At 44.7% G+C, this 445797-nt stretch overlaps 2 protein-coding genes and 1 long non-coding RNA gene across 17 annotated transcripts; 1 reads left to right on the top strand and 2 right to left on the bottom strand.

Annotated features, from left to right (window-relative positions):
- Positions 15205-114666, bottom strand: HACD2 (3-hydroxyacyl-CoA dehydratase 2). Its single transcript, XM_013982376.2, has 7 exons — positions 114433-114666; positions 111763-111880; positions 96037-96055; positions 51623-51711; positions 26671-26792; positions 24008-24186; positions 15205-18257 (listed from the first exon to the last, which is right to left on the bottom strand). The coding sequence occupies exons 1-7, from the start codon at positions 114585-114587 to the stop codon at positions 18175-18177; spliced, it is 765 nt and encodes a 254-aa protein (XP_013837830.2). The 5' UTR covers positions 114588-114666; the 3' UTR covers positions 15205-18174.
- On the top strand, positions 114718-148076 carry LOC102157484. Of its 4 annotated transcripts, XR_001300526.2 has the most exons (5): positions 114747-114834; positions 115253-115351; positions 136089-136180; positions 138550-138799; positions 145410-148076. It is a non-coding gene; the product is annotated as an uncharacterized LOC102157484 (long non-coding RNA). The 4 variants fall into 4 exon arrangements; XR_001300528.2 differs by lacking the exon at positions 115253-115351 and having other exon boundaries at positions 114718-114807; XR_002337871.1 differs by lacking the exon at positions 115253-115351 and having other exon boundaries at positions 114729-114834.
- On the bottom strand, positions 139095-438891 carry MYLK (myosin light chain kinase). 12 transcript variants are annotated; one of them, XM_021070234.1, is made up of 34 exons: positions 438786-438891; positions 438485-438577; positions 358965-359238; positions 329270-329436; positions 283326-283533; positions 265902-265950; positions 264508-264673; positions 262248-262413; positions 260482-260500; positions 258721-259256; positions 257961-258167; positions 252625-252759; positions 248790-248942; positions 231962-232099; positions 230182-230379; positions 229246-229495; positions 222631-222702; positions 220952-222186; positions 212799-212915; positions 203162-203248; positions 189657-189707; positions 188510-188637; positions 185934-186087; positions 179582-179884; positions 171832-171864; positions 171641-171734; positions 170193-170396; positions 163553-163770; positions 162505-162628; positions 153791-153943; positions 151213-151336; positions 145443-145572; positions 143867-143998; positions 139095-141149 (listed from the first exon to the last, which is right to left on the bottom strand). In XM_021070234.1, exons 4-34 carry the CDS (start codon positions 329378-329380, stop codon positions 140899-140901), a joined length of 5946 nt encoding a protein of 1981 aa, XP_020925893.1. In that variant the 5' UTR covers positions 329381-329436; positions 358965-359238; positions 438485-438577; positions 438786-438891; the 3' UTR covers positions 139095-140898. The 12 variants fall into 12 exon arrangements, with proteins under 12 accessions (XP_020925893.1, XP_020925890.1, XP_020925895.1 ...); XM_021070231.1 differs by having other exon boundaries at positions 359080-359238; XM_021070236.1 differs by lacking the exon at positions 252625-252759 and having other exon boundaries at positions 359080-359238; positions 438786-438890.

Raw genomic sequence — 445797 nt, 5'->3', positions numbered from 1 at the left:
ACATATTAGAAGAACTGTTTACTTACTCTGTGACCTCAATAAAATTACTTAACCTCTCTGAGATCCAGTCTCCTTCTCATGGAAGGAAAACATCTCTTCTCCCAGGATATGTCAAGGGCCTGATACACGGTACTTGCTCCAGGAAAGGCCATCTTTTCCCTGGTTAAATCCTCACCAGGCCTGGGTGGGGGGGGCCCTCTGGAGAGGGTTCCAGCCCAGAGCGGTGCTTCTCTTCCCTCTTCTCCCAGGGTGGCCCCCCGGCTGGGTCTGCAGAGAGAAAGAGAGCTCCTCCTGCCTTCCTGGGGGAGCCCCAGCTCTCAGGGGGCAGTGGCAACCCTTCCCCCTGCCACAGGCCCCTCAGCTGTTCTGTGAGGAGGGATGTCAGTTTCAAGCCCTCAACCACCAGTATTTCCATCTGCCTTTCACTAGCTCAGAGATGCAGCCACGTGGACCAGCGAGGTTCCCCTAAGGTGGGACAGCGGCAGGTTAGGGGCATTGGTCAGCTTCGCAGGCTCCTTTGCTTTGCTTTGCTTTCTTTCTTGCTTGCTTGCTTGCTTGCTTGCTTTCCTTTCTTTCCTTTCTTCTCTCTTTCCCTCTCTCTCTCTCTTGATCTCTCCCTCCCTTCCTTCCTTCCTTGCCTTTTTTTCTTTTTAGGGCCACACTGGAGACACATGGAGGTGTCTAGCCTAGGGGTCAAATCGGAGCTATCGCTGCCAGCCTACACCACAGCCACAGCAATGTCAGACCTGAGATGCACCTGTGACCTACACCATAGCTCATGGCAACGCCGAATCCTTAACCCACTGATCAAGGCCAGGAATCCAACCTGTGTCCTCATGGATACTAGTCAGATTCATTTCTGCTGAGCCATGATGGGAATTCCTGCAGACTCATTTTCTAGCTGGATCAGTGTCTGGTGGAGGGAGCCCAAGGGAAGGATGTTGGGGGAAGATTGCCTCCTAGGAGGGCCAACCCAGCAGGAGGAAGGCCCAGCTGGTATTCAAGTTTAGGCTATGGAAGAGCCCCCTCTTCACAAGAAGGCCTTGAGACCCAGCACCAGCAGCTGCCCCAAACTTACTCTGCGATGTGCAGCTTATCTCCAACCAGGTACCTCTTCTTCTGGGAACAGAGTCAGCACCACTGATTCCCACCTGGCAGGCCTCCTGGAGGCCCAGGAGAGTAAGTTCACCCACAGTGCTTCTGTGTGTCCATCCTCAGCACCCAGCACAGGGTCTGTCCTGGAAGAGATGCTTCCCCAGACCTGGCGAGTGACATAGGAGAGGAAGGGCTATAAAGCAGCAGTTAAGAGCATGGGATCTAGAGCAGAACAAGCTGGCTTTCAAGTTCTAGCCCTTAACTTCCTGGCTGTGTGTCATGGACAAGTTCCCAGCCCATCAGATCCTCATTCTCTTTGTCTGTGGATCAGTGATGATGATGGGGGAACCTGCTTCTTGGGGCCCCGGAAGAGCAAGTGAGAGCAGGGTCTGGAGGTGTCAGGACAGACAGGGGCCACAGTGCCCAGGGAGTGTTAGCTACTTGTGGTGCCAGGGAAGGGAACCGGGTGTGCTGTCTTCTGAAGGCCTTGGCATGTGGGACCAGGGATGGGCGGGGAAGGGGATCAAGAGTCCAGGGCTCCAGAGGGGCTTCCTCAAAGGAGGCTGACCGGTGGTGGTGTGACCTCCTTGAGATGAGACACCAAGGCGGCTGCCGTACAATATGAGACCAGAGAATGAGGCTGGACCCAAGGGCAGGTGGACCCTTTGGAGGTCTTATGGGGGTCCCTCAGGGATCCTCTGTCTCCTGGAAGTGTCAGCATCACAGCTTTGGGGCACACCTTGCCTGGCTTTTCTCTCTGGCTCCCTGCCTCCTCCCAGCTTGGCTCTCTGGCTGGAACTGAAGAGCCATAAGCATTTCACTGGTGCTTGTCACAGCAGAAACCAGGGACAAGAGAGACAGAGGGAACAAGAGAACTGAGGAAGATGGAGGTGGGGGGCAGGAGCATGTGGGCTAGGGACCAAGCTGCTGGCTGGAGCTGGGGGTGGGGGTGGGGAGGGGTGGGAGCATGATGGATGCCCTTGGAATGAACTCAGGCACCTAGCAGAGGCTCTGAGGTCATCCCAGCCATCCCCCAGCCCAGGCAGATAGAGGGGACTGACCCCGTCTGAGGCTTTTAGAACCTTGTGCAGTTTGCGCGTTAAATGGGCATCATCAGGGAGTTCTCCTGGTGGCTCGAATCTGACCAGTATCCATGAGGATGGGATTCGATCCCTGGCCCCACTCAGTGGGTTAAGGGTCCACTGTTGCCTTGAGCTGCAGTGTAGGCTGCAGACGCAGCTCGGATCCCATGTTCCTGTGGCTGTGGTGTAGGCCGGCAGCTGTAGCTCTGATTCGACCCCTAGCCTGGGAACCTCCATTTGCCACACCTGTGGCCCTAAAATAAATAAAAATAAATTAAATAAATAAATAAATGGGCATCAGCAGGGTTGCTGTGCTATGCGAGGGAATTTGTAGGAGACCCCTAGCCCAGTACAGCCGTGCCCAGGACAAGATGGTTCTTAGCAGCAGCTGCCAGAGTGACTCTGGCCAGAGATCTGCTTCCATCGTGGAGCGGAACGCATCCCACCTGCCTCCGCCAACTGCGGAAGCAGATGTGAGCAATAGGCCTCCACAATTTTTTGTTTTGTTTTTTTGTTTGGGGGTAGTGGAGACTTAGCACAGAGAGTTCAGCAGTATAATTAAGTGAAGCTAATAACAAAATTAATCTGCCACCTAATTATATACATACTGCTATTATGCTAAATGGTAATTAGTCATAAATAGTAAACAGGCCACGGGAACAAAGGTAACTGATGTGCCTTTTCCACAGCCAAGCCGGCGGTTCTGGTGGGCTTCTTTTGGCCTGGTTAGTTTTCCAGGATGCGTCACGGCCCTGGGCCAAGAGCTTACCTTGAAGCAGGTGTTGTTCCATCACACATGATTGCCGACATGCAGCAATTATGCCCCCAGACCAGGACCTGCCAGTGTCCTCTCAAGCGAGGGGTCCTCAGCCATACTTTCAGCTGCTCCTCATTCCTGTTTTTTATTTTTGTCTTTTGTCTTTTTAGGGCTGCACTTGTGGCGTATGGAGGTTCTCAGGCTAGGGGTCTAATTGGAGCTGTAGCCGCTGACCTACGTCACAGCCACAGCAATGTGGGATCCTTAACCCACTGAGCAAGGCCAGGGATTGAACCCGCAACCCCATGGTTCCTAGTCGGATTCGTTTCCGCTGTGCCATGATGGGAACTCCTGCTCCTTTATTTCTGCTCTGACCTTCAGGCTGCCTTCCTCCATCCATTTATCAACAAATATCTGTGCCCCGCCCCCCCATGGGGCAGGCTTTGTGTGGATGCTGGAGAGACAAAGGTGAAGGGCACCAGCTAAATTATCAGGAGAAAACTGAAACTTGTGTGCCTATGATGATGACATAGGTTTGCTCTATGATATCTGCACACGCATATTATTGCTCCCAACCAAGATAGTTTTGTTTGACTCAAAAATCATTATTTTTTTAAAAAGAGACGAATAAGATCTAATTTTCTGGGTTTTTTTAAAATCTAGCTTTTTTAAAGGCACCAGCGGGTTGGTGGAGGAAACCAGCCTCCATCCTGCTGGGTACAAGGCCCTGGGATAATGCTGAAGGGTTCTGCAGAGGCTGTGGAATAGCAATAGCCCTTGTTTCCGGAGGGGAGAGGGGCTGGGCCCAGCTCAGAGCAAGTTTTACCGAGTGGCATCTGGAAGGATGAGGAATGATAATAACAGCCAGCCTTTTTTGAGCACTTGCGGTGTGCCAGGCACCGCTCTGAGTGCTGTGCGGGCCTGAACCCACGTGATCTTCACAGCCTTGGGGGCAGGTCTACCACGGTCCCATTTTAGAGAGGAGGCAACTGAGGGAGGCAGATTGACATGTCCCCCAGCAAGACAGGTCCAAGTATTAACCCCTGGTCCCTGCGAACGGGGGCCTTATTTGGAAACTTGAGGGCTGCAAATATAATTAAGGATTAAGATACTTTAAGAACAAAATGAGATTACGATCTCATCTGGAGATGAGATCATTTGGGATTTGGGGTGGGCTCTCAATCCAATGACTGGTGTTCCTAAGGAGAGAAAGGAGAGAGGAGAGGCTTGGGATGGAAAAGAGGGGAGAAGGCTATGTGAAGACAGAGGCAGAGATGGGGCTTACGTGGGGAGACTGGGCCCACAGAAGCCAGAAGGGACAAATGGGCTTTCTCCCCTAGGGCCTCCAGAGGGAGCACAGGCCCTGGCCAGAGCTTGATTCCAGCCCGTTCTGTAACAAGCTCTCCTCAGAAGAACGACTGGCTTGGGTTACTGTGAGTGATGTCTGCCATCTCCCCGCCCCTCAAAGTCCTTCCAATCCACGATCCACGTCAAAGAAGGGTAAGCGACCTCCCTTCACCGGGGTAGCAATCAACTGACCCAGGGGGCCTGGTCCCAGACTTGCTTCCCCACCCCCATCCCCCATCAGCAGCAAACCTGGCTGCTCAGCCCGCCAGAAAGATCCTGGCTTCAAGAGTGAGCAGGGCCTGTGGTCACGGTGTGGGGAGTCCTGCAGGCCAACGGAGCCCCTCAGGGGAGAGGATGGACTCCTGCTTTGGGGAGGGGGCCTCACTGCTCCCCCTTGTAAGCAGCAGCAAACCTGGATGCCCGTCCTGTGGGGGAGAAGAGAGAGGCTCACTGAGCAGGCTTATGCAGCCCTAACACCAGCGCTCAGGGGATGCCTGGGCCCCTCAGATGGACAGGGCTTCCAGCGGGGCAGGCCAAGCCTCCAGGGGGCTTGGCAAGGGGTGCAGTTCTGCGGCTCCACCGGGTCCTCGCTCCTTTATCTCGATTCTCACAGAGGGCTGGGGACTGGTCTGTTTCTCCTGGGGAAGCCAGGTCTTACTGCAGCAGGAAAGGGACTTTGGTGCTGGCATGGGACACAGGAGCAGTGACCAAGCTTGGGGAAATCAAGGATGGGGGAGGGGGTGGGGGGCAAGCAGTGATTTCTAGCCGACAGGCCCTGGGCCAGTTACTTGATCTCTCTGTGCCTCAGTTCCAACATCTGTGAAATTGGAGTCTAGCAGTATTGACGTCATAGAATTGTTGGGGAACATACATGAGTTAAAACACTTGAAAAAAAAGAGCAGTGCTTGACACATAGTAAGTGCTCAATAGTATTAGCTACTGTTACTCTTGTCCGGACACCCTTGCATTAGGGGTTGACATCAAAATGCCAACAGAGGAGTTCTGGTCATGGTGCAGTGGAAACGAATCTGACTAGGAACTATGAGGTTGCAGGTTCGATCCCTGGCTCTGCTCAGTGTGTTAAGGATCTGGCATGGCCATGAGCTGTGGTGTAGGTCGTAGACTTGCTTGGATCTGGCGTTGCTGTGGCTGTGGCGTAGGCCGGCGGCCATAGCTCTGATTAGACTCCTAGCCTGCGAACCTCCATATGCCGCAGGTGCAGCCCTAAAAAGACAAAAAATAAAATAAAATTAAAAATAAAATAAAATGCAAATGAATGCACAGCCTGGTTGGGTAACCTGACCATCCAAAGGCGGCGCCTCCACCCATCCCTGCCCCCACATGTGAATGGCAGGACTAGATCCCAGAGTTGCCAGAACTCCAGGTCTTTTTTTTTTTTTTTTTTTTTTTTTTAAGAGAAGCAGGAACACTGCGGGAACCTCAGCCACTTCCCCACCTCGTGGGCCCAGGAAATAGTCCAAGTGCACAGGCTGCTCCCCGGAGCGGCCCAGAGGGGGCAGTGCCCCTGACCCTTGAGGACAAGAGCTCCATTAAATGACGAGACTCATCTGCTTGAAGGACACTGGTCAGGAATGTGAATGCTCTTAATTTTAACATGTTAGTAACCAAAACAGTTTAGAATATCATTCTAGAAAAAGAAAAGAATAAGCAGCCATGTTCAGCTCACAAATTGCCAGGATGCGACCTGGGCTTTACTGCACTTGTTTCCATGGGGTCTCACCATGAGACCATGAGCTTCTGCAGGGCTTCTGCAGACCACAGGAGGAGACTTGTGGGCTGGGGGACTGAGAATGGAGGGCTGTGAGGTTGTGAGAAAGAAGCACCCAGATTTCTAGAAGGGAACCAGGCTAAGTAAGACCATGCATTGCCCAAAAGATGCAAAAGAGCCATTCTGCCTTTGACCACGGAGGTGCCTTCTACCTGTTCTCCGTTGCCACAGCGTTGCCAGAGCCTCAGCAGCTATGGGTGCAGGAGGGCTGAGTGGGGCAGAGAGGGAGGGTTGCTCGGAGGCGGCGGGAAGCAGCTCAGCCTGGTTGCTGAGAAGTGAATCACATTTCCATGTGATGGGTGCAGTTCACACTTTGTAAGGGAGCCTGACTTTTCTAAATATACCAGGCAAGCCGACTTGCCTGCTCAGAATCGAGATTCCTGACAGGAGGCTGGGCGAACCTTTGGATCCCACGTTTGCAGGCTGCATCCCAGCCTGTGCATCCCTGACAGGGGCAGAGGGGCTGAGGCTGGGCTGGGACTTCCAGAAGGAGCCCCCAAACTTCCATGTTGCGTAAATACCTGTAGTAACTCTGGGAAACCCTCATAGACCTGGATTAAGTTGTACAACCACTGGGCTTCCTTGGCCATAGGGGGCCGCTGGAATGCCACGGCAGGACTTGCCTCCTCCCGTGACCCTCAGGGCTCACTGGGCCACCTGGCACACACCCCCGCTAGTTGTGTCCTCCAAGCTTCCAGGTGTTTCCCATGCCCATGACGTCTTCTTCAGGGCCTGGGAGGGTCACTCTCCTCCGATTCTCCAATCTCCTTATAAGTCTATGCCTGAAATCACGATGTGGGCAGTTGAGGCTCTGCCTCCCTTGGTAGGAAGTTCAGGTCCCTGGAGGAGCACGAAATCCCTTCACTGCACACCCAGAGGTGGCCTGAGGGCCGTGCTGCAGGCTGGGAACTCTGGGATGAGGAGTGGTCCAGCTCCGCCACTGATCACCTGTGTCTCTTTCTCTCCTTGGCATCAGTTTCAAACTCCAGACAAGTGAAGCCTGGAGGTGATGATGCTAGTCTGAGGCCCCTTCCCGTTCTGATATGTCATGGTTCCCTCATGCACAATGTGGGCTGGAGGTTTAGGAAGGTACCAGGTGGGTGGTGTTCAGTGACAGTTCTCCATGCGGCAGGTGGGGCTGCTCATTTTCTTCTTACTTTGGATATGAACTGAAGCAGCCCCAAGTTGCTGCCAGGCTATGATCATTGCCTGGAGCTTTCTGGGAGAGCTGGGGCTTGATTCGTTGTCCTAATGCTGGGGAGAAGAGGCAGAGACTATCAGAAATGTAGGCTTTAGACGCGACAGAGATGCCCATGGCATGCGGGCACACTTCTGTGTGCCACAGGTGCTGTGAGCCTGGCCCAGCCCAGCCTTGCAGAGGGGCTCTGGTCCTGAGCTGCTCAGATAAACAACCATCAGGCCTGCAAGAATTCCTATAACCAGACTCTCAGCTGTCAGCAGCTTGGTTAATGAGAAGTGAGGAGGAGTTCCTGTTGTGTTAGTGGGTTAAGAACCTGAGTAGTATCCATGAGGATGAGGGTTCGATCCCTGGCCTCGTCCAGTGGGTTAAGGCTCTGGTGTTGCTGTGAGCTGTGGTGTAGGTCACAGATGTAGCTTGGATCTGGCGTTGCTGTGGCTGGGACATAGGCTGGCAGCTGTGGCTCCAATTCGACCCCTAGCCTGGGAAATCCCGTATGCCGCAGACATGGCCCTAAAAAAAAAAAAAGAAGCAAGAAGTACACGAGGAAAAGGCTGAGTTGGGGGATTGAGGGGTGGGGAGGCAGTTTTAAGCTCAGATTTCATGCTCAGAATAGAGGTGCCACAGCCTGGAATCCGGGAGGTAGGGCCCTCCTTGGACCTCAACCCCCCACCGCATCCACTGGCTTCTCCGGCAGCCAGGTCCAAAAGGGTCCAAGAGGACCAAGGGCACCAGGAGGACTAAAGTCTCTAAGGAGCTGGCTGCTATGCACCCCCATGGCAGTCACCCTAAAGGAACCCCTTGTCCCCCGCTCCCACTGCCCCTCTGCTCCAGGGAGCAGGGAGGCAGCAGGGCAGATGAAAACCATTGCGGGCTTTGGAACCTGCGGGATCTGGATCAAATCCTGCATCTACCACTGTTCAGAGGTCAAGTCTGAGCACAGGAGCCGCAGCTGCAGGCCCAGTCCCTTCCCAATACATTGTGTCTCTAAGTTTCTTTAAAGAGCTTATTGTATCTGAAAAGACCCCATTTCATCATTTGTTTGTAAGTTTCCTGTCAGTCCCCCAAACCCTAGTGGAAAGCTAGGCACCAAGAATAGGGTGGTACACAAGCTGGGAGGGGTCCCCACCCTGGTGGAGTTTGCAGTCTTGGCGGGGAAACAGGGGAGAAAAGGTGGCAGTGAGACCAGGGAGGGGAAACACAGGCGCTGTCACCATGGCTTGACAAATTAAAATATTTCATGAGATATACTGCACCTGAAATTCTAATTTAATGGGTTTCCTGTTTTTTTTTTCTGGTACCCCTAGCACTGGCGTGGGGGGGGGGCATTCAGGGGCGCACCTGAGCCAGTCCTCGGACCTGAAGGATGGAAGGAATTCACCAGGTGGAGAGGGATGAGCCTCCCAAGAGCAGGACAGTGCTGGACAAAGGCCAGGAGGTGAGAGCCAAGGGCCCCGAGGGCCTGGTAGGCCTTCTCGAACTTGGGGTACAGACAGAGCAGGCATGGGATGGGACACCGAAGGTCACTGTTCAGGGGTCTGGACTTGACACCAAGAACAAAAGACAGTTGCTGAAGGCTTAAACAGAGAATGACACGATAATGTTTGCATTTTAAAAAGGCCTATTTTGCCTGCTGTCTAGAGAGTGGATTTGTGGGGAGGGCAAGCGTGGATGCTGAGAGCCCGTTAGGAGATGGTCTGGCTGAGGTGGTGGCGGCTTGAATAAGAGCAGAGGCAATGTGGGAGGGAAGCTGATAGTTTCTATTGATCCTCAGGAGATAGAATCAACAGGATTTAGCAATTGATTGAAAACTAGGTGAGGTCAGAGTTCCCGCAGTGGCACCACGGGTCAAAGATTTGGCAGTGTCTTTGCAGCGCCTTGGATTGTACTTGCAGTTCGGATTCAATTCCAGGCCCAGGAACTTCCCTATGTTCTGGGTGCGGCCAAAAAAACCCCCCAAACAACAACAACAACTACGTGAGGGTCAGTGAGGGAGCAGAAGAGGGAAGAGGACTCTCGGGTCCTTGGCTTGAACAACAGCCCTTAGTGGGGTGCCATCTAGTGAGGTGGTTGAGAATTTGGGGAGGAGGGAGAGATTTGTGGTGGGGGACGAGGAGGGGATGCTGAGCTTCCTTTCCGACAGGCTGAGCTCAGAGTGCTTATGGGATACCCGGGTGAAGGTGTCTAGGAGCCGTGAGATGGATGCAGTCTCAAGTCAGAGGCCTGGAGTCATCAGCACAGAGGGGGACCGCAAAGCCCTGGCAGCCCAGCTTCTCCCTCCAGCTCCTCCATCAGATGCCCGAGGGCCCTGGCTGGGCAGGGACAGGTGGCACCAGGGCCTGAGCCCAATCCCTTCCTGGTTCTCAGGCAATATGTGGAATGTGGACTCCTGTTCCTCATCTTCTGCCATCCTCTAGATGGTTCCAGGGCATCTCTTGGTTTTAAAGTGTTGATGACAACCGATTCAATGTCGAAAAGTAACCTGTCCAAGAGCCAAATCTGCTCTGGGAGCTTGTGGTCAGGGGCCTTGGGTTTGAAGCGAGAAGAGGAGTTGGGATAGAACCCTCGGGATCAGGAACCCGGGGGCGATGTTCTTCACAATAAGCCCCTGCACCAGAATCACCCAGGGGGCTGGTGGAAAAACACATCCCCGGGCTCTACTGCCAGTGAATCAGGTTCAGCAGGTCTGAGGGAGTCAGGAATCTGATGTTTGTCAAGCACCCTGGGTGCTTCTTGATGCACTCGAGTGTGAGAAGCTCTGAGTCAGGGGGTCGGCAGAGGAGACCGAGCACGTGGGGCTGAGGAGGCAGAAGGAAACCAGAAGGGCAGGCTGTTCGGAGCAAAGATCATTGCAAGAATGATGTTGGCTTCCTGGGAGGGGTTCCAAGGCCCCCTCTTGGTTCTCTCCAGCAGGTCTTGGCTTCTTCCCAAGGAAGAGGAATGACAATCTTCCTGCTTGTTTTGAGACTCTGATGGAGTTCCATCTGCTCGTGAGAGCGAGTGGGATCAATGGGCATTAAGAGGCTGGTGTACAGGGTGTGGCTCTCTGCTGCCTCTTCTAGACATCAAGTGGCAAGCAGAGCTGATCGGCTCTCTTTCTCTCTGGCTGCTTTTCTGTCCTTCCCAGCCTAGGCCAGTCTGGAGCCAAGCACTCAATCTTGAGTCTTTCTTCCCTGGAGCTGGTGGTGTGTGGGGTTGGACTTTTTCCCTACCACAGTGGTAGGACCTAAGAGCTGGGGTGGATAAGAATAGGGTGGGAGGTAAGCTGAGCAGGCCTCCCCATTTCCTCTCGTCTGAGCTACTACCTCTTACCAGTTTAGGAAGCGTGCGAATTCTAGGAGGAGCTTCCCAGAACGCCAGAACGCTCCCCTGGGGCTCGAGCCACACTTGCCCATTTCGTGTGTTGTTGGCTGGTTCCCCATCGTTTCTCTTACATACGCCTCCATGAGAGAGGCAGGGGGGAAAAATGAGAGCTCTGGGCCAGGAGTGGTTATTGCTGCCCCCTGCCCCCAGGCAACTCCAAAACCATATCATTATTTCTAACACTCAGCAGGGAGTACCCCGATTTTAACCAGAAGACAAGGACCACAAAGCACACACTGGCTTTCAAAACAAGGAGGTCACTAGTGACCTGGAACAGAGCCACGTCACGTCGGTGGCATGATAGGAAGAGCCAGGCTGAGACGGGAAGAGTGGGAGGTGAGAAGCCGAGGAGCACTGGCAGTACCTTCCCCAGAGAACAGGAGGAGAGAGGGTGGAGTGCTGGGGTCAAAGCCAAGATGGGAAGGGATGGCAAAGAGGAAGCAGAGAGAGGCTGGGATGGCTGGAGTGAGGTCCCTCCCAGGTAGGGGCTGGAAACACAGAAGGGGCTGACTTTAAACAGAGGGTCACCCCTTCCATTCTAACAGGGGGAAGAGAAGAGGGCGCGATTAGTGTAGGCAAGTCTATGGATCTGGTGACAGGAAAATGAAGGAATTGCTAACTGACGGTGGATTTCTCTGAAATGGGAGGTGTTATCCCAGGCTGGAGTGAGTCAGAAGTTTAAAGAGGTTGGAGTGTAAAGGGAATCATGGGCTGGGTGCCAGGCGGGCAGCCCCAAGGGTGAGACACAGGCAAGAGTAGCAGCTGGATGGATCCCAGCTTGGGATTTTGCCAAGAGGGCACAATGGGAGGGCGGGGGGGTGGTGGGTGCAGAGGTTTGTGACAACAGTGAGAAGAACATGGAGTCTGGCAGGAGGGTCTGATGGGATGGTTGAGGGATAGTGGGCAGGAGAGGTCGGGGAAACAGGGAAAGAGCTGAGAGCTTCAGCAAAGCCAGGGATGGGTGTGGCAGGGCACAGCCCTGGAGCTGCCATGGTAGGGGGCTCAGCACTGGTCCCAGCTGTCTCACTGGACAGCCTCCTGAGTCTCGTGCCCTCTTGAGACCTCAGTCTCCTCTGTGCAGGGCAAGTGATGTCTTCTCTGGTTCCTAAGGATCTCCGTGGTGAGCTGCTGTGGGAAAGGAACTTGAAGTCCTTGTCAGATAACAGGGTACACCAGCACAAAGCAGCCATCACCCAGGGAAAGCCAGGTATGAGGTCAAGTGTGGGACAGGGCTTCCTGACACCAGGAGCCTCAAGGACGTGAGCCCGAGAGGCTCTGACAGCCAGCACCTAAGTCCGTGCTTAGAACTGGGGTGTGGGCAAGGGGGGGTGGCAGTTTGGACGGATCCAGATTGGGGTTTTAAGCCTGTGAAGCAGCATCAGGGGCTGCCGGTCCTAGCCGGGTCTTTTCAGACAGACAAGTTCACATTCAGTGGTAGACTCCCTTACAGATGCACCAGAAAGTAGCGAATGGTAGACTCCATCGAGGGTTGATGACACCCGGGTCCTTCATCTAAAACATAATTCATTTACCTATTTGATGATGGTGGTTTATTAAAAATAAAAAACAAGGAAAGTATGCCCAGATCCAAGGCTAAGCCCCCGCCCATTTCTTCTCTTACTTTCTTTTATTCCCCCCCTCGGGATGGGTAAACATTCTCTGATGGGGAAAGCTGCCACCACCAGATTCGTCATTTTCATGGTGTTCAAGGAGCTTTAGCCCTGAAGAATGTTTCAAGGATCAAGGTTGAAAATAGTTTTGGAAGAGCCTGCATTAGCACCCCCTCTCCTGGGGATTCACAAACTGCATTCACATGCAGAAAGATCTGAGAAGATCAGCAGGAGAGAAAACTTTTCTTTTCAACCCTTTGAAGCTCTGAACCTTCCTCCCTAACACACCCATGCTCCAATGCTCCTCTGAACATGTGGATTTCACTATGACACACACCCGCTCAATAAACAAACCACCTGCAGGCGACTATGACGATCCGCCCCCGGCACAATCACCTAGTGTGGTTGTGGAGGGATTACATGTGCCCTCGGTTATCTATGTGGCATGTCCAAAACTGGTGTCATTTAAACAGCTCTCTCTTGAGGAAGACTTTAAGCCTGTTAGAGAATAATCCGCGGCATGAATAGAAGTATTTTAAATCTGTGAGAAAACTCACAGACCAAGAGTCAAGTTAACTCACACCCACAGAGTGTACTGGACAAGCTGCAGACAAGCATTCTCGGGGCCAGACGCGGCCTTATAAGGTGGCCTGAAATTTTCCCATGGCCCAGGCCACTCTCCAAAAATATCCAGAGACAAGAGAAGAGTGGGAACTGACCTCCCTGAACGTTTCAAAGATTAACAAGCAGGCTCTCCATTAAACAGGAGCACTAACACCTGCTTTACGAACAGCTCCAAAATCCCTCCACACTGTGAAACCAAGCTGCCTGCAGGGTCCCAGCTGGGGAGGTCTCCGCGGCAGGAAGGGAACAGATGCACACATCCAAGCTGTTTTTTGCTCTAGAGAAAAGTGTTACTTACTGTACCCCTCTAGAATATGCTTTAAGATTGGACTGCCTTTGTTTTATAGGGTCAGGACAAATCTGTGACTCATTTTCACTAGTGTGCCTTTCTGCCCCTTCTGAGGGCGACCTTGGGCCAAAGCTGTCTGTTTCAAAAGGCCTTGGACTCCCAAGGCCCTGATGGCCTGTGAAGTGCTGCCCCCCAGTGGAGCAGCCTGGCCATGACAACATGGAAGCAGAAATGGCCTTTGGGCTTTAACCTGAAGTGCAGCATCTGGATTGCATCCACGAAGGTCGGAGACAGATGTGGAAGTGCTGTCATGGTAGTTAAGTCCATGTTGGAATTAGTGACCAGAAAACAATTCCCAAATGTAAACAGGTTTATGACATTGGCACTAGATGCTTAAGTACACAGCCTCTCACACATTTTATTTTTGTTCATTCAAAGACCTTTAGTGTAGGAGTTCCCCAGCAGCTCATCGGGTTAAGAACACGACTTGTATCCATGAGAATGCGGGTTTGATCTCCAGCCTCGCTCAGTGGATTAAGGATCTGGCATTACGGTGGCTGTGGCAGCTGCAGCTTTGAATCAACCCCTAGCTCTGGAACTTCCACATAGCAGGTGCGGCCCTAGAAAGACAAAAAAAAGGACTTTTAGGGTGAATTGCCTTTTTGTTGGAAAAAAGATTATTTCTGGTAATGAGCCTTACCTTTATAACACTAGGTATATCTTTTTAAATTTGAAAAAAAAGAAAAGATTAGTCATGTTTAAAATAAAAGTATTGGTCAAAATACCGCGCAGCTCTCTTTTTTAACTCTGGTTCTCACTTGCAGGCAGAGAATGTTAATAGGTATGGTATTTTTGGTAATAGTTGTTTAGAATGGTTTTTCACCACTAAACTGTATGACAATGAACCAGTCTATTTGTAAGGCTGGGATTAAAAAAAAAAATAACATGAGGAATTGCAAAGCCAGTCTTCATTCTTGTTAAAGGGAACAGAACAACACAGCAGTATTTTCGGAATGCTGTGTAACAGTAGGTCTCTTAATTATACCAATGGTAATTCCTCAGGCTAGGGCTTGTGTTAACTTGGTACATATAATTGCCACAAAATATGACAATGACAAATTACAAAGCCCTGGCTGGTTTCCCATTACCACCCTAAGATTGTAAAGGTTGTATTTTCTGGGTAGCCTGGACTATTAACTTTACCATCTGTTCCTCAGTTTCAGTTGAAATAGTTTTCTTTCTTTTCATAAATGAAAGACTCTATATGGGAAGGAAAGTGATCCTAACCATTGTGCTGGTAATGTCTAGGATGTGACCAGGCAGCATTTAGGGGAAAAAAAAAAAAAAAAGCTCCTCTTTGGAACAAAGACCACACCCCTGGGCAAGGGTGACAGTCAACTTCGAGAAAGACCTGGCAGACTCAGGCAGGGGGGCATGTTCCCGCTGGGGGTGCCTTGAGAGAGGTCACCCACAGAAATAACCGGCACAGGGACACATCCGCACTTTCTTGGAGGTGAAGGAATTTGGGGTGGAGAACCAGCATGTCCGAAGTGGCCGAGCCGAGTACCAGCTCAGGGTCTTTCTGGCCACGTCTTACTGTGAACATCAGTGTCTTTGTGTTTGGAAGCGTTTTCGGGAGGAGGTGCTTGACCACGTGACCAAGTCCTTGTTTTACTGTGAGAGGAACACTGCTGGGCAACAGTATTTCCCCTCTCGACTTAGAAAAGTTAGATTAAAACATTGTAAGATAAGGGCCCTCAATCTCTTACTCGTTTTCTATTTTTCCTGGTCACTGTCTTGTCCTGCAGCCATGCTGGGGACCGGCTCGGTAAGCTTGAAGACGGACTGGCAGGAAGAATGACTTTTTGGAAACCTCTTGATATAAATCTGTCTATTTTTCCTGTAAGTATAGAACCATTATGAGTAGCAGAATTAGGTTTTAAAACTGTAAAGAAAGAGCTGGCATCCCTAACAGAACGGAAACTCTTCCAGAATCCTACACCACCACTTTGAGGACAATTGATGCGAAAAATCACTAGACCCACTAGTCTGTACTTCAAATCCAGGCAGAGCACATACCAGTTTATTTTGAAATGCAACACAGATCAGTATTTTATGAATACAACTTATTACTACGTTAACATTATCAGGTAAAAACAGCTTCCAAATGCATGCATAGAAAGTTAAGCATAGTCTTTGAACTCCTTATTTCTAAATATACAAAAAATACATTTAAATTATATAATTTTAGTGAATCAAAGACTTATAAAATTACAATTTTGGTTTTCACAACATAGAAAAAATATAAAAATGACTATATATACGGTTGTATAATTTTTTACCCAAATTTCAAAGGAGCAGTATGTACTGATTTTTGTCTTAAAATGTTTTATCTGAAACTCAGAACTGAAAATAATTTGCAGGTTGTACCACATCACTGCCAACCTTTCATTACAAGTGAATAACCAAAAACACAAGTGGAAGTGAGGGCACAATCTCTTCACATGCCTCAATGCTACATCTTCTAAACCCTTCCTGCCGGAAGCTGGCTCCAGAGGAACGTTTCCGTCAGGGAGGATGTGCTTTTATTCCATGACTAACTCTCCATGGTGCCTTTCATAATCGTCAGTATGTGTTAAATGAATGACCCCAACCTTAGCAAACAGAACACAGCAAGATGCAAATGAGCAGCTTGTGTCTACAAAGCACTACCTAGTACCTCAAAGAATTCTGTCAGAAGGTGGTCCCCGGAGGGGGGGATCTGAAACACCCAATCAGGTGGGGGTGGGAGGTGGGCCGAGGATGCCTTTGACTGTGCCCTGAAATGAAAACAGTCAATCTGACAAAATACCCACCCGACACCACCCTCTGCATTCATACTTCATAAGAAGCTGTGGCACCTGGTGGGGTTGGATGTTCTCAATTCATCAAAGAATGCCACCACTTCCAAAGAGAAATGAATCCACGTTAAGAGATAAAGAAACCAGTTACCGAGAGAGATGACTAGAGGACAGGGCGGCATGCCTTCTTTATCTGCAATGAGCATTTTAAACGTTGATGGACCAAAATGCACACCGGTTGAGACCCTTTTTAAGAGGGGAGTTGTTCACTGAGTTCTTGTTGCCGAAGTTCAAGGTGATGCAATCCCACTATTTGTGACACTGTTTTCCATAAACAGGGACAAACTATAATACAGACGGCTGAATAAAACCCCCAATCCAGCAATCCTGGCAAGCCTGTATTTCTCATCCTATCTTCTATAACTATTCCCCAAACAAATGAAAAAAAATCTTACCCAAATTAAGTAATAAGGCTACTATCACCCAAATCGATTCTATTTTATAGTAGAAATACATTTTGGAAAAATAAAAAGAGAAAAAGCACGAAAAATAATCTTTCCCTCACATTTTGTTTATCAAGTACAAGAATACTCTAATCTTAACATGCCCAAGTTAAGAGTGCTGACTTTAAGAAGCAGAATTTTCATGTTCAATTCAAAAATAATCTATTACGTATCTGTCTGCATTAAATTTTAGGCTACGTATTTTCTTCTCATTTTTTTCTTAATTTTCAAGCTTCCATGAAAATAAACATTTCAAAAATTAGTTTTCCAATATGATACTCTTCTAATATTAGCAATTATATTTTAATTGATAACCAGTCAGTAAGGTAGTAAGCTAGACTTTTAAAGAAAAACCAATTAAAAAAAAAAAAGGGGATGATGTTTCCACAAAGAACATTGTGTGTTTAAGATCTAAAGCAGGCCTGAACTTGGGCTTTATATTTTCATCCAACCCTTTCTTAAAGAGTCTTAAATGCACATTTAGCAATTAACATATGAAAACATGATGTTAATTAGACAATGTCCATATGACCAAAGTGTTTCTTGGCTGCTCCAAAATGTGGGGACGATACTACTTTTAGCTCATGACTGCCCAACTGGAACATTTCACTGCCTCTGGACTTCCAACTTGGTGGGGATTACATAGAGCCATAATTAGGAAATGGAGTCAAACAAAAGAGTTGAATGAAAATGTAAAAATAAAATAATAAGGGTGTCTAAGCCTATTCTCCAATGTCCGTCCAGGCTCCACTTCTCAAGTAATGCCTTCCATGTGCTTTCAACAACAGAGGTCTCTACTCCCATGCAATTAGATTGGCTTCAGGTCCCTAAGTGAGAACAGCTCTTGGCAAACACCTTACTCGGTGGTGTTCTGGGAATGGTGCTGTGAAAGGTCTTGTCATTAACTGGTGACTGAGCTTTCCCTTTCTGAGGACTGCCATTCTGCTAAAATGTGATGGAGGCTGAGCCCCAGATAAGGTAGCTTTTCTCTACGATATACACATACTTAGTAAACTCAAGCATATTTCCTAGTGGCAGGCAGTAATGACTCAACTGAAAACAAACGAAAGGGGTTCTAGTTGTTTTCTGATTACAGGCACTACCCCAGAGTTTCACGGACATATACATTGTATAATTCATTCACTAGACAGGAGGGGGAAGGGCCCAGCCATAACTTCAGGGCATTCCAGAGAACAAATGGCTTCCAGCATGCGGTCAAGCACTTGGAGAGGGAATGCGAAACACACTGCAGACTGAAACGTAACTGCTGCAAGCTGGGCATTCAGTGGGTACAACTTCATCACTCAGACTGTAACGCGCAAGTATTTAGTGTTACGGATCTTTACTTATCAGACACAGGAAGGAAACAGGAGGATATAAAATGCCAAATCCCTTTCCAGCGCCATCATAAATATTGGGAACCTCTGGTTGAAAGAGCATGCTGAAATGGACCGGCCAGGATGTTTTATGTAACAGCTTTTGTTTTTCGTGTTTTATAAAATCCCAGGCCCATGTGACACTGGATTTTGGTTTTTGTTTTATTTTTTTAGTATTTTAAAAATAGTTCTTACTCATATTTTATGAAACGTATTGGGAACTGAAAAAGTCTGCAGCATTTTTTTTTTTTTTTATCATTGGAAAGTTTGTTGCTGGGGGTGGTGGTGCAGGAAGCAAGAGCTACTCAAATTTCTTGTGTTCTTCGGTATGAGAAAGGACCTTTCTTCTCTGGTGTATCATGTGGAAGTATAACTGGGGGAAAACTGGAAGGAAAAGAAAGAACTGGTTAAGGAGATGCTTTAAAATCACATGTTCTACAAATGATGCTTAGGTTTCTCCTAACTTGAAAATGCAAATGACAAACAACCAAACAAAAATCCTTCCACTGATTCTTCACCCAACTACCTCAGCTCTGTCTTTTCCTTCACGGTTAAGCTTATGAAAAGAAAATTTTCCTCTTTATTCTCTCACCAGTGAAGTTCGCAACTTACAGCAAACATTTTATCACCACTGAAACTATTTTTATCAACCGTGCTTATGACCAATGTGACTATACCTTGTCATCCAACCCTGGATGAGAGTCAAAAAAGAAACTACTCATACTTGATCATCAAATGGATAAAGAAGATGTGGTACATATACACAATGGAATACTACTCAGCTATAAAGAAGAATGAAATAATGCCATTTGCAGCAACACGGATACAAGTGGAGAGTATCATACTAAGTGAAGTAAGTCGGACAGAGAAAGACAAGTACCCTATGATATTACTTATATGTAGAATCTGAAACACAAGTGAATCTATCTGCAAAGCAGACTCACAGACAAGGAGAACAGACTTGTGGTTGCCAAGGGGGAGGAAGTTGGGGTTAGCTGAGGTAAGCTATTGTACATGGAGGGGATAAACAATAAAGTCCTACTATATAGCACAGAGAACTATGTTCAGTGACCTGTGATAAACCATAATGGAAAATAGTATTAAAAAAAGATTTTTTATATATACGTATAACTGAATCACTCTGCTGTACAGCATAAATTAACACAACATTGTAAATCAACTATACTTCAATTTAAATAAAAAAAAGAAAGGAAAGCAAAAAAATAAAATAAAAATCGCATGTTCTATGCAAAGCACACGGTCCTCCCTCTGACTCTGACTACTTTATCATCCAGCCACCAAGGAAGGTGACATGGTGGGTGTGGGGAGAGAGAAAAAACAGAGAGACTTGCTTCCTGCTTTAGCCGAGGGGAAGGTGAACTGGATGACAGATACTACTCACTACTGTCAATACCATTACCAATCAAGATGCCCCGGGGCCGCCAAAAACACTCTTTACACACTCATGTTATCTTCTCTCATTTCCCAACAACTAGGGGAAGAATTCCAGTGATGGGGTTGTTATTCCTACTCACAGAGGAGGAACTCAAGCCTCAGAGAGAGTAGGCACTTGCCTGGGTCTCAGAGCAGATCACTGCCAGACTGGGGCCAGGCTCGCCCTCTCTGTCACTGTCCTGTCACCCGGGAGGATCTTCCAAAAGTACCTCCCAAGAAAGGCTGTTCTTTGGTTAGGAAGGCTGAGGAGGGAACCTGAACTAAGCCAGGTCTGGATGGAGAAAAAGTCCATAGGAAAAGCCAGCCCTTAGGCACTGGAGAGTCTGTTTTTGGTTATTTCATAGACTTCTTTAAAAAGGACTGGTTCTCAAATGAACAGGGTAGTCCTGCCTTCCCGGGGGAGCATTTGGAAATGGGGGCTGGGATCACTGGCATTCAGGACATGGGGCCAAGGATGACACTGGCAATGTGCGACAGTCCCCCAGGAATAAGAGTTGTCCCATCCCAAATGTCCACAGTGTCCCTGCTGGGAGAGGCCACCAAGCTACTTGACCTTCACAATGTCACCATAAACCAGGGGTTCAAAAACCATGCAAAGACTCTAGTGAGAAGGTCTTGGGGGTACACTATGCTTCCTTCCCTTCCCGACAGCTCCAATCGTTATTTTTTTTGGACAGTAACCTGTGTTTGGGGGGAGGTAATTTCCACTACTGCCAACTCTGCTCTGACAGTTTCTTCCTTCTTCAATGGGTTCCAAGTTGGCCAAATGTCAAATGATCCTCCCAAAGTATTCCAAGACATCAGTGGGTGTGCGCACACAGATCGGATAAGCTGCAGAGGAGGCCCTGATGCTGAACAAGGCTGCCATCCACTCCACTCGCTATTTGCAGGCAGGAAGTTATTCACAGCAAAGCCTCGGCTTGTGCATAAAATTCAACAGTGAGAGAACTATTTTGGTATGAAAGCCAGAAAATGTGACAAGCTCTATAATCTAAAAACTGGAAGTAACGATATAATTAAGCCCTAAGGAATGCTAATTGTAATCATTTAAAAATGTGGGGCCGGCCGCAGTTCCATAGGTATACTTTAGTGAAGGGAAACTGTGGGAAAGTATACTAAGGGCTCTTCCACTGGTTGCATTCGTGACCATACCACCCATATAGGGCGGCTATAGCCCTGTGGAGTCTGAGGGAGGACAGCAATCCAGAAGCCATTCGTTTTGCCCTAGTGGCAGGCCAGACAGCTGAGTTTATCTTCATGCTCTAGGCAAGGGCCTGTGGCAACAGAACGGGAGAACAGATATGGCCCTTGCATTTCTTGACATCTTTCATAGGCTTCTCAGTGTCCAAGAGAAAGGAATGTGTGGGGAGGCCAGGAGAATGGGATACTTGGGCTGAAGATTCTCTACTGCTCCCGCAGTGACTTCCTGGCGACCAGAGCTTGGGTGACACTGTCTCCATCTCAATGATCCACACGTTCCCACTGAATCCAACTACAGTGGTTGGATCAATTCCAGATGCATGACTACTGCTTTTAACCACACTGAAAATCTCAATCTGACATCAGGCTATCTGGAATTCTACCCTCTGCTCTGACAGTTCAGGACATGCAGGATGGACATGGTGACTGCGCATGCGTGTGTGTCTGTCTTGGTGTGTCGGGGTGGGGTTGGGGGGTATGGGTGACACTGGGCCCACCTTCCTGTAAGGAGATGACCTCTCTTAGGACCAGAAGGCTGAGAGCAACTGCAAATGCTCTGCCTGGGGCAAGTTTCTTCTATTTCTCTAAAAATCCGAGGTGTGGCTATGGTTACTGACAATGGAGAGTGCCCTGCTTCTTGGTACTCTTGCTCTCCATCAATGTTTCTCGTTTCTTGGAGTTCCCGTCTTGGCGCAGTGGAAACGAATCCCACGAGGAACCATGAGGTTGCGGGTTTGACCCCTGGCCTCACTCAGTGGGTTAAGGATCTGGTGTTGCTGTAAGCTGTGGTGTAGGTCACAGATGCAGTTCGGATCTGGTGTTGCTGTGGCTATGGCGAAGGCCGGCAGCAACAGTTCTGATTAGACCTCTACCCTGGGAACCTCCACATGCTGTGGGTGCGACCCTGAAAAGACAAGAGACAAAAATAAATAAATAAATAAATAAATAATAAAAAGTTTCTCATTTCTCAGCCTTTTTAAACCCCCACCCTAGAGCCAATTTTCACCAATTTGTGCCAGGGTAGGGAGTGGGTCCTGCAGATCTGTTCATACTCATACTGCAACTGCAGCAGAGCAGGAGAGGAGTAGCTCACAAGGGACTCCAAAGTACCCCTGTAAGGGGACACTTCCAGGGCTGTGGCTCATGGGCCACACACAATACGGGCTACATGTGCAACAATCCAACAGCAGGACCATAACGAAGAGTGCTGCTTTACATGAGATATGCATATCATCAACTTCCCATTCAAGAAGATTAAAAGAAACTGAAGTTGTAGAAAGGACACCAAATTTGGTAATGAAGACTGCATGTCAACAGCAGCCTCTCCTAACTCTGCATTTTCTTCTTATAAATAGAAAGTTTTGGAAAGTTGGAAATGTGCAGTTGGCTGGAATGAACTGGACAAACTGGTCTCAATACTAACAAACTACTGAAAACATCCAGGGCGAGGGGATCAGGCCAAGGGCAGGGTGAGTGCCAGTAGATGCAGTGATTTGTAGCAGGAGATACGGTCTGGGCTGCCATCTTGAGCCTGGGATTTAGAAGGAACCCTTTAATCCTTGTTCTTGAAATTAATCCCTTTTCTTGTTCTACAAGAGCTAAGCTGCCTTAAAAAAAAAAGAATACAGACTTTAACCAAGCCAAGTTCTCTTACCAAAAAGAGGCTGAGAATGGAAGAAGCGGGGAGGACTGAGGTAGAGAAAGTGGTTGTCTGCTGAGAGGAGAGCGTTGCTCTACTCTCCCCAAGACAGCTGCTTCTGAGGTCTGTGTTTTCTCTCTTTTTCTCTTTTCAGGCCAAGAAGGAAAATCCCACAGGACTGGGTGTGTTTTCCTTCAGGGATCCTATCATCAGGGAGGGCTGCCGGTGCTTGACTGGGCCCCTTCTCTGCACTGAGAGATCGACAGGCAGAGGAGAAAGACCGGGCGCCAGTCTGTCACCAGAGCACAGAACAGACTAGGAGGTGCAGACAGACTCAGGTGGCTCTGGTCAACTGTGCTGGAATAAAGCCCCTCCTTCTTCAACAGAACGTAAATCTCACAGCAGCTCTGAGGGAGGGGCCCCAGATTTGTGTCAGTGGGGCAGCACCTTGTTACTGGTTTGATTTTATGACAGTCTCCTCACCCCTTCCCCAGTTATCCAAATCCTACGCGTTCAGAGACTTCTATTGAATTATAATAAATAAACCCTGTCTGGATAGTATTTGCTACTCTGGCGAACAAAACTAGAAAGGTGAAAAGCTCTAAGCTAATTTTTGTTGCTTACATTTTTACACTCTTCCATATTTATCTTTTGTTTGAAAATCAACTACTTCTTATATCTGAAGAGAGATGGCTTTTAGCCACCATGGTTCCAGCACCAGAACCATTATCATTAATAAAGAGTGGAAAATGAATCATGAAGCAGAACTGCATCCAAGAACTTCTTCAAGATAAACATTCACATGAAATCGGGATGCAGTTTTTTTTTTTTCCCTCACAACATATGAAATGCAATCTTCCACAGGGGGACACAAACATGTCACCTACGACTGTTAAGATGATTCATTTAGTTAATGCTGTGGGCTAAAGAAAGATCCAACCCTCCAGTCTGAATTTAACCTGAGGGTTAGGGGAGAATATAGCATCTTACAGACCAAAATAAGATGCAGAGTCACAATGCCTACGGAAGTAGCGAAACATTAACTTTACACGCCCTTAGGTAAAACAAGATCCTTCTGGATATGCAGAAATCAATCATAGGGTTGTAACTGAACATCAGAATTTGAGAAAAGGAGTAAACAGCTCTTCCTCAGCAAACAGGACTCCCTTCGCAGAAGCCTCAAACACGGCCTTTTCTTCTGTTAACAAGTATACCGATGGGCACATTTGATTACCCATATATTTAAGCCTTCAGCCGTGCTATTAAAATAACTGGAAACCATCCTGAAGAGAACACTATGTCCTGTTCAGATGATTTTAAGTGCTTATTTCCAAACCAGAAAAGAAGAAATATAGAAAAAAATAAATTGATCTATTTTTTATTTTGTTACTTGTTTCTAGCTAACTACCGATTCCTTAAAAGTAAAGTAACTGTCTATTTTGATATAATAAAAATGTAAAAACCTCTTTACAGTGTTTTTCAAATACCGTAACAAGCAGTTCTCAAGAGAGAGAAAAAGTCAAGGTAAGGTCTTTAATGGCTTCTCTTTGCTTTCTGCTCGCTACTTTCCTCCAATAGACAGTTAACCTATCCTGGCATTCACTGCTTCAAACCCACACACTGAGAAGGGCTGCATTTTGGCAGCTGTATTGAGAAGGGTTCATCTTTATTCAATTACTACCAGAGAAAATTCCCTCTGACAGTCGGCATTCAACAAAAACCAAAGCGTTCCCAATAAATTAGATTTATGGTGTAAAAACAACCAAAGCATTTAACTCTAGTTATTGTGTGGAGCCAATTTTAAAAGCATAAATAAATATATGCGTAAGTGTTTACTTACTTGGAATGTAGGAGATCATCATCAGAATCAGGAATGTGTAATAGTCAAAGGAGAAATTGTATTTGTTTGGCAAACTGATGGAGTACAGGCCAGCCTGTCTGACAAAGGGCAGAGCAGCATATACTGTGAGCAACTCTCCCGACACTCCCATTGGGTACAGCACAATGAAAAGTGTGTACCTGAAACAAAACAAAACATCCGTTACTGAGGTTCCAAGGCAGCTTTAGCAGAGAGGTGCACCCCTACCTCTCTCATCACCCCTGGTTTGGTAGAAAGCTATCATTTATACATTTTCTTATTTACCCAACTGCTTAAATTCAGGTTTTACAAGCCTGTTTTTGAAAGGGGTTTCTGAATGTTCTAAAATAAAATAAAATAAAATAAAATGTTTGGTTAGCCTCACAATTTGGCCTAAATAAACAACTCTTCAAAACAACTCCCTAAAATAACTATGATGATGCCAGATAAACAATGGCAAAGCAGGGTCACTGAATCATGGTTTATGCTGAAAGGTCCTGTCCCATGGGGGTGGGGGTGGGGGCGGGGGGTGGGTTTGGGGGAAGGTGTTGGAATACGGTGTCCAGGAATCCCTACAACGTGTATATACTGCTACAGTTTTTCAGATGTCTGTACATGCTATTGCGAAAAATAAAATACATGCCAATTTAAAATCATTGAAAATTCATAATAGCTTTTGGTCATTCTGCAATTTTTCGGTCAGAAAAACTCCAGTTACTGTCACATGAGTGACTCCTTCCAATTATCTTCTCTTTAAAAAGGAGTTCTTTATGTTTCAAAAAGAATTCGGAGAGGCTCACCCTATGGAACTAACTGGAAGCCATTGTGAGGTATAAGCATTGCTACAGAAGTCATCGGCCCAGACTTTAAAAAGCCTTTGGGGAGTTTCCGTCATGGTGCAGTGGTTAACGAATCCGACTAGGAACCATGAGGTTTCGGGTTCGGTCCCTGTGCTTGCTCAGTGGGTTAACGATACGGCGTTGCCATGAGCTGTGGTTTAGGTTGCAGACGCGGCTCGGATCCCGCGTTGCTGTGGCTCTGGTGTAGGCCAGTGGCTACAGCTCTGATTCGCTCCCTAGCCTGGGAACCTCCATACGCCGCGGGAGCGACCCAAAGAAATAGCAAAAAGACAAAAAATAAATAAATAAATAATAAAAATAAAAAAAATAAAAAGCCTTTGGCTGTCTATGGCTGACATGAATCACTGGGCTCTAAACCTTCAGTACGGGAAATGTGCTGAGAAGTCTGTTATGAAAGGAAGACACGTTCTCCATTGCCAACTTCAGCCACGCTAAGAAGGATGGTGGAAAAGGAAGTCTCTTCCATGGGCCACAGAAGACAATGGACAAAAGAATCTTTCTCCAATAGTAACATCTGGGCTTAGTCAATGAATTTCCCCTAGAACCAGGATCGACAACTTTCCTAAGTCTGCCCAGCTTGGTTAGGAACTGCTATGTATTTCCTATTCTTCCCTTTTCCTAATACAAATGTTTATTGAAAAAAAGAGAAAAGAAAAAGAAAGGAGAAGTTTGCATGCTTGAGATGTTGGAAACATTTGGTTTATGTCTCTGTTTAATCGCTAAACTCAAAGTGTCTAGGAACCATAGTTTTCCTTTAAAGTGAGGCAGTGTGGCCCCAAGGACAATTCTGATCCTTTGGCTTTGTCACTCCTTCCTGTAGTCTTTTCTAACTCAGAAACTGCTCACAAATATCACAGATTAGCTCAGATAATTAGATGAACTATCAGCCTTTCACCCAATTCATAACAAATATTACTACTAAAAATAAACAAAGCAAAACAAACGGATAACAGGCTAAACTGCCATGTCACACTTGCTGTTAATTAAAATTTAAGAGTTATATTGTGAGCAAAATTGAGACGAGAACTAAACTTGGTCCAAAAAACTCTCATAATCCAGAAGCTCTTTAGTACAATTTTATTTTATTATTTAGCTTTTTTTTTTTTTTTTTTTCCAGGGCTGCAGCTGCAGCATAATGGAGGTTCCTAGGCTAGAGGTTGAATCAGAACCACAGCTACCAGCCTACACCACAGCCATAGCAATGCGGGATCTGAGCCGCGTATTCGACCTACACACCATAGCTTACAGTAATGACAGATCCTTAACCCACTGAGTGAGGCTGGGGATCGAACCCGCATCATCATGGATCCTAGCTGGGTTTGTTAACTGCTGAGCCATGAGGGGAACTCCTCATCAGTACAATGTTAAATGGACAAAAAGGATGGTATATCAAATCTCTATTGAACAATTTAACTGAAAAGAATTGATCCCACATAAATAACTTAAGTAGAGATAAAAAATTCTGGAGTTCTCTTGTGGCTCAGCAGATTAAGTATCTAACATTGTCACTGCAGTGGCTTGGGTAATGACTGTGGTGCAAGTTCATTCCCCGGCCTGGGGACCTGCACATGCCTCGGGTGCGGCCAAAAGAAATTTTTAAAAGTGTTTCTATTAATCAGAGTTAGGTAGAGTCACTTATATTGATGAAATCTACAGACTAGATTTCTACCTGACCTGTCTCACGCAATTTTATTTTTAGAAATAAAAGTGGTATTTAGGCAATAAAGGAAAAATATGGTGATACATCACTTCAAATGTTAGTCTTTGTTCCATGTACTTCTTTACCTGGCCCATTTGATGAGGTAAGGCAGATGGTTTAAAAGACTGAATGTATAAAAGGAGTAACGGATAATTTCTGTGATTGTCCAGGCAACAACAAACAGGAGGACACTGTCTTCACTCTGTACCTGAAGGAAAAGAAGACAAAAGCAAAGGCAAATACATAAAACACCTAACGAAGAAGCACTCAAAAAGTGGGCAGCAGAGTGCCAACCCCCCTTGTGTTGAAGAAGTTGGCACAGTCCCTGGTCTCTAACCTCAGTGGTCATAGCACAGCAGAGAGAGAGCCTGCCACGTAAAGGAACACAGGCACCTATGACAATATCTGTGTGGAGCCAAGTGATGAGGGGCAAGTGAGAAGGAACTGGGCTTACTTGAGTAAGAGGGACAGAGGAGGAATGATAAGCTGTGGTCAACAGGGAGAAGCAAACATGATGAGTGAGTTTCTGCATGTTCACTTGCTGACCTGATGTGGAGAATGTGAACTGGTGTTAATAGGAGCCAAGAATAGTTAGGTAAGATGGTACATGAGCAAACTGGTGGAAAGTTTGGGTGCCATTAACAACAATTTTAATTTGATTTGCATGACAGCCTGGAATCCAAGGAAATTTCAAAGAAGGGCAAAATAATGATTAAAACACGACTGAAGGTGCAGTTAATTCACTAGGTGGGATGAATTCATGTGAGGTGTGCTGGAGACCATCTATAAGGCACAGCCCGTTTATTCTCTCCCACTGGTGACTTCTGCCCCAGACAAGGCCTGGTTTAGCTCAAGGATTACAGAGGCTTCCATGCTGATCACAGGAGGAGCTCTGGAATTCCCAGCCTCCGCTGAAGTTTTGTTTTCATGCTGAAAAAGCAATACACTTTTTTTTTTTTTTTTTTGCGCTTTTTAGGGCCGCAGCTGTGGCATATGGAAGTTTTCAGGCTAGGGGTAGAATCGGAGCTACAGCTGCCAGCCTATGTCAGTCATGGCTATGCAGGATCCGAGCTGCGTCTGTGACCTACACCACAGCTCACAGGCACCACAACGGGAACTCCACAATACACTTTTAAAAGAGCTCCTTAGGTATTTTTTTTTTTTTTTAAAGGATGTTCTCACGAGATGCCTTAGACTGCAAATCTATATGGAAATTTATCACTGTGGTATTAACTTTCAGCATCTCCCCCTTCCCACCCCGGCTAGGTTTATGGTGATCCTTGGTGCCTGAAATCCAATAATAAGAAACAACCTTGCACCCAATTCACTTATATTTTCTTATATCCAAAAAGGGCAGTTAGAGAGTTGGATATGAATAAGAAATTGAGCAAATCGAACAAATTTCAATTACAAGATGGATCTTCTCTTACTCCTAATATCTAACACAACCAAAGTATGGCATTCTAACCTTGACTTTTGCTTCTCTGCATTTGCAATGTTAATTTAGCACTTATATTCTTCTTCAGAAAGTGTACATGGAGTGATCCACCTACACAATGAAATAAGTAGTCATTTACATACCTATTAACTAAATTGCTCTGACAAAGAATTTCATAAATCCATAGTTACTATTCTCCAAAAATAATAAGAATTTTATACTGTCAAGAGCAAGAGTGCTTTTTGTTTTCCTGGTGCTCTTATATTAGCCAAAGTAAAGCAAAAGCTAAACCCTTCTAAAGCTTTTATGTTTCATTTTTCAGTCTGTCCCCAAATCCTTGCTTAAAACCCATCTATTCTAAAATGTAATTTCAGAGCACACTTTGCTTTTTGATATGTTTTGTAATCCTCCTCATCTTAAGGAGATATGTTTTTACAGCTATGGGCTGAAGCTTTCCTTAAAGATCTTTGGGTTATAATAGGAAGTTCTTCTAATATTTTTGCATTGTAATCATCTTGAAAGCAGGGAGCGTGTTTTATTCATCTTTTGATTCCCAAAAGCATTTTGTGCTTTTCACAAGTAGAGAACCTCAACAGATATTTGTGGAGCAAAACAATTCAATCCTAATCAGTTCCCTGCTTTTTGATACCTGACATTAGTTTCTGCGCAGCCTTAGAGGTCTTCAAATACCCACTCTGACCCAGCCTAGAGGTTATCTGTTCACATACCCTTTAGTTAGACTTTAACCAAAACGTCTTTAACAAACCTAGACTCAGGATACATGTGAAAACAGCTCCAGAATCCAGCTGTGAAGACCATGATTCATAATTTAAAAAAGACTAAGGATGGGGGAAATGACCATTTGTACAAATGATACCTTTAGACTAAGAGGAAGCACAAGGTGTTATTAAGACAGGGCTTGGGTAAAGTCAAGAGATCAAGCTTACCTAAGTTGCAGATAACTATCCAGTAACACAAAATGGGGGTAGAATGTAATGAGTTTAAACCAGTAAGATCAAGGAGACTTGGACAGATATTTGTACATCCACATTTCACAGCAGCATTGTAATAGCAAAAAGGTGGAAAGGACCCAAAAGTCCCTTAACGGTTGAATCCATAAACAAAATGTGGCATATGCATACAATAGAGTATTATTCAGCCTTAAAAAGGAATGAAATTCTGACACATACTACAACCTGGATGCACCTTGCACATATTACAGTTAGTGAAATAAGCCATTCAAAAAAGAACAAATACTGTATGATTTCACTCAAGTGGTACCCAAAGATGTCAAATTCAGAGACAGAAAGTAGAGACAGAAGGTTGCCAAGGGCTGGGAGTGCGAGTAAATAGGGAATAATTATTTAATGGGTATGGAATTCCATTTGGAAAGATGAAAAAACTTCTGGAGATGGATGGTAGCGATGGTTACACAAAAATGGGCAAATATTTAAATGCAACTGAACTTAAAAATGGTTAAAATGGTAAATTTTGTTACATATATTGAACCACAATAAGAGGTTTTTAAAAAAACCCAGCAAGATAAAATTTAACAAGGCTAAATGTATAGTAATATGATTCAGTGATAATAAAACAACTTTAGTACTGAATGGAGGAGATCCAGCTTATGAATCCGAGAGATTTGGAGGTTTTGGTGAACCACAAGTTTCATATAAGAGCCAAGAGGGTACAGGTGGCTGTTTAAGCCAACCAACCAACCAACCAACCAATCAGTATTTGGCTAAACTAACATTCTCTATCCCCATTGTTCTGAATGGACTAGACCCCACCTAGGGATCAGAGTCAGTTACAAGAACCCCTGAACTAGCAGAGGCTATCTTGGAAAAGGAAAATGGGTTAACTACTCCAAACTACGGAAAAGGATATAAAGTACAAGAGGCACACAGACATGAGACCAGGGAAAAATTAAAGAGTGAAATAAGTGGTTCAAAATAAGAAAAACTATATAACAAACGAGCTGACTAATAAAACAGGCCCCCTCAGGAAGCTCCAAGGCTCTGGTCATATCCCAAGTGAGACTTCTCAGGAACAAAGGGTGGACAGCTGACCTGGATTGGATGAAGGCCCGTGAGGGCTTCTAGCTGCTGTTCTTTGGAAACCCGTACGTGAAAAAGGCATGAAACTCTGCCTATTACTAACTTGCTGGCATGAGCTCAGTTTTTTTTCAGTTGGTAGAAATTTTTGTTTGTTTGTTTGTTTTGTTTTGTCTTTTTGCCTTTTCTAGGGCCGCTTCCTGTGGCATATGGAGGTTCCCAGGCCAGGAGTCTAATCGGAGCTGTAGCTGCCGGCCTACGCCACAGCCACAGCAACTTGGGATCCGAGCCAAGTCTGCGACCTACACCACAGCTCACGGCAATGCCAGATCCTTAACCCACTGAGCAAGGCCAAGGATCGAACCCAGAACCTCATGGTTCCTAGTTGGATTTGTTAACCACTGCGCCATGACAGGAACTCCCTCAGTTGGTAGAAATTTTAACAGGACTTCTTTAAAATAATTTTCCTTTCTCAAAGAGGGCAAGAGACAGAGGTCCCATCATGGCTCAGTGATTAACGAATCTGACTAGGAACCATGAGGTTGCGGGTTCGATCCCTGGCCTTGCTCAGTGGGTTAAGGATCCCGTGTTGCTGTGAGCTGTGGTGTAGGTCACAGACGCGGCTCGGATCCCGCACTGCTGTGGCTCTGGCGTAGGCCGGTGGCTACAGCTCCGATTAGAACCCTAGCCTGGGAAGATCCACATGCCACGGGAATAGCCCTAGAAAAGGCAAACAAACAAATAAACAAAAGAGGGCAGGAGAGGAGAGAATGACTTAAAGGGGCCTGCTTTCCTCTGTGGATTGCTGAGTGTGTAGAATGGAAATAGTTCCCTGGCTCTTAACTGCCTCCCCACTCCCACCCCTGCAGCGACTGGACAGCAAGGTCTTTGGGGGTCTCACACCGACTGGCGTCCTCAGCCCTTCACACAGGTCTGGACATGAATGGGTGCAATCAATACTCCTTAACCTGAATGATACCTTCTAATTTCTTGCTTTCTTTTTTGGAAACCAGGAGTTTGGAACATTTTTCTAACAAGTGGGGAGCGCCTCTTTTCTAGGAAGGGTCAGTAACTCAGAGAAAAAAATTACCTGATATTCTCACATAAGTTTGTTTGTTGTTTTTTTTTTTAAAGCCAGTTTAGCTTTGGAGGGTTTTTTGGAGGCACAAAGGACTAGGATGATAAAAAGTTCAATTTACCTGCTTTTTAACTAAGACCTAGAAACATCATTTCATTAATTTTCAAGAATACAAGGTTTGGTACGTTCAAACAAAGATCTGCAAGCAAATATTCACTGCAGCATTATCCTTAAGGGCTGAAAAGTCAAAACTCAGATGTCCAGCTACGGGTGAATGGATAAACAAAATGTGATCTACACCTACACAATGGAATACTATTCAGTAAGACAAAGGAAAGGGATATTGATACTTGCTAGAACACAGATGAACCTCGAAAACATGATGCTGAGCGAAAGAAGCCAAATGTAAACATTACCCACTGTACGATTTTGTTTATATGAAATATCCAGAAAAGGAACATCTGGAGACAGAAAGCACATGAGTGGTTACCAGGAGCTGGGGGTGTGAAGGGGAATGAGCTTTTAAAGGGTGTGATGGATCACACTGTGCTGATGGAAAAGTTCTAAAACTAGATTATGGTGATGGTTGCACAATTTGTTAAATTTGTTAATTTGTTAAATTGAAAAGCATAAAATGGGTGGGTTTTATGGTATATAAATTATACCTCCATAAAGTTGTTTTTAAAAGAAGACTAGGTGTTTACTTTGAATACATACAAATTATTGCCTTTTAAGGGAGAAAGGGGCATTTAGGGCAAGAGGGGAGAAGGGAGATAAAGGGAATTTATCAAGGTTTACAAAGGAAAAGGAGACAAAAGGGCAGATTTGGGCTAGATTGACCAAAAATGTTGTAAAGCCAGGTTTCAAAGCTGCATGTTCACAAGCATGGCACAACTGGGGGGCTGGCCAGGAAATCTTCCTTTGCCTGGTGAGGTGAGCTGGACCCTCTACACTGCAGGTTTTAGCCCCTTGCTCTATAGAGAAGGAGGAGGTGCGAGGTGTGGGTGGTTTGTGTAATTTCGCCAAGGGAGTTTACATAGAAATTCAAGCTGGAGAAACAAATGGGTGCAAGAAAAAAACCTTTACACACAGACAGCATCATATGTTTGACTTTAAAAGGCTCAGGGAGTATCAGTACATGAAAAGCTGTCATTTTTATTACATTCAAAGAAAAACAGATGGTGCCACCTAAGAAAACTGCTATTGTAGAAACCCTATTCTTCTTAGCATTTGGGGACCTACTGCTTACCACTCTGGTTATTTCAAAGAAATCCCCTGATCATGCTTTCTGGTAAGTGTTCTTTCCTCTTCCTGATACCTCTTTCATTTATGAAGAGAAGAGATGCTGGTAAAGCTAAGAGATGAGGACTAGAGTCCGTTCTTGCCAGAATTGTGCAAGTACGTTTATCTTAGTCTCCTCTGGTTGCCACAATAAAATACCACAGACTGGGTGGCTCAAAAGGCACAAGGGCATTTTCTCGTCATTTCAAGTCCAAGATCAGGGTTCAAGTATGTTTGCTTCCTTGTAGGGACCCTCTTCCTGACTTGCAGGCAGCTGCTTTGTCACTGTTCTCACATGGCAGGGAGAAAGAGGAAATGCTCTCTCCAAATACGTAAAAGGTATCATGTGTAAGGAGATTAGTGTTAATGGGGCACCAACTGCATCGAGAAGATCCCACCCTCAAGACTTCATCTAAACCTGACCACTTACCAAAGGCCCCGCCTCCAAATACCTCCACATGGGGGCTTGGGGTTTCCACAAATGAATTTTGGGGGACACAATTCAGTATACAGCAATGTTTCAGACCAGGTGTTGGCAAACTTTTCCTGCAAAGGGCTAAAGAGCAAATATTTTAGGCTTTTAAAACACAGGTCAACCCTGTTCTAGATCCATTTGACTTCCAACTCTCCCTGTCTGTTTACCTCTATAAATACCATTCTTCAGCCTTCCTTTGCCGCTCTGTGTGTGTATTTTGCTGAGGGTGGGGAGGCAATATATATAAAACCAGTGGACGCTACGGAAAAAGGAAGTACTCTTAAATGAATATAACATAGGCAAGTTTTTCATGATATGGCATCTTAAATTCTCAGGAATCTCTTTATGTTTGAGATAAAATACACATAATTTAAAATTTGCCATTTGAACTATTTTAAGTGTATATTTCAGTGGCATTAAGTGCAATCCAACCACGCTGTGCAACTATCACCACTATCCATTTCCAAACTTTTTCATCATTCTAAACAAACTCTGTACCTATTACATATTACCTCTACATTTCTCTCTCCTTCTAGCCCCTGGTAACCACTATTCTACTTTCAATCTTTAAGAACTTGCTTATTTGAGGTACCTCATTTAAATGGAATCATACTTGTCCTGTACCTGGCTTGTTTCGTTTAGCATAATGCATTCAAGGTTCATCCATGTTGTAGCATGTATAGAATTTCCCTCCTTTTAAAGGTTGAATATTATATAGTATGTAAATATCACATTTTGTTTATTGAGTCAACTTTTTTTTCTTTTTTGTCTTTTTAGGGCCACAGCTGCTGCATATAGGAGTTCCCAGGCTAGGGGCTGAATCAGAGCTACAGCCGCTGGCCTAGGCCACAGCCACAGCAACTCGGTCTCCAAGCCGCGTCTGTGACCTACACCACAGCTCCCCGCAATGCCAGATCCTTAACCCACTGAGCAAGGCCAGGGATCGAACCCGAATCCTCATGGGTCCTAGTCGGGTTTGATAACCCCCGAGCCATGAAGAGAACTCCCTATTGATTCAACTATTGATGGACATTTGGGTTGCTTCCACCTTCTGGTTACTGTGAATAGTGCTGTTGTGAACATGGGTGTACAATATCTGAGTACCTGTTTTCCATTCTTCTAGGTATATACCCAGGAGTGGAACTGGTAGATCATACGGTTAATTCTATGCTTCGCTTTTTGAGGAACTGCCAAACTATTGGCAGAATCATTTTACATTCCTACCAACAGGGCAAAAGGGTTCCAATTTCTCCACCTTTTCACCATTGCTTGTTATTTTTCTTGTTTCTTCCTGACAGTGGCCCTCCTAATCAGTATGAAGTGGCATCTTATTGTGGTTTTGATATGCATTTCCCTAATGATTAGCGATGTTGAGCATTTTTTCATGTGCTTGTCTGTCATTTGAGAAATGTCTTTTGCCCATTTTTAATTTTTTAGGGGGAATGCTCTCTTTTTAATAATTATGATGACAATAGCAGTAAAAATAATCATACCTAATAGCTACTGAATTCATTCTATATGTCCAGCACTTTTTATTTATTTATTTTTTAATTTTTTTTGGTCTTTTTAGGGCCACACCCATGGCATATGAAGGTTTCCAGGTTAGGGGTCGAATCGGAGCTGAAGCTGCCGGCCTACACCAGAGCCACAGCAATGTGGGATCCACACTGTGTCCACACCACAGCTCACAGCAACGCCGGATCCTTAACCCACTGAGCAAGGCCAAGGATCAAACCCAGGTCCTCATGGATGCTAGTCAGTTTTGTTTCTGAGCCATGATGGGAACTCCTCAAGTACTTTTTTAACATATATTACCTCTTCAAATCCCCTTTACAAATGAGGAAAGTGAGGCTTACAGAATTTGAACCCAGGTCAATGCTCCCAAACTCTAAACATTTCTGACTTGTCTTCTTGCACTTCACACACACAAACACACACACCTGCTGCTGTGGGGAGAACATCTCTCTTGCAGTTGAGGATAGAGAGGTGAGGGAGAGACAGAGAGGTGGCGAGTGGAAGAGAGGGCTAGTGTAGTTGGAAAATCAGTTACATGTTATGAATAAATAAACTGAGCAAATAAATCAATATATTTTAAAAAATGGACATCTCGCTATTGGAGAAGGTATTTACAAACATGGATGGAAGAATACCAGAAAGAACACCAAGGTGTTGGATTTTAATTGGAGGAATTAGTATAAGCTCATGATCACACACACACAGAGCTATACACTTTTAGATATACATGTGTATGAGTACATATGTATGTATATACATGTATGTATATAGCTTTCTCTACTGAGAGGACCAAGAAGCAACCACATTCCAGCAGCGAGTAGCATCTCAGCTACCAAGATCATATAGATTCCAATGTCTAAATATATCATCCTCTACTAAAAGGAACAGGACTCCTTGGCAAAATGGCTGATTCCAGGACTAGGGCAGAGGAAACACAAGATGAATCTAGAAATCTTCTTGTCAGAAAGTAAGGAAATGCTCAACAATGATGAAGACAAGTCAAAAGGATAAGGAGATAGGGTTTCCTCATCCTGTGATAGGGCCAAATCACACATAATTTTAGCATCAAAATAAATAACAGATTTAATCCACTGGATTATATAGGAATTCATGAGTCAAAACTGATATAAATAAAATAAATAAACAGGAGAAAGGGAAAGCTCTTCTGTACAGTAGGATGCCAACTAATACATGTAAAACAAATGACAGAAACACAGAATCACCATTTGGTAACCATCACGGGGTGTTTGACAGAGGCAGAAATCATCCCCACAAAAATACTGATCAATAAAACAGGGCAAGAGGAAAAGACAAAATAAATAAATAAATAAAATGGGGCACATGGTGCCCTGAAGGTGGAGAAAGCTGACAGGGACTAACAGAGGGAGGTGACTGAGGTCAGCATCACCAGAGGCCGGAGGGGTAGTCATGACGCTGAAACCTCATGATGCCCTGAGAAGAGCATGGCACCGTTTCTGTGGTATTTCTGCCAAGAATGCATGGCTTGAAGTGGTTATAAGGGAATAATAGATGGATCTAGGTTGAAAGTCACCCTAGAGAAATGAAGGGCTATGCTCTTTTTTTTTTTTTTTTTTTTCTCTTTTTTTTGGTCTTTTGTCTTTTTAGGGCCGCACCTGTGGCATATGGAGGTTCCCAGGCTAGGGGTCTAGTCAGAGCTACAGCTGCTGGCCTACACCACAGCCACAGCAACGCCAGATCCTAGCTGAGTCTCTGACCTATACCACAGCTCATGGCAATGATGGCCCTTAACCTGCTGAGTGAGGCCAGGGATCAAACCTGCCACCTCATGGTTCCTAGCTGGATTCGTTTACACTGCACCAAGATGGGAATTCCTGAAGGGCTGTACTCTTTACAACCGTCAAGGACATGAGAGACAGTGCAAGCCTTCTGAATGTTAGGCTGATGGGTCTGTAGAGACCTGACAACTCAAAAGTAACCACCACAACCATGTTTCTTCCTTCCTTGTGTATCCCGGTGCTTAACACAATACCGGGAACACAGAAGATACTTAGTAAACATCTGCCCTTCCAGAAAGGGAAAAAAAGGACACTATTTAGACAATGAAGTCTGTGCATGGGATGACAGTATTGTTTCTGGGTTGGAGGGTGGTATGCAGGTATTGTAGGAGAGAGAAACACTGAGTATTTAGGGGTGAAAGGACATCATGAACACCTTGCTCTCAAGGCTCAGAAAAAAATATAATGGTTATATAAATGCAGAGGAGTAGGTGATGGAACAAATGCAGTAAAATGCCAATAGTCCTGGAATTTGAATGAAGGAAATGAGAGTTCTTTGTACTGGCTTTTTTCAAATTTTCTGTAAATCTGAAGTTATTTCAAAGAAATTATTTTTATTTCTTTTTTTTTTTTTGGCTTTTTAGGGCCATAACCCATGGCATATGGAAGTTCCCAGGCTAGGAGTCGAATTGGAGCTACAGCTGCCAGCCTACACCATAGCCACAGCAAAGTGGCATCTGAGCCGCATCTTCGACCTACACCACAGCTCATGGCAACGCCGGATCCTTAACCCACTGAATGAGGCCAGGGATAGAACCCTCATCCTCATGGATCCTAGTCAGGTTCATTAACCGCTGAGCCACAAAGGGAACTCCCAAAAGAAATTATTTTAAAATATCACTGGAGTATTAAGCAACTACTTTGAGGACACAATTAGAAGCAAATACAGTATCATCTGGTTTCTATATATTGCTTTTGATATGAAGCCTCTGAATCTGCTAGAAGAGGCAGGCTACATAACCATAAAAGAAGACATAAGAACACTGATAACAAAAACTATCAATAAGAGCACACTTGAGAAGGAACAACAGATTTAATGCTGACCCTAAATTTGTATCAACATCACTACTGTCTTACACTGTAGGTACCCCGAGGGCATGTCCAAAAACTTGCTTTGAAAAGGGGTTAGCTTACTAAAAAGGCAAAATCAGGTTTTCAATATATGGTTTAGATTAGGATAATAATGATGATTAAGATAATGATAACTCCCATTAGCAGGGCTAATTATTCCTTAAGTATGCTACAGCAATTATGTACAAATTCTCACCAGCTAAGTGTGAAACTATTTTAATAAGTACAAAAGATTTCACTCGTATGTGAACAGTCAATTATATCTCTGCTTTAAAAGTCAATTATATCGCTGCTTCAGGACATAGAAAAGAATTCAACATAGTTGTATAGAAATTCGTCCCTAAAATTTTGGGAAAAGACTAGGTTACATTATAGTGAATATGGAGCTAACATTTACTGAGCACTTACGAAGTGCCAGGCACTGTTCTAACTGCTTACTATGTATTTACTCCTTGCACCCCCAAGACCATGCCGTGAGGAACAACAACTGTGCCTGGGAGGCTGGAACAGGTCCTCAGAAGCTGGACCAGGCTAGTGTACCCTTCAGCTGGGTGGCTGAGATGTGACGTGGTGGCAGCACCCTCCGCTTCCTGCCTTCTCAGTTATCCCACTCCACGTGCTGCTCATTCCTGCTCCTGTGTGTGCCCTGTAGAAGCCCTGTGACGGCAGCACCCGTGATTTTTCTCTTTTCCAAGCATCCCAGTGCTTATTTATTAGCACGATACCCAGGGCAGAGAAGGTACTGAATACCTGTTTTCTGACCCCTCGGCAGCCTGGCCTGCATGTTCTCTCCCTTGGGTGAGGAGGGCAGCTCCCCAGGGAAAGGGAGACCACAAGGCTGCCGCCTGCTTGGTGACATCAGCAGAAGGTTTGGCTAAGGAACACGACAATTCTGATGACAATCTCGGTACTTTCCATAAATTAAAATTAAGCTTTTTGGAACAAAAATGTAACTCATTTAGTTATCTACTTAAGAGGAATTTCATCCTTGATACGAAAGAGAATGAAATGTAATAAATATTGACATGCGTGGTTAAAAAAAAGATGTTTGGATTAGTATTCGCCTTTTCACACAGCAATTTCATGTGTAAAGTGTCTTTCGTGAATTAATGTTTATTAAAAATCCAGGATACATGTTAAATAAACCAGAAAATACTATTCCTTTTTTTGTGGAAAATGTGAGTTATAAATATCAATATTCTCCCCCTTCCCCTTTTTAGGCTGCGCCTGTGACATACAGAAGTTTCTGGGCTAGGGATCAAACCTGCACCACAGCAGTGACAACGCTGGATCCTTAAGCCACTTAGCTGCCAGGGAACCCCGATATTCTTCCCCTTTAAAGGAGGGAAAAATGTATATCTACATAGATTTTTCTTAGCCTATAATGACCAAGGAAACTGGCTAAAAAATTATTTCTATTATAATATAATAACTAAGGACTGGGAGTTCCCATTGTGGCTCAGTGGGTTAAGAATCCAACTAGCGGAGTTCCCATCGTGGCGCAGTGGTTGATGAATCCGACTAGGAGTCATGAGGTTGCGGGTTCGGTCCCTGCCCCTGCTCAGTGGGTTAAGGATCCGGCGTTGCTGTGAGCTGTGGTGTAGGTCGCAGACGCGGCTCGGATCCTGCGCTGCTGTGGCTCTGGCATAGGCCGGTGGCTACAGCTCCGATTCGACCCCTAGCCTGGGAACCTCCATATGCCACAGGAGCAGCCCAAGAAATGGTAAAAAGACAAAAAAAAAAAAAAAAAAAAAAAAAAAGAATCCAACTAGCATCTGTGAGGATGTGGGTTCAGTCCCTGGCCTCGCTCAGTGGGTTAAGGATCTGAGCGAGGCCAGGGACTCCTGAGTTCTGTTTGCCCCAAGCTGTGGAGTAGGCTGCAGATGCGGGTCAAATCTGGCATTGCTGTGGCTATGGCGTAGGCGGTCAGCTGTGGCTGATTTGACCTCTAGCCTGGAAACTTCCATATGCCACAGGTGTGGCCCTAAAAAAGAACAATAAAAAAACCAAACCAACCAAACAAACAAAAAAACTAAGGACTAGGAATGATGGCCTAGTTAAATGTTTTAACCTACCAAAACAACTCTTGGACATGAAACTAATTTTTTCTGTACATGCAGTGAGAAAAATGTATAAGCATGCAGTCAACAAACAATGTGCAATCAAGTTGGCATTTATGACAAAGTCAGACATGCAGGTCTGAATGCTAAAGTGTTCCCATGAGTCCAGCTTTGATACTACTATCTAATGAACCCATTTCCCAGGAAAACACGAAGGAGGAGTGGTAGGTTGCTACAACTAGCCTCTTCTCCAATCACTGCAACTCTGGAATCAAACAGACTTCCAGGCTCCCAAGCTTCATGACCTAATCCTCTCCCAGCCTCAGCTTTTTCACCTGGAACCTGAGGTAATATTTGCCTTTTTATGGTTGACATGGGGTTACAAAAACCTATCAAGTGCTTAGTAAAGTGCTAGCCATTTAATAAATAGCAATTATTATTATCATTCCATGAAACAAAAATTCAATTCAACAAATATTTATTAAGTTTCTACTATCTATGCTAGCCACTGCTGGGACCCAATACAGGCTGCTGGCTGCCTCTTAGGCTTAATTACCAAGATAACATACTGTTTTCTTGTTGTTTTGCTTTTTGTTGTTTAAGAGATGTCATCTCTTCCTCCACTGGAAGGCTAACATACTTGTACCAACTCTGAGATGTCAAAAGATCTTGCCAGCTACTAGCCTTTCCCAGTGTTTTTCCTGAGTTCTGTTTAATTCTCTCACCTCCAAAGAGCCTGTTATTAACTGAAAAGTCTCATGCAATTATTTCCTTCAACCAAACTCAAGCATGAGGACTGCATCAGAATGGGGTCATAGTTAGTGCCACCTTGATCATATACAGCCAATATAGTCTATTGCTTTGAAGCAACAGTCCTTTAACTGCAGCAAGGCAGCTTGAGAACAGTGTTCCTGTAGCAGGTTACTGTGGCCCCATGGGGAGAGCTGGGGCACACTCACTCCACAGTCTGCTCACAAACCTCTACAGGCATCATCCCAATGTGCCTACCAAACACTCCATGGTGGGGAGGGGGAGAGAGACAGGGTTCATCATTGTCGGAAACCTAACAGATATGGTCTAAAGAACATGAAATTGGCAATATACGCCGTGAAATGGCATGGTTCTAAACTGTTCTGTGACAGTTTAACAACGGCAAAAATGGCAATAAGGCAGAAAATAAAAACAAAAGCTATGATACCATCTCCTGCAGTGTAAATATTAAAACAATGGCCCATGGTCCTGGTTCACAGATATTTGTTGGGCTTGTACAGTGTTTTAAAAAATATTTGAGCTGGTTTTTAAAATGGAGAGGTTTGACATTTAAAAAATCTGTATTTCTGCTTTTTTTTCTTTAAAAAAAATTGTATAACACTAGGTAGATTTGCCAATCACAGCTGCGGTGAGTGCTGCCTTTCTTTGGAGATGATGTACACCCTCCAGTCATCATGTTCTTGAACTTTCTTTTGAAACTACCTGTGGGACAGACATCTGTCGCCAACTGAAAAGCTCTGCTACAGATGGCAAAGTGCCACACAGATGTAACAGGACTATTTGAAAAACTCTAAAATTCTAAAAACTATCAAGTCGTATATCAAAACCAGGTTAATTTGATTAATTTTTACTCTCCAGGCTCTCAACATACTTTTCTTAGAATCAGCGACCTCAACAAAAGATTCCTTAAACTTGACCTAACAAGACGATGCAGAATGCAAAAAGTAGATGCACAATTTTCAAGTTTTTTGTTATCCTGGTAATTTCTGGCCAAAGCAAAATACAGTAAAGGGGAGAAGATGCCAAAACTCACCCTGTTAAAGACAAACGTTTATGGTGGCATTCTAAAGACAACTTCAAAGTCTTTAACGCATCAAGCCTAATAATTAGTCTCCCGCCTCCCTCCCAAATGCAAGCACACGCTCAGCATGCTTCCACACATCCACCACACATGTATATCAAGTCACATCTTACAAATTCCTGAAGTGCACCAGGGTTTCACTTCAGACTTGAAAAGGGTCCTCTCTCTGAAAAATGCAGACGACTTAGTAATATGCTTTATTTCATCCATGATGCATCACAGCTTGTCCTAACTGTACAGGACCTCTTGATATGGCAGGTAAAGAAAAGTTATTGAACCCTCTTCCTGGAAGAAATGGAAATACGCTTCACATATATTTCAGGGCAGCAGGGGGATGCGGACGATTTCTCCAGGTTCGCCTGTCATATTCAAGATTCCCACTGAGACCAGTTACCTGCGCAGGTCAACTGTCAGGAGGCTGAATGTACTGATATTCTAGTCAATTTATATATTTTTAATTAAACTATCTGATACTCCATATTCATGCTGAAAATAAAGTTTTACTGAAAAAGCTACAGTATATAAAGGACTGATTTGGCAAAAGAGCAGATAATTTGAGAGAGTTATTCCTCCTACATATTAAAAGTTTTCCAATGACTATTAAGCAATGCTTTAAAAATGCCACTCATTGTACTGTGGAGCACACCTGTTTAAAAGCAGTTTATAGCTAATAATTTTTAACTTTCCTTGACTTTGCTGACATATTTTAGCAGCGCTCACGATGCATGCCAATCATCTCACTTTTACAGTGTGACACGAGAATCTTTGAGCTCACTGGGATATTAATGTTGACTATACTTCTACGGTACCTTCTACAGTATTTTTAACTCAACTAGGAGAGAAAAGGCCTGTAAAGTGGTTTTCAACAAGGGCAAACCTGGGACATGTTAGCATGGGGAATCCACTGCAAAGGCCAAACTGCAGGCCTCTGGAAGGTGAGGCCTGTACGGCCTATTGCCTCACCATTTAATCAACTGCTATCTCTGCAACAGATGACAATACTATCCATACTGGTTCCCACACCTGCGGTTAGGATTTTTATAACAATGTAATAGAGAGTACTAAAAAAAAAAAAAAAATCCCTGGATTTAAAGAACATAGCAGACCACGTATACCACATAAATTTCCTTTGGCTATTTGTTTTTTAAAAAATTTATACAGTCATGCACATATGAGATAAAATACCTGGAAACCTAATTGACAGAAATCAAGAGAATGGTAAATAATATTATATTGAACAACTACCGCTACACTGTCCAATAAGTAACCTCCAGTCACTTGTGGTTATTTAAAATTAAATTGCATTAAAATTCAATTCCTCAGTCACTCTAACTTCATTTCAAGGGTTCAGTATGTGTTTACATACAGCTAGTAGCTGCTGTCATAAAGAGCACAGAAACAGAACATTTCTGTCATTGCCAGAAGCTCCTTTGGACAGTCCTGGGATACAGGCAATATCCAGTCACTCTAATTTCATTTCAAGAGTTCAGTATGTGTTCACACACAGCTAGTAGCTGCTGTAATGAACAGCACAGACATGGGACATTTCTGTCATTGCCAAAAGTTCCTTTGGACAGTCCTGGGATAGAGGCAATATCCCAAAGAAAAATGTTGGTAACCAATATGTTTCTATCACTACATAGTACCAAGAAGTTACCCGTTTTGGGCTTGACATAAACACCTGAATTTATTGCACTTTCATATCATGGATGAAAACTGGCTTGTGCGTCAGAATTCACTTATTGACAAAATAATAATAAAATAAATAAAAAAAGGAGTTCCCGTCGTGGCGCAGTGGTTAACGAATCCGACCAGGAACCATGAGGTTGCGGTTTCGGTCCCTGCCCTTGCTCAGTGGGTTGACGATCTGGCGTTGCCGTGAGCTGTGGTGTAGGTTGCAGACGCAGCTCGGATCCCGCGTTGCTGTGGCTCTGGCGTAGGCCAGAGACTACAGCTCCGATTAGACCCCTAGCCTGGGAACCTCCATATGCCACCGGAGCGGTCCTAGAAATAGCAAAAAAAAAAAAAGACAACAACAACAACAAAATAATAATAAAATTAAAAAAAAAAAAAAGAATTCACTTATTGGTAACTCTCCAATGACAATACAACTTGACAGCATAGTTCTATGACATAGGCCTACTTCCCTGGGTTATCCTTCAATTCAAGCTGATGACATATAACCAGAGCTGAAACCACTTAGGCTCCCAGCCTGTAAATCTCATCTCAAGTGCTTATTTGGGAAACTACTATTTTACACGCACGGTAACATTTTTTTTCTTTCTTCACTCTCATTTGTTTTTGATGACAGTCTCCTACTGTCAAAAGTCAAGCATCTTTGTTAATCTGAGGGTTCCAAGTATCCAGATTTGGCTCTAGGCTTCCTACTATTTGTAAGTAGTGGCAAATGCACAGATTAAGACACTACCCAAAAGTATGGAAATATCTTATCCTTGGAAGAGGAAGCATTCCAACACTAAGCCTTCTTGTCAGAAATTTCTTTATCAAAAGAGGCGAAAAGTAGGGGACACCGATGCATCCAAACATTAATTAAATGGGGCACAGTGTTTTAGCATAATATTTAGAATGATTGAACTTGCATTGGAAAATTCAAGATCTGGAAGTTCTGGGGCAGAGGGAAAGTAGCCAAAAGTGCTCTGCTTGAAAGACCTGGGCATCTGCCAGGGTAGCCTGGACCAGGCAGGCTGGGGCAGGTCTGGCTTTGGGTCCTAAAAGAACCTCATAACAGTGAGACACTTTCCTCTGGAGCTGACAGGTCAGCTGGCCCTTCCTGCAGTGAATGACATTCTCCCAAATGAAGATAACTGTGCAGCCTTCTGGGGAGTTGGCCTGGTGTAACTGCTCCCTCTCATGCTGCAATCGAGAAATGGGAAAGGAGGATGTCAGATTTAGACCCTGAGGTAAGAGAGCAAAAGAAGAGAAACTGAGAAGCTTTAAGTGTGAGAGTGTTTGTGGGGCAAGGTTACCAACGGAGGAGAGTGCAAGGTACCCTAGAGGAGAGTCCAAAGGAAAAAGAAGACTAACACATTATACACAAATGAAACAAATTTCCTGATTTTGTTGAGCTTGCAACCTATTCAACTATTAATTGACAGAGGGGGCTTTGTTCTTGTAGAATATAGTGGTAATGCTGGCTTGCATGGGTTAAGATATATATATTTTTTCTTTTCTTTTTTGGCCATGCCCACAGCATGTGGAATTTCCTGGGCCAGGGATTGAACCCGTGCCACAGCAGTGACCTGAGCCGCAGCACTGACAATGCTGGATCCTTAACTCGCTGGGCCACAAAAGAACTATTTTATTTTAAACATAACTGACTTAATTATCAAAGGACAGTACCATCAGAGTATAATATATTTTGAACAAAGGAGTTCCAATGTATCAAGGGCTACAAAAGAACTAAGACAATGGGAGAAAGACACAACATGGGATGTCAGAAGTGAACCTATGCTGTTCCTCAAAGGATCTAAATATTTCGAAATAAGATTTTTATACTCGGTTCAAGAAAATGCTGGAAGGGTCAGAAAAACACTGAGAGAAAAACAGACAATCTGATGAGTGAACCATCCAGCCATGAGAAAAGTAACTCTATCTCCAAGTGTCCATTATTAACAGAGGCGGAAGTGGCATTAAAGCACTGCTACATCCGTGGAGGAGTTGTCTAAAGTCTGACAGTGTCTGATTAACAATCAAATGATTCAGTTTTCTACCTTTAGGAGAGGTACTAATTTTAAAAGTGAAGGTGATGCCAATCCACCTACAGAAATATTTAAAATAGAAAGTAAGGGAATAGATGGAATAGGGTGGAGAATTTTAGACATTCAGCATTCAAGGGGCCAAAGACACTGAATGTATCCTGACATCCTTTGCTAACTGAGATGGAATGTCACCGTGGAAGGGTACTGGGCCAGAAGACAGTGGCATGGCTTCCGGTCGAAGCACAGTACCATGGCTTCCGGTCGAAGCACAGTACCGGAGGAGGGAGCAATGCGCCCCAGACCCGGCATCTTAGCTCCTTGTCTGAACGATGGGGATTAGAAGGTGCCCGTCTTACCTCACTGAAAGGCCGTGTTTGTGGATGGGCATTGGGGACAACAGGAGCATGTGTGGCCAAAGGAAGTACCCTAACAAGAGAAGCAACCTCAAGAAGCGGCCAAGGGCTTTAGCGCATTGCTAACCTAGCTGGAGGACCCAGCAGGGCGGGAAAATCTGTAATGCAACAAACACTACAGGCACGTGGTGAGCGTGAGAGCCAGAACACCACTTTCCTTGGTTCTTTAGCTTCCACTGGAGTGAAAAAGAGGAAAAGAGGACGAAAAAGACAACTGTGTTGCATCTATGAAGGAAGTAGGAGTCCTTCTGATGTGAAGCTGCTTTATAAGGGATTTTAGAAGCTGATCAGCAAAATCCTGCATGCTGGAGGCCTTGATTTCTAAACACTGTTGCCTTGTTTATATATTCCTCTCATTTAATCTTCACAAAAACTCTGTGACATAAGCAGGGTGGGTATTAGTATTACCATGTCACAGATAAGAAAAACAAGGCTCGGAAAGATAAATGTTGAAGTCCACACTCACCAACATCTCACATTAAGGTATGGCTCTAAGCCTCCATGTTCTAGAATATTAGGTTTGAATAATCTAGAAAATAAAGAAACTGTCCAAGGAAGGTGACTTTTTTGAGAAATCCCCAGAAGAGAGATGTTACACAGTATTTCCTTGGGTGGAAATGATGTCATCAGCGATCTAGCTGGTGGTTTTGGCCAGGCAACCAGCACATACTTCTTGGATAAAGCCCTCCCCCCCTCCAACCCCCTCCCTAACAAATGATAGCTGAGCTTCTTTAAGGCTGTGGTTTCACGTCTGCCTCTACCTTTAAGGTGGGCCCTCAAGTCTCTTACAGGCACCTGAGCCCCAGAGCAGACACTGGATTTTGGAGAAGGCACCAGAAACTCTAAACTCCTTCCACTTGGCTGGGCAAGGAAACTCTAGGTTGTCATGCTTCAAGGATGAGACCATGGCTGTTGGACTTGGAATAGAGGTGGTGAGATTTGGTTTGGCCTTAAGGCAACTAAGCAGAAATGTGGTATCAAATCAAGAAAAGAGAAGGTAAAAAAGTACAGCACAACATTAGCGTATCTTAGAGCATGTCCCAAACCTTAGAATTCATAAAATTATCCAAGGAGCTTAATAACAATGGTGATTCTGTCTCCACTCCCTCAAATTTTGTATCAAATGTGAGGTGGGATCTGGAAGCTGCATTTTTTTTTTTTTTTTGTCTTGTCTTTTCTAGGGCTGCACCCACGGCATATAGAGGTTCCCAGGCTAGGGGTTGAATGGGAGCTATGGCTGCCAGCCTACACCAGAGCCAGAGCAACGCCAGATCTGAGCCTCATCCGTGACCTACACCACAGCTCATGACAATGCCAGATCCTTAACCCTCTGAGCGAGGCCAGGGATTGAACTCACAACCTCATGGTTCCTAGTCGGATTCATTTCTGCTGCACCATGACGGGAACTCCCTGGAAGGTGCATTTTTAAGAAGCTTTCTGGATAATTCTGTTCCAAACAGTCCATAAACCCCAGTATGAAAATAAGTCTTGGACTTTTTAAGGAGAAAGGCCAGTTAACTGCAGGGATTTATCAGAGAGCCCTAAAATGAGCACTGAAAAAGCAGAGATGTAAATGGGCCTACAACTGCTGTACACATCTCACGTGTAAATGAGAGAGTTGTTTCTCAACATGCATGTGGTGTGAGAACTGCTAAAGAGGAACAGTGCTTCTGCATCTGAGATGGGGTTTCACCTCCACATTGGATACGGTATGGTTAGTGCACGAAAATAAGGCTGTGTTTACATCACATGTCTCATGCGTGAAAGGAAGCTCAGACGCAGTGGAAAGACTGAATTCGGAGGTCTATTTTCATCTCTGCCATCTGACAGACATTTGCCTCTCTAGCTTCCGAACTCTAAGCGGAGACTACAACCCACCTCAAGAGACAGCTGTTCAGAGCAAATAATTATCAAGTATTTTAATAAAACCCTCTGTGAACTGTAATGCATCAACAACAAAAACCAGCATAATGCTAGAGAACTGGTGGTTACTAACTTTCTTAAACACAAGCTTTTCATAGGCATCTTGCTGAGAACTTAGCAAGGATGGCAGATGACGCGTCACGAAGCCCAGCATCATGCCAGGAGAAGGTGGGAAACAGCTGACTGGCGGAATCAGGGAAATCCGCAGCATATTCCAGAGGAATATGGGGAAAAATCCTTTGCTCCAATGGTGGCAAAGGGTGAAGAAGAAAGGAAAGAAGGCTCAGCATTCCAGGGTATGGCTCTATTTTACATAAATTACCCCCAGTAAAGTGTCAAAGGTGTGTGCTGAGCTTGGGCTAAAGTCACAGTGAGAGTCCAGCAACTTCTTAATCAATTACTGCCCGTGGAGGTGACCTGGGACTCCTGCTCCAAGAACACACTGATCTTACGCTAAGAACTCAGGAGAGGATGTGTGGTGGCTTCTCCAGAGTAGGCTGGGCCAGGGAATGGGACAGTAGCCTATTTGTGTGTCCAGGAATCTGGGGGTCCACTTAGCTGCTTGTGGACAAGGAAGTGCCCTGTGGACTTGCCTATTTCTGAAAGGTCATTGTGAGGGATAAAAGGTGGCATTTCCCATGGCAGTTCACTCTGAAAAATGTCAATCTTGGTTCTGTTCCCTGAGGAGACAAAGACACAGACCCGAACAGAGGGTGAGGGGAACAAAGGCCTATAGAGGTATGATGTGGCAGTGCTGAGCAGTGGCCAGCCTGGCTAAGGGACAGGGAAGGAGCCAGTTGAAGCCTGGGAGTCAGCTGGGAAAACTGTAAAGGAAACAAACAATTCAGGTAGAATTTCTGATTCCCTCCTGTTTCCCCCAAGTTCTACCTCCTACCCTGAGTTCTTGTTTGTTTTATCAGAAGCTTTACTTTGCATCAATTGTTCCTTTAAAAGGAAAGAAGAGGGGAGGTTATTTGCTGTGATAGATCAAGAAAAGGCTTTAATATCCTGCCAATCAAGGGGTCCACACTAGAGATGCTGGGTCCTTAAACATCATAAAAGAAAACCATCTGATCACCTTTTCGTTCTACGATGTGCATGGCAACACTTATGTGACTAGCATACCATGAGGTAGAGAATTAAAGTGACAGGTAAGGATGCATGCCCTATAAGGCCTCTTAAAAGGAAATACACCACAAATGTGAAAAAAGTAGCCTCTAGTCTTAAAGGTTATACAGGCTATAGCTTAGTACATCATGTATAATTACAGAAAACAAGGGGAATGAGCAGAGAAAACATAAGCAGGCCAAGGAAGGTGGGAACAAGCGTCCAAATCCAAATGTAATGCTGTAAAAATGAAGAATTCGTGTCCACTTTAGAGGGAAGTATGATGTAAAAAGAAACTGAGAATGAAAGCAAAGTAGTGTGAAAAGAATTTGAACATTACTATGAGAAACAGAGATGTATCTTATTAAGCAGTTATTTTGAGGTCAATTTCCTTATGCAGTTATGTGGTTCCCATCATTAAGATAAGCAAAGCTGATTATAAAGAGATTTTAAAGATGTTTCGGGAAACAGAAGAATGGACATTTAAGAGGGAAGCCATATGTAATGTTTTATAGAACAAACAAACTGAATTACAGCTAATACGAAACTGTATGGCAGGCGAAAATAGCCTTCGGCCAAGACAAAGGGCCGAGAGACAGGTAACAGCAGACTGGCTTCTGAAATGACATACCAACAGGTTTTCAATCAGCAATCAGCAACCTGAGGTGGGCCAGGAGGGAAGCTACTGCTATGAACAACAAATAAATGAATGGGTTCTTTTCAGAGAAAAGGGGAATGATCCTGGAATAGCAGAAACATTGAATCCTATTTATAGGAAAAGAGTTAAGTCAACTAACCAATAGGGTGTATGTGAAAAAAAAGAGGATTCCAAGAGGTGACAGAAAGAGAATAGAATTTACCACATTCCTAAGAAACTGATATGTTAACAACAGTAGAAATTGGGTAGGTTGGCTGCAGAGAAACAGTTTTGAACATGCAACTATGACAAGCATACAACTTAAATTACTACAGGGCTCAAATAGGACACTACATGTGACACCATAAATGTCAAGTCTGTGCATCTGCCACGTGGGTGGTTACTGAGGGCAATGGCCAGAGCCAAACACCTGTAATCCACAGAGATATTTAACAGCATTTTAAGCCGAGCTGTCTTACTGCTCTGCCCAGGAAATCCTGGCAAACGTTGGTAACAGCAATATGGTAAGAGAACTGCTTACTTGAATTGTAAGCATTTTTGATTTGCCTGTCTACTCCCTTTGCCAGAGGTGCTAATAAGCAGAGGAGTGGTTATCGAAGCACAAGAGATGAGAGGCAGAAGCCATAAATAACCTATCGTTATTAACACCTGGACATTTAATATCTGACTCTATTGGCGAATTGATTAAACACTCTATAGTTGACAATACTCTGTCTTCATGTACCTAATATTTACTTATTGAAAGTGTATAACTACCTTTTTAAGAATATGGATTAGTTACTACTAGGAAGAAATTTTATGTCACTTGAGACTATTGGGAAGTTAAAATCATGAGTTTTTGGTTAAAGTGGAAAGGAAAAAGGGCATCCACAAAAGTAAAGGAGGAAGAAATACAGGTTAAAAATGAAGTAAAGAAAGGACTTTGAAATCAACAAAGAGTCCTTACTCCATAAACAATTATGAATAATGCCCCCCCCCTCAAAGAGTTCCCTTGTGACACAGTGGGTTAAGTATCTGGTGTGTTGTTACTGTAGTGGCTTGGGTTGATGCCGTGGTTAGGGTTTGATCCCTGAGCCGGGAACTTCTACATGCTATAGGTGCACCCTGCCCCCTGCCCAATCCCGTCCTAAAAAGAAGGACAAGGGGTAATATGCATATGCTACATTAGGATTTACTTATCTGTTTAACTTTTCTTTAAAGAAATGTGGTCACTTTAAAAAGTGATCATGTAAAAGTTTGAGATTCTTTTAATATTCTTCTACACAGAACATGTAGACAAACATTTTTAAGGAATGAGAGGGACTAAAAGGAAAAAGTCTATAGCTCTGTGACAAAAACAATTAACTTAGTTTAATTAATTTTGGTTAAAAATTCATTAGTTATGTGCATTTTTCTGTATGTATATCATAGGCCAACAAAAAGCCTAACAAATCGTTTGTTAAAATACAAATGAAACTGTCAAAATAAATCCTGAAAAACAAAATGTTTTGACAGGGATTTCACAGTAATAGAAGACAAAGAAAACACACCAGCCTAATGCTAATGGATTAGCACATTTCATGAGGCTAAAGACTCCAATAATACTGGTGATAAGTTACTGGGAGTGGAAGACTGAAAATGAATCTCCCTGGTGGCTACAGGTACTCTACCTCATGGTGACATTAGCAAGTAATAACTGACTTTTTTTTTTCTCTCTCGGGGGCGACACCCACAGCATATGGAAGTTCCCAGGCTAGGGGTCGAATCAGAGCTGCAGTTGCCGGCCACAGCCACAGCCACAGGGGATCTGAGCTGCATCTGTGACCTACACCACAGCTCACAGCAACGCTGGATCCCTAACCCACTGAGCAAGGCCAGGGATCAAACCTGCATCCTTATGGATACTAGTTGGGTTCACTTCCAGTGAGCCACAATGGGAACTCCAATGAATGACTTTTATAAAGCAAAAAAACATACTGGAAAATAACTCCCTTCCTCGAAACCAGAAAAGGAAAGCTCAGTTGTAGGTTTATACCCATGGTACTGACGGGCTTCTCCCTCCAGTTCTCACAAGAATAACCCTGGGCCTGCCTGGGTGTCCACCACCCCAGCCCCCAGCACGGCACTCACCTCCCAGAACCACAAGACTCAGTAGTACACTTGGGAATTTCATTAATCCTGGTGGGCTGGGTGGAAGTTTGTTTCTCCTGGTCCTATAAAGATTGGACTGTTCTGGGAATGAATTAATGTCCCTCAATCCAACAGTTTCACTACAAGGATGAAGATGTTTAGAGTTTATGGTGCTGGATCCAAGCAAGAAACCAAAAAAATATAACTGAGGTGCAGATCACATCCACACCAGCCAAAACTCCACGGGAACTGAGATTTCATGATATTATTTAATCAGTCTTCTCTTTAAAACGCTGCATATTTGGGGTAGCGTAACCCAATTACTATGGTACATGTGAATTTTATCTGGGCTATATTGAGACGACCCAGAATTCCATCTTTAGCCATAATACAACATGTGAGAAAGGAAACTTGATTAACGTTTGTTAATGCCGATATTATTTTATTTTTGTCTATATAAATGCTTACCTCTTTGACGCTATGTGTTACTGCCCAGATTAGAAAAACTCTTGACATCACCTGGAAAGAAGTCAGGACAACAGAAGATGGAACAATTCCTGAAAGAAATTTTAGGATGGGTAAATAAATGTACTACACTAAGTTTCAAAATGTAATAGATTTTCTAAAACATCCAGACTTTAATGTTTAGAGCCAAAACCATTTTGAGCAACTAAAACTTATCTACATTGCTATATAGTCTATGTTTTTCAAGGCAGTCAATAGAAAAACTTTTTTCTTCCCTCAAAACAGTAATATTGGTAATGGCGAGAGCAAACAAGAGAATCCAAGTCTTTCAAAATCACTGACAAAGTACAAAATACACAGGTAAAGAAAATAAAACCACTGCTTAATCTTTAAAATAAGATGTTGAAAGCTCATTTTACAATATAGGTTTCAAAAATGAATAGGCAACTATGGAAGAAAAATCAACTGTATTTGTGCCAATGGAATATTGGAAGCTCCTGGATATCAGACTTGATATAATATGCTACCCAATGGTTAAGCTGGCATCTCTTATAATCCACTTGAAGATTTTGCCAACAAGCATACAAAATCAAAGTCTATACATACCATTTCTTCTCACCTTGTTCATTACAGTAAGCACTGGTACAATTATCTTCTCTCTGTCCCCAAATTTCTAACATTGGAATCATCTTCATTTATTTTAGGTAACGGTCAAGTTCTGCTAAGTTTATATTTCTTTGGCTTCGCCCTTCAATCCGGCAACCACAGTCTCTATCTAGAGACTAGCCACCATCATTATAGAAAATCCTTGCCTTCTTTAATTCATCTTAAATCCAACAGTAAGTCATTATCTGAAAACCTTGAAAACCTTATCTTCTCTTTGTAACTTTACACTGGCGAGGAACTGCTATGAAAATAAAATCTGGAAGCAGAATTATGGACATTCAACCCAGTAGCCCCTCCACCATTTCTCTCTGGTCTTACTGCTACCGGCAACTAGATGAACCAACTTTCTGGACCTGTCAAGTTGCACATGAGCAATCTGACACCTGCCATGAACCCGTCATCATGGGTCAGATTCTTCTTCCACTTAAAAACTAAGCTTATCTTCAATACAAATGGTTGACCAATACAAATGGTTGACCATCCCTGACCAATTTTTGTTCTCCTAAGCCCTCTAAAATACACTGAGACTTTTGAACATTCATGTAGCTGGACAAACAACAACTTGCCAAAAGACCATGTGCAAATCATATAAAGCTAAAATTGCCTCCATAGATTTGGCTATGAAATAAATCACTTTATAGCTCATTAAGAAAAAGAGATGCTATATCCTGCTAGAATTAATTTTAAAGAAGATTAGGGGAGTTCCCGTCGTGGCGCAGGGGTTAATGAATTCGACTAGGAACCATGAGGTTGAGGGTTCAGTCCCTGCCCTTGCTCAGTGGGTTAATGATCCAGCGTTGCCGTGAGCTGTGGTGTAGGTTGCAGACGCGGCTCGGATCCTGCGTTGCTGTGGCTCTGGCGTAGGCCGGTGGCTACAGCTCCGATTAGACCCCTAGCCTGGGAACCTCCATATGCCGCAGAAGCGGCCCAAAGAAATAGCAAAAAGACCAAAAAAAAAAATAAATAAATAAAAAAAATAAAGAAGATTAGGGCTTCGAAGAAGTATGGTTAGGTTCCCAAAAGCAAGTAAAATGGACTTGTCAGGTACAGTGCTTGACATATGAAAATGCTCAATAATAATGCTTGATTTGACATAAAATAATGCTTATATGCTTGGCATATAATAATGCTTTTGTAGAATGAATAAAAGAAAAGTATAAATGCATGGACATATAAATCAATGGAATAGAACTGGGAGTCCAGAAATAAACTCACATATTTACAGTCACTTGATTTTTAACACGGGTGCCAAGAAAAATAATTGTCTTTTCAACAAATGGTGCTGGGACAACTGGACAGACATGTGGCAAAGAATGGAGCTGGAACACTTACTTACACCATATACAAAAAATTATTCAAAATGGATCAAAATCTAAAGAGCTAAAATTGGAGTTCCTGTCATGGCGCAGTGGTTAACGAATCTGACTAGGACCATGAGGTTGCAAGTTCGATCCTTGGCCTTGCTCAGTGGATTAAGGATCCAGCGTTGCCATGAGCTGTGGTTTAGGTCGCAGACGTGGCTTGGATCCCGAATTGCTGTGGCTCTGGCGTAGGCCGGTGACTACAGCTCCGATTAGACCCCTAGCCTGGGAACCTCCACATGCCTCGGGAGCAGCCCTAGAAAAGGCAAAAAGACAAAAAATAAATAAAGAGCTAAAATTATAAAACTCTTGGAAGAAAACATAAATACAAATTTTCCTGACCTTGGATGAGGTGATAGTTTATTAAGGATGACACCAAAAGCACAAGAAAAAAAAAAACTGGGCTTAATCAAAATTAAAAACTTATGTACTTCAAAGGATACCATCAATAAAGTGAAAAGAGAACACACAGGAGAAAATATGTACAAATATATATGATAAGGAACTTACAAAATATATAAGGGACTCATAATTCAATGATAAAAAAAAAACCCAATTTATTTATTTATTTATTTATTTATTTATTTATTTATTTATTTATTAGGGGTCTAATCGGAGCTGTAGCTGCTGGCCTGCACCAGAGCCACAGCAACGCAGGATCTGAGCCGCATCTACGACCTATACCACAGCTCACGGCAACGCCGGATTGGATCATTAACCCACTGAGCAAGGGCAGGAATCGAACCCTCAACCACATGGTTCTTAGTCGGATTTGTTAACCACTGCATCACGACGGGAACTCCCAAATAACCCAATTTAAAAATGGGCAAAGGATTTGAATGGACATTTTCCAAGGAAAAGATGGTCAATAAACACACAAAAAGGTGTTCAACATCATTAGGGAAATGCAAATTAAAATCACAATGAGGAGTTCCCGTCGTGGCTCAGTGGTTGACAAATCCGACTAAGAACCATGAGGTTGTGGGTTCGATCCCTGGCCTTGCTCAGTGGGTTAAGGATCTGGCGTTGCTGTGAGCTGTGGTGTAGGTCGCAGACACGGCTCGGATCTGGCATTGCTGTGGCTCTGGCGTAGGCCAGTGGCTACAGCTCCAATTATACCCCTAGCCTGGGGACCTTCATATGCCGCAAGTGCGGCCCAAGAAATGGTGAAAAGCCAAAAAAAAAAAAAAAAAAAAAAAAAAAAAAAAAAATCACAATGAGATGCACTTCATGTCCACTAGGATAGCTATCGTTCAAAAGACAGATAATAACAAATGCTGGTGAGGATGTGGACAAGATGGAACCCTCGTACATTACTGACGGGATTTGAAAATGGAGCAGGCCCTATGAAAAACATTCTGCCTCATTTTTTTTTGCCTTTTTGGGCCAAAAGTGCAGCATGTGAAAGTTCCCACAGCCATAGCAACACTGGATCCAAGCCATGTCTGTGACCTATACCACAGCTTGAGGCAATGCTGGAACCTTAACCCACTGAGCAGGGCCAGGGATCGAACTCTCGTCCTCATGGATACTAGTAGGGTTCATTTCTGCTGAGCCACAACAGGAACTCCCTGCCTCAAAATATTAAATGCAGAATTACTCTATGACTCAGCAATTCCACTCCTAGAAGTATATGTGTAACCAAGGAAAATGAAAACAAATGCCCATAAAAAACTTGTAAATGAATGTTTGTAGTGGTATTCATATTAGCCAAAAAAGTCAAAATATTCAAAATGTGCATCAACAGATGAATGGATAAATAAAAAGTGGTACACCAAACAATGGAAAATTAGAAATAAAAAGTAACAAGTAATAAATAAAAAGAAGTGAAGTAATGATACATGCTATAACATTAATGAACCTTAAAACATGCTGCGTTAGGAAGCCAGTTACAATGATATGATTCAATTTATGTGAAACATTCAGAGTAGGCAAAATTACAGGGAAAGAAAGTAGATTAGTGGTGACCCGGGTGGGAATGGGAGGTTAGGAGGAAAATGTGGAGTGACTGCTAATACGTACAAGGTTTCTTTTTGAGGTGATGAAAATGTTCTAAACTTGATTATGGTGATGATTGCATAACTCTGTAAATACTATACACTTGAAATGAATGAATTGAATGATATGTGGCTAACCTTTCCATTTAAAAAAAAATAAGGGGAGTTCCCTGGTAGCCTAGTGACTCAGCATTGTCACTGCTGTGGCTTGGGTTCGAACCCTGGCCTGGGAACTTCTGTATGCCATGCGTGCAGCCAAAAATTAAAATGAAAAAAATTAAAAATGTATGAAGCTGGAGTTCCTGTCGTGGCGCAGTGGTTAACGAATCCGACTAGGAACCATGAGGTTGCGGGTTCGGTCCCTGCCCTTGCTCGGTGGGTTGATGATCCGGCGTTGCCGTGAGCTGTGGTGTAGGTTGTAGACGTGGCTTGGATCCCGAGTTGCTGTGGCTCTGGTGTAGGCCGGTGGCTACAGCTCCGATTCGACCCCTAGCCTGGGAACCTCCATATGCTGCGGGAGCGGCCCAAGAAATAGCTAAAAAAAAAAAAAAAAAAAAAAGACAAAAATGTATGAAGCATGAAGCCTGATGATATAATATGTAATACTGCTAAGGAAGCTAATTAGTGAGTTAAACATTAAGGGAATACACTTAGCCAGATCATACTTCAAAAAAAAAAAAACCTGAAAAAAACCCCTGACAATCAAAAACTTACCTAAATGAGCAAGTACTTGTGCCACTTAAGGAAGACCACCACTATTTCTAGCTTCTTTTTTTAACTCAAAGACTCATTACACAAAAATATGATTTTTTTTCCTTTTCGTTTCTGCTTTCTTCCTTTACCACTGAAACAATGGCCTGGACTGCTAATGGTTTGAGCAGTGCTCTAGGGTTGCTGCTATATTTGGTTAGGGATCAAAAAAGTCCAGGATCTGGACCTGATTTCCATGTTTAAAAATCTAATTTTATCCCATTCATGAGCAAGAATTAGGCCCTTGGGAGACTGATGCACATTAATCACATCCATAGGAGACTAGCCAATAAGCCAAAATGTCAATGTATTCACTTGTAATAAAGGCACAGCCTTTGTGATAATGGAATGCACCCCTCATCTAGGGGTGCTTTTTTCTGCTGTCAAAATCAGACTGCTTAGTAAGCGTGACTTTAAACAGAGAGACTTGGGAGATCTAGGCATGAATGTCGCAGTTCAGCTGTAGACAGCTTTATTAACTATCCTTTCTCTACTATAAAGCTCCCTTTCCTAGGAAACATGAATATTTATTTATATATGTCTCCCTTTTGAAAGTGCCAAACAAAAATTATCTGATTGTTTTCCTTAAAAATAAGTTTTGGTAACTAAAACCAAAGATTTACTTTTCTGGTATATTTCCCACCAGTTTTTTCTTCTAAGTATATTTTAAATACAGTTCAACTTGCATTGTTTATATTCTTTGTGGTTTGCTTTTCAAATTTTCTATCTTACAACATATTCTTCAAAATATTTAAACTTGAGTCATCATATTCCTTTGAGCGGAATATATTTGTTTATCTATTCTCCTTCTGCGAGACATTTAAATTACTCCAATTTCTTGATACTATAAATGAAGTAATGAAGTATTACAAATAACACTTAAATTTTTTGAGGCTTAGACTTTTTTTTTAAAAAAAAAGGATTATTTCTTTGGGACAGTTCCCAGAAGTGTAACTACTAGGTCAAATGGCTTGAATGCCTTTAAAGCTCTTGAAGTATACTGCCAAATTGCTTTCCCAAGTTTGTACCAATATACATTCCCACCAGCAGCACATAAGCATGCTTGCTTTAGCACAGCCTTGGCAGTAATTCAAGTCTTAATAAGTTAGGGAATAAAAAGCCGATCAGTGCTTTCTAATTTGATGCAGATGCAGAGATGTTTCTGGCTTTGCCTGTAGGTGCTCCTGCATTCTCTAAGCCAGGGAACTTGCTTAGTTAGGCACCTGATTTTTTTCCAAGTGATGCCATCCACCCCAACCCTCACTTAGTTTCTATAACATAGGAAACTTCTTCAGCTAGTCACCCCACAAATAGCACTTCTGGCCCTTGCCCGATAGCCCAATCTCAAAATGTGTCCTCTTATGGATTAGTAAAAAGGCCAGCAGGAAGAAGGGACCCTCACACAGGGAAGGCCATCCGAAGGCCAGGAACTCCAAGTTTATCCTTGGCTTCAAACCAGGCAAACACAGACGAAACATATTATTTTAGCTCTGAATAGAAGTGACATCACTGAGTTAGGCTTACTGTTATCAGACGGATTTCATAAGAAGCGGTTAAAAATTATTGCCTTATTTGCTGTAGGACTGGTATATAATATCCACCCTATCACTCAATGCCCCTTATATAAAGCCCTAGGTGGGAAATTTGTTTTAAAACTTAATGTTAAGAATTGTTTGCTCCTCTCTAATGATAAGAGTTATATAACTCAGTTGCTCTTTTCAACTTGGTAGTCAGAAAGTTTCAAGCCAAATATGAAGCATACTACATTATTATATTTTGTGTTGAAGTTAACACAAATTCTTGAGGAATGAGAAATACGGATAGATAAGACAGACCAAATCTTTCTTTTCTAGACTCCGTGCCGTCAATCCCACTGTGTTTACATTTGTTATATCATTACCCTTTATTTGAACACAATGTTCATTACTACAGCACGTTAAAACCACCCAAACCACACATTTGTTGTTGTTGATTGTTTCAATTGGTTGTTTCCAAATGACAAAGAGAGATTCTACAATCTTATCAGTAGGCTATTACTAGATCAAAATTATTCAAAAAAGATTACTAGGTATCTATTATTTGATAATGTAATTCAACAAATATTTTGGGGGTACCAACTCTTGCACCAGGTACTGCTCTCCATGCTGGAGATACAACAGTGAAGGAAATGTCCCTGCCCTTAGGGATGTACACTCTTGGGCTGTAGCTAATTTGCTTTGGGATAGCTTTTATTTTTAGCACTTTTTTTTCCCTAAAGTTGATGCAAGGCTACTAAACATTTGTAAATAGGAGAATGCCATGATCACTTCTTGGTTTCGGAGTGGTATCTCTGTCAGCAGTGCAAATCTTTGGCAAGGCAAAGTTAATTCTTGAGAAATAATTATGAGAATTTATGTTGAAAGGGCAAGGACCTTTTGAAGCAAAACATGGCAGATAAAAGAAACACAGGCATGTGTGTGTGTCTGCATGTGTGTTAAGCAAAAGCTGTATAAAGGGGATCTGGCAGTTATTTTCTTGTTTCCTCAGAACCAGGGTGCTCTAAAGACTCTCCAAACAGCTGTGCCCTGAAAAGCTGAGTAACACTGTAAACTCTCCCTGCCTAGTACAATCCTCAGATGGGCCAGGTCAGTGGGACTGGGAGACTGGCGACATATAACCAAAACCAAGTTGAAAGTTAAGCACAGGAAAGGCAACACAGGCTGGGAGCAGAGTAGGATAGCGTTCAGACGGAGCCCACTACTAAAGTAAGACAGGAGACATAAAGTTGGTATCAGAAATTAAACTAAATGATGGAAAGTATGAAATCACAATCTCCCTACCTAAATTCTAAATCCACTGAACGAAAAGTAATAAACATTAAATAATAACAACAAAACTCACTAGTGGCAACCAGAAAGGAATGGGGTAAAACTTGATACCATATATTTAAAGAAGTGCTAGCCAAGAAAGGAGAGATGACTGCACGCCTCCTGCTCTGTCCCTTACTCCCAAAAGTGCTATTGGTGAATCAACAAAATCATAGCGATTTTCACTAATAGGACTAAATTTGAAGAGAAACACACATTTCTGCCTGGAGTGTGACAGATATGAAGGCTGGAAAGTGATGGAGAAGTGACTAACAGGAAGTCACCTTATCAATGCTAAGCCTTTTGGAGCCCACACAGAGTTGGAAGACTGGTATGACGTTCACTTTTGGGACAGAATATACTTCCTACAGGGTTGAGGAATCCAAGGATAGAGCAATTAAATTTCAGAAGAGAAAGATGAGCTCATGGTTTTGTTTTGCTTTTTTTTTTTTTTTTTCAAGGCCGCACGTGCAACATATGACAGTTCCCTGGCTAGGAGTCGATTCAGAGCTGCAGCTGCGAGACTACACCACAGCTACAGCAACGTGGGATCATGCACCACAGTTTGTGGCATCACCAGATCCTTAACCCACTGAGTGAGGCCAAGGATCAAACCCAATACAAGTTAGGTTCATAACCTACTGAGCCACAATGGGATTTCCTGCTCATGTGTTTTTAAATAAGTAGTTTGTTTACATTGTTCAAAACTTTTAAAAGTATAAAAAGATACACAGAGAAAGGTCTCCCTCCCAATCCCATCCTACTGCCACTCAGGTGACTTTCCCAGAGGTAACCAATCAATTCTTTGTCTATTATTCCAGAGACATATTTTAGATAAACAACAGCAAATATGTAAATGAATGTGTAAAGATACATTTACACAATTCTCTTTCCAGTTTTTTTCATAAAGGCAGTACATTACATACTGCCTGCTTTTCTTCTCTTAAAAAAAATCCTGAAGATCTTTTTATAGCAATATGTGCATACACTGCTTTAATTACTGAGGCTGTATGTTTTAATATCTATGCATTCCCCTAAGCCCTACCCTCAGGCCCTCAGCATGTAGAAAAAAAAAAATAAAACAGGAAAACCTCAACCCTTAAATTGTAGCTCAGAGGGGAAAACAACTGAATCTTAAATACTGTGGAAATGCAGCCAAGGAGGATTTAGTAACATCTGTATCAGAGCAAATAAAATGGCTGGACAGGGTTACTTGCACTTTAGCGAGATGAAAAGGCATGACAATCATACAAATATAATGCAGGGGGAAAAAAAAAAAAAAAAAGGAACGCATTGATGGCATGAGGAGATCTCAGAGTTTGAAGCCCAAGAAAGACCTGAGGCACCACTGCTGGCCTTGAAGATGGAGGGGTCATGTGCAAAGACTGGAGAATAACATCTAATTGCTGGCAGCAACTTCAGGCCAATAACCAGCAAGGAAATGGGACCTCAGCCCTATAACCACAAGGAACAACAAGCTGAATGAGTTTAGAAGCAGATACTTCCCAAGAGTCTCCAGCTGATACCTTGATTTTGACTTTGTGAAATCCTAAGCAGAAAACACTGCTAAGCCCACCCAGACTTTTGACCCACAGTACTATGAGCTAATAAACAGATGCTATTTTAAGCCAATGAAATAAAATAAAGCATGTACTGCATGTAGGGGAAAAGTTAAAGACTAAAGCAACTGGATCGAAAATAATAAAATTACAAAAACAAAGACAATCCAACACAAGGATAATTGTTATGCCCAAAGTAGAGAATCCAATATATGGAAGAGAAAATGTACTCAAGGGTATAATCTAAGAAATGAAATAATTAAATTTGTACTGAAAGAATACAGTGTATCCAAGAAAAAAACAACTGATAGTAAATGAGGAAAACCAAGCATTTTCTTGGTTACAAAAATAATACTTTGGGATCCAGGAAAAAAACCAAGTTACCTACAAAGTGACAAGAAAATCAGCCTGGCTTCAGACTTCTCCATGGCAACATTTGGTGCTAAAAGACAATGATGTGACACTACAAAGGTCTGAGGGAAAGAAAGCATTTTTAAGAAGACTATACCCAGCCAAGATATCATTCTAGTGTAGTGGCAAAATGTAGACATCACTAAATATGAAAGAACTTGTCACATAATGCCTATGTGACTGAATCTGAGAAACATATGTTGTCAGAAATACAGCCAAATAAGATATAAATCAAAATAAATAACTTAGGAATGGAGAGGTCATAGTAAAAGGTGCCACAGTAAGCAACAAATCCATTCATACGCAACACTAAGACTAGACAATTATGGTAAATATGATCATAGAACATAGTATAAATGCTTATAATTCACAATAAATAAATCAGTAACATTGTAAAATGGAGTCAGGGAAGAAGAGAAGGAAGGAGTGACAATACTAATTTCTTTAATAGAATTAAGAGATGTTGCCTAAAATATAGCTACATGTAATTATAGTCCATATTTTTCAAAATCTTTTTGTTAAATTTTAGGGAACCTTTTGATAAACAACATATCTCTTGTGGTTAAAGGTTTTATAATGTATATATTTTTAACACACTCAATAATTTTATGAAATATAGTATGTATATATAATATGAACTATATAACTTGACTCTTCCATTGATCTACCTTTCCCCCCTCATTTTAATATATATGTGAAAGGAATGCTCCCTGGTGTTTATGCTGCTTATCTAATATTAATGAAGATTAGTTCCATTGGTAGAATTTGAAGTCATTTTAAAATTTTATGTACTTTTACGCAGTGCTTGAACTCCTTATAAAAAACATGAATTAGTATCTCAAAATTAACAAAATCACCACTCTTGACAAGAAATGAAATATTTGGCACCAACAAAAGATAATTCTAAAATTGAACTAATTCCAATCTTAAACAGGAATTTTCTTAAATATTTTCACTTAGAGTACAATCTAATCTCAGGGGAACAGAAAATATTTTTGGCCAAAATGACGAGAAGAGTGGCAGTATGAAATGCAAGGAAGAAGATGACTTTTTTTTTTTTTTTTTTTTTTTTTTTAAAGAAGGACTGAGAGAAGGGCAATTTTCTTTTCTTTTTTCCCCAGAAATTAGAAAACTGGCCATGTCTCTTGGGGCTGGAGCACCTGACCCCCTCAGAAAGCAATTTTCAATATATTTAACATAACCACACTTACTTTATTGAGTTCTGACAAAAGAAATTTGTGTCTGACACTGAAATCAAAAGCAAAATTATGGTATTTATATGATAAGCTCTGGATTTATTTGAGACTGGCTTTTCTAAAAGATGTTCTTAACTGGAAGAGAGCATTACATTTTGTGTTAAAAGAATAATTTTACTGAAGTGCTTATTTTTTACTAAACTGAAATGGATATAAAGGAAAAAGCATAAGAAATCAGGTACAATGATACCTCATGTGTCTAGCCTTGGGAAGAACTATGTGATTAGAATGAATTCTTTTCTCTTTATGTGACAAAACTTTAAACACAGAGGTGCTTCTCAAACTGGGGCATGTATACCCCAAAGATGTGTATCAGGGGCCAATACAGCAACATCCTACTAGCAGTCAACTCACTAAACTCAACTGGATGAAGTCAATCAAAAGAAAATAAGATAGAAAAATAACTTTGTGTGGGCAACTTCACCTAGGATTTCAGTGTGAGTGTGTACACCAGAGTACGTGGTGGTCTCCAGTCTCCTGGCCACGTTGACTGTAATTTTACTGTTCAAAGATAATATAATATTCATGAGGCCCCCAAGTATTTCATCTGGCATTCAAATAAAGGAAGAGTAAACACTTTCAACACTGAAGGAAAAAGTGGCTCTGGTCTTTACTCTCAAACCCCTGGGGTAGAACTGTACTCCTCACAGATATTAGGAAAACCTGAGAAAAGCTGGAAAGCACAGTGATATATAATAAAAATATAAGGTAGGAATCTGGGCTTAGAGAAAGTGGGGGTAGGAAAAAAATATTGGAACCATGGCAGAAATTAATACCTAAATGGCTGTAGAGAAGGCTTGTGCACTTGCTTGGGGCAGAACACAAACCGGGCTTTGAGGTCTTTTATGACTAATATAACGAGAGAAAACAATCAACTTGTATAATCCAGGGTATATGAAAGAAAGAGTACCAAGGGGCTTGGTATTTTGAGCCATATAGTTATATGTTAAATGGCTTTGACTACAGTAGTAGTTTCAAGTTTGCTAGATGTCCTTACACACTTTTCTATTTGTTTTACTCTGTTTCAGATGGCTGGCTGTCAGTGTCTGCTACTAGCAGCTTGCTCTTCCACTTACATGTAAGAAGTATCAATAAATTGTCTTCAAAAGAGGACCCAGAGGCCGCTGAAGGGAATGAGCTTTCTGAGGGCTTTATCAAATATCCAGAGGCTTTTCATTAGTTTATTTACTTCTGAGGTCTCCATTTTTTTTTTAATGAAGTTACTCAAAGTCTAATCTCTGAATGAGAGCAAAATACAAACATGAAAAACAAATGACACTTATTTCCAACCGTTCTGAAGATAGCAAAAAAGGGTGACACATTTTGAAAAAGATGAAATCATAAAAACATTAGAATCCAATCTCAAAGAGGACATATGTCAATAATAAGTCATGGAAACTCACTCAAATCTCTGTATTATAGTTAGAATTCCTATAGCAAATTGCCATCTGATTTGTTTTAGTGTGCACAGAATTCCAGGTGTTTTAGATTGGGCTGTTAGCTGCAGCCCTGAAATAGGGATTATTCATATATAGTTCACCAGCAAGACTACATCACGAGCTTTTCTTTAAAAAAAACAAAAAAAAAGATTTATTAACATCTCTATTTTTAAATGTATTGTTTTGTCTCAATATACTTCTGAAAATTCTATTATGTAAAACTTGTTCAAAAGGCTGAACCCAATGTGACAGTCACTCGAAATAAACACAAGATCTAACAAGGTTGCGAGTACAATCATTTCTTTACTACTTGAAAAAACTAACAATCACAGGATTTCACTTAAGCAAACCAAGAACTATACCTCTACCAAACCATGTCCTTTCTCAGACTTCTACTATACCCTGTGGGCAAGGAAGGAAGACTCATGATGACCTTTAACTTTACTGTGAAAGAAAGGCTTTCTTGGGAGAGATCCTCTACTTAAAAGAGCAAGTAACCACAGGGTGATCTTTAAGAAAATCCTGGCTGTCGGAGCTGGAAAGGATCTAAGAGTTGAAGTTCAACCCATTACTTGATAAGATGAGGAAAGTGAGGTCTGAAGAGGTAAAGTGATTTGCCAAGCTGACATGATAGTTGAATACAACAAATTAATACCTATGTTTTAAAATTTGGTGGTTGCTCTCAAAGAAGCTTAATTATTGGGAAATATATAACAGAATTAAAGTATTTGCACCCCACATGACAAAAGGTTAACATTCAAAACATATAAAGATGCAATTTTTTTCTTTTAAAAAATCAAGACTTTAATGAGCAAATAAGCAAAGGGCATAAATAGAGTATTCACATAATAAAGAATATAATAAACATGGAAGTATATACAATTTCATAATCAGCAAAAGTGTGATAAGAATAGCCTATGATTTTATATTATTAACTTAGTAAATATTAAAAATAATCCTCTACTATTCAATCTGACAATATTTTGAAGAGTCAAAAGAATATTCATACTCCTTGAATTAGTAATTACATGTGAAAATGTATGCAAAAGGCATAATCTAATGACTAAAAAGTTTACATATCAATAGAGATATTGGTTGAATAATTATTAATATTGAAAAATGGGAACAACCTAAACAATTCTCTCCTGGGAGGCATGATGATATATCTAATTCAGTGAGATATTTTGTAGTAATTTAAAAATATCAGTGAATACAAGATGAGCCTGTAACACCTCGTAATATCAGAAAGCAAGGACATTATAAAGGTGACTGTGGTTCTGTCTTAGAGACTTGGAAGACAATTTGAAGATGCTCCCATTGGCCAAAGATGGCCAATTTGAGCATTAAAAAGAAGAGAGACAGTGGACTGAATCACATCAAATATGTTAAAATTCAGGAGTTCATGATGATAAAATAAGCAAAACCCTTCACTTTGACATCCTTTGATTAGTGTTGATGGAGGAGGGGGTGTGTTTGTGTGTGTGTGTGTGTGTGTGTGTGTGTGTGCGCGTGTCTGCATGCTCCTATATGTGCAGCGACCATTAGTACTGAGTTAGGAAAATGACATTTCTGGTTCTGTATGAGGATAAAGATGTATAAAGCAATATGAAACACTAGTCCTCATTAGGTTTTAACTTATAGACTAATGTTAATAGGTCTCACAACAGGTTTTCTCCTCAAAATTGCAACTTTTTTCCCTTGGGATTTAATGAAGTATTTCTAGTTAAAGCCCGTTTGACATGGTGAGAGAGCTGTCAGACTGATGAGAAGTGTTGCTGCCTGATTTAAAACCAAACCCTAAATCCTCTTAAAGAATAAAAAGTATTGTAGATGAGGGAAAAAAACTTCACAAATTTGTACTGGTTTTCTTTAGAGGATTCTGGAAACAAACACATTATTCTGAAAACTGGTAAATAAAGGGAAAGTATCAAGCTTGAAAAAAAGACATATATACATATACATATTGTTATGCCACACGAAACTAAAGAAAGCAGTTCCCTTTGGGAAAGGTGGAAGGGAATGGATACCTCGAGAAGCAGGGTAGGACAGGGGATCACTTTTCAGTGCATTCCTCTTAATGAATTACCATTTCAAAAAATAAACTCATCTAAGTATCACTATAGAGATTATGTAATAAAATGGAAAAATGGTTATATTAAAGAAAAAAACTCAGAAATCACAGGATAGCTACACTGATAGCAACAGTGTAAAAACTGCAGATGCATGCAGACCAGGCCTGGAAGGAAACACAGAAAAACAAAATTGTTGACTAGAATTGCAGAATTTAGGGGCATTTTTTTCTTTTCATTAAAATGACTTCTGCTGTTATATTTATAATGCTATTTGTCCAATAAATAATGTTAAGGTGGCATTTAAACAGAAAACATAGTATTTTTCACTCTCTGTTACCCATACCTGTAGGAAAGCCCAGATATTTGAATCTTGAGCCCATAATCAAGGCATTGAGAACCATTTGGGGGTAACTTGACTCTTTTTGTAAGCAAGAGATCTAAGGAGAAAAGAAAGGGTCTACTGAGGGCTGTTCATGCAGTAGATGTTAAAAGTACAATGACTTTGCCCAGCTCTATTTCCCATCCCTGCATTAATGTGGGGGTGGAGGCGGTGGTGGCATTCACTGAGTAGGAGGCCAGCAGAACATGGAAAGAGCCTGTCGACAGCACATAAAAGACACACACTGAAAACACTGCTTGCAGGAGGAGTGAAGCTTGTCAAAGTACTGCAGAGGCTGGGAGAGTGAAGAGAAGAGAAAGAGCAATTATAACCTGAACCTAACAATTCCTCAGCTAAATTTAACTAGAGAGGTGGAATATATCTGCAGCTTGAAAATGATAGGCAAATGAATGTTCAGGTACAAAAAGACCCAACCTACACAGAACTTTAAATGGTCATTGTAAAAAAAAAAATTCTATCTTCATATTAATCATCTGCTATTATTCTGAATATATTTCACTTGTGAACCCTCCATATAAATAAGTGGCCTCAAGAAGGAATAAGGAAATCCTAGGCTCAGAGCAAAACCATTTTTTTTTGTTTGTTTAAGATAAGTCAAAATCAGTAAGGATTTATTAATATCAAACTTTTCCAGAAACATTACTCTAAAAATTTCCAGCTATGAATAATGAAAATCAAATAGTAACTTTCATTTAAATTTTTAAGGCTGAAATAAAATTATTTATTCAGTCTTCTGAATTTTTATGTCTAGAGATGTCTCAGTTAATATACTTATTTATGCTGAACTGTGTTCACAAACAATTCCCAAATACATTATCTAAATATCTAAAATAATTATCCTAAAATACGAATACTTTATATGTATAAAAATATCAAAAACAACAATTATTTCTGGGTAATTAAAATGATGATTTTTGCTTTCTTCTTTGTCTTTTAGAATTAGCTGATTTTTAAAAAAAATATGCATGTACCGCTTTTATATAGAAATAAATTTATTTTAAAAATAATGTCTTTCCACTTAAAAATATCACCACTTATTCAATAGCCACCATATTACAAATTCTGTTAAAAAATAAAAATGGGTACAATTTCAATCAAAACAATGTACAATTATTTTCACACACAACTGATTTACAGTTATTTTAGCAAAAACATCACATATGATCAAAAATGTCAGTTGTAAACAGCTTTGGGAAGATTTATCTATTCAAGCACCCCCTATTCTAATGAAGATTTTTCTGGAAGGAGGTGATCATATACAAGATCATTACTGAGATTTATGGCCAAACAAATTATCTAGTGGTAAACCAATCTATAGTTTTGCTTTTCAAGTCCAACTTAAAAAACATAAAGCAAATTAATTATTCATATCAAGTACTCTAATATCACTATATTCTGTTGCCAAGTGTACACGGACACATGGATTGCTTTACCAGCTCAAGACTGAAGAACCATTCAAAATCCTTTATGGCTGCCACTACAAATTGCTTATTTACTGTACATTTTCCTCTCTTCCTCACTAACAGAGTACTAATCTTATATGGGACAGCAGTGTAACCTGACAAAACACTAGCTTCCTTGGAATCCACCACAGCTGGAGGAAGCCATGTGGCACAGTTCTGACCAACACTAAATAAACTATGAGTTTCTGGAAAGCCTTGCTGTGCAGCTACTCTCTGTCTGTAATGTGATATGACACCACATAACTCAACATAGTCATAACTACATGCACCAAGACAAAAGTGACATATATCCATAAGTGGTAGAGCACAAAGACTGATTTCTTATTATGTGGGAAAAGAAACTCCTATTTGGCTAGTGCACAGTAGTCAGAATTCTGGCATGTATGGCCAAATGCAATTCTACTTACATACTCTTTTACAGTTGAGAAAATGAACCTAAAATCTGAAGAGAATTTGAGTAGACTTAAGAAGTCAAAGCATCAGACTGCAGGACTAGGTAACACTTTTATTTTTTATTTTTGTTTTTTTGCCTTCTGTCTTTTGAGGGCTACACCTGCAGCATATGGAGGTTCCCAGGCTAGGGGTCTAATCGGAGCTGTTGCCGCCAGTCTACCCCACAGCCACAGCAACAGCAGATCCAAGCCATGTCTGTGACCTACACCACAGCTCACGGCAACGCCGGATCCCTAACCCACTGAGCAAGGCCAGGGATTGAACCTACAACCTCATGGTTCCTAGTCGGATTCATTTACCACTGTGCCATGACGGGAACTCCTTTTTTGTTGTTGTTGTTGGGTAACACTTTTAAAAACAAGGTATTCCAAGTATATTATATATTCTAATTATATTTTCTAGTCACTGATGACTGATGGCATCAATAAGAAGGAAGATGGTGGAAACTTGGTGCCATATTTCCTTCTGGTTAACCATTTTCTAAATCTTCTCTAAACCAGAGTTCATATTTCAAAAAAAAAAAAAAAAAAAAAAAAAAAAAGGACTAGTATTTTATGTCCAAAAACAAAGGCAAAAAAATCTGCTCTCTTTTGCAATTTTGACATGTGGTATTCATGAGCATCTTTTAAAAACATCTTTCTGGAGCCAAGAATGTGGCAACTCAATGCCAGGTCAAGATCTACCAGATATAAATGCAGTATTTACTGAAATATTTAACTATCATAAATACTTGATTGCCTTAAATAAATCATTTTTATTTAAAAGTGCTGGAAATGTGATTACCCCATTCCTCCTACATAAATTATCTTAAAGAAAAACTCCATCCATAAGCACCACATTCTATCTAAGCAAATCAGCCACAGACCTAAGATGAAAATGTAATTTGAAAGGAGATTAAACTCTAGAGAGCTAGGAAATATATATCTTACTTGATAGTAAATAAAGTATTATGAAGAATCATTTTGCTTTGAACTCCAAAGAAGTTTAATAAATATTTATGGGATGAATATGTGCATGAACCCTAAAAATAATGAACACAGGTCATACATTCCAGAGCAGGGTCAGTTTAGGAGAAAGCCCTTTTGAGGTTAGAGTTTCAGAGTGAAGAGGGATACAGTATCCCCATGGTGTGTCATTATGAAGCTAAGGCCCACACAGGCTATTCTACTACAGGTGGAAGCTACACTGAGCATCACTAGCTTCTTTTGCTCCTTCCATGTATCCATGTATCCCTAAAAGACTTGTCAAGATGACCAAAAATTCTGTATTAGGTGGTCCCTGTTAGACCAAGATTTACTTTAGATTATATAGAAGGGGAAACAAATTAGGCTATGTTGCTGCAATAATAATACTAAATTCTATTAATTGAAAGCATTCTATGCATCAACCATGGTTTTATAGCCTTTACTTGTATTAACTAATTTACTTCTCACAAGTCCTACGAGGTAGGTGTATTATTTTCCTCATTGTATACATGAAGGAACAGAGGTCTACAGAAGGTAAGTAATTTGCACTAAATCACACGAGTAGACAGTAGAATCATTATCAAACCGAGGCAGTCTGGCTTCAGAGTCTGTGCTCTTAACCACTAAAGCTTTACTACCTCCAACCACAGGAAGGGAAAAAAAAAAAAAATCAAGCAAAACTGCCTGTGGATGGTTTTAAAATATGCCCATAAATTCTTTGATACTCTTCTCTTTAAGAGGTAGCTACTTCTCCGCCCCTTGAGTGTGGAAAGGACTTAGTGCTTTGCTTTGAACAAAGAGAAAAAGGTGAGAGTAAGGGTGTGAGATGTTAGGGGCTAGATCATAAAAAGCACTGTGGCTTCCTCTTTGCCCTCTCTCTTATATTACCTACTCTGGAGGATGCCAGCTGCCATGGCATAAGGGGTGTTCCAGCAGTGCTATATGGAGAAGACCAAGTGGTGAGGAACTGAGGTCTCCTGCCAAGAGTCATGGGAGTGAGTTATCTAAGAAGCACACCCTCCTGCTTGAGTGAAGTCTTTAGCCGAATGCAGTCCTGGCTGGCATCTGAGCCAGACCCACCCAACTTTGTTACTTCTGAATTCCAGACCCAAAAAAACGGAGATAGGAAACATGTGTGATTTTAAGCCACTCAGATTTGAGGTAATTTTTAAGGTATTGATAAACACAGAACCTTTAATCAGAACATTTTCAATATAAAATTATATTTTACTATATTTTGGGTAAAATATATAAAATTTGTATCATTAATATGTATAATTACATGAGTTATACAATTATGTAACTATCTATAATTATATGTAACTACACACATATGAAACTATATACACGCACATAATTATATAACACACACAGATGTAACTCTATACACACATATATAACTATGTGTAATATGTAATTATATAATTATGAATTGCATAAATAATGATTTTGAGTGTCTGTTTATTTCCTGGAAGCAGTAACCATTTTAATCAGTGCAGAGGGTATCCCCATTGTCCCTTCAAAAGCTACCCTACTTGTTTAACGAAAAAATTAAACAACATATCTCAAACATATACACATGTAGAAAGATTACTCCTGCCTTAAATTGTCACATATGCTTTACCTTTCCTCTTTCAAGTCAATAAAAAAAATAATATATTCCAGCTCCAAAAATCTATCCTAAGAACAAGCTGCCTATTTGATTCCTAACAGTCTATTCAAGGTGCTAATCTGCCATTATTTATAGACCCTTGATTCCTTTCTGAGCAGCTGTCATTAACAGAATAACTTAGGAGTTCAAAACACTCTTTATTCAACTCAACTGCCTTCTGGAATTGTTAGTCATGCATTTCAAGGTTACAACTGTGAGAAAGCTAAAGACGAAACAAGTCTCGAGAAGGCTGTGAAAAAGAGCCACCATTACGTACACCAAGACTGACGCTCACTGACTGATAACTCCTTTTTAGCCCTCATTCCTAATCATTCAGGTCTCTTTTATCAGACTGGAGACTTTCTGGGGGTGTTTCTGCACCACTGTTTCAACTGTTTATGGCTTTTAAAGCATTCCATAGCTGATTTGTGGAAACCCACGTGTGCCCAAAGACAAACACTGGTGTACCTCTTGGTACAGAAGGGAAAGGGAAAAACAGTTGGCTTCCAGTCTAGAAGTATTTGATACTTTGTCCACCCCATCCTCCCTTGCCCCAGGCTTTAGAAATGGTTCTCTGGCCTCAAGCTGTCTCAACCTACTCAAATTCTCTATAGGAAGAAGAGCAGGGGCATGACCATACCTGGGGAGTGAGGGCTGAGAAGTCTGAGAACAGAAAATGCAGAGAGAACAAATGAGGAAGAAAGTAGAAAAAGAAATGGAGATGAGCAAAAATGAAGAGGTAGGAAAAATATGAAGAAGAAGAAATGGCAAGGAGAAGTAAAAAGAGGAGTAGAGAGATTTCAGAGTAGGAAAGGAGAGCAAAAAGGAAGAATAAAAACATGAAAAGGCAGAGAAACAATGTTTGCTCAAGGAAAAGAAAGTGAGTGAGTGAGAGAGGGAGGGGATAAATGGTGAAAAAGGCAAAGAAGAGGGAAGTCAAGGATTACCCCCAGGTTTCTGATTAGGCAACCAGTAGAAATTGAGAATGCCACTAAAAGATCCAGAGAACAAGAGAAAAAGCAGGTCTGAGCTAAAATGATGAGCTAAGCTTTATACATGTTGAGTTTGTGACCTGCCAGTGTAACCAAGTGGCGATGTCCAAGCGGGAAGCTATGCTGGAAACTCAGAAGATGGGTGTGGCCCAGAAAAGAGTATGTGGGAGTCAGTGAGGCTAAGGGGAAGGTGGGGTGAGGTCAAAGAGGGAAACTGTACAAGGGAAGAAGGCTAAGGACCCAAGCCCAGGGAACACCAATATTTGAGGGGCACAGGAACAAAGAAGAGCCCATGAAAGAATCTAAGGGCAGGTCCAGGTTACCTAAGGCATATGAAGAGATCTAGGAGAGGGAATGGACAGGTGGAAGTATGAAAAGCCCCACTCTGAAGGGCAGCAAAGGAAATACTATCTTTAGGGAGAGTGAAATTCCCATTAAGGTAAGAAAGCTGATGAATTATTCTGTGAAGACAGAGGTGAATTTGTTTCCAATGGAAAAGGGTTCCAAAAAGCATTGTCACCTCTCCTCTGTGCTCCTATACTCCTGTGAACTTATCCTTTGGCTAAAACTTTTGTCACAAACTTTTTATGTGCCTCTAGTTTGATAGCAGGACGGGGTCTGCTGATATACGTATTCTCGGGGCCTAGTCAATGCAGAGTCAATCATACAGAAGGAACTCAATAAATGGCTGGACGTTTTCTGAAGGGCAATGAAAGTATGCATTGGTAAAAGCCTTAAAATACAATATCACTTTTGACTAATTTCTATAAGTTTATCCATAGAGGACAGTCACAGCTATACATAGATATAGTTACAGATACAGTTGTAATCTGCACATTTTAAAGCTACCTAAATATCAACAAAGAGAGCACTAGTTAAAAAAACAATGGGAGTTCCCATTGTGGCTCAGCGGTAACGAACCTGACTAGTATCCACGAGGACGTGGGTTTGATCCCTGGCCCTGCTCAGTGGGTTAAGGATCTGGTGTTGCCGTGAGCTGTGGTGTAGGTTGCAGAGGTAGCTTAGATTTGCACTGTTGTGGCTGTGGCATAGGCTGGCAGCTGCAGCTCCGATGTGACCCCTAGCCCAGGAACTTCCATGTGCCAGCAGGTGAGGCCCTAAAAAGCAACAAAACAAAACAAAAAAACCCACAATGTATCTATATAATGAAAAATATACATCTTCCCAAAATCCATATGAGCCACCAATAACAAATAAAGCTATACAAAAACCTAAACCCTCAGTACAACTAAAAGATATAGATGACTACAGACTCAAATCACATATAAGTAGAAATATGAACACCAAATTCCAGCAGAACCATGTCATGAAGCCCCACTGCAAATATTTAAGGAAAGCGAGAGTTTGGAAAAATGGTATGTTAGCAAGAAGAGAGGAACAGACGACCTAAATTTGAGCTAAAAAATTACCCCAGGAAGAGGCAGTCACCAAGTACAAAAACATTGAGAAAAACATCTTGTCAATTAGAGCACTAATGACAGAGAAGAGAATTACTTAAGTCTGTAGGACTCAAGTGGGAATCTCAAAACAGCACTATTTTTGGGGAAGAAATGGATAAAAAGGGAAGGGAGCAATGTCTTCTGGTTGAGTGACTGGTGATGGAAAAAAGAGACAAGAGGAAATTTACATTTCTGTAACACAAATGAGAACTCAAAAAATTGATACACAAACAATTCCTATTCCTACTGACCTCCCCAAACAAAAAGCTATCCTTTGAAAAGACCATGTTCACTCTGTTTACAGTGTTCTCAAGACAGTAAGCTCATAAACAAACCCAAACTTCCAATTCTATCTGCAAAATGAATACATGAAAATGACTTACAATTAATTGTACAAAACTACTATCAGAAGAAAAAAAAATAGGATCAAACATTTCAGCTAATGAAAATGCACTTCAAAAGAAAAAAAATCACAAAGGAAACTTTAACACAACACTCCAAACTGAATATCCTTAAATAAGCATTTGAGTATATTAAAAATTATTTTAAATTAGAATTTCAAAAACTAAGAACAGAAATTGGAGTTCCCTGGTGGCTTAGTGGGTTAAGAGCGGGGCATTGCCACTGCTGTGGCTCAGGTTGTTGCTGTGGTACAGGTTTGATCCATGGCCTGGGAACTTCAATATGTCATGGTTGTGGCCAAAAAACAAACAAACCAACAAAAAAACCCCAAGCAAACGAAGAACAGAAATGGAGAACACCAAGCAGAAATGAAAAAAAGATTGCACTCAGGACAGAAATGGAAGAGAAAGGCAAAATTATATCTAAACTAAAGACAAATTAAACTTCCAGGTGATCAAAGAAGAATAGATTCCTATTTTATTTAACAAAGAAAATTTAACAGAGGACTTTGAAGAAAGGAAGCAAAACAAGCAAAATTATAAAAATGAAGTTAAATAGGGAAGTAAAAGGAATCAGAGAAAAAGTGGCTGAAAAAGAAGGGAGGCAAATATGATCTAATATACCTATATTTGGAGTGTGTAAAAAAGAAAAATAGAATAATGAAACAGAACTAAAATTTAATGGGATAGTCCAATAAAACTTTCCAGATAGAAAAGAAGGCCTGAATCTCCATACTGAAAGAGAGGATACTAGGTACCTGGGAAACTGCCTTGCAGCGGTCAACTCTAAGGCATATCTGAGTAAAGCTATTAGCCTTTTAAAGATGAAGAAAAAAATCCTCAGTGAGGTCAAGAAGATGGCAGAATAGGATTTTTCAGCACTCATCCTCTATCACAGAAACGTCAATATAAACAACTATCCATGCATGAACACATTTTCACAAGAGCTAAGGATTCTAGGTGAGAAATTACAGCACCCACGTGAAGCACAGAAATAAGAAAAGACTCAGTGAAGATCAGAGTAGGAAGGATAATTTCACATGATGGGCATCATACCTCTCCCTCAAGCCTGGGTAGCACAGTACAGAGAGGATACCCTTTGATGGGGGAAGGATAGTGAAGTAAACACCCAAATTCACCAGACTGCAGCACCAAGCCCGTCCCTGCAGCCCCTGGTTCCAGTCCAGCCCTCAGAGCCCCAGGCTCCAGGCTGGCCCTAGTGCCAAGCAAACCTCAATGGTCACAAGCTCCAGACAGGCTTCTATGAATCTAGGACTCAGGCCTATGACCACAAACCCAAACTCATTCCAGTGCCAGACTGGATGTTGTGGACCCAGGCTTCAAGACTGATACACAGTCACAAGCACCAAGTCTGCCTCTGTGAACCCAAGTGCCAGGCTTGCCCTGTGGACCCAGGATTTAGACACACCCCAGTGGACTCAGGCACCAAGCTCACCAATCTGCTGACCCAGGCACAAGGACAGTCTGACCCACATATTTCAACAGACAGCCTGCACAGAATTCCTGGCCAGGCTGACTGGTGAAGAGCTTTTTGAGCTGAAGCCAGTTTATAAAAAATGGAAGAGGTGCCTTCTTCTTCAAATGTGCAAACAGCAATGCAAGGACATAAAGCTATGAATAAACAGGGAAAGACGACAACACAAAGGAATGAATAAAGTAACTGTAACTGACTCTAAATAAATGGAGATCTACAAACTGTCTAAGAATTCAAGATAATCATCTTGAAGAAGCTCAGTGAGCTACAAGAAAATTCAATTAGATAACAAAATGAAAATGGGAAAAACAACATATGAGGAGTTCCCGTCGTGGCGCAGTGGTTAATGAATCCGACTAGGAACCATGAGGTTACGGGTTCGGTCCCTGCCCTTGCTCAGTGGGTTAACGATCCGGCATTGCCGTGAGCTGTGGTGTAGGTCGCAGACGCGGCTCGGATCCCGTGTTGCTGTGGCTCTGGCGTAGGCCAGCGGCTACAGCTCTGATTAGACCCCTAGCCTGGGAACCTCCATATGCCACAGAAGCAGCACAAAGAAATAGCAAAAAGACAAAAAAAAAAAAAACAACAAACAAACAAAAAAAACATATGAACAAGGTGAAAAGCTCAACAAAGAAAGAGAGAGAACCAAATAGAAATTCTGAAGCTGAAAATCATAATGACTGAACTGAAAAATACCACAGAGAACTTCAACATCAGACTTGATCAAGCAGAAGAATCAGTGAGCTTGAAGACAGGTCAATTGACACTACCCAAACTAAAACCAAAAAGAAAGAAGATGAGTGAAAAAGGCCTTTGGGACACCATAAAGGAACCAACATACACAATATGCAAGTCCCACTGGAGAAAAGGGAAAGGGGCAGGAAGAGAAAGAAATTATGTCATTAATTATTTAAAGAAATGGTAGGAAATTTCTCTAATCTGGAAAAGCAAATGAACGTCCAGATCCATGAAATTTAAAAGACAAATGTATTAAATATAACTATGGTGAGAGTTCCTGCTGTGGCACAGCAGAAATGAATCTGACGAGTAATCATGAGGTTTCGGTTTTGATCCCTGGTTTTGCTCAGGGGGTTAAGGATTCAGCGTTGCCATGAGCTGTGGTGTCAGTCTCAGACACAGCTAGGATCCTGAGTTGCTGTGGCTGTGGTGTAGGCTGGCAGCTGTAGTTCCACCTAGGAACTTCCATATGTCATGGGTGTGGCCCTAAAAAGCAAGCAAACAAACAAACAAATGAAAAACACCTATGGCTACAATAATTTGTTAAAGGATACGGAACACCTAAAAGATGTAAATCAATAACAAAAACGTAGGGAAGTTAAAGTGTGTAAGGGGTCAATATTAAGTGGTTAACAGCTTAAAAAAGACTATTATAACTATAAGATACTTCATGTAAGTCTTATGGTAACTACCAAGAAAAAAGCTATAGTAAATATAAAAAAGATAAACAGAAAAAAAAAAAAAAGATACCACTACAAAAAACAAATCACAAAGGAAGACAACAAGAGAGGAAGAAAGGAACAAGAGAACCACAAAAGAAGGGGGGAAAAAGCAACTATAGTACCAATAATTACCTTTTTTTTGAGGGGGGGTCTTTTCTAGGGCCACACTTGTGGCACATGGAGGTTCCCAGGCTAGAGGTCTAGTCTAATGGGAGCTGCAGCTGCCAGCCTATGCCACAGCCACAGCAACGTGGGATACGAGCTGTGTCTGCAAACTACACCACAGCTCATGGAATGCCAGATCCTCAACCCACTGAGCAAGGTCAGGGATCAAACCTGCAACCTCATGTGTTCCTAGGCAGATTCGTTAACCTCTGAGCCATGACAGGAACTCCCCCAATAATTACTTCAAATGTAAATGGATTAAATTCTCCAATAAAAAGACACAGTGACTGAATGGCTAAAAAAAAAAAAAAAGATCCAACAATACGCTGCCTACAAGAGAAGCACTTTAGACTGAATGTGAAGTGATGTAAAAAGATAGTCCATGTAAATGATAATCAAAAGGGATCAGAGGTGGCTAAATTATATGAGACTTTAAGCCAAAAATTGTCACAAGAGACAAAGAAGATCATTACACAGTGATAAAAGAGTCAGCTCATCAAGAGGATGCAACAATTTTGAATATATACACACCCAATATTGGAGAACCTAAATATATAAAGCTAATAGTAACAAAACTGAATGAAAAAATAGCCAGCAGTACAAAATTAGTAGGATACTTGAATACCCCACTTCCAACAATGGACAGATCATCCATAGGAGGCAGCAGATTTGAACAAGAGTACAGACCCAAAGGACCTAATAGACCTATATAGAACTTTCCATCCAATAGCAGCAGAATATACATCCTTTTTTCAAGTGAGCATGGAACATTCTCTAGGATAGATCATATGTTAGGCCACAAGATAAGTCTTGACAAGTTTAAAACTAAAATCATATTAAGTATCTTTTCTAGCCACAATGGTATCAAACTAGAAACCAATAATAGGAATAAAATTGGAAAATTAGATATCAAAAGGGAAATAAAAAAAAATCTTGAGGAGTTCCCTTGTGGCTCAGTAAGTCAAAAATCTGGCATATCACTGCTGTGGTTCTGGTTACAGCTGTGGTGTAAGTTCAATCCCTGGCCTAGGAACTTCTGCATGCCACTGGTGAGGCCAAAAACAAACAAACAAATAAACAAAATATCTTGAGATAAATGAAAACAAAACATAACAAGACTTAAGGGATGCAGCAAGAGTAGTACTAAGAGGGAAGTTTATAGCAACAATGCTTATATTAAGAAAGATCTCACATAAATAACCTAACTTTACACCTTAAGGAATTAGAAAAGGAAGAACAAACAAAGTCCAAAGTTAGCAAAAGTAAGGAAATAATAAAGATCAAAGCAGAATAAATAAAATAGAGACTAGACAAACAATAGAAATGATGAGTGAAACTACAAATTGGGGTTTTTTTCTTTAAAGGTAAAATTGACAAATCTTTAGCTAGATAAGAAAAAAAGAAAGAAGACAAATAAAATTACAAATGAAAAAAGAGACATTATAATTGATATCTCAGAAATACAAAGGATCATAAGAGACTACTACAAACATTTATATGTCAACAACTAGCTATCCTAGAAGAAATGGATAAATTCCTAGAAATACAAGACAGAATCAAGAAGAAAAAGAAAACTCTATAGATCAATAATGAGTAAGGAGATTGAATCAGTAATCTAAAACCTTCCAATGAGAAAAGCCCAGGATCTGAAAGGCTTTACTAGTGAATTCTACCAAATATTTAAAGAAGAACTAATGTGCATCTTTCTCAAACTCTTCCAAAAAATTGAAGAGAGGAGAGAACACTTCTAAACCCAGAAAATGAAATAACCAGGCCAATATTTCTGATGTACACAAACGCAAAAATCATCAATAATTACTAGAAAACCAAATTCAAAAGAAAAGTAAAAGACTCACATGCCACGATCAAGTGAAATTTATCCCTGCAAGGTAAGAATGGTTCAATATATACAAATCAATAAATGTGATATACCACATAACCAAAATGAAGTATAAAAATCATATCATAATCTCAATAGATGCAAAAAAGCATCTGACAAAACTGAAAACCTTTTTCAGGACAAAAACTCTCAACAAATTAGGTATAGAAAGAATGTATCTCAACATAGTACAAGTCACATATGACAACCTCATAGCCAACATCATATTCCATGGTGAAAAGCTGAAAGTTTTTCCTCTAAGATAAAGAACAAGACAAAAATGCAAACTTTCACTACTTCCATTCAAAACAGTATTGGAAGTTCTAGTCAGAGCAATTATGCAAGAAAAAGTCATCCAAATCAGAAAGGAAGAAGGAAAATTGTTTTTGTTTGCAAACGATATGATCTTGTATATAGAAAACTCTAAACTGCACCAAAAAAAAAAAAACTGTTTAGTAAAGTTGCATGACACAAAATCAACATTAAAAAAATCAGTTCTTGTGTCTATATTAACAATTAACTATATAAAAAAATTAACTATTCAATAAAGAAATTAAGGAAAAAATCAAATTTACAATAGCATAAAATATGTCAGAATAAATTTAAGGGGATAAAAGATCTGTACACCGAAAACTAAAAGCACTGATAAAAGAAATTGAAGACACAAATAAATGGAAAGACATCCTATGTTCATGGACTGAAATAGTTAATACATTAAAATGTCCATACTATTCAAAGTGATCTATAGATTCAATGCAATCCCTTTAAAATTTCAACGGCATTTTTTACAGAAATAGAAAAAAAAAAATCTTAAGATTCATATGGAACCACAAAGGACCATGAAAAGCCAAAGCAATCTTAAGCAAACAACAACAAAACCCAAACAAATAAAACCCAAAGCTAGAGGCATCACATTGCCTGATTTCAAAATATACTATAAAGCTACAGTATCCAAAACAACATGGTAGTGGCAATAAAAACAAACATGTAGACCAATGGAACAGAATAGGGAGCCTAAAAATAAATCCACATATTTATGGTCAGCTGATCTTTGAAAAAGTTGCCAAAAACACATAATGGGGAAAGGAGAATCTCGCCAATGATGGTGCTGGGAAAACTGTATATCCACTTGTAGAAGAATGAAACTGGACCCTTATCTCACGCCATGTAAAAAATCAACTCAAAAAGGATTAAAGACTTAAAACATAAGATCTGAAACGGTAAAACTACTAGAAGAAAACATAAGGAAAAAGCTTCCTGACATTAGTCTGGGCAAATTTTTTTGGATGTAACCCCTAAAGTAAAGGGAAAGTGATTAAAAAAAAAAATACAAATGGAATTGCATCAAACTAAAAATCTCCTGCAAAGCAAAGGAAATAATTAACAGAATAAAAAGACAACTTAAGTAATGGGAGAAAATATCTGCAAATAATGTATTTGGTAAGGAGTTAATATCCAAAATATACAAGGAACTCAAACAACTCAACAGCAAGAAAACAAATACTCAAACAGAAAGTAGACAATGAAGCTGAATAGGCATTTCTTGAAATAAGACATACAAATGGCCAATAGGGTATTTGAAAAAAAGATCAATATCGCTAATCATCAGGGAAAGGCAAATCAAAACTACAATGATACCACCTCACATCTATTAGAATGCCTATTATAAAAAAGCAAAAGGTAACAAGGGTTGGCAAGGATGTGGAAAAATGAGAACTCATACACTCTGGGTAGGAATATAAATTGGCGCAGCTCTTAGAGAAGATAGCATGGAGGTTCCTCAAAATATTTAAAATAGAATCAACATATGATCCAGCTATGCCACTTTTGGGTACATATCCAAAGGAAATGAAATCAGTATCTCAAAGAGATGTCTGTATTCCCCTGTTCATAGCAGCATCATTCATGATAGCTAGGATAAATAATCAACTTAAGCATCTATCAAAGGATGAATAAAGCGAATGTGATGCACAAACGTATATTATTCAGCCTCAAAAAAAGGAAATCCTGTTATTTGCAACAACATGGGTAAATCCGGTGAACATTATGCTAAGTGAAATAAGCCAGGCAAGAAAGAAAAATACTCCATGACCTTACTCATACATAGAATCTAAAAAAGTCAAACTCATAGAAGCAAAGAACAGAATGGTGGTTGCCAAGAGCTGTGAGATGGAGAAAAAGTAGAGATGTTGGTCAAATATACAAAGATTCAGTTGTGCAGGATGAGTAAGTTCTGAAGAACTCATGTACAGTATGGTGATTATAGTTAATAATATTATATTGCATATTGGAAATCTGCTAAGAAATAATCTTAAATGTTTTCACTGCCAAAAAAAAAAAAAAAAGACAACTGTGTAATAGACATGTTAATATTTAGCTTGAGTGTGGCAATAGTTTAACAATGTATATTTATATTGAAACATTACACTGTGTACCGTAAATATGTATATAATTTTTATATCTCAATAAAGGCGGGGGAAAAAAAGGAAAAACTCCTATGGTTTTGAGGTAAAAAGACAAAGTATCCTAAAAAAGGCAAGATAATTAGGTTAGCATCAGACATCTCAGGAGAAACATAAGGCAATAATAGAACAGCATTTTCAAGAAATTCAAGGAAAGAAAGTGTGAACTAAGGATTTTATATCTAGCAAATCAGCCTTTTAAATATCAAGGTTATATAAAAAGCCTTAAACATATATGAACCAGGGAAATACTCTGCCCACAAGCTCTTCTTAAGAATCCACTTTTTGGGAGAGGCAATTTGTCATGGGCCCTCAGCATCCTTACATATCTCTGCTTAGTATGCCAAAACGGCAAAGCCTGACTGCTTTTTACCCAAGTCATTTCTTTGGTTTGTGTTTGAATGGACTAACCTTGAGGGGTATGGTAGCATCTACCACTAAAACAAAGAGCTAGTCTGCTTCCGCTTACCATAAAAGCAATAAGCTCCCCAAGTTCCCACGTTCCTCTCCTATAATACAAACCACACTACATGCTGCCAGCATCCATGAAACAGAATCACCTAATTTGTTAACTTACAAGGAGGGTAAAATCTCAGACCCTTCTTAGTCACTGACACTACAAGAGAGGAAGTTTCATCCAATTAAAAGGAAACAGGAAACTTCAGTAAAAAGGCTGACCATAAACATTTAATATTTTAAATGTGGACTAAAACAAAGATGGGGACAGGGAGAAAAATATGTAAATCTTATATGTTCTGACAAAGCAGAAACAACACAAGTTAAAAAACAGGAGGAGAAGGGAGTGGGAAATAAGGTACAATAAAATCAAAATTGGGCTCTAGGTGAGAGTCAAAAGAAAACTTAAAATCTGACAAACGAGACAGTAATACATTAATTACTCTAGGTGAGAGTCAAAAGAAAACTTAAAATCTGACAAACTAGACAGTAATACATTATTGGGCTCTAGGTGAGAGTCAAAAGAAAACTTAAAATCTGACAAACTAGACAGTAATACATTAAATTAGAAAACAGAGGACTGAGGGCCTTTAAAAAGGTATAAAGGTACAAAGGTAATCACTAGAACAACAGCAAAACCTTCTAAGTACCAAAATAAGTATTTTTAAAAGTAAAAAAAAACAAACCCCCCAAACCCCAAACATATCACACAGGTAAACATGGCAATAATAATATATATAGCAATTGTAATAAAAATGTGACAAAGTAAGACCAAACATATTGTTATATCAACAATTGCAAATGCGCTTAATTCACCTACTAAAGGAAAGAGATTTTCAAATTGGGTCGCAAAACAAAAACTCAACTCAGTGATGATGCAAAAGTGATTCAGAAAGGCCACAAATAAAAGACGATCTTTTTTTTTTTAGTGCTAAAAGCCATAATTCACAATGAAGACATAGCAGTTACAGATATCTATTACCAAATAACACAGCAACTATCTTTGTTAAAGCAGAAACTACAGAAGAAGGAAGGAAAATTGGAAACACATTAATAATTGGAGACTTTAACATTATCTTCTCAGTGCAAGATAGATCAAGAAGACAAAACTTAAATAAGGATACAGATGATTTAAAAAAAATATAGGAGTTCCCGTTGTGGCGCAGTGGTTAACGAATCCGACTAGGAACCATGAGGTTGCGGGTTTGGTCCCTGCCCTTGCTCAGTGGGTTAACGATCCGGCGTTGCCATGAGCTGTGGTGTAGGTTGCAGACACGGCTTGGATCCTGCGTTGCTGTGGCTCTGGCATAGGCCGATGACTACTGCTCCGATTCGACCCCTAGCCTGGGAACCTCCATATGCCGCAGGAGCGGCCCAAGAAATAGCAAAAAGACAAAAAAAAATAAAAAATAAATAAAAAAAATATAGAACAATGTTATGGATAAATATTAGATTTTATACCCTGATAGTAAATATGAAGTAGGAAGTGATATACCTTCAAAATTCGTTGGGGAGAAGAATTGATCTGGGAAGAATGCTATCATACCAAGTAAAGAATGTAATGAACTGGAAGTCCTAGCTAGTGCAGCAAGTCAAGAAAAAGAAATAAAATATATAAGTGGGAAAGGAAGAAATAAAACTACCTTTAAAAATGGGCAAAAGGAGTTCCCGCATGGGGCAATGGGATGGGTGGCATCTCTAGAGCACTGGGATGCAGGTTTGATTGCCAGCCCAGCACAGTGGGATAAAGGTGCGGTGTTGCTGCAGCTGTGGGACAGGTCCCAACTGCGGCTCGGATCTGATCCCTGGCCCAGGAATTCTATATGCTGCAGGGCAGCCCAAGAAGAAAAAATATATAAAAAATTTAAAAATTTTAAAAATGGGCAGAAGATCTGAATAGAAACAAAGAAGGTACACAAATGGCAAATAAGAATATGAAAAAAAGTGTACATCATTTGCCATTTGAGAAATGAAAATTAAAATAAAGGAAACCACAGCACACTTATTAGAATGGCTAAAACCCAAGACACCAACTGCTGGTGAGGATGCAGGCAACTGGAATTCCCATTCACTATTGATGGGAAAGCAAAATGGTACAGCTACTTGAAACAGTTTGACAGATTTTTTTTTTAAAATAATGATTTGATTTACAGTGTTCTGTCAGTTTTCTGCTGCACAGCAAGGTGACCCAGTCACACATACATGTATACATTCTTTTCTCTCACATTATCGTGCTAGTTTGACAGATTCTTGCAAAGGTAAATAGTCTTGACATATGACCCAAAAATCATGCTACTAGGTATATATTCAACTGAGCTGAAAATGCAAATAGCAAATTTTATTCATACAAAACCAGCACACGACTATTTACAGAATCTTCATTCATAACCATCCCAAACTAGAAGCAACCAAGATGTCCTTCAACAGATGAACTGACAAACAAACTGTACATTCATATGATAGAATACTATTCACAAATAGAAAAGAATAAACTTTCAAACCATGTAAAGATATGGATGAATCTCCAATGCAGATTGCTAACTGAAAGAACACAGTGAGGTAGGACCTATTCTTAAAAGAAAAATATAGTGGAAAATGTTCACTATGAATGGAAAAAAAAAAATTCCTTTCCCAGGAAAGCTGTTCAAAACTATAAAAGACACACTATGGAGTTCCCACTGTGGCACAGTGCATTAAGAATATGACCGTAATGGCTCAGATCACTGTGGAGGTTCAGGTTTGATCCCCAGCCAAGTGCAGTTGGTTAAAGGATCTGGCATTGCAGCAGCTGTGGGGTAGGCTGCAGCTGTGGCTCAGATTCAATCCCTGGTCCAGGAACTGCCATATGCCCATGGGTGTGGCCATAAAAAAAAAAAAAAGAAAGAAATTTAAATAAAGACAAACTACGTCATACAGATATTCCAGTGTTCTTGCTTCCTTCATTAATACATTATTTAACCATTCAACTCCTGCCAAAGAATCATAAATCAAAGAATTACTTTGCTAAAAGATGACTCAAACTTGTACTTCTTGGTTCAATGGAAATAACTTGGTTACTAGATGGTGTTTCCAGCTTTGTTGGACTAACCTTGCTTTTGAAGCTAAGAACATAAATGGAAGGTTTATTGATGTCAGACTGTCATAAACCACCTGACCAATGAACTTCTGAAATACTTTCTTTGCCTCCAGCTTTTTAATTAAGCAAATTAAGTGAATTTTTAATTTTATAGTTATCTTGTGCCTAAAGTTAAGAAACATACATAAGATAATCTCCAGAGCAATGCAGGAAGTTTTAGGTTTTTGTTACCTAAAATATTAACTATTAAGTCATGAGAGTGATGGAAAAACATCCACTTCTCTTGTCTCTGGGTACTTGTTCATTCCTCAGTTTCAGCTATTGATTCACTACTGTCTATTTTTATTAGACATCCTCCAGAAGGCCTTAACGAAGAGAGCATCTCCTTACTAATACAAGAGTGCCATCTAGTGATGATCATGGGTAAATGTAAGCCATTGAAAGGTTATGCCAACCTCCCATCATAATTCTGCTTTCTGATGGGGCTTTTAAAATGCACTAAGAAAGCAAAATAAACAAGTGGGATCTAATCAAATCTAAATGCTTTTGCATAGCAAAGTAAACCATTGACAAAACAAAAAGAAAACCTACTGAATGGGAGAAAATATGTGCAAATGATACGACTGATAAGTAATTAACATTCAAAATATATAAACAGGGAGTTCTGGTTGATTGTGGCGCAATGGAAATGAATCCGACTAGTATCCATGAAGACGCGGGTTCAATCCCTGGCCTCTCTCAGTGCATTACAGGATCCATTGTTGCCGTGAGCTGTGTGCGGTGTAGGTTGCAGATGCGGCTTGGATCCCACGTTGCTGTGTCTGTGGCCTAGGCCAGCAGCCGTAGCTCCAATTGGACCCCTAGCCTGGCAAGTTCCATATGCCTCAGGAAAGCCAAAAAAAAAAAAAAAAAAAAAAAAAAAACCCACCAAAAAGTCAAAACATATAAACAGCTCGTACAACTCGAAATAAAAACAAACAACCTGATTTAAAAATCTTCAGAAGACTTTAACAGACATTTCTCTAAAGATGGCAAACAGGCACATTAAAAAGATGCTCAACATCGCTAATCATCAGGAAAACACAAATCAAAACCACAGTGAGATTATTACCTTAAACCTGTCTGATGGCTATTGTTAAAAAGAGCACAAATAGCAAATGTTGGTGAGCATGTGGAGAAAAGAGGATCCCTGAACACTGCTGGTAGGAATGTAAAATGATGTAGCCACTATGGAAAACAGCATGGATGTTTCTCAGAAAACTAAAAATGGAATACCATATGACCCAGCAATCCTACTCCTGGGTATATATCCACCCCCCCCCCAAAAAAGAAAGAAACAAACAAACAAAAAACACTTATTTGAAGAGAAACATGAACCCCAGTGTTCATAGCTGCATTGTTAACAATTGCTAAGATATGAAAGCAACCTAGGTGTCCATCAACAGATGAATGGATAAAGAAGATGCGGCATATACATACAAAGGGGTACTACTACTCAGCGACTAAAAAATGAAATTTTTGTCATTTGCAGCAACATGGATGGACTTGTAAGGCATTATGCTAAGTGAAATAAGTTATACAGAAAAAGACAAATAATGTATGATATCACTTACATGTGAGCCTAAAAAATGCAACAAACTAGTGAATTTAACAAAAAAGAAACACTCACAGATATAGAGAACAAACTAGTAGTTACCAGTGGGGAGAGGGATGGGGGTAGGCACAGGGTTGGGGTAGGGGCTTAAGAGGTACAATCTACTAAGCATAAAACAAATAAGCTAGAATGGTACACCACACAGCATGGTGAATATAGCCAATATTTTATAATAACACTAAATGGAGTATAACTTTTAAAATTGTGAATCAGCACATTGTATACCTGCAACTTACATAATATTATAAATAAACTATACTTTAGTTAAAAAAAAAGCATTGAGAATGAAAATGTACTAATATTACTACACTTGAAACAAGTTTCCTAATACTCATATACAGGTATATTTAAACATACCGCGTATTCTCTTTTGCTTTTTTTTTTTTTAAATAGAGGTTCCCAGGCTCCGAGTCAAATGAAAGGTACAGGTGCCGACAGCTACACCACAGCTCACGGCAATGTCAGATCCTTAACCTACTGAGTGAGGCCAGGGATGGAACCCATAATCCTATGGTTACTAGTTGGATTGTTTCCACTGCGCCACAATGGGAACTCCATAGCATATCCTCCTTTTTTATATCACTACTTATAAATGACCTTCATCTCTGAAGTTACATCATAGTTAGTTTCATGGAAATTCAGATCATCCAGCAGCAAGGAATGTTAGAAATCATCTATTACGAAGCCTAGCTGTTCAGATGTGGAAACTAACGCCCAGAGCTGCCTGACTTGTCACGCAGCTGGTAGTGTTTCCAATGGGGTTGGTTTGCCTTAGCTTGGTTCCTGATGGACTGGAAAACAAGAAGGTATTACTGTACGGAGGAGGTATTTTAAATATCTCAATAACAGGTTTCCATTCAAATAAAATGTCTAGCTGTTCCTGCAAGGACAGAGAGGGTAAAATTCCCTGGTCTAGGCTCTCTTCATGGCTTTCCCATTTGAACTCCAACTGGGCTCAGAAACGCTCAGGGATTATGTCTGTCCACTAATATCCAGTGGAAGAGCTGTTACAGCTTACTGGGTGCTGCTGGGTGCCAGGCAATGTACACGAGCCTTCAGTAGGTCCCCCACCTTTCCTACTCAGGCACTTTGCTGACAAGCATGCTCAATTTCTCCCTTCATCTCGGTACATTCACACAGAACTGGGAACAACTTACGGAGCTGCGTGTTCCAGGCAAAGGACATTTTACGTACAAAATTATGGAGTGTGAAAACACCAAGTTTATTCAGAGAACAGTGGCTGAAGCTTTTGGCATCACGAGCAAAAGATGCAGGTGCTGAAACTATCTTTCTTGCCTCTCCTCTCCCTGTTTAGAGGGCAGGAGGCAAAATGTGATCAGGGGGCAACAGGATGATCAAGAAGCCAAAGCGGGGATTAAGCTAGGCTGGTCTGAAGGGCTTGACTGATTTAGGAAAGAATATGGTTTGAACATGGTCATATGGTCTTGGTAGAGCTTTGGTAGTAGGATGCTGGAAAATGACTCTATTTAAAAAATGACGAAGACAGACTTGCAAGGAGCTGAAGGTTGACTTTGGCAACTCCTACCAGTCTCTAACCTTCCCACTGCACCCAGGCAGCTCTTACGGAGGGAAGTGGTCCTTAGAGGCAGCAGGCACAGACTGGCCTGCTGGGAAAGGTTAAGTCCATTTCTCCAGCTCAAAGGGCTTCTCCTTTCCCCGTCAGTACTACCACTAAACATGCCCCCAGGCAGAAAACAACTTCTGAATCTAAATGTGAACCATTTTTTATTCCCAAGCAAGAAAAACAGGCTTGGGGAAAGGAGTCCCAGGGCTAGCACACTAAGAACAGGGCAGACAGAAGAGAGCCAGCAAGGTCCGTGTGCCCCATATCAGCTCCCAGTAACAAAAGGGGAGATAGCTCTCAGGATCAGAAACTTGTACTTTCGAGGTATTTTTATACTGTTTGTATTTTTGATACTCATTCCATTTTGTTCTTCCTCACTATTTGGTAATAGCTCATTTAAAAAATGTCAACTAAGAGGAAACAAAGAAAAAAAACTTCCTTTTTGTGCCCAGCCATATCCCTCAGGGCTGGGGGCAGGGTGAGAGCAGAATTCCAGGTATGCAAATGGGGACGGTTACCCCTTCCCTCCAGGATGTCTTCCCTTCAAAGTTTTCTTCTGCTGCAACACAGAGGTTTCTGGGTCTGGTTTTCATAATATGTGATGGTGGTTCCTTCATAATATTCTGGTAGGAGGAGAGAGGGTCTTCTCCTGGTGCTCCTTTCCCCAGCAGCTGCCCCCTTCCTCACTGGCACCATTTATTATTTAACATCAGTTTGAAGCCACGTGCTACCTACTAATATTAAGGTGATTGCAAATTTCTTAAAATTCACTTTAATTTTTTTTTAAGGGCCACACCTGTGGCATACGGAAGGTCCTGGGCTAGGGGTCGAATTGGAGCTGCAGCTGCTGACCCATGCCTTAGCCACCACAACTCAGGATCTGAGCCACATCTACAAGCTATGCTGTAGCAGCCTGCAGCAATGTCAGATCCATAATCACTGAGTGAGGCCAGGGATCAAACCCACATCCTCACAGACACTATGTTGGGTTCTTAACCCGCGGAGCCACAATAGGAACTCCAACATTCACTTTTTAGAAATAATTAGATAAAAGGTGTCATCAGTTTATGAGAAGAGTGCAAGCTGGAACATACAGCAAGTATCTGAAACCACAAATTTGGGATATCTAATGGAAAAGGTTTCTGTCATTAACTGTTGATATCAAAAAGCTAATACTCAACTTTAGACATAATACTGTTTGGGCTATAACTGAGCTCCTCTTGCACAATTTTCAATCAAAAGAGAAGTTCCAAAGTTATTTATATTGACAGTATAATTTCCAACACAAAGGCTCACCAAATGCACAATGTCACACCTTACCAAGAGTATCATTAGTTCCAGCTCTGCTACCTCTAATTTCCATTCCAACAAAGTGGGGTAACCATGTAGTTAGCTCAGAACCACCCATATCCAACATGCCTCTTCCACAATCTAATCTTGAGCACAACACAGAAAAACAGATACTACTTCTTTCAATACAAACTGTACCACATGATTAAGGAAACCACAACTCTTCTTTGTAGTCTTATAAAAAACACATCCCAACTGGTTTTTTTTTTTTTAATATATTTACAAAAGAAAAACACTGTGTAAATAGCACTACAAATCTTGGATTGAGGGCTGCAATCACAGCACTTAAGAAATCCTATCCCAGAAAAAGACAAATACTACATGATCTCACTTGTATGTGAAATCTTAAAAAAAAAAAAAAAAAAGAAACAAAAAAACAAAAAACAAAACAAACAAAAAAAACCCTTTTTTTTTTTTTTTTTGTCTTTCTCTTTTGGGGGCTGCACCTGCAGCATATGGAGGTTCCCAGGCTAAGGGTCCAATAGGAGCTGTAGCCACCGGCCTACACCAGGGCCACAGCAACAAGGGATCCAAGCCTCGTCTTCGACCTGCACCACAGCTCACGGCAATGCTGGATCCTTAACCCACCGAGCAAGGCCAGGGATTGAACCCGTGTCCTCATGGAAACCAGTCAGGTTCATTAACCGCTGAGCCACGACGGGAACTCCCAAAAAAAACCCCAAATTAATAGATACAGAGAATAGGCTGGTGGTTGTTAGAGGCAGGGAGTAAGGAGAATGGGTGAAGGTGACTGTAAGGTACAAATTCCTAGTGATAATACAAATCAGTCCTGGGGATGCAATGCACAACATGATGACTATAGTTAACAATACTGCACTGCATATTTGAAAGTTGCTAAGAGAGATCTTAAAAGTCCTTATCACAAGAAAGATAAATTATAACTCTATAAGGTAATGGATGTTAACTAAACTTATTTTGGTGATCATTTTACAATCTATACATATAACAAATCATTATGATGTACACCTGAAATGAATGTTACATGTCAATTATACCATATATTAATTTTTTTAAAATGTCAACACATATTCAAAAGGGCTATCCCTTGCCTCACCCCCACACCAGAAATCTTGTTCTTGAATCAACAGAGAGCAAACAACCCACTTTAAAGAAGTTGGGACATGGAAACTGATTTGGAAGGACCAAGGCTTGACTCTCACAGAAATGAATTCCTTATGTGGAATTTTTTGGGGGGGCCACACCTGCAGCATGTGTGAGTTCCTGGGCCAGGGATTGAACCTGTGCCCCAGCAGTGACCCAAGCCACAACAGTGGCAATGCCAGATCCTTAACCCGCTGAGCCACCAGAGGACTCCTGGAATTTTAGTTTATTGTTTCTGGAGGCTAAGAAACAATAAAAACTTTTTGCCAAGTTGCATTGTGACAACCATGAACAAGAAGCAATTCCAACCCATGCTAAGAACCAGTGGCTCTGAAGCACTCACTCACAAAGAAATGCAATTTAAGAAAAAAAAAAAAAAAAAGAAGAATATGGAAGAGTTATAGTTATATAAATCTAAAAAAGGAATATTACACTAGGGATAGAATAAAACTTTTAACATTCTATGACATTATTATTGTTAATAATAAAGCTACCATTTTATTGGGCAATTTTCAATATCGTCATGTCTCAGGCATTAAGCCAAGTATTTCTCAGGCATGTCCTATTTCATTTTCACAGTAACTCTAGAAGTAGGTATTATTTTCCCCCCCTTTAATTGATGTAGAAACAAAGGCATCCACAAGTTCAGTTACTTCCTGAAAGTCACAGCCAATCAAAAACCCAGGTCTGACTGAGGTCTAGACTTCTCATCAACAATGTATAACCCAAAGACATCTCAAGGCTCTAATAAGTTTCTAAAGGACCAAGTTGTTAGAGTAAAAAGTTTCAGAAAGCCACAGGAAAATAAACCATCATTCCAAAAGTAAACATAAGTATGAGTAAAAAAAATAGAGCACTGCCTTTAGGCAAATGCTAGAAACAACTTCTTGATTATTACTGATTTTTTTTTTTTAAGGAACTGAAAACTTTTTTTTTTTTTTTTTTTTTTTTTTGGTCTTTTGTCTTTTTAGGGCCATACTCGTGGCATATGGAGGTTCCCAGATCCGAGCTGTGTCTGCAACCTATACCACAGCTCACAGCAATGCCACATCCTTAACCCACTGAACCAGGCCAGAGATCAGACCTGTAACCTCATGGTTACTAGTCAGGTTCGTTAACCACTGAACCACGACGGGAACTCTGAAACTGAAGACATTTTGAAAGAAGTTTTGGAAATTTTCACCAGAATTTGGTAAGATTACGATCAAATGTTCACTAGTTCCCACTAGTAGTCCATGAACTGTCAGGTGCTGGGATTCAAAAATCAACAGGAAACAGTTCTTGTCCTCAAAAAATTCAGTGGTGTTGGTGGGAAATATAGGTAGAGTGACAGTGCATAATACAGTCTGCAAAGTGTAACAGCAGACTGAGCGGCAGGGCATGACAGAGAAGTGAGGAAGGCATGTCATCAAGCCCATGGGGGATAGGAAAGTTTACTGGGGAAAGTTGTCACCTGAAGGGGGTGGGCTACCATTCCAGGCAGAGCACAAAGCGTGGGCACAGACCAGAGGCAGGAAGTAGTCCAGGAACACGGTATATAGGGGGTGGAGTACGACCCACAAGAAGGTCAAGGTTACTGAAGTGTGGAGTGGGAGGCAGGGAAGGGACTTGCATAAGGCTGGGGAAGTGGGCAGGGTCCAAATCACGAAGAAGTTGAAACTAGTGAGAAGGTTTAAGCACAGAAGTGACATGCTCAGAATTATCATTTAACTAAATCCCTCAAGGGTTAAGAAGCATGGACTTGGAACCACACAGCCATAGGTTCAACTTCTGGCTCTAGGGCTTATTTGCTGTGTGAACCTTGGCAAGATACAAAACCTTCTAAGCCTCAGTCTTATCAACTATAAGTAAACAGATAATGAATGTGAAGCACTGGAACACAGTAAATGCACACATTATAATGACTGCTCTTACTATTATTAATATTACAAGTCGACACGTCCAGGGAGACCCATATGGGAGTCCAGATGAGACATATTCAGGCCCCGAATAAGGATGGGGAAAAAAACCCAAAACAAAAACAGGACAATCTGAGAACTGTTGAGGAAACAGAACTGAGAAGACCTGATAACCACCTGGTTAAGGGCGAGTGGGTTAGAGACAGAGAGAGGAGACCATGGATGAGCCTGGGTGACTGAATGGATGGTGGTTGGAAGCCGGTGGAGCACCGGACAAGAAAAATGTGGGAGGCAGAATAAGTGAGGAAGTGTGAGTCATGCTGCGGAGGACATGTACATCCAGGAGGCCACTGGATGAGACTGGAGTCTGGGGTGCAGGTGTGACTTGGAGCTAAAGAAGTGGATGTCGTGCGTATTTCAACTCACAAGAAGGGAAGAGGTCACCCACAGAGGGTCTGTTCAGTTAGAAGAGCAAAGAGCTAGGCCAGATGCTGGTAATACCCACAATTAAGGGGCAAGGAGAGAGAGTCCCCCAAAGAAGGGGACCACAGAGGACCAGAAAAGGCAGGGGGGCTCAGCATAACATAAGCTAAAAGAGCAGGATGTCACAGAGGGAGCCATCAGTGGTGCCCAATGGAGTTGACAGGTTCAGTAAACTCCAAACATGTCTTTGAAATTTTACAGAAACTGATGCTAGGTTTTAGACCAGAGGCAATTTTAGTAGAACAAGAGGGACAGAAGCACTACTGCTGTGTTAAGGTATAAATAGGAGTATGGAAGTGGAAAGAACATACCAGAAATCTGATAAAAGAGATGCGGAGGAATTATGCAGAAATACAGGAGGAAGGTAGGGTCAAAGGTTAGGTTAATAATATTTTTTAGGGAGTTCCCACTGTGGCTCAGCAGGTTAATAACTTGACATGGTGTCTCTGAGGATGCAGGTTCAATTCCTGGCCTTGCTCAGTGGGTTAAGGACCCGGTGTTCCCACAAGCTGTAGCATAGGCTGCAGTTACGGCATTGCTGTGGCTGTGGCATAGGCTGGCAGTTGCAGCTCCAATTCAACCCCTAGCCTGGGAACCTCCATATGCTGCAAGTGTGATCCACCCCTGAAAAAAAAAAGGGAAAAAATATTTTTGGAACACTCTGAGCATTTTCTGAGCTGCGGAAAAGGCAGATGACCCAGGATGATGAAGCAAGGGAGAGAATCATTGACGCAACAAGGTTCTTAAGAAAATAGGAAGGGGATTTCCCTTCGTGGCTCAGTGGTTAACGAATCTGACTAGGAACCATGAGTTTGCGGGTTTGATCCTAGCCCCACTCAGTGGGTTAAGGATCCGGTGTTGCCGTGAGCTGTGGTGCAGGTTGCAGATGAGGCTCAGATCCCTAGTTGCTGTGGCTGTGACGCAGGCCATAGGCTACAGCACCGATTGACCCCAAGCCTGGGAACCTCCATATGCCTCAGGTGCAGCCTAGAAAAGACAAAAAAAAAAAAAAAAAAAAAAAAAAAGAAAGGAAAGAAAAGAAAATAGGAAGGAATTTTCAAGTATCTCCTGTGTGTCAGGCATCACACTAAGGCCTAGGGACACCTGTGGACAAGCCATCGGAGCAGAGTGGGATGGTGATATCAGTCCTCAGAGGCCTCCCGCCAGAGGAGCGCCCATCTGAAGGCGGGTCTCCTGAGCCTATGCCTGTTCACCTCTCTACCCCCACTGCCCAACAGTGTCTGGCCCCACCTGGTGGGCATTCAATCATGTTCTTGGTTTGAAGGAATAAATACACTTATCAGAAACTTTATTTCCAGGGGTAGAAATTTTATAAACAGGAATGAGAATATATTCTAAGACAGATAAAAGAAATTTTAGGTATTAAAATGCAATGAAATATTAATTAAAATAGTAACATATGCTCAGAAAACATGCATCTGAGAGCTTTGTACAGAGGCAGCTGAAAGTTAGGAGGCGGGGGAGTCTGGGGGTACAGGGCTCAGTCACGTGGAAAAGGCCTGGTTCCAGAACTCTCTCTGGCTGAATATATCCCTCCAATTCAGAAATTTAAGCACTTAAGAAGGGACACAATTTTTCATCTCAAAACTATAGATAAAGTACTAAAAAGGAGATGTGAGACTGACTATATGTTAGCTGAGACCCATTTGCCATAAAGTACAGTCAATCCAGTTAGGCTCTGGCACATATTGCCCAGGATCCAAGTAAGGGTGCACCATTTACTGGCTGTGTAACCTGGTCCAGGTCCCTTAACCTTCTTTGGGAAAGCAGACCATGTGATATATCGGTCTCCAAGCTCCTTTCGAATCTCTTGCTTAAAGGTGTGAAAGCAGTTTCTTCACCTTCTGAATCACACATTCCTCTGAGAATCTGAAAGCTATGAATTCTACCCACCTTCTCAAATAAACACATGCATACCCAATTCTGCAAATCATCTGAGAAATCCCGAATTGTAGACCTCCTTCTAGTGGGAAAATAGCCCAGGTGCAATTCTCTATAAGGAAGATGTTTTTCTTCCTTAAAAGTAATGAAGCCCAAGTATCACAGTGACCCCTTTAAGGCCTACGGTGGAGCGTCTGCTGTGTGCCCACCTGAGCTGTTAAGTCTTCTCATCCCTGAACTTCCCAGTGTCTTAAACAATGGAAGTACCCACCTGATTCATCAGTTACACCAGTCAGGGCCATAACAGTTTGAATGCAGAGTTCTGGAGTTTTCAGACCATCAGTGCTTCTCAATGAATATCCACTTCGAATCTACTCTTTGATAGACACACTAGGATGCACAGCAACCACTGTGGGCTTACTCCACAGGGTCTGTCAATCTCCCCAAACTGATTTCTGCTTACTGGAGTCTAGCTGCCCCAGACTTGAAGCTATGCCTCAGTTCCAGAGGGAATTTGATGATCTTTCCCTTCCCCCCAAAAGGAAACACACTGCACCTGCTTTTAGTAGAAATCCCTCGCATTTATATAACCTTTTGTACTTGTACCTTCTAATCCCTCTCACATATATTAAATATTCATCTGAGAGGTACGCAATATAAGCAGCATTCTATTTTAAAGATAAGAAAAGGGGAAAAAAAAAAAAGATAAGGAAAGGGAATATAACATTTAAGTGACCAGAGAGGGCTTTCAACATAGCCCAGCACTCCAAGTCTCATTCACACACACGTTTCTCTCTTTATCCTTATACTGAGAAGATTAGAGAGGCCTCTTTAAATTGACAGCGCAAAAGAGCTATAGCATTTAGTAAAGTGTTCAGTGATATCAACTAAATAGTACCTATGATTTTAGAAACCAAAAGCCTAAGCAATTTTATATTTAATGATTAGTTTAATTTTTTCAATATTCAGTAAGAATATAATCAACCTATCATTTATGACTTTAAAAAGCAGAAACTATTGAACACAAGAATTCCAGGAGTTCCTGTATGGCTCAGCGGTAACAAACCCTCCTATTAGCCAGGAGGACATGGGTTCGATTCCCGGCCCTGATCAGTGGGTCAGGGATCTGGCATTACCATGAGCTGTGGTGTAGGTCACAGACATGGCTTGGATCCTGTGTTGCTGTGCCTGTGGCGTAGGCCAGCAGTTGCAGCTCCAATTCGACCTCTAGCCTGCACCTTCAGCCCTTACAAGTAAAAAATAAAATAAAAAAGAATTCCATACTTACCTATTGCACAATGTAAAATCTAGAGAGAAAAAAGAAGGAAAAAAAGAATTAGTAAAGATCAATAATATTATAGCTTTATTTCATACAAACTAAATATTCATCTGAGAGGTACGTAATATAAGCAGCATTCTATTTTAAAGTAAGAATAGAGCAGTGTCTGCCAACAGTATTGATCCCATTTTTAAACTTGGCTACAAACTATTTGACAAAATGCAAATTCTCATTTAGCTTTTTGTTTGTTCATTTTTAGTTTATGTATCTATGGAAGACTTCCTAAGGAGTAAATCTCACCCAGTAGTTTATCAGATGTCAAGGACCTCTTTTTAATACATACACTGGCAAAAGCAGTTAAGTATACTACTCCCATACCCCACATTTTACATAACGGAACTGTCACAAACTATGGAACACAGGGTCAGAAGAGCCTTTTCTTGACCCGCAGGCCCTTTAAGGCCGCTATTCATTCTACCAAACTCCGCCTTTGGATGCCATCTTATCTCATTCTATGACCTCATTACAGGGGTATCCCCGTCTAATTTCTAACCCCAGACCTCTTTGAGCTCCATACTCACATTCCCTTGGACATCTCCCTCTAGGTGTACTAGCAGCACCTCAAAGACAGCATGTCTCAATAGGAAGCTCACCCTTTCCCTTCTTCATACATACCACGCCCCTTGATTGCCAACCGCCCACTCTCAGATTCAACTGTTCTTTCCTCTTCCTCACCCCACAGTCAAACAGGTTTCCAAGTCCTGCTAATGCTTCTGGCATGTCCTTCCTGTTTTTTTTTTTTTTTTTTTAATTTCCAGTGCCTGGGTGAGATTGCTATCTCCTCTCCATGTCAATGGCCATCGAACAAGCTAATTAGGTTCTTTCAAATTCCCTTGCAATTCATCCTTTATGTGGCACTGCTTTAACCCGGGTGGTGGTGGTAAAGAAGTAATTTGATTTAATGACCAAGGCTTTTTTGGATGAAAACTCCTAACAGCACTGCAGTGCATTTTAGCGTTTACATTTCGCTAATCATTATGATGTTGATCAAACAAAAACCCAAGACAGTTATCTCTACCTGCAGATGAGAAAACAAGTCTTGGAGAAACTGCTTCAACTTAAGGTAAGTGATGTCTAGAATCAAGAACCCAGGTTTTATTTCTTCTCTACTGCTTTTTCTATCATATTATTTCACCTTAACTAATGTTATAAGATATATGCAGAAGCCACAACTTGACGAAGGCTTTATCTTGACTTTAGCTTTATCTAAAACATGCCTAATAAGGAGTTCTCGTTATGACTCAGTGGGTTAAGTATCCAGTTAGTATCCATGAAGATGCTGTCTCAATCCCTGGCCTTGCTTAGTGGATTAAACATCTGGAGTTGCGATCAACTCTGGTGTATGTGGCACATGGGGCTTGGATCCCGAGTTGCTGTGGTGTAGGCTGGCAGCTGCAGCTCTGGTTCAACACCTAGCCTGGGAATTTCCATATGCTGCAGGTGCAGCTCTAAAAAGAAAAAAAAAAAATGTCTAATAAGACTGTCTGCTCAAGTCTGTTTCACTAAGTTTTTTTTTTTTTTGAAGAGAGGGGGACAGAGCATGGGTTGGAGTAAAAAAAATCAAGCTGCACAAATTTGTTCAGAACAAAAGAATTACTAGCCTGCAATCTTACATTTTTCAAAAGAAAACACTGCTGAAAATCTCAAATATGTGAATACTACAAAATAAGCTGAACCTCCTGCTGCAAAGTTGAGGAAAACTAAGATACGTGTTGATTAAAATGAAATGGAATGAAAGATGAGTGATGAGCATCCTTTGAGACAAGACAGATGATAGCACCTCAACAGAAAACCTATTCTAATCATGTATGTGGCAAGACAGTCAGGGTGTTGATTTACAATATGATACTCCAGAAAAGGATATATGACACTTAAGACCTATCATGTCTTTGTGTGACAGAACAAATCTTAGTATTAGACCCAATCTCCCCCCACCCCACCCCCTTTTGGTTTTTTTTTGGCTGCCCCACAGCACATGGAATTTCCAAGGCCAGGGATTGAACCTATGCCGTTGCAGGGGTCTGAGGTGCTTTGGAGACAATGCTGATCCCGTTGTGCCATAGCAGGAAGTCCCCAATCTCCCCTTTTTAATCATATATTTTACAATGGCTCCCTTACTATACTGAATTAAAATTCATAGATGATACAACTTACAAACACAAAATTTAAAACAAATACTGGAGTTCCCATTGTGGTGCAGTGGTTAACGAATCCAACTAGGAACCATGAGGTTGCGGGTTTGATCCCTGGCCTTGCTCAGTGAGTTAAGGATCTGGCATTGCCCTGAGCTGTGGTGTAGGTTGCAGACACGGCTCAGATCCCTTGTTGCTGTGGCTCTGGTGTAGGCCGGTGGTTTACAGCTCCGATTCCACCCCTAGCCTGGGAACCTCCATATGCCGTGGGAGTGGCCCTAGAAAAAGACAAAAACAAACAAACAAATAAACATCCTAATCTATATGTAAAGAAGAAATAATATGTATTTCCACATATAAATGCTTGGGGACATAATGACATAATGAAGTAGTCAGATACATGTATCACCTTATGATGAATAAGTTGGGATTTAAAAATATCAGAGGCACTTTGGATAAGTATAGAAAAATAAAAGAGCAGAGATACAGACCAACAGTAGAGTAAAAACAGTATTAAAATAGTAATGGACATATGGAAGTAATCTTAACTGAAATTAAAATAATATGGCAAGTAAATAACAAAGTAGAGAAAATGAAAAATTACAACCTTCTGAAGCTACTAGGTCTTATTTATTTGTAACTATGGTATCAAAATAATCCCCTAGATTGTACCATGGGATAGGGTAGGAAGAAAGTATCAGAGAAAGCTAATTCTTCTGTCTTGAGATCCCATTGAGAAAAATAATCTGTGTCTGGTTGGTAAAAAGAACTTGGAGACGGTATTCTTTAAGTGGTGTGACAAGGAAAAAGAAGATGGATTAGACAAAAAACAGTAATTAATGCGAGGGGTGATAAAGGAGTTGTGTACTGGGTTACTGGGGATAGTTTTAGGATAAAACTGAAAAACTGCAGTGATTCAAAAAAAGGCAAAATCAAATATTACTAAAATAGTTAAAGAAATCAAATGAGATCTCTGCATTTCCCATGTCTCCATTAATTTAAAGTCTGAATAGGAATCTCAAACTTGTTTCATGTTTTCAGTCAGTCTCATTGGTATTGCAGTTATAACACTATTGCACTGAAATCCTTCTCAACTAAACGTGCAAGCTAGAAATGGTTACAGAACAGAATGTGCAGGATGAACAAATTATTCAATTATTTTGAGATATCTTTATTTAACTCATTAGGTTCTCTCTTCATGGTTATCTCTGCTAGGCAGAATCCTAAAGATGATTCCCTAAGATTCTTGTTTCTTGGTTATCCAATCAAATAATAACTAGGTGCCACAGGATAGGAACTCTGCAAATTAACTAAAGTCCAAAATCAGCTGTAATCAGGCCAGCCTTTTTAAAGCGGACAATTTTCTCTGGCCAGATGCAGAAGGAGAAGTCAGAGATATTCAAAGAACAAAAGTTATTCAATGTGCCATATTTGGCTTTGAAAATGGAGGAGGCCATGTGAAGGGGCTGGAGGGTGACCTCCAGCTGACAGACAGCAAGGAAATGGGATGTCATACCTACAACGCACAAGTAAGTGGACTGTGTCAACAAGCTGAATAAGCTCAGAAGCAGAGCTTCTCAGAGCCTCCAGAGAGAAGTCAGCCCAGCCGACACCTTGATTTCAGTCTTATGAGACGCTGAGCAGGGAACCCACCCAAGCCAGGTTCTGAATTAGACAACTGTGAGCTAATAAATGAGTGTTGTTTTAAGCTGCAGCAGAGAAAACTAAGACAACAACCTTCTTCTAACCTAATAATCTTTTTGTTTAATTTCTCATGAAGATTTTTTAGTATGAATCTATACTATAAAACTATCAATTTGTATTTATAGAGTGGTTAGCCCATGGTGCATACAAAAGTCAGTGGGGATACAGAACAAATCTTCATTGAGTTGGACTGTCTCAGACATCGTAGGACATCTAGGTATAGCCCCCTCATTCACTGTGGCAATCAAAATACCCTCACAGTTTTCCAAAGCACACGCTAGAGGGGTCATGCTGCTCTTGTTGACATCTACTGAGAATCACTGGACCAAAATAAGCACATTTGAAAAAATTTAGAAGACTTGTCATATTCAAAGTCTCCCTTGAAAATACGTCATAGCGGTGATGATCCAATGTTAGCTGCTGGGAGTGTTCACGTAAGGTTCCCCCATGTATCTGACACCAGTGTCTATGTTCCCCCGATGAGCCACAATCCCCCACCCCCACCCCAATGTTTCCAGGAGACTCTCCAAGACCAGCAGAAGACTAGGGCATGAATGAAACTGGTAGAAACTGTATACAGGTAGCCAGGCTCCAGAGATAGTATACTACATATATTACTGATTTTGAGATCTGTACCTTACCAACCATAAATATTCAGAACTTTGAGCAGTACATTTGGTTCTCCACTGTGTCTGGAATGAGAGATAACCAGAAGTACAGATTTATTCATTCATGAGCAGTTGCTAATGGGTTAGCTGGATGCTCAGGGACTTGGAAGGAACAGGATTGGAAGATAGTGACAAGGAGAGTGGGGGAAGAAGTATGTGGATGGATCGCTTAGAATGGGCACAGACTTTGAAGATACCTGTCTCAGAGTTCCCAATGTGGCACAGCAGAAATGAATCTGACTAGAGCCATGAGGATGCAGGTTTGATCCCCGGCCTCGCTCAGTGGGTTAAGGAGCTGATGCTTCCATGAGCTGTGGTGTAGGCCACAGATGCAGCTTGGAGCTGGAGTTACTGTGGCTGTGGTGTAGGCCAGTGGCTGTAGCTCCATTCAACCCCTAGCTTGGGAAACTCCATGTGTCTCGGGTGAGGCCCTAAAAAGCAAAAAAAAAAAGGAAGAAAGAAAATATTTGTCTTATGTAAATGCTCACCACAAGGCATCCACTGTAAAGGAGACCCTTAATTATGGTGGAGAAAATGATACACTCTGTTCATGTCACTTAGCCTCTTTTCCGGCCACTCCAGTGTTTCCTCTATAGATCATGAACAATTGTGGCAAGAATGGAGGCTGTGAATGGGCTCAAGAGCATGAACTATGTCTTAGCATGGCTGACCTGGTTAACCCTTCTGCTGAGTGCCTAATTTGCGAATAGCACAGATCAACGCTAAATGCCCCATAAAGCACCATCCCCCAGGGGAACAATACACTGCCTGAAGGTAGGTTGATAACGCTGGATTTCTTCCATCAAGGAGGGAGCAGTTTGTCCTTGCTGGAATAAACACATAGCTAGATATCGTTTGCCTTTTTTGCCCATAATGTCTCTGTCAGCATTACCATCTATGAACTCATAGAGTGCCTTATCCATCATCATGGCATTCCACACAGTATTGTGTCTGATGAAAGAACTCACTTCATAAACCAACTATAATAGAAAAAATAAAAATCATTATAAAAAATATGTAATGAAGCAAAGCCTGGAAAAAAAACAAAAAACAAAAACTCACTTCACAGCAAAAACACATACATTAAAGGGTTCAGGCCCACTGAATCAACCAATCTTACCACACATCCTAACTCACAAATCCCTGGCTTAGTCAAAAGGCACAATGATTTACTGAAGACTTTGAAAGAATGGGGTTCTGCTTTGTAGGATGCTGTTTATACTCTGAATTAAAGATGCAGTATTCTTCATAACCAGAATACACAGGTCCAAGAATCAAGGGGAAGAAGTAGGAGTGGCTACTCTATTATACCTATTAACTCAACTGAAGAATTTTTGCTTCCCATCCTGGCAACTTTGAGCTCTAATGGTTTGGAGCATTTTGGTCTCCACAAGGTTATTGGTTCCACCAGGTGACACAACAATGGTTCCACTCTACTGTAAGATGAGGCTACCACCTGGCCATTTTGGGTTCCTTACTTATGCTACTGAACCAATAGGCAAAAAGGGGGCGAGGTTACCTGTGGTTGGAGTGGTCAATCCTGAATGCCAAGGGGATATCATGTTGCCATACCCAAATGGAGGCAAGGTGGACTATGTACGGAACCCAGGATATTCTGAGGTACCTCTTGGTATTTCCAATAGTAAAGGTTAATGGAAAACTATAGCAATCAAAAAGAGGGAGAATGCCTAAAGACTCAGACTCCTTGGGAATGAAGGTTTGGGTCATTCCACACTTACTGCCCTGGGTAAGGGCAATACAGAATGGCTAGTTGAAGAAGGAAGCCATAGATATCAACTATAACCTCACAACCAATTACAGAAACAAACACTAAAAAAAAAAAAAAAAAAAAAAAAAAGTCATAAACATCTCTTTCCTCTTGAACCCTTTCCATTTCATCTGGCAATAAGTTCATTTTATTTACTTATTTATTTAGTCTTTTTTTAGGGCTGTGCCTGTGGCATATGGAAGTTCCCAAGCTAGGGGTTGAACTGGAGCTGCAGCTGCTGGCCTACACCACAGTCACAGCAATGCCAGATCCCCAACCTACTAAGCAAGGCCAGGGATCAAACCCTCATCCTCATGGATGCTAGTCGGGTTTATTAGCCACTGAGCCATGACAGGAACTCCAACACTTTACTTTTTAAAGAGTAGTTTTAGGTTCACAGTAAAATTGAGAGGAAGGTACAGAGATTTCCCATACACTCGGTGCACAGCCTCCCCCACAGTTTGTTACAATCGATGAACCTGCACTGACACATCATTATCACTAAAAGTCCATAGCTGAGGGTTCAGTGTTGCTGTTGTACATTCCATGGGCTTAGACAAATGTATAATGCTATGTACCCACTATTATCGTTTCATAGAGTAGTTTTCACACTGCCCTCAAAATCCTCCACGTTCTGTCTAGTCACCTTTTATTTTCAATCCAAGGTAAAATAACAACCACAAAATCCAAAAAAAAGTTTAGCAAGTCTCAAAAGGAATAGGAACCCAAGCAGCTTTAGTTCATGGATTTAATGTCACTCAGCTACAGGGAGTCCCAATTTCTTTCTTTCAACTCAAAGTTCAAAACTCTTGGGGGAGAAAAGTCTGGCCAGCCTAGTTTGGGCCAGGAGTGCACCTCTGGAGCAATCAGCTATGGCCTTGAGAGGCAGAGTGAGGGGTAGAGATGCAGCTACTATGGGTAGTGATAGAATTGGGAAAACTTCCAGAGAGGATAAAATCCACTGAGCTGGGCAGCTCCACAGGCATGTCTACCACACTCATGTTATTGTGGAGAGGTCCAGAACTGATTTGGGTTATGTTTACCCGCATTTGGTTCGTTTTCAAAACCGTCACACTAACATATGATTTCATTTTTCCTTAAAACTTATCTATATAATAACAGGTAGCTTTGAAAGACAGACATAAATATGTTAACTGTGGTTATCTTTAGGTAGTGAGTTTATGACTGAAATGCTTTTTCTTCTTTTGCAGCTGTGTTTTGCTACAATGAACATAGAGCACTGATGATTACAGACAATTACGATTAGAGGAAAACACCTTTCCCATCTCCTCTGGCTTCATGAAAAGGCTTTTCTCCCAAATATTTCTGGTCTCTCTCCAACCGTTAATCATATTACTTGGGAAAGGAAGGATGACTCATTTGAACAGTAAATTTGGGAAGAATAAATGAGGCATGCTCAACACAGCTCCACCCTAGGGTTTCCACAGAGAACCCTAAATTCTCTGGTTTCATCCATGCTGCCCTGGTGCCTGCTGCCTGGAACAGGTGAAGCAGCGAGTCTAATTCTAGAGTTCAATTAGCAAACTTGTTTGGCTTGCACACTCTAATGCAAAGCCTCCCGCAAGGCTCTTATCACTCATAAAGGTGACTTTTAGGATCCTATTATGCAATTAGAGTTATCTCCCAACATTCAGAAGATAAGCAAGAAAAAGAGGGTATTTAATGGGCTTCCTCAAAGGTTTCAGTCCAAACCTATTTTCAAAATCCTTTTATATCCATTTTTAAAGGAGGAAACAGGTGACATTTCCTTAATTACCATTACTTTTTCTGTTGCTTAATTTTGCCTTTCTTGCTATATTTGGCTCTATAATTTATTAATTCATTATCTGCTTTACTTTCATATTCTGATAGTGAAATGTTGAAGCCTCACAGAAGTTAAAACTGGGGGGGGGGGGAGCCCATGTCACCTAATCCAGTGTATTAATTGCAGAGAGGTTGAGACCAAGTGGCAAAACCAAGTCTTAGTACCTGAATTTCTTGTCTCCAGTGTTCTTTTACATGTATTATGACACTTCTCAAGTACAATTCTGTTTTTACTTTAGCCATTTCTGCCAGCTTTTCTATTATAATCACTCACTCTTCAACAAATTCCACCAACACATGTCTCCCATGTTCCTTCTGTATGACAAATTGCAAACTTGGCAAGTTTTTCTTTGGCTTCTGCTCCAAAATCAACTTTATCTAATGCTGTGACTGGACCATCCTGCTTTTCTTATATGCTTGGTCATGGGAGGTTGGTTTGTTCTTTAGGAAGCTTAAGTCAGTATTTTATAGGCAACAGATTGTTGAATTTTGCTTTTTAAAAAACCACTACACTTTTTGTTGATAAAGTGTCTCTTTACATACACATTAGAAACAATGCACTTGTGCTATATTCAATTATCCTATAAGTTTATTGTCATTGCTAGTCTTTCTCTTTTTTTTTTTTTTTAACAGCAGATGTAAAATTCTGTACTTAACTTTAAATCAAAAGATAACCTGGAGTTCCCGTCGTGGTGCAGTGGTTAGCGAATCCGACTAGGAACCATGAGGTTGCGGGACTAGGAACCATGAGGTTGCGGGACTAGGAACCATGAGGTTGCGGGTTCGGTCCCTGCCCTTGCTCAGTGGGTTGGCGATCCGGCGTTGCCGTGAGCTGTGGTGTAGGTTGCAGACGCGGCTCAGATCCAGCGTTGCTGTGGCTCTGGCGTAGGCCAGTGGCTACAGCTCCGATTCGACCCCTAGCCTGGGAACCTCCATATGCCGCGGGAGCGGCCCAAAGAAATAGCAAAAAGACAAAAAATAAATAAATAAATAAATAAATAAATAAATAAATAAAATGTTTAAAAAAAAAAGAGATAACCTAAGCTGTCTATTCTCCTTTTCCAAAACACTTTTAAATCTTATTTTCCTCACACATGGTTTTGTATTATATTTTGTCACATACTCATACGTATTTCTTTTTTTTAATTTTAAGATTCACAAACTGATATGTAAATGCCTACCAAAATACATAGAATAAAAAGCAGAAATTCCTTTTTATTCCCCTCAAATACCACATCCCTCCACAGACGTAAGAATTTTGCAACAGTTTGATAGGTATCCGTTCATACCTTCTCCAATACCTGCAATTTGCTGTTTTTTCTACTGATTTCCCTAACCTGAAAACATCACTGTATTTTAATAATTACTCTCGTTATTGTTGACTTATGAATTAAGTTTATAAACTCTGTTGTGATATAAAACTTCTACCACTAGGTTTGTGTTCCTTTGCTTATCTTCCTTCTCACTTTGTTCTACCTTGGGAAAATCTGAAATCTCTTATGAAATTCCACATGGAAACTCTGCAATTTGTATCATGGTCTAAAGCTAAGCTGGCAGTGCAGCCGTCCCTAGCCACATGTGCCTATTTAAATTTAAGTTAAAAGTAACTAACTCAAGTCTCTCGGATTCACCTGCCCCATATCAAAGTCTCCACAGCCACATGGCTACTGTAACCAGTGGCTGCTGTAGACATGCGGCACACATTTGGAACATCATCACTGCAGAAAGTTCTTCTGGATAGTGCTAAAGATCTAGTTCATTTTACTTATCTATACAAAGCCCTTTGATAAGGTTCTCTCAAAGTTCTATTATTTTTTGTAGGTGCTTTCAAAATGTCTCCATCTATAAGAAATTGTATGGTCTGTTATTCAGAGCCTAATGCTTTCTCTTAGCTTCATGAAAAAAAATTTTTTTTTTTTAATTTTCCAAGTCCAAGGTTCCAAGCTGTTTTACTACTATATTTTAAGATCTTATCAGAGTTCCCAATGTTGTGCAACGGGATTGGCGGCGTCTCTGCAGTGCCAGGGTGCAGGTTCAACCCCTAGCCCAGCACAGTGCAGTTAAAGGATCCAGGGGCTCAAGGAATTCCTGACTTTCTTGACGCTTTATGTACCACCTATTTCTCCTCACCGTGGCCTCCTTCCTGCCCTGAACTGCATCCACTGATGTTTTTAGTTCTCTTTTAATAAGAAACCTCAGCATATGCCTTTCTACAGTCACCACCTACCCTTTCTGAGTTGTATATCAATTTGCTTCCATTTGCTTGAATTGTCAAGCAGTGAGGCCTGTGTGGGTGGACTTCTGTTTCCTAGTCTCCCTCTTCCCTTCTAATGTTGTGACACATTAATTACACCCAAGTTGTTTCTCTCTGGTTTTCACATTGTTTCTGGAGCAGGTTTGTCTGGGTTTGTTGTCATTCCTATTGGTGTTAGATCCTTCTACTATGACTTGCTCAGCTAGCTTTTCAGAAGTCTCTTTTAGAAGTCTGTTTTCTCAAAGCAAGTCTTCAGAATAAAGGTAGTTTAAAACGTGCATAGAGTTTGTGTTGCGAAAGTTCCTTTTTAAAGTTATTGAGAAATCAGCATGTTTCCACAAGGAGAAAAAAATATGACAGGGGGTGGGTATGTTCCCAGATGAGTTCAGAAAAGCAAACTTAACATACGACTAAAAGCATACGACTATATTACTAACACCACAGAACCCAAGCACCTAGTACCTGTGTGGGAAAAAAATTCTCCAGTATTTGAGGCAAAAAGATAAAAACTGGCAGGGAAGCAGGATGGGAGCTGTCTTCTTTTTTTTTTTTTCCTTTGGTATATGGAAGTTCCCAGGCAAGGGGTCGAATCAGAGCTGCAGCTGCCGGCCTCCACCACAGCCACAGCAATGCAGGATGAGAATGACATCTGTGACTTACACCACAGCTCTCAGCAATGCTGGATCCTTAACCCACTGAGCAAGACCAGGGATGGAACCTGCATCCTCATGGATACTAGTTGCGAACTCCTGGACACTCCAAGTTCTTAAGATTTTGCTTTATTTTAGAGAAATATCTAAAATCAGTTTCCTAAATATTTCATTAAAGGATCTGAATGAAGAGAGTTGTGAGGTGAGGAATGAGTCAAACCAGACTCTTCACTGCTTCTCCAGAGCCAGTTCTGCCGTTTCAGACCCAGCCCTAAATCAATTCTAGGAAAAGATAACAAATGAAACTTTCTTTCTTTCTGTAGATAAGACGATTCCAAGCATCACAAGAACATGGAAAAGAATGAGAAGGAAAGGGACTGCCTGTGATCCATTAGATAATCCAAGATGCACAGCAGCAGGTAAGAGACAGAGTAATGCACACAGGTTGAAGATGGGCTGTATCAGTCTCAACAATTAGTGTCTTTGCAGAGCAGTCCTTAACCTGCTGACACCCTCACTATCAAGCACAGAGGCACATTCCAATTACATGTATTTGAAAGTGTTTTTCCTATAATTATAATCTTATGCTAACTAAATATATTTAGAAATCCAACTTCTCTTAGAAATAATTTTATAGTGGCATAATGTCAGTCTACTAATTTCTAATCTTTAGGTCAACTCTTAACAAAGCTGGAAAGATAAGAGTCTGTCTTTACTCATGAATATCATGGACCCCCCAAAAAAGAATGAACTAAAAAGAAAAACTTATCCACAGCTCATTACAGATTAATAGCATAAAAAAAAGAGAGAGATAATTCACGTATCACAAAAATCACTTATTTAAAGTGCTCAATTCAGTGATTTTTAGTTATGCTCCCGAGGTTGTACAACCACACCAGCATCCAATTCAAGAATATCTTTGTCACCTTAAAAAGAAATCCTGTACCCATTAGCAGTCACTCCCCATTCTTTCTTCCCCACAACCCCTGGCAACCATTAATCTACTTTCTATCTCTGAATTTGCTTATTCTGATATTTCATACAAATGAAATCAAACAACACGTGGCTTTCTGTTCCTGGCTTCTTTCATAAAGCATATTTCCAAGATTCATCCACGCTAGAACAAGTACCAGTAATTCATTCATTTTACAGTGTAGAGATACATAGTTTATCTATCTATGAATGGTATTTTAAAAATATGCTTTTGCTACCTACATTAATTAGTTCTCAGGATCACTCAAGATCCAACTCAGGACACGCTATTTATTCACACCCTGATCTGCTGGCCCACAAAGTTATCAGTATTTTACTTCCTATCAATTTATAAATCATCTCATACGTTATCATCTTCACTGTACTGCATTTCAATACTTTGGAAAATATTTCTTGGGATTGCTGCCTAGCACCACTTTTCTAGAAGTTGTCCCTTCCCTCCAATGTTTACACAGGTAATGTGACCCTGCTCTTATCTATAGGTTACTGGTCCAGGAACAGGCACCTGACTCAAGCTGGACAAATGAGCCTCTTCACCAGGAATATAGAAACAGAAATAAAGAGTGTTTTTAATTAGCTGCTCTGCTGACTGCAGGAACTACAATCTTAGGAGTATTCTGTACCACTGTCTGCCATGTGGACTAAGAAACCAAAATACCCCATTCTGTAAGAAGAGAAGAATCAGAGAAATAGAGAGAGCATAGTAGAGATAAGAGAAAGAGCAAGTACTCCAGGGTTCCCTATGGTGCTCCAGTTCTGGATTCCAGGCTGTTCCTAAGGCCCAGAAGCGACCCTACCTTTGGATTCCATGGGACATACTATATACTTATAATAAATTCCCCTCACAGTTTAAGTCAGTTAAGGAGATTTTTATAATTTCCAGCCAAGAGTCTAGGATTAGATATATAACCCTAATATCTACCCAATAGGATTTTAATATCTTTATTAGCAAGGGCTCAACCTCCACAGCACCCATTACAGAGACTCGAACACATACTTATTTAATTATCATCTGTGGAATATTTTGAAAAATTATCTATAAAAAATACTCAAGACACTCTTGGATGAGTATGTGGAAGAAGTTAGGATTTCTACTTTATTAAAAAGCTGTATTATTATAGCATCACAAACTCCATATATCTGTACACCCATTTTGCAAAAGGATCATTTCAATTCCTCAGAAACTAAATTATCTTCATGCGTTACACTACGGCATGTCCACTTACACTCACTTAGTGAATGTTTTTAATTTTTTTTAAGAGCAAAGTGTTATATTTCCATAAGAAGATCGAACTTTCTTGAGAACAAGAATCTTTCTTTTTAAAGCAAACTCCCGCAGAACCTACTAAACAATAACCAGTAAGACCATTCTTCAGGATATTCAGACAGAGATATGTGACTAGCTGACCTCCCTGGACTCATTTTTCCCTCCTATAAACAAGGTTTATTATCAAGCACTAATAACTCCCACAAGGACAACCAACCGATCCACGGTGAAACAACACTAAGCACATATAAGTATTATACCATGTAGGTTAGCCAAGGCAATAAAATATTCCTTAACAGACAGCTCAGGAAATGCAGTTCTAGTACATCTCCTCTCTCGTCCCAGGTTGAGGGATCCGCCACCATCACTACTATCTGCAAAGCTAATTCCCTGCATATTCTGTGGAGTCCTCATTCATTTTTGCAAAGTTCTTTTCCCAAAATCAATCCAGGTTTTGTCACCTAATTGGTTCTTAATGGGGATAATAGAGATAAAACCAAAACTCCAAAATATTTTCTTAAAGGCCTAGTAGAAATTCTATAGGGAAAAATGGGCTCATCCCTCCAAGTCCAAGATTTGGTTCTTGAGTGGATTTTGGATCACACTATTTAATGTCATTACCTTCCCTAAGATATTCTTAAATTTTAAAAATTATCCCTCTAATATCACCAAGTCTTACAGAGACAGAATTCCCTTCAAATTATTAAATTATTGAAGTATGCCAAGCACTGAGGCAGTTTCTGATGGTCTTGACCCCAAACTCGCTTTGCTGTAGCTTGACAGAACTGTGTTGGCCAAAGGTCTGAGAGATAAGGGCTACTTATTTATTACTACTCCTTTCAAAAAGAAAAAAAAAAAAATTTAAGCCTTTAAATTTAAAGTATGGCCTACATTAGGATTTGCTAAAATTTCCTCAAACTCAAACTGTTATGGCAGAAAGGGGCTTTACAAATCTACTTTAACCTGGTTATTTTACAAATGAGAAAATGAAGTGGATAAGACATAAATCATGTCCAAATTCACAAAGTAAGTTGTGCTTAGAATAAAGGCACTCAGACTCCACTCTCCACCTGGAAGCTCATTTCATCATACCATCTGCCTTAAACGTGGAAGTATAGACCGTATTGAAATTTCTGCTGAGAGAAAAAACACCCCTAAAACTACAACTCTCTGCTTTTAAAAATGAAAAGTGAGAGGGTGAGGTAACACATCTTATTTCATGAACATAAATGGCTTTTTTTTGGCTGCAGCTGTGGCACGCAGAAGTTCCTGGGCCAGGGGTCGAACCCCATGCCACAGCAGTGACAATGTCAGACTCTTAAACCACTGCATCACCGTGGAACTCCTAAATGTTTTTTTCTTAACTTGTCCTTCCAAATGTCATGAGGGGCCTGGTCTAGAGGCTAAGTGAAATGACGCTGAATACCAGATCTTTTGTGCAACCTGAAGATTTTTCACCATAACGAACCATGGCAGCTACTGTGTGTGCCCAAAGGAGGAAAGCAATTCCATTCCTTCTTTTCCATTAACGAAGTCTAAATAGTTCCTTGGCAGGAAGGATGGGTATGTGCCCCAGACCTGGCTAATCAAGTATCTCACATCACTGGCAAGAGTGATTGCTTAAAGTAAGGCCACCCAGAATCCTTCTCTGATGCTGAGAAAAATCAGCTCTCTCCTGGTTTCTCACCATGTGGAGAAGGCAATCTGCAGTAGGAGAGCCTAAGACCAACATTCAAAGAGAAATGGAGAGAAGAAACGATGACAGATGGAAAGAGATCTGGCAATGTCAAATCCTTGGTTCTCATTCCTAAGCTGGCTTCTCTGACTTTGTAAGTTAACTCTATAGCTTTTTATCAACTACAGAAGACAGAAAATTCCTTTTTGCTTAAAATAATTTGAAGGGTTTCTGTCACTTGCAACTCAAAAATTCTAATATATACTTAACCGAGGCAGGACTGGATTTATACTTTACTCTTAATGCAGGGAAATTAATAAGCTATTGTTTAAAAAAATTTTTGGAGGCTCTTAGGCTCTAAGATTTCTTGTATCTATCACTCCTGATACCCTCCATTCACCAATTTTCCTGTTTCCATTAATGAGTGGCCCCTGGGAATATCTGAGTTTGCTATCACATCCTTAGGATGTCCCTAGAATTTTTTTTTAATCCTAATATAAGCTTGTTTCATTTGATTTCCAATACAAGTTGAATGTAAAATATATTCCAAGTTAAATGAAATCTTATTTACCTAGAATGTCAAAAAGATAAACCAAGTGTCAACATTACACATAGCATGCTAGGAGGCAAGTTTTCAACATTTAAAGCAAATCCAACAGAAACATGGCTATTTCAATATAATTTAGCAGCTTTTCATTTTACAATAGAAATTAGTAACAACAACCAATGTCAGGACCCACCTCCAACAAGGCTCCAGTTTGGAAGAATTTCAAAGGCTTTTCAATGGAATAATAAAGGCTATGATAGCTACCCTTAGCCAGGTATGCTCTGACCAGGCCAACTGCTATAACGAGCCACCTAAGAAAAAGAGCAATCAGGAAAGAAAAAAAAAAAAAGTTAAGTAGGGTTATAACAGAAAGATTGGGCAACAAGAGATATTGCTAATGGTGCTAAAGGAGATATTGCTAGATTTATCAACCTTTACCGTCAAATGCCAAGCTGTACATAAGGCACTGAAACATTGCACCATCAAAGCACCCTACCCAGAGGAATTTTTGCAAAAGCACAGTGGCACCTCACCCATCTGGAGCTAGGCTTTTTGGCAACCTTGCCTGTTGAGAACAAGGCCAAAAAGAAGGGAATAAGCTAAACTGATCCTTGAGCAGTTAGGTGCCAGAAAGTCCAAGACAAGAAGGAAAAAAAAAAGAAAAGAAAAGAAAACTATTAAAGGAAAAGTTTAAATGCCTTGTGTGGTTAAAGGGTCTGTAATAATAACAAGGTGGCGAGAAGATTTTAAACGATATGAGTATCTCACTGGAACAGACTCATACTTTAAAAATCTATTCTTTTAAAAGACTGAAAATGACATATGAATAAACGGCTATTTTTTAAAAAAAGAACAAAAGGGTTTTTAGCTGAGTTTCCCAAAATCAATTCAGTAAAGAAAGCCAGACCAATACAAAACACAAAACAGGGAAGCATTTAGGCATGACTCTGAACATTACATTTCTGTTCTGTCTTCCAAAGTAAATGTCTCAGGCCTTGTAGTTTTTTATTTGTAAGTTCCATAATGAAATGAATGGACCTTTATTAATGTATGTCTCTATGAAGGCAGTAATAGATTTACTTATGTGTGTGTACTAGGCAATGGGGCATGCTGTGGTCTGCTATTTCTACAAACTGTCATACGAAGATATCAAACGAAAGTTTGCAAAGCAAGAGATGAATTTCTTCATGGTGTAACCGGTTCAGCACTAGCGCCAAGAAAAAAAGCTTACTTTACTCTCACAACCCCAACTTCTCTTCTTTGCCTGCACCCTATTCTCTATCTCCATGGCTCAGGAATAAGGACTTCTTTTCCTCTTTCCCAATGTACCTTAAAATTCTTCTCCCACACAGTGTTCTCATCAATGCCCTTGATAAATGACAAGAATTTTACATATAAATATAAATACACACACACTCTTGAATATTCTCTTAAACTCACTCTGTAACCATTTGTGTGATACAGAGAACTTGCATCTGTAATATTTCTTTATTGGCCTTTAAGAGAAATGTATTCTAGATCCACATCTCCTACTAACAAGTTCTGTGAGCTCAAACAAGTCAAGCAAGTCACAGTTTCTCTGAGCCTAGGTTGCAATACCGGCTATTTCTAATACTAGCAATAAAGCCTATGATCCTCTCAAGATGTTTTGTGTGTGTGTGAAAAGGTGGTGAAATGCTAAAACATGACATTAGCATTTGTTTTTTTTTTAAAGTGTGTGTGCAGGTAATGTATACAGATTTGCTTGGTACGAGTAAGAGATACAAAAAACGATCCGCCTTCTAGGGAGGTATTCTGGGTGGAAGGGAAGGTGAGAGGGAAGATTTTCACAGTATGCCCTTGCATATATTTTGAATTTTGCACTTGGCCAATATATTACCTAGTTTTAAAATAAAACTGGATGGTCATTATACAGTTCTTTCAATTTTGACATTTTTCATAATAAATGTTTAAAAATTTTTACAAATGAATACAATTTAAAAATACATAACAAACAGTCTGATTCTGTGAATCTCCTCACAGAAAATCATGGGATCAAAGAATTGGAGGAACCCTGGAGATCATTTAGCTCAAGTCTTTATACAGATGAAAAAACAGAGGCCAAGAGAAATAAAATTATTTATCCAAAGTCACACAGCTAGTTGGTGCCATAACTAGAACTAAAAACTCGCTGTGATAGGGGACGGACTTAAATGAGAAACAGTGAAAGGGGTAAAATCGGTTTCCAGGGTCTATTCCCCTCCTTCCCAGTACCACTGCCTTCCAGTGTCTTTCCTACCTCAGTCCATCCCAAAAAGTCTAAACTCCTCTAAAGCAGGTCTGCTCAAGTCACTGGGCAAAAACTTTGAACGCTTTTCCACCACCTTTCTTCCACATTAAAGCTCAGCCTGGATTTTGAAAACAGCCGCCTCAGTAAATGGTCACTCTGCAGCCAGAGCTCCCTCCACCCACTTTAGGGGGAACGCTAGACATTCGTGAGTTGCCGCCTGGGCTCTCCGCGCTACAGGATAGCTCGGCACACAGCCCCCCAAACCTTGCCGTGTGGCCAGCCCACCCGTCCTCCCAAGGCCCTACGGACCAGCGCCTGGGAAACCTCTCTATCCCCCAAGAAGCCCCGGAACTCCAGCTCAGGGCACGCCCGGTGGCTGGGAACTTGCTCGGCCCCTGGCCCAGGCAAGAGTCCGGGGCAGGCACTCGGGCGGGTTCAGCCTCGGCTGCCCTTAGCGCCCAGGTGTCTGTACTCGAACATCCGCTACCGGAGACACCCGGCGCGCTGCGGACCGAGCCGCGCCGCTCAGCCTGCCGGCCGCAGAGCCCCCTCCCCAGCCAGGCTCTCTCCCGCCTTCCTGAGCCCCAGCCTCACCCCGCGGTCATCACCACATTGTAGATGACCAGATACGCCGTGGCCAGAGGCCCCGGGCCCTTCTTCTTCCGTGAGCCGCTGGCTTCGCCGGCCCCGGCCCGGCCCCCGCCGGCCCCATTCCCTTTCGTCGCTGCAGTCACCGCCGCTGCCGCCATGTCAAGTGCCGAGAGCCGACTCTCCTCGCGCGAGCACCACCTCCAGGAGTGGGCACTGCGAGTGGGTGGAGGGAGGGGTGAAGGAAAGGCGGGGCCGTGGCCGCGGGGCGGGGCCAGGGACAGCGCCCACGACGACCGCCATCTTGGAGGAGGGCAAAGATGCTCCTGGCGTTCCCCGCCCCGCAGCTCGCTTCAGCCACCCCCGCCATCTTGGATCAGGGTAATCGCCCGCTCTTTTGCACTCCCGGTAATAACCTCAGGGGCCATCTTGGGTTAGGTCAGTGCAGCCTTTGGCCTCCCTTGCGCACTCTGGAATTTACTGCCTTTTAGCTGCTTGGTGGTCCAGGGTTATTGTCTCCCGTAATTTCCCACCTTAAGTTAGATTAAGAAAATGATGTTTTCATTCCCCTTTCTTGCCTCTTGGCGATAGCCGTATGTTCACCCCTCTGCTTGCGGTTTGAGTAACCTGCCATTATGGGTCAGGGCTATTGAGGCTGATTTGACTTCCCATCATTCCCAGAAGCTGGCGAGGGGACCGATCCTTCTTCACCTTGTGGCCAGGTTGAAGATAGAGGCTCCGCAGGTTTATTCCCTGGCTTTTTAAAGCTACTTGTGCGGTGCGTAAGGTCAATGAGAAGTATGGTCTCTTTCCCATCCAATTAAAGTCGCCCGTGTGGCCTAGGATCCAGTATCATCCATGAAGGCCTCGAGGGTCCCCCAGTGCGCCTTCCAACCTGAAGCTGCGTGGGCTCGCCCGTAGCCAGGTAGGACAAGGGTGAGGTTGGCTAAGGGTGAGGTGCAGAGTGAAGAGAGAGGCTTTCCACACACAGTGACCCAAAATAGTGGGATGTTGGCTTATACGGAAAACCTGTCTGCATACGGAAATTGGGACAACTTATGGAAACTGCTTCAAGCAGCTGACCCTACTTTCCTGGATCACTGCTTTGTTCTGGGGGCCTTGGGGTTGTAAAAGTCTCCTAATCACCGATTTTCACATAGTCAAACAACTCTTTAAATTACTTATTGAGCATATAGTGGTATAAAACACATGTCTGTGCTTTCCAGCAAGTATTTATGGAGCATATACAAGGTTGCACCTGGGGTTCATGGCACTAAAAGACTTCAAAAATCCTGGATCTCTCAGAGGTTATCTAGAGAGAGCCAGATGAAAATAATTATGTATTGGTGAAGAGTGTTAGCAGTTAGGAGGTTGTTGCGGTAATCCAGGCCCTAGTCATAGTGGTTTGGACCAGAGTGGTCGCAATTGAGGTAATGAAAAAGGAAATGAATTCTGGACCTATTTTAGAAGTTGAGCTGACAAGATTTGTTGATATATTGTGGAGTATGACGTAAAAGACATTATCAGTAAGTTGGAATAATTGAGTTGTAGAAGAATCTATTTTAAAGGTAGAAATCAGGAATTTTGTTTTTATTTGTTGAGTTTGAAATCTATTAGACGTCCAAATGGAAAGGTTGAGTAGACAATTAGATTTAGAGACTGAGGTTCCAGGAAGAAGTGTGGACTAGAAGTATAAATTTGAGCATTATCAGGGTGGTGATGGTATTTAGAACCATGAGACTGAAATGTAGCAACTAAACAGTTGTCAGGGGAGTTCCCATTATGGCGCAGCAGAAACGAATCCGACTAGGAACCATGAGGCTGCGGGTTCCATCCCTGGCCTCACTCAGTGGGTTAAGGATCCGGCGTTGCTCTGAGCTGTGGTGTAGGTTGCAGATGCGGCTAGTATCTGGAGTTGCTATGGCTGTGGTGTCAACAGCTCAGGTTAGACCCCTAGCCCGGGAACCTCCATATGCGGCAGGTGTGGCCCTAAAAAAGACAAAAATAAATAAAGTTGTCAAGGTCTCATCCTTAAAGCCCCACGGATTGTTCAGAGACCTTGTTGCCTGCTTTTTCTGACTTCTTTAAAGAGCAAGTTGGTGTACTCAAGTTGCAGACTGATCAGAGGGAAAATTTTTTGCATAGGAAAGAAGTGAGCCATTTTGCAGAGCAAATCATTGCTCATCTAAAAGCTGCTTCATTCATTTAACTGATTTTTTTCCCCTAATATAACCTACTTAGTGGGAAAGCGGAGGCAGGAATGCATAAAGCTCTGTCTGTTGGAAATCAATTTAAAACTCAGCGTATCTTCTTACACGCTTAGGCCCAACTCCAATCTCTTATCTCCAGTATAGTCACAGCGATCTTTTCCAAATACAAACTTGTTCACATCTGCTACCTTCCTCCCCACAACCCTCTTAAGATATTGAAATGGCTTTTACAATGTGACTTAGACTAATATGTGTGGTCTTGCCCCTACCTACTTCAGTCTCAGATCACACCATGCTCTCCCTAGACATCCTAGCTTTATCTTAGGTCTTCCAATGAGTGATGAGCCTTTCTGCCACAGGGACTTTGAACATGTTATTCCCTCTGCCTATGATCTCCATCCTACCTTCCTCCTTATGATCTAAATTCTCCATCATTTTCCTTGAATTTCTGGAATTATACCCCTTTGTGCGGTCTCAGTGTACTTCCTCTCATGACATAGACCATAGTAATTTTATATTTACTTGTGCTCTTTCTCTCCCCCATTAGACTACAGGCTTTATAAGACAAGAACAGTATTTTCTTGGTGGTAATGATTTGTTTGAATTGTTTGTGTTTTTCACCCCCATTGCCTGACACATTGCTTAACAGTATGATTCAGTCTGGATCAAACATGGTTTCTCTAGCAAAAGTAATTATTTCAGAACTTAGGACTGTCATGACACAAGCAGAGTTCATTAGAGTCCTGTGAAATTGAAAAACTTGAAAAATGATAAGCATTCTTTTTTAAAACCATTGCTGAATTTGCAGGAAAGTAAAGGGTATCTCCAAAGTGGGAACCAGAAATGGAGAGAGGGCTTGTGCTGGTAATGGTAAAGAATAGTACATTGAAACTAGAACAATCATCAGTTAGTAAAAGTAAAAGCCAGGATTTCTCTGAAGTAAATGCTGATGCCAGTGCTGGGCTGAGAGACTAATCCAGTGAGTTTTCCAGGGCCCTTTTTATTTGGGCACTAATGCCACTGATTTCAAGATATGAATTTGGTGTGTGGGGGGGTGGTCATGGAACATTTAGGCCATAGAAGTTACCTTCCATGCCAAAGAGATTTGCAGACATGATTAAATCAGGGACCCGGAGATGAGATCTTCTTGGATTATCCGGGTGGGTTCCCTGTAATTTAAAAGGGAGGCAGAGAAAGAATCAAACCCAATGGAGTTAGTCAGAAGGGGTGTGACTACAGAAGAAAGAGTGAGATATGGTGGTTCTGGCTTTTTGAGGATGGAGGAAGGAGGCTTCCAAAATCTGGAGAGCACAAGGAAATGGATTCTTCTCTAGAGCCTTCAGAAAGAAATGTAGCCCTGCTAACATCTTGGTTTTAGCCCAGTGAGACCTGTATCAGACTGCTGAACTGTAAGTTAATAAAACTGTGTTATTTTAAGCCACTAAGTTCACGGTAGTGAGTTACAGCAGCAATTGAAAACTCATATAGCTAATAGATCCATATTATAACCAGCCAAAAGCATTTCTAGAGAGGAAGTCTTTCATAATGATGAATGGATCTGTTTACCAGGAAAACAACAATTTTAAACATGTATGCATAATTACATGGCCTCTGTGCTGATATCCCAATCTCTGTAGAGAAAAACATGATTGGATGATGTTAAGAAAGACCTAAATAAATGGAGAGATACTACGTTCGTAGGTTGAAAGACAAAAAGCTAAAGACGGCAGTTTTCCCCAAGTTAATTTATAAATTGCATGCAATCTCAATCAGAATTTCACTAAGTTGTTTTTGTTGTTTGTTTGGATTTTTTGTCAAATTTGAGAAGCAGACTGAGATGTTATGTGGACATGTAAAGGTCCAAAAACTGCCAAGATGTTAGAAGAACTTGCTCTACAAGATATCAAGGTTTATTATAAATTATAGTAATTAGGACTGCATAGTATTAGCATAGGGGTGGCAGATGGATGGATAGAACAGAATAGAGAGCCTAGGAACAGACCCACACATATATAGTGATGTCATGTATGACAGTAGAGAAAAGATGGACATTCCAAGAAATGATGCTGAATCAAGTAGATATTCATATGGGAAAAAAAAATTCTCAACTTCATACTATATGCAAAAATTATTTCTAGACTTAAAATGTGAAAGTCAACATTTAAAACTTTTAGAATTAGTATAGGAGAATATCTTCATGACCTCAAAGTTATGGACAGAATTTTAAAGCAAGATATAAAAAGTACCAACTATAAATGAAAAGATTGCTACATTTGACTGTATCAAAATAAAGGATTTTTGCTCATCAAAGGATAGCATAAAACAAGCCAAAAAAACAGCAAGGTGCAGAGTGGAAGAAGATACTTGCCACACATGTAATTAATAAAGGACTAGTCTTTACAACATATGAAAACTTCAGATCTGTAAGAGATAATCACATTGAAAAAATGGGTGAAAGACTTGAATGGGAACCTTACCAAAGAAAAAGTATAAATGATCAGCAAGTGTATGCAAATTGACATATAAAGTATATCTAACATATAAAGTATAAGCAAAAAGTGCCCAACCTCTTATTAATCAGGGAAATGAAAATTATAACCACAGTGAGATACCATTAGCCATCCTCCAGAATGGGCTGAAATGAAACAATCTGATAACACCAGTTGATGGTGGAGGTGTAGTATGGAGAAACAGAAAGACTCCAGGTGAGTTGGTACATTCATGTTGCAAAACAGTTTGGCATTATCTAGGAAAGTCAAAGCTGCACATACCCCATGACTGTTTTTCTAATGCCAGGTTGATATCCTTAAAGAGCTCCTAGGATACATATACCGGAATATTCAAAGCAGTATTGTTAGTTATAATTCCACACTGAATACAACACAACATCTATCTATGGTAGAATAATTAAATAAATTGTGAGATATCTTAAAATGGAATACTTTACAGTAATGTAAATGAACAAATTGCAGCTCTATTTAGTTGTAACATGGAGAAATCTCAAACAATATTGAGTAAAAGAAGAAGTAAGGCACAGGCTGTATACAGTATGATTCACTCATTTCAAGTTCATAATCAGGCTAAATGAAATTATATTGTTTAAGAGATTCATACACAAGTGGTAAAACAAATGAAGAAGAGCAAAGAAATTATTATCACAAAAGTCAGGATAGTGGTTAATGGATAGTGGGGAGGGAAGAGTTTATGACCAAGAGGGGACAAGTAGCAGGGATCGGGAGATGGCAGGGGAAGAAGTTAGGGGAGTAATGGAAATACTTTATTTTTTTACCTGAATGGTGGTTATTATAGGTTTTCCCTTAGTGATAATTCGTTAAGATGTATATTTATGTTTTGGGCATTTTTGCTTATACTTTATATGTTAGATATGCTCGATATGCCAAATACATGTTCATGACATAAAATAAAAATAAGGAGTAATCCCGATAGCAGGAAATATGATGGTCTGCATCAGGATGATCATCAAAGAATCTGCTGTAATTAATCTGGGCATAATAAAGATGTTAAGGGAAGCTGCTGAGGCAAAGCCCTGGAGACCTATAGTGGCTGTATTTGTATCCTATGATCCTCATCCCTCTGACTACAGAAAGGAATGCCTAGATGGATGGTAAGACTATACAACAAAGCAGTGACAAGTTTGTCACACATTCAGGATAGTGGATACTTCTGGACTGGAGCTAGGCACCTGACCCAGGAACAACTGATGGCGAGGCACCTCTCTCTGTCACCTTTTCATCTCTGTAAAAAAGGCATCTTCCATACAAAAAGGTTATGTACTAATTAGATTTCCAGCTTCCTAAACAGTGGAGACCAATACTGGCTGGTTAGGGAGAAAAGGAGTCAGTTGAAAGGACATTGGCTAGCTCACAAAACTGATGGAAAAGCTGAAGAATAAGGCTTGGAACATTGACAGGAGCCAAGGGAAATAATGCATCTAAAAATAAAGACTAAATCAATACACAGGAAGAATCTGGTTGGTATCCAACAACTTCTGTCATCAGCATAGCCACTATTGGACATTGGAGGCTGCCATTATTGCTTCTCTACCAGTTCTGGAAAGATTCTGAACTGCCATTAACTTCTCTGTGTTACGCTAGAGTCAAGGTCTTAATTGAAATTCCCTCCAAATAGTCAGTGTGTTTAGATACCGAGTGGCCAAAAATGAAAAACACCTATCACAAGGTATATCAGAAATAAACATATCTGGCCCCTCGAGGAGGAGGAAAGAGTAATGTGACTCAGATCTGTGAAATTCTTTGTGCCGTATTTTAACTAGAGGATGAGAGTTTGTGCACAGAGTCATTGACTTGAAAGGCAGCCAGGCCGACTCTTCCTTCTGCCCTGTAGTGCGTCATTCTCTCTTTTTTAGTTTCTCTGCCCTTAATTGGGAATGGGGGCAGGGATGTAACTCTGATCAGCCCTGTGCTACTGGCCAGGCTGTCTTCAATTCAGGAAGGTGGGTATCCACATGTTAGCAGACTTCATGAGTGGCCATGCACCTGAAAACATACCCTTATAAGGCTCTGTGTTAATGGCCAGATTGGAGATGATGGTGAGGTCATTCCCCGCCTTCCTGAATTGACCTAGTTTCCTTATCATACAAAAACCTGGAGAAAAGGAGCAGTGGTGGGTGATAGGATTCAAAGTGTAAGTTCCACTCTAAACTTCAAGTTATCCCATGGAATGGCCAGTGATGTGACCTAACATGAAAAGGTTGTATCACATTATTCTTTTGAGAGTTTGAGTTTGGGGAAACTGAGACCTGAGCAGATGTGGAGAGAGGAGACCCTCTGAGAGACTGTGAGGTAGCTGCCTTAGTACTTGATGACTCTGTAACCAGCTTCAGGCCATTCATTTCCTGTTTCTGAACACACCAATGACGATCAGTCATATTTATGAACAAATGATGGTTAAAATAATGAGATAGGATGCCTTCTTTTTTCTTCTTCATAATGTCAGAGATAAAAATAATAACTGTTGGCAAGGCTGTAAGGACATGGGTATTCTTTTTTTATGGCTGCACCCATGGCATATGGAAGTTCTTGAGCCAGGGATTGAATCTGAGCTGCAGCTGAGGCAACATCAGATGAACCCACTGTACAGGCCCAGGGGTCAAACCCATACCTCTGCAGTGACCTGAGCCACTGCAGTTGGTTTCTTAACCCCCTGCAACATGGGAGCTCCAGGACATGGGTAATCTTAAACTTTGCTACTGAATGTGTAGGCTGATAGATACACTGTCTGGAAGGCAGCTTGGCAATACATACTAAACCTTCAAACTATGAATGTCCTTTGACCCAACAGTTACACTTCTTTGGACTTTATCTTCAGGAATTTAGGATGTGAAAAAAGATTTAGTTACAAATGCTCATCACAATGCTATTACAATATCAAACAGTTATAAACAATCTAAGGGTCCAGCAGTACAGATTGGTTAAATTATGATAGAGGTTTAAAATAGTAAAGATTCAGACAGTAAAAATGATTTTGCAGAAGCTTAAAATGTGTGTGTGTACTTGTAGTAGTACAAGCATGAGAGAAATTGTAAGCAAAGAACAAATGTGGTAAAATGATGTCACTATTAAGTCAGAAACCATGAAAGATCTGATTTTTTTTTTTTGTACTTGCAAGCTAACAAGGTAGTCTGCCACACACACATGCACACACGTACGCACACATGTTTTTCATATATATTTTTCTTTTAGGGATCAGCAGCAGCAAGGGGCCCCCCAGATTTTCATCCCTGGAGACCATTAGTGCCAATTCTTGGAGCCTTCCTCCCAAAGAATAGCCTCAAGGCATTGCTCTCTCTTCTTGAACTAACTCAAGTGTCAGTACCCTGTGGTGAGGGAGCTGGCCTCTCCACCCAAGTCCCTCAGTGGGAAACACACATGGGCTGGGGTTTGGTCCAGGTGGGTGGAGTTTAGGGTTTCTTAGGAAGGAAAGCAGGGCAGAGCTTGATCCCTCAGGGTACATTTTATGACTTAAGGTATGTGTGTGGTGGTTAGTCTGGGTCAAGATGGAGGGGCAAGAAGAGAATGTGTATATGTATATGTTTATATATATATAATGTACATGTTACTTATGTATATATGTATATTATTATATGTATATATAAACAACAAGCCCTCTGAGTCAGAAACAAAAACAGTTTATCATTTGTGACAAAAGCAGCAGCCAGAACAACAGCTTATATTGGTTCCCAAGCCCCATCCACACAGGTCAACAAAGTGGGGGCCATACGGTACCTGCATTTGCAGGAGGGTGTATTTCAAGAGAGGAATCCTGAAATTAGGAAACTCTGATCTTCTATATGGCTGCTGATGACCTGCCTATCCTGCCCTCCCAAAAGAGGGAAACTTCATCTTTATTCTAGAATGTAAGCCAGTCTTCTTTAAGAGGGGAAGGAAAGGTCTTTATCTTTACTATTCCAAACTATCTCTGGGGAGAGAAACACGTCTAAGCTTTACTATGCAGAAATATCTCTCTGGGGGAGGAAAAAAATCTTTTATCCTGTACTCTCTTGGTCTCAGTGTCTGGGACCCTGCGAATTGAACTGAGAAAAGATTAACAGGAGAAAAAAGGCTTATTTCATATACATACAGGGGCATCACAGAAATAAAATGAAAACCCCAAAGAGGTAGTCAAATAGTATTATATACTGTTTTATCGAAGAGCAATAAATTTGTGGAGAAGTGACAAAACAAAAGAAAAGGCGTTTAGGTTTTTATGGGCAGTAAATTTTGGTATGGTAAACATGTGGGGAAAACTAATAGAAGATAAAGGTTATTTTTAGTAAAGTTTGTTATGTAGCTGCCATCTCTGGCCTGAGATAAGTTTAGCGTCCTGTCTGGTGATTAAGAGTTATTCTCCTCTTCCTTGTATATGAGAGAGGAGACACATTAACAAAGGGAAATTTATGCCATGCTTTTAGGCAAAAAGGAGGATAGAGAGCTTTTCTGCATCTGCTGTTTTTTTTACTTGCCTTCAGCTCAAAATAGTCTGTATGTCAAAGTGGGGTATTTTGGGGTGGTACATTCTGATCCCCTTCAACTCCTTATACAAATATTCTTGACTTGATTGTAAATGCCATTGATCAGAAGACTCTGTGCTGAAAAGTGAGATGTTCAGAGTGAATCATTGCCCCTACAATATTCTACATGAAGGGTTTAAAGGTGTTTACTGAACTATTCATATCAAACATTCTCCAAATTTGAGAAAAATTAAAACAAAATTTGGGGAAATAATAATGCAGAGATGCATTTGATGTGGAAATTGTTTAGAATATATTAAGTAGAAATAATACATCATGTGTAGTAGGATCTCATTTTATAAAAAGTATATTTGTCTATAAAAAAAATCTGGAAGGAGATTTACCAATATATTTTTTTTACATTTTAAAAATTATAGTTGATTTACAATGTTAGTCAATTTCTGCTATGAAGCAAAGTGACCCAGTCATACATACCATTATATTATTAGTGTTTATCTCTGGTTGAGTAAGGGCATTTGCTTCTTTTTTTAAAAAAATTTATATGTATTTTTATATGTATTTTCCAATGAGTGGCTTTTTCTTCTTCTTCTTCTTCTTCTTCTTCTTCTTCTTCTTCTTCTTCTTCTTTTTAGGGCTGCACCCGCGGGATATGGAGGTTCTCAGGCTAGGAGTCAAATTGGACCTGTAGCAGCTGGCCTATGCCACAGCCACAGCCATGCCAGATCGGAGCTGCGGCTGTGACCTACATCACAGATCACAGCAATGCCAGATCCTTAACCCACTGAGCAAGGCCAGGGGTGGAACCTCCATCCTCATGGATGCTAGTCAGATTTGTTAACTGCTGAGCCACTATGGGAACTCCTCCAATCAGTGGTTTTTTGAGTAAATTTTTTATTTAACTTTATCAAAAATGAGTCTTTGTCTTTTTTAAAAAAATCGTATTGGTGTATTGGAGTTCCCACTGTGGTGCAACAGGATCAGCAGCATCTCTGTAGCACCAGGACACAGGTTTGATGTACAGTCCATCACAGTGAGTTAAAGGATCCAGCATTGTTGCAACTGTTGTTTAGGTCACAACTGTGGTTCAGATCTGATCTCTGGCTTGGAGATTCCCTATGTTGCAAGGCAGACAAATAACAAACAAAAATTTTATTGGCATATAATTGATTTACAATCTTGTATTAGCTTCAGATGAATCAGTTATACATATACACATATCCATTCTTTTTAATTTCTTTTCCTATATACGCCATCACAGAGTATTGAGATTTCCCTGTGTTATGCAGTAGGTTCTTAGTACTTAGCAGTTTTGTACACAGCGGTGTGTGTGTGCCAATCCCAACCTCCCAATTTATCCCTCCACCATCCCCCATGTTTCCCCTTTGGTAACCATAAATTTCGTTTCAAAATCTTTGAGTCTGTTTCTGTTTTGAGAAGTTCCTTTGTATCATTTTTATTAGATACTACATATTAGTGACCTCATATGACATTTGTCTTTCTCTTTGTCTAGGTCCATCCACGTTGCTGCAGATGGCATTATTTTGTTCTTTTTTACCGCCTAGTAACATTCTGTTGTATCTAAGTACCACAACTTTTTAATCCATTCCTCTGTTGATGGACATTAGGTTGCTTCCATGTCTTGACTATTGTAAACAATGCTGCTATGAACATTGTGGTGCTTGTGTCTTTTTGAATTAGAGTTTTTCTCCAGACATATGCCCAGGAGTGGGATTGCCGGATCATATGGTAGTTCTGTTTAATTTTTTTAAGAAACCTCCATACTGTACTCCTTAGTGATTGCATCAATTTGTATTCCCATCAACAGTGTAGGAGGGTTCCCTTTTCTCTACACCCTCTATAGCATTTATTGTAGACTTTTTTTTTTTTTTTTTTTTGTCTTTTTGCCTTTTCTAGGGCTGCTACCACGGCATATGGAGGTTCCCAGACTAGGGGTCTAATTGGGGCTGTAGCCACCGGCCTATGCCAGAGCCACAGCAATGTGGGATCCGAGCCACGTCTGCAACCTACACCACAGCTCACTGCAACGCCAGATTCTTAACCACCGAGCAAGGCCAAGGATCAAACCCGAAACCTCATGGTTCCTAGTCGGATTTGTTAACCACTACACCACGACAGGAAATCCTATTGTAGACTTTTTGATGATGGCCATTTTGACTGGTATGAGGTGAGACCTCGTTAAAGTTTTAATTTGCATTTCTCTAATAGTGATGTTGAGCATCTTTTCATGTGCTCTTTGGCCATCTATATGTCTTCCTGGGAGAAATATCTATTTAGATGTTCTCATTTTTTGATTCAGTTGTTTCCTTTTTTGATACAAAGCTGTATAAAGTATATTTTTGAGATTAATCCCTTGTTGGTTGCTTCATTTGCAAAGTTTTTCTCCCATTCTGTGTGTTGTCTCTTTGGGGTTTTTTGGTTTTTTTAATGGTTTCCTTTGCTGTGCAACATCTTTTAAGTTTACTCAGCTCCCATTTGTTTATTTTTGTTTTTATTTTCATTACTCTGGGAGGTGGATACAAAAAAGTATTGCTGCTGTTTATGTCACAGGAGTGTTCTGCCTATATTTTCCTCTAAGAGTTTTATATATCTGGCCTTACATTTAGGTCTTTAATCCATTCTGAGTTTATTTTTGTGCATGGTGTAGGAGACTGTTCTAATTTTATTATTTTATGCATAGCAGTCCAGTTTTCCCAGCACCACTTATTGAAGAGGCTCTCTTTTCTCCACTGTATGCTCTTGCCTCTTTTGTCTTAGATTAATTGACCATAGATGTGTGGGTTTATTTCTGGGCTTTCTATCCTATTCCACTGATGTTTATTTCTGTTGTTGTGCCAGTACCATACTGTTTTGATAACTGCTTTCTAATATACCATGAAGTCAGGGAGCCTGATTCCTCCAGCCCTGTTTTTTTTTTTTCAAGATTGCTTTGGTGATTCGGGGTCTGTTTGTGTCACCTGTGATTTCCTCCATCAATGTCTTACAGTTTTTGGAGTACAGATCTTTTGGGTCTTTTGCCTCTTTAGGTAGGTTTATTCCTATGTACTTTATTCTTTTTGATGTGAAGGTAAATGGGATTGTTTCCTTAATTTCTCTTTCTAATCTTTGTATTGTATAGAAATGCAAGAGATTTCTATGTATTAATTTTGTGTCCTGCAATTTTACTGAATTCATTGATGAGCTCTAGTGGTTTTCTGGTACCATCTTTAAGATTTTCTATATGTAGTATCATGTCATGTCTTAGGCAAACAGTGACAGTATTACTTCTTTTCCAATTGGTATTCTTTTTATTTCTTTTTCTTCTCTGATTCCTATGGCAAGGACTTCCAAATCTATGTTGCATAAAAGTGATGACAGTAGACATCTTTTATCTTGTTCCTGATCTTATTTGAAATGCTTTTGGATTTTTACCATTGAGAATGATGTTAGCTGTGAGTTTGTTATATATGGCCTTTATTATGTTGAGGAGGTTCTCTCTCTACTCACTTTCTGGAGAGCTTTTTTAATCAAAAATGGGTGTTGAATTTTGTCAGGAGCTTTTTCTGTATCCGGATGACCATATGATTTTTATTCAGTTTGTTAATGTCAAATCAAATTTTTATTCAGTTTGATTTGAGGATATTGAACAATCCTTGCATCCCTGGGATAAACCCCATTTGATTATGGCGTATGATCCTTTTAATGTATTGTTGGATTTGGTTTGCTAATATTTGGGGGATTTTTTTGCGTCTATATTCATCAGTGTTATTGGTCTGTAATTTTCTTTTTTTGTGGTCTTTGGTTTTGGTATCAGGGTGATGGTGGCCTCATAGAATGAGCTTGGGAGTGTTCCTTCCTCTGAAATTTATCTCTTCAAAGAACCAGCATTTAGTTTCATTGATCTTTTCTGTTTTCTTCATGTCTATCTCATTTATTTCTGCTCTGATCTTTGTGATTTCTTTCCTTCTACCAACTTTGGGTTGTGTTTGTTCTTCTTTCTCTAGTTGCTTTAGGTGTAAATTTATGTTGTTCATTTGGGATTTTTCTTTTCCTGAGGTGAGATTATATTGCTATAAAACTTCCCTCTTAGAACTACTTTTGCTGCATCCCATACGTTTGGGATCATTGTGTCTTCATTGTCATTTGTCTCTAGATACTTTTTGATTTCTTCTTTGGTTTATTCAGTGAGCCATTGGCTGTTTAGTGGCATATTCCACGTGTTTCTGTTTTTTTTTTTTTTTTTTGCAGTTTTTTTCTTGTGGTTGATTTCTAATCTCATAGCATTATGGTCAGAAAAAATTATTGACATGATTTCAATTTTCTTAAATTTACTGAGGCTTGATTTGTTGCCTAGGATGTAGTCTATCCTGGAGAATGTTCCATGTGCACTTGAGAAGAAAGTGTATTCTGTTGCCTTCAGCTGAAATGTTATATAAATATCAAATAAGTCTGTCTAGTCTAATGTGTCATATAAGACATGTTTTCTTTTTCCTTTATTTTTACGGCCGTGCCCATGGCATATGAAGGTTCCCAGGCTAGGGGTCAAATTAGAGTCGTAGCTGCCAGCCTGTGCCACAGCCACAGCAGTGCAGGATCTGAGCTGTGTCTGTGGCCCACACCACAGCCAATGGCAACGCCAGATCCCCAACCCACTGAGCAAGCCCAGGGATCGAACCCACATCCTCATGGATGCTAGTCAGATTCGTTAACTGCTGAGCCACAATGGGGGCTCCATGTGTTTCTTTATTGATATTTCTGTCTGGATGATCTGTTCATTGCTGAAAGTGGGGTGTTAAAGTTCCCCACTATTATTGTATTATTGTCAATTTCTCCTTTTGAGGCTGTTAGCAGTTGCCTTATATGTTGAGGTTCTCCTATGTTGGGTGCATATATATTTGCAATTGTTACATCTTCATCTTAGATTGATCCCTTGATCATTAGATAGTGTCCTTCTTTGTCTTTTGTAACTTTTTTTTTTTTTTAAGGCCTATTTTGTCTGAAGGAGTATTGCTCCTTCAGCTTTCTTTTGATTTCCATTTGCATGCAATACCTTCTTCCATCCCCTCACTTTCAGTCTCTATGTGTCCCCTCACTTTTCAGTCTGTATGTGTCCACAGTGGGTCTCTTATAGACAGCATATATACTGGTCTTGTTTGTGTATCCATTCAGCTACTCTCTGTTTTTGGATTGCAGCATTTAATCCATTTACATTCAAGGTAATTATCAGTATGTATGTACTTATTGCAGTTTTGTTGTTCTGTCTTCTAATGAGAGATATCAGTGATGTGTTGGTTTTTTCTCCCCCCAATCTTGGATATGCTTAAACATCCCAGAAAGGCAGGAGAGGGGAGAGAGTTAAAGAAAGATAAAGACAGCATGGGGGAGGTAAAGAGGAAGGAAATGTAGAAGAGACAGGGCTGGGAGGATTTTTCAAATGAAATACTGATCAATATGAACTCCCTTATCTACCTCCATTACAGAATAAGTAAATCTTTTTATATTTTTGTATGAGTTGAATTTTTGGTTTGAGACTCAAATGGAAGAGAAGGGAATGGCAATATATGTTACATCTGGGGTGCTTCCTAGCATTTTCAAACTAAAGTGTAATGCCTAGCCATATTTAGGGTTAAGTCATTACCTGGAGTAGTGATTTTCAAGCTCTTGAAGATTATTGAGGATCCTAAAAACGTTTTATTTGTGTGGCTTATAACTGTTTATTATCCATATTAGAAATTAAAACTGAAAAAATTTAAATCACAAGAATATATAAGCTGTTAGAGTGATGACATCACATATCGTGAAGCTTCTGGAAAACTCTATGAATGAATGAGAGTAGAAAAAGCAAATAACAGGTTAATATTTCTATTAAAAGAGTTTTGTCCTCCTAGTCTTCTTGAAAGGGTCTTGGGAAGCCCCATGAGCTGTGAACCACACTTTGAGAACCACTGATCTAGAGAACTAATACTTTGTTAGGTACTATACAGATGTCCACTTCTGATCTGTTTTCTGTATTCTGTAGCATCCAGTTGTTGCATACTGAACCTCTTTTTTTTTTTCTCTTCCATCATTCATTGTCTTTTTATTCTTTCTACAAGATTTCTATAATTTGTCTTCTGCTCTAGGTCTTTGAATGCTTCTTTAATTTTTAAAAAATATAAGCAGCATCCTTTTGTTTGTTTCTTGGATATAATTTTTTCTTGTATCTCTTTGAGTACAATATTAATAAAAGAATATTAATTATTTTTTTCTTCTCCTCCCTGCAGAGTCTCAATTTTTTCCAAGTTTTTTTGTTTTTTGTTTTTTTTTTTTAAATGGTTCTCGTCCTCTGCCTTTTTTGTTAGAGGTTTGTCTCAAATGTCTGATGGTATTTGGCTGTTTGCCTATATTTAAGAATTCCCTTGTGGGGCAGCTCATTAAGGATCTGGCATTGTCACTGCAGCAGCTTGGATTGCTGCTGTGGTGCAGGTTTGATCCCTGGCCCAGGAATTTCTATATGCTGCAGACACAGGCAAAAAAAAGGTGGGGGGGGGGTACTGAAAACTGAAGTTCATACCTGGGCAGAGCCTGCTAACTGTGAGCCTTTCTGTAAAGCACTCGGAGTCACTGGAATGACTGTAGAATGATCAGACAAATCCATAATTTGTATAATTCTGACAAGTATTATTTTAATATCTACAATGATGTGATCCTACTAGAAAGAAGGATATGAAACCATCTCGGGATTCTACTAAATCCAAAAAATGATTTATTAACACAGTGACGAATTCTAAGAATCCAAAAGACTGGCCTTAAGTATCCATAGGGGGAGTTCCCGTCGTGGCGCAATGGTTAACGAATCCGACTAGGAACCATGAGGTTGCGGGTTCGATCCCTGCCCTTGCTCAGTGGGTTAACGATCCGGCGTTGCCATGAGCTGTGGTGTAGGTTGCAGACACGGCTCGGATCCCGCGTTGCTGTGGCTTTGGCGTAGGCCAGTGGCTACAGCTCCAATTCAACCCCTAGCCTGGGAACCTCTATATGCCATGGGAGCGGCCCAAGAAATAGCAAAAAGACAAAAAAAAAAAAAAAAAGAAAGAAAGAAAGTATCCATAGGGGTAGATGGGAAACATTTAGCTATCCAAGGAAAGTCAAAGAATGTAAAACCAGTGAAGTCATGAAAGAAGTAAGCTACAATCTTTTGGGGCATGCAGACTTCTAGGAATAAAGGGACATTTAGGACTTAAACCCAAGGACTGGATTTTAGAGTTCCAAACATATTGACTACAGAAAGGGACTTAGCTTGGCAGTCAGAATCATGAGAAATATCACCAGAGTGTCTTGTAGCTTCAGGTCTTATGCCCCATTGAATTAAGCAAATTTAGCCAGCTGAGAAGGTAATGCTCCTCTGAGTGGGAAGGTGACATTCCTTCAAGCGAACAAATTTCTGTAATGTTATGGAATTTAGAATTTAGTGAAACAATGAAATAAATCAAATTTATAATAAAATAATAAAATTCTTTAATATTTCTAATGTTAAGAGATTTAGGCATACTAGATAAACGGGTTGATATGTGATTCCAATTTAAAGTATAGATTGTGTAATTTGGATTTGGGATTCAAAATTTGACCCCTTTACTAAATTTATTACTATTAAACATTTAAAAGAAGTCCTGTGGAGTTTATAAATTTCATTTATTTATGAGATTTTACTTGCAAAATATTTGCTGGGGGCTTTTTTGGGGAAGTCTTGTTATGAGACATTTGAAGAATTTGAAGTGAAAATGAAATGTGTTCATTACATTTATGAATGCAGCTTAAAATAGTTAAGGGGATTAATTACTAAAGTGCTAAAAGCCCCTTTAAAAGTAGGTACTGCATCTTGTTAAGTGTATAATTTTACCAAAATAGTTTTTTTTTTAATTTTTATTTTTTGTGAGTTTTAGAATGTATTCAAACTTAAGTTATAGGCTTAAGATAGGTTGTTATAGATATAAGTTGTTATATGTAAGCCTCATGGTAACCACAAAGCAAAAACCTATAGTTAAATACACAAAAGATAAAGAGGAAGGAATATAAGCATTCCACTAAAGAAAGTAATTAAACTACAAGGAAGAGCACAAGAGAAGAAGAAACAAAGAGGTACCACCAAAAAAGCTCAAAACAATGAAGAAAAATTGACAAGAAATGAATACCTGTTAATAATTACTTTAAATGTAAATAGACTAAATCTGCCAATCAAAAGACATAGGATAGCTGAATGGATAGAAAATAAGACCCACCTATATGCTACCTACAGGTGATTCACTTTCGATGTAAGGGCATGCACATACTGAAAGTAAAGGGATGGAAAAAATATATGAAAATGGAAACCAGCATAAAACTGGGATGGCTATACTTATATTACATAAAATAGGTTTAAAACAAAGACTATGGTAAGAGACAAACAGAGTTATATAATGATACATGGGTCAATCACAGAAGAGGAAAAAACATTTTTAGATATTTATGTACCCAATGTAGGAACATCTAAACATAGAAAGCAAATATGAACAGACCTAAATGGAGAAATAGACAGCAGCACAATAATAGTAGGGGACTTTGATATCCCACTTAACACCAATGGATAGATCATCCAGACAGAAAATCGATAAGGAAATATCAGCCTTATCCAATACATTAGACTAAATGATTTACCAGGTAGATACAGATATTCCATCCCCAAACAACAGAATACATTTTCAAGAGCAAATAGGACATCCTCCAGGATACATTATATGTTAGGTTACAAAGTAAATGTTAATAAATTTAAGATGATTGAAGTCTTAACAAGCATTTTTTTATGATAACAATAGTATGAAACTAGAAGTCCACTACATGAAGAAAACTGGAAAATTCACAAACATGTGGAGATTAAACAACATGCTGCAAAATAGATCAAAGAAGAAAGACATCAAAAGAGAGAGGAAGTGCCCATTGTGGCTCAGCGTGTTATGAACCTGACTCATATTCATGAGGACATGGGTTTGATCCCTGGCCTTGCTCAGTGGATTAAGGATCCAACATTGCTCTGAGCTGTGGTGTAGGCCACAGATGTGGCTTGGATCCCGCATTGCTGTGGTTGAGGCATAGGCCAGCAGCTGCAGCTCTTGATTCAACCCATAGCCTGGGAACTTCCATATGCCACAGGTGTGGCCCTAAAAAAATACACACACACACATACACACATATATGTATATTTATATAAAAACTATATCTTGAGACAAAAGAAAATGGAAATACAACATAGAAAAATTTATGGGATGCAGCAAAAGCAGTTCTAAGAGTTTCATAGCAATAAATACCAAGAAACAAGAAAATTCTCAAATAAAAATCTAACTTACGTCTCAAGGAACTAGAAAAAGAACAAAGCCCAAAGTTAATAAAAGGAAGGAAACAACAAAGATTAGAGCAGAAATAAATGAAATAGAGACTAAAAGACAATAGAAAAGATCAGTGAATTAAGGACTGGCTCTTTAAAGAAATAAAGTTGCTGTGGCTGTGGCATAGGCCAACAGTGGTAGCTGCGATTGGACCCCTAGCCTGGGAACCTCCATATGCCCTAAATAAATAAATAAATAAATAAATAAATAAATAAATAAGGAATAAAGTTTGCAAGCTTTTAGCTTGATTCACCAAGAAAAAAAAAGAGAAGATTCAAATAAAATCAGAAATGAAAGAGGAGCTTTTATAACTGATACCACAGAAATGCAAGGGATCATAGGAGACTGTTATAAACAATTATATACCAACAGTTAAACTGGACAACCTAGAAGAAATGGATAGATTTCTAGAATCATAGAATTTACAATGACTGACTTATAAAGAAATAGAAAATCTGAACAGACAGATTACTAGTAAGGAGATTGAATGAACATTCGAAAACTTCCCAACCAACAGAGGTCCAGGACCAGATTGCTTCACTGCTGAATTCTGCCTCACATTCAAAGAATAATTAATACAAATCCTTCTCAAACTCTTCCAAAAACAGAAAAGGAGGGAACTCTTCCAAACCATTTTACAACCTGATAACAAACTAGACAAGCCACAGGAAAAGAAAATGATAGGCCAATGTCCCTGATGGACATAAATGTCAAAATCTTCAACAAATATTAGCAAATCAAATTCAACAGTACATTCAAAGGATAATACACTGTGATCAAGTGGGATTTTTTCCCGGGAATCCAAGGCTGGTTCAACATCTGTGCATCAGTCAATGCTGATAGACAAGATTAACCAAATGAAGGATAAAAATCATAAGATCATCTCAGTAGATGAAGAAAAAGCAGCTGACAAAATTCGGCATTCATTTAGGATAACTCTCAATAAGGCAGGAATAGAGGGAACATACTTCAACATAATGAAGTCCATACATGACAGGCCCACAGCTAACATCATACTTAATTATGAAAAGCTGAAAGCTTTTCCCATAAGATTAGGAACAAGACAAAGATGCCCACTCTCTTCACTTTTTTCAACATAGTACTGGAAGTCCTTCCCAGAGTAATTAGGCAAGAAAAAGGCATCCAAATTGGGAAGGAAGAAGTAAAAATGTCACTGTTAGAGATGACATGATATTATGTATCAAAACTCCTAAAGACTCCATCAGAAAACTATTAGGATAAATGACTTCAGTAATGTTACATAAAAATCTGTATTGTTTCTCTACACTTGTAACAAACTATCACAAAGAGAGATTAAGAAAACAATCCTGTTTATAACTGCATCAAAAAGAATACCTAGGAATAAATTTAACCAAGGAGGTAAAAGAATCTGTATCTTAAAACTGTGAGGTATTAAGGAAAGAAATTGAAGAAGACACAGATAAATGGAAAGATATTCCTTGCTCATGGATTGCAAGAATTAATATTGTTAATATGTCTATACCACCCAAAGCAATCTACAGATTCAATGCAATCCCTAGCAAAATTCCAGTGGCATTTTCACAGAAATAGAACGAGCAATCCTAAAATTTGTATGGAATCACAAAAGGCCTGGAATAGCCAAAGCAATTTTAGAAGAACCAAACTAGAGGCATTATGCTCCCTGCTTTCATACTCAGTACTAGAGTTTGGCATAAAAATAGGCATGTAGATCAGGGAACAGAATAGAGACTAGGGAGTTTCCCTTGTGGTGGCTCAGCAGGTTAAGAATTTGATACAGTGCCTGTGAGGATGTGGGTTTGATCCCTGGGCTCAGTCAGTGGATTAAGGATCCAGTGTTGCCGTGAACCATAGTGTAGGTTGCAGATGTGGCTTGGATCCTGGGTTGCTGTGGCTATGGTGTAGGCTGGTAGCCACAGCTCTGATTTGACCCATAACCTGGGAACTTCCATATGCTACAGATGTGGCCCTAAAAAGCAAAAACAAACAAAAAACAACCTTGAGCAAACAAATGTCTTTCTAGGGTCAGACTCTTTTCTGTACTTTGACCATGGGTACTGTTAGTGTGTCTGTTCTGACTTCCTGGACTCTGGATCCTCATCTGTCCTAACTCCTAGGTATCCTATCCTACTTCTGCATTGATCTCCTGTCTGGACTTTTGACCTGAGTGAGTTGATACCTTACATTCCTTTCAAAGCTCCCTTTCATAGGTACATTGTACCTCCAGCCTCTGACCTTTAAGGGCTTCTTCAAGTCATAATTGACTTTCCTTCTTACTGGCTTTCTTCTCTGTAGGAAGGGAGCTTTCAGCTTCTGTGCTTTAAGTAAGTCACCCACTCATCTGTTTGCTTTCTATCTTCCAAAATTCTGATCTTTCGTCTCTGTTCTCCCATATTGTCTTTGAGGGGTTTACAGCTTTAAAAAAAAATTATTCCTTTATGCTCAGTTTAATGGAGGTTCTTAAGAGAGCAGAGTTACTACTTGTCTTCAGGAGTTCATATTTGGTCTTTACTATAGTAGCTTCCCATTTTCTAAACACTTAGTCTCCTGGGATTTGTAGAAAATAGGAGCTTCTTAGACAATTTTGAGCTTCTTAGACAATTTTTAAAAGTTACCTACCCAGCCTTTTCCTGGGACTGCCTAGCAGAACCCTGTTTGTTTTGTGGTTAATATGCAGTCAGACACAAATCAATGCGAATTAACTTTTATAAATAAAAATTAGAGAACTTTGGGGGATTAAATGTTAAGTGTAGGTTTAAGGTCAAGCTAACTTTGAGAAATTTCCTCTTGATGGAAAATAAAAGGTCAGATGAGCTTTTCTTCTTTGATTATGAAGAAGAGAGTATTTAGCAACTGGAAGTTAAAAGTTTTCCTGAGACCAAGAGGGAGGTTGTAGCATCTCTGAAACTCACAGCAATTGTTTTTTGTACAATTGTTTGGACACTTTCACTTTCAAAGATCCTTTTCTGGGAGGCAGGTAGAATTTAAATAATTCTTTCCATCTTTCACTGAGTTTATAACGTTTCCACTTGTTTGTTGCTACAGAAGTATAATCAGCTCCTTGAGGGTAGAGGATGTTTCTGACACGTCTCAGCATCTCCAGGTGCCAGAAGAATAGGGTTCACCATAAAGATAAGGTAGTATGCATGAGCTCTTTTCATTTTTATAACAATCTATGAGGGGGGAACTATCATTACTCTAATTTTATAAATGAGAAAACTGAGGCCTGAGCTACACAGCTCCAGTGAAAAGTACAGCTGGAACTGACTCTAACTTGGCTGATTAACCAAGTTAGCTAGATCCTACCCTTAGTAACCTGCAGCATTTGCCTTCAGTGCAGGTAAGGTGCTTTCTGGAGAGACAGATCTGGGAGTTCATGGAGCTTACAGAATAGATTGTATGATAAATGTTGTTCGCTAATAAATGTTTGTTGAATTTGACCTACTCTTCATTGTAGCATACCATCTGGAGCAAGATTGTGGAGAAGCCCTGTAGCTTAACCTGTTCTTAACTATTGGAAGCTACTGATGTCTGCCCTGAAGAAGGTTAATTTGACTTAGGTTAATTTGTAACATTGACTTAGGTTAATTTGTAACATTCTTCTTCCTTGGTTATCACCAATTGGAAGAAATCTAGTCCCAGAGAGTCAAATAATGACTTAGGAAGATTTATCATGGACTTCCCTGTGGTCACTGCTGGGGCTGTGGTCTCTGACCTGAAACCCTCTTTGCAATGTACAGGCATTTGGAATACCATCAAGGCCTATAAGCTAAAAATTTAAACAACCAGCCATCAGAAATTGCCTGGTGTCTCCAGGTGCTGTAGATCTCATAGGTATTTCCAGTTCTAATGGGAAGCGAGTTATGATAAAGCTACATGGGTTACAATGATGGTAGCTGTCAGGATGGCCCCTCCCCCTTCCTTTTGGGTTACTGTCAAGGAAACCTTGCTCCAGCCACCCTGTCTAGCTCCTTTTCTGCTTCTATCTCATTCGTCCTTGTTGCATGCACCCCTATCCAGTTTCCAAAAACCCCAGAGAAACTTGGCTAGTTGCATCATATCATAAGTAGTCTGGTAATTGCTTGTGAATTGTAGATCTATTTAGGTAAGAAGCATAGAACTGGTACTTTTAAAATATCTTAAAAAGTGAAAAAAATATAGGAGCATAAATAATAAAAAACAGTAAATAATTGAGTTTGTATTATCCAGTACAATTGATGAAACTCTAGACCATACTCTCCAGACTGATTTCACACACAAACTTTTGTTTTAGTTTCATAGTAATTTGAAAAGGGACATGCACAGTTAAGATAAAATTTGGCATTTCTCTTTTCTTCCTAGTCTATTAAGAACAGTGCTAGAGTTCCCGTCGTGGCTCAGTGGTTAACGAATTTGATTAGGAACCATGAGGTTGCAGGTTCAATCCCTGCCCTCGCTCAGTGGGTTAAGGATCCAGTGTTGCCATGAACTGTGGTATAGGTCGAAGATGCAGCTCGGATCCTGTTGCTGTGGCTGTGGCTGGCAGCTGTAGCTCCGATTGGACCCCTGGCCTGGGGAACCTCCACATGCCTAAGGTGCAGCCCTAAAAAGCAATAAATAAGTAAATAAACAGCCACTAGTGACTTGTGGTTACTGTATTGGTCAGAACTGATTGAGAATATGGTGATGACCCTCTGACAGACTAGTCTAGGCTATGTTGTAGCTACAAAGAATGCTAAAATCTTGGTGATTTATAAAAACAAAGATTTATTTCTTGCTTGTGATATGTAACTGTTTGGGATTGGCTGGGGATCCAGGTGGCTAAAGCAGCCACCATCTGACATGTTACCAGTCATTACGGAGAGTCCTGTACCAGTGCTTAAATTCTCTGGACCAGAGGCGGTGAACTTCTGCTTACACTGCACTGACCAGGGCTAGTCACACAGTCCCACCTGGCCAGGGAGCCAGGAATGTAGTCCTAATTGTGTGTGTGGGAGCCGAGTCTCAGCAATGATTGCCATAGACATCAGCCTCCCTTTTGAAATACAGAGGGGTTCCCAGAGGGGTGAAGAAAGTTGTATTACTTGTGTTGTCTTGAAAAAAATGGACAGTTGAGTTTCTTTAGAAATCAGGTATCCTGCACCTCCTTGATACTCCTTAGCACAGATGTATTAAAAGCAGGTAAGATGTGGAAAGTTCAGTTCAAACATTTTAATGAAAAGGAGACTTCATATAAATAAAGTCAGAGCTGACAACAGTCAGCATGGAAATTCATGTAATGTGAATCTCTGCAATGTAAGGAATAATGTATTTTTTTCTATATTTGAGATGAAAACAAAATGGAAGAAGATGTGATTGTTATGTTCCAGAGTATAAGATACATTTTTCACTAGCAAGGACTAAAAAGTCCTTTTCTCTAAAAATAATTATTTCCTCATTAGGAGCATTTGGGGATTGTGGTTGCCTTTAAAAAATGAAACAATTTATTGTTAAAAATATTGACAGTTTTTTTTTTTTTTCTTCCCAGACTATGCTGTGGAATCATAGGTTCGTCTGGTCCAGCATTTAATAGTACGTCTTGATTCTTTCTAGAATATCTACAATATAGTTTGAACACTCAAGACACGGGGCCCCCTCCGTTTAATATCTGATAACAGACTTCCTATGAAGCAGGAGCGATGGTCTCCTGAGAACCAAGGCTTCCATATCAAGACGTGGAAAGATAGTGCTCGGCTGCCAATAACAAATTGGCAGTTACAAATGCCAACCAAATGCTGGTAAGTGATATTAATGATGATGAAGATTTTGTCACATGCTGAAAGTGTCAGGTTTTAGCATTATAAGGATGCTATAGATACTATGATACGTGAGAGAAATTTTGAAGTCAAGGTGAAAATTAGGCTACCTAGCATAAATGAGACCTGCCTAAGTAATCCTGTCTCAGAGTAAAACACAACCATATAAGCCATTATGCATCAGAGCATTTGTTTTTAGTTTCTGAGATCAAGGCGGGTTGTCTGCAGCTGGTAGTGTGGAAAGGAAGAGAAGGCTGCAAAGACTGAACAAACGGCATGCACTGTGGTATCTTTTATTTAAAAATTGTGAGCTAACTACAGTTGTAGTGTTCTCATTTACCATTCTGATGGCATAATAAACTAGGAGAACATTAACAATTTCAAGAAGGCATCAAAACCTGTAAACAAACATACACACCACACATGCGCGCACATATACAACATAACACGCACAAAAAGATTATAGTCTAAACACAATTGAAAGTGGTGAGGAAAAGCTTTGACTGCTCTAAATCAAATTTAAAACACTTTATTATATTTAACTGTGGCAAATACTGTGGCTATTATGAAAAATATTGTAACTGTTTAAAAAGCAAAAGGAAAAATACTGGCAGTTTGAAACTAGCAGCAAAAAGCAGGTAAAAATAGAATGGAAAGTAACATAAGACTTAAGTAACACCAAAATTCTAATGTTGATACTGTGTAGAATTGCACTGAAGTCATTTAAAATTGGTTCTTAAGGAACTATTAAAAAGTCCCTTGAAATAGTAAACTGTTGTACTTTACAAACAGTGGAAAAGAAAAAAGTATTTGGAATGTTATACACACACACACACGCAGAGGAAATGTATTAGGCATATCAGTTTATGGTCTTTGTTTATGACCTTCAAAAAGTTTCATAAAGGAAATTTTAAGTGCCAATGTAGTGAAAGTTAAAAATTCCTAAAGATGCAAGTCTGAGTGCATTTATCGGGTCTAAGAATATATTTTAGGGTTGGGGGCAAGGCATGATTGATGTACGTTCAAGGAGAAAAACCTCGTGGAACCCATAAGGTGGGTCAGGTTGTCTGGAGTATGTTCAGAATGAAGGTATATTAAACCCAGACTATCCTGAAGGAGATTCCAAAGGATGTGGACTTCTACAGCTCTTCAGTTGAAATCTCTCATAGTGGCCAATAAATAAAGACTAACTTTTCAGCAAACGGTTTTTCATACATTCAAACACAAAAATCTCTACCACACATGCAGAGCTGATATTCTAAAACAGCACAAATATGAATCCTGGTTTCAGGAAAAAAGCACATTAGCAAGGAATTTCTTTGTCATAGGTTCTTATCAAAATGTCTGAAGCTACTAGACATCTTAAGAGAGGGGCTAAGTTTAGATTCCCTACTAATTTGGGAAGAAAGGAGATTGTATTTGCCTAAGGAAGCCAGTCATCCAGGAGCAGGGGACGTGTCTTCGGACTCTGAGAAGTGTAATGTCCCTAGTCCTTAAACTCATGGCAAGTTCAGATCCAGAAAACTCGTAGGTAGAACAGGGCAGGGAAGTGAAAAGTTTGAATGTCTGCAGGATACTCTGGAATAAAATGTGCCTTGTAAGGGAAAATGGCTCGACCGCCTGCAGAATGAAGGGCTGCAGGGCTGGAGAAGACCCTGGTCTCTGGAGCGGGAGCTGGGAGAGACCCCCACCTCTAGGGACTCTCTGGGCAGAGCTGAGACCACAGGGCCTTATTTTTCACGAGTGCCTTCAGTTGGGGAATTTGACTTTGCCCAGATATATCTTCCTTTTGGTTACTTTTTCTCTAGTATCAACTGGTCAGGCAAGTTACTGGTGATTTCCCCAAATGAAATCTAGCTAGACTAGTATCTTAAGATGCCAGCTAATTCAAATTAATGCCCATCAGTAACGCTGCTGGGTATCAACCACTGTTGCTGAAGAGTCAACCCCCCAATGACCTAACTAAATAATCTATCACACTAGGTGCTTTTACTACTTGGATTTTTTTTCTTTTTCTTTTTGAGCTTTAGAGAAATAGTCTTTGTAATCTGACTTAGAAACTGCTTCTCTTTGGCTTTGGTTCACTCTTCCTCCTCTTCTTCTTCCCCTTCCCCTTCTCCTTCCTCCATGGTTTCCACAATGAGCTCTGCTGTGCAGGTGGCTTCTCCAAGACTGTTGACAGCCTTGCAGGTGTACTTGGCATCATCATCACCGCAGACATCGCTAATGATTAAAGAGCAGTTCCCATCCTCATCGTAGTCTATCTGGAAGTGGCGGGACTCCCTGATTGACTGGTCATCTTTGAACCAGACAACCTCAGGGTCTGGGTATCCTGCATCACAGGGAAGGAACACAAGTTGCAGAAACTGTTATTTAAGATTTCTTATCAGTTCATGCAAACTCATGAGCCATGTCTATTGATTAAGGGCGTAAAGGAAAAAAATCATGATATTGGCTTTTGGCACCTATTGTGATATTTACATTTGAATGTGGGCGTGTATTGTAAGTTCTGACATCTGAAACACTACATAAGGTACTATACAGGCATCCCATTTCCCATCTGTGCAGGTCTTGTTCCACCTCCCACAGTAACACAGATACAGATTACTATCTGGAGCACCATCCCAACCCTAACCACATGCCCAAAGCTAAATACCTTTTGGATTCAAAGAAAATTTTTTATCCTGTATAAAAGTTGAACTTAAATTTAAATTAAAAAATGGGCACAAGGGCTCTTTTAGGGGTGATGGAGATGTTTTAAATTTGGATTGTGGTAATGACTGCACAATCCTGTAAATTTCTAAAAATAATTGTGTACTTAAAATGGGTGAATTTTATGGTATATAAATTCTAATTCAAAGGTGATAACAGACCTAAAAAAGCACAAATTAGAGGAACTGAAAATACTAAGAAAACAAAAGCAATACTTGTCCTAGTCTGATCCAAAGACAGATCATCTCCCTGTAGACAACTGGAAACTGACTGCATTGATGAGCCTCATTTTATGCATTAGTCATGCTATTGCAAAGTTCAGCATTAAAAATATGTTTTATGCCTTTAAAAACACATAATAATTCTTTTTTTTTTAATAATTTTTTTTTATTTTCCCACTGTACAGCAAGGGGGTCAGGTTATCCTTACATGTATACATTACAATTACATTTTTTCCCCCACCCTTTCTTCTGTTTCAACATGAGTATCTAGACAAAGTTCTCAATGCTATTCAGCAGGATCTCCTTGTAAATCTATTCTAAGTTGTGTCTGATTTTTTTTATATAATTTTTTTTATAATTAAAAAAAACACATAATAATTCTAACTGACTTGGTATAAAAAGCTTGGTTTTGTTTTTGGCTGTGCCTACAGCCAGGGATTGAACCCATTAGACCACCAGGGAACTCCATAACTGCTTTTAAATTTTGGAGTAGTTTTATCGGACAAAATTGTAGCCCAAACCAGAGTAAAAATTGCACATAAGAACTTGAGAATTCTGGAGTTCTCTTGTGGCACAGTGGGAGAAGGATCTGGCATTGTCAGTGCAACAGCTTGGGTCGCTGCTGTGGTACAGTTCAGTCCCTAGATTGAGACCTTCCACTTGCCATGGGCATGGCCTAAAAGCAAACAAGCAAACAAACAGAAACAAAAGACAAAAAAAAACCCCAAAACTTAAGGATTCTAACATTCTTTTAAAGTAGAATTCTGTTTCTTATCTAAACAGCATCTATATGCTTTACTTTCTGAGCAGTCCAGTTGAAGTAACACAAATACCAAGAAAATAATACCACAGAGAAAAGTAAGCCAAAGATGATAATTATTATAATATTTTCTAAAAACTAAAGGAAAATGTAAAGAACCTAAGAAGACCCAAAGACAATAGTGATGGTGATAGCTACAAGTGGTGGCCCAGAACTCTCAGCAGAACCCCTAACCAGACCACATCCACGCTAGCAAAGGTAGCAGTCCACTTTTTAAAAAATTTGAATGCAAAAAAAAAGAAAAATTATGGTAGATGAGGCATTTACAAGGCATCTTGATAATCTAGTGATACAGGAGAAAAATTCCTACCTTAGGGTTACTTTACCCAAAAGACATTTATCCAGTCATAATGCTGGAGAATCTTACAAAGTGGGAGGTGTGGTTGTTGTGACTGCTGTCCTGTGCTGTGGTCTGCTGCCATGGGGCAGATGGTCCCAGCAAAATGGGAGACAGCCCTCCACTCTGGTTGGCACACGACAGTCACAGACTTGAAGCCAAGAGGCCTGTCTTATCTTGCCTTTGGTCTTTCTAGAATGTTGCAGTCTGTGGAAACTGAATGCTGTGTGTCACCACTACCACTAACTTCTCAGGTGCTATGCTAAGACCCCTTAGGGTCCCTTAAGCTCTAACAACTCACTATGGCTGCGTTATTTCTGTCAGGCAGAGAAGCATGGGGACGATGGCACAGGTGCCTGGATCCCAACTTCTCTCAGTTTGAAGTCACACTGTAGGTGCTCTCTGCTCTTAGCAATTGCACGACTTTTCTCTTGACTCCATGACATCTTTAAAAGACTTGAGAAGTTCCCCCTTTTCACATAAGTCATCTCACAGAGTCCCCAGTAGATACCACCTTACAGATGAGGGCCTGAAGAGTTAGGTCACTGCTCAAGGTCATACAGCCACAGACAAAGTGGCAGAGTCTCTGCATCCTATGCTCTTTGTGCTAACCTTTGAGAGCCTCTTGTGGGCGCTTCACATGCTTCCCAGAAGCTCTCAAAGCTCATTTCATTCAGCACCTCCTATATCCAAATAGATCCATGATAAAGCACTTTTAACTTGGGTCTAGTGGCCAATGTAAGTAGGTGAAATATCAGACATGCCCTCAGTGAGTCACTGAATGGCACTAATCTTCAGCGGGTGGTGGTGGGGCAGTGGGTGACCTCCTCCTGACCCAGTTTCCCTCACAGTCACAGCCTGGCTGTTCCAGAACGGACATCTTGCTGAGGGCACACAGTAGGGGCCCACCAGCCAATCATACCCCTTTTGTAGTAAAGAGAGGAACAGCTACAACTTACCTTCAATCTTGCAGTCAAATCTAGCAGCGCTTCCCTCCACAACTTCTAAATCACGAATGGTCTTAGAAAAATAGGGTTTTACATGGGGCTTTTCCTCAGCGACGGCCTCAAGGAAAGCTTGGGAGACATCTTCTAGAAGACAGGGTACAGAACGTGGTCATTTCTTCATTCCTTGCTCTCTCCCCTTCCCTGGTTTAAAGACCAGCTTTAAAAAGTTGCTATAATTTAGCAAATAATAAAGCTTAGAGGGCTGAATCAGATGCACACCTTTCTCCTGGGGACAGGCTGGCCTGCTGCCAAATGACTTTGGCAGAAGAGAGAACTGTGACCAAACTGGGGAAATGTTTGGACTCCCCCCTCCTTTATGCTGACACATTGAAAAAGGAAACAATCTTTAAAAAGGATATTTGGCTGCATTTCATGCTGGTTCAGGACTCAGTTGAGGGTATCTAAGAAAGACAGAACCACATCAGCCCACCTGATCCTCGTACCCCCTCTGCCCTCCTCTGGCAGTAGCAGACCCTTCATCTGCTCCTTAGAAGGGAAGAGCCAGGTCCTAGAGGCATCTTCATTTGCCAGTAGTACTGTTCTCCACAGGGATACCGCCTTCACATTGTGCGGCTGTGCACCAGGGTTTGGGATTGGTCCAGGAAAAAGCCATAACTTGGAAGGGCTCCTGACCCTCTCCATCCCCTTCAGGCTATTTCTGGGTCATCTGGGGAGTGGCAGGGGTGGTGAGGAGGGAGCAGGCCCATGTACAGCGGACACTGTCCCCAGCTACAACAGAGAAACTCAGAAAGCAGCCTTGCCAGTTACCCTGTCTTGTGCACAAAAGGGATCTAGACTCAGCTTCTCACCATTGGAGACCAGAAGCACCAGGCAGCGGGAGGTGTAGGGGTGTCTCTGGCAAGATGAGGCACCTCGAGATGAGAAAGGCCAGACTCTGCATGCGGGTGAAGCAGAAAGAGGCCGAGGCTTTCACTGGGGAAATGGATGGAGCAGCATCTCCAAAGATGTGGGCAAGTAACTAGCACTTCTGATATCTAAGAGGGGCCCTGCCGACCCCAGTCTACCCGGTTCAAATGACATGCTTCAGCATTATGAAGAATACCAAACAAATATAGCTATATGATGTTTGTTTACAAGAAAAACACAAAGTTTAAAATTTTTTTAAAAAAAGTACACTACTATATGTCATTTTTATTTTATGTTTGTCTATCATTATAAAAATGTTGCTTTTGTAATGAGAAAAAAGATTTTAATAATCTTTGCTAATTCTTAACATATAATATAGGAACTGGGTTAGCAGAGATCATCTAGTTCTATTAGACAAATAACTTTCCTTCTGAAAATAGTTAAAACTAAGATAAAACAATTAAACAGTAATTACTAGACTTAGCAGTTACTGTCAGAGAAACATAAAAGTAGTTCTGAATTTTTCCTTGTAGGTGGTATTATTAAAAAAAAAAAAAAACAAAATCAACCCTCCCCCCAAAAACCCTCTAAATGCCCTTTCATCCCCCAACCCTTCCTTTCTCATCAGCTGGCTGCCGAAAATCTTCCTGGAGCTCCTTACCTTCAGATTCTAATTTTTCTGCATTCAGCGGGCTGGTTGGTGACCCTGTTGAGGATTTCCTGCCACTGAGCCCTGAGATCATTGCCATAGAGGACAGTCTTCCAATGGCTCTCACAGCATTGCCCGTTTTCTGGAAAATAGATACTGGCGTTGGACTCAGGCAGTGTCCCTGGTTCCAGCTGGGCAGCGGGGCTCGGAGAGAAGAGCCCAGCCCAGGAGAAGCAGCTGTCCCTGAAACGAGGGCCTCCCGAGTGCCGGGGCTCTGCCAGCAGAGTGAGCCCAACCTTGCTCTGCTCAGCACTATCAGTGTGTCAGAAGATGTTCGGAGAATGGAATGGGGCCTGGAACCGATGTGTGCGTTAATGTGACTAAACAAGGTCAACATGAGACAAAAACCCTTTTCATACTGTGCTTCAACTCCCATAAAAGGGATAGTTTATATAAAGCAACTGCAGGCTGAGACAGCTCCAAAGACTTATTGCTGACGGGACCCAGTGGGGCGGTTTCTCGTAAAACAATGCTAGTGATAGAATTTTAATTGGCCAAGAGAATAGTTACTATGGATCCCACAGGTCCTCTTGCAAAGAGAAAAAAAAAAAAAAAAAAAAAAAGACATACTATTGACCACGGTCAAGTTGCTTAACCTCTCTGGGCTTCAGTTTCCTTCTCTGTATGAGGAAGGGGGTGGGCAAGATGATCTCCAAAGCCTCATTTAGTTCCGTTTATGACTCAGATACTTAAGAGATTTCGAGAGAGTTCCTGTTGTGGCTCAGCAGTAACAAACCTGACTAGTATCCATGAGGATGCCAGTTCGATCCCTAGCCTCGCTCAGGGGGTTAAGGATCCGGCGTTGCTGGGAGCTGTGGCGTAGGTCGCAGATGCGGCTCAGATCTGGTGTTGCTGTGACTGTGGCATAGGCCGGCAGCTACAGCTCCGATTGGACCCCTAGCCTGGGAACCTCCATATGCTGTGGGTGCGGCCCTAAAAAAGATAAAAAGATTTTGAGAAACACTCTGGCTGGCCTCAGCACAAGTCTACAGTGAAGTTCTGGAAGGGTGTTTTTCCCTGATGTACACCCAGGCATCAAAAAGAAGCACCCCAGGAAATGAAAAGGGCAGCAATTTGCTTTTCTGAGTCAAGATGCCTTGGGAGAGGACAGAATTTCTACTGAAGAAAATGCAAGGACTTGAGACGAAAGATTTTGTGTTGTGAAAATTCTACCAAGCACAGGATTTAGGTCAAGAAATCCCCAGCAACACACAATTGTGTCTGTGTTTCTCACCTTCAAGTAAAGATTCTCACCCCTTTTCTAAGGTCAGTGGGATGACCGAAAAATGAAGGCGTAACCAACACTTTCCAGTCCCGCACCCAAAGCACTGTGTCAGGCATCTAGATGCTGTGCATCCAGCGGGCAGATGTTGCCACAGACTGGCTGCTACAGAGAAAGGAAACAGCCTGTACACAGGCAAACGGCTGGCCCTCACCCTGGACCTATCCGTGCCGGCGGAGCCCCTGTCCTCCCAGGAACCGGTTAGTTCTCTAAACACTGATGACTCTGTGACTTTGTGCAAGTCAGTTGCCTTCTCTGGGCCTCATGTTGGACCAGAAGATTGGAATCTTCCTGCAGGTCTGGTCTTCTGCAGAAAGACTGCGATTCAGACACGAGCATGTGTAGCAGGGAACACCCCTGGAGCCCATGCACTCCCTAATCCAAACACCCGGATTGTGACTGAGCTGAACTGCCTTCATTTATATGGAGTGAAATAATGAAGCCTTTCCTCTTCTGTTAACAAAATGACTAATGAAACTACCAGAACAAGGCAAGTCAAAGTGTTAGAATATTTCAGAGGAGGTAGCAAACACACATTAACAAACAGACCGCATGTGAGGGGAAGTCTTCCATCAGATGGAGCAATAGAACGTATAATTTCTAAAACAAGGAGAAATGTAAGCGCTTAGTAAGGAACATCTTAAAAATAACTGACATCAGAAGTCAATCTTTGGAAACTTAAGAAAAAAAATTAGCAAGGAAGTTATTTGTCAGAACTGGAAAAAGAAATCTATCTATGTTCTAGCCTTCCAGTTTCATGCCTTTGAATGGAAAATTAGTTGCTGCTTTACTCATCAAGACTTTTGGAAATTTTTAAAACATCAAAAAAGAAAGTTCAGTTATTGGTAACTTCCATTCTTGTTTTCAGGAAGCCTTTTTCTTATTTGAGGGCAGTTGCCAAGGCTGGGTTCCTTGTTCCAGGCAGGCAGGGTCTGTGACGGCTTCCCTGACACGACACGGACTCTCCCTTGGGAGAGCTGGCGAGGGTGACTAACCAGCTCGGTTCGCCCAGGAATGAGGGAATTCCCAAGATGAGGGTCTTTTAGGGGTAAAGCTGAGACAGATCCTGGAAAACCTGGGCAGGGTGATCATCCTCGAGCCAGCCAGCCTTCATGGGCCTATATGCACACCAAGAGCCCAAGACTGCAGTTTCCCCTGAGAATGCATGTTTTCTAAACGTGATGGCCAAGAATACTTTGTGCTATACTGAGTCAAAAGCTTTCTTTCCCCAAGACTCTTTGGTCCACACTGCTGAAGTCTTTGCGGTTCTCAGAAAATAAAGATAGCTACCCACAGGCCTTCAATTTCTAGTCTCTTGCTCCCTGTTTTGCACGCAGAAGCTCTCTCAGTGCCACTGTTCACCACCATGTCTTTAAAAAATTACTTTGATATACATGAAAATCAGAATACCCTCTTTCAGAATACCTTCATTCCAAGATCAATAATATGAGTAGTCATCTACACATTGCCTCACTCTTAAGGATTTGTTCCCATGTTACTTTGTTCACCTTTTATGAAAATCACAGCAGGGAGTTCCCGTTGTAGCTCAGTGGTTAACGAATCCAACTAGAAACCATGAGGTTGCGGGTTCAATCCCTGGCCTTGCTCAGTGGGTTAAGGATCCGGCATTGCCCTGAGCTGTAGTGTAGGTTGCAAATGCGGCTCAGATCCTGCCTTGCTGTGGCTCTGGCATAGACTGGCAGCTACAGCCCCGATTGGACCCCTAGCCTGGGAACCTGCATGTGCTGCGGGAGTGGCCCTAGAAAAGCCAAAAAGCCAAAAAAAAAAAAAAGAAAAGAAAAGAGGAAACCAAACCAGAATGTTAACAGGTAACCTTTTCTCATGCAGCCATAGAGGGTTCTGGACCACCTGCGCCAGCCCTGGCCCTCTTCTTCACCACAGTGTACCCCACTCTTCCCCTCCACTCCGCCCCACTATACAGAACCTCGGCTGCCCTAAGAGGGACCCAGGTGTGCTAAGGTCCTGGTATGTGGAGTCTAAAATGTGGACATTTCTAAGGAAGAAATGTAACCCAAGGTGCTCAGATGCAGCTGAACTATTACCAGTGAAACTACGCTTCAGGGCTGTTATGTGTCGAGTGGGATTTTGTGGACTACTTTCCTGTAATTTTGTGAAACCTAACCACTGTTTCTGTGGAAAAATCATTTCCCAATGCTGTTATTTATATTAGGAAATGAAGGTTCCTTCTCTGAATTCTACCCCTTTCCCCCCCGCCTCACATTCCCAGAAAACTGTGTGGCTAATAACATTGTAAGCAACAAGAAAGAGATCTATGTGATTAAAATATTATCACAAATTATGGTTCCCTGGCCCATCTGACTGAAAAATTCCATTTATTCCCTCTCTCATTTCCTTATATCCTTTCTGAGCCCATCCTCTGGGTTTAGGCCCTTCCTGGCTTTGGTTCACCAGCAGATGTGTGGATGCTCCCAGAAGCCTGAAGTGATAGGCCCCTTAACCCGTGGCCTCAGGCAAGCAATGAGACCTGGTGCTCTGAGAACTGATGCATCCCCACACCAGGCACCCTATCCACTCCAGAAATACTGCTATTCCTTTGAGATCTACTGGCCATGGGATCATTAATAGAGCCAACCTTTGATGTTACGGCTCCCTTTTTGTTTCATTTTTTTGAAAGAATGTTTGCTACTCTGATTTCACTGGATCCTAATGGCACCAGAGGGAAAGGTAAGCAGCACAATTCATCAGGTACTTAATCGAGGGAGGCCAGGAGGTCCATCGAAACCTTCATATGGGACCTACCAAGAACTGACTCCCTCCCGCTGTGGGGCAGTCTGCTGAGTTGTGCAGGGGACGGTCCCTCAGACCCACATACCCGAAGCGCCTTACTCAGCTCTGCTCCTCTCTACCTTTGTGTGAACTTGGGCTTTTCAGTGAACTGTGGTTTAGTTATCCTGGGTGGCAAATCACCAGTGTCCCAATTGCCCCTAACAGAGTGATCTCCTTTGTCTCTGCCACAAAGGCCCTCAATGCCCTGGCCCTCTGAATGCCCAGCTAAAAAACTGTGCCTGCCAGGCCGGCATGACCAGGGTGAGGTCCAGTTCCCACCTCTGAGCTTTTCCCTCCGTCTGTGCTGTTGTCTCCTCCTCTCTGTGTTCTACTCATGTTCCATGGCCAACTTCAAACTCCTGCCCTTGGCAGCCTTTCCTCACAGCCACATCCAGCTCTGGTGGGACTGGCTCCATTCTCCGTCCACACTCACATATATGGGTATGGGGAGCTATACTGACAGTTTATATTTCTTGGCGTGTGTGTTATGTCCTTTTATGTCTATTTGCTTCAGGTCCCTGTTACACTATACATTCCTTGAGTATAGAAACCATGTACCCCCCAGTAGCCCAGGAATTTTATAATACTAGCAGTGATAATAAAAATAAAATAGATAAGTTCTCTGTGGTTTTGGATGATAATTTTCTCCGCCTTCTAACAATCAGAGGCAATTTGTGTTGTTAACCTGTGTCATTATTAAGACTGTGTACTTTGGAGCCAGGCTCTGGGTTTGAATCCTGGCTTCTCCACTTACTAACCATGTGATCCTGGGTGACTTTCCTAACCTTTCAATGCCTTGTTTGTCTGAGAAGTGGGGATAATAATCTTGCCTCCCAGGATTAAGAGACGAGTAGAAAGTGCTTTGAATGTTCCCCGACTCATGGCCAGCTCTCCATACATATTGGCTACTGATCTAATTTTTTTTTTTTTTTTGCTTTTTAGGGCCATGCTTGTGGCATATGGAGGTTCCCAGGCTAAGGGTCAAATCAGAGCTACAACTGCTGGCTTACACCACAGCCACAGCAACACGGGAACCAAGTGCATCTGCAAATTACACCACAGCTCACGGCAACGACAGATCCTTAACCACTGAGCAAGGCCGAGAATCGAACCTGCAACCTCATGGTTCCTAGTCAGATTCGTTTCTGCTGTGCCTCATTTTTTAATGCTTCTATGTGCGGGACAATATGCTAACAGCCAGATGAAAATCATCTCATATAATTCTCTCAACAGTGCTGCAATTTGGTACCACCATTAAACCCATTTTACAGATGAGAAAACAAAGGCACAGCAAGGTTAGGTAACTTACCTAAGGACATGTGGCTAGTAACATACAGCCTCCCTAGAGGGCAGACACCATGTCTCTCTTTGCAGATCATGTGCCCTCCTTCACTGTAAAGAAGTGTAAGGCCATCACACTACCTATAAGGAGACTGCATTCTCCAGGGCTGCCAAATAGTCCTAAAGGTGACACAGCTCATCCTTAGGCACAAGGACATGAAATGGCCATCTTGGTCTCAGACGATTTCAGAAACCAACTTAAACACTTTTGGAGTGAGGCCAGGGCAAGGTGGGAATAAAGGTGGCTTGTCATTAGGGGCAACATTCCAGGCCAAAGTGACCCCTCATTACCTGCCATTTCCTCCTTGCCATGTACTTTTTCATCCGGTCCTTGGAGAGCTTCTTGGCCTCCATGTTCTTGGTATCTTTCATTAGCCATGGGTGCTGGAGGCACTGGGTGCAGTCCAAGCGGTTTCTGATGGAGGCAGAGATCAGAGGATTTCTGAGCAGAAGGGGACCTCAGAGACTGCTGGTCAGATCAGAAATGGGAGGCCGCCTGTCCCTAGCTACACAGGGCAGAGGCCTGGGCTCTCCGTTCCCAGTCCACCCACCATGATGAGAATCACTGCGCTCCTGGCCTTTTTCTCCTCTTGATCCGGGTTGCACTGACTAGACCCATAAAAGTTAGTGTTAAGATGGCCTAAACCCGTGTGAGCAACTGCAGGCTCATGACCTGCCCCCGGGGTCTAAAGGAAGGCAAGTAAATGCTAGAGGGCAGACATATCTGGGAATGGCTGATACCATATTCCAGGCTGGATCATTCTGCTGGTCACATGGAGGCTGGGGACTGTGGAGACCTGAGCCTTCTACCACCCTGATGGAGGGGCAGGTGAAATCTTAGGCCCAAATCTTCAAGAATCTCTAAACTTTCAAGTCTCACGGCGTGGTTAAGTATCAGGATTTTCCTGTTAAAACGCAGAAGGTTGTCCTACATACACCTATAAATTATGACTACCTTAACCGCACTGAAACTCATTTAATCTTCTGAAAGCTCTGGGAATCTAGAAATATTTCAGGGCTCTTACCTTAATTGTAATAGGATTAATAAAGCCCAAAGGACCAAGTGCTAACACATGTAGAAAGATGAGTAAATTCGCTAAATATAGCAAAATGTAGTGATGTTTAGATAAAGGGATATGGAATATTTTCATCTTCTTATATTCAATTCCGACACTTGACATGTATTACACATTTTATAACAAAAAAAAACATTTTTAAAAGTGCTGACAAATGGAGATTTCTGGTTGAAGAGATGTTGAATTTAAGAGTTTATGGGAATCTAGTATCTTGATCTATTAGAAATCAATTCTTTGGTGAGTCCATTTTATGAGCTCAGAGGGGCCAACACAGCTCATTACTGAATAAGTTCAAGGTCAGGCAAGAAACGGGATATGTACACAATACCTCACTGACCAAGTCTTCCGTGAGTGAAGCCTGGTTGACAAAAGCCATTGTGGGACCAGAATCAGGAGGAAGGAGGTACATCTCCCTGGGGGGAATATAGTCCCCTACCCCAACATGCAGATCCTCCTTGGGTCATGCCCACCTCTGATACAAAGAGTTGGACTGGAAAATGCTAAAATACCTCACTGTCAAAAAGTGTGGAATGTCTGCTCTGGAGGAACTTGGCCCCGAGCTGCTAAAAAGGGATGAAAGCTAGGTACATAACCAGAAAACCAGAAAGAACCAGTTCAGAGGGCCTCCCAGTCGGCTCTTTAGCAACTGCGCTCTCCTGTCCCAAAGAGGATTTTTCCCACAGGGACAGGATGACCGACAACCTCAGAGGCATCTGTGAGCCAGGCAGACAGGTCACAAAGTTGCCTGGTGAATGCAGAGCCTCCCGCCCGCCACTCTCACCCTCTGGCACACCGCCCGTTTCACCACCACATTCCGGGAAAAAGCTTATAGCTGTTCCCATTGCCAAATATGATTCCTTGGGGCACCTGGAGCCTGGCCCTGCCTCATCTGGCTGGTGAGGAGCCCAGTAGCCAGTTGTCACCACCTGACACCTCCACTGCTCCCTTCTCCTGGGGTGGACCAGCTCTCGCTGCACGCACAGAGCCCCCCTCACCTTCCTGCTGTGATGAAGCTGGTTCGCCTCACCAGTGAGCCCTGTCTAGCCACACGCAAGACCTCAACCTCACCTCCTCCGCTCTCGTCTCCTGTACAGCCCCAGCCGCCAGTTTTGTCTCACTGAAATACTTATCAAGGGCCTCCTGCACCTGACCTTTCCTCACAGCCTCAGGCACCTGTCTGCCTCCCGCTGTTATAACTGTTTTATACCGTCTTCTACTGACCGCCTGGGCGGCTCCGGGCAGCCCCAGAAAGTGGAGGAGGGGGAACCTCAGAGTCTGCACTGTAAGGGGGACAGAGACGAAGCTGGGCCCAGTGGTCTGGGATCACAGTCTAACGCCTGCATGGGTAGACGTGACCTGGCCATCTTCAGGCAGGCAGCACCTACATACTATAGACAGGAAGTAAGCATCAAGCAGAGGAGTCCCAGCGGATGGGCAGGAGCCACCACCACCCGGGAGCGGGAGCTGAGGTTCCAGCAGGGCTGCTGCAGGCCCCAGCAGTACATGGACGGTAAAAGGGGCTCCTTCCTCACACACGAGCTGCCCCTCTCCCTCAACACTCAGTCAAGTGTTGCTTTTCAAGTGAGGTTTCTGTGCTTCTATAGACAGGACAGTGTCTGGCACCAGGGAGTAGGGGCGAAGGGAGACCCTTCTCCGGCCCTCACATTCCACTCGTAGTGCCCACCCTCCGCTCCTCAGATGACGAAGGGCCCATGGCAGAATGGAAATCCCTGCCTCTGGACCCCAGTGCAGGGAGGTGGGAGGCCGAAAAGATTGAAATCTCAACTCATTACTTCATATCTTTCTTCAGTAAATTGCTGATGAAATCCTTGGCGTCGTCGGAGATCTCATCGAAGGCCTCATCGTCGAAGTCCCAGGTGGCTGAGGTAACGTTGGCTAAGGTCTCGTTATCGTTGTCACCCATAAAGGGGGACAGTCCACTGACCCTGGGGGATACAAGAGGAGAGCAGTGAGTGGGGGAGGCTGTCAGGGAGGGTAGGGAGCGTGGTCCCCCCGAGGGAGCGCTCTCTGAGGTCAGAGGTAAGGGCACCCCAAGCGTCCCTGTGCCTGCCTCTCCTCCCACCCAGGCAGAGAAGAGGCCATGGCTCCCAGGCTTTGGTGGCTCAGCCTCTTCTCTTCTTACCGTAGTTTGAGGGTGTGGACACCACCTGCCTGTCAAGCTGAGGCAGAAGGAATTTTCTTCCGATTCCAGTTCCACACAGTACAGCACGGCCCTCCTCCCCGTCTTCTGTTCTTCCCCAACACCCAGGCTAGGACTTTGCTCCACAGAACCTTCTCCAAGGAGCCCCTTCCGCCTCATGCTCCCGATTGCCATGGACGAGTCACGTGGTACAGCACTCTCGAGCCCTCTGTCCCGCACCCTCCCACCCTCAGCACCAAGAAGAGGGCCGTCCCACAGCCTACTCAGCAAGGGTGTGCCCACCAACAGGGGACCCGAGTCAGCAGTGTTGTTTGGTGATCCATCTACATTGGAGTTCAATGCTCCTAAGGCATTTAGGCCAAACCAGGAAATTCCCTAAGGGGAACCACAGCGTGTTCATTAGGTGTGTTTGCTAGGTGACCTTGGACAACTGCTCTGATCCCTCGCTATCAGCTTCCTCCTCTGTAAGATAATCTGCTCACCAAGGCCCCGTCTCCCTGTTCTCCTTCTCCTGCTTTCTCACCGCCACGGCAGCAGCAGATGTCTATTAAACATTTACTATGTGCCACGCACTCAGCAGAGAGCTAAAGTAGGTTAATTCATTCAATTTTTTTTTTTTTTTATGGCTGCACCCACGGCACATCAAAGTTCCAGGCCAGGGACTGAATCCGAGCTGCGGTTGTGACTTATGCTGCTGGGCAGTACCGCTTCCTCGAACCCACTGCACCGGGCCAGGGACTGAACCTGCGCCTCCGCAGTGACCCGAGCCGCTGCAGTGATGATGCTGGATCCTTAAACTGCTGCACCACACAAGGGAATCCCAAGTTATTCAACCTTAACACCACCCTCTAAGGCAGGCAAATCATCACTTTGTTTAGCAGATAAGGAAACTGAGGCCCAAATGGGGTTAAGTAACCTGCCCACCGATTCGCAGCCAGTGAGCCTGTTTCTTAACTGCTACTTTGTATGATCATTTCTGTGAAGATGAAATAAATCACAGAGATCGGCACCAGCAGGAGGCCTGGGTGACAGTAAGGAGCTCCGTCCGTGACCAGAGCTATTCTATACTTTTTCTGTACACAGTTCACCCCCACTGCCTGGCCAATCTCTGATCTCAGGAACGACTAATTTACCAGTAGCTTAAGCTGAATAAAATTCGGAAGGTAAAGCCAAAGAGAACAGACTTCTAGCTTACTGGTCTCGCCTCTCACCTCTGGGCACCCCATCTTCACACCACCCACCCAGCTCACACTCACCCTGATCTAGGGCAGGGCTCATGGGCCTCAGAAGGGCCCTATTGTTTAATGCTCTGCTGCCATCATCTCAAAATTCTCCATAGTATTGGCACAAGTCACCCTAACTTTTTATGTTGCTCTGGGCCCCCACAAATTATGTAGCTGGTCCTGCCCTGCCCCCACCTGAGCCCCATGAGATGGATCTAGGGACCTGGTGCCATCAACCTTCCAAGTTCAGACTTCGCAAACATCCCTTTTCCCAAATCCATCATCATAAACAAGAACACAAACCTTTTGGGAGCTCTCTTGGTATTCAAGAGGCCTCAGGTTACAAAATACAGCCTTCCCTGAAAACTAAGTTTTGCAAAATAAAACCCATTGAAATAGTGCAAGAAAAGCTTGCCATGAGAGGCGCTCTGGTGAAAATCTTCATTTAAAAAAAAAGATAAAGGGAGAGAGAAGCTTTTTCAGTCTGAATTATCTCCTCCTAATCAACATATTTGTGCTCTTGAATAAGAGCATTTTTATAGACGGCATTAAAATGTCTTAAAGCAAGACACCAGTTTATGTTTCAAGAAGGCAGGGAGATCATCAATCTTGATCACATCACAATGAGGGGAGGTGGGGAGGGTGGGACCTTACCAGCCCCCTATCTGTGCTTCTCTATGCTACACCTTTCTCCTTTCTGGGCCTCAGCTTCACCCCTTATACACAAGGGTATCGGGCTAGAATCCCCAGCTTTCCATCTCTGCGATCCTGGGTGACCTAAACTAGACCCATCAAGAAGCAGCCTGACTCCCGCCTATCAGCTCTGTGCTTTCTTCTGTCTTTGCATTTTCCATTTGAAACAGGGCAATGTCCTGCAGTGCTTCAAAAGATTGCAGGGGTGAGGGGGTGGGGTGGGGATGGGGCAGCGGAAGCAAACAACCCTGCTGTGGAATGCTGAAAAGTCCCCTTCTATAAACCTCCTTTCCTAATTAGGAACTGTAATCCTGCAAAGACGGGGCTTAATCTCTGTGAGGTTCACAGTGGGGAGAGCCTCCTGGCCCCTGGCCTCTGGCACTCCTCCTTCCTGGCAACCGATTCATGTGAAATACACCCCCCACTGCCCCCACCCCCTATTTCTCTCTCCCCGCCCCACCCCCACCCTCCCAGCCCTGCCTCTGCTGCCGCAACCCCCACTGGGCCTTGGCTGTTCCTGGCCTGCCAGAGCTCCTCCAGCAAAACTTGCAAAATATGCAGAACATGATGATGAAGAGAATGTTCAAATTTTAGTTTCTTGGTGGTGGGATTTTGCAGAATTTTTCTCCAAACTTTCTTTCGTGGACGTTCTCTTTATGGCTATAATTTGCATAAGGATCCTGTATGGTTGGGTTGTTCAACCCAAACAACATACTTAATAACTTTAGCATTAAAAACACAACTACGCACCTCTTTTCCTAGTCTTATATGGTTTTTAACTAAGGGGGTCAGAGTATACCACCCCAAAATATGAATTTAAGCATAAGGATTGTCTTGAGCTGAAGTCAATTAGCTCTTTCAGCTCACTTTTTCTGTTTAAAAGCAGAACATATGGAGTTCCTGTCACGGCTCCGAGGAAACAAATCTGTCTAGTATTCATGAGGACTCAGGTTCAATCCCAGGCCTCGCTCAGTGGGTTAAGGATCCGGCGTTGCTGTGAGCTGTGGTGTAGGTCACAGACATGGCTCGGATCTGGCGTTGCTGTGGCTCTGGCGTAGGCCGGCAGCTATAGTTCCAATTTGACCTCTAGCCTGGGAACCTCCATATGCTGCGTGTGCAGCCCTGAAAAGACAAAAAAAAAAAATTAAAAAATAAAAGCTGGACATACCCTTCTTTTTGTTAAGGAGCCATAAATTTCCATTTGTTTTATTTTTCCATTTTTCTCTTGCAGGGAAGAGCAGAAAGACTCTCACCTGCCTATCAGACCTTGCTAACAGTCCCTATTTACTATGCATTTCCTAGTCACCTTTCTCACAATTTACCTCCTCCAGAAGCTCCAACCCCCTTGTCCTTTGTGTAGTTATTCCTATACAATTTATCATTGTTAAAATAGTATATAAGCTCCAAATTCTAATTCACATCACATTCCTTTGTGAACTCTTGTGAATGTGTAAATAATTAGATCTGTTTTCTTTTTGTTAATCTGCCTTTTGTCAGTTTGATTTGTAGGCCCCCCACATACTGAACCTAAGAGGATAGGGAACAGTTTATTCCTCTCAATATAACCAATGAATTTGTTTGTTGTTCATAAAATTGTAATTGGTGCAGGCAAGTTCTTGGATGCTTTACTTTTTTTTCACTTGACATTGTTTTCACAAATGTACAGAGTCTTCATGTTCTTTTTTTTTTTTTGTCTTTTTGCCATTTCTTGGGCCGCTCCCGCAGCATATGGGAGGTTCCCAGGCTAGGGGTCCAAGCGAAGCTGTAGCCGCCAGCCTAGGCCAGAGCCACAGCAATGCCAGATCTGAGCTGCATCTGCGACCTACACCACAGCTCACGGCAACGCCGGATCCTTAACCCACTAAACAAGGCCAGGGATCGAACCCGCAACCCCATAGTTCCTAGTCGGATTCGTTAACCACTGAGCCACAACGGGAACTCCTGTTCTGATTTCTTAATTCTTAATCTCTTACTGCAGCTAGACTTTACCAGGGAGTCTGATACAGAGGCCTGTTCTGCTTGCAGGACAGACCATCAGGAGACAGAAGGGCAGAAATGCCTCTCGGATTACCCTTTCTCTATAGTGTTTTTCAAACAGCAGATGACCCTACTGCATGAATGGCCAGCAAACGGGACCACACATCTGCCAGCAGAACTACTGAGTGCTTAGAAAGGGGTTAGTCTTTTATCCTATTTTAGCCTTGAGATACTCAATTCCCTGGTGTGGGGGAGAGGGCTGCGCAGGTCCCACAGGAAGGGCTGGGCATCATTTTGCGCAGTGGCCTAGGAAACAGAGACCCAGGGGTTAGTCGTGTTAACTAAAGCCCAAGTCCCTGGACAGCAAATCCTGTAGGTAGTGTCTGGGCCTGTGGGCTACCTGGAGGTCACAGGAGCTGGAACCAGAGAGCAGGTCTGGGCTCAGCAGCTGAGTGAGCAGGCAGCCCAGGTAGAGCTCCCTGGATCCCTCTGAAGAGCCCTGCATCCGAACCGGAGTCTGAGTAGATGCCTGATGCTTGGGCACTGGGTCTTCTCCCCAGCTCACTAGGCTGCTGTCCCCAGAAGGTAGAATCCAGATGGGGATGGCCTGGCTCTATGGACCACAGTGCGTGCTCACAGATGGGCTGAGATGGGAAGTTGGCTGCTGAGTGCAGCAGGAAGATGGCATGGAGGAGGAAGCCGAGGGGAGGTTTGGGGGAAAGAAAGGGGAAAGGGAATTCTGGAGTAGGGGTGACGGCAGGGCACAGAGAAGGGTTTTGGTGTCCCCACAGGCAGTAAGGGAACATCAAGTCCTTGGGAAAGGGAGGGTGGGAGATGGAGAGGGAGGGAGGTTTTGAAAAAGGAGGGGAGCTTAGACTGTCTTTATGGTTGAGCTGTGACCTAGAGCGCCATGTCCTCTCCGCAACCAAATGGGTACTGCTAACAGCAGAAGCTTCCGGCAGATTCACGAAACCTGCTATCTCCCCTCAGAATCAGGGGTGAGAGGGCAGGGGCCCCTCAGCCCTGCCTAAGCACCCTGGGTAGGGATCGGGGCCAAGTCTCCTGTGCCAGGACAGGATCTGGCCTGCTCTCTCTGAGGGTTTGAGAAGGAGTTCCTTCAGCAAAGTCAGAACAACCTCTGGGGCAGAGCTGCCCACCAAATGTGTGCTGAGTGATAAATCTGTTATCACCCACCCCCTCCGTTCCCCACCTCTCACTAACCCAGAAAGGAGATGGGCGGTGGGGGGTCCACTGATACAAACACAGAAGGTGACCCTGACAAGGACTGCCAGTCAGACAACCAAGCTCCAAAGAGAGGGCCAGAGGGGGCACGAGGGCCGCCAGAGAACCTCTTCTGGGGGCTTCCAGCAGGGGCTCCAGAATTCTGTAAAGTGGGGATGACAGGAAGCAATCTGGCTGCTCCAACTTCTGTTTTCATACCACGTACTCTGCTGAGAGCCCATGTTCAGGAGGGAGACTTCCAGACCTCAATCCCCACTGTGAGAGCCAGTGGGACAAGTCCCAGAGGGCACAGCAGCCCGCAGAGGGCCAGGATACTGGGGAGGCTGCTAGAGACTGCACAGGGCTGACCCTTGTCCATCATCCCTGCTGCTCACCTGCCTCCCACCCATACACACCTCTCTGCCCTCCTCATCTCCCTTCCAGATGCCTCAGGCTGGTGCCCATGCATCAAAATTATTTTCTCCCGGTTTCAAAAAGCCCTTCCTTATTTCTAGATCTTAGCCTTAAAAATAACCCAGCAAACTCTGTAACATGTTACCCAAATTACTTCTTCACCTAAAAGAACTGTCTTTTCATTTTTCAATTAGGGCTGCACCTGCAACATATGGAGGTTCCCAGGCTAGGGACTGAATCAGAGCTGCAGCTGCCAGCCTACACCACAGCCACAGCAACGTGGGATCCGAGCCACATCTGCAACCTATGCCACAGCTCACAGCAACGCTGGATCCTTAACCCACCATTCGAGGCCAGAGATCGAACCCACGTCATCATGGATACTAGTCAGGTTCATTTCCACTGAGCCACAACAGGAACTCCAGAATTTGCATTTTAAAATAAAGTGCTCTTATGACCCAGAAATTCTAGTTCTTAGATTATATATCCAACAGAAATGAATGAAGTTAGTCACTAAAACACATGTATCAGAACTGGAATCTAGTCAAAAGCCCATCAGCAGAAGAATGGATGAGTAAACTGGGTGAGCTGCACAGCGGAGAACACAGCACTGACAATGAAAACCCTCCCACTGCACACCATAATGCGAATGGGGCTCGCAAACAATGTGGGAAGAAGCAGCCCGTCAGGTTTTTCCATGCGCCTTTGTTTATCTAAAGTTCAAGAACAGGCAAATGTAACGCACAGCCTTAGACGTGGGGATCGGATTACCCTGGGTGGGAGCCCTGGGAGGGCGGCAGGCCCCGGGCAGATTCACTGAGGGGCTAGTCACTGCTCTGGCCCTGACCCCTAGGGCCTGAGAAAGCAGAGGGGAGGTTTGGGGAAACTGTCAAACTAGTTTGCCCAGGATGGTCCTCGCTTCAGCACAGAAGAGTCCCGCAGCCTGGGAAACCCGTCAGTGCTGAATGAACTAGACAGCCGGCTGCCCTCTAGGACGGTGGGGTGGGCAGCCCTGTGGGCTCCCCTGGCCCCAGTGATCTCAGTGCCAAGTGACGATCGAATCCCTGCCACGCCCCACACCCAGGTTTGTTCTGACGATCCAGATGACCCCTGTCCATCAGTGGTGGGAAAACTGATGAAGACAGTGACCAGGTCTCCTTAATGGCTGTGGGGGATCCCGGACCAAGTCAGGCCACAGGGCAGCTGGGTCTGAACAGAGGGAGCTGGCCAAAGACTGTCTCTCCCAGGGAAAGAGCCAGCGTGAGTGGGCAGGCGCTCCCCACCCCCACCCCGGCTCTCCCTTATTTACCCAGAGGCCGGCACTGCAGCTTCTGGCACAGTTTTCTCCACTCCTCAGCTCCCTTTCTTCCAGAGGGGACGGGGGAGGGAGAGGCAGGGAGATGCTCTCCTGGCCAGAGATGCTTCTCCACTGCTCTGGGGGAAGCTGTGCTGGTAGGGGTGACCCAGGCAGGAACATGACTCTCCGGGTCACAGAACTTGTCACACAGGTTCAACTGAGGGAGGCTGTCCTAATAGACCACAGGGAGAGTTGCTCTCCTGAGTATATGAAAAAGCCACATTGCGTAAAATCACTCCCCTCCCCCCTTTTATTTGACTGTGCCTGTGGCATGTCGAAATTCCTGGGCCTGGGGTTGAACCTGTGCCACAGCAGTGACCCAGGGAGCTGCAGTGATGGTGCTAGATCCTTAACTGTCTGTGACACAAGAGAATTCCTACTCTACTTCCGCTAAGGCTTTTGTTACAGCGGCTCTTAAACCTGGCTGTGCAGCACAATCACCTAAAGCCATTTCTCCCACTGAGGTCTGAAGGGATCTAAGACAGTATGCTTAGAGGTCCCTCTCGACTTTCCCATGAAAACATTTCATTGGTCCTTTTGCTTGCCCCACAAAAACTTGTTTTCATAATGAAACCATACATGTCTGCGTCTTCAGGGAGACTGTCCCATAACTGTGCTGCCACCCAAGTTCAGGGGCTGCCTCTGAGGCTACTGCCTGCCTGTGCCTGGGGGGCTCCGGAGACTAAACCAGCTAGATGGCAACAAAAGGGTATATTCTAGGGCCTGGTACACAAAATGTGGTCCTCAGAGCAGCAGCATTGGCAACCTGCAACCTGTTAGAGGTGGATTCTCAGGTCTCCCGGGCCCTTTGAATCAGAACCAGCAGTCTAAGGAGAGGCCCAGGTGACTGGTGCCTGGTACCCCCTGCGAAGCACTCCTCCTGGTATCTGGACTCCCCCTTTTCTCCAGCATTGTTATCTGGAATGGCTTCCTGTTTCTCACCTCCTTTCCCCATTCTAATTGCCACTCAGTAGCTTTCTGTTATCTATTGGCCCTGGTAAAGGCTCTATCATCAAAGATGCTTATTAATCAGTTCACTTGCTGGATTCAGAGATGAGGCTGGCAGGGTGGGTCCCCCTACCATAAGGATGGGGTGCTGTCCTCTGAAGACAGTGGCGATGCCCACAGGCGATGTGTCCCTGGGCTCCCTCTCTGTTTCTCTAGGGACCCATGTACACGAGCAAAGGTTACACACTGCACGGGCCTGCTCTCCTGACCAAGATGCCCAGGCTGACCAGCGTCAGGGATGGTGAGGGGCCCCGAATGGGGATCTTGGTGTGTGGAGCTAGATGCTCAAAGTCTGACGTAGGCTGCGGACTTACCCGGAGCACGGGGTCGGCGGGGAGGGCATGGGAGCCTGCCGCCCTCCTGACTCCGGGGCGGACTTCCCATCAGAACCCGCCCTGGCCCCTTTAACATTAGGGCAGCCCAAGGACCCTCCCCTGTGTGCCCGTGACTCACAGGATGTAGCAGATGACCCCGATGCTCCACATGTCCGTGGCATAGCCAATGGGCTCATAGTTGATCACTTCAGGCGCCACAAACTCCGGGGTGCCAAAGAGGACCTTCAGAGACCCCGCATTCTCTGCAACCAGGATGGAGAGGGGTCAATGGCCAGAACATCTGGAGCCAACCCGAGGTCAGCGGAAGCCCGAAAGGGACACAGGCAAGGCTGGTCGCCAGCTGCTCTCCCCTCGAGGGACAGCACAGAGACACCAGCCTCTTGGAACAACTGCATCCACACCAGCGATACCAGCAAATGGCATGCTCACCTCCAGTGTCCTGGGTGGGGTCAGGGGTCGGGGGTCAGGGGGGAAGAGCCCCTTACAGCTCTGCCCCCAAAGGCCTTCCGTGTGTCCCTCTCTCCCATGATTTCCCTGAGGCAGGGGTTGGGACTTGTGCTTGTGAATACTCTCTACTGTTCCCTCTGTCCTTTGTGCCTCAGAGCCCGCCCTGACCTAGGCCGAGTCATGGTGGGACTTGCTCGGCAAAGCTACTGTGAACCTCGGTTTCCGGGTCTGCATATTGAGGCTCCTAAAATCTGGCCTGCCCACCTCAACAGGGCTGCTGTGAGAACCCGATGAGAGGAAGCACGCGGATGCGCTCTCTCTGCAAAGGGCATGGCAGGCAGGAGGCAAAGGGGACGAAGCACCATCACTGAAATGTTTGGCCGCTGAAGGCACCAGAAGGAACAAAAAGGGAAAAAAAGCTAATACCACATACACAGTGCTTGCTGTGTGCAAGGCACGGCTCTCATCCCTCCACCAGTACCAACTCATTTGCTCCCCCAACCACTCGATGGGGTGGGTACGACTGTTATCCCATTTTACAGATAAGGCGTTCGAGAGGGAGGTTCCCACCTTGGGCGAGTGGCCGGGGCCGTCTCCACACTCTCCGATTTCAGAGCCAACCCAGTGCCTCCCCTCTAACACCCAATGCCTGGAACACCAACTGCCACAGCCACTGCCACTGCCTTCTGGGGACCCCCGGGGAGGTGGATGGGCCTTACCCAGCCGCCGGGCCAGACCGAAGTCGATGAGCTTGATCCGGGTGCCCGTCTTGTTGACACACATGATGTTCTCAGGCTTGAGGTCCAGGTGGACGATGCCCTGCTTGTGGATGTACTCCACCCCCTCCGAGATCTGCCGCATGTACTTGATGCACTCGCGCTCCGTCAGCTCAAAGTCCTCGTCAATGATGCGCTCGAACAGCTCGCCCCCGGACACGCTGTGGGTACAGAAGAGGGCACCCAGACCGCAAGATCAGGGAGCCTGGCTGGCATCGGGTCTGCCCAGGGCAGGCTGCGGGCGGGCAGGAAAGCCCAGGGTATGGGGGTGCTGGGCACTTCCTGTAGCTTCCTGAGTCCCAGGCCACAGCCCCGTTATGCTGGTCCCAACTTTTCATTGTGTGAAACCTCCTGGTTTCCTGCTTGGGGGGGACCCTGCCTCTGTCCACTCAGCTTTGGGGGGATGCAGGGAAGCATCTAGCCTGGGCGGTTTCAGAGATGCTCATGAACTGAGAGATCCAGAATGAACCTTAGCCAAAAGGGTGATGGACTATAGATGTCATCCTGTTCTCCAGCCAGGTCATTTAGTCATAAAGAATTGAAATGTGAAGTAGTCATAGGACTAGTAAGCATTTGTTTTGCATAGACAGAAACAGAAAAATAATCTTCAATGATAAGGAACCTCAGCACATTTTCCAAAATTCATTGGCTGTAACCCATTATACTTAGGACTATGATTGACTTGCTTCCTCTGGCTAAGCCTATAGCATCAGTTCACTCCTGCCCAACGCAATTAACTTGTCTCGCCCGCTCGCCTAGGCTGCGAGGGTAGTATATCCTTCCTGCCTGGATAGGCTTCAGATCCTGGCCACGGTGGCTCTGAGGCTCCAGTGAGCATTTCTTCTAAGGGCTGCCCCAGAGGCTCCGGCGGCTGGCATCCTGCCCTTCAGTGCAGATGCACAGCCTCGCTGCCTGAGTCACATGGGGCCTCTCTGGTCTTCTCTCCAACCCAGCTTACTTGCTCGCTGCTCAGGAAGTTTAAAGCATCTCCTTGCTAACTTATGTACCATCCAGACATCAGCAAGCCCTTTTCTACAACAGCCTGTAGATCCACTAGATGAACAAGGCTAGGGGGGCTTCATTCTGGGTCTGTCCTCTTCCAGGGGAAACATTACAAGAAAGGGAAAGAGTGGAGTTTGAATCCCGTCTCTGTGTGACCTTGGGAAAGTTACTTTTCTGAGCCTGTTTCCTCATTTGTCCCAACCTCCTTGTAGTTAGGGAAGAGAAACTTTTGTAAAGCATCATGCCTAACACACAGTAGGTGCTCAGCACGTATTAATTATCATTTGACAAACTGCAGTGTGCCAAGTAGATTTTGTTACTGCTCCCGGAGGGAGAGACAGACAGGGGTGCACCATGGGGCCCAGCACACCACAGCCTCTGTGGGCCTCCATCACCACATGACACTGACTTCTGGGAGGGCTGAGCTGGGAAAGGTCAGTCTGTGCCTTTGGTCACTGGGGGGCGCTGGGACCAATGCTTTCGAACCAACTGAGGAGGTCCCTGCACGGCCAGCAGGTGGCGTATCTGTCCTCAAGCCTTGCCTTTCTATTGCTCGCTACAGAGGCTCCAAACTCTAATCTCCCTTCCAAGGTCTCAGGACATTTTTAACATCTCTGAGCCCCAATTTCCTCATCTGTAAGGTACAGGTAAACACACTGCACCTCACAGGCGTGCTATGAAGACTGAGCGGGTTAACACAGGTAAAGTGCTTAGAATAGTGTCTGGTACATGGTAGGTGCTCAATAATGTTAATTATCTTCTCCTCTCTCTCTCTCTTTTTTTTTTTACAAAAGAATCCCTGAGAGCTCTTGTTGAAAATATAGACACTCAAGGAGTTCCCGTCGTGGAGCAGTGGTTAACGAATCTGACTAGGAACCATGAGGTTGCAGGTTTGATCCCTGGCCTTGCTCAGTGGGTTAAGGATCCAGTGTTGCCGTGAGCTGTGGTGTAGGTTGCAGACGCGGCTCGGATCCCGAATTGCTGTGGCTCTGGCGTAGGCCAGCGGCTACAGCTCCGATTCGACCCCTAGCCTGGGAACCTCCATATGCCGTGGGAGCAGCCCCAGAAAAGGCAAAAAGATGAAAAAAAAAAAAAAAAGGAAAAGAAAAGAAAATATAGACACCCAAGTTCTGAAGCTGCTCTGCTGGAGATTTTGATTTAGAGAATCATGGAAAAGTCTGTGATCCATATTTTTGAGTATCCCAGGTCATTCTTAAGATCAGACAAGTTCAAAAAATATTGGCTTATTCAATGACCACCCCGGGGAGGCCAGCTAAAATTCACATCCTCTGAGAAATCACTCCCAGTTTCTCGTAGAATCCTTCCCTTTCTAGCTTCCCACAGTCTTGTCCCTGCACTTTCTATATCAAGCCTGCTCATCTTAAGTAGTTTGTGAGCATGTCTGGAAAACATCTAGCTCATCTCCAGACCCTTATTTATACCTGGAAATATATGGCACAAAGAACCCCAAAATGTTTGGGTTTTATTCTGAAAAATCAAGCAACCATTTTCTGTAGCGCACTCAGGAACGCTGGAGGCAGCGTGTGGTAGAAATCAGAGCCACGGAGATAATTCCTGCTGCACTTCTAGAGGTAACCTATTCAGTCGAGGTTCAAAGGTTCAGATGGGTTCAAACCTATTCAGTCTAGTCTCTCTTGCTTTCTCTCTCTCTATATATATATATATAATTATGTATTTTGGCCACACCTGTGACATGCAGAACTTCCCTGGCCAGAACCCACACCACAGCTATCACCAGAGAGCCACAGCACTGACAACACTGGATTAACCCATTGAGCCACCAGGGAACACTCTCGACAGATTTTGAAAACTGTTCCCATGGTCCATTTTCTAGGATGGAGGGGGTTACACAAACAAGATTCATGGTTCTCTATAGGTTTCTCTTCAAAATGCTCAAGACTGTGGGTGGAAAGAAGCTGCCACCCATAGAGGGGATAAAGCCAAGCAGGCAAGATTGGGCCAGAGGAAATGTGTGCTTGATAAATTAACAGTGAAGAAGTGACTGAATGGATGAATACCTTCACCAAGGGATGGAATTTATCCCCGGACTATGGACATTAGCAGCCAGAAGGATGACACTTCAGGGGACTCCACACCCAGACCCTCTCCCTCCTTGTCTTGTGGCAGCTGGCTGCTTACTCTTTGATCAGTTTTGCCAATGGCAGCACAAAGGTGAGATGGGCCAGGGATGACAGCCTAGGCCACACATCTGCTTCAGTGCTCAGGGTCCCACCACCACTTGCAATGTCCCAAAAGGACCAGCACTGACTCCAGACCAGGAGCCTGAAGGAACCTTGTATCAGAACAACACTGCCTCAACAATGGGGGCTTGTCCTGTAATCAGAGGTCAGAAAGGCTGGAGACACATGAAATCTGATTTCTCACTGTATCGAGGTAGCTGATCTGAAGCCTGGGACCCTAGAGTATATTTTTATTTTTGCTTCTTACCAGAGAGTGTCCACCTAACCTCTCTCTCCAGTTTCTCTATCCAGCAAGAAAAATACCAAATTGCACCGCTGAGCCAACCTTGGCCCTCTCGGTGGTTAGGTCTGTTTAAGCTGGATGGGGTATGAATCTGCTCCCTCTTAACCTCTTTTTTTTTTTTCTTTTTAGGGCTGTACTCAGGGCATATGGAGGTTCCCAGGCTAGGGGTCGAATTGGAGCTGTAGCCGCCGGCCTACACCATAGCCACAGCCACGCCAGATCCGAGCCTCGTCTGAGACCTACACCACAGCTCACGGCAATGCCGGATCCTTAACCCACTGAGCGAGGCCAGGGATCGAACCTGCATCCTCATGGATGTTAGTCAGATATGTTTCCACTGAGCCATGATGGGAACTCGTTAACCTCTTAACCTCTCTATCCTGGTTTCTCTATCCAGTAAGGAGAATAGCAAATCGCACTGCTGAGCCAAATTCAGCCCTCTCAGTGGCCAGGTCTGTTTAAGCTGGAAGGCAAGTATGGATCAGCTATGAATCTGCTCCCTCTTGGGTGGAGTTCCTATCCAGGGGCAAGCTCCTAACCTCAAGCGAGGGAGAATCCTCTGGCTTCCGTTCATGTGAGACCCACTCCTGTCCACGGGGGGAGGGGTGGGGGTGGAGGGATAAAAGCCAGACCAACTGAAGCCTTCTTACGTTTTCTCCCAACATTTTCCGTCCAGCTTGCCAACTCCCAATTCCAAGCTAAGTATGGTATTCTGCCCACGGGTGCTGCTGCCCGGCCTCACCCCAGGCTTGGCTGCCTCCTACCCCCTCCTGCACCTTCTCACAAACTTGCTCAAGGTTTAACCTCTAAAGATAATACATTTCTTCACATGTCCCCCCACGCCCACACTGCCTGGACCAAGCAACCTGTTCCACGATAGATGTGAGCTGCTGCAGCCCATAGGGCCACTGCGAGGGGATGGTGAGATGGGCCATGGACTTGGGTGAAATCTTTCCTAGAAGTGGGAGGTGAGTTTGAGCTGAGGGCTGGAAACTGCTTCCAACACATGGACGAAGATTTTCTTTGCATCTACGTAAAAGTTCCATGGAGTTTTAGAACCGAAAGGAAGTCTCATCTAAATACCTCTTCTTGCTAGAAGGAGTCATTAGGTATAAAATCATGGCTCATCAGTCATAGGAGTTGACCCCAGGTTTCCTGGCTACTGGATTTGTTCCATACATCGAGTTGGGTGTTAACACTCACGAAATAATTTTAAATGGAAAAAAGATCAGGATACAGAAAAAGTCAAAGCATCCCAGTCGTAAGAATAACTCGCAATCATAAATCCCTGTGCCTGACACACGCTATTCCATCCATCCCCACATGACTCACGCTGAGGTTTACAGCCTCCCTTTCTAGATCATAAAACCAAGGATTGGCACCATCGAGTAATGTACTCAAGGTCATACAACGAGAGGCAGAGCAGGGGTGGAAGTGAGGTTTCTCAGACTCAAGTCTGGGCTTCTTAACCACCACTGCCCTTCCTGAGGAATAGCGATGGATGGGAAAGACACCGAAAGACTCACGGAGTGAGCGGAGACGGTCCCTCCTCTGGCTGGGGGTGCCTGCTGGCCTCACTCTTCCCCAGAAAGAATGGCAGGATGTGGACAGGGTCTCCTCCAAAGGACGGAGGCCCCCGAAGCCCAGGATGAGCCATTCAGGATGCCGAAGGCAGTTTCACAACAGCCCTAAAGCTTTCCGATACACACGCCCTTCGACCCAGCACTCCCACACCCCTGGGAGTTCATCCCACAGACCCACAGCAGCGCAAGTGAACAGATACACCCACGAGGTGCCAAACACTACTTGTTTGTAAAAGCCGAAGCCGGAAAGCCATCCACGCCCCTGCCAAAGAGCACGGATTCCACCGTGGTCTGTGTCTGCGATGAAGTCCCAGGGAGCTGGGAGAACGGGGAAGCCCACTGGCTATCGACCCAGGACGTGCTCCAAGAGCAGCTACTGAATGGAGAGAAGCCAAGTGCAGAGTACGGAGTGCGACCTATCTTTGGGTTAAAAGGTGGGATGAATGTATTTATGACATGAATTATATATGTTGTATATGCTTGTATTTTCTTAGAGAAACTCTGAAGGATACAGACGAAACCAGCAAAACTGGTCCCCAGTGGTGGCGAGAGGGGGCAGGAATGAGGTAGATGAGAGACAGGGGCAGGAATGGGAGTTTTCATTGTGCATTTTCTTCTATTTTTTGATGTGATTGTATCACATATTTTAAAAATTCAGATTAAAAAAAGGAAAGGAAATGCTTAAAAAACCATACCATGGAGGCTGCCTGGCTTACTGACTCCAGTATATGCATTTGTGTGTGTGTTTGCGTGTGTTGCGTTTGTGTGTGGAGGGTGTCTGTGTGTGTGTGTGTGCATTTGTGTATGTGTGTACATGCATTTGTGTATGTGTGTATGTGCATGTGTGTGTGTGTGTGTGTGCATTCGTATATGTGTTTGTGTGTATATATGCATTTGTGTGTGGGGGGTTGTGCATGTGTGTGTTGTGTGTACATGTGTGTGTGTTTGTGTGCATGCAGGCCAGCAGCTCAGAGGGGAGAGCGGTGGAAGACCGGTAGAAGAGACAGTGGAGTCCAGGAGAGCCTTGGCTAGAGGTTACCCGATTATCCACCTGCCTCTGTACAGCCCAGCTCAGAAAGCACTTCTCTTTGGTGAGCAAATGGTCAAGAGAGAACAGACAAGCGTGGACTAGGGGCATGCAGAACGGACTGGGGGAGATGGGAGCCCTCGGATCTCCCAGCCCTGGGCCCCATTCTCTCTGGCAAGCTGGAAGGGGAATTGCTCTGTCCCCTCCCCGTCTATTCTAAAGCCACCTCTGTGTTAGAAAACCCTGAATGAAACCAAGGACCCAGGGCCTTTCACAGGGAGGGGAGGGTGAGAAGGGGGCAGGGTCCTTGAAGACCTGCCAGTTTGTTATGGAGACGAGCGGGGGCCCGGTGGGCAGTGGGTCTGGGGCGGGCACTGTGCACAGGCTTTTCCAAGCATGTGTGCCTCAGCCCTGCCTGCAGAGGCGGCGTGGGACGTGGGGGCGGTGCGCGTGGCGGGCCACTCACATCTCCAGGACCATGACGATGTTGGCCTTCTCTTCGAAGGCGTCCACACACTGGACCAGCTTGGGGTGGTGGAGGCAGTTCATGATGCTGATCTCCTGCCGGATGTTCTCTTTCTCTTTTGCTGAATACGCCTTGAAGAATTTCCCTGCCCAGATTTTTCCAGTTTTCTTCTCTACAAGTCGGAAGACCTGTCCAAATTTCCCACTGCGAACCAAAAAGGAGAAGGAGAGAAAAAGCGATTTAGCCCAGCTTTCTACAGAAGGGAGACTGGCAAGCAATGGCCTGTGGGGGACATCTGGCCCCTCGTTTCATCAATAAATTTTCCTGGAACACAGCCCTGCCTGGGTGCCCAGGCTGTCTGTGCTTTGGTGCTTCCACAGCAGAGCCACAGTTGTGGCGCAGATGCATTGGCACAAAAACCTAAACTCTCCATTCCTGATAGTGACAAACCCACCCTCACTGCTTGTCAACCTCAGCCCACGTCTGACTCTGGCACCCAAACACTGTCTAGTGCTGCTGTTTTTTTAGGACAGAGTCTTCTTGGCATAAGGCCTTAATTTTGGCAACAGAGTTCTCTTCCTTCCCCCCCAGAGGGACCCATGACGGTGGCTTGAGGAAGGCTTCGCCAAATACAGAGGGTTTGTGAGTGGCCACTGGCCTTCCGCAACTTGGAGACAGCCCAGGAAGGCCCCTGCTTCCCACTGCGGGGAGGGGGTGGCAGCCTTCCTCAGACACACAGCTCCCGCCACAGTGCAGGGTCCTCGTACAGGACTGTTATGAGGTTGGTGTCCCTCCTTTTTTCCCCAGGAGCCTGCTGGAAATCAGAACTGAGCCCCGTTGCCCTCTCCTCCACCTCCCGTCCTCCTCCAGGGATCGAGGGTCCATGGGAGGCAGGCGGCCTTGGGTGCTACTGCTGGTGGGGACAGCCTGGCTGTGGCGAGGGGTCAGGGTTGGGTTCTGAGTCCTCTGGGGTCTCCGCAGCCCATCAAAGAGCCCAAGCAAAGCTTGTGGACCAAGTTCAAGAAGCAAGTGCTGATGACAGGAGCATGTCAGGGGGTGCGTTTTCCTGAAACACTACAGCTAGAACGGCTGAGCCATGTGCTCGCATCAGCCTTGACCGACGTCTGTGGATCCTGCAGACAGGCCAAGCCAGACCCAGACCCAGTCAGGTTTATTTGGGGGCCAGGGGCGCAGAGAAGGAAGGGCCTGCTCAAGCTGGCAGAGTGGAGCCCGGGGCTCAGCAGCTCCTCAGAGCCCTGGGTGGGCGATGCTTTTGTGCGTGCTGACAGGTCAGCCCCTCCGGTTCTGCGTGAATCTTGGTCTGGGGAGTTGGCAGAAGCCGGGGCAGAAGCAGGGCGGGGGACAGGAAGATGGGGTGTGGGGTTTAACTGCGGAGCCTGCACCACCCTCACCCTGGGGGCTGGAAGGGCGCCTCCCACTCCACTTACGATCCTAGTCTCTCTTCAATGTCGTAGAAGTCAGACACTTTTTGTTCCGTATTGACCGTGACGGTCCGGTAATCGACCTCAGGCTCCTTCTCATCTGCAGGGTGGGGGTTGGGGTGATAGTGAGCCATGAGATCCCTGGCTCACCCCCCTCCACCCCTGAGTCTGCCCCCAGGACGGGAGCCAGCACTCACCGTCATCTGACACCTCCACTTCATCCTTGGGCTCTGGGGGGAGAGAGGACACAGGGGATTAGCACTGAAGTCCCATTGAGAGCAGAACATACGGGGGCCCTTGTCAGGCCTCAGCCTTCCCAGGCACAAAACCACCAAGCCCAGACCTCTGGGCAGCGCCATGGGGTCCATGGGTCCACGCGGCAACAGGGCTGTGTATACACTGGCAGGCACTGGCCCCCTCACTGGGGCCAGCCCGCCCCTCCACCAGCTCTCCCCTCTATTCCCCACCCCTCTAGCTTCGAGGTCCCCCAGACATACCCTCTTCACATCTTTTCTAGTGCATCTCACTTTCAGAACTTACGTACAACTGTGACACTCCCTTTCTGCTCCCGCTCAAAAGTCAGCAACTTATAGCTGCTACTAGTGTCAAAACCCATTTATCCATTGACTGAGAACTTATTCTGGAATTCCGGCCATGTACCAAGTGTCTTGCCAGTGATTGTGGGTATCCGAAACAAAACACAGATGGCATGACCTCTTCTCCTTTCTTGGAGTTTATAATTTAGTCAGAGAGGCGAAACACGTATACTTGAAATATCCATTACAAGTGTTATATAATCAAGCACTTGATAGCACAGTATCACCCAACAGATGATAGGGAAGGCAACACAAAAGGGGGCAATTATAAAGTCAGAGCAATTATTCTAGGACGAAGGAGCCCTTGAGTTGTGTCTTAAAGGAAATGATGGAACACAGCGAGGAGGTGGGTGACGTCACCCAGGAAGCCAGCAGGTGTTTATGGGATGGCAAGGAGGGATGCAGCAGCCCACGCTGGCTGTTCACACAGATGTGTCGGGAGCAGATGGGGGGCATGAAGGGGCCCCAGGCCAGTGTCTAGAGCAACACACCCACTTCAGAAGTCCAGGCTTTCCTTTGCTTTGACATAGTTTGTCCCTATAGGGCCGCTGTGGCTTCTGGACCTTGGCCAAGTGCCTTTCCCGTCTTGGGCCTCAGTTTCCTCATCTGTAAAAGGAAGGGGTTGTATTTCTGGGTGATTTCAAGGGGCCTTGGAGCTCTGGAGCCTGTGCTTTGTGACGAGCTTGGTGCTGCTCAGCCATGATGTGGGCTGTGTTCTGGGCTGATAGATGGAGCTAAGGGAGGCTTCCTCAAGAGGAAGAAGGACCTGAGGAAGTCAGAGAGGGAGACTGAGGATTTCTAGAGTGAGTGTGTTGTGTGCGTGTGTCTGTGTGTGAGTGAATAAGATTGGGGGAAAGGGTATAATTTGCTGAAGCTCCCAGCAGAGCAAGACTAAGGAAAGGAGGGAGACGGCACATGGAAGGAAAACAAGAGCAGAGGCGCTGGTGAGACACTGCCCAGTGGGCCAGTTGGTTGTGTGGGAGCAGGCTGAGGCGATGAAGGTGTGGGCTAGGGACTAGGTCCAGCTTGGAACCATAGACAAAGAGCTTCTCTGTTAGGCTGAGGGCAGAACAAATTACTGAAACTTAAGCAGACAACCTGAGAAAAGAAGCAGAATTCCCATACAAGATAAGTACTCCTTGCTGGAAAAGAGTTTTAAGAGAGTTTATAAGTGTGTGACCAGGGGCAAGAGAGGCTCTGATTTGTTTAGAGTTCTTAAAACACTGTTGACGATGTTTAATTAAAAAAAAAAAAAAAAAAAACCTAAACGCGGGAGTTCCCGTCTTGGCACAGTGGTTAACGAATCCGACTAGGAACCATGAGGTTGCAGGTTTGATCCCTGGCCTTGCTTAGTGGGTTAAGGATCTGGCATTGCCGGATTGCAGATGTGGTGTAGGTCGCAGATGCGGCTCGGATCCCATGTTGCTGTGGCTTTGGTGTAGGCTGGCAGCTACAGCTCCAATTGGACCCCTAGCCTGGGAACCTCCATATACCGTGGGAAGCGGCCCTAGAAAAGGCAAAAAGACAAAACAAACAAACAAACAAAAAACAAAAAACCAAAAAAACTAAATGCAAGTGGGATTGGGAGAAATATTTATCACAGAAAGGAAAGGAAAATGCCTTAGAAAAATACAAAAGGGTAAAATCGGCAAGGACTCTCAGATTAGTGGCGGAGTTCACAGATTGCCAGGATGTGAGTTTAACTGATCAAGTCTTCCAATTATATATATGAGAGTTGAGAGTGACACTGTCAAATTCATAGATGATATAGAATATACCTGAGAGCAACACACCTGGAAGGTAGCAATGGAGAATTGAATCATTTTACAGTGATAAGCCCTAGGGTATCTAGTTAGAACCAAACATGGGAGCCCAGTTCCCCAACCACTGCTCTAGTCAACAGAATGCTGTCACAGGGCATATGTGCCCTGGCTGCAAACAGGTACTATTACACTGCCCTTGGTAGAGCCTGGGGTCATGTGATCCTGGACCTCTGGCTGTTGGCACTCCGAGAGCCTTAATGGAGCTGAGGAGGTGTGGGCCACTGAAGGGCAGAGCTACCATGTGAAGACAGAGAAGGCCAGGTCCCTCTGGTTGGGAAAGAAGTCTAAAGCAGACGTGATTAAAAAAAAAAACACAATGGCCAAGGGTGAGATGAGGGTTACAAACTTTCACCAACCAATGAATACTATAACTTGGGAGGTCTAATTTAGCATTACACCTCACACAGGAAGAAGGCTGCAGGCATAGGGAAAGCACATCTCAAGAGCTACCATAAGAACAATAAATAGTAGGTTCAAGAGATGTTTAGGTTCGTTCAACAATAGCATTCCAAACAGGGCTTTAAGGAAAGCAAGAGATTTGAGTCAATTCAACAATTGTTAACTGAGCACCTAGAAATGCCAGTCGCTGGACAAAATACTTAGGATAATAATTGTATTTACTGTCAGGGAGACTCTATCATTCTGACCCTTGGTGCCCCGGCTGAGACAGTGGTTTGACCTGTCTTGACCTTTCTGTTCCCATGCCACACATCCTGGGGTGAAATGAGCAGCAGGACAAGAGAGGATAGAGAGGCAGGTTTTCTCGGTGTGGCATCTCTAGGAGGAACGGTCTGTCCTCTCCTAGTGAGAGAGGAGCAGCAGTGCTGGGAGCCCAGTGGGAGCTTCCCAGTGACCTGTTCCCTGGAGGCATCTTCCAGGTGGCCCTGAAGGGCATGAAGTTCCAGAACTGCCCTCGCCCCCTCACTTTGACACCAGTTAGAAATACCAGCCTTCCTGGCTTCATCTCAAACACTACACCCACCTCACCTCCTGCCTCTCTCCTTGGCAGTCAAGTTCCAGAGTGCTTTCCTGGTACCATGGCAGTGGGGACCCAGCTTGACCTCAGGGAATCCATGCCCCTCTTTCTGGCTCACCATCACACAGCAACCTTCCCTCTGCATGGAAGCCTCCAGGCTGGGACAGTTCCCTTTCTCCTTTCCTTTCTCATCCTGCCTCCACTCTATTCAGAGGGGACATGGCCAGGAGAGGAGGTGCCCCAGAGGAGTGGGGGAAAAAACACAATTCAAGTACCCAAGCCCTCTGAGCATAAAGGGGTAGTAATGAGAGAGGTGGCAACTTAGCATCCATTTTTCCGACGAGGAAGGAGCTAAACTGTAGGAGGGACTACAAGGGAACTTAAAAAAAAGAAAAGAAAAGAAAAGAAAAAAGCTACTTAGGAAGAGCTGTGAGATCCAAGAGCAAAGTGGAAGACTGTTTGGAAGATGGTCCTGAGATATTTCTGCAGACAGATGCGTCCCATCCCTCTGGTGTGGTGTTTGGGAGAAGACCAGCTGAGCGCCGGGCCCCTCACTCGGCACGTGTCTAGTTGTCCAGCTGGACAGAGCGGTCCCTTTGCTCGGCGGAGGGTGCAGCACGCTCAGTGAACACTAGAGGGCGCGCCCGTTCCAGGGAAGGCGGCACGGAGAGCTCAGCTGCGGCAGCGGTAGAGTGAGCTGCAGATCTCCGCCCCCGCTATCCCTAGGGGCTCTGCATCTCTAACTACCCTTGGGGCCCCAGGATGCCCTAACTCTCGGCAAGAAGCCTCTATTACAGCTGTCGGCTAGCAACTATATGGACTAGAACGAATGAGGATTAGGAGCAAGGAGGGTTTTAAGAATTAGAGCTGAGTAGAGTAGGGGAGAAGATTCAGACTAGGCTGGGATGAGAGAAGGATTGTATGTCCGTGCGTGCGTGCGTGCGTGCGTGCGTGCGTGTGTGTGTGTGTGTGTGTGTAGGTTAGGGAGTGGGGGTTGGGGGGGGAGGAGTTCCTTTACTCAGGTTTGGGAAGATGAGGAGGGAGGCTGCAGGTTAGGGGTCCTAGTCTGAGGGGTGGCTCTGGCATAAGGAGGCCACTGGAGCTGGGCAGGGAACCTCCAAGGCTGTGTTGTGTCCTCCAGCTTATCCTCAGCTCCTGGAACTCAGGAGGGGAGCAGGACACACTGAGTGAGCGGATGCAGAGCGAGGGCTGGGAAGAAACGGAAGGATGATGCCCAAAACTAAAGCTGCTGAGGCAGAGGCAGGAGGGGTGGTGGCAGTGGTGGGGAAAGAAACAGTAGCGGGGCTTAGAGAGCGGAGAGTTATGTGGCACTGCCTTTTTGAAGACCACCATAGCCCAGTGGCCTCAGAGAATGACCTACCATAACCACTCATCCCATCCTTCTACACACACACACACACACACTCTCTCTCTCCACTTTTCCTGGAGCCACTGCACTTTTAGAGTGGAGAGGGAACCCTGATCGAAGCTAGAACAAGCAGGCATCTGAGCAGCCCACAGAGAGCTTGGCTTGGAACCCTCACTCCTCTTGCCCCCTCCCCATCTTCCCATCCTCCTCTCCGCCCTCCGCCCCTCAGAGGATGTTCTGTGCTGTTTCCCCCCCACCACCCCAGGATAATCCAGCTGCACCTGGAGGTGGAGCAGCTTCCAGCCTGGAAGCTGTGGGTGGCTGGCCTGGACCCCTCCCCTGGATTGCTGGTGATTTCAACCTGTCCCTTTGCTGGCTCCCAGTCAGGCTGAGCCCTAGGAGGAGAATCTGAGGACCCCAGTGGGGTTCAGCGGGCCTCGGGGAAGAAGAGAGAGGCCACCTGCCTGAAATCAAGTGGTCCCAGCCCCTCCTTCCCAGAGACTGTCCCCACAGCCCTGGGAGCTGCTGGCCTGGCCTCCCAACAGCCACACGCTTGGCTCTGTGGCCTCTGCTCCTCTGGGCAGGGCTCATCAGGGACCCTACAGTTTCTCCTGGAGTGTGCCATAAGGACCTGGAAACTTTCCTTTCCAGCTAATACACATCTCACTGCCATGTTATCCCTTTTCTGTCACTTTTCCAAGGGATGGGGAGTCATCAGCTTAGACAAAGTAACATGCTAAAAACTTGCAGACCAGAACTTGGCTGCCTGTCCTGGCACCCCCACTCTAACCCACCTGCTCCCCACTCCGCTCATGTCAAAGGAGGGGTGGTCAAAGGGCAGCTGATGGCGGTTTTGTCACCCTGTTTCTCTCAGTAGACTTTTGTGACTAGCTAATGGTCAGGAGCCCCGTAAAAGCTGTAAAGAGGCCGGGATCCACCACCCATGCCCCCACGGTGCGCTATAGCTCGCAAGGAGCCCAGCTCTGTGGGGATCTCTAGACTCACTGGGCAAAGACCCCAAGACAGGTCTGCTCAGGCACAACTGTAAGTTTACTGTGTTTTCCATGGGCATCCTTCAAACATTCTTTCTGGAGCCCTCATTTAAAGTAAAATTTAGTGGGAGTTCCCGTCGTGGCTCAGTGGTTAACAAATCCGACTAGGAACCATGAGGTTGTGGGTTTGATCCCTGGCCTCACTCAGTGGGTTAAAGATCTGGCGTTGCCGTGGGCTGTGGTGTAGGTTGCAGACGTGGCTCGGATCTGGGGTTGCTGTGGCTCTGGCGTAGGCTGGCGGCCACAGCTCTGATTAGACCCCTATCCTGGGAACCTCCATATGCTGCGGGAGCAGCCCTAGAAAAGGCATAAAAACAAAAACAAACAAACAAAAAATAATTAAAAAAGTAAAATTTAGTATCTATTTTATACCTAAATTTTAAAACTAAAGAGGGCTATTAAACTGCAGTGACAGTTGCCACCCTCACGATGCCTCTGGCTACACAGTGATGGCAGGATCTGCCCCCTGTCCAGCTCCTGGCCCTTTGGTCTTCTCTCTGCCTCACGCCTTCCAGCTCTCTCCTCTCCTAGGGCTTTTCCCTCCATGTCCCCCCACCTTGCTTCTGGCCCCCAGCCTTTCCTCCATCTTAAATTCACAGCATGATTTTTCTTTCCTTCACAGGAAACTTCTTGAAGCAACATTCCAGACCCCTGGCCTCTCTTTCTTGGGTTTACGCCTTAGCCCCAAGGCAACCGCTGTCCACCTGGTGGAAACACCACAGACTTTTCTCTCAAAGATGACTGGGCTAAATCCAAAGATCCTCCCAAGGTCTCATCTTTTTCCTCCTTGCCTCTCACTGCTCCGTGTCTCTGCAACTTGGCTCCAGCCTCCCCTTGGTTCTCTTCCCTCTCAGTCCTTTCTTCTGGTCGTGCAGGACTCCAGGACAAAGACACCCCTTCATTTCTCTACTATGTTGCCTTTTTTCTGCCACCCTCCCCATGACCTCATCCATACCCAAGGCTTCAATTACCAATTAAATAGTGAAGACCTCCAAATCTGCAGCTCAGGCTTAAACCTTCTCCTGAGCTCTAGATGCAACCATCCAACAGTCTGAAGGCACCTCCCCTTGGATATCCGGAAACCTCAACTCAACAGGACTGAAGCCAACATCTCTGAACCTCCAACGTCTCTGGGACACCCTGCTATCTAAGCTCAAGGCACCGGGAGGCAGCTTGACCTCCTCCATCAGTTTAACCAAAGGAGCTCAGGCTTGGGGCCAGACAGCTCTGAGGTCAAGCTTCAACTCACCATTTCCAAGCTCTGTGACCCTGGGCAAGTAGCTTCCCGCCTCTGGACCTCATTTCCTCTATCTGTAGAATGGGGGCCATCACACTTTCTACTTCATTGAGTTAGATGTGCGAAATAAAGCATGTAAAGTGCTTAAGGTACAGTTAGCACAGAGCAAGAGCTTAATGTATGTTAGCCACCATGAATAATAATAATCGACCTCTAAATGGCTCTTGAACTTGTAGGATGCAGCCTATCTCATTACAGTTAGCTGACTACCTAGCTGTCCTCATTAGGTTTTAAGCTCACTGTTGTTGTTTTTTTGATGGAAGTTCCCAGAGACCAGGGATTGAATCTGAGCCCCAGCTGTGACCTACGCCACAGCTGTGGCTACACTGAATCCTTTAACCCACCATGGTGGGCAGGCCAGGGATTGAACCCAAACCTCCAAAGCAACCCGAGCTGCTGCAGTCGGATCCTTAACAAACTACGCCATGGTGGGAACTCCCAAACCTCCCTGTCTGATGGGTCTTCATGACCCAGGAACCTGATAGTTAGTAGACCCTCAAATATGAGTGCAAGAGGGAAGCAGGGGGAGGGATGTCAAAACTATAGGTCCGCCTGAGCCGCCTTCCAGGACTGTCCTCCTGATTAACACACCATCGCCCCCTGGTGGCAGTGTACCAAAATTGCTGGTTCAGGGTTTTCAGGGAAAGATCATATGTGTACCTCTCTTAAAATGTGGATCTGCCTCACAACCTTGGAAATCAAGAGCCCCAAAGAATCTGCCATCACCAGCGATGCCTTGTCAGTTCCCCTGTATCCCTCCCATACAGGCTTCTGACACACAAGGTCAGTCATGCACATTTCTCTCGTGCCAGTGATGAAGGGGAGACTGCCTACCCTCAGGTTTCTCTCCCACCGCTGTGAGTTCAGACTCCTGGCTCGGCTCACTGGTTCCGTAGATGTTGATTGCACGCACACGGAATTTATACTCCCGGTCAGACAGCAGGTCCTGGACGTTAAAAGAGGTGCTGCGGCATGTGGCTAGTTCCTTCCACGTCTTGTCCACTGAGTCCCAGATCTCGACGCTGTAGGACTGTACGGCGCTGCCCCCATCGTAGGAGGAGCCATACCAGGACAGGGTCAGCGAGGAGCTGCGGATGTCAGAGGCACAAGGCGTGCCTGCGGGGGGGTCCGGCTTGTCTGGGGGAGAGAAAAGCATAGCATCACTCAGCTCTGCAGGGCTATAGAGAGAGAAGGTTTTTGAATTAGCTCTGTTGTGTGGGAGAAGCCTGGAGAAGGGTCCCAGGTCCTGGCTCTCTTTCTCTTATCCACACGGTCACACCTATGCACATACCTGCCTATATGGCAAACCCCATAAACACCAATTTGCTCAGAAAAATCTCCTTTTTGGCTAGTTTCTAGTCTGCACGTCATGATTTCCTGTGCTTTGCCCAAATCATAAACATATTTCTCAGAGTGAACAAATCTAGGAAGCTGCCTAGGAGCGTGGACGGCTTCCCATCCAAAATACGTTTTGAGGGAGAGTTCAATGTGTGCATGTGTGTGTCCCCTTCAGGGCAGAGGCCAGTGACCTAGGACATAACCAGAGGCCAGTCTCCACTTTCTCTGGGACCTGAGAAACACTTGCTCCACTGAGAGCCAGTACAGCACAGAGAGCTCTGAAGTCACACGTTGGGTTTGAATAGGGTTCTCTTCCCATTCACTACTTCCTAACCTACTGTGCCTCAGTTTCCTGGGCTGTGAAATGGGATGATAACAGCAGTGGAGCATGAGGTACTTGTGAGAAGTTCGAAAAGTGGCTGGTGTGAGCAGCCTTTACTGTCATCATTATTGCAATTATTCTAATTTTATAATATATAAACAGTTACTCCTACCCTACCTCTTTCATCCTCTTTCACAACTGGTATAAAAATGAGATAGAGAATTTTAAAAGCAAACCAGAGTAGCAAGTCCCAACCCATCCCTAACTAAAGGCTGGAAAATGAACTGAGGACATAGACTAGAAGTGTCCCCTTTGTCTGGCCACCTTCCCGCTCAGACCTGTAATGCTAAGAACAAGGAACACTGCCAAGTTCAAGGCAGATCATGGTAGCCAGGACCTCACTAATGAGGTTCCTGAGTTGTGCTGGTTTTGTCAGTTGTTCATCTGAATAAAATTCCCCTATTTTTCAGATTTAACCTCTGCAGGTGGTTGGTTTAGTTACAGATACCAGCATTCAGTAACCCTTCATCTCCCCTAAGGCAATTTGAGGTATAGGGCTCCCCAAATGAGCAATTAAAACCCCTGCCTTTCTGCTCTGTGAATTTATAAGCAATGTGAATTCCAGTGAATTCCTTCACTTCCAAGACTCATTTGTTTGTCTTTTCCATTTGGAAAATGGGGCTAACATAGATCTACCTCTTCAGGGTTTTGCAAGCATCAAATAAACAAGCCCAGGCAAAGAACTTGACCTCTCCTCTCCTCAGCAAGGCAGGAAGGCCAAAGAAAATTCCTGCATATTTGTATATGACCTGAGCATATGGAGAAGAAAAAAAACATCCTGCCTCTGTATGTGTGTGTCTGTGTGTCCGCGTACACCTAAATAAACACATACATATATATACACACATTTACACACACACACACACACACATACACACACACACACACACACACACACACACATCTTCATTCTCCCACCTCCCCCAGCCCTGCTGCTTCTGCATTCCAGCCAAGAATGCACTGCCCGGAAGCCATCCATCCCCTGCAACCTAAGCCTGGGCTGACTCGTCCAGGAATGACTCTGGGGTTACAACAGCCACTCCCCACCAGCGGCAGTCACTCTGGAGGCCTCCCGTGATGGAACCACTTTCACTGATTGTTCCATATGTTCTCTTAGAAAAACTGTTTGTTCTGAAAGATATATTGGTCTTTTTAGAAATACTTTTAGTGTTGGCTAAGATGTTTGTTACTCTAAACGCTCTTACAGGCAAGTGGCTCAAGTCCTCTCAAGACCCAGCTAAGGAAGTAAAAAGGCCTAAAGAAAGATGAAAGACAGACTCCCAGCCTGCCTCCAAGGAAACGCCTGGAAAACGTCTGATTGGACATGTGTAGGGTCCTGTAGTTTGAGACAACGAATACAGGTGCATGCCTCTGACGGATACTCTCCCCTCCTGCTTTGGTCAAGAAAAGAAAACTTTGAGAAATGGGCATTTCAGAAGAAGTGCTATTAATTCCCTTCCTTGTTCCAGATGTCTCTTGGCTGAAAGAGAGAGAAGGACTGACATGGAACATACATGCCCGCAGCCCTGGAGAAGATGCAAAACTTGGGAGAGAGGCTTTTTTTTTTTTTTTTTTTTTTGTCTTTTTAGGGCCACACCTGCAGCATATGGAGGTTCCCAGGCTAGGGGTCGAATCAGAGCTACAGCTGCTGGCCTACACCACAGCCACAGCAGTGTGGTATCCGAGCGTGTCTGCGACCTACACCAGAGCTCACAGCAACACTGGATCCTTAACCCACTGAGCAAGGCCAGGGGTGGAACCCAAGTCCTCATGGAGACTAGTTGGATTCATTACTGCTGCGCCATGACGACTTTAATTCTAAGTGAAACTTCAATGCTTTCAAGGAATTTGCTGCCAAATTAAGGAGTTCAGAATAGACGTTAAGTCTGAAGTCAGGGGGGATTGGAAGCCCCCACCCCCACCGCCCGCCCTTGGAGCCATAGGCTGGGTCTGATGTTTTCTGTTCTTTCCAACCTAAGGAGCCATACACAAAGGCTGCACAAGCTGGGGACAAAAACCCTCAGGAGAGAACAGACATCCTCAGAACAGAGCCTCCCCTCCATGCCAAAGACACAGACGCACTGGGGTTGGGAGGGAGGCCTGGGCATGGCCTGGCAGAGGCCAGGAGGGCTTGGTGTCTGGGGCCCCGAGCTCCACATTTCCTTGGAATTCTCCCATGGCTCCCTGGAGACCTGACTAGCAGAGTGGGAAACACTGAGTCTAAGGGAAGGGCCTCCTGTGCCACCAGCGCCAGGATTTTCTCTTTTAGAAAACGCTCTCACTCCTGGGAAAACAGAGGCTCTCGCCTCTAATGCTTCTCTGGAGTAACCATCTCCACATGCCTGTGAACTTTGAGGATGGTTTGTGGCTGAGCCCAACCTTGCCTGGACTGGCACCTTTACTGGCACCACAGCAGCCACGTGCAGCTTTTAGAGACTGGCAGAGCTGCAGGGGTCTCCAGGCTGTCTACCTGGGTAATCCCAGGCCTTGCAGGCTAAGGCATTTTGCTCACCAAAAATACCCATCTGGCCAGAGGCAGAGCCAAAAGGGCATTTGAAAAAGACTCCAGACACTCACTCCAAGGGCCCATGATTGTCCAAGCTATTGGGCCAAACAAGATCAAGAATGCATCTTGCTTAAGCCCAAGCCAAGTGTTTCAAAAGGAAATCTCCTGCCCTTAAAAATCACGCAAGTTCGGAGTTCTCATCGTGGCTCAGTGGTTAACTAATCCAACTAGGAACCATGAGGTTGTGGGTTCGATCCCCGGCCTTGCTCAGTGGGTTAAGGATCCAGCATTGCCGTAAGCTGTGGTGTAGGTCACAGACGTGGTTCGGATCCCGCATTGCTGTGGCTCTGGTGTAGGCTGGCGGCTACAGCTCTGCTTGGACCCCTAGCCTAGGAACCTCCATATGCTGTGGGAGTGGCCCTAGAAAAGGCCAAAAGACAAAAAAAAAAAAAAAAAAAAAAAAATCATGCAAGTTTCAAGCTTAGATAGTATTGGGGGATTTCTGGGTATCTGGGATTCATTCTCTCTGCTTTGTTTTTCTTCTTTAAAGATATGCAAAGCAGCCTGTTTTTCTTGTGCTGGACTAGTGGCAGGAAGGAATCCACCTGGGTCCAGCTTCTCTCCTTCCAGGCTGAGGCCGGAGCCGCGGGGGTGGGCAGAGGCCCCGAGCATCACAGATCCCTGCACCGCCTTGGCAAATATAATAATAATAAGCCTTCAAAATAGCTACACATCACTCACTGAAACTAACTGAGGGGAAGGTTGGTTTTTATCCTTATTTAAAAAAAAGGAGTCACAGACTATCTGAAGAGAACGGGATCCTTTAAAGAACATCCAAGAAGAGAAGTTGACTGCTAATTAGTGGAAGTTGGGTTAAACCAGCCGTATTTAATAGCTGGCTTAGAAATGGATGCTCGAAACTGTCCAGAGTAGGCCACACGATTCCTGTCTCATTCCCTTTCCATGTTACATCTACTTCATCAACCCTGATAAGACAGTAGACAGATGTCCCTAGAGACATGCAGGTAAATCTGGGCTTAATCCAGCTTGACTTTGGACTGATTCTAAATCCCCGGGTTCTGAATGAATGTGGCTTTGCTGTGTCCATCAATGCGAGTCCTCATTTTATTGAGCAGTTCTATTCTTAGCTCTCTGAGGGGGAGGCAGACAGAAAGCCCTGCCCCTCCATTCCATTCCCCTCCCAGGACGGCATTTAACATGTTGCTCCTGCCAGCTGGCGGGCAGCCACACCGATGGCCCTGTCAGCACTGGCCGAGGAGAATGAGAAACTAAACCATAAAAGGCTACAAGTGCGGCCCGTGTAGTGGTGGTGGTGGTGGTGGAGGAGGGAGAGAGGGTGGCATCCTGCAGAGGGGCCCCAGTGGGGGCAGGGGGCACTGGACACAGAAAAGCAGCTCCAAGGAGTTGACCCCTGATTTCCCCCGCGCGGGGGTTGGGGGGGGCGGGGGGCTGATGAGAGAGAATGCCAGGGAAAACTGGAAACCGATACCCACTGGCAGGTGGGGGCATGGGGCCACATCGATACTTTGGGTACAGGCAAAGTGTAACAAGCTGGGTCACTAGCACCAACCCCCCACCCCCCAAAATGTTCCCGACTCCTCAGGGGAAAGGATTAAAATAAGCATCCCAAGTCACCAGAGAGTGAGATGCCTGTCTTTTGTAGGTGAGAAGCCTGTTCCCTGAGCACCTGGTCCACTGGCCTTCCCAGAGACAGAACGAACTCCTGACCTGGGGGAAAGGCTTTTGTGTACACCACCTACGAAGGCTCACAAGGTGCACAAGGCCCAGCTTTCCATCCGCCGCCCCTTCGCTGTCCTGAATGCCTGCCACATAGGGGGACAACGGACTGAGCAGGGCGGATGGCAGATGGCCAGGCAGAAAGCTAGTTTGAGATTTCAGGAGAGAGTTGCCCAAGACATGAGAAACACAGTGACTGAGTGAGATGGAGAGGAACAGGCAAACTTGACAATCGGGCTGGTGACAGGCTCTAAGCTCAGTACTGGGATGTAGGAGATAAGAAAAAGGGAGTGGATTTGGGATTAGGAGGGCACGGTGACCTCAGAAGGGCAGTCCCAGTAAGTAATGGGGCCTGAGCCCAAGGCTACGGGCAGCTGGAGATTGTTGCCAGGGAGGCAAAGAAGCAGACTCAGAGCCGAGACTGACCCTTTTAGAGGGTTTGGCCCTGTCGAGAGCAGGAGAGAGAGATGCGAGGGCGGCCAGAGCAAGAGGAGATACTGCAGGAGTTATACCTGCCTGTGTGCTTGGCCAAGACAGGAGAGCCCTGGGGAAGTGGAGAAGTGGAAGAGAATGGGTATGGGGGTTGGAGCCCTCGAGAGCCTGGGGTCTAGAGCCCAGGGGAAAGGTGGGCCGTACGTAGAGCCTGGAGGGTGGAGTCAGCACAGGGATAGAGAAAGAGATGCCTGTGGGGTGGGGCCCCCAAGTGGAGCAGCTCCGTGCCTGATGCCTCCTGCTGCTCAGAGATGCGAGAGGCCAAGGCCTGCAGGGTGGAGGCGGGGGCGGGTCTTGAGCAAAGGCTGTGACACTGACGCCTCCGCTGAGCACAGTCTGTGGGTTGATGCCATTCTCCTGCTGTGCCCCAAACTCAGGCACAGTGGCAGTAAAGTTGAAAGGCAGCATGGATTCAAGGTGAGGGTTTGCAAGGGGACCGGAGGTTGGGGGCAGGTGTGGACCTGGGGGAGTGGGATCACGGGTGCTGGCTGGAGATCTGGAGTCCTAGAGTTCAGGGTCTCCAAAGGCTGGAGAGGCAGGCACTGTGTGTGCAAGGCCTGCGAAGCCCTTCTTGACAAGCATGAAGGGCAGCAGCGGTGTGAGAGCAGGGAGTGGGAGAGCGGAGGGAACTCGAGCTGGAGGAGCGACCCCGTGAGATAAGGCCCCAGGTCCAGCATCCCACCTGCCCTGTGCCCTGTCCCCCCACTCACCCACAACAGTGAGGTTGACCTGGGCCTGCCTGCTGCCCAGCTTGTTCTCCACCAGCAGAGTGTAGCAGCCACAGTGCTCCTGGCGCGCGGCCCGGATGGTGAGCTTGCTGCCATTCTCACTGTTCTCCACCTTGATGTGCTCACTCTCCTGGATCTGGGGGCAGAGAGTGGGGCAGGTGCTGGAGACTTGAGCCAGGAAAGAAAGGGGGCCCCGACCCGCACTCTGCACCCCCTAAGGGATGCAGCAGCACGAGTTGTGTGGGGCTGGTCGAGGCTGGAGGGCCTCCCCCTAAGAGCCCTCCTGTCCTGCATGCAGCATCAAGGTGCCCCAATGGGGTCCAGATGGAGGCAGGCAGGCAGGGTGCTGAGCAGGCGCTGGGGGTCAGGGGATGAGCTATCGCTTGCCGCTCCACACCGGAAGTGAGGTCTGGAATGGGATGGGTGGTGAGAGAACACGTTTGATCAAAGTCACCAAGCCCACACGTGGCTTTTTCTGGCCTCTTCTCTGCTGCCTGATACCATAGCCACCAGCCACACGTGGCTTTTCAAAGTGTAGTTAATTGAGTCCATATCCCAGATGTCCACTGATGGATGAAAAGATACAGGAAATGTGGTAGATCCAAACCATGGAATATTACACGGCCATAAGAGGAATCAAGTATTGGTTCATGTTACAACAGGGGTGATCCCTGAAAGCATTATGCTAAGTAAAAAAGCCCAGATGCAAAAGAACACATATTATATGATCCCTTTTTTTGTTTTTTGTTTTTTTTTTTTGCTTTTTAGGGCTGCACTTAATGTCATATGGAAGTTCCCAGGCTAGGGGTTGAATTGGAGCCATAACTTCTGGCCTTGGCCACAGCCACAGCAATGCCAGATCTGAGCCACATCTTTGACCTACACCACAGCTCATGATAACACTGGATCCTTAACCCACTGAGCAAGGCTAGGGATTGAACCCCCAACCTTGTGGATCCTAGTCAGTTTCTAAACCTACTGAGCCACAATGGGAACTCCTATATGATTCCACTTACAAGAAATACCCAGATTAGGCAACCTCATAGAGACACATAGTAGGTTAGAGGTTGCCAGGGTCTGGGGGAGGGGGAGAAATGACTGCAAATGAGTCTGGGGTTTGTTTTTTGAGGTGATAAAAATGTTCTGGAATTAGAAAATTGTTATGGCTGTACAACCTTGTGACTATATGCATATTCTAAAAGGGTAAATTTTATGATGTTTGAATTATATTTCAAGAAAGCTGTTAGCACAGTTTTTAATTAACTGAAATTTAAATCTCACTTCCTCACTTGTGCTAGTCACATGTCATATGCTCAATGGCCATATACAGTTAGTGATTTACCGTACTGGATAACAGAAACAGAAACTTTCACTGCAGAAAGCTCTGTTGGATGGAGCTGAGACTTGGCTAAATGTCTGTGGAAAGGGTTGAGATTCCAGAGTTCCTGTTGTTGGCTCAGGGGAAATGAATCTGACCAGTATCCGTGAGGATGCAGGTTCGATTCCTGGCCTCGCTCAGTGGGCTAAGGATCTGGTGTTGCTGTGAGCTGTGGTGTAGGTTGCAGATGTGGCTCGGATCCTGCGAGGCTGTGGCTGTGGTGTAGGCCGGCAGCTGTAGCTCTGATTCGACCCCTAGCCTGGAAATTTCCACATGTTGCAGGTATGGCCCTAAAAAGCAAGAAAAAGGTTGAGATTCCATCTTCCTTCAGACACCACTAGCCCAGACAGGACCCAAGCAGGCGTGGGATAAGGCTGGCTCTCTTCTTTATCTTGTGAGGCCAAGCCCTCTCTCCTTCCCTGTACTAGCCTTAGGACGTCTCTGGGCCTTAGGACAATTTGAATGGGTTGGAAATGCAGCAACAGAGGCTGCAGAAGAAATCCTCACACCTTCTGTGCAGTTCCCGAGGCAGTGCCAGCTCAATGTCCCGGGGCCTCTGCTGATCAGGCCCATGGGCACACGCTACCAAAGTGGGATTGAAGGAATGGCAAGGAACAGGCTCTAAAAACTGACTGTTTGGAAATTCTAACATTTCCCCGTAGGGCTGTTGTTATAAAGGGTAGTTGGATTTCTGGGTCAGCGAGCCAAAAGGCTGTTTAATGGACAATTTATCAACTCATATCCTTGGCTTCACTTTTATCTCTCCAGCATGTGGTGAATTTAAGCGGTTACCACAGATAGGGTTCAGTGAGCTGGCATGGAATCACAGAAGGCTCCAGAGTCTGAGAGGTCACTTAAGGTCCCTGGTTCCATTTTTTCTGATTCTGAGGAGAATTTCTAGATGGATCAAAATCAGGTGGGGGCCAAGGGTGGTTTCTATTTTTCCTGTCATACTTTCCTCGGTTGCACAAAGTATAAGGCAGGTGTTCTTGCCAGAGGAAAGGATACTTAGAACTCAGATTTGGTGGGTGGCTGACAGGTGGGTGTCACCTGTTTCTAAGGCGCCTGCGATGAACCCCTAGGATGCCGCCTCTGTCACAGCATTTCCCATGCCTTTCAGCCCAGCGTGGCTCCGGAACTTGTACGGGTTGTTTGTGGGCCCCTCCCCTCTGTTACTGACCTGCTTTCGGAACTTCATCCAGGTACAGGTGATGGGCTGGGTACCGGCCACTTTACCAAACAGCTCCACAGACTCTCCCGCTCGCACCTTTTGGTCCTCGGGAAACTGGATGATCTGAGGGGGCATGGCTGGGGGAGAAGTGAGAGAGTGAGCTCTGACGGGGAGGGAGCCTCAGATATTCTGATCTCATCTGACGTGCCCGTCCACGTTGGTCTGCTGCTCCTCTCTGGCCTTTCAGAACTTTTGGGGTAAGACTGAGGCCAGCGGCCACTGCTCCAGCACATCTGAGCAGATGCACCAGCTATGCGTGTTAGTCTCTTGATTCCGATTCCTTCAGAAGTGGCCCCCACAGTTTACATGGCCTAACCCTCCATTTGTTGGTTGCTCTGGAATTTGTGCCTAATTTTTTGAATCTACGTCTTAACTCCTTTATTTTTATTTTATTTTTTGCTTTTTAGGGCCACACCTGCAGCACATGGAGGTTCCCAGGCTAGGGTCAAATTGGAGCTGCAGCCACCGACCTACACCATAGCCAGAGCAACCTGGGATCCAAGCCACGTCTGTGACCCACAGCTCAAGCAATGCCAGATCCTTAACCGACTGAGCGAGGCTAGGGATCTAACCTGTGTCCTCATGGATACTAGTCAGGTTCGTTACTGCTGAGTCACAATGGGAGCTCCTAACTCCTTTATTAATTAAGCAGCACCTTGCCTTCTCACCTTCAGGTCACCCTGACGGACAGGCTCACTATGGTTCCCATCTTCAAATGTCTTTCCATGGAAAACAGACAAAGCTCCCCGGGACTGGGACATATGGAGCAGAGCATTCAAAGAGCACAAAGTAGATCCTCTCCATAAGGGGCAGAATGAGGACAGAGGGTTAAGTGGAATTTTGCAGAAGGGAGGGGAAAGTCACCAATGCAGTGTGATGCTGTCAGAAAAGACAAATAGTGGAAGAAGGTGGAGGACCAAGGTGTGCGGAGGCTCTTGGAGAAAATGCAGCCTGAGTGATGCAGCGCTGGAATCAAGGCGGGGGTAGGGGTGGGGGACGCTCTCCAGGGCCCACATCCCAGTGGTCTCTAGCATAGCAAAGGAACAGCTCCTCATGGCAGTGGCTCCCTTGCCCCCAGTGCTGCTGTGACCATTACCTGCCTTCGGAGGTGTCTTGGGGGCAGGTTTCTTTTTCACAGTGGCATCACCTGAAACGACGAAGTTCACAGGTTATATTACCTGTCCGTTTGGTTTTCTCACAAAGCTCCTAAGTCCTAGGAGGATGCAGCCTTGCCCATGGGCCCCTCATCCAGAGAGAACCCTCTCCTGAATATGTCTTTCTGGAGATCTTGCAGTCTTGCGTGGACAACCTCACCAGCGAATGAATATCCCTTCTCAGGGGAAGCTGGAGCCTCCATTGAGATAAAAACTCTCAAAAAGGCTTAAGCCTCCATTGTCCATTTCAGTGATGATAACCCCAGACTCACTAGCCATTCTTTTACCCTGACTTTCAGGAAACTCAGAAGGGAAATTATGTCAGATAAACCAACTAAATTTAGCCTTTGCTGTGGATCCAAGGGTCTCAGGCTTCCTTTGGGTCACAGACTGAGAATGGGTGGCTTTCATTTTCTGATGTTTGTTGAATGGATCAATGAATGAATGATCAAATGAAGGAACCAACCAGCGGTCTCCTCCATTCTCACCCTCATGTTCTCCAAATAACTTATAAGAAAAGTGACTCACACAGACCCATTTTGCAGCACAAACCTATTTGTTTGTCTAAAAACAAATAGGGTGAATATGCAAAAATATCTTTAGCCATCTTCATGGCTTATTTTCATATTTCTTTTGGGTCTTTGTTCAAGTTATCTAACCTATTTCTCCAAGTGCAATGAAAATCTACATGCACACAAGCAGCTGTATGTGAAGGTTTGTAGTGGGTTTACTTGTAATTGCCCCAAGCTAGAAGTTATGCAAATGTCCCTCAGCTGGAGAACACATGAACTGTGGTCGTTCATACAACGAAATACCACTTATAAATAAAAGGACCGAACTTCTGATGTACACATGAATAAATCTCAATGATTCATTTTTCTCTTCTGCTAAGAGAAGCCAGACTCAGAGGCTAAGTCTATGCACTATATACATCTATTTATAGGATATTTTAGAAAAGACTAAACTATAGGGACAGAGAAAAGGTGGGTGGGGAGGAGTATTATCTACTAAGGGGCACAAGGACAAGATTCAAGGTTACAGAAGCCTAGCTTGGTTGTGGCAGCACTTACATGACTATGCACTGTCATGACTCATAGAATGGTGCACTAGAATGGGGGGATTTTACTGTATCTAACTTTTACCGTAACATGAAAAATGAAAAATTTAAGCAGTGACATCCTCCCTATCCACACTATATCAAACAGCTACGGTTTCCCATAAGAGCAGAGAATCAGATGGTAGTTGCCAGGGGTTGGGGGAAGGGAGACATGGGAAACTGTCTTCTAATGGACACAAAGTTTCTGTTATACAAGATGAATAAATGCTAGAGATCTTCTGTATCATAAGGTACCCAGTGTTAACTATATGGTATCGTGGACTTTAAATTATGTTACGAGGACAGATTTCATGTTAAATCTTCTTAAACTTAAATGCACACAGGTATAGGAACTCAGGAAATATTCGGAGGTGAAGGACACTGTTTAGTACCCTGTTGTGATGGTGGTATCATGGATGTATGTTATGTCCAAACTCATCAAGGCATTACATTAAATGTGTGCAATTTTTTATATATTATATCCCAATAAAGCGAAAAAGATGATGTTATCCATGAAGCTAAAGGAATAAATTTCAAAGGTTTCAATCCACACAAAATTTTTTTCCTGACAAGTGGAATTAAGCTAAAAATCAATGACAAAAATATACCCAGAAATTTTTCTCCTTGTTTAGAAATTCAGAAATCAATGTTTAAGTGCTCATATCCATGCATGCGTCGTGGCTTCCATATTGTACAGACATAGAATGCTGCCGTGACCATAGAGAGTTGTACGGGACGGTGCTGGCCTAGCATGTTGAGTTTGGGAGTTAGATCTGTGTCCCGAGGAAACAGGGAGTCTGGACACAAACAGCAGTCCAGCTGGGCTGGAGGACCCCCTGGAGGTGCTTCCAGTTCTGGGGGACCAAGAACAGCCACTTAGGAGGCTATTGCCACACTCTTAGAAGAAACTGGTCGAGATCTGGCATGGGTAAAGGCAGCGGAAAAGAAAATACAAATAAGAGATGGGAGAACTGTTAAAAGAATTGAGGGGCTAAACAAGAGGGAAGTATGAAGATTTCTCAGGGGATTTCTTGCTTGGATAAATGAGAAAAATGGTATTGATGGAATATCGAATTTTGGAATGAAAGATGAGGTGTTTGACTTGGTCCAAGAGAATGTGGTAGATGACAAAGTTTAACTTGTAAGGCTAGAAACCCAGGATCAGAATTCTAGAGCTAGTTGCTGGAAGCTGAAAGTGAAAGACTTTAGGATCAAATGTAATTGTAACGGAAACTGGAGGATGGGTCAGCTTCTGGGAAAAGAATACAATGAAGGATGAAAAAGCAACAGGGTCTGATCCCAGAGCTGGGAGGAAGGGCAGGGGCCTTGGAAGGACTGTCGCTGAAGCCCAGGGTGCTGGAGGATGGGCCCTGGGAAGACAGGAGCGGCATCGGGTGATGGGTGGAGTCGGACAGGGCAGGTAGGCTCAGAAGTTGCTCTCGAGGAGATTCTCAAGGAAACAGGTAGGAAGTCAAGAATTCCGGAGGTGAAAGGGACACGGAGAAGCAGGGTGACAGGAGAGGAAATGTCAAGCTAAGCTTTCTTCCAAGGTCAGAGAGGAGAGGACAGGGGTAAAAGCAGAAGGTAAGGACTAGATGGAGAGGGAGGGTCCAGAGATGCCAGTGGGGAAGAGCCCTGGAAAGCGAGATCCTGTGGGAGTGGGTACTGGCTGGGCTAGGGAACCCTCCTGCCTGGCTGAGCCATGGAGCCCCTACCCCTCTGGATCCAGGGCAGCTGGGAAGGGAGAGGGCACAGCTGGAAGAGAGCGCCCTCCAGGGGAGGGAAAATTGCTCCTACCAGAGCCAGGATCTGACCTCCTAGGAGAAGGGAAGCGTCTATTCAGAGGAGCGATATGGAGGGCTGTTCTTACGGGCTGAGTGGTACCCCCCCATTCATAGGTTGGTGCCCCAACCCCTGGGACCTCCAAATGTGACTGTATTTGGAGACAGGGACTTTAAAGGGGTGATTATATTAAAAGGAGGCTTTAGGGTGGCCCTAATCCAAACCAACTGGTGTCCCTATAAGAAGAGGAAGTTTAGGAGTTCCCGTTGTGGCTCAGTGGTTAACAAATCTAAGAACCATGAGGTTTCGAGTTCAATCCCTGGCCTTGCTCAGTAGGTTAAGGATCCGGCATAGCCGTGAGCTGTGGTGTAGGTCACAGACGAGGCTCGGATCCCGCGTGGCTGTGGCTCTGGCGTAGGCTGGTGGCTACAGCTCTGATTAGACCCCTAGCGTGGGAACCTCCATGTGCCACAGGTGTGGCCCTAGAAAAGGCAAAAAGACAAAAAGACAAAAAAAAAAAAAAGAAGTTTGGGCACACGGAGAGACACCAGGGGTACACACACAGAGGGAAGGCCACGCGAGGACACAGCAAGAAGGCCGCCACCTGTAAGCCAAGGGGAGAGACCTCCCGAGCAACCAGACCTGCCAGACCTTGGACTTCCAGCCTCCAGAACTGTGAGACCATACGCTTCTGGTGTTGAGGCCACCTGGTGTGTGGTACTTCGTTAGGGCAACCCCAGGGAACCACTGCAGCTGTGGGTGGGCTCTGGGAGCCAGGAAGGAGGGCACCAGCTCCCAGAGTGCTGGGCCAGGAGCTAATGGGCAAGGGCACAGAATGAAAGCAGATGACACAACGTCCAGCCTGTACTATTCTTGGGGGCCCAATGTGGCCAGAAGTTGAGGCTAAACTATTATCTTTCTGAGTTACAGTCAAATAAGACTGAGGCCCAAAGTTTTATGTTTGTTATATAAATTTGAAGCATCTCCTGTTTGAATTGGTTAGCATTTGAAACTGGTTTGGGAGTTCCCATTGTGGCTCAGTGGAAACGAATCTGACTAGTATCCATGAGGATGCAGGTTCGATCCCTGGCCTCACTCAGTGGGTTAAGGATCCTGCATTACCATGAGCTGTGGTGTAGGTCACAGATGAGGCTTGGATCTGGCGTGGCTGTGGCTGTGGTATAGGCCAGCAGCTGCAGCTCCGATTCAACCCCTAGCCTGGGAACCTCCATATGCTGTGGGTGCGGCCCTAGGAAGAAAAAAAAAAAAAAAAAAAGACAAAAAAACCAAGCAAACTGGTTTGGTTCCTATCAATGACAACAATTTTAAACATTAACAATGTTCTATATCCTATTCTATGTGGATTTTATAGAGCCATCTGCTGAAATGCATTCATTGTGTTCTGGGTTTAGGAGAATATAATGAATGGATTAGAAAGCAGAGTCACTAGACGCTAAAACCTGGTTTCTTGTAGCCAGCTAGACTCAGGAAGTTGAGTTTCTAACCCATGATCCTTTCATCCTTTTACTCACTGGGCTCTCACCCCAACCAAGCACAAGGGGTCACTTCACACTGTTTCCATCTCATGATGGACAGCGCCCTCCAGGGGAAGGAAAATAAAAGTCAGGTGACTTTCTGGGGCCATCAGACTACACGTGGTCCAGTTAGAAACAGGGCCTGAGGAGCCCCCTGCTGCCCAGCATATGGCTGCTTTCTTCCTGCTGCCTCTTCACTCCAGCTGACACCCTATCCCACCCTCAGATCCAGGTCCCTAAAACTCATCTCTGTCCCTTTGCAGGCATGCAGTGGGCAGAGGCTCTGGCCCTGGACTTGGCTTCAGATGATCCCTCAGCTGTCTGACTTGAAGCACGTTATTTAACCTGTCAGAGCTTCCATTTCCTCACTGCAAAATGTGGAAAGAATAAATAAAATTTGTTGTTGTCATGAATGAAGATGCGTCACGGGGAAGGTACAGCATAAAGTGCACGCTCTATGCCTGCCCTGTCCCCGCTGTCCTTCCCCAGGACTCAGGACTCAGTACACAGTACCTTTCCCGCACCTGTTTAGTCCCTGCACTGTCGGCCAGGCCCGCTTTACACCGACACCACACGTCACTCCCACTGCACCTGCAGCTCCTTCCCCAACTCAGGTCCTTGGTAGAGGGAACATTCTAGCCGCTCAGTCCAGATGTCCAGACTCTCAGCACTTCTTGGATCATGAACTACTTTTCCTTCCCCTGATGCACCTTCTTACCATCTTATTATTGCTGTCAGCCCTTTGTCCCTCACCCGCTTCTCCACCACCCTAAACGTCCTGCACTAGCCATTGTCTGAGAGGAATATCACAGAAGGAAAATAAAATCCAAGCATCTTCACAAATCCCATGACAGCTTCCAGTCAGGCAAGGAGGGCAGAGGGTCCTCCCTTGCCTTGCCACCATGTCTGTCCCTCTCCTGGTACAGCACGGCTCCCCAAACTCTCAAACTCTCCAAACTGCTCCGAGTCCCTCTTTTTATCCCTTTCTGTGGCCCTTGTTTTCTCTGGAGCCCAGACTTCTCTCCTGAGCCCACCTATACATCCCACCCCCCAACCACCATCTCCCGTGGCACACGCTCTAAGCCCAACAACACCCAAAACCAAATCCAGGATCTTCTCCCTACACTGCTGCCTGTCCCATTTCTCCCAAGTCCCCTTTCCTGCCCATAACCAGTCTTTCAATTCAGCAACCAAGGAAGCTCTTTGGCCTGTCACTTCACATATCCCCACTGTCACCATTCTCATCCTAACTGCACCTCCTCCTGGACCTCTGGTCCCCTGTCCCCACCCTAATACATCTATCACTCTGTGGTCAAAGTGGTCTTTCTCTAATGCAAATCTGATGCCCCTGCACTGTTTTGACCTCTCCAGTGGCTGCTCACTGCCTCTTAGGATCAAGCCCAATGCATCAGACAAGGGCCTTTGAGATCTGTCTCCAGTTTTCATCTGCAATCTTCTTTCTAACTGTTCATCCTCACCCATGCCTCCATGCCCAGTATCAGTAGTTCTCAAAACCTAGCACGCATGACGATCACCTGGGAGACTTGCTAGGAATACCGATTCCTGGCCTTGCTGGGTGCTGATGCCGCTGGTCCCCGTGCCACCTTCTGGGGGCCACTGCTCTGTGCTCCATACCAGAGGCCTTTCCATTTCTGCAATGCCAGGCTTTTGTCTTTGCTGACTCTTGCACGTTCTTGGATACATCTCGGCTCACACAGCACTGTTGCCAGGCTGGGATCCATGCCCCTCCTCCGAGGCAGTTCAATCTCAGCAGTCATCGCAATTACAGAAACCTGCCCCTAGCGCCCATATACCCAGCAAGTTCCCTGTGGACAGGAGCAGGGCCCACCCCATTCGACTTCTGTATCCCCAGTCCTAGCACAGTACCTGAACAGGCTTGACAACATCTCTTCAGGGCATGAGTGGAACCCCCAAGGCTCTCTGTTAACAGAAGAATTCCCAACAAGGTTCCACCCCACCCCTGGGCTCAGATGCTCAGAGATAAAGCCTGTTGGCTTGAATCCTTATGCAGCTTCCCAGGAAAAGGAGAAATCCCCTTGCTTTGTCACCAACCAGATCAAAGCTGCCAGGTGCTGGGCCTTCCACCCCAGACAGGACACTGAGGCTGGAAGAAGTGAAGCAGCCCAATAGAAACATGAATCAAAACACTGAATTTAGAAGCCTTCTGGGAAACCTGGGGCAGAGCTGGGAAGGCCAGCCCCTGGTTGTCTGGGTAATCCATCTTGTGTTTTTGCTGCAGGGTGTCCATAGCCACCGGGTCCTACCCCCATAAACCTTCCTTCTGCCCTGTGAGGGAGGAGGTTGGCACCCTACAGAAATTTCCAGACTGCTCAGTCCCTCTCTCCAGTGAATCAGTAGAGCCAAAAGATCGGAGCCAGCAACTGGGTGATATTTACGGATCCTGAAGGCAGGACTTAAGGCTTCAAAAGGCTCTGAGATAACAAAAAGCCAAAGGGAATTGAAGAGATAGCCTGAAGGACCTTGGGTACAGGGAGGTCCCTGGATCTCTGCCTCTCTGGGGACATTTCCATTTTGAGGTAGTTAGCCAAAAATAGACATCAAACCCCTCATGACTCCCCGAATCAGCATTACCTTTCCGCCACAAGCTTCTGAGAGGGACCCAGGTTTGGTGTGGAGGAGGCACCCACTCAGGGAGCACCTGGGAATGGAAGCTGAACCCCACCATCCCACCAACCTGCACAGGTCAGGCTCAGGGCTCCAAGTCACTTGAAACCCCCAACACTGCCCCCACCCTCACCTCGCACACATCAGGCCCCATCCAGCACGTCCTTAACAAACTGGTGGAAAAATATTGGTCATTTTCCCAGAATGAATATCTCTGGGCATATTTCCTGTACGCATCCCCTCATAGCAAAGGCTGTCACATAAGAAGATTCCAGGGGAACACTGCTCCTCTTGTTAAAGCAAAGACCCACCTCTAAGCCCCCGGGACATAGAACATCAGGACAGTTGTCAAAAGGGCAGCCCAGCGCATGGCCCAGACAGCAGTGCCAGTGTTACGTGAGCAGCATCTTCCAGGCCCTCCCTGGGGAGACCCATCCTGCCATTTAACTGGCTTGTGGGAGACAACAGAAGAGCTGAACGCAGCAGCATGGGGTGGAAGTTCAGGGTCACGTGCATGTGTGACAGAGAAGGGCATGTGCGCCATCCCTCCTCAGACACCAGTACTTGAGTTGGGAGGAACTGGGCAATGGTGCCAGCTTTCAAAGACATTTATGGAAATGCCCCAGCTTCTCTCCCAGGGTCCCACATCTTTCCCTGTCAAGCAAGTCCTGATGCCAAGTCTTAGCCTTTGAATCCTATCAGCTATCAGGATTTAACATTCTTGACAACCTGGAGAGAATCTTTAAAAAGAAGGTTTGATCCTGGAGACACCTTTCAGGATAACTGGACACTGCTTTCAATATCCAAAGATGCTTCCGAGGTGATCAACTTTTGGTCTCAGAGAGATGCATACAAGAGACCAGGCAAAGGCATCCAAGAGTGTCATAGTCTGGGACAGTAGTGAGGTCAAAGTGACTGAGAGTAATGGTGACGCTCAGGCCAAGGGGTTTCCACCTGTATCACTCGCAGATCCCAGAAGCACAGGAGCTCATAAATGCATCCGAAAAGTGAGATGCTTCCTATATCCCTACTTTAGACCAGGAACCAAAACTTCAGAGATGGACAGACCCTGGCTCTCTAGTAGTAAAAGCACCCTATGGATGTTTGATCTCTTTTCTAAAAGATCATCAGTTCTATAGACTGATGGGAGGGACCCCTGAGCCTGTAATGACACTGGCAGAGCCTCTCTGCATTTTCAAAAACCATTCCTTAAACCCCATCAAGACCTCTCTCGCAATTCCAGGCAGATCCCCTCCAGCCGGAACCCCCTCAGTCTGGACCCTATGCACAAGGCCTCCTTTCCATCAGGGTGTCTCTGCCACTGCATGTCCATGCTTGCTGGAGCCTTGACTCCTCACACACCAGAGGGTATGAAGCAAGAAAGCCAACCCCCCCACACCCCCGTCACACCAAAGAAAAGCATTCTACTGAATAGCTTGATGTCAGAGCTAGCAAGGTCAGCGGTCAGTCAGAGAAGGTCCCCGTTCGACAGGTGCAGAGGGAGCAAGGGCTCTGACCAAGTCCACGTGTTCAATTAGAGGCAGAACCAAGACTCTCATTCCCTGCTCTCTAGCCCTGGGGCTGGCTGGCTGTGCCCTGCACCCGGAATGGGGCGTGGTAAGTGGGCACCTGAAGGGCCAACAAGAAAGGGTGTTGCTGCCTCCCACCACCCCCAAAGGCGGAGGGTGCACTTCCCCAGCCCAGACACTTCACTTTTCTTTCTTCAAAGGTAGGAGACGACCCATTCTGCATGGGCGGCATGCATAAAGTTTTCCAGGAGTGCTGACACTAACTCCCCATCGAGAGGGGGAAAAGCAGCCATAAAGATAGTGGGACAAATGACAAAAGCTGAATATGGGGCTGTGGATTAAACAGCAGTATTGGTTCATTGTTAAGTGTCCTGATTTTAATGATCGCATTGTGTTATGTTCTTAGGAGATACAACACAATAAGATATTCAGCAGTCAAGGGCATGGTGTCTCTATTCATAAATGGCATATATTTATAGAGATACATGTATATGTATGAATATGTATGATATATGTATGAATAGACATAGTGTATATAGTATATATACAGTGTATATAGATACATAGGAGATGAATATTTGATGAATGGTGAATATATACGAGTTTATACATAGAAAATGACAAAACAATGGAACAAAGTGTAAATAATTGATGAGCCTAAGTAAAGGGTATACAACAGTTTCTCATCATATTCTTACACCTTTTCTGTAAATTTGAAATTTTATCCAAATAAAGTCATAAAAAAATTCCTGTTGCGAGGCATGTAGCAAACACCCTGAGAGGTCTCAAGATCCAGGGAAGCATGCCAGCTGGCACCCCCTTCTCCCCCCAGCACTAATGACAGCCAGACCTCCCCCTCACCCCAAGGTGGGCACTGCCCAGGCTGTGTGGACAGCACAAGGGCTGGCTCTGAGACTGTGAGGGCACAGGGTGGTGTGGGAGGAGCGTAGAGCAGGGCTGCCCTCACAGTTCCACATCTTACGAGCTGTGAGACTCTGGGCAGGATGGTTTTGCTCATCTGTAAAATGGGAACAACTATATGTAGTTCCATTAGGAGAGACTTGCCTGAAGCGACTTGGATTGAGTGCCTAAGATGACGCCTTCTGTGTAGGTGCTTCATAACTTTTGTGTTGTATCACGGGCAGATAGAGTCGGGGGCCCTCGCAATATTCACCCTAGTGTCTGTGCCTTTCTCCCTCCGGTCGCCCCTCATGAGAAGAAAGATATCATCATTCTTCCTCAACCAAACCACATCCCTCTCCTCCTTCATAACCTGGCCCAGATTTTCTCTCATCCTGAAATCGCCCCAGACAACCGCCTCCTCACTCTTGTACTTGTGAGCTGGTGTCCAGCAGTCGGTTTTCTCTCATCTGGCCCCTGGGTGTGGGGAAGATGGACCTGGCTTTTCCCTCAAGCTCCCCAGGGCTTGGCGGGGGAGGGGTTGCCCAGGGCCCCTCAGGCACTGTCCGCTCTCTCCCTCACAGGATGGAACATCCGACCTGAGGAGGGCAGGGAATGCAGACGGGGATCTGGCCACTGTCTGTCTGACAAGGAAACCGCTCAGCCTTCCCTCGGCCACTGGAGGAAAGAGGGATTTCCGGGTTAGATTAGGTACTTCCCAGCCCTTGATGAAAATGAACACACATACACAGCCCACCACTCAGTGACATGAGAATCTGGACTTTCTCATGGAATCAGAGTTGCCTGGGCTGGGGACAGCAATGCTAAGAGAAAAAGGCAAGCTGCAGAGATGTACAGGCTGTGTATCCATTTCTGTAGGAAAAACATCCAACGGGCATATGTGCCCGAGTTATGTGTGAATATTCAGAAAAAAGTAATTGCAAATATCTTTGAGAAGGTGGGTGGAATCAGGGGTAAGACAAAAGAGGGCTTTCACGTTGTACTTGGTATATTCCTGTACTGTTTAAAATGTTGAAGCAACAAGGCATGCATATTTAACATATGCATTTAAGAAGTATTACAAATTATCCACCGAAGGGAGGAAAGCACTGGGGGGGGGCAGACCCCAAAGACACCCCCCCTGCATCTCCTATCTCTGGGCAGCTACCTCCTTAGGGGCCTCCTGGGAAGGAAGCCCCACGGTGTATGCAGGCACCCGGGAACTCTGCAGGTTTCTGAAGGACACGAGCACATGTGTGTGCAGGGGGAGGGGCCGTGGGAAGCACTCTACTGATGCTCTCAGCGCACCCTGGGTGACAGTTGGGTGATGGGGGCTGGGAGGGTGCATTGGCAGACAGATTCCATGTGGCCATTACTATACGTGGAGATGCACACTTCCACTCTTCCGGGAGTGAGACATCTGTCTGTAACTCCAGCTCGAAGGCTTTCTACACAGAATGAAACTCCCCTTCCACGACAAGCAGTGCCTACTGTTTACTACGGAGATGAAGCCTTTCAGCCAGCTCCACCCCTCCCCCAAGGGGCACTGCCCGCCGTGCCCGCTCCCTGAGCATCTGGAGGGGCAGAAACTATGGCCTCCAGCCTCGACCACAGAGCGTTTGCTCTGTCCCTAAAGGCAGATACCCTGAGGAGAGACCCTGAGGGGGTTCCACATTTATCCAAGGCTGTGACCAGACCTGCTTCTCTTCCCAAGACTGACCGTGCATGGGCACCGGGCCTCCCTCTGGAACAGCTGGTGTCCAGCCTGACTGACAGCACCTTGGAAGGGCTCAGGGGCTCAAACAAATACTGAAGCCTGGATCCCACTGCCAGAGATCCCGCTCGACTTCGTCTGGGTACAGCCAGGGCAGCTGGAATTTTAAAAGCTCCTCAGGTGAATCTAAGAGCCCAGCCCTAGAGCTGCATGTGGACAACTTGACTGGGGTTCTCCACAGCCTTCTCTTCTCCAGGCAATGACCCCAGGCCCCAGGTCTGCTCACTGTCTCCTGCTTGTTTTTCTCTTTCATGGCTCCCCTCTGACCCCCTCACTTCCTTCAGGATTTCACTGGAATAGATGGGCCGGAGCTGAGGCCAGGAGGCAGGAGGCCTCCCAGCTGCACTCCAGGCAAGCCCGCTTTTGGCCCCAGGAGAGGAGACCAGCCCCATCAGACCATCACTTGGAGCTCATCTAAGAGCGCTTGTCTCTCCCACTGACATTTCCCATAACCAACAGAGCACGGGCCCAAGAAATCCATTTGGACAGGAGAATCATGAACTTATTCCCACTCAGTTCTTCTTAGACTTGTTCATGCATTTCCAACAACGTATTAAATGGCCACTCTTAACAACCTGAGGTTCCCCAGTGGTTAAACATCCAGGAGAAACTATCATTCCAATTTGGCTGCCCCGGTGTCCTGAGGGCCGAGCCTCCCCCTGCCAGCTTGGCTGTATGTGAAACAAGGAACCCGAGCTTCTCATTGGGAAGGTCAGTATGTTGCTTTGAAGAGATGAGAAGAAACCTAAGTTACGGAGCACCACCTCATACCGGAACAAGACAGGCAGCCTTTGAAATAATCTAGCTCCCTTTCCCTTATCAGTGTGGGTAATTAAGAGTTTGTTTTGTCTTTTGCTCTTTTAAAACACAGAAAGAGTATGTAGGGGATGTCCAAGCAACCCCATACCTACTGCCAAAGTTAGAGGTTTCAAAGCATAGTTCCATCAAAATTTAACCAATAATTAATTGGTAGGGGAAGCCAGGGCTGCATTATGACCTTTGTGGACTCTAAGCACTTTTGCCTTTGGGAGCCCCTTCCTCCATTAAAGAAAAAAAAAAAATATATATGTACATATATATGTGTGTACATACACATAAAAATCATATTTTATAATTGCATGGGTATAAAGATGAATATATTAATATTATGAATGAAAACATTTTCCTTGAACTAAAAGTGAATTTTTTTTCTAATTTCATAAGATAACGAAATATTTTTGTGGGTCCATAAAAGCACCATGGACCTAAAAGACTAGGGGCCCTGGGGGAAGCCGAGATCCCCAAAAGAGAGAAACAGCCATGCAGGGTCCCAGGAGAAGCCCCTCCCCCCACTTGGCTGTTTAGACCACAGCTGCAAGTTGGTTCTGAGAGATGCTGGTCAGGTCACAGCCCCGTCATCCTGAAAGGTGCAGCCCTGAGTCCGCCCAGTCGGAGGCCCAGGGAACTTACAAAGGAAGAGGGAGGATGAGGCACAGACACGTCACCATGACCCTGGGAAGGAGAGAGTCAATGGCAGAGGATGCTGAGTGATAGGGGAGCTCACGACAGGGAAGAGTTCTTTTCAGCTGGAGCGAGGAGGAACTCAGGATGAGCTGGCTTTTCCGTGGGAATCTGTCCCACGAGAGAGGTGCCGGAGCAAAGGCACAAAGGGAGGAGCACATGGATGGTTGGTGCACATGGAGGAACTCAGTCTGGCTTGAGGATAAGATGGGAGTACAGGTGTTGGGGGGCAGCGCTCAGAAAGAGAGGCTGAGGCCGGGTGTTAGAACATGTGCACACATGTGGCAGGTGGGCCAGGGTGGCAACATGTGAAAAGATCACTTGCATGGGGTCGGTGGGCTCTGGGCACTGCTGGGCACTGCAACCGGGAGTGATCCTATTAGGGCCACCATGTAGCAAGCTCCGTCTGACAGGCAAGACTCAGTGGGAGAGATGAGGGGAAGGTCACCCAGGGGTCTTGGTGGGAAGCAGAAGGGGCCTGGGTAAGGTTGAGAGGGGGCAGAAATGGGTGAGACCGCTCAGGCTGTGCAGAGATGGGAGGGCTGAGAAAAGGCCACAGGCCGGAGCTCACGGGGCAGCAGGGTGAGGGCAGGGCCAGGCTCCAAGGAGCACAGGCGAGGAAGCGGGGCCTCTGACACCAACCCTCAGTCCTGGGTCTGCCTGAAAGAGCTGAGCAAGTACTTACTCTCTGTTCCTAGCACAGGAGGAAGAGAGCTCTTTGGCCTCCGGGCTTTCATCTCCGGGGCCTTGGCATTCTCTCCGGTGGGGGCATCTGGAATAAAAACAGGTCACAACACACATGAGTTGGCAGCTGCCCAGGGAAATGAACAAGAGAGGCATCGAAATAAAAATCCCTCCTCACTCCACCCTGAGGGCCCTCAGCGCCTGCTGGGCAGATGGTGTCCATGGCCGGGCACCTTCCTTGCCAGAGCACCAAAGAAGGAGCTTCTGCTCCACTGGGCTGCTGAGTGCAGCTGCCCTGAAGATGGATGGACAGGCCATCCTGGGAACTAGTTAACGCCTTCCCCGCTACAGCACATGCGGGCCGCCAGGATCACATCACTGGCAGGGCTGGGGGTGTTGGAGCCCCTCTGCTCACCAATCCCCCCTTACTCCCTTCATTGGGTCTTTTTTTTTTTCCTCTCCCCATAGGGCCACAACTGTGGCACATGTTAAGTTCCCAGGCTAGGGGTCCAATTGGCGCTGCAGCTGCTGGTCTACACCACAGCTCACAGCAACGCTGGATCCTTAATCCACAGAGGGAGGCCAGGGATCGAACCTGCATCCTATGGATACCAGTTGAGTTCTTAACCTACCGAGCCATGACCGGGAACTCTTTTGCTTAAGTATTTATTATTTATTTATTTATTTATCTTCGGGTATAGTTGATTTACAATGTTGAGTCAACTTCTCCTGTATAGCCCAGTGAGTTGGGTCTTAATTTGCTGGGTTTCCAACAGCTGGCTCTAAGGTCTCTTGAACAGAGGAAGCGGGGGACCGAGTCTCTGTCCTCATGCTCAGAATCTGAGGGGGCTTGCAGCCTGTTTTCTTTGACTTTCTTGCACAGATGGGCACTGACAGTTGGATCTCCAGACCAAACAAAGGCCTCTGAGCAGGTGGCTGGCATGCCTCACCTGCTCTGGACTGAGCCCCAGACCGTCGTGGGGTTTCTGTGCCCTCCCCAAAGTGGACCCAGTGAAGCCCACAGAAGCAGCCTCTGGGCAGAGCTGAAAGGCTGCAGGAATCAGCACACACATCCTCAGGCCTGTCCTCTACTGTCTCTATGCTCATGCCAAGTGTGGACGATGCCAGGGGAAACCCTCTTTTGTCAGGGCAGCAGGGTTACATGGTGCTGGGCTGGGCAGAAAAGGCCCTCACGGGGCCCCGAGGAGGCGGGACTCCAGGAAGTTGTGAGGAAACCACCCAGGATAAGAAGGAGCTCACTGTACCGCTATCACTCCGCTCCAGCATTTTCCCTATAAGCAACTCCCTTCAGGGACCACGCTGGGAGGGAGCCTCCCCACTCAGAGCCCCTTCCTGTGCATCCTTTTCCTGCTCCTGAAGAGGAAGTGCCCAGGGAGAAAGGAGGGGGTGGGACTTTCCAGCAGAGCCTTGGCCGCATTCCTGTGGCTTGGCCAGGGAGGAAGGGCCAGCTCCCTGTCCCCGCCTCCAGGATGGAGCAACTGCTAACATGTGCTCTAGGGCCTGGGCTCCTGGGGCTTTGGGGGGTGGGCACACGAGCACGGAACTAGGAGCTGGGCATTTCCCTGGCATGCACACTCCTGGTGCTCCCATGTGGGTGCACTGTTCTTTCTAGATGGCATTTGGGTCCCTTTCCTCTGCAGCATCTGGGGCTGTCCATACAAATTCCTCCACACCAGTCAGGCTTCCTTCCTAACCCAAGGCCTGCCCATTCTCCATTAGGTAATCTAGGTATGGAGAATTGGGGCAGGCCCCATGCAGGCTCAGGCAGGTGGCTCTGAGGGGCTCAGGCCTCCAGGGCTGTGGGGACCATCCATACTGCAGGTGGCCAAAAGCTGTGCATGTGTCACCACAGGAACGATTCTGAGGAATCCCTAAGTAGAACTTCTTAGCAGTCTGTGCCAGGGGATGGGGCTGAGGTGACAGAGTGGGAAGAAATCTCTTTGAGCGGCACTTGACAACTCTGCCCCCTTCCCTGGTCCATTCCTCACTGCATTTACCCTTCTGCCACCCTCTGTAAGGACAAAAGAGCCCCAGAGGACGAGTCAGGGGTCCCCACCATCTGTAGCTGACATGACCTGTGTCCTGTTTCCTCAGTGGGCTGCCCGCACATCGGGTTCCTCCACACCATGTGTGGACATGGCTGGAGGGGCAGCAAGTCCCATGGGGAAGGGGTGATTCCATTTTCTCACATTGGGAATTTTCCCCAGACAGCATGGTCATTCCCGGCTACAGAAAAATCCTTAGCACATCTTTATCCACCTCTGTGGTCCTCAACCTTGGCTGCACTTTAGAAGCACTTGTACCCAGGTACCTCACTCCCCAGATCCTGGTTTAATTTGTCTGGGTGAAGGGCTGGGTGTCAATAATATGCTACCAGGTTGAAAACTCCTAGTCTCTCTCCTTGTGGTGGGGGGTGTGTGTGTGTGTGCATGCGTGTGTGTGCGTGTGTGTGAGAGAGAGAGGGTCTCGGGGACTATTGCTAGCGTCAGGAAAGCCTGTTCATGCTTCCCTTGATATTTGCTGGCCAGGCTGCCAGAAACCCGGGTCAGGAGTGAGTCTACACTCCCTGGTGCAGACCCTCCCTCTCCCCTTCCTTCAAGACCAGCACCACCAATAGCACCACTGCCAATTTCAAGAAAGGCACACCCAGAAATCTGCTTGCTTCCCCCCTTTGAAGGAAAAGGAGGGGAGAACAGAGTCTGTACAGAGAGTCCTCTCTCCCGGGCATCAGCAACCTCCTCACGTCTTTCTCCTGGTGAGTTCCGGAGCATCAGGGGAAGAGATACACAAGAACTGAGAGTTTTTAAGTTGATGGGTAAACTGGGGCATAAACAGAGGATGAGAGGCCCGGTTTTCCCAGGTTTCTGAGAGAAGGGAGACGGACCAAGATTCCTTCCCTCCTCGTGCGGTCATGTGGGCTTTGCTTCCAAGCAAGTATCATGAGAGGTGGGACGGAGAGAGGGGGGCTCTAGTTTCAGCTTTGTCGGCACCGATCCTGGGATGGTGGGCAAATAATTTCCACTGCCCCAGGTCTCCATTTCTACATTCGTACAAAGAGAATGACACTTCTTTTCTCTCTCCACCTCACAGCTTTACAAGGCTTGAAGAAAGAAAGCAGAGCAGAAAAATGGGCATTTACTCATTTCATTCATTTCTCCTGTTCGCCACATATCCTCACCTCCTTCCCATATCCGCTTTAAAATCCTCCATCTTCAGTTCCCGTTGTGGCTCAGCAGTTAACGAACCTGACTGGCATCCATGAGGACACGGGTTCGATCCCTGGCCTTGCTCAGTGGGTTAAGGATCTGGTGTTGCCGTGAGCTATGGTGTAGGTTGCAGACACGGCTTGGATCTGGTGTTGCCCTGAGCTGTGGTGTAGGCCGGAAGCTGTAGCTCTGATTTGACCCCTGGTCTGGGAACCTCCATATGCCTCGGGTTCGGCCCTAAAAAGATAAAAAGACAAAAAAATAAAAATAAAAAAATTAAAATGCTCCATCTTCAGAAAGCCCTCCCCGATGGCCCTCTCCTGCATGTCTCCTGCCTCTGCATCTGTCCTCAGCTCCTGGGTGTCTGCTTTACGCTGCCCTGTGAATCCACCATCCCATCATATGTTTTGAGCCTCGTGTGTAGAAGTTCTCTGTGCCTTATCTTTCTATCTGGCCACTAGGAAAGGGGCTTAGGTTTTGCTGTCAAACCAGGCACACTCCCGGACTTGGAGCCCCTCTTCCCTCTGCGGCACCCCCGCCCCCTGGGGGCTGGGCCTGCACCATGAGCCACTAGCATCCGTGAGAACCCACTGCAAGAAGCCGGCTGGGAGGACCCTGTGCTTAATCAGAACCAGCTTTGAGCTCACATGGCTGCCTGGGGGATAAAAATAATAGTAATAAAAGTTTAAGAGCAGTGTGTATTTTCTATTTTAATCAGGTTGTGATGAAACTGAGCTCCATTTCGAGATCTGGGCCCTGGGGCGGGAGTCCTTTGCTGGCCTGCTTCTGCCCCCAAAGAAGCACAGGGAGGGAGGAAGGTGGTGCTGGGGGGAGATGGGGGGCCTCTACAGAGAGAGGAAAACGCGTCCTTATATGGACAAAGCCTCACCCCTTCCACTCCAGAGCTAGCTCAGGCTCAGCTCTCCAACACGGCGTTTCTCCTTCTGTCTCCCCCCAAGAGAGGTCATTCCTGGAGCTATAACCCTAGGCAGGGGAAATGAGGTCTCGGGAGCCTTCTGGAAGGGGGTCTGAGTTTCCAGGAGCTGCATGAGGGGGCAGGGTGGAGGGGCCGGCCTCTCTCTCTGCCTAGCAGCAAGAGGCAGGCTGTCACAACTGAGAGTGAGACAAGCATCTTCTTGGCTCTGCAGGTCGGTGACTGAACACTTGGGCAAGTGCCTGACCTTCCAGGAAAATGGGAATAATGACACCCCAACAGAGGAGTGAATGAGATATGGGGTCAGAGCTGGCATTTATTGGGTACTTCGCCTGTGCCCGGCACGATGTTAAGTGCTGCATACATTTGTTTCAGGTTGAATCACACCATGTGCCAACCTTCAAGAGTTTTTGACCTCCTAAAACAGCAGTTTTATTTAGTTCAACCTAAATAAAAAGTACGTGTTAGCTGCCTGTGACGATGCAAAGAATAAATGTGACAATGGGAGCAGACTGAGGCTAACAAAGACAGGTGTGTGGAAGTCAGCTCAGCCACAATCAGAAGGGCTCGGTGGCCAGCGGGGCAGTGGACCACAGTGGTTAGGGGCCAAAGCATGGGTTTAATTCCACCCAGCCAATGCCTAGTTGCATGGCCTTCGGCATGTCACTCAGCCTCTGTACACGTCAAATTAGGTCTTAAATCCCATTGTCATGGTTACAAATTACCCCTGAGTTGCCAACTCCAAAGGCCAATGCTCAGGCTCCTTTATTCTACTTGGCAGATCATTTGATGCCACGCTCTGCATCACTCCTGTCTTATTGCAATGACCACTCTCTGGCCTCTGGGACACTCCCTCCTGGATTTCTTCCTGTGTGCTTGTGGCCATCCCTTCCCAGTCTCCTTTTGCAGATCTCTGTGCTGCCCTACTTCTCAGTGTTGGACTCTCCTTCCCCCCTCCACCCACATCCATCCCTAGCGACCTTATTTAATCCCAGGACACTGAGTGACCTCATGCCAATGGCTCCTCATATCCTGCCTCCAGCCCCGACCTCCTTCAACTCCAGATCATCTAAATGCCTGCTCCTGTGACATGCCCACTTGGATGTTAAAATGGACATCTTTAAACTTGACATACAGGAAGCTCTTGACTATTCCCCTCCTGCCTGCAATTCTGATCTCAGCAGTTGGTACCACCAGGGACCTGCGCTCGCTCCCAAAAGCTAAGGGTCACCTTTGACATCTGCTTCTCTCTCTCTCCATTTCTAATTCATCAGCAAATACTATCAGTTCTACTGTCAAAGCATTAGCAACCTGATCACACCCCACCTCTCCATGGAGGCTCAGCTGTATCACCTCCTGTCTGGGCTATTGCGGCAACCCCCGTCTGCTCTCCCTCTTACCCCTCCTGGGTCTGGTCACGGCCTGAGTGATTCTTTACATGGCCGGTGTTGTCCCATCACATTTAGAATAAAATCCAGTGTCCCGGTCACAGTCCACCTGGCCTTGTGGATCTGGCTGCTGGTCCTCCTTAGTCTCGTTTCCCACCACTCTGCTCTGGCCCAGGGCTCGGCCACCCTGGTCTCCTTACTTCTCCTCTGGGAGTGTCTCTGGTACAGTCTCAGCTCAGGTCTGCTCCTGTCCCATACCCCTTCCTTTCTTCTGCTGGGACTCCTTCCACAAGACTTCAGGCCCCCTGGTCAAATGCCTCTGCCTCAGAGAGGCCTCAAACCCACCCCCCCCAACAACGCATCCCTCCCCGTCACCAGCTTTGCATTCTTCACGTGTTGTTGCCTGAGATCATGTGACATCTCTGTTCATCTGTATTTTTGTCTCTCCCTCACTCCAATGTCAAGTCTCTGAGAAGAGGAACTTCTGTTTTGTTTACTGCTTTTAACTCTAGAGCAGTGCTGGGCAGAGTGGCTACTGACAATTCTGGTTGAATGAATGCCTACAAATGCCACCCCTTAACACATTCATGCATGGCCCTCCATGGTTACGAAGCCCTGGGTTTCATGGGTACCTGCAGCCCGAAGCCCTCAGCAGGGTGGCTGGGAAGGGTGGCCTGCGCTGCTCTGTCTGGGGTGAGCCTGCCTCACCTCTCACCTGGGACTGAATGGGAGGGAGTGGGCCAGTGCGGCCAGAGGTGCAGGACTTCCCAGTAAAAAGGGGCCGTTACTCAGGGAGACCCAGATCTCTCGGACAGTGGACACTGCCATGTTAGTCACCAGATGGGGAGGCCACGCAGGTCGTGGAAAGTGCAGACTTTGGAAGCAGACACACCCAGGTTCGAGTCCTGCTTATGCTGTGAGCCCCCCACTCCCATGCAGGTGGCTGGAAGGGCCTGGGCTCTGGGATCAGAGACATAGTATCTCCTGAATTCTGTCTGTGTGACCTGGGGAGGGTGTTGACCCTTGCAGAGCCTAGGTTTTCCCATTGGGAAAGCTGCCCTGTCCAACCAATGCATAAACTAAAAATGCACAGGAGTCTCTGGCCACGGAAGGCCTAGAAGGTCAGCTTTTTCTCTTCCTGGGTGAGTTTTCTGGCAAGTCCTTACCCACTCCAGGCTCCAGCTGCCCTCTGTGGTACAAGTTTTCATGCCTGCTGCTGCTCTTGGAAGGATCAGCCATATGACCATAATCAAGAAAGTGCACAAGAGCACCCTTTTTCTTACCGAAACAACCCCAACAGCAGGATTAAAAGAGCCAGATGGGCTGCATTACATTCTGTCTTCACTATAAGAGGGAAGCAGTAGTGTGGAAAATACAGAACAGTCAATGAGCCAAAGTCATTTTTATGAGCTCTTGAAATTCATCATTCTATTGGCCACAGATGAATAGTCTAAATGGTGTCTGGCGCAGGCTGCACGAGTGATAATGAGTGGCTGTCGGGGGCAGGGCCAGCCTGACATCAGCATCAGCTGCGGTCTCCACCCCAAGTGAGGAGGGGCCTCGAACCCCCTGGGGAGGAAGGAAGGACAGGTCCTATCCAGAGGCCCAGTGGGCAGCGGCAGATGGACCATGATGGACGACTCCGCACAACGACTGGGCTTGAAAATTCAAAGTTACTTAGGACAAGCGGTTTTTCACTGTATTTTAATTCCTGACTATTCAAAAAAACTTGATTAAAAACTATGGACCCTTTCTTCAGACAAACGCTCTAATCCAAAAGCACACAAAATTTTGCCTCTCATACCAAAGGCTACATGGACCCATTGGGATGTTTAAGCCAGGTACTGTCACCTTAGGGAGCAGGAAGCCTATTTAGGTGAGAGGAGCACAGAGGGGAGAGATGCTGAAAGGTGGTGGGAGAGCAGCCTGGGTTCTTACTATCTGCCCAGGGGTGGCTCTTGATGAAGAGATAAAGGTAAACGTGGCAAGAAGGCCACCCACATGCAGGAGAGGAACATAATGCCATGGGCAGCAGCAGGAAAAAGAGTGGGTGTAGAGGGAGCTGCCCTTTTTTCTCTTTGGAAAAAAACAAAACCAAACCCAATTAACCGTAGTCAGCCCTGTTATCTCAGCTGGTCTCCCTCCGATCCCCTTCCACGCTCTTCTCCTAAGACTCAACTCCCAATCTGTAGCCTGAGGCCAAACCCTGCAGAGATGCCTCTGACGGAACCATATAGCTACATTACAATGGCCGAGAACAGCGGAGAGAGCAAGGATGGCAACTAGAAAGGGACCAACTTAGGGGCAAAAAAGCCCTTTTCCTTTGCAGAATGAATTCCCCAAATGTTAAAAAAGAAAAAAAAAAAAAAAAAAAAAAAAAAAGAAGAAGAAGAAGAAAAAAAAAAGAATCCCCAAATGTATTCTGTAGAGAAAACCAAGTTTGGTTTTCAAAATAAACCATTGGCTCTTTCTGGAAAAGGTGCTGACACTTTGCAGATAAGGAGAATGAATTGTGGTCCTGTCTTCAGTGAGCCGTGTAAATAGGACCCCGAGAGGCCAGGGATTCCAGACGCAGATAACCTCATTAGCAAGAGGGGCTGCCTTCTAGATTGCTGGGAACCAGCATGGGTCCCAAGTGTGGACTGTTGGAAATAGGCTTCTGGGGTCAAGTTCCCAGCAACGCTGTGTTTTGAACTGCAGCACCTGTCTAGAAAGCAGCAGGACTCTGACCTGGGTCGGGGATAGGAGTAAGTACCAGCAGCCTCCTTGCCTCAAAACATATGTTTCCAGCCTGCTTCCGAACCAGCCATGCACTGTGACCCATAAAATCTGTGGGTCAGACTCTGTGACAAACACATTAACAGAACTCCAGGGGGGAACACACGATATTCCTCAATTTCAGCTTTCCTATCGAGTATTGACAGTTTACGTTGTGTTGCCGCTGTGTGAAGTTAAAAACAAGCAAACGAACAAAACTTTTCCTTTCCAGACTCTTTCCTTTTCTCCCATTCCTTCCCTATCATGGATCTCAGCTTTTAGGATCAGGATCTCACCTTAGAAAATCCAGAAGGGAGACCAGGATTTCACCTCGTGCAGAATGCCAGTGACACTGGTTAGGGTTTTAGAAGCCAAGTGATCACATTTGCAGTCGGAAGAACAACGAAGCTGGTTTTCGAGATGCCTTATATGGGCACCAGCCTTTAACGTGTCACTGAGAGTTCCTCACCAGGCATTTCAAGGGCAAGAAATTGTTTTCCCCAAACCACCTTTTTAGAAAGTTAGTTCTAGGCAAGTAATGAAATATCAAAAAAGGCACTGGACCGGGAGTCCCAAAATGGGACCCTGGTCCCGCTTGGCCTGAAGCCTTCCCTCTCTGAATGGCCAGGGCGTCCCAGGCTGTCAAGTGAGGGTGGCAGCCTAAACCATCATGGGGTTGTTCTGCTTCCAAGTCTCTATCCCCAGAGGAGAGTCACAAACACGCTCGCTCCCTGGATTTCTTTAGGACAAGTGCCCTTTCCTCAGGGCCGAGACCCGCCCCTCCTCAGGAAACTCCACTGAGACCTGACAGGCCCCTCCATGTCCGCATCTCTTCCTCTCCCTCTGCTGTATCACGGTTACATTTCTCTTCTTGCAGAGGCAGGCCTGGCCCCTCTACCCAACTACTCAGCCCTCACTCACCTCCTGGAGGAAGTGGCCCGACAGGGACCTCACTCTGCTCCCTCCTCCTCAAGGGTCTGTCCTGCCAGCACTGACACTTGTTTGTTGCGGCTTGTAAAATATTATGTAGTCATTTTCCTGTGGGTGTGTCTTTTCTCCTCCTGCCCTGTGTCCGGCTTCCCTGCCTGGCATGTAAGGGCAGGATGGAGTTTGGGGGGGGGCAACAAGGTGAGAAGCCCTTCCCCTAGCAGGGGTGGGGCCACAAGGCCACAGGGGACCATGAAAAGTAGAGCTCCCACTTCTCTTCCTGTCTCTGTTTTTTGCAGGACATGACTCGACACCCCAAGAGCTAATGCCCTGGGTAGGGATGGCCGCTGGGGTGCAGTTCTGTTCAGATACGGTGGAAGGCAGTGATGGGTGGGCACAACCTACCGTCCACGGTGACTTGGCAGGAGCACTCAGCCTGGCCGGCGCTGTTCTTGGCCACACACTTGTACAAACCTCTGTCCTCGGGCAAGGCCTTCTCGATGGAGATGGAGCACAGTGAGCCTGGGGTGATGGGGGGAGAGGAAGAATTGTTGAGTGGACCCGTTCTTAGTCCAATACCTGCCTGCATCTGGAGCATCACAGGCGACTGTTATTCATGCGGCCGCCTCGGGAGCCCAGAAGTCAGGGCCCTGTGGGAACCAAGGCCCTCTCCCCACCAAAGCCAAGGCACTTTCTGCTGATAACCCAGGTCCAAAATAACTGACCCCTAAATACGCTCCCTCCTGGTACCCAACTCTCACTTCCAGTGAGTCTCTCATGGGGATATAATGGGAAGGGAAGAAGAAGACTGAGAGATAGCCCCTACCCTTGGTGCTAATATCAGCACAACAGCCTGGATGGATGGACCTAGGCACTCACCCTGGATGTCACCAAGGGAGACAAGCAGTGGTCATGCTCAGGGCCTCAGACTACGGTAGGGATGGTGGCAGGTGGGGGTGCTCCGCCAGCTTCCAGCAATGATCCTGGGAGAGGGCATTTCAAGCAAAGAGCTGGGTGGGGGAGGGCAGGGCCTCAGCCCCTTGTCCAGCAGGGACACGGGCCTGTGGGAAGATCTGTTGGGAGGAGATGGTGGCCAGCTTGGGTCCCTGGAGCTGGCTTTTCAGGAATGGTGTCCGGGCTGAGACTCATGGCCAGTGAGGGGCTCTGGGCTGGGGGAGGGACGAGGCAAGGCTGCCTCCCTCAGTCCAGGGTCTTTTGTTTTTTTTTTTTTTTTTTTTTTTTTCTTTTTGCCTTTTCTAGGGCAGCACCCATGGCATATGGAGGTTCCCAGGCTAGGGGTCTAATTGGAGCTGTAGCTGCCAAGCCTACGCCAAGGCCACAGTAATGCGGAATCCGAGCTGCGTCTGTGACCTACACCACAGCTCATGGCAACGCCGGATCCTTAACCCACTGAGCAAGGCCAGGGATCGAACTTGCAACTTCATGGCTCCTAGTCAGATTCGTTAACCACTGAGCCACGATGGGAACTCCAGTGCAGGGTCTTTTGGACCCCTGGGAGAGGGATGGGATGGCCTTCTCTCCCACGGGTCCACCCCTGGCCCAGTACACCTCTCCTGGCCTGGCCAGGGGAAAGCGAGGTCAGGCTGGGCATCTGTAGGAGCCTGGTCCTCACCATCTTAGCTCTCTCATCCCAGGGCTGGCTCATCTCTAGGGGACCCCTCAGGGTGTGGGGAGAGGCCAGCTGAGGACTGGGCCTGCTGGGCCAGGCAGGAGGGCAGCAGTACCCTAGCTCTGACCATCAGACACACAAACAAGCCAGCAGCATGGCGTCCTGCCCAAAGCTGCCCTGTTGTCAGGGCAGCCGTCATCACAGTGGAGGAGAAGAGAGCCAGAGCCCCGTGCATCCTGCCGCCTGGGCCACTGCTCTGGCCACCTCCCTTTCCGCCACAGTGCCCGGCACAAGCCATCGGCCCTGAGCGGGCAGAGCTGTGTGCATCCTAGGTGTGCGTGGAGCACCGCAGCCAGAAGCAAGGCCATAGACCCTGCTCCCAGAGGGCCTTTGATCTCAAAAACATCCACGGCCACTTAGGCAGATGCTCAGACTCCACCAACAAATACAAAGATGTTCAGAGACAGGAAGGGTGACGTCACTTCTGCCCAGAGAGCCTCACTGAGGCTGGAGGAGAAAGCAGAGACAGAATGGTTGTCTTTATTTCTTGGCACCTGGAGAAAGTCTTCAGCAGGGAAACCTCATTTCTGCTGTCCCCCTGGGGCTGGATGGCTGTTCTGCACCTGCCCCCTGTGCTCTCCTTTAGACCCCACCTCAGTACGCTCTCCCATAGCAGAAGGCAATGCCTTCGGCTCTCTTCCCACCATGCCTAGGAGATAGGATTTGCGGAAACTGCCAGAGAAAGGATTTAGGTTGGGGTTTTAGGAAGTCTGTCATGAGAGCAAGAGCCGTGAGGCCCATGAATCAGGGAATGTAGGTAACTGTCTTCTAGAGAGAGAAGTTTCTGTTCATCTGGGAGGCCAGCAGGATGCACAGATGAGGCTGAGAAGAAAAAGATCCCATCTTGCCATCTTCCCTCAGTCTGAGGCTAAGGCTTTGTGAACAGATACCCCAGACCCAACAAACATCCTGGTCAGACCCTTGACTGCTCCTCGGTTTCGGGCCCTCAGCTGCCTTCAGCCTTAAGCCAAACTGGCCTAAAACAGTAGTGAGACCACCTGGAGAGGTAGGACGTGGAGACCACAGCCCTCATCCTTCATGGGGTGGGGAGAGGGGGCAGAAAGCATCAGAGAGGCAGCTTTTCTAAGCTGCTCAGAGCCTGGACCCCTGGCCATGTGCGTGGGCTGGGGGAGGGCCCCCAGGCAGGCTTGGAGGCTGGGCTAGCCCAGATTGAAGAATCTGGTATTTCCTGTGGGACAGCTTATGCCTGACCTCCAGAAGAAAAACCATTTCCCAGAGTTGGTTTTTTTTTTTTTTTTTTTCCCCTGGTAGGGAATTTTGAGAGGAAGGTGAGGGGGATGGGAGCTGTCACCACAGAACCAGGGATCCAATGAATGGCTCAGCTAGCAGGGACCCTGGGAGAGCCCCTCATGGGCATGGAGTCTGACGATCCCCCCACCCCAATCTCGCTCTCTGTGTGGGGAGAGGGGAGGTAGTGTTCAAGGTGGAGGGAGTGGTCCCGAGCCCCAGAGCAGGGGGGGACAGTGGGACTCGGCTCTGGTCACCTCCTTAGGAATGGTGCCTTCCATGCCACCTCTAAGCACCCCAGGCCATAGATGGGTCCCTTCTGTGCCCTGAGCTCACCTTGATCCGAGCACATTTCCCAGGGCGTGACTGAAACGCACACCTCTCTCCCACACTAGCTCTTGGAGGGAAGTGATTGTGTCTGTTAAGAATGTTTTTCCTGAGCCTGGAATTCAGTCACAGTAAGAAAAAAAAAAAAAATTACCATTCTGAGAATGACCAAGCTATATTTCTGTAGCAGGTGATCTGGTAGGATCGATGCAAGAGAAATTCACAAACATTTAATCAAACATAACCTACCATTGAAAAAGGTAATATAGTTTCTTTTTTTTTTTTTTTTTGGGGAATAGAAAAATATAGTTTCTAAAAGGGGGAAAAAAGGCGTTCCCGTCGTGGCTCAGCGGTTAGTGAATCCAACTAGGAACCATGAGGTTGCGGGTTTGATCCCTGGCCTCGCTCAGTGGGTTAAGGATCTGGCATTGCCGGATCACAGATGCAGTGTAGGTCACAGATACAGCTCAGATCCCGCATTGCTGTGGCTGTGGTGTAGGCTGGCAGCTACAGCTCCAATTGGACCCCTAGCCTGGGAACCTCCATATGCCATGGGTGTGGCCCTAGAAAAGACAAAAAAGAGACAAAAAAAAAAAAAATAAAGGGGGGGGAACCCTTCCTATCTCAGAATTCTTTAAGTAGATAATGCATACAGCAATTATGCCTCACACATAGTAGGGGCTGTATACTTCCTTGTGTTTGATGGGATGGACTTACACAGGTTTTGAAAAAGCCTTTTGCAAGATCCCACCCTAGAGGCAATTAAAAATGAATCATCAGTCAACAATAGTAACAAAAATGAATCCTCATTACTAGATAGGGAGAAATGTTTGCCAGGGAGAGAAGCCTGGCCCGGGGACAGGAAACAAGATATAAAGATGAAAGCACTTTTCAGAAGCAGTGCAGTGCTCACTGGCCGGCCACGGGCCTCCTGGTCCTCAGCCAAGGTCTGAGCAGCCTTGCTGCAGGCCCAGAGAGGGCCTGGTGAGGCCACCCTGCAAGCCTGGAGGACAGGCCCACATGGGGAGCGAGAGTACCATCCGCCCTGCAGCTCTGCGGGATGCGGGAAAACCAGGGACACCTCCACGGGTCCCTCCAAGAATTGACAGTCAGCTCAGCTGACTGCCATCACGCCTCTTCTGCTTTCCTCCGTGCTAAATGGAGTGGACATAGTCATGTTTGGGGGGTCCTGGGGGCTATGAGCCCTAGTCGAGCTACAGGGTTCAGAGAGGGCCCCCTTAAAACCTACAAACAGGAGTTCCCGTCGTGGCGCAGTGGTTAACGAATCCGACTAGAAACCATGAGGTTGCGGGTTCAATCCCTGGCCTTGCTCAGTGGGTTAAGGATCCGGTGTTGCTGTGAGCTGTGGTATAGATCGCAGACGCAGCTTGGATCCCGTGTTGTTGTGGCTCTGGAGTAGGCCAGTGGCTACAGCTCTGATTAGACCCCTGGGAGCCTGGGAACCTCCATATGCCGTGGGAGCGGCCCTAGAAGAGGCAAAAAGACAAAAACAAACAAACAAACAAAAAAACAAAACCTATAAACAGCACCCATTAGCAGTACGTCATGCTGACAGAGGTGGGGTGGGGGGTTTGAGCACAAGAGGATGTCATGGCCAAGGGCCTGGGGACAACAGTCTGGGAAGGAGTCTTAGAGGAAGTGAATCTTGATCTTGGATGAGGTAACAGAATGGGGTTCAGTGCAGTGGAGCAAGAAGGGTTTCGAGTCAGGGAGGTGGGGGTGGAGGGGAAGCTCAGTGGTTGTGAAGGATGAGGAAACCTGCTGAGTGTCCCCTTCTCCCTACAAACCCCTCAAAACACCAGCATCCTTACCTCCCTTGATGCCGTTACTGTGACCCAGACACCCACACCTGGACACTCAGGGGTCCCCCCACTCCTTCCTCTCCTTCCCCCTACCCCCACCCCTTCTAAGCCAGGTACCTGGTTCTGTCAATTCCACCCTTGCGTCTTAAACCAGCTAGTCCAGGCCTCTCCACCTTTCTCCCTGACATCTTGGTAAGCTCCTACCTTGTCTTTGGGCACAGAATCAGTCAAAACCCCTAACCCCCAGCTTTGCTCGCACTGCTCCCCATTCCCAACTCTTTCAGGCCTCCCTACTGCCTTTAGAACTGGATTCCTTAGCACGAGAGGGGATGGAATGGGACCATGCCTCCCTCTCCAGCCCAGATGATGCTGGAGCAGGTCTGCTGCCTGTGCCCCTGCCCGGGAGGCCTATGCTCCTCCTCCTGGCCCAGCTACTTGCTGGGAGCCCAGCCTGCCTTCATGTTTCAGATCAAGGCCCAGTGCTGTCACCACCAGCCTTTCCCTGCAGCTCCAGCCCTCAGTTCCCTCTCCTCCTGCTCCCAGAAACTCATCATGGGCACTTGGCTGGAAGAGTTTTATCACCTTGCGTGCATGTCCTCTCTCTCCAGGTCTGGTGAGAGCAGGTCCACTCACACCTCTTAGAGGGCCTGACTCCCTGTGGTGGGGCCTGCTGACATGGCCGCTGATAAGGCAGCTGTTTGATCTGGGCTCCTGAGGATTTGGAGAGTGAAGCACTAGAGCAGGGACAGGGGACAGAGCGTGGCTGCTGTTGTGAGCCCAGGCCGTCTCCCTATTGCGGCAAGGCGGATAGGCCTGCTTCAAGTTCTGCTTCCTTTACTGCAGTGAAAATATCAGAACTTACAAGCTCAGAGGGCACCAGTAGTCTTCCTGCCTCGTGACGGCTGCTGACAGTGTTGAGGAGTAAACAGCCATTCATCTCTTCCCTGGATGGGCAGTGCGGTCAGGGAGCCCATCAGGGAAGGACCAGTATGCTGACACTCTAACAGGGATTAACTGAGAGATGACACAGCTCAGTGGAATAGGCATCGGCACTCAACTGCCTGCAGTCCAGTTCCAGCTCTGTTACAACCTAGCTGTGCAACCTTGGGCAAAGTTCTTAATGTCTCTGTTGGATGGTCAGTATAGGGGTTCTGAGGATTAAATGACGAAAAAGTTTAAGATACCTGGGCCAGTGGGTGGCATGGTTTTCAGTTAGTCTGAGCTGTTCTTCTTTTTTAGGGCCATGCCTGTGGCCTATCACAGTCACAGCAACATCAGACCTGAGCCACATCCTTGACCTACAACAGCAGCTCACGGCCACACTGGATCCTTAACCCACTGAGCGAGGCCAGGGATTGAACCTGCATCCTCATGGATACCAGTGGGTTCTTAACTCACGGAGCCACAATGGGAACTCCCAGTTCTTATTTTTTCAAAGGAGAATTGCAAATATTTAGAACATTTTTTTAAGTTGGATTTGGGGCTATCTCCACCATTCCCCCCCTTCCCACCCTGAGTCTCTCGCTATCATCTCCTTGTACTGGCCTTTTTAAAATTATGTCTTCTTTCTCTGCTTTGGACCCAAACTGTCCTCCTGAGGTGGTTTCTGTGGGAAGTGATGCTGGAGTGGCCAGTGTCAAAGGGTCTCGGTGCCCAGCAGATACGTCACATCAAGGCACTTCCTGGTGTGAGCAGCCAGTGTCTAAGGGCCCAGGTGCATTTTTGAGACCACAGCTGAGGTCTGCTCACACTGCTTCGTTGAGTGGATTGTTTAGAAGCAGCTCTTGGTGGGTCTGCAGGTTCCATGCAGGTCCCAGAGCAGCTGCACAGCTGTGGGCACTGCCCTCACCTGTCCCAGCATCAGCTTCCCCGAGGGTGGTACAGCCATGGACCTCGCGCTGTGCAGGCCTGTGGGACTGCACACATCCTGAGGATGCGGCTGCCCAGCCTCCATCCTGCCCTGAGAGGTCACCACAGGGTAACCTGGGCAGGGCTCCCAGCCAAGGTTTCAGGTCCATTTCACTCGAAATTTTCCAACTGAGAGGGGCCCACGGGGGTGGCAGGGGAAGCCGTGGCATCCACTTTCCTGGACATCTCACCCCTGAGGTGAGGCCCCCATGCTCTCCTGTGGTCAGGCTAACCTGGCAGAGGCAGGGGGATGGCTGAGATGACCTCGGGAGGCCCCTACCAAGCTGAGGATTCTCAGCTGAAAAAGCTATCGGGTCAACACATTAGCAGAAAATCCATTATTTCTCTCTCTCTGGACCAGTTTCCCCTTGATGCCTTCAGCAGGGGTGTCAAAACCCCCAGCTGTTCCAGATTTGCTGTCTGCGCTGCAGAGTGAGGACAGAAACTTCATGGTGAGCTGAGAGGGATCATGATCTCTTCAAATGCTTCATTAGGGTTTTGAGGAGGAAGGAAGGGAGCCAGATGAGGGGTGAGGGCAGGGTGGGAAAGAGAGGGGTGCCGGCAGAGGGCAGTACAGCGGGGGGTTGTGGGGGTTGTGCTTCTGATATCTCAGCTGATCTGGATTTGACAGGACCTGGCCACCAGGGCCTCTGCTGGGGCTGCCCTCTCCCCCTCAAGGGTAAAATGCCACTTCCCCACCAGCTCTGTACCCTGCCCTGTCCAGAGCCACGAGCATCAGCCTGGAGCTCAGATCAGACTCTATTCCAGTGCTGGCCGCCAGAGTGGGCTGTGGGAGGTCTGCTGGCCTTGGAGCGCCCATCCAGGACTGGGATTTGCAAAAACATTTCAAACCAAGTTGAGGGTTCAGAGAAAAAATAAATGCCCACCCCCCTCCCCATCTCTTTTCTAGGTATAACTGGCCCATCTGAGAACTCTAAACCCTGAAAGGCCCCAGATGGCAGGATTTAGGGCCCCCCCTCTCCTCCCCACGACCCAAGAATGTGAAATACCAGCAAACAAAAGTCTCATCCAAATTAGGAAGCGAACGGCTCTGCCTGCCTGCGAGTGTGTGCCGTGGGGCTGCTTGGGATTTCGGCGTCCCCCATGGGTCCCTTCAAACCCACAGTGATATTAAGACTTTGGTTGTTTTTGACCCCAGATCACAGCCTGACATGCATACCCTTCCCAGAACCTAAATGCTGCTCCAAAGGCAGCTCAGCCCTGAGCTCCTGGTCAGCCCCAGGTCCCCCACTTCCAGGCCTGTGATCAGAGCCCTCTTTGGGCCAGAGTTGGGGCATCAGCCTAGGCCTTGGGCTACTCTAGGGGTGCCAGACAGATGCCAAGACCTGGGAATGTGTCTCTGGACCAGGCTCCCACCCCTGCCCCCAACAGTGGAGCATGTGCCCAAAGCCCTGGATGGTACCAATTCTGTGAGTGAGGGGCACAGAGAGTGGTCTTTCCCACCCAGGCTTGGGCTACAAGCACCATCAACAGACCAGGGCTCCAGGAGCTGAAGGTGGCTGGACCCGCACCCCCCTTCCTCCCGGCCCCGATCGTCTTACCTTCTTGGGAGAGGACAATGAACTTGGTGGTCTTGAGTGTCTTCCCATTCAGTGTCCAGGTGATGGTGGCCGGGGGGTCGGAGGATACCTGGCACTGGAGCAGCAGCTTCTCACCCTCTGCCACACGGAGATCACGTAGCTTTTCCTTGAAGGTTGGGGCTGACCCTTGGCTCTCCGGGCTTTTTTCATTATCTGTGGCCCCTGCAGAGCCCCTCTTGTAGTTCACATCATTCTTAACCTCCTTCTTAAGCTCTTCTTTCCCAGCTGGTTTAGGGGGCTCGGCTGGCTTGGTATTACCCAAGGGCTTGGGGGTCTCAGCTGGCTTGGCATTGCCCACGGGCTTTAGGGTCTCAGCTGGCTTGGCATTGCCCACAGGCTTTAGGGTCTCAGCTGGCTTGGCATTGCCCACAGGCTTTAGGGTCTCAGCTGGCTTGGTATTGGCCATGGGTTTGAAGGTCTCAGTTGGCTTGGCATTGCCCACGGTTTTGGGGGTCTCAGCTGGCCTGGTGTTGCCCACGGGTTTGGGGATCTCGGCTGGCTTGGCGTTGCCCACAGGTTTGGGGAGCTCGGCTGGCTTGGCATTACTCAAGTGTTTGGAGGTCTCGGCCAGCTTGGCATTGCCCATAGGTTTGAGAAAGCCTGAAGGCTGGGCATTGCCCACAGGCTTGGGACCTTCTGCTGCCTTGACATTCAAAGGCTCAGCATTGCTGCTACCATTCTCCGCTGGTAATTTTTTCTTACTGCCCAACACCGAGCGAAAATCTGGGGTGGCAGGTTTTGGAGGGGGCAGCTTCTCAGGTACGGGGGTCTTGGGCGTCCCCTTCTTGGCCAGGACCGAGCGGAAGTCCACCTGCTGGGGGCTATGCACCTTCCTCTCTTCCTCGGACACAGTCTTCGGCTTGACTTGCCGCTGCAGATTGGCGCGGAAATCCATCTGCTCGGCAGGGATCTCCTTCAGGTCCTCCTCAGACAAGGTCTTGGTGCTCACCTTCTTGCCCAGGAGGTCGCGGAAGTCCAGCTGCTCCACCTCCTGCTGGCGGATAGCCTCCTCGGTGTGCTGCCGCGTCTCCACGCGCCTCTTGAGCACCCCGCGCACGTCCTCGCCGTCTTCGTCCTCGGGCTCACCCTGCCCTCTTGCTGGCCAGCCGGGCCTCAGGCTCCCGTAGCCGTCTCTGCCAGCACCACCACCATCAGCACCAGCTCCTTGGCCCTCACAGCTGGCAGGCTCCCTCCCCCTGCAACCAGTGAAGGGAAAAAGGAAAGTAGCAGGAGCAAAAGGGGCTGGGTAAGAAAGAGACGTCAGGGGAGAGCAAATCCCAGCGGGAGGGAGGGAGGGCAGCTGGGAGGGGAAGGGGAGGGGGCTGGCCAGGCCATGTTTATAGAAGGGAACTTTGGGGAGAGGCGCTTTGCTTGCTCAGTTGGTTTGTTACATCGGTAATGACTTCAGTAGCCTTATAAGGGTGTGTGCAAAAAAAAAAAAAAAAAAAAAAAAAAAAAAATCCCCCCTCCCTGCTCTCCCTGCTCTCATTCCCCTTCCAGTCTCTCCCTCTTGGCTCGGGCAGCCTTGGCTGGAGGACACAAACAATCTGGGGCTGCGGGGCTGGGCCTGCTGGGACCAGGAGGAAGGTGGGTGGGTGGTGGCACAGGGCCTGGCCGGGCAACCCCTGGGGGGCACTCACCGCAGGGGGGCTCTGGCAGGGCTGCTCTGTAGCACCAGGGACACCTGGCAGCTGCACTCGCCAACCCGGTTCCTGAAGGAGTCAAAGGATCAATACAGATCAGGAGGCTTTCTGGGCCAAGGGCCTACTCAGCTGAGGGCTGTGAGATGGGCAGGGCCAGCAGGAACTTGGCCACAGGCTGGCCGGCTCCAGGGAAGATGGAGCCATGGGCTTAGCCGTGACCCTGACACGCCCACACCGGACCTAGATTTAGGGCAGGATCCTCCCCCACCCTGATCACTCATTATTTTTCCAGCTCTCATTTAAAAAGGGGAACAAAAATGGAGTTCCCATTGTGGCACAGTGGAAAAGAATCTGACTAGGAACCATGAGGTTGGGGGTTCAACCCCTGGCCTTGCTCAGTGGGCTAAGGATCTGGCATTACCCTGAGCTGTGATGTAGGTTGCAGATGCGGCTCGGACCCAGCGTTGCTGTGGCTGTGGTGTAGGCTGGCAGCTGTAGCTCCGACTGGACGCCTAGCTTGGGAACTTCCATGTGCTACGTGTGTGGCCTTAAAAAGAAAAAAAAGGAGGATGGGGGAGGGGGGAGAATCTTCTGGACAATAAATAGCTAAGGTAGGCATCCAAAAGTAGGAATACCTTTCAGTCAGTATATTACAAAAATAATGCAATCAATCAATCATCCACTCAATCAAGGAAAAGTAAAGACTAAACCTGCTGGAGTCTGTGATGGCACTGCTTGGTCTAGACTGTGCAGCCCTGGTCAGCCTGCCCAGTGACCTTGAGCCCTGCTCCTTTAATAGAGAGGTGGTTATTCCCTCTCCCCACAAGCTGCTCCAACTGCTAGCTCCCCTGCACCTGCTCACAAAGTAAAAACACCCTCCAATCCCTACCCATCAGCTAACACCCTTGGATGACAACTTTTGTATTAAGAACCTAACCAGTGTCTCCCTTCATGGGTGACTCCTTCTGTCGGGTGGGGAGGGCTCCGGATTCTTCAACTCATGGTTGAAACTGTTGACGATCAGCTGAGGGCCCTCTGCTGGGGAAGGAGGCTGTACCATGCTCCGTGCTGCCCTGGGCTGACAGCAAGCACCGCAGCCCTCCGACCCCCGGAGGCTGCCATCTGCTGGCGTTCTGGGGCTCTGACCAGCCAAGAGGGAAGCGGTGGGGGCAGATCTGAGAGCCAAAGGAGCTGGCCTGGAACTAACTACTTTTTATGTAGCACCCTCCAACTTTCAGGACTCACGTCTACTCTCCTGTTCCCACAACAGCCCAGGGAGGTCCAGAACATGACCGTAGGGGTGGAGGGGGAGTGCAGGCGTTTCTGGGATGCAGTAGATGTGTGTGCGTATGTGTGTGGGGGGTGTCTCCCATTCATTCCCTGCCCTTGGCCATCTTGCTGGCACTTCAGGGACTGACACGAGCCCCAGATCCTACCTCAGACATAACACAGCTCACATAATCCATCTACTTACTCTTGCAGCAGCTCTGAGAGGTTGGGATAACACTGGTTTTTTTTTGTTTTTGTCTTTTTGCCATTTCTTGGGCCATTGCCATGGCATATGGAGGTTCCCAGGCTAGAGGTCAAATGGGAGCTGTAGCCACAGGCCTACGCCAGAGCAACAGCAACACGGGATCCAAGCTGCATCTGCAACCCACACCACAGCTCACGGCAACGCCAGATCCCTAACCCACTGAACAAGGCCAGGGATCGAACCCGCAACCTCATGGTTCCTAGTCGGATTTGTTAACCACTATGCCATGACAGGAACTCCAAGGGGTAACACTGTTTTTATAGGTAAGAAAAATGAGGCTTATAAAGTTTAAGGAATTTTGCCTAAAATCACAGAGCTGGCTAATAGGACCTGGGTCTACTTGAATCCAAGACCTGTAACTTTCCCATATCACCCTACAGAGCTCATCAGCACAAATCTAGTCTGGGAGGTGCGTATCTGTGTGTGTGGGTATGTCAACCACATGTATCTGGGCTCTGCCTGATGGGCACCTGTGCCCGCCGGTCTGTGTTTGGGAACATGTCCACACGAACGAGTCATTTTCACGTGGACAGAGAACTGAGTGTGTGTTCACATAGCTCTGCTGATGCATGTGGGTATCCGCCTGGCTTTGCCTGGCCCCCCTCCCAATGGAGGGCCAGCTCCCGTCAGAGGCTGGCAGCCCACAGTGTGGCAGACAGTTCTCAAGGGTCCCAGGGGCTCCATGCTCACTCCAGGCCCTGGGACCCACTGGAGAGAAGGAGAGGTTGGTCTCTTGGGCTCTCCAGCCCTCCTCACCTGCTGGGGTCCCCTCCTGGCCACCTTCCCCACTCTCAGGCTCTCAGGGATGCAGATTCAAGGTTCAGGGAGCCTCACGTCTAGGGTGTTTGAGGGCCCAGGGTGCTGCAAAGGAGCATAACCAGCAGGTAGGCACCTCCTCAGAGCCAGGCCCTGCAAAGCTGGGAGGCCCTCAGGGCACCCCAAGAACTGAGCACAGAAGATAATGGGACTGGGGTCAACTTGCTGAATAACCAACCATGGGCAGTCACTTGAGAGTGAGGGCCACCCCCGGCACCCCGCTTCTGCCAGGCTGATGGCCAGTAGAGGCCACTCTGTTCCCCTGTTGCATTCAGGCAAGGTACAGGGCCCGGGGTTGGCATTGAGCAGGAGGACGGGGTGCCCTAGGGCTGTGTTTTCCCAGGAGCCCTCTTTTCCTCAGCTGAGTTTCCTTCTGTCACAAGTAGAACACAGTCTGGGTGCAGAAAGCAGGAGCAGATGCTGGCCCGATGGTCCTCCTTTACCCCAGGCAAGCCCCTCAGAGGCTCGAAATGGTGCGGCCCTTTGAGCTCTGTCTTTCCATGGCAGAGGCAGGTTGGGGCTTCTGCTGTCTATGACCTGACTTGAAGGCGGTGGTGCAGGTAGCCTGCTGCTCAGTGCTTGCCAGCCTCACCCTGCAGTAGGTACCCAGGCAGTACAAGGGGGTGGATGGGAGGCAGAGACCTTGGGATGCCCTGGCTGGCCTGCTAAGTAGATCAGCCCTTGCCCAGATTGAGAGGTCGCTATTCCTGTAGCCACAGACTTAAATCTCTGCTGGGCCTTCAAGGTAAATCATGGGTTCATTTGGAGCTTCAAGTGGTCAGAGAGGCCTGTGGCCTGGGATCCACCCCAGTCATCTAACCAGCTCGACAGCCTCATGGGCCATCTTTGGTGTCTGCACAGACTTGGTTCCAAAGTCAGGCCTGCGGCAACAGATGAGGCTGCACCCACATGCCCAGCTCAGGTGATGCCACAGAGGATGAGGGCTGTCACCCTACAAGCTGTACCTTTTACAACTAACAGAATGCTTTGGGGTCCCTGCCTCCCAAGCCCTGAATAAGAAGCCCACTCTTTGGTTACGAAGCCTTGTACCCTGTCCCACTCTGATTCACCCACCCCTGGAATGGGTTTTATTTGCAAAAATGGTTATTTTAAAATTAGAAGAACTAACTTCCTGGCAAGTATCAATCTTTTAAATATTGCAGCTAGAATCTGGAGCTGACTTGTAGACACTGTTCCTTTTAGTTCAGGAGAGAAGAGCCAGGGAAGGGGAGGGGAGGGAGAAGTCACCCACCCATGCAGTTCCTGTCATGGCTCAGCAGTAATGAATTCAACTAGTATCCATGAGGACATGGGTTCGATCCCTGGCCCCGCTCAGTGGGTTAAGGATCCAGTGCGTCTGTGAGCCTGTGGCATAGGTTGCAGACGTGGTTTGGATCCCGAGTTGCTGTGGCTGTGATGTAGGTTGGCAGCTGCAGCTCTAATTGGACCCCTAGCCTGGGAACCTCCATATGCCTCAGGTGTGGCCCTAAAAAAAAAAGAAGTCACCCACCCATATGTATCCCCCAACTTCAGTAGCGTCAGAGAGCACCCAACCCTGCCCCATCCTCCCCTTGGCATCTTCCCAGCCTCCCTGTCTCCCTCCTCAAAAGGGATTCTGTGCCAGGTCTAGGTCTGATTTCTGTCTAGGTCTGGGTCTGAGAAAAGGTGCAGGGCAGCAGGGTTGCTGGCAGGCCTGGACACACTCCCCAGGGCAACTTTCTGTGGACTTACTTGCTCCCTCTCACTGGGGACAAGGCCAAGGCCAGGGCAGCAGCCCCCCAAAGGAATGAAGAGGCTGGACTTGGGGGAGGGAAACAGGGCAAGGGCTGCATGCATGGAGACCTTTGTGCAGTGTCCCAGCTCTCCCAAGCTCCCAGCGCACTGGGGAGAAACAAAGAGTGAAGCAGTATCTGATTTAAAGTCAGAGCCGAGGGCTTCAGTCTGGGTTCTGCCACTCACCTTTGGGTGGCCGTGAACAAGCCCATGACCCCGAAGCCTCAGCTTCCCCTATTATTAAAGGAGGCAGCGGCTAGATGGTTTCTGAAGTCCCTCCCAAAAGTTTTATGACTGTCCCCAGCTGGGCCCAGACAGTCTGCCTGCCGACCTCCCAGTGCAACCCTCTACTCCGGCCTGGCAGGCTTCCCGCAGCCTTGCTCTGCTCTTTCCTGCTCTCTTGTCCTCAGCCTATCCAACAAGACTCTACTCGTTTGCCTCAAAATGCCACAAAAAGCTCATCCTTTCTAGGATGTCTGGCTTGATTACTTGAGTATTGTCTCAAAGTACCACTCCTTCCAAACAGACAAGCTCTATTCTTTTTTTTTTTTTTTTTTAGGGCCACACCTGTGGCATATGGAGGTTCCCAGGTTAGGGGTGGAATCAGAGCTGTAGCTGCTGGCCTATGCCACAACCACAGCAATGCCAGATCCTTAACCCACTGAGCAGGGCCAGGGATCAAATCTGTGTCCTCATAGATACTAGTCAGATTCGTTACTTGACAGGAACTCCTCCAAGCTCTCCTCTAACATATGATCAGTTTTCATTATTTGCACTGGTCTAAAGGAAGAAGAATCTTTTCTCTATTTTAGAGGCAGATTGGCCTTCCTGATAATAACTGGTTTTGGTATAAGGTGAAGGCCACTGGTATGTTCTGAGCATATTGCTGATGGTGGTAGGATGACCAACCAGTCCAGGACCATCTCAACAGATGACCACAGATGTTTTATTAGCTCAGCTGAAGTTTTCTGAGCCTTACCCAGCTAAATAGAATTTCCTAGCAGATCCCAAAGATGCCTAATAAATAATAAATGGCTATTTTCTCAAAAGTAACAAGTATCGGGATGGTTTGTTACGTAGCAAAAGCTAACTGATACAAGTATAAAGCACATGCCCAGAAAGGACCCAAGTGGATGGAGCACACGCCAGGTTTTGTCATTACTGCAGGAACAATGCTCCATCATGGCAGTAGCTTTGGTGTATTGCCAAAGAGCCTTAAAAATGATGGGCTTGGTACAGGGAAATGATTGATCTGGGAGAGCAAGTTCCTTGCAAGGCAGCCAGGCACCTGAGCCAGAGCAGTCCAACCATCTTTGGGATGCGGCATCACCTCTTTGCAGAGTCAAGGTGCAGACAAGTGCTCTTTTTCAATGGTAATACCAATCTTAGGGGTTGGTATTCTATCTCCACCAAGCTAGGGTTGGCATGGGATTTTAAGAGAGCGTTTTAAAGGTAGAAGACCATTTCTAGCTCACATTCACTTAAGAAATAGTTCCCTAGTGTTGCCTATGGGCAGACACTATTCTAGGCACTGGGAACACAGCCGTGGGCCTTCATAGAGCTTACTCTCCCATGTTCCCTAGGAAGACCTTATAAGAGCAGGAAAAGGAATGGGGAGAGTTGACGTCCCTGTTGTGGCTTTAAAAAGTCTACAAATTCTTTGATACCCCTCTGTCCAAGGGGTGGAACTTAATTCCCCTCCACTTGAGTGTGGGTTGTACTTAGTGACTGACTTCTTACAAATAGAATGCGGCAGAAGTAGTAGCATGTGACTTCCAAGGACAGGTCAGAGAAGACACTGCAGGATGCCTATGGTTCTCCCTCTTGGATCACTAGCTCTGGGGAAGCCAGCTGCCATGTCACAAAGACACTCAAGCAGCCCTAGGGAGAGGTCTACACAGCAAGGAGCTGAGGCTTCCAGCCAACAGCCCTGTCAGTGAGCTGTCATAGAAGTGGAGTCTCTAGACTTAGTCAAGCCTGCAGAAACAGCAGCCCTCACTGAAATCTTCCCTGAAACCTCATGTAAAACCCTGAGCTAAAAATTACTAGCTAAGCTGCTTCAAATTCCTGACCCATACAAACTGTGAGAATATCATTGTTGCCTTAAACGGCTAAGTACGGGGATAACTTATTACTCTGCACTAGTAACTAATCCCTTGATCCTGCTCTTTTCCAATTTTTCATCCATCTGCCCTCCTCATATTCTTCCTGTACCAAACAATGGGGGACCACAAGCCAGGATGTAATAAGACGGAGGACTCTGGGGGACTGAGCACAGAATGGAAGGTTCTCTGTGAAGCTCTGTTGTTCTGAAGCAGAAGAAACATAAGCTTGTCAGCAGCACCAAGCCCGCACTTTCTTGACCTTGGAGCCCAGCCCCACATTATTTTGTGGTTCCTCTAGCTTCCCAGACCTGGGTGGAGATTTTTCTGTGAGGTAGGAATTTGGGGGACTGGGGTTAAAGGAGGGGGCAGGACATGCAGACTCACTTGAGCAGGATCTCATACTGGCCGGCGTGCCAGGGCTGCACGTTCTTGAGAACCAGGGTGAACACGTCCTCATTCTGCAGCACCTCGAAGTGGCCAGTGTCTTTGGAGAGGGCTTTGCCGTCTCGGAGCCAGTGCACAGTAGGGAAGGGGTCCCCAGCTATGGCACAGGAGATGAGGACACTCTGGCCCAGGCAGGCTGTCACAGAGCGGGGCTTGCTGATGAACCAAGGCTGGGTGCCGTCCTGAGGCTCTGGAAGTTAGCAAAGCTTTGAGTTAGAGGGAGGTCTTTGGGCCGAGAGCATCCACTCAGCTGTCCCTGGGGGTGCAGGTCAGAAGACAGCATGTCACCCAAGGAACAGCTTGTGCAGAGATGACTTTTGTTGGACCTACAGGTGGAGCACATTGTTCTCATGGCAAATCTGCCTTGGTTATTTCTCAGAGGATAAGATTCACATGCGTTTGCATTTCCAAAGCAAGGGGAGGTCACCGAGAAGGGACAGGGGCACTGGGATAGGTGCCGGGGATCAACCTGAGATGCGAAGGGTTGAAGGATGTCACTTGTTGCATGTGTGTTCACCTTGTCTCTCCTCCTAAGCAGAGGTCCTCATAGGCCACACCTCACCTCCCAAGCTATCACTGCCAAACTGTTAGTGCATTTGGAGAACTCTCTCCTAGCACTCTACGCAGCTTGTCACCACTACAGCAGAGAGGGCAGGGGCTTTCGAAGGCAGGGAAGGGTGGCTCAACTCAGCCAGGGCCTGAGATGGAGGGTGGTGAGCTGCACTGGGGTTGGGATGGGATCAAGGAAGGGAGGGGTCCCAGGTGGGAACAAAGGAAACTCATATGGTTTCCTGGCCTCCTGTCACCATTGGAGAGACTGTGGCAGCGCCTCCTCCCCATCCCTGCCCCCGGCCCTGGTCAGCAGGTCAGCCTCACCTTGCACCGTGAGCACGGCCTGGGTGCGGACCTCTCCTGCGCTGTTCCAGGCTTCACAGGTGTATGTGCCTGTGTCTTCTGGGAACACTTCCTGGATACAGAGGCTGTGCCGAGTGCCCCTCTGCTCAAAGTGGAAGTCCTCCGACTCCTGGATCTCATTCCCATCGTGAAGCCAGATGACCTCAGGGGGTGGGTTCCCTGTAGGGCGAGGAGGTGGGGCAGGGGGCTGGTCAGGGAGGCGGGGCTTCCCCAGGGCAACTCTACTGCTTCATGCTGGGACTTAAGTACTAAATACACAGCTCTCCACATTTCAGGTTTCCCGTCCTTAAAGTCCTTAAAACATTCTGACCCCCGTCTACCTCCTAGGCTTACTGGGAGGAGTCAATAAAGGAGTAGTCTCCTCAGCCGTCCAGGAGAAAAGCAGATTAGAATAGCATCTGACACAAAATAAGTACCCAATGCATGTTCATTATAATTATTTAACAACAGATTTGGGGAACCCAGAGATGAAAATATATCACTGCAGAGACGAAAAAGAAAACCCAGGAAGAATGATTTTTAAAATCAGAATTCATGCCGCGTGAGAATAATGCGTGGCAGCCGGACCGCTGGGTTCTCAGCTCTGTCTCCTGCTCGGCACTGCCTCACACGGGGCGCCCACGCCCAGGCAATGCTGATGCGACTTCGCAGAAACCCCCTTGTCAGTTTTCACCAGAAGGAAAGCTCCTTTGGCGCTTCGATTGGCTGCCCACACAAGTGTTGTCCGAGGGTGAGGATGGATGCCAGGCTGGCTTTCTAAACGCAGCTCGTGGTGGGAAGCATTTTCAGTTTTTACCAGTCTACTTCCCCGAGTAGCTTCTAGAAATTGGTTGGGGCTTAAAACCACAGCCTCCTGGGGGGGTTTCCTCTGTGCTAAGAGCTGAGCCCTGATGCTCTGCTTCCCGGGGTACAAGGCCCCAGGAATGGCTGCTGGGGATGCTGTCGAGTGTTAGGCTCTCTTAAGGATAGAGGGGACCACCATCATCTCTGATGGGTCAGCCAGCACGTGTCTGGAGGGTGAGCACCTCTGATTTCTATCAACTCATGGAGTGTATGTAGGGGAGGGGACCCAGCCTTCTGCCTGTACGGTTCCAGGATGCCTCCAACCTGTGGGAGCAGAGGATTTACTCAAGGATCCCTAAGAGAGTGAGCCACGGGTTCTCTCTCAGCTCATCTTTACTGTTCCTAAGAGCAAAAGGAACTGAAGAACCAGAGAGGACCTCCAGGCTGTCAGCGGGACTCATCTGAGGCCAGCACGAGCCTGTGGCTCTAAGTCTGTGCCAGGAAACTCCCCAGGCTTCTCTTGCAGCCTTGGCCTCCAGCAAGGGCTGTGACATCTCACAGTGGGCAGCTCATCCTATGCTCTTGTCACCTGTCTGTTTCAGAAGGCCCTCTGCTCCGTCTTCTTACCTTAACATTTGAATAGAACAACTGAGACTCTCTTCTGAGAGTTGGGATGTTCTCACATCACCTAGTCTTAGACCAGCGTTCCCATCTCCCAGCTATATTGGCCATGCTATGTTTTCAATTAATCCCTTCCCCTGGACCACTCAACTTTCAATCCAGAAAATCCTGCCCAGAAAAGCAGAAAGAGGACCCACTTCTTTGGGCCCACGGTCTGACTTTCCCATGCTGATTTTCTGGCGGATCCGTGCTCTGAGCGGAATGTCGGGAAGTGATGCCATGTTGCCACCAAGCCTGTTTTCACGTCTACCCCGAGGAGAAGGATGCAGGAACAGACCTGACACCTGGACTGTCATGGTGACCTGGCTCCCATCCATGACGCTGAGATCAGAGAGACCCTGCAGGAAGATGGGTGCCATGGGCTTGCTGGGGGCAGCGGGCAGGAGGTACTCACTCTTCCCATCACTCTTCTTTTCTGTGTGGCAAACAGAACGTGGGGTGAACTTTCATTCATTCGTTTCAGAGACACAGACTAAAGGACCACTTTGCACATGGATGTGTCAGGGCTCCAGTTTCCACCAGAAACTGACCGCTGCCAGGTAAGTGTGGGAAGCCCTGGAGATCCCTAGGAACAAGGTGTGCCCATTTCCCTGCCTGGCATGACAGTGCTCCTGCCCTATAGCAGGGAAAGGATGAGGCCTCTGTGGAGCCATGCCCTGTCTAGGCTCTGCCTCCTCAGGAGAACTTCCAGTGAGGAACCAATACTTGGCATCTTAGAGGTTTTGATTTTTCTTAAATTTAATTTTTATTTATTTATTTATTTATTTATTTTTTGGTTGCACCTGTGTCTTGCAGAACTTCCCAGGTCAGGGACTGAACCTGCACCAGAGCACTGACCATGCCAGATCCTTAACCCGTCGAGCCATCAGGGAACTCCAAATCTTTTGAATAAGTGATACATTCACAGGGCATAAAATCAAAAAGGTACAAAGAGTATGTGTAAGTCTCTCTTCTACCCCTGTCCTCTGACCAAGTGCCTCTCCCCAGATGCAACCAATTTTCTGTTTTTCGATCCGGCGTTGCCATGAGCTGTGGTGTGGGTTGCAGACGTGGCTCGGATCCCGAGTTGCTGTGGCTCTGGCGTAGGCCGGTGGCTACAGCTCCGATTCAACCCCTGGCCTGGGAACCTCCATATGCCGCGGGAGTGGCCCAAGAAATAGCAACAACAACAACAACAACAAAAGACAAAAGACAAAAAGACCAAAAAAAAAAAAAATGATAGCACACTATAAGCAGTGATTGGCAGCTTGCCTTTTCATCTAATGATACAGTTGTCCCTGGGGATCTGCAGGGTATTGGTACCAGAACCCTTTGCAGATACCAAAATCCGCAGACACTCAAGTCTGTTACATAAAGTGGGGTAATATTTGCATATAACCCAAACTGGTTACCAGAACCCCTTGCAGATACCAAAATCCGCAGACATTCAAGTCTGTTATATAAAGTGGGGTAATATTTGCATATAACCAAATATTCCTCCTGTATACTTTACTCATCTCTTAGAATACTTAAAATATCTAGTGCAATGTAAATACTATGCAAATAGATGCCAGTGCAGCCAACTCGTTTTGCTTTTTGAAACTTCCTGGACCTTTTCTTCCTCAAATATTTTCGATACGCAGTTGATTGAATCCATAGATGCAGGACCTGTGGCTACAGAGGGCTGACTGTCTACCTTGATGTTTCTTGTGAGACAGAAGGGAGAGCTTCCAAACTGTTTTCTAGGGCTGTGTGATGCTCCATTACCGTCTCCTGAGATTTTAAGCACCTCGAAAAAGTCAAAGACACTACATCATTAAAATGACTAAAAGGAAAGACTGATCACCTAAGTACGGGTGCTGGCAAGGAATGTGGAGCAACTGGAACGCTCCTATGGTGCTGGCATGAGCGCAAAATAGTACAGACCCTTCTGAAAATTTTGGCTTTTAAGTTTAACTTCTTAAAAAGTTAAACATACATGGAGTTCCCGTCGTGGTGCAGTTGTTGGCGAATCCGACTAGGAACCATGAGGTGGTGAGTTCGATCCCTGGCCTTGCTCAGTGGGTTGAGGGTCCGGCATTACCGTGAGCTGTGGAGTGGGTTGCAGACGCAGCTCAGATCCCGCATTGCGTAGGCCAGCGGCTACAGCTCCAATTTGACCCCTAGCCTGGGAACCTCCATATACTGTGGGTGCAGCCCTAAAAAGACAAAAAAAAAAAAAAAAGTTAAACATGTATTTACCATCTGATCTATTCATTCTACTCCTGGGTATTTACACACCAGAAACGAAAGCACACGTCCATGTAGAGATGTGTACACAAACCTTCATAGCAGCTTGGTTCCTAAGAGCCCCAAACTGGAAACAACCCAAATATCCACCAACAAATGAATTGAGACAAATTATGACACATCCATCCTATGGAATATTACTCAGCGCTAGTGACAGACACAAGAGGGACAGTCTCACAAAAATTAACCGAATGAGAGAAGCCAGGCACAGAAAGAGTGCACACTGGGTGATTCCCTTTATCTAAAAGTCTAAAAAAAAATTAAAAAATAAAAAAAAATTTAAAAAAAAAGGGAGTTCCTGTCGTGGTGCAGTGGTTAACGAATCCGACTAGGAACCATGAGGTTGCGGGTTCGGTCCCTGCCCTTGCTCAGTGGGTTAAAGATCCAGCGTTGCCGTGAGCTGTGGTGTAGGTTGCAGACGCAGCTCGGATCTTGCGTTGCTGTGGCTCTGGTGGAGGCCAGTGGCTACAGCTCCGATTCGATCCCTAGCCTGGGAACCTCCATATGCCGCGGGAGCAGCCCAAAGAAATAGCAAAAAGACAAAAAAAAAAAAAGAAAGTCTAGAAGAGGCAAACTACAGTGACAGGAAGGTCGTCGGGGAGAGGGGCTCAGGGAAGCATGTGGGGGTGATGGAGATGTTCATTTCCTAAAACCATGTGATGGTTTCGTGTGTGAAAGTTTCAAATTAAATGCCATAAATATATGCAGCATGCTGTATAAGTTGTTTGTATATTTTAGATAAGCAATGAGATCCTGCTGTGTAGCACTGGGAACTATATCTAGCCACATATGACAGAGCCTGACAATGTGAGAAGAAAAAAGAATGTACATATATGTATGTGTGACTGGGTCACCTTGCTGTACAGCAGAAAATTGACAGGACACTGTAAACCAGCTGTAATGAAAAACATAAAAATCATTCTATAAAAAATAAATAAAACCCAAGATGTATAAAAACAGGTATATATGCAGTGTGCGGTAGCCAGATCATTTCACTAAAAACTGGGGGGTGGGGGGAGCTCTCTGGGAGAGGGAGGGGGTATACCAGCTAGCCACTGACAAAAACTAGAACTCTGGGTTCAGGGCTGCTGGCCACCCATTCCGTTCTCTGGGGAGATGGGTTAAGCTGGCTTTCCCTCATCCTTGGGCTCCTCTGCAAGCCGGGCTCTGAGCTACCTCACGTGAGCTGAAGCGGGAGGGGCAGCAAGGAGGCCAGGCTGGGGTCTGTTTCCCACCAGGACAGGCCTCCCTGCTGTCCTGTCTCTGACCGTGCCCTTGGTCCTGCAGGCCAGGTGGCTCTGACCAGCCATCATTCTTATTTAGCTTTTTTGTTTTTGTCTTTGGGGGTGAGGGCACAGTGGGGACCAAGAGGGCTATGGTATCTCTAGGCTAGGCTCTGCGTTTGAGGGGAGGGACTGCCGTATTTGGAGTCCTTAGTGCAGGGGCCGCACAGCAAATTTTCTCCAGGAGGCCTGCAGCCAGTGGGGTACATTTCCAGGCTGCTCTTTTCCTACCTGGAAAGGCCTGACTCCAAACTGGCCACTCAGTTGTTACCTGCTGGCTCTGAGGGCAAAATATGGCCCACCGTGGAGCACGACCTGGGAGGCTAGGGGACAAGTTCCCCCAGTGCGGGGGCTGTGTGAAGGGCATGGGGCTGGAGAGCGAGGGGTGGCAGGGCCCAGGAGCAGAGGCTGGACTCTCAGAGCCGTCCTGCCCCAGGCCTCCATCTCACTGCCTTTGACAGAGGGGCCACGGGGCAGCCTTGGCCTTGACAGAAGGCCCTGGGCATGCACTTGGGGAACCCGGTATTGGAAAGGCAGAGATCGCCTTGCTCTGCCTGGGCTGCAGTAGCCAGGAAAGCAGGCTGCCTCGGGAGAGTTGAGGAATTTCCTGTTGCACAGATTGAGAAGGCTTGAGGACAAAATGTTTTTGCCTGTCCTGAGCCCTTGCTGCTCCCTCCTCTGCTATCTCAGCCAGAGTCCCCAGTCTCTCAGAGCACTTTGCAGACAGGCCCTTATTGCAAGTGCTGCTGGAACATCAAACACCCCAGCTCCCTTTCCTTCGAGCCAACAACCACTCCTCTGCCCCCACACCGGGGTCTTCCTATGGCCCAGCTTCCTGACCTGGTCATGCCTCCCATGTGGCAGCACACTGGTTCTCTGAAAGCCACTGAAATGTAGGATCTGAGGCCAGGTCCTGGTTGTGGACAGGTCACTGTCTCTCTCCAGCTCAACTTCCTTATCTGTATTTAGGGTAATAATAGTATCATCACAGAACCTGGGGGTTTTAAAAAGGTGAAAGGCGAAAAAACGTTGTCTGACTCTCTGTCATCAGTGGTGGCATGTGTGTGAGGCTGGCATGGGAGCTGACTCACACCTACCCACTGGGCTCAATTACCTGGTGGGTTTATCAGCAGTAAAAGAACAAACAGAGGGGTTCCCACCATGGCTCAGTGGGTTAAGTACCCAACTAGTAACCATGAGGACGTGGGTTCCATCACTGGCCTTGCTCAGTGGGTTAAGGATCCAGTGTTGCCATGAGGTGCAGTGTAGGTTGTAGACATGGCTTGAATCTGGCATTGCTGTGGCATAGGCAGGCAGCTGCGGCTGCTCCAATTCAACCCCTAGACTGGGAACTTCCATATGCCGTGAGTGTGCTCCCCCTCCCCCAAAAAAGAACAAACAGGGCCTGGGCCCTCACCCCAGGATTATTGTTTTTTTTTTTCCCCGCATCCATGGCATATAGGAGTTACCAGGCTAGGGATCAAACCTGTACCACAGCAGCTACCCAAGCCACAGCAGTGAAAATGCTGGGTCCTTAACGCAGTGCGCCACAAAAGAACTCCAAAGCAGACTTTTTTTTTGTCTTTTCTAGGGCCGCACCTGCAGCATATGGAAGTTCCCAGGCTAGGGATTTAATCGGAGCTGTAGCCGCCAGCCTATACCACAACCATAGCAGCATGGGATCCAAGCCACATCTGCGACATACACCACAGCTCACAGCAATGCTGGATCCTTAACCCACTGAGCAAGGCCAGGGATCAAACCCATATCCTCAAGGTTCCTAGTCAGATTTGTTAATCACTGAGCCACGACAGGAACTCCGCTGACAGACTCATTTTTAAGTGACCCAAGGGAAATACTGTTAGGAATACAAACGTGTGGCTTAAAAATCTCATGGATAAATCTAAAGTACATCTAAAGTAAGTTTAGAACAAACTTTCGCTGCCCTCCCTCCAAGAGAGGGATGAGGGAGAGTGCCTGAACCTGTGCGAACTGCCCCAGGCAGGCATTTACTTCCAAAGGCGCCTGTCGCCTCTGACCCTGTTCCTTCCTCCTGAGGCCCCACGGCAAGAATAGAGAGAAGAGAGAAGAGACTGGGAATAAATGTGCAGATGCACCTGTTCTCAGGCCTGCTGTTTTGGGTCACAGGGACCAGAGCAGCTGTCACTTGGGCCAGCCAGTGGCTGAGTCGTCCATCCCCTGCATTCCATTGCCCCTGTGCCTTCATGGGGTGAGCAAACAAGCGCTACAAACACATTCTGTGCTGGTGCTGGGATTCGGGAGCCAGTGAGGACGGTAGATTTGGGGCGAGCAGCTTCTTTTAGGCAACTTGAGACAGCAGCCCTCACTTGAATCCCAACACCCCAGTCCCAACCCCCTCACCCCACTTTACTGGTAGTGAGACCAGGGCACACTCATAAACAACTTGCTAAGGTCCCAGAGCCAGTATCAGGCAGGCCCGGAGCTGACACCCAGGCCTCCTGATGGCAGGGCCAAGCTGTTCCAGAAGCTGCCTCTTCCACGGAAGCTAGCCACCTCCAGGGGCACCTAGGCCGAACTCTCCATGCGGACAAATGTCCTGTGCTGACCCCCACCCTAGGCCCTTGACAAGGGGGGAAAGCTGAGGCAGAGCAGGGGAAGCCAGAGGAAAAGGGCAGGACATGTGTATTTCATTTAATTCCAAAGCCACACGACGTACTCTGGCTCATCTGTGGCCGACAGACTGTGAGTCAATTTCTGTTCACTCTTACACGGACTTGATAAAATAAGAAGACACAAACGGAGACAGGCATTGTGAACTCATAACTCAAAGCTCAAGCCCTGTGAGCTGAAGCAAGTTCCCCCACTTAAGCCTTGGTGTTGTTTCCTCTAAGCTGATAAGAACACAGTTATTGCCAACTCCTGACGGTCATGCAATAGCAATAAGGGTACTGCATATGTCGTCAGTATAATGCACGACAGATACTGCAGGGTTTTCAGATGCGTGAGAGAAAGAACACTTGTAAAACAGCTATAAGAACATCTGGCACATCATAAACACAAGGATAAATGCTCTGCACCTTTCCTAATCCAACTGCCTGTTTTTTGGTTGGGCAAACTCATTCTGACAATCCCCAGGATGAGAAAAGTCTTCCAAACCAGGGGTTTCACAGCTAGTCAGGCAGATATCTGAAAGGTCTCGGCTGCCACTGAGACGACATTGTAACAATTCCTTACCAAGTTCAGCACTTGGTGATTCTAAAGGATTCTAGGGAATGTCCGCGGCTCTCAGTGCTATTCTCAGCACCCCAGGAACGCAGACCGTGGCTTTATTTTACAGCGTTGGAACTTGAGTCTCAGAGGAAGAAGCGGGCCTGGCCCGAGTGATGACATGGCCAACAGGGTCCTGGTCTGGACGTTCCCTGTCTCCTGTCACCTAGATTCCCCTAGGAGCTTTCTGTCATTGCTTGTGTCGGTGCCCAGGGTCACTGGTTCTCCTAGAGATTCTTTCTTCGGTTGTGCTTTAGCTGTCACCTGGCACAGCCCTGGTCTGAGCTAGGGTAGGAGGGCCGGGGTCTGAGGCGAGAGGCCCCCAGTGGCCACGGTGCCACAGGGAACCTGAGCCTCCCTCATTTGGGGAGGGCAGGCACAGGCCCTGGTACATCAATAGCAAGGGAGGGGTCCCTGGGGCCCAGTGACAGACTTGCTACCCAGCTCAAATAGGGCCAGACTAAATCTACCCCAGGTTTCCCTGCAGCTGTGCTTCCTCTGCTCTGCTGAGACCAAGCCTAGTCAGGCCCTTCCTTCAGGAATCCAGGACTCACTGAGCCACCCCAATTTACTAGCCCAGGACTAAAGATCTGAAGTAGACGTGTCTGCGGCTCTAGTACTTTGTCAGTTGGCCACTCACTCACTGACTCAGTCTGCCATAAACTGAGCAGCCAGGTACTAGGGGCTCTGGTCCATTTTCAGAGAAAGGAAAAGGACCAGGCTTGTCCTCCAGTGGGAAAGACGAGAGCTCAGATTAAGCATGCTCATGAGGAGTTTCCATCGTGGCACAGCAGAAATGAATCCGACTAGGAACCATGAGGCTGTGGGTTCGATCCCTGGCCAAGATCAGTGGGTAAAGGATCTGGTGTTGCCGTGAGTTGTGGTATAGGCTGCAGACACAGCTTGGATCCTGCATTGCTGTGGCTGTGGTGTAGGCTGGAAGCTGTAGCTCCGATTGGACCCCTAGCCTGGGAACCTCCATGTGCCACGGGTGGTAAAAACGATGCTACATAGACTACAGCTGCAGCAGGACTTAGGAAAGAGGAGTGAGAGGAGAGAGGAGAGAGAGGATGGGAGAGAAGGGATGTGGGAGAAGGATGAAGGCAAAAGGGAAGAGAGAGCAAGGGAGAAAGAGAGAGAGAGCTTTCTGACCATGCAGACCCTCCAAGTTGTCCCTCCTTGGCCATTTTTGCTCTGATTTAACTCATCAGAAACGCTTTTTGAAGATAGTTCCTAGTCATGAACGTAAACATAAGATTCTTGCTCTGGGGAAGCAAAAGCATCAAACGAATGACTTCCCAGGGGCTCAGAGCAGTAAAGCAGAGAGCACGTGGGCTGCAGCAGCAGGAGGCCTAGAGCCGCTGCCTCTTAGCTGGGCTATTGACCTCGGAGCCTTGGTCTTCCTCCCCCATAAAGTGGACTGAATTCAAAAGTGGAAAGTGGAGTTGTTACGGGAATCAAATTAAAAAACCCCCAGCCTTTCTAACCAATTAGATTTTGTCCATCAAAACAACGTTCCTCATTGAAAACACTAATTGATAGGGGTCTCAGTTTAAAACACTTACATGAACTGGTATTAGCCCAGTATTAGATTTTGAAAAGCTCTTATTTAGGGAGAGTTAAGAACCCACACGACAGGTGCTACTGCTTATCTTTCCCATTTATTTTCATACAATAACCAGTATAACTCCATTTCTCAACCCTGGAGACGTGAGGGAGGCCTTTGTCTTCTCTTAGGTTTGAATTTTTTTTTCCTTTCTTTCTACATCCACATCTGTGGCCTACAGAAGTTCCCAGGCTAGGGGTTGAATCAGAGCTGCAGGTATCAGCCTGCACCACAGCCACAGCAACACTGGATCCAATCCCTGTCTGTGACCTATGCCACAGCTTGCAGCAACACCAGATCCTTAACCCACTGAGCAAGGTCAGGGATCGCACCCTTATCCTCACGGACACTATGTTGGGTTCTTAACCCACTGAGCCATAATGGGAATTCCTGGGCTTGAAATTAAGAACCACTGTAGCCTTTGTGCAGGGCAGGTGTGATCTCAGTGTCTAGATTGCAATAACTCTCCTGGTCTTCCCTTTTGTGACCTTCTTTTCCTTCTATGGGTTTAGGAAGAAAAGCAAGTCTGAATTTCTCCATAGAAGCACTTCTCCCACCTGTCAACTGTTACCAGCCAACATGATGCTCTCTAAAGCACCCTCAAGTTTGTGCATCTGAATGTGTACTTAACACACGCATTTATACATTGAGTAGTTTGCCAGAAAATGGCCCTCAGCAGGCTCCCAGCTCATTCAAAACTTGTGTCAGATTAAAACAAAAATTACGGAATGTTACCTTTAAACTGTTTAAACAGATGCCACAAGTATAAAACAGAGATAGAAGGCTGGTATGGAATACCCTGCCATCTAAAGATGGGACCACCATTTGCTAAGAGAGACCACCGCCAACTGCTGTCACAGCCTTTTACTAAGTCCTGCTGTCAAAGTCTCAGGCCCTGTCTGTCAGCAGCTTCCCTGCTCTGACCCCAGCACCCCTGGATCCACAGGTGGTCACCAAAAAAAAAAAAAAAAAAAAAAGGAAGGAACAGCCCTCCCCTACTTCCCAACATTACCTCCCCAACACCTCTCAGGCACAGACACTCAGACCTCTTGACGATGCATAGTTAAGGGGATGGAAAACAATTGCCTTTATCTCAGATCTACTGAAGATTTTCCTTAAGCTTGGAACCTGAGCTATTTTGCTTAGTCATAAAAATGCAAAATACCGTTCCAACAACAAATGTGAGTCACTCAAACCCTGGGATACCATGGAAATTCAGTAAATCACCAACAGAAGGGACTTCTGGAGGCACAATCCTCCCTTCTTCCTTTATTTGGTGCTCACAATGCAGCAGGGTCCAGGGATCACGGTCCAGCCTCCTCCTCTCTTTCTAAGTTCTAGGACTGCTGACTCTAGAAGGCTCATCAAGGAAGGTGACCTTCACCCAGCCACCCCTGCCCACATCTGCAGGGCATTTATGTACAGTGTGTGTAAATCCCTCCCCAGGGGTGTATGGGAATTCTCTTCCAGCAAGTCCATCTCTCAACTCCAGAAACATACTTGGAGAGTTGGCAAAAAGTCTGCACAAAAAGAGATCCTATCCAGAGTCTTGCTCTCTCTTTTGGCTTTTCTTCTCCCCATTGGTTTCTCTAGAACCTAAGAAGCAAATGGGAAGAAGTGGAAAGGAAAAGAATGGAAGGCAATAATGACTTAGGACTTATCCCCAAATCTCCAACCAGTAATGATAGGGTTTCCGGATGGCAAGCAGGAATCATTGCCACCACCGCCTTCTTGCTGCCTCAGAAGGTGTAATCAAACTCTAAACCCAAAGGTTTACCATCCAAACCAGCCGATGTTCCCTCCACAGGCGTGTCTGGAAACCACACTCTCCACCACACTGTCAAAGCCCGGATCGCATTTTGCCATTAGGAACACAAAGCTGTAATTCTGGACGGCATTCCTGACCAAGGACTCTGAGCAGATTGATGCCAGAGGTGACCTGCCACGGCTGAAGAAGTAGACAGTGACACAGCTCCAACTGTCCAGGGAGTAAAACGAGGCTCCGCTTTCACGACGTGGACATAAACACAGAAACATATACTCGGGAGTCCTTCTGTGACAGGAAGGGCCCACACGGCCACAACACCATTTCTGCTGTATCGACTTACATCCAACTAAAATACTGGTTATAAAGTAATTTAACATTTCTTTGCTGGCCTATCCTAGAATTTAGAAGACTATGGACAGATGTTGGAAGTGGACCAAGGTTCTTAAAAAACAGACAAAAAAGACAAGGTAAAACTCATGTTTATCTTTCTCTTTCAATAAATTTCTCTTTAGACGTTCCCATTGTGGCTCAGTGGGTTAAGAACCTGACATTGTGTCCGTGAAGATGTGGGTTCGATCCTTGGCCTCGCTCAATAGGTTAAGGATCCAGTGTTGCTGTAAGCTGTGGCGTATGTCACGGATGTGGCTCAGGTTGCAGATATGGCTTGAATGTGGTGTTGCTGTGGCTGTGCCTTAGGTCTGCAGATGCAGCTCTGTTTGGACCCTTGTCCTGGGAACTTCTGTATGCCACAGGTGTGGCCCTAAAAAGAAAAAGAAAAAAAAAGTTCTCTTTAAAATGTCTTAAAAATATTTTTAGTGTTTTAAAAACAAACAACACAATTTAAAAAAATGGGCAAAAGATCTAAATAGACATTTCTCCAAAGACACACGGATGGCCAAAAGACACATGAAAAGACGCTCAACATCACTAAGTAGAGAAATGCAAATCAAAACTACTACAAGGTACCACCTTACTCCAGCCAGAATGGCCATCATCAAAAAGTCTACACATAATAAATGCTGGAGAGGGTGTGAAGAAATGGGAACTCTATTATACTGCTGGTGGGAATGTAAGCTGATGCAACCACTATGGGGAACAGTATGGAGGTTTCCCAAAAAACTAAAAATAGAACTACCATATGATCCAGCAATTCTACTCCCAGGCATATATCCAGAGAAAACCATACTTTGAAAAGATACATGCTCCCCAGTGTTCACAGCAGCACTATTTGCAATAGCCAAGACATGGAAGCAACCTAAATGTCCATCGAGAGCGGAGTGGATAAAGATGTGGTACATATATACAATGGACTATTACTCAGCCATAAAAAAGGACAAAATAATGCCATTTGCAGCAACATGGATGGACCTAGAAACTATTATACTGAGTGAAGTTAGTCAGATGGTGAAAGACAAACATCACATGATATCATCTAAATGTGGAATCTGAAAAAGGATACAAATGAACTGATGTGCAGAACAGAATCAGACTCAAAGACATTGAAAAACTTATGGTTATCAAAGGGGACAGGTTGGGGGGTAGGAGGGATGGACTGGGGCTTTGGGACTGATGATATATGCACAATGAGGTATATGGAATTACTGGCCAACAGGGACCTGCTGTATAGCACAGAGAACTCTACCCAGTATTCTGCGATAATCTATGTGGGAAAAGAATCTGAGAGAGAATGGATACATATGCCTGGATCACTTTGTTGCACAGCAGAAATTATTGCAACCTTGTAAATTAACTATACTTCAGGGAAACTTAAAAATATTTTCAGTGTTTTTAAACTCATGGAGAGGAAGGTCCATACTTGACACCAACTGGACAGACTGCATAGTGTCCAAAGCACCCGCCAGTGTCCTCCAGTCAAAATGGAGGGAGGCTTTCAGTGCCCAAAGCTGCCCCACAGAGGGCCCGTCACTCATCTGAAAACCAGTTGGGTTTCTACTGATGCTTTCATCTCCCTAACTTGGCTAACTTCCCTGGTGCCTGCTGTTTTCATTAGGGGCTCATTATCAAAACAAATACTCTAATAAATATACTAAGTTTCATTTTTTCTTTCAGAAAAATCACATTTTGGTTTGCCTTTGTTTTAACTTACCCACATTTTATGTCCTTAGGTGCCTTTAAATGGCCCAGAAGGCCTTCAATTAAACAAACAAACCATTAGGCTAAGACACGAAGTCAAACGGGGAACAATTAGCAGGTTAATAAATCTAGTCACTTAAGAATTTTAGTCTTGACCAAGATACTCCAGGGGCAGATAAATGAAGATATTCTAGCCTAAGGAAGCCCCCACACTGATGACTCAGTGCAAATACACTGAAATACACTCTGCTTCAAGACCTTCTTAAATTCCTGGGTTCCGCAGGAATTTAGATTTATCATCCTTCAGGCTGTGTCCTGGGTCAGGAGGCCTGGTTAACTGTTGGGGACATTTTTCCTAGTGTGGGAGGAGGAAAGAAGGAATGTCTGTTGGGGGGCTCTTGAGAGGTAGTCTGCGGGTTTGCGGCTCAGTCCCGTGAGCCTTGAGCCCCCAGACGTGGAAGGAGGTGGAGGCGCCACCCTCCATGCTACCGAGGACACACATGCCTCTGTTTCTCTTTCATTCATTCATTGAACACACGCTCACATAACAGGCCCCATGCGACATGCAACAATGAATATGACACGGTCCCTGCCTGCAGGGAGCTTCCAATCTGGCAAGGAAGACAAAGCAATGTGAGAGACTCCATGAGTAAAAAACTTTCTCCTCTCCCCTGAGGCCTGGCATGATGTACCCCTGCCCTCTCTCTGAACCCAGTCTCTACCACTTGGCGCCCACTCCCTTTGCTCCAGCCTCACCTTCCCTTGATTTGGAAGATTTTTTTTTTTTTTTTTTTTTGTTTTTGTCTTTTTGCCTTTTCTAGGGCCGCTCCCACGACATATGGAGGTTCCCAGGCTAGGGGTCGAATCGGAGCTGTAGCCACTGGCCTATGCCGGAGCCACACAATGTGGGATCCAAGACACATCTGCGACCTACACCACAGCTCACAGCAACGCGGGATCCTTAACCCACTGAGCAAGACCAGGGATAGAGCCCACAACCCCATGGTTCCTAGTCCGATTCATTAACCACTGCACCACAATGGGAATGCCCGATTTGGCCGATCTTGTTCCCACTAGGGGCCTTTGAACTTGCTGTGCCACCTGTCTGGAGCACCCTTTCTCCAGTGCATGAAGTCTCTGCTCCAAAGTCACCTTCCCTAAGAGGTTTCTTCCATGACCTGACTAAGAAAGGATCCCTTCCACCTCTTCTCTCTTCTTTTCTTTCTTTCTTTCTTTCTTTTTTCTTTTTTTGGTCTCTTTAGGGCCACTGCACCCACGGCATATGGAGGTTCCCAGGCTAGCAGTCCAGTTGGAGCTACAGCCACCAGCCTACCCCACAGCCACAGCAACACCAGATCTGAGCTGCATCTGCAACCTACACCCCAGCTCATGGCAATGTGGGATACTTAACCCACTGAGAGAGGCCAGGGATCGAACCTGCAACCTCATGGTTCCTAGTCAGATTGTTTCCCCTGCGCCATGACAGGAATGCTCACTATTCTCCTTTCTTAATGGCACGTATCAGTATCGGTTTAAGCCAGGTGTGGATGATTGCCGTCAGAACGTAAAGGGCCTGAAGGCAGAACTTATCTGTCCTGCTCACACAGCTTCCCCGGGACAATGCCTGGCACCAAGGAGCTGCTCAGTAAAGATTTGCTGATAAGGAATCACACTGATAGAGGAGGTACAGCTGGCAAGAGAATTCATCCTGGGGGAAGGGACACGAGTGGAGGGAGTTAGATTTGGGGAGGAAGGGGTTATAGAGGAGAGAAGGCAGAGAAAACAGGGAGAAGAGGCTGCACAAATCACCTCAGCATGCTGGGTCAGCAATTTCTGGATGATTACAAAACCCCAGCAAGAGCCTAAAGAGGTGAGAAAGAGCACCCATGCCTGGTCTTCAACAAAGCATCTGCCCAGTGCTCCTCTTGTAGAGCAGCTCTTGAGCAGGCTCCACCCTGGAAACCAGACCAGGGGAGGGAGAGGCATTGCCGAATGGCACCCTCTTGTGGCCAGAGCCCCAGAACCGGGTGCTGGAGACCATGGCTTCAGCGTGTGGCTCTACGCCTCCCTCTTCTGACTCTCTTCCCCTTATCCAAGCCAAACAAGCAGGCAGACGGAGAAACAACCACCCACTGTGGCAAAGTCCATCCTTTGGTAAGATTGCTCCTTAGATCTGGCATTTTGAATGGTTTCATCTCTTTCCCTCTTATTTTTTAGGGCTACACCCCGTGGCATATGGAGGTTCCCAGGCTAGCAGTCAAATCAGAGCTGCAGCTGCCAGCCTACATCACAGCCACGGCAATGCAGGATCCGAGCTGTGTCTGTGATGTACACCACAGCTCACGGCAACGCCAGATCCTTAACTCACTGAGTAAGGCCAGTTTACAGAACCTGTACCCTCATGGATCCCAGTCAGGTTCTTAACCCCCTGAGCCATAGTGGGAACTCCTTATCTCGTCAGGGCCCCGTTGGACAGTCCTAACAGCGCACACTTACTGAGAACTTCTCAGTTCAGAGGTCATCAGCATGCTTGTTAATTTCACCCTCACAGCATTGGGGGTGACTATCAGTGTCCCCATCTCTCAAAAGAGGATGGGGAGGCCCACAGACAAAGGAGCAGCCCTGTGACAAGGCTGGCTAGCGGTGGGCAGGACTCACACTGGGCAGTCTGCTCCACATCCACACTCCAGCCGTGGCCTGGTGCCATACAGAGGGGACAGAAAAGCCAGGCCTGAGCAGCTGAGGGAGGGGCCAGGGTGGTGGTTGGTACAGAAGGGGACAAATGCGACAGTCATCTCCTCCCCCTGAGCTGCCCCAGAGACTGCAGCCAAAGAAGCTGCCAATAAAGTGAGAAAAACTCCACAGCTGGGGGTGCGGGACGCAGACTGGAGCCTCCGGGTTCCCTGGGGCGCGGAGCCAGCGGTATCACTGTGCCAGGCTCGGCCTGCCCCGATCCTGTGCAGACAACCCCAGCGCTGCCCATTCTCAGCCTCCTTCACCATTTATGGTATCTGAGCCTCTGTCTGGCTTTCACAGGCCAGTAAATCCCACACTGGGCTGTTCTCAGAGCAGACCCAAACGGCTCTGGCCGGGTTCTTGCTGGAGACCTGTTTCTGCCTCAAAACACGCTTGGATGAGAATCCCACAGACCTGGGGGCAAGGAGGACAGCCCCAGAGTCTTCTTGATCCCTCATCTGGGGACCCCCACCTCCAGTGGAACCATCAGCTCAGCTGGGTCTCGCTACTCCAGTCTCAACGCGGGCAGCCCAGGACAGGCTCTGGATGAGCAGGGCCATGGGCCGCAGACCCATCACACGCCCCTCTGGCCCTCTCTGCCATTACTAGACTTTGCAGGGGTGGGTGGGCGCTCTTGGATCTCCAAGGAGAGCCCCAATGGGAAGGTGGAAGTGGCTCCCTTGGCCTGGATCTGCTCCCCTTTCCTTTGAGTCTCATTACCACAACTTTCCGAGGCCCCTCAAAGAGCCATGAGTGAGATCTGTGGGGAGAGGGGGCATGGGGTGTAAAGCCGACTGCAGCTGACAAGCTCTGGGTGCCAGAGTCAGGCTGTGACTCAAGTGGGAGTGGGAAGGGCCTCCTGGGAGGAAGCAGGGATGATCCCGAGTGGTGACTCCACGCTGGGCACTTCAGAGGCATCCCGGAGGAATGAGGCCGGGAGTGTGCCCCACCTGGCACAGCCCCACAGGAGCCTGGCCACAGCCATGTCAGGGCATCTGTGCCACGCCTTTATCCCTAGGGGGTGACATGGCCCAGCCCTGGGGGTGGGGGCCCTGTCCCTGGGGCCGGAGGACTCACACCCTGGAAAAGGGCAGGGAGTGAGCAGGGGCTTAGAGATCAAGGTTCAAAAGGTCCGCATGGCTCGTCAGCATGGGATGCTTAGATGAGTGACACTGACCTCTTGAGACCTCCCCATAGGAGATGGGAAGAGCACTGCCCCCGCCTCCCGAGGGGCTACTGAGAATCGAGAAATGCCAGGGAAGGTGACAGTGCCTAACGAGGTAACCAGCACATGATCTTTCCTTTGGCCCTTTCAGTGAAACCACCTCCTAGGGCCTCCTGGAAAGCACTGCTCTGCTACAGGGAGACTCTCCCCAAGGCGCAGAGCCATGGGGACAGCACCAGGAGGGCATGTCTCCAGCTAGTCTGCTGGTAAAGCAGGCACGGTGCACCTGCTCCAAGCTCCCAGGGCCCAGTGACTCAGGAGCTGGGGGGCCCAGGCCCAGCCGAGGGTGGAGAAAGCCCTTCCCCAGCACTGTCACCACGGCCGCTGATACCACAGACACCACAGCCCCAACAGCTGCCTTGAGCCTGTGTCCCCCACCCCGCCCCGTGACTTCCTGAGACTTAAGCACTTGGCACTGATCAATGCATGACCATGATAATTGATTACTGGACACCAGGCTGCTGAGGCACAAGAACAAGCCTGGGGTGGCAGAGCAGGGGTAGAAGGAAAAGGGGGACACACTGTAACACTCTGGAAGCCTCGGTACTGGTCCTTGCTACCCAGTGTCCCCGCAATTCACGAGGGGCCATTTGCAAGAGCCTAAATCCTACGGAAACAACCATCGTTCAGTGTGCGCGGTTTGTTGCCCACCAGGGCGGGAGCTTCCCGAGCCAAAGGTGTCTTTGCCTCTTTCCCTGCATCTCCCCTCAGCCCCAGTGAGTGACAGAGTGATCGCCTGGCCTTGCAGGCCCTGATCACAGCGAGCTCCTGGAGGCCATCACCGCCCCCCGCCCGCCTTCAGGTGCAGCGCCCCTCCTCCAAAGCAGATGTGTTGGCAGGAAAGATGCTTCTCCAGAGGTGCCCAGGGGTTCCTACCATGGACAGTGACCCGGGCGCTGCAGGACACCCGCCCCAAGGTGTTCTCGGCCAGACAGGTATAGGTGCCGTCGTCCTCCGGGAGGGCATCCTGGATGTGGAGCTTGGCAACGCCGGCCTCGCAGGTGGAGCGGGCGTACTGGATGGGCTGCCCTGTGGAGGGAAGTGCAGCAAGGCTCAGGCCAGGGAGCCCCTGGTGGTGGGGTGTGGGCCCTGTCCTTAGTGGGGCTGCTGTTGTCATGACACCGACCATCCCTGGACCCACTCAGGGTTAATGAAGTGTCAGGATCACGCCCAGCCAGCTGGACAGAGGCCGGAGGAGGGAAGAAAGAGGCAGGTGCTAGGAGGTGAAGGAGAGGGAGTGATTGTGTGGGTGGAGGAGCAAGACTGGGGCTGGTAGGACTCAGGGGAGAGATTCTGGAGGCATCCAGAATGCGGGAGGGAAAGGGGCCTAGCTAGCTCTGTGCATCCTGTTTAAATAAACAGTCCCCAGATCCACATGCTAGACTTCACAGAATTCTGAGCGTGGAAAGAATCTTTCAGGGTCATCTGGCCCAGAGCCCAGCCTCAGGCAGATCAGACCTCACTCAGACTGTATATGAGGCTGCTGGCTCCTTTGAGAGGACTCCAGAAACAATGACCCCAATTTCCCACTGCAGATATTTATCAGAAGCGATTCTGCACCCTCAGCCTAATGCGGCAATGAAACGCATTTTAGGATTCACAGAAATGATAAATACAGGGAACTAAAAACGACTCTGGTCCCTTCTGCTGAGAGTCTCTCGAAGGAGGGACCCTTTATGAAAGATCGTAGAAAGTCCTCCCTTGAGACAGAAGTGTGTGCTAGGAAATCCAGTGGTTTCACTAATGCTATATGTTCCTGGGATTTTATCATTCCAGGATGCAAGCTTTCATTTCCAGGGGGAAAAAAAAGAATCTCATGACTGAAGGTTTTGGCCTTAGAGCAGGAATGTGTCCGTTCACCATATAGGAAGCAACTGTCAGTTGCTTCCCTTGTCAGCCCCAGGGTCCTGGTTTGCACTTCATAAAATTGGGGGTGGGCAATGGGAGAGGCAGAAAGCACAGGAAGAGGTCCTCTCCCTGCAATGCAATGTTTTCTGCACATAGCAACACTTCGCATCTCCATGACAGTCGAGCAGAGACTGCCAAGCAAGCCACAGGGCCAGAGGGAAGAGATTCCACTGGCCAGACTGCACCTCATAAAAATGGGGCTGGGGGCCGAGAGAGCCAGGCACCAGGATCATGCTACTGAGAGGAATGAACACTGCTGTGTGTGTGTGTGTGTGTGTGTGTGTGTGTGTGTGTGAGAGAAAGGGAGAGAGAGAGAGAGAGAGAGAGAGAGAGAGAGAGAGAGAGAGAGAACGAGGGCCCTAAAAGGGCTCTTCCTTGAGAATGCCAGTACATTCCATGACTGCCATCAAAATGCCTCTTTTGCTAAAACCTGTGCAGACAAGCTGCTTGAGAGCGCTCCTTTTACTGGAGCGTAGCACATTTTGGCTCCACAAGCAAAATGTGGAATGGTGGCCCCAGAAAGGAGTTGTTGGCTCAGGGCAGTCAGACCTGGGCAATACAGAACTCCCAGCTCCAAGACTGGTTAAGACCAGAGGTGGCCGCCAAGGGCCCTCCCACTTGTGCACTATTGCCCTCTAGTGGGAAGAGTGTGGAAATGCCAAGTTCACCAAGAATAAGAAGGGGGGTGTGGGGGAAGTGGGGGGTGTGTGGGGGTGTGTCGGGGGGTTGCTTTTCAGTCTGAAGGGGTACAGCAAACTCCCGCTCATGGGCCAGATCCCACCTGCAGGCTGTTTTTGTGTTGCCCCAGAGCTAAGAACAGTTTTTACATGTTTTCAATGGTGGGAAAAAGTCAGAGTATTTCATGACGTGTGTGAAAATTGTATGGAAATCCTATTTGTGTCCATAAATAAGATTTTATTGCAACACGCCCACACCCCTTCATTTATATTGTCACTTGCTGCCCTCTGTGCCATGACAACAGAGTTGAGTAGTTGTGACAGAGACTGGCTTGCAAAGCTAGACATATTTACTATCTGGCCCTTTATAGGTACTGTTTGCTGGCTCCTGGTCTGGCCCGTGAGCCAGACAGTAGGGAACCTCTCCTATTCAGATCCGCCCCTGGTCCTTAACACCCACACTCTGCTCCAGCTGCAAGGAGGCTGCTTCTGTGCAGACATGTATTGGGATCCGATAGGAGCTCTGTCCGTAGTGGGGATGAGGGGAGGCCCCAATTCTCATCTTCCTGCCCAAGAAGACTAGACCTAGGAGGACCCTAAGGTAGCTGCTCTCACTGACTAAAGACTGTTTCTAGCAAAGCCTAAGCAAACTGCACCAATGAGGTAGGTTCCCAGGCAACATGGCAATGACGTAGACATGACTGGAACTATTTGGTGACAGGCGACAGGCCACGGCTCCCTTAAGGAGCCTATTCTGTCAGTTGTGAGAGCTGATGAAGACTCCAAACCTTCCTCCAGCCCACCTCCTCAGCAATAAAGGAGCTGAGGCCCAGAGAGGTAAAGTGGGGCGTCCAAGGCCACCCACCCTCTCAATATGGAGAAGGACGAGTGCCCTTGGCTCCTGACTCCTGGCAGGTATTTCTCCATCCTTCCTGTGGCTCCCCAAAGCAGACCCCGACAAATTTCATCACTGTTGTGAACTGTTCTCGGTTGTAAAATTAAGAGTTCTCCCATGCTTTTGGAATTGAAAGGCTTATTTTTTAAGAGAAGGGTTATAATATATAATAATTATTTTTTTCGGAGTTCCCGTCGTGGCGCAGTGGTTAACGAATCCGACTAGGAACCATGAGGTTGCGGGTTCGGTCCCTGCCCTTGCTCAGTGGGTTAACGATCCGGCGTTGCTGTGAGCTGTGGTGTAGGTTGCAGACGCGGCTTGGATCCTGCGTTGCTGTGGCTGTGGCGTAGGCTGGCGGCCATAGCTCCGATTAGACCCCTAGCCTGGGAACCTCCATATGCCGCAGGAGCGGCCCAAGAAATAGCAAAAAAAAAAGACAAAAAAAAAAATTATTTTTTTCAAAGGACCTCACTTGGCAAAAAGAAAAAAGTTGGCATGTCTCATAGGACTATAATGTTATAAAAAATTAATCACAGAGTTCCCTTCGTGGCTCAGTGGTTAACGAACCCTACTAGGATCCATGACGATGTGGGTTTGATCTCTGGCCTTGCCCAGTGGGTTAAGGATCCAGCATTGCCTTGAGCTGTGGTGTAGGTTGCAGATGTAGCATGGATCCCGTGTTGCTGTGGCTGTGGGGTAGGCCAGCGGCTGCAGCTCCCATCTGATTTGACCCCTAGCCTGGGAACTTCCAAATGTGGCAGGTGTGGCCCTAAAAATAAAAAAGAAAAAAGAATTAATCGTCCATGAACCCCGAAACCACCTGCCACTAAATAAAAAGCAAGATCCCATGAGCAATTGCTAGAGTGGTACATTCATCTGCTGGTGTATTTTTTCATTTATTGACTCAACAAATATTTCTTGAGGGCCTACCATGAGCCTGGCCCTATGAAAAGGAACTAAATTGCTTGTGCAATTAACTGTTGACAGTTGTAGATAAAGGCTCTAATCTAACTTTAACCACCGCCACCCTGCAAGGTAGGTGGCATTATTCTCATCTTGCAGATGAGGGGCTCCAGGTTCAGATGGGGGTAAAACCTGTCCAGTGTCCCCAGCCAGGCACTGGCAGACTCCTGGTCCCAAGCACGGAAAGACACCGTGCTTCCTTTTTCTGCATAAATGGCTCAGAGGGATGTGTGGGGAAGCCAAGCGAGAATAAGCTGGGGGCACTCACCATTGAGCAGCCAAGTGATCTGGGGCAGCGGGGTCCCCTGCACGGAGCACTGCAGCACGAAGTCCTGGCCCTCAACCACAGCACAGTCCTTCAGGACACTGGAGAAGGACGGGGGCGCCTCTGTCACGGCCAGCCCTGCCAGGGCAATGAACAGAGAAGCCATCTCAGATTACAGCCGGCCACTCTGTGGCTGATGTCTCACAGCCCTGGGCACCCAGGGCTTCCTTGGTGGCCTGGCTTTGCCTTTGCTGTCATCGCATGGGGATGCAGGCAGTGCCACTAGGGGAGAGACTGGGAGCCTGAGGAAGAGTGACTGGTGGGACCTTTCCCACCATCACGAGACACTCCTGGTCTGGGAGCACTCAGGACCCGCTGGCCTCCTCACGGGCGCAGGCCCCTCTCCCTCATCTTGACTTTCACTCTCGTGGAGCGTCCTCAGAGCTCCTCCTTTCCCTTCCTCAGCCCCATTTTACTTTCCAGTATCTTTGATCATCTTTAACATGTCCCACTGTACCCCACACACTCGTGTGAGTATCTTTTTACTTGTAGAGACCACATGCCTGCTGGTGAGGACATTTCAATTTTAAATTGTTATAACTGTTTTTATAGAGTCACTTACGATGGAGCATGATAATGTGAGAAAAAAGAATGTATACATGTATGTGTGACTGGGTCACCTTGCTGTACAGGAGAAAATTGACAGAAGACTGTAAACCAACTGTAATGGAAAAAAATAAAAATCATGGAGTTCCCGTCGTGGCGCAGTGGTTAACGAATCCGACTAGGAACCATGAGGTTGCGGGTTCGGTCCCTGCCCTTGCTCAGTGGGTTAACGATCCGGCGTTGCCGTGAGCTGAGGTGTAGGTTGCAGACGTGGCTCGGATCCTGCGTTGCTGTGGCTCTGGCGTAGGCCGGTGGCTACAGCTCCGATTAGACCTCTAGCCTGGGAACCTCCATATGCCGCGGGAGCGGCCCAAGAAATAGCAACAACAGCAACAACAACATCAACAACAACAACAGACAAAAAAAAAAAAAAAAAAAAAAAAAAAAAATCATTAAAAAAAAAAACTATTTTTTTTCCCCCAATTCCGGGACAGAATCAAATGGCAAGGACTCATCATGGGTTCCAGTTTTCCAGCCTAGGCCAGTGGTTCAGAAGCACAGGGGACTTGGGGCGACGCGTCACGAAATCCCCTTCATGATTCTGACACACACGGCCATTGGGAACCACGGGGCTGAACTTGCCAGAAGCCGCCAATGTCTGTCAATCGGGGAGAATTTTATAGTTTGGGGGCCATAATCCAGAACAACAGGGATGGACAATTTCTTTTACAAAAACCAGTTCGTGCTGCAAAAGAGTCAAGGTGGCTGACCGCTGAGAAAAGGCAACTGGATTTGGTGGTGAGACAGCTCACTGGTGCTTTTTGAGAGAAGCTATTCAATACGGTGAGGAGGGGAAAACCGTATTACATTGCAAAAGTTTAAGAGCAAAGACTAACATTTGAGGGCTCACCAGGTACTTTTCCAGATGTGACTGTGACAATGTCATGAGCTCATCTTACAGATGAAGTTAATGATTTCCCACAGTCAAGTTCAATGGTAAAGCCAGGCTTCCCAGCCACCCCTTTGACTCTACACCGGCACTTCCTCCTCCAGCCCAGAGCCCTCCTGAGGGGAGTGTAGGCAGCAGAAGGGCAACTACAAGTCAGAAGGACAGTGCCTCTGAACAGGACTGGAACTGAGGGAGGGGATGACAGCCCACCTGGATAGGTCGGGGGAGGCTCGACCTCCACCCACCTGCCCCCCAGCCAACATCAAATTCCCTCATCAGAGAGATGCCTCTGGGATCTGAAAACAATATGGGCTTTGTCATATTGTTATGACAAACATGGGTGTCAGACCAACATGGGTTATAGGCTATTTTTTACAAGGCATGGGACCTTGAACGAGTCACTTCACCTCATTACAGCTTAGTATTTTCGTCTGTAAAATGGGTGTAACTCTAATTATCTCATAAGATTGTTGGGATAACTACATGGAGCCATGCAAGTAAAACATTAAGCACAAAGTCTGGCCCATTGAACAGGCTTTCAATGGGGCGTTAGCTGTTTTTATCAGCTAGAAGCTGCGTGGAGACTAGAACAGCAGCAGTTTTGGGGGTAAGGGAGAGCGGAGAGATAACATGGGAGCTTAAGGGGCCATGAAGCAGAAGGAAATATTTTTTTCTTTTTTCAGATGAAGGGAGGCCAGAGTATACCTGTAGGGAGGGGAAAGAGACTCTAGATAAGGAGGGGGAAGAGTGCCCGTTGTGGCTCAGTGGTAACAAACCCCACTACTTTGTATCCATGAGGTTGTGGGTTTGATTCCTGGCCTCGCTCAGTGGGTTAAGGATCCGGTGTTGCCATGAGCTGTGGTGTAGGTCACAGATGCGGCTCGGATCCCGAGTTGCGGTGGCTGTGGCTTAGTCTGGCAACTGTAGCTCCAATTCGACCCCTAGCCTGGGAACCTCCATATGCCACAGGTGTGGTCCTAAAAAGACAAAAAAAAAAAAAAAAAAAAAAAAAAAAGAAGAAAAAAGATAAGGGCAAGGGAGAGATAGAAGAAATGGTGGGAGAGCCAATCATAACTAGACCTACTCTTGTGGAGATGGAAAGAATGGAAAGCAAAGTCTTGGTAAGGGAAACTGGAAGCTCTTTTGCAGTGATAGGAAAAAAAGAGAGGAAGTGTCAGATGACCTGAGTCTTGGTGTAGCCTTCTGGAGACTTCGAACAGCTAAGGACAGTCCTTCAGAACAGTCAAGAAGGACTTCTGAGAAGCCACTCCTCCAGACGAGCAATGAGGACCCTGACAAAAATACTCCACACCAACTTCCTCAGAATGCTAGAAACTAACCAAAGGCTTGCAGCAGTTGATAAGTCTTTATTTTAAAACAAACACATAGCTGAACTTGGTCAGAACCACATGCTTTGGGACACGCCCGGTTCCCACTCCCTCACCCCAGCTCCATGGTGGCTTTATAACCAACATTGTCTTTCACTCCCAACTTGCAGTAGGAACAGTATCGGCACACAGCCTCCCTCTCGTAGTAAAGGCGAACACTACAGCCACAGCCTTCTGGTTGGTGACCTTCAGTGGACACACTGCCCCGTGAGTTCTCTGCTCTGACATGGGGCCCTGGATGATGAGGCCCGGGTTCCTAGACCTGGGACCTCCACCTACAGGCACTCCCACCTCCAAAGGAGTGCAGCATATTCCTTGTAAAGGAACTCACGAACACAATTCCCAATTCAGGAGTGAGTGGCTGGTATACAGTGAAAATCAAGACTACCTTTCACCCTTGACTATGGACCCCCAGGCTCTCTTTCTAGAGGTTACTTGTGGGCCCTTCCAGAAAGGAATGTTCATGTGCAAGCATCAGTTTGCTTTGTGTACATACTTTTCTCCCCTTCATCACAAATAGCAAATGGTACACATGGCTCTCTCTGCGCTTGGGTCATCGCCTGCGCTAACACAGCTTGGACAGGTTTCCCCAGTGGAGTCCACAGGTCAGGAACATTCCCTCCACTGGCTGCCCGATGGTATCCTCCGGAGTGAATGAACTAGTCTTTTTTTTTTTTTTTTTTTTTTTTTTGAAATAGCTGTGGTGGCAAAGTTCGAACACACACAAAAGTAGAGAAAGCAGTATAGGGAATTGACATATGCTTGTTTCTCAACTTTAATGACGGCCGATCTCTTTATTTGCACCACCCCCCTCCGAGTCCCACCACGCATGGATTATTCCTGAAGCAACTAGCAGAAAACATGTCATTTCACCAGTCCATAACTCGAAAATATATGGACTTTGGAAAAAATAACCACAAGATGCACCCTCACATCTTAAAATAGCACTAACTCCTTTCTATTGAATATCTTGTCAATATTCCCAATGTTCTTATTGAAAAAAAAACCGTGTGCTCAAATTTTCCTAATGTTCTTATTAAAAAAAAATTTTTAGGAGTTCCTCTTGTGGGTCAGCGGGTTAAGCACCCAACATAGTGTCTGTGAGGATGTGGGTCCGATCCCTGGACTTGCTCAGTGGGTTAAGGATCTGGTATTGCCAAAAGCTGCAGAGGAGGTCGCAGATGCATCTCGGATCCATGACTGTGGTGTAGGCTGGCAGCTGCAGCTCTGATTCCATCCTTGGCCCAGGAACTTCCATATGCCGCAGGTGCAGCCCTAAAGAAAAACAAACAAAAAACCACTTTTTTTTTAAGAAAGGTGTCTCAATCAGGATTCATGCAAGTCCACATATTGTAATAATCAGTATCTCTTACGTGTCTTTTCATCTAAGTTTCCTACAGGTTGTCCTCCTTTCCTTTTTTGCTTGCAATTTACTTGTTGAAAAAAATAGGTGAAAGTTATTCATCTCATAGAGTTTCCAACTGACTGCAATTTGCTCCCTCCATCCCTGTGGTTTGATACACTCCTCAGCAGTATAACATGGGTCCAGGGTCCCTAAAGTGGGGTTGGGGGAATCTTATAGAGAGACAGATGGGTCCAAGGCTACTTGACAGAGGTTTGTTACAGTGATGAAAACATGGAAACAAATGAAACAATCTAAAAGGAAACAACAGCAACGGCCAGACAAAAACTTCATTCTGTGCAGTACTATATGGTCACTATAGAGCACATTCTCAAATGACATTTAGAAATAGAAAAAGAAATAGTGCTGAAAATCGGCACGGCATTTTGTAAATCAGCGATAAATACTACTAATAAAAAAGAAAAAATCATATAGAGAGAGGCTTTATGTAACAAGAAAAATTAGAATAGTAAGCAGTATACAAATGGCACAGGGCTGATGGCTTTAAAAATGTTAAAATAACCACTTTATGTCTGAGTCATAAAATGATATATTGCTTAAATTCCTCACAACGAACACGCGTTACTTTCATAAACAGACGCTACAATAAGCACGACCGATGTGGCACCCCACAGCATCTCACGTTACTCTGCACGTGTCTGTTTGGTTCTCTGAGGTTACCAAAGTGAGTCATGGCACTTCCCGGTTCTTTGAAGAACCTAAAAATGGTAGCCCGCAGCTGGGCGGGGCGTGCGGCCTGGGTGTATTTATTTTGAAGTGCTTCTGATGTGAACCCCTGATCAGACATCACTGTCCTAGAGTGATGACTTTGGCCTTGGACTGCAAGTGGGGGTGATGCTTCTGTCACATGGTGCACCCTGGGTGGGGGTGGGGGGGTGGGAGGCTGCTGCAGATGACACTTGTGCAGTGTATGAAGCACCCCACGGAGGTCCTCCCACGGAGAGCCTGGGGTGGCCTGGAGGCGTGTACTCACTTTTCACCAGGAGGGTCCAGGTACAGGACACCTGGCCTCGGATGTTGGTGGCTGTGCAGCTGTAGTTCCCGCTGTCCCTGGCCCGGGCTCTTGGCAGGCAGAGGTAGTGGGATCCTCCGGCTTCATAAACCTCAAAGGTGCCTTCTCGCCTCTTCACAGGGGCACCGTCCAGGAACCAGGTCACTTCGGGCTTTGGAACCCCTGAAACTACAGGGCCAGGTGAAGGACATGAGGTCTCCAAATGCACACTCTGCTTGGGGGGTGCGGGTGGGGGCGGAGGGCTGAGGCCAACAGAAGAGCTCAGTCTGCTGCACAGCTTCGATCCCACTTTCTCACCCCTCCACCCTCCGCTCCACATCCCAAGACAGAGGCAAGGCCCCTGAGGGAGGAGGGATATGAGGGTGACAAGCCGGGTCTCCAGATCAGGCCAAGTCAGAAGGGAGGGGAGAGAAGAGGACCCCTCGACTTATTTTTGGTGGAGATCACGGAGGTGGGTTTCCCTCTATGGTGGTAAGAATTAGGGCCCAGGGTTGAAGCTCTATCCAACCACGAGGCATGGGCTGCTTCTGGGAGTTTTGCCAGCACAAGGGACATTACTAGACTGAGTCCTTTCTGAAGAGAGACCCCTGTAAGCTGCTTCCCAGGGTAGGGTGGAGGCTCTAGTCCATGGGGATGGTGGGTATCAGAGGCTGTGCTGAAGGAAGGGAGTGGCCCCTGGGGCTACGGTGAGGTGCCGGTGACCTTGGGTAGCTCTACTCACCTTCACACTTGAACTTGACTGGCTGATCTTCACTGACCTCCTGGCTTTGGGGCTTGCTCTCGAATCTGGGGACTGTGGCAGCCCTTCGGCTCTCCATGGCAACCTGCTTGGTAGCAGCCTTGCTCACAGCTTCTTGGCCTCCTGTGCCAGACTGTCTGGAGGGCAGGGTGGCGGCAGGTGGAGCAGCTGGCCGCTCTCTCTCTTCTCTGGAAGGCAAGAGGGTGCCTGAGACTGGAGCCCTTGGTTCCAACTGGACTTTTGCAGGCTGCAGGGTGATGGCACTGGAAGTCTTCTGCAGGATGGGGCTCCTCAGGGCTTTTCTGTCTGAGCCCCCTGACGGCTCCAGCTTGGATTCCCTCGGAGGCTGAGGCTGGCTCCCTGAAGCCCAGGTCGGGGAGCCACCCCTCTGGGCGCTGGAGCAGTTCTTACTCTCCGCTGCAGCCTCCAGGCCATCCAGCTTTGGCCCCTGTGAGAGTCCATTGGTCGCTTCTGTCCTGATGTCTGAACTGGCCGCCTTTGTTCCTCTCACAAGCGACCTGTTTGGGGGTGGGGCGAGGGTAGAGGTGGGGGGTGGGGAATGGGGAAGAAGAAGGACTAGAATGATCATCTGGTTATGCATCACAAGCACAGACTCCGGGGGTCACAAAAGCCATAAAAATAAGACGGAGTGAGAGCAAAAGTTTGCTCAGATTCCAGCCAGAAAATAAGCAGCCATTCTCCGTCTTCCCTGTTCCTCAGCCCCAATCCAGAGTCCTATCCATGCTTATTAAAGCTGCCTTTTTGATCTCTTCTCAAGGAGTGCCACACTGGTTTGAACATGCATGGTCCTCTGTCCACGCCAGCCCTTTTTAGTGCATGTTCGACACCATGTGCACGGTCTGTCTTTTGAAAATATAACCTGAATGATGCCATTTCAAACGTCAGGGTTTCCAGCAACTTCCCCACTCTGTTGAGAATAAAACTGAACTGCTCAAGACAGCCTGCGGGGGGAGCCGCGTGGCCGTCCCGAGACCCTGCCTGCGACGCCTGCCAGGCGGCAGCCCTGCCGTGCTGGGCTCCACGCCCCCATCTCACCTCCCACTTTCACACACGCAACCCCTCTGTTTGGCACACTTTCTCCCTGAGCTTTTCTTCATTTAGCTAATATGACTCCTCACAGGCCTGAGCTCAAAAATCAAACTTTCAGAAAGGAGTTCTCTCCGACCTCTCCTCTAAATTAGTGCTTCTCCTGGACGCAGCAGAGTTTGCGACTATATTTTGTGTGGCTCTGTTTTAAGGCCCTTCCCTACACCAGCTGTCAGCTCACTTCTAACATGAAGGCTGGAAAGGAAGCTCACTTCTAACGTGAAGGCTGGAAAGGAAGCTCGTGACAAAGAGGTGCTGGCTGAGCAGGTGGATTCTGGCCCTGAACGTGGAGAGCATCCTTTTCAGAGCAAAGTGCTCTTTCTCATGCCAGCTAACTAGGAAAGACACTGAGCAGACAAAAGAAGACAGAATTGGGTCTTTGAGAATCTCAATACTGATGGCAAGCCTGACCCAGAAACTGGGTGGCATATTACAATAGAACAAAACAAAACACCCCAAATAAAACATGTTATAATAGAACAAAACAAAACACCCCAAATAAAACAAGGCCCCCTAAACAGTCAGTTCGCTCTCTTGATACGGCTCAGAAATTCAGGAGGTTTCTTGATTATAATCCCTCTTTCCTTGCAGGGTATTTTGAGATGGAAACGTGATCATCACAAAGCCCACACGTACCTATTGGTATTGTCCAAACCTGAAAAAAAAAGGAGAGGTAGAAAGACCATTAGTGGAATGTTTTATACACCAAGAGCAGAAAGTGATGAGAATCACTTCTCATTTATGACAAAGTTTGGCTTCTCAAGCTTTCACTGGCCCCATCACCAGTGATTCGCCCTTCTCTCTCTCCTTTCCACTTCTCTGGTCCTGAACTTCTTGGGTTAATCTGATTAACTCCTCTGAGCTCTGGAGTTGAGCTTCCACTGCTACCCTGGGCCCTTGACAGCTGCCTCTGCTGCTCTGCCCTGGGCACAGGAGCTTCTTGTCCGCTAGCCCACAGGAGGAAACAAAAACCACTTGAGGGACAAGCCAAAATAAACACCTATCTCAAACTTCAAACCTCAAGCGTTTAACTTGCAAGTGATCATTTCTGAAAAATACCTGCTTGGAAAATGTACAGAGATGGTATAGTTTTATTCAGGTCGTCAAAGTAAAAACACACAATATATTTTTTTTTCCTGCTGCATTATTTTTTCGAAGTTTCTGTTGAGGAAAATTTCAAAATATACAATAGTAGAGCTAAGGCTATAGCAAACACTGACAGCCAATGCCCAGATTAGGGAAATATCCACATTTTTGCCAATCTTATCTATCCCTTTTTGTTTTGGTTTCTTGAGGGGCTTTTTCTGGGAGTGTTTTCCAAGAAATTCCAGGCAGCGCACCATTCTGTCATTAGGTGCTTCAGAAGGGACCAATTCTCTAATTCAGGGCTGAGGCAGGTAAAGGGGGAGAGGTGAAAACACTTCTCTCAATGCCCATCAGCAGGTCCTGACCATAGTGAGTTGTGGAGCCCAGCTCTTTTGGTCAGGACTGGATTTTTTTTTTTTTTTTCTTTAGTGATGCAGAATGGGAGAGAAAACACCAGCATGGGACTGTTTCGTGAAACTTGTTTTATCCATCCTGGATATCCATATTTATATTTATCCATATAAATGTTGCAATGCAGAATACATTTGTTCCTGTGGGTTGCGAAAACACTCGAGCCAAAAATGTAAAGAGAGCAAGGCGGGCTATTTTCTGAGAAAGGAAGGAGATGAAGAAGAGAAAAAATAGAAGAAGCGAGCGTAAGAAAGGAGGAAGAGAGAGTGAGGGTCGTTTCCCTCCCTGACCCCCAAATCCCATCCCGCCCCCACAAAGTAACGCCAATCTTCTTCCTTGCCACACAGTCTGGCTTCCCGAGGCTGCACCTGGCAGAGCCCAGGGGCAGGTGAGGAGACGTATTCAAAGCGATGTCAAGAGGAGAGCGGACCAGGGCTATAACTACAGCAACAGAGAGAAGACAGGGGTCAAAGGCGATGCTGAGATCGATGCCCAGCCTGGGTAAGAGGGCAAGAGCTGATTTGAAGGACAGGGTGGCTGATAAGATAAACTTTAGGTGGGTTAAATCTGGGGTGATGGCAAGACAAGAGCAATGTCCATTATCCCAAAAGGCAATTAGAGGTGTGAATAAAAAAGAAGTCTGAGCGAGAAGGAAAGGGGGAAGATGCAGGCATGGGGACACACGTGAAGCATCTTCCCCCATATCCCTGAGGCCGTGTCTGGGCTGCCTGCCCACTTCCTTTCTTCTGGTTCAAGATCTTGATCCTGGGAACAGATTCATGAGTACCTAAGTGTGACGCATGTAACACAGAAACGTGTGATGAGCAAACAGCTCCTCCCGGGAGGGCGGGGGGGGCCCCCCGGGAAGGGACTGTCCTGCCCTCTCCCCGCCCCCAACCTGCTACCTTGGATGGAGAGCTCAGCTGACATGGAGGCCTTCCCCGACCCATTCACCACCATGCACGTGTACACCCCCACGTCGTCTCGGTTGACTTCGTGGATTTCCAGCACTTGCACCCCATTCTTCTCAGACATGGTCACACGGGCACTGGGCTGCAGGGGAACATCTCCCTGGGGATGGCACAGGCAGTTTGGTCAGAGGGGCCCCTCACCTTTTGGTTCTGCCCTACCTCCTGCCAGTCTGGGTGGGCCAGACCCCAGGCTTGGGCAGCCGGGCCCTCTGCTCTGGGCTCTGTCAGCACGCCTGGCCAGCAGCCTTAGGACAACCCAAGGGCCCCAACTCAAGGCGTTATGTACGCGCTGGGGTGCTTGGCCCAGCTTAGAGCAGGTGTATGGAACCTGTTTCAAAGGAGCCCGAGGTGGGAAATCCTACCCTCTTCGCTTTAGTTCTCCTTTGTCCTTCTCTTCCTTTTATTCCTATTCCAGGTCAGGAACAGAGAATCAGGAAATAGAGAAAAGGCATCCCATCTCTCAGGTTTTTTTCCTTTTATGGCCAAACCCACAGCATATAGGGGTTGACACAGAGCTGCCACTGCCAGCCTGTACCACAGCCATGGCAACGCTGGATCTGAGCCACATCAATGACTTACATTGCAGCTTGCAGCAAAGCTGGATCCTCAACCCACTGAGTGAGATCAGGGAATCAAACTTGAATCCTCATGGAGACTACATCATGTTCTTAACCCACTGAGCCACAATGGGAACTCCTTATCGCTTTTTTTAAAAATTATTATTATAGTTGATTTACAATGTTCTGTCAATTTCTGCTGTGCAGCAAAGTGACACAGTCATACATATATACACGTTCTTTTTCTCACATTATCCTCCATCATGTTCCATCACAAGTGACTAGGTATAATTCCAGGTGCTACACAGCAGGATCTCATTGCTTAACCAAAAGCAATAGTTTGCATCTACTAACCCCAAACTCCCAGTCCGTCCCACTCTCTCCTCCTCCCTCTGGGCAACCACAAGTCTGTTCTCCATGTCCAGGAGTTTGTTTCTTTTCTCTAGACAGGTTCATTTGTGCTGTATATTAGACTCCAGATGTAAGTGATATCATATGGTATTTGTCTTTCTCTTTCTGACTTACTTCAATCATTTTTATTCAGGAGTTCCATCTATTAAAAACCTACTCTCCCTGGCCTTGACCCCAAGTGTTCCCTCGGGATCCTCCACCCCAGTTTCCATCCACCTCCCTCTGCTGCCCTCTCTCCCCTCTCCCCCACCTCATCTCCAACCTCTGCCTTCACATGCCCAGCCCTGAGTAATTTTTAAACCACTCCCACATGGAGCATCCCAGCAGCATTTTGAGGTAGGTGGGATCCACCTGTGCCTCAAGGGTTCTACGAGATCAAATGACTTGCCCAGCATTAGAGGCTTTCTGACAGGGAGCTGTGGCTTGAAATCAGTCCCAGACTTCAAATTCCACTCTTCTTCTTTTTTTTTTTTTTTTTTTGTCTTTTTGCTATTTCGTGGGCTGCTCTCGAGGCATATGGAGGTTCCCAGGTTAGGGGTTGTAGCTGTCAGCCTACACCAGAGCCACAGCAACGCAGGATCCGAGCTGCGTCTGCGACCTACACCACAGCTCATGGCAACACCGGATCATTAACCCACTGAGCAAGGGCAGGGATTGAACCCGCAACCTCATCGTTCCTAGTCGGATTCGTTAAGCACTGCGCCACGACGGGAACTCCAAATTCCACTTTTTTTTTTTTTTTTGGTCTTTTTTTTTTTAGGGCTGCACTCATGGCATGTGGAGGTTCCCAGGGTATGGATTGAATCAGAGCTACAGCTGTTGGCCTACACCACAGCCATAGCAACATGGAATGTGAGCTGCGTCTGTGACCTACACCACAGTTCACAGCAACACCGGATCCTTAACCCACTGAGTGAGACCAGGGATTGATCCTGAGTCCTCACGGATACTAGTTGGATTCATTACCCCTGAGGCACGTTGGGAACTCCCAAATTCCACTCTTGACAAGGTCAGGTCTGTCTTGACCCAGACATTTTGTGTGTGTGTGGACTCCAGGACATCATGGACTGAGTAATAGTGGGAGAGTGTGCAAACAGGCAAGAAAAGGCATGGCCATCAGCCACCTGAGAGCCTTGAGGAACATCTAGGGTGGACACAGAAGGGGGTCTAGCCCCCTTCCACTAGCCCAGGGGTCTAACCCAGAGTCAGGGCAGGCGGATCCTCACCTTGAGCCAGGTGACCTGCGGTTGGGGCCGGCCAGTGATCTTGCAGGAGAATCGCCCCATCTGTCCTTCTTTGACCACCGCTCGGCCCAGCTTGGTGGCAAACTTTGGTGGGCACTCTCCCCAGATGCTAGGACGGGTCTCGACTGCAGGGGCTGCAAATCTGTCCCTGGAAAGAGATCAGCAGAGAATTCACAGCAATGCAGATCCTTTTCTCTCTGTCCCCACCCAAGTCACTGAAGTTGTGTGTAGAAACTAGTGAAGGGCAGCCTTCCCAATTCTGCGCCTTGCACATTTTTCTGATGTACCCTCTGGAAAATCTGTGGTGCCAAAATCTGTTTCCTCTACCTCCTGGGCATGCATGCAGCTAGCCCTCATTTACTAGCCTCCCTTGAAGTCAGGGCTCCCCGATTTCTACTGAGCTCTGGCTAAAGTCTGGATTTTGGCAAATAGATTGTGAGCAGAAAGCAGAATATTATTTGCCACTTCTTGGCTTCAAAACCTCCTGTGCAATTCTCCATACTCTTTCTTTCCCACTCTTCTGGCCAGATGCAGAATCTGCAGAGGCTCCAAGGCCTAGAACATGATGGAGCCACAAAACAGACGGAGCCCGGGTCCCTAGAAGATAATGGAAGGTTCTCCACCTGTCCAAGAATATGTGAACTGACTTTGCTTGAGTAAGAAATAAACTTTTTGGAGTTCTCGTCATGGCTCATTGGTTAACAAATCTGACCAGGAACTATGAGGTTGCGGGTTTGATCCCTGACCTTGCTCAGTGGGTTAAGGATCCAGTGTTACTGTAAGGTGTGGTATAGGTCACAGACACAGCTCAGATCCCACGTTGCTGTGGCTCTGGTGTAGGCCTGCAGCTCCAGTTCCAATTAGACCCCTAGCCTGGGAACCTCCATATGCCGAGGGAGCGGCCCTAGAAAAGGCAAAAAGACAAAAAAAAAAAAAAAAGAAAAGAAAAGAAAAGAAACTTTCCCTGTGTTAAGCCATTGTGATTTGGGGGCTTGCCTGTTACAGCAGCCCCTGTTACCTTAGCTCTACCAAATACCTGTTTAGCTTCCATAAGAAATATCACATATGGGTTGCCTCTTCTAAGTCAGTTTAATTAAGTCTCCTGACCATTGCTTTGATTGTTAAAGAACCCTGCAGACTATAGCCACAGGGAACACTTCTGCTTAGCAGCTGGCCAACAGCTGTCAGAGGGGCTACCTACAGAAGCTGCCAGGTTAGGAGATGCCGTGTGACTGACACGTCAGACCTCGATAGGCTCCTGCTTTAGTTTTCATAACCCAGGATGCTTGAGAAGACTTACTCCCTAGGCTGTCCTGTCATGGCAGCAAGAAAAGCCAGTCCAGCCCCTACCCTGGGTTAAACACCCCAGAACTTACCCCAAGGCTTTGGAAACAACAGGCTGGCCATGCTTCTTCACAAAGCCCCCTGCAAGTAGGAAACAAAGAGAAAGAGGCTTGAAAAGTCTGGTCTGAGCCATCAACTTGGAGCAACAAAAGTCAGAAAGAGTCTGGGTGGTGAGATAATGGTGGTACCAGTCCACCTTGATGAGCCCGTCCTGCGTCACACTCTGTGGTGGGCACTTTACGTACATTATCACATGGATTTTCTGCAGTAATTTAAAGAGGCATTATATCATCCTTCTGTTTTTTTTTTTTTTTTTTTTTTTTAATACTGGTGAGAAAAATGAGATTCAGAGTCATTAAGTCATCTATTTGGGTCACAGAGCCAGGAGGGGTGTAGGAAAGCATCCCGGTCTGCCTGTTCTAGAACATTCCATCATTCCACTGAGCTGCTATGTGCCACTGCACCTTCCACCCTGGGGATGATCTGTGGCGATCAGGACCTCTCCAGAAAAGGAGCCGACTGAAGGGAGGGGGGAGATTCACAGGCATCTCTGACCCCATCTATGCCCGTTTCACCCAACCCCACCACTCCACCCTCCTGTTTAAAACCCAGCCAATAGCAGTATCTGCCCTGCTAGAATGGAGAAGATCACTGGAGATGGGTTCCAGTGGAGCCAGCACCTCCCAGAGCCTGCACCAGCAGCACGCTGGTCCTGGGTGCTGAGCTGCTGAGCTGCTGTGCTGGGCAGGAAGCAGTTCAAGAGCAGACTTCGAAAGACATCTGCTGCTGCTTCTAGAACAACTCATAATGTGACCAAGAAGTGACTATAGAGCAGTGGGGTGTCTTTGAGGAATGGAGAGGGAGATGGGACGACATTTTTGAGATGACAATCAGCCCGGAAGTTGTTCTCTTTCTATGATAAGCTGGGAATGTTTATAAAACCCCACCCCAGGCATGCATGGAAAGCAATTGCCTGATATCAGCAGGCAGCTGCAACAAGGGATTTGCAGGGTTTCCTGGAAAGGGGGAACCATCCTTAAATTCCAGCTCTGATCACATCTATATGAATGCATAGGAACACAGGAATGGAGGGTGTACTTCCCTCAGCCATATCTGGTTTAAGGTTTCACCAGACCTTAGTGAAAAATGATTAATAACAAATGCCAGCACCCCACTTAAGTCTGGTTCCATACGGGTTGGCAACTGCTGTCCATGCATTTCTGCTCAACATGACTATTTTGTGAGCTATATATAGTTTTCATGCCATAATGTGGGTTTCATTCTTGTCATTCAAGTCTCTGTTCAAGGTTAAAAGAACTTCCAAGCTGACGAAAGGAGAGACCTGTTCTGGGATGGCCTGAATGACAACTGCAGCCAAGGAGCTGGGGCCCCTCAGACACCACTGGAGGAAAGGCAAAGCAGGCAGTTCTTTTAGACAGTATCTGAGCAAATGGCAATCATCAACCTTCAAGATGCTCTGCTCATAGATCAGCATCTTCCTTTCTGTCTCTCGCGTCAAAGGAAATGATGCTAAACGTAGGAAAGAAAGTCTATAAAGCGACTTGCTTTGGTCTTGTTGGTAACAGTAACAATGTAAATGTCACACAGCAGGAAGACAATAAGTGGCTGAGCAAAACGTACAACCATCTCTGCCACCAAAGTAGGTTTAAGACGGTATAAAACATGTAGATATGTATTAAAATATGATACCATTTGCTCCTCAGCACCCTGCCCGTGGGTTGTGATCCTCTCCACCCTACTGAGCTCCATTCCAACCATTTCGCCACACCCAGTGGTTAATCCTCTTCTCTGTCTCTCTCTGTAGCACCTGACACAAGGGGCCACTCCCTTCAAAGCACTTTTTCCTCTGGGTGTTCCTGCTTTGACCAGGCTGCCTGTTCTTCCTCAGCCTCCTTCTCTCCTGGAACTCCTGCATCTCCAAGAGGACTCTAGTGCTGAGTCCTAGGGCCTCTCCTCAGTGCTGTGGACTCTCCCCTAGGAGAGTCCCATGAGTCCCATTGCTTTACAGAATACCAGTAAGCTGATGACTCTCAAGTCATATCTCCACCATAAACTTTGTATTCATCAGAGGTAGCCAGAGCAGTACTCAGTACATTGCAGGTTTTCAGCAATCTGTTAAATGAATGACTTTTGTGGGGGGGGGAAAAAAAAGAGCAGCATGCAAAATTTTCTATTCAGTGTGATTATAATTAGGTAAAAATAAAACACACAAACATAGTAAAACAACCAGAATAAAGAAAATACACCCAAAGTTACTGCCTCTCACACACGCTCTATTCCACGACGTTAGCCACACACCAATCACTAAGATTATCATCTAAAATGTCTACGGACCATTCACTGCCCTTATCCTGCTAAGGTCTCTCCTTTTGTCATTTTAGGTTAGGGTAAAGATTTGAGAAAAATTAGACTCATCGACGAATGGATAGACAACAAAATGAGGTCTACGCAAGGAAATCAAAGAAATAAAGTAATAACACATGCTACAACGTGGATGAATGTGTAAAATTTTGCTCAGCGAAAAAGCCAAACACACACAAAATATATGATTCCATTTATATGAAATGTTCAAAAGAGGCAAATCCATAGGGACAGAAAGCGGATGGGTTGTTGCCAGGGGCTGGGAGAGGGGCAAAGGGGAGTGACTGCTTGATGGCTGTGGACTTTCTGTTTGGGGTGATGAAAAGGTCTGGAGCCAGATAATGGTGATGCTGGCACACCACTGTGAATAAGCTTAATGCCACTGAATTGTATACTTTAAAATGGTTACAATGATAGATTTCATGTGATGTATATTTTACCACAATGAAAAAATTAAGACTAGGCATTTTTAAAATGCTTGGGAGCTCAACATCTTAATCCAAAGGCTAAAATTCCTTTACTCCTTAAAAAAATAAAATAAAGCAAAAATATGGCATTCCCTCAAATAGCAAAAGAATGCTCTTTGGAGATACTTCTATATCTGAGTAAGAACAGTTTATGTTAGGATCCAAAGGTAACATATAAAGCAGTCAGCTAAAAATGGAATTGAGGAAGGCTTATTTTAATACGAGTCAACATCAGAGACATACATCAAAGCAAAAAGAGAACTGGAGCTAACATAGCCATGAGGATCTATTTATAGGCAAAAATTTGAAGTTGCAAATTGTCAGATAAGGCAAAATTAATTTTGCAAAAGTATGAAAATCTGGCAGAACAGCAAAACTATGTTGAAAAATAAGTGGAAAGGGGATTAAGGTAGAAGGGCCAGAAATAGAAAAGTTAAGAGAATCGGTGAAGACAGGATGGAGTCAGTGAGGAAGGGAAAAAGGCCAAAGCACTGAAGGTATTTAAACAGTAATCTCAGATTTTTCAAGGATGAGTAAATGAGAAGGTTGGCAGGTTTTCGGAGTGAAAAGTTCAATGGTGGAGATGCTAAGCACTTTTGGTCAAAGACTGGGTAGACACAGAGAGTGCTGCTGAAAAGGGGAATAACGGGATCACAGTGCAAAGAAGAAGAAATGCCCCTAACAGTGTGTGATATATAATTTATCATCCAAACAGGGACTCTGGACACTGAAAGGGACATAATTAATAATTCCGCCAAGACAACAGGAGTAAATCAGGGCTGTTTCAGGCAAACCAAGGAACAGTCACCCTACTGGCAGGCAACTTTAAAGTGGATTTTAAGGGTTGCTTAAAATAATGGTTCTCCACTCAAAGAGGACAAATGCCCACTTTTTATAACAAGCATTTAGCAATGTCCCCTGTGCCTTGCTGAATCAAATATCTGCCACTAACCATCCATATATATGATTTCAAAAAGAAAATAAATGGAGGTTGGGGATCAAGATGGCAGAGGAGTAAGATGCGGTGCTCACCTTCTCGCACAAATGCATCAAAAAAAAAACCATCTGCATGCAGAATGATTCACACAGAACCTCTACTGAACACTGACAGAAGATCTTACACCTCCCCAAAGGGCAAGAAACTCTTCACGTAACTGGGTAGAAGAAAAGGAAGAGAGAGAAAGAGAGAGAGAGAGAGAGAGAGAGAGAGAGAGAGAGAGGAGTCAATGCTAGGAGGGGACTAGCACTCCTGAGAGGGAGCTGCGAAAGAGGAAAGGAACCCACACCCTGGGAAGCCTCCTGATGGGGAGATCAGGCAAGACAGAGGGACCTCAAAGCCTCTCAGAAAAGTGCATCAGCTGGACTGAGGAGGGAAAAGCACAGAGAGGACTGGACAGACCATCAGTACCACCTCCCAGGACATCACCACCTGAGATGCTTAGGTGGGGGCTGGGTGCTGAGACTCAGGCTCTGGCGGTCAGTTCCAGAGAGAGGACTAGAGCTGGCTGTGTGGAGACAGCCTGAGGGGCCAGGGAGCAGCGTGCCAAGGGCTTGGGAGTGGAGCCAAGGGAAACATGGGAGGAGGTCTGGGCCCACAGAAGAAGCAAGGCATCACTGTTGGGGAGGGCAAGAGGAGGAGGGGCGGACTGCCATAGGAATATCTTTCTCTGCACATGTGTGGATTCTTGAGAGGCGGTGCTGTGGGCAGTGAGGGGCCTCTTGCATGGGCTACATATGGCAGCACCTCCTAAGGGGCTAAGCACAATGGGGCGCCTCCTGTGTGGTCTACAAGTGACAGGGGCAATCTCAGTCATCTCAGACCCCAGAGGTAGGTGTGGCCTGCCACCACTAGGGGTCCGGGAACAGGCCCTACCAATGCCTTAGTCCCCTCAGAGGTCAGCAGAGAGGAGGGCACTGCAACTGAGGACCACCTGCTGTTGCTCTTACTCCTCTGGGAACACACACACCCTGCCACTGCCACTGCCAAATGCTTCAGATGCTGCCTACACCTGCCTGAGGGTCACTGCCACTTCCCAGGGCCATGCAACTAGGATGCAGGTCCTTGACACTGTCAAGGACCCAGCAATCAGGCACTGGCTACAAGCCCTGTTCATTGCCTCCATCTCCCTGGAAGCACGTGCAGCACCCTAAAAATAAGTAGTAAGTCCTCCCAAAATACCCAGGGGCACCTGTGCATATAAATAGTCCTCCAACACTACAGCAGTTATTTTTCCTAAACTCACAGAATGAAAAAAATACAAGCAAAATGAAGAAGCTCAGGAACCATTTCCAGCTAAAAGAAGAGGAGAATTTACCTAACACAGCAAACAATGAAAGAGACTTCTGCCATCTAACAAACACTGAGTTCAAAAAGGACATAGTGAAAATACTGAAGGAATCAAGAGTGAATATGAAGAAATTAAGAGTGGATAGGAACAGTAATGCAGATTACTTTAGAAAGGAACTAGAAAATATAAGGAAGAGCCAAGAAAAATTAGAAAATTCATTTGCAGAGACACAAGCTGAGTTAAAGGCACTAATGAGCAGAATGAATAATGCAGAGGAACAAATGAGTGACTTGGAAGATAGAATAATGGAAATCACTCAGTTGGGACAGCAGACAGAAAACCAAATGAAAAAAATGAAAGCAATATAAGAGATTTATGGGATAATATAAAGTGGGCCACTTTATGCATAATAGGGATTCCAGAAGGAGAAGAAAAAAAGGGGTGATTGAAAATGTATTTCAAGAAATTAGGGCTGAAAACTTTCTAAATCCAAAGGAAACAGATATCAAGATACAGGAAGGACAGAGGGCCCCAAACAAGTTGAACCCAAACAGACCCACACCAAGACATATTATAATAAAAATGGCAAAAGTTAAAGATAAAGAGAGGATTCTAAAAGCAGCAAGAGAAAAATGAAGTGTTAATTGTAAGGGAACCCCCATCAGGCTATCAGCTGATTTCTCTACAGAAGCACTACAAGCCAGAAAAGAGGGGCAAAATATCTTCAAAGTTCTGAAAGGGAAAAATTTGCAACCTACAAAACTCTACCAAGCAAGAATATCATTTAAAATAGATGGAGAGATAAAAAATTTCTAAAACAAACAAAAACTAAGAGTACAGTAATACTAAACCCATCTAAAAGAAATACTAAAAGGGCTTCTCTAAATAAAAAAGAAGAAAGAAGAAATAGGATGGAGGAAATCACAATTGGAAAGTAATCACTTAAATAAGCCAGTATACATATCTAAAAGAAAAAAAAAAAGGAACAAAGGAGAAACATAGAATCAACTAGAAAAAAAAGGTTTAAAATGACAATAACTACATATTTATCAATAATTACCTTAAATGTCAATGGACTCAATGTTCCAATCAAAAAACATATAGTGGCAGACTGGATAAAAAAATAAGAGCCTACAAAATGCTGCCTAGAAGAAACTCACCTTAAGGAAAAGGACACATACAAATTGAAAGTGAGGGGATGGAAACAGATATTTAATGCAAATGGAAAAGACAGGAAAGCAGGAGTTGGAATACTCACATCAGACAAAATAGACTTTAAAACAAAGGCTATAAAGAAAGACAAGAAGGATACTATCTAATGATAAAAGGATCAGGTCAAAAAGAGGATATTACACTCATCAATGTATGTGCTTCTTCTCCCATACATACAACAAACACTAACAGACGTAAAAGAAGAAATAGATGGGAACACAATAATAGTAGACTTTAACACCCTGCTCCCAGCAATGGACAGATCCTCTAGACAGAAAATCAGTAAGGCACCAGTGATTCTAAATGACACAATAGAAAAGTTAGACTTATTGATAATTTCAGGAAATTATATCCAAAAAAAGAATATACATTCTTTTCAAGTTCATATGGAATAGTTTCAAGGACTGACCACATCTAGGGCACAAAACTAACCTGAACAAATTTAAGAGTACAGAAATTATTTCAAGTATCTTTGCTGACCACAAGGGCATGAAGCTAGAAATTGACCATAGGAAAAGAAATGAGAAAAACCTTCAGCAATCAAACAAACAAAAGAAATTAAAGGTATCCACATTGGAAGAGAAGAGGTAAAATTGTCACTCTATGCAGATGACATGATACTATATATAGAAAACCCTAAGGACTCCACACAATAACTACTCGAACTGATCAATGAATTCAGCAAAGCAGCAATACACAAAATTAACATTGATAAATCAGTTGAAATAAAAACAAAAATAAACCAATAGGATCTAATCAAACTTGAAACTTTTGCATTAAAAAAAAAAAGACAACCTACTGAATGGGAGAAAATAGTTTCAACTGACAAAGGCTTAATCTCTGAAATATGCAAACTACTCACACAAATCAACAGCAAAAAAAACAAACAACCCAATTGAAAATGGTTAGAAGACCTGAATGGGTATTTCTTCAAAGAAGACATACGGATGGCCAATAGGCCATGAAAAAATGCTCAAATCACGAATTATCAGGGAAACGCAAATCAAAACTACACTGAGGTCCACTTCACACTGGTCAGAATGGCCATCATGAATAAGTATACAAATAACAAATGCTGGAGAGGGTGTGGAGAAAAGGGAACCCTCCTACACTGTTGATGGAAATGTAAATTGGTACAATCACTATGGAAAACAGTATGGAGGTATCTCAGAAAACTAAATATACAAGTACCATGTGACGCAGCAATCCCACTCCTGGGCATATATCCAGACAAAACTTACATCGAAAAAGATACACGCATCCCTATGTTCACTGCAGCACTATTCACAATAGCCAAGACATGAAAACAACCTAATGTCCTTTGACAGATGAATGGGTTAAGAAGATGTGGTATAGATGCAATGGAATACTACTCAGCCATAAAAAAGAACAAAATAATGCCATTTGCAGCAACATGGATAGAATTAGAAACTATCATACTAAGTGAAAGTCTATGAAGTAAGGCACAAGAACAAACTTGTGGTTGCCAAGAGCAAGGGGAAGGGAATGGGATAGACTGGGAGTTTGGGGTTAGTAGATGCAAACTATTGTACTTGGAGTGGATAAGCAATGAGGTCCTGCTGTATAGCACAGGGAACTGTATCTAGTCACTTGTAATTGAACAGGATGGAGGATAATGTGAAGAAAAGAATGTATTTATATGTAAAACGGGTCACTTTGCTGTATGGGAGAAACTGACAGAATGTTGTAAATCAACTATAATAAAAATTTTTTTTAAAAAAAGAAAGAAAATAAATGTAAAGCCCCAACTAAAATATTAAGGAGAAATAAAAGGAAAGTAAATGGTAATGATATTTATTTTAATATGAAATTTTAGTATTTCAATGGTGAACATCAATAGATGTTCAAGCATGACTATTTCAATACGTAAGTTCACAGAAACATTAGAAGACATAATGAAATAGATGCTTACACTGACTCATGTATGTTTTGATTTAAAAATGAATGATCCAAAAACACACCATATAAGTAGTCATGGAAAATGAAGGAACACAGGTGTCCAGGTGGACCCCAGAAAAAAAAAAAAAGGTAATGTTAACAAAGTTACATGTCAACTGCATCTCAAGAAATATAAAAAAAGAAATTAGTATAGTAAAAAGAAAACGTAGTGTTAGGATAAATAACAGAGCAGACATATAACAAAGAAGGAATGACCTGAGCTTAAGATAACATAACAAGACAAGTTATAGCCCACTGAGGTAGAGAAAATGGAAAAAAAATGACTGTATGATGTCAAAACAATGACTATATGATGTGGGAGCCTTGAGATCTCATCTGTACTAAAACACTGATTCAGTCCCTATTATGCATAAGGCATTAGCTAGAGCTTCAGCAAATAGGCTGATATGTGTAATAAAAGCAAGAATAAAACTTGAGTTCCCTGGTGGTCTAGTTAGGGCTCAGAGCTTTCACCATGGCCCAGGTTCAATCCCAGGTTTGGGAACTGAGATTCCATACCAAGCTGCTGTGTGCCTCATACCAAACAAACAAACACACACCCAAAACAAAAACTTGAGTCTTAAGGGAAAGGCAAAGCGCTTCAAAGACAGGGCAGGGGATATTGCATAGCAGGACCCATTGGAGATCTTGAGTTTCAATTTATATACATATTTATTTATTTATTTATTTTGTCTTTTTAGGGCAGTACCCACAGCATATGGAGGTTCCCTGACTAGGGGTCGAATCAGAGCTATAGTCACTGGCCTACGCCACAGCTACAGCAACGCAGGATCCGAGCCGAGTCTGCCACCTACACCACAGCTCATGGCAAAGCCGGATCCATAACCCACTGAGAGAGGCTAGGGATCGAACCCGCATCCTCGTGGATACTAGTCAAGTTCATCAACTGCTGAGTCACAATGGGAACTCCTTGAGTTTCAATTTAAAGATGTATCACTGGAAGATCTGAAGGGAGGGAGTGTTAAAATTCCATCTGAATTTTTTTTTCTTTTTAGGCCGAGCCTGAAGCCCATGGAAGTTCCCAGCCAGGGGTCGAACTGGAGCTGTAGCTGAAGCTTACACCACAGCCATGGTAACACCAGATACAAGCCATATCTGGGAGCTATGCCTTAGCTTATGGCAACGCCGGATCCTTAACCCACTGAGTGAGGCCAGGGATTGAATTTGCATCCTCACAGAAAAAAAGTCAGGTCCTTAACTCACTGAGCCACAACAGGAATTCCTCACTTGAAGTTTTTAAAGGTGTTTTTAACATTAATGTGGAGATTAGAGTGGGATATGGGTAGAACTGGGGACACAGTTGGGAATCCGTGCAGCAGGAAAGAAATGATGGACCAGGCTGGTGGCAGTGGGGACAAATGCGACGGGTATAGCAGGGTCTGGGCACTGACTGGGGAGGGAAGGGAGTGCTTGAGGATGACAAGGTGTCCGGGGTGCCCTCCTTCCCAAGGAGATGTGCCTTGTCACCTGCCAAAGTTTCAGCTGGGTCTTCAAGGAGCCACTAATGTCCTAACCATAATTGTTGACGGGTCTCTGCCAGGGGCTGCCTGTCACTGCTTAAACGGGGACTCTCCCCACATAAATGGTTCACTCTATAGTCCCTACTCAGGCAGGAGCTTTGATTTATGGCTGCAGTCCACGCTCCCTAGAATGCACACAAATACATCATTCTTACACTACGACACTCAGTGACAAGTACAGTTGGCCCTAGAAGAACACGGGGGTTGGGGTGCTGACCCTGCCCAATGGAAAACACTCATACTGCCATCTCTGCCTCAAAAACAAAGGAATTGAACAAAACAATTAGTGGGTAGAATCATCTGCTCGCTGGAATGGCTGTGACTCTAGCCATACCCTAGGTCAGAACCTGAAACCACTGTACAGAATCAGGACTCAAACACGGTTCTTTTGATTCCACATATTGTGCTCTCTAACGGATCATAAACTTTGACCTTCACTTAAAGATCTAAAAAATGAAACTATAGGTACTTATTTCTTGAAAAAAATCCACGCATAATTGGAGCCATGCAGTTCAAACCTGTGTTGTTCAAGGGTCAGCTGCAATTCCTTCCATAGGGACCAAGGAGCTCATTCCAGGGCACCAAGTAGACATTTCAGGAGTTCTATCCGGAGCTCCAGGAAACTGATGCACTAAAGAACCATTTCTTCCTCAAGGGGCTGAAATAAACTATCTGCCACTCAGCAAACTACTTCCCGCTCATTCATGGATAAGGTGGTCACACATCCTACACAATGAATTCTAGGGGGTGGTGACCCAAAGTTTTGTTTTGGAGGGGGAATAGTTCCATAAATGGGGCCAGTGATCCCTCAACTGTCTTGAGTGTCCTGAAGACGAATCTAGGTTCTCGGTAGAGAGAAACGGCTGCTTCCTTTACAGTCTCCTTGCTGAAGTCAAGACTTCCAGGCATCCCAGCTCCCTTCTCAAGAGTCACTTTCCATGTGGTCCCCTCAAAACCCCAAGCCAAGTAGCAGGGAGTCTGTTTAGTCCTTAAGGCATAGAGACTGATTTTGTATCAATTTATCAGAAAGGAAACAAGGAGAGTATTACTTCTGCTTTGAGCGGCTCCCCCTTCTGGGTGTCTGATGCTGTGGGAGTCACTGGGCTGTTGGCAGCTGTACAGGTATCTGATCAGAAGCCACTCCATGGGCAAGTGCAGCATATGGGAAGGTTATCTAGTTAACTAATTTATTTATGTTTCTTTCTATGGCCACACCTGCAGCATATGGAAGTTCCCAAGCTAGGGGTGCAATCGGAGCTGCAGCTGCTGGCCTATGCCACAGTCCCAGCAACAGCAGATGCAAGCTGGATCTTCAACCTATACCACAGCTTGGGGCCATGTTGGATCCTTAACCTGCTGAGCGAGGCCAGGGATTGAACACATAGTGTCCTCATAGACACTATGTTGAGTTCTTAACCCACTAACCCAACAGGAACTCCAGAAAGGTTATTTTAAACATGGTTCTGGAGTAATTCATTGTATGAATTAATCACTCCATTTTTGCTGGGCATCATGTGAAATGATGGTGTATTGAAGAGTAATGGCGCCCATGAAAAATGTGTGACCAGAATATTTGTGATAAGCCCATATGTTCAGAAAAATAAGAAGAAAGTTTAAAAGATTCATGAAGCAAAAGTAAGCACACAGCATGTCTGTCCCTCTAGCTGTGGCTAAGGGGAGAGTTCCTATGGAGAGCTACATGCACCGTGAGAATGTAAAACAACAGTTAGTGGGCAGAATCATCTGCTCACTGGAATGGCTATGACGCTAAAAACTGCTTGGCCTCATGCTCCAGACCTCCCACAGTCTCCCCCCAATCTGTCCTTCAGCTTTATTTCCCACTCCTCTCTGTTCCTGCCCATCTACTCACCCCACCCTCTACCCAGGCGCTAACTATCTCCACTTTCCTCCCATCCCCGTCACCAGAATCCCACTGTGCCACCCAAATCTGACTCACTCCGCCAGGACTAGTCAAGTCCCTCCTCCTGCTAGGAGACATCACAGACCATTTCAGCCCCCAGGTGTCTCATCCGCCTCTAAGTTTACAGAGTGGACGTGCCAAATGTTTGGCACATAAACCTGAGCTGCCTTATGACTGGGGCTGTGCCTTTGTTTAACTTTCAACGTGTCCAGGTCTTATCTGACCAACATGTTCTTGCAGAAAGGATCTGACAAAGTATTTTGTCTCCCACACAGCACCACACAAAGTCAGCACTTCCTCAGCACAACCTGATGTTGATGCTTAACTGCAACACAACAGTGAAACATGAGGTCAAGGAAGTCGGTCTCTCGAGGGCGATAACCAAGTCTCGTTGCTCGCAGAGCCCAGCACAAACTTAGCACATGCAGTAGCATCTGATGAATGAAGAGGAGGCTAGAATTATAAGCAACTGGGAGAGGGCTGGGGGTGGAGATGGGGCACGTGAGTGGAAGAGTAAGAGACAGGATGGAAAGATGACAGCATCAAGGGGTCCTGGTATATATTTTGGAGGGAAGCAGAGGCAAAAGCAAAGTGAAAGGTGAAAACAATGGAGGGAAGGGAGAAAAAGAATTGGAAGTCATCCTTCAAGGACAGAATGGGGCCAAGTCATTGATCATCTAACTCTTCCATGTAGCAAATCAGTGAGGCTTTTGCCAACACAGTCTTTACACACAACTGTTTCACAGCAAAGAGGCCAGTGGGGCAGAAAGAATAACTTGCATCTCCACCACATTTATATTTTTCACTTCGGTGAGACAGAAAAGGATAGAAACTCAGAGATTTTAGGATTCCGATATGAGAAAAAAAATAGGGCATATACCCCTACAAAAAGAGTCATCAGGGACTATTATAGACTGGAAGAGTCAATATAGAATACAAATGGGAAATATAATTATAGGTCTTTAAGAAGGCAGGAATTTAGGTGAATATAGTACAAAACAAATAAGAAAACAACAAAATGAAAGAAGAATCACAACAGATGATATTAAGGAATATAATAATTTATAACCCAGCCAAAAGAAATAGACATGGGCTCAAAATACATAGTCATCAATCCAATCCAATGAGAAAAATAAAAGAGATCTAAGAACTCTGCCCCTGGAAAAGTGTGATAGCAAAAGAGATGGCACAGAAGCATTTCCTAGGAATTCAAGAGCACAGAGAATGGTGTTAGTGGCACCAGCAGAGCTGGGCTCGTGGTCACTAGGGTCACTCTTCTTTAAATCTCACAATATGGGGTGCCTCTCCCTTCCACTGCCACAGTCAAAGTGGCCTGCCACCTGGCTCACTCTCACACGTGGTCAGGGATCACTTCATTCTTCTAGAGAAGTGACATTTGTTACCCATTTATAGTCTCCCTTCCTGGTAGAAAGTATACTCTAAGAGGTCAGGGACCCTGTCTGAATGGCTCAGTTCTACCTCCAGTGCCTGACATGGAGAGGAACAGGCAGGTGAATGAAGCAGTGGATGGAGGGATTCAATCTTCACTTGGGAGACATTGTGGGAGACATTCCCACAGTGGGATGAGGGGAGATGTCTTTGCTTTCGGACAGAGACATAAGTGGCAGCCTCAGAACCTATTACCTGTAGGGGAGGGAGCTGGGGGAATAACCCCACAGGAATGGAGGCAGAGAGGAGGACTTAGCATGAAGATAGGGCACCTAATAGAGAGAAGAGTGATGGCCAAGGCCGGATCCAGAAAGGAGGAGGGACACTAGGTCTTTGCCCTTCCTATTTCTTTGTTTCAAAGAAAACTCCCCAAGAGGAGGGAGTCCCTGGCCAAATCTATTCCCCAGCAAATACACAGTCATTATTTTTAAGGTAATTTTCCCCCAATTATTCATTGCATTCTTATGCAGCATGGTTAATGGCTTGGAATTTATTTTTCAGAGATGAAAATAAACCTTATCCACTTCCTCTGGAATTATTGTTCTCTTGCTACTCCTCTTTCCCCACAATAATCTTTTATTTCTCAACACCACTTTTGAAGCTTTACTCACTGCCCAGTACACCAGACATGTTGATCATGGCCAGGGGAACCACGTAATTCATTAACCATACTAAGACTCTTGAGAGTCAAAGGAGGCTCCCTGTACAATGACACTGGCAGGGCAGGCATGCTGGGATAAATGGTCATCCTCAGAGTTCCTGCTGTGGCTCAGTGAGTTAAAAGTCCAATTGCGGTGGCTTAGGTGGCTGTGGAGGTGCAGATTCAGTCCCTAGTGGGATAGAGAATTAAAAGATCGGGTGTTACCACCACGGCATCTCGGACTCAATCCCTGGCCCAGGACTTCCATGTACCACAGGGGCAACCATAAAAAAAATATAATGGTCATCCTAATGACATCTGCTGTGACCATGGGGCTGCAAAGGGCAACCACTTGGTAGCCATCTCTTATTGTCTTTACCCCACCCTATACTCTTGCAGATTGGATCAGTGGTGGCACCTGTCCTAAGGATCCCCAAACCCTATCATGCCAGCAACATGGAGTAAGGGCTGAATGCAAGTTAGCTATGATCACATGACCCCTGGCTCTCTACACGTCTTTTCTTGGCTTTGTTGCTGCTTTCTCACAACTTATGCGCACACACGTCCCCCTTCTGCCTTTCCAGCCCTTCTCAGGTACCCATGGCTATCTCTTATAGCCTCTTTGAGTTAACTTAGTTGACATTCCTAGTAGACAGCTCAACAAGAAATGTTGTCAATCAGATTCCATGAAGTAATACAGGAATATTATAATCAAGAATTTAGTAGTGTATGATGATTAATTTTATGTGCCCATTCAAGCCAATGAGCCACCAGGTGCCTAGATATTTGGTCCAATATCCTGGGTGTTTCTGTGGAAGGGTGTTTTTGGATGGGGTTAACATTTAAATCAGTAGACTGAGTAAAACAGATTGCCCTCCCTAATCTGGGTGGGCCTCATCCAATCAGTTGAAGACCCAAAGGGGACTGAAAAGGCTAACCTTCCCCAAACAAGGGGAAATTCCCCCTGTCTGGCTGACTTTGAGCGAGGATATGGGCTTTTTTCCTGCCTTTGACGCAAACTGAAACATCAACTCTTCCAGAGTTTTGGGCCTTCTAGCCTTTGGAACCACATAATCAGCTGTCCTACTTCTCAGGCTTTAGAACTTGGACCAGAAGGGTACCACCAGTTCTTCTCCTGTGTGTTCAGCTTGCTGATTGAAGATCCTGGGACTTAACATCCCCCATAGTCGTGAGAGCCAATTTCTTGTAATGAACACACACACACACACACACACACGATCTATCATTTCTCTGGAGAAACCTAATATCATAGGTATAGGCACTAGCCCACTGGTCCTCAAAATATGGAAGCCAATATGCATCAGTATTAGCAACACCAGGCAACTATTAGAAATGAAAATTCTAGAGTCCATGCCAGACCTAGTAACTCAGAAACTCTGGGCCAGGGCCTGACAGTTTACATTTTCAAAGCCCTCCAGGTGAGTCTGATGCATGCTCACAGTGGAGAATCATTTGGACTAGGATAAATATATTACATCTGCAACTGAATCCTTCCTTGCTACTCAAAGTGAGATTTTTGGACCAGCAGCCTGAGCATCACCCAAGGGCCGGTTAGAACTGCAGATACTTGGGGCCCCATCCAGACCTATGGAAGCAGAATCTGTATCTTTTTTATTATTTTATTTTTGTCTTTTTAGGGCCACACCCACAGCATATGGAAGTTCTCAGGCTAGGGGTTGAATCAGAGCTACAGCTCCTGGCCTACACCATAGTCATAGCAATGCCAGATCTGAGCCACATCTGTGACCTACACCACAGCTCAACTAGTATCCATGAGAACGCAGGTTCAATCCCTGGCCTCGCTCAGTGGGTTAAGGATCCGGCATTGCCAGGAGCTTGGTGTAGGCTGGCAGCTACAGCTCTGATTTGACCCCTAGCCTGGGAACTTCCATATGCTATTGGTGTGGCCCTAAAAAGACAAAAAAAAAAAAAAAAAAAAAAAGAGAGAGAGAGAGAGATCAGCAGAGCCAAGACTGCTGACAATACTGCCCTCTAAACTTGACCATCAGGGGGGTCAAAAGGCTTGGCATACGAATCATGCTCTTAATGAGTAACGCAAGGAGATAAAGTAATTTTTATTTGTGGGCCTCGACTCAAAGCTTGGGCACTGAAAAATGCCTAATGTAGGGGAATGCACAGTCCCAGAATTGACCAAGACGAGGGCCACTCAGAGCCTCTGACCAGGGGCCACGTTCCATGTGGAATGCCTGAGCCCACAGGTACTTGAAGGCCATTAAAAGGAATGAGTCACCCAGTTAAAGAATTTGGGGAAAGCATCCAAACTATGCATATTCTGTCCTGTAAAACAGCCTGTCTGTCCTTTCATGCTGCAAGCAAACAGGAAAAAACACTGTTCCTGGTGTACCTTGCCCCTTTCTGGAACCTTCCGTGGCACATAGCGTCCCCTGAAAACTAAATTGGGAGGACAGTTTTCTGAGAAAGGAGAAAATGAGTCTGACTCTCTTGTTTATAAGCCCTTAGAAAGGCCTGGAAAGGTGGAGGGAACTCTGCCATACTTCTGAGGGTCTGACAACCACCGCCACCCCCATGTCCTTTCAGACATCAGGCCTCTCAGCAGAGGCCAGCGACCTGAACTGGAGACGTTCTCACCAGCCGAGCGGCTTCAGCATGTGAGAGATACACTGGCAGCAAAAGAAACAGCTTTACTTATGGTCAAATGTTCTTCCTGGAACTTTTAAAGTGAATAAAGTTAAAAGAATTTTTTTAAGTATAAATTTAAAAAAAAAGACAAAATAAATAATCGTGTTCACACACTGGTTTGTTGATCTCCTATATATCTTTCTGAGTTTTACAAAGCTTTTTATGATGGCATGTAATGCTTTATAATGATGATAATAAACACTGTTCATTCCCCAAATAGTTCAGTAACTAGCACGTGCTGGGAAATTTTCTAGAGCTGAAGATACAGCAGTAAACAAGATAAAGTCCCTCTTCTCTGAGAGCTTCCAGTTAGTGGGGGTGGAGGAGATAACAAAATGGGAGGCAGGGATGATCCTAGAAGAAGAAGTTCGGGTGGAGTGAGAATCCAGGGGTGGGGTGGTCCGAGAGGGTCCTCTAAGGGGGGGATGTCTGGGCAGAGACCTGAAGGAAGTAAGGGGCTGAGTCTGGGCTGGGCTGTGCCAAGAGCTCTTCCTTTACACAGGGAACCACCATGAAAGCCCTGAGGCCTTGCTCAAGGATGAGTGGGGGTTCAGGGTGACCAGAGCAGAGCCAGCAGGGCAAAGGATGGTAGGAGGTGGGTCTGGAGAACAGGTAGGAGCAGGCCAAGCTCTGTGAAACCATGACGAGGAATCTGGTCTCAGTCTCGGGGTGGTGGGTGGGGCGGGAGCGGAGGGAAGGTGGAAGCAGGACAATGAGGTCATGTGCAGTCTGATGCTATCTACTGGGATGTTCCAGGAACCACATTTCCCCCTTCAGACTAAAAGATCCTGTGTTCTGGGAGAAGGATACTTTCTCTGTGGGTCCCTCTCCCCAGAGAGGGCTGACACAGGAACCACAGGCCTTGGGGAAATGAGGGCTCATCTCTTCTCAGGTCTCTCACCTCCTGGGACTCACCTTCTACCGTCAACTCCACTGTCACCTGGCGGGCGCCACTACCATTGGTGGCTTCACAGGTATACTTTCCCTTGTCCTCCTCACAGACAGAATGAATCACAAGACTGAAGGTCCCCCGGATGCCACAGTCCAGCAGGAAGCGACCTCCACTGGTGATGGGCTGTCCGTTTCTGTGCCATGTCACCTGGGGCTCTGGGTAACCCCGGACCTTCAAGAAAAAGAAGAAGAAAATGAGGGCTTCTATATAAGAAGCACTTCCTATGTGACAGTTATTTGTTTTGGGTGCTTTACGTGTGTTAAATCTTTTAATCCTTACAACATCTCTTGAAGCAAACATTATTTTCATCTCCATTTTAGGGATGAGGAAATGGAGACACAGAGTTAGCATAGACTTATGGAGCTCTTGAAGGCAGAAAGTGGCTAAGCCAGGCGTCCTGGCTCCAGAGCCCACCACGCAAGTGTCTGTCAAGCCTTGCTGCATGATTAGAATCACCAGGGGGATGGAGTTCCCAATGTGGCTCAGCAGGTTAAGAACGCAACATAGCATCTGTGAGGATGCAGGTTTGATCCCTGGCCTTGCTCAGCGGGTTAAGGATCTGGCATTGCTGCAAGCTGCGGTGTTGGTTGCAGATGTGGTTCATATCCAGTGTTGTTGTGGCTGTGGCTGTGACATAGGCCTCAGCTGCAGCTCCGATAAGATCCCTAGCCTGGGAACTTCCATATGTGGCAGGTGTGGCCCTAAAAAGAAAAAAAAAAAAAAAGAATCACCAGGGATAGCTTGAAAGCAATACTAGTGCTCAGGCCCAATCTTGGAACAATTAAATTAGAACCCCAAGGGCTAGGAACTGTGCATGGGGATTCTAGACCAGTGTTTCCCCCTCAAACATGCATGAAATCACTTGTTAAAATGCAGATTCTGCTTCTATAGGTCTGAGATGGGCCTGAGATTCTGAAGTTCAGACAAGCTCTCAGAGCCTGCTGATGCTGCTAGTCCCTAGAATTCAACTTGAGTAGTAAGGTTCTAGACCTGAGCTGCCCAGGATGGCAGCCACTAGCCACACATGGCGACTGAGCACTTGAGATGTGGCTGGTCCCAAGTTGCATTGTAAGTGTAAATTACACATGGGGTTTTACAGCGTTAGTATGAAAAAAGAATGTAACCTATCTTGATAATTTTAAAATACTGGTATAGGAGTTCCCTGGTGGCTTAATGGTTAAGGACTCAGTGTTGTCACTGCTGTGGCTTGGGTTCAATCCCTGGCCCAGAAGCTTTTGCATGCCATGGGCACAGGGCATGGCCAGAAATAAATAAATATTGGTACAGGAGTTCCCGCTGTGGCACAATAAGATCAGAACATCTCTGCAGCGCCAGGATGTGGGTTTGATCCCTGGTCTGGCACAATGGCTTAAAGGATCCGGCATTGCTGCAGCTGCAGCTGCAGCTCAGATCTGATCCCTGCCTGGCAACTCCACGTACTGAAGGTGACCAAAAAAGAAACACACACACACACACACACACACACTGGTACATATTGCAAAGACAGTAATTTGGACATAATGAGTTAAATAAAATATGCTGTTAAAACTAATTTCAATTGTTTCTCTGTACTTTTGTAATGAGGCTATTAGGAAAGGTACAACTACATACGTGCCTTGATGTTTCTGTCAGGCAGTGCCGCCCTAGCCCGCTTTTTCTCTAGGAATAGTTAGCAGCTAACATCTGTTGAGTGCTAAGTGTTAAGCACTTATCTAAATACGTAACATATCTGAGCCATAGCAACTTATGCAAGAGAGAAGATATTTCCCCAAAGAGGAGAAAATGCAGAGAGAGAGAAATTCTTTTTTTTTTTTTATAATGATAATACCAACCTTTTCAAAGGCTGTGAAAATCTTCATTTATTTTTCTTGAGGAAGTTGGACCACTCCACTGTGCTCAGCCCCACTAAGTCAGACAGAAGAGGAGCCATCCAAAGATGTCCACATTCTAATCTCTGGAACCTGTGACTATGTTACCTTATGTGGAAGAAGGGATTTTGCAGAGGAAGTTTTTTTTTGTTTGTTTGTTTTTTGTCTTTTTTAGGGCTGCACCTGTGGCATATGGAGGTTCCCAGGCTAGGGGCAGAATCAGAGCTGTAGCTGTTGGCCTACACCACAGCCACAGCAATGCAGGATCCAAGCTGGTTCTGTGACCTACACCACAGCTCACGACAACGCTGGATCCTTAACCCACTAAATGAGGCCAGGGATTGAACCCACAACCTCACGGTTCCTAGTCGGATTCATTAACCACTGAGCCATTTCAGGAACTCTGAGAGAGAGAGTTATTCTAAGAAAAGCTATCACTTCGAGTTTCAGAGAAAGTTCCCCAAGGGCCCTCAAATCCCTGAAATTCAACCCTTTAAACTGACTCATCTTCAGAGGAGCAGGACTCAGACTGGCTCATCTGTGCACAGCCTGGGACCCAGAACTGGGGGGGTTTAGCACTGAAAATGCACAGAAGACATCACGGAAACCTCCTGAGAAAGAAGCTCCCTGCATTAGAGATAGGTGGTGGCACTAGCTCTTATCCACGCATCTACTCCAAGACAAGAGAGCAAGGGTAAGATGGAGTAAAACAAAATTCTCATTTACAAAGAAAGCCTTCAATGACCTATAGCAACAATCTTTCTCACCCATCCTGGCAAGGTCGGAGATAAGCACGAGGGACAAAGGGGCGGGGAGGTGGCTGTGTAATCACGCCTGGGCCATTGCAGCCTCACTGAGCACATATATCCCATGTCAGGGCGGGGGTGGTGAAGGGGACCGCATTCATAGTGCAATGTCTCTTATAACTTGAGACAAAGTGTAGCAGTGGTTGTCTCTGCATCTTCCCTCTGTCCCTTTTCCTTACCTATTATTTTTCGCTATTTTGGCAAACAACACACCTGGCCTTTGTAAAACAGAAAAACATTTCAATGAAAATATATGTTCCTTTCGTATGAGTGTCTGTATAATGAATGTAAAGTACAACCTTTTATGAAGGTGTGAAGGCCCTCAAGGTGCTTGAATCTAGTAATGGCAATAGAACTGGTATGCAAATAAACATTATGCATGTTTGAAGGTAATAAATGCCATGTATCCATATAAAACACGTCATCTTGGGGCCCTGTCTTGGCACAAAGGTTCAGGTGAAAGAATATCAGAAAGGACTCTGTTAAAGCAGTCTTCTCTATGAAAGCGTGTTTGCAGGAAACAAGTAAGGAAAGAAGCTTTCCTACGGAAGGACGTCCCTTGGGAATCTAGTCATATAGTGGGTTTGCAAATCATCACTATCTACTCTTCTACCCTACGAGGCAGGGCCAGACTAACCCCTAGAAGGTGATCAGGTGCCTTCTGTCAGCCTCAGAGAAAGGGAGCACAGAGCACTGGGACTGGGAGAGGATGAATCATTAACTTCACCAAAGGCATCCTTAGCATTCCACGAGCAAGTACTCTGGCCCCCTGCAGCCGTGCCAACGCTGCGGCCATCAGGGCCGAGGCATCAATGATTAACTGGGGACATTACATGTGTTCCGGACCTCAGGGACACAGATCTCTCTTTCCCTTTCCATTTTCCTCTCATTTTCTGCACAGATACATATATACATTCCTTTTTACCCCACACCACCACATTTACCCCTGCAAGGCCCTTACATGCAAAAATAAATATCCAGGGATTTTGACATACGCTGGAACTGGCACCACTCAGAAAGCTGCCATCCGCAATGGACTTTTGTACACCCTGCATCTGAAGCAAAGGCAGGAATTTCTGTGACCTTTTTCCGTTCCAAGGTCTGAATGATTTGCAGCTCCAATTCTTATTCTATGCATATGGAAAAACTTGTTCAAGTATTACCTAACAGTACCTAAAAATTATTTAGCTTCAAGTGAACTCATTTTTATTGTCTGCCCACTCCCCTGGGCTCCTGGGTGTGGAAAGAAGAGAAACCTGGATTCATGTCCTTGGGTGCATGACAACAGCCCTGCCCTCCCTGGACGCCTTATCTGCCTTCATCACGGGCCCTCAGCCAAGAAGCCACAGCTGGGATTTTTACAGCCTATTCTAAGAGCACAGGAAAAATCCAGTGATAATTTTGTGTTCAGAGGACCTCCATGTACAGAATCTTATTTGATTCTTGCAATGTTATAAGGGAGACGTGTCTTGGGCTGGGTTCCCCAGAAGCAGAACCTGAGATGGGGATTCAGGAACCCTATCTATGAACCCTTAGCCAGTACTCACAGCATCTGGGAATGGGTATAGGAGGTCTGGGTGGGACACCAACAGTGTCTGTGCCAGCACACAAGGCCAATCAGATTATTAAGCCCAGAGAGCTGAGGAAGGAAGCCTGGAGAAGTGGATGATTTGCTAGTGATCTCGCACAGCAGATCAGGAACCACCAAGATTTTGGTCTCCAAGTTGAGCAGTTGTCTCTTGGTGCCTCACGGCACGCTCAAGTTTTTGGTAAGATAAATACTGTAGAACCCAAAGCACTGATACATGTCTATCTTGAATAGACCCCAAATCTCTTCTAGGTTAAGGCAGTATCTATTCTCCACTTGGGGAAAAAGCCTAAGGGCTCACAAAAGTGATACCCATGCCATTAGCAAGTTGTGGGCTGTTTTCTTGGAGTAATTGGAGGATAGTGCTATAGACCGAATGTATCTCTCCAAAATTCAGGTTGAAATCCTAACCCTCAATGTGATCACAGTAGGAGGTGGGGGCCTTTGGGAGGTGACAAGGTTGTAAGGATGGAGCCCTCATGAATGGGATGAGTGTCCGTGTAAAAGAGACCCCGGGAGTTCCCACTGTGGCTCAGTGCTTAACGAACCTAACTAGCAACCATGAAGACGCGGGTTTGATCCCTGGCCTTGCTCAGTGGGTTAAGGATCTAGTGTTGCTGTGAGCTGTGGTGTAGGTCACAGGTGTGGCTTGGATCCCACGTTGCTGTGGCTGTGGGGTAGCCCGGCGGCTACAGCTCTGATTGGACCCCTAGCCTGGGAACCTCCATATGCCATGGGTGTGGCCCTAAAAAGACAAAAAAATTAAAAAAATATAAGAGACCCCAGCGAGCTCCCTCACCCCTTCTACCACGTGAGGACACAACGAGAAAGCTGGCCAGCTATGAACCGGGACATGGAAAGACATCACCAGACACTGAATCTTCTGGTGCCTTGATTTTGGATGGCCCAGCCTCCAAAACCGTGAGAAATAAACTTCTGTTGCTTAAACCACCCCATCTGTGGTATGATTTTGTTATAGCAGAAGTATCCCCAGTGGTCTCAGACAGACAGGGATGAGTGCCATGCATGTGCCTAAGACACCCCTCCCTGGGAGGGTCCGTGTGGAACAGAGAAGACAGACAGTGTAGGAGCTGGACCTGAGCCCTGGGTCTGGTGTGGCTTCCTAGCCTCTTCACGTTGTAGTTCTCTCCCTTCACCCAAGAGAAAACAGCTCTTGACATCTCAGGGCCCTTCCATCCCTGAAGGAGTCTGGTTTTAAAGAGTGACCCACTTAGCTTCTGGGGGAAGATTTTTTCCTCTCCCGACCGTCTCCCCCGGGCCCAGTCCACAGCTTTAATACTCTCTAATCCTCCATAAGGGAAAACCAATTGACCACAAGAAGAAATGCTTGCAAACATGAGCAGGCAGCACTAGCTTCTCACCATAATGAGTGTTTGGAAATGGCCCCAAAGAGGGTCATTCTAAGGAGAATCATATTTTTGCCCACAGTAACCACATTTAATTGGAGGTTGTGCTCTTGAGCAAAAGCCCGGGATCAAATAAATCAAGGGCATAACCGACAACTTGTCATAAAAATAAAGATATAGTAACCAGAACCCTTGTAATAATTTAAAACAGTAAAACTGTGCTCCAGCTCCATAAAATGTCCTCAAGAACCTTTACGGCCTCAAAAGGCCTTTAAAAGGAATGGGGGCTCATTCTGCATGTGCTGATGGTGAGGGGAAAGCTGGGCTACAGGCAGCCAGCTGTTCCCTCTCAGTCACACCTGCCTGCCGTGTTGCAGAGTTTTCAGAACCTGGTGCTGTCTTGATATACTTAATGACTAAAAGTCAACCATTCTTTTTTGTTTTTTTTTTTTGTTGTTTTTTTTTTTTTTTTGTCTGTTTAGGGCCACACTGTGGCATATGGAGTTTCCCAGGCTAAGGGTCTAATTGGAGCTGTAGCTGCCGGCCTACACCACAGCCATAGCAGTGCAGGATCTGAGCCACATCTGCAACCTACACCATGGCTCAAGACAATGCTGGATCCTTAACCCACTGAGCAAGGCTGGGGATCGAACCCGTGTCCTCATGGATACTAGTTGGGTTCGTTAACAGCTGAGCCATGACAGGAACTCCCAAAAGTGAACCATTATTAAGGGCATGACATCTCTTGGTTTTCATCTGATGTGTGTGAAGGGCTTGCATCCAATTCCAGGTTGCTCAGGACAGACTACAAGAGCGTAAGCCCTGGGGGGTGACGGGTTCTCTGGCATCCACAACCCCTGCGAGACTCAGAGCAACTGCCTTCTCAGCTCAGTGAACAGTGGAAATGGACTGATTTCGCTGTTTTTGATCATCTCCTGCATGTCTTTGGCTCCTGGGTGGGCCCGTCCCTGTTTGCACACTGCAAGCCCACATAGCTACAGTGGAGAGCTGGGCAGGAGACCATCTGCCCACACTGAGGGAGACCAGTAGGAGAGAAAGGATTACCCCGAGGCCAGAATGAAAGGAAGCTGCCCAGCAGGACAATGGGGAGTTGGGAAGATACACAAAGAAGGCGTGAGCAGTGAGCTGAGAAGTCCTGAGAGCGGGGAACAGCAGGCTGGAGGGATTGTCAGTAAGTATTTATTTGAATCCTGTTGAGTAAGTGAATCAATGCTGTGAAAGGCTAATAAGCCTGAAGGATGGGACACTAAGGAAACCTGCTGGACAGATGTCCCCCCCAAGCTGGACAAAGTTGATTGTGCAACACAACTGTCTCCATGCCTCCTAGGATCGCCTGCCTGCCTGCCTGCCTGCCTGCAGCACATCACTAAAACTTCCTCCCCTGTTTCAAGGCAGCTTCTTCTACTATGATCAGTGACTAGAACGGGGCTGGTGATTTAAAAATGGAAACATAATGGGAAATAAACCAGTGGTGCTCCAGAATTTGTTGAAGGAGGACCCTCTGCTCATCTCCAAGTGTAAGTTCACCCAGATAATAAACAGACATGGATGCACAGAAAGGAGAACTAAAACACAGACCACAGGATGCCTACGAAACTTACATCATGGGTGTATTATGAGAGTGAGGAGTGAAGGGTGAGCCACGGGCCTGGCATGACTGAGCTTAGGGGCCTGGGTCTGTGTCAGCAACTGGCACGCGGCCCCTTGGACAGGCAGGAACTTAATTAAGGCTTTGAATAATCCCGTTACCATCAGTCAAAAGCCTTAACTGAACCCACAGAATCCATCAGGGAGAGATTATACCAGCTAAAAACAGCAATAAGTGAGAGCCTCACACTACTGGATGCTCCCTGCCCTTAAGCCCAAGGTATGAAACCGTGAGGATGAAGGAATTCTGTGAGAAACGAGAGCGGAAGGCAGAGAACCATTCCTCAGACTGGCCCAGAGAATGCCACCCACGTCTTCAGGGACAGATGCTGAGTCTCCCCGTGATCAGCTGCTCTCCCTTCTTCTTTTCTTTCTTTCTTTCTTTTTTTTGAGAGTTTTTGGTTTGTTGTTGTATGTAACTGTTGTCTTTTTAGGGCTGCACCTACGGCATAAGGAAGTTCCCAGGCTAGCGGTCAAAGCAGAACTATAGCTGCCCATCATAGCCACAGCAATGACAGATCTGAGCCGTATCTGCGACCTATAACACAGCTCATGGCAACGCTGATCCTTAACCCACTGAGCAAAGCCAGGGAACGAACCTGAGTCCTCATGGATACTAGCTGGGTTTATTACCTCTGAGCCACAATGGAAACTCCCACTCTCCCTTTCTGTGGCAAGTTTCTTCTCTAGCCCAAGACACAGCCCCCCACACCCCAACACCTGCCAGACTGAGAATTTCCTGTTTCTCCTACAGAAAGTACGAGACAGGTTACAGTTTGGCAGCCTTGGGTTATACCTCAGGCCCTTGTGAATGGTTCAAACCAAAAAAGATCACTTTCTTTTTATCAAGCTCGGGATCATTAAGGCACCCACCTCTCTGATGCCCTTGCCAAGCATCTAAAATTCTGAGTAGCCCAACAAAAAAACACGAGTCTAAGTGTTATGGGGAACCTCTCACATTGATGTCTTCCTAGTTTCTCCAAGTTCAAGGTTTTTCTATAAAAACAAGGGTCCTTCTGTTTGAACTCCAGTCCCCGTGGGATGGCTATAGGATTCCAGTCTTCCTGGGAACCTCTCTACATAAGAGCCTGGCGTTCTGGCTTCATCTTCCCCTCAAGGTGGCCTCCAAGGAAATGGCCTTTCCAGCTGGTGAGGCTGGCCTGGGAACTCACGACCAGTTTCTACTACTGAGTTGAGATACACTCTCAGATATATTCAAATATTAATAAGAGGCGTGTGGCATCATAGAGGTGTAACGAATTAGTGCTATGGCTTGGTTGTGTTTGATTTGCTCAGGATCTCGTGTCCACTGCTCCAAGGGTGAGCTCCTGCTCCTTTGAGGAACACCCCCACTTCCCCTCTACCTGCCACAGGTGAGTCTGGTGGAGATGCACCAGTCAGCTGCCTCCTGGCCAAAATGCTCAGGCCGCCCAGATGGGTATATGATCCAAGTCAGCCAATCAAAGCTCTTCCCGGCAATTTCAATTAGAATCAAGGGAGACCAAACCGCCTCTTCACAGGGATCCCAAGCTGGGAAGATGGAACCCGGAAGCTCTCTATCGACAGCCATTCTCTCCCCCTCCCCCGCGTTCTCTGTTTTCCTGACTCTACTTAAGAGAAGGACGCCTCTGCAGAATAAGATTATACACACAGTGGAGAGGAGATGGAGGCATGGCCTGGCAGAGCTGTGGTGGACTCAGGATCCACTCAGTTCTATGAGATGATACATTTCTTGTGCTTCATCCAGATGGAGCTGGTTTCTGTCACTTGCAAATAAGAGTCCTGACTCATCAGGAAGTTATATGGTGTCTGGAATCAGAGACATATGTGTGGATGCTGGCCGACCAATCACCAGTTGCCTGACTTAGGGCAAGTTATTTATCTGGCCCTACGTTTACACAACTGAGGATGTAAGACAGAATGGTATCAGTCGTTTATGATCAAATGAGTACAATAATACAATAGTACATTAATAAATTTGAAAGGTTAGATCCTCTGTTGCTTCTTTTCTTCAAAGTCAATAATTCTTTATAATAAGGTGCCTTAGAATCCATTTAGCTCCCAGCTTTGTTAACAGCGTGAAACTGTTTCTGCCCCAAGAAATCCCAGTACCTATGAACTTCTAGGCTAAGCCTTGTCTTGCACAACTTGAATTCTTATAGGAAATTTCAAGGCATCCACACCCCTAATTAGATTAATAAAAAAAAAAAAACTAACCTAAGAACACCATCTATCTTAGCTGGATTGGCTTATTTTTATTTAAAAAGTAACCCTCTTTTGAAAAGCGATCCGTGATTTTATGCAACATCACAAAGCACAGTTTAAAACAAATATCCAGACTGTAGCTATGTCTATACCATCACTCCACTGCTGTAATGCCATGTGCACCTTTGAGACAGTGATCATCCCCTTGATTTCTGCCTCACTGACTAATGCAGCCCTGGAATTTCAAGGGCATGGGCAAGTTTCGGGAAGGAAATAAATCTGGGGTAATAAATTGGGAGTTTCTAGCCTGTTGTGGTTGGATCTGGAGAGAGAGCGAGGCATGCTTCACTGGCAGAAGAGATGCTGCAGAGGGCTCCTCCCCAAATAACACACAGACACTTGGCAATGCCTCCTGATCCCTCAGAAAGCAGAGCCCAGAGGTTACAAGACTCAAAAACTGGCCACAGATCATACTGGGAAGGTTCTTTCCTATGAGGACTCTCTGAAAATGAAGCAGTTCTGTTTAAAAGCAGAGGTGGGCAAAAGTGACCAGAGGGTCCCAACAACCTGAAAATATCTTGACTTGGCTCCTTTGGCTTAACTGGTCTCTCCTGGCTGCCACTGACCACCTGCTCCAGGTATATATCACCACACGAAGCATGCATACTGCTTGGACTCTCCAGGTGGCAGGCTGCTAGGGAGGAGGAGCAGGTGGGCCTCTGAGGCAGGACCTTGCTGGCTGCCTGCATCAGTATGGCCAGGAGAGCGTCTCTGTGATGCCATCAGAAAATACCTGGCACAAGGGGCAGAGAGCAGTGTTTGCTTCGTTCTAGTGTTGCTCATGGCCAAGCTACATGGGACACTGCAATTCCATTTTTCTTGGAGTTAATACCTGCCCTACTTTTTTGGTTTGATTAGTTTCTTAGGCATCCAACATCTCAAGAGAACTATACAATTCTTCTCAGCAATGATCAAATGCATCAGATAAAGAAAGCATCAGCGGCTTTTATCTTTTCTTCTTTGGCGATATCCCTCCTGGAACCCTCGTCCTCCAGTCTAAACTTGATGCTGTCTAGGCCTGAGGCACAGTGGTCCAGGGACTTTCCTTCACATCCTCTCAGAAATTTCTTGGATGCCACTATTTTGGTTGCACAATATCTTCCTCCAGTGATTTGTTAAGAATGAATGCAGGGAAGGGTAAAAATTTTCCTTTTCTTTTTTTCTTTTCTTTTTACAGTTGTACCTATGGCACATAGAAGTTCCCAGGCTAGGGGCTGCATTGGAGCTGCAGATGCAGGCCTATACCACAGCCACAGCAACAGGGGATCTGAGCTGCATCCACGACCTACGCTGCAGCTTGCGGCAATGCCAGATCCTTAACCCACTGAGTGAAGCCAGGGATTAAGCCAGCATCCTCATGGACACTACGTTGGGTTCTTAACCCACTGAGCCACAACGGGAACTCCGAGGAAGGGTAACATTTTCAAACCTGGCATTTCCAAAAGTATCAATATTCTACCTTTATAGTCACTTACAGTTCATTTAGGAAAGAAATTATGTGGAAAATCTTTCTTCAGAATTTTGAAGGTATTGCTTCTGAAAGCAATGATTCTGGCATCGAGTATTGCTGTGAGAGGTTTAACGCCACGTTGACCCTTCTGCTATGACCCGGTGTATATGTGTGTGTGTGTGTGTTCTGTGTATGTGTGTGTGTGCCCATGTGTGTGTTTCTTTCAAACTTTAAAATCTTCTCGTTACTCCTGACACTCTAGAATTCCACGATGAATTCTTTGCCTTGGTGTGGGTCTTGTTCACTCACTGCATTGGATCCTTAGTAAGAGGTCTTCTCATTGCTGGCAATGCATGTTCTTCAATTTTGAGGAATTTCCATGATTTGACAATTCTCTCTCCACTGTTTTTTTCACCATGTTCTCTTTACCGAACTCCTGATTTGGATATTATCCCCACCTGACAGGCCTTTCACATTTCTTTTCTCACTTATGTCCCCCTCATCTTTTTGCTCTGAGAGATGTCTTTATCTTCCTGCCAGTCTACTGAAGTTATTATTTTGACTATCATTAATTTCACAAAAAAATCTTCCATTGGGGTTTCCTTCATGGCTCAGTGGTTAACAAACCCAACTAGGATCCATGAGGATGTAGGTTCAATCCCTGGCCTCGCTCAGTGGGTTAAGGATCTGGCATTGCTGTGGCTGTGGCTGTGGCCAGCAGCTACAGCTCCAATTAGACCCCTAGCCTGGGAACTTCCACATGCCCCAGGTGTGGCCCTAAAAAGTTAAAAACAAACAAACAAATAAACAAAAATGAAAAAACTTCTTTTCCAGTTTTTCAAAACTGTACTGAATGATCTCCTCTTCTTGTTTAATGGAAGCAGCGTCTTATCTCTGAGGCAAGATGAAATGTCTTCTAGGTTTTCTGGAGGCTTCTGTTTCTACTTGGTCCCTCTTTTCGTTCTGTCTTTTTCATAACAGAGGCTTCCCTGGGACAGCTGATGACCCTTCACTGACTTTTCATAGATATGAGTGAAGAAATTAAAAGCTCCGTACACACAAGTGGGGTCTTGTCAGCTTGCTGGGCCTCCCAGTAGAGCGAGTGGGTAAAAACTCTCAACCCTCAGTATCTGTAGATTTTGTCTCTTGAGGTAATCCATTTTCACCAAGAGGAATCTCCTGATTTCCTGCTTTGGTGGGGGTGGGTGGGTGGGAATACAGTAATTAGGTCTGTGTATGTGCAGTTGGGATTCTGATGGAGAAGGCCATGAGGGCTCTCCTTTCAACATGCTGCCTGTCACTTAACCCCTGGCCTTCTTCTTCTTCTTTTTTTCTTTTAGCCATTTCTAGGGCTACTTCTGCAAATGGAGGATCCCAGACTAGGGGTCTATTCCGAGCTGTAGCCACCGGCCTACACCAGACCCACAGCAACGTGGGATCCGAACCGCGTCTGCAACCTAACCACAGCTCACAGCAACACCAGATCCTTAACCCACTGAGCAAGGCCAGGGATCGAACACGCAACCTCATGGTTCCTAGTCAGATTCATTTAACCACTGAGCCATGACAGGAACTCTGCCCCTGGCCTTCTTGAGACAATGCCTTACCCTGCCTACAGATGAGCCTTGTGCCCGGGAGTGGAGAACTGGTCAAGTTCAGTCCCCCAGAGAGAACTCTCAATCCTTTAGGTGCAGCAGAGGAGCAGGGGCCTGGTACATGGAGTGCAGGAGGGGATTTGGGACCTAACTGCCCATCATTACACTTTTAACCAGTCCTCCAGTTTTCAGCCTCATTCCACCACCCAGGCTTTGAAAATACTCATACCTCTACCTTCCCAGCCTTTTCAGGAACTGTTTCAGCACAAGCAGGCTTATTTTTTCTTTATTTCCCTCTCCCCTAGCCACAGACATAGAAACACAGAGAGCTAAAACGCAAGTCAACCAGATCTCTGCTGAATGGAACCATCACACAAATGCCTCTATGGAAATCCAGCCTTCTAGGATCCCGAAAGGTGTGCTTTGTGGCTTCAGCCATTTATAAAGGGGAAGGAGAAATGAACAGGTACTCAGGATCCGTCACCCATCAGTTTGTTTACATGGCTTATCTGCTGTTGTCTTTCTCCCATTCTATTTGTCTTTACAGGTTTATTAAATTTTCATTTTCTTTTTTTAAAAAACACATTTTAAGGATATTTATCATAAAAAAAGAAAATAAGCAAAGAGGTAGAAAAACTGGAATCCCTGTGTATTGCTGGTGAGAAAATGGAATGGTACAGCTGCTATGGAAAACAGTAGGGTGTTTCCTAAAAAAATTAAAAATAGAATGTGATCCAGCAATTCCACTTCTGGATATAATAAGCCCCAAAGAACTGAAAGCAGGGACCTGACTAGATTTTTTTTTTTTTTTTTTTTGTCTTTTTGCTATTTCTTGGGCTGCTCCTGCGGCATATGGAGGTTCCCAGGCTAGGGGTCTAATCGGAGCTGCAGCCACCGGCCTACGCCAGAGCCACAGCAACGCGGGATCCGAGCCGCATCTGCAACCTACACCACAGCTCATGGCAACGCCGGATCATTAACCCACTGAGCAAGGGCAGGGACCAAACCCGCAACCTCATGGTTCCTAGTCGGATTCATTAACCACTGCGCCACGACTGGAACTCTCTGACTAGATATTTGTAGATTAATTTTCACAAGAGCACTATTCACAATAGCCAAAAGGTAGAAACACCCAAGTGTGCATTAATGAATGCATGGATAAACAAAATATAGTAAATAGTAGTATTATTTAGCCTTGAAAAAGAAGGAAATTGTGACACACACCACAACACAGTTGAAACTTGAGGACATTATGCTGAGTGAAATAAGCCAGGTGCAAAAGGACAAATACTGTATGGGTCCATTTAGATGAGGGCCTAGACTAAGTCAAATTCATGGAGGCAGAAAAATGGAATGGTAGTTGTCGGGGGCTGGGAGGTGGGGAGTTAGTGTTTAGTGGGTATGGAGTTTCCATTTCATGGGATGGAAAAAGTTTGGGAAATGGATGGTAGTGACAGGTGCACAGCAATGGGAATGTATTTAAAACCACTAAACTGTGTGTACACTTAAACATGCTTAACATGGACAATTTTATGCTATGTATATTTTACACAATAAAAAAAATCAATGAGTCATTTATGAATCAATCTATTTTTGAACTCAGTTTTGTTTCAATTATCTGTATGTTTATCCCTTTGCCAAATACTACATTGCCTTTCGTACAATAGCTTTATGTTAGGTATTAAAATCAAGCAATAAAGTTTAGGAGTCCCCGGGTGGCCTAGCAGGTTAAGGATCTGGCATTGTCACTACTGTGGTGCAGGTTTGATCCCTGGCCTGGGAATTTCCTCATGCCACAGGCACAGCCAGGAAAAAAAAAAAAAAAAAAAAAAAGGAAGAAAGAAAAAAGAAAGAAAAGTTTGAAAAAATGTAAATCAGACCAAAGTCACTCCTCTATTTTCCAGATGCAAACTATTGCCTTTGGAATGGATTAGCAATGAGATCCTGCTGTATAGCACTGGGAGCTATGTCTAGTCACTTATGATGGAGCATGACAATGTGAGAAAATAGAATGTATACATGAAAAAAAAATTTTTTTTCCCACTGGTTTCTCATTGCACCAGGAATGAAACACCATCACTGTGGTTCACATGGCCCTAGCTGACCTGGCCTCTGCCTATATCTCTCCCAGCTCTGTCCTTGGCCATTGTACTCCTGACACACAGGCCTTTTCTCTGCACCAGGAAGTAAGATGAAGACCACAGGTCTTCCCCCTGGAATGGCTCCTGGCCTGCGGAATGACAGGGGCATGCAATCGACCAGGGCATCCATGGTTGATTAGTGCCCCAGAGGGGCAGGGATGGAGGACCGAAGGAGCACAGGGAGGATGGGGACGCCATGGTGGTGCTGCTGCCCCCAGCTGAGCAGGACTCTGGGGCCACCTCCCGCTACAGTATCAGCCCCCAGGGAGCCGGGTGGGCTGACTGATGGAGCTGGGTTTGTAAGAACCAGCCACTCAAGTCTGACCAGACAGAAGATGGTTCCCAGGAGCTCTGCTGACCCCGTGGCAGTCCCTCAAGGGCCCCACCCTGGGATGGGCTCAAGGAGAGGTGTGCAGAGATAGATCCCAGGCCAGGGCAGTGCCAGCACAGCCTGGGAAGAGCCCTGGGGTCCTTCTCCTCGGATCTCCCTTCACAAACAGTCCCAGTGTAACTGGGGGTAGCGCTCCGCAGCCACTTCTGCCTGATTCACTGCTCCTGCCAACTGAGTTGCACACAGTACAGCTCTCCCACAGCTATTGTTCAGGAATTTCAGGGCAGGGCCCCAGGGGAAAGGGAAAGGGAGAAGAAATGAATGCCAGGACTCTCATAGACGGTCCCATTCTGAGCAAGCCTGTGCATGCCACGCTCGTCTGGGTGTCTGTTGGTGGCATGTTGGGGGCAGGGAATGCCAAATGGGTTGGAGTCCTAGTTCAAAACACACATTTTAAGCAGATTTAGACAGCCCAGGCCAAGCCATTGAATTTCTTTTCTGAAGAAGCATCTGGAAAAATGGAGGGAGAAGTTGCCTAGTTATTTAGGAAAAACAAAACTCAAACTTTCCTTTCTCCCCTCCTGCCAATGTCCCTTTCAACTATGTGATCCTTGGGGATTCATGGGGGCTAGGGCCCAGCTGAGCTGGCATCAAACATGTCTGTCCCCAGAGGAAGCTGGCCCCCCACACAATAGCTAGAATCACAGGCTAGAAGGCTAGGGTATCTCCCCACCCCCCCAAGGCTGTGTGCCTGCTTCCAGCTGACCAATCCCTGGCTGGTAGAGAGGGATTAAAAACCAGTCCATTTCCCAGATGGCTACAAGAGAAGCCTGAGGGTTTCCTATGTCCAGAGCTTTGTAGCAAAAACAGCCCTTCTCCCTAAGTTCTAGAATATCCCTAATTTCTGAAAGGAGGGTAAACAGGCAGTCTGTAAAAGCCTGGGCATCTGCTTTCCTTTCTAATCACAGAGAACTGTAAGAAATTAAATAGGTGCCACTGGGAGTTCCCATTGTGGCTCAACGGGTTACAAACCCGACCAATAGCCATGAGGATGTGGGTTTGATCCCTGGCCTCGCTCAGTGGGTTAAGGTTCTGGCGCTGCTGTGAGCTGTGGTGTAGGTTGGCTCTGATTCCATGATGCTGTGGCTGTGGCGTAGGCTGACAGCTGCAGCTCTGATTCAACCCCTAGCCTGGGAATCTTCCAAATACCACAGGTGAGGCCCTATAAGAACAAAAAAAGGGGGTGGGGGTGCCACTGTTAGATACTCAGGGTGCAGGAGCCTGTAGGCAGGGCCTGCCACAGCCTCGATGTGGGTAACTGGTCAGACCACCCACTCAGAGAATTGCAGCTGCAGCCCATGCAGTTGCTAAGCCTGAGTGGATGTGCTGACAAGCAGCAGGGTCACTAATAAGTAAGGTCTTTACTGAATTGAGCCAGTAGGCTCTAGTCACTTCCAGGCCTGAGGAATGGGGAAGAGGTAGGAATGGGCTAGCCAGTCCCTTGGGAAGTGGCAGGTGACAGGGAGAAGCAATCTGCCCTAAAAAGGGTGTCTGTGGGGGTGTCTCCAGGCAAGCAGGCTCCCCAAAAGATGGCCTGGTTCATATTGTGCTGTAAAAAAGTTCAACTTCAGGTACCAGAAGGGTCTGTCAATTTATGCCCCTGAGAGTCCACTTTAGCCTAGAAAAGCTTAACTCTTTCTCCCACCACCACTCACCTTCTCAGGGAGCCCCTGGCCTCTGGGAATGCCGGTAACACTTCCTGTCTGTCACCAACAACTTCCCATGGTAGCTGCTTCACCAACACTGCAGCCCAGAAGGACAGGACATACCTAGGGCTGACCGCCCGTCACTCTCAGCAGCAGGATGCAAGCAGGAGAGCAGTGTTTATTCCAAAGTCCTTTCTGTCAAGTGCCTCTCGGCCGGGTCCAGGGCGGAGGCCAGGGTTCCATTTCCAAGGCTGGTGTTTTTCCCTTCCTTTGGCTGGACAGGGAGAAGTGGAAAAAAAAAACCAGTACTGCCTTGGCCCTCAGCTTCTCTGGAGCTGATTTTCTTGCCCCTGGCAGGGTCTGCCCCTGGAGTAGACGAGCAAGCCACACATGCAGGCCAGGGCACAGTCAGAGTCCCCAGCCTCTGACTGCCCAGCTGGGTCACCAGACACATGTGACCCACCCAGGCCTTCTCAAGGCAAAGACCCAAGACCCCACTCAGGGGGGCAGGTCACTGCTGCTGCTGCCCCCACCTCACACCTGGGCCGTGGAGGGCCTACTCCTCTAAATACACCTGCAAGCTGTGTACTGGGGACAGTACTTCCTCTCCAAAGAGGTGGTACTTCTTTAAAAAGCTGAAAAAAATATCCTCCAGCCAGAGCTAAAGGCCAGTATAATGGCTTCTCAGTTACCTCCTGCTGCAAATTTCTAGTTGTCTTTGTCTAAAGATGTGTCATGCATCATAATTGTGTGTCATAATTTGTCCTTTTTAAAAATGCTCACAGTACACTGTTAGGCAAACAAGAGAGATACCTCAGGGACCCAAGGTAGTGGAATCAGCCCTGAGTTACTACACCCTCCCCCTCTCTGCCTCTCCCCCAGGATCACTCACTGCCCCCCCGAAGAGTGCCTCCCCAGTTATCCAGCCCCTCTGTTCTCTCTTACCTCCCAACTTGCAGCACTGACCACATTTTAAAAAATCAGCAGATATATATCTGATCACAGTGCAGACTGTTTAAAATCAAGCCAGTTCCAAAAAATCTGGGGCAAACTAATCACCATGACATCACCTTTCATATTTCTTCCGGCCCTACAGCAAGCCCAGTGACCATACTTTCCATATAGAATCAGGACACATTCTCCGACAAAAGATTCATGGGCAGCCTCCAGGTGCAAGAAGGAGCTGGTGCTATAAAGTCCCAACATCAAAACATTGGAACTCCAAGGATATTTGGACGACTTTACTGGAAAAAATGAGGATATTTTAAATCAGAATGGCTCACAACAATCTAAGACGACAACACCAATACCAGCAACGCCGGTTATGCTTTTGCTTATTCCAGGCACGTTGGGCACAACTCCCTACAAGACTGTAAGTTACTCGCAAGGGGGAATGAGACAAGACAGTTCTCTACATGTCCAGCATGACTACAAAATCCACTGCTGAGCAGAAGATTGACTGCTGTCTCTCCTTTCCAGTATTTATGTCCCAGCTCAACTGTCATTTCAGAAACAATTTTTTTTTTTACATACATGTGTACATTCTTTTTTCTCACATTATCATGCTCCATCATAAGTGACTAGACATAGCTTCCAGTGCTATACAGCAGGATCTCATTGCTTATCCACTCCAAAGGCAACAGTCTGCATCTATTAACCCCAAATTCCAAGTCCATCCCACTCCCTCCCCCTCCCCCTTGGCAACCACAAGTCTGTTCTCCAAGTCCATGAGTTTCTTTTCTGTAGAAAGATTCATTTGTGGTGTATATTAGATTCCAGATATAAGTGATGTCATATGGTATTTGTCTTTCTGTTTCTGACTTACTTCACTTAGTATGAGAGTCTCTAGTTCCATCCATGTTGCAGCAAATGGCATTATTTTGTTCTTTTTATGGCTGAATAGTATTCCATTGTGTATATATACACACCACATCTTCTTAATCCAATTATCTGTCAATGGACATTCAGGTTGAGAAACAACTTTCTTGATGTCCCAAACTGGGTCATGCTGTTAATACTCTCAGGTCACCCCATGTTCTTTCCTCACTGGGTCTCATTTAAGTTTATAATTCATCTGTATGTAGTTACTCTCTCCTGTCTCAATAGTACTAGACCATACCTGCTTGCAAAAAGAACTACAAAGCTTTGGCTCTCCAGGGAATCACCTAGCACACTGCTCGGCACATAGTAGGTGTTTAATTAGGTTTGTTTTTTTGTTTTTGTTTTTTTGTTTTTTTGTTTTTTTTTGCTTTTTAGGGCCATATCTGCAGCATATGGAAGTTCCCAGGCTAGGGGTCAAATTGGAGCTGTAGCCAATGGGGAGACACAGCAATGCCAGATCTGAGTTTGCAACCTACACTACAGCTCACAGCAACACCAGAGCTTTAACCCACTGAGTGAGGACGGGGATCGAATCCACAACCTCATGATTACTACTCAGATTCATTTCCACTGAGCCACTGTGGGAACTTCCAATCAGTATTTCAAAATTAATAACCAGGTCTCTCTGGTATGTCCCAGGACTTCATATTTCTCCTTTGCACCAATATTTTTATTTAATTACTTGAATGAAGATTGCAAAGCTGCTCATGAGAACGAAAGCTGGCATCAATGCTGAGGGCATAACAGGTGGGCTAACAGAATCAACATCCTAAAAGAACAAAGGTCCAAAGAAACAGAAATCTAGCAGAGAATAAGTATTGGGAAGGTTCTAAATCATCAACTAGACAAAGTTGGCATGGCAGGGGCAGCTCAGGTGTCAAAGAATCTCCTAAACATGATTCAGTCTTCAGCGGTATTAATGGAGCGTGGTGTGCAAAGAGGGAGAGGGCAGTCCCGACCGCCTGGCCACCCCTGACAGAACGCAAGAGACACAGGTGCCATGAGTTAACAGGACACTGATTAAGGGGCTCATGGTACATGAGGTCATGACCATACCCAGTGCCTGATGGGCACCTTGCAGGTGCTCAACAGATGTTTACTAAAGGAATGTAGATGGAAGTAGGTATATTTAGCCTGGAATAAAACACTGCAAGGAGTGATACATCTGTCTTCAAATATATGAAGAGCTCCTGTGTAAAAGAATCTATGTGGTAACATATACACTCTACTCTGTTAGATAGATGATTAAAGAGAACCTATTGTATAGCACAGGAAGATCTACTCAATAGTCTGTAATAACCTAGATGGGAAAAAAGAATGTATGTATGTATATATGACTGATTCACTTTGCTGCACATCTGAAACTAATACAAAATTGTAAGTCAACTCTACTCCAATACAATTACATTTAAAAAGAAAAGAATCTATGTGTTGCATAGCTAGCTCCAGAAGAGGGATCAATAGGTCCCAAATCAAGGCAAATTTAGGCTGACACAAGGAAGGATAACAATTCCTGAACAACAAAAGGGACCAAATGTAACGTGATAGATCTCCACCCCTGGAAGTGTTCATAAGGAGACTGGAGGACCAGCTGGCTGGGATGCTACCAAGGGAAACATCATAGCTTATAAGATGCCTTCCACCCCAAATCTTCAGACTTCTAAGAATTTAACAGGGATAAATGCATAAAGGTGAGAGAGAACTTGAAAGAAATACTCTATATATGCTATAAATAACCTTGGTACCACGAATACAGAGCTTGGAGTGATCGGTTCCTTGAAGGGTTTAATGGCCTCACTCCCAAACTATTAGGATCTAGCATGTTTTCAGGAGATGTTTCCTCAACCTTCCAGTTTCTTCCATGAAACTTTTCAGATTTTCAATGTATTTTTAAGTCAATTTTGGTAGTTTCTATTTTCTTAGAAAAAATACATTTTTCAAGATTTCCAAATGTACTATCAGAATTGAACATGAAAATCTCATTTCTCAACTCCAGATCTGTGGTTAGAGTCTCATTTCTAAATTTTATTTATATTTTCTGTTTTGCTATGATTGGCCTGGCTGGGTTTGCCTACTTCCTATTTCCAAGACTAGTCCTTAAATGTATTCATTAATATCACTTTTCTACTTTGTAATGAACTATTTCTTTTGTATAAATATCCTGCTTCTGCTTTCCTTTGGTTTATTCTATTATTTATTTTATGAATTGAATGCTTGGTTTGTCAATTCTTAGAATTTTTGGTTCAATAATAAAAACGTACGACTATGAATATATTTCTGATGTTAGCTTATCCAGTTATAATTACTCAAAAAGCAATATTATTTTCATATCTAGTAGCTACCATCATTGGCTCAAAAAGGTACACACACACACACACACACACACACCATCCAGGAATAAACTTAAGATGTACAAGGTCCTATGTAATGAAAGTTTAAAAACTTTCTAAACATATGAGAAGTCTTAAATAAATAAAGAAAAATAGTTTATCCTTGGATTAAAAGTAATCAGTGGGACAGTATTATTGACTATGGAAATGTTAAAAGCCATAATAATTAAAACCATTTTGGTTCTAATACAAAAATATACACATTGATTAATAAAACAGTCCAGAAAACCCCCAATCTCTATACATGTGACTTTAGTGCATGATAAAAATGCCTTTGAATGAATGGGAAAAGAATGAATTATTAAATAAATATGGAAAATTTGAAAAAAAATCACATTTAAGATCACTACCTCACATTACACAGAGAAACAGCATTTTGATTAAAATGTTATAAGTAAAAAAAGCTAGAAGAGGAGTTCCCATTGTGGCTCAGTGGTAATGAAATCGAGTAGTATCCATGAGGATGTGGGTTCGATTCCTGGCCTTGCTCAGTGGATTAAAGAATCCAGCATTGCCGTGAGCTGTGGCAAAAAGGTAAAGTAGAAGAAATGTGTATATAATCTTAGGGATTTCAAGAATGATACCAATGGCAGAAACTATAAAGATATTTAACTGCTAACATTTAAAACTTCTGTACAAAAGTAAAATTATGACCAGAATTAAAAAGTAAGCAAACAAAAAATATTTTTTTATATTAGGAGGAAATTCCTAATATAAAAAAGCTTATATAACTAAATAAAATGAATACATAAAGAAAAAAATAAAGGGTATGGACAAGAAGTACATGAGGCAGCCAATCATATAAAAATGTTTAATTTAATTTAACTTAACTTTAGGTTTTTTCAGGACTGCACCCATGGCATATGGAAGTTCCTAGGCTAGAGATCAAACTGGAGCTGCAGGTGCTGTCCTACACCACAGCCACAGCCACATGGGATCCAAGCCATGTCTGTGACCTACACCACAGCTCATGGTAATGCCAGATCCATAACCCACTGAGTGAGGCCAGGGATCAAATGTGCATCCTCATGGATACTAGTCAGGTTCATTACCACTGAGCCACAGTGGGAACTCCTGAAAAATGTTTAATTTAAAAGTGATCAAGCAAATGTGAAATAAAATGTGATGGTGTTTACTAGTAAAGTTTATTAATTTAATAGGTAAAGTGATAACTAGTGCTTATGAGATCATGGGAAAATTAAATTCTTAAATAATACCAATGTGAAAGTAACAATCTGAACTTCTTCTGTCTAACCTATGAAATCAGCATAGTAATTCTGATCTTACAAGGCTATCTTAATTTGTAAATAGCTGTCAAAAGACTCTAAAAGATTTAATTAGTCTAATATCTGCCTTAAGAATTATCAAAGATGTCCATGATGATGGAGGTAGGTTTAAGTTATTTGAAAGATCAAATACTATAGATCCAAACATCCACAACTTAGTCTATTTAAAATAACTATCCAGCTGGTTGGGGCCAAAGTGGGGGAATGCAATCCCTCAGCAGTGTCTAAAGAAAAGAAACGGCAAAGCTTTAAAAGATTCATTTTTTTTTTTAATGTAAAAGATCAATTTTGGATGCCAGATCAAATCAGAGGAAGAAAAGGATAGTGATACTATCACACTGAAATCAAGATGAAAAAAATAGGAGTTTCCTGAAGTTCTGGTCATGGCTCAGTGGTTAGCAAACCCGACTAGCATCCATGAGAATGCAGTTTGGATCCTTGGCCTTGCTCAGTGGCTTAAGGATCCGGTGTTGCTGTGAGCTGTGGTGTAGGCCGGCAGCTGCAGCTCCAATTTGACCCCTAGCCTGGGAACTTCCATATAGGGCGCGGCCCTAAAAAGCAAAAAAAAAAAAAAACAAAACAAAAGATGAAAAAAATTAAGGATTTTCTCTGCTCATTACAACAGAGAAGCCAAAATAGGAAGCATACCTTTTGTTGTATCTGTTTCACTGGACCAGCTCTTCCCTCCGTGGAACACTGCAGGAAATGGATGAGTTCTGTTTCTGAACATATATACCTGATTCTCTTGCTCTGAGTTATTTTTGGATGAAAATTTAATTGAACAATTATGGGCTGAGAGCATAAGAAATCTGTTTTAAGAATTCTTCTAAAGCATAAGAAATTAACTAAAATTAAATAATTATGAGAGTTCCCATCGTGGCTCAGTGGTTAACGAATCCGATTAGGAACCATGAGGTTGTGGGTTCGATCTCTGACCTTGCATTGCCATGAGCTGTGGTTTTGGTGGCAGACGTGGCTCAGATCCCCTGTTGCTGTAGTCCTGGCGTAGGCCGGCAGCTACAGCTCTGATTAGACCCCTAGCCTGGGAAGCTCCGTATGCCATGGGAGCAGCCCAAGAAATGGCAAAAAGAAAAAAAAATAATAATAATAATTATGGTACAACAATAGGATGAAATACTATACAACTGTTAAAAATGATAATCTTGGAGTTCCCATCGTGGCGCAGTGGTTAATGAATCATGAGGAACCATGAGGTTGAGGGTTCGATCCCTGCCCTTGCTCAGTGGGTTAACTCACAGGGCTGTGAGCTGTGGTGTAGGTCGCAAACACAGCTCGGATCCCACATTACTGTGGCTCTGGCGTAGGCTGGTGAATGTAGCTCCGATTAGACCCCTAGCCTGGGAACCGCCATATGCTGTGGGAGCGGCCCAAGAAATGGCAAAAAGACAAAAAACAAAAACAAAAACAAACAAACAAATGGTAATCTTGAGGCATATGATAAAACATTAATTATATGTTTTATATATAATATATAATTATATATATATAATTATTAATTTACATGAAAAGGAAACTCATAAAACTAGTTATGTAATACGTAAAACTAGGTGTTTAATAACCATACACTTTCTTCCTGTTATAAAAGAAGAAAAATTAAAAGGAAATATACAAAGATGTAAGCAGCTTCTATTATCTGGTGGTGAGATTGTTTTATTTCTGTATTTCTAATTTTTTTTTACAGTGAACACATTTTACTTTCTTGCGCACCACCAAAAACATTAAGAAAAACTTAACTTACTGAAGTTCAAATTGTGCCAGTTTTCTAGGAGCACATATTTCTTTTTGAAAGTAAATTAAAAAAAAAAAAAAGAGAGAGAGAATGACTGTGACTCAAAGTCCCTCAGAAAGAAAGAAAGAAAGAGGGAATGGCAGGCCAACTTGTCTGTAAGAAGATCCAGCTGAAATCGGCATGGCTGGTGACCAGCTGGAATAAGACCAAATGCGCTGTGCCTATAGGAGAGCTGGCAGCGTTCTCTGCAAAAGGCCTTTGCCACAGAGGGATGAGACTTCCAACTGGGAGCTCTGAAGAGTGCCCTACGCCCTAGCTGGTATCCAGCAGGACCGCTGAGGAGGACTTCAAAGGACAATGAAGCCCATCTGTCACTTGCCCAGCAGGCAGCCCGCAGCCCACAGCCCTGCTCAGGGGACCTCGCCTTGGTTAACTCATCCTGCAAGGATGCAAGTCAGTGGTTAGGTCCAAGCCCTGAGAGAGAAATAGTGTCTGGTCCTCCTGGCCAAAGCCTCTGTCAGGTTTAACTGGCTTCAACCTTTGAGCTGGAGCCTGGACCTGGGCAGAGCCACCGCCCGTCCCCAGCTGAGGCTGCCAGGGCCTTGGCAGATTCCTGGGGCTGAGCTCCGTCCATGGAGCGAGACAGCTCTGGGCATGGAAAAGCAAGGGGAGGCTGGGCGCCAGCCTCCTCCCCAGCTGTTTTCAATAAGGCTCCACTTCTGAGGTTGCTGGCAGACCTCTGGAAAGATCGGAACCAGTCTCACATCATGTTTTCCATCAAACCCACAACTAAGTAATATTCTCTTAACTCACGAACTGCACAAGAAACCTTTTTCCTGTCACTTCTCAGCTCCTCTCCTAAGCAACCTACCAGCAGGTCAGGCTGGGGTTACAGTGCTTTTGCAGGGTCATTGGAGACCACAGCACACGCTTCCTGAGGCCATTACCATTACCATGTCTCCTCCCGCTACACACGGATGGAGGGGTTAGACACTGGGCCTCGTGATGTACACGCCACATTATATGCATCATTTCATTTCATCCTCCCAATGGCCCTTGGAAGGTCAGCATTACTACGCTAATTTTACAGGTAATAAAAATGACATTCAAAGAAGGTAAGTCATTTGTACAAGGTCCCTGAACTCATGCTTTTTCTACTGCAGCCTTTCAAGGAGGTCAGATAGGATCACGGGCAAGAAAGTTCCAGATATCAAAAAGGTATTCCAAGACCATCTAGTTTTTTGGCAAGGTATTTCACCAGCACCCTCCTCCCCCCTGAGTATTCTTGAGAACACAGTTAAAGCTCCACTGCCTGATTCGTAATTGAATAAATTCATGACTCCTAGAATGATGCAGGATGGATCCCACCTTCTCCGTGAGATCTTCTGAGTGCTTCTTGCCAATAGTTTTTGCTCCATATTTTATAGCGTTTTATATTCTGACCAAAGGGCCCCGGGTCCTATTTACTGACTATCATTTGTTCATTTACTGACTTGACAGATGCTTTTAAAAAAATTTTTTTTTTATTGTAGTTGATTTGTAATGTTCTGTCCATTTCTGCTGTACAGCAAAGTGACCCAGTCATATAAACACACACACACACACATATATACACACACACATACTTTTTCTCACATTATCCTCCATCATGTTCCATCACAAGTGACTAGATATAATTCTCTGTGCTACACAGCAGGATCTCATTGCTTATCTACCCCCGAATGCAATAGTTTGCATGACAAAGGCTTTTGAAGCACCCTTCCCAGTACCCTACAAGGCATTTGTAAGAGATACATAGACAATTAAGCACTAGTTTCCACTCAGTGCACTTTCAGGGAGAAGATGAAGACAGATTCTCCATAGGAAATCTTATAAAACAAGTGCACACATGCACACATGCACACACACATACATTTTATTGCCTTAATCAGGCTGCATCAACGCTTAGTGAACAAGGACTGAGTCTTCCATGTCTCTTGCTCATAGGACCCAGCCCCAAATCTGCTGCACACCTATGTTAGAGTCAGTTCAGTTAGCACAGCCCCTGCCTCGGGAAGCTCCCTTCTATTGGGGGAGACAGTATCCACCTCTAAGGGCTCCGCCTCGGAGGTTCAATAAAGACCAAGTAATAAATACCCTCTGAATAAGGATATGATTCAAATGGGAAAAGATTGAAATTAGTAGATATGTAGGCCGGGACCTGATGTGTGGCAAAGAAAAGAGAAGAAGAACCGCAACAACAAGGAGTAGTTCAAGATTTAACCCTGTGTGGCTGGAGGAATCTCCAAGCCTGAAATGATGAGATCCAGCCCATCCCGGGGTCAGTGTCTGACACTGGGACAAGAAAGCCAGCACCAGGAGGCTGAGGCAGAGGGTGGGTGCAGGCTGGGGCCTCAAGGAGGATCCTGGCTCAGAGGGCAGTTTGGCCGATACAGGAAAGAATCAGGCTGTGTGCTGAGGCAGGAAGAAGCTGGTGGAGACAAACCGGCAAACTACATTTGCATCTCACAGATGAAGGAGCTATGTCCAGCCAAAGAGTAACCTTTTGGAAAGCACTAGAGCTTTAAAACTCCCCAAAGCCTTTGTTCCTGTAATCCCTCTAGGGCAAACTAATCACCCTCAAGAACATCGTATAAGGTACTGCATTGAAATCTTCATGTATAAAGATGTTCACCAGAATTTAATTTATACAAGGAAATACGGAAATCACCAAGATAACTACCAATGGAGGACCAACTCAGTACATTGTAGCGTATCAAATATAATGGAATGCTCACCATTAAAATTATATTGACAGAGTGATTTGGAAAAATGACATGCCGGGTGAAAAAAGGCAGGATACACAACAGTATAAATGCTGTTTAGATTTCTTTAGAACAGTATAAAGGCTTTTTAGAGTGGTACTGTGGACAGGGCCATGATTCTGCTCACATTCCTAGTGTAACACCTACCATTAGGGAACTACCATGTGTCAGCACACCTCTGCTATTGCATCAACTCTCCCCCCACCCTCCGCCTCCAGTAATGCTGGGAAGTAGGAATTATTATTCCCAGCTCACTGTGGAGCTCAGAGAACAGATCTCTGGGCTGCAAAGCACATGTTCTTTCTCCTCCTCCCACTGACCTATGGCACAGAGGTTTGTGGTTCCCTACCCTGCTGTTTTATGACCATCTGAACCCTGGCAAGGCCAGGTTTACAAGCACAGGGCTGACCATTGCTCCCTGAAGAAGGCAGATGAACTAGGCCTCCCAGGGGCATTTATCCACATTGTGCCTCAGCTGCAGTCCCATCTCCCTCCACCCCTCTAACCCCTGGAACTCTGAAGAGATCATGCCTCCCACTTGAGCAGAGGCACTGACAGGATTAGGGAGCAGAGAGAGCCGGGGCCATGGGGACATGAGGTGCAGAGCAATGGAGGGCCTGAGCTGGCTGAGGAACAAGGACGGACAGCCAGTGATCCAAGACAGGGGAAGAGGGCATTGCAGAGCAGAGAACAGCGACAGAGCCAGGGTCCTCCCTCCTCTGACCAATAGCATCTCCTGCTGCCTTTAAAATCTGGATGGTCCCCTCTCTTTATGCACAGGAAATGTATACATACCCCAGGTACACACTAGAGGAAGGCCCCTATGATTGTGTCCTGTGATTACATCTTCCAAGCAAATGAGTTTACTTTTGGAGGACAAAGTGGGTCTTGTACCTGATCCTGATTTTTAGGAAGCTTAGAGTCACATCAGAAGCCCATCTCCATCAAGCTACAAGACTGTAGAGCACTCATTTCCATGTGCTCGCCTTAGCCTGGGTTCGTTATTCCCTCCCAACATTTCCCTTTGCTCTTTTCTTTTTCTTTTTTTTTAAAGGGACCTCAGATGGTCCCATCCTACCACATCATTTTTTTTCTTTTCATCCATTCTTTCTTTCTTCCTTTCTTTCTTTTTCTTTCTTTTCTTTCCCTCTTTATTTCTTCTTTTCTTTCTCTCTTCCTTTCTTTCTTTCTCCCTTCCTTCCTTCCTTTATTTATTTCTGACCACCCCGTGGCATACGGAGTTCTAGGCTCAGGGATCAGATCTGAGCCCTAGATGGGACCTACTTCATAGCTGTGGTGGCACCAGATCCTTTAACCCACTATGCTGGCCAGGGATTGAACCTTCATCCTGGTGCTGCACAGACACCACCGATCCCATTGTACCACAGCAGGAACTCCCCCTTTGCTCTTTTCTGATCTCTCACCTCCGCCCCAGCAGAGGAACCAAGGCATTATGAAATCTAATCTATATGGGGCACTATCACCCCCAAGGGGGTGAAAAAAATGGTTTGGGGAGGAAGGGGCATAAAATCTTACTCTTTTTATGTCTAAAGCACTATAAACATACGCATACAGTTTATGAAGAGAGAGCAGATCCTTAAGAACCACAGACCTCTATGAGTCACCCTGTGCTAAAGCAATAAAGAGAACACCCCCCCATCCCGATCCGAGATTGTCAGACACATCATTTCCAGAAGTAAATTACACAGGACACGGAAGTCCAGTGGCCTTCTCTTCCACTGACTCAGCTACACCCCCACGTGCAGCTGAAACCTGCAGCCATGACCTTGGCTTCCGCCTCTCCAGCCCACTCATCTCACATCAGTGGCTTGGAGGAGAACCTGCGCAGGGATGATGTGCTCAGATGCAGATTCAGTGGTCTCACCTCAGTGGGGCTGGGATGGGAAGCTCCAGGCACCCCAGTGGGTTCTGATGGGCGCCACTTGGAGAGAAACCCTCTCTACACAGTGTCTCCACCAATGACTCAGGCACCTAGGTATCCAGATTTCACCCTGAACTCCAAAAAGCCATGCCCTGGCTATTAAAAATGAAGGGGCGGGGATGGGGTGGTGACTGATTTGATTTTATTATAAGAGCTTTGCCCCAGGTAAGTCATTGCATGTTGCATGTGTGTGGGACCTACACACTCTAGGCTCTAGACTCTAGACCTTAACTGGCAGGTCTCCCCGTCCTCTGGCTCCACAGAGTATGGCATCTAATGGGGTGGTGTCTGCCCCCAGAAACCAGCCTCCACATCCTCAGCATCTCCTCACTGCCTACAGATGGGAAAGGCCAGCTCGACAGGCCATGGAAAGTATGCTCAGGTGCCAGGCTCCCTCAGCCTCATGCCTTAAAATCAGGATCCAGATTTGATTTGCTTTTCCTGGCCTTCCTGACTCCTGCTCTTCCAGGCTCATTTTCCACTCCCCTGTCAGGCTTCCCAGGGTTGAAGGGGCCGGGCGAGCCAAGTCCTTCACACTCCACAGACAACCCTCCCTTGCAGGCACTGTGCCCACTGTCCACACTCCAGCACCTGGCAGGCCTCCGCCCTGCACCCCCGCCCCCGCCTCAGCCTGCCTTGAATCCCACTGGAGTTTCCTGAGGGGGTTGGACCTGCATCTCTTACAGAACCTGCTCAGGGTCCCAGTGTGTCCCCTCATGAGAGAAAACGAGGGGCCTATTTCTCATTCTCACATCACTCAGCCAGCCCTGTCAGGACACAGTATCTGTTCAAGGTCACTGTGGCCCACCCACTCCCACTTCAGAAGGTCCTTGAGGAGCAACCCACAGATCTGACACCCTTCCTTCCCAGATGGCACCCCAGCACTCAGGGTGTGTGTGTGTGAAATGGGTGTGGAGGGGCCAATTCACAGCTCCAACCCACTGAGAGTGTGCATCTCGTGAACAGAGGGACAGTCTCTGGTCTTCTCTGTCCTTTTTTTTTTGCTTTTTGGGGCCACACATGTGGCATATGGAGGTTCCCAGGCTAGGGGTCGAATCAGAGCTACAGCTGCCGGCCTACACACAGCCACAGCAATGCCAGGTCCGAGCCAAGTCTGCGACCTACACCGCAGCTCACAACAATGCCAGATCCTTAACCCACTGAGCAGGTCTAGGGATCAAACCCGCATCCTCATGGATACTAGTCAGATTGGTTTCCACTGTGCCACAATGGGAACTCGCTCTGTTTTGTTTTGTTTTTTTTAATCCCAGGTCCTCCAAACAGCCTGCATGGAGCTACTGCTTGCTGAACTGAACTCATCTGTAAACCACCCACGCAGGTCAGCCTTTCTGAGTGCCACAACTTCATGTAGCACTGTGGTGGGGGGCCGGGGGGGGTGTCAGCTGGTGGGCACCCTAATAAAACCACTAGGTCTTGACTCCAAAACCTTGTTTATATTTATGTTTATGGAATCATAGAATGTTAGAGCAGGAAGAGGCATCAGAGTCATCTGGTCCAACCTCTTTATTTATAGTGAGGAAAATAAGTCCAGAGTTTGGAGCAAATTAGAGACAAAGACCCAGGGATCCTCAGTGCCAGCCCAGCCCTCCTGCTAGTGTCACATTGTTGGTCCTAAGAGAAGCCAGCTCCCTATAAGAACTGCCAAGCGAAGATGTCTGCAATGGATGGAATTTGAGCATCACTAGGCTGACTGCAGTGCCCAGTGTATTTAAATGCATCCTTGTTGGCTGTGATCTATCCAGGCCTTACTGAGTAACTGCCAGGGCAGGGTACCATCCTAGATGCTATGGAGAACACAAAAATGAGTAAGAAATTGCCTTTAAGGGGCTCTCATTCTAATGACAAGCATGTAAATAACCAGAACATAAAGCCAAAGATATACCAAATAAGAAAGCTCTAGGTGGTCATAACAGCTGTGGAAAAGCATGGTGGGATCCTTGGTAGAAGTGACTTTGGAAGACCCTGGGGTCTAGATTCCAGGTAGAATTATGACAGATGTCACAGAGGCAAAGCCTGGAAACTGCTCGGGATGGTAGGCCCAGGTCATAGGGCAGTTGGGAAGAACACTGGTCAAGGGACTGGCCCCCAAGCTGTGGACAACACTGAATGGCAGGCAGGGGGCCTGGACTCCAAACCATGGAAGGCTTCTGGGCCAAGAAGAAGTGCTCAGAGAATAACCTCTAAGTAAATGAAGATTGGAAGGGGCTGAGTGAGGAATACCTGGGGGCCCTGGCAGGTTATCCCAGTCCCGTGGGTGGGACAGGATCCCACCCCTCAAGGGATGCTGGCCATTCTTTGGCCCTGCTGTCCACTAGAGGATGGGCAGATTCAATCCACAGAAGGGGATTAGAGACCCAGCCTTCTGCTTCAGTCTAGTTTTCCCAGAGAGCGCTGTGCCCTGGGGAGCACTGGGTCTCCATGCATGCATTTCGTATCATTTAATTCTGCCCATCCTTTTCAAGAGCTTAGAAATGGGAGACATTCTACCTCCTAACAAACCTAGAAGGGCTTTATCCACTATAGCATGCTATCCAAATGTACAATATATTATTAAAAATGTGACCATTGTGGATGAATGGATAAAGAAAATATGGTGTGCATGCATATATACACACAAAGTAATAGCACTCAGCTATTAAAAAACAAAGGAAACCCTGTCATATGCAACAACGTGGATGGACCTGGAGGGTATCAAGTTAAGTGAAGTAAGTCAGACAAGAAAGACAAACACTGTCTGATCTCACTTATATGTGGAATCTCGGCTCATAGATTCGGGAATAGATTGGTAGTTGCCAGGGCAGGGGGTAAGGGGAGAATTTGAGATAGGTGAAGGGAGTCGAAAGGTACAAGATAAATAAGTTATGAAATAAATCAGGCCTGGGGGTGAGATGTACAACATGGTGACTATAGTTAGCGATACTGTACTGCATGTTGGAAAAAAGCTTCTAAGAGAGTAGATCTTAAAAATTCTCATCACAAGAAAACAATTTGTTGTAACTATGTATGATAATGATGTTAACCAGACTTACTGCGGCAATCACTTTGCGATTTATACAAATATTGAATGATTACGTTGTACTCCTAAAATTTATATAATGTTATATGTCAATTATATCTCAATTATGAAATAAGGCATTGGCAGAACAAAATACAAAGAAAACTCCAACCCCAAGATGTTGAAACGGAATAAAATAATAAACTGTTAACTATGGGAACAACTGTTAAGATTATTTGGTCCAATCCCCCAGCCTAATTTGTAGATCCCGAATGTGACAGTCCTCACAGATACGGCTGCCCTAAACATCTTCGGTTCTGACCAACTAAGACAGTACTTGCCTCGTGGTCAATCACTCAATAAATATTAGTTAAATGAACCAAATCCAAACACTTGAAATTGACCTTCTACCAAAGCAGAACATTACTGATGCAAGAGATAAAACTGTGGAAAATTCACAGCCTGAACAAATAATCTCTCTGTACGGGCACCTACCAGAAGCTAGGACTGAGGTGCATTTTTGAAAAATTAGACACGTGAAATAGGGCATACGCACTACCATACAGAACTCAAAGAATTTCAGCTCACAAAGGGCCTCAAGGGTCATCTAAATCATGATCTTATAAGGAATCTGAGACTCAGGGAGACTTGGTGGTTTGTCAAGAGTTTTAAGGCAACTTTGTAGGAACCAGAAGAACCCCAGTCCAGTGTTCTTTCCACAACATGTTATGTTAACCATCCAATCAAGTTTGAAATTGTAGAGTGCAGAATATAACCTTCAGGGATGTGGCAATGGAAAAGAATGCAATGGATTGGAAGGGCTGGAAAAGGCTTCAGAGAGGAGGAAAGGTTGAAATTTTCCATTACAAAAATTGATCATCTCCTAGTTGCAAGATCACTGATGCTGGGGATCACATTTTCTTTTTTTGGAGTCCTAGGGTCCAGACCACAGAGAGACAACTCATGTGGACCAACTTTTAAGAAAGCGGGATCTGAAGTATTAACTGCGTTTAAAGTCGGAGGAAGTTGCCACTTCATGGAAGGTGAATATCTTAGGTCCTATAGGAATTGAATCTATGTGAAAACATAAACAGGCCTTCAGAGCTCTCCTGTGTTACAGAGATCCCCATAGATGGACGCCAAACCTGGCCCTTCATACCTTGTCCATTGCAGGACTGGGAGCAAACAGAGTACGAAAAGCCTAATCTGGTGTCACCATCGCTCGTTGCTCAATTTGCCACGCAATTCCGTTTCCATTTCAAGGCAGACAGTCAAGTAACTGGAAACATGTTAAAATAATAGGAGCCTAAAGGCATTATTAGCAGAGACAGATGTATCTAGATAGCGCCCGTCTTTTCCCTGAGAGGCAAACGATACCACAAAAGTAAAAAACACACTAAGAGCACTTACAAGAACAAAAAATTCTAATTACATGGTTCCAAATCCTCTCCTAATTTTAGTACATTAGTAGTGAACACAGAGATGCTTTTATGTGGTGGTGATCAGACTGCAGAGTCCTTGCTCTGCTTCTCTTCCCACTCTGTGTTATTCACACACATGATATGTTTAATGATCTCCTTTTGAGCACAAATTAGTTCATTTTTGGCATTTTAAGTAATACTCTGAACATTTTTGGACCAACTATTTTTTTCATCTCCTCTAAGAATTAAGTTATAGCGTCAAAAGCAGAATTTCTGGCAAAGCACGTCGATGGTTTTATTGTGCTTGATATTCTGTCAGTCTGGCCCCGGAAAGGCTGAACCAACAATGGGAGGTCCCAGCACGGTTTCCTGTTTCACCTGTTTCCTCAGAGCCCCAACAGTGGGCTCTTGGCATCTTTTATGTTGCTAGATTTTCCAGGTACTTACATACTTTAAAGATATTTTAATTTCCATTTGTCTAGGTGCTGGCAGTGTTGTGTAATGTATTTTGATGCCATGCTGTATATTTTTTCCACACCCACTTTGCCTACATTCCTTTCAATGTAAACTGTGCATTCATCTTTGACCATTTATCAAATAGAATCTGGACACTGAACTCCAAAAGATATACCAAGTCTTTTTACAGGCAATTTACAGCAATTATAGAGGTAACTCCTATCTACTGTTAACAAATCCATGCAGTAAGAATGCGTATAAAGTAAAAGGTGAAAGCTAAGGGTATACAATGATGAAAGGTTTCCTTCCTTTTCACTCTTTCCCTCCATGCAACAGGATCACCTTCCAGGTATAACCATTGCAATAAATTATGTTTCTATTCTTATCATTAAACTCTGTAATTAGGAGTTCCCATTGTGGCTCAGCAGTTAATAACCCGACCGAGCATTCATGAGGATGCGGGTTCAGTCCCTGGCCTCCCTCTGTGGGTTAAGGATCCGGCGTTGCCGTGAGCTGTGGTGTAGGTCACAGACGCAGCTGTGATCTGGTGTTGCTGTGGCTCTGGCGTAGGCTGGCAGCTACAGCTCTGATTGGACCCTAGCCTGGGAACCTCCATATGCCACAGGTGCGGCCCAAAAAGACAAAAAAAAAAAAAAAAACCCTCAAAACAAACAAAGAAACCCTCTGTAATTATTGGTAATATACTCTGTGTCTGTTTCTTGTTTTTTAATTTCTTGTATTTTATGTTTAAATTAATTTTATTACATTTATAGTTGTACAACGATCATCACAACTCAATTTTGTAGCATTTCCATCCCAAACCCCCGCCCATTCCCCACCCCCAACTGTGTGTGTATTTCTTAATTTAAGAATTTAGAAATCACTTAGTGGATTCCTACCATGAATGAATGATGAGAAATTCCACTGGCTTACACTGCCTCCCTCCCAGTCCTGTTTTGATTTCTAGATCTTCCACTGGACATTAAAGGTAAGATCACAAACTCAAATGTCCATAGAGTCTGGCAGGATACACAAGTATAGACAGTGGGTGGGCCAAGAAATGTCAAGAGGCTCTTCCTGCCCTTCTATAGCTTTCTTATGATTAACATGAACGTGGCTAGGGAAAAAGCAAACTCATAGCTGGCAAGAGATGCTTGCCCATGTGTTGAGAGATGACTGGGAGTTGGGGGACTATGGCCACCCAGCAAAGACATGCTTAGGTGGAGAGGGTAGCACCCACCAAGTGTTGCCATGTGGAAGCCTTGCTGGATCTCACGTTTTGAGAAAAGCCTTTCAGAAGAGAATTCTATGTGTAAGTTTCCCACCTGCAAATCTCGGCTCAAGATTTTTGAGAACACTGCCGACCAAACATCAAAGATCTGTGTGCCAAACATGGCCGATGGGCGGATCATTTTTGACCTCTGTCATTATGGTTTCAAGCCTCTGTTATTTGCCCCATCTGTTTTAGCTGGTGTCTCCTCGCCTCTCACCATGTGATGAGGAGAACCTTAGCATCCTTCTAGTTTTTTGTCCTCTTTCCCTCCTCTTCCCTACCATTCACAATTCCTTTGCGATCGGCTTGCCAACACTTACAGAGTTTGCCTTCTGTTCTGTAACTACAACCAACACTTTTGAGCTATGTCTATAGATTGACTTTCAAAAAAAAAAAGAGTAATTTTCTTGATAGCAATAATACGTTGTGCAAATATTTCCTTCCAGCATCTGGTGGCCATGAATTCACTCTTCACAATCGTTGAAGAACTAGTTTCCAAATGTGGGCAGATGGGGTTCCATCCTTGGGTGTCGTCCTGTCCCCCGGGGGACGCGTCTACTGGCGGCTTCCCTTACAGTGTTTGGGTGGAGCAGCTGGACACACAGCACATGTTACCAGGGGGCAAAGTAAAAAAGACTTTCTGCTGAGATACTGATTAATATCCACACCAAGAGCTTCGGTTTTCCCATAGAGATATTAAGTACACATCTTTTTAATCCCCCTGCTTTCTGCCCTACAGCCCATCCTAATTTCTGCATCCTTTCATCTCATATGTGCGGCTCTACTTGGGCTGACACCTCACCCAGTACATGTAGTGGTGGCAGCGCTGACTTAGCATCCGTGCAAACCCAGGGAAATCCCTCGTCCACCAACGCCCCTCTCCTGTTCTCAGTGCAGCCCTGCATCCATTCTTTTTAACCCTTATGTTCATTTCAGGGGCCTATTTTGAGGGAGGAGAAGTTAGTTACGTGTTCAGTCAAATCACAGTGGCCATGAACGGCTGACAACTGCAGTTTCAGCACGACTTGCCCTGTCATTTCCCAGGCTGCTCCTTTTTCTGTGAATACTTTGGGAATTCTGTGACATCGGGCAGCCCACCACCAGTCTCCTTGTCAGGACAATTTCTGAGCCACCTGGAATAGACAGCTCTGAAATTTTGGGAGCACATTCGAGCTTACTGGAGGCCAAGATTATCATTCTTCAACGAAAATGGAAAATGAAGATTCATTCACCTAGAGATTACATTGTTCTTTGAATGAATTTTATGCCCTAGGGAAATTCTTAAGAATTTAATATCTGGAGATCCCTCTGTGGCACAATGGGACTGGTTGTGTCTCTGCAGCACCAGGACATAGGTTCGATTCCTGGCCTGGCACAATGGGTAAAGCACCTGGCATTGCTGCAGCCATGGCGTACACAACTGAGGCTTGGACCTGATCCCTGGCTCAGGAATTCCATATGCCGCAGGGGAGCAAAAAAAAAAAAAAACTTGAGAATTTAGTATCTTATTTCTGCTATGAATGGAAGAGTTATTTTCAGTATAACTTCTAGCTGTGGATCCCAAGTGTATGGGGACAGAATGAAACACAAGAGTGGTCAGCCCTGCCCAATAGCACTTTCTGTAATAACAGAAATGTTCACTAATCTGTGCTGCCCAACAGAGAGCTATGAGCCACCTGTGGCTATTGACCACTGAAAATGTGGCTAGCGTGGTTGAGGAATCGAATTTTTAGATTTTATTTAATTTTAACTAATCTTAACCTAAATGTAAATAGCCACATGTGGCCAATGGCTATCCTATGGGATAACGCAACTCTAGACCTCAAACAGCTCATTCTCATTAAGGAAGCAAAATACAAAAAAACAAAACCTGATAATACGGTACATTGATAAAAGTAAAAATGAATCATATAAGTAAGTACTATAGGAATTCAGAGGAAAGAGCAACTGAGGGTTAGAAAGCTCGGGATTATTTCAGGTATATCTATGAGGCAGATTTATGTGCTAATGTTAAAAAAAAAAATTGCCCAAAGCAATGACAATGCCAGATCCTTAACCACCAGGTCACCAGAGAACTCCCACTATAGTGTTTTAGAAGTTGTATGAAATTTCTAGAAATCTGATACATCCTGGTATAATGTTATCAGGCCTAATTCCAATTTATGACCTTAAAAATTTTGAGTACCACAGAAATAACCAAATTTCCTGGTCCATTCCATTGTAATAAACTCTCATCAAACATTTAACCATCAAAAAGAAATGCCAAAAGATGATAAAAGAGCAAGTTGCAAATCAGTATATGTACATGGGTCCATTTGTATACATAAAAGCACATGCAGATGTATGCTTGTATTTGGCTAGAATATTTCCAAAAGTATATTCAGATAGTTAATGGCAGCTACCTCTCGAGAGTGGAAGTAAGGGTCAAGGCAAGGAAATTTTTTACTTTGCTGGAGTTTTTGTTTTAGAAATAGTTTAACACGTATATCATTTTTCCTTTATAATAAAGTTATAGGCAAAGAGATGACTAGTGAATAATAACATTTTAAAAAGGCCAAAGCGGTCAACCCTTTCCTGTGGTTATTATTCACGGATGATTTTATGTGATTATTAGGAATACAGCACATCCTTTACCTTGGCTTCTCTATCCTCTAATAAATTGCTTGAAAGAGAAAACAGACTGAAGGAAAGTAGCCCGAATGAGGTAGGGTTTAAATAGGACCTTGACACTGGATAAGATGGAGTGGGACAAGGAAGGGCATTCCTGATAAGGGCACAGGGAGTAGGGATGCAGGGATGCAGGTGGGAACAGTGCACGGTGGGGGAGGGGAGACAAGATCCTAGCAGAGGCGTGGGACTGAATCCCTCTGGACTGGGCTGGCAAGAGGTCTGAGGTCAGACCCTACCACCTTGGTTCTCAGAAGAACCAACATTTTCTGCGCCCACCATGTGGCAGGCCTTGTGCTACTCCTGGGGCATGAAGATGAATAAGAAACAGTCACTGAGGTCAAGGAACCAGAGGAGACATGCAAAAGGGAGGACATCAGGTAGCGCAAGAAGTACAAGATTTGGACCCAGAAGGACTGCCTCCTTCACTTACTGACATAACCTGGGTGAGTTCTGAAATTTCTCTGAGCTGCTCGGTTCTTCCTCTATAAAAAATGGGGACATGAGGCCATTGTGCTAAGGGAAATAAGTCAGACAGAGAAAGACAAATACTGCATGATCTCACTTATACATAGAATCTAAAAAATGCAACAAACTAGTGAAATTTTTTTAAAAAAGAAGCAGACTCACAGATAAAGAGAACAAACTAGTGGTTATGCGGGGCGGGGGCACCATGGGGCGAGGTGCGGTGGGAGATACAAACTACTGCGGATAAGATAGGCTACAAGGATGTACTGTACAAAACGAGGAGTAAAAATTAAAAAAAAATTTTTTAATGAGGATAAAGCTACTTTACCATGAGGACAAAATGTTTAAGATCACATGCCTGGTCCCAGAGGGCAGTGACAAATGCTAGGTCCCTTCCTATCACACTCTGCCCCCACTCCTAATCGATAGGGAAGATAACATGCTTTCCTTGCTTACCCTTCCCCCACAAAGGTGACACCAGAACAAAGTTTCTGTGTTGTGTGTGGGGATGAGCAGGGCTGGGGTGGCTGTGTTAGAGGGACTAAGGGAGGGGCAGGGGCAGGGCTCAGGGCTGCGGAGCTCAGGGCTGATAGGAAGAGCCTTTTAGGCAGTGCTGCAGAACCTCATCCAAGGCTCCTGGATATCAAGTTAGCAGGTGCACAGTCAGTCCTGCATTGTGGGAAGGACCACCTGGAAGCGCAGAAGTCAGGAAGCAAGAAACCAGTTTCCAAGCCTGGAAGATAGATAAGGTGTCTATCTTAATCTTAATCTCCTCTCCATTCCTATAAGACAAGCTATTTATGGAACATTTCAAGCAGCTGATTATACCATCACATCCTCCTGTTTTAGATGCTTTACCCAAGAACTTCATGGTTAAGGCCTCTGAGGACAGAAAGCAGAATGGATACTCCTGAGTTAGAAGTGAGCTGGAAGGGGTTAGTGGGAGAAGGAGAGCGCTGCTGGTTAAAGTGGAAATTGAGGAGGTATTCCTGCTTTCATTGGTGGGGCCTTCGCTCTCCCCTTCCTCCACCCTCCACGACTTAAACGTGGCTTGAGCAGGCCAGACTAGCCCTTGACTGTGAAGCCCCCTTCAGTCAACTCCAAGCCCTTCCATCTGGATTGAAACCTCATTTGGGCTGAACTTCAAGAGGCACTAAAGTGTCAGCTCATTTGATTCGCAGCCCAGCCAGGGCCTATCACCATGTTTGCTTTTCCTGATAAGGGTGAATTCCAGGATAGAAGGAAAGACACCTGTAGGAATTTCAGTATTTTTCCTACCATCTCATTCCTTTTGTTCTTGACCCTGTATTGGGGGAAGCGGCCCATGGGCGCTTTAGCTGCTGCTTGGGGGACAGAAGAGCTGGAGGCGTGTCAGTCAGCCCCTGGCACTTGTGGCCTCTGGGCCAGCTGTCCCTGGAGGATCCCAGCACCCAGGGTGCGGGGCAGCAGTGCTCACCGGGCAGGGCACAGTCCCGCCCTAGTTGTACCCAGCACTGCTGGGGTCCTCCTACGCAGGTGGGTAGACAATAGATCCCACACCTGAGTGGCATCTACTGTCCTGTCCCCCCTCCCCCAAGCGCACAGCTGCCCCTTGACCATGCCACTCAGGCCAAGGCACATCTCCCTGCAGGTTTTAAAAGTGGGTAGAAAACTCTAGGGTTCTGGGTGCCCAGAACATGGGGGATGATGTCTCTCCAGTGGCAGACAGATCCTCTGCTCTTAGGCGAGGGTGTGTGGTCAGATGAAGAAACAGGAGTTTCAAGAATGTGGCTTCATGCTGCCTGGATCTAAAGATGAGATATAGATCCAAAGTTGTTTGAGATCTGGAAAATATAATCTCCTGCAGCTGGTAGAGCCAAAAACGGGGGTGGGTGGGTAGGTAGCTTTGGCTTAAGCAGTAGATCCTGATCAAATAGTAGTTTTCTATAATGACATTAAATCACCCCGTAGAGTTGGCTTCCGCCCCTAGACCCTTGACCCTGTGGGTTCAAGTCAGACGGCCACAGCCAGGGATCCTCTAGAATGCTTGAACTGCGGGGTCACATTCAACTCAAGCCCTCCCCTCACTGTTGATAGGTTTGGTAATGGTCTGAAAAGGTTTTTTTAGTTCTTCTCTGTGCTGTCTTCTCTCCTTATTCCCATCACTTCGAGACGATATCTCCACCTGCATCTCATTAGGTGTTTATCACTTAGGAACATTGCTGTAAAATTTCCTGTGTGAATAACCACAGCCAAAGATCTATCTGGGAAACTCTCTAAGGCGTAGGATTTTTGCCTCTTAGCTGCTCCCTCTGTCTTGATGCACTTACACTGCTGTTTCACCCACCCACCCATGCCCACTCCAACCAACCCTTTATATTCTAGCTTGTTCCCTCATGGTTTGAATATGGCTACTGGAGCACCAGCCATCAAATCTGCAGTCAAGGCAGGAAGGAAGGGAGGGGCGGAATATGAGCGATCCAGGGATCTGTTTTGTTTTAATCAGAAAAGCAAGAGCTTTCCCAGAGACACCCTAGCTGACTTCAGCCAACTGTGTCACTGAGCCGCTCTTAGCTGTAAAGAAAGCTTCTACAGTGGCCTCTAGAATGGAAAAAGGAAGGGCAGAGGGGGTGGGTCATGGGGTCCGTGGTGGTGGAAAAACCCTAATGGGTGTGAGGGAGTGAGATGCAGGCTGAGCATCTGCACAGTTTGGAGTTTCTCAGAAAGCCAAGAACCACAAGGGGCACCTGTGGTCCTGCCTTAAGGTCACCAAGTCTTTTTTTTGGCCATGGTGTGCAGCGACTTTGACATGGGATCTCAGTTCCCAGACCAGGGATTGAACCCAGGCTGCAGTGGTGAAAGCACTGAATACTAACCACTAGGCCACCAGGGAACTCCCACATCAAGTCTTTTTGATAGAAACAAGAAGGGGAGAGGAAGGGTTCATTCATTAAGTCGTTGGCCTGAAAATAAATACAGAGGGAGTAGAGGTGGGGAGGGCAAAGATTTTTTACCTCTTTCAGGAATAAAACCAGAAAGTGCAGGGCTGAATCAACTTTGTATTACCAGCTTCAGAGGGCAGTAGGAAACAAACTTTCATAATGTTCTCACATCTGTGGAGTCCACTGTGTTAATATAATGATGGGAGGATCCTGTATCCCCTTGCAGAAGAAGCTGGGACATCCCAGAACACTCTTCACCCAGATTTTAGAGCTGATAGCAACTTTTTATTTGGAGGGAATAGGGGGAGAGGAAACAGACAGAGGTCCCCAGGCTGCTGTAAGGAAAAGAGAGGTCCTGCCAGCTGTGATGGGTACCACCAGGTCTAAGAAGTTGCTTGAAGGCTTATTTTTAAAGTCACTCAGTTGTAAGAGATGCTCGAGAGCTGAGGTCCGGAGCTCGTTGTGAAACTGACACCAGGACTGGCCGGTGCAGAATGAGCCTCTAGAACAGGATGCATCCCAGGGCCTAGAGAGAGGGGTCAGTTGCACGCAGGGTCAGGCGGCCACAGCAGAGAAGGTTAGTACGCCCTTGAGGCAGAGGACTCCTGCTTGTGATGAGGGAGACCCCCTTTGGCACTCAGTCTTTTGTTACAAGCGACTCCTCCTCCAAGTTCCTATTTTGCTCAGGCCACCCACCCTCTACCATTCCTTTCTCTGAGGGCACCAGGTCAGGGACACCCCTGCTCAACCTCATCTCTGGTATCCAAACAACCACTTCCTCATTCTGGTGTCATCTGATGTGGCCCTTCCCTGATGCAAAGTGTTCCTTTGTGTCCTTTGCCACACTGATAATGCAGACGTACAGGACACTTCCTATGACGGCCCCTCCCTCTGTGTTTCTGCAAGTTCTCAGATGGAGCCAGACACTCCACCTAACATCTTCCTTCTGGAATCATCTTCCTTCTGTGTCCACTATCCACCAGCATGCTGTCAAGATGTTGTTCTGGGTTAACTCTGGGAAGTTGGAGCTCTGCAGGCTGACTTTTTTTAAAAAAATTTTTTTATTATAATTGATTTCCATTATAGTGTCAATTGCTGCTGTATAAGCTGACTTTGGAGGAATACATTCGCTTTGACCTCTAGCCCATGGTAATCTACAATGTCAACTGTTTCCTCAACAGAAGCAAAATAAAATGTTCACACAGAGGATGCTTTAAGAGAACTGTAAACAAATTGTGCATGTATGAAATGCCACAGAATAGTTTGAGATGATTAAATTTGTGTGAACATCTCCTCGTTAAAAAAATACTATTACTCTGCTTTTAGACTTTATGAACTGCTGTTACCATTTTCATCTTCAACTTGCTTACTTTTCACATTCCTGTAGGCCAGAAAAGACAGGAACAACTATTTGTTTCCTCTCAGATAAGGAAACCAAAGAGCAGAGAAGGTCTGACCTGTCAAGCAGAGGCTGGCTGAGCAGCAGAAAGCCCCGTATGTGGACTCCTGGGCCAGGGCTCATCCTACGAAGGTTCCAAGTCAAACAACCCAAAGGCTCAGCTCCTTCGTGACCTCCTAGGTCAGCAAAGGAAGCAGAGGCATCTTCATCTACAGAAGCTAAGTCAGCTCTTAGTTCATGTTTGTCTGAATGTGAAGGAGGAGTTTGTCTCTGAGAAGTAGTTGGACAGGAGGGCAGGTATGGAGATAGGATCGGTTTTTTCCAAGCCATTGTTCAAAAGATCACTTTTATTCACTTTTTATTTTTTAGGTGTAAATCCACTATCTTATATTCACAAAGTCGTGCCACCATCACCGCTATCCAACTTCAGAATATTTTCATCATCCCCAAAAGAAACCCTGTATGAGAATCTTCCTGCACTGCTGGTGGGAATGTAAATTGGTGCCGCCACTATGGAAAACAGTACGGAAGGTCCTCAGAAAATGAAAAATAGAGTTGCCATTGGATCCAGAAATTCCACTCCTGGGCATACAGATGTATAAAACTATAATTTGAAAAGATATATGCACCCTTATGTTCACTGCAGTACTATTCACAATAGCCAAGGCATGGAAGCAACCTAAATGTCCATCAACAGATGAATGGATAAAGATGTGGTACACATACATAGTGGAATACTACTCAGTCATATAAAAGAATGAAATAATGCCATTTGCAGCAATGTGGATGGACCTAGAGACTCTCACCCTGAGTGAAGTAAGTCAGAAAGAGAAAGACAAATACCATATATCACTCATATGTAGCATCTAAAATATGACACAAATGAACTTATCTATGAAACAGAAACAGACTCACAGATATAGAGAACTGACTTGTGGTTGCTGAGCAGGAAGGGATATAGGAGAAGGGTGGGTGGGAGTTGGGGATTAGTAGATGCAAACTAGTATACACAGAATGGAAAAACAACAAGGTCCTACTGTATAGCACCTGGACTTTATTCAATAGCCTGTGATAAACCATAATGGAAAAAAAATATAAAAATAATGTGTATATATATATATGACTGAGTCACTTTGCTGTACAGCAGAAAATAATACAACGTTGTAAATCAATAGTACTTCAATAAAATTAAAAAGAAAAAAAAGAAATCCTGCACGCCTTAGCAGTCGCTTGTCATTCCCCTCTCCTCCTGGTAGCCCTCAGCAACCACTCATCTACTTTCTGTCGCTATATGTTTGCCTCTTCTGGACATTTCAGATATGTGCAATCATTCAGTATCTGGCTTCCTGTGTTTGGCTTCTTCCACTTGTGTTTTCAGCATTCATCCATGTTGCAGCATGTATCAGTACTTCCCCATTTCCAAATCCCCACGGACTCTTCCTGTTGCTTCTTTCCTGCTAGCTGTGGGGGCAGGAGGATGAGGGGACTACAGTCAGGGCAACAGAAAAGAGCTTTCATCCTGGTAGAGCTCAGAGAGGAAAAAGAGACCACTCTGCAGCATCACCAACATCTCCCACCACCTTCTTCAGGGAAAAGATAGACAAGGAACATCAGATCCGCCAGCAGTTAATTAGACAGGCCCATGCCGAGCACATAATGCAGTGCAGACCCTGAATAGTCTCCAGATGACCACACAGTCAAACCAGCCACTTAGACAAGGACAAAGCCCAGCATCAGCCAGGAAGAGGGATGTTCTTGACCCCTTCCTTCCACAAGATTTCAGGGGCCTGCTTCTAATGATAGACTCATAGTACAACCTTGAGTTCCTCATCACCTTGGCTCTCTCTTGTTCAGATCAAAGCCTTCTAGCCTCTAAACCTTTGGGGGAGATCACCTGTGTTTAATTCAGGACAAACATTAGTTGCAAATCCCCTGACTTCCACATGCATCTCTCCATCAAACTGATGATCTGACTTCTTGTAGCCGGAGCCAGTGGCTTACTAAAAGCCTCTCCAAATGGGCATAACCTCAGTGTTCTCACAGCTATTCTTCCCAACTTCTCCTTTCCAGACAAGGAATGGTCATTGCCTATCTGCAGAGGAAGAAATGGGGTCCAGTAAAGGCAAGAGACCAAGACCCATTAGTGAAAGGCCCACTAAAATCTGGAACAAGACAAGGATGCCCCATGCTCACCACTTTTATTCAACATAATATTGGAAGTCCTAGCCACAGTAATCAGACAAACAAAAGAAATAAAAGGTATCCAAATTAGAAAAGAGGTAAAATTGTCACTGTATGCAGATGACATGATACTATATATAGAAAACCTTAAGGACTCAACCCAAAAGCTACTTGAACTGATCAACAAATTCAGCAAAGTAGCAGGATACACGAATAACATTCAGAAATCAGTAGCATTTCTGTATACTAACAATGAAATGTTAGAAAAGGAATACAGAATACAATGCTTTTTAAAATTGCACCCCCCAAAAATTAAATACCTGGGAATAAACCTGACCAAGGAGGTGAAAGACTTATATGCTGAGAACCATAAAACATTAATCAAGGAGGAGTTCCTGTTGTGGTGCAGCGGAAATGATTCCAACTAGGAACCACGAGGTTGTGGGTTCCATCCCTGGCCCCACTCAGTGGGTTGAAGATCTGGCGTTGCCGTGAGCTGTGGTGTAGGTTGCAGACGCGGCCCAGATCTGGCATTACTGTGGCTGTGGTGTACACCAGCAGCTATAGCTCTGATTAGACCCCTAGCCTGGGAACCTCCCTATGCTTTGGGTGCAGTCCTAAAAAGACAAAGACAAAAGACAAAACAAAAAAAACAAAACAAAAAAACCAAAACCAAAACCAAAACCAAAAAAATGTTAATCCAGGAAATTAAAGAGGATTCAAAGAAATGGAAAGATATTCCACTCTTTGGTTGGAAAAATTAATATTGTTAAAATGCCCATACTCCCCAAGGCAACCTACAGATTCAATGCAATCCCTATCAAATTACCCATTAGTGAAAGGTGACAGAGTTGAAATAAGGGCTGTCTTGCCCCCCACTGCTCTGGAGGTACCACGTGGATGCACTTGAGGGTTAGTTAACCAAACACTCCTTCCGGTAGGAAGCGAGAGAAAAATGAGAGTTAATTCTCAATTGTCCAGAGTTGAGGGCACGTATTGAAACCCAAGCTCTTCTCCTACAGTCAGGGGCACGTATCTGGAACATGACTTGTGTTAATGGCAAAACATCTCAGTGTCCTTCCCAAGCCCCGAGTTCTCCAGCACAACCCAAAGGCAACCAAAACACAAGAAATAGAGAAAAACGGTGCATATTCACTTTACACGCAGGCCCAAAGGAGAAACAGCCCTTCTGCCAGACCAGCCTGCTGTGGAGAGGGCTGGAGTAGAAGTGACGCCCCCATGTCCCAACCCCTGCCTCGCTTCTTACCCTCCCTTCAAACTTGGCAGTGGCTCCTTCCTTGATGCAAAGGTTCCGAGGGGGCAAAATGAAAGCAGGGGCCTCGGTCAGGGGCGTGGAGCCGACTCTCGAGTGATCCATGGTGAGGAGGTTTTGGAAACGTGTGTCGAGGCAGCCAGCTTCACATCCCCCATGGTCTGCAAAAACAGGAAGGAAGAGCAGGTCAGACAAGACAAAGTACAGCCCGTCTCCCGCAGGCAGCCGGAGTGCCCAGTGTGCTGGTTGGGGCCACGGTGTCATGGGTTTTCCAGAGAGCCCCAAGAGGTCAGGGTCCAGCAGGAGCTCCTCTCTGGGAGTAAACAGGGCTCCTCTGTGTCCCCCCCCCCCATGCAAAGCTGCCCACCTGACACCAGCTCTAGACCATGTCCTGACCTCCCCCCAACCCCTGGGAGAACTTCAAGGGCAGGAAGAGAGAAACCAGATGGTTCTCAGCATTTTTACAATGGGTATCTAAAGTCGGAGCTCAATAGTCACTCAACCTCCGGAATTAATATCTACATTAGGTGCTTGTGGTAGAAAGCCAAGGCTGCTTTTGCCTAAAGGGTGAGAGCTCTCAGGCTAAAGGAAATGGGATCCACATGGGAGCAAAGAGTTTGGGGTTCACATGGCAAGGATCCTGGATGAGAAGAGGTGAGTGTGGGGGATTGAATGCGGGAAGGAAGCAAGGCTGGGGAGGCATCCCACTTCTGGGGGCTGGATTGCAAAAAAGCCTCAAAGGTCACAGAAAATTGGAGAAGGAAGCATTTCAAGGTTACCCAGATTAAGCCCTCCATTTTCAACTGAGGCCCAGAGCAGGTAAGTCACTTGCCCAGAGAGACAAAGCAAATGATGGCATCGCCAGCAGGAAAACCTCAGGCTCCTGACTCCTGGCTCAGGGCCTCACTGGGACTAGATAGATGTCCATAGCGCTGGCAGGTTGGTTGGAACAAAGGAAATTCCTTGGGATCAATTATGGAAGTGGAATAGGTAATAGGTAATAGTTATGGTTGAAAACTATAGAAATGGACTTTGGGTGTCAAAAATGGAGCTGTTGCCATGAGCTGTGGTGTAGGTCACAGATGTGGCTCTAATCTGGTATTGCTGTGGCTGTGGTGTAGGCTAGCAGCTGCAGCTCTGGTTCAACCCCTAGCCTGAGAACTTCCATATACTGCAGGTGCGACCCTAAAGAGCAAATAAAATAAAACAAAATAAACTGAAGAGGAACAGTATTTCTGTTTTTTATTTTTCTCTTCACTTTCTCTGGATTTTCAGCCACAAGCTAAAGTTTCATGCTAAGTGGGGCAAGCTGACAGAAACAAACCCAGTGGTGTCTGGGCATGAAATTAGTTTGTTTAAATTTAATAGCATCTAATAAAAATAAAATGGAGATCTATTTTGAAGTACAAGTTAAAGTAACAAAGACCTAGGTTTGTTTGTCCCAGGGCACATCCTTTGCTTGACAAAGCCAGCTTTCTCCTTTCATTGATGAAGGATTAGCTTTGCAAACAAAATCCTTTCCAAATGATAAGACTTACAGGTTCACTGCAGTACAATAAAAGCCAAATTTAAATAGCACTTACTACATATCAGGAACTATTCCAAACACTATAAATAATAGCTCATTTGCTCCTTACAACAACATGGAGACACATAATCTCATCATCTCCACTTTATGGACTACAACCAGGGAGGCTCAGCAGGACGTGACATTTAGTAGGGAGCAGCATTGGCATTTGATCCCAGGTGTCTTGCACCAAAGCTACTATTCTTTTTTTTTGTCTTTTTTTAGGGCCAACCTTTGGCATATGGAATTTCCAGGCTAGAGGTCGAATCAGAGCTGCAGCTGCCGGCCTACACCACAGCCACAGCAACTCAAGATCTGAACCGCATGTGCGACCTGCACCACAGCTCACAGATTCTTGATCCACTGAGCAAGGCCAGGAATTGAACCTGCATCTTCATGGATACTAGTCAGGTTTGTTACCACTGAGCCACAACAGGAACTCCCCAAAGCTCCTCTTCTTAACCCCTGGACCCTCTCGCCTCCTGTAAGCAGTAGAGTCAGCTGGTGGGAAGGAGGTCTCAGATTGGGGTAATAAAAGAGAAAGTTGAGAGCTGCTACCACATACGCATAAAACTGAGATATTTTTTATTTTAATTTTTTATGACTGCACCCATGGCATATAGAAGTTTCCAGGCCAGGGATTGAATCTGAGCCATAGCTTCGACCTAAGCCACAGCTGCAACAACACAGCAACCTGCCATGTCAGGCTGGGGATTGAACCCGTTCCTTCACAGCAATCGGAGTAGCTGCAGTCAGGTTCTTAACCCAGTGCACCACAGTGAGAACTCCAAAACTGAGATTTTTTTTTTTTTTTGGTATGTCATAGCAAACCATTGACAGCATTAAAAGGCAGATGATGGCCTAAGATAAAATGTCTGCAACAAGAGCAAAGGACTAGGACACTTTGTATCTAAGAAAACACACTCTGAGAGATAAATAGAGCTATCACTTGGGTGATTCACAGAAGATAGACAAACGACCACAACGCTAATGGACACTGCCCAGCCTCAATCAGAATCCCAGAATGCAAATTAAGAAACAATTATTACTTTAAAAAACTAACCAAACTGACATTTAAAAAGAAAATAATAGTCAATACTAGTGAGACTGGGTAGACTCATACCCTTTGGAGGAGTATGAGCTAACACAATCTTTCCGGAAAGCAATGTGGCAAAAAGATTCTGAAAAAAATCATCCATTTCTTTCCTTGGTATTCCTACATTTAAAAACATATTACTGGGGAGTTCCTGTCGTGGCTCAGTGGTTAACGAATCTGACTAGGAACCATGAGGTTTCGGGTTCGATCCTTGACTTCACTCAGTGGGTTAAGCATCCAGCGTTGCTGTGAGCTGTGGTGTAGGCTGCAGAGGCGGCTCGGATCTCACGTTGCCATGGCTCTGGCATAAACTGGCAGCTACAGCTCCGATTGGACCCCTAGCCTGGGAACCTCCATATGCCGCAGGAGCGGCCCTAGAAAAGACAAGAAAAAAAAAGTACTGGGAAAGAATCAGAAATGCAGCCCTAAATTTATATATAAGACTGCTAATCCCATTATTTATAAGAAAAAGGAAAACAATCCATTTAAATGCAAATAAAAACCAGTTAAATATCCAACAGTGAGAATTGGGTGAATATAGCAGAATATCAGGCAGTTCTATCTGTATATTTATAAGGAAAATGATAATAATAATTTGATAATATAAAAATTTTAAACTAAAAACAAGTTTTACTATGGAAAATTTCCAACAGAAAAGCAGAAAGAATAAAATGAGCATCTCAAACACCCGTCATGTACACTCAACAATTAGCCTTTTGCCATATTTGTATCACTGTATTTATGTATGTGTTTGCAGAAATATTTCTTTTTTATTTACTTATTTATTTTTTGTCTTTTTGCCATTTTTTGGGCCACTCATGCACGGCATATGGAGGTTCCCAGGCTAGGGGTCTAATCGGAGCTGTAGCCACCGGCCTACGCCAGAGCCACAGCAATGCAGGATCCGAACAGCGTCTGCAATCTACACCACAGCTCACGGCAATGCTGGATCCTTAACCCACTGAGCAAGGCCAGGGATCGAACCCACAACCTCACGGTTCCTAGTTGGATTCGTTAACCACTGAGCCACCACAGGAACTCCCTGCAGAACTATTTCAAGGTGGTAATCATATAATTTTAACGGCAAGAATCAGGACACGATCATTCACTGCATTAAAATAAATTTATTGGGCAGCTACCATGTTATCAGCCAGTATTAGGGATAGAGCAGTCATAATTACGAGTGTGTGGTAAGTGTGATAACATAGCAATAGGGAAGGAATGGGGTTCTTATATCCTGCGGAGCCACCTAGGACCACACCCCAGAGGGGACACTGCTTCCTGTACTCTGCTCCACTGCCACGAAGTGTGGTGACAGATACACTCTGTGCTGCCAGCACCAGGAGTGGGGTGGAGTGAGGGCAGCTATCACAAGGCCAGAAATCCAGGGCACTGCTACTTTCTAGCTGTGGTCTGGCCAAGGTACTCCAGCTCTCCTGGCCCCGGTTTTCTTCTCTGTAAAATGGGAACAATAATATCAACCTCGTACAGTTGCGGGGAGGATTTAAATAAGACTGTAGGAGTTCCCGTCGTGGCACATTGGAAACGAATCCAACTAGGAACCATGAAGTTTCGGGTTCAATCCCTGGCCTTGCTCAGTGGGTTAAGGATCTGTCGTTGCCTTGAGCTGTGGTGTAGATCACAGATGCAGCTCTGATCCCATGTTGCTGTGGCTGTGGCATAGGCCAGCGACCACAGTTCCGATTCGACCCCTAGCCTGGGAACTTCCATATGCCATGGGTGTGGCCCTAAAAAAGACAAAAGACAAATAAATAAATACATAAGACTGTATATACAACACTTAGTACAGCATAAAAGGCTCTCGATAATAGCTGTCAATATCCTCGTCATCCAGCTCCCAAAGGGAAAGCAAGTTCCCCACCCTGCAGGATAGACCTTTTTCACCAAGGACAGCAAGCCCAGGCCAGCCTGGTTATTCTCAGGGCAAGGGTATCCAGTGGGATTACTGTGTAACAGCAGCGGGAAGCAGATGGCACACAGTGAGAAGGTGGGTCGGAAGGCCCGGGGTCCCCGGCAGCCTCCGCAGCACAGTCCTATCTCTGCGAGAGCACTGAATGGGCAAGGTGCACGCACACGACATCCGGCTGGGCCCTAATCTCACTCAATCCCCTGGTCCTGCAAGGCAGTTCTGATTATGCTTCAGTCACAAATGAGGACACCAGGGCTCAGAAAGCCAAGTGCACTTGTCCAAGGTACATAGCTAAGACATGGAAACCAAACCAAATTCTGATGGCAGCTGTACCCTCTGGGCTTCCTGAAGGGCTGCCTGACCCAGACGAGGCATTTCCTGCTCTTCCCCAGTAATAGCAGATGCACTAGGCAGAGGCTTGGGAGTTGCACAAAGGAAAGGGGCGGGAAATGTAACACCCCTTTCTGCTTTCAGGCCTAACTTTGGGAGACACAAGACCTTCCCACCTCTGTTTTTGGAGGAGCTGGAAACTAGGCATGGTGACATCAGGCTCAGAATCCTCTCTATAGATCCTCTTGATCCAAGACCCTCTGAGGTTTCCTGAAGGCCCCCTCCTCTCATCAAAAGGAACATGTTTGGCCTCAAACACTGAAGACAGAAGTCATCCATCCCTGGGCAGGTGGGAAGGTCTGGCTTCAGATTAGAAAGAGAAGAGGCAGGTCAATTCTGCAAGGGGACATCCAGTTGGGGGTGGGTGTCAGTGGGTAGGGCAGTTATTAACTACCACGCAGGCAGAACCGGAGCCCCCTCGCAGGCTGGCTGACACACCAAACAGCTCTGCTCAGCCCAGCGCCCCGCCCCCTGCCATCAGCTGCATAAACAGATTCCGTCCACACTGCCAGTTTATGGTTACTGACATATTTGGAATGCTCTATCAAAATAACAACAGTAATAAATCAAACCAAACTCTCCTTGTTCCCTTCTAATCTCTCATCCAGCCTGGTGACCATGTTCAAACATCAGAGGGGCTGGGTAGTTTTTAGGATAATTTCTCTATAGGCAGAGCAGTATCAGGGGCTGGAATCAAATACACCTAGCTAGGGGGTTTCATTCAATACCAGTTAAAAGCAGATCAAAGGAGAAAGAAGTAAGAAGAGGAAAAAAAGGAGGAGGGGATCAGGAATGGCGGTGGGCAGAGAGCTGGAAGCAGCACCCGTCCCCCAAACACACACGTACACACACAAAGCTCTCCTCCAAATAAGGTTTCCACAAGTAGCAGAATTTATCAATCATTCAAAGCAGCACTAAGATAACTTGACTTTAATTCCATCAAAAGCACTTTGAATTGTCTCTTGAACCCAGAAAGGAACACTTTGAACTATGGCAAAAAGAGAGGGCAACCCCGAGGCAAGAAGACTCAGAAAAAAGTTTATAATCAGGGATTAAGTTCTATAGCAGAACAAGTTTAGAGAAGCCAGTTCTCCCCTTTCTTACCCAGAGTGCGTACATTTTAAATGATCGCTGTCCTTAAGCACCTGATCAGGCAGCAAGGCATCCTGGAAACATGGTAGCTTCCCTTCAGGGATGGGCTCCCCGCGGGCTCCGCCCTGCAAACCTGGCAGTCAGCCATGAACCCACCGGAGCCTCAGGCACAGAACAGATGCAGCAAACCACCAAGGTGCAAATGCCCCAGGCAATGACAGCTCCCTCTCTTCACCTTAATCCTCTCTCTTCAGTGAGCTAGAATACCAACAAATTCCCTAATCGCTCCTGATCCTGGAACAAGCTGCTTCTCGGCTGTGGGCCATGCAGGCTGACTTGCCATGACCCACAGAAGCAAGCAGTGGGGCAGGACCACACACCAGAGATCAGACACGCCTTACCGTGGCCTCTTCCCTGGGCAGCTCTCCCAGGAGTCGGGATGCGTGGGCTGCCTGGTTTACCCCTGTACTGCAGAGATGCCTGTCCAAGGTCTGTCCGAGAAGGTAGACAGCGAAGGAGAGCCGGGGATGCCGCAGAGCCCAGGGCCAGACTCAAAAGTTAAGGGGCGTACGTCTGACTGCTCCCAGATGTTGAAACTTGCCTTGCGCCAGCAGCCAACTTCACCCGGTCAGAGAGATCTGTTGTTCTAATCCGCCCAGCTGGGGTGACCTTTGAAACCCCTGGCTACCAGCTGCAGAGGCTCTCAATAGAGTCCTGGGGAAACCAGGGTTGGAAGCACACAGGTTTTTACGTGTGCAGAGCTGCAGGTTCCAGGCTGAGTGTGGAGCAAAGGGAGGATGCCGTCAAGCAGAGAGCCGAGTCCTTGGAGGGGCCAGGCACACCCCCAACTCCACATCTGGCCTGGCATGCCCACCCCAGGCACATCTGGCCTGGGATTACCCCCAGGGCTCCTGGGACACTTGTCTCCTGAGACCCAGCTCTCTCCTCCTTGAGCTGAAGAAGCCCTGTTTACAATCCCTGGAGAGGGAGCTGGCCCCAACAGCAGACAAGGATGGGGGGACGCCTGTGTTGCAACTGTGTTGAGGAATGTGGGCTTAGATTTGAACCAGGCTCCACAGGCTGTGTTCACATAAGAATAAGACTTAGCAGCGCTGGTCCTGGCCCCACCCCAGGGGAGATTCAGGAGTGGTCCTGGATGCATACTTCTTCTTCTTCCTTTTTTTTTTGGCTGTGCCCACAGCATGCAGAAGTTCCTCAGACTGGGGATCAAATCTACACCACAGCAGTAACCAGAGCCACAGCAGTGACAATGCCGGATCCTTTACCCACTGAGCCACCAGGGAACTGAACTCCTGGTGCCTATTTCTAAAACATGGTAGCCAGGTGATGCCAAGTCCAGTCCCTCTCCTCGCACAGAGAGAAGGTATTTCCATAGTTTGAAAGGAATCTTGCAGCATGTACCAGTCACACCTTGGGACAGACTGCAGACATCCCAATAAGGAATGATGTGGATTTAAGCTTTTCCATTGATTTTTTTTTTGCATTTTTAAATGATTTTTATTTTTTCAATTATACTTGGTTTACAGTGTTCTGTCCCCTTCTACCGTATAGCAAAGTGACCCAGTCACACACACACACACACATATATATATATATACATTCTTTTTCTCACATTATCCTCTATCATGTTCCATCATAAGTACCTAGCTTTAGTTCTCTGTGCTATACAGCAGGTTTTCATTGCCTATCCTTTCCATTGAGTCTTGAGTAAATGGTCTTCTCCTAACACCTTGCTGACCCCATAATCCTCTAGCTCAGCAGTTCTCAAACTTATGGGTCTCAGGGCCCCTCATGCCCCTAAAATTATCCCAAGGACCTTTTCTGTGTAAATTGCAGCTATCAGTATTTATTAGATTAGAAATTAAAACTAAGAAACAGTAATTCAGGAGTTCCCATTGTGGCTCAGCAGGTTAAGAACCAATGGAGTGTCCAGGAGTATGCTGGTTCATCCCTGGCCTTGCCCAGTGGGTTAAGGATCCAGCTTTGTAGCAAGCCACAGCGTAAGCTGCAGATATGGCTCAGACCTGGTATGACCATGGCTGTGGCGTAGGCCAGCAGCTGCAGCTCTAATTCAACCCTTAGCCTGGAAACTTCCATATGCCACAGGTGGCACCATAAGAAAAAAGAAAAAAAGGAAAGAAAAAAAAGAAACTAATTCATTTTAAACACCAATAATATGCCCATTATGTTAACACAAGTACCATTTTGAAAAGAAAAATACATTTTCGAAAACAAAACAAAAACGTTTAGTACGAAGAGCTGTTCATTTGTGCAAATTTCTTTAATGCCTGGCTTAATAGAAGACAGCTAGATTTTCATATCTGCTTCTGTATCCAGTTGGTTGTGACATCACAGTATTTGTAGCTGCTGGAAAACTCCCCTTGAGAGGAAAGGAGAGCAAAAAGGCACATGACATGTTCTTACAAAAGGTGCTTGGACCTCCCAAGAGTCTCAGGGACCCCCATGGTCCTCAGGGCCCACTTTGGGAACCACTGCTCTCCCCAGCACCATCTGCTCTCATTTCTGTCCTCAGTAAAGCTCACGCATGGAAAGGGAAGAGTAGTTTTCCGGGAGGAGTGGTGTGTGGCTTTGAGGGGCGGGGGGAATTACACCTAATCTGACCCTATTTTTTTTTCCCCAAAGAGAATGGTTAATAAATGTGATCCGGAGAGACTTGAAGACAGACACTGACGAAGAAAACACCTTTAAGTCAACTGAGTTCTTGGGCAAGACTTAATATGCACCCCAGATTCTGGAAGACCCTACATGTGGTAGATACTGGAATATTTTATGGATAATAAAGGAAGAAATGAACCCCCAAAGCAATGCTGTTCACCACTGAGGAACAGAGCTGAATCCAGATCTGGTCGTCTAGATGGAGGTCTCTGGGGGTGGCAATAGGAAACTCATCTTGTTTTTGTTTTTATTTTATTTTTTATTTTTTCATCTTTTTAGGGCCACACTAGCGGCATATGGAGGTTCCCAGGCTAGAGGTCTAATCGGAGCTGTAGCCACCGGCCTATGCCACAGCAACGCAGGATCTGAGCTGCATCTGCAACCTACACCACAGCTCACGGCAACACCAAATCCTTAACCCACTGAGCGAGGCCAGGGATCAAACCCGCAACCTCATGGTTCCCTAGTTGGATTCGTTTCTGCTGCGCCACGACGGGAACTCCAGGAAAGTCACTTTGAATTGGACAGAACCAAGGACAGAATTTGGACAAAATCATGGCAGGTGTGTCAATGGCACACCTCACAGCTGCCATGCAGTCCTGTGGTTATTTGATTAACATCTCTCTTTCCCCCTGAACACAAGCTCCACCACCAGGTCATGGGTCCTGCATGTTTCACTCACTACTGTATCCCAGAAATATGGATGAGCACACAGTAAGTTCTCAATAAATGCTTGCGGAAACAGGAATAAATTGAAACTCAGGCTAAAAACTTTAAAAAATCATTTCCAGGAGTTCCCGTCGTGGCGCAGTGGTTAACATATCCGACTAGGAACCATGAGGTTGCGGGTTCGGTCCCTGCCCTTGCTCAGTGGGTTCACGATCTGGTGTTGCCGTGAGCTGTGGTGTAGGTTGCAGACACGGCTCGGATCCCGCGTGCCTGTGGCTCTGGCGTAGGTCGAATCTACAGCTCCGATTCGACCCCTATCCTGGGAACCTCCATATGCTGTGAGAGCGACAACAACAACAACAACAACAACAACAACAACAACAACAACAAATCATTTCCAAAAAGTCACTTCCAGCACCATTTAATTCAGCTGTATAGGGAAAGCCGTAAGTGAACAGGTCATTACAATTAAAAAAGAAAAAAAATCTATGTCTCTGTGGCCTATAGGCATTTGGTTCCAGACACACAGGTGCCGGTCCTGGCTCTAAACCTGTTATGGATCTTGTGCTTCTTTTCTCCTCTGCTTCTCAGGTTTCCTGGCTATGAAGTGGGGACAATCTCAGCTGGCCCTGCGTACACTCTCTGGGTTTCCTGCTGGCATCTCCGAGAGCCTCAGGTCCAGGTTTCTGGGTTCCTGAGGGAAATCAGGCAAAGCCAGCCTCCTCTGTACCCATGGCTTTCTGAGCCTTTCCTCTGGGAAAACACATGACAGGAAGGCTGGCATCTGCAGGCAGATGAGCTGCCTGTGCCAGCCCCGCCACATCAGCAGAGCAGCAGACTGCAGGCGAGAGGCGGGTGTCTGCTCAGCAACTCTACCCTGAGTGCCCACATCTTTGGCAGAAAGTTCTTTTTAAATTTTCGTAACAGGGGACACACACACAGGGAGCTCGAACCAAATAAGCACACCCGACCGAACACACAGTGTGAACGAGTGAGGCCTGGTCTGGAGCTGTTCTCTGCCTGTTGGGATTCTTGCTTCATGTGAGACTTAATGAGACTAGTTGAGAGACGCTTTCTGCAACAAAAGTCACATGCAAAAAAGAAATCAAAGCCAGAGGCAGAAACCCCTGATTATAATTCACTTGGCAATATGCACATTCCTATCACAGTCCAGCAACATCCTCAAGTTCACTCGGTTCATTATCAGTTATTATCCCTGCAGAAGTAAGTTTGGGGTCACAAGCTTTTCTTTTCTCTTTTTTTTTTTAATCTTTTTGCCTTTTCTGGGGCTGCTCCCATGGCATATGGAGGTTCCCAGGATAGGGGTCTAATCGGAGCTGTAACTGCCAGCCTACGCCAGAGCCACAGCAACGCGAGATCCGAGCCACGTCTGCAACCTACACCACAGCTCACGGCAACACTGGATCCTTAACCCACTGAGCAAGGCCAGGGCTCAAACCCACAACCTCATGGTTCCTAGTCGGATTTGTTAACCACTGAGCCACGACGGGAACTCCAGGGTCACGAGTTTGTTAATTCAACCATTTGCTTCTCAAATACCTTGCCTGCCCCCACCCCGCCCCCGCCCCCTGCTCCCTGTCCCAACTCTGCTAAGCCACACCAATGTGCCTGAGACATGAGCATTGTGAGGATGCAGGCAGGAGCAGCCCCAGCTCCTTCCAAAGGAACACAGGAAATCCACCTGGGGGATTCTACCCACAGGATGGCCCTTAGCGGAGAACAAACTGCTGTGTGGTCAGACATACGTTCTCCACTGGGAAACTGTGTGACCTGAGGCAAGTGATAACTTCTTCTTTTTTTTTTTTTTTTTTTGTCTTTTTGCCATTTCTTGGGCCGCTCCCATGGCATATGGAGGTTCCCAGGCCCCTTAAGGGTCTAATTGGAGCTGTAACTGCCAGCCTACGCCAGAGCCACAGCAACACAGGATCTGAGCCGTGTCTGCGACCTACACCACAGCTCACAGCAACGCTGGATCATTAACCCACTGAGCAAGGGCAGGGATCGAACCCGCAACCTCATGGTTCCTAGTCGGATTCGTTAACCACTGCGGCACGACGGGAACTCCCCCCCCCTTTTTTTTTTAAGTGATAACTTCTGAAAGCCTTAGTTGACTCATCTGTAACATGGAGCTACTACTAGCACTCTTCTACCTGTAGGGTTGCTGCGAGGCTAGGCAATGTCTGTGAAAGAGCCAGCCCAGGCTCTGGCACTGAATAAGTACTCAGTCCACGGCGGCTACTACTGTTAATGTTGGTGTTGTTTTAAGACTTCTGTCAGAAGCTCAGAGGCTAGAAACAGGCTTGGCCAGGCAGAGGGCCAGCTCAGGAGAAATCAGGCGGCAGCAGCCAATGCTTAAATAGTTTAGAAGAAAGCGTCAGCGGCTGTGGTGCTCACTATGGCTACACCATAGCCAGCTGTATGACCTTAAGAAAGTCACTTGCTGTCTCTGGTTCTCTCTCTGACCTGAAGGGACACTCTGGCCCTTCCTGCCCTGGTTTGTCCTGTCTCTAGGATGGCCGCCAGCTCTCCGTGGGACACCTGGGCAGGTAGAAAAGGTTCCAGCAGGGGGAGCCAAGCCCAGGGCAGCGACTAGATGCTTCAGGACACAAGAAAAAGAGGAAAGAAAAGACTTCTAGGCCTGCTGCCGAATTGGGAGGTACACTTGGTCCTCAGGGCACGCCACACCAGCACAGGCCATGAAGACTGTGACCTAGACCGGTGCTAGGAACAGGCACAAATGAACTTACTCCAGCCTCTCAGCCTCTGGCCAGCTCGCAGGTTGAGCTTCTGATTCTGTGAGCTCTGTCCTGAGAGGAGCTGGGACTGAAAGAGCTGGGGCGGCGGGTGGCAGGGGGGTGGATCCCAGAAAAAAAGAGGAGGAAAAAAGCACCAATAACAGCTCCTGTTTAGGGAGCACTTACTATGTGTCAGGCATTGGAATAAGTACTTAAGTGACTTCCCTCAGCAGAGTGACTAATGCGAACAGCAAAATTAAGGGGACAGGGTGCTGGGCTGGGGAGTGTCATTTGCTCATTAAGTAAAGGGAGTATATCTTTTCTTTCTACTACGTCATCCTTCCTCTCTCACCTCCAATTTAGCCAACATTTAGTCATTTGAGTTATGGTGGAACAGGAGTCCTGGGGGCAGGGAGCAGGTGGAAGGGGTGGCAGCAGGGATGTGCTGTTGGAGTTGGAGTGTCAGAGGGCTGAAAGGGGCAGGAGAGGGAGTAAAGGGAAGGGTCCCCCCACCCTACCCCGTGCCCTGGGTCTGCCCGGCCCTTCCTCTCCTGGTCTTTAGAAAAGCCTAGGAAAGTTTTGGAAAAGAAGGCCCAGGAGGGAAGGAAGCTCAAGAACTGCTGATCACACCCTCCCTGGAGGGGTCCTGAGCAGCTCCTCCAGCTCCAGACAAGCATGTCCCATCCCCTCTTTCTGAGCCACCTGACGCAGACACTGACCCTGGGCTTTCTGCCTGGAGCTGGCCCCGCGATGATGATCTTAGGGGGGACCAGCCAGAGGATCCTGTGCCGGGAGGGCCCTTGGACTCTGAGAACATGGATGCAGGTGAACTGTGAGCAGAGCTCACCCAAGCCTGGCTGCTGAAAAAGGCCTCAACTCCACTCCACACGGTTTAGGGATGCCACCTCTAAATCATGGCCAGCACCCCATTGCCTGTTTCTCCTGGGAAAACACTAGCCCTGAGGCTGGACTAAGGCCTGGCTGATGCAACGAGGAATGGAGATGACTCTCTTGTGGGAGGTCTGCCTTTCCCGGTGAGAGGCTCAGGCATTGGGCTCAGACGGTGTCTTCCAAGGAGAGGGGGAGCAGGGAGCACTGCCAACAGGGGTGGCCGCAGAGGTGCGGATGCTGCTAAGAGCCAGGGCTGAGTCTGAAGACTGTCTCCAGCCACGAGCATCCACAGCTCCTGCTGAGCTTTCCGGGTCCCAGCAGTTGTCAGCACCCAGCTGGCTCCATCATGTCCCTGGTTCCCTCAGTTTCCCTTACTAAGAAGCCTGGGGGGTCCTTCCTTTGCAAACCCTGTGACACAGCACAGGAAAATGAGGCAAGCCAATGAGCTTTACCAAACGCTACAGTCTCGCAGATTTGAAACTGGAATTTGCAAAAGTTTTGTAATTACTCCCGCAGGCACAACCTGCCTCCTCCAGCTCTCTGGATTTCTCATTTCCCTCCCACCCTTGGTTTGTGCTGAGACAAGGGGGAAGGTGCACTGAGAAGGGAATGAGGAGAGAGCTGAGCAGGTGTCTCCAACATGCTAGAGGAGGGAGGATGCCATATCCAGGTGGGTTTTTCCCATGAAATTTTCAGGTTGGCCACCTCAACCAGAGAGAGAGCATTGATTCCCACATTAGGGCAAAGCCTAGAACCGTATCAAGAATGTCACTGGGGTAACTGTTAGTCCTGGGACACCAGAAACAAGAAACAGACAATCTAAGAGTAAGCTAGGTGGTGTTGCCAGGCAGTGGACCAAGTGATCCCATCCACAGGCTTTGTGGTCAGACATGCAGGCACTCGAACCTGCTTCTGCCACTTAGTAGCCAGATGACCACAGGTGATTTGCTTAATTCCTCTAGACCTCAATTTTCCCATCTGTAAGTCTGTTTTGCAAGGTTCTGTGGAAATGAGGGGAAAGTCTAGTATCTAGCACAACGTCGATACACAGAATAGCCAGTACATTGTAACTATGATGCAATTTCTAGTAATACCTGGCGCATAGCAAGCACTCAGCAAATGGTACTTCTCTGGTAACAGTCAACTATGAGGACCAATCAGAGGCATCACTTTTCATTTAGATGTTCTAGTTCACTGAAATGCTGCCACAAACCCCACCTTATCTATCACAGAGAGTAGATTACTAATTTGTCCTCTTAGTAAGGGTTGATGTCTTTTGATAGTTACTTGTCATTGGCTGGACAGTATGCATGGCTCTCATACTCCCGGTTAGCACGGTGGAATATGGCTGGATTGCAGACTGTGGGGGTGGGTAGGGGACCTCAATCTAGCCCAACCCCTTTACTTTACAGATGAGGAAATGGGCTCGGGGTGGACCTATGCATCCTCAGAGACCAGAGGGCAGGGATCTCTGAAGTTTGCAAGACACAGAGAATGAACCATGACCATCTAAGCAAATGCAGGAGAGAGCCGAGCTGGGCTGGGGAGATGGTGGTGCCTGTCTCAGAGCAAGAAAACTCATCTAGGGAAGGGATGGGTCAAGAGAGGTTTTGCAAGAGAGGGTCATTAAATTGAGACTTGGTTGTGGAGGGCCTTGAGGGTAGTAATGCTTTAGATAATGCCACCCACATGCCTTTGATTTAAAATAAACTGCAAGCTCCTGACAACTTACAAGATGCTTTTCCAGTCACAATCTCATTTCAACTTCACAGCATCTTGAGAGTCATTACAACCCCATTTTACTGAAAGGAAATCTGAGGCTCAAGGACCAAGTGTCTTGCTTAAGTCACATAGCTAATAAAGCAGAACTAGAATCCAGTCCTTCGTACTCCAAATCCTGGCTCAATTTGGTAACATGCTCAGGAAGGATTTAGCAAGATATGCTCAGTCTTATAATAGACACCATACCCAACAGGAAGTTTCCAGTATAACAATTGTGTTGATATTCCCTTAGCTTTCACTGGAATGCTATCTGATGGGTACAAATTCAACTAAATGTAGTTGATTCTTTACTCAGGGAAATCCCCTTATATTTGTCCCACACAAATGACTTTAATTCCTCACACCTGCAGGAGAGACCATGCTTACTGGCTAATCTCTAGCAAGTTTACGCAGGGCCTTTGCCATCATCAGTAGATGCGCCTCTCCCTGCTCGCAGAGATTCTCTCTCTTCCCATTCACAGGCTGGCCACTGCTGTTCTCACCCAGAGCTTTCTCTCTTCTCCAGGCTCTCCTTGGTTCTCCTCCCACTGGCTGGGCACAAGCCCAGACCTTGGCCTCGGGGGCTGCATCAGGACTGCCAGAAGGATGCCTCGGCAGTGTGACAAGCCCTGTGTTTCCACATGCAGTTCACCTCTTGCTTCTACTTGCCCTCCCACGACATGAGGGCCTGTCCCCAGGACAGCCTCCAGCTCTGGGTGGGAAACAATGGCTTAGTGTTTCCTGGAACTTACCTGGGGTGGCGGAGAGCTGCCAACCCAGCCCAGGCAGGTTTATCAGCCTAAGGGCGGAAAGTCAGGCTCAGACATAGCCCTATTCCTCCTTCAGGCTTCTTCAGTCTTTGGTCTGGGGGGCTGCATCATCCTCGCCCCTCTGCTGATGGCACCCAGCTAGCACTGTGCAGTCCCACTAGGGGTGGGGCACAGGGGAGCCTCCCTCTCTGAGGCTCCATCAGGATTTTTGGGTACCAACCCCAGGTCCTTTGCAAAGGAGATTCGCTCCCCCTAGGATCCTGGAATGTCAGGGCTGGAAGGGACCTTAGACACGATGCCATCATACCTCTATTCCCAGAGGGGTGCAACATCCTGGAACCTTAGCTATATTCAAGGATTTGGGGGAAGAATTTTTATATTAGAGCCAAAGCATTCACATTATTGTACAGAATGACAACTCTAAGTAGATTTTACAAATAACCCTAAGACTTCAAAGAAGTGTGATTCTTTTGGCAAGCTGCTTCAGGATCCATGCCCCAAGCCCCCACTCCCAGAATACCAGTTCTTTCTCTATTTCCCCCAGGGATGGCAGAATCAAAGAAGCACTGGCCCCACCCAATCCACCTGTTTCACAGAAAGAAAACCTCAGGTCCAGCCAAGTGAAACGACCATGAACCACAATATCTACTGTTACTCCTCCTCCTCCTCCTCCACTGACTGAATGATTACTAGGAGCCAAGTATTGTACTGAGGGTTTTACCTAAGTTAACTTTCATTTTCCAAACAACTCTATAAGATAGGTATGATTTTCATTTTAAGATGAAGTCTTAAGTTGAGCAAAATCTAGAGCTAATAATGATGGCTACTTCTTATCAACTGGATTTGAACCCAGGCCTCTGGCTCCAAGGTTCAAAACCTCAGCAATATCACACTATTAAAGATGCCACAGGGGAGAGATGGGACTGGGTGGCGGTCCAGGGTGTGGGTGTCTTGTCCTGAATCGGCCACTAGATTACACACAGCCCCAGAACACAGGGGGCCTTAGCTCACCCTCAGTCTATCAGGAAGAAAACTGAGGCCCAGGGAGAAGGGCCCGACTTGAGGGCAGAGCCACCAAATTTCAGGGAAGGGATTTGCTAACAGTGGGCTTTAGGGAAGTATGCTAACATCTCTGGGGTTGGAAGACCGCTGACTTCCCTCCTGGCTGTGCCAATTATAATCTGATGCGTACATCCTGCCCACTTCATGGGCCTGAGCACCTGCAGGGGCCTTACTCACTTTGGTCTGCAGACAGCAGCACAGACAAGCTACCCTTAACCTCTTGTCTTGAAGGCTGGACAGGGCATGCTAGGGGGACTCATCTGACAGTTGCCTTTCACTTCTGGTCCCAAACTGATCAACTAGTCTGCTAGTCATTAGCTAAGCCAGTCATTGAAGGCCAGGAAGCAGAATGTATACACAGTAGCCAAAACCACAGCCACAAGCACGCACACCCCTCTCAGCAAGGAAATTCCAGAAGTTTGTTCATTCCTGTGGTTCGCATCTATAAGAATTTTCTTCCAGATCCCAATTTCTTAGGCCCCTGATGTTTGTCTAAAAAGCCGACTCCACAGCTAGACAAAAGCATGTTGAAAACATGTGACTCCCTCGCAATCATTCGCAACATTTACATTATCAGTGGTCTCCAAACTCGTCACCAGAGCCAAACGAGGCAGCTTTATCAAGTCTGGGCTCCCAGAGAACCCCAGCAAGGGGGGCTCAGAACTCACAGTCTGTCCAACCCTCATTGCCGTAGGTTTACCGAGCACCTGCCATGGCCACCAGGAGCACACGTAAGGTGAGGTTAAGCAAAGTGTGACACCCTCCCAGATCGATGACAGCGCTGCAGACAGAGTAGAGACACACCCGTCTTTAGACCTCACTCTGCCAACAGTCTCCGCCTGTGCCCGTGGTCTCCCTCCCTGGCACCCTGACTGCCCTCCCCAGCCCTGCCCCGCTCCTGCCTTTCCTTCTGAAGCGGCCCTTCTCTGGGTGAAGACCCCTGAGAACCACAGGTGGACAGGATGTCCTCAAACCCGGAGCTGGGCTTTGCTGAGCCCAGGCTCTCTGGGCCCCAGTCTCAGGCTTGTGTTGGCCCAGTGCCTCTGTGCTCAGCCCTCCAGGTTCATTTCTGACAGCTCAGGGACATAACTACCCTCCCCCCATTCCAGCCGAGCTGGGGCAGCTGTGGAGCCAGGTGGGGACAGATGAGAGGACCCAGAGGCAAGGTCAAGTAGGACACAAGTGCTGCCTTCAAGCACTCCCTGAAGACTCAAACAGAGCCAATCTAGGTGCTGGGATTCATGGGGAACCAGCCCAGATCCCAGGGGAATTTGTGCCTGAGGAAGAAGGAATCAGAACATCAGAGAGTGAGACTCAGGGAGCACTCGTGGAAGGGCCAGCACACCTCACTTTGTCCCCTGGACATCAGGAACCCTCAGCCTTCGGGGAAGACGCTGACCCGAGAGTAGATAAAGGGCTCACAGCCATCTACCTGCTTCCTCCTCAACGCAGCTCAGCCCTTCCACTCCCACCCACTGTCACATCTACCCCTGAGCACATGGGGCTGCAGCTTCTGGAGGCTCTCCTCCAGCTGTGGCTCTTCAAAGCTGAGTGACCCCAAGTTCACACGGCCCCTCCCTGATGTTCTAGGCCTGTCCAAGGTCCCCACGAGAGCTCCTTGTTCCTCTTCTGGATAGGCTCTGGGACCCTGAACACTCACTGGGGGCTGGAAGGCCACCATCTCTCACCATCCCTTTCATGCTCCTTGAGTAGGCAGGACAATCCACCTAAGCACCCGCCATGGTGCTCGCAGCAGGGCTGGCCCAGCGCCCAGGCTGTCCTGATGCGACCTTCACAATGGGTTGCGGCTCAAGGCCCTTCCAGACCATGGCCTGCCTGCCTCCCTTCCTCCCTCTCCTCTCAAAGGACCCCTTCTGGTTCCCTGTTCAGCAGGAGACTTGTGATGCCATTCAGAACATCTAGTCCTCACCATCTGCAACAACAGGAGATAACAGGGAGTGATGCACATTCTCCTGTAATGATTTTTTCCACCAATCATCTCCCTCCCTTCCTCCTCAGGCATCACTGAAGATACTGACAAGGCTAACATGTGTTTCTTCTCTTCTCCTGCCCCCCAACCTGCTCCAGAGAGAGGCTGCTGAGAAAGAACATGGTGACCCCTGGGAACCTGGAGAAAGGGTATGAAGAAAAGTGAGAGCACAGTGCACCAGCAAGAACACAGTTAAATGCGGCTGCCCCTCGGCAGAGAGGACGGCGCTCACAGGTGTCAGCTCAGCTGGCCCCAGTCATGGCCAGACCACCTGACCCTCCAGCCCTCTCCTGGATACAGGGGCCAGCAGGATGATCAGGGGCCACCCCAAGTGTCAGCTGGGCTCACACCTGGCCAGGGGAGCCAAGACCTTGCAGACAGGGCACTCAGAATCCTTCTGGAGTCCAGATCAACGAAAAAGCATAAGATAACCACAGGGGCCAGGAAAATGGGATTGGAAGTAAAACAGTTAGTAGGGAACTGACCTGTTCACAGTCCTTCAAACCCTCCATTCTTTTCTATGGCTGAGTAAAATTCCATTATCTATACACCACATCTTCTTCTTTTTTGCTTTTTAGGGCTGCACCTGCAGCATATGGAGGTTACCAGGATAGGGATCCAATTGGAGCTACAGCTGCCAGCCTACACCAGAGCCACAGCAACGCGAGATCAGAGCAGTGGCTGAGGCCTACACCACAACTCACGGCAATACTGGATTCTTAACCCACTGAGCGAGGCCAGGGATCGAACCCACAACCTCATGGGTCCTAATCGAATTTGTTTCCACTGTGCCATGATAGGAACTCCCCCCACATCTTAAACCAATCTCCTGTTGATGGGCTCTTTGGTTGTGTGCATGTCTTGGCCGTTGTAAATACTGCTGCTATGAACTCTGGGGTGCATGTATCTTTTGAATTAGAGTTCTTGTCTTTTCTGGATATATGCCCAAGAGTGGGATTGCTGGATCACATGCTAACTCTATTTTCATTTTTTAAGGAACGTGCGTACTATTTTCCATATTTACATTCCCACACACAGTGTAGGAGAAGGGTTCCCTTTTCTCCACACTCTCTCCATTGGTTGCCGATTTTCTGCAACAGCTTTAAACTCACTCCAGTTCCCTTGTTTCATCCTCTTTTGTCATTGTTCATAAATAAACATTATTTGCTGCGAATTTGGTTGTGAGTAGGATTGCAAATGACTTTTTTTTAAATAAAATAAATACTATAATTTTATATATTTTTTTCCAGAAGTTTTCTCTATATGTACTTTTTTTTTTCTTTTTGCCATTTTTTGGGCCACTTCTACAGCATAATATGGAAGTTCCCAGGCCAGGGGTCGAATTGGAGCTGCAGCTGCCAGCCTACGCGACAGCCACAGCAATGCAGGATCCAAGCCAGATCTGCAACCTACACCACAGCTCACAGCAACACCAGATCCTTAACCCACTAATCAAGGCCAGGGATCGAACCCGCAACCTCATGGTTCCTAGTCAGATTCGTTAACCACTGAGCCACAATGGGAACTCCCATATGTACTTTTTAAAACAAAATTATGGAGTTCCCATCGTGGCTCAGTGGAAACAAACCTGACTAGTATCCGTGAGGATATAGATTTGATCCCTGGCCTTGCTCAGTAGGTTAAGAATCTGGCATTGCTGTGGCTGTGGTGTAGGCCAGCAGCTGTAGCTCTGATTTGACCCCTAGCCTGGGAACCTCCATATGCTTCAGGTGTGGCCAAAGAAAGAAAGAAAGACGGGAGGGAGGGAAGGAAGGAAGGGGTAAAAAAAAAATATTACACATACACATTATCATTGTCTTCATCTTCATACTTTTGTTCAACTACACTGCAAACTTTTTTTGGGTTATGGAATACTCTTCCTAAGTCTCGTTTTTAATGACTTTATAATATTCTGTCAAGTGGATGAACCATCATTTATTCAATCATGCCGCTATTATTTACCATTCAGGTTGCTCCCAATTTTGCTAAAACAAACAACATCACAAGCCATGATTTCATGAACTTTTCCTTCACTCTAGATGATATTTCCTGAAGATACATTTCAAGAATTCTTTTTACTGAGTCAAAGTGCTTGACATTTTTACAGCTCTCAAATCTAGGTCCTCTTTATTTCTGTCTACCTGACTTCCCAAGTATTTTGCTCTCCTTCCTCAGCCCCAGGTTGATCTTGAGCAGGTTGGTCTGGTGCCAGGGCTCAGGTATGAGCCAGGACCAGAGATTCCTGCACAGTTGGAAGGGATGCGCCCTTAGATACCTGACCAAGTCGGGCAAGTCTGGAGAAGTGAGATGAGCATTGAGCAAGACAGGGAGGGATCCAACCCCAAGAAGTCACGCGGTTCAAAACAACAGTTGTTACAGAGCAAAACATGGGGCCTCTGCTCTCTCCTATTACGACCCTGCCAGTGAGGATAACCCTGGATGCCCAAGTCTTTTCTTCCCAGCTGAGTCCGACCCTAACCTCAAGGTACCCTCCTCTCTAAGGCCTTCCCAGCAAGATTGATGACATGGGTTCATGAGCACCGACTAGAGCAAACTTTCTGATCCATGATCAAATACGAAAAACGAGGACAACACATGGAGATTTTCACATAGCTCATTGGACATAGTTTAAAAGGCTGCCCTTTAATCTCAGTTTAAGTCTTCAGACTTTCTTGGTATTCGTGTATTCTTTCATTCATTTGTAAAATTGTCCATGACTTTGTTTAATTAATGGTTCTCTCATCTGTCCCATATATTTTGAGCTCACTACCCGCCAGGTGCTATTCTAGACCCTGGAGACACAGCAAGGAGCCCAAGGGATAAAGGCACCCGACAATTAGCCATTCTCCTTGTGATGTAGATGCCTGACATCTAGCTTTTGATCACTGAGGCCTCCACTTCAAAGTGTTTCAGAGCGTTCCTGCCGTGGCAGAGCGGAAAAGAATCCGACTAGGAACCATGAGGTTTCAGGTTCGATCCCTGGCCTTGCCCCGTGGGGTAAGAATCCAGCATTGCCATGAGCTGTGGTGTAGGTGGCAGATGCGGCTCAGATCCTACATTGCTATGGCTGTGGTGCAGGCTGGCAGCTGTAGCTCCAATTCGACCTCTAGCCTGGGAACTTCCATATACCCTGGGTGCAGCCCTAAAAAAAAAAAAAGTTTCAAATAAACACACTGTCAGCTACAGGACTAGATAAACAGGCAGGCTGCCCCACCCATGAAGTTCCCCATTTTTAAAAAGAGTTTGTGTTGACCTAGATCTAGATAACTAACCATTTGACTATTGCTTTTCCCTTCTTGGGCTTTAATTCCCAGTCTTAGGCTTTAAATTCACCCATAAAGAGTCAATACTCGAAACCCTAGGAACCCTACCCTCAACCGCAATAAAGGCAGAACCCCAAGTCTGCTTGTTCTCTCATTCTCTCTCTCTCCCACCCACCCATCTACATGGGCGCGCACGCACACACACACACACACACACACACACACACACACACACACTCACACTCTTTGCTGCGTGACCCCAGGCAGGCCTTGCATCCTCCAGGACCTGTGAGTAATAAACCTGGTCTTTTCCAAGTTCCCTGATGGTTGTTACTGAGGTGTGTCTTGCCATTTTAAGAACCACAGGGTCAGTCCAGTCGCTACACTGACTGCCACAAGTAGCAGGGCCCAAGAGGGTGGCCCCAGGCATTTCTAGCTCACAGCATCACCATCACTAGGCTGAGATCACCACGGAACAGCACTCCTGCTCGGAGCAGCCTAAGCGCAGACTGTGAGGGCTCTGCTTCCACAGCCGCAGCACCCTCTGGGTTTGGACATCGCTGCAGCTCCATGTGGTGTCTTGCACAGTCACTTGCTGAGGACAGGGCTTTATAAAGACCCCAACACTCCCCAGAGGTTAGTGGGGACACTTGCTGTGTACACAGAGAGGGCCTGCAGGCAGTATGAAGAGGGTGTGAAATCAACCAACTCTGGGGCCCTGCTGCCTGGCTTCTGATGCCAGCTCTGCTATGCAAATTCATCCCCCCCAGCCTGTGTCCTCACTTGTAAAACGAGCAGGGTTATAACAATCCCTGCCTCAAGAGGCTATGAAGATGGAAGCCCTCAGCACAGTGCTTGGCACACAGGAAGCCCTCAGTAAAAGTGACCTAGTTGTAGCAGTAACAGTAGCATCAAGTGGGTGCTAAATAAACCAGCTAATAGGTTTAAGATGATCATGTCAACATTAAACCAGAGAAAGGTGAGAGGTATATTTTGGTCTTGGAGTTGCCATTGTGGCTCTGTGGGTTAAGACTCCAACTAGTATCCATGAGGATGTGGGTTTGATCCCTGGCCTTGCTCAGTGGGTTAAGGATCTGGTGTTGCTGTGGCTATGGCATAGGCTGGCAGCTGCAGCTCCAATTCAAATTTCCATATGCCACGGGTGCAGCCCTAAAAAACAACAAAAAGAAAAAAAAAAGATATATTTTTTTCTTTTCTTTCTTTCTTTTTTTTATTTCTTAGGGCTGCACCCATGGCACATGGAAGTTCCCAGCCTACGGGTCGGTGACCTACACCACAGCTCAATGCCTGATCCCTGACTCACTGAGAGAGGCCAGGGATCGAACCTGCATCCTCATAGATACTAATTGGATTCATTTCTGCTGTGCCGCAACCAGACCTCCCCTATCCTTTTTATTTATTATTTTTTTTATTTTTTGGCTGTCCTGTGGCATATGGAGTTCCCAGGCCAGGGATAGAATCCTAGCAGAGTTGCAACCTATGCCACAATGCCAGATCCTTAACCCACTGCCCTCAGGCCGGGGATTGAACCCATGTCCTTGACACTGCAGAGACACCATTTATCTCTTTGCACCACAGTGGGAACTCTTGAAGCTATATTGATGGGCCAGAAAAGTTAAAGACATAACAGGGAAAATTAAATTTGTATGTGAAGGGAGAAAAAAACAAACTAGCCGGAGTTTCTCTTCCTTCACCACCGATGTCAATGATAGATGCTGATTGAATTTCATTTATGTTAGTTATAGAAACACGGCAGAGTGCTTCCGCCAAATACAGGTTTTTTTCCAATGATGGGCATGTGCCAGAACTCAACCACAAATGGCCACGATGAGTTGGAGGTTGTGGAACCCGGGGATAAACACACAAGTTCAGGGACTTTCCTAAAGTATGGACATTCCACAGACAGATCACTTCCGGTGCCCTAGAGAGATGCAAAATTTAAAAAGTCTGAGGGAGGGTGGGATGGGGTAGAAAACAGAACACTGGCCACAACAAGCAGTAGGACAAGGGCTCACGTTTGCAGAGGTTGCTCTCAGCTCTGTGATTGAAATGCAATGCTGTACACACTTAATACCAGTGGTGCAGATAAAATAATGTCAGCGGACTGGATAATTAAAGCTTTTTGGCTCACTTCTATCCTCTCTTGCTTTCTGGAGGGAGGTTGATAGAAAAAGGAGATGGGTCTAGTAAACCAAGAATTCCTCAGAGTTTTAAGTTTATTTTTAGTTGATCTTGACATCTGAGATAGCAGAGACATTATTTCAGGATCAGAGATCAGATCTGGATCGTGCCCTTTACATTGGACTAAACATCACTCTCTAAAACCCTTTGATGAGAACGTAAGTACTACAAAGATATGCACAGGCTAATTGAGGGTGTCTCTAGCTTCTGACAGAGACACTTCTGGCTGAGTGAAACAGATGTCATGAAGCCAGCTGCCACCACTCCTATCCCTCACCATCTTCCCAAATTCCTCCCTGGACCTGCATCTGGACCAGACTGCTCTGCTCAGGACTGGAGCTGCCCAAGACCAAGGGAGTGACCACAGGTCCACAGCTGGGTCCTTACGGATCAGCTGGACACAATCACCTGGTCCCACTCACTTTTTAAAGCATGGTCTACTTGACAAGGAAAGAATAAATCACAGAAGCACAGATGATACAGTTCAGAGACCATGGAGATCATCTCCCACTCAGCTGAGGAATCCTGTTCCGTCCCAACCTGGGCAATGGTGGGACTGATACGTGTGTGGACAAATGCCAGGACCTGACTGAGCCACAAGGCTGGTGATCGCAGGGATGGTACCAATCCCATCAGGGGTAGAGGCAGGATGTAGCCAAGGTCCTGGTAGGTCCCTCTGTGAGAATGCTGGAGCTGCAGGACCAGGGATGCAGCTGAGACTAACACCTCCAGCCTCCTTGGAGCAGCCTGGGATTCCCCAGAGTTAGGACTCCCCCCACTCCACTTGTGCAGGGACCCTCTCTGCACCTGGCTGATAGGGTCTCAGAGAGGGGACAGGAAGGGGTAGCAGGGGAGGGAGCACAAGTCACTGTGTTCAGCAGGGACTGCTGAGCCATGAGGTGCCTTGCCCTAACTGGACCCAATTTCGCCCCCTGGAGTCACATAAACTCTGTAAGACGTGCAGACAAATATCCAAAGACATCATCTATCCTTTATCCTTCTAGAGGTGAAACACATTCAGCCCCTTCAACTATTCCTGCTTGCCATGGTTCCTAAACCCCTCCACATCCTCTGGGCACATGCTAGTTTCACCAGGACTCACTTGGTGTGACCCTGAGGGCTGAAGAAAGAACACAGGAATTCAGGATGTGACACACGGCTGAAGGTCAGCAGGACACCAGCTAACGTGGTTAGGAAGAAGAGGTAAGAACACCCACATCCTGCTGAGAAATCTGGCCTAAAACCGCTAATGCTATAACCCTGAGTAAGCTGAGCTCCACAAAGGCAGCTGTGCGACTTGGGCAGGGAAGTGCAAATACTGCCAGGTGTGTGCTTCAGACGCATCTCTGGCACTAAGAAAGAAAGGAGCACAATTTGGGACAATGTTATGACAGACGATTTCAACTCACCCCTGGCAGCTTAGTGAGAGGCTGGTAGCTGTGAAGCTGTCAGTGATTTCAAACCTTCCGCAGACACCGTAGTGCAATGTGCCATGGACTCCTGCCCTCTGCTACAACCAGCCAGTCATTTTCAAATCAAAGATTCATGCATGTGATAAACTCTAGCTCATAGACATCCCCTGACTATTTGGATAAGTAACCAGTGACTTTCATTGTTTTCTCGCTTGGGTACTGCCCTGCATTTTCTACTTACCCTCCTTCTCCACCACAAAAATGGGCATAGCTAGGTCTCAGCATCTGGGATTCAATTACAACATGATTCTTTCAAAAATAAATAAAAATAAATGAGCCAATGAACCCCTGGAACTACCGTGCTTTTCTCTTCATCTTTTTTAATGGGGGAGGTTTTATTTTTAGATTTTGCTGTCTAAAGATTTCTTACAATATTTTTAAGCATGACTGGGTATCCCAAGGCCTCAACATCTGGTCATAGGTTACTTGCAGCATTGTGGCTTAGTTTTCTTTCTTTTGAAAAATAATTATTCTGTAATGGCTTTCATGGCTATCAAATGAATAAAAACAGCTTTTATCTCAACATAGTTTTAGCAGTAAGCTTGGGCTTTATTGGGCCCCATGATCAGGGATCACCCAGAAAAGTTTAGTAATTAGGTTCCCAGGATAATAACTCCAGGGGATGGATCCTTGGCTTGCAGGCTTATTACCAGCTTAAACTCTCATCCAAAACCAGAGTCTCCCTCATACTGTAGCGGGCTCTCAACTCCGGGTCCTGCCTCCTCAAGAGGGCCTCCCGTCTCTTCCAAGCTCTCATGGTGCCTCCACCAGAAACTACTCCTAAGCTTTCTTACCATCCTATGGGTTCTCTGGTTTCACTAAGCCTATGTAAGGGACAGGACAGGATCCAAATTTCATCCCAGACTCCTGATGATCAAAAATTCATCTCTCTTTGCACAGATCAAATCCTAATGTACCTAACCCTTAGGAGGTTGTGAGGCTGTTCCACCACGGATACTGTCCCCAGTCGGAGACAGCCAGATTGTCACACCAGGTTACCCCCCACACACACCACCCAGTCCCATTATAGGTACAGATCAGAGGAACCCAGTCAATGGAAGTGGCCACGACTATCCTGAAGCACTGCCCACAGAATGCTTCCCCAGAAACAGGCGCCACTGGGTCTCTGCTCTTTGTTAGGACCTAAACTGGGTTCTGAATCTGATAACTCCAAGAAAAGCCACGACAGGCTCCTCCATCCATCCTTCTTCAGCCACAGCAGAGATGGAAGGGAGAGGATCCAACTGCTGCATCAATTAAGGGCCATTCAGTGGACTCGTCCTGACCCTTCAGGGCCCCCTCCTCAGGCTGGAGCTGTGTGACAACACTTAGGGGGCTGATTGTTCCCTTGCTCAGCAAGCTGGCCCTGCTGTGTCTCCCTCCCATCTGTCTTCTCCTTCGCCGCGCAATGCTTCTGCTTCAAGTTGGGACATCACTAGCCCCTATGCCGAGAGGGGAACTGGTTCTGCCCCTTCCTGATCAACGCTGTCCCCACAGCCCCAGGGATGCACAGCCCCAGAAATAGCTCCCACAAGGAAGTGTCCCCTCAGGTCTCAGCCTCCACATAGTAGAACTTTGCTGGTAGACGGTGAAGTCATGCTTTGAGTGGCTCCAAATACAAGCAGAAGAATGTTGAAATAACCCCTGGCTTCGGTGAGTTCTTAGTCCAATGGGGGAGGACAAAGTCCATGAGTGCCTAAGAAGCCAGGAAATCATCCAGAAAACACTGCTATTCCCGGCGTATAACGGGTTTCAATGCTCTGGACTGCGCTGGCACAGTTACTCACCCCTCCCTCTCGAAAGACTTTCTTCTCTTGGTTTCTGGGATCCTGAACTCTATTTTTCTTCTTACTCCCTCTTCCCGGTCTCTAAATGATGGGTGTGCTCATTCCCAAGGGATCAAATCCAGTCCCATGCTTCTACATACCCTCTAGCGACTGGAGAGTCCCAAACACAGTCCCTATCCCAACCTCTCCACTGACCTGCAGGATTTTGCAACTGCCTACCCACCTCTCCAACCTACGACAAGATCTCTAACATACAACAAGATCTCTCAGTTTTCTCCGGCCAAAGGTGCTCTTCCTGCTGCATTTCTCATGCAGGCAAAAGGCCTGCCAAAGAGCACAGTCCCACCCACCCAGATGCTCAGGCCTGGGAGTCACACTCACTCGCTCCAAAGCGCCACCCCAATCCATCAGCAAGTCCCACTGGTTCCACCTTCAGTCGGATCACTCCTCCCACCTCCATGCTGCCAGCCAGCCAAGCCATCCGCATCATGTTCTCAGCCCACTGCAGCAGTCGCCTAACTTTCTCCCTTTCTCCATGCTTGTTTCCCTATAGTCAGGTCTCCATGGAGCAGTCAGATCACAATGTGCTCTCACCCCCACAACACCCTCCAGTGACCACCCATCACACATGGAATAAAATCCAAACTCCTGTGACCTACCCGGCCCTACTTCACCCAACCCTGACTACTGCTCTGAACTCACCTGCTATCATGCTGTGCTTCACCCTCCACCCTCTGCTTGCTGGCCTGCTTGCTCTTCCTCTAACCACAGCAAGTTCACTGCCTCAGGGCCTTTGCCTTGAATAGAGCTCTTTCTCCAGATTTTCAAGACTCATGCCCTCACTTCATTCTGTTCTCTACTCACATCTTAATTCCATGAAGAGGCCTTCTTTAACTACTTGGTAACCCTATATAAGATAACTCTTTAACCCAATCCTTCCATCACCTTAACTTTGTTCTCTTTTAGCTGGGGCAAGTCTGCCCTTAAAATAAAGCAACATGCATTAATTTTTCCAGCCTTTGATCTTCTGCCTCTGCTGCTTCAGTGTCTTGGCTTTAAGGCTTTGCCTTTCAAGCAAGCCATGCTCAGACACCTAGAGTGTTCCCTTTGATCCAGTCTCCACTAAATCCTAAAATAATGCCTCCCATCTCAGCCACAGGTAATGCACTTCTTTCGGGCAGCGGTAGGACAACGCCTACGTTTATTCTTTATCAGCCCCTTTAGAGTCCAGCTTCACAGTCATTTTTTTTTTATAAATTCCTTTAAAGTTACAGGATTTATTTTCTTAACAATAGAGCAGCACCTACCTACTTAGTTTAATCTCTCCAAGCAGTCTAGGAGCCTACACTCTCACTTCAGTGATCAGGCCATAGTTCAAAGCAGCTTTAGAACCATGGGGGAAACCATCAGTGCCATAAAATCACAGGCCACACTTCCTGTCACTAATTCCTCTTTCCCCTCCTCTTTCTTCTCATGCTCTTCACTTCACCCAGAATTGGCTGCAGCCCCATAGCCTCCTTTGCACTGAGAGCGAACGGATGCCCCCCAAAGACCCCTAAAGTGCTGTAACCATGAGGGCCAGCATAGTGGCAGCAGAAAACTCATCTCTCTCACTAGCTAAAGCTGCAGAAAGCAATGAATCCCTCCCTTCACCCCCACCCCCGACCCCTGCAAATCACATCTTTGAAATCCTAAAAGATCACCCACATGAAATATTATTGAGAAATACATTTTGAAATATTATTTTAAACGTTATTCACCACTGTACAGCTGCGCACAGAAGGCCCCATCTACATACACTGACTCTCTGTCTCTCCTACCTGGGGCTTCGCCCCGAGCAGAGCAGAGATGACCCCATCCGGGCAGCATGGACACAGGTGCCCTTGGCCAGGACCTGGAATAGCCAGGCCCACATTAACACCAAATTCCACCTGTGCTCCAACCCTGATGATGGCTGCCTGCCAAGAAACCACAGAGCCAAAGGGGAAGCCAAAACCGAATGGAGTTCATCAGAGCAGCCCCTGGGAACAGCGAAGGAGGAAGTCTGGGGTAGTTTGGAAGATGGAGCACCATAGGTTGGCAGCGTGAACAGTTTCTAGCAGAGGCCAGGGCACCCAGCAGGCGCCTAATCAATCTTGTTTCCTGGCTGACTCTGCTGATGGCTCCCATCACCGACTCCCACCGACTACACCAGTTCCAGAATGCTGACCAGCTAAGCCAAGGTCAGCAGATGATGCTAAAGCATGTTGACTTCACCCCCACCTGCCTGGGCACCTGGCCAGGTGTCATCTCACCTTGGGGGCACTGGTCCCCTGGGGGAGGCACACAGTTTCCCACTCGGCAGCTCCTCGGGGAAGTCTAAGGGGGAGGGGTTGTCAAGAGCATAGTTTATAAACTCTGCCCACTCACCAGCGTCTCCTCTGCTGTTTGTTGTGGCAACTGGGCTGGGAGGACAAGGAAAGACGTCCTGGAAGTCTGCCTCGCTGTGGGGAGCCCTCAGCCGGATGCTCCTGGAGCTGTGCTGAAGGGCAGCAGGAGCAGCCGATTTGGGGGCCACCTGGCCAGTGCCTGCCGGGAAGGAGGACAGGAAAGCCGAGTCAGGGACAGGCATACCAAAGGCAGCGGGAGTGGCCGGGAGGAGGCTGGTGGAAACATCCCAAGGACAACAATAGTGGCTTTTCTGACTAAGTGTGGGGGGTTATGGGTTTAGAGCTCAGGAACAATAGTTACAGGGAGAACTCAGAACGAGGTGCATCCTTCCTCCGCAGAGAACCAATGCCCGAGAACAGACAAGGGTGGCACTGGGGTGAGGCCCTGGCAGGGCTGGGGAGGAAAGCCTCCTGACAGGCCACTCAGGAGACTGATGGGGGTCTCTGGAGGGCACTGGCTGAAGGCAGTCAGGGTCCCTGCTTTGGTGACACGGCCAGGGGAAGGAGTTGCTGACAGGACAGGGAGGACATGCTCGCAACTGTGAGAAGACTGGCCTCAGAAATGAGTGAGCCCCTGCCCCCGACTACCCTAGAACCCACGTCCCGTGCTCCCCAGGACCCACACACAGGCAGCCCCCCGGGCCCAGGCTCCTGACGGTCACCCCTTTCCCCCACTTCAGAAACTGTTTCCCTTCAGCAGCAAATCTCACATACTTCTTAAGATGGAAACAAGTATCTACAGTAAGTTGTATATCCGTTCTCTCAAAGGTTCAAATGACATCTCTGAGTGTGTCGTGAACTGCCCTTCCAGGTTTATTAGTAAAGGAGTCTTTGTAAATGCAAAGGAAGTCACGATGGAATTTCAGCAGAGATTTTCAGGTGGAAAGGTCCTCACCCATCCCTTTGATCACAGGAGACTGAGAGAGTGGACACTCAGTCTGGGGTTGTGGCTGTCCACACCTTGAAGAGGTAAAGGGAGTGCCTGGGCCCCCAGAAGAGGGGTGGGATGGGGTGGACTCCCCATCCTGTTACGGTCCTAGGGCTGGACATACTTATCCACATGGACAGGGAGCCTCAGCACAAAACTGATCCCAGGAGTGCAAGCTCCATCCATACTCAGTTGTTCCTGGTAACGTGTGTGGCCATAGGACCAGGTGGGAGCTGAGGCAGGATGTGCTATAAGGAATGGATCTGCATCTATCACAGGCTAAGCCAGTCGGTCCCTGCAGAACTTTTCTCAATCCAGTAAGCTCAGTCCATGGGCTGCTCCTCTCTTCAAGGATTCTCCACCCTTGGTAAAGGGCTCAGGTGCCTGTGGCTCTTAGTTCTTTGACCCTGACTCCACCTCCAGCTTGAACACTTGGCACCTCATCCTCACCAGCTACCTTTCCGTTGGCTGCCAGCAGGAGGCGCCTCCTCACCTGCTGCCCCTCCTTGCCTCAGGCCCACTCCCTACCCTGTGCCCAGGACGCTCCAGCACCCCCATTCTTTTGGCCCATGGATTAGGCCACTTCTGGCTATGATCCTTTATGGCCCGACTTGTACCAAGGATCGTTTCTAAAAGGACCCAATGTCACAAGAAAACACAAAAATTAAGTGATTATTTAAAAATTAAAACTGCAGAAAAGCTGATAATACATGCAAAACAGTTTTCTAAGCTCATTTCGCAAACCTATCAAGTGTTATATCTACCCATGTTCCATGACACTCGGAGTGAACAAAAGAAACAGGATGGGTCACACAATTTTCCCTGCTGTGATGAGGATGCAAAAGGCACTTCAGCAAGAAGCAGGGCCTACAGAGAGGGGACTGAACATCACACGGACAATTCCACCCACAGGGTTTTCTCCATTTGGCCCCTTTATAATATCAACATTTCACAAAAGTAAGGGAAATATTAAAAAGCTGACTCGAGATTTTTGCCGGGAGCTAAGGCAATGCGGTTTGGGCAGGGGTCTGGTAGCTTAATACAAGACACAGTGGTTCTCAGGGCACCTCACCAAGTGTTCTGCTGGGAAGAAGGGGAGGGGAAGGCACAGGGGTGGGATTATTAATTGCCATAATGACTGGGAGAGGGCAAGGATGCTGAATATCTCACATTAAATGGAATACTCATTATAAAGAATTGTCTAACGTACTAATAATGTCCCCATGGAGAAACACTGGAAGGGGAATCAGTAATTAGCATGACTCTTCTAATGCCCTAAATACCAATTAACGTCTTCACAGGGAGTTGACAGCAATGAATGCAAGAAGGTCTGCTCAGGGAGTACAGATGAAGGGGGATGCCAGGCTTCTGATGTGCCAGTCCTGCTGGTGGTGACATGCATATCATCCTGTGAGGCGGCTGGAGCCTGGAGTACTGTTGGCTGCCAAGAGTGCTGGAAGATGATGAGCTACTGGCATGCCCGTGGAAAGGGACAAACCTTTCCTGTTTTTTATTTCTCCATATGTCTAAGTGAGGCTATAGCTGGGACAACCAAACTGCAGATCAGTACAACACAGGAGAAATTATTCTAGAGCACTGGTTCTCAAAGCCTGCTCTCCCAACTAGCATCATCTGGGAACTTGATGGACCTACCCCAGACCTGCTGAATAGAAGAAATTCTGAGGTTGGGTCCAGTCACGTGTGCTTTATCAAACCTTCCAGGTGAGTGTGATGCAGCCTCAAGCTTGAGGACCAACAGTCTACAAGGTTTGGGGCTAAACATGGCAGTTGATCACCAGAGGTATTTTACAAATGCTGCCTCACCCCTGTGCAGAGTCTCTCTAATAGACTCTGAGAGGCAGGGGGAAGTTGCAACGTCTCTGTTGCAGGCAAATGACCACAAATGGAGGGTCTGAGAGGGAAGACCTAAGTGATGAGAAATGAGAGTAAAAAGTGAATTATTATGGGCAAATCTAAACCTCAGGTCAGATTAACCATCCTATAAGGATTTTTTTATTATTGTTGATTGACAATATTATATTAGTTTCAGGTGTACAGCATAGTGACGTCATATTTTTATAGGCTATACTCCATTTAAATGTATTACAAAATAATGGCTTTATCTCCCTGTGCTGTATAATATATCCTTGTTACTTATCTATTTTATACACAGTAGTTTGCATCTCTTAATCCCATACAACTGTCTTGCCCCTCCTTCCTTCCCTCACCACTCTGGTATCTACCACATTGTTTTCTATATCAGTGAATCTGTTTCTGTTTTGCTATATACAGTGTCTCATTTTTAAAATTTCACATATAAGTGATAACATGCAGTATTTGTCTTTCTCAGACTTCTTTCACTAAGCATAACACCCTCAAGATCCATCCATGTTGTTGCAAATGACAGAATTTCATTCTTTTTATGGCAGAGTAATATTCCATTGTGTATATATATATATATATATATATATATATATATATATACACACCATATCTTCTTTATTTATTTGTCTGTTGATGGACATTTGGGCTGTTTTCATATCTTGGCTATCGTAAACAGTGCTACTACAAACATTGGGGTGCATGTATCTTTTCAAATTAGGATTTTCTTTTTTTTTTTTTTTTCAGCTATTTAGCCAAGCATGGAATTGCTGGATCATAGGGTAGTTCAATTTTTAGTTTTTTGAGGAACGTGCATACTGTTTTCCATACTGGCTGCACAAATTTAGCATTCCCACCAAGAGGGTTCCCTTTTCTCCATATCTTCTCCAACATTCATTATTTGTAGACTTTTTGATGGTAGCCATCCTGAAAGGAATGAGGTGATATCTCATTGCTGGTTTGATTTATATTTTCCTAATAAATACTGATATTGAGTATCTTTTCATGTGCTTGTTAGCCATCAGTAGGTTTCTTTGGGGAAAAAAACGTCTATTTAGATTCTCTGCCCATTTTTTTTTCCTTTTCCTTTTTTTAAGGTCACACCTGCAGCCTATGGAAGTTCTCACGCTAGGGGTTGAATCAGAGCTGCAGCTGTCAGCCTATGCCACAGCCACTGGGATCCAAGCAACACGGGATATGAGCTGAGTCTGTGACCTACACCACAGCTCACAGCAATGCCAGATCCTTAGCCCACTAAGCGAGGCCACAGACTGAATTCGCATCCTCCTGGATACTAGTTGGGTTTGTTACTGCCGAGCCACAATGGGAACTCTGTACCCATTTTTAATTGGATTGTTTTTTGGTTTTTGTTTGTTTTAGCTATTGAGTTGTATGAGTTTATATATTTTGGATATTAAGCCCTTGTTGGTTGCATCATTTGCAAATATTTTCTCCCAATCAGTAGGTTGTCTTTTCATTTTCTCAATGGTTTCCTTTGCTGTGCAAGAGCTTTTGAGTGTAATTAGGTCCCATTTGTTTATTTTTGATATTTCTTTTGCATTGGGAGATAGATCCCAACGAATATTGCCACAAGTAATGTCAAACAGTGTCTTGCTTATATTCTCTTCTGGGAGTTTTATGGTTCCATGCCTTACACTTAGGTCTTGAATCCATTTTGAGTTTATTTTTGTATATGATGTGAGGAAATGCCCTAATCATTCTTTACCTGTAGCTGTCCAATTTTCCCAGCACCACTTACTGAAGAGACTGTTTTTCCCCACTGTATATTCTTGCCTCCTTTGCTACATATAAATTGGCCATAGGTGTGTGGGTTTATTTCTGGATAGAAGAATTCTGTTTTTAATCAAACTTATATTTCTCTTTGAATAAAATACACATTTATATAAAATTCAAAAAATGCATAGGGTATATGGCAAAGGGTCTTTCACCTTCCCCTGCTCCTGGGTACCCAGCTCCAACTTTTCTCTCTCAGAGGCAGCCATGTAGTCTGTGTTTTCTAGGGTATGTTGCAAAAATACATGTATGTTTTTGTCTCTATTTCTTCAAAACAAATAATAGCATACACACTGTTTTGTACCTTGCTTTTCTCACTTAATATATTCTGGGGATTGCTCCATAGTAAAAACATCAAGAACCACTTATAAGACTTCCAGGTGTCTGGAAACATACAACACCCCAGGGGCATGTGTGTCTTCCCAGCAGAAAGGGAGCATCTGCTCGATCATTACATGATTCTTGTGGATTTCTTAGTGAACCCCTAACAGAGAAACTGTCCTCAAATTCTTTTTGGAGAACTCTCCACAGGCTCTACTTGTTGTGTGGTTTCATAACAAAAGGAGGCAATACTGAAAGCCTGAGGTCATTAAAGTCCAGCAGTAACACTACCAGATAACACCAGCAGCTAAAGGGTCAGATACGCTATGACACATGGTAGAGAGGAGCTTGAACACGAGAGAACTCAAGGCAATGAGAGGACTTAGAACTTTTTACCTGTAAGACTCATCACCATGAATCACATTTTATCTATTGGAATTAACAAAGTACATGAAAATATAAAGACACAAACTAGTTAAGAATACTTAGGAGGGGAGTTCCCGTCGTGGCGCAGTGGTTAACGAATCCGACTAGGAACCATGAGGTTGTGGGTTCCATCCCTGGCCTTGCTCAGTGGGTTAAGGATCTGGCATTGCTGTGAGCTGTGGTGTAGGTTGCAGATGCGGCTCGGATCCCACGTTGCTGTGGCTCTGGCGTAGGCCAGAGGCTACAGCTCCGATTCAACCCCTAGCCTGGGAACCTCCATATGCCGTGCGGGAGCGGCCCAAAGAAATAGCAAAAAGACAAAAAAAAAAAAAAAAAAAAAAGAATACTTAGGAGGGAGTTCCTGTCTTGGCTCAGTGGTTAACGAATCCGACTAGGAACCATGAGGTTGTGGGTTCCATCCCTGGCCTTGCTCAGTGGGTTAAGGATCTGGCATTGCCGTGAGCTGTGGTGTAGGTCGCAGATGAGGCTCGGATCCCATGTTGCTATGGCTCTGGCGTAGGCCAGAGGCTACAGCTCCGATTCAACCCCTAGCCTGGGAACCTCCATATGCCGTGGGAGCAGCCCAAGAAATGGCAAAAGAAAAAAAAAAAAAAAGAATACTTAGGAGAGCCAGTTTTCAACCCTTAGAATCTATATAACACAGAATAAAATAGCATAAATAATATCTATATTTCTACTAGATTCAGTTAGAGGGACATTTTCTTCAGAATTACTTTTTGTTCTGTAAAAAGTATTTGCCCTCCCTGGTTCCTGCCAGATTTGTATCAATGTAGCCTTTGAACCTAAAGCATGAAGATTTCTCTTCCGTAACAGCTTTGTTGAGATATAATCCCACATATCACATAATTCATAAATTTAAAGTATATAATTCAACTGAAGATGACATAAACAGATGAAAAGATATTACCATGCTCTTGGAAGAAGCAATACTATCAAAATGACTATATTATCACAATCTACAGATTCAATGCAATCCTTATCAAATTACCAATGGCATTTTTCATAGGCCCACAACAAAAAAATTTTTAATTTGTATGGAAACACATAAGACCCCAAATAGCCAAAGCAATCCTGAGAAAGAAAACTGGACCTGGAGGAATCAGGTTCCCTGAATTCAGACTATGCAAAGCTACAGTCATCAAAACCGTATGGTCCTAGCACAAAAACATAAATACAGATCGGTGGAACAGGATAGAAAGCCCAGAGATAAACCCACGTACCTAAGGTCAATTAATCTACAACAGTGGAGGCAAGAACATACAATGGTGAAAAGGCAGTCTTTTCAATAAGTGGTGCTAGGGAAACGGGACAGCTACATATAAAAGAATGAAACTGGAACATTCTCTAACATCATACACAAAAATTAACTTAAGATAGATTAAAGACCTAAATGTAAGGCTGGATACTATAAAACTCTTAAAGGAAAAAATAGGGAGAACACTCTTTGACATAAATTACAGCAATATCTTTTTTTGATTCACTTCCTAAAGTAATGGACATAAAAAACAAAAATAAACAAATGGGACCTAATAAAACTTAAAAGTTTTTGTCCTGCAAAGGAAACCATAAACAAAATGAAAAGACAACATACTGAATGTTCCTCTAACTGAATCTAGTAGTTTTCTTTCTCAGGATTGCTTTGGCTATTTGGGGTCTTATGTGTTTCCATACAAAATATACCAACACTCGATGCAGCTCTATGTCAGAAAAACAAACAGCTCAATCAAAAAATGAGCAGAATATCTAAACAGACGTTTCTCCAAAGAAGACATATAGATAGCTAAATAGCACATTAAAAGAGGCTCAACAGCACTAATTAGAGAGAAGTAAATCAAAACTACAATGAAGTATCACCTCACACTGGTCAGAATGGCCATCATCGAAAACTCTACATATAATACATGCTGGAGAGGGTGTGGAGAAAATGGAACCCTCCTACACTGTTGGTTGGAATGTAAACTGGTGCAATTACTGTGGAGAACAGTATGGAAGTTCCTTAGAAAACTAAATATAGAACTACCATATGATCCAAAAATCCCACTCCTAGACATCTATCCAGAGAAAAATCATAATCGGAAAAGATACTGCACCCCAATGTTCACTGCATCACTGTTTACAATAGCCAAGATATGGCAGCAACCTAAATGTCCACTGACAGAGGAAAGGATTAAGAAGAGGTGAATATATATGTACATACACAGTGGGCTATTACTTAGCCATAAAAAAAAATTAAATGATACCATTTGCAGCAACATGACAGACCTAGAGATTATCATACTAAGTGAAGTCAGACAAAGACAAGTATCATATGATATCACTTATATGTGGAATCTAATAAAAATAATACAAATGAACTTATTTACAAAACAGAAACAGACTCACAGATTTCGAAATCAAATGTATGGTTACAAAAGGGGAAACAATGGGTGGGGGAGGCATAAATTAGGTTGGGATTAATACATACACACCACTATATACAAAATAGATAACTCAAAGTGACCTACTGTATAACACACAGAAATCAACTCAATATTCTATAGTAACCTATTTGGAAAAGAATCTGAAAAAGAATGGATATATGTATAACTGATTCACTTTGCTGTACACCTAATACAATATTCTAAATCAACTATACGCCAGTAATTTTTTTTTTAAAAGGAAATAAATGCTGTGGGTGCAGCCCTAAAAAACAAAACAAAATAAATAAAGAAATAAAAAAGTACACAATCAGTGGGGTTTTTTGGTTTGTTTTTTGTGCTTTTTTGTTTTGTTTTTGGACTAGTCACAGCATTATACAGCTATCAACTCAAGGCAATGAGGACATTTTTATCATCCAAAAAGAAACCCTATACCCATTTGCATTCACTGCCTGTAATCCCTCAAAATCCCCAAGCTCTAGGAAACCACCAATCTACTTTCTCTTTCTATGAATGAAAGATAAGATCTTTCAACAGGCTCATCAGCAAACTTTACACAACTGAGGAAACAAAAATTAGTGATCTTGAAAATAAATCAAGAGAAATGCTACAAACTGGAAATACAAAGAAATAAAGTGGTGATAGGGAAGAACAAAGCATCTAAGGGTTACAGGATAGTATCAAATGGTCTACCGCATGAGTAACTGGACTCCTAGAAAGGGAAAAAATGAAGATGAATGTTGCAGAAGAAATATTTGAAGCAATAATGCCCACAAATGTTTCAAAAATAATGAAATATATCAAACCACAGATCTGAGAGGCTCATGGAATTCCAAACATTATAAATACCAAACAAACAAAAACAACCAAACACACCTAGACACATTATATTCAAACTGCTGAAAATCAAAGAGAAAGTATTAAAGGCAGTCAGAGGGAAAGGGAGAAACATATTACCTATAGAGGAAGAAAGTTAATTATTCTCATTTGAAACAATGCAAACCAGAAAACAACAAAATGACATCTCAACAGTACTGAAAGGAAAAAAAACAAAACTATCAACCCAGAATTCTATGCCCATTAAAATAATTCTCAAAATAAAAAAGAAATAAAAATTTTTTAAAAGCAAATGAAAACCGGAGTTTCCATTGTGGCACAGCAGAAACGAATCCAACTGAGGATGTGGGTTACGATCCCTGTCCTTAATCAGGGAGTTGGGGATCCGGCGTTGCTGTGAGCTGTGGTGTAGGTCACAGACGTGGCTTGGATCCTGAGTTTCTGTAGGCTGGCAGCTGCAGCTCCAGTTCGACCCCTAGCCTGGGAACTTCCATATGCCATGGGTACGGTCCTAAAAATTAAAAAGCAAAAAACAACAAAAAAAAAAAACAACAACAAAAAATAAAAACATGAGAGAATTCGTTACTCACAGACTTATCCTTCAAGAACTGTGAGAAGATAAACTGAAAAGAAGTTGGGTTGAAATAAACTAAGATCTCTAGAAATAGTTAAAATGAAAGTAAACATGGAAGACATTTTTTAAAAATTAAATTACTCTAAAAAATAATTGTTTATAGTTAAAAGAGTGGTAATATACTAAGGGTATATAGGATCATAAAAGAAAAATGTATGACAATAATACAAAAGTGGGAGGGAAGAATTGGGAGTATAATGTTCTAAGATTTTTATATTATACACTAAGTGGTATAATATTATTTGAAGGTCGACTGTGATTAGAGGTGTATATTGTACTAGAGCAAACATTAAAAAATTTTTTTGAGATGTATAAACATAGATAAAAAGAAATACTAAAAATCCTCAATACAAAAGCAGGCAGAAAAAGAGGATAAAGGAACAAAGAAGAGATATAAAAAATGAAACACTTAGATGACAGATTTTAATCCAACCATGGCAGATTTTAATCCATCTATATCAAAAACTAACTACATTAAAGGTAAATGGCCTAAACATGCCAATTAAAGATTATCATATTATATTAAAAAACCCAAAAATATGCTGTCTACAAAATTATATGCTGTCTACTTTATATACAGACAGAGATAAGTTAAAAACAAAAGGAAAAAAACATAAAAATGCAAACACCACCCGAAAGAAAAGTGAAGTGGCTATATTTATAGAATGCAAATAGACTTTAGAACAAGGAGTATTAGCAGGAATAGAGTAATTTCATAATGATGGAAAGGACAATTCACTAACTATAACACTCATAAATGTGCATCTAATAACAGATGCACATTGAATACATGATTCAAAACCTCTTGCAACTGAAGGGAGAACTGAGTAAATGCACAGTGGTTTTTTGGAGAATTCAACACTCCTGTCTCAGTGATTGTTAAAAACAAATACATAGATAATATCTAAAGGTATAGAAGAACAGAACACCACCATCAAACAACCTGACTGAACTGACACCATACCTAAAAAGGCAGAATACATATTCTTTTCAAGTGCACATGAATCATTCACCATTAAGCCAATTTCTGGGCCACCAAACAGATCTGAATTAATTTAAAAGATATGAAATCAAATAGAGATGTACTATAATCTAAATGAAATTAAACTAGAAGTTAATAACAGGAAGATATTTTTAAAAATTCTTCCAAAAGTTGAAGACTAAACAGTACACTTCTAAATAACCCATAGAACAAAGAGGAAGTCACAGGATATTAGAATATTTTTCAAATTGAATGATATGAAAACTAAATGTATCAAATTTGGGCAGATGCAGCTCAAGTCTAGGAGAAAATTAATAGCATCAAGTGCTAATATCAGAATAGCCAAATCTGTGGTCTAGAAAACTAAAAAATAAGAGCAAACTATATCCAAGTCAATCAAGAGGAAGAAACTAATAAAGATAAAAACAGAAGTTCATGAAATTGAAAAGAGAAAAAAGTATCAACGAAACCACAAGTTTGTTCTTTGCAAAGATCAACAAAACAATGAGCCTGTAGCCAGGTTGGTCAGGACACACCCACACAAACACCAAACTATAACTTCCAGAATAATAGAGGTGATATTACTACAGACCCTACAGACCTTAAAAAGATAAGTAAACATTATTAATGATTCTAGGCCCAGAAAATTGACAATTTAGATGAAACAGACAAACTTCTTGAAAGACACAAACTATGAAAGCTCACTCAAGAAGAAATAAATAACCTGAATTAAAGAAACTTTCTGGGAGTTTTCATCGTGGCTCAGTGGTTAACAAATCTGACTAGGAACCGTGAGGTTGTGGGTTCGATCCCTAGCCTTGCTCAGTGGGTTAAGGATCCCACATGGCTGTGAGCTATGGTATAGGTCACAGATGCGGCTCGGATCCCCGCGTTGCTGTGGCTGTGGTGTAGGCCGGCAGCTACAGCTCCAATTCGACCCCTAGCCTGGGAACCTCCATATGCCGTGCATGAGTGGCCCAAGAAATGGCAAAAAGACAAAAAACAAAAACAAAAACAAAACTTTCTGACACCAACATTACTCGATATGAAAATTAGATAGAGATACTACGAGAAAAATACAGACCAATATTCCTTATGAATACAAACACAAAAATCCTCAGCAAAATATTAATAAATCAAATTCAGTTATATATATATATATATATATATATATATATATATATATATGACTACATACATAGAGAAATACATCATTATCATGTGGAATTTATCCTGTTTCAATGTTTGAAAATCACTCAGTGTAATTTATCATATCAACTCACTAAAGGTGAAAAACTATATGATCATTTCATGAGCTGCACCAAAAATAAAAAGCACCTGACAAAATTCAGTTTCCATTTTTGGTTCTGAGCAACTGCTTTAGTCAGAATGAAAAATACTGGAATGCCCTGCTTAAAAAAAAGGTACAAGGAGTTCCCGTTGTGGCTCAGGGGTTAATGAATCCGACTAGGAACCATGGGGTTGCAGGTTCAATCCCTGGCCTTGCTCAGTGGGTTAAGGATCCGGCATGGCTGTGAGCTGTGGTAAAGGTTGCAGACACGGCTCGGATTCCGCGTTGCTGTGGCTCTGGTGTAGGCCAGCAGCTGTAGCTTTGATTGGACCCCTAGCCTGGGAACCTCCATATGCCATGGGATCGGCTCAAGAAATGGCAAAAAAGACCAAAAAAAAAAAAAAAAAAAAAGGTACAAGCTTCTTGAGGGATCCAGAAGTCTTCTCATGAGAAAGGTTTCAGCTGATATTAAAAGATAGGGTATGAAGAGACAAGATACATGGCAATCTTCAAACATGAAATGGGACAGTATTCACGATACAGTTGTTTCAGATACAGCTGGTTACATTTAGGCAGATTTCTAATGAATAAAAGAAGAGTTTCAGGATTATAAGACTTCTGGGAAAAGGCATCTAATTCCCATTTGAGTGGTGAGATTCTTAAAACCACAGGTGTTCAAAATGTCCTAGAAAGCTCTCTGTCAGGGATACAGAAGAGTCTTCTAGCTTAGATGGGAGTAGGGACTCAATGACATTAAAAGTTCTTTCTAGTACTAAGAAAGAGCAGGAAAAGTAAAATCCAGTTGGCTTAACTAAGGTTTAACAGCCAGGTAAGGGAGGATGAGATTCATACACTTTTTTTTTTTTTTTTTTTTTTGTCTTTTTGCCTTTTCTAGGGCTGCTTCCTGTGGCATATGAAGGTTCCCAGGCTAGGGGTCTAATCGGAGCTGTAGCTGCCGGCCTACGCCACAGCCACAGCAACATGGGATCCCAGCCGCATCTGCAACCTACACCAGAGCTCACGGCAATGCTGGGATCCCTAACTCACTGATCAAGGTCAGAGATCCAACCCGCAATCTCATGGTTCCTAGTCGGATTCGTTAACCACTGTGCCATGATGGGAACTCCCCAAGACTCATACACATTTAAAAAAGCATACTGCTTATCTTTATGTAGTTTACAGTGGTAATTTAATAAAGATGTGTATTTCTATAATATGCCATGTGAAAATATTTCTTTCTGTATATTTTTCTGTCTGCTATTCACTCTAAGTGATTAGTCATTGCCCCATTATTCATTCACATTGCCAGTTCCTTTTTCTCTGCCTCTAGACATCCTCCCTTTAAAAAGACTCACAAGGAGTTCCCACTATGGCATAGTGGGTTAAGGAAGGTCCAGCTTTTCCACAGCTGTGGTGTTAGTTACAGCTGCAGCTCAGATTTGATCCCCAGCCCGGAAATTTCCATATGCTATGGGTGCAGTCAAAAAGTGTCATCAGAAGGACACAGCATTTTTAATAAAAGAGCTAATCAGACAAAAATCAGCATAAATCCTCCACATTATCTACTCAACAGGGATTAGGAGAAGGGGTTAGAAAGGAGAACTGATATTTATTAGGTATCTTCTAGTATACGGTTGTGTCTCCCCTGATGGCCATCAACAATTCTTCCACTCACTCCTGTACACTCGTGTCACTCCAACTGTATCAGAAATCACAATAAATATAAATGAACCAAACTCACCAGTTAAAAGATACACAAACAGATATGAGTGACATCATATGGTAGACAAACACATGCATGCACACACAGACCAACTGATTCAGGTTTATTTGGTGGCTCAGAATATGGTCTATCTTGGTCACTGTTTCATTTGCACCTGAAAAGAATGTATATTCTGCCTTGTTGTGTATAGTGTCAATTCAGTCAAGTTGGTTGATAGTGGTATTTAGTTCTTCTATATTCTCTTAGTTTCTGTATACTAGTTTTATCAATTACTGAGAAGAGAGGAGTGTTGAAACTATAAATATATGTATTATATATACATATATGTATACATGAAAGAGGCTGAAAGAAATCAATGTAAAAATAGGAAAATATGTCAGGCAAAAACTAACCATAAGAGAATCACTACAGAATGATAAAGAATGTGGCAACTATGTATAAGACAACTCAGGCATGGATAGGAACAAGGATCTAATAACTGCAACCCAAATATAATAATTTAGAAACAGGCCAATTCCACTCAATTTAATTCAATCCCACAATTATTTGTGTGAAAGTTACCAAATTTGTTACCATGGACAACAAAGTTTGACCTAACAGACACATACAGGACTCTATATCTGATAACTATAAAATATGCATTATTCTTTTCAAGTACATAGGAATATTTTCCAAAATTAACCCCCAAGAGGCCATGATGCAAATCTCAACAAATTCCAAAGGATCATATAGTCAACGTCAATTAAAAGATCAGCTTGCCTGTTGGTCTTCTCTGCCAACATCTCATGCCCCTGAAATTCCCCTCTTCGTTGTGCTTATATCTTTAGACACTCTATGTGGAGGCTGTATCCATTCATTCATTTATTTAACACATTTTTATTTAACACTAAATACAAGTCACTGTTCTAAGCACAGAGGATACATTAACAACCAAAGCAAAACTGACAGATATACCTCCTTTATAGTTATCAGATATAGAGTCCTGTCTGAGCTTACATTCTGGTGTCACCTCTGTCACTAGACCACAAGTGCCTTAAGGCAGGACCATGTCTAATACAGATTTAGCTGACTCTTAACACGCTACTGGGCCACACACTATGTTGGTTCTGGCTGGGAAGACCTATAGACCTTACTGAAGATGAAGGGTTGGTGGGACTTAGGGTATGATCTTGAGATACTGTGGTGGAAGTGGAACGCAGCTCATCAAGGAGGGACCTGGAACCAGAATGAGTGACAGAATCTAGACCCTCCTTCCCACCTCTCTATTGCCAATTCAACATCTCAGGTCTCAGCGACCCACAGATCAAAGCAGACCTATGTCTAGAAACCAATTTATCAAAGCAGAGCTGCATAAGCCCAGATGGATGTCAAAGAAACTTGAGGCCATGAAGATCAGAAGGAATAATCATGTCTCTTAATATGTGCTTGCAAAAAGGGGTGCAGTTTAAAGAGGCCAGACAAGTCAAGTGACAACATCCCACATGTTAGCCTGGTTATAAGGTTCTGTTTTTCTTCCCTGTGATGTAGGGAGGAACACCTGGTTTTTCTGAGCTATGGGACAGGATGAGGAGGAGAATATACATGGCTTGTGGCAAATAGATCCATGTTCTAACAGACACAAGAGCATGGTAATTGGCTTTATGGGGAACTCTGTCCAGTTCCAGAATGGCAGGTTAACAGTATAACCGAGAAGGGCCTTAAAAAGAAAGATGCCTTCAGCTTCTATTTTGGGACTACAATGTGATGGTTTGATATATGTACACATTGTGAAAATATTACCACAATCAAGTTAATTTACACACCCATCAGCTCACATAGTTACCTCTGTGTCTGTGTGTGTGTGGTGAGAACATTTAAGATCGACTATCTTAGCAAATTTCAAGTATATAATACAGTATTGTTAACTACAGTCACGAGGCTGTACTTTAGGTCTCCAGAATTTATTCATCTTATAAAATTTGTATCCTTTGACAAACATCTCTCCATTTCCCCACCTATCTCCTCTTTGCCAGCCACTGGCAACCACCATTCTACTCTCTGGTTTGCTAAGTTTGACTTTTTTAGATTCCACATATAAATGAGCTCATATGATACAGGTTTCCCCTATTATCTGAAAATATAGCATTTCTATGAAATCATTTGTAAGCCAAAATGGCATAAAGCAAAAAAGCAATTACTTTAAGAACACCTCTTGCTAACGGATGCACACACAAAAAGTCAGATAAAGCACAGGTGCTCACAGACACCAATAAAAACAGCTTGATGCTGAGATGCTGAGGGTAGTTCCTGGGGAAGGAGCTTGGTGGTTCTGTACTCACTGTTCACGGTATATACTGACTTTCTAAAACAGCTTGCTGCAAAATAAGTGTGGGCTCTTTTCACTTTTTGTAAAAGCAAAAATTCTCCTAGGATTTCTTTTGGTTAATGAAAACAGGCACTAACATAGTTCTTTCATAAAAGCAAAGTGGCATAAAACAAACTTTCAAAAATTGTGAAATACCCAATTTTACCGTCTTTCTCTGTCTTATTTCAAAACATAGCATGTGTCCTCCAAGCTCATCCACATTGTCACAAACGGCAGGATTTCCCTCTTTTTAGTGACTAAATACTATTCCGTGTGTTTGTGTGTGTATCAGATTTGCTTTACCAATCCATCTTATCAACCAACACTTAACTTGTTTCCCTATCTTGGTTATTGTGAATAACATTGCAGTGAACATGAGAATGCAGATATGTCTTCCAGATACTGATTCCATTTCCTTTAAATGAATACCCAGAAGTGGAATTGCTGGGTCATATGATAGTTCTGCATTTAATTTTTTGAGGAAACTCCATACTGTTTTCCATAACAGCTGTACCAATTTATACTCCCACCAACAGAGTACAAGGGTTCTCTTTCATCCATATCCTCACCTGCATTTGTTACTTCTTCTCTTTTTGGTAACAGCTAGCCTAGCAGGTGTGAGGTGATATCTCATTGTGCATTGTTTTTTGTTTGTTTATTTTTTGGCCACACACACAGCATGTGGAAATTCCTGGGCCAGAGATCAAACCTGCACCACAGTAGTGACAACACCAGATCCTTAACCTGCTGAGCCATCAGGCAACTCCCTCAGTGTAGTTTTGATTGGCATTTCCCTGGTGATTAGTGATGCTGAGCACATTTTCATATACCTGTTGACCACCTGGATGTTGTTTTTGGAAAAATGTCTATTCAGGCCTTTTTCCCACTTTTTAATTGGATTATTTGATATCTGTGGGTGGTTTTTGTTATGTTTTACTACTGAGTTATATGAGTTCCTTATGTATCAATCCCTTATTAATATATTGTAGATGTTTTCTCCCATTCTCTAGGTTGCCTTTTCATTTCATTGATGGTTTCCTTTGCTATGCAAGAGATTTTTGGTTTGATGTAGTCCTGCTTGTTTATTTTTGCTCTTGTAGCCTGAGTTTTTGGTGTTAAATCCAAAAAAATCATTGCCACAACCTTTTTTTTTTTTTTTTTTTTTGCTTTTTAGGGCTGCACTTGCAGCATATGGAGGTTCCCAGGCTAGGGGTCTAATTGGAGCTACAGTTGCCAGCTTATGCCACAGCTGTAGCAACACCAGATCCAAGTCTCATCTGCAACCTACACCACAGCTTACGGCAACGCCAGATCCTTAACTAACTGAGCAAAGCCAGGTATTGAACCCACATCCTCATGGATCCTGGTGGGGTCCGTTAACTGCTGAGCCACAACGGGAACTCTACCGCAACTAATTTCAAAGAGTTTTCTCTTATATTTCTTCAAGGAGTTTTATAGTTTGAGGTCTTAAGTCTTATAATCAATCAATTTTGGTTTGACTTTTGTGTGTGGTATAAGGGTCCAATTTCATTCTTTTGCATATATATATATGCAAAATTTTCCCAACACCATTTATTGAGGAGACTCTTTTTTTTTCATTGTGTATTCTTGGACCCCTTGTCAAAGATGAGTTGACCATATATATGTGAGCTTATTTCTGGGCTCTCTTTTCTGTTCCACTGATTCATGCTTCTATTTTTATGCCAGTACCATACTGTTTCAATTACGTATAGCTTTGTAATATAACTTGAATCCAGGAAATGTGATGCCTACAGCTTTGTTCTACTTTCTGAAGAGTGCTTTGGCTATTCAGAGTCTCTTGTGGTTCCGTACAAACTTTAGGATTATTTGCTCTATTTCTATGAAAAATGCCATTGGAATTTTGATAGGGATTGCACTGAATCTGTAGATCACTTTAAGTAGTATGGATGTTTTAACAATATTAATTCTTTCAGTCCATGAACACGGGCTATCTTTCAATTTACTAGTGTTTTCTTCGATTTCTTTCATCAGTGTCTTACAGTTTTCAGTATAGGTCTTTCAGCTCCTTGGTTAAATTTATGCAGAAGTATTTTATTCTTTCTGATGCTATGGTAAATGGGATTGTTTTCTTAATTTCTTTTTAGGACAGTTCGTTGTTGGTGCCTCCAGCTTCTGATACAGGTTTTAATGAAGACTAGTTCCTTCTGCTGGGAGCCACTCCTTCCCAAAGAACACATCAGTTCGGAGAGAAAAACTAAAACAAAAGACCCACAGCAAGAGACAGGAAGGAAGGGATGCTATTCAACCCCCCTGCCCCTCTCCTCCATAGCACACAATAGCTGAGTCCTCTACTAGAGAACCACGGCTCCAAAAGAACCCCTGTGGCCTGGTGTTTTCTGGTTTTTAAGCCTCTGTTTGAGCATTGTCACTATGGCGACAAGTCTGGGATGCTCTGCTCTAAGTGAGGAAGCTTATCCCTTCAAATATGCTTCTTGAGTTAGCAACAAAGGAATTCACTGAACCTCAACTAATCTCATATTCTCCTGTGAGACCTCTCTCAAGAGGCACTTTTCCCCCCCTGCCCTCACAAACCTCCCAGGTTTACACTGTTCAGCCAACAACCACATTTACACAGAGGTTTATAGTTTACTTTCACCCACATTATCTCAATCAAGCCCCAAGGAGTCCTCTTCAGTCACATGAGCCTATTCTACAACAACTAAACAAAATGCGGCCCTTGGTTTTAGGAGGCCCCTCCTGAAGGCTAGCAGACACAGGCCCGGCAGCTGGGATGGGACAGAGGAAGGATGGGTGGGAGGGCAGGGACCTTACCCACATGCCTTTTTCTTTTCCAGAGGGAAGAATCTGCAGTGGCTTGTAGCCCTGGCAGGCCTGATACCCACTCCCCTGAAGCTCTTCTGAGCCTGATCGAGGCTGTTGTTCTGACTTGGCTCACGTCCTACATCATTTCCAACCCCAGCTGTTCTGAGAGTGGCAGTCAGCTCTGGGGAATTTGTCCTCCCTGACTTCAGAGAGCTCTTCCTTAATTATAAGTTCTTAGAGTCAGCCCCGGTTTCCTATAACAGAGGTGTACAGGGAAAATTCTCCTTTTTCTCTACTCTGTGATGACATTCTAATTCACCTCTGGTCACCAAATGTGTATAGGATTACCCCTCACCAAGCAATTCTCTATGCCACCAGCTGTGTGTTCAAAAACTTAATTCTGACACTACCTGCCCAGAGATAATATCAGCTCTCACAGACCATCCCCACTTCAGATGCCAATTTCCAGTCCAGGTTGTTATCTGTACTTCTAACTGACTGGCTCTAAATCATATGTTCCCACAACCCTCTCCCAGAGTTTGATCATTTGCTAGGACAGCTTACAGTACTCAAGAAAACGTTTTACTTACTAGATTAATGGTATATTGCAATGAATATTAAACACATAAGAATAGCCAGATGAAGAGCTACGTGGACTGAGGGCTGGAAGAATCTTAATCATAGGAACTTCTGTCTCGTGGAGTCTGGGGTATACCACCCTCCTCGCATATGGATGTATTCTTGTTCACCCACTCAGAAGCTTTCCAAATACCATACTTTGGGGAGGGGGGTTAATGGAACTTCCTGTCATAGGCATGACTGATTACATCATTGAACATCAGTGATTAAGTCAATATCCAGCACTTCTCCCCTCCCAGTTCCAACTTTCTATGGCAACCAACTCCCTTCCGATGGTTTTATAGGGGCTTTCCAAAAATCACTTTATTAATATAAATTCAGATGATTGAAAGGGGCTTGTTATGAACAACAAAAAACACCCATTTCATTTGTACACTCCAGAGCTATGCTATTTTTTATTCCCTTTTAGGGCTGCACCTGCAGCATGCAGAAGTTCCCGGGCTAGGGGTCAAATGAGAGCTTCAGCCGAGGCCTACCCCACAGCCACGGCAACACCAGATCTGAGCCACATCTATGACCTATGCTGCAGCTTGCAGCAATACCATATCCTCAATCCTCTGAGTGAGGCCAGGGATCCAACCTGTATCCTCACAGACACTATGTCGGGTTCTTAACCCACTGAGCCACAATGGGAACTCCTCTAAAGCTATTTACGAAGTGAGGAACAAAGGATTCTGATAATGCTCTTATCACTTAAGAAATTACATAATTTTTAAGAGCCATTTCCAGGAAACATGAAAAATTTATTATATCACAATAGGCCTACCTCTTACTAGTTTTAGGACCTTAGGGATATCATTTAACCTTTCTAAGTCTGTTAACTCATCTGTAAGTTGTTGGCATTTCTATCCATCCAGGGGGTTTTGATAAGGATTCTACTTATTCTTAGACAGGCAGAACTCTTAGTTCCCACCCACACCAGCCCATTCTGCCCTCTTAGCCTAGACAGTCTCCAACCCTAAGAAGGTTCATAACAAAGAGACAACCCAACCTCACCTTGACTTCTCTAGCTTCAGTGTCTGTGGTCACCTAAATAACTTAGGGGTGATACACAATTCTTTCCCTCTGATTTTCAAAACAGACAATTAAGGGAGGCTGTTCAACTCATTTTGTCTCTGTGATGAGAAGTGATAAAGTAAAAACAAAGGTTATCCTAGGAGACAAAACTTCTGGGTTCCAGTCCTCCTTGCTCACTGAGTTCCTCAGCCTCTCTGGTTGGAGAGTTATTCTCAAATAACTCCCCTGCCTTACCTCCCAGAGGAAAGGGGCTGGATAGGGTGTTCTGTCAGGCCCCTTTCCCACTCTAAGATCTCCAAACCTTAGGGGACTATCAAACATGACATGGAAACAAATCAGATTTTGCAGACACTGATCTTGCCCTCAAGGAGTATTCTAATATACTCTAAAATCCACCCCCGCTTCTTAAAATAAACATTTCATTTGGTAATAATTTTATATTTTTTAAAAAGTTGCTAGGATGATGCACAGAGTCCCTTTAACCAGTTTCCCCTAATGTTACCATTGTACATTTGTCAGAACTACAAAACCCATATCAGTATATTACTATTTACTAAATTTCAGATTTTATTTGAATTTCACCAGTTTTTCCACTAATGTCTTTTTTCTCTTCTTGGATCCAATCCAGGATACCTCACTGCATTCAGGATAAAACATTTTTTAAATAGTGGAAGATTTCCAACATAGAAGCAAACAGATCTTCAATAAAAAGAACATTAGGAGTTCCTGCTGTGGCTCAGCAGAAACAAATCCGACTAGGAAACATGAGATTGCAGATTCGATCCCTGGCCTCACTCAGTGGGTTAAAGATCCTGCATTGCTGTGAGTTGTGGTGTAGGTTGTAGATGCAGCTCGGATCCTGTGTTGCTGTGGCTGTGGAATAGGCCGGCAGCTGTATTTCCAATTTGACCCCTAACCCAGGAATCTCTATATGCCTCAGATACGGCCCTAAAAAAAAAGGAAAGAAAAAAAGAACATCAGTTATATTTAAAGTTCTTTGTGAGTCCTCCCTTCCCATTTTCAAGCCCTTTTCTTTTTTCCTAGAGATAACCACCATCAAAAACTAATTGTTTATCATTCACAGACATGTTCACATGGATTCCTAAAAAGACAGTATAAGCATAAACACTATATAGTATTGTTTTACAGGCTTACAAACTTATATAAATACTATTCTTTTCATATATTTCCATAACTTGCTTCTTTCATTCATCAGTGCTTTTGAGATCTAGCTATTAAGAAATATAGTGCTAGTTCCTCCTGCTGTATATATAACATGTATAGTAGCTCATTCTATGAGTACACTATTATCATTCTCCCACTAATGAATATTGATACCATTACGTATTTTTGTGCTGCAATAGAAATTTTAATGCATGTTTGCTGATGCACATAAGAAAGATTCTCCATCTGGGACTGGAATTTCTGGGTTAAAAGGTATAACCAAATTGTTTTTTAAAGCTGTTGTACAGATCAACACTCTTCTGAGAAGGAAATGTGTCTGTTGCTCCATATCTTCATCAATACTTGGAAGTACATTTATTTCATAAATTTGGAGAAAATTGGCATCTTTTAAATGAGTCTCCCAGTTCATGAACATAGCCTTTTTCTCCATGTATTAAGGCTCTTTTTTTTTCTTTTCAATAATTATAATTTCTCCAAAAATATTCCTGTACATTTTTTGGTTAGAAGTACTTGTAGGTATCTTGAGGCTTTTATTATTATTTAAAATGGGATTCTTTATCTATTAACTTTTCTAATTGGTTGTTACTGGTGAATAAAATTTTGATATTTCAATTTTGTGTCTAGGGAAACTGGCAAACCTTTATTATATATTTTCCACTTAAAAACCTTAAGAAAATAACATTGTATTCAAATAAGGAAGGACATATCATCTTTCCAACATTCACATCATTTTTCTTATCTTACTGCATTGACTAGAATCACCGGTACAATGCTGAATATAAATGGTGAGAAAGGGCATCTTTGCCTTTTTCACTATTTTTCTGAAAAGGAGCCTAGAGTCTCATTGTTAAAGATAGTTTTTGCTGTAATATTTTGATAGATGCTCTTTATCAAGTTAAGGAAATTTCCTCCTAAGTTTTCTGAAAAGTCTATTCAATCATGAATAAGCACTAAATTCTGACAACTGCTTTTTATGAATCATATATTATAGGTATTATTGATCTGTTAGTACATTGTATTACATTGACATATTTTCTGATGTTGGATCATTCTTAATTTCTTGCATAGACTCAACTTGGAATGTAAACGTTTGAAATAGATTTGCAAATATTTCAGAAGCATCTATGTTTATAAATTGAATTAGACTGTAATTTTTCTTTTTTGTATTCTTCTTATTTGGGTATTTAGGCTATATTAAAATTGTAAAAGTAGACAGCTTTGTCTAATTTTCTATTCTCTTCAACAGATTGTCAACGTTAGGATTATCTATTTCTTAGAAGATGAATACAATGCAGATGTAAACCATCTAAGCCTGACATTTTGGGGAGAGGAAGTTTTGGTTTTCCGTTTAAGTTCTTTAATGACGGCTGCTTTATTAGAATTTTCTATATTTTTTGAAGTTTGGCAAATTATATTTACCTAGAAAACAGGTTTTTCCCAATACAAATTTTAGAATAAAATTCTTCAGAGTATAATCTTATTATTTGTATCACCTATTACACAACTGCAGTTACAGTTCCCATTCTTTCAAAATACTATTTGTGGCTTTTTCTGAAAAAAAACAAAACAAAACAAAACAAAACAAAAAAAAAACTTAACTAGGGATTTACCTATTTTATACATTTTTTGATCCTCTAAATTGCTCTCTGTTTCATTTGGCTTGTCCTTAGTTTCCTTACTTCTACTTTTCTAAAGGCTTATTCTTGTTCTTTGTCTAGATTCTTAGAGATGGACATATATAGACAATAGTAGGTGCCTATGCAATATTTATTCTTCGTTTTTCCTTATTAACATAATCCCTATTTAGTTTGGGAAAGCAATATGCCAAGCTTAAAAAAAAATTATATCTTTCAGAATCCCTTGCAGCTAGGAAATGTCATATAACACAGTTCTTAGCAATGACATACAAGTGGAAGTTACTGGGTAGGGCTTCCAGGAAAGCTGTTTACTTAAAGATAGCAGACTCAGCTGGTACATGCCTTTTTCATAACCTGTACTTTTTTACCCCATCATGTTTGGAATGTGGGTACAAAATTAGAAGTAAAGCAGCCATCTTGCAACCATGAGGCAGCAAGCATGAGCATGAAAGCTAAGTTTAGATGGATCAAAAATTAGAAGAGCCTGTGGCTACAATAGCATCATAGAATCTCCACATCTGTTTTGGAGGGCTACCTCCGAATGGAGTCCCCCTAAAATCGAGTTCCTCTGCTGAGTTTATGGTTAACCTCTTTATCCAAAACTTCATTTATGTTTTTCCCCCTCACTTGTTTCCCTTAGGACTGAGGAGTATCAAAGAACAAGGGGGGAGTTCCCATCGTGGCTCAGTGGTTAATGAATCCAACTACGAACCACGATGTTGCGGGTTGGATCTCTGACCTTGCTCAGTGGGTTAGGGATCCAGTGTTGCTGTGAGCTGTGGTGTAAGTTGCAGACATGGCTCAGATCCGGTGTTGCTGTGGCTCTGGCGTAGGCCAGCAGCTACAGCTCCAATTAGACCCCTAGGTGGGGAACCTCCATGTGCCATGGGAGCAGCCCCAGAAAAGGCAAAAAAAAAAAAAAAAAAAAACCAAGGGGAACTATAACCAAGCAGTACCTTGCAGCACCCTCTCAAATAAAAAAGCCTTTCTGTGTTCCCTGGGTCTTGTTTGTAGAAAAAGGCCTTCTCTGAAGTCCAGAGAGCAGATTCAAACAGTTACTAATTAGGGAAGTAAGGGAGTGCAGAAACAAAGGAAAAGCGTTCAAGAAACAACAGTTCATGGGAGCTCCCGTCGTGGTGCAGTGGAACAAATGCGACTAGGAACCAGGGGGTTGCAGGTTCAATCTCTGACCTCACTCAGTGGGTTAAGGATCCGGTGTTGTCGTGAGCTGTGGTGTAAATCACAGACACAGCTCGGATCCTGCACTGCTGTGGCTATGGTATAGACTGACAGCTGTAGCTTCAATTCAACCCCTAGCCTGGGAATCTCCATATGCCGCGGGTGCGGCCCTAACAAAGAAAGAAACAAAAAAAAAAAAAAAAAAAAAAGAAAAGAAAAAAAAGGAAAGAGAGAGAGAAAAAAAAAAAAAGCAATAGTTCAGAGTCCTAATTCCCCCTCAAGGGATATACATACACATCTGACACATATCTTTGAGTTGTGCTGCAGGAACTAAGACCACCCCCCCACCCAAATAGAGGATGGTGACTACATGCTGAGCACAAGCACATGGACCCCACACTAACTAGAACCAGAAGGTGGATGATTAAGATTCCTGAAACACCACGCTGTAACCTCACCAGCAACCAATAAGAAGAAAGTCATGCCTCATGCAACCCTCACCCCACATGTGGCCTTTAAAAACCTTACACCCTGGTCAGCCAGAAAGATGGATCTGAGAAAAACCTGTACCTCTTATTTTCATGATCAGTGCCCTCTCAATAAACCTTTCTCTGCTCCAAGCTTCCATGTTTGTTTATTTGACCACACTGTGTGTTGGGAAATGAACTTGAGTTCAACAACACGAACTTTTTGTTACAGGACAAATATTAAACCTCTAAATGCCTTTTAACCTATGATCATTTAGATTCTTTTACACATAGCCAAATACCATTTTAAATAATACAATATTCAACTTATTTTTCATATTTTAAATTAATACATGCATTTAAGGTCATAAATTTTCCTAAAAGAAAACCTTTCTTGACTAAACTAAGACATCAACTGTGCTGGCCCAAACCCAAAACAGCACTTGGCCAACCCCCAAAGTAGTGATATAAGTGAAAATAGCCATGGTTTAAGTCCCTAAATATGGGGGTGGTTTGTTATGCAGCCAAAGCTAACTAATACAGAAACTGGTTTCAAGAGTGAAGTGCTGCCACAACAAAAAACTAAAATGTGGTATTAGCTTTGGAATAGGGCAGTGACTAGAAAATCAGTCACAGACTTTGCAAAAATTGAGTGCAAAAGCTGCAAAAATGGAAGAAAAAAAAAAAACCCTGCTCTAACAGGTTTGGAAAATGATGACTCATACTATGTAAACACAGAATAGCTGGTAAAAGTGAAGCTTGCAATAACTTGACGGGGGGAGGGGAAATGAACCTGAAGAACTTTCAGTTACAGCTAAGTAGCTGTCCAGCGAGAATTTGAAAAGTGCCACTTGGGTGCTCTTAACTGCATGTGATACAGGATGGCAAGACAGAGAGATGTGCTCACGAAGGAAGTGTTCAGTTTACAGTCAGAATTTAGATGGGATTCAGAGGGCCCAGGACCTGCTCTGTTGTAAAATAAAACTCTCATCTCCAGTCTCCCCATATTTGAATAGTCTTCAAGCAAAAGATTCTCAAAGTAAAAGGAAACCTTAGGACAAAGAGAAAAGCAAGGGTGTGGCCACTTCTTAAGACCTCTGAAGGATTTAAGGAAATGTCTAGTATACTTTCTCAGCTAGACAAAAAGTCATGCCAGAAGCCTAATCCCAGACTACAGTGAAGAAATCTGGAGAAAAATAATCCTGGGTACAGGTTTTGTTGAATAAAGTTGACAACAATCTGTTACACAGAAAGCCCAAAATGTTTAAAACAAAAAGCACAACAAAACTATACCAACAAAAGCACCCTGGGCTTGAACTAGACAGACTAAGATTGATTCAACTGTAAAGAGGTCCCTTGGCTCTCAATTACCTATGGTCAGGAAGCCAGAAGAGAAAGCTTCTGAACTGTTAACGTGGCGGTTTCTCAAGAAAATAGAGGAAAGATTTCTCAAGATGGGGAACCAAAGGACTGGGGAATGGGGTCTAGAGCCTTGGAGAACAATGGACTGGGAGGACTCCCCAGGAAGCTGAACTGATTCCTAATCAAGGGCCATTCTTTGCCCTGGCACAGGGCCACCTGGCAAAATTTGCCCAGGGGGACTTTTTATTTTTCCCCCAGTTAGAAAAGCTGGTTTTTGTATTTGATTCCCATAATAACTCCCACTTTCCACTTTTTGAATTTACTCCACTTTACAGATGAGGAAAAACAATGCTCAGAGGTCAGGTCAGCTTCCACAATAGCCCAGCTAAGAGGAAGCAGCTCTAGGCCTTCAGCTGCTGCAGCCCACGTGCTCTCTGCTTTGCTGCTCTGAGCCCCTGGGAAGTCATTTGTTGGATACTTTTGCTTCCCCAGAGCAAGAATCTTATGTTTGCATTCATGACTAGGAACTATCTTCAAAAAGAGTTTCTGATGAGTTAAATCAGAGCATAAATCAGCAAAAACGGCCAAGGAGGGACAACTTGGAAGATCTGTAGGGTCAGAAAGCTCTCTCTCAGAGTTCCTGTCATAGCTCAGCAGTTAACGAACCTGAACCCGACTAGCATCCATGAGGATGAGGGTTCGATCCTTGGCCTCATTCAGTGAGTTAAGGATTGGGGCATTGCTGTGAACAGTGGTGTAGATCGCAGACGTGGCTTGTATCCCACGTTGCTGTGGCTGTGGTGTAGGCCAGTGGCTACAGCTCCAATTAGACCCCTAGCCTGGGAATCTCCACATGCTGAGGGTTCCGCCCTAAAATGACAAAAAAAAAAAAAAAAAAGAAAGAAAAAAAGAAAGCTCTCTCTCTCCTCTCTCTCCTCCCTCTCTCTCTTCCCTTCTGCCTCCATCCTTCTCCAACATCCCTTCTCTCTCCAGTCCTCTCTCCTTTCACTCCTCTTTCCTAAGTCCTGCTACAGCTATGTGGCATCATTTTTACTTGTTGATACACTGCTTATAAGCATTCTTTTTTTAAAATGATTTTTATTTTTTCCGTTACAGTTGGTTTATGGTGTTCCGTCCATTTTCTACTGCACAGCAAGGTGACCCAGTTGCACATACATGGATACATGCTTTTTTCTCACATTGTCCTCTGTCATGCTCTATCACAAGTGACTAGATACAGTTCCCAGTGCTATACAGCAGGATCTCATTGCTTATCCATTCCAAAGGCATTATAAGTATTCTAACTCCTAGTTCTTGTCTTTCCTACTGGAGGACAAGCCTGGTCCTTTTCCTTTCTCTCAAAATGGAACAGAGTCCCTAATACCTGGCTGCTCAGTTTAATGGCCTAGGAGGTCTTTTAGGCCAGTGATTTCTATGTATCTCCTCGTCCTCCCTCTTCTGAAGTCTGTGTCTATTCAGTTAATATTCAATGCCTCTGTCTCGCCACTGTATGTTGGATGTGTAGTGGGAAGATGACTTTTCATTTTTAGTTTGCAGACCTCTGAATCAAGAGGAGCCTGACCTAAGGAGCCACATCTAAGGAGCCTCCGTCATCCTGATGTGATAAGCTCATGAGATCACCGGCTTCCAATCTGATGCTCTAAGGAGGATGAGACAGAAAGCCTGCAACGAGGGTCAGCAACTTTGCACATGGAAGAAATATGAATACTTTGTGGCCAAGGAGCAGACTGTGATAGATTCTAAAAGCAGCCACAATTTCTTTTCCTCCTACCCAGGGGTGGAGTCTATTTCTCCACTCCTTAAATCTGGGCTTGGCCATGTGGCTTTATTTCTGGCTAATAGGACATTAGTAAATGTAATACAAACGGAAGCTTAAAATGTGCTTGCAGAGGGAGGCTGCCCTCTGATTGCATTTGGAAACCTGGATTGTCATGTGAACAGCCTCAGCAGACAATTTGGAAGATGAGAGCCAATTTGGAAGAGAACTAAGGCATCTCAGCAGGCAGGCAGTCAACTTCCAGACAGGAGCGATGCTATCCTAGATCATCTAGCCACCAGCCCATCAGAGATGTATGTGATAGTCAAGATCAGCTGAGCTGGCCAGATTTTTTAAATTGCCCAGTGAGCCAAAAATTCCAGAGCTAAATAACAGTGTTTCCTTTAAGCCATTAAATTTTGTAGTGGTTCATTATATAGCAAAACTCAACTGATAACAATTATAATTTTTTTTTCTCTTTTTAGGGACACAACTGCAGCATATGGAGGTTCTCAGGCTAGGGGGGTCCAATCGGAGCTGTAGCCGCTGGCCTACACCACAGCCACAGCAACACCAGATCCGAGCCATGTCTGCAACCTACAACACAATTCATGGCAATGTCAGATCCTTAACCCACTGAGCGAGGCCAGGGATCGAACCTGTATCCTCATGGATACTAGGCAGAATTGCTTCTGCTGAACCACTACAGAAACTCCTATAATTTTTTTCTTACAAAGTCTATAATTATCATCTTTGTGATTCTGAATGTGGCTTTAACATTCCCCCCAACAGCCTGCCCATATTGCTATTGTTGCCTAGTTTTCATTTTAATAATTTTACTCCCCCACCCCCCACCCAGTACACACACACTTAGGAATTTTCTACACAGTTAACAGTTAAATGAATATAAATATATTTAATCATCTTGTGTTCAGTGTTCTTATATTGTGCATCTTTTCTCATTGTTTAATTTTTTTCTTTCTAAAGCATATCTTTTACTAGTTCTTTTAGTGAGAGTCTGAATTTATGCTTTTGGTCTTTATTGTTCTCTCACTTTTTTTTTTTTTTTTTTTTTTTTGTCTTTTTGCTATTTCTTTGGGCCGCTCCCGCGGCATATGGAAGTTCCCAGGCTAGGAGTCTAATCGGAGCTGTAGCCACCGGCCTACACCAGAGCCACAGCAACTCGGGATCCAAGCCGCGTCCGCAACCTACACCACAGCTCACAGCAACACTGTATCCTTAACCTGTTCTCTCATTCTTAAAGGATAGCTTATCTAGGTATAGTATTCTAAGTCCAACACTTAGAAGTTGTCTTTTCTTCTGCCAAAACATCGATCAGCCTGGCATTTATTTATACATGTTTATACATGACAGTTGGGGGGGTTGGCTTTTTTGTTGTTTGTTCACTTTTTAGGGCCACATGTGTGGCATATGGAGTTTCCCAGGCTAGGGATCAAATTGGAGCTACAGTTGCCAGCCTATACCACAGCCACAGCAATGCCAGATCCCAGTCATGTCTGTGACCTACACCACAGGTCTCAGCAACGCTGGATCCTTAACCCACTGAGCAAGGCCAGGAATTGAACTAGTATCCTCAGGGATACTAGTCGGGTTTGCTACTGCGGAGCCACAGTGGGAACTCCCAATACATGACATATTTTTAACTCTGATTTTTAGTTGGCTGTTATGCACTGAAGGTCTGTGTTCCCCCAACATTCATATGATGAAGCCTCCTCCCCCGACCCCCACCCTCCCCGCCCCAGTGTGACTGTATTTTGAGACTGGGCCTTCATGGAGGTAATTAGAGTTAAATGAAGTCATACGAGTGGGGCTTGACCAGAGAGTGTCCTTAGAAAAAGAGATGGGAGAGAACTCACACACTCTCTCCCCGCTGCCATGTGGGGGACACAGTGAGGAGGCAGCCATCGACAAGCCAGGAAGAGGGCTTTCAACAGAAACCACATCAGTTTTGATCTCAAACTTCCCAGCCTCCAAAACTCTGAGAAATAATGTCTGTTGTTTAAACTACCCAGGCTATGGCATTTTGTTACAGTAGCTCTAGCAGACTCATACACCAGTCTTTTCCCCACCTTGATGTTACGCAGTTTCACTACAACCTGTATAGTTGTGGGTTAACCTTTACTTAACTTTCAAGATATTAGGAGATACTTTTGATCTAAGAACTCACAGTTACTCAGTTCTGGAAAATTATTAGCTGTTTATTTAAATATTACTTCACTTTCGTTCTCTGTTCCTCTGAAATTGTTACTAAAGAATGTTGAAGCCTGTCATTTTCTCTTTCATATCACTAAAATGTGCTTTTTGTATTTCTGTACTTTGACCAGGATGAGTTTCTCTGTACTGTCTTACAATCTGTTAGCCCATACTTCTCTGGTACCTAAGCATCACATTTTTCTTTCTTTTTTTTTTTTACCATTAAATATTTTATATAGCATAATAAAAAGAATAACTTAGCCGGTAAGAACAGCAAAAATAATACACCCTCTGAAAATAAGTAAAATATAAAATGCATAAATTGGTTAAAAAACAGAGTAATTATATAAATATGTCCTCACAATGTGGTACATCTTATTGATTCTTCAATATAGGCGTTACACCATTTTAGGTGATGTGATAAACAAGACATTATAGACCTTACATTATACCATGGAGCGAAATGGCTCCCTCATCTGAGTTACAGTTCTCTGTCTTTTCATTTTCATAGGTTTTTGGTGTGGTGACCTTTTTACAGATAATAGAGTTGTAGCCTCTCTTATTTCTGGTGTCTGCCCCCCTTGTGGCTGAAGTCGGTGTAGGGGGCTTGCTGTAGGCTTCCTGATGGGAGGGGCTGATGCCTGCCCACTGGTAAGTGGAGCTGCTTCTAATGCCTCTGGTGGGTGGGGCTTAGTCTCTGGATGGGGTTAGAGGCAGCCTGTGCCTGAGGGGTCTTTAGGTAGCCTGTTTACTGAGGGGCGGGGCTGTGATCCCACCTGGGTTGTTGTTTGCCCTGGGGCTTCTCAGCACTGACTGACTGATGGGTGAGGCCAGATTTTCCCAAAATGGCCACCTCCAGAGAAAGGCAGCTGCTGAATATTCCCGAGAGCTTTGCTTCCAATGTCCTTCCCGCACAGCAAGCTACATTCACCCCTGTTTTCCCAGGAGGTCCTCCAAGAACTGCAGTCAGGTTTGACCCAGATTCCTTTGGAGACTTTACTTTGCCCTGGAACCCAGTGCATGTGAAAGTCCGTGTGCGCCTTTTAAGAATGGGGTCTCCGTTTCCCCCAGTCCCATGGGGCTCCTGCACACAAGCCCCACTGGCCTTCAATGCCAGATGCTCCAGGGGCTCTTTCTCCCAGTGCCAGATCCTCGCTGGTGAGGGTTTGATGTGGGGCTCAGCACTCTCACTCCTGTAGGTGAGTCTCTGTGAACCAGTTAGTTTTCAGTCTGTGAGCTTCCCACCCCAGAGGTATGGAGTTGTTTATATCACGAAATCACTCCTCCTACCTCTTGATGTGGCCTCCTCTTTGTCTTCTGGAGTAGGGTATCTTTTTTTAAGTTTTCCAGTCCATTCGGGTGGAGATTGCTCAGGCTTTAGTTGTGAATTTTGTTGTTATTAGGAGAGAAGTTGAGCTCCAGTCCTTCTATTCCACCATCTTAATCCTCTCTCCACATTTTTCATTTCACAATTTTTTATATATACCTGATCTTATTTTATTTGTGTTTTCACAATTCCTTATTTTTAAATTAAAGTATATTCCTTTTTCTTAGGGTGGAGGCACATATTCTACCTATATATTATGAAGTCTTTTCCAGGCTATTCTATAAAATTAATGTCATTTGGGAGACTTTTTTATTCTTATAGTTGATTCTGTTCTCTGTATGTCTTGATTTGTTTGACATTTTGGAACTGCAAGTTCCTTTTGAGTCTGTTGTTCTCACTTTTGTTGTTTTGTTCCTTTCTTTCACTCCATTTCTCCTTGACTCTCCAGGCCTGCAATGCAGAAGCAGGTTGGATGTTACAGACTCACAGGAGCACGGCAGCTGCAGGTACAGTCAAAGAACCAGTGGGCCACTGGGCTCAGTTCCTGGTGGCGAGGTGATGTGCTTGTCCCTGCTTTCCTCAGCCCACAGCTTCTGCCCCAGTCTCCATCAGCAGGCTGATAGGCTTCCTTCCCACTCACACACCCAGGCTTCCTTCATGACTTGGTGAGCTCTTCTTCAGCTCCAGCTTCAAGCCTTACTCTAGTTTCTCAATGTTGGCAGAGCTCCTTTTATTTCATAGGAGCCAAACTCTTCACAGCCACTGCCTCCATCCAGCTCACAGTGCAAGCAGCTTTAGTCTCTGATCACCTTTTTGCAATTCTCTTCTTATGATCCACAGAGATGGTTATGTCACATCAAAGCTGGTTATGTCCATTTTTTGTTTTCTCTTTCCTATCATCCATCAGAGATAAGAGTTTGGAGAAGAAGATTTCAAAATATAAACAAAGTGTAATTTAGCAATCTGGTCCTCCTTCCCAAAGTGGCATGTGCCTCAAAACGGAAACTTAAAAAAAGGACAAGGGGGCGCTCTCATCATGGCTCAACAGTTAATGAATCTGACTAGTATCCATGAGGATGAAGGTTTGATCCCTGCCCTTGTTCAGTGGGTTAAGGATCCAGTGTTGCCGTGAGCTGTGGTGTAGGTCGCAGACGTGGCTTGGATCTGGCGTGGCTGTGGCTGTGGCTGTGGCATGGCATAGGTCAGCGGCTACAGCTCCAACTCACCCCCTAGCCTCCACATGGGAACCGCCATATGCTGTGGGTGCGGCTCTAAAAAGACAAAAATAAAAATTAAAAAAGGACAAGGGGATCATATGTGAAGGCCACTCATTTTTCTCTGAAGCCAGAGGAATCTCTTCACCTCACTAAAGACTCTCTGTCCAAAAAGAAAGTATGGTGAGCAAGGCAAAGAGACCCACTGCTCTCTGCCACCATTTACCCTGGAGATTTGGGAACTTCTCCTTTTAATTATTAGCATTAATTTTTTTTTGGCCACGCTTGTGGCATGTGAAAGTTCCCAGGCCAGGGATCGAACCTGAGCCACAGCAGTGACAATGCCAGACCCGCAACCCACTGAGCCACCAGGGAATTCTGGAACTTCTCCTTTTAGATCACAGCTATGTATTGATCAAACCAACTAGAACAGAGGACTTTGGAAAGAACTTGGGAGACTAATACAGTCTCTCCCATTCATTCAAGGGTAAAAACTTCAGGGAGGAAGAATGGGATGGAAGAAGGACACCGCAGATACTGTGATGTGGCACATCTCGACACTACAAATCCATTCTTTGCAGAATGGAATTTGCTGCACTGGGGCACAGGCACTTGAGTCTCCAGTGTCTGTGACACTGTTCTTGCACAGTCACTGGACAAATAAAGGGATATAACCTAAGTCTGGAATCAATAAACGGAGAACACACAACACAGGCAGCTTTCCTTCCCCTTGATATGGAAGGGCACTTCTTCTTTGCCTGTGCGCTTGCAGGGAGAAATTTCACTTTTAGTTGGAACAACTCGATTTGGCACTCTGCTATTACATACTACCATGACGTTCTCATCTGTTTATCCACCGAGAACTTCCCAGGACCGGTCTCCTCAGGGTATCAGGTGGGATGAGATGAGGCACATCGATTTCAGCACTAAATTCCAGGGGGTTACTTTGCATATGTGCTTATTTTTTACTTTGCTTTTTGCCAACTCTACCTAACACAGTCAGGTTTCCACTTAGCTACGCTACCCACTCAAATATTTCTTGAGCATTTATTGATAATAACAGCTCCTATTTAATGGGGACCTTCTGCCTACATGATAATGCATTTTACACACACATTTACACTTCTCAATGGCTAGTCTTTCAAAGCAGGCAACGTTATCATTTTTCAGGAGAGCAAATAGGCTTAGAGACATTCAGTGATTTCTCAGAGTCACACAAGATGGAGCTTGAATTTGGATATGACCCAAAACCCATAATATTTTTGTTATTGCAATCTGAGGACACCTGTTCTTCCTATAAAGAAACTGTGTATTATGGGCTATGGCCCAAAGTTTTCAACACTGAAGCAAGTCCAGCTTAAAACATCCCACAGTGGGGCTGTCACCTGGCCTGTATATATTTCTTTCCCCTTCCATCTCAGTCCTGCCATTTGTGCTTCTGAGACTTATGACCTGGCTACTCTCAGCTACAGGCTGAATCAGGGGCAACAAGAAACTCTGGGTCCCTGTTGGTACTAGACCCTGGGCCCTTCTCAGTCAGTGCCCTGAGGCTTGGTAGTTTTCCTGCTTGCTGCTGCTAAAGCTTTAAGGATTTGTCTGCTTGTCAAGTTTATTTTTATCTCTTGCAATGGTGCCCAGATCCTGCGGTATTGGCCTTGGCCCTGAAGATGGCATATAATAGGCAGAAAAATGCAGTGGGACTTAGAAGCATTGAGAGGTCTCCAGAGAGGGAGAGGCCTCAAAGTACTTGAGAAAGGAAAACGAGCTGGCTCCCCAGAAATGTGGATGAGCTCTACCCTTTCACCCACTCCTTTGGCCTCTTTAGTAATCCCCTGCTCAGCCTGGGAGAGCCACAGACCTTGGTACTCAAAAATCCTTCTCCCCACTCCGTCCTGGAACCAAACGTGCTAAATGCTTTGCGTACATTACTTCATTTAACCCTTTTGACATCCTATGCGGTGTAGGTGCTATGATCTCCGTATTACAGATGAGAAAACCAAGGGAAAGGGAGGCTTTATAATTTATTTACACAGGATCACAGAGCTTAGGAAATGACAGAGCCAGGATGTGACACCAAGCAGTTTGATGCAGAGACTGTCCTCTATGCTACTATCGAAATAGCTTCATAGTAAAAACCAGAAAGGATGGATAGAAAATCTGTATGTGACTAGATTTAGTTATAGGGACTCTGCGGGGGGGACTGGATTAGTTACAGGGATTCAAGGTGCTGGGGCAACACCGTATTTGGACGGGTGAAAGGGCTGTGCTCCGTCATCTTTCCACACACTGTCCTCTAAGGGACGTCTGCTCAGCTGGAGGGGCAGAAGTGTTCTTACCCCAAGCGTAGCACATCTGACGCACAGCAGTCGCTCAATAAATATTAGCTGGAGTAGCAGCCCTTTTAAATAACCTCCATGGGAGTTCCTGCTGTGGTGCAGTGGAAATGAATCCGGCTAGTAAACATGAGGTGGTGGGTTTGATCCCTGGCCTCATTCAGTGGGTTAAGGATCCGGCATTGCCATGGGCTGTGATGTAGGTCACAGACATGGCTCAGATCCCACGTTGCTGTGGCTGTGGTGTAGGCTGGCAGCTACAGCTCCCATTCGACCCCTAGCCTAGGAACCTCCATATGCCACAGGTGCAGCCCTAAAAAGCAAAATAAATAAATAACTTCCACGTACCAGAGTCACCCCCTTGGGCAACACTCTCTGCGCCCTCTGTTCAAGACACTGACTGATGTTCCCATGCTGAATGAGCAGGGCTACTAGGTTATTCTTAGGTTCTCTAGTCCACTTGCACCTTCCGCTCCTGCAAGGCAAACTGTGTGCAGGAACCAGCTGACTTGTCCCAGAGCTAATTTTTCCAATTGTATTTATTACTGAAAGTATTTAACTAGATTCACACATAATTCAACCTGACTCAATCACACCAAATGCCAGCCATTTCCAAAAATCTAAGCCATGTTCAAAAGATGAAGCTGTAAAATAATACAAGACATTAAAAAGACTGTCCAAATATCACTATCATATAAAGGCTTCTATAACTTAAGAAGAAAACAGCAAGTAATTTAATAGAAAAATGAGCAAAGGACAAGAACAGATAATTTCCAAATAGCCAAAAAACATGGCAGCATATCCAATCTCGCTAGAGATAGGTAAAAATTAAATTAACAGTAAGATAGTATTTATTATCCATTAGACTGACAAAAGTTTAAATGACTGATAATATTAGGATGGTAAGGTATGGGCAATCCATTCTGTTACCAGGAACTCAACATTCTATGATAATCTATATGGGAAAAGAATTTGAAAAAAGAATGGATATGTGTGTATATATAACTCAACCACTCTGCTGTACAGCAGAAATAAACACATTGTAAATCACGTATACCTCAATAAAAGTTTTTTTTTTTGTCTTTTTTGTTGTTGTTGTTGCTATTTCTTGGGCTGCTCCCGCGGCATATGGAGGTTCCCAGGCTAGGGGTTGAATCGGAGCTGTAGCCACCGGCCTACGCCAGAACCACAGCAACGCGGGATCCGAGCTGCGTCTGCAACCTACACCACAGCTCACGGCAACGCCGGATCGTGAACCCACTGAGCAAGGGCAGGGACCGAACCCGCAACCTCATGGTTCCTAGTCGGATTCGTTAACCACTGCGCCACGATGGGAACTCCAATAAAAGTTTTTTAAATGAAAAAAAAAATTCAGAATTGCATAAAAAAGAAATTTAAGTTGAAAAACTTCTCCACATATTCTTCTGTGGCTTTAAAAATAATACATTTTTTTTTTTTTTTTGTCTTTTTGCCTTTTTCTTGGGCTGCTCCCACAGCATATGGAGGTTCCCAGGCTAGGGGTCAAATCGGAGCTGTAGCCGCCGGCCTACACCACAGCCACAGCAACAAGGGATCCAAGCCGTGTCTGCAACCTACACCACAGCTCACGGCAACGCCGGATCCTCAATCCACTGAGCAAGGCCAGGGACCGAACCTGCAACCTCATGGTTCCTAGTCAGATTCATTAACCACTGAGCCACAATGGGAACTCCTACATGATATTTAATAGATGCCTTTCCTTATCAAAAAAATTTGTTACCAGCAATTTCTTTTTTTTTTTTTTTTTTCTCTGAGGTCTATGACATCTGACTAAGTCTAAGACCCCTTCCTTACAGAATCCTGGAAGTCTAAATTCTTGGGTGATTTTATGAAGGTCTACTTGTCTTGAGAGAGAGAAAGAGTATTTATTTATTTATTTATTTTTGTCTTTTGTCTTTTTTGTTGTTGTTGCTATTTCTTGGTTCTTGGGCCGCTCCCGCGGCATATGGAGGTTCCCAGGCTAGGGGTTGAATCGGAGCTGTAGCCACCGGCCTACGCCAGAGCCACAGCAACTCGGGATCCGAGCCGCGTCTGCAACCTACACCACAGCTCACGGCAACGCCGGATCGTTAACCCACTGAGCAAGGGCAGGGACCGAACCCACAACCTCATGGTTCCTAGTCGGATTCGTTAACCACTGCACCACGACGGGAACTCCAACCAGCAATTTCTTGTAGGTAGTAGAAACAGTAAATTTATATACAAAAATACATTTTTTTTTTTTCCTTTTTAGGGCCACACTGCAGCATATGGAAGTTTCCAGGCTAGGGATCAAATCAGAGCTGCAACTGCTGGCCTACACCACAGCGACAGCAACACAGGATCCAAGCCACATCTGCAACTTACACCAGAGCTTGCAGCAGTGTCAGATCCTTAACCTACTGAGCGAGGCCAGGGATCAAACCTGCATCCTCACGACACTGTGTCAGGTTCTTAACCCACTGAGCCACAGTGGGAACTCCCCAAAATAGATTTTTAAGTAATGGGATTTTTAGTGGTTTCAGATGCAGCTAAAAAAAAGCAAAACTCTCCCTCAGAAGGAAGAAGGAACTGTTCTAACCCTTAAACACTATACTAAAACTAAAACTCCAAAAACCTTCAGAGCAACGTGGCATCACCAAAATAAGAGGTGATAATACACACTCTTGGAAGAGGACTACTGTGATTTAGATGATGACTTCTGGTATGCTGATCACCAACACCCTTCTCCCAGCTCTGCAGTCCCATTGTGGACAATGCAGCAGCACCCACCCCAGCAGGCCCAGCACAGGGCTCGTGACCAGGGGGCTGGCGGAAACCACATTGTGAGCAGTGCCTCCTCTTCCCTTCCCCACACTCTCACGTACAAGGCTTGGGTTGCACTGGGGTGGATGGTGTGCCTCTCACATTCTTTGATCAGAACATTGCTCTGTCTCCAACCTCTCATGCTTGAAACCGACTCGCTGGTATTTGAGCCCTCGGGACACCCAGCGCCTGAAATAAAGTAAAGACCCAGCTTCTCTTGGAGACCCACGGAGCCAAGGACATAGTGTTCTATCTATACAATGAAATGCAGATTTCCCAATAAAAGGCAAAATTCTTGACTGTGGGAAGTTGAATAGGATGGAAAAGAATTCCAGCTGGTTAAAGTTATGGCACTGAAAAAAGCCCTGTCTGAGAATAATTCTTGTGTCTGAGCCCAAAATGCTGTCATCTTGCCATGGATTGTTAAAATAGTCACTCACGGCATACTCCGATCCTCAAAGCTGTGCCCTACATTGGTCAATAAACACAGTGGTCTTACTGCCTCCTCTTCCAAAATTAAGAATATTTTAGCTGAACTAGTGCCAGGGAAAAATGCACAGGAGGATGTATTTAGTTAAAAACTAGTTGGACACCATGTGATTACATGTTAAGATCGTGAAAGGAAATGTCAAGAATTCTCCTTCCTGCTCTATTTTTGAAAGAAGAGAGCCATAAAGTACCAGTCAGCTGGGCTCTGTGGGCCTGACAAGGTGGGCTCTAGGGCAAGACTCTTGGGTCATCAGCACGGCACCATAGCTTCTAGCAGGGTGACCCTGCTTAAGCCTCCTGGCGTCTCTGACCCTCCATTTCCTTGTCTGAAATATGGGGATACCAACAGCTCACCTAGGGTCAGCAGAGGGGGCAAATGAGTCAATCCATTTAAAGTGTCACTCTCCAAGGAAGCACTCAAGTGTTAGTTGTTACTTCTGGAAGGGAGAAGGGGTGGGTTGGAGGCAATGCTGAAGGGCTTGAATGCCAGTCATTGGCTTGACAGCCAGTGCAGAAGGCATTTATTTACGTGCTCTGCCCAAGCTGTCCTCGGGCCATGTCCTGTGCTTGGCCATTTATATTTGGCACTGACCTCTTCTGTATGTGGGGGGTGGTGATCTCTCTAACTGGATCATGAGTTCCAGGAGGGCAGGAACAGAACCTGGTGCCCGGTAAGCCCTCCAGGGATACCTGATTGGCTGCTTGCTGTTGCATATATGGAGGTGCCCAGACTCAAAATTAATCATACAAACTCCATTTAAATGGGCTTTCCTCGAAGTGCAGCTAGATCTTGCAGGATATATTCATCAAAACCAGAGGCAGAGATGGGTTTCTGTGATCCACTGGACGACGACCCTGGAAGGTGCTGTCCCTCCTGTAGGCAGGGTGCTTGCTCTCTCACTCACTGTCTGGGGGCTCTCTGTCATTCCTACAGGAGCAGCAGAGCTCCAGGCCAGCAGGGACCCCACGCAGAATCCAGGCCAGCAGTCTGCGTCTTTCCCCAGGAAGTCTTTAAGGCCCTGCTGGCTCAGCATTGGCCATCTGGACGGCCTCCTGTGCCACCTGGGTATTTAGAGATCAGCTCCAGTGCACAATCCTAGTGTCTTACTCTGACTTCCTGGCCACATGTTCTCAAACTGCCAAGTTGTGCAATTCAAGTTAGAGAACTCTGTGTCTCTGGAGGTTGTCTGTTCATTCAGCAAGCTTCCCTGAGGGCCTTCCAAATGGAAGGTACTAACCTCAATCTTAAAATATTGAATCTTAGTAAAAATTACTAACATGTCATATATTGAACACTTAGCCTATGTCAGATACTGCGCTAAGGGCCTTCAATCCATTCTCTAACTGAATTCAGGAAGGTTGGTATCATCTCATTTTACAGATGAGGAAAATAAGATGCAGAAATGAAGTGACCTGCACGAGCTCCATGAGTGGTGAACTGCAGGGCTGGGAGTAGGGCCTGAAACCAGGTTTGTCTGAGAACAGGCTCTCTGATCACAATGCCTGCTGACTCTCACTGCCCCATTTATCTCATTCTCTTCTCTAGCTTTACAACTCCTGCTCATGTCACTCTTACCACCTAGATTCTAAAGCTCTAGACCAGTTAGATTTGCTAGTTCACGGGCTCTTCTAGACCAGGGGTTGATATGATAGGCTACCAAGCCCCTGATGCTAAACAAAAAAGGAGAAGTTTGGGTTGGGCTTTAAGAATGTCCCTTTTTAGCACCTCTTGCCCTCCTCCTCGGCTTTCCTCCCCACTCCCTATTTGTCTTTCCCTCCTTTTTCTGCTTCCCACTGGACCCACTCAGGTAGCGCATGGGCTCTCCAACTCGACCCCAAATGAAACTCACCCCCACTTCCTGACTTCTCCATCAATGCTTTACATAGAGCCACCTGGCACTCAGATCAAAACCTCAGAGTCTTCGGCATGAGAAGGAAACAGAGCATAGTGGATAAAAATACAGGTTATGGGTGTGACTTCTGGATCTGACTCTATCAGCTCCAGAATTGATAAACAAGTTACTTAATCTAGCTCAGTCTCAGTTTCTTCATCAGCAAAATGAGGATTAAAAACAGTACCTAGCAAAAGAGAAAGCGTTTTGCAACAAATGCAGCAGGAACAGCTGGATATCCATTCGAGGAAAAAAAGAATTTTGACTCCCCCTCATATTGGACACAAAAATTAAATGAGATCAATGATAGATATAAACATAAAAATTAAAGCTATAAATCTTCTAGAAGAAAATATAAGAGATGATTTTTGTGATGTGAGTGTCAGCAAGAGTCTTAGGGCACAGGGAAAAAAAACAAAAAAACAAAAAACAAACAAACAAACAAAAAACAGCCTTACAAAGAAAGTGATAAAATTAGATCTTTAATTTAAAACTTCTGTTCATCAGAAGACACTTAAGAAAATGAGTAGGGAAAAGAAAAAAAAAAAAACAAAAAAGAAAGAAAATGAATAAGCAAGCCAAAATAGGAAGAAGATTTAGAATCACATATCTATAAAGAAGTGGTATTCAGAATAAATAAAGAATTCCTAAAATTCTATAATAAAAAGACAAAAAACACAGTTTTTAAATGGTCAAAATATCTGAATAATTTGAATAACACTTCAGAAAGAAAGATACAAAAATGAACAATAAGCACATGAAAAAATTTCTTAAAATCATCAATCATTATGGAAATGTAAATTATAACCATTTTAGGATACTGCTATATATCCACTAGAATGACTAAAATTTAAAAGTCTGACACCATCAAATGTTGATGAGGATGCAGAGTGACCAGACTCTGATACATGGTGGAAGCGTAAAAATGCTCTTTGTCGGTTACTTATGAGGCAGAAAACACAGACCTAACCTATGACCCAGTGAAATTTCACTCCCAGGTATTAATCCAAGATAAATGAAAAATACACATCTACCAAACAAGACCTATACAAGATGTTCATGACAGCTTTATTCAGAATAGCCAAAAACTGGAAACAGCCTAGCATCCATCACCAGATGATGTACACAGATGTACATGGACTACTATTCAGAAATAAAGAGGAAACTAATGATACACACAACAACATGGATGGATCTCAAAAGCATTATACCAAGTGACAGAAATTTCAAACCAAAGAGTACCTACTGTAGGATTCCATTTACATGAAGTACTAGCAAAGGCACAAAGAATCTACAGTTTAAAAATCTGAATAGTGTTTGCCTCTGAAGAGTTGAGACAGAGACAGACTGAGAAGAAATACGAAGGAATTTTATGGGATGCTGCTAATGTCCAAACCTTAAAAGGGCATTGGGTTGCAGAGTTGCATGCTTTTGTCAAAAGTCAGGCAACGGTACACTTAAGATTTGTGCATTTCGCGTATGTAAATTTCATCTCAAAAGAAAAATAACGTAAACAATTATTGAAATCTTATTAATAGTATGCATGCTTAGCATTTAGGGGGAGATGTACCAATGTCTGCAACCTACTTTTTTTTTTTTTTTTTTTTTTTGTCTTTTTAGGGCCATACCCACAGCATATGGAGGTTCCCTGGCTAGGGGTCGAATTGGAGCTGTAGCTGCCGGCCTACACCACAGCCACAGCAATGCAAGATCTGAGCCGCGTCTGCGACCCACACCACAGCTCATGGCAATGCCAGATCCTTAACCCACTGAACAAGGCCAGGGAGACAACTTGTGTCTTCATGGATACTAATCAGGTTTGTTACTGCTGAGCCATGATGGGAACTCCTGCAACCTACTTTGAAATGCATCACAGAAACAAGACAGTCGGATGGATGAAAAGGGATGGAGAGATACACAACAAAGCAAAAAAAGCAAAATGTTAATTTTAGAATCTAGGTTGAGAGTATATAGGTACTCATCGTACATTTGTTTAAAATTTGCTGCATATTTGAAATTTCATAGATGTTTTTTCATAGAAAATAGTACCTAAAATATGATGGCTGTACCATCTTTCACTCTCCTTCCTGTTACCACTCAGATAGTCTCCAACATCTACTGATTTCGCCTCATTCACATCCCTCCCCACGCTGGCTCTCTGCAATCTCCAGCCAGGTCCAAGCCCTGGACTCATACCTGGACGGACTGCAGGCCCACAGTCCTCCCTATTGCTGGTGTTCCCTCACTATGATCCATCCTCAGTGTTCATCTTCCTCATTCACAGCTCTTAGTATGTGAATCCTGCTGCTCAACAACTTTTGGTGACTCTCTACTAACAGCCTCTAAACCCTCAGCCTGCCACAAGGCCCATGCCCTCCAGCCTTATTCTACTATTGTCCTATAGAAACACAGAAAGTCTTTGCTACAGTCAAACCAGATGATTGCTTGTCCCCTAACACAACAAACACCTCCTCTCTCCACACTTGCCTCCTCTGAAGGAATCTATTCCTGGGTGGCCAGGGGCCTGGCTACAGGTCTCAGCAGTTCAGCATATGAACAGAGCTGGTCAGAAGGCTTTGGCCACTGAGTTCCCGTCGTGGCACAGTGAGTGGTTAATGAATCCAACTAGGAACCATGAGGTTGCGGGTTCAATCCCTGGTCTCGCTCACTTAAGAATCCGGTTTTGCCGTGAGCTGTGGTGTAGGTCACAGACGTGGCTCAGATCTGGCATTGCTGTGGTTGTGGCGTAGGCCGGTGGCTACAGCTCCAATTGGGCCCCTAGCCTGGGAATCTCCACATGCCACGGGAGCAGCCCAATAAAAGGCAAAAAGACAAAAAAAAAAAAAAAAAAAAAAAAAAAAAGCTTTGGCCTTGATTGATGTGAGCTTCAAGGCATCCTAGAGACCCAGCAGTGTTATGCCAGCACAGAAAGCACCTTTGTTCACTTGTTCATTCATTCATTCATCCTCTAACTCACTTGCTATGTGCCAGGTAAGCAGCCAGAGGCTGCAAAGGAAGTAAAATGACAGAACTCTACAGCGAAGAGACACAATTAGTGAGTGTGGGACAGAAGAATATTCATAATCCACAGGAAGTTCCTGGTCTGAGGTGGTAGTACCAGAAATCTCACTCAAGCTTCACTCCAGATTGAGGCTGGTGAAAGCATAGTAGGATCCCTGTGGCAGCTTTCAAACATGCCCTCCAAATCTTTGACACTCCTCCCAACAAGGTTGGGGACAATCTCTATTCCCTCCCCCTGGAATCTGAGAGGGCTTGTGACTGCTGTGACCAATACAGTATGATGAAAGTGACACTCTGTGATTTCTGGGGTCAGGTTAAAAGACAAGGCAGCCTCTACTTGGCTCCCATGGAATGTTCATTTTCCAAATGCTCCCTCTGGGGACCCTCCCCTTAGAATCCAGTCACCGTGTTGTGAGGAAGCCCACGCCCCATGATGAGGCCACATGTAGGCACTCTGGCTCCCATGTCCCAGCTGAGCCCCACCTTCAAGTCATCTCAGCCTGGGCACAGGACTGTACATGAAGAAGCCTGCAATGATCCCATCTCCTAGTCATCTGATACCTGAGCCACACAGGTCTTCCCAAGCCATCTCCACCATGTCTGTTCAAATTTCTGACCCTCAGAACTCCTGAGCATAACAAATAGTAACACTCGTTATTATGCTGAGTATAATAATATAATTTTATACTGCTAAGTCAGAGGGTTTCGTTACAAGCACTAGATAAATGGAACAATCCCTTCAAAAACAGATGCTACGTATGGCAGGGCTCCAGGTAGCCTAGGCCAGGGGCCTGGAGCCAACAAAGAGTGACACCCCTCAAAAATTATAACTGACACATCCCTTTAAAAATTGTACCCCATCTGTCAAGTTTAAGATACCTTCAATTATTCAACAATCAACAAATATGTATTAAGTGCCTAGTATATGACAGTCATGTTTAGTATGGATAAAAATCCCTGCCTGGAGGAGTTTCCGTCATGGCTCAGTGAATAACGAATCCAACTACGAACCATGAGGTTGCGGGTTCGATCCCTGGCCTTGCTCAGTGGGTTAACGATCCAGCGTTGCCATGAGCTGTGGTGTATGTAGGTTGCAGACGCAGCTCAGATCCCGCGTTGCTATGGCTCTGGCATAGGCTGGCAGCTACAGCTCTGATTCGGCCCCTAGCCTGGGAACCTCCATATGCCACGGGAGCAGCCCCAGAAAAGGCAAAAAGACCAAAAAATAAAAATAAAAAATCCCTGCCTGGAGTTCCCGTCGTGGCTCAGTGGTTAACGAATCCAACTAGGAACCATGAGGTTGCGGGTTGGATTCTTGGCCTTGCTCAGTGGGTTGAGGATCTGGCATTGCCATGAGCTATGGCATAGGTTGAAGACATGGCTCGGATCCCGCGTTGCTATGGCTCTGGCGTAGGCCAGTGGCTACAGCTCTGATTAGATCCCTGGCCTGGGAACCTTCATATGCCACGGGAGCGGCCCTAGAAAAGGCAAAAAGACAGAAAAAAAAAATCCCTGCCTTCCAGGGGCTTATTACCTACTGGAGAAAGCAGACAATAAGTGAGAGAAGTACAGAACATATAAACCATGCTAGAAAGGGGTTAAGTACAAGGAGAAAAAATAAAGCCCAGAGAGGTACCATGAAGTATCAGGGGTGGGGCTGAAATTTTAGAGAGGGTGCCCAGGAAAGGCCTCATGGAGAAGGTGACTTAAAGTCTTGTTGGAAAGGGCTGGGGTAGGAAATATAAGTCCCCCATGGCTGTCTCCTCCTAGGCACTCTTTCCATGTCAGCTGCTCACATGTCATTGACTAGATAGACCTCGCAACAACTCTTGAGGTCAAGGAGCTTGGGCTTCTCCAAAACATCAACTCTCAAATAAGAATTATGTGATGTCCAAACAGGAGGGCCCTCAGAAGCCATCCAGTCCCACCCCTCATCTTTTGATGGAGAAACTAAAGCCAGAGTGTTCTAGCTGGCCTAAGACTTTTTTTTTTCTTGTTAGGACTACATCTGCATCACAAATGGAAGTTCCCAGGCTAGGGATCCAATTGGAGCTGTAGCTGCCAGGCTATGCCACAGCCACATCTGGGACCTATGCCATAGCTTATGGCAACACTGGATCCTTAACCCACTGAGTGAGGCCAGGGATTGAACTCGCATCCTCATGGATTCTAGTTGGGTTGTTAACCCACTGAGCCACAATGGGACTTCCCAGCTGGCCTAAGACTTAACATGAGATCTGCAGGTCTGCCCAGCCCCCTGCTCTTCCTCCTACTCTTTTACTGAATACTGGAAAACTGCTTTCCCTTGGTAATGAAGCTCTTTATCCCTTGGTTGCATCACCCCAGCCAGATGAACCTGATCCACATGTCACTGATATGGTCCAAGACCAATCCCCAAGGTGAGTGGGTGGGGGAGTGAAAGATCAGAAGCAGCACTGGCCCTAGACAACTGGCAGCATTCCCAGCAAGAGCACTACCATTGTGCCTACAACACCTTCATCAACATCCCCTCCACAACAGTCTGTGAAAAAGAAAATGGACATTTCCCAGGTTCTCGGCTGCTCTGCTATGAGGTGAACTGTGACCTCCAAAAAGTCATGTTGAAATCCTAACACTCCCCTCCCCCACAACCTGGGAATATAACCTTCTTTGGAAATGAAGTCTTTGCAAGTTAAAATGAGTTCACAGGGGAGCAGGGTGGGCTCTAACCAAACAACTGATGTCCTTACAAGAAGAAGGACCTTTGGACACATACAAAACATGTAAAGACAGAAGAGAGACGGTCCTGTGAAGGTGGAAGCAGAGATTGGAGTGATGAATGTACAAGCCGAGGATGCCAATGGTTTGCCAGCAAATCATCAGATGCTAACAGAGACAGGAAGGAGCCTTTCCCAGAGCTTTCCCAGGGAGCATGGTTCTGCCTACACTTCTATTTCAGACTTCCAGCCTCTAGAACAGTGAAAGAATAAGTTTCTGCTGTTCTAAGACACTTAGTTTGTGGTACTTTTCTTATAGCAGCCCTAAGAAACTAGTACTTCCTCATACTTAAAAAGTCTGGAGGCACCCACAGCCCCAAATGCACAAGGCTGTCCTTCTCCCTGCACTTCCAGGTCAGATGTTCAGAAGCAGCTCCCGCCTCCTCCAAACCACCCCATCACATCCACCAACAGCGCACGTGCCAAGACGGCCCATGGAACCTGCAGGAAGCAGGGAAGAGGCCAGATGTTCCTAGGGGTTTGGGTACAATTTGCTGACCACCTTGGTCTATCTCTTGCTATAGACACAACCTGTTTTATGTTTTATAAAGTTTGGCTCCAATCAGTCTACAATCTGTTGGTCTTTTTACCTTCAGTAAGAATGACAGATGGCAAAAAAAAAGGGGGGGGGAGTTCCCGTTGTGGCTCAGTGGTTAACGAATCCGACTAAGAACCATGAGCTTGTGGGTTCGATCCCTGGCCTTGCTCAGTGGGTTAAGGATCCGGTGTTGCCATGAGCTGTGGTGTATGTAGGTTGCAGACGTGGCTCAGATCCCATGTTGCTGTGGCTCTGGTGTAGGCTGGCGGCTACAGCTCCGATTCGACCTCTAGCCTGGGAACCTACATATGCCACGGGAGTGGCCCAAGAAATGGCAAAAAGACACATACACACACACACACACACAAAAAGAGAGAATGACAGATGGTCCCTCTGACAAGCTGAGAGGTCACAGGGAAGCACCATCCATAAAAGATGGATCACTCTCATGGGTCTAATAGTGACCTGTTAAGTAAGAATCATCCCAATAAAAGGCCATTTGGCAACATGGAGCAAAAGCAAAAAAAAAAAAAAAAAAAAAAAAAAAAAGGATCATACCTTTCGAACTAGTAATGCTGTTCTTGGAATGTAATCCAAGGAAGTGACACAATAGAAAAAAACAAACAATTTAGACAAAGATAATTACAGCAGTCTTACTCATAATAGTGACATAAAAACTGGAAACACTAATTGCAGGATAGGTAAAAGGGAGTATCATAATAATACCTAACATTTCCTGAGCCCTTACCAGATGGCAGACTACGACAAGTGTTTGGGTGATCTTATTTTACTCTCAGAAAAATCTTATGACAAAGCTATGCTACCCCCCTTTTAAAGATAAACCCATTCAAGGTCATATAGCTAGGAAATGGCAAGTGACCACTATTTTATGCCCTCGATTTAGTTGGAGTGGTGACTTTATCACGGCCATGTGAAATTGGGCAAGTTCTTTTTAACTTCCCTGAGCCTTAGGCCCTCAACTAGAAAACAGGAACGAGAACAGCATCCTAAGACGGTCAAAAATTTCGGAATGCAAAATGTGTGAAACATTAAGTAAATTATCAGGCATTATCCAAAGAAAAACTACTTCCAGCCACACAATGATAACATAAGACCTTATGTGGTAGGAGTCCATTTACAGCCTATTTTGTGTGCCAGGTTGAATAGTTAGAATTTTATCTTTCATGTAGTAGAAGATGAACATTGTTTTGTAACTAGGGGTGTTTCAAGTAGATCTTGTTTTAAAGTTTTTGAGTACAATAATATAAAATCATCTCAGGATGACAACACTGGAATTTAATTTCTAATCCTCAACAAGTTTTATAAGTTCCCATGTAAAAGCCTGGATCTGAGTCTTCAAGGGATGGGTAGGTGGGCCTGGTAGCCGTCATTTCCTTAATTCACTGACTTTCTGCAGCAAAGACAAGGCCGCCATCCCTTAACAGCTGCACCAGGGGTCTAGAATGTGGGCCAAGGAAAGCAGAGACTCCAGGGGACACAAAGAGGTGGCACAAATTCCTGATGGCATTTAAGGAAGGCTCTCCTCACCCTCGCTCACCTCACTGGGCCATAAGGGTGGTACAAACATGTTCTTCCCACAGACAGAGGGCCTAAACATGTATAAAGGAGAGTTATTACTAGGGCCTGGTGCCATTGAGTACCAGGCAATTATGCAATCAGTTTCACCAACCAGGATCTGGCGCAGCCCCAGGACCCTGTTCCCATCCCAGGGAGCCAGGCTGAATAAGGCAAGACAAAAACACCAAACAATACAAGGCACCACTCAGACCTGCCAGTTAGGCCCTCCCTGCTCCAGAGCAAAATCACAGATCCAGCCCGAGTCACCCCTCCCCTGCCTTTAGTCAAAAAATACCTGAGGACAGACAAAGTGACTGACACTCCCTCCTGATACCCTACACTTCTCGTGGATTTTCCCATCATGTTTGCTATTTGTTTTGCATTGCTCTATAGATGTGCCCACCACTCCCACTGAGTATCTTTCAGAGTTTCCCCCTCATCTCTCAGGAGAGGAGGTGAATTGTTAATATAACCTTCATCACAATGCTGGGAGATTGTGAGCATCTACATGTTAGAAATGAGTGAAGGGAAGTTAAATAATTAAATAATTTCCCAGGCTCACACATCTGAGAAGTTGTTGAACTAGGATTCAAACCCAGGTCTGTGAGCTGCAAAACCTGGATGCTTTCCATCAACCACACACAATCAAGGAGGAAAAGTAGATGAGACGGACTCTGTAACCTGCCTGTATGAAATCTGTCTGGTGCACTGAGTTGCCATCATACTATGCAGTCAACACACAGCTGACATGAGACATGAAGTTCAGGCATGCTTACGTCTTCTGCTCCAGCTCTCCTACTCACTGGCACACCCTTCTGAAAATGGAGACCAGGGCCCTGGGAAGGGCTCGGTCAAACCCTTTCAGAACACCAGCATAGGGCTGGCATCTGGATGTCTTGAGGGTTGGCAGCCACTGTGCCAACCACAACTCTCAGGAAAAGGAGAGAGTAATTAGAAAGCAGAGCCCCATAGACCAAAGTTAAGTCATGTTTCCAAAATAGCCTCTAAAAGAAAGATCAGCCTGTGCCTACAGTGACAGCACTTGGGCCTAATTCTTCCACACAACCCCCATTTCCTCTAGCCCTCAAGGGGACCATAAACAGAGATCAGCATCAGTATCATGGACATGCACAGTTCTTCCCATCCAACCACAAATATTTATTAATCATCCACTCTATGCTTCATGGGAGATAAGACTGATACGACCATGGCTTTGCTCCTGAGAAGCTCTCAGCTCGGTGACAAGTTAAGAAACACAGACAGGGCCAGGTGCAGACCAGATGCTCTAAACTAAGTAGAGTTTATCTCGGGAATGCAAGGCTGGCTCAACATTTGAAAATCAATCAATGTGAATTTGAAAATTCACCGTATCAACAGACTAAAGCTGAGTGGGCAACCTATGCCCCATGGACCAAATCCAGCTTGTTGTCTATTTTTGTAAATAAAGTCTTACTGAAACTTAGCCATGACCATTCATTTATATATGATCTATGGCTGCTTTCAGGCTGTCCCCCGCTCCCCCACAAAAAAAGGCAGAGTTGAGTATGTATGACAGACATAGTGGAGCCTACTAAGTTATAACTTTCTACCATTGGATGTTTTCAGAAAAAAATTATTGGCCCTTGCTCTAATTTTTTGGGAGAGAGCCCTTTTACCCATAAAAACTATAGCAACTCTAATTCCCTCTAGCCTCTATTCTGCAACCAGGTTGGGAAGCAGATGTGTGAACGTTAGAGTCCCAGACTCTCGGGGCTGGAAGACCAGGCCACTGCTATCCATGAAGAAAGATGTCCAAGGTACAACTTCCAATCCTCCCTCCCACTGCTCCCACTCCCAGGCAGAAACCTCAGAGTTCTCTGAAAGAATCTGGCACGGGCCTTTACTAAAGCTTTTGTAACAAATGTTTGTAAGTAGAAAATATCCTTCTATACCTCCATGTTCCTCTTTTCAATCCAACTGCCCCAAAAAGCAAGACACTGGAGGTCTCATACCAATGATCTAAGCTTCCACTTCAGCAACTAGTAAAGGAAGAGCAATTAAACCAAAGAAAGTAGAAGAAAAGAAATAATAAAGAGAAATAAGTTAAATTGAAGAAAAAAAAAAGCATTAGAGAAAAAAAATCAATGGAACCAAAAGCAAGTTTTTTGAAAATATCAATAAAGTTGACAAACCTCTAGCCAGATTGACAGAACAAAAAATATATAAAACAAATATTAGTAATGAAAGAAGAGACATCACCATAATCCTGAAGACATTAAAAGAAAAAGTAAATATTATCACTAATATTTGCCCATAATCTCTACATTTTGGATGAAACAAATTACTCCTAAAACACGAATTATCAAAAATCACTCAAGAGAAGGAGGAATCAAGATGATGGAGAAGTAAAACACACAGCTCACCTTCTCCCACAAATACATCAAAAATACATTTACATGAAGTTCCCTGGTGGTTCCAGATTAAGGATCCAGTGTTGTCACTGCTATGGCTCTGGTTACTGCTGTGGCACAGGTTCGATGCCTGGCCCAGGAACTTCTGCATGCCACAAGTGCAACCAAAAAAGAATGTGTAGAACAATTATCACAGAACATCTACTGAATGCTGGCAGAAGACCTCAGACTTCTGAATGGGTAAGAAAATCTACACGTAACTGGGTAGGACAAAAGAAAAAAAGAGAGAGAAAGGAATTGGGAAGGGATGTGAACCTCTGAGGGGGAGCTTTGAAAGAGGAAATATTCCCAAACAGAAGTCCCCTCACTGGCAGGGAGATCAGCCAGGATGTAAGGGGCACTTCCAAGCCTTGAAGGAGAGCACTGTAACCAGCTTGTGGAAGGCAAAATAGAGAGAGACCTTCACAGACAATAGGTGCTGCTGCCCTGCACTCCCCAGCCTAAGACTGCATCTGCTGGTGTGAGCAAGGACTGGGTGCTAAAGTGCTAAAGCTTGCGCTTCAGAGACCAGACCCAGGGATAGATCTAGGGTTGGCTGAGTGGAGACAGTTAGAGTGTGGTGCAGCCTCAACTGAGGGTGTTTGTAGAAGTCTGAGCTCACCATAGAAGCAAGGTGTCATTTTTGGGAGGGTATGCAAGGGGAGAGATGGGACCATCATAAGAGACTCTTTCCCCATGAGCACTTTTTCAGGCAACAGGACATGGCTTACATGAGTTCTGGAGGTGAACACAAGTTGCCACACCCTGAGAAACCCAGAAGCAGATGCCGACTCCACCAATGCAGACTCTAGGAACACGAATGAGCCACTGCATCTGCTCAATCCCATCAAAAGGTTAAGAGTCAGCACACTCTGAGAAAAGAGGCAGGAGGCACCCATGCTAAAAACGGCCCTCATGTCAAAAATAGTAAACCCACACAAGGTACACAGGGATGGTTACACATATAAATAGACTTTCAAGACCACAGTATGTAATTGTTTCTCTTAAACTCAGAGTAAGAGAAATAACGTAAAATGAAGAAGCTGAAGAACCACTTCCAATTCTTTCTTCCCCTGAAGGAACAATGAAAGAGACCACTTCTGTCTAATACACAAAGAATTCAAAAAGGATATAATGAAAATACTGAAGGAATTAAGAAAGGCCATTAATAGAAATGCAAATTATTGTAAAAAGGAACAAGGAACTATAATAAGGAGTCAAGAAAAATTGGAAAATTAATTTACTGAGATGAAAGCTGGGCTAAAGGCAATGAATAGCTAAATGAATAATACAGAAGAACAAGTAAGTGACTTGGAAGATAGAATAATGGGAATCACCCAATCAGAATAGCAGACATAAAGCCAAATTTAAAAAGTGAAAGCAATATAAGAGACCTAAAGGATAACATAAGCATGCTAAAATATGTATAATAGGGATTCCAGAAGGAGAAGAAAAAGAAAAGGGGATTGAAAATTATATTTGAAGATATTTTGGCTGAAAACTTCACAAACCTAAAGGAGGAAAGAGCTATCCAAGTATAGGAAGCATAGAGGGTACCAAACAAAATGAACCTAAACATGCCTATACCAAGACATATTATAATTAAAATGCCAAAAGTTAAAAAAGGATTTTTTTTTAATTTTTTAAATTACTCAATGAATTTTATTACATTTATAGTTGTACAATAATCATTACAACCCAATTTTATAGCATTTCCATCCCCAAACCACAGCACATTCCCCCACCCTCCAATCTGTCACATTTGGAAACCATAAGTTAAAGAAAGGATTCTAAAGGAAGCAAGAGAAAAACAAAGAGTTAATTACAAGGGAACCCCCATAAGACTATCAGCTAATTTCTCTACAGAAAGGGTGCAAGCCAGAAGGGAGGGGCAAAATACATTCAAAGTCTTGAAAAGGAAAAATCTGCAGCCTAGAATATTTTACCAAGCAAGATTATCACTTAGAATAGAAGGAAAGATAAATTATTTCTCAGACAAGCAAAAACTAAAAGAATATAGCAATACTAAATTTATCCTAAAAGGAAAATTGAAAGATATTCTCTAAATAGAAATATGAAACTATGAGAAAAAGGAAGTCAAAATTGGAAAATAAATCACTTAAATAAGCCAGTATACAGATTTAAAAGAAAAAAAAAGAACTATTTGTGAAAGCAATGATAACCAAAATGAACAGAAAAAAGATAAACACAAGGATATAAAAGAGCACATCAAAATCATAAAACAGGAGTTCCCGTTGTGCTCAGTGGTTAGCAAATCCAACTAGGAACCATGAGGTCGTGTGTTCGATCCCAGGCCTCACTCAGTAGGTTAAGGATCTGGCGTTGTCATGAGCTGTGATGTAGGCTGCAGACTCGGCTCACATATGGCATTGCTGTCGCTCTGGCATAGGCTGGTGGCTACAGCTCTGATTGGACCCCTAGCCTGGGAACCTCCATATGCTGCGGGTACAGCCCTAAAAAGACCCCCCCCAAAAAAAATCACAAAACATGGGGGAATAATGGGCAGAAGATCTAAACAGACAGATCTCCAAAGAAGACATACAGATGGCCAAAAAACACATGAAAAGATGTTCAGCATCACTCATAATTAGAGAAATGCAAATCAAAATCACCCTGAGGTACCACCTTATACCAGCCAGAAAGGCCATCATCCAAAAATATACAAACAATAAGTGCTGGAGAGGGTGTGGAGAAAAAGGAACCCTAGTACACTGTTGGTGGTACAACCACTGTGGAAAACAGTATGGAGATTCCTCAGAAAACTAAACATAGAACTACCATTTATCAAGCAATCCCACTCCTGGGCATCTATCCAGAGAAAACCATGACTTGCAAAGACACATGTATTCCAATGTTCCTTGCAGCACTATTTGCAATAGCCAAGACATGGAAACAACCTAAATGTCCATTGACAGAGGAATGGATCCAGAAGATGTGGTACATATACACAATGGAATATTACTCAGCCATTAAAAGGAATGAAATACTAGCATTTTTAGCAACATGGGTGGACCTAGAAATTATCATGCTAAGTGAAGTCAGCCATACAATGAGACATCAACATCAAATGCTTCCACTGACATGTGGAATCTGAAAAAAGGACAGACTGAACTTCTTTGCAGAACAGATGCCGACTCACAGACATTGAAAAACTTACGGTCTCTGGAGGAGACAGTTTGGGGGGTGGGGGGATGTGCTTGGGTTGTGGGATGGAAATCCTGTGAAATTGGATTCTGATGATCATTACACAACTACAGATGTGATAAATTCATTGAGTAATAAAGAAAATAAAAATAAAAAATAAAACATGGGGGAGGAGAGTATTAAAATGTATATTCTTCTTTTTTATTTTAGAATGTGTTTGAGCCTATATGACTATCAGACTAAAGAAAGTAGATATAGGAAGGGGTTAACATATTTGAAAAACAGGGTAACCACAAATACAAAAATACAATAGATTAACAAAAACGAAAAAGGACACAAGCATAAAACAAAAGGAAATTATCGAGAAAGAAAGAGGAACAAGAAAGAAACACAGAATCAAATGGAAAACAGTTTAAAATGACAATAAATACATATATATCAATAATTACCTGAAATGTCAATGGACTAAGTGCTCCAATCAAAAGACACAGAGTGGCAGATTGGATATTTTTTTTAAGTGTACAATATGCTGCCTACAAGAGACCCACTTTAAGGCACATAGATTGAAAGTGAGGAGATGGAAAAAGATATTTCATGAAAACAGAAAGGACAAGAAAGCAGGGGTCATAATATTCATATAAGATAAAAAATACTTTAAAACAAAGGCTATAAAGAAAAATAAAGCATACTATATAATGATAAAAGTATCAATACAAGAAGATTTTATATTTGTCAACATATATGCACTTAATATAGGAGCACTCAAATACATAAAACAAATACTAATAGACAAAAGGGAAGAAATTGACAGGAATACAAAAACAGTAGGAGTATTTAACATCCCACTTATATCAACAGACAGATCTTTGAGACAGAAAATCAATAAGGTAACAGAGATCCTAAGAGATACAACAGAGTAGTTCGACTTAATTTATATGTTCAGGACATTACACCTCCCAAAATCAGAATACATGTTCTTTTCAAGTACACATGGAATACTCTCAAGGATTGACCACATACTAGGGCACAAAACAAACTTCAACAAATTTCAGAATATAGAAATTATGTTAAGCATCTTCTACGACCACAATGGCATGAAACTAAAAATCAACCACAGGGGAAAAAAATGAGAGAGGAAAAAAAAAAAGATTACATGAAGACGAAACAACATGCTACTAAGAAACCAATGGGTCAATGAGGGTTATCAAAGAGGAAATTAGAAATACCTGGAAACAGATAACAACAAAAACATAACCATATAAAATCTATGGGGTGCCACAAAAGCACTTCTTAGAGGGAAATTCATAGCAATAAAGATTTCCTCAAAAACAAGAAAAATCTTGTTTAAACAACCTAAGCTACCACCTGAAAGAATTTTAAAAAGAATAAACCATAAAATCAGAAGAAGAAAATAAATAATAAAAATCAGAAATGGAATAAGTAAAACAGAGATTTTAAAACAATAGAAAAAAAAATCATTAAAATCAAGACCTGGTTCTTTGAAAGGGTGGATAAAATTGACAAACCTCTGGCCAGGCTCACCAAAAAGAAAAGAAGGAGAACCCAAATAAATTAAATAAGAAATGAAAAAGGAGAAACATCAACTGATACCACAGAAATACAAAAAAAAAAAAAACTGTAAGAGAATACTGTGAACAATTATATGCCAACAAATGGACAAGTTTCTAGAAACATACAGCCCACCAAAGCTGAATCAAGAAGAAATAGATAATTTGAACAGATCAATCATTAGAAGTGAAATAAAATCTGTAATTAGAAAAAAAAAAAAAACTCCCTACAGCAGAAGTCCAGAACCAGATGGCTTCACTTGTGAATTCTACCAAGCCTACAAAGAAGAGCTTATATTGATCCTTCTTAAACTCTTCCAAAAGACTGGTTAGGAAGGAACACTTCCAAAGACATTCTATGAAGCCAGCATCACACTGATACCAAAACCAGACAAAGACACTACCAAAAAAAGAAAATTATAAGCCAATAATTTGATTAACATTAACGCACAGGAGTTCCCGTCGTGGCGCAGTGGTTAACGAATCCGACTAGGAACCATGAGGTTGCGGGTTTGGTCCCTGCCCTTGCTCAGTGGGTTAATGATCCGGCGTTGCCATGAGCTGTGGTGTAGGTTGCAGACGCGGCTCGGATCCCACGTTGCTGTGGCTCTGGTGTAGGCCAGTAGCTACAGCTCCAATTAGACCCCTAGCCTGGGAACCTCCATATGCCACGGGAGCGGCCCAAAGAAATAGCAAAAAGACAAAAAAAAAAATTAATGCACAAATTCTCAAAAAAAACATACCAAACTGAATCCAACAACACATTAAAAAGATTATATGCCACGACCAAGTTAGATTCATCTCAGCATCACAAAGATGGTTCTAAATACACAAATCAATGTTATACAACACATCAAAAATAGAAAATATAAAAACCACACGACCATTTCAATAGATGCAGAAGAAAGAATTTGATAAATTTCAACATCCATTCATGTTAAAAACTGTTATGAAAGTGGGTATAGAGGGAACTTATCTCGACATAATAAAAGTTGTTTTTGACAAAACGACAGCCAACACAATACTTAATGGTGAAAAGCTAAAAAGCCTTCCCACTAAAATCTGGAATCAGACAAGGATGCCCAGTATCTCCACTTTTATTCAACACAGTACTGGAAATCCTACCCACAGCAATCAGACAAGAAAAAGATATAAAATACATACAAATTTGAAGAGGAAAAATTGACATTATATGCAGGTGACATATTATATATAGAAAATCTAAGAACTCCACACAAAATTACTAAAACTGATAAATTCAGCAAGGTAGCAGAATACAAGATTAACATATAGAAATCATCTGCATTTCTTTACATTAGCAATAAAATACCAGTGGAGTTCCATCATAGCACAATGGAAATGAATCCGACTAGGAACCATGAGGTTGCAGGTTTGATCCCTGGCCTCGCTCAGTGGGTTAAGGATCTGGCATTGCCATGAGCTGTGGTATAGGTCACAGAAGCGGCTTGGATCTGGTTTTGCTGTAGCTGTGGTGTAGGCCAGCAACTGTAGCTCTTATTTGACCCCTAGCCTGGGAACCTCCATACGCCATGGATGCAGCCCTGAAAAGCAAAAAAATAAAAATAAAAATAAAATACCAGAAAGTGAACATTAAAAAAAAATACATTTTAAAATCACACCAAATAATAAAACACTTAGGAATAAACCTGACCAAGGAGGTGAAAGGCTTATATGCTGAGAACTATAAAACATTAACAAAGGAAATTAAAGATGATTCAAAGAAATGGAAAGATACCCCAGGCTCTTGGATTGCAAGACAATATTGTTAAAATAGCCATACTACCCAAAGTAATCTGAAGAACTAATGCAATCCCTATCAAATTACCCTTGACATTTTTCACAGAACTAGAGCAAACCATCCTATTTGTATGGAACCATAAAAGATCTAGAACTCCCAAAGAAATCCTGAGGAAAAAGAACAAAGTAGGAGACATAATCCTCCCAGGTTTGAGACAATACTACAAAGCTACACTAATCAAAACAGTGTGATATTGGAACTTAAATAGACCTGTGGATCAATGGAACAGAATAGAGAACCCAGAAATAAACCCAGACACCTAGGTTAATTAATCTTTGACAAAGGAGAAAAGAATACAAAATGGGAAAAAGACAGTCTCTTCAGCAAGTGGTGCTGGGAAAACTGGACAGCTGCATGTAAATCAATGAAACTAGAGAACACACTCTTACACCATACATGAAAATAAACTCAAAATGGCTTAAAGACTTAAACATAAGACATGACTCCAAAAAACTCTTAGACAAGAACATAGGCAAAAACATTCTCTGACATAAACTGTACCAATGTTTTCTTAGGTCAGCCTCCCAAAGCAATAGAAATAAAAATAAAATAAATGGGACCTAATCAAACTTACAAGCTTTTGTACAGCAAAGGAAACCAAAAAATAAAAATAAATAAATAAAAAAGACAACCTAAACAATGGAAGAAAATTTTGCAAATGATGAGACTGACAAGGGCTTAATTTTCAAAATATACAAACAGCTCCTATAACTCAACAACAACAACAAAAAAACCTATCAAAAAAATGAGCAGAAGACCCAGACATTTCTCCAAAGAAGATATACAGATGGCCAACATGAAAATGAAAAGATACTAAACATCACTAATTATTAGAGAAATACAAATAAAAACTACAATGAGGTATCATCTCAAACTGGTCAGAAGAGCCATCATCAAAAGGTCTACAAATAGCAAATGCTGGAGAGAGTGTGAAGAAAAGGGAACCCTCTTACACTGTTGGTGGGAATGTTAAGTTGGTGCAGCCACTATGGAAAACAGTATGGAAGTTCCTCAAAAAACTACAAATAGAGTTACCATATGATCCAGCAATACCACCCCTGAACATATATCCAGATAAAACTATAATTCAAAAAAGATACATGCACCCCTATGTTCATAGCGGCACTATTAACAACAGTCACAACATGGAAACAACCTAAATATCCATCGACAGATGAATGGATAAAGAAGATGTGATACATATATACAATGGAATATTACTTGGCCATAGAAAAGAATGAAATACTGCCATTTGCAGCAACACAGATGGAACTAGAGATTATCATACTTAAGTGAATTAAGTCAGAAAGGGAAAGAAAAATACTGTTTGATATCACTTATAGTTGTAATATAAAATGTGACACAAATGAGTCTATCTATGAAACAGGAAGAGATTCACAGACACAAGAACAGACTTATGGTTGCCAAGGAGGAGGAGAGATGGGAGAGGTATGAACTGGGAGTTTGGGCTTAGCAGAAGCAAATTATTACATTTAGAATGGATAAACAAGGTCCTATGGTATAGCACAAGGAACATATTCAATATCCCATGATAAAGCCTAATGGAAAAGAATGTAAAAAGATTATGTAAAGTGTAAAAAAAAATCACTCAAGAAGAGATAACCTAGATAACCCTATATTTATTAAATAATTTAATTTGCAGTTAAATACCATCCCATGAAACAAACAAATAAAACCCTCCAGGTTCAAATGGCTCCACTGGAAAATTCTACAGAAAGTTTAAAGAATAAATAATAACAATTCTATACAACTGTTCCAGAAAATAGAAGTGGAGAAAATACTTCCCAACTTCTTTTATGAAGTAACCAATACCCTGATAGCAAAATCAGACAAAATTTTAAGAGAACTAGTCTAATATCTATCAGAGTATAAACACACACACAAAAAAACCCTCAACAAAATGTTAATAAATTCAATCCAGCAATACAAAAAGATTAATACTATATCATGATGAAGGGGAGTTTATTCCTGGAATGTACAGCTAGTTAAACACACAGAAATCAATTAATGTAATTCAGCATATCAACAGACTAAAGTAGAGGTCAGTAAACTATGTAGCCTATTTTTATAAATAATAGTTACTGGAATACAGTCACACCTATTCACTTATGTATTGTGTATGGTTGGATTTATGCAACAATAGCAGCGCTGAATCATTGATCAGAAACCTTACAAGAGTGGAGTAGAGACCTTATAGTCCACAAAGGCTAAAACAACTTACTCTTTGGCTGCTACCATCTGAATGTTTATATTCTCTTAAAGTTTCTATGTTGAAATCCTAACCTCTAAAGAATATTGTATTAGATGGTGGGATCTTTGGAAGGTGATTAAATCATTAGGGTGGAACTCTCATGTACAGCATTAGTGCCTTTATAAAAGAGACTACAAAGAGATCCCTAACCATGTAGAGGACATGGGAAGAAAGTGCTGGTTATGAACCAGGAACAGGGCACTCACTAAAACTTGACCCTGCTGGAACTTTAATCTTGAATTTATCAGCCTCTAGAACAGTAAGCAATGAATTCAGGTGTTTATAAACTACCCATTCTGTGGTATTTTGTTAGAGCATTCCAAACAGACTAAGACACTTTCCATTTAAGAAAATGTCTACCAACTCTTGGACATATAAATGATCATATATAGATCCAAAATGAGCACTTGAAAACCACTGTGGCTCACCAGGTTAGGAACCTGACCAGTATCCATGAGTATGCAGGTTCAATCCTTGCCCTCACTCAGTGAGTTAAGTGTCCAGCCTTGCCACAAGCTGCAGAACAGCCATACTATCTTCCATCATATTCTACACATCATATTCTCACTCAATAGGTTAAAGGATCTGTTGTTGCCGTGAGTTGTGGTGTAGGTCACACATGCAGTTTGGATCCACATTACTGTGGTGTAGGCTGGCAACTGCAACTCTAATTCAACTCTTAGCCTTGGAACTTCCATATGTCATGGGTGTGGCCCTAAAAATAAAACAAACAAACAAACAAACAAAAACTCAGCAAGCTAGGAGTAGAAGGAAACTTCCTCAGCATAATAAGGAACATCTACAAAAACCATACAGCTAGAATCAAAGATAATGGTATGAGAATGAATGCTTGCCCCATAAGATTGGCAATAAGACAATGGTGTCAATTTTTACCACTCATTTTAACACTATACTGAAGATGCTAACCTGCACAATAGGACAAGAAAAATAATGTCAAGTCAAATAAATTATATTAAAAATGAAACTGTCTTTATTCACAGATGACATGATTACCTACATAGAAAATCCAAAAGAAGCTACTAGAACTAGTAAGTGAGTGTAGAAAGGTCACATGACACAAAGATCAATACACAAAAATCAACTGTTAAAAAGAGAAAAGTTCAGGGAAATAGTTGAGGCAGAGGAGGGCTGAAAATTGATTCTCTATCTCAGCCTCCTAAATTATTTAAATTACATATTTTATGGTGTTGGTTAACTTCAGACAATTACATATCAATTATATTACTTTCCAATTTATATAGAGGCATATTTGGGTGCACTTTAGTCTCTGATTTAAATCCTTTAAAAGTACATTAAAGTAACAAATCAATTGTAATTACAGTTGTCCCTTGAAGAATAAAGGTTTAAACTGAACAGGTCCACTTACACGTGGATTTTTTTCAACAGTAAATACTACAGTATTACACCATCTTTAGTTGGTCGATCCAGGGATGTGAATCCTTGGATAAGGAAGAACCATGGATACAGAGCTCTGACTCTAAGTTATACACAAATTTTCAACTGTATGCAGTCTCCCCAGGCGACAGAAATAAAAGCAAAAATAAACAAATGGGACCTAAGCAAAGTGACAAGCTTTTGCACAGCAAAGGAAACCATTAAAAAAATTAAAAAGACAGCCTCCAGAATGGGAAAAAATAGTTTCAAATGAAGCACTGAGAAGTGCTTAATCTCTAAAATACACAAAAAATTTACACAACTCAATAGCAAAAAAACAGCAACCCAATTGAAAACTGGGCAAAAGAACTGAATAGACATTTCTCCAAAGAAGATATACAGATGGCCAAAAAGCACATGAAAAAATTCTCAATATCACTGCTCATTAGAGAAATGAAAATAAAACTACTATGAGGTACCACATCACAACTGCCAGAATGGCCATCATTAACAAGTCAACAAATAACAAATGCTAGAGAGGGAATGGAGAAAGGGGAACCCTCCTACACTGTTGGTGGGAATGTTAATTGGTACAACTATGGAAAATATACCATTGGTACCACTATGGAAAACAGTATGGAGGTACCTCAGAAAACTAAATATAGAACTACCATATGACCCAGTAATCCCATGCTTGGGCATATACCCAGACAAAAAGACACGTGCACCCGCGTGTTCATTGCAGCACTATTTCCAATAGCCAAGACATGGAAACAACCTAAATGTCATCAACAAATGAATGGATTAAGAAGATGTGGTAATGGCACAGGACTGGAGCTCCTGGAAGGACCCCCCGCACCCCAGAAAAGCTACAAGTCTGGCCGGGCCATGAAAAGATCTGCCTAATTCTCGAACAGTCTTTCTGAGTCGGGCTGCCCTGGCGAAGAGCCTCTTGGGTTTTCAGCAGCCCAGCTAGCTGTTCAAGCCCGCGGGGGAGCAGCACTCTTGCAGAACAGCTGCAAAGGACTGCCAGCTCTCTGCAGGACCCCCTGCAGCCCAGAAAAGCTGTAACAAGCTTGACCAGACTGTGAAAAGATCTGCCTACATTCTCAGGCCGTCCTTCTGAGTTGGGCTGCCCTAGGGAACAGCCTCTTGGGTTCTCAGTGACCCAGATAGTTTCTACAGCCCTTAGGGGGTGCTGCACTCCTGAGGAACAGCTGCCCAACACCGCCAACCCGCTGCAAGAACCCCACAGACTAAAAACACCAGAGCAAGCTCTGCCTGACTGAGTGAAATCTGCTACCAACGTGGTGTGGACCTCCCAGTCCTGTCTGCCCTCAGGAAGTCCTCCTTTGCTTCAAAGAGACCCTTTTAGCCCCATCAACACTCCAGAAAAGCCACACTGCCTCAAAAAAGACTGACCAACAACGCCAGCCCTCAGGAAACATTCCACAGCAGTGACAAGGCAAACACTGCCCAGTCACGGAGAATACAACTCCCTCAGGAAAAAGAAAACAACAAGCAACATGAAGAAGCTGAGAAACCACCCCCAGTCAAACCAACAGGAGAACTCACCTAAAACAGTGAACTATGAAACAGATCTCTGCAGTCTGACAGACCTGGAGTTCAAAAGAGAAATAGTGAAAATACTGAAGGGATTAAGAGAAGATATGAACAGTAATGCAGATACCCTCAGAAAGGAACTAGAAAATATAAGGAGGAGCCAAGAAAAACTAGAACATTCCTTTGCAGAGATGCAAACTGAACTAAGGGCAGTAAAAACCAGAATGAATAATGCAGAAGAACGAATCAGTGATATGGAAGATAGAATAATGGAAATCACCCAATCACGTCAGCAGACAGAAAACCAAATCAAAAAACAGGAAAGCAATATAAGAGACCTATGGGATAATATAAAGTGGGCCAATCTACGCATAATAGGAATTCCAGAAGGAGTAGAAAAAGCTAAGGGGATGGAAAATATATTTGAAGAAATTATCACTGGAAACTTTCCAAATCTAAAGGATACTGAGTTCAAGATACAGGAATCACAGAGGGCCCCAAACAAATTGAACCCAAATAGACCCACACCAAGACACATAATAATAAAAATGGCAAAAGTTAGTGATAAAGAGAGGATCCTAAAGGCAGCAAGAGAAAAGCTGAATGTTACCTACAAGGGAACCCCCATAAGATTATCAGCTGATTTCTCTACAGAAACACTACAGGCCAGGAGGGAATGGCAAGAGATATTTAGAGTGCTAAAAGGAAAAAATATGCAACCTAGAATACTCTATCCAGCAAGAATATCATTTAAAATAGAAGGGGAAATAAAAATTTTCCCAACAAACAAAAACTAAAAGAATACAGCAACACAAAACCCAGGCTAAAAGAAATACTGAAAGGGCTTCTCTAAACCAAAAAGAAAGGAAGGAAAGGGAAGAAAAAAGAAAAAAAGAAGAAGAGGAAGAACTAGGATTGAGGAAACCACAATCAGAGGGCAGTCACTCAAACAAGCCAGCATACAGATTTAATCATGAACATGCTTCAAACAAAATAAAATTAAAAAGGAAAAAAAAGAGTCATCAAAATCATAAAATGTGGGCAAGGGATGTTAGGAAATAAATAGACCCTTTTGTTTGTTTGTTTGTATGTTTCTCTTCTTAATTTTAATATACTAATGAAGTGTTTGAACCTACAGGACCATTAGGCTAAAACACACAATTATGGGAAGGGGTTAGCATACTTAAAAAACAGGGCAACCACAAGCCAAAACCAAATATTGCATTTTCAAAAAATGGAAAAAAAAAAAAACACTCAAGCAGATAATAACAGGAGACCATCCAACCAAAAAAAAAAAAAAAAGGAAGAATGGAGAACCATAGAATCAACTGGAACACGAGGTTCAAAATGACAATAAATAATCATCTATCAATTATCACCTTAAATGCCAATGGTCTGAATACCCCAATCAAAAGACACAGAGTGGCTGAGTGGATAAAAAGGCAAAAACCTTCAATATGCTGCCTACAAGAAACTCACCTTAGGACAAAGGATACATATAGATTGAAAGTGAAAGGGTGGGAAAAAATATTTCACGCCAATAGACATGACAGAAAAGCAGGAGTCGCAACACTCATATCAGACAAAATAGACTTTAAAACAAAAGACATAAAGAAAGACAAAGAAGGACACTATTTAATGATTAAGGGATCCATCCAAGGAGAGGATGTTACTATCGTCAACATATATGCCCCAAATATAGGAGCACCCAGATACATACAACAAATATTAACAGACATAAAGGGAGATATTGATGAGAATACAATCATAGTAGGAGACCTTAATATCCCCCTCACATCAATGGACAGATCCTCTAGACAGAAAACCAATAAAGCAACAGAGATCCTAAAGGAAACAATAGAAAAGTTAGACTTCATTGATATCTTCAGGACACTACATCCAAAAAAATCAGAATACACATTCTTCTCAAATGCTCATGGAACATTCTCAAGAATCGACCACATATTGGGACACAAAGCGAATCTCAATAAATTTAGGAGCGTAGAAATTATCTCAAGTATCTTCTCTGACCACAATGCCATGAAATTAGAAACCAACCATGGGAAAAGGAAAGAGAAAAAACCTACTACATGGAGACTAAACAACATGCTACTAAAAAACCAATGGGTCAATGAGGAAATCAAGAAGGAAATTAAAAACTACCTTGAAACAAATGATAATGAAGACACAACCTCTCAAAATCTATGAGATGCTGCAAAAGCAGTGCTCAGAGGGAAATTTATAGCAATACAGGCCTTTCTCAAAAAAGAAGAAAGATCCCAAATTGACAACTTAACCCTCCACCTAAATGAATTAGAAAAAGAAGAACAAAAAAGTCCTAAAGTCAGCAGAAGGAAGGAAATTATAAAGATCAAAGAAGAAATCAATAAAATAGAGACTCAAAAAACAATAGAGGAGTTCCCGTCGTGGCGCAGCGGTTAACGAATACGACTAGGAACCATGAGGTTGCAGGTTCAATCCATGCCCCTGCTCAGTGGGTAAATGATCCGGCATTGCCATGAGCTGTGGTATAGGTCGCAGACATGGTTCAGATCCCACGTTGCTGTGGCTCTGGTGTAGGCCAGCGGCTACAGCTCGATTAGACCCCTAGCCTGGGAATCTCCATATGCCACGGGAGTGGCCCAAAGAAATAGCAAAAAGACAAAAAAAAAAAAAAGAAGAAAATTAATAAAACCAAGAGCTGGTTCTTTGAAAAGGTGAACAAAATTGACAAACCCCTGGCCAGACTCACTAAAAAGAGGAGAGAAAGAACCCAAATCACCAAAATTATAAATGAAAAAGGAGAAATCACAACGGATACAGCAGAAATACAAAAAACCATAAGAGAATACTATGAACAACTATACGGCAACAAGTTTGACAATCTGGAAGAAATGGACAATTTTCTACAATCTTACAGCCTGCCAAAACTGAATCAAGCAGAAACAGACCAACTGAACAGACCGATCACTAGAAATGAAATTGAAGAGGTCATAAAATCACTCCCTACAAATAAAAGTCCAGGACCAGATGGCTTCACAGGTGAATTCTATCAAACATATAAAGAGGAATTGGTGCCCATCCTCCTTAAACTCTTTCAAAAGGATGAAGAAGAAGGAATACTCCCAAAGACATTCTATGATGCCACCATCACCCTCATTCCAAAACCAGAGATACCACCAAAAAAGAAAACTATCGGCCAATATCATTGATGAATATAGATGCAAAAATTCTCAACAAAATCTTAGCCAACCGAATCCAACAACATATCAAAAAAATTATACACCATGACCAGGTTGGGTTCATCCCAGGTTCACAAGGATGGTTCAACATATGCAAATCAATCAGCATCATACACCACATTAACAAAAAAAAAAAGTCAAAAATCATATGATCATCTCAATAGATGCAGAAAAAGCATTTGACAAAGTCCAACGTCCATTCATGATCAAGACCCTCACCAAAGTGGGTATAGAGGGAACATTCCTGAATATAATCAAAGCCATTTATGATAAACCCACAGCAAATATAATCCTCAATGGGGAAAAACTGAAAGCCTTCTCCCTCAAATCTGGAAGAAGACAGGGATGCCTACTCTCACCACTGCTCTTCAACATAGTTTTGGAAGTTTTAGCCACAGCAATTAGACAAACAAAAGAAATAAAAGGCATCCATATAGGAAGAGAAGAGATAAAACTGTCACTGGATGCAGATGACATGATACTATACATAGAAAACCCTAAGGACTCAACCCCAAAACTCCTTGAACTGATTAATAAATTCAGCAAAGTAGCAGGATATAAGATTAACATTCAGAAGTCAGTTGCATTTCTGTATACCAGCAATGAAACATTAGAAAAGGAATACAAAAATACGATACCTTTTAAAATTGCACCTCACAAAATCAAATACCTCGGAATACACCTGACCAAGGAGGTAAAGGACCTATATGCCGAGGACTATAAAACTTTAATCAAAGAAATCAAAGAAGATGTAAAGAAATGGAAAGATATTCCATGTTCCTGGATTGGAAAAATCAATATTGTAAAAATGGCCATACTACCCAAAGCAATCTACAGATTCAATGCAATCCCTATCAAATTACCCACGACATTTTTCACAGAACTAGAACAAACAATCCAAACATTTATATAGAACCACAAAAGACCCAGAATGCCAAAGCAATCCTGAGAAACAAAAACCAAGCAGGAGGCATAACTCTCCCAGACTTCAAGAAATACTACAAAGTCACAGTCATCAAAACAGTGTGGTACTGGTACCAAAACAGACAGACAGACCAATGGAACAGAATAGAGAATCCGGAAATAAACCCTGACACCTCTGGTCAATTAATCTTTGACAAGGGAGGCAAGAACATAAAATGGGAAAAAGAAAGTCTATTCAGCAAGCATTGCTGGGAAACCTGGACAGCAACATGCAAAGCAATGAAACTAGAACACACCCTCACACCATGCACCAAAATAAACTCCAAATGGCTGAAAGGCTTAAATATACGACAGGACACCATCAAACTCCTAGGAGAAAACATAGGCAAAACACTCTCTGACATCAACATCATGAATATTTTCTCAGGTCAGTTTCCCAATGCAATAGAAATTAGAGCAAAAATAAACCCATGGGACCTCATCAAACTGAAAAGCTTTTGCACAGCAAAGGAAACCCAAAAGAAAACAAAAAGACAACTTACAGAATGGGAGAAAACAGTTTCAAACAATGCAACGGACAAGGGCTTAATCTCTAGAATATAGAAACAACTTACACAACCCAACAGCAAAAAAACCAATCAATCAATGGAAAAATGGGCAAAAGACCTGAATAGACATTTCTCCAAAGAAGATATACAGATGGCCAACAAACACATGAAAAAATGCTCAACATCGCTGATTATAAGAGAAATGCAAATCAAAACTACCATGAGATACCACCTCACACCAGTCAGAATGGCCATCATTAATAAATCCACAAATAACAAGTGCTGGAGGGGCTGTGGAGAAAAGGGAACCCTCCTGCACTGCTGGTGGGAATGTTAACTGGTACAGCCACTATGGAGAACAGTTTGGAGATACCTTAGAAATCTATACATAGAACTTCCATATGACCCCGCAATCCCACTCTTGGGCATCTATCCGGACAAAGCTCTACTTAAAAGAGACACATGCACCCGCATGTTCATTGCAGCACTATTCACAATAGCCAGGACATGGAAACAATCCAAATGTCCATCGACAGATGATTGGATTCGGAAGAGGTGGTATATATACACAATGGAATACTACTCAGCCATAAAAAAGGATGACATCATGCCATTTGCAGCAACATGGATGGAACTAGAGAATCTCATACTGAGTGAAATGAGCCAGAAAGACAAAGACAAATACCATATGATATCACTTATAACTGGAATCTAATATCCAGCACAAATGAACATCTCCTCAGAAAAGAAAATCATGGACTTGGAGAAGAGACTTGTGGCTGCCTGATGGGAGGGGGAGGGAGTGGGAAGGATCAGACACAACTTAGAATAGATTTACAAGGAGATCCTGCTGAGTAGCATTGAGAACTTTGTCTAGATACTCATGTTGCAACAGAACAAAGGGTGGGGAAAAAATGTAATTGTAATGTATACATGTAAGGATAACTTGATCCCCTTGCTGTACAGTGGGAAAATAAAATAAAAAAATTAAAAAAAAGAAGATGTGGTATACATACACAATGGAATACTACTCAGCCATACAAAAGAACAAAATAATGCCATTTCTAGCAACATGGATGGAATTAGAGACTCTCATACTAAGTGAAGTAAGTCAGAAAGAGAAAGACAGATACCATATGATATCACACATCTGGAATCTAATACATGGCATAAATGAACCTTTCCACAGAAAAGAAACTCATGGACTTGGAAAACAGACTTCTGGTTGCCAAGGGGGAGGGAGGGAGAGGGGATGGGATGGACTGAGAATCTGGGTTAATAGATGCAAACTTTTGCATTTAGAGTGGATAAACAATGAGATCCTGCCATATAGCACAAGGAATTATATCCAGTCATTTGTGATGGAGCATGATGGATGATAATGTGAGAAAAATAATATATCATATATAGATAGATAGATACAGATATATATAGATATAGATATGTATGACTGGGTCACTTTGCTATACAGTAGAAATTGGCAGAACACTATAAATTAACTATAATGGAAAAAATAAAAATCATAAAATAAAAAAATTTTTCCACTCTATGGAAGGGTAGCACTCCTAAACCCCGAGTTGTTCAAGGATCAACTGTACTAGCAATGAACAATTAGAAAACAGAGTTTTACTGAAAATACCATTTTTACAATTACACCAAAAACATGAAGTACATAGCTATTAGTCTAGCAAAATATGTTAAATATTTACTATGCTAAAACACTGATGAAGAAATCAAAGACCTCAATAAATACAGAGATGGTGCATACATAAATAGTATTAGAAGACCCTAAATTGTTAACATGTCAATTCTCCCCAAACTGACCTATCAAGTCAATATAATACTAATGAAACTTCCAGCGGATTTTATACAGAAACAAATAAGATGACTTTGAAATATATATAGGAGGCAAAGATATAGAATAGCAAAAACAATTTTGAAAAGGAAGAACTAAAGTTGAAGGATTCACACTATTTCAAAACTTAAAATAAAGCTGCACCAATCAAGACAGCATGGTATGGTATTGCTAAAAGGATATACACATAAACCAATGGAACGGAATAGTCAGAAACAGACCCACACAAATATTGTCAATTGATTTTCCACAAAGATACAAAGGCAATTCAATAGAAGGATATCCTTTCACTATGGTGCTAGAATAATTGGAAATCTTTATACAAAAAAGAACCTCTATACCTTGCATCATGAAAAAAAATAATTCAAAATGGATTAGACCTAAATGTAAAACCTAAAACTATAAGATATCTTAAATAAAGTATTAGAGAAAATATGAATGACCTCATTTTAGGTAAATATTTCTTAGATATAACACTAAGAAAATATATTTTTAATTGATAAATTAGACCTCATCAAAATATAAAATTTATGCTCTGCAAAAATAGACATTGTTAAGAGAATGAAAAGACAGGGTATACACAAATATTTGCTAAACATGTCTGGACTCATCCAGAATATAAAAAAATTATATCTCAAAACTCAATCAAAATGAAACAATCCAATAAAACCCGGGCAAAAGATTTAAACAGATACTTCACCAAGGAAGATACGTGGATAGCAAATAAGGCAATTAGCAAAGATGCTCAACATTATTAGTCATTAAGGAAATGCAAATTAAAATCACAATGATAAAAGTATATCTATTAGAATACCTAAAATTCTTTAAAAATCTGACAATACTAAGTGCTGGCAAAGATGTGGAAACTGTAACCCTCATATGTTGCTAGATTGGAATACAAAACAGTATAGCCACTTTGGAAAACAGTTTGCCATTTCATTTTTTTTTTTTTATTTTCCCACTGTACAGCAAGGGGGTCAGGTTATCCTTACATGTATACATTACAATTACAGTTTTTCCCCCACCCTTTGTTCTGTTGCAACATGAGTATCTAGACATAGTTCTCAATGCTATTCAGCGGGATCTCCTTGTAAATCTATTCTAGGTTGTGTCTGATAAGCCCAAGATCCCGATCCCTCCCACTCCCTCCCCCTCCCATCAGGCAGCCACAAGTCTCTTCTCCAAGTCCATGATTTTCTTTTCTGAGGAGATGTTCATTTGTGCTGGATATTAGATTCCAGTTATAAGTGATATCATATGGTATTTGTCTTTGTCTTTCTGGCTCATTTCACTCAGTATGAGATTCTCTAGTTCCATCCATGTTGCTGCAAATGGCATGATGTCATCCTTTTTTATGGCTGAGTAGTATTCCATTGTGTATATATACCACCTCTTCCGAATCCAATCATCTGTCGATGGACATTTGGATTGTTTCCATGTCCTGGCTATTATGAATAGTGCTGCAATGAACATGCGGGTGCATGTGTCTCTTTTAAGTAGAGCTTTGTCCGGATAGATGCCCAAGAGTGGGATTGCGGGGTCATATGGAAGTTCTATGTATAGATTTCTAAGGTATCTCCAAACTGTTCTCCATAGTGGCTGTACCAGTTAACATTCCCACCAGCAGTGCAGGAGGGTTCCCTTTTCTCCACAGCCCTCCAGCACTTGTTATTTGTGGATTTATTAATGATGGCCATTCTGACTGGTGTGAGGTGGTATCTCATGGTAGTTTTGATTTGCATTTCTCTTATAATCAGCGATGTTGAGCATTTTTTCATGTGTTTGTTGGCCATCTGTATATCTTCTTTGGAGAAATGTCTATTCAGGTCTTTTGCCCATTTTTCCATTGATTGATTGGTTTTTTTGCTGTTGGGTTGTGTAAGTTGTTTCTATATTCTAGAGATTAAGCCCTTGTCCGTTGCATTGTTTGAAACTGTTTTCTCCCATTCTGTAAGTTGTCTTTTTGTTTTCTTTTGGGTTTCCTTTGCTGTGCAAAAGCTTTTCAGTTTGATGAGGTCCCATGGGTTTATTTTTGCTCTAATTGCCATTTCATTATAATACACCATACCCACCCAGCAATCCCACTTCTGGGTATTTATCCAAGTGAAAGGAAAATCTATGTTCACATAAAAACCTGTACACAAATACTCATGACGAATTATTCATTACCACCCCAAACTGGAAACAGCACAATGTCCTTCAACTGGTGAACAGAGAAACACATACAATGAAATAACACTCAGCAGCAAAAATAAATGATCTACTGGTATACCCAACAACAGAGATAACTCTCCAACACATTGTGCTAAGTGAAAGAAGGTGAACTTAAAAGGCTACACACCATGCAACACCATACCATACAACTCTATTTAGAAACATTCTGAAAGAGGCAAAATCATAGATACAGAAATCAGATCAGTGTTTCCCACCTAAGATCTACACAAGGCAATTTTTGGAAGTGAGGAAAATGTTCTATATCTTGATTATAGTAATGCTTTTATGACTTTTATGTTTGTAATGTTTTTTATGTTTGTCAAAACTCAAAGTCATACACTAAGATATGTAAAATTTACTGTATGAAATTATACTTGAACTTTTTAATGAGAAAGAAAAATGTCTTCAAAAAGATTCCACCATAATGCAGCATTGTAAAAAGAAAAAAAAAAAAGTTATTATGTACCTAAAACAATGCTTACCACTTGTCAAGCAATGCAATCAAAAAGCAATAGCAACTTCCAAACTGATCAGAATAAAGCACAGACTTCTTGAAGCTAGGAAAAGTTGGTGTTACTAACTCACATGCAACACATGATTAACTGGGTACTGAACAATAATTTTTTCAAAGCTTCCAGTTAACTTTCAGAAGACATTTAATTTTCATTTTTGCCACATCCATAGCATGTAGAAATTGCCAGGCCAGGGATCAAACCCATGCCACAGCTATAACCAGAGCCACAGAAGTGACAGTGCCAGATCTGTAACCCACTGAGGCATGAGGGAATGTCAGAAGATATTTAACTTTTTTGGGGTTTTTTTTGGTTTTTTTTTTTTTTTTGGTTTTTTTGGTTTTTTTGCCTTTTCTAGGGCCGCTCCCATGGCATATGGAGATTCCCAGACTAGGGGTCAAATCGGAGCTGTAGCCACCAGCCTACGCCAGAGCCACAGCAACTCAGGATCCAAGCCTCGTCTGCAACCTACACCACAGCTCACAGCAAAGCCAGATCCTTAACCCACTGAGCAAGGGCAGGGATCAAACCAGCAACCTCGGGGTTCCCAGTCAGATTCATTAACCACTGTGCCATGGCAGGAACTCCAGAAGATATTTAACTTTTAGCAGCATTATTTTCTTATAGAAAAACTAGAACTAAAAGTTTAACCTAAAGGAAATATATATAAAACCCTAGAACACTTTAATATTCCTCAGAACTATTCTGTCAATTCTTAAAAGATGTAAAAATTTTAGGCACATGCAAAATTAGCCATGGAAATCAAAGACAATTAATAGTTCTATCTCACTTATGACCACAAATGCAAAAAAAAAAAAAAAAAAAAGGAAAAGTCCAATAAAGTATAAAATCAAAGCCAACCAGGTGTTCAAAACAACTATACAACATGACCAAGAATTTTCTTAAGAATTTATCTTGGGAATTCAAGGATGGCTCAACATTCAAAAATCAAGGGCATAGATGATTAAAAATAGCCTCTTACTATGTGTAACACATGTAAAACAAACATAATTCAGAAAAATCTGAATATTCTGATCATGGTAATAATGAAGAAAGTGATTATGAATAAAAGCACACTGAAATTTGGAAAATTTTCTAAAATTGTGTATATTAAAGGAAGCGTTTTTTCCCTAAGAACCTAGAAAGAATCTTACAGCCTAGGGTAACTCAAAATCAAGAAAATATGGGAATGTTATCTCTTTTCACTACGCAACCATTATCTTTTTCTTTCTTTCTTTCTCTTCAGCTAGCCTGAGTCGGTTTATGTTCATTTTGCTGACATTGGAAATACATGCGGAGCTTTGTAAAAATGGTGATTCCCTGACTCCACCCAGGTCCAGGTTGGGGAATGGGAGGCAGAAATTATTTTGCAAACAAGGCTCCCAAAAGAATTTTGTTATTAGTGGATTCTGGAAGACTGCTATTAGGAATAAAAGCTTTAGGCATGTCTTTCCCTTAAAGTTTTTCAGTGTGGTTGTGGATATAAAAATTTTAGCGTGAGTAAAACTAAATAAAACATATAAACTTACCATAATAAGTTTATGACGTCAACATCAAAAGAATTTAACAGGGGCCAATAGCTACGGAAGGTCAAATGAGGAGGCGAACTTGAAGCTGAGGAGGTCAAAGGTAGTCTTGCTTCTGAGGCAGTGCCTGACAGGTATGAGGAACTTAATTCATCCCCTGAACAAATAGTTAAGGATAGAAGGACTTGTCAAAGAGGCAAATGAAGAATATTCCAAGACAGGATAAACTCATAGTTAAAGGTGGAGAGACAACAAAGTGTGAGCTGGGTTTAGGGACAAGTTAATGGGTCTTGTTAGCTTGAAGGGCAGATTGCAGAGGCCCTTGTGCTTCAGGTTAAGGCTGTCCTGTGAGAAGCAGGGAGCCACTGAAGGTTTCTGAAGGTGGAGTGACACAGCCAGATTTGGCTTTAAGATTAACAAAGCAGGAGTTCCTGTCATGGCGCAGCAGAAACGAATCTGACTGGGAACCATGAGATTGCAGGTTCGATGCCTGGCCTAGCACAGCGGGTTAAGGATCCAGCGTTGCTGTAAGCTGTGGTGTAGGTTGCAAACGCGGCTCAAATCCCGCATTGCTGTGGCTCTGGCATTGGCTCCAATTAGACCCCTAGCCTGAGAACCTCCATATGCCTCAGGTGCAGCCCTAAAAAGACAAAAAAGACAAAAAAAAAAAAAAAAAAAAAAAAAAAAAGATTAACGAAGCAGGAGTTCTCACCTTGACGCACAGTGGATTAAGAATCCAACTGCAGCAGTTCGGGTTGCTGTAGGGGCGCAGTTCAATCCCTGGCCAAGAACAGTGGGTTAAAGAATCAGGCATTGGCACAGTTTGATTGGCTTAGATTCAGTCCCTGGCTTGGGAATTCCCATATGCCATGGGTGTGGCCATAAAATTTAAAAAAAAAAAAAAAAGATTCACAAAGCAATCAAGTGTTAAATTTATTTGTGCCACAGAGAGGCCACAGTTAACAGTGCAAGAGTGAGCTAGCAAAGGTCTGGTCACAAGTAATAGCAATATGAGAGTAAAACCAACCTGGATAACCAGAGAAGAATAACTGCAGGAGGAGGGGCTGGCGGCTGTGGTCATCTGTGACTAGCTGGCACCCTAGGGGGGCTGCCCAATCACAACAAAAAGTCTGAGAACTCCCTAAAACACTTCAGCTGAAACACCATGTGGTAAAGTCTGTAGCAATTGCATTAACTGTCTCACGCCCAGCATGAGAGCCTGCGGTGAAGACAGACGTTTCAGTAGTAATAAGGGGCAAGCTACAGGGTAAGGGCTGTGTTTCTCCAGGCACACAACAACAGTCTGCTGCCTCCTCCCAAACATGTCCATTTCCACAAGCTTAGCAACCAAGCAACTACAGAAACACTGTGATGGTGCTAATACAAAAATATGGAATGACAACCTAACCTGGATAACGAGGAAGGATAGGAACAGGTCCGTTTTAGGCACATTCTATGAACAGGCTCAGTACTCAGCAGGAAAAAAAAAATGTATAAGAGTCAGGAGAAAAATCAGAACAGTTATGCCTAACCCATAAAAAAGACATTTTGGAGAAGCGAGGGAGATGAGTGAAAGTACCTTTTCACGGAGCAGCAGATGGGAGATGCCTTAGGAGCTTTCTCCCTTTCATTCACTAGCCAGGACTTCAACCCAGATGTCCCGGCCCCTGTGCTGTCAGGTACTAACTTCTTCCTGGGATAAGAGTAAGGACACAAAGATGAACCATTGTCCTCAGGAGCTTGTAGCCTATTAGGACATCACACCTTACGATTGCATCACAGGTAAAGGTTACCAAGCCCTGTTCATCTATCCACAGCCTCTTCAGGCAAGCAGAGAAAGGGTTCCCCTCTCAAGGGTGGTTCATCCAGAAGACAGTGTCAGATATAGGTGTTGAGTCTGGGTATTGGGTGGGACAGGGGCTAGCACTTTAGGAGCAGGTGGAATCTGCGTGGGCAGATACAAGGTACTCAAGGGCCCTGGCAGCAGACAGATGGCAGTGATCATAGAGTCAGGCCAAGAGAGGAAGGAACATGCTGCTCTGCTCCCCTGGGCACCCTCAGACTAAAGAGAACAGCCTTCAAAGACTCTGGAGAACCAGGTGGGACAAATGATAGAACCAATTTGCATCCATTGCTCTGGCTGAGGTCAGGCCTTCCCATTCCATCACTACCCTCCGTCAGGGTTGAGGCATGAGAGGAAAACACCCAAAGCCTTGGCCTTTTAGACCAGGGTTCCCACGTCAGCATAACGCAGGTGTCAGGTGGACTGGCATAAATGAAACATGAGGAAAGAATGCAAAGCCCCTGGAAGCCAAAAGTCTTCGTGCGCTGGGCTTTCGCTCTGGCTGTGACAAAGATACCCCAGGACAAGCTGTCCTGCATGGTTGAGAGCTCGCTGCAGGGTCAAAGGTTCATCATCAGGCTCCAACAAAGGAGGAGCTGAGAGCTTCTGAACCCTGGAACCAAGGGTTCCTGCCCTCCCTCCTCCTCATCACTCTAGCCCCTGAATTTCTCATTACTCAAAATTCCCCTAATTGAGTCTGGACCACAGAATGTATCCCTGTTTTCTAATAACATACTCCATATGTGTTATACTTCCCCAAATAGACCCCAAGCCCCTTGGGCATGCTGCCTTCCTTTTATAAGCCTCCCCAGGGTGGGACGGGGAGGAGATTTGTAATTAATGTGTGGTGGCTGATGCACAGGTCATTCCACAGACATAGGGAACACTACTCAATGTGTGAAAGAATAGCAATTCCTTCTTCTGTGCCTCTTTATAGTCACATATTCGTTTTTATCTGAGGAAACTGCAGTTGGCCCACAGAAGTTAAATACCAAACCCAAGAACATCCATCTGGCCAGTGAGCAGGATGGCTCTGAAGCCACGTTTAACTCCAAAGATCACATTCTACCCTTGCACTGCCTCTCCTGCCAGAAATCTGAAGGAGAGCTACGCTGCACCAAAAAAAAAAAAAAAAAAAAAAAAACGAAGTGCTGCAAACCAAAAAGATAAATGACTTCCTCAACTATGAAAGCTTATCATGAGGTGGGTTTCTGGCTCCCAAAAGATTATGAGAAATAACTCAGAAGGTCCTGCCTAACAAATTAGCACCCATCCCATATGGGGGAACCCAGCAGCAGATCTATAAGAAAAGGAAATCCCCTCCTCAGCTCATTGCTTTTGTTTCCAGAGAACTCCACACTCAGACCCAAGAGAACAGGGGAGGGGAGGAAGAAAGGGGGACAGAAGTACCAACACTAGAGGGAGGGAACAATCCTGGGACATTTGAGAAGCCAGATTTATACAGAAGTTCCCACAGCTCCCTTGTAGGGTGTCCATTGTAAGCATTCACCCTCGGACACAGGGGACAGTGAGCAGGAGGACAATGTGAGCATCTGGAAATCCAGCCTTAGCCCCAAGAGCTGCAAACAGAGAGCAGTGCTCTCTGGCTCTCCTCTGGCCCCAGCCCCATTTCACAAAGGCTGCAGACCTGACAACCAGTCGCAGGAGGGAGGAAGTGCTGGCCTGTAGTGACAAACGCTGAGGTCCACCCACTATGAGACTGTAAGAACTGCATTTGTGGGGAGTTCCCGTCGTGGCGCAGTGGTTAACGAATCGGACTAGGAACCATGAGGTTGCGGGTTCAGTCCCTGCCCTTGCTCAGTGGGTTAACGATCCGGCGTTGCCGTGAGCTGTGGTGTAGGTTGCAGACGCGGCTCGGATCCTACGCTCTGGCGTAGGCCGGTGGCTACAGCTCCGATTCGACCCCTAGCCTGGGAACCTCCATATGCCGCAGGAGCGGCCCAAGAAATACCAACAACAACAGACAAAAAAAAAAAAAAAAAAAAAAAAAAAAAAAAAAAAAAAAAGAACTGCATTTGCTGAACCTGTTGGTTTAAAACTGATATAAAAGTATGAAACCGAAACTCAACAGAGAGGCAAGAGAATTCATCTGCAGAACAGCATAGGCGGGAGAGGTGCGGGGCTCCCACAGCAGACTCTGGCCCAGCACATTCACCTTTCTGTGCTCGTAAAGCAGGAGGTGAGTGGAGGGACAGAGGCGGACGTCGCATGGCATGGGAGCCTGTCCTAGTGACATCTGCGCTCCCTTCACTCTGGATTCCAAGCCCACATGCCACCCAAGTGTCCACTTGTATATTTTCCATACAAACATCCTTCCTCCTGCCCTCTGGCTGCACTCTCTGGCGGTCAGAGGAAAACGACACAATAGTCAAGCTGGGAGAGGACAATGTCTTCTGTTGGGCAAGGTTACTTTCTAAGGGTTGGTCTCTAAATTTCACTACATTCACAGAATGAACAGGACAGGAAGTTTTAAGAATGAACAGTTCCCCAATCAGAGTTTGTTGGTTGACATGGGGGTAGGGCAGTTAGGGTTCCAAGTGGCCTTGGTGTATATTTCCAGAATATCAAGAAAGTGTTGTTCTCAGAAAGACGCTACATAAGACCCCACATGTTCATGGGGTTGCTGCACCCCTACCCCCAGGCTGGGCTGCATTCTCAAATTGCCACTTCTTGAATCTCTTAAAAGGCAAAGAGCCAAGAAACCAACTAGTTCTATTTCGCAGACTCAGATTTGTATTTGGGGGGCCAGCAAGGGGTCATTCTTGTAAATACTGAGAACACAGTGACCTCAGAGCAATCACAATCCATTCCTCAAAGACTGGGGAAGGACCTCCCCAGCTAGGACCAAAACGCCACCCCTACCTCTGTCACTGCAAGGGCCTCTCTCCCCCCAGCACCACCTGGGACCAACCTCCTTTTCTGACCAGCCTTCCCAGCAGACTCCTTTGCAGCTGCCATCCAGAAGCCCCTGCCCTAGAGTGACAGCACCTGTCTGCGTAAGGTCCAGGCAGCAGGTGGGTCCACTTAAGCTTACCAGTTAGATCAGGACCTTCCCCAGAACCTAGTCTGCTCTGTACATGTCCCCCAAGATCTATCCCCTGAGGAAATAGTCTCATTGATGAGAGGGCCAGCAAACCTTATATAAAGAAAACCACTCCAAGGCCCCAGCAACCTCTTCCCCAGCTAGCTAATTACTGCACAAAAGCAATCAAACACACTGCTTCTCAGCCTTTTGGCTAAGATCAAGTGAAGAAACCAAACACACAAATCCTTTCCCACTGTAGAGCAGTTTTCCAAGTCCATGCCTACTGGTGTATCAGAACCAGCATCTTTTCGTATCATCTGTGGGTGAGGGGACAGACATGCACATCCTGGGGAAAAGGCTCTTGTGCAAGTCCCCAGGGTACCCTCTACCCAATCCAGTAGTGAGCATCCAGCCACTCCCCAACTAGGACCAAGCCTCTAGGCTGCTCTGGCTAAAGGCTCTTGGCCCACTTAGAATGGAAGACAAAAGGCCAGCCTCACTCAGGACACCATGAGCCTTCAAGCCGAGGGCATTATGGTACCAGCAAAGTCACTTTCTCTAGGGTGCAGGGCAGGGAAAGAGACTAAGACAGAGGATCACCAAAGAAAGAAGGGGATCAAGGGGAGCATGAATTTAAAAGTAAAGAGATGGAGGGGAAGAGGGAAATGAAATGGGGGAAAAAAAAAACCAACAACTATTTACTGGAACCTAGAATAGTTTTTGGGGACCCAATAAGGTTACCAGAAGCACTTACAGTTCCTCCAGAGATTTGTATGGATCTCTGGGGCTTTGAAATGTGAGGAGTTCCCTGAATGATCCTCTCAAGCCCCCACTTGCAAATAACTTACTGAAAAGGTGTGCACTTTGACAAAAGATTGCACTAAGGCAGGAAAGAACTTGCAGCCCCAGCTGGAAGGGGGATGTAGCAACGGAGTGAGTTGGGGGTAGGGATGGGGGGAATTGCACATATTCTGCTCTTTGCACTTGGGGAGAATAGGGATGGTGAAAACCAGTGGTCTGAGACCTGGCACTATTCCCACTGCCCAGGTGCGCCCCCACCCCCACCAACTTCCCTCAGTTACAATGACCACTTTTACCCCTTCCAGGCCTCAAAGGACTGGGTCTTTCTCCTTCCTGTTACTATATAGAGGGCGTGCCCCTCAACAACAAAATGCTAGAACACCTCCCCTCATCAGCTCCTCTTTGCATCTGCAATACCACTCCTAAAAAATTCAGTCCTTTGAGTATTGAAGAGTAGCCACAAGTTCCAGGGAGGAGTTCTGCCTTAACCACTGACAGCTAACACCTGGGAATTAGTTTAGCCTAAACTTTCCAACCGCAGTGATCTGCATACAAAGGTCCTTTAACCATGGAACTCTGGCTGAAGGCAGGAAGGCAGAACAGGCGAGGGACATTAGTGAGGAGCAGGGAATGAGAGCAGAACTGCGACGCCCAACGCCCCAGTTTTGCCTGAGACCCTTAGTCTGCCTCCACTCCCGTACCTTCTCAGACTTGCATTTAGGCTGGGAGGACTTTCACGTGGCATCCCCGCCCCTTACCCCCGCAGCTGCAGTCACCAAGTCCTCCCACAAGGGCTAGGAGAAGAGCCCACCTCTCTTCCTTGAAGGCTGGCGGCGATTTGCACTCCTCAAATCAAAGATACCGCTTCGGATGATAACCGCATCACTGTCCCCAAGCACCTCACCTTCCAAAAGAGAACTTGGGTTGCCGCGACAAGCTGGAGTCACCCCTTGTGCCACCTCCCCCAACTCCTCTCCGCCCTCAGGAACCCCTCTCCAACAGTGGGGCCGGGGGCAGACTCCTGAGGGAGGGTCCCGACCCCGGATCCCCGCCCTCGGAGAGTGACTGCCAAGGGCCGAGACAAGACAAAAGCGTGGGGCGGGCTCACTCACCCGCGCGGCGAAGGCGGCCCGGGAGCCGAGGCACCGTGCTCGGCTGGGGCGCCCTGGCCGCGGGCGCGCAGCGCGGGTTCAGCGCTCAATCTGCCACCGGCTGCGGCTTGGGGAGCCGGTGAGGCGAGTCCCAGGCGGGGCGGGGCGGGGGGGGGGCGGCCCGGCGAGAGAGCGAGCAAATGGGAGCGCAAACGCGCGTGTATGCGAGGGACTGGGAGTGGAGCGCTCCGGGTCTCGACCCAAACTGCAGACTCCGGCTCACACGCGCTGATTTGCATGTCATTTGCATGACGCTCTGGGAATGGACCTGCGGTCCTTCCGCCACGCCCACCTGCCCTCCTCCCCCGGTAGCAAGAAGGGAATGCGGAGCAGAATCGACAGTTGGATGCTGGTCCTTCTCGTCCTTCCTCCGCACCACTCCAACTCATCTTCGCACACTGAATTGGTGGCCTTCAAGGTGTTTTCTCATGTTTTCTCCTGGAAGACCACTCCGTGCACGGAAGACCACACACTGGAAAAACTCCTTAGACTTTAAAATTAATTTTCTTTTCCTTTGATATGGCTCTCAAAAACAACAACGAATCAAGTACATTGCCCAAACGAATGCAGTTTTGGTTTTTGGACAATGTATCGCGAAGAACTTGCTCATTTTCAAAATTGGACACAATGTGCAATTTTGTTCAGGCTGGATAACCTAAGTCCTTAAAAATGCGGGCTCTGGAGTTGAGAACACTAACCCTTGCTTTCTAGCAGCAAAATTTTGGGCAAGGTATTTATGCTCTCTGCTATTTCGTTTTCTTATATCTAAAATGCGGATAATCTGCCTCATAGGAATGTAAGGCTTCAGCCAGGAAAAGCACTTAGGATAGCGTCTAACAAACATAGTTACTTTCAACTCTTAAACGTGTTAAGTATTGTTCTATATCTACTTAACTGAGAGGCAATCAGACCGAGGCAAGAGACCAGGAGAAGAGGGGAAGCTTAGACCAGGGTTTCCCACCCAGCTCAGCTGTTAGACTAACCAGACTCACCTTTGAAAATCCATTTCCGTATCTTCCTTCCCTGTAGAAGATCCAACCTTAAATGCATTTTGAAACGTTATCGTGAGGATGTTCTGGAGAAATATGAGAAAATGTTCAACCCGGCCACTTCCTTAAAAAAAATTTTTTTTTTTAATTTTAATGTAAAGACGGAGAAGTCTGTTTTGCGGTGGAGAGTCCCAGATTGAGAGACTTGAGTGTTAGACCTGGTTCTGGTACTAGCTTTGTAGAGCTTGTGGGAGTCATCGTGTCTCCGCCTCAGTTTTCTAATTTGTAAATGAGGCAGCTCCTTGGGATGTTTTTTGATTTTGTCTTTTTCAGGCATCTTCCAGCTTTGAAACTTTAGCCCCAGGATTCCTCTGACCGTTTCCTTTGCTGTGTTAAGAATCTCTCATTGGTTTGGAGGACACCTACACCGCCCTTTTAAAATTGTTTTCTCAGCTTGCCTAATATTTAGTTTGCACCTAATATGAAATATTTTGTAGCGCTTCCTGATCACTTCACTTTTCCTTTTTATTTTAACTGTTTATTCCAAGTAAAGGAGTAGTTGTTGCTTTTCTTATCATAAAACAAAACACAAAGTACATAAAACCATACAAAGCAAATATATAGACTGGTGAATTTTATGAAGCAAACATCCTAGCTGGTCACCACTCAGGTCAAACACAGAACTCTGTCAGCCACCAGAAGTCCCTCCACATGCCCCATCCTAATACCAGCCACCTATCACTCTTCTCCTGAAAGCAACCACCAGCCTGTCATTATACAATCACTTTTGCTAGTTTAGAGTTTTATCTCCCAAGTGTGCATCTTGCCCATTTTTAAAAAACTTGATGTGCCTTTTAAGCCTTTTGTTATAATTTATCTGTTGAAGAAAGCAGGCCTTTTAATCTGAGTTTCCCACAGTTTGGGAATTGCACTTTAATAGTTTAGCATATTTGTCTATCCTCTGCATTTCTTGCAAATTGGTAGCCACCCTAGAGGCTGAAGTTCCATCTTCTTGGGCAAAACTATAGGTGGTGGTATGTTCTTTCATCAGGAGGTTTATAATATCTGGCTTGGCTCTTTTTATAGGCTAGCAGCTGTTGATGCTTAATTTCTACATTGATAAATTAATCCATTGAGGTTGGCAAAATGATATTTTAATTCTATAATTTTGTATAAAGAGGTGTTTCCTCTCATTTAGTATTTAGTTACCATAAGCTCATAACAGAGAATTTGGATCAGTTTTGGGTTCTGTGTTATCCTCAGAAGGTAACTTAATTAGGGTTCTTAGAGTTGTTGCCAAAAAGAAACGTGGAGACAGAGTTTTGGGTGAAGGAGAAAAAGATAGCTTTAATTGCTTTGCCAGACAAAGGAGGCCACAGCAGGCTAATGTCTTAAAGGCTATGCCCTCCATTGGGAAGTACTGCAGGGAGTTTTTTAGTAAAAAGGAGAAAAACAGGTTTTCAGATAGGACTCAGGATTGGGGCATACATGCATTCTTTCTTTGGGGGAACCTTAGTCATCAAAGCTAACATCAGGAGATCTCAGCATGATCATGATGGTGGTCTGCTGGGTTATTGCCTAGAATAACAGTACTTTCGAAAAGGGCATATTGATCAGAGATTAGAACAAACTGGGAGAGTTCCTGAAAAACATCACATGCTAATAATCTTTAACCCACAGGCAATTGTACTCAGGGTGCCTAATCTTTAACTTACTGGTGATTGCGTTTAGGGTGCTATTAAGCCAGGGAGGACTCTAGGCTGTTCCAATTTTAAAGCATTCATTTCTAAAAGAAGCATAAGGAATATAACTTTTCTCTTAGGCGTGTAAGATGCCTACGTCATTATGTGTATGTCTTGAGGGAACCAGGATCATGCCCCAAGGCTATACTAGCGTTTCTTGACTGTTCCTCCCATGTCTGTGTATCCCCTTCCTTCCTTGTTCAGCAACTGTCTGAACCTGTCCCTTGGAACTCAGGGAAGGTCATGGAGGCTGAATGAGGCCCATTTCCTAAGAACAAGAAATGGGGGACACAGAATGGCATATGAAAGTTCCCAGGCCAGGGATTGAATCTGAACCAGAGCTGCAACCTACACCACAGCTGTAGCATTGCCAGATCCTTAACCCACGCCATCAGGCCATGGATCAAACTGGCACCTCCAACAGAAACAAGCCAGATCATTAACCCACTGTGCCACAGTGGGAACTCCAAACTTTGTTTCTTTTTATGGCTGAGTAATAATATTCCATTGTATGTATAAACCTCATTTTGCTTATGCAGTCACCTACTGATGGACACTTGAATTGTTTCCATTTTTTGGCTATTGTGAATAATGCCATTATGAATACTGGTACAGAAGTATCTACTTGAGGCCATTTTCAACTCTACTGGGTATATATCTATGAGAGGAACTGCTGGATCATGTGGTAAGTCTATTTTGAGGAACCACCAAACTATTTCCGTAGTGTCTGCACCATTTTACATTCCCACCAGTAATGCACAGAGTCCCAAATTCTCTACATCCTTACCAGTGGTTTTGAAATTCAAGATTTCTTCTTTGACTTATGTATTACTAGAAGTATATTGTTTAATCTCCAAGTATTTTAGTATTTTCCAGCTATCTTTCTATTATTGGCTTCTAGTTTAATTACGTTGAGGCCTGCGAGCAGATATTGTGTGATTTTCATTCTTTTAAATGTGTTAAGATGTGCTTTAAGGTCCAGAATGTAGTCTATCTTGGTGAATGTTCTATGTAAGCGTGAGAAGAATGTGTATTTTCCTGTTGTTAGTCAATAGATGTCAATTTTATCTAGTTGATTATGGTGTTCTGAGTGCATCTATGTCCATACTGATTTTCTGCTTGCTGATTGTCCGTTTCTGATAGAGGGAGAGAGTCATCTAACTCTCCTTGCAGTTCTATCACTTTTTGCCTGTTATGTTGCCCTGCTGTTATGCACATACATGTCAAGGATTATTATGTACTCTTGAAGGGCTGACCGCTCATTACTATTTAATATACCCTTCTTTGTCCCTAAATTTCACTGCTCTAAAGTCTGCTATGTCTGAAATTAGTATATATACTCCTGCTTTTTTTCTATTAGTGTTAGCATAGTATATCTTTTTCCAACATTTGCTTTGAATTTTTATGTCATTATTTTTAAAGTGGGTTTCTTACAGACAACATAGAATCAGGTCTTGTTTTTTGATCCACTCTAACAATATATGTCTTTTAATTGGATGCATTTAGACCACTGACATTCAAATTATTGATACAGTTGGATTAATAGCTACCATATTTTTTTTTTTTTACAATTTTCTATTTGTTGCCCTCATTCTTTTCTCTGATATTCACTGTGAGAACTAAGTTAAGGTATTGGAGGTGAAACACAAAAGTGCAGACCCCTTCCCCCCTCTATATCTGGGTCCCTCCAAGATTTTTAACTTCTATACTCATCCACACTAGGCTTCCATTAATTTTTCAATTACAGTTCATGTTTTTCCTACCCTGGCCCTGGTTCCTACAGTGGTTTCTGCTCGTGGGTTTTTGTTCCAGTGTCACGATTCTCTGTTTCCACCTGTCTGTCTCTCCAATACTGGCAGCAATGGTTTGCCCTGTAACATCACTTCTCTTATGGAGATGTCCAAATGTCTTCCATGCCAGACCAGAAACCAGAAGTCTCTTATCAACATTAAAAATTTTTTGTTTGTTTTGATAATAGCCATCTTAGCAGGTATGGAGTACATATCCCATTGTGGTTTTGATTTGCATTTCCCTGATGACTAATGATAACTGAGTATCTTTTCATGTGCTTATTGGCAATTTGTATATCTTTTTTGGAGAAAAGTTTTTCAATTCTTTTGCCCATTTTAAAATTAGATTGTTGGGAGTTCCTGTAGTGGAACAGTGGTTAACGAATCCAACTAGGAACCATGAGGTTGCAGGTTCGATCCCTGGCCTTGTTCAGTGGGTTAAGGATTCGGCGTTGCCATGAGCTGTGGTGTGGGTCGCAGACGCGGCTCAGATCCCGTTTTGCTGTGGCTCTGGCATAGGCTGGTGGCTACGGCTCCGATTAGACCCCTAGCCTGGGAATCTCAATATGCCACGAGAGCGGCCCAAGAAATGGCAAAAAGACAAAAAAAAAAAAAAAATTAGATTGTTGGGGTTTTTTTCCTCATTAAATTGCAGAGTTTCTTTATGTATTCTGGATATCAATCTTCTGTCAGATGTATGATTTGCAAATACTTTCTCCCATTCTGTGTTGTATTTTCACATTGCTGTGTCTTTTGATGCCAAAAGTCTTAAATTTTGATGAGATCCAACTTATTTTTTCTTTTGTTACCTTTGATAAAGATGCCATACTTAAAATTTAGTTCAAAACATTAAAGTTCCTATGGTTATTATGTTAGGAACAAATTTAAGATCTAAATCAATTATTTCAAGATGCAGAATCCCCAGATTTCTAGGAGGTGATGCAGGGAATGAAGTGGGGATTGGGACCAGGTCCCAGGCCCCCACCCATTCCTTGTCCAGAGAGGCTCTGCTTTTCTGTTTCACGTGTTAAGCTTTTGTGTAAGACTCTGCAGAACACTTAAATCTGTTTTTTGTTTGTTTGTTTTTGGGTTTTTTTTTTTTTTTTGTCTTTTGTCTTTTTAGAACCACACCCTTGGCATATGGAGGTTCCCAGGCTAGGGGTCTAATCAGAGCTACGGCTGCCGGCCACAGCCATAGCCACAGCAATGCCAGATCCAAGCCATGTCTGCGACCTACACCACAGCTCATGGCAACGCCGGATCCTTGACCCACTGAGCAAGGCCAGGGATTGAACCTGCAACCTAGTGGTTCCTAGTCGGATTCGTTTCCACTGCGCCACGACGGGAACTTGCTTAAATCTGTTTTATATAGTCTGAAAGAAGAGCAACAACAGTTTAAATGAGTAGACAAATATGAACTCAAGTGACCACATTCTATCATTCTTCCTCATATTCTACTGCTAATAACCTACAGGTTTTCTATTTGCTCCCCTCCCCCACAAACACACTATGGAAGTTTATTTTAGTAACCATAGAGGGAAGTGCTATAAAAACTTAGTGTGCATAAAAACCCAGCATAGCAAAGACCATATTTAAGGACAAAATGAGCACATGATGAAAAATGAAATGGAAATCATAGCTGAGAAATCTACATATAGTAAAGCAAATTTGGGGGTGTTTATATGTAAAACCCTTGATTTATAAATTCCATAAACTCAATTTTCTGCATAATGAGAATCTAGAGCCAGATGATACCATCTATTAAAAACCCTTTGCTTTGCAGACGTGGAAATGGAAGTCAGAGGGTAAGTCCTACATTCCTACCTCAAATTCACTGTGTGAAGGGAGTATAGTATAGTGGTTAGGTCTTCTGAGTCAGCCACTTGGCTGCATGGGAGCTTTATCATTAGCTAGCTGTGTGATCTTGGTCCAATAACTTAATTTCTTCGGGGCCTTAATTTCCTAATTGTTAAAAATGATATACAAACAAAAAAATGAACTATGTCCACTTCATTGTGTTGTTTTGAAGGCTGAATGAAAAGATACACAGCAAAGCATCTTATCTCTGGCCTCCAGTGCTAAAATTCCTTCCATTATTTGTGAACATACAAAATGAATGAATGAGTATAGTTATTGTAGGTATTTACCTTTGGAAGTAAACAACAATGACAAAAAGGTATTCATTGTTAAAACAAAACAACCTAAATATATCATTTTAACAGCAAAATGGAATTTCTAAGAGGGAAAAAACAAACAGAAGGAAACCTTCTTTGGGAATTCTTTACCATGAATTATCCCACCATGTTTTATAAGGTCTCCTACATGTCCCTATACCCACTAGAAAAACTGGCTAATTAAGTCAAGAGCTCTCACAAACAGAAACCTGACATTAGGAGGCTGGCTAAAACAGGAATGTTCCAGATTCCTCCTCTTCGTAGGACTTCCAGAGCTC

The sequence above is a fragment of the Sus scrofa genome, chromosome 13 (genome assembly GCF_000003025.6).
Source record: "Sus scrofa isolate TJ Tabasco breed Duroc chromosome 13, Sscrofa11.1, whole genome shotgun sequence".
Taxonomy (NCBI): domain Eukaryota; kingdom Metazoa; phylum Chordata; class Mammalia; order Artiodactyla; family Suidae; genus Sus; species Sus scrofa.
Note: the sequence above shows the minus strand (reverse complement) of the source record. Positions and strands in the feature narration are given on the sequence as shown.

Bases quoted from the DNA above. Each gene is read 5' to 3' on its own strand.
- HACD2 (XM_013982376.2), bottom strand. From the start codon at position 114,587: ATGGCGGCAGCGGCGGTGACTGCAGCGACGAAAGGGAATGGGGCCGGC. The intron at 26,793-51,622 runs GTAAGCATTTAT...CTTTTCCTTCAG, and splicing joins TAACACATAGCGTCAAAGAG to GTACAGAGTGAAGACAGTGT. The intron at 24,187-26,670 runs GTAAAGAAGTAC...GTTTTGTTTCAG, and splicing joins TACCTCATCAAATGGGCCAG to GTACACACTTTTCATTGTGC.
- MYLK (XM_021070234.1), bottom strand. From the start codon at position 329,380: ATGGATCACTCGAGAGTCGGCTCCACGCCCCTGACCGAGGCCCCTGCT. The intron at 229,496-230,181 runs GTGAGGCTGACC...GCTAACTTCCAG, and splicing joins GGCCGTGCTCACGGTGCAAG to AGCCTCAGGACGGCACCCAG. The intron at 153,944-162,504 runs GTGAGTCACGGG...TGTATCCCCCAG, and splicing joins GGGGTCATCTGCTACATCCT to GGTCAGTGGACTGTCCCCCT.